This window comes from Neopsephotus bourkii, unplaced genomic scaffold (genome assembly GCF_033783945.1).
Source record: "Neopsephotus bourkii isolate Nb327-2 ecotype Australia unplaced genomic scaffold, CSIRO-AGI_Nbou_v1 NB_1016, whole genome shotgun sequence".
Lineage (NCBI taxonomy): Eukaryota > Metazoa > Chordata > Aves > Psittaciformes > Psittacidae > Neopsephotus > Neopsephotus bourkii.
In genome coordinates, this window is record NW_026901505.1 from 2,276,505 (window position 1) to 2,750,143 (window position 473,639).

A 473,639-nucleotide genomic window follows, 5' to 3' on the forward strand; every position below is an offset into this window, starting at 1 on the left:
ATCAATATACCAAGCAGTTGGCAGATTTTGCCCTTCAAATCTGTTCAGGGGATCAGGGGACAGTTTCGGTGCCTTTCCCTGGATGCTGCAGGGAACGCCATCCCAGGAGCAGTCTGAGGGCACCTCCACCGGGCAGGGACCGCCAGCCACGACAATAAAAGTGACAAGTTCTCCACTATGTTCCTCCTTGCACACACACATACATGTCCCTCTGTGCCCAACACGCAGCCAGCTCCTGGTGGCTCCTGCTGAGGCTGGGGGGATGCCTCACCTGGGTCTTAGAAAGTCTCAAAGCCACTAATTGCTGCAAGGAAGAAAGAGTTAAACACTGCTCGACCCCCACAGGAGGAGTGTGAAAGAAAAGCAGGGCTGAAACAAGGAGGGGGTGAGAAAGTCAGGACTTTTTAGGGGGGAAAAAAGAAAAGAAAAAGAAAAATAGGAGCTGGCAGGATGCAGGAGACTTCTGTGCTCCATCCACCCACAGGGGCCAGCCCCAGGACATGGGGGTTGGCATTTAAAGAATTCCCAGTTGCCTTTAGCATTTCACACTCTTGGGTCCGGTCTCTGGACCAAAACCGCTGCACTCTGACTGCAGCAGAGAGGCTGCTGCGTGTGCACCGCTGCCGGTGCTGAGGCCGGAGGGTGTTTCATGTGGAAGGCTGGGTTTGTCCTTCCCTCAGCATGGCAAAGGAGCGGGAGGATGCTCGCAGCTTGCCATGGGGGGATCCCTGGTGGGCTGCTGGGGCTCGGCACTGGGCTGGTTTGCTGCAGGACATCGGGCACGTTGCAGAGAGGTTCCCTGCAAGCGCGAGTGAAACGCTCCCAACCTACAGCGCAGAAGTAAGCACACACAGACTTTGCAGGCTGTGATTTGCTCCCAGGGGTGAGGAAATGTTTCACTCCTGAAGCAAGCAAGAGGCACGCAGCTGAGCTGTGGATTTTACCCCAGCAATGCAAACCCATAAACTGAAGCTTTGCAGCATAGGCAGGAGCAGTTTATAAACAGGACCAGGACATGGTCCCTAGGCATGACAGATAGCAGGGATGGGGTGACACTGGAAAGGAGGAGGAAAGGGCCAGCCCTGGCTTGCTTGACCTATACAGGAGAAAACAGGACTCCTGGGGACCAGCTGGTTTTGAGTCCTTTGAACAAGGGGCCATGGAAGGAGGCCTAAATCCAGGAGACAAGCACAGCCCCTGTGAGGCTGGAGGCAGAGGTCCCAGAGCACAGGAGTATCCTGCATGGGGAGAGGCCTCTCCCTTGCCCTGACACAGTTTCCAAGTGGACCCAAGGCCCCTCTCGCCTCTGACCTGGAGTTTATGCAGGACAACTCCCTCCTCCTGCCTCCAGTCCCTCTCCCTGTGCCATGGGGCTCCCAGCACAGTGGGACAAGTCAGGCACTGCTTTGCTCTGCCCAGACCCTGAGGGAGGAAAGAAGTGGTTGGAAATAGGAATGTCTAAGAGAAAAGCCTCTGCTCCCTCCTCCCTGACCTTTGCAGCTGGATGAGGCACCCCCAAAGGGACTCTGCTCCTTCCTGCCCTTCTCAGAAGGCAGATGAACAACGGAGCCATGCCGATCAGGGGAAAGGGAAAAGCAGCCTCTCCTCTCAAGATGGTACCAAAAGCAGAGCACTCTGAGCACATACCTGCACTTTCTGCTGATGCAGAGCTGAAAGGGGCTTGGGGGTTTGGGAGCAGTTCACCGATTCCTCTGCAGCAACGATGCTTTTCATGACTATTTTCCTTTATGGCAAACAGGCTCCTGTTTCAATTCAAAAACTTCCCATCCACAGATGAATCCAATGCCCGCCCTTGCAGGTGATGACACTGTTCAGCTACTCGGGGGGTTTTATTCCTCATTCCTGGTTTGCTCCTGAGGAGAAGGACAAGAAAAAGGCGCAAAGGACTGAGGGTTGGGATGCTCTGATCAGGAGGAAGGGGCCTGGATGTCTCTGGGGCGAGGCAGAGAGTCTGCCTGCAGCACCATAACGACAGAACCCCACTTTTACCCCAGCTGCCTCGAAGAATCAACAGCAGGTGACCAAGATGGAAACGTTTCAAGCATGAGCTTTTATCCTCCAAACCCCTGCCCCTTAGGGACTGAAGACCCCGGGTTGCCCTGGCCGGGAGGGGGTCACCTCTCTGCTGGCCCGGGGCAGGGTGAACTCCCACGGGTGGGAAGCAGCGGTCATTGAGGAAAACCTCTTCCCGTCTGGCCTGCAAGAGGCGGGAGCAAAGGGGGACCCCCCGCGGGGTTCCCGGGCCGGGGGGTGCGGGACCCGGTGTTCCGCCCTCGGCGGAGCTGAGCTCCTCGGGGCCGTGGTGGGGGGGCGGTGCCGGGGCCGCCGCGCCGTGTGGTAACGGCGCCACCTGGTGGCCATTCAGGGGAACTGCTCCCGCCGGCGCCGCGACCGGCAGCATCGTGGGGCGGACACGGGGTTGGGGAGCAGCTCCCTCAGCGCCTCCCCCGGCCCATGGGGACTCGCGTCTGACACCAAGACAACCGCTGAGCACCGGCAGTGCGGGGCAGGGCTGCCCGCCCGGGTTCATGGGCCGCCCCAAACACTGCCGGTGCTCACACTGCATGTAGTGCTGCCGTTCCGGGGCACGGGCATCGGGTCCTGTCCAGCTACGAGAGTGTTACTGCCGTTCCGCGGTCAGTAGGGCAGCAACGAGGACCCGACGGCCCGTCCACAGAACACACCATGAGAGCTTCCTGGTGGCCCTACGAACCCCAAAAGGGCAAACCCTCTGCTTTCACTCATCAGAGCAGATGAAACCTGTTTTGTTAGTTTACCAGTGGAAATTGCACTACTCTACAGCCAGGTGAAAATTCCCACTCCCCACAGTACTCACACAAGCTTTCAATACGTTCAAGACTAGCTTGTACTTATTTATGGTGGCAGCCACTGGGCAGATTATGGTTATTTTATCACACAAAATCTCGCTATGATATTTTACATTGTCAGTTCAGCAAAGCATGTAAACATATAATCAACTGCTATTGGCTTCAGGGAGATGTAAGTACATGTCTCCCATCTAAGAGGGAAGGGAGAAGCCCAAAGACATGTACTCCCTCAATCCAAGAGGATGAGTTTAAGCGCATTAAATGGAATGGATTTAAATATCCACTAAAGTTGTCACACGCTTTGCTGAATCAAGACTGAATATTATCAGAAGTCTTTAAGTGACTCAGGAATCTGTGTCTCCTGTTAAAGGCTTACATAAACTCTGAGGACTTCACATCTTGGGATTTTGACTTTAAAAGGTGCACAAACTCTTTTGAAGGGCATCCTCCAAAATCTTCTTTCAAAAAGGGGAGTGATAGGAGAGGCAAAACACTTGCTAATGCAGCAAGGTCAGCTCTCTGTGTATAGGATGTAAATGCTCAGGATTTGGCTGTGGGGTTTTTTGCTGGTCATTTTGAAACCTGTTTTCTCTGGTGCTCATGGTAACATCAGAAGGTCTTAGTTCTGTTTCTGCTGAAATCACAAGCTCATCATCTGGGCTCAGACATTTTGCCTGGAGCCAGGAGCATACCTTTGACCAGGGAGATTTTGCCAGGGCACAGCACTGAAGCACTTCAGTTGCAATGACATTTACAACATAAAAGATACTCACTTTTGTATGTACTTTCCAGAGCTTTGGACAACTCAAAGTTCAAGTTTCCACTTTGTGCGATCCACAACAGGGGATTTCTTTGGTTTTATCTTTGTCCAGGATCTGTGTGAGTTGAGGAAAACCACTTGGACTTTTCATGCCCCTTCTCAGGACCTTTCTTCACTATTCTGCCTGTGTGAAAAAGCAAGAAAGGTGAAGAGAAAACCAGAGAACAGCCCATTGCATGAGAAAAAGCACCACACTCATCAGGAACTTGGGTTATTCTGTGTTAGGAAATCTGTACCTGTTTTAAAGCCTGCATTTTAAGCAGCACTAAAGTGTGCTTAAACACTGTCCCAAATAGAAATCTTGTTGGAAGCTGCTGTTTGCTACCAAGTATTTGTGCAGGGAATGAGGCATTGCAGTCTTTATTCACACACAGCTTGCTCTGTCTCGCTTAGGAAAAGGGCAGCTCATCTGAGCAGGCATCTGTGCCTCTTCCATATGCACACACATTCATTATGGATGATATACAAATGCTGCTTATTCTTCCTGAGCAGATTGTTATGGAAAGGTTCCCATCCCACTGATCTCACTGCAGGGCTTAGGAAGCATTCAGAAGCTTCCCAAAAATGTGTTACGATCGATGTTAGGGAGAAATTACTTCCTCCAGCACTGAAACAGAGTCATTGTCGTGGTGTGATGAAGGAACTGTTAAACAGACACAGCAACAACACTGGAGCTGGATTCTAGCCAGGGTATTTCAAACAACTTGTAAAAAGTTCACTGATTCTTTAATGACTCCACCTGGTTAGAGCAGGACCTCTGTTTTATGTGCCTTCCAGAAGATGTGTTGCAAGAGAAATGTGTCGTAGATGATATGAATCAAGCCGGTTCCTCTAACATCATGTTGGTCTGGAATAGCTGTTGACCTGATGGAGTGTTAATGGGAACATTTATTTGTTTCTTTATCACTACAAAGATGTCATATATACTTACCCTGCTGCTGCCACTGTTCCCAAAGGGCTGTCAGCACAAGAGCCATTATAACATGACTGCCAGAGGTAATTCTCCCCCCCCCCCCCCCCATTATTTCTTCAAATGATTCTGTAAAGAGAGGAAGAACTTGGATACAAAAATTGCTGCTAAAAGAACAGTGCAGCATGACGTGAGCCAAAGCAGCTTTGCTAAATGCCTGTCAGTCTCTGCTTTTATTGCTTATGGAGAGCAACACACACACAGCCTGCATCTGCCTTGGCACAGGATGTATGTGAAGCATGGCGAGGATGGGATGGGATTTGCCACCAGGATTCTCCACCACTCTCCCCAGTCAGGGAGACAAATGGTTGAAGCTTACATGGCACTGCAGCACCGTGCCACTACCCTCTGCAGAGGGGCTGCACTTGGGTGATGCACCCAGCGTTGTACTTCCTACCCTTTCTTTTGTATTTGTGATTCCTTACATGGGAGCATGAAGGATTCAACACAAAATGCTTTGGTAACACAGTCATTAGTAAATAAAAACTAGGCAGAAACCCATTGCCCTTACCTGTGGAAAAAAAACCCCAATCCTATCACATTTCATTCCTGTTATCCAAAGACTTGACAGTTTAAGGAAATTGCTAATGGGACCTTTTACTGCCAGGTCACTAGTTCAAACCTGGCTCTGTCAGTAATGACCAAGAGTATATGATGAATGTTTGATGATGTGAGATTAAAATATGGGTCTCAATCCATTTATCAATAGAAAACCCCTTCAACAACTTGAACCCCCTAAAGCTAATGCCTATAGGAAAGCCTGCAAGGCTGGAGTGTGAACGAGCTTTCAAAGCCCTACAGTAGATCAAGGTCAGGATGGGGGCATGCAGATGGAAAAGCTTACAGCAGTGATGTCTGGGCAGAACCTTTCTGTGCCTAAACAAATCTATTAGTTAGTGCACTAAAATACTCCAGTAACAGTACAGTATGAAAGTGCCAGATCTGGTATTGTTCTCAAAGGGAAAATGAGAGGAAGATGCAAACATTAGGAAATCCAGGATCAAGAACTGGTTTACACTAGTGCCAAAACCTCAAATTTATAATTTTGCAAGCTGAGAAGCTCTATTTGAATTTCTCAATATTATAACACTACCATAAAGTTAAAACTCAAATGTCAAGGTAACGGGTAAGGAGTCAAATGTCTTTCTTTGTTTTTATGAGATTGACAGGAAAATATGTTACCACCTAATTCACTGCTTCCCAAACTGTCCCTTGCTCTCAGAAAGTATAAAGCATCGCTGGCAGCATCTGGCAGCTGCTGACAGGCAAAGACCAAGGGCAAGAAGCAGCCACCTGTCCCTGGAGCCCAGTACCTGGGCAAGGTACATGTGTAACACCCACTGCAGGGTCCAGTTAGAAACGTCTCCAGCTCTGCACCCTCCTGAAGTCCCTCAGCGCTTCTCCTTCAGGACTCGATCTACAGACCCAGGGAAACAGGGGGACCACCGAGAACGGAAGGAGGCGGGGGTCCGGCCCTGGCAGCATTCGGGACCCCACAGCGCATGCTGCCGGAACGAAGTGACGGAAGGCTCGCATCCCTTGTGGCTTCCCCGAGCGCCCGCAGCGCGCTCCCCGGCCGCTTGGAGCGAAATGAAACGCGTGAGGGCCACCTGGCGGGAGCAGGGACGGGGTTGACTTCACCTCATTGCTCCCCGCGTTTTTCCTGCGGGCTACATCCAGCTGTGGAAACCGCCGGTCGGGTGCTGAGAAACTGGGGAACGCTGGAGGGGCCGTGCTGGCATCACCTGCCTCGGTAACGTGCCCTGCATCTCAAAGCATCCTTCTCAAGGGAATTATGTCTATGAGGACTCTGTCACCGCTGAATGGCAGCATGCTTCTGCCAAGTGCTTCTGAGTAAGAGGTGGAGCTGCTGGGGCGGGTGTACAGGACCTGCAAAAACACATGAGCACTGACTGCAGCCCAGATACCACCAGGGATGGACAGACAGGTGTTGCAGGCGGGGAAAGGCTCCTCTGCACCATTTCCAGGGCTGGAACAAGATCGTTTCTGCTCAGTAAAGCTCAGCACTGACTCACTGAAATCAGCAGCATTTACCTGACCACTGATACCCTGAAGGACAAGTGGGAGATGTCCCTGCCCACAGCAGGGGGTTGGAGCTAGATGATCCTAAGGTCCTTTCCAACCCTAACTATTCTATGATTCTATGACTCAGCAGGTATGGTGTGTGCTAAGTGTAAGCATTGGAGCTACAGATGCCGGACTGTAGCCTTCAAACACCAGTCCAACAAGTGTGTTCTCTCACAACTGAAAACAGAACTGGCAGTCACCTTCTTCAGGGTGCACAGAAATTGTCTGCCCCTCCTGAGTGCATTTGTTATTCATCACTCTTAAGTATCATTTCTTGGAGAAACAATCTGTATTAGAGAAACCCAGAGCGTTAACCATCACCTGATGACATCTTGCCAAGGACAAAGAATCAGTGTGTCACTGAGAAATAATATGAACTGCTACCAGCAGGCCCGACCCTGCTCCACCTCTACTAGTACTCACTCAATACACTATACAGGCTTTTCAGGCCAGAGATTCAGCACAGTGAATCCTGTGCCAGAAGACAGCTTCGTACCTTAACATTTGGAGGAGTCATCTTTTTGAACTCAGCACCTTCCAGGTGGGAAATGAAAAAGGCAAACCAATTTTCCCTGCTATTCCAGGAGTCTCAGATGTGGTGGGAAAGTGCTGGACAAACCCACAGCATCTGTATTGCACAAATAACCAGCAAACACACAGCAAACACCACATGCAATACTGCTGTTCAGCTGCACAGGGTGCGCCTCACCCAGATCCCACCCCACCAGTACAACAGCTTCAGAACAAAACCCAGAGTTAAAAAGACTCCTATGGCCCTTCAACTAAATCACTTGGCATCAGCAGTCTCCAAGGCTTTGGAGTTGCAAATACAGAGAATTATATTCTTATTCTAGTATTTTTCCCCAGTTATATATCATTTTATACAGAAGACACCATTCCTGTGCTTCTTTACCAATTTGATCCATATTGATCCACACTGATCCACACACACTTCTTCTAGGGTCTTTTAAGGCTACAGAAATGACAATTTCTGCACTAGTTACAAAATAATTACCCACAATAATTTAATAACAAGCTTTCCCTTTAAATTATTAACATGAGTAGCTGAGCAAATTGTCAATTTTAACAAGTTTAAATTCAAATGATAAATGCCAAATCTGTGTTAAATGAGACCAGCAAATTAGCAATTAAAATATTTATGCAAGAAGGCAAAAGATACTGTATTCAAGGAGCTGAAGAGCACTCTCCCATAGGAGTGTTTGACAATGGCATGTGTTTGGATATCCCAGCTCCAAAACCCTGTGCAAAGGGAAGACGAAAAAATATCTAACCCCATAATTGAAGCTGAACAGCGTTGACTGGTGCCCAGTGGGATTTCAGTGGAATCCAAGCAATTCTCAGAATACCCTTGGGTTATATTGAGCAGAAATCCTGACCCCAATAGTATTATTTCTATCATATAAATCTTTATCTGTGGGAAGCTTGGAAGAAAGGAGTTGCTTCATGGCACCTAATTGCTTTGTCACTGAGAACAGAGTTGACTACACTGTCTGCTTTTTAAGAAAGAGGAGGGACAACCATCTTTCAAGCTGAAAGCGAAATACCAGTGTCCAGGGAGATCTTGGAACCCTGCAAGTGCAAATCCCACTTTTCCCAGCTAACTTTGCAGACACGAGCCATTTACAGAGTACCAGCATCACAGGAGCCTGCTGCATCATGGCTTCACTCCATATTCAATTGGTGGATTTAAATATGGAAATAATTATTGTTTTCCCCCTGTTTCAGTATTCTCTGTGATTTCTACCTGCAGCCCCAGTGACAGCATCCCCAACCCCAGCACTTCCCCACCACAGGGGCTGCTGCACCTGCCCCAGGTTCCCCCTTCCCAACCTGACCTCCCAACTTCATCCTCTTCATCCCACTCCTCTGCCACATTGAAAATGAGAAAAGTGAATCCTTTGGAAAGCAGCTCCAGGCTCTTGGGAAGTTTGGAAGCCCATTGCACAGGGCTTAATTTCATCTTTTGGACATGTGTTTAAAGGTTTGGATCCCCAGGAGTGAAGCACAGGTTGAGGGACAGTTTTCTGCCCAAGGAAAAGTTTGAGAGCAACATGAGAGGAGCATGAATCTGTCATAGCCAGTGCAACCCACTGCCTGCTAAAAGCACAGCACAAATATGGAGCCCATTTGTGTCTGAAAGCAGAGGGAACAATTCAGGACTCATCAGAGCACAGGCAGACCCAGCCAACAAAACCACATTAGGGCAAGACTTATATTTTCTGTTGAGAGCAAGCTTGGAAAGGAGATTGCACAACCCACCAGCAGCCACACATCAGTCCAGACACAACACCTGCCTCCACGTGAGGCAGTTTTCAGAGCTCAGTTTCTATTCCTTATCCATACGAAGGGAAAAAGGAGACCCTGCAGCTTCCTTTATCCTCCTCTCCAGTTCTAGATCCTCAGAATAAAAAGCTGGGAACCTGGAAGCGACCAGAGCCATGTTAAATGCAGCTGTAACTCTGATAAGCAATGTCTGCATGGGTCCAGGTTCTGTGAAAATGCCTCTGAGCACTTCAGTCCATCCCCATTGCCATGTAGTACAGCTGGATACAGACACATGCACAGACCTGGGCCCCCAGCTGCACCCATAGAGCTCAGGAAGGGGCTGACACACTTAGTTGCATCTTCTGCAATACTCAAGATTAATATTTGAGCACATCAAAGTGTAATAAAAAATCCTAGTAACAGTCAATGGTTGGGTTTGGGGTTCTCCCACTGATTTACCACCACCAGTGCAAAGGAAGGTCATGACCAAGCCTTTTTCCAGCAAGATGAGCACATCAGCTATACCCAAAACTCCATCACACATGTGCCAGATTTCCAGCTTGAAAACAAGATGTGTCTTCACAGGTTACAACTTTTCACTTTAATTCACTTACCCACATGTACTTTCTAATATGGACGGGCCTTTGAGAAATTAATTTCCATCTGAAAACAACCAAGGTCTGAAACAGTTTACAAAGGAACCCATCTTTCAAGGACGTTTCCTTTTAAATTGCACAATGTGGCTCTTAGCAAGGAAAATAAATAAAACTTAATCCCTCTGCATTCCAGTTGGCATTTTTTCCCCAAGCTAAAAGCGAACAATCAATTTAAAGAAAACTCAGCCTATGGTCAATTAAGGAGCTGTATATCATTGCATTTATAAATACCAGGTACCTATTCCATTGATTATTTTGATCCAGTTAAGTCTGTTTTACCTTTTAAATTCCTAAGAATGAAGTCATTTTCCCACATTGCAGTCCTGGGCTTTTCACATCTGTTGCTGCAAAATTCTGCAGATCGGCTGGTCTTTGGCTGTGGTACTCGCCAAAAGGGTTTCAGCTACCAGATTTATTTAAGGATAGGGATTATAAACTGCCAGGAAATGACAACCACTGGGAAAATTTGTGTCTAATTACTTGTAACACATAGAAATAATTTTCCCTTTTTTTCCCCTTTTTTAATCTTTTTTCCTTTTTGTTCTTTCCTTTTTGTTATTTTCTCTTTTATTGTTTCTAATTTGGGTTGATTGCTTATGCCTATAAACTGTTTTCATTTTACATCTTCTCCCTTTAACCAGGATGGGCAGCTTTAGGTTTATGTGTGTGCCATCTCAGCATTGTTTAATCCCCTGCCAGCACCACCCAACCTCTGCTTCTCCTCAGGCTTTCCCCCTCCTTTCCAATCTCCCTCTTCCTCGTGACTTCATCCTCTTTATCTTGGTCATCTCTGTCATTGAAAAGGAGAAAAGTGAACCCTCTGGAAAGGGATCCCCATTCTTGGGAAGGAGTAGAGAGCTCACCAAGTTTGCAGGCCGCCTTTTTCTCTAAAAGACAGTGCTTGTTCTCAAGAACATAATCAGTACCTCAGAGCCACAGAATACATCTGCCAAGCAGTTTATCAAATAAATCGTAACTTCCTGCATGCAAACAGCTGGAATTTCCCTGGGCAGTCTCCACACTGGCACTTGGCATTCCCAGGCACAACCACCCCATGGTGCAGCACTCAACTGCACTGATGAGAGGAGTCACCACACCTCTAGGCATGGACTCCAGTAGCACGCTGGTAAGTACACTAGCCCTAGTTAGAAGAAACAGGCACTGCGGAAGAGAAGGCTGGTACCTCTGGAGTGTGAGGGAGTGAGCTGTGATCCTTGATGTGACTGCACACACATATCACAAAAATGGGGACCAGTGAATTTCTAAACTCAGTATTGTAACACTGAGAAAAACTGAGTTTAAAATTGCATTTATCTTTGTATGTGCAAGCAAAGCCAAAGGGATTAGTAAGGAAATGTGTTTGTCAGTCTTTCCCACAAGTGTTTTTGTGGAGTGACACCACAGGCAAGACTTAGAATAAGCAATCCTTCCAGGACAGACCTCACTAACACACAACAGCTCCAGATGCTGCAGAGACTGAAAAGTAGCTCTGGAAAATCATTTAAAGATCTCTCTGTACACATTTAACATGCAGACGGAAAGAAGTCAGCACCAAACCACCACCACCTCCACAGCCTCAGAGCAGAGTGAACCAGCAGTGCTTCCTTCTTGACAGGGTCCAACCCTGTGATCCAGCACAGTGCTGTGACATCCTGCTTGCTCCTAACCAAGCAGCTTCTGCCCCAGCAACAGCAGCTTCACTCTGCTTAGTTACTTTCATTCTGAATGCAGCTGGCTTCCCAACAGCACAACGTGCTTCAAACAGCCAGTTCTCCTTCCCAAGCATGGATTTTTCTTTTGTTTTTAGACACTGATACCAACTTTTTTATATTTTATATCTTATTTGATAATTTTAATTCTGAAATCAAACTCCTTCACTATCCATGCCGGTTAGGAAAAATGTTACAGGTCTGTTCTCAAACATTCAGATAGTTTGAGCCCAAACTGGTTGGTTTGTGGGGAAGTATTGAGTTATCTTAGAAACTGAATTTAAAATTAACCAAGAAAGAAGGGGACTCAGCATGAAGAGGGTTTCCCAGGCTGGAAAACCTTGTGCATTTTAAGAACTCTGCCCTGGCATAAAGTGAAGCGCTTCCCTAGGAATGAGGAAGAAAATAGATTCTTCTACTGTGAAATAGCCAAAAATCAAGGGAGCCACAAGCAATGCAATTCAAACTAAGGCTTTCAAATGAAATTTCCTAGCCACAGACTTGTTCGCTCATCTCATGGACACATCTGACATTGCAAATACATCTCCCTGAGCCCAGAGCAATGGACTTGGTAAATCAGCAGCCCTGAGATACTCGATAGGACTAACTAGACACACACTATCATCCCATGCAATGAAGTAATTCTATTTCCAACAAAACCCAGCCCACCATAAAATTCCAAACTGCTCCCATTATATCACCTAGCTGGAAACATCTTTGAGTCCAGATGTTCATCAATCACACCACCATCAGGAGTCCACATGAAAATGATTTCAAGCCTCAGCCTACACTTGTACCCTGATCATAAACACTCAAAAAGCATTTTTTCCCCATTTACTCATGCACAGCTGCAGAGAAAGAAAATCAACTCAAAGCAAGCAGCGTCCAAGAGGGAGTTCTGCACCAAACAAAGCTCAGAGGTCAGGATCATTCACCCGGATGCTCTAGAGAGCACCAAGACAGAAGGCTCATTTCATTTCATTATTTCATTTCATTTCATTCCTTACCTCCCTGCTCCCCCAGAGCAGCCTCCCCTTTTCCTCTTTCCCCTTCCGGTTACACAGTTCATTTCTTCTGCAAGATCTAACTTGGCACGAGTTTTGGCAATTCTCACTTCATCCCTGAACTTCCTGACCCACAGCATACAGCCTGCTTGGCTTATCAGTATTTATTTCCCACCCACCCCCATTCCTTGCAGACTTCTTTTTAAGTTCCTCCCAGAGCTTGCAGTCCCTCGCTTTTCACAAAATGGTGTTCTGTCAGGATTCCGAGTGGGGAAAGAACACAACCAAAAAGCAGCAAAAAAGAACACACTTGCACATCCCCCCCCCCCCCTTTTAACTTTGCAGTCCAACAGATTCCAGTACCTGGTGAGCTCTGCCTCATGAACCCTGCACAACATCCACACTCCACCTTGGCTGGCTCTTACAAACAACTCTTTGTAATGGTATTGGCACCTAACGTAGCGAACTCTCATCTCTCAAGTGAAGTTCTGTTCCTATGAGCTCCCCAAGCCAGCAGCCTCCCCTCCTTTCTCTTCTCTCCCTCTTGAAAATAACCTTCTCACAGTAAAGAGGTGCATTTTTCATTTCCTCCATCCCCTCTTGCCAGGATGCTCAACTCTGCTGATTGCCGGAGACTCCACACCTTTGAGCACCTTCTCCAGCACAGAAAGTTGCTTTTGGTTCACTCCAGTGGGGATCTTGCAGCATCATTTCTCCTAAGAGCCAGCACTCACCTTTCCTATCCCACCAGGCTCCTTTCCAGCACCACATCCATGTGTCCAACTCGCAGTCCTGGATGACACTGTGGTTGTTGAATCTGCTGTAGGACTGCTGGTTTTCAGCGAGGAGTCTCCAAGTGCACTTAGCTCTTACCAGTGGTGGTGTGAATGCAGAGTCCTTTCTTCCAGCTTTTGCATTACCAGTGAGCTATGGACAACTTAGGGTAGAAATGGAAAGGTTCATTGCCAAGAGGTCAGGCTGAGGAACAGCTTCTCAGCAAAAGCCATGAATACAGGCCGTATTTTTTTGCTACTTTCTCAACACCACTTCCTGTATTTATGAAAGCGATGATGTGACACAGTGTGGGACACGGAGGAACTGGAGACAATGACCCCTGTGATTCCCTCCTGCCCCACTGCCTGCATGCGAGTCCTGTAGGTGAACACAAGTTCCTCTCCTTCCTTCCCTGCATTCACCCCAAGGTATCTGTAGAGCAGTTACAACCCCTCCAACCTTTATTCCACAAGACAGACCAAGCCTGGATTTTCTCTCTTCCTCATCATTTGGGCATCACTTGCTCCCTACCATGTGAGGGAGATGATCTTACACAAAGGAAAACCTTCCCATTGCTCACGTAAGGAACTTCTGGGATCGTTTTCCCACACCTAGGGACAGCAAGCAGAGTTTCACAGGGCATCCTTCAAAAACGCGTTCTGTGAATTGAGGGAAAGTCTTTGCTTCACAATACTTCAGAGCACCCCGTAACAGTGCTGCCCCTCCAGACCCTCCATTTCCTGCCTCCACAGGCTTTCAAGTATGGCTGGAATGGAAACAGTCTAAATTAGTAGATTAAAATCTTGGACACATACACATCGTTTTGAGAGGGATTCAGTTCCACAGAAATGCAGGTGTGGAAGAGCAGGACCCAAAGCACTGATGAACAGGAATGAAAAAGAAGAGTTCAAGAAAAAAGCCTCATCACAATTTCCCCCCAAAACACACCCAAGCTGTTAATAAAAGCTTTGCAGTGAAGCACATGGAAAGTCTGCATTTCTGATTAATACACAAGAAAACAAAACTGAGATACAGAATCACAGGATGGTGTAACTGATATTCCCCTCCTATCAGGTGAGAAGGAAATAGGTTTGGGTTTTGCTTGATATTCAGCAGCAGCAGTCACACAGCACTGAAGTGGAAATGGGAGAAGAGCGTGTGCATCACAAGTTCCACTGAACTCCAAGGGGAATAGAGAGCTGCTGTTGCAGGAGAGCCTCTCAAAACATACTTAAACGATGGCATTTCAGTGCAAGAATCACATAACCAGGTGTAAAAATCTTCAAATGTAATTTATTAAGACATTCAGCTATGTCTGTCAGTCTACATCCAAATTTACTACTAAAAATAAAATAGTATCACATTTCACATTAGGAATACCGACTTTGAAAAACACTTGAGTCAAGCCTATCGTATAAATAAGTGACTAATTTCTCTTCATATCAAAATTCACATAAAAAAATTGCCTGCTCCCTACTCCCACCTATTCCCCCACCCCAGTCCCTAGTTCTACTTGAAGCCATGATGAATGTAAAAATTTAAGTATGGACATGTCCTTGTCAAAGAAAAAAAGGTGCAAACCTATTAACAGCTTTAAAAGTGGCATTTGCGGAGTCTGATCATACACAATAATGTACTCATTCCCAAAGTGCAAATATCGCCAGAGTTTAATACTGTTTTAATTCAGCTGCAAGAATTAAACATTACACAGCACAGTACTGCAAGGCCTCTATCTGTGCCCTAAAACTCATCCCACTTGCCTCCTGCACATGGTAGCAGAGGTCAAAGCGTTCATTAGAGCTTTAGTTTACTTCACGCAGCCCAGACTGTGCCCATTATTAGCAAAAGTTTCATATACAACAAAATATTTAAGACTCCGTCATAAAAGTCAAGAGTCACTATAGGTTACATGAATTCAAATGCAACTGCCCCACCAAGAACACCCAAAGCATAGACATGACATATTAAGAGTGCTTCCTTCTTCTAGTACAATCACTGCTGTTGTAGCTTTGATTTTTGCTTACGTGCCATGAAAAATTGTCAGCAACCAGAGACTGGCAACTTGCTGCATTTAACATCTCTCAGGTAGCCCGGGACACGGCTGTATGTGATACCCTCTTCCTGTCTGTCAGCAACCTCTCACAGACCTCTCGTTCCTCTTATCCCTCACCTGTGTCTTGAAAACTCTTTTCCACTGCAATTTATTTCCAGACATCCTTCCTATGCCCACAGTTCAGAGAGCTTCTGGAGTCATTTCTACTACATCTCACTGGAGTTACCACTACCAAGCAGCCCATAAAAATCAGCATGGGAGATTACATTTTGACCAGCATTAATAGCTAAACTTCTTTCACAGCTGTGGAAGGATAGGTTTTCTTCTGAGTCAAACTTGGATCTCTGAAATGTGTTTGTTCCTGTGTCACCTTAGAGCTGGACACAAACCCCTGGATCGGGAGCGGGGCACCCCTCTGGAGCTGCCATTAGTTCTGCAGCACAAGCTGCTCCCTGGCTGGCCTCACATGGGCCTGTGTCACTGTCCATGCTTTGAGACCCCTCCAGGCCATCCTGTCCACCAGTAACCTGGCCACTGCTCTTGCGAGGGCTGTCTTTCACATCTGGCCCATTGTCAGGTTCAGCACCAGGTGGCTCAGCTGCATCTCCAGGTCTGGTATTCTGCTCTGCAGTAGGATTTGGCTGTTGAACTGGCTCCAGTCCCAGCCCCGGTAGCTGTGAAGGGCTCTTAAGCTGGCAGTGGCACAGAGGGCAGGTTTCTTGCACATACAGCCATTTCTTAAGACAACCCGCATGAAAAAAATGGCTACATGGTGTGATCACAGCAGTTTTCATATCCTGAAAGACACAAAAAAAGAAGGAAGATCACATTATTTGTAATTCCTTTCCTTTCCTCTCACCCCATGTACCTCATGGGTCCATCAGCCACAGAAGAGACTGAAGCAGTCTATAGGTAAATAAAAGAATGTTCCTTCCTTCCTACCGACAAGCCTCTACATTCAAATACAAACACAGGCCAGGTCTGGCTGTTTATACCACAGGGATTAGAAATTAGAGGAAAAAGCTTTGTTTGTAAGGTGTTAAAGAGTCACAGAATCAGTTGGTTTAAGAAATAATTGCGCATGTCAACCTGCACATTTACAGATAAAAAACATAACAACAGCAAGCCAGAAATTAAGTAACCCCTGAACTCTTGTCAGCTGAGACCCACATGTTACTGGTCTGGTGTTTGAAACACCCTCATTCAATCTGGCACCCATAGTTTTACTCTTCAAAGAGCCTGGAGTATCAAGTTTGGAGTAACTCCAACTCTTCTCCACCTACACGCTCATCTTAGGGTGGTTCTTTCACTGTCATACGTAACTACAATTTCTATCCAAGAGAAAGAGACCTTGGAGCTAGAGGCATGATAAAGATACTACTTTCAGCATTGACTTCTAAGGTACCTGCATCTGCTGGATTACATTAGAAAGACTTGATAATTAGGTTTCTGTTATAAAACTGACATTGCATATGAAGTTGGAAGTAGCAATGTCTGTAAATACTGGGCTACTTCTATGGAATCTAACAAATTAGTTATAGAGTACACATTGTGTTTCACTAACAAAATCACTAAGGAAGAAAGGGCACATTTGCTGTTACTTCTGAGACCAAATCAACCCAAATACAAGAGGTTTCAAGGAAGTTTTTTTGTGTAACTTGATTAAAAAAAAGCAATAACACTTCCGAACTATCTCTTTATTCATAAAAAGACTCTGTGGGTGACAGCACTCCAAATCAATTTACACAAAGCAGAAAACTGGGTAATTCAAGTAATTTACTGAGCACAATGTTACTCGTTAAACATGATTCAAGTAACTTACTTTACTAGTTGCAGGCTGAACTTGACAGTATAGAGATGTCTAAATTAAAGTCAATCTTCTGACACTTTCATTCTTACCTGGTAGCAGATGGCACAGATATCATTGTGTTGCTCCAACTGCTCTTTTGTGGCAACAGGCAGTGATTTTATCTTATTCACAGCATCTCTACGAAGAAGGAAACTCTTCCATCCCAGTTGGGCCCGCAACCACACATTGTAATAGGAGTGAATGAAGATGATCACAGAACCCATCACAGTCCATTCACCAAAGATTGTCTCCGAGACACCATATGCCACCACACATAGAGCAACAAGGAATTCCAGCAGCCGGTATGTACCATTCACATAATAAATTACATCATCCATATTTTCTACAGGTTCTTTTCTGAACTCCTCCACCATAAACAAAACATAAATGAAAAGTGTTCCAAGCACCTGTAACAGTGAAAAGATCATGAGCTCAGCATTCAGTTCTGAACCAGAGCTTAAGTCATCCAGCATTGTCCATTGAGATAGAGAGGAAGTGAGCCCCAAAAGAGTAGAACTGTTGCTGAGCTTCGAGACAAACAGAAGTCACTCCTTCTTGCAGAGCATGTTTGTTCCCAAGTACTTCCCCTTACGTACTTTTCTCAGTGAAGAACATAGCTGAGCTGATTCAACAGAAGTGCTGAGCATCATAAGCAGCAATTTTATAGTGTTACAACAAATATGCTTAGTAGAAAACATCTACTGTATTTATACAGCTGTTCTATGAACATCAAATCACTTTCAAACAGCCATAGCCAAGTAATAATACACAGATGAGTACTCTGGAAGGCAAAAAAACCCCAACTTTTTTTACTATGATAATTATGCCTTCAAAAGCCTTCTGGCTCTACAATTTGAAATTACTTTAATTCACCTGTATTCCTAGCCCTTAGCCTCAGATACAAGCTAACAAAAGAGATCTTATCACTTATCTTGTACTTCTGCCCTTATATCTTCCCTGGTCTTTCCCCATCATGCATATCCCCCTCTAGAGTAACAGGATCACAGGTTAATGCAGGGCTTCACAGTTACTACAGGGCTAGCGTTCTTACCTGAAGAGAGGTTAGAATACTGCTGGAGATAATGATCAACAGCCAGAAATCCATGTGGAAAAACTGACAAATCATGTAGGCCATGTATGCGGGGAACACGAGTAAGAACAAACAGAGGCTGACTGCTCGGAAGTGCTTCCACAGACTCCTGCAAACAACACAATAGGGTTTTATTTTTTACGTCAGGTTTAAGTGTCAGGATAAGAATAGGCTGGTCTGCTCAATGTAGGGACGTTAGATATTTGCTCAAGGCTTTAACTTGTTGAAAGGAGTTTCTATTTGACTCAGGCACACTCTCATTCCAACCATGCATGCCTACACCACATAGAGTAGGAAAAGTTCCCTCTCATATGGCCTTTTCTGTTTTCAATACAAAAACCAAAACTATGGGCAAAAAAATTCACCCACAGTAATTGCCATAATGGGTCTGATCAGTGGTTGGACAAATGAAGTATCTGAGATACTAAATGTTTCAGATGAAAGACCAGTAAAATAAAGAAAATTACTAAATATGCATGTAACTGTATGTTTTTCCATACAAACAGAGTTTACCCGGATTATATACTTATTACAACTCTTCTGTGTCTTTCTGCTAATACAAATGGGGCAAAGGTATTTCCTTTCATCACTAAATTTAACCCTGTTGCCTTTAGAAGCATATTTCCCAATTCAGACATCACAAAAGAAATGTAGCAGGACTTGAACATCCATCTCTGCCATTCCTTACTCTGTTCCTATCATTTCTTCTTCCTCATCTCCTCCCCAACCTGAACACACCATCGATCTTTTTACACCCACCCATTTGGAAGGCTTTCAGGGTATCTTCAGTAATTTACTATACTACCTCTGCATGTCCCTCAGGTATTTTAACCTCATTTAGGTTAAAATGTGGTACAGGAATAGCAAAAGGACAACAGCAGAAGCTGACTAAGAAACCATCTGAAAAGAACACGGCTATGAGGCATGCAAGTCTGTGTCTGTAGGTGAGGGAGAAAGGCAAAGCTGAAGTGGAATTTATCCTGATTTTAGCTGATTTAGAACTGTCTGGGAGATTGGCAGAAGACAGTTAAATCTCAGTATCACCACAGACTGCTTGTTTAAGCTGGGCAGATGCTCACATCCTGGGTCTGCTCCCTCTCCCGGTGAAGTTAACATTGCTGCAGGCAGAACATGCTGGCTACAAGTAGCCTCTAAGCTAAACAAAATCCCTATGTCTAAACATAAATAAGCTTTGTCTTTCATTTCTTCACTTACAGGTTACAAAAAAACCCACAAACAGTTAACAAAGATACAAACAGATTAATACAAGAACACCAGATACCAATATAGCTTTTCAAATCAGAAACTGAACCTAAACAACAATCCCACATCATCAGAACATCTGGTGCACTAATGCAAGCCTTCCACCTCTTATTTTCTGCCAGTAAACCCTCTCATTTTGGGATCAGTCTCACAGAAAAAGTAAAAGGGTTTACAATATTTAACAGGAGGTCACTCTCAGAAACTTCCCACCCTGTCTTGAGATCTTCTGACAACTTCTCAGCTGCCTGAGATCACTGCATAAGAGAGAAACCTACCCAACCACAGGGGAGGTTAAGCAAAACCATTCTGCAAAGCCACACAATGGAGGGTGGGTGGGAAGAGCACTGGAGTCCTGGATTTGCTTAACTGAGACCACAGTGCACTGACACTCTTGCTAGGGAGAACAATCACTGAACAGTGCCATGCTTGGGGTGGGCAGCCAACAGCTACAGAACAGCATGGCTTTACAAAGGCTGGGTGGATGCAGTCCTGGGCAGGAGCAGGTGACCAAAGTCACCTACTGTTTGCCAGTACACAGCATGAGGAAAAGTATTATACCATGTGCTCCTGAGAAAACAGGATAGGGAGGGGAAAGCTAGAGAATTTAGACTGGAAAAGAAATCTGCATCAAAAGAAAGGGTAAATTTACAAGCTACTAAAAAGCCAAATCAAACCATCAATTACTAGTTTATCACCTCCTAAACCAGCATTGAGTAAGTTTCATTTTAGGAAACAAGTCTCTTACTTGTCCCTTGAGGCTCCCAGTGCCAAGACAATGGGATCAGCAATTTCCAGCATGGACTGAAGTATGGATGCCACCACGATGAAGAGAATAATACTGAGCAGGAACGCCCGATGCACAACTTGGAGCTCAATCAAACCTGTCTGCACAGCCAGGATGAGGAGTGTGACGCCTTCAGTCATTCCCCTGCAGATTAACAGAGTCAAAAGAACAATCAATCACATCTTTCTGTGTGTCAATGCTGGTTCAAAAATACATCTAGAAACACCAGGAAATAAGCTCTTTCTGCCACAATCTTTCAAATGTCTTGTTTTAGCTTTTACTGATGTCCCTGCTAAGGTTTTAATCAGAGGAGTGTTTTCAGAAACACTGAAGTGCTGGGGGTTAGGAAGCAGATTTCAGACTGCTCCTGCCTCAGTGTGTGGGCTACATGCAACTCAGCAGACATCACCCAACAAGAGTCCTCCCCCAGCACAAAGCATTGTAAGGACCCATGCTGTGTCTTAAGAGGAGGAACCCACCCACCTCAGTGTTGCCTACACAAGCCCAAAGCAACCCTGCTATGTCTACATTTGGGCACCAGTCGGCCTCATTCCTAGATCTCCACAAAAACCCCCTCTACCGGTTACATTTCCACATCAGTACCCTCCTGTCTGTCCTTTGGCTCAGGAGTAACAATCTTGGCTCAACAACCCACCCAGTGACCAGTTCAGGCAACTAGCAATTTAGCCATTTTTCAGTTTATCCTCTCTGTACCTACACACTGTCCTCTTCTTCTTGGCTTGGAAACTCAGATTGAATATAATACCTCTGAGATCCACAATTCAGCATCAGTATTTGACACAGTTAAGGAAGAGATCACCCAAAATTTCATTCTTACCCAAAGGATACTTTTAGGTAGACTACTCCTGGGCACCCCCAATTTATACCATTTTCACTTCCACATCATAGAATCCAAAATGTAAAACACTCTTTTACATATGGTCTCAACTTTCTATAGAGTTAAGGGCTGGAATAACTGAGAAAGGTACTATCATACCTAGGATCCCAATTTCATATTGGACAAGTTGGGACAAGTGTTAAGAAAGGCAGTTTCCGTATTTTGGCTATTTCCCATAGTAATTTACAGGCAATCCATAAAATGCTGTCTTTTAAGCCTCACAGATTAGTAATGTTTCACACATGACTACAGGGTAAATGAGGAAATGGAAAGATGAAGTGTTTAGATTATCCAAGCATGTGAAAATTTTCCAGTGACTCATGAAAATGAAAGCACTAAGACAATCCAAACCCAACTAAAAGCCCTGAATTTATTACAGAAATTAACCATCTCCCAAGAAGTCTGTGACAAGCTATATTTTCACCTCAAATCCTTATTTACACAAAGATTGGCATACAAAAAGCCTGTCAAGGATACCCAATAGTTCATAAGTTAAAAAACTGCAAAGCAACCTGCATGTTTCTGTACAAATCCCTTCTGTTTAGACCTTAGGCACAACAAGGCACTTACCTGTTCATAGCAGGATCATTCATGAATGCTCGATAACCTTGCAAGTAAAACTTGCAGAGAGTCAGAACTCCCAAAGCAACAAAAGAGACTGTGAACACCAAGCCCAGGAGTGAGTACGGAGTGCTACAGCATTCGGCAATACTGGCAGGAGGGAAAGAAACAAAAAGAAAAGGTCCATCAATTAAAAGCAATGTACTGAGCTCTCCCCTTGTCCTGTTAACTGCGCAAACTGCCTTGAAAGCAAAATTGGTTTAATGAATATATTAAAAGCTCTAAACCACCATAAAACGCTTCTATAAAAAGATGAGATGTATTCTGTTACTTCTTCCCCAGACACAATTTCATCTCGGCTAATGCTGCTGTCAGGGCTGCGCTACGGTGTTTCTCTGGTCCCTCTTCAGCGCTGTGCCACACGGTGGCACTGTCCTGCTTGCGCAGCGTTTTTCATAACCTAAAGTCAATCTGACAACCACAATGCACCCAGGTTACCTGCTGAAATTTCTGCCAGCTACCAGAAGCAGTGTTAAAGCAGATGGATTCATTAAGGCGCTTGCCACTCAGATCCACAATAATGCAAACAAACATCAAACTGATAAAATTCACACCAGGTTCAGGTAGGCAATTCCTGTCTTTCATATGGCTGAGCCAGAAGCAGCAAAATAAGACAGCAAAGAGTATTCTGCAGGAGGCTTCTTCCTCTCTTTTGCAACAGCAGTGAAGTCAGACAGACAGAGACCCCAGAATACATCTGCTGATGCTGAGAATAGCTGCATTACTTCAGCTCCCTCACCTTCTGTTGATTCTGGCACTGCAATGTTTGGAGCAGCCTAAGCCTCAGAGTGTGCTCTGGCTTCTGAAACACAATGCTGTCAGAACAAGGGAAACGCAGTGCAGTGCACCACATGCCCCAGCACTACGTAAAGAATCAGCTTACGTAGAACCAGAAATCCCTGTCAACAAGGGATTACACATCTGGAAATCCTCACATATATTATCCAAGGTAATATACACTGACACCCCCATTCACAAACAAAATAATCTCTTGCTCACCAGGACAATAGTCTTGTGAGAGAAAATATGGTGGTCAAAACCATGTCAGGTTAATTAACCAACTGAAGAGTGAATTAGTCCAGGGCTCTGACAAGACTAAAGGACTTTCAGGAAACACATGCCTCAAAAATAAACAAAGCTTGTCCAAGAGACATTTAGTTTGTCTCTTTTAATGACCACTTTAACTGGAAAACTCCTTTGAAAGCCATTCAAAACAGAAAATGTTGATGTGTTTACATATACTATCTGCAGGGCTTCTGGTAAGCCTTCAAGTTCTGCCTGGTTACCAAGCTGGGCAGGGCTGAAAAGGTTTTCAAATATTGCTGCTGCACAATGGTAGTGAGAAATGCAATATTTAAAGCAGCTATTTCTGCAGGACACTTGAGGAACTCTTAAGTTTTCCTTCAAAATAAATTATGAGAAATCAAGACTCTGTCTTTTCTGCCTGATTCTTTCTCATCAATTTTAACACCCTTAAACTTACTTTCAGATTATCTACTAAGCAAGGGTCCCAGAGGAGATTAAGAGCTCAAAGAGAAGCCCGGGGAGCTCATGTCAAGCACATGTTCATAAATTGTCCCAAAGAGCTGAACTCTTCAAGGCTTCTCAAAAATCACAGCAGTTACACACCCACAGAAAGGATCTTGACAGGAGCAAGGACAACAAAAGGCAGGGAATGGTTTTTAAACAGCAAACATGCAAGCAAGAGCTTTCCAGTCTGGAATAACAAACTTATGCTACTCCCAATTTTAAATAACAGAACTGTTTGGTATATTGTTCTCCCACCCCCCTACATGAATCAAGGAGCACTGAATGAAATTATATGGATTCAGACAATCAAAATAGATTTTTTTATCATACAGACCAAGCTGAGCTGTGAAACTCATTGCTCAGGATCTTTCAATGACGCAGGTGTACATGGGTTCAACGGCAGCAAGCACAAACTGATGGAAGAGATGTCCTTTAGAGGGTTACTGGATGCAAATTAACCACATCCAGCTAATGCAGCTTGACAGCTGAAGCTGGATGCAGGACTGGAAGAGTACTAGGAAGTGTCCTTTTGTCACATTATAAGCGGGTGTTTTTCCAAGTATTCATTTACAGCCACTGCTGGAAACTGGATCCTGGGTTACAGTATTTGGTCTGAGCCAGCACAGACACTCTGATATTCCTATGAGAGCTGGACACAGCTGTCCTGTGCACCCCACCTGCTCTCACCTGAATTCCAGCTATAATACTTTAAGAAAAGGGAGAAGATGCAGAATTCACTCACTCGCATGGAAGAGCGCATCTTCTCTTCCATTCTGCCGAACAGCCAGCACTACATTATTAACTGCTCTCACACGGTATTTCAGCTCCCTTCTAGGGGTTAAGAGACTATTAGTGGTATTGGGTTTTTGCTTTTAAGATAAATAAGCATTTATAACCTCTCAACTGCAATAGGGCTGAGAACATTTGCACCAATTTTCCATATTCTTCCACTTGCAGGGAGAATGTCACAGATCAACTGGTATTCAGGCACTCACAGATCAAGCCAAAGCAATCCTGCAAAGCAAGTTCCCTGTTTTGCCATGAAGTTAACAATTTGGTGTAAGAATATACTCAACTTATTTATAAGTAAAAGAATCACTTTCCCCACCTCTAACAGCAATACCCTCTTATAACAAAGCTAAAATTTCAGCAGAGATGAACAGGAGGAAAAACTTCAGAGATCAAGGGTTTAGAAAAAAAAATAGGTAACATAGTCAGCACTTTTACATAATGCAGTGTGACGATGTAAGCAATTGTAACACTACATGCAACAAAATCTCTGGCATTTCTCCTTACTGGTAGTGTAAGCTATCAAAATTCACTATTTCACCACAGATATACACACAGAGAGGCAAGAAAAAGGTAATTGTAAAGTCTGACTGGAAACCTGCAGTGATGAGCAAGCTACTCAGCTTGCTGCCCAAACAGCGGAATTAAGGCATATGGTCTCTAAAGAGTATGTCCTGTGCTACCTTTGTGTTTAGGCAACTATTACCTCTTTTCTTCCCATCCCAGTATTACACTATCTAATTTGTGTAACTGATCCTTTGCAACACACCCAGTTCCTCTCTGCCCCACACTCCCACTCCCTTTTGTATGCTGTCATTTCTAATTAAAGAACAGCCAGCAAAGGCACGGAGGTTCCAGCCAGAATCCCCCAAATGCTGCCTTTCTCTCAGAAACAGCATGAACATAGGCCTCTCCTTTATCTCACAGTTTTTACAAAGCTTTTAGGAATTTGGTATCTAAGATCTTTACACCTCTGCCAAATTAACCACTGGACTCAAAAGTACTTTGGGAGTGGAGTACTTTGGCTGCTTGGATGAAGTCAAGAATGTGTCCCACACCAGAATGATGAAACAAAACATACAAGGCTCAGAAAGCAACACAATCACGAATATCACTTGAACTGAAATTCAACTGAAATATCTCAGCCATTGCTTTTAACCAACCTCTATACTGAAAACAACTTCTGGACCAAAGCTCTAATTGTAGCTATTTCCTCATCAAAGGAATATTTTGCTTTCTCTAGGAACTGTCCCACAGTTTTACTAATGTTGTCTGTTCTGAATGGGATCCATGCCTCTGAAGGACAAGCTTAACAGGGTTTACACGTGTGGTCGCTGCCATAAGGAGAAGTATTTGTTTGGCATCCAAATGCAATAAAGCCAACCTATGTTATTCAGTGCCTAAAAAAGAATATTCGTTTCAGAAGACAGTAACAACAGAAAACCTTTTGCAGACTAGTTAATTACCTTGTCAGGAAGAGGAAGAGGAGCCTCTCTCTTGAGGCAGGCTGGTCCCGTGTACTGAAATAGGAATAGATCTGAAGAGCAAACAAGACAAGCCAAAACACCATGAAAAGAACTGGGACGACCAGCTGGTTCCACAGAGACATTCCCAAAGCCAGGAGACCATACACCTCCACCACCTGGACAAGACAGAAAACACAGTTTGTTACTGGTTCACAGCACCCATGATTTGATATCAAAACCACAATCAACAATATAGCCACAAGGAAGCTAAGGATAATTCACATGGCATTAGCCATCCCAAAGAAAAGGAGATACATCAAATTACAGTCTGACAAAGGGAGAACCCAGATTTAGCAGCAAGATATTACCGCTATCAAGAAGTAGAGATAAGCACCTGACTGCAGCAAACTATAAGAGCAGCTGAATGCATCTTCCTACCAAGAACTGGCTGGGAGGTGCTGACTGAAGCCCGCTCACAGCCAGAGGGGTGAGGACACAGGCCTCCAGTTAATACACAACCCTCTGGGACCTTTTCGTCCAGCTTAAGTCACAGCAATGTTGTTCTCTCTGTAGGTACTGCCAAGTCACTGCACTCACAGGTACTGAAACAGGAGCCACATCACTTCAGTACAGTAAACCTGCTTTGCTGACCTGTTTTTAAGGAAGAATTTAGTGCCTCAGACATTTTAAGTATCTTAAAAAGAACATGTACCAGTCTTCTGACTGCTCCTAATCTACCACGTAGTTTGAAATTAATGCTTAAGAGTTATTTCAGAAGATTCTGCAACACAAAAGAAGTCATTTGAGCTTCAAAGCCTAAATTACTGTGCAGTCATTTCCAAGAAGCTGGAACTTCATATAGCTGGACTTAATACAAAAGCTCAAGAGGAAATCACTCATAACTACTATTTCCTCACCACCTGCTTCCCACAGTGACATACAATCCATAATGGCTAGCAAATTTTAGCTAAACAAAAAGCTGAAAAAGCTGCCTACCTAGTCTTTCATGACAAGCGTGAGGGATATTACATTCATAGGACCTGCTGCAGTATGTACTGTGGCCGATGGACAAGCATATGCTGCTGGCAGGGATATGGTGCCAAGCTCCTGCGTTTAGCTTCGCACACAGACATGTGAAGGAAGTGTACCAGCCCTCAGGAGATCCCCCTGAGCTTTCCCTTGGCGTGGGACCAACACAAGCTATCCTATGCAGCTCCTGGCAGAGTGCTTCACCACATCGGAAAAGGGTCATGCTACGCTCATAATGTATATTCATAACCATGAGGTATTTCTGGCATCTTCTGCTACAAGTAGGCAGCCAGGGGTTTGAACTTGCTTTTAAATTATACCATTAGGCACAGCCTGAAGCACACACAAAGCAGCCTTGCACCACCTTTTAGGCTGTCTCAGAAAACACTCCTGGTGATTAACATCCTAATATTCACCAGTTTTGTCACTGGTATCAAAATAGCACATGAATGTATTTGCAATTAAACATTCATAAAATGTTGAAGTGTTTTAAGCACAAGTGTCCTATAAAGTAAAACAGATACAGTACTCTCAAACCTACACCCAATCTGAATTTGATTTCAGGAAGCTAAATGCTGCATTGTTCATGCACATGAAAACTGAAAGTGCTGGTTCCAACCTGTTGCAAGTTTTTAAGCTGTACAAAGAGATGCAACTGGTTTACCCCAAACGCTGCCACAGTAAGGGAAGAGTAAGCATGACTTTCCTATTCTCACTGGAAAACAAAGATACTGAAGCTTTGCCAGTTAGCTCCCAAATTAGCTTTTAATCAGCAAATCTACAAGCCAGTTATGGGTGAGATCAGACCATGGTTAGGTGCTGTACAAACAAAGATAATCCTGCTCCAAAGACCAATTACATATAAAATAAATAACCAGACAGTAATGATCAACATGACAGGCTGAGACCTTGGCACACTACACACCTACTGCTGCCAAGTTTTTGTTTGTCTATGACAGATATGACAGCAAAGCAGAGCTTTACAAGAGCTTAACAAGTTAATTTTTCAGATTGCTTAGGGACTGAAAAGCAGAAGTCAGAAAACAGTGTCTTGGTTTGAAAAGAATCCAGCAAGTGGTTCAAGTAATCATCAAGCTTTATATATCAAAATACACAGAACTATTCATGGAATCATAGAATAGTTAGGGTTGGAAAGGACCTTAAGATCATCTAGTTCCAACCCCCCTCCCATAGGCAGGGCCACCTCGCACTAAACCACGTCACCCAAAGCTTCATCCAACTTGGCCTTGAACACTGCCAGGGATGAAGCATTCACAACCTCCCTGGGCAACCCATTCCAGTGCCTCACCACCCTAACAGAAAAGAATTTCTTCTTTATATCCAATCTAAAGTTCCCCTGTTTAAGTTTTAACCAATTACCCCTTCTCCTGTCACTACAGTCCCTAATGATGAGTCACTCCCCAGCATCCCTATAGGCCCCCTTCAGATACTGGAAGGCTGCTATGAGGTCTCCATGCATCCTTCTCTTCTCCAGGCTGAACAGCCCCAACTTTCTCAGCCTATCTTCATATGGGAGGTGCTCCAGTCCCAGATCATCCTCATGGCCCTCCTCTGGACTTGTTCCAACAGTTCCATGCCCTTTTCATGTTGAGGACACCAGAACTGCACACAATGATCCAAATGAGGCCTCACAAGAGCAGAGTAGAGGGGCAGGATCATCTCCTTCAACCTGCTGGTCACGCTCATTTTGACGCAGCCCAGGATACAGCTGGCTTTCTGGGCTGGAAGTGCACACTGCCAGCTCATGTTCATTTTCTCATCGACCAACACCCCCAAGTCATATTCACATACATTTTATTTTTATAGAAAAACATGGTGTGATGTTTCTGTACCATTAACAAAGTGTCTTTTCAACTACATAGATATTAGATGTCAAAGTGTTAACAAAATGGATACATGTCAGATCAGTCTCCTCTGTTTCTGCTAACTCTTTTGTTAGCGGTCTCAGCAATGCTGCTGTTCTAAAGAAAATACTACAGACTTTTCAAATCACTGTCTCTAAGTTACAGATCACTGACTGTAAGTCAGTGATTATTAGAGTCAAAATGAGCTTTAGTGTTACTCCCACTTTAATATTACTATAATTATAAACGCTTTTCATACAGAAAGCATCTTTTGAAATGAACAGCTACTACAATTAATGCATGGGGATTACTTTGCTCACTTAATGAGGCTTTAAAATCCCATTCTGCCACAACCTTGTCTTTTAGCCTGAATTTGGGCAGGACTAAGCAAAATGGACACGCTCAGCTGGCCAGCAGCATAATTCTAATTAACGTCTTAAATGCTCACCCACACAAATTATAAGCTAACATAAATTAAAAAAAGAAGATGCTATAGATAAGAATATATTTGGTTTGCTAAGAAAAAGGAACACACACACACAGTTGCACATAGAAGACAGCCAAAGTATTTTTCTCTTTCTATTCCGCAAAAAAGGCTCAGGCCAAAGAAAATGAAATCGTTATGCTCACTGTCTTACCTGGACAAGCTCTCTGTATGCAGATTTTGCCAAATTATAGGGCACCAGAAGATTTGATGCCAGAAAGTAAAGAACTTCCAAACCAGTGAAAATCATGGCAAATTTGTTGATGATGACGATGGTTTCCAAAGGGACCAGGCATAGTCGTGCCAGCAGAGGGAGCATGTGAGCAGAGAAAAGCCAGATCTGTTTTGTTTTCATGACGCAGGAGCAGAGCGTACACACCACCAGCTGACCTGGAAACGCGACACAGTATTTTATAATCAAGCTGATTATCCCCCTTCAGGAAAAAAAAAACCAACCCATCTTTTAATACGTTATCTTTCCATAATGCAGATATCAACATCCAGCATATTATGACAGTTCTAACTAGGCCATATCTGTTATGAAAGCAGGCTCCTCCACATCCTTTGCTGGCCCACACCATTTTCAAACTACATGAAGTGCAGGATTTCACTTTAAAGATTAATGAGATGTAAACCCAAAACACACGCAGAATCATACTCAGATTAATATGAAGTCCCAGGAATAACATTATGTAGAGGAGAACCCTACAACTCATCCCTGTTCTTCCTTAATACCCCAGTTCGACTTCAATACTGGTGGGATCTGTATACATGCAGTTGCTTTTCTGAAGCACAGCTATACTACTCTTTCATTCCAATCTATGCAAAAAAAGGTAATCAGAGGTCCCAAATGGCTTTTAGAGCAACAATATTTCTCCTGTCAAAAGGAATTACTGGCCAAGAAGAGCAACAGGAGAACAGCCAGGTCAGCAGCTGAGACTTCAATAATTTCATAGTGCTTGAGGCAGTTGCACAGACTGAAGCTTGCAAGTGACAGGTAATTAATGATTAAATTCTAGTTAACAGTTGGCAGGGCCACCAGCACATTTCCCACACACCCAGAGATCTGGAGGCTGGTTATTTCCAGAGCAGACCACTCCAGTGTAACTGCTCCCATGAGAGTCACTGGAAGTTGTACCCTTTCTGTCGGAGAGAACAGAATGGGAAGAAACCCAGAAAAGAACAATTCTCACTCATCACTTCAAAGTAAGGAAAAAGTTTATTGGATATTACTTAAAAGCAGAACCTTGTTCACCACCTGTGTTAGCTAACATCTGAAAGCCATAATATGTGGTTCTAAACCCAAGTGCTCATCCTCTTTTGGAGCTACCTCCACCAATGTTTGTATCTCACAGCTTTTCCCAAAACTGGGAATTAGCCTTAGCAAAACAGAAAGTAACAAAATCAAGGTCATTACCATCTCTAGGTCTCTGCTAACTCCACATGTTCACATAAGCTTGCTGACCTTGTAAGCCCTTCCGGATGGGTTGGGGAGGGAAATAGCGAGAGGAGAAATAGCAGTAGCAGGGTTTTGCTTTCATTCTGCTCAGCTACCCCACCTAGAAAAGGACTTCTGCTTTCAAAATAACTGCAACTGGGCTGAAAGCAACCTCTAATCTCTACTACTTAAGCACACCAAGTTCTTCCTCCTTCACACTGTCCTCTTTCAAGTTGAAGGCCTACCACCAATTTGCTAGATATACTTCTGAATTAGCAGATTTCATTTCAGTACAAGCACCCCTGCTCTCAGCAAGACACTATCAGCATGCCGGGGCTTGTAAGCCTCAGAGAAAGTTACTCTACTCATCTTTTCAGAAGTTCAGCCACCAGCTCTGAAGCATTCTCCCTCTGCTTTGTTATTCTCTGCCCACACACACATTGCTACAACCCCATTTAAGATACCACCAGCACACTGCTGTGCCGTAATATTCAGGAGCCTGGCACAGTCAGCTTGCAAGGATTTCTGCAACTCACGGTAACTAAGGCAACCCAGCTCCACACATAAAGGGATACAAATCCCAGCATCCAGTATGTTCTTGAGTAAGCATGTCATCATCTGAAAAAGTACTGCAACAACATCACATTAAACGACCCAGCTCTCTTTGGGATGACTCTGGAGCTCTCCAATCACAAAACAGGACCTCCAAGTTCAGCTTCATCTCACACAACAGTAAAACCTGCTTTCCTCCAGCAGTGACGTGCCAAGTATGCTGGTCATCCCTGCTAAACTCTCTGACCCTCTCACCTTTTTTAATTCAAACTCTGATCAAATGTTACCTGTCATGGGAAGGAGAGCTGTACACGAAAGGAAATATATGGAGCACTTTCTCTGGAGGTCCCAAAGTTTTTCCTGAAGTCTGCACCTTGTCAATTCTCAGCCCCTTCAGGAAGGGCCTGAAAAATCCTCCAATGGAGCTTTTAACAACTGGTACTTCCCTTTTTAAACTGGGGTAGCAGTACCTTAGTTCAGGACTATCTCTCTCTGCAGTAAATCATAGCTTATCTCCAAGTGGGGCTGTACGCTGTCAGTCTTTAACGTAACATCACAGAAGAAATTAGCTTGTACCTCATATCTAATCATAGAAGATTCTAACACTTCAGCTATCTGCTAAGATCAGCAAATCCAGCTGAATGTTTGCACCCCATAAACTTAAACACCATGGACTGAAAACTGCCAGACACAGGTAATGAGCACAACAGCCAGAATCCTCCTGCAAGACACCACACTGTTCTGCTAAAGAATGAGGCAATAAGGAAGAAATCTATTGCCTAAGTTTCTGCCCATTCTTTTCCCTTCCCAAAACATCCACAAACACATCAAACATTGCTGACAGGTAGCCAAAGCCCCTCAGCTCACAAGCTAATAGAAAATGTGCAAGAAGAAAGCCTAATGTAGTACAGCCACTGTTCCAGCCACTCTGACTGTATGGAACTGTATTTCATTCCCAATTTTAAAAAGCTGATGTTAACAAAATCCCTGGCTGCCTCCTTAAATGCTACTAAAACCCCAGGATATATTATTTTTATATATATATATTAAAGTAAATATCTAATCCCATATTGTGCACTAAGAAAAAGGAGTCTTCACTGTAGCATCCAAAACCATGCAGCTTTACAACATTCACAACCGACATGCTTACAAAATAGCACACTCATCCAAGGGATGGTCTTCAAAGACATTTATTTCTTCCATCCAGCACTTTGGAATGTTAGTAACTGTAGTCAACAGTCATCAGACTGAATTAGATGCATGGAAGAAATGACTAGAGAGCCCATCCAAAAAAGCACTAATAAATAAAAGCACTAACAAACATTAAATCTGTGAAGCAGTTGGCATACTGTACATCATCCCCTTAATTCTGACCAGGACTTTAAAGAAGAAGAGCTGGATCAGCAGCACATTATTTCCCCAGGAACCTGCCTCACTGCCTTTGTCAACAGTGCTGCAGCACAACATTGAAGAAAAAGATGGAGCACAGCACCTGTGTATTCATTTTGTTGTGAAGATGACAGTTCAGCACAGTATGCTCCCAAGACATGGCAGATTGAACTGGATAAATACCTCTGTATATAACAAATCTGAGAAAGTATTTCATATTTCTACAAAATACTGTCAAGTCTCATAGCCCACTTACACAGGTCTTCCCCAAAGACAACTGCTTAACATACACGTTTGCTAGTACTGTCAAGTACCTACTTTTAAAAAACCATTACAACATGGGGACACTTTAGTCTGACACCCAGTACAACCCAAAGCTGTATGGGGTGCAAACAGTATTATCTCTTTCTCACTTATTTTTAATCCATATTAAAATCTGGATGAAGCATAATGGGCTTGACTCTTGGTTTAGTTTCTGACTGTGAATGACACAACACCTCCTGACCTCTTCCTGCCTAGGCCTGCCTCATGCTTTGTGAAGCCCTCTGAGGGATTCTGCTTTATCGTGGGACCCCACATTGCACCAGAGATTCAAAGGGCTAATTACAAACATTTTGTCATAGAAACACACTAAAGGCTTTAGTTGTACTTTAGTGTCATTTGACAAGACTGCACAATGTATTTAGAAATTCATGAGAGTAAAAAATATGCCTGAAGTTTCCCTTTCACTGAAAAATACCGATGTTGTTTCTATTAAAATATTAAAAGCAAAGACAAATGCTACATTTGAAAGTAAGGATGGAGGCAATCAGGAGATGTATGTATTCTGGTAGACCTAACACACTAAAGAAGTAAACCCATCTATAACTGCCAGTAGCAGCTGCAAGTAAACAGAAAGCAGATGAGTTTTGCCAACCATACATGGCTGACTAAATCTGTCAATAATCTGATGAAATACATAGATCTCCCTTAATTCCCTTCACTAAGATTTTTCTTCCGAGCTTCTTTCAGGCTTAATTTTAAAATACACATGGAGTATGTGTGTATTCCAATATCCTCTCAGTAGAACATATGGTGTGGTATAGCAACCTTAACACTGAATTTATTCTCTTCCTGTGAAAGTTCAGAGGGTAAGGAAACAGTCTAGAAAATCCAGTTCTTTGGGATTTATTTAGGATTTTTAGTTAGAGAAGTCATCTTTGCCATTAATCAAACACAATTTAAATGTAGTTTTGACTTGTTGCTCCTTACTGTAGTTGCGTGCACACACCCACAAATATGTATCACCGGGTTTTTTTGTGAGAATGACAGTGCTCACCTATAAGGCAAATGAAGAATACTTATACAACACTTTCACTGACAAAAGCCCTACAAATACAAGTTATTGAAATGCCTACAGTACTTTGCACCTAAAGATTATTACAGACAATCCAGTCATCCTGAATCAGATGGCATGTCTGAGAAGAATGCAGGGGCACAGCATGACAAACAGACCTAGAAAGTACTTCAATGCTGCAAGTACAAGAGCACTGCTAAATCAGTGTCACAGAAAAAGCCAGGCAGGATACACCCAGCTTCCCATGCTTCTTGCATATTAATGGTAAACACAGCTACTAAAAGTGATGAGAGATTTGAAACCAAGACGTAAAATGTGCATAGGTTTCAATGAAGTGAATTAGGCAGAACTCTCTTCTGCAACACAAATATTTAAAGCACTTACCTACTAAAGCAGTCATGAAGCGATTCATAGAGAGAGGTTCCAAGTACATTGGCCCTTCATATCCTGATTCCAATTCGCTCCTCACATAATCCCTAAAAAAAACAAACCAAACACTAAGATCCATCCCATCAGACACGAAGCAATTTATTCATTCCACACATATGTAGTTTCAGTGTATGCTAACAGTCAACTAAATTACACATAGCAATATTAACATTACTGCTACAGCAGCCTCACGGGTGTAAGTCATGCCTCAGTCAGATCCTTAAGTGAGACAAGTATTAGCTGTAATTAGACTCACTGGCATAGCTGTAGAACTCCTTCGAGATATCCAAGCTGTTCTTCAGAGTGTGGCCTGAAATTGCTTATTGACAAAGCCTCTTAAGCACCATTCCATTTTAAAGTATCCTTATTAAGAGTTTTTCTTCCAAATAATAATTGCTTTTCCCACCAGCCCCACGTGAACAAAAAAAATTAACCCGAGAGCTTGACAGAGGTCTTCCAATTTCATGCTTACTGTATTTTGCACCTAATAACCTCTTTGCAACGAACTAAAAAAATAGGTATAAAGGAAAGGTGACAGTCATAGACTAGAGTCAGGAATAGAATTGCTACATAATCCTTTTACCCAACATAATTTGAAAGTTTAGCTCTATTCTGGAAAACCTGGGGGACAAACCAGATACCCTCAAACTGACAGACACAGGAAGGTAGTCTGAAAATCTGACAGGGTATTTGTAATTTCTCTCAGAAATTGTGTGAGCTCAGTCAACCAAAGAACGCAAAGACACTGGGCATTTTTCTGCTCTTGGTGATTACCCATCAGCTCTGCCTTCAAGCAGGCTAACATACCTAACAGCAACATAACTTGAACATGAACTTCACAGTAGGATCAAGCATTTTACACTTTCAGAAGGAGATCCTGGAAGAGGACCGCAGTAATTGTCCAGCGGCTCCTTAATGCCCTGCCACAACACAACAGGAAATACTCGTGAACCTTTGCATCATGATCCAATACTCCATCCCCTTTTTCTGCCTTCCCCTGTGACCCTTCCTTCTCCACTCCTAGGACAGCTGCTGCTCGATCCTTGTTACTACACAACCAATTCTGCCAGCAGCAGCACAACTAAGCCTGTGATCCAATCTGGCTGATATTGTCCAGGCATTTATGTGTACACACTTGATCTGATCCTGCATGGAGGTAGCAGACTTTGTTTGCTCAAGGGACATGGTATTTCATTTATTATTTATTTGTATCAGTGAGGCAAGCCACACTGGCTGAGAACAGATGCAGTCAATGCGAGGCAAAAAGTACCGGAAACCACTACCAATACAAGAATTGCTCTTTTGATTTCAGTGCAGAAAAAGATGCAACTCAGGGCTCCTAGCAGCATTCACTTCTCCCCAGAAATGTGGAAATATACCCTTCTAGTTAAGGTGTTCACATTTTCATTTGCAAATAATCTCTGGAATTGAAGACATAAATCCCAAAGCACTAAAACAAACACTTCAAAACCTGTTCTTCATAGCTGACAGCCTTCCTACTCACTGCAGCTTTTCAAGTGTCATAGTATATGCAAGGTATGTTTAATTGGGTTCTTTAGACTTTAACCTATAATTAAAAACACATGAGGATTGAAAAGCCACTTAAAACAACTGATTCTAGATAGAACTTTCCCCTTATTATTGAGGTGTAGCTAAGCACAAGGTTTTTTTTCTCCCACCAACTGTAAAATGTAATCTTTGGGCCAAAGTTGATTATTTTAGTATTTTTATTTCATATGAACCTGCAGAAAGCACTTCTGAAGGTGCTGGGTTCAGCATTGAAAGCATTACCAACAAACACAATAAGCAGAGTTACAAAGGGAGAAAACAGTAGCACCATTTGCAACATGCTGAAGATGGCTGGATTAGCAGTATTATGCTCCATCCTCAAATTTAGGGTGAAAACAGCGGCTGTTTGTAAAGTGCTAGAAGGAAAGCAGTGAAGACATGAAGTTTCTTCTCTATCTGTTAAGAAACACGTTACAAAATCATCCAGCATACCAACTGTAGCAAGATGACCTTACACAATTTAGCAAAGACGTATCAACAAAACTGCACTTAAAGTTGCTTCTTCAACACCGGGAACGTGCCTGGAAATTACCCAAATTCCTTCAAGCTACATGTCTTGTCATTCTCTAGCTGAATCAGTTACCTGCACAGAGGTCTGTACTTGTCTTAATTCTTTAAGTAACTCTCACTAACTGAGTTTTAGGCTTACCAGCTTGGAGAAGCAGTGTTTGAAGACCTCCTAATTTTTTTAAACAGTACTTGTAGATGGTGTCTGAATAAAGGAAGTCAAAGCAGTGATTCTCTTATTACCAGTACAAACACAAGGATCTTTTGGCACAGACACCAATCAGAAGATGCCTCGAACAGCTGCAGTGCCATACAAGATGCTAAGAAGAGCAAGCGCCTGCACTCAATTTTGATCAATTAAAGCTGTATTAAGCTGCAGCTTTTACATTTGAGAATTGTTCACTTTACTCCAGCAATGTAAGAAAACAATAATGCTAAAATCATTATTTACAAGTTAATGAAATGACTGAAACAACATTACTATTTTAGAAAATTAGGATATAAGTATAAAACTTAGATCAGATTGCCAGCTATTCATTATGCAGGCAATGCACTGAAAGCTTCATATGATCATACTGCTGGACTGTTAACATAAACTCATGCACAACCAGACTAACATTGCTCTGAAAAGGTAAAGAGATACAGTGCTTCACACACGACCACTTTTTTGTTACTGAAAGTGCAGAAAGGTCTCCTGCTGTTAAAAATACGCTTTGTAATTGACTGACATAAAGCACGATGGTTATCTGACCTAATTGACTCATATAGCTGACATTTACTTTGGCTGATTAATCTCTGCTGTCAACATCAAAGACACTCTCATAAGTTTTAAATGTCTAAGACAACCTCAAAATTAAGTGTATTTTAAGATTATCTGTAAGAAACGATTGAGGTTCCTGCTTCCCCCCTTTCATTCTTAGCTCTATGAGACTTGACACTTGGAATCAAAATAAAACTGCAAAACTTGAAATAACACCATGATGCAGATTCTTTTTTTTTTTCCATTAGCATTATTAATTGCATTGTTTCTTTTCTTCATAACTGCACTGTTTATTTCCCCAAGTTTTATTGCTGGAAATGGGGAAATGTGATCCTTTTAACCAAGACGTTTGTGCAGCTACACATCAGCTAAAACCAGCATCCATTTTCCCTGCCAGGAGCAGCAAGATTTTGGTTTTTAAAGCTGACTTCTCCTTTTTCCATAAACAGATGGTGTATTATCTCCAAATTGCCAGGTTAACACACTACATACAAATGTAGCATCTTCTCAAAATCTCCAAGCTTTCACAAACATTAGCTAACCAATCTTTACACACTGAGCTAATTCTCAGTCTTGCAGGTAAGGAAGCAAACACTTAAGAAATCAGGGGACTTTTCAAGGTCACACAGACCTGGAAATCTGAAGTCAGAGCTTAACTGTAAAATTCAGATCTTCTTATTCCCAGACTTGCAGCTGAACCGCAGGCTATTTCTGGGGTGGAAAAAAAGCACTGAAAGCTGAAGTCTTTCAACAGCTCAGAATTTCCAGGACACTGCAGTCACAAGTGCCAGCTGATTCTGGTCTGCTTCTATAATTTGCACTAACCAAATTGGCCCCAATATGAGACCTCTTAATCTGTCTTAAATAGCATCCCAATTGGTAGTGCTTGCAAGGAATCCAACTGGAAGTTTTCAGCTCTAAGCACAAGTTATTAACAAAACACATTCAGGAACAGTTTGCACATGTGACTACTGTATGTCTTGTTATGATCAGTCTGCTAAATAAAAACATCAGGGAGTATGGGTAGCTTTGGCAATAAAAGGAATAGCTCCATTAACATTGTTTTTGTGTGTTACACTTCACTATTTTCAATATTAAAACTAATGGGATTCAAACATTCTTTTGAAAAGCTAACACAACTGTCACTCCCCACACTGTACAAAGGCTGATGCTGAGAACCTCTTGCAAACCAAGCCTAGGTTATGTCTATGGAATTGGTAAACTCACTCAAAAGTGTCAGCAACTACATTTGCTTTGAAAAATAGTTAGGGAATACTGCTGGACTATTTGAATCCAAGACATCTTTTAATTAAATGTATTTCTTGGTGCCTGTTGATGCAAGATTTAATTTAAGCCTTTATTAACTCACTCCAGAAATATCAAATAGAGTAAGCTTAGCAAGAATATGCCAAATAGCCCAAGCAATAATTATCTAACATGTTTCAAGAAAGCCTGTAAAAGTCTCAAACTTCACAGATCACAGAAGTCACAACTCACATTACACAGAAACACAAAGAAAAATGTTATTAAAAACACAAACACAGTGCTAGCCCATAACGGATCAACCAAAATCCATACCATCGCTCTCTCTCAAAAAATTTAAGAATCCAGAATAGCATAAAGATCTCTAGAGGGTAAATCCTCCGGACCAAAGCCCTGTATCTGATTGGAATTTGTTACCAGCTTTATTTCAACACAAGCTCTTAAGTAATGTTTAGGTTGCTTTTTCGATAAGTAAGCCTTCAACCCTATAGGAAACACCCCCAGAGAGTATCTATAAAAACTCAGGACTCTCCTGAGGGTGATAAAAAAAAACCCTCTTTCCTTCCTACCCAGGCAATAAGAGCCCATAATTCTCCTACTGCACCCTCATCCAGTCAGGAAATCATTAACTGCAACTCTGACAGCCATAACAGTGACATGACAAGTCGCCACAAAACCTTCATTAACACTCCCCTGAACAGCAGTATACTAAGAAAGAGAGTCCTGCAAATGCTTTGGAACAACAATTTTGACGAAGAAACAACAAACTTACACTTCAGTCAACCAAAAACACTTTTTAAGTGTTTCACATGGGCAGGCACCAAAGTAATGCAGGCTCAAGTCTGTATTTTCAAAACTTCCCATGTAAAGCCCTTAATATGATGGCACTCGTTGGTTCCAATTAAGCATCTGTCAGTAAGAGTTTACACTGGCTTTCAACAGATTTAGCTGCAGCCAAATGAGGAAGGCTTTGTCTTGCCCAACCTGGAGTTCTCCAGTCTCTTGCTTTGTGTTTTAGATCCACAACACCTGTCTTTGTTTTCATTGTAAAATATATTACACAAACAAAGATGAATTAAAGAATAAACTCCACTATTACTTTACCTTTATGATTTTTCCATATCACTATTTGCTCTCATCCTAGGGGCCAAGAAACTAAAAGTAACATCCTGTCCACTTGCAAAACCCTGCAGTGTTGAAAATATGTTAGATGAACCACTGACTAACTCAGATTAGTACATCAGAGGCCAGATTTAATCTTGTGGTAAGTCCTTTCTCTTCCCAGATGAGTGGACATTATACCCCACAGAAAAGTAGCTACAAATGACTTATGTAAATGAAAATACACCAGAGCTACCCGACTGCATATTTATTTCCATAATTTTTTTCAAGACAAAGAACAGCAAGGTGTATTTGTCTGTCTGGCAGAGAAAAAAAGGCTTCCACAAAACCAGACCTACCCCGTTTATATCAGATATTAACAAAATACTGGTTATTTTCCTAACCAACTATCCCAATTAACCCAAACCAAACTATCCAAATTAATCAATTTATTCTTACCTGGAAATTTGGTGCCCAGCATAAAGCAGCAGTGCAGTCAAAAAGTACAGGTAAAGCTGAACCAGGTGTTGTCTTGGTAAGGTTAAGAGCACAACACTTAAGATGTAACCTGTAACAAAAAGCAGAGTTGAATTACAAAAAATGCTACCTAACCCCAAATTTTTTAAAATACGAATTAACACTCATGCAGATTTCTTTAACCACCTTTGTATTTATTTGGTTTTAAAATTCTTGTACCTACATTTTCCTGTCACCAAAACACAGAAAGACCACCACCTTTTCTTTTATTTCCTCCTAAACACAAATAGCTTTGCCATCTTCTGTAAAATCACATCTAGAGGTCAAGAAGTAGACTTGATCCACAGTATTTTAAAGAGATTAATTAATATAACCTGTGTAACAAAGAGGAAACAGGCCTAGGTCCCCCTCTTTTTCCAAGTGCAAGCAAGTTTCAGTGTAGCAGGGAAAAAAGCCTATCCAACAAACTCAATTGATGTAAAAATCCTTTTCTTGCAGCAAAGGACTCACGGAACACCTTTCCATGCTGCTGAGCATTATACATTATAATTCTTCCACTGCATCTTCATGGGTTAAAGACCCATAATTAAGAGATGAGGACACAAGTGCTATTCTCCATACTAGTAATATTAAAGCACATTCAAGCTTTCAGCGTTGCATAAATCTAGGACAGGACTTGGCACAGCCCAGGATTTGCAGGCATTTACACTGGCAGTTCTTTCACTTCTTGTTAGCATTTAATATGATTGTGGAAAAAGACTCGGTGCAGATACAGCTTTACTCTCCAAGACGACAGGCTGGGTGCTCAGCAGCCCCTCTGACAAGCAATATACCTGCATTTTTTTTCATACCTGCTTTCATTAGGATACTCAAAGCATTACTTTGAAGTTCACTTCACAAGTGAGTCGTACATGTCCATCCTTTTTTCCAGACAGACTGCAGGTCAAAAACCCAGCATGTGGTGCCCTGAGTAATCTCCATTTCCAACCTCTCCCTCACAATGCAGTGCACCCTTCTGCAGGTCTCTATATGCTCTTTCTGAAGGTCAGCTTATGTATCTGGCACTGAAATCCATTTAGGGGAAAAAAACCCACCACAAACAACAAAACAACTGCAATAGCTAACAGCTTCCCTGGAGCTAAGAAAAAACACTACAGAACTTACCATGACACTTAGTGCTATACTAGTCACATTACATTTAGACTTTCATCCATGTATTCAGCAATACTAAGCACAGTGTTTTTAAGGGAGTTAATTTATACTTCAAAAAATAATGTAACTCTAGATGAAGCACTCATAAGTAGTGCAACAACCAGCTTGAGAACACAGTATGTTCCAATAGTTGAAAAAGATTTCAGAGTCAGTTGATATTTATGTAGAAGTATTTCAAGGATGTCATCCTCAATAAGCCACCTCTAAAATTCCATCAACAGTCAGGTCTTCAAGATGGTAACTCACAACATGCTCCTAGAAAAAGCATCAGACCCACACGATGCCAAGCAAAGATCATTTCAGATATGACAAATCACAGGAGTGACACAGACAAAGCAAGCTTATTTACCTACCTTTTTAAAAATACAAATATACAACATACATATTTAGCATTAAAGAAAAATTTTCAAGTACTTTCATAAAGTCGATGTGACAAGTTGCATATCTGAGCTTTTGAAAAGGTACATCCTAAACCGATAGTTCCTTTGATTATAATTAAGTATATAATACAAGTCACAATCACTAATTCCTGTGCAGTATCCATCTGATCATTTGCAAAAGTGATCAGAGGGATAGAATGCCTCTCCTATGACGGAAGCCTGGGAGAGTTGGGGTTCCTCAGCCTGGACAAGACTCTGAGAAGACCTTGTTGCCACCTTTCAGTACTTAAAGAAAAGCTTAAGAAAGATGGAGACAGACTTTTTAATAGGACCAGTATCAAGAGGGCAAGGGATAATGGTTTCAAACTAAAAGAGGGTAGATTCAGATTAGATACAAGGAAGAAATTTTTTACAGTGAGGTTGGTGAAGAACTGGCACAAGTTGTCCAGACAGGGGTGGATGCCCCATCCCTGGAAATGATCAAGGTCAGGCTGGACTGGGCTCTAAGCAATCAGATCTAATTGAAGATATCCCTGCTCATTGCAGAGGGGTTGGCCTAGATGACCTTCAAAGGTCTCTTCCAACTCAAACTATTCTACAGCTCTGTGATTTTTATTTTGAGCTTTCTAAAGGGGCCTGAAACACAGCAATACAACAGTTTCCTTCTAGTAACTGTTTTATACAGAATATATAATTAGCTTTAGCTAATACAACACAGATGTTCTACATCATCAGTTTTCTTAGCAAACACGTGTCTTACCATATTCACCTTCTTTGTTCACCACCTTCCTTCTACCAAATACACAAATGACAAGAGGAGGAATTCCTCAGCAGAACCTCCATGAAGACAGTTAACTAATTTGCACCACACCACAGCATCACAAACCAGCTCCAGCAGCTCTCACACCATCTGCAGACATTCTTAACACCTCATCTCTGCTATACTCACCACCTTCCCTTGATTGCTTACTTAGGGATAATTCTCTCTGGGAACAGCCCACATGGCACAACCATGTATCATTCCAACACTTGAGTCAAATCTCTAAATCTTTCCTTCTCACTGTAGCCCATGACTCACCTTCAGAGAATTAAATGGAGTTTATTATGCAGTCTTTTATTCCTCTAGTACTCTATAAATAGTCTAAGAATACCTGTTTACTGTATCTGCATTTAAGCTCTGTCATGTTCTTCACCTTATTCTTCACATGGAAGTTTGCTCCTTGGCCACATGATGATGTACGTTTTACTGTAAAAGGAAGACATTTTGGAGGGCAGTAACTGCACTCCAACACAGCCATGTTACACATGAATATTTCAGAAGTGAGTGAATTAAAATACATAAGAATTCACTGAAGTAGTGAAAAAAAAGGTCTAAATACAAATCACATGATGAGAAGATTACTGTCACATCTGTGCCTTTAAAACAGAGGGCTTCCAAACAGCACAGATGGTTATAACACTGCACAGGGAAGCAGCACAAGACAGCCAAGGTTACTGCAGAAGCTTGAGCAACGAATTCCACTGTTCCTGAGTTTGGGCTGGAATTTAAATGTTCACTTTGAAGCAGTTGTTTGCTCTAATTGTTGGATTTTGAAAAGAGGGAGAGTGAGAGACATTTGAAGTAGTTCCCTTTCACTCTTATTTACAATTCTCTCTAGTGACTTGATAAGAGAGAGATTTCAACATACTTCATACTGCAACATTTGCATTTTTGCTGCAGAGGCCCTATTCCCAAAGTGGTTCCAACCTCATTTTTGTCGACAACACCTCTGCCAAAAAAAAGGCAAATAATTCATTACCAAACCATCTCATTGCCTAAAAGGAAGACAAAAGCTAAAAATCAGACATACCAGCAGTAATAGTATATTCCCTTTGTTCTTGCCCAAACAAATGATGTAATTAGTTTATGGTATAAATAAGATTCTACTTTAAAAAAAAAAAAAAAAAAGACCACGAAATGAAATTTCTCACAGTGGCTTTTTTGTCTAAATCATTACGTTCTGTTTTCATTTACACTTCCTCTGTCAGGAAAAAATATGATGTTGAGAACATACATCCTTTTGAAGAGATCCTCCACACACACTCTCTTGACAGTCTGAGAAACAGTCATCCTTCTGGGTAGCCTTCAGACGTGGGTTAAGAGTAACGCCCACTTCCATCCAAAGCTTTTTGAGCTCTGCACCTACAATAAGCACTCCCCTCCCTTGATTTAGGCTGCGCTTGCTATTTTTGCTTTTGGGACTTGGTGTATTGTCCCTTTTGACTCACCAAGTACGTTTCTCTTCAAGTGTAAGCAGAGAAGACTCAGTGAAGCCCAATTCCTGCCCCAGTAAAGAAACCATTCTAATGCATACTATAAAAAGATACAGACAAGAGAGAATAAACTCCTTCCTGAATACAGTCACAGTGCCCTAATGCCAGGCCACCAACAAACAGAACTGTACCATTATGCTTCAAGCTATAAGGAGCCCAATAGAAGACATTCTGCCAAACTTACAAATATACTGCCCGCCACACACAGTACCTATTAGGCCCCACTGAATAACCTGTGAATCACAGAAGCACAGAATGGTTTGGGCTGGAAAGGATACCAAGACCATCCAGTTCCAACACCCTGCCTTGGGCAGGGACACCTCACACTAGACCATGTCACCCAAAGCTCTGTCCAGCCTGGCCTCGAACACTGCCAGGGATGGGGCATTTACCACTTCTTTGGGTAACCTGTTCAAGTGCCTCACCACCTTCACAGTAAAGAACTTCTTCCTTACATCAAACCTGAACTTCCCTTCTTTAAGTTTAAACCCATTACCCCTTGCCCTGTCACTGCAGTCCCTGATGAAAGGTCCCTCTCCAGTATCCTCTTAGGCCCCCTTCAGATACTGGAAGGCTGCTATGAGGTTTTCACACAGCTTCTCTCTTCAGGCTAAACAGCCCAAACTTTCTTAGCCTGCCTTCATACGGGCTACATTGTAAACAATAATAAGTACAAAAGCTAAGCTAGACATGCTAGAACACAAGTATTAACTAGCTCATGACATCATTTACAATTTGTTGATTCAGCTACATGAAAACCTCTCGCTGTGCAATACTCATTGTTACTATAAGCAGCAACTCAGACTGCCTTTCAGCAATCTCTCTCCATGTATATACCACCAAGGTGTTTCCCAGCTTCTCTCACCCCGTATTACCTCTTTGCAGACTCAGGTGCCTGATTTTTATTGACATCCTGCAAACAATGGAGGCTTCTGGAGCATGATCAAAGTTGCAACCCATCCTCTTTATGAAACATTTTAGTGCTCATTTGCATGATTACAGTTCCCTTGTGTCCACTTCACATTATGACTCAGTTTCCTGCAGGTTTAGTCTAAAAATGAGAACTCTGCACATGAAAGAGTTCATAACATTTCTTAATAAAACCATACCATCTCCTGGAGTGCCAGAAAGTAAAAGCACAGTAATTTGGATTCTACCAGGAAATTAATTTGGCAGGCCCTAACTTCCGACTCACCCATATCTTAAAAGGGTAAAGGGTCCAGCTTACAAGAACTTGCAAAGCTACTTGCTGTGAAGCAGCAAGTCATGATCCACAGAATACAATCAAAACTCCTATCTCTGTGAAGGACCAATGCATGACTGAGTCATTCCATCTCAGCCTAACCTTTGGCTGTCTTTATTTCAGTTAATTCAGACAACTATCTGGCCACAACATGAAAATACCAGTAACACAGGACAGACTTCTGAAAGACTATTTGATATGGTAGAAGTATTAAAACAACAACTGGCACCTTTATTTTCAGTGTGTTTAATTCTCAGGATAACCAGTCACCAGACTGGTCACACAAGAATTTTCACAGAGATTTAATGTATTGTTTGTCTAAATCATCTGTGCTGAAAGCAGATGATTATTAAGAGATTCACTTTATAGCTCACTTTAGTAAAAGACACAATGCAGATGTTACTAGGAAGATTCTGTGGCCTATTCATCAGAGGGCAGCTCAAGCCTAGAAAGAACCCTAACTGCCAGTTATTTTTAAGTCGTGTAAAACAAGAGACAAAAAGCTCTTGTACATCCTCAATTCATCCTTTGCAGAATGACTCAGCTAAAGGCAGTCTTCTGAATTGACTGGGACAGCTATGCTGTCCTTCTGAGAGTGAGACTAGTTCTTCATCTGCTCTGTTACAAAAGGCAATGTCACGCAGAATGTCTGCCACCAGGCAAAATGACCTCTCCTACATCAGAGGTGGCTCCAACACACAGCTCATGCAAAATTCACTCCACTGAAATCAACACAGAAATAAGCCGTTCAGAGAGCATTAAGTGCTCTCAGTCTCAAGCAGCTACTGAGGTACCAGTATTACCCCACCATAAAGGGTAGCTTTCATCTAGCTTGTCTCACCACTGCCAACTGATACCTGTTCAAGACAGCATAAGCGTAGTAGGACTTAGCATATATAGCATTTTGGGGGAGTGATGTTTTTGCATGGTGATGCCAAGGCACAGCTCTTCCTTACCCTCCCCTTCAGCTATAGCTGATCGAATAAATGTTACTCACTCCAAGTAGTTCCACACTTTGAACTAGTGTGCCCTTCAGAAAATATTGAAAAATCAGTTCTGAACTGAGAAGCACACATCTAAACACACTTACACACAAGGAAATTAGTGTTTACCCAGTCATGGCACCATGCAACTATAAACAGAGCTCAGAAATCCTGTTATCAACATCTGCACATCTCATTGAAAATAATGCCAACAAAACAATTTACTCATTATTGTAGTACTGTCACCAGTCCCAACAGCTGTTTCTTGAATTTTTAAATGCATAACAGATTGGGCACTCTAAAGTATAAATAATCTAAGAACTGAGCTCCTTACAGAGATTTGCAGTATTCTCTAAACAAATCAAATGGACTTCTAGTTCTGCCATATGATTCAGGCAGTGTTCCTGTAACATAGCATACCTAATGATCAGAATTCTGGGCTCAATTACAGCCATGGAGAACTTGCAGAGAGCTGGAAAAGAACACAGAAGTGGAACCATAAAAACAGAAACTGTCACAGTGTATTCTAAATTGCAACACACAAATTGCCATGTTGCCATGAGACTGGTACTCAAGAGTCCACTGAACCTCAACATTTTAAGTGCCTCCTTTCAAGCAAGCCGCTATTGGCTTTTAACAAAAAGCGATGGAGGTTGCCAAGGAGAGATACCAGCTTAACACAGAAAAATTACCTGCAAGTATCCATATGCCGAGAAAGCCGTTTAGTAAAAGCTATGACACTAAGGCAGCAGTACATGAACTGGGAGCTCCTAGAGTTGGAAGGCGGAAAGAAAGGGTACACAGTGTTTTAAGCAATGCAGAATCCCTACCCAATTCTGTGTCTACCAACTGCAGTATACACTGCATTTTATCCAAGAGAATATGAAGACATAGCAAGTAATTTTTTAAGAAATTAAGACCAACTCCATGTCATAAAATTGCATTTGATTAAAAATAGCTACAGTTTAATACAGCAGCTCTCAGAAAATAGTCCTGCTAACCATTTATCTAAACACTTTTGGCAAGAGGAAGATATAAGACATGACAAACTTAGAGATGCTGAATCTGAGCAGTATCTCTCTCATCTTTATATGCATTAACTGCATTTACACATCTAGTCATGCATCCTCTTCTCACAGTTTTGGGAAATTTGTTTCTGGAATGAACTGTGACTGCTTCTTTATTCTGACACTGAAGCTTCACATGGCACTTCTTACTGTGTTTGTATCAGAGTACTATATCTTTCCTTTTAAGAGAAAAGGCATCCCAGAAAAAGTAATCCAAATAAAAGATCTTCTAATTAATGCACAAGAGCTTAAAGAAAAGTGAGGAGACCAAAGCAGAGAGCAAACACAATGGCAATAAGCTCAAGTTTCTCCTCCTTGACCCCCCTTTATAAAGGCAGCATTCATAATAAGTGCTTCACACCCAGCAAGTGATGTGACCAAGCAGCTAAGGTATTAACCTCACAGCTCAAGAACAGAGTTGTGAAAGACAACACCCCTTACACCTAGTCCAAGTCTTTAAATAGCCCTTCACTTTTTTCACTGAGGATTTCTTTTTTGTGTAATGACAAGGAATAATTCAAGATAAACCGCTCTTATTCTTAGGTAGGAAAACACTATGAATTCAGTGCAATTCTGTGCCTCTAGTTTGACAGTGACTTAAATTCTAAATCTGACTATGATTACAGGTTAAGCTTGTGGCTCTTCCCATCTAGCCCAGAGTGTTTGCCAGTTAGCAAAAATAGCATTGCTTTGCCTTTCACAGGAGGAAATTGCGTGATTTCAACTGTTTGTACTTTCTTCATTAAAAGAATGAAAAAAAACAAAACCCAAAACCCAAAACCAACCAAACAAACAAAAAAAGCTGACTGTCTTCTCAGAGCCACTCTACAGAGTAGAACACTCAAGTCCAGCAGTAGAATGGGCTGGTCTACCCTACACAGCGGTTTGACGTAAGCCATTTTAGCACAGATCTTTCCTGAAGCAGAGGCTATTCTAAATTTATACAGAGTTATTTTAGTGAAATCTTAATGAAACCACATTACACCTTTAACAGCTGTGGACAAAGAAGTTCATTTGCTTTCTAAGCTGTTTTCTCCCCAGATCCTTCTACCTAGTAACAGTGCATCAACTAGCAGAATTCTATCTGGTAATACAGAACACCGCACACAATTTAAGGCATGCTCTCTCTACTGTTTGCTTTGCTTTATACGTATTAAGTTAAATTTCACGCAGTTGAACCCATGGCTGAGTGGTTACCACCACTGAATAGTTTCCCTCACTGAAGTAGATAAGGTCTGTTTCATGAAAAGATATGAAAGGGAAAAGCTGTATCAAACGACAAATTGCATCCTAAAGGCTTTTATTATATTCCCACTACTGCTGCCTGGAATGTGAATCACACTCACTTAACAAAAACAACTGGCTTTCCAAACTTTAAGTCAAATGGATGGAAGAAAGTAAGTGCATTTAAACAGAAAAGATATCCCTGGTAACCCCCAATGCTGAGCAAATTTCCAACTTTGTATCCTTAGTTCCAGGAAACGGTTCACTATATCAAACTTGGTACGGTTTATTGATTTTTATGGCTCTCTAATCAAATCGTACCTTGAGCATCTGCCCAAGATAGATGCACCCAATTTCCTAAGGTGCTAGAAGCACTTCTATGATATGGTATCTTACACTGCCTATATAAAAAATTCAATGATCGTTTGATATTGCAAAGGGCACTTGCTGATACTGTGTTATATAACTGCAAATATGAACAGAGCATTTTTTTTCCCTAAATAAAACAGATTAGCATGTTGAAACATATCCATGGTAAATCGTTAAATTACATACTGACAGTTAATTTCCCTCAGTATATCTTCAAAGAAGCTTGATTTCCCAAACTGGTGAAAAAGTACTTTGTTTTCATTACAAATCAAATTTATATATTTTGATGTCATTTTAATTAAGGTTATACTGTAACCTGATGCAATTAAATCTATATAAAATCATGTGTAGGCATGCAAATTGATTTATCCCAGCCTCACACTGACGCAGCTTAAAACCACCTCAACTCCCAGGGAACCATAATGAATCAACTTCATTTTAAAAACACTAGAAAAGTTTTGCCACTAAAAATTGCCTGAAAATATTTTAAAACAGATAACTTGTTTGATGATTTAGAAGCCCTTCTTGATCAGTTGGAGCAGTAAAAGTACAGATACCCAGTATCATAAAAGCAAAAAGTGAAACAACTGTTGAGTGATTGTGTACCAGCACAAAAGCACCACTTAGATGAGGAGCACAAAGTCAAAATCCACTGGTTTAGTACTAAAATAGCATCTAGGTGAGAAATACTTTATTAACAATACACCCATCAGAAGTGCTATAGAGAGAGTGGAATGGAATTGAGATACTGACTCTCTCCAATCTCTAGCATACTGTGTAATTAAGGGAGGACAAGGTTGTCAACAGGCTATAAAGAGGGGTTCTGCCACAGCTGGAAATTACCACTGACATCTTGACAGCCTACTGCACAACTGTTAGTGCTGTGCTAGAAACTGAGCTGATAAACTGATTTCTTATGGGCATACAAGCACATGAGAAAGGCAGCCCACCACAGTCCTGTGTCACACGCACCAGCAACAAACAAGTGTTCTCTCCACAAACATATGAAAATGGCACAGAACTGCAACACCAGCTTTTTGCACTAGAAGTACACTTCTATTCCAGCATGAGGAAGTGAAGCCATAACAAAGAAAGCCCCATGTGTTTTTAATGGCAATAAATAATTTCCAGAATAAAGAGTCACATGCCAACACTTAGGAAATCAGGATTAAAAACCTGGACGGGCCACTTCAAAAACACACAGTCCTCCAACTCCTTAAGTAAAGGGTGTTTTCTTTACCTGACTCCAGTACATCTTTATCCTCCAAAGCCATCTATAAGGAAGAAACACCGCAGAGTGGGAAAATTATATGCTACCTGTTTCTCTCCAAGCTAGGCAGTACTCATGCAGATGTCAGTGGCTATCAACCTTAACAGCCTGGATCCAATCCCTAATTAACCCCATGCGCAGATGAATCACATACCCACCTGGAAAGCAGGTCCCAGAACATCAACCCTTTCATCTCCCAAAATCAGATATCTAGCATTCTAGAGCTAGACTTGCTGGCCATGGTTCAAATCTCAGCTCCCTGAGCTGTGCTAGTGATTTCATCCACTTATCTCCAACACAAGGACTTGTTACCTGCTGTAATTCATTCACAGCATAGGTACAGTTCATATGGTTCTAAACTGAAGAGCTGTATCCATGCAGCAGTGAAAGATAACCTTCTGGTGCTGTGATCACAGTCCAAACCAGGCAACCTTTTCCATAATCTCTTGTTTGATGACAGTGATATAAGTTACAATACTTCTTGCCTGCACAGCATTTCACAGCAGCCTTCTCATCAGACACTGGCCAAAGTCACTGTGCTATTCTTTCAGGGCACAGATCTTGTTTCCAGACACTATTTACATTATCAAGGCTAAACATCAAAGTTGAGTGAAAGACCTTAGACAGGATTTTTACAACTAATATAAACAGACTCAAGCAGAACTGTAATGAATACATCATCATGCTATTTGTTGTAATCAATATATTATCACACTATTACCAAGTTATTAAAATTCTCGTACTAAGCAAACTGGTATTTACTACAGCAGTGTTTTCTCTCAAACACATGTACACTTACCCACGTAATGCATATTAAGGGCCAAGTACTTGTACTGGAACAGAGGGTTGTTGTGCAGGCTACTTCTTTGGATCTGCTGGAAGAAAGAGCTGACATCCCATCTGTACAAGACATCCAACAGCATGATACTTGGGACCCTTAGGGCCACATTTAACACTGCCTCCAACTTCTCCTTTGCAGCCATTCTCTTCCCTTTCTGTGAACTGGCAGCAGACTGTAAATAGCACAAGAGAGAGAAGAGTTATCAGATCAATCTCACTGTACAAACAGCTATTAGGCTTTGTGATCATATGAATGGGGCTTCCTGTGTGGCCACAAATGACTGAATGAATCAACTGAGTTAAATTCAAATCCAGACAGGACAACTTCTATTTTTGCTATATAAAGGTCAATTTGCTAGGAATTTTTCCGTGGTAATACTATAACATGGGGGGAGATTAATTTCATTAACATGGTCAAAGGGTATATACTGAATAAACCTTCATTCTTATTTGCAATAATTTTGCATTGAAAACCTCAGCCGAAAGGCACCAATGTATTAGGTATTACATAAACATGAACACAATAAGCTTTAAAAAGCAAATACCCAATAAGCTTTAGAAAGCAAACACCAACAAAATTCAGATGCTACCTCTACTTAGCTTAATTCTATGACTCTCAAATTAAATAACCACTAACTAAAGAGTTCTTAAAACGTTTCAGCTTCAATTCCTCAGTGCAAACTAAAATAAAAAATCTCCCAATACCTAAGCTTTTAAAAAATAACATACAGCATTCATTAACATCTAGTTTATATATTTATGGAATTTGAGGGCTGCATGTTTTAAAGATTAGGACCAACAATGCAACTATGCTACTCATTTTAACATAATTTATACAAACAAAAGACATCTCCTCACTCCACAGGAAAAAAATGTTGGTCCACAACAGCATCTCTAAAGAGATCTAGTCACCAACAGGACCATTCTGAAGAGCAAAAGGATCAGTTTCCACACCCTGTCAGGGCACTGCTTTCAGCTGAGACTGACAGTTGTTCCTAAATGAAATGTGCTGTTCTTGCCACATGCCACCTTCCCACCCTAGGAAAAGAACTCACCCCAGGCAGAGGCTGGAAGCCACCAATTATATACATTCTACTACAGAAGTGAGGTTGAAGTATTCAAGGCCAAGGTGGGGATGATCCAGCAAGTTTTTACAAGCAGCCTTTCAAACAAGTAAAAACAACTACCTGCAGCACAATCACTCCCTCAGTTAAATCATGGTTAAAAAAAGGCTCCTGATCCCAATTATTAGAGGGGACAACTGGAGAGAACTGCAACCTGACTAAAGAAATAGAAAAATCTGCACTTGGAAACACACTTTTAAAATAAAGTTTTAAAGGACTTTATTCATATTGTCCTTGTGTAAGTTCTAAAAGCTTTTGCAGTTATACCAGTTCTACACTATCAAGCCAATGTGGAAGTTCAGCATGAAATGAAACCATGCTAACAGAGAAACAAAACCAAAATCTTCCTTCTTGTACAGGGACACCCATGCACTATCCTCATGTGAAGTTTTATTTGTGTTGCTATGGCCAAGATGACACCATAAACTGAGCATGTGCACACCTAAGGCCACACTGACACTTATCAAGGCATGATGATGTAAAATTAATTCAGCTCAGGAAGTCAGGACAGATCAAAACCGATATCTGTCTCAGTAAACTACAGGTTACACGGGTGCTGCTTATCATTGTTTAGTCCACAGTCTAACCTTTCAAGTTATGTAAATGCACTTTTTTTTGGAGCTCTTGCAACAGCTCTATAAACCCCAAAGACAGCACTTCCTTCCTCTCGCAGAGGAAGCACGTCCCCATTACATCAAACATCCCACAAAGTACCAGCATTCCACAGTGCTTCCCAAAACTAATCAAAGGGTCAGCCAGAGACTACATACATTCAGAATGACCAACCAAAACCACTGCCCAAGCAGCTACTACAGAATACTCACATTCATCATTTAGTGTGATAAAAGATGGAGTTTAGATGTATGGTATTGTACAAACAAAAGTTGGGAGCTACACAGATTGTATACACTGAGTTTTGCCAGGCTGAGTACTGAACTACAAGCCTATGCTCAGCACAGAGCTTAAACAACTCATATACAAATATTTTAAATGTCCCAGAACTCTCAAAAATCTTTGGGTTTGCCAAGTTTGCAAAACTCATTAGAACTTTGAAATTCAGCTGCCTCCTGGTTTTTTGTTAGGGCTCAGGGTGGGCGGGAACTGACTTACAGGTTTTCACTCTGTCATAAAATACCCATGAAAAGTGACAGGCAGCACCTAATCTCAAAATACATTCTCATAACTGTCAAACCTTTTCCAGTCATCAACAACAACCAAACATGTAGGACAAGAAGGAAATTTTCACTTTCCTTAATTACTCCAAATGTAGAATTCTACGGACAACTTCTAATACTGAAAGCTAACTGAGGTTCAGCACATCCAAATTAGGCTGAAAAATGTTATCTCCCAAATTCACAAGCACATACTTGAGAATGGAAGAGAACTGGAAGGGACAGCATTCATGTATCTAATAAAGCCATCCAAATTTCAAATCCTGTTAAAACAAAAGCAAAACAAATTCTGAAAACCATATTATGTCGCAATGGATAGGCCATGAGAAGCAGCCACTGCAGCATATTCTGCCACTGACTGACAAAGCATCCAATACAAATAAGGAACCCTTTAAAATTAACTCCACTAGAAATGTGGATGTGTTAAATAAAGCCTCAGTTGTAACTGCTGCCAAGTTCTAACAGAATATAGTACAGGCAAGCAACAAAGTCCATTGCTCTAAGCTCATTAGATTGTAAAGAGCTCTCACAATACATTATTTTGATTGGTATAAAAACAAACAAAACCCAAAAAACCCACCACAACGTTAAACCTCTAAAACCTGTAGATAAATGATGATGACAGGAGTTGCCGGATGCTCAGATGTTAGGAAAAAATAGGTCACTGCTGTACATAACCAAAAAATGGACTTAAAAGCAGGAGTGGGAAGCCACTTATTTGAGTTTCAAAAATGTTTCCCATGTTTTCAAACATCTCCCTGTTCCAGATCAGGATAAGAGAAGGAAAAGTCTTAGGAAGAATGTCTTTCTTAACCTCAGCTGCCAACTGAGTACCATGGAACTGGTTGCTCACTTGCACACAGCCCCTCTCTCCCCTCCCAGTAGAATGGGGAAGAGTATCAGAAAAAAAATAAAAACCAGGGCTGAGACAAGAACATTTTGATAACTTTAATGTAATAAAATATAGTAACTGCGATAAAAAGAGGGGGGAAGAAAAGCCAAAACCCAAGACATACAAGTGATGCACAACACAATTGCTTCTGGCCAAATCCCCCCAGTTTCTATACTGAGCACGACGGGCTACAGTATATCCCGTCGGGATACAGAATATCCCTTGGTGTAGTTCAGGTCTGCTGTCCTGTCTCTGCTCCTTCCTGGCTTCTTGTGCCCCTGCTCATTGGCAGAGCATGAGAGACTGAAAAGTCCTTGATCAGGGCAAGCACTACACGGCAGCTACTAAAACATCAGTATGTCCAGTGCCGGGTTGGACAGAGCCTTGGCTGACATGGTTTTTAGTGTGAGGTGCCCCTGCCCATGGCAAGAGGGTTGGAACTAGATGATCTTAAGGTCCTTTCCACTCCTAATTATTCCATGATTCTGTTACCAACACTATTCTATGACTACATCTAAAGTACAGCATTGCACCAGCTACTAGAAAAAATTAACTCTACCCCAGCCAAAACCAGAACAAAGAACTTCAGGCTTCACATCCTATGTGAATGCTAGCATAGTTGTGCTATTTGACCAAAATCACCTTCTAAAAACTTTCCATTATAACTGATCATTCATGGAAACATTTTTGGTTTTAACAACACAGTCCTTTACAAAAATCCCTCACCTGACATAGCCTTTTTGTCAAAATCATACTTCTGATTAGATTTAAACAGCAGAGTTGGCAAAGCAAAATATTTATAAGTGTGTGTGTATATATATATATATGTTTGCATAAAACCACCATAAGCCTGTCCCAGCTCATTCCATTAGCAAAATAGATTAGCAGCAAACTCAGAGAAAAAGCAACCCAAAACCTCAACGATAACACACGTTTTCCTTTTTAACAAAATTTTCTTTCTGAGGATTTGTCATCACATAAAATGTTACCATTTCAGCTGAAGCTGTGAATTATGCCACTTAAACCAGCGTAACTGTTGTTTATGCACCAACATAAATAGAAATCAATTGCATCACAGGCAGAAAATACTCACTGCTAAAGCAGTACAAGAGGCTGCACAAAATGTGCATCCATTTATCCAAGCAGGTGCAAAATCACATTAACAGACTAGAGTTTCTACATTTAGAAAAGTGTTATTTGTAAAGTTATTTACTAGTTACAGAAATACATTGGAATAGCTGCAAATTTAAGAGTTATTCTAATATTATGACCACCAAAAATCACCATGTAAAGATGCAGAAATTCCAGTCAGCATCAGAACTTCAAAACCAGACTTGATTCTGCAACTTTCAGCCTAACATCTGTGAACAAAGTGCTCATTCTCCTACAGGACTGGAACCTAAAATACTTGGCAAGACTGACTAGAAACCAAAAGAGACAATTTCAGTTGCTGGTCCTCACATCTACAAAATTCTAAGTACTTTGTTACCCAGCAGACTTTGATCTGTAATCCAGTTTCCACTTGGAATTATTTTTCAGCTATACATTCTGAAATTAAAAATGTCCTAGCTAAAGCTTTTTATTTTCCTATAGGATAAACTTTGCTGGACAGATCTTAAAGAGGGTGAAAAAGAAAAAAAAATTCAACCCAAAATATATAACTCCTACCTGTAACTATAGAAAAGTTCAGCGTCACAGTTCAAAAACTAAAATTAGACCTATCAGGTGGGCTGGATTCTCGTACTCCCCAGAAGCCCTCCTTCTATATGCCTGTCTTGCTCTTGGAAGCAAATTTAAAGGAATTTGAAGTACAGAAGAATCCCATTCTTCAGAGATGTAGATCTTTGTATCATCAGTTTGGGAGGGAGAAAACAAACTGAATAAAAGCGAAGGGACAGGACAAAAAGGTCTATCAGTTACACGCTTAGAAAATAATTTCCCTGTGTGAGTCTGTATCAAAAAATCCCCTAGAACTCCAGAGAGTATGTGAGTCATGGAGCCATCAAAACAGCTCCTTCCCATGCAGTCAGCAGCAAGGAAAGCAAAAGATGTCTCGCTCCCATACAACTTAAATTGGCTAACAAGGATAGCTCTCCAAGATTCCTGCTGAGGCGGCCAGATACAGTGAGCGTACCAAGTGCACTAATGAAACAGTGAAACATTGCAGACATACGTGGTAGTACTGTCATCAGCATCCGGTCAGCATTTCCAATACTACTCAGGTTCTGTAGTTTACACTAGAGTAGTTCAGTAATCTCAAATAAACAGAAAGTATTTAGCCCTCAATTTCAGGATTTAGAGAGAATCAGGCACCAAAGACTGCTCGATCCTGCTGTGTAAGAAATTAACAAGAATAAACGTTGGTTTTTTTTTCCTCCTTTTTTTCCCCTCCATCAGGTCTAATAATACCCACTGCTGTAGTGTGACTGGAGAACTGTTACTTCTACCTAGAAAACAGATTAATTTCTCAGTTCCTGCTCACCCAAGACTTATTCCATTGTGAAGTGTGGCACAAGTAAGGTTAATCATTCCAAACTAATACACAACATACTTTGAGAAAAAACAGCTTTTACTGCAAACCAAATTAGGTCAACCTCTTATCTGTCCATGGGCATTTAAGTGAACACGCATTCACGTTAAAGACATACGATAACAAACAAAACCGTCTAGAGACAGTTAACTGTATTAGAAGGAAAAAAATGCATTTCCAACTTTCATTAATTCTAGCAAGTTTTATATGAGAGAGAAGAAAATCAATTTGGGAAATGAGGATACGTATCACAGACCTGTTAAGCTCAGGTTTTCTTTAAATATTTATTTCTGGGGTACACGGATACACTGTGAGCAGTTCCAGTACGCTCAATTATATAGCATATGTATAATTTATAGTCAGCCTATAAAACATCCCGTGTCTTTTATTTTTCATAATGAGCAGGTAAGACCAGGGAACTGAACTTATGGGCCAACACATGTTAACAAAGGTTAACAAATCCACCAGGTACGCAGCAAAATCTCTCTGGATTCCTACAGAATCATCACTCTGCCTGAATATGATCAGTTCAAATACAGCCACACTAAGAGGGATTGCTTGTCATTTTTCTGATCACAGGCTTGCATTGGGCACCTGAATGACAGGAATCCAATTCATTAAAATAAAAGTATAACTAATCATATCTTTAAGTAAAATAAATCTTCAGGAAAAAAAACCCAATCTAGATCAAATCCACAAATGGAAGTGCTCTGAGGTCCTTTTTGACTCTAGTTTCTTCCCAGTCCCAGGTTTGGTTTATTAACTAGTTATTCAGCTTTTTTTTTTTTCTGATGCCACAGCCATGTTTGCAAGCCTACACCTACAATCCTGCCTCATCACATTTGTATCAGCACATTCTGAGAAAATCTGGGCAGCAATCCCAAAGCGCCTCTGCAGAGGAGAGAATACCCAGAGGACCTGCACACAGAGCACTAATGACAGCCCAAGATGATGCAGTCTGTGACAACCCACCCCAAAGAATGGATTACAGGAAGACCAGCCATAGAAGTGAAGCTGGCAGACCCCATCAAGCTCACAAAAAACCCTGCAAGCCAAATGTGTTACCAGGATGAACCTACATGACAGGATGAAATATGTTTCATTATCCACAGTTGCTCATTTAGTTTTTAGCCATTTCAGATACAGACAGAGCCTGTGCTTAGAATCTGCAACAGACTAGTTACCTCACTGGTAAAAAGTTAAAATACAAAATAAGACTTCCAAGATTTTTCTAGGTCAGTAACTGATAAAGTTTCCATTGCTGCTGCTGCCTTAGCTATTTGAGGTGTGTAAATAATGAGCATCAGCTTCCAGGCCTGCTAAACAGGCAGCTTAGCTTCCTGCAGTAACAGACTCCTGTGACAGAAAGATCGAACAAATGGTAAAAATACTGAGAAAAGTCCCTTTTAACACATTCAAACTCAAGACATGCAACCAAAAAAATTTTCCAGAAAAACTCCATGAGATGAAGTACCCACTTCTGAATGTTCCTTTCAAGTATGCAACTAATTACAAAGCAGCAGGGCTTCTCTGAAGTGAAAGGAAATGTCATAAAAGCAAAGGCAGGGCAACTGGCACAAATCTCTGAATCATATTGAAGGCACTAGATCATGCACTTAAAAAAGCAAAACGACAGTAAACTGTCCACTCTATAACCACATCAAACGTTGCCAGGTGTATCTGGAGCTAAAAATGGATTCAGGGAGTAAATTACCATACAAATATAAACAGATCCAGAGGACTGGAAGAGAAGCCATCTGCATGTCTGCGTAAAGGAGGAAATCAAATCAAGCTGAGCCAAGAGCTTAGAGAATGTTTTCAGAGCACAACACAAAACACTAAGCAGGCTTATATCGCTTTCCATGACACACCCATTTGTACACTTCTTGGCACAATGTGCCCTTCTGCATCTGCATCATGGAGCCCAGCTGCTGAAACAGAGTGAAATACTGATCTCTTTCCATCTCCAAAGGAAGGAATTCCCCTGTATTTCTTCCAATGCATGTCACTTGGTTCATACCTCCATCAGAATTGGGTTGTTCTAACATCAGCAGCTCCTCACAAGAATGACACAAAAAAGGTGAATCCTGTGTTTTGGACAAGCAGCAGCTCTATGTTTTGACAATCCTTTCACGTAATGGTGGTCACAAAGGCAACTATTTCCTAATGCTAAAGAGTTTAGGAATTAAAGCCTTTTCATGACATGGTTCAAACACCAGCAGCTGAATACAATAGTTACTAAGGCTAACTAGAAAAAAAAAAGATAGTTTCTTACACAGCTCCTTATTTAAGATAACTGGAAAAAAATAAGCCATGGTTACAGATAAGCCAAAGTTACAGGGTGCAATAGCTTAGCAGCTCTCACCTTAAATAAATTTCAATATTTAAATCTACATTCATTAACCTAAAAAATGATCAAAGACAGTAATTAAAAATTATTTCCCTCTTTCCCTCCTAACTTTGGTCTCTAGGGGTGCATTACACACACAAAAAACCCTAACACAAATTTAACTAAAAGTATTCAAGTCCCAAGTCCACAAAACAAGTTAACAGAAAGTCCTGTACTAAAAATTGAAGAAACAAATACAGCAGCACCTTCAGAGTTATTTAAAGAAGGACGTATTTTGAATAAGATCACAAATGGCTAATATTTATTAGTCAAACACGTTACCAGAATCTCCTTTTTCACTGGCAATCTTTTGCCTATAATGCCTGCTATTCTCCCTACATGCATTAAACAGAAAACCCGACCTTTTTTTTTCCACTTTATTCTCCCAATCACATTCCTTATGCACCAGGCCCACACACACCCCCAAAAAGGGCAGTGCAACCAAGAGATAAGAATCCCTCTAAGCGCAACCATGTCCCAAGCGTACTTAGTGCCCAGAACTACTCTCGTTCACAGAAGAAGAACTGAAAATTCTCATCACAAACCTTATTTTAAAAGACTGCAGAAGGTCTCCAAAAAATCGCCTAACATGACATAAGTAGGAAAGATAGCATAAGCCCCGTTCTTCAAGCCACGGAGGCTGGTTCTTACATAAGCATTACCATATGCTCCAGGGCCCGTCTCCAGCAGGCAATGGCCGGGCCTCCCCACTGCCCGCCCGGCTCCCAGCACACGGCACACCGCTCCGCCTCTCACCCTCACGGCTTGCAACGCCGGGACACCAGGAAAGCGGTGTGGGAATATCGACAGCTGTCTGCGAGAAGCAGAAAGCAGGGCCAGACCCCAGGGAGGGCGGGGAGCACCGCAACATCCACAAGCGAAGCGAGCACCTCGGTCACGGCTGCAGCACCGAGCAACTCATCCCCGGGGCCCGAGGGAAACCGCGGCGCCAGGCCGAGCACACGTACATACATGTAGGCTCTACGGCCACCCCTCCGACGCCCTCCACACACCCTCCCCAACGGACGACTTGTTTCCTGTCCTCCTCCAGCGAGGCGAAACCCTCGCGTTCACCCCCGGCGCTGCGGAGAGTCCCTCACATCCTCCCCCGGGCCCCGCGCAGCTCCGCCGCCTCTGAACTCTAGTAACCCCCGCACAGCTCGCTGCGAGCCACTTGCCGGCGGAGGGAAGGGAGCGAAAGGAGGAGGATGAAGGGGGCGGTGGTCACTGCGCGCAGGAGAGGCCGGGGTAGCCCCGCACACGCGTGAAGCACCGGGGTGCGTGCAGGGGCGCCCTGAGGGGCGGGGGACGGGAACGGGCAGGCGCGTGCCTGAGGGGAAGGGTGGGGGAATCACCTGGGCCCGCGGGTTCGCCGCCGCCTCCTCCTTCTCCTACTCTTGCTCCTGCTCCCCGGTGTCGCGGCGGAGCTCCGCGCCTCACAGCGACGACTGTGGCGGCGGCTCGGTGCCCAGCGGCAGAGCGGCTCCTCGAGGCACCATGGCCGCGCCGCGCACGCCTCAGGGCGCCGACTGCTCACGGCCCTACAGACAGGCAGCCATTGCCCCGCTGCTTGCGCGCGCGCGCCCCCCCCGCTCCGCGCATGCGCCAGCAGCACAGCACCGCCCCGCCCGGGACCACTGGCGGTCAGTGGAGCTGTGAAGGGCAGCGTGCGGGGTCTGTTCCTGCGTTACAAACGGGCAGGGGTCGACAGAGCAGAACGTGCTTTTTGAGCGGCAGGCACCGGTTTGGGGCGGAAAGCGCCGTTTTGGGTGTAGGAATGTGGCCAGGGAGGCTGCGCGCACGTTAGTTGCCCCTAATGCCGGTTACCCCCCGCACCACGCTGTTAAAACACCCCCCGGAAAAGGCAGAGGGTTGGGGTTAAGTTCCGTGGGGAGAGCAGGGTTTGGGTTCTGGGTCCTCCCGGGACGTGACGACTCGCCAGGCAGCTGCGAGTCTGGAAGATGACTCACAAAGGCCGGTCAGCAAGATCTGAGGTAGCGTCTGGGCAGACGCTTAAAAGGCAGCTCTGTTATTTTAATAATACTCTTCACTGGTCTTATGGAACACAAAGAGCTGCATTGATTTCAAATGCTAAGGTTGTCTCTGCTTTTTTCCAGTGGTGTACTGTGGAAGCTATAGTCACCTTTGGTGTGAGATCAAACAGAAAATACCGGGCTTTTTGTCTGTCTGCACTGACATTTTCAGCTGGAGATCTGTGCTGGGGCAGCTCCAGCAGCTCAGCTCTCTGTTCAGGAGCTCACACCTCACACCCTGTACTCACAGCATGAAAAGTCCCTCTGATGCAGACCCATTCTGTAAAGGCTGTATGGCCAGGCCACGGCATACTAAGGAAAAATCATGACTCAAGAAAAATGTTTTTTACCTTAATATTTGAAAAAATTACAAAGCCACATTGTCTGGGACAAGAAATAAAGCTGCAGTGAGGAATGAGGGAAAACACTGAACTGGAAAATCCTGTAGTTCACACGGGTTGGGCCAGCCAACTTTGTAATTGCTTTTTTCCATCCATCTCTAATGAGAACTGGAACATTCATAGGCGTGGGTATTAATAATGTGTAGCATCAACATAATGTCTTTAACTGTGTGAAGTAAAGATACTAAAATAAGGGGGTTGGGTGCCCATCCATGTTCTGCTTTGCAAAATTACCCTTGTCTGAATACCCAAAGGTTTTCCAAACACCAGAAGAGAAAAGCAGTTTGAACGTGCCTGTGTTAACCTCTACCAAATCCAGGATTAATTCAGTACCTGTCCTCTCCCTAACTCCAGTCAGGCTGGAGTGCAGCAGAAAGGAGCCCAAATGGCACAACTGATGGAGCTCTCCTAGATATAAGTCTTTGCTCCAGCACCACAGGAGAGCTCAGCTTATTGATACAGTTCTTCACAAGCTTCAGATTTATATGTTGTTTTTAAAATAGCAGGCTTTTATATTGTAAAGCTTTTCATTTAAAACTATCAGTTCATGCACTGATTCCCTGGATTCCCTAATTCAGTAATTCTTCTCCTTAGACAGAACAAATACGCATGTTCAGCCAAACTAAGGACATGCATCTCCATGTGGTTATTGCTCACAAGTACTCTTTGCTCTGGTCAGGCTCATGAGGTTTATGGAGACCCTTCTGCACAGGGCTTCTCTAGCTCTCCTACACAGTTAGCTTCCTCCTTTGTCACTTAGCATGTCCCTGCACTACAAGTGCTTCAAGCTATAGTTCTATGCTTCTTTTTATTAATTGTGCCACTATCACCTAATTCTCCTGTTGTACCTGGGCAAACACACTGCTCCAAACCCTGGACTCCTGCAGTCCATGGGAAAACACAGCCATGTGTGTTTCACGGCCTCCAGGAGCTCCATTGTTCCTGGCTCTGCTGCAGCACTGCTCACCAGCACCTGCTGGTACTCTGCTTCTTACCACAGCGACTCTGACCCAGCTGCCATACCAGGTGTAAGAACTGCAGCTTTATTTCTAAGGCTTGCTTGTCTTCTCATGCCATACATGGAATAAAAAAAATATGAGTTGCTTCTTTTCTGTTCTTTGGGGGCTTGGCTCAATGCTAACTGAGGTCAGGGTGATGGTGCAGGATCTGCAAATTCCACCACCTGTCTGCAGTACTACTTCTCAGAAAAACAGCAAGCGGCAGAGAGACACAAATATATATATTCACAACTGCAGGCAGCAACAGGTACTTAGAAGAGATGGAGTGGAAACCTCTTGCTATTTAGAAGTAATTATATAATGAAAATATTGTAGCAAGTCACCAAACTTCTCGCTTCACTTTGCGAGCAAACAATAAGAACTGAACCCCACCTTTACTTCATGTTATCATCTCTCAGCATATAAGTGTGAAAATATGTTCCTCCACAAAAGCACAGGTTCTCTATTGGGCAGAGCAGGTATGTGGTGTTACCACTGGCTTGTCAGGCGTGTCTTTTGAAAATCACCTCAACTTTCTGCCTCATTTCTCTGGAACTTTAAAAGCCTTTCCTCCATTTGACACTGGGTGGCTAAGAATTCTGAACTCAATGACTGTTTATTTCTCATTATTAACAGAGGCATTTGGATTCCAAACATTCAGTGATCAGCACCAAAGACTGACGGGGGCCACTGTGGTGACATCTCATTAAAACTCTCAAAAGCCCTTCTCCAAGTTCAGATATTGTGGAAGCTTCATTTGTCCATGTGGATGGACAAATGCCAGCACCCCAAACTGCTTACAAAGAAAATTCCTCATAAGAATTCTCAAAAGCAGGAAAATAGGCTGACATAGGACACTGCATGCCTAAAGTGGACAGTAACATGGGCAGTTTTATTTGAAGCTTTTTACAAGCCATTGTTTCAAAAACAAAAATCAGACATACATATATATAAGCAAAGGAACATCTTAACATGGTAGGTTATATTGCATCAAGTCAGACAAAAGTTAAATAAAGCAAGAATTAAGATTGCCTGCAAAAACTAATCTGGTGCCTCATGCGGATGCCTTACAATGGTGATGTCAGCTAGCCCCCAAAGCCTTTGCGCTCTCTTCTTGCAATTTTATCTGATTCACTACATGAAGGAACAAATAAACTTTAATTGCTGCAGAAACACATACACAGATACAGGCATTGGGAGCATTACTGGGTCCCACAAGGGCAAAAGAGCTGGTGCATCTCTCTCTCTGATTTAATTCTCTCACTCCATAGCCCCATCTCAGAAACTCCCTAGCTTTTCCCTATCTGTGACCCTATTTCCTAAATTTCTCCCCATCACTTAGCTTCTCATTGACTCTCATTTTGCCTCTCATTCTCACTGCTTTTCAGAGCTTTTTCTAGCCATTCAGCTAGTTCCACTTTCTCAATTTCATATTTATTTTCACTCTCTTCAGGAAACACTTATGCAGTATCTCTAATAATTATATATCTCATTGGATTACATACATTTTTACCACTTTCATAACATTGGAAAGCACTGACTCCAAACAAATGAACAGCTGCTGTGATTTACAACTTACCTAAAGGGAAGCCATACCAATCTCTGTGTTGAGATGCTGGAGAGCTGGGTGGTGATGTAAGGAAAGTGATGAATCAGGTTTTGTTCCGCGAACAAAAGCATCACAGTTCTCTCCCGAGATCCCTTGCCAGTGAGGCATAATCTAAAATACAAAGAACTGAAGTAAATAAAATAAAAATAATTGGGCTGAATAGTGGCAGAATAACAGTTGTATTCAGAAAGTGGAAATCATTTAGTATACTGGTACGAGCAGCTAGTATTTATAGCATCTCACAGTGCCAACATTAACTAAATAATCCTGAAAAACCTGCTGTTATGAAACTATATAAATATTATTCTAACCTTCACTTTACTGATAAGGAAGCTGACACAGAGACTTACTGTATTAGGGATAATTTGAAAATGGGTTTCATTTCAAACTTGAGAGCTTGCCATGTCTCTAACAGAGCTGCCAGCTGCTAAAGCACATCACATTACTGAACACTGGAAATTCAGCTCTTGGTGTTTGAATTCCAAAGCAGCATTACTAGGGCACAGTGATGGCAGTGTCCAGTAAACCATGCTGCCTGGTGTGGAACACTGAAGTGGTCATGAACAGCACATGCAGCTCGCACATGCATCTGCATTGGGCTGGAACCGGTTGGACAGTACAGACCAGAAGAGTCTGACATTCTTGGACATCACTGCTTTTACTGCCTGCTTAGAACAAATTATGAAAGCAGAAGAGAAACTGGGAAAAAGTAACAAAAGTACTGCAGGAAATAGAACCATAAAATAGTTAGGATTGGAAAGAACCTTAAGAACACCTAGTTCTAAGCCCCTGCCATGGGGACACCTCACAATAGACTGTACTGCCCAAGGCTCTGTCCAACCTGAACATGAACACTGCCACGGATGGAGCATTTACCACTTTCTTAGGCAACCTATTCCAGTGCCTCACCACCCACACAGTAAAGAACTTCTTCCTTATATCTATCCTGAACTTCCCCTTTTTAAACCCATCGCCCCTTGTCCTATATCTACAATCCCTGATGAAAAGTCCATCTCCAGTATCCTTGTATGCCCCTTTAAGATACTGGAAGGCTGCTATAGTAAATAATAGCAAAAACAGTCAAGAGAGGAAACAAAAAAGCATAAAACAGATCAAAATATACTGCTACCGCAGCGTACTTTAAGGATTCTTCTATTCCTAGTGGAGAACATGGGCTCTGCTCTAGACTTTTTCCTAACATGGGTTCAATTTAGAATTGCAGTAGAGAGACTGGGGTATAGTCAAATGAGTTTTCTAAACAAAAAAGAAATTTGGGGAAAGGAAAAGAAAAAAGGTGCAAAATCTTGAAATCTGGGGTGTGGCTCATTCACAGCCTGCATAACATTAACATCTGCACTGACTCTCCACCATTAAAGTCACAGAATAGAACAAGTAATTAGCATCTTTCAGCCTGGCAATGCCATCACTGTGTGTTTTCTCACTCGTGAGATCCCATAGAGATGTGACAATCTTTCTCTTAAATCTCAAAGCAACTTTTTGATATTTCCATACAGTTTTCAACTATAAATGATGATTTTAAAGGATTCTTACCTAGCATCCCTTAGAGTTGCTAGTAGGAATTTTGCTCCTACATGCAGCATGAACAGAAATTTAGGAGATGAGCTCCTGGGCTTCAGCAGTTATGCACAAAAGCATATTCCTCAAAACACTTGCTGTGAACATGAGGTACTGGAAGGGATCCAGAAAGCATCAGTTTGACATGCATTCATTTTATTTCACCCTGGAGCATCCCAGGACATAATGCATATCAAGGTGAAAGGCAACATGCATTTGCTTTAAAAGTCCCCCACTGCTTTTCCTTTCTCCTTACTCTTCTAGTTTACCACAGTGCAAACCCAGAATACCACCATAAAACAAACTCCTGAGTACAAAGAAAAGATAATGCTGTTTGGGCTCTGAACTATAATTACACAGACTTAGTCAAATTACTGTACCACTTTGCCCTTATTACAGTTGGGATTGAGCACCACCATGCGTTTTCACAGCTAAGTAAAAGGACATATTTGTCTGTGCCACATGAATGTGGGCAGGATCAGAGCACTTTTCAACAGTACCTAGCACAAGGAAATCCTAGTCATAGCTCAAGATACTAAAACACCAGTATCATATCAGAAATGAAATATGCATACTTATACTTCTTCATATTACTCCTCAAACAGGAGAGAAAACCCCAACCGAACCCTACTGCCTCCTCAAGAGAGATTTTTAAAAGCGAAGCAGAAATTAAAACATATTTTAAAAAGATTCCAGGGAAGTGGTAACACTATATATTATTTTCATAGCTTGAATTTTCAAGTAGGCCTGGAGGGTGCATAGTTTTATGACAGGGTGTGACTTTAATTAGGAGTTGTAGCTCTGGAAACTTTCCAGCACTACTGTAATGTGCTGCCTCTGTGCAAAGGACAACTGTGTACCATTAAAGGAAAAAGCAAACCCTTCATGACTGAGATATGCACATAATGAATGGTTTTACTTGGATTTAAGTGCAGTCAGAAGCTAAACTTGACATGAACAGTCACTGCAGCAGTCTCCAGTTTGTACCAGTCGTTTGGAACCAATGTGATTTTATGCTAAAAGCTGAATATATAACAGAACTCAAAATACATATCCAGACAGGAAATGCATTGGATTTGTATCAGCTCAGGGAAGAAATCAGGCTTCTATGCAGTTTTTGTTTATACTGCACTTCTTCACTAAGATTTACTTACACTAGGAATAGCTCTTAGAAGTTACAGCAGACCTTCTAAAGGAACTTGTACTTGGTGCACAGTTGTTCAGCTCTGCTCTTTTGTTCCCTTCCCTATTTATCACCAAATGACAGAGAAGAATCATCTAACCTCTCCACAGAGCAAGACTTATGACAGAGGATCTAAACTTTCACTTCCTTCCTCAAATTTAACACTATCTTTACTGATACCAAGCAAGACTGCAGTCTGCATCATTTCCACTTTATTTCACATCTGGAAGAAAAGAGACTTAACTGAAGAACATTTTTTTTTCTCCTTCAAACGATTTCTGCAAAGCAGAATACCGAGTACAGAAAGTCATCATTGTGCAAAACGTATTTTTCCTTTTTCATGTCCATGCACAAAACCACTGCAGCTGAAGCCCAAGAATCTCAACAGAGCTGAGCAGTGACCCTTGATTGAACAGACCCGGTAAGACAACATGCCTATACAGTCAACTTAGGAGGTAAAGGCACACTGAGTCAGGACACCCAGCTGCAGAGAAATCTCCTTTCAGTTAGCAATGAGAAAAACACACGGAGGAGCAACCGCCGCACACAGCAGCTCACTCCACCGCCCTCTCCGGGGGCCTGGGCCATGCTCTACCGGGCTCCAGCCGGTTCGGCAGCACAGTGGCCGTGAGGGGAGCGCGGGGGCCCGGCCGCGGCTACCGCGGATTTTACCTCACAAACCCACCATTTCCTGCGTGAGCCGGGCAGGAGCAGCCCGAGGAGCTCTCCACAGGCGGGCATACGAGATGAAACACCCCCTCCCTTCACCGCCTGCCGCTACAACAGCGACAAGATCTCTCCTCCCTCCCCACCATCACTCGGTCAGCGGGAAATCCGCGCCCATCCGGGCCTCCCCCCTCGCCGCTTCCGGTGGGCGCCAATTCCGCTTCCGGTGCGGCGGATCGCGGGACGGTGCCGGTTCCGTTGCCAGGGTGAGGGGCTGCATCGCGCTGCCGGGGGTGCGGGCAGCGATCGGTCAGCGGCACTGCGACCCGGTGGGCTGCGGGAGCGCCACCGCGACCTTGATAGCCGGGGCGGTCCGGTGGGTCTGCGCCCGATCCCGTCCGTGTGCGGCGGAGGCCGGGCTTTACTGGGCCGGGGTGAGGCTGGGCCGGTCGCGGGTAGAGGGAGCCAAGCGCAGTCGCTTGTCTCGGCCGGGTCGATAACCCCATAACGTCTGCGGGGCGGGAGCGGCTTCCCCGAGGCCGGCAGCAGCGTGTGAGGCTCCCCTCTCGCCTCGCACCGTGTCGGTGCCGGGAGAGGTCCGAACCGGGACCGGGGGCAGCGAGCCTCATCTTGAGAATTCGCGGGAGCTGTCCAGGGACGCGGTTACGGTGGTGGCTGACCCGGAGCAGCTTCGATTCGAAGCCCCGTCTCTCCACCTGTTGCGGGGAGGTAGAAAGTGCTGCGGTCCCGCCAGAGCATCGCGCGTCCTGTGGCTGGGGTTGTTGTGATTGTGTTTGATGTTGCTTAGTGAAATTGAAAGATGCGAATATTTCTCTTTTAAATATTCCAAGACAAGTGCTGTAACGCAACAATTTAACCACAGCAACACAACTTTAGCACTTTCTCTGACCCAATGAGCTTCCAACCCGGCAGGCTGTTGGTAAGGGCTCTGAAGATGCAGTTAACCAAACCGAGCTTCAGTTTTGCATTGCATCCAGCCCAGATGGTAGAAACTTTGAAAATCCCTGTGTCTTTCTCTGTTCCTCATCTGTTTTCTTCTAATCATTGATTCTGGTGATCACACTTAGTCCTTCAGCATCTTGGCATTGAATAAAGGTATCATTTCTGCTCAGTGTTGCTGCTAACGTTCATCCCAATAGGACTGTAATTCACTAAGGACAGGTGTTGGGCAGGTGGTCACCTTTGGAGGGATAATCTTTTCAATTTATCACTGGACAGAGACTTGAGAAGTTTTCCCATAGCTCTTGCTGTGTGCATTTTCTTGCAGAATGATTTGAGGTGTGTGGTACCGGTGAGAAAACAGACAGTAAATTCTTCTTGTGTAAACTTAGCCTAAGGATTATGGAGAGGGATAACTTATGATGATCAACTTGCTTGACGCTATGCAGTCTGAACCTCAGATGAATTTATTGGTACTTCTAGGACCCCATTTTCATGAGTTTGTTTTTTCACCAGGTAATACCAGGTCCCTTTCTGAGTTGGGAATATTGGGGGGGGAGGGGAAGTGAGAAAAAAATTCATTTTTCTGTTACCAGTTTTCCTTTTTAATTTGTTTTCAAGGGTCTTAAAAGGAATAGTGTAGAGGTGTGGCTTATGTGTCCTCAGCAAGCAGGATTTATCTAGCCGTCTGTTTGTCATCTGTTCTGAGCTTCATGGATACACCTGAGTTATAACTTGTTCATTTCTAATAGGCTGTACTGTGTGAATGAGAAGTATTTTGTCAGAGAGCAGGTAACGTCTGAGAATACAGTGCTAGAGAGAGAGAGAAATCAGATTTTTTGATTTGGATTCTGAGATTTTTCGGAATTGCCAGACCTGTATTTCTTGGTGTAATGTATTCCTTGAAGGCTGATAGCCTCACAGTTTTTTTTCTACAAGTGTGCTCTCTCTTGTTCTTGAATACCAGTCTTTTAAGGACAGTCTCACCGTTAGTGGTGCAGAGGCCTTTTCTGCATCTGTTGACAGTCTGTAACAGCCTTTTTGTACCTTTCCATCTCCTTGATTCTCTGTTTCCAGGCTTTAATAAAAAACACACATTATTTTTTCTTCTGCATAAAGCTAGAAAACTTGGTTTTCTGCTGTGTTTAACGCAGGACTAAACTATTAAGTACAGTTTGTATAAATGGTGCCGTGTAGGTTAAAGACAGTATAATTACAGTTGTTTTGTCAGCACTGCAATGAAAGTGCTGTTCTTACAGTGTAATGCATTGTGTAGGTGTGTATTTTGGCTTTGTTTTCAAACTCCTACTTCGATATTGCTACAGTGAGATATGACCTGGGATGTGTATTACTGCAGGTATTGCACAGTGAAAGTGATCAGAGAAAAACAGCGCTAAAAATGAACTGTTGGCTTCAGAACTGTGTTTATGGGTTTACATATTTTACGTACTTCACATTTGTTGTTTTTTGTTATACATGTAAGGATAGCCATGGCTGGTTCAGTTGCATAATTATTGCAGAGGAGATTTCTGAGCTTTGAAATGACTTTTATGATACTGCAGTACTATGCTTGGGTGCTGGTTATGCAGTGAACAGGCTGTACCTGCACAGAACACACAGCAAATGAGCAGATGCTGGAGCAAATGGTGAATGTGACATTGCTAAATATGTTGAAGTGGAACTCGGAGTCCCAGTTTTAGCGCTGTTCTTTCTCCCTTCGTTTCAGCATTTAATCAACATGTTTATTATCTGCTTATGCAAAACAAACGGCTCTTTGATGTACAACATAATGAAAGATCAAAAATACTTTAAATAGACTGTATGGTTTGTCTCCTGGAAAGAGCAGTTCCCCTGTTTCCTCTTTACATGATCATTGTATTTTCCTCCTGCAGCAGATTTTTCAGAAAATAATACTGAACATATGCTTCCAGGATGTCTCTTCCTCTCATAATAAAATGGGGTGGACAGGAGTATACAATAACCTCTCTATCAGAAGAAGACACAGTGTTGGATCTGAAGCAGTCTCTTAAAGGCCTTACTGGAGTGTTACCAGAGCGTCAAAAACTACTTGGACTTAAAATGAAGGGTAACTATTCGTATTTGCTATTTGTTGTGGGTATGCCTGAAATGTTCAAGGACAAACATCCTTTAAACCTAGCCAGGATGTGTATACTAACAGGTCATCTACCAGAATGAACATGAACATAGAAATGTTGGTTGTGAATGCTCCATCCCTGGCAGTGTTCAAGACCAGGTTGGACTAGGCCTTGGGTGATACGGTTTAGTGTGAGATGTCCCTGCCCCATGCCAGGGGGTTGGAACTTGATGATCTTAAGGTCCTTTCCAACCCTAACTATTCTATGATTATATGTTATACATCATGGGATGTAGTTTATTATTGATACATCTACCTGGTCATTTTTTGATGGCTGACACGGAAATGCTGCAAATGTATGTTAAAAAAAGTTAAATTGCTGCAAGCCAGACCAGCAATGTATCTGTATATGGAAGAAGATGAAAACGCAGCTTGGGGTGTTCTGGTGTTTAGAGTGGTAGCTTGTTTCAATTAACCATGAAAAGTTTCAACAGTTTTCTAAAATCTCTCTACCCCATTAAAAAAGAAGCACTTATCTGCTTGCATTATAGGCAAACCTGCTGATGATGATGTTAAGCTTGGAGCTCTCAAGTTGAAACCAAATACTAAAATTATGATGATGGGCACTCGTGAAGAGAGTTTGGTAAATCTTTTAATTGTTTATTAACTTAAACAGAAAAAAATACCTGTAGGTCTCCTAATTATGATTATTGGAATATTCAAAATTGAAAATCAGTTGAAAAATGGCATTACAGTAGATTCCTGTTGGTCTTTATTTTTCTATGTAAAGCTTTTCTGCAGAACTCTGTTAGCAGTGTATTCCTGAAACTCCTGTATTGTCCTGTATTTGAAGTACAAATCTATTATTATGATACTGACTTCTCAAATCTGACCAATCTTTAGTATATTTCACTAATTCTTTCCACTAATAAAATTAAATAATTGTGGTTAAATAGTACTTTTGTCCTGTAATGTGCAGTAATAGGAACTTGCTACCCGATGTTGTTTTCCTGCAGCGATCCTAGTTATCTCTTATTATTATTCCTCTAGGAAGATGTCCTTGGGCCACCTCCTGATAATGATGATGTTGTCAATGACTTTGATATTGAAGAGGAAGTTGTGGAAGTAGAAAACAGGTTAGGAATTGTAGCTGTTAAAAGACCGCCCTGTTATTGAATGTTCAGTATGCATTTTAATTAACTGGAACTTTCTGCACTGTTACATTAGGGAAGAAAATCTACTAAAAATTTCCCGCAGAGTTAAAGAATACAAAGTGGAAATTCTGAACCCTCCTAGAGAAGGAAAAAAGCTGCTGGTGCTGGATGTTGATTATACACTATTTGGTGAGATTTTATGCTACTTGTGGGTTTTGTTTAAGAGGTCAGTTTATTTACCAGTTCACATTCCTTGATTTTTGCTTTACAAATCTACTTCAGTAACTTTGGTATGTATTGTACTGTATCATTTCTGTGTTGTAATATTTTGGGGTCTTCTGCTCATATTTTAAAGAACATTGGGCATTTTAAGCATTGTATATCGTTGATTTTAGTGCAGCAACTATTTACTTTCTGCAAGTAGACATAAAAAAGTAGTGATTTAGTGTTCTATCCAGATGATCTCTCTTGACCAACTTATGTCTTGGACATCACAGTGACAGTGAGATATTGTAAACTAACATTTCTGTCTGTACTTGATTAAGTCAGTTTGAGGGGGGCGTGGGAGAATAGCTTCAAATTTTATTTCCACATTGTTACTAAATGCACAAAAACATGTTTTACTTGAAAATTCTGCCAGACTGGTTTCTTTGAAGCCAGAATTTTCCTTATGACTTAATTTTCTGGGTTGTAGGTATGTCACCACAGCTTGACTATAAGCAGTAATAGGCTTGTCTTATTCTTTTTCCTTAGCTTTCCTTTTTGATGAGATCTGTTTACAATCTGAGATCAATATTCAACCTGTTAGTGAGTTTAACATTTTTATTTAGAGGTTTTCTGCTAGCAGAATTCAACATCGGTTTTCGAATTGGAACAAGCAGTGTTTGCATGTCTGAAATAAGCTTGGTTCACAAAATTACTGAATGAGCTTTAAAGGAATCCTTTTCATATCTCTTCTAAGTGCACAGGTGAACTAGTTGGTTTGACTCTTCAAAGATACTCAGACCCACAGATCTCCAATTTAATTGTTAGCTGAGCCTTCAGATACCTGTAAGCATCAAAGACCTGCAAGATAAATATCACCGCTGTTTCTCCTTTCTGCTTTTAAAATGTGAATGGTAGTTTGCTATGAGTTCCTTCATAATTTTAAAGTGCCTCAGTGCTTCCTTCATGAAACCTTTAGGTTTCTGGATAGATGGGAAAGTAAGAATGAACTTTCATAACTTAACCTAAACTTTAATAATGGATTGCTTATCTATTACATTCTATTTAGATCACAGATCATGTGCTGAAACTGGGGTAGAACTGATGAGGCCATACCTTCATGAATTCCTGACATCTGCATATGAGGATTATGATATTGTAATTTGGTGTAAGTTTTATATTCAATACTTAAGATTTTATTGTAAATTGTCAGAGCCGAGACACCAGGAGGGAATTTTTATATTGCTTTTTAGAGTGAATCACAAGATCTAGAACAATACATGAATGTTGAATATTAACATTCAGCAGGAACGTTCACATAGCTATTAATACTATTATAGAAAAATAGTGATTTTTATGTAAAAAACCACCACATATTGCTCATATGAATGGCTCTAATCACAGTATAAAGCTCAACGTCACACTAAGTGTGACTTTGTACAAACAAGTGCTTGAAGTAGCAGAATTGCATAATCAACATTCGAACACTGTTTGATAGCTATCTTTACAAATAATCTGAATCCAGACAATAAGTAGTGAACTGCCAAATGAACCAAAGTGTCCTGTCTACAGACTTTGCATACTGTTTCACTTCCTGTCTACAGCTGGAGAACAGACTTGAGCCAGTGCAGGGTTTATACAATATTGAAATTGTATTACAAAATATAGTTTCTGTGATCTGAAAAAGGTGCTTCCACACACCCTTAGATCAGTGGGCAATGTTGACACTTTGTCCTCTCCATGCCTTGTGTATCGTTTTCACTGCTTCCAGAAAAAAATCCTGCACTGGCGGTATGATTCCTCAAACAAGGTGTAGCCCACTTCTTACAGTCCTGCAGACTGTAGTTAGTAACAGTTGATCTAGAAAATGGTTTAAATGCATGCAGTGCTTCATCTAGGTTTTCATTTGAAATACAAGCTTTTCCAAATAACAGTAAACTTCCATGAAGGAAGTCTGGCTTCAGGGCAATGAACCCTAAAAGCTATAACAAGGATGAATCTTTCTGAACTAAAATTGTATGTAAAAAACTGATAGGAACAGCTTCTTGGCTTATTTCTTTTTTCCTATCAGTGACTTGATTTGATAAAGAATTCTGTTTTCTCACTTTTGTTTCAGCTGCCACTAATATGAAGTGGATTGAAGCTAAAATGAAAGTAAGTTGTTCTGGAAATGTATAATTTGTTTCTAGTCTGGTTAGCTGTTCATGTAGTTCAGCTCATGCACAGCATTATAGATCAGGAACTAGTCATATGGATCAAAACCTGAGGATTTTTAATCTTCAGTCACTTTAAATTATCTCTGTCACAAAACTAGATTAAATCTAATTTTAGAATTCCACACAAACTATCAGCAGTAGGTGCTAAATTTAGCAGAACTAAACACAAGTCACTACCTGGTGAAACTGAGATTAGTCACATAGCATTCACAGTTGTTTTCATCTTTCCTCTAGAGTTCTCATCCTTGAGTGTAATATAATTTTCTTTTTAAAGGAGCAGACAGATGTGGCATGCTGAAATAGGTTATCAAGAGGAAACTCTTTTCATATTTATCTTGTACCTCTTGCAGCTGTGTGATTCTGTTTCTTCCTCTGTCTTATTAAACATCCGTAAGAACTGCTCTTTCAATCTTAGTTTCTCCCTACCTAAATCAGGCAACTAGCCAGTTTTGCACAGCTGACCCAGTGATAAACATATTTACAGTCAGGCTTAGCTGTAAATCTAATGTGCTTACTAAGAATTGCTCTATGTTTGATTGGTGGGGTTTCTTTAATGCTTATAAATCAAAGTTTGTTTACCATTTCAGGGAAAACTTTTCCAAATCTGAGCTTTTATATCTCTGTTCTTTATTACAGACTAACCTTTTTTTTCAGGTTTTACCAGAGCAAAGCACATTTTCAGTGTTCCCTTCCTCAAAATAATTAATTGCTACATTTTTTTCTAAACAGAGGCGTGATCTCAGAAATGAGAACCTTTAATCACCCATGAAGTGGAGCTAGCTCAAGTAAAATTGGTGTTGAGCCTTGTAAACATTGCACTTCTTGTGGCAGTTATATCTCCATTTATGTCGTGGCTGTTGGTGTAGTGCTAGAACTCGACCTTGTGGAAAAACATTGTTAAAAATTTCCCCTGCACTGGTCACCTCTCTAAATTTCTAGGTCGCCTTTCCAGCCCTTTCATGTTCTACTGAATCACAACATTTCTAGGCCTACTCCAGCATCCTGATGAGTTGAGATTCCTACCACTAGAAGCCAGCTGCTATTTCTCTTTAAACTGATACCACCAGGGGTGCTCACCTCTGAAAGTTTCACTTTTTGTCAGAAAGCAATGGTTCCAGCAATACTTGTTTTACACTACAAAGCAGGAACAGCATTAAAAAAGAAAGGATTATCAGATAACCAAGTTTCATCTCTCACCATCTGTTTATGTCAGGAATTCAAACAGTCTAGAACAGCGAGTTTTTTCAGTGTAACAGGACACTGACCCAGGTAGGCAGCTCGTCTTTTGCAAGATTCACTTTTTCATATACAAGCAAATCAGTTAAGTGTGGCTGGATATTTGCAAGAGAGCTGTTGTAGTGGGTATTTTCTCCTTGTTCTGTAGCTTTGCATATTACTGCTGCTGCACACACCAGAAATTGTCAGCACTATATGCATTATAACATGTCAGCAGTTTTTGCTATTCCTTTTCAGCCTTTGAAAGGATTTGAGATTGAAATGGTTCTCTCTCATCTAATCAGAGTTTTTTATTTCTGAAAATGATATTTTCCTTGCAGTCTTTATTTCAGGAGCTATCAAATCTTTGAAGTGCAAATTGGCAGATTTCTGATACATTGGTTATGTTGGACACATTTAGGAGGAAAGGGTAACAATGAACTGTAACTGTATATTTCATCTTCGATTGGGCTGTGATTTACTGGAAGGAACTGTCCTGGTTTTGACTGGGGTAGAGTTAATTTTGTTCCTACTAGCTGGTGCAGTGCTGTGTTTTAGATTTAGTATGAGAATAATGTTGATAACACACTGACGTTTTAGTTGTTGCTATGTAACACTTACCCTCATCAACGACTTTTCAGTTTCCTGTACTCTGCCAGTGAGCAGGGGCACAAGAAGCAGGGAGGGAGCAGAACCAGGACACCTGAGCTGAACTACCCAAAGGAATATTCCATACAATGGAACATCATGCACAGTGTAGAAACGGGGGAGTTGGCCATGAGCCACCAATCACTGCTCAGGTTCAGGCTGGGCATCAGTCAGTACGTGGTGGGCAACTGTGTTGTGCATCACTTGCTGGGTTTTTGGGGGGGCTTGTTTGTTTGGAGGCATGTTTGTTTCTTCCTTCCCCTCTCTCTCTCTCTCTCTGTATATATACACTTTTATTATTTTTATTATTGTTAGGTTTTATTTCAGTTATTAAACTGTTCTTGACCCATGGGGTTTTTACCTTTTTTGATTCTCCTCCCTATCCTGCCAGGGGAAGTGGGGGGAGTGAGCAAGCAGCTGCATTGTACTTTGTTGCTGTCTGGGCTCAAACCACAACAGGAAAAAGTAGGAGACAATACTCAGGTGCTGTCTTTGCTATGGATATTTAGTGAAGTTGAGGCATGCAGAACTTGTGAAAGATTATGCATGAAGGTACAGGCAAGACCTCTCTGTGTTTGCCTTTTCTGCAAAATTGCTTTGATTTATGCTGACAGTTGATAAGTTTATGATAGTAAACCCTGAGAAAAAATTCCTAGTCATTTTTTTCCTCATGATAGAATGCTGTACTTTTATGATTCTCATTAGGTAGAAATATTTAAAACCTCCCAGATGCCTATTTTTAGTGTGTCTCTGGTGACCTCATCAACTCAGACTTTGACAAACAGTGTATTATAATTGTAGTTCCAGTTGTACTGCAATAAAACTGTCATAATTAGAAGCTTTAATAATAAATCTTTGTGATGCAGGAGCTTGGAGTGAGTACCAATGCGAACTACAAGATAACTTTCATGTTGGACAGTGCTGCCATGATAACAGTGCACACTCCTAGAAGAGGACTTATAGATGTAAGTGCCTGTTTTTTCCTGATCTTCTTCTGCATTCAACCAAAACATTATCATACCAGTTTGAATAATTCAACAATAAAGTTGTGCTGGAGTTTTCATGCAAGAAAACTAAGAATCTTGGAAGCATACATTTGGGTATTTTTCTACTGAAATTCTTGATGTTTTGAGTAGTACATTTGAATGACACTGCTTTCAAATCAAATCAGAAATAACTGTTGCAAGGAGATTTAGTACCAATAGAAAGGTTTTCTTTGAGGGGTTGGGGGTGTATTTACTATGTTATACTATTTCACATCTCTTACTAAAGCCAAACTACCTGCTAACTTTTCAGTGAAAGAATGCAAGTGTCTATTCAAGTCTGCACTCAAGTTCCTATAGACTGGTATTGTCATCTCCTGCCGTTCTAGTTTACCTCAGGTACCTTAGTTGTCTTATTTTTTTTCAGGTGAAGCCTCTTGGTGTTATCTGGGGAAAATTTTCAGAGTATTACAGCAAAAAAAATACTATAATGTTTGATGATATTGGCCGAAACTTCCTAATGAATCCACAAAATGGACTCAAGGTAATTTTTAACTGGAATTTTCATTTACTTCTTTTTCTTATACTTCAAGCAGCACTTTCTCATACTTTACTGTATCATAAAGAAAGGCTGTTCTTAACTAGCAAAGATGCATGTTGTTTTTTTAATTTAGATTGCCATTTGTCTGGACTAATATTTCCCTGACATTGGTATTAACCAAGCTTTGTCTCACTATTAAGTGAGCTTTGAAGAGACTATTGAAAATCAAGAAAAACATGATTTCTGCTTAAATTACACCTGTGAACTATAATCAAGCTGGGCATTGCTGACAGGCAGCATTGAAATACATAATGGTCAGTCTCAATAGTGGTTATATTCAGAAAATAAATATCTCACTGGGAGAGGATTATCCAGAATGCTCCCTCTAGCTGAGATTTGAAAGATGTTTGTCAAAATGTTAACAGAGCTTCAGACAAGAACATTGAATCACTAAAACAAGGCACAGGTATAATGTATTCTAAGCTGAAAACAGTTGTCAGATAAGCTTTATTTCTGACATCTCTTTTCACAGAAGCTATGATTGTAGTCAAAGGCTTTTTGTTGAAAAAAGCACATCTGGTTCCAGTGATGCCACAACAACTCAAAGCAGAGCTGAAAGCCCCCCCATGTCTCCTGCAAAAATATCTGTGAAATCATATCACAAATTGTGGCAGTCCCTTCCAGATCATTTTATCTTTCTCTCTGACTGGGAGGGGAAGGCTTGAAGTGGAAGACAAAAGAAACTTTTTCCTTGTGGGCATGTCTCTACAGTCCAGTTTGCATGAATAACAAGACAAATCAGATATGGCCACTAGTGGAAAAGGTTTTTTCTTCCTCTTACCCAAGAGAAGTTATAATTTGGAATAGTACTGAAAATATATTTTAATTAATTGGTAAATGAAAGAGAATTGAAAGCATTTTTCTTACTTTGAGCAAATGGTTATACCCAGTTTATTTATTTTGCATAGATAAGACCTTTTATGAAAGCACATTTAAATCGGGATAAAGACAAGGAGCTTCTAAAGCTCACTCAGTACCTCAAAGAAATAGCAAAACTAGATGACTTCTTGGAGCTGAATCACAAACATTGGGAAAGGTAAGAATAAAGTCAAAATAATTTCTTCCTTCCGTCCCTGACCCCACTATATTTTGCTTGAGATTGTGTGTACAATGATCGGAAACATCTGAGCTGATGAACTTTGACATCGCTTACAGTTACGGAGATCCTTTACTTTGAGTGGAATTTTAATAAGTGTTTGGGCTGCTTCCCTAAAACGACAGGATTTTGACAGAATGGAGCTTTTTTCTTTTTTCCATACTTCTCCACCATTCAGGTCTGAAAATAGTTTTCAATTGAAGCAATTATGCTTCCTAAAGGGAAAAAAAATTTGAAGGAATCTGGTCCCTGGAAATCTCTCTCTTCCCACCCTTACAAAGTTAGGCTGTTACTTCAGATCTCAGGTCCTTTGTAACAAGGCAATTTTTCTAGAGATTACTTCAGAGGTTTGGGGTGTTACAGAGTGACTGAGGTGCTATCCAGGTTGTGTGGTGTTATGGTATTCATTAGATCCAAAATATAAGTTACTGTGTTATGAACAACAGTTTTCCAAATGCTTAGGGCACCAGTAAGCATCCTAATTCTTGCTAGAGAACGATTAGCTAAAGTGTTTGTGCAAAATTCTTGATGGTTTCATGCAACAGCCTGAAGTTACAACACATGCAGGAAAAGTGAGTGCAATATGCTATTCAAAAAATGCTCATTCACTGCTTAAAAGAGTAGCCTTGCAAACTCCATGCAATTTTCTTTCTTGTTTCTGATTAAAACAGAAAGTCAAGTGTTACACTTTAAAAGCCGTGAAATTCACTGGATGTTTCACACTGTTAGTTGAATTGGTTGGATTTTTTTGTTCTGGACTATTTGCAAAGACTTCAGTGTCACCACATAAACCAATTGCTCCAACTATAAGTGGTAGCAGAACTATGAGATCAGAAAACAAGCATTTTAGAGTAACTCAGATCCTCTAAAGAAGCTAGTGGAAGGCCATTCTTTTCAGGTTATTCCAGATGACTGTTCAGTCAGGTCTTGAATGTATTTGAAGGAGTGGCATATCTAATGGGCCTTTTTATCTTCAGGGATAATAGCTGTTTTTCCAACTGATGTAATTTTCAACCTCTTAGAATAAAACATGTTTTCATTTCCTTACTCCCTTTTGCTAAAAAACAAACAAACAAACCCCCAAAAAACCCGTAATAGAGCCTAAATCATAAGTAGTATTGATCACATTTCTATTTTTTTGTTATCAATAGGCGGATTCCTAGTGAGAAAAGCAAGCGGGATGGAACTTATAAGGCATACTAGATACATTTGTGTGTATGAAAAACTGTACTTTTGTTTCTTTCAGGTATCTCTCAAAGAAGCAAGGACAATAACAATAAGATTGTGTGGCACTGAATTGAAGGGAACATAACTAAGATCATTGGACTTTTCCTTGCTTTTACGCTAGAGTATAATAGTGCTGGACACTGGATCCAATGCCAGAATGACTGCTATACTTGGTCTTCCAGTTGGTTGGTTATGGGTTGTTTTGTTTTTTTTTAAAGATCACAGCAATAAGCTCAAAGTGGGAGAAACAAGTCAGTTACTTTTCCTTGCATTCAGTTCTGGTGTTACTACTTAAAATACTTTCCTCTCCTTGCTGCCGAAGTACAACCATAACCATTAAAGACCAAAACCATTCTGAAACTAGAAAAACAAATATTTAGACCAAAAAAAATTGAGTAAGGAGCCAACCTTGGTGGTGTATGAATTGTATAAGCCCTCTATTCCCTCCATCTTTAGAAAGAGTCTCCCTCTCCCATTCCAGTATTTAAGTCTATAAATTACAAGTTGTCTAAGTTTGGTATGTATTAGTATGTCAGTGTTTTTCTGTGCAAGACAGTAAGATGGGAAAATGCCACCTCTGTGGCCAATTTACCCCAGTGTGTGAACTTGTACTATAAAGCAGTGTTTACTGGAAAACAAAAGACTGAAGTTTGAGGGAGAGAAATCCACTCTTATTTGGTAAGTGAAAAGCAGTCTGCCTGAAAAACTCTCGTATGTCAGATAAAGGGTTTAAACCTCAGATGGGAAAGTCACATTCCTAACAAAGCATGAACAAAACCCTTGTTCTCTTCTAGCTAAATCTTGTCAAAGTGCAAACACTGTGTTTAAATACAATATTCAGCCATACTGTTCTTAAAATATCATTTACTTGCGCTGCTTATGCCTGCACTATAGAAGTGTGATGTGACTGCTGTTTGGCATTACCAACACTTGTGCATTATGCAGTTCATGTATTTGAAAGAAGACTGACCCTTTCAAATAAAAATGGTATATATTGTTCTTAAGGAACTATAGCGGTTGTGTAAATAATAAATACCTTTTTCATAACATGTGTCTTGTGCTGTCTTAGATATCTGGTTTGCATAGTAGAGAAGCTTTTGATAATCTTGATTTTGGGCAGTGGGATTGAGGGGGTTTCTTTGGATTCCAGAGACACCGATTTTGCAGTTAAGTAAGAGACCAATATGTGCCACTGCAGATTAGAGCAGTGGTGTCAAACACTGAAGGGCCTCTGCCTCCCAGGAAAGAGACCTTGACAGCAAATGTCAGAATGTCAACACAGCAGACACAAATGAGGTGAGCATGTTAGGATCCAGCTCAATGACCTGTCAGAAAACATAGTTTCTTTTCTGCTGCTCTTTGTGATTCAGTGTCATCCCAAACTGTTTTAAACTAGTAAACCAGAAACCTGATGCATAAAGGTCTTTGTTTTAGGTAAGCATGGGAAGTGAATTCCTAAAGTTTTGTCTCCTATAGCTGGATTTTGGACTGTAAGGCTGGCTCGCTCATGTATGTGAGGGCAGATCAGTCACTGTGGTTAGAACAGTGATCCTTTACCTAGAAAAGCAACAGTAGCATAGATGCTGGGATACAGGACTGATATGTGGCAGATGGAACACCTTTAAATTTAAGCAACTGAAAGAAGTCAAGGCATTGCACTTGGATCACCTACAGAGTTTGTCGTGTTAGTCAGATAGAGCAGACTGAACCAAGGGAATGTATTTCAACATGTGCCCATATCTTTTTGCTCAAAGTTGGCATACAAGCAGAAATTTCACAGTGAATGAGTGATACTCCTTTTTCTTTATACAAGGAGAATTTTAAAAAAGACTTTAATTTAATTGACACTGGGATTTCATCCCAGAATTTCAAAGTACAAGTAGATGTGCACTCCCCTTTCAAATATTTTATAAGCTGAGCTGGAATACGTGAGAGTGGGATCTCAGTGTGATGGTAACACATAGCTGTTGCTGACAAGTCATTATGTCTTTTATGACTAATGTTGTTTCCCTTACCAGATTGTATGTTTGAAGACTAGTCTTGCAATCTGATTTTTTTTATTCTCCCACAAAAAAGAAGAAACATGTATTTTACCAGCTATCTTCTAAAAACACTGCAGTGATTTACTTGGCTGAGACATGATGGATCTTTGAGCAACCCAGTCTAATGGAAGGTGTCTCTGCCCATGACAGAGGGCTGGAGATAGATGAGCTTTACGATCCCTTCCAACCCAAACCAGTCTGGGATTCTATGATTGAGATGTATAAAATCATGAAGCTGTGGACAAGGCAAGTGCAAAACTTATGTTCGTCAAATCCCGCAATGCTAGGGTGAGGGGTCACTCAGACAAACAGGAGAGTGGCTTAAGAGCAGCAGGTGGCAGTCTCCTGGTATTTGTTGCCATGGTTTGTTGTGGAGGCAGGTGGCATCAGCAGGTTCAGAAAGGAGTTAAACAGCTTCATGAACGAGTACATAGCCAGATGCTAAAGGGAGTGCGCTCGGAAGGCCCAATATCTGTAATACAAGAACTGCAGGTGCGCAGGAAGGTGGAAAGCACCTCTGCTGATTTTCTGTTCCTCCTTTCTGATGCGGAAGGCAGTTTTGACCTACTTGCATTTCCAAAGTGTAGTTGATCCTGGGAATAGCTATCAACAGCAAAGTTTAAAGCCTCATTCCCTTTTAACATTTAGTTTTCTTTTAGATTCTAGTGAGGTCCCCTAGAAACATTTGATCAGTGGCTTTCACAATCTTTGTTAAAAGAAGTAGGATTGAGGCATAATGAGGGGGAGCGTGTGGCTCAGAGTTTGTAATTTACTGTTCTGAAAAACTCTGGAGAAGCATTAAATGGGGTCTGAAATATTCCAAATATTTTCATGTGTCAGAGACTGTACTGGGCTCCCAGTGCATGTCAAGCATTTTGTATATTGTTCTGTCTGATTATTCCTATCAAAAGAGACAGTCCATTTTAAAATGAAGTTATTTCTGTAAGCTCTGGATATCTGACAACTCTAATGTCTCACTGTGGCATGAATGCTCATCACTGGAGGTACATGGAGTGACAGCTGAAGCCAAAAACTGAACTGCACATTCAGCTCCACAAATCCTCCTGCATGACTGTGAAATCTACAGCTAGTTGCCAATTTTTATTCCTCACTTGACATCCGACTGACAGCAAGTGGATGCCAAAGGGTTTAAGACAATTTTCCACTCCGTCTGTTCAGGATGTATTTAAGACTGATGGAAGAAGCGCTGAATACTTTCTATCAATAAGATGAAGCCGTGGTAAAAACTGTGTTCCAGAGGGTGAAGTACACAGTTCTTCTGAGTCATTAAAGCTGATTAAAACAAGAAATATTGAATGAAGAGGTGTCAGAGAGCAGAATCCCCTGACATTTCATTATTGACATTGCAACCCTCATGGTGGACGCCAGCCATTATTAGCACTGATGACCACTACATCCAGCATAGGGTGGCTGATGAAGTGCTTTGGCTGGGGGATTGATAGAGAAAGATTTCAGTGAAAAGGAAATGTTGAGAGAGAGAATTACAGGACTAGAAGAGAAAAATACTGATCTGTCCTGGAGAAGACAAGGTACATCTTTCAAGTGTTATGAGTTTCTTGTGTAAGTAATATTAGCAATATCTTGTGACAGCCGTAAGTTACCCGAGTACTATACTGACATCTGTGCTCTGAAATGGCTTCTCACTAATCAGGACATGTTTTATATATAAACGACTCAAAAGACTCAAGGTCTAAAGGAATTGCCTCATGGCAAGAGATGAACAATTTCTGCTCAGTTAGGTTTTCCTAGAGAATGGAAAAAAATGGCTCTGATGGCTTACAGTGCTAAGTGTGACTGACTTTATATGCTGGACCTTTATTTCCCAGCCCAGCTGTATTTTCCCTCATTATCTCTTAGATCCCCAATAACCACACAAGGCCTCAACCTCACCATTGATACATCAGCCCTTTCCTGTTGGTGTTTTATAAGAGTGTTTCAAAATGAACTCTTTATATACCTATGAGCGTTCTCATACATCCCTGAGCATTATTTAGGCTTATTTATGAAGTTTGCTCATTTCTGAAGATCCTGTGATGCTGCTTTGATGCCGCAAGCACTTTGATGCTCATTTAGTTCTCAGTAGTGTGCCCAGAGCTTGGCATGTTTCCTTGCTGCACAGACCCATACAATGCCATGCCATTAATTTCTTTGTCTCTCCTAGCAAGTAGTTTTCCCACCAATTCATTTCTATTGAGAACAGTGGGTACAAGTCAAATGGAGCTTGTTCTCAAATCGCATAAAGCTCTTGGTGCTATGGGTGGGGTGGTGGGCACAGCAAAGAGAAGTGCACCACTAACACTTAAAATCGTGTTCTGTGTTTTCTTTCAACTGCCTGGTTGAAATTACCCACCATTTTCCCCCCAAGGTGTTTATGTATCAGGAAAGAGCAGCTCTTATCATTTTCACCATTCCAGGGGCCAGAGTTGGCTGTGTGTCTGGGACTGGGTGACCTGGAGCAGAGCCTCCATGGTCACTGATGCTGAGCCATGTCCCCTCCTTCCCTTGCAACACCCCAGAAGATTTTGACTTCCTAGAGCAAGCTGAGATGGTTCTAGAATTCTACTTAGCAAAGCTTACCAATTCCTTACCCTGCTTTCTACATTCAGTCCATGTTTCCTGACATACGTGGGTATGTAACATCTCATCTGTGAGTAGTCAAAACTGCAGCACCAGTTTCATAGGTGAGCAGGAGCGGAGTTTGAAACACATGCTTGAAGTGCAACTGATGCACTTCTGGGTCCCTCTGCTGTCCTAATGATGGATATTCCTTTAATCAGGACCAAAATGAGCATGTTTTTGGAAAAGTTAAGTGTATTAAACTGCCTCAGAGATAAGAATGATAAAGTAATGTGGGTTTTTTTAAATCTGATTAGTCCCTTACAGATGTGACTAAACAGGAACATTGTTGTAAAGCCTTCTCCTGTAAAAGTAACAAATTCAATGATTTGTGTCCGACACTTGGAAAGAAGGAAATTCTGAGCTTCAGATGCATGTGGCTTTGTAACTACATCTGAGCAATATTCTCATCAATAGAAAATTAGTTGAGATAAACATATTCAGAAGCTATTAAACTGGGTTGTTTTGGATCTAGGGAGTAGCTGCAGCTGAAGAAAGCAGGCAAGTAATTGAAAATTGACTCTTAATCAGAATCAAAATATTGCATTTTGTATGTGCATTTCTACTTTCAAGTAGTCCTACATTTTAAGAATTTAAGTAACCTAAAGTGATTTTTTTCTTCTGAAATTACTGGTTTTGTTGGTTTACTGAAAAATACCAAACACCCCCCTAAAAAGATATTTTCTTTAGATAGACCAAAACTGAGTAAATTTAGGTAGATTCAGTTGTGAAACTAGAAAACTATGTAATAACTGGTTATATGGAACTGAAGTGCACACATGCAGCACTGAGATGGAACTATTGTCACTGACAACACCGAATTCATGGCTCTTCATTCACTCATTACAGCAATCCCTGGACAAGTTACACAACAGTTTGTCTGGTTTTCAGCTTAGAGATGCTATAAAACAGTTGTCCAGTTAAACTCACGTCACTGATGCAGAACCATTCATTACTCTCCGATGCACGGGAAGATGTGTTGAAACATGTACACTGAGAATCCCATAGCTTGATGCTGGTCCTGAAGCTTCAGCTGGGTGCTGGGAGCCCGACTGCACAACTGGGGGTCAGAGATAAGAGCAAGTTAGGGGGAGACAGGCCGGTAGAAATGCTTGTCTGTATCCCTGCTCACCATCCAATTAACCCTGCACTCTGCAGGCAGAGGGTATGGGCAGCGGCAAGATGAAAATGTCAAAATGAGCAGTTGATCTTGTGAGATTAATACATCAAATCCCTTAATGGATTTGCAGGTAACAGAGATAATTACAGATCCACAGAGCATGACTCAGTCAAGTACAGGGCACAATTCCAGAAACTATGAAAGGAGAAGAGCTGCAGTATTACAATCAAAGAAACTTAATTAAGCCAGAGAGCAACAACATTACTAAGTTATCAGCCTATTTAGGCAGTAAGAGGGCAAATGGAGACTTGTGGGCAGTGTTTCCAGTACTGGTCCATCTTCCACAAGAATCAGTTGAACTTTATACCCACCTCCTGCCTTGCCTTTCCAGAGGGTTGAGCAGAAACCTTGGGCAAGGCATGGAACAAGCACTGTAGCAGAAGGCTGGGAAGGAAATCAGCCAGGAGCTTTTGAGCTAAAGCAGCTCTGCAGCTGCTGGACTGCACCGGCTTTACAGAGGTGTGAGACAGCTGAGTGACCTTATCTTACCTCATAAATAAGCATAAAGAATGCTTAGAGTGGCTTTATGTATATATACGTGTGTATATATATTCAGGAAAGTAGAAGTTTAGGTATCACCTGATCATTACACTCCAGAAGCTCAGGCTTTGCGGAAAAGGCGACAGCAAGAACCGCAGCCCACTGCCAGAAAGGCTCAAAGCTGAACAGACACGGTACCACTGCTAAAACCACCCGGTCTGTGGCAGCATCCAGTGTCCACCGCAGGTACTGCACTCTCTCCCCTCCATCCCCCGACCTGCTCACAAGAGCAGTAAACTTTTCCCCCTAACCCTTAGAGAGATAACACTGAAGCCTGGACCATTCCAGAGAATTATCAGGATCTGGACAGGCCACCAAGACACAACAGCAAACAGGAGAGCACCCTCAGGAGTAAAAATGCCTCTAAGACCCTCTCAGGGTAAAGGGTGATTGCACTAATTCTATGGCTGTGCCATGGCATGCCATAGCTGCTTGAACACAGGGGTGGGCAATGGCTTTCTCCTTTGTCACAGAGGGGAAGAGCTTCCCATAGGGAGAGTCCAAGCCTCAGCTGATGCTAAGTCTCAATATTTGCATCCAGCTACAGCACAGCTGAAAAGCTCTTCCCAAATCCTGGAGGTACAAAGCCCAGCTCATCTCAGCTGCATTTCTCTGCCCCCAGACTTCTCCTTCTGGTGCCTGCAGGGGAGGTGAGCCATCCCCTGGAGAAGACAGGAAGGCGAGTGGTCTCAGGCCAAAGAAGTTGCTGGTTAGAGACACTTTTTTTATCTATTATGTCAAAGGGACATGCTAGGACTGCACCCTGTGCCTGAGCTCTTTCATGAGAGGTAATGGGCTGCGCAGGACCACAGGAAACTCGTTCAGAGCACCCTGACCAACAGCACCTGCAGGAGATGGGGAAAGCAACTTCCATGAGGGAAGGCTAAGGCACGGGGAACAGACAGAAACAGTCTACAAGGAATTTCATAGTGCCAGTGCCTCCCTGCACGGATCTCTTGCTGTAGCTCATTGCAAGAGCAGCTGTTGTGGTCAAAAAATAGGCTAATGCAGACACCCAACCTGAAAAAGAGGATGGGTGCTGCAATATAAGGCACTTCTGAGTCTGTGAGGGTGAATAACTGTCACTATTTGTGCCCAGCCCTGCTACGGGCACCTCAACCTAAATTCCAACAGGTAGAAGATGCTCTGTGGCCGGGTGATGCCCCCGCAGAGGGCGGGGACCACAGGACGGCCGGTTGCTCATCCAGGGGAGCTGACCTGCTCCCGAGGCTCTGCCCAAGGGACTTTGGGCCCCTCTCCGGGACCCGAGCGGCCGCAAGAGGGAGCCCGGCGCCCGGGAACCAGCGGCAGCTCCGGGCGGTACCCCCGCCCCAGGGATGACGTCACCGCCCGCGGCCCCGCCCAACGCCTGCATCATCGGCATCGGCATCAGCAACGCGGGAGCGTTCGCCGGCCGCAGTGACTGTGAATGAGGGTGAAGGGTACGTCCAGGAGCAGGGGATGACAGGAGAACGGGTCCCAGGGCAGGGCCCGGGCAGCTGATGGCTTTATCACGGGTGACTCCACAAAACCACCCTCCCAAAAACATGGCACTCTTTGGGAACAAGGCCAGAAGTGTCACGGCCAGCCCCTGCCACCATACCAACACTCCTGTTCACTCCTAGTTTAATGAGCAATTTTAGCTCAGAAAGGTGAACAGAATCACTGCTCCCCACAACCTGGGTACTAGGTCCAACCCTACCACAAGCACTGCAGCCATTGCTTGGGACCAGCCTCAGGTTAGTCAGAGCATTCCTCCAGGCCCAGCAAAGCTCAGTTTTAACCTTATCTTTTAAGTTCTGATTCAGGCTCTTCCAAAGCTCTGCTCTGATAAAGTCTCTGTTGACCTTATTGAAGCTCTTATCCCTCATACATGATGAATGGCAAAGCTTTAACACAAGCAGCTCTTTACATGGCACCTGCCTTTCTATAAGGATATTTATTATGCTTCCCCCCATTTTCCCTGCATGTATTGTGGTAACTCCTGTCTTCCATGTGCTTTTATAAGCCTTCCACAGCATTTTTAAAGCAGGTTTATATGACACTGTCATCAGCCACAATTACTGCAGCTACTCCTATGAGGAGTTCCTAAAACACACTGCTAATTTCAGCAGGGGGCATGGGGAAAAGAATCAACAACAAAACAAACCCAAAACAATCCACACACAAAACCCACCTAAACAGAGCAAAAAACCCACCAAAACTCTCACAGCACAAGCAAACCCCTCACCTTCTGTCCTCTGGAGTCAGCCAAACAGCAAATGCTTCTGGGCTCCTACTTAAGCCCTTCAGCAGCAATGGGGTGGGGGAACTGTTGGCAGATTCCCAGCATCTGGGAGCCATTTCACCCCAGAGCAGGCTCAGCTGCTCTCTAATCCTTAAAGAACCCAATACACCTGACACTGTCCTGCTGCTCCCTGAAGCTGTCACCATCTACATCTTTTCAGTCCCTCGCAATACTCTTACAGTTCTCCCAGCTACTCTTTGAGCAGTCCTTTTACACGTCCCCATAGCTCAGCCTTCCCTCCTGTACTCAGTTTTGGGCCCTACCACAGTACAAGAAAGGCAATGAAAAACTGGACTAAGTTCAGTGAAAAGCCGCCAAAAGAATTGGAGACTGAAGCTCTGCAAGAAGAGGCAGGGGGAGGTGGGCTTGTTCAGTCTGGTGAGAAGAAGGCTGCAGGGGGACATAGGAGGAGCCTGCCAGTTAACAAGCAGGTTAGAGAGCACACCGATCCAGGCTCTCATGGTGGAGATGAGACAATTGAAAGGACAGAGATTGAAACCAGATACAAGGAAAAACTTCTTTACCATGATGACAGTGAAACCCTGGGACAGGTAACCCAAAGAGATGGTGCACGCCCCACCCTGGGAGGTTTTCAGTTCTAGACTGGATAAAGCCCTGAGCAACCTGATGGTACCTCACAACTGACCCTGCGTGAGCAGGAGGTTGTACCAAAGTGCCTCCCAACCTGATCCAGCCTGCCTTCTCTTAGGGAAAATGGGGTGAAGCAAAATGATAACCAAGTCCAGAGCTTCCTCTTCAGCAGGGTTGTGGGAGCCCTGCATTCAGCACCACCACCCTAGGATCATCCCATGGCAGCTAGAAAAGCCTTGTCAAACACTGTGAATGTCAAGGGAAAAAAGTAGGACAAAGGACTCAACTGAGTTGCGACAATGACACGTGCCTGTGCTGGGGGAGGAGGAGGAAGTGGTAGAGCACACAAGTTAAATGGGCCAAGAGCCTGGACACAGTAATCTATCAGCTGCATCACCGGCAGAGCGAAGCTGTGAGATGGCAATACATCCTTCCCCTTCTGCCATGTGCATAGCCTGGTCACAGGAGGGTGCTCAGGTGTGAGCGATGGCTTCTTTCAGTAGGAGCAACCATGCACAAATTGAATTCTTCCATTATTTTAACTGCCAAGAGGGACTGAGCTTGCTGCAGGGAGCGCAGGGACCTCATTCTGCTGCAAGGGGCAGTGGCAGAGGTGCTGGGGCAGGTCCCACCCCAGCCTCTGCCCCTTCCTCCCTAGGCAGAGAACAAGCTGTGAAGATGCTCATGTTACCCTGTTATCCAATTATCTTTCATTCACCTTTCAAAGCTGTCAAACCCCCCCCCCCCCCAAACAAAAAAAACCAATACAATTGAAAAGGTGAAGCAAGGAAATCTGTTGGCCTCTCCTGAGGAGGAAATATGGGAAGTTTTCTGGACTGGGGGAATTAATTTCCTCAAAAGAGACTACTCCCATTCTCCATTTCCCCAGCACAGGTGCAGGAGATAGCAGTTGTGTCTGTAGAGGTACATTATTTACTATTTGATTTGGAAAGCAAAATGCAGGATGGTTGTCAAGTAGTGAACTCCTGGAGTTTGTGTTCTCTTGTGATCTTACCTTGTTATCTCAGCCTCCTCCAGATTAAAACGGATTAGATACAGGAATATGCTGTGAGCCACTGAGGGTCATCTCAGGCATAAAGATGTTCCATACCCTCTCACTCATTAAAATGTCAGTTTCCATCTTAAAAATGGGGTGGGTTTGCTCCTGTACACTGAATATGGTGCTGATCCAGAGCCATGCAACATAGTAGGATCATCTAAGGATAAGTCAGTAAGGAGAGGACATGGGGAGGTCACCCTGCTCCAAGCGGGAAGAGGAAGGCCCTCCCACTTTCCCAACAGGTCCTTCATGACCATTTGTCCTCATGCAGGAGATGCTGCTTGCTTCCCTCGATCTTGTCCATGTTCTGGATGTCTTGCTGTTGAATTCACCACTGTAACATCTGAATGTGAAACCAAGCAGGTGTACTTCCCCTGGCTGTACCAACTGTGATACAGAGATGTTAAGTCTGCTTCCAAGAAAACATGGAAGATTTTGCAAGAATCCAGTAGGTTGGGACGGGAAAAACATCAGGATCAAAGACAGCTGGTCCAAAAGAAGCTCCAAAACAGCCAACATGGAATTTTGCCTGCATGGTTTAACCGCTGCCGCCTGCATCCTGCCTGTAAAGTTACCAAATGACAAAGGATTTGCCAGAATTGGCATCACAAATGTGAATTATCAGAAGAGAAGCCAGCATTAGGTGTGCTGAGAGCATTGCTAAGACCTCTCTTTTCAGGCATTGCACACCAATTGAGTTCAAAGCCTGGATTGTGGCATGATAGGCAAACACTCCAGCTCTGTCCAAACAAGGTCCAGAGGTTTAGATGCTTAGCATTTAGGTGCTTGCAAAACATGTTGACCCCTGAGGCTCATGATAAAATCTAAAGCTCCCTTTGAAAGTTAAGTGTTTAACATGAAGGAGCTGGTGTCCCATTGATCTGCTGCCAATGTTTTAACAAGGGGATGCCACAGCTATTTCCCTGTGTGAATTTTGCTCAGTGAATGGGGAGAGACTATAGAATTCATTTTCTCATGTTTGCACAAAGGAGGAATTTCCAGCCAGCACCAAGAAGAGAGAGGGCAGCAGTGTAAAATGTAAAGAAAGGAATAAAGCCTACGTGCATTAAAACCTGTAAATAAATACAAATACTGGTGCGTGGAAAATCAGGGTCTGTGTACGATGCAGGGGGAGTTTATCCTAGAGATGGGGAAGGAAGCCCACAGCTCTTCTCCAGGGAATATGTTTGGGGTTTTTTAACTATTGACACTTTATGCAATCTAGTGCTCTTCTAAATACAATTTTATTAGCATGAGAAGCCAGTGGCTGCAGGAAATTAATGCTGGTGAGTTCAGCTTCCAAGACAAAGCATTCTCTTAGAAGGAAGAAGAAAGAGACCGATTTGGAAAGAAGAGCCTTGCAGCTTCTGCCTAAAACCAGCCTCCACCTGCCATCTTCTTGTTGCAGGCTTAAATGGAGCAATATTCCCTAGTCTCAGCTTGCTTGTCTCTGGTTTCCAAAGGAGATGAGGCATATGCAGTCACGCTGTTTACCAGCTCTCCTGTCACCCTCCCACAATAACCTCTGAGAGAGGAAAGAACATGTCTACGGAGGCTGGGTAAAGAAGAAAGGCGCCCGCTGTCACCCACCCGCTGGGATGGGGAGAGCTGGGCAGGAACCCATGAGGTGATTGCACTGCTTGGCTGCCCAGCAAGCGTGTACCAATTTGCCAGGCAGGATGGGACAGAAGAACTGCTGTGGACAGGAGGACACAGCCCATGGGAGCCGTGGGAATCGCTGCTCCGGCACAGGGAGCGCCTTGCTTCCCGGGAGGAGGGTGATGTAATACCATGGTATAGCAAAGCCATGCATTAGGCTCCAGCATGGTTCTATCAAAGCACTTTCCTGGGAATTGCAGAAAAAGGAATCCAGCCAAAGAATTGTGCTGAGCTTTATTTTATTGAGCAGAGATGGTGGAGATGAGGGCAAGCTGCTCTCCTGCCCTTGAACAGGCGTCTGTGGCTGTTGCTGATGGGGGGTCAACTCTTGCTGCTGGGTGACAGTGAGGACTCAGCATTTCCCCACGTGCTTCAATCTTATTTTCCCTCCGCTTCTCCTGTAAAGGAGCAAGACAGTTTTAGACAAAGCAGTGTAAGACAGATGCAGCAGTGTGGGACAATGAGCTCATCCTTCTGAACAGGACCATTTGCCTGACTCACGCTAGTGTACCCTGGTGCCTCACAGGCAACATTAAGCCATTTTCTCCTCTCCTTACTCCTCTCAGATTCCCCTAGGATAAGGCAGCCTTGACTGTGCACCAAAGGTTAAGGACTTCTAAGGAAAACTCAGTATTTTTGAAGCACATTCAGTCCAAGCATGTGGCTACAATTGCATCTTCTTTAGAAGGTGACAGAGCTCAGCAAAAGGAGAAACTCAGGTTCCTCCACTGAGATTTTATGTCTTGTTCCACAAAGTCCATTCAGACTTTTCCGGAATAATTTGGCACAGCTCAGCTCCCGCATTCCTCCCAACACTTCTCAGTATCCAGAAGAGTGGGCAGTGAGAGTTGCAGCCTGTGGCATATAGTGGGAAATGTGCATCAAATTAGTGTGTGCAGAAGGTACAGGCAGGATGCAATTGCCTCCCAGGCCCCGTGCTGCCTCTCAGCATGGCAACCAGCAGCGTGCAAAGCCTAGAAATGAATTTAAATTAACTTGCATTCACACAGCTTCATTCTAAGGAGGAAATATTCCACTTGCATGATGCAGGGGCTGCTCCCTACAAGAGGAGCAGCCTGGATGCAGGGCATCCCCTCCATAAAGAATATCATTACGTATGTGGAAGGAGCTAATTCTCTGTTATTTCAATCTCCTTTGCTTTCACTTACAGCACTGCCTTGCAGAAAGCACACTTGTTTCCATATGTGATGCCATCCGTGCCACAGTGAGGGTTGGACTCCCTTGTGCAGTACACGCTTCTATTTACGAACTCTCTACAAATCTGCAAAAGGAATAACAAAGCACCCTTTCAGGACTCTCATAGTCTTTCTTTCACTTTCCAAATTGGATAAAGGTCACAATACAATGCCTTTTCTGCCAAAAGGACTGAAGCATCAGTGATGACACTACCTATTTACTGAAGGAAAAAGCCCTGTCAGAAAGGAGCGGAAGCAGTGTTTCAGAGGAACTTTTGCCACATATTTGGGGAGGGAAACTACAGTCACCTGAGAGAAGTCTTGATCTCCTGAAGACAGGAGTGGATTAGCCTAGGCATGCAGGAGAAGAGTCAGCACGGATGCTCTTTCAGGCATTTGGCACCAAGTTAGCTCAATGCTGTATGGCTTCATGCACCTTGCGAAACCGTGCATTCAGTGTGGTGCTTGCTGAGCTTTCTGCCTTCCCAGTGAAAGGAGAATAAAACCATAGTCTATTTGGAATCAAAACTGGTGTCCATGAAATGTACAGGTACTTTGTCTCTGGACCTTGTTTGAAGGGGTAGAACACTCTCAACAGTCCATTTGTTTCATGAGAAGATCAGAGCAAAGCAGACAAAAGTGGTGCTGTGTATAAACACAACCCTGTGCAAGCACCCTAGACCTAATCATGATAAGCATTTGCTAAACCAACCATCTATTTCCTTCACCTACTTGCTAATGTGGCCACACATAACATCTCTGGTACTATGATGAACTCCCCAAACTGTTGGAACTTCTTGGAAGCACCCGCCTGCTCCCAGCAGATATTAGAACCTCTTTACCATGCACCAAGATCTTACAAACCCATTCCTCCAGACAGTGCAGATTCAGTAAGCAGAGAACTGCGCTAACCTCTTCAGTGTCTTGACCTGCAACATCTGGAATAAGGGAAAAAAGAAAAAGAGAAAAACAAATGGAGATTTTCCATTTCAGCATTATTTTCTAATGGAGGCTGAACTAAAGCCACAAACCCTTTATGCAAACAGTGAAACACACACCAGGTTTTTCCTACTCTGTCATTTGGTGCGGCGGAGGAGGGGGCAGGAAATGCATTATCTGAATTGCTTTTCAGTATTTTGCTTTTTTGAAAAATGTTACTAAAATACCATGTAATCAGTCATTCAGCTGCTAACTGCACCTCAGACACATAACCCAATCTCCTGGAAGGCAGCCACTCCCGGGAAAGTGAGCTGCCATATCGGATCTGGAGCCGCACTCTACAGAGATTTTAAAGCCATATTGACTTTTAGGGCTTTTAAGCTCCTGCGCCTCTGAACAATGAAAATGGCTGGTACTGTTAACAAGAGGGTACTGTGCAGAAGAAGGAGACCCCCCCATGCTCAGCTTTACAGCCATCCTCAGCACAGCACAACCCAGAGACTCTCCCCAAAACAAGTTTGTCCTGGGCAAGATACAAAGAGATGTCATGGGGTGACACAGAGCAGAACAGGGACTGCTGATCAGTAAGAGTGCAAAAATACACACTGTAAGACTCTGGGCTTGAAGCCGATCCGTTCATCTTTTGTATATTTCTGCACTGCAAGATGCAGCCAGATGCATAAGTTGAGTTCTTGTTGTGAGGCTGAGCAACCCTCTCATGTCTCTAAGGGGGAGCCTAATGCTCAAGGGTGGGTTGAATGCAGGTTTGCAGAATTTAGGTCACAACCCTGGGGAACAAATAGCCAGCATCTCGCACAGGAACAGAGATTCAGCAGTGAGGCCACTGCCCACTGTGGTGGTGCTCTGGGCAGGAGATTGGAGGAAGCTGTCCTACACTTGGGCTCCCACAGACTGGAAATCCCACCCAACCCAGTCAGCTAGAACATCATCACCCATCAACCCACCTGACTTCTGCTGGTTGTATTGCTCTTTGATGTTTTATCCCTGGCGCTGGTGTATTTATCATGTCCCCAGGTTAGGCCGAGCTGGCTTAATTGTAAAGTCACTGTTATGGCTATTTGCATATTATTTACAAAATAGCTCATTAGATAGTTTTTATAAATATTACATGTGGCTACAGAAGACTTTGTGATGATGTCTCTTGACATCTGTTTATTTTATAGGAGATCACAGAATTTGCTGCTATTCTGCCTGGCCTTGGAAGGAAGCTCCAGCACTCTGACAGAACCCAGACCCAATTAAAACTCAATTAGAGACAGATGAATATTTCATAATGAATAATGTGTACAAAGTAATTCATCTCTTTTCTCCATGCACAGCTTGCCATTTTCTCAAGTGAATTCTTTATTCAAATTATTCACAGAAAAACAAGTAGCAATAATTCTTGTTCTGCATGCTCTTCAATAACTGTCACCACAAACCTTGCAGAGCTGGGTCAGCTGGCCATAAGTAATTGATAACACTGATGTGACCTATATGTTCAAAAACCATCACTCAGCTTCCCCAGATCATCCGAGAGATGTGTAAATCTCCAGATAAATAAATGCCGGCTCCTTTTAATTTGCCCTCTTTGCTCTGACTCCTTGAGGACATTTGAATTTAATTTTAAAGCTTTTCTCTGCCACATAAAGGAAAGCTGAAACTTTCATCTAATTACGTTTCCACATCTCCAAGGAAAACACCAGTACCAAGACGCTTAGGATCAAAACAAGAGCTGATGACCCTGAGGTGAGTGAGTTTCTTCTCTAACTGGTTCAGCAAAACTCTCCAGTGAACATCTGCACCAAAAAAACCCTCATCGTTACGCTCTGCTTCAGTACATTTGTTGAAAGAGCAGCTTAGGATTTGCTCGCTGTGTCTCCCAGTGACACCTCCACTGCGTTATTCACTGCGGAGGCACACGAGGAGCGGAAATATGTCATACGAGTGAGCAAGTCCCACAGATATTTTCTACTTGCTCAGCTTTATCTTCAAGCCTGTCATCCGGTGATCAAGGCTCTCTCGAATTTGCTGTTGTCAGGAAAGGTTTGGGATCTGTTTTTCTTTTCTAGGCTAGGGAAAACATCACTTACCCGAGAAGAAAGAGAGCAGCAGCAGGCTGAGAAGCACTAAGGCACCTGTTGCCTTCATGCTGCAGGTAGCTCTTTAGTCCAAGCCAAGCGATGTGTGCAGGAGGTGTCGTCTCAGCACTGGAGGCCACAGTGCACACACAGACCTGCCTTTCTGTGTATTTATGCGCCCATCCGTAGCTGTCCTCGTTCTCCACCTTAATTGTGAGAACTTCACTTCATTTCTAAAGCCATTATTGGTCCTGGCCTTGTTTATGGTGCTTTAGGAATGCTGCCCTGTCCACATCAAACCTAGAAAGGGATAATTATATGAGTGATAGATAGGCTTGTAATATCTTCTTTCTTTTTTATAATCTAAATAGTCACAGGATTCTCACAAGGGTGAATTTTCAAAGCAGTGATTCATCGGGGAAGCTGGTAATTTTCATTCTCTGGGCCCTCACTGAATGCCAGCTCTGAGGCTTTGAGTGCGGCGTGATGACACTCACTAGACGTTACGAAATAAATCACACCATGAGAATGTGTTGTCTGTGAAACCAATTATACGTTGTTCCCTGGCTATTTTTGAGGATGGATCTAAATATGTTGGGTTGGGGTGGAGAAGCGCTCCAGTGTGACATGCTCTCATAGCTGTGTGCACAGTCCCAGATAGGACTGCTGACTCTCCCCCCTGAACTATTTAAACTCTAGCTGTCAGTGTTTTCCAGCTTTTTGCATTCACAAACATATGTTAGGGCTCCGCTCCCACAGCAAGTGGCAATGCAGGGAATTTGATGGGGAATTGGAAGACTGGAGATCTATTTCCAGCTGAGTCTGCATGAGGATTTGTGTTCAGCTCCACTATTTGCAAAATATCTGTCCAGATCAGAATAAGCTTTAAATTTTAATATATTTACCTAAGGAGACAAGGCTTGGGAGAGCAATGAGTATAGATACATCTGGTTATTAGTTTCCCCAGTGAATTTTGAATCTGCAACTAATTCCAACTATAGGAGTAAAAAAGAAAATAAATAAAAAATACAATCTAAGACATTTTTCTAGCAACAGAGGAAAAATGCTAGTAACAACCTCAGCCAGCAAAGGAGAGACATTCTGCGTGAGATCAATGCTATGAATGTCTACACCTGGGGAGGCATTACACTTTGCAGCTTGCTAGACATCTTAAAACCCACACAGCAGAGAAACCGTGACTGACAGGTGAATTCTCAGATGTCTATTAAGGGTGAGCTCACGACCCAGCCTCTCATATAATTTAGTTATCAAGGCAGTGAGCCGCAGCGCTGTTTAAAACCACGCTCAGTTCTGCCGCTCGCAGCACTACTTGTTTGCCTTTTCTCGTTTCATACGTCACTGCTCACGACCACAGCCTTAGTACCTCAGTCCTTTACATACCCAAACATTTTGGTTGCTGCAGCGTAACCGAGTGGCTAAAGCCTCAGCATACGCACTACAGGGACCATTCCCTTCCACGCTAAGGAAAGGAAGAGACTAAATTACCAACCGGGTGATTATTGTTATTACCCCTTTCCACTTATTTACAGCACTTGAAACAGGCTAGTTGCTGGCATGGGTGAGGGCATCTTTCTGTTCCTCTGACTCCTGTGAACATCAGGAATGGACAAGGGCATATGTACCTTGTTTTGCAGACCAAGGGGTGTAGCTGGGCAGAGTCTTGCTGGTGTCAAGCCAAGCACTTACTGTGCTGGACAAGTATTATGTGATACAACCTTTCCATCTTCCAAAGAGTTCTTGCTTAGAGGCTCTCGAAGCATCTTGGATACAGCCACATACCCAGTACATACCCATTTGCCCTCCCTGTCCAGTAGATGAGCAGCTCTTGTCTGGGCTTTTCCAAAGTCTTCTGAGCTCCTAAGCTCTGTCTTCCTCAGGCAAAAGCTACCACTGCAGAGGAGGTTCATCACAGGATCTTGCTGTTAAAGAAAGTATCTTGCTATAGCCTGAACTCCACTGGTCTGTGGCCACTTTATAAACCTCACGGCCAACAAGAAATAATGAGAGATGTCTTGACATCTCTGTGTTCACATCCATTGGATACTTAGATTGTTTCTTACTTCAGGAAACAAGAGGCTTAGAAAATAAAAGGCTTAGAAATCACAGACTTTGCCCTAAATATCAGCTTTAGCAGCAGATATTCTTGCTAAATATCAAGAGAATGGGAGGTGGAGAAAGGGAGTGTGTGAGCTGTGGCTCTTGAGACTTTTTGCCTGGGATGTTTGCCTATTAACAGCTTGAGTCACCCAAAAAGATGGCACATCATCATGAACATTCACATATATCATTGCTCCTCCAGTGCACCCTTTAGGCTTCACAGAGATGTTATCTCCATACCTCTTTTCCCAAGATAGAAAGCATCTTGGAGCTACCAGCACATCTTCTGGCCCTTCTTTTCACAGGTTAGTAAATCCAAGACCTTTTCTTGAAGGGGCCTTTATCCTACTCCTGCCTCACATACCCTCAGCATAACTTTTCACATCTCTCCCCCCAAGAAGCTGAAAGCCTGAGCCCAGTCTAATTTCTCATTGGGTTCTCATTAGGCTCATTACAGCCTTACCCAGCTTGCTGCAATTTTGTGCTGATCAACACGGTCTCGATGGGCACACCCTTCAAGGAAGCAGCAGTTCCTAATTTTCTTTCCTATGAGATGGCCTCCTCCCTTTGCCATAAGCCTCCTTTCTATAACACACTGCCAGACCTGTCCCTTGCCCAGGTCTGACAGATAGGGCTGACTACAGCCACTCTTCCCCAGAGATGTCACCTGTGCCAGGGACCTTAAAAGAACCAGTTCCCCCAAGACTCAGTGCTGGTACAAAGACAAAACCATATTCACTCTATAAGACGTGGAAGCTGGGAAAGTGGCAGTAGTTTATAGCAGCTTGGTTTCTCTTCCGATGGTTTAGTATGGAGTGACGTACACGCATGACGGCTTGGGCTGGCGTGTGATGGGTGTTACGCTTTGCTCTTTATTGTGGTTTGTTTCACAACTACTCCTGACTGACAGATAAGTACCTGAAAGCCTGAAGACCATTACCCCTGCCCTGGAAAAAACAAACAGCAAACCACCAAACCAAAAACCAGTCTGTGGCAAAGAGAGTAGTTGCATTTAATTTATTGATCAATCAAAGCAGAGACCAATGAGCAACAGTCAAAGGAGCAGGGAAGATTGTGTGTGTTCTCAGGATTTGTAAGGGAAAAATCAGGCTGAAGAGCACAGCTCCAGTGCTCAGCATTCGCCACGGTACCTGAGGAACAGACCTTCCTGGCTCAATCTGAAGAGAAAGAGGGAGAACAAAATTACAGACGTGGATCTCAGCTTTATAGTCTAACTTTAGCCAAATAAGCCAATGCTCTCTGACTTATAAAGTACTTCACTTAATATTTCCTGATTCCCCAGGTTACATGCTTTCTCACATTAAAGAGATTTGGGGGAAAAAAAAACATAATTTCAGACACTTCTTACAGTTACAATTTAAATCACTTTGTCAGGGAGGGAGTCAGCAGTGCTATGAGCCTGCAAATGGGGATCTGGATTTAATTGCAAGGGAAGTAGAAGACTCACTCAGGCTTTAGATCTGCAGTGCCCGGGGGTGACAGAGGAGTGAGAGGAACATGGAGCAGGGATGGATTTACTGAGGGGCTAACGGGAGCTCCAGATCTTCCACACCAGCTGCTGCTGTTGTGTGTGTGCTCCAGCTCCTCTGGTTTCATGGCTATATGGTGAGCTCCATACTTACGAAACTGCATTGCAGAAATGGCACTGGTTTCCATAAGTTCTGCCATCAGAGCCACAAAGGGGGCTATATTCAGGGGTGCAGACGAGATTGTAGCCATTCTGTCCGCTGCAGTCAATCTCCTCCTAATAATGGAGCAACAATGGAACAAAACCAGGTTTTAAAGCTTTTGTTCCCTGTCTTTTCCTATATGAGTGCTTTATGTTTATTTAATGTTTATGGTATGGTAAAGCATGAAAGCAGTTTTCAGGTGCAGGGCTCTGTTGTTCTAGCAATTCTGCTAGCTCAGAGGCAGAGACCATGCTTGCATGGAGCATCCTGAAGCAGGCAGAAGTCAGGGGCCAAAGAATCTAATAAATACTACTATAAATAACACCATTCTGTGAAGTAGCGAGATAACCATGCTGCTGTTCCCAAGCTGGCCCTCTCACTGGCTGCTCTGGTTCAGCAGGCTAGCAGAAGCAAGTGTACAGAAAGTGGATGGTCACAAGCCACGCTGCAGAAAGCATTCCCACCTGAGAAATCACCACTACTAATAGTGCTGGCAGTACACAGCCCTCCTGCTCTCCTGCAGGAAGGATGAGACAGCACCTCTTGCTCATCCTGTTTCCTGGTAAATGTATGTGTCAGCACCCACTGACTGCTGTGTTCCCAGGTCAGAGAGGCAGCTGCATATCTGAGCCATGGATTTGATTCAAAGCCCTTTGACACCGGCATACTTCAACTCTTTTCCTCAAATCCTTTTTCCAGGCCAAATGCACAAGGCCAGCGTGGGCATTACTATTAATTAGTTAAGATTCAGTGAGTTTGTGTTGTAAAATGTATTGTAACAGCAGTGTGCAGATTCCTGCTCTTTACCCTGGCGCATTCTCCAAGATTGTTCAGGTCCATGTCCAGTCCGCTCCTTTGGGAAGAAAGTGAGTTGAGAATGAATGAGCACAGTGCAGCTGCTTCATGAGTCAAACTACTTTAAATACCAACATGAGCACCTACTGATCCCAGACCCCGCTCCCATGACCCAGGCCCTCCACTTACATCACAGCATTGCAGAAGTGGCACTTGTTTCTGTAGGTAATCCCGTTGGTGCCGCACATGGGCATGTACTCCATGGTGCATGGGTTCATACGACCCCTGATTGGTCTCAGGTAGCCACTACAGTCAAACTGAAACAGTCACAGAGCAACATTTTAATCTCTGCTCTCTTTTGCATTAATAACAGAGCAAAGTGTAAGAAGCATCTTCCCCTCTCCCCAGAGCTGCAAGGAGAGAGCAGCCCCAGAGTGGCTGGAGGAGTCGAAGGAGCCTAAACCATTGAAATCCTGCACATGGTTACAGCAGAAGCTGGAGGATCTGGTTTTTTCCTGTCTTGAAGTGGGCTGCATCCCTATCATCTTGTCTATTTTCACCGTGAATGCCACCATGAAGGATCTTTGCCTAAAATGCCTCCTACAGCAGCAACTTTTTGCTGCGAAATGTCAGTGCCACTTGAAAATGGAATTTACGCTCACCCCAGTGTTTCTGCAATTACTCTGAGTGTACCGAAATGGAAGTCGTTGTATTATGTTAAATTGCACAGCCGGAGTGGTTCTTTACTTTCTCTCTCTAAACTAAAAATAGAGATGCTTCTGCAACTCACAGTAGCTCCATACATTGATAAACAAAGTTTATGTTAAATGTTTTGACAGAGTTGTTTTTTTCTGTTACAAAATTACCATTTAATCAAATTCCAAACTTCCTCTGGGAATTTCTTGGCTTCAACAAGCCTCTAAGTCTACATCTGAAGAAAACTGGTTTGATAATGCTGAAGTGTTATTGAAAACAAAAGCTTCCATTCCGAAGTCTGGTTTTACAGAGAAGATAATGTTTGAAAACTCATTGAGTTTAACAGTTCATACAAAATGTAAAAGGACTTCTTGTAAATCTGAAATTCTTGTTTTTCATTCAACTTCTGACAGTTTGAAATTGTGTGGGTTTAATACAGAATTAATCTGGGGCAAGGTTTTTGTCTAGCTCTCTGCCATCATTTCACCCACCACTGCTTAGTGCACCAGGAGAAGGAGCTGATCTCAGACCATACCTTAACACATCTTCCATCATGCCTCTTGTCAATGGCTTGGTTACGGCTAGAGGGAGAGGGAGAGAGAGAGAAGGAAAGGAAGAATTATTCTGCTCATGCCATGCAGTCATCTCACTCACTAAATCTCTCCACTCATAAAGCCCCAGTAATTAATCAGATTCAGGAGCTCTGACACGGAAGATCACGGGCATTAAGGCAGACTGAAACTTATGAAAAATCTAGTCCACCCCCTGATTAGTCACAACCCCAAAGGCTTTTGTCTGCTCCTTGAATTGGCATTGTAGGTAACCAGGAGACCTTATACTCACAAGATTTCTCTGCAGAGGGAGCACTCATTGGGGTAGGTCACACCGTCAGTCCCGCAGATGGGGTTGTAATCACTGGGACAGTTAAACTCTGTTTCCTCAGAGAACGGGTACATGCCGCAGGAGGCCTGTCAAAGAGCACTTGTGATGTCTCCAAATGGAGAGAAGGGTGTGCTTATATGGATCCTGTTTTCTCTGTTTTAGGAGACTACTGTTGGTCTTTCCCCCCCCATCGTTCTTCCATGGTGAAAAAGAGAGGGAATAAAATCTAGCGTGTTTCTTACAGCATACAAAAGCACCTTTTTGCTATTAAGACTTAAAGTACTTTCTGCAAGAATTGCAGCCAAAATGATCATTCCCTGGGGAATCAAGACAGGGAAGATATTTAGGCAGTTATTCAATAGCTGTATAGATTTTCTGCTGGCACTCTGTGCTGTGCTGGCTCTTACTCTACATTATTAATCGCTGTCTTTTTTGTCACCAACATGGGAAGTTATCTTACTCTGACAAAGGTCATTTCTTATTTTGGGGAAAAGAGGTGGCATAATACTTAAGGGCACTTTTTTCTTCCTTTCTGTCTCACTCCCCTTTTTTGTTCTCTTTCAGCCTTTCCTGGGATACAGTAAAAGTATGAATTATTCATCTAGGCTTAGACATCAAGGCTAAATGACAAAGAAAACCTACTACTCACCAGTCGTTGAGCAGTAACAATATCTACAATAAAAACAGAGATTATAAAATATAAAAACTGCACAATGTCCTTGAATAAAATTCCCTTGGAATCATCAGTTTCCCAACAGAGTAACCAAATAGACATTCTCATTCCTGAGAAGTGATTGTTTGCCCAAGTTTTATTGATTCCAAATAAACAAGAAGTTATAAACTAAGATTAAAAAAAATCAATTATTTGTGAAACCAGAAGTTTTGACTCACTAAAGAAGAAATAGGATGTAAACTTTTCTATTTTTACAGCATTATTATCCCCACTAAGGCACATAAGCTTAAATCAGACAAATGCATCCTACCTATCTATAGTATTCATCAGCACAAGGATTAATTAATTAAGTTCATTAAAGGAGAATGTCTATCATCCCATCTCCAAAAGGCTGAACTCTCCTTTAGGATGTATATGTAAAGGCAAAGGCTCAGGAGGACTAGAGATACAAGCATAGCAAAACCAGCTTACCAGAAAGACAGCTGAGAAGCGCAAGCCCAAGAAGGGCGACACTTCTTGTTGTCTTCATAGCGGCGACAGTTGTATCGTCTGTTACTTGCAAATCTGTTGCTGTTGAGTTTGGTGGATGATTCTCAGCTTTCCCTCTCTGCACTATATATATACATCCCCTGGCCTCGTGAAGTCAGCCCAGAAAGTAATTATTTGCTCTGTAAACTAAGAAAAATATATCGATTACTGAGTTGAGGTTTAAAGAATACTTGTTTGTTAGAGATGCCCAGAAGAATTAAACAAAAGCTACACCAAGCTTGTTAACAAAGGCGCCCTGCTGTACAATGAGTGGTTTGTACTTTCCAAACAAGAGCACTGTCTCAATAGTAGATGCTGTGAAATTACATATGGAAGAAAAAAACCTCCATTTATTGAAAGCATTTGAAATTATGCCCACCATAGATGGTATTGGGGTTCCAGGATATTTGCATGCTACAGGAGAGCTGGGGAAACAGCAACATGGGACACTCTAAACTTTTAGTGACATAAATCTGGCCTTTGGCAAACATCAGCACACTTTACAGATACTGAGGCCTCAATGAATCTCTCCCTACTCTCTCCTGTAGTTTCCTGGTGCACTGGATTTCTCACCAACAGGACAACATTACCTATAACTTCAGAAGTTTAAAAGACATTTCTATGTAGGAGCAAGAGTTATTCATCCATTGGCTGTGGGCATTATTAAGAAATCATGAGACTAAGTAGCCTTAAATCTGGACTAGTGTAATGTTTTCCCTTAATGGCAAGCAAGTGGTATTCTGTACAGGTAAAATGGGCTTCTTAATACCAAAGACACTCAAGAAAAACTTGCAGCAGCTGCTAACAGGAGTGAGTCCTTAGGCTTTGTCCTCCCCCCTCTGTTACACGGCATAACATTTAGAGTCAGCTGAAAGCCATTATGACAGAAAACAGGTGAAGAATAATTTGCTAGGCACTGTTAAGTGGCTCAACTCTATCACAAGCATATGGAAAAACAAATAAGGAATATTGCATAAAATAATAGACTTTTGATTTAAGGCAGTCACGGAAGGAACTGTGGGACGGAACATGTTTGTGCTTTAAAAGAAGCCTGATTCATACACGTGGCTTAAAGGCAGCCTGAGTTTTAAATAGAAAATAAAATTGGTTTTCTTATTATCCTGAGAGATGTTCAAGACTTGGTGGGCAGATAAATCATAAAAATGTAACTGAAAGTGTAAGGGAACTGTAGTCACGGAATAAAGCTTGCGGGATTTGGCCTGTTTCTATCAATGAAATCATTTTCCTGAAAAATAAATGAATAATGCTATTTGGATTTCATTCACAAATACCACAAGTTGAAGGGTTCCTTTGAAAGCGGTTCCTGTTGTATTCTTAACATCCTGAGTAACTTGACTTTCAGATTCCTTGAACTGATTGTGAGCTTATTTGGAAGGGAAGCAGCAATCACAGAAGGATTAATATTAATTATTCTCCAGGGACAAGAATGACAAAGCCGGAAAACAAGGCTTCCTCAGAACTTGCACCAGCCACTGATAGAGATGGCATTTGCCAGCTCTGCAGCGGTTAGTGAGGCTACAGGAACATAGGCTGTCCCCTCCTGAGCCCTGCAGCCCAAGCCTCTCCCTATCCACCTCCACATCCGAAATCCCCAGTTACCAGAAATTGTTCTGCTTCTCCAGTTTGCCTCTCCTGCCTGGCTGAAATCATGCTGGTCCCTCAGGAGCTGTGAATGGCAAGGTACCTGTTAGCAAGCAGCTTTGTTCCTGTGTCTGACCAGCACCTACCGTTTGATAGATCCACTGGGGAGGTCTCCCTCTGATCTGTGTGCTGCTTCTGAGGGTCTAGGGAGCCAGCCAGGAGTGCTCCAAAAGCAGCTCTTTTCCTCCAGTAATCCCTGCCACTCCATAGGGCAGCAGGGAGAAAAAGAGAAACAAGTAAGAGTCCTGCTATAGGGTCTCTGAGGAAGAATAGGAGATAACTGACAGCAGACAGAGCAGTGAGAGCTGTTGTGCTGGCAGTGATGTAGGATTGCACAAGGAGCTCCATTAATAAGAAATAAAGGGAATGGGACAGCAGTAATTGTGTGGAAGCAGGTGGGTTGAAAACAGGCATTAGGAGCAATCTAAAACAGCTTGTTTCCATGCATTTGGAAGAGTGAGCTTCGGGAAATGTCAGACACATGTTGCAAATGGGAAAGGCAGAGTGGATGCACCTGGCAAAACCCCTCTGTGGTATCCAAGAGTATCTTTATGGTGGCCTCAGTAAAGTGACTTTGGCATAAGAATATTTTATCATTTCTACAGATATGTGCTCCACATAGAAGTTTAAATAAAACTCTTCTGCTATTTCAAGATCTTAGAGGGCAAACGTTCAGGAAGGCTATGGCCACGTGGATGCGATAAACATTGGTAGTCATATGATGGATCCTTTAGTATTAAGATAATTTTTCAGTAAGTCTGGAAAATCTACCCACTTTCTAATCCAGCATTGTTTCTTCCCATAGCAGTAATATTTTCCTGTGAATCTTTTCCTCTGGCTTTGAGACTCCCTATCTCAAGTGAGTCTGTAATCTACCAAGACCTAAAAAATTCTTCATTTATCCTGGTTTAGTTAAAAACTTATCACAGGCTTCATGTGGCTATAAAGAGAAATTATACTTTCTTTTTTTTTAATAAAAAAGGTGGATATGTGCATGCAAGACTACATGTTGTTATTCCAGAATTACCCTTGTCCTTGTTCGGGTATCCTGCTGTTACACACCACACTGTAATCAAGAATAAAGTGGTTTTATGCTCCAGTCTATGCTACTGTAGGGACAAATGTAAAACGCGTTTCTTTGCCATTGACTGGCAATGTGGCACACTGCAAGAGCTTCAAAACAGGTTGCTGTTCCCAGACCTCTGCACAGGGGGGCAGAACTGGATCTTCTATGACAACAGGAATTCAATTTACAGCAAGCAAAGCCCCTGCTCTAAGCCGCACTCATCTAATATTTCTCGTTGTAGTTCAGCTATCTGATTGCTGTCTGCATATCACCAGTCTCTTAAGCAGAGATGATATCACAGGCAAGGGTGTCTGGAATAATTTGACTATCTGGGAGCCACATACTAACAGCAAAATGCTGAGGATCTGGCCCTGCGCATCCCAAACACTCAGTAAATCTCAGCTCTGCCTCACTGCAATAGCTCTGACACAGACAGCCCCCAGAAACGATGTCTCCAAGTAATTTTCTTTTAAAACATCATTTTATTTTTCTCTGCATCGAGAAAGAACGTAGTAACAAACCGATTATCTTGAATGAAGCCTCAGAGAGAAACTGCATTAACTGAAAGGTCTAGACTGGCCTGAGGTATATTTTGGCCAGCAACAAGTAGAACAATACATTAAAACAGAAGCACTGATATAAAATAGAGCAGAACAAAATAACTACATGCAATGTGTTAATCAGATTGTGGGGTAATTTAATGGCATTTCCTAAATTCAAAAACATCAGATAATGACATAAAGTGCCGAGGTACTGCTTAAAGAATGGTACCATAAAATACCTCGGCAGGCAGACAATGTTTCCTGCCTTGCATTTCCTGGAGGGAGAGTTAGATTAGTAATGGTGAGAGGATTTTGTGTTGTTGTGGCAGGATTTTATTGAGCAGCAACAAAAAAATTATTTCCAAAGAGGTGGCCATAAAAGAGGACTGCCTTCCTCCCTGGGGCAGGGAGCTGGGGATGCGGCTGGGGTCCTGCTCTGCCTTCGGTTACTCCTGGGTAGTATACTGCATAACTCTGCATCTGGGTGGAGGCTTTGTTCCCATACATTTCTACTGACAGTTTCCCTTCAATTGCCTGGTGGACTTTCCCATTTAGTGGACATGGGAATGGACCCCTGGAAGATGCCCTCTGAGGACCACTGGGATCTTAAGTGTGATCAGGAGATCTGCCTGTCTTCATCATGGCTCCTGGGGCCATCCTCATCCTTTCTGCTGCTCTCCCGGAAAGAAAATAGGTGCTGGAGCTGGTGTTCTCACCACACACCTGACTCCTTCACTCAGATGAGTGGGGCAAGAAGGTGCATGAAGCCTCCGAGGCACACACCCCTGGCTCTACCTCCCAGAGCCTCGATTTGTCTTGGTCCTAAGAAATGGCATCCAACAATGAAATGCCTTCCCATACACAGACCTTCCTCTCACAGGAGGGACTTTCCAGCCCTGGGAAGGGACTTGGCACTAAATGGTTTTAGAGAGTCATGTCTTTTGGAAATAAATTGCCTCCCTTCAGACAGCTGCTCTCTGGGAAGTGACACATTGTCACTTAAGATCATTAACTATTTGACTGGGAGACTGCTGCTGTACAGCATCCCTCACTGGCAGCGCTTTGCTGTTAATTAATAATAAATTAACGCTATGACTCTGAGCCTTTCCTTTCATCAGCCAAGGTTTCTGGAGGCCGAAGAATCTCAACGGATCCTCTACAAACAAGGACAGTCGACGTAATTACCTACAAGCAGCAGCTAAGTGGTGGGTGAGGTGCAAAAATGGGCTGCAATAGCAATTGCTAGCAGTCCTCTGAACATCAGGTCTGTTAGGACTGACTGCCCACTAGTTTTCTGCAATCCCCCACAGTGATGAACACTGCAAACACGAACGTGGGCAGCCAGGTATCTGCCTGCCCAGAGAAAACATCTTGTCCCATTGCTTTGGGAAGCTGTGCGGATTGCAAAAGAGCTTCTCTCACCTAAAGGTGTTTTTCCAATCCTGCTTGCAAGAGGAACAGATGCAGCTGGGAAACTGCACTTCTCCACATTAGAAATTAGGGGTAACACCTGAAACTGAAACAGGGTTGAGCAGCTCCTGGTGACAGCAAGGTCTTCTGTGCTTGCATGGCTTTTGCAAAGCAGCCACAAAACACCTCCAGCTGCAACAATCTTGGGACTGCCTCTAACTACATGTATGTTCAGGCTTGCTTAGGGTCTCTTCATGCTCCCCAAGTCTGCCACACAGTAATGCAGGGGAGAGGCAGCAGGTATTTGACAGCAGCAGTTAGGGAAGCAGCCAGTTCTCCTAACCCAGAGAGTGTCTCTCCGAGATGCCCTTAGTGGAAGAAATCATTTGGACTATTGCACCAGGATGCATCTCCAGCCCTGGTTTTCTTTTGGAAAGCTGGATGACGGCAGATGCCCTCAAGATCTACCCACTGCCTTTGTGGTTTTGGCTATTTCTTTATAGAAACCTCTTCCCTGTAATTTGCCTGTTAATATCCGCACCCCGGGATTGTTGCAGTGATGTAATCATGCAACATCTTAGGTAAAAACAGAATGAGACATATTATTAAAGCAAAACATAAATGCTGATGGCTTTTTTATTAAGCAGAGGTTTTCAGGATTCAACAGGAGCTTTCAAGGTTCAGGACAAGGCTTTAGGGGAGCATCTGCCATGGGGAATGGCGCCAGGGAGGATTCCTCTTTATGAGCTGAAGCCTGTCGAGAAATTAACACTTTCGAAGAGATCTCAAGCGAAGAGTCCGACGGCTTCTCCTGCGGAGAAAGAAATCAGTACCTCAGAGACAGAACATCTGGGCTTTACTGTTTGCCTCTCCCTCTGGTGAAAGATATATCATACAGAGGCTTAAACAAAACAGAAAACTTCTGAATGCTATTCCAGCTATTTCCTTTTATTACTAACATTCAAAGACAAGTTGAAGACTTAACTTAAAGGAAGAACAAATAGTCTGCATGAAATAGACTTTGCTGAAAGAAAGTTCTTCAGCAAATTACCTAAGAGGGAAATGCAGAACTATACTAAATGGTACCTCTTCATACATGAAAGAGGAATTCTGGCAAATTCTCCCAACAAAAACTGACCCTTGCTTTTAAGAGAACAGATAAACCCAAAGTAAGAAAACTTCAGCTCTCCAAGCAGTCTCCAAGACTGATTAGTTAGTTTAAGCTAATTTGTTGTTTAGTTAGTGAAGAGACTTATATTCATACTTACAGGAATGCATTGCAGAATAAGCATTTATTGCCATATGTTACACCATCAGACCCACAGTGGGGGACGTATTCCATAGTGCAGACATTGCTGGGTACCACGTAGTTCCTGCAGTAGCCCTGTAGATAGGTACAATCTATGTTCACGAAAAAAGTTCTCAACAACAGACATGAAAGAAAGGTGACATTAAGAGACCACACACACACCCTGAGCTCCCCCCAGTACTGGCCAGAAGTAGATGCTGAGAAAAAGCCCAGAAACAGGGCTGGAGTACAGTGGTGCATTGCCTCCAGCAATGTGGAGCCTGTGTAACCATTGTAAATGCTGCTGCAGTAACTTAGACAATAACTCGGACATGAACTCAATACTGCACTACTTGTTCAAACTGCCATCAGGTGAAAATAGCAATTTCACCCCATAATATCTGTGGCAAATATTGCTCAGACAGCTGAATGGCTCAGGATTTTCAAATGCTTATCACATGTGATTAGTAAGGATTTAAACAGAAACTGCTTTAAGTAAAGAAATGATGGAAAATAGAAAGATCCATCCCTTACCTGCAGTGCACCAACATCTGTAAAAAAAAAAAAAAAAGAAAAAAAGAAGGAAATATGATACAAACGCAATTCATGGGTTCTGTTAGAATTAAAATCTGTGAATGCGTGCCCTGAATATGCTACTTTCAACTCACTGTTAGCAAATTACTTCTTAGACAAAAAGAATGTCGGGCAAAATGCAGTGGTTTATTATACGTTTGCAACATTGATTCTGTAGAATAATGTTTTTTAATGAGAGTTACAGCCAAAATGGAAAAAGGTGTACAAGATGAAAGAAGAGAAAAGCATTTTTCATGGCTCAAAGGATGGAGCAGGACATGCACTCAAAGCTCAGGAAGTTATTGAGGCTAACAGGGTCATAAAGATGGCAAGTACTTGGGGGTAGCATCTTATATGCATTGCCACAGTAGTTCTTAAATACAAGGAGTATTTAGTGAGATGTAACTTTTATGAAGCTTCTACAACTGTTCAGGCTCTCGGATTGCATCTCAGCTCAGGATGACTAGAAGAAACCTTCTCTCTCAGTCAGCAAAATAATTTGTGTTTCTGCAACATTTCAGAGGTTAAATACTGGATGTCTGAGTCTCTGGGTTACACCACGTACATGTCACTTCTTTCATTATGCATAAACTAGCGCTGAGAGTAGAGCTGTTCCCACAGTTGTTCTTACCCACTCAGTTCTGTTGCTAAAATATTACCCCATAAGTGATAGTCTTTGATGTCAAGTCTTTTCAACACTATCTTTCTAGGAGTAAATAAGTCCTTGTAGAATGAAGCTCTTTCCAGTCTGAGGATGTTTTTGTGGTTTTAAAGACAGCCAGCACTTACTCAAAAGCAGAGCAGGAGGCAGTAAAGCTACTCACCTGGGATGCAGCAAAGGGCTAGAGCAAACAGCAGCAACACGCCTGCTGTCTTCATGGTGGCTGAAGCGTCTGCGTGCAGCAGAGCCTGTGTTTTGCTCAGTAAACATCACCTTAATTCTGCCCTCAGGTGGTAACCACGCTATATGTACTCATGTATGCACATGAGTCTCTGCGCACTCGGATTTGGCTCATCCACCCTTATTCTGAAGTAACATTCCTGGTCGTTTGTCAGGGTGGCAGTCTCGACAGAGGTTAAGCTGTGCTGTAAGCCAGGAAGAATGCTCCTTCATCAACAGGAGTCACAGGAAGTTTAGATGTGTTTGATACACCCTCTGTGTTGTTATTTTAACTGAAATACATGACAAGTTCCTTCTGAAGGACCATAGAAAACTCCTGCAGGCAAAAAAGCAACTATACAAACCTCAGCAGCAGCTGCTGTCAGATTTCCTCTGTGTGCACCTATCAGCGCCTATTCATGTGTGGTGCTTTTTCAGGAGCAAAACATTGAATGAACATCTTCCAGAGTGGAAAGTCTCTACTTGTATTTTCATGCTTCATCCCAGTAAAGCATCATGAAGCTCTAGTGAAACCGGGAAAGCAATGAACTTGGAAGGCAAGCAAGAGGGTGTCCCAGACAATGAAGGGAGTCCTTGAACTGAACAAGAGATGAAGCAACTTTTATAGGCATATGCAAAGAATTTACAATTGTTATTTCCCCTAAAAACCATTATAATTGTGGGTTAGAGTTACCCTAATGTACTGATAGACCAGTGATGACAGAATGGTGTGAGACCCTAGCCTGGATTCTGGAAAACCTGAACCCAGTCTGGAAGTGGCTGCTTCATCCATCTGCCCATCTCAATAGAAATCCTTTGTTTTACCACCAAAGCATCGCTTTTTTGGATGACCTCATTCCATCAAGGAAAACAAGCGTCCTCCTCCCTTCGGCTCCCAGAAGAAATGCATGTGGGAGACACTACTTTTTAGAAGGAATATGCCCAATTTATTTATGTTTCTCTTGTGTGGATCGAACCCCCACCAATTCAATACCCGAACAGAGGACAAAAGCAAAATAAATTTCACGAACAATACGCCAATGACAGGTCACACTCTCACAAAACAGAAGGGTATTTTGTCCTTGGATTGTGAAACACTGCTGAGATACTCCTTGGGCTGGCAAAGAGTATGATGTTATTAAAGACTAGGAGAGGAGACAAGTAGGCAGGAGTAGGAACCGTCCTTAAAACACTTGAAGGTTGTTAAAGGAAATAAGTCTCTTGTAGGACCCAGAGACATAGGCAGTGTCTGAAAAAGACAGGCTTTGCTAACAGACTGCCCTTGCAGGGTGCTACACTTCAGGTGAGGGCTGTGTTCAGGAGGCCAGGGATCAGCTCTTGGTGCAGACACCACCACAGCCGGAGTGGGTTTTGCACAGGGATAGTGCACCAGCAATGCCTTAGGGGAGATCAGCTGGTGTCATCCCTTGAAAGCAGCATTTCAGCTCTTTACAACGTCGAACGTCTGAAAGGGCCTGAACACTAATGTAGGCTGACTATCGTTGATGTGAAAAGTCACACAGCTCCGAGGTTTGTGCATCTGTATTTAATTTTGTGCTTTTTATGAGAGGGAAGGGAGCAAAATGCAGTTTTTGTTATATCCCAGAGCTATCAGCACATAACCTATTCAGCCTGGCATCATCATTCAACAAGCCAGAAGAAAATGTTTCATGAAACACATGAAACAAGACAAAGAAATGTTGCTGATTTAGTTTATTGAGAAAGAAAATCAGGAGTGAGCTGAGGTCCCCAGGGGGCAAGATGAACTGAGGTGAGATTTTTAGTTGGGATTTGCCAGCGGGGATCCTGTGGTGAATTCTCTCAGCACTGATACTCAGCATTTTCCAAAATGGCTTAAAGTGAGAGTCCCATTGCTGTCCCTGGAAGCAAGGAGAGGAAAAAATGGATTAGACAGAGTCCTGTCTGCTATAATCTCTCCGTTTCCTTGGCTCCTAGAGAAGGCAGATAGGATCCTGCCCCAAAGACAAAGAACTTGCAGACTCAAGTCCCATTAACTAAGAGATGAGTGAGATGATTTAACCCGTTCTTAAGACTGAAAATATTTTTTGGGAAACTATGATGAAACTCCAAATTTCATTTCTTTGCAACATGCAAGAAAAATCCCATGAAGATTAATGGTGTTCAAACAATCCACACTAACAAATCAGACACAGCTCTTTGTATGCTCCAGTAGAAACAAAAATGAATGGTTGGCATGATGGATGGTGTTCTCTCCTGCCCCGTGTTCCTACTCAACACTGGTCAGCAAACAAGAAAGTGGCAACAGTGCAAACTTGCACTTATAGAAGGCAACTGGTAACAGGAATGTGGTCCGTGTTTGTACATACATGACTGCATTGCAGAAGCTACACGTGTTGCTGTATGTTTTGCTGTCGGATCCACAGACAGGCGAGTAGACAAGTGCGCAGGCAGGTTTAGGGTAGTCACTGCAGTCAACCTGGAAAAGAAAAAGTCTGATATGAAGGATTATGATGGAGCCACCAGCAGAAGGGCTTGAACCCCTCAGTACAGCTGCAGTGCTAATGATAAGAATCTAACTGAAAGTAATTAACTTCCTTGCACAGTCTCATATAAACAGAGGTGTCAGTTCCTCCTATGCCAGAGAATTTTATAATATAAAAATAGATCATAATTTCCTGTTTGAAGAGATGTGTACGATACCCTGGCCATAGCATTTCCAAGCAGCAGCAATTCACTCTGCGAATGTGCCATGCTCATAATCACATTGTACTGTGTTCCCAACCAGGCCAGGAAATTAAATGGAAAAACCCTGCTGTCTGGAGAACTGTAAGTGCTGATGTGCTGATTCCTGTGTAAGGGCCCAGTATCACTCCTGTATTCTTAAAACTGGAAGATCAACATTTAGCTAGGTACGGTGAGAGAGGGATTTTGTTTCCTATGCAATGAGTGCTACAGTTGCTGAGTATTGTAATGCAAAAATGCATATGGGTCCTGGAAGAGGCTGAGGACATTAATGGAGAAGAAATCTATCAGTGCTTATTGACTACATGGAAACTGAAGCTAGCTGAGGTCCATCACCCAAAAAATAGCTGGAGGTTGGAAGAGGAGAAGTCCTATACATCATACATACTCACTCTACCCTTACTCTCTCCTACACAGTCCTAACAACCCCTGCTAAGAGTGGGTTCTGCATCAAGCCATCATGGGCATGCTGTACCATTGTTCTGACCCCAAAAGGCATTATCTGTTCTTCTCAGTTCTGCCCTGATGAATTATTTCTGCTACTACTCTTTTACTCATCCTTTTCTGTGCAGTTACCCTCTTCCTTTCCTGTCATTAGTGTGGATAATTTGTATTATGTGTGGAAAAAGCAAAATCTTCCCTGTGCTAAAGCACAGTAGCAGCTACACTTCTGTGGGATGCTACTGGTCTCGGGGCTGCTGCAGACATTGACAGTGCTTAACCTGACATCAGCAGGACTGAAACATGGTCCCTCATCACAGAGTTCACTTACTGTAGTGTCTTCCTTCTTACATTCACCGTCATTCTTCTTGTCAACAGTGGTTCCAGCCTCTCTGGGAAAGGAAGAGACCCACATTAGGGAGCTCTGTGAGAAACCTGCTCTTCTGAAAAGCATGTCTCAGGATTGCTAATCAGCCTCAGGTATAACAGACAGAATACAAGAGACATTTGAATTAGGTTGTGTCCACATGACTCTAGATTCCAGTGCAGGTGGTGTCACAGCCTGCCAGAGTGCTGGTTTATAGCATGATGTGAAGGGATAGGGAGCATCCAGGGTATTAGGGTGAATGACAAGGTAGGCTGTGTGACAATGTACATGCACCTTAGGCCAGTTGCAAGGCAGTATCTGCCACATAGACCCTTTTAACTTCGTAAAGAGAAGCATTCTGTCCTGCGTTAGATCTCCACCCAGCCCTGTACTCTCTCTAGATCAAAGGCAGTTTTCTTTCTATTCACAAAGGAAAACAAGGTCTGGTTACCAGGGAAAAAGGAGGGTCAAAGTCCAAGCACCTTAGAATAAAGACCTTGGTGGAAGTCCTGATATTCAGAAAAGCAGTTGCCAGGAGCGCTAAGCGCTTGCTGTCCCTCATAGGATAGCTCTGCATATGCAGTACTCACAGATTATGGGCACACAGCAGGCACTCGTTGTCATAGGTGACCCCATCAGTACCACAGATGGGGCTGACATCTTTGTTGCAGAGCAACACCACTTTACCTTCTTCATCTGTTGTGTTGGGATACCGACTGCAGTCCACCTGCTGAAGGAACACACAACAAAGCACTGGTGAAGGCTTACTTATAAGAAGCAAGTAGATCTGGTGAGTGTGTCTGGCCACCTAGGATACAACCACAGCAGGAAAAATTGTTTTCTCTGTGTCACTATGATGGCAATTCACTTGAAGATGACCAATGCAAGATTTTGATATCTCATATGTCCTCTTATTTAGTGTTTGAATTCTTTCTTGGGGGAGTCAAGCAGCTCTGGCCACTGAGAAGCAACATGCCTCTTAGTTTCCCCTTGGTTTCACTTACAGGGACAGGTTCCTTGCATTTTCCATCATGATCTTTGCCAACATTGGTTCCATTTTCTCTGGAAAGGGAAAAACAAATATTAGGAAGTTCAAAAAGGAGCCTTGCTATGTCCTAGGTTCTGGAAATACGTAGCCAATACAAGGGAAAGCTGACTCTTTGTCAGTCAGGCTCATATATAGCTATTTTTTGAAGAAGTAGTGCCATCCTCCCTAACCAGCTAGCACTGAGTGGCTGTCAGGGACATAAAGATGCCAAGAGCTCTGGGACCATTTGGAGCAGATCAGAGCAGGGCATCTCTCCATCCTTTTGCTCTGCTTTGCTGCGATGAGATATGCCCTAGGGGCTATCATCTGGCTGATCCTTGAGCTGGAGAAGAAAAATAAGAATGAATTACACCAGCAAGAGAGAGACACAGTGACTAAGGCAATGTCTAGGAGATGGAGTGCCATGCAGTGATATCCAAGCTCATTTTGAAGGAATTGGCATTAGTGACATATGTCAGATCACTGTTTGTCAAAAAGTGGTGCATTCAGAAGTCCTAAGAATTGCTGCCTATGCAGTACATACATGTTGTAGGCACAGAGCAGGCACTCGTTACTGTAGGTGACTCCATCGGTACCGCAGATGGGGCTGAGGATCTTGGCACAGACCAACACCTCTTTGCCTTCCTCATTTGTAGTGTTGGGGTATGTACTGCAGTCCACCTGCCAAAGGAATGTACAGCAACAGGGTGGAGAAGACATTTTACATTCACCACTCTCATTTGGCACAAGACAGTGACCAGGTACAACCTGCAGTGGGTTTTTCACTGCCACTGCACATACTTGTGCTGGTGGGTCAATATGGTCACAGGCAAATCCTTCCTGCAGAGACCTCCCCACACAGCAGGAAAGGAGGAGGAGGAGAGGGCTACGACCATATAGCTCCTCAGATAGGGTAAATCAGTGGTGGTCTCTCATGCTTACCTGGCATTCTTTTATAAAGGCTATCTGTTGCTCTCTCATTTTTATATTCTTGTGGCACCCCCAGTGCACCTCTGTTATTACTCTTTCATTATCAAAACACTGATTATGTTTTTTATTCAGAGAAGTAAAGCTAATGACATGGTGCATGGAATCTGAAGTACCTTGGTAGTATTTTATTCTTCCAGCAGGCTGCTTTCAGGTAGTTTCTCATACCACAGCTTATTCCTGTCCTTTTAAAGCCAGTCATATATGACCCAACTTACAGCTTAAACAAGTTTAAAGTTGGTGAAAAATGAATTAATAAAAATTTTATGTTACTACTGCTACTACACTATTAACATACAGCACAGATGTAGAGCCAAGGACAGTATAATTTAATGTTTTATACTTTGGAATCTGATTACAATGACACTGATTTCACGCTAACTGAAAAAGCGTAACTGAAATAAGCATCTGCAGTCCTGAGGATTTTCCTATTCCTTCAGTTAAGTCTTTACCAAGCCACATACCTGAGAAAAGTGACAGAAAGAAATCTTCCACTCACCTCAACCCCAAAGGCAGCGTCTGGAAAAGAAGAGACAGGCAGAAAGTGTGAAACAAAGCCAGTATGATAAGACCTCAGTTAAAGCTGGAATTCTAGATGTAAAATTCCTGTATGCAAGACCAAACTGATTTCCACTGATTGGTTTCCTGAACTAAATAAACTATATATGATTTTTTTCTTCTCTGTGTTGATAAGTATAATAACATTGCTTATTGCTGGCTGTGGTGAAACACGTTTTAGAACAGCTTTGTTCTTTTGTACTTTAAGATAAGTAGACGTATTAATTGAAAGTAGAATAACTTTTCCTTCCTTATCTTTCTACACACCCATTTTGACCCTAAAGAGCTACTGTTAGATATCTGAAAAGAAACTTGAATCAATACAGATAAACGTAAATGCAAATAGTCACCTACAGGATAAGCAAATACATACAGCATCTGTTGTCAAGCTTATGCATTTTAAAGAAGCTGAGTGTGAAAAAAAAATTGTCTTTGACTTTATAATTTCATCAGATGGAAATATGCAATGATAACATCAGACCCTGGCTTGTTTTCATCCCTTGTTTCTCCATTAACAGAAAAAGTATTGCACAAAAGTTGCCAGACTCCTGTAAAGAACTTGCTTGTGCCACGGCAATATTTTTGTGATCGGTTACTGAAGGTCTGACTACCTTGTTACAGCCCTGTTTCAAGCATTTATCCACTTTCTGTAATTGTAGAACAAGTGTAAGCAGTGTAGCAGTGTTCAAACAACAGTGTAAAAAGCATAAAAGCACTAGTTACCAGCACAGAACTCCATTTGCAGTTATTTATATTTATGACAGACAAGCAGCTACAACAGTGATCCATTTAAGCCTGTCCTGAAATCTGCTCCTGCATCTTATGCGATGCCAAAGCACCAGGGCATCCTAGCTCTTTGTAGGAGAAGATTTTCTCTTCTTGAAGCCACTCTCTTATCTTTTTCGAGACAGCCAGAACTCAGATGTGAAGTCTCTGTGGTGCCAAGAGTTACTCACCTGGGAAACAGCAAAGCACAAAGGAGAGGAGCACAAAAACACCTGCTGTGGTCATGTTGGAAGTATGTCTTGAGTCTGCAGGCTGCCTACTCCTGCTCTGATCATGAGATGGCCTCTCAAAGGCTGACTGCAAATATATACAAATGTGGTGTCTAAACTGTTCAACTGTAACATAAAACAACCTGCAGGATCTGTCACCAGCACAATGAGGCTGGTAATATTTATTGAGGTCTTGACTTTCAGGTAATGGTCAGTATCTGCTACACAATTGATTTTGGCTGGACATCTGGTTAATAGCTTGAGACAATTATCACACGTCCTCAGTGATCAAAACCAAACAAACAGCCTTTTAGACAAAAGAAACCTCTTTAGGATTCAAGTAGAAATGTAAGAAGCACAAAATACTGTGGGGAGTAAACAGCAGGTCCTTCATGTGTCTCTGCAGAACGTCTCCCATCAGAGAGCAGCTCATGCAGAGCACGCAGTACTATCCTGATGCAGATCAGGCTAAGACTCTCTGCTTGCTTTCTTTTGCTTTGGGTGGGGTTCTTTTTTTTTTTGCATTCCCAGATATTCTCCTCTAGGTATGAACATGCATCAGGTGTGGCTTTGCCATCAGCAGAACTGGTTAAGCTTTGCCAGGTGAGTCCAGCAGGACTGTGTCTAACCTGTGCAGCTAACGGTATGTAGCACTAGTTTGATAAGTAAAAGGGTTTCTTGACAGTTTCACTTCAGTAGACTTGAAAGCAGATTATATTCTGTCAAATGACACCAAAAATGTCACTTGGACCTTAGCATGAGGGAGCACTTATTTACAGACCTAGCCACAGTTAAACACACCGACCCATTCAAAGTGTTCCGCCAAGTCATCTTGAGAACAAAACACACTGAAGGTTTGGGAGCCTATTTACATAGCACCAGCTATGTTTGCAAGTACAGTAGGTCCTTTCCCCTACAGATATTTTAGAAAACTGTACTTAAAACATAGATCCTGTCCCAATTTTCCTGTCCGTCTCACACCTCCAGCCTTGATGCGATCTCCAAGTGTCCCCTTTCGAAGAGGAGGTCTGGGCCTCTGCAGCTTTAGTAGGAGTAATTTTGCAGAAGTGGGTTCTGCCTTTAACCTAAGTTTCTCACCATGATCCCTTTCACAGGTCTGAAATGGCAAGAAAACCCAGGGTTTTCTGCCATGGGAGCTGAGCACTGTGCTTAGGATAGACTTCAGCATTATTGGAGATGCAGAGCAAAAGATCTTTTACAGATGCTCCCTTGAACCAACAAGGCACCACCCATTAATCGAATGAAATTCAGTTGAAACCATTGAAAATTAGCCCAAGAAATCTTGTTGGTGTCTGATATATCACTGTGGTCTACAGGATATGCTTTGATCCTTTAAAGTATATATTGTATGTATTGTATTCATGCATTGTATGCATGGAATCATCTATCCTGGGCAATGGTGAACTATGAAAGCAGCAGCATGGCTGTATGGATAGATAGGTTACATTTTTACCTGGAAGAGATGGGTTTCTTCACAGGGAGAAGCATTAAAATAATTATGCTGCTGGATTTATTTCTATAAATTACAGAGAGCATGCATGAGTATTTTTAGACGGATTGAGCACATCTTCAAGATATATTGCCCTAATGTGCCTTGTGGATGGCGTCTCTGGAAGCCAAGTACTTTCTCTGAGCGTGCACAGAATCACGCTGAGGCTGCTGTCAGACGCCATGCCTGTTGCCTTATCAGTTCTCTGATGAAGAGACATACAGTCTCTGCACAGTTGGAGGAAGGTACATCATTCTGGGTCAAACATGAACTTTGGTACTACCTTCTCCAATCATCCTCACCAGCCCTGACCTGACAGCTTTGGGCAGGTTGTCTCCTGCCCGGTGCCCACAGTGCTGCTGCTCCCTGCCCCAGATGGTGCGGTCCTCTAGGCAAGGTGGAGCTCTCCTCTGGTGGGTGGAGAGCACCTTCCTGACAAAGGCTGGTGTGTGTGGCCTGTATACCCCAGAATACAATTTTCCACTGCAAATGCCAGGTTCAGCACTGGGTCTGGCACTTGCTCCAAGCAACCCAGATTCATTTCAATCACCACAGCACTCATCTGATGTTCAGCAGACCCATTCCTTCACTATCTCACCTATAGATGTTCTAGGGAGACTCAGGTCTGTGACAGTTAAGTCACCAGTCTCCTCTGAGCCGCTCAGGTGCCCCTTCAGGCAAGCCACAAAAACAACAGGCAGAAGTCACCGGGTTACAGTCCCAGCCAGCCAACATCCACAGCTCTAGTTTATCCTGCCTCTGACAAGGGCATGGAAAAATCCCACAGCTGGCTCAGCTCATGCTGTGGGACAGGTTGCTCAGCTCCTAGCTACTCTTGGAAGAACAGTTAAAAAGAGGATTTGGTCTGCAATCCTGCCACTGATCTTGTGCTGTAATCCACTTCATTACAGTCTTCTAATCCTCAAATTCAGATGTAGCATATGGCTGATGGCCACTTTGCTAATGGAAAATCCTCATCTATGCAGAAGCCAGCACAAGGGCAGAGGTCTGCTAGCAAGCAAAGGCAGTACCACATCTTTGAGTACAATATGTTAGTGCCTCAGGGCACCAGGGGGTCTGCTGGCAGACACCAGGGCAGGATTTTGCCATTATACAAGATCCTTTCTCACACAAAGACTTCCTTGGTTTATATTTTCCATTGAAGTTTTTGCCAGTTATCGATTTCATATTCTCTGGAAGAATCAAAACCAATGTGGGAAATTTTCTTAGGCGATATGTCACTTCTCAGTGTTAGTAATACCCTGATAAATGAATGACAAATTACTCAATACATTTTTCCAAACATTCCTGGGTTTTGTCATGTTATTTAATTAACAAATAGCTGTTGTAAAATTGGGAAATAATAATAATTAGTAGTAGCCGTTTCACGAAATTGCCTCTAATCACTCCAAAATGCCTGCTAAATACAACACAGATTGCAGTTTCCATCTTTGTCTTTCTCTTGGCCACAGTATGGTCAATAACTGCTTGCACTGAACCATGTGCCCAGAGAAACCGATACAGAACAAATGGAAGATCTGCCTCTCATCTAGTGCCCAAAGGTATTGTTTGAACTAAGCAATAAAGCAAAGTCACTGATATGATTAAAACATATCAACATGGAAATGTATCCAGGTGTTTATGAGCTTATTAAATAGAGCTTGATTCAGGTAATGCTGGTGAATATTTTTCTGAACTAATAAGGCCATGTGCGGAACTTTGTACCTTGTAGGTGAAGGCTAACATAGTGTCACATTACTTATGCAATGAATTAAATGTACTTGGCCCCACTGCAAGGACAGATGTTGACACGTAGGAACGAGTCCAGCTGGGGCCACCAGGCTGGTCAGGGACTTTAGCACAGGGCATTTGGGTAAGCTGAAGGAGCTGGAGAAGAGATGGCTGTGGGGGATCACTGCTATCTGAGGCTCCCTGATGGGGTTCTAGAGAAGACAGAGCCAATCTATTCAGAGCTGCACAGCAAAAGGATTACGTTCAGACAAATATGAGGAGTTATTCTTTGCCATGAGGTTGATCAAGTGGTGGCACAGGACTCAGAGGAGGCCATGCATGTTCTTCCTAGGTGATGCTAAAAACCCAGCTAAATAAGGAAAGTCTTGAGGACCCTGGGGTGACTTGGACTTTGGCCTTGTTTTAGACCTCTAGAGAGCTCTTCCAACTTAAGTTATTTTATGTATATGGTACTTATATAATACTCTCTTTTATGGATAGATTATATTAATGATCATAATATTTCTCCATGATCCAGGAGAGCAGCTCCAAAGTTTTCCTACCACTTAAAGGGTCACAGATAAGAGCTCCCAGACACTTTCACAGGATGACCAGTAACATGTACAACAAAAAGAGTAGATTGTAATTATCATTAAAACACCAAACACACTATTCAAATATGAGAATGTTATTAGCTTTCTATGGTTTCAAGTCTCTCCATTTCTGCAACAGCCCAGGCCCCCTGCCATCACAAAGCTTCCTCAGAAGGGCATCAGCATTTGAATCACTGAAGATCAGCTGCCAAAATAGCAGCCACTTCACTGCTGTGCTGTAGAATCAGCTCTGAGCACATACCTTCAATTCTCACCACACCAGCTCATGCTGTGCTTCAGCCCTGGGTAGTTTCTGGATGATAAGGATGTCAGGTCAGGTCTCAATTGCACAGGGCAAGTTACTCACGTGAAAGCAGGAAAACACTAAAATGAGCAGCAGAAAAAGGAGGCACTAAAGAGCAAAACATTTGGCTGGACTGTGGCCCAGCCTGTTGCTCTTCGAAGTGAACATACTGCAGGGAAGGTGTTTTGGAGGTAATGCAGGAGACGTTATTCTGCAGCTGGTCAGAAGAAGATGAAATCATTGGTTTCTTCAGTTTTCCTGACACTCCAGTGATCTCAGCTGTGCCTCAGTGAGTGCTCGTTTTGTCTTTGCCACAGCCCAAGCAGAAACAATGAGGAGGTGGCTGTGGGAAGTCACAGTCAGCCTGGGATTGACACCATTCATGGCTGCCTGGCAGGAGAAAGTTAATCTGGCAACTTCATTGCTAAGGCTGGGAAGGGCTCCTTCAGTAGCTGGGGTCAGGAGAAAAATCTTCTGAAGGCAGGAAAAAAAAAAAATAAAAGGTCAATAAATTCTTATCTGCAAGGAGACATTATTTATAACTCAATGAACAGTTAAAATAGAATGAATAAGCATTTCTGCCATGAAAGCAAATTACTTTGAGGTTATATAAACCAGGGGAATAGTTGAACACGTCTCTAAAGGACAGCAGATGAGGCATTTTCAAGCTACCAGACATCTAGCAGCACGCACATCATCAGAATAGCACACGACAGGGGGATCGTGGCTGTGTCTTTTGGATTCCAGACAGCTACACAAGCCACCAAACAGTGTCATTGCCATGAGAAGCTTACAGGCAGAAGATATTTTAATTGACTAACTATCAGGGCTGGAAAAAGTAATTCAGTATAGTTGGGATGAGCAATTGCTGCATGCCACTGAGCAGCAAAGAGGAACATGAAGGCTTCAAGGAAGATCACTTGATCCCTGGACAGCTGCAATCAAGAGCTTGTTTACAGAGGGATGAGCATCCCAGATGCAACTGCAGTACGAATGCTGTGCTAAGGCTGGCTGGGGAGACAGGTTATAGTCTCCTATTAAGCACAGGAATCACCTCTTCACAGCGAGCTGCCAAGCCTCATTAATTTATCATAGGAACATGCCTTCAGTGCTCACTCCCCTCAGTTCTGTTTCCCAAGATTGACAGACATGTCTAAAGACCACAAAGTGTTCTTGACAAGAGGGTAATTAACCTTTGATGTTTACATCTCCCTCCTCTTGGTAAGTAAAACACCAAGTCTGTTCATTCTGAGGAGGTCTGGCTGTAAACAAGTCATAGTTTCCTTTTATGCTCTCTATCAGAGGTCAGGAGGACTAGAATAGCAATTTTTCTGAGCTCTATTTGGAACAGTAAGTAACCGAGGAAGAATTTCCTTGAGTAAATGTCCAAAGCCTTGGACTCAGGGCTTTTGTACCCTTTTCACAGCCCCAGGTCTTTGAATAAGATCCCCATGAGCCTGTAGCTCCTCAACAGTTTGGAACCTTCTTCATGCAAGCTCAGGACAGGGTGAGCTGAGGCTCTGTCCAACTTGAGGGAGCTAAAGGAGAAGAAATCTATACACAGCTAATGACATGTATGAGAGAGAAATTATTCTGAAGTGGTTCTTAAGTTAGATAAACATTCCAAGAGTGTGTTCCCCTGAACAAACCTCATATGGGAGGGAGCAACAGGGACAGCAAAGCTGTTCTGGAGGTGCTAATCCACTGCTCCTACAGTAACCTGGAGGCATCACTGCCTATTAACTGCCCCAAGAAACACCAATGGATTGCATCCCCAGGCAAAGTTTTCTCTCCATGTGAAACCAAGGGACAAGGCAATGAAGAAAAGGAGCAAGTAGAGCATCAAACAAAAACATGTTCCCAGATCTCATCAACCAACAAACTAGCAAAAATTCATACAAGAAACAATGTTCAGAAAAGACAAATGAAGGTGGTTGCTTTCATTTATGGGGAGAAAACACCAAGAACAACTGTGGGATTTGGGAGGAATGGTGGTTTGCTTTTGAAGACAGATCTTGCAAATAAAGCAGCAAGAAGGGATTTTGTTTCTGAGGGATAGGTGTGCAATAGGCTAAGAATGAAAATCCACTGCTCTCCCCTATGGGAAAGGGAGAAGAGGGTGAGAGACAGAATGCATAATGGTGCTGTAACTTGCAAGCTTGGCTGGAATAGGAGGTATTGGATGGAAAGTGTTTCTACAGCTGAAGGACTATTAGCATCATAACCACTGAGCATTTTTTCCTTCATTATTAACATCAAAATAAAGGGCAACAGTTTCACTTATTTTGCAGAGTTGAGCTTTAATGAGACCACTGGCTGATTCTTCGCAGCTGGACATGGGTGAAGCAGAGTTGGTTCTGACAGAAAACAGCATGCTGCCAAATTACAGGATTTTACTATTTCACAGAAATTGAGGTAAATAGCAGGACTTCTACCACCTCTAAACTATTACACTAGCAAAGTAATGCAGTTATTTACTTAATACATGATCATATGGCTCCTACGTTCCCTGGCTTGTGCACCATGCCCCATTTGCAACCTGACAAAAATTCTTATCTCAGCAGAGCAGAACACACTAATACCTGCAAATGTTTTGTGTGTCTCCTTTTCTGGTCTTGAAACAGGTTATGCTGCACTGTCCTGATGCTGTCAGTGAAGGCTGCTTGTGCATGCTTGCATAGCAAAGAAATATTTCTCCTACTTGACTCATATTTTGCATCTTTTTGCCATCCTTCTCTTCATACATTGGAGTGCAGCCTGTGGAGAATGGCATTATTAGAAAGCTAGCGTTAAATCCCTGCCAAAGAAAATGTCAACAGAAGGTATATGCATCACTTGCGTCCAATCGTATGCTGCCTGCTCAGCATCCGACTAACATTATTTGGGATGATGCCACAGAGAGCAATGGGAGATCAGGCTGCTTCTTAGTTTGCCTGCCTTCTTAGTCACTGGAATGACTGCTGTTCCTGAGGCTCTGGGTGTGCCATGTTCCCTGAAGAAGGAAAAGTCTGATATTAGAGACAGTATGACCATTTTCCCAAAGGGGGATGGGTGCTGGGAACGTAAATAAAACTCCCAAATAATGCAAGGGAAGGAGAGTTCATCTGAGTTAACCACCAGCAATGAAGTGGTTATACTGTCTCTGGCTATTATAGTCCTACCAGTCAACAAACCTGTGCCATCTGAATATACTGCATCATTTGGATTTCCACTCCAGCTATTTTCTTTGACTGTTTTCTCCAGTAAATCTTCATGATTTTCCTCCAAGCAAACAGCGAGTGAAAAGGGAAAAAAAGAGGATAAATTGGAAAAGGACAGGGAGAGGCCAGGGGCTAGGGGACTGTCACTCGGAAAGCACGTTCTTTCCATCAGACTGACACATTATGGGCACAGATCCCACATTCACTGGTGTAAGTGAGACCATCTGTGCCACAGATCTGCTCCAGCGCCTGGCCAGGGGGCCCAAACTGGCCATCCTCAGCAGTGCCTCCAGGGCTGTGCTTTAAAGGGAGCAGAGTAGAATAGCTTAAAGCAATACATTTTCAAACGTTCCTCATTATTCAGGGGGCTTGAATGAAATTCAGGTTTCACTTCTATGAAAGACAAATACGCAGGAAGCATCACGCTATGCAAATGCTCTTTGTTTGCAAATTCACAGTATGTTTAAACTTACGGGGCTGCACCTCAGCTGGTGAGAATCTGGAAAACCTTCGTAAGCAGAGTGGATGTCTGCCAGCTGGAAACAGGCTCCTTTCCACGGCTGCTGTCTGCTTTTCCCGTATCTGCTCATTGATCAGCAGAGAGCACACAACTGGAGACCAGAGCACGGCAAAGAATCAAATAAAATTGTATCAAACATTAAATTACAGCAAGAGAATGAACATTTCTGAGTGTGACTGTATTGATGGATGAAACAAGTGGATACCAGGATTATATTTCTTTAAATAGAGAGGTCTGAGGAAATCTTTCCAATTCCCAGAGTATTTTCTTTGCTGTCAGACAGTTAAATAAACCTGTGCAACTGACACAATGAGTTTGTATAATTATTTCTGTATTTCTTTTGTTTTGAGGAACATGGAGTTATAAAAGTGGTAAAAACCACCCCATTTAGATATTATTCTGAAAAAAAGAACATTAAAATATCAGTGGGATGAGCCTTGTCACTCTCAAGCACCACTCAAGAGACTGACAGAGTATCCAGGCCCATCTGCATGCCTCTCTAGAAAAAGCAGCATATAAAAAAAAAGCTAAAACAAGGTAAATCAGCAGACATAGTTTTGAAAGGCATAGAATTTTTGCTCAAGTGTTTGACTGAAGTTTAGGTACAGACACTATCAAGGAAAAGTTGTTGTTTGTTGGGTTCTTTTTCAAGTCACAGATAGGCGAGTGCTGATAAATAATGGAAAAAATCTTTTGGCTCCATATGAAAAGACTGAGTATTGTTTTCTAAATCCCACTTATCAATCAAGATTTCAATGATTCACCTCATTCTTCCTCCTCTTTGTGCTGCAAGAAAAATGACTGTGGATTCCAAAAGACATTGATAAGGCTATAAAGGTAACCAAGACAAACAAGGAAGGAGAGAGAACATTTATATTTTTAAAATATTGCCTCTGTAATATGTACAGGTGCATTCACAGGTCACAAATCCTGAGGTTGGACCTTGGATGAAAATACAGCAAAGTTCATCAGCCCTTGACGTGGCTTGGTCACTGCTATCCAGAGCTGCGGTAGTGGCTGCAAGGCAGTGTGTGGAGCTGGATCCTTCCCTGCAGCCTTGACTGAGGATATAAGACTGCACCTACAGCTAGTTCTGTTCATGAAAAGAGTGCAGAAAGAAGAGTTCACTGAAGCAGGACTAAATCCATGATTGTGTCTGATCCTTTTAGTGCCTCTTTCCAAGTTAAAATACAGGCTTTCCTATCATGAGAAGCGAATGGGTTTTGAGAGTAACCTGACCATTTTGAAGCTGCTCAGGCTTTTGTCTGAGGTGACTAAGAAAGTCAGCCTTGGGGTTTTGCAGCATTGTGCACCCAAGAAGAAATGGAGCAGTGGGCTAAGCAGCACCAAAGCATCTGTCGGCGTTATAGTGGAGACAGTTACTAACTATATTTGCAGTCTGGCAAGCGCTGAACTCATGAGATGATCTCTTGGTGCTCCCCAGCACAGTAATCTCTGTTTGTCCATCTATCCAGGCATTCCTCTAGCTATGAACAAACAGGCATCCAACTCACTCAACCACACCTCAGAAGCACCTTTCAAGTCTCCTAGTGGCACTTTGAACCTGGCATTGTCCTACCTCTCTCCTAAACCACAAAAATTCAGAGCTTCCTCTTGAATGCGATTGTCTTTGCCTGACCCTTGCTTCCTTGTCATAGAATCAATTTGCATTGGAAAAGACCTTTAAGAACATTGAGTTCAGCCAAGTCCACCACTAAATAATGCTCCCGAGTGCCACATCTACAAGTCTTTTAAATACCTCCAGGGGTGGGGACTCAACCACTTCCCTGGGCAGCTTGTACCAATGGTTGACACCCCTTTCAGTGAAGAAATTTTTCCTAATATACGATCTAAACCTCCCTTGGTGGAACTTGAGGCCAGTTCCAACACAAAGCAAAAAGAAATCATCTAATTAGCACACACTCAGTAAGTAACCCTGCAACAGCTGAAAAACAACTCCAAGGCACAGAAAACAGCTCTGTCCCCGAGAAGAAGGCTGCCCTACTTTTATAGTTATATTGCTTCATATAACACCCCCTGAGCCTGAGGGATATTTAAACTCCAGTGTCAGGCTTTTCTCATTTTCTGGCCCAGTTTTAGTGATTTATTCCATTATGTACTTTTACACGAAACCTACTGGTGAATACTGCATGGAAACCTCTGTCTAATTACTACTTTGGTCTCTTCCCTGGGTTGCTCTGACTTAGTCTCAACATTATACCTCCCTGAGTTCGTGTTTGCCTTTGGTGTCACCAGACAATGAGCTCCACAGAGGAGGCTTTGCCATGGCTGTGCCCAGCTAATGCTATTCAGTTGGATCTTGACAGCTTTACTGCAAAGGCTTGCGAAAGCCAGCAGTCAGCACTAAGTCCAAGTGAAAGTCTGCCAAAGTCCACAATAAAAAAATTACTCAGGTCTTATCCCTGAGGGTAACCAAGTAACACTCAAACAAGACTAAAGCAGCATGTTCTGCAAAAACAACTTGACTGAAAATGGCAAAAAGGTTATATAAACCAAAGGAGTGTTTGCATTAGGACACAGACCCAAAAGAAGTACAATAAGCCATTGTTAGCTGCAAATCGTCTCAAAAAGTACTTTCCAGCCACAGACACTAATAGCAAAGAGGTACTATGGCCTCATTCCCTGGTACAGTACCCACAGTATCTCCAAGTCAGGAACACTTGCCTTCAGCCTATTCTTCTAGCCCGACAATTCAAAGAGTGACTTTCCAAACCAATCCAAATAATTGTGTTATTCTCTAGTAAACTACAATCGACATTGAATCAGGAAAGCATTAGCTGTAGTCCAGAAGAAGTCTTTTAATCCTGAAATACTGGATTTGTAATAGCTTTGATGATCTGGTGTAAAGGTACTTGTAGTAGATGTATAACTATGCTGCCAACAGATGAAGGGCAGCCTCTATATCCCCCTAACTCCCTGACATCAATACAGACACCAAAGCGACATCAATTATATCACCAGGTCCTGAGCTCCTTGGCCTTAAAAAAGTAGACAAAACATGACTATCAGGCAGAACCGCTTTTCTATGACTTGTTACATATTGAATTAAAACTGGTCACGAGTGAACCTCTGCACCTTTTTCCTTCCTGAATGGGTTTAGAAGTCAAAGAGCTGCAGTGGTGTACCAGGGCTGTCCCCCACCCCAGGTGTGTTTTCTGCCCACCAGTCCTGAAGGTATTCTGTTGCATTAATAAATCAAGACACTTTGTGAGTGGACACTTCTGCTGTCTGTGACCCTGGAGGAATCTTGACATTCCCTTCCTGCAGATTATATCCTATAACAGCACTTGACACTGAGGACAAATTCAGTGGAGAGAGGCTGCTGCCTCTTCCATGAGACAGGCTGCACAAGCAGTGGAAGCCAGGACCAGCCAGGTTCCCTTTCTAGTCCACAGCAAGAAAGGGCTCTTCTTGAGAGTAAACCACCACCCACATCCTAGACATTGCCCTGTGGAGAATGTGGACCATGGCCTTGAGATAAACACCTCCTTGCACTATGAAGTCCATGATCAGGTCAGACAGAAATATTAATGTTTGTATGAAACTAATACTGACAAAGAGACTCTGAAGAGTAAGGAAGTGCCTGGGAGCTCCAAGGGAGGTCAGGCCTTCACTAGAGCAGGGATTACACTGTCACATGGCAGGAAAATATTTACCCACAATGTTTGATAGAGCAGGATATCAATAGAAAAATACACATGGACCACTAGATGCACCAAGTTAGGGAAGGAAAGGGGCAAAAGGAATGAGACATGGAATTAACAGGGAGAAATGTTGCAAAGTGAGTTTATTGAAGAAGTGTCTCAGGACCTAAGGAAACGAGACAAACTGAAGGAAAGCTGTTGGGGAAGATCAGCCTGTAGGCAGTCACATGCAAGGGAGTTTGTCTTCCTGGGCTGGACTTCAGCACACACTCAGCATTCAGTCATACTCATGAGGTTCAGAGTCCTATTGCTTTCCCTGGTGAGAAAAGGAAAGAGGAGGATTAGACACAGAGCATATTCAGTGATGAAACCCTGTTCTTCATTCACTGGCCCAAGTGTTAGCTTAGTATTGACTATAGATAAAGAACAGTCTCAAAAGCCTTTTCATTATTATCATTAACGGAAAGATGAATAGTTTCACACATTTGATACAATCCAATTGGTTCGGTGAAGTACTTTCCACATGCCCTGATAAGCTTGTGGGGAAGATTACATGCTGACGAAAATGAGTAAAATATCTTTCAAGTTAACAAACGGGAAGCCGCATACAGATCACAGAAACGGGCCCTTTGTGTTTTCCCTTAAAATGCAAAAACACCCATGTCCTTGAACAACTCATGGTGCATCAGAAATACTCAGTATATGCCCATAAGCAGTTAGTCAAAAACCCATATGGAAACAGCCCTACACTCATAGCAGGTATAGGAATTGATCATGAGAGGAAGAGTTTTACTCTTGTACGTACAGGTAGGCATTGCAGAATAAACATTTGTTGCTGTATGTTTTGCCATCAGAGCCACAGTGGGCTACATATTCCATGGTACACATAGAAGAGGGCTGTTGGAAGTCCTTGCAATGCTCCTGCACACAGAAAATAGACATGAATTTAGCTGCGAGGAAACCACGTCCCGTCCCCCCCAGCATAAGGAATGATACCCCACTGAGAAATTAAACTGTAACATCATAATAGCAAACTCAGTTTCCCCTTGGTAGCAGATGCAATCTTTTACTATTCCTGCTCAGTGCCACATCTTTTTCTGCACTGTTACAGAGCAATGGAGCAGATATTGGTTATGACCAGTAAGGACACCACCACTACCCCAATTCCTAACTCAGAGCAGAGGACAGTCCCCCATGAGTGTAGCAGGCACTGAACCTCACTCTTAGTTCTCATCCTTTCCCACTCACTTTTGTAATATCTTCTTCACAGCGTCCGTTCTTTCTTTTGCCAACAATGGCCTGACGCTCCCTGGAGGAAAGAGAAACCATTGTTAGCCACAACCTTCCCCATTACAACCACAGTGCAAGAACAAACCTCACTCCTACACAGTGCACACAGGAGATTTTCAGATAAACTAGCTTAGCACTGCCTACACATCACTGACAAGAACATGCCCTTATGGACCAGGCATGTGTCTTCTGGAATAACATTCTTCCCAGCTGATGTGTCTCCCTCTGTGGGGCTCTGGGATTGAAAACCCATGTCAAACACCAACCAGGGGAAGCAGGAAAATGGGGGTAGACCAATCCAGCACAGGGCTTTAGGGGGAGCCCTTGCACATTACTTGACATTACAGATCCAACAACTACCATTGTGAATCCCCCAGGGGGAATGACTACTTACAGATTGCTGGCACACAGCGTACACTCGCTGGCATAAGTGACACCATCAGTGCCACAGACAGGATCATAGATCATGGTGCAGGCCATCAGCTGGCTGCCATCATCCATCGTGGAAACTCGGTACTGGCTGCAGTCAAGCTGGGGAGCAAAGACACAGGCTCAGCTCTGTGTAACCCCCATGCTTATGCCTCTGCCCTCTGTGGTGTCTGCCACAGGACAAATTATGGTTATACATTAAGTCATTCTTCATGGAAAACTAGCAATTTCCTTTCATAGTCTTACGCTGGAGAAGACTGAATCAAGGCTTGGAGGTAGACATTACTCATTCAGCTTTGTTTTTATCTTGATGTCCCTATACTTAGCTGAACCAACATAATAGGATATTGCAAAATGCAGCTCAAAAATAATCTGCAAATCAAAATGGCATGATTTATGTACATCCTGCAAGAGGGCCGACTGTGACCAAGGTGTTTTTCATGGCCCACAAGAATGGACCAGATGTGCTGACAGGCCTTTTGTTGCAACAGGATGGCTCCAAGTGTTGAAATCTGCCAACAGGACTGACAGCAGCTGAAGCTGATTTACACCAGTTGCAGAACTGGCCTTGTACTTAACACTCCCAGTTTCTCCAGTGTGAGCTCTTCCTTCCTGATTTATGTATCTCACCCAGTCTGAGCACAGAGCATATTCAGGAAACAAAGGAATGACATTTCATAGTTTGTTTGCATAGAAATGAAATATCTGACTTGGGCTGTTGACTCTTTCAAACACATGCTAATGATATGGCTTTGTTCTTCAGTTCCCCAGAGAGTGTAGATAGTTTAGAGCTGGCCAAATATAGTTAAACTGGTATTTTTACAAGATTCATTGTTGGTATACATTAGATTACATTGCATTTACAATAAAAAAACAGAAAGTGGTTTGAATGCCCCGGTACATTAGGTATCAGCATGCAAAACACAGGCAATTTTCTAATCTTTGCAGAACATCCTTTTGTAAAATGCAAGCTTCCAGAAGGCACCAGATACCCTGGGTCCTCTGCATCCCCCTCCTGTATTGCCAGAACAGACTGCTCAGTTCCGGTGGCAGCTATGATAGACTGCTGTGGGAAAAGGATGTCTTCTTGTAAAGCCTTAAATCATTCATGCTACCTGTCTCATAAGTCATTCCTCACCTGTCGTCTCCCCTTTCTGTTTTTGACTGCGTGCAGGAAGCACACAATGTTCCTACTGCTGGGAGAGTGATATTCACTCTCAGAAGGAAGGACAGCAGAAGCTGCGACACCAAGTGAAGGCTACATCACCAAAACCAGCAAGCATTTATTGAAGTTATGCAATCAGCCTCCACTCAAGCTCTTAGTACCTAAAGGGCTACACCTGAAGTATCTAAAGGGGCACGCAGGGTATGTAAGTGCCTAAAAGGGACCTCAAGAAATACGGAGAGGGACTTTTGACAAGGCATGTAGTGACAGGACACAGGGGGAACAGCTTTAAATTGAAAGAGGGGAGATTTATATTAGAAATTAGGAAGAAATTTTCACTATGAGGGTGGTGAAGCGCTGGCACAGAGTGCCCAGAGAAGCTGAGGCTGCCCTGTTACTGGCAGTGTTCAAAGCCAGGCTGGATGGAGCTTGGAGCAACCTGGTCTAGTGGAAGGGGTTGGAATTAGATGATCTTTAAGGTCCCTTCCAACTCAAACCATTATGTTATTCTTGGTTTTCTTTACATTTTACTTACTTGGGGAACTTCTTCTACGCACCTTCCATCATGCTTCTTTGCAACATTAGCTGAAAATTCGCTGGAAAAGAAAGCAGAGTTAGAAATGCTCAAAGGCACTCTGTTGACATCTCAGGGGTCACCTCCAGGCTTACACATTATGGGCACACAGCGAACAGTCGTTGCTGTAGGTGACACCATCTGTCCCACAGATCTCACGCAGGATTAAGGGGCAGGCTGCAATGGCTCCCCCGCTTTCGGCACCACTCAGGTATGGGCTGCAGTCAACCTGGAGAGAGAAAGTAACAATGCTGGGAGATGGAAGAGTCCCTCATCTGCAGTCTGTCCACCCTGCTCATCCAGATTTTAAAGGCTTCTGCCAGAAAATCAGAGGGGTTTTAAGTTCAGTCTTCCATTATAAATGAATTAAGTAATTGTAGCTGGGTTTGGTATTGCCTGCTACCAGAGGGAGGAGAGGAAAAGCTGGCCAAAAAGATTCTTTTCCCTCCAGTAGCTCACATGCAAGTTTTTTAAACAATAATTTAACCCAAAGAATCTGGTTTAAAATGTTTGACATTAAGTCACAGTTAACTAAATCTGAGATTTTGTTTCCGCTTTTTCATAGCAGCAGCAAGAACTGTTTCACCAGCACTTGCTGAAATATTTAATTTATGGTATATAAAGTCTAACATTTTAAATATCTGAGGATAAACAGACCAACTCTTTGGAAGTCGGTCTACACGAGCTAAGCATCACTGACACTTCACTGTCATTTTGCCTAGTTTCTCCAGTGCAGTGTCTCTTATTACCCATATTTCCCATGTGGTCCAAGAGCAAATTAAAGACAGCATCTTAACAATGTGTCTTTAGTATAGAAAATATATTGCAGTCCCTCAGGACGCATGAAATTATTTCTGGTGCTTTAGAGCTGCTCTGCATAAGCAGAATAAGTGTGTTGAAATATTATCAGCATGTATTGTTACTGTGCAGGATAATAAAGCTATTTTTGCATCCATACCTGAGAGCAGATTTTTCCTGGCCAACCAGGGCATGAGGAATATTTTAACCTGCCTGTCTAGTGCAATGGGAATCCTAGCACCAAATGAATACACTGACATCCAGCACAGCCTTCTGTCTTCCTTTCTTACTGTGCTAAAAAGGGCTGCCTCTGATGATTTCTGTGCAGGGATCTGCAGCACTGGGACATTTTGTTTCTGAAGTCCTGGCCTGTTCCCGTTCTCTCTTGCCCTCATGTACAGCGTCTTGGCAGCAGCCACTGTGAGTGGTCAGGGAGAACCGCAGCGCCATCATGAGCCCTGTGCATCACCGTTAGGTGCATCCAGGAGCACTGCGGCTGCACCGAGCCCAGCCAGGGTCTCTCGGAGGCTGGAGAGGGAGTAGGAGATGATGGGTATTTTACAGCCAGTTACACTTACAGGAGTACTTTCTGCCGTGCACCTTCCCTCATGGCTTTTCTTAACGTTAGTCCCTTGTTCTCTGAAAGGGAGAAGTTGATGTTAGTGTGTTCATCAGCTAAGCCTCGTGCCACAGAAAGCAAACCAAACTCATAATCAAATATATATGATAAAGGAAGCATCTGATTGCCTAATGAACCGACCTCTCCCGCTCATTAGTATGTGCAATCCCAAGCAGTAACAGACCTATCAGGTCTTCTCACTGCGTGCTATGTAGCACCCCCATCCACTCTTTTCTCCACCCAAATACCAGAGCCTTCATAGTGTACCCAGACTGAGAGATGGCTAGCCCACAGCTTTCACAAGGAGCACAAACAGCATCAGAGAAAAAAAACACAGTGACAGGGTCTTCACAAGGTGAAAGGGAAACAGAAACATACATAGAGCTATGTTGGTATCAAAAGAAAAGCCTCCTGAACACTAATCATGCCTAGTGACTCCAAAATAGAGTCCTATGTACAGTACTCACAGGTTATGGGCACAGACGCCACATTCATTGTCATAAGTGAATCCGTCTGTGCCGCAGACTGGGAGCAGGGTCCTTGGACAGCGTATTCGGGCTTTACCATCCTCATATATTCTTGATGGGTACTGACTGCAATCGATCTACAAAAAGGAGGAGTGTGAAACCCAGGGAAGTCTTTGTTCTCTGAGAAAAACCACCACGTAATGTCCTGCCAGGTCTTTCAAGCTGGGATGCTGAGACAACACTAGTGCTACGACTCAGTTCTCTCAAAAGCAGGCTGAGTCAGTTCTGCATGAATCCTCTCACGCACAGAGGGGACTGCACAGCACTGCATAGTTTGGGAGATGTGAAATCACTCGGGTGGGTATCTCAGTCAATCCCACATGCAAGATATGCCAGAAAAGAAAAGAGAAAAAGTCCCCTTTTCATTCCACACTATAGATAAAAACAAAACACCAAAATAGTGATGGAATTTGAACTTTGCTGACAATGCATTTCAAGAGCATCCTCAAAGGAAGATCTAAGCCCAAACTGACCAACTTCCACATATATGTGCTGCCATGTTCTAGACACCAGCTCTGGAACTTCTCTGTTATATACACTCAGATCAAAACTTCATGTGTACTCCATGTACCAGAATATATCCCCACCCCAAAGGTTGTAGGTATGAACTTGTAATGAAAACTCTGTGCATAGCTCCCATACAGCTCATTTGCCAGGGCTGTGCAGGCAAGGAGGGCCCAAAGGACACCTGCCCCAGGACAGATGGGATCTGTAGGCATCCTCAACACAAGGTATTGACAAGACTTAATATAAGGGGAGAAAGCCAGACTTCGGGCCAGATCACTTTCAGAATAGATGTAGCCTCAGTAAACCTTTCAGTTGATAGGGCCGAAAGGAGAAATATGCTTTATATTGAATACTTACCTCAGAAGTCTCCTGTCTGCATTTTCCATTATGCTTCTTGCTAACATGGGTGCTGTGTTCTCTGGAAGAGGGAAGCAGTAAAGTTGAGGAGCTAAATACTTAACCTGTTGTTCAAAGTCACATACAAAATGAAGCAAACCACAGCTTCTAACTCTTTAGGAGTGTACCAGAATAGCTTCATCACTTTAATCATTAACAAGCTTATCACATCTTCTCATAACATGCAATTTAAAGCAATATTCTGAATTATTCCTTCCTCAACTCAGTCACTGCCCAGCCCAAAGGCTAATCCAAGGAGCTGATATCTGACTCCTGAAGGTACCCCCTCATGAGATCAAAGAAGGTACCATAAGAAAACTCAAAGTAAATCCAGAACCAATCCAATTTCTAAGAGATCTGAAGAAATAAGGATAAGCACAAATAGAGATGAATGGTCTCAGGACTGCAAAGCATTGCTGGCTACTTAGGAGGAGTGCTCTGCATATTGCACTTACCCATTGTAGGCACAGATTCCACATTCATTATCATATGTAACACCATCTGTGCCGCAGACTGGACTCAGGATCTTTGGGCAGGATACTAATACAGTGCCATCTTCATTGATCATTGTTGGGTACTTACTGCAGTCAATCTGTCAAAATAAGGAGAATTGGCTCTGGTTGAGCCCTTGCTGTGCAAGAAAAGTTGATGCTAAACTTTAACCTTTTCATTCCATATCATAGCCACCATTGTTTCTGCAACAGGACAAAGCTCTGATATAGTGAAGCTAAATCTTCAATCAGAAAGGAGCTTTCTGAATATTACCCCAGTTCTCTAGCAGCCAAGAAAAATGAATATGTTGGAGAAAGAATCCTTCAGGTAGAAAGACGTACAAAATTTCAAACCCATTCTCATGAAAAAAAGCTGCCTTGGATTTAGGGGGAAATGTTTTTCACCAGCTGGAAGCCTGTCTAATACTGTTTTGGTTTGTGTTGCGTTTATCCCCATTTCTCCAGCTCTAGAATTACTTATTAGTTTGGATTCCTTGTAGTTAAGCACAAAGTTTGGAAGTATATATAAAATATGATTATTTCTAAACTGGAGAATGGACTTTCTACATCCCAGAATTTTGGTGCTGGTATAGAAGCTTCTCTTCCTGAGGCACCAGAATGTGGATCTCATATGAATATACAATAAACTATACTCTATAAATATGTATACTTAGTGCTCTTGTGAGTCTCATTATGTCTGTGAAAGCACCCAGCATGGGAGCTCTGATTCCCTGTTGCAATTCCTGTAATCTCCAGAGAGAAAACTGACAACCTGCACAGCATTTTGGCAATTGAAATCTTGGGCCTCCCCTTCTGCTGGGCACAAAAGCCAGTTTAGTAAAAAGGAAGTGTGCTCTGCAGCACTGCAGCTTCCCATTTCATACCCATCTCCTTTATCCTCCATCATTTTGGGGGTGATATATATGGGGTAATGCTCTCTTTGGAGCAGGGAGGGTGCAAAATCCACCCTCACTGTGCAGAAAACCAAAGCGTGGATTGGGACCCTCGTAGGCCTTGTCGTATGGACCTCTTTCTTCCTAGGGAAATCTGTGGGGTTATCAGAATTCTATCAGCAGCCCTAAGAGATGACTTCTATTGCACTTACAATCTCAGGCTTGCATTCTCCATCATACAGTTTGGTAATGTTGGTCTGATATTCTCTGAAAGAAAGGAATGCTTTGGTTAGGAAGCCTTGAGAATAACTTTCCCTGTAACACTCTAGGCACTGGGACAAGAAAGGAAGGTCCCACCTGCCTTGTGGGTCACTACAACTGCTTGACTTGTCTGAATGCACCACACAGATGGTATCAGTAAATGCACAGTATTTCCATATCACACAGTAATCAAGTGCTAGGAGTATAATTAGGTGTTACAAGTAACACTTTGATGTGTTCCTGGCTCTGCTGGTTGTTCTCTGCTTCTTTTATGATTCCCCTCATGAGCACAGACAGAAAATGTAGAAGAAAACTCGGGCTGTCTGGAGAATTACAAGGAGCCGGCTCCAAGGAAACCTACAGAGACACTTGCCTTAAGACAGGCCAGTGTTTTACAGAACTGTTTCTGAGAGCCTTAACTATCACTGATTATCCACAAGGACATTCTATGCACAAAACTTACGCATTATAGGCACAGATTCCACATTCGTTGTCATAGGTGAGGCTATCTGAGCCACAGACTGGTGTCAGTATCATTGGGCATGCTACCAGGACTTGACCATCTACTACACTGCTTCGGTACTTACTGCAGTCTATCTGTAAAAAGAGCAGGAATACAGAAGAAATAAGTCTACATTTTTTATATAAAGATATAACACTCCTACAGAGTCTGCTTACTCTCCCTCTGTCTTTGGGAACCAATCCAGCATCAAACTAATTCCACTAACAAAAACAGAAGCCAGAGTCATGGATGCATGGAAGCAGAAGTCAGGAATGCTCTCCTGCTGAAAAAGAAAAAAGGCACAGCAAGCACTGTGATTTGGGTTTTGTGAGGCCCTACATAAGATACTGCTAGAGCTATTCAGGTGGTGAGATCCAGCCTTCAGACAACACAACATTTTGGTTTCGTTCCCAGTTACAGAGGCTAGAAGTCTGAGTTAGAAAAGCACAGAGACATGGTACCAGATACCCCATAAAAAACCCTCTCAGCTTTGATTATCATCAGATGCCTGCTCCCTTTGGGCTATACAGACTAGGTGTGCATGTTCTGTTTTCCTTTTGTGTCATGTTTGAACCATCCCCTTTTACAACCAGCTGAAGACTTCCATGAACTTACCGTAATAGGTCTCTGCTCACATTCTCCATCATATGCCTTCTCCACACTGTCATTGTGTTTACTAGAAGAAAGCAGACCTGTGTCAGGGATTACAGAGCATCATCTTGAGGCCAGTAGTGTCAGCACGCAGCTTCTAACTCACACTCTCTGCCCAGTGTGTGAAGCTGCCATCTTTACCTTGAGCCCCTTGCCCTGAGGCTTCTGCTAGGTTTCCAGCAATACTCACTGGTTGTGGAAGCAGATCCCACACTCGTTGCTGTACGTGGTACCATCAGTGCCACAGACTGGCTTTATGTTCCTTGGGCAAGCTACCCAGACTGTCCCATCCTCACCAACACCATGAGGAAACTGGTTGCAATCAACCTGGGGAAGCAGCATAGAATCAGCCTAGTGCTGACTCCCTCAGCCTCCCACACCACAGCACAGCACCCACAGCTCCTGACAGGGTAAGTAAGAGATGTTATTTTGAACGTGCTCAGGCAGTCAGGAGGAGTGAATCTAAGGAAGGTTCTGATTAAGCTTTCCTGCCAGGTCTGGGCATGGAGGAAGGATCGCTGTGGGTGAGACAGTGCCTAACGAAGGCAGGTGATAATTGGGAGCCCAGCTGTATGCCAGAGCCCCTCAGCTCAGATTCTGATCACTTCAAATCTTGCTGCACTCCCTGGTGAGTTATAGGAGTCTTGTAACTGCGTGGGAAGAACCTACAGATAAATCCATCATGCAGACCCTGCTGTTTTCCTCTCTGTGACGTAGGTACAGCAAACCTATGCAGAGAACACAGTTTTGCAGGTCTTACTGTATAGAAAAAATGCTCAGAATCAGTGTCTGATGCTTTCAAGCATATCATCTTAAGGCAGTATTCCTCATGAGGAGGTAACCTACTGCCTTTGGCTTGGAGTAATTACATTATGTCTAAGAGTTAACAGAATAGGATTGTATAATTAATTCCCACTTTCTTAATTTTATTTAATTAACTGAAAATACTAGGGAAAAAAAAAGAAAGGAGGGGATATTTCTGATGAATTGCCAATAGCATCCAATCACGGCAAATATTATTTGAACAATCTAATTTGCATTACATTTAATCCACTTGCTCATCAGGTATTTACATACTGTTTCTATTTTGCCAGAAACCTGCAATAGAAGAGAATAAATAAATCTGTAGCTCACCTGAACTCCAAAGGCAATCTCTGAATGAAAATAATGGGGGGAAAAAAAATCAAATTATTGATATGCAGAGAAGGTCTATGTAAATATTTTAATTAAACTGTTAAATTCAGTGACTGTTTCTGACTAATTTATTTGGGTTTAGTAAAATATGGAGATTCACATTATGCCACTAAACAGTCACAGCATGCATTAAGAGTTCCATTGTACTTTCAAAGGGAAATTAAACAGGGGAAAGCACACATATTAATCCATCCCTAAGATGCTACAGGGAAGCCGTACAGGTACTTTAAGTTCAGTACTCATGAATTTTTAACCCTTTCTAAGATACTTTTTATATTAAACTTCAAAAAGTTCGGACATTTGTGTTTAAGATAACTGCTGACCACTGGCATTGTCCATCTCCAAACACATGCTTCTCAGTTACCAGGGGTGGGCATAGTAAACTTAGAGAACAATCCTAGAGGTTACAGTCTGCATTTGTATTGGATAATGATGCTGTTTTTAACAGTTTTACTTTGCCCTTATACACAGTACTCCCATGTACAAGCTGCTGCCCCGCACTACAACTGCTTCTTCAGCTATTTGCTCCTACAAACCAAGAAGATGAACAGTCATCTGTATGAAGTTTGCTGAAACCTCATTCTTGGAGTCTAACTTCTTGCTACAGTCTCTCAGGAAGAATATTTCTTCATGAAATAAAGGTTCTCCTCCACATTACAAGACCCAAATGCTTTTACAGAAATGAAAATTCAGCTCTGACTCAGCTATATCGATCTCTGCAATATCACAGGAAATACTCACCTAAGCAGCAACAAAGGGCCAAAGCAGCCTTCACAAAAACCCCTGATATCTTCATGGCAGGCAGAGATACCTCTCCACTGCAGCCTGCTAGCTGTCTGTGTGGGAGAGGAAGATTGCAGGTAGGAACAGGAATATATAGCATGCCACGATACCAAGTGGTCCCACCTTATTAGGTAATGCTCCAAGCCTGTCATCATCAGTCAAAGCCAAAAAATATATTTACCCAGCCCTAGATTTCTAGCTAATGATTGACACAAGCACGTATACCAGGAAGGGGCCTTTTGTGTGACTTGAGGGGAGTGTGGAACGTGCCAGGATGCCTCTCCTCTTGAACAGGTCTGCCCCATCCCTAGGCTGCCCCTTGCACAGCTGCAGCACATGGCAGGCTCACATCAAACCTGCAACTGGGTAAATGCAATTCTACTCCTCTATAGTTTTCAACTGAGCTGCCAGCCGATAGCCAAACCCCTCATTACTTAACCTCAGAACACGATTTTGTACTCTCCGTTGCAGTATTTCATCCCAGTTTGAGCCCAGGCAATTTCAGCCCAGAAGGTCACCCTGTGCTCTGCAGGAGAAATCCTGCTCTTCTGTTTTAAAAACCTCAGCAGTGTTCTGCCAGCTTTTTCTGTACTACAGCAAGGAGCAAAAATAATAAGTTTGTTCCTAAAATCCATCTTTTTTGGCTGTTCCCTGCTAACTGTCATGGTACCCTCCACTCATCTGCTGCCACCACCCCCATGGCCAGTTCCTGACCCACCTTGCCAAGCTTCAGTGACGCCATCCCACAGGGCAGCAGGCCAAATGCTCTTGATGTTTGCATAGACTAGATGTACTGTATTTCCTTTATCTAGGAAGTCAGCCAGCTTTGCAAAGATTGATATTAGCCCACGCATGGTTTCCTTCCTGAAAATTCATTGTGTACATTATCCCTTTATGCTTTACATCTTCAGTTTTCTTCAAACTTCTCCTGAAGGTTTGCCCACTATTAAAGTAACGGAACTTGGCTTGGTCCTGAACACTTCTTTTTTTTTTTTGGAATTTATTTTTTGGATTGGTCTCAATCCCAGGCTTCTTAATCCAAATCCTAAATTCTACAAATTTCTCACTATTAACCTTTCAAATTCTGTACTTGTTAATCAAAATCCTTACTTACAGACCTATTTTTTGACATAATTTAAACACAGTGAGCTCATGTTGAATCATCCCAGTTTTATTTTCTAGGAGAAGGGCACTTTCAACATTTTTCTTACTTGAAAAGTAAATCCACAATAACATGATTTTGGGGATTACCTAGTGGAAAATTTGATTTGCTTTCACACCCAGGAGCTCTGCTAATATTAGTAGCTTGCAGTGTGCATCTGCAAAACTGAAGTATCCCCACATACCAGCATTTCCAGCTATGTTCGTCTCTAGTGACATTAGAAAGATCTCTCTTTGTCTATCTTGTTTTCATTTCTTCTCCCTGATATTCAGCCCCAGCGCCTCCTGCCCTGTCCCTTATTTCATTTCCACCAAGTGTCAATGGCTCCAGACCTTTAGACTAATGCAGGCCTCACCTATAAAGACCTCTGTTCATTCTGATTACAATATCCATCTCTAAGGACTTATTCCAGCCAAGATTACCATCCATTAATGCTTCCTAGCTGAAGAAAACGTATCTTGGCAACTTAATTGCCAAACTCTGTAAAAGCTGTCATGGTCAAGCAAATTCCTGCCAGTGTCCACAGAGATGACACCTGAACCTTATCAGAAAGGAGATGTTATTTGCAAACCAAATCTGCAGTTAAAATAGATTGACTCAGCATGTTCTGTCAAGATCAAAGTCATTCTCTTCCGGCTAAGTTATTAAATTTGGGGAATAGTTTGCAATAGAAGACAGATTAAAGGGATGGAAGAGCAAACACCCATCAAGGATCTAGAGTGGGAACTGGGATCTAGAATATATCACCACAGCTATAGAATGTGCCTGCTGTCCTTCACGTCAGCCAAGGCTCTGTTTTGGGCTTCTGCCCTGTGCACAAGGAAGATCAATATTGTGACCCTACAAGCGAGTCACCTGCTTCACAAAGAGCAATTCAGCAAAGCTTTCCCCACCAGCTGTATATCCATTAGGAAAGAGCCTTTCAGGACCAGCGCACAAGGTGCAGTGTGACCCTCCCAGGCAGGACAAGGAGCTGCAGGAGAGGAACACCTTTGCTTCTCCCCATATGTTTACACCTTTGTGTTTGTGCAACCCCTCCTGCAGTCACGCTGTGTTAACATCTACCTGTTTATTTACCCCTCACCAGCCGTGCCAAGAGAAGGAGGCTCTGCAAAGCCTATCATCTGGCTGAGCAGCCCTGCGCATGAGCACTCCGATCCCTTCTTTTGCTGCCTGTCCAGGTTACCTCTGGTACCCTCTAGTGAATCATCTGTCACTATTTCTGCAGGATTTTACCAACACGAGCCAAGAAAGGGAGCGATCCCTTTAAGGCCAGAAGGTGGTAAAGCCAACTCATCTGGTTTCTTAGGAATATACACAGGAATTGTCTGTGCTTCCCATCCTCAAACGAAGTGTGTGTTTGTTACTAGCCCTAACACTAAACTGTCTGTTTGGGGACCTTCAACATTAAGGATCTGGATTTGTAACTTGCAAGTAGTTACATTTATGTCTATTTTCAGTGGAGCTGCCCATACCTTTGTGCAGTCGAAAGCGTTGAACGTTGTTTTGTTGCAGGTGCAGTGGAAGGGCTGGGCAACAGAAGGGCTACTGCAGCAGACTGAAGCAGGAAGATCCCAAGGAAAGGGACCGGACACAAGCTTCCTGTAGCAGGAACAGCCTTGCAGGAAAAGGCAGATGTGCTAACAGATGCCAAACAGGAGCCATAGAGAAGAGAGAGAGAGACACCCATTCACTAGTCCCCAGGATAAAAGCAGATATGCCATAGAGCAGAAGTTGTGATAATCAAGGCAAATAACACCAAAACCCCCAGGTACTCCCACGCAGCAATTACTTAGTGGGGTTGAACATCATAGGGATGTAGGGAGACCCAGAAAAGAGCTCTGCAGCAGTCCCAGAGCGGCTTTATAGAGCAAATGCCATCAGGCTCTCATGTCACAGCTCGGTTCTTAAAGAAGCAAATGCCTCCAAACATCAGGATGCCTGGCACTGTGTACTGTAGCAGATCACGAGAGCTCCCCTGGCCGGAGCACACTGTGCTGCAACTCACAAGGCTCTCCCTCCACCCTGGCTGTGAGACCAGCAGGGATTTGGTGGGCAGAATCACCATGCTCCAAATAGACAAGGCTGCAGGGGACTGAGAAACACCACAGTGAGTTCAAGGTCTGCTGAGGCACCTGACAGAGTCAACAACCTTCCCTATACACAACAAGCAGCATTTGCACGTCCTGAAGAATTGCATAAATAGCCAACACTTTTTATGGGAGAGAGGAAAATAAGCAAAAATCAAAGGCAGGAGACTCAAGGTCCCTGCAGAGAACAATTTAGTTCAAAGCCCAAGCATGCAGAGAGGCCTGGAGACCAAAGCTCTTGATTCATAATGCCAGTTCTGCAAAACCTCGGAAACTTCTGTGAGCCGCATGGGGTCTGTGGTTACTGGCAAAATACGACCTTAATAAAGCATAATTTACAGCAAACTAAAGAATCCCCAGAGTGTTGGTACCTTTCCAGTTTTGTAGAGGACTGTTTTGGCCTCATTACTGTATTAGATGGCAACACAAAGGGTAACCAAGAGCAAATGGAAAAGAAAAGGGAATAAATCCCCAATACACCTTGAGCTTTTGCCTCCTTCTCCCCAGGAACCTCATAGAAATAACATGGCATCACTCCCGCATTGCTCCACCGCACACAGCGCTGCTCAGGACAGACATTATTGGTGAGCCCTTAGAGCCATCTGCAAAAGGGGGTTGGAAGCAAGAAGAGACTGACCAGGCATGCTGCTGAGAGCAGGAAGGAGTTAGCATTGTTACCTCCAGTAGAGCCATGAACAGCAGCACTTTTAGGTAATCACAGTCCTGCACCACCTCAGCAGACAGGTTTGGAATCTGATTAATGATCCCTTATCACCAGCTGTGATTTTTGTGGAAGATAATTTCTGCTGGCAGGAGGAGAAACTCAGAAGATGATCAAATACTGATACAAAAGGCTAGTGAGGAACCTTCTTCATCAGCTCATTGCTTTTGGAGCACGGTTAATGCAGGGTTTATGAGTGATTATTTCAAAACTTAAATGCTTGAAATCACTACAAAACATAATAGCTTTTGAGTACACTGATTTTCATTTGCAAGAATTTAGCCGCAAATTGGGCACTGCTTTGATAAAATCATGTAGCTGTCCCTGCACATGATTTTAGCTGGAATCAGCGAGCAGAAATCATCACGGAACATTTTTACTGTCTGATATTCATCATTCTCAGGCTGCATAAATAACATTCAAGAATTTACTTGTTTCATTGTAGCTCAAAAGCAGAAAACCTTCACATCCATCAAAACAGCTAACCAGGACCAAACTGGTAACTTTGCCCCTGCATGACTGTACTTAATGAGGGGATTTTCCACGTAGCAATAAGCGTTCATAATTTGTTTCTCAGTCATAATATTTGCTCACATTAAGAACCCACAAATAAAATATTAACACCTATTTATGTTGGTCTGTTGATAATAAAATCCAATTTTGTTATCAGCAGAAATGAAATGTAACAGGTGTGTAAGCATTTTGAGAGCTCAAAATCAATTCTCATTAGCTGCAGTAGAAAAAAAAGATTTGATAACTTAATTGAAAAAGAAAAGTAAAATCCATGTCTTTGGTGGGAGAAAAATTAATTGGTATTAGGTAAAATCATGCCAAAATCCAAAAAGAAAAAAGTCACTCTAGCCTTATCTGCAACAAAAAGTGTTTACATATCAGGTCACAGCTAAAATGGACTCAAACACTATCTGTGTTCATTCAAGGTCTTCTAGAAATGTTCTGCCATAGAGTTTACACAAAGAACATATTTGCTTTAAGTATCAGCTATAAAGTACAGGAAATGCGTGCAAACTGCCAGCAGACTTCTGTTAACCCACCATCACAGTCTTCTGCTCTCCAATCTCACCCCATTCTCAGATATGTTGTCCCCAACAAGCCCCTTAGCTCAAAGACCTGGCTCCATCTTAAAACAGTTTCAGATATGACTTAGAACAGACTTAGTTTGTTAATCAGTTACATCTCAAAACAATGATACTTGGCATTAAATAGCTGAAGTCATTCAACACCCTGGAACTTCCCACTTCATCTCCCCCAGCACTGGGACCCAGGAGGAAGAACCTCTCTCCCTGCAAGATGGGGGGTGAGCACTGGCTGAGCCCTTGTGCCCACAGGGTCTTGTCTGGGGAAGGAAGTTGAGGCCAAAGCAGAAGGGTGACCAAGTACATAGTGAAGGTCCATGGGCCTCCAAGATGGCTGAGGTTTCTACTTAGCCAGCACTGCCTCAAGGACGTCTAATCCTGCACCCTCAGAGCAAGAAATCCCCTGCTGGATAAATTCACACCTCCAGATCCCAGAGACCTACCCAGCTGTGTCCCCAGCTCCAGCTACATTGGGCAGCACTCTGCACGCCATCCAACATGATCCGTCAAGGTGTATATACTTCCCACAGCTGCTCAGAACAAAGTGGTCTGGATTTCCAAGTGCCTCAGATGAGGATGCTGGAAGAGGACACTTATTGCAACAGCTAAACTGACAGCCCAACATCAGTAGTGCTTTTAAACCAGTTTTCCTCTGTGAGTTTCCAAACGTAAACCAATCAAAATCTCAAAACAACCCTCTGAGGTAGGTAAGTATCTTTTAATAACTGTTTTACAGACAAGAAAAAAGTGCTGAAAGGGTAGTGAAGTGGTTGACCCAAGACCCCACATCAATTTGGGGAGAACCTGACCCTTGGTCCCTCCTCACAATACCCCAGACCACGCTCTCCCTCCTTGGGTCCAACATCTTTACTGGGTATTTACAGCAGCTGGTGCACCCCAGCGGCCTCTGCACTTACTATTGCCTAAGGGACATGCAGTGTAAATCTGGAGAGGGGACTGGTGTGTCCCTCCCACGGGGCTCAGTGAAGAAAACTGACATGAAGATGCTGAGTTATCTTTATTGTAGAAGCACGTTAAAGACACAGCGAGGCAGCAGAGACCGCGACGGCGCGCATGGGGCAGATCTGGGAAGACACCGCTGCATCCCCACAGCCCTTTGCCCTCCACCTCAGCAAGACAGGGCCTGTTGGCCGCAGATGGGGATGAAGACAGCTCTGGCAGTCCTGGGGACTCGGCAGCTCTCCGATGCTCAACATCATCTCTTCCTTTACTTGCCCTAGGGAGACAGGGGGAGACAGTTTATTACTATAGTCCCAGAAGGTGGAGGGACCTGAAAGGACTATGAGAAAACCTTAAAGCTGATGCTTCCACACTCTGTAGGGGTTCTATGCCACCCCTGCCTCCCCACAATGGGGGGCAGCAGCATGCTGCTATGTCAGTGTCCTTCCCAATCAGCAGGGACTGAAAAAACAGAGCAGGGTAAAAGGAATGGGTAGGGCCCACCACCACAGCCCCAGAATGTTTGCATGCTCCCATGGGCTCAGCCCCACCATGCCCTGGCTGTGATAAGAGAGAAAAGCACTCTGCAAGAGCCCTTTGCACCATCCCTACAGCCTGTCCAAGCAAAGCAGAACACTCCAACCCTTGTGAAACACAAGCCCCAGCGGACAGGCTGGACAAAAGGGAGTAAATCACTGCCAGTCTCAGTACCTTTGGTCACAGCTGATCCCTGGTGTTTGCTGGCAGTCTGAGCTCCATTACTTCTGGAAAGAAAGAGCAAAAAATAAGTCCACCCCCAAGCATGACCACTTCTGTGTGACACTTGCCAAGCACCAGTATCAGTGTGACAGCCCCTCTGGCCAGCTCAGCAGCCACATAGAGCGACAGCAGAGCCTGGCACCAGGGTAGGCAGGCTGTGTCGCTGCCAGCCTAGGAAAACAAGACTGATTTCAGCCTGAAGCTAGGTGGTTTCCACACCTACTATATAACTGGGAAAGGTCCCGCTTTACATCTACTCTCCCCTTTCCCTGCCCCCATTCCACCATCTGAAAAAGCAGCATTACAAAACAACAGGCATTGTAAGAAAACCAGGACTTGCCCACTGCAAACCTGGGAGTTGTCTGTTTGTTAAGAAACAGATTGTTTTAAAACAGAGAAACTGGATATTCCCTTTGTTCCCTGACCTATTCACTAATTGGTGACTATCGCATGGATGGATCTTAGGAAAACCTTTGAACAAATACAGGAACTGCAAGATATGCAGCATTGAAAGTGAAATGTGCTGGAAAACCCCACAATTAGTTCATCCATATGACATAGCACTGCAGGGCCTCCTGGCCAGCTAGCTTACTGAGAAAGATATCTAAACCCAGGACTCAAACCTGCATTTATCTTCAGTAAAGCAGAACAGGATCAAAGGAATTTGGTCATGGCACAGACCTCCCAGGGAAAGTGATGAGCCTGAATTCTGGCCAGCCTGAAGCCCCAGGGACTGGATATCCCTGCATGCAAGGTTTTCCACCACAGCACTGTACAGATACACCCCTTGGTGTCAGATCTCTCTCAAGCCCCACTCCTCTCACCCTTTTCTACAAACATCCCCCCCTGAAAGCAATGTGGTCACCAGGCAGGTAGTGTGGAAATCCAGTAGGAGCTTTCCCTGCAGGAATGGATGCAGACACAGAGCTGCAAAGGGACGAGGTGACCTGGACACACACTTTGTCAGGCAACTCAGTGCTCTCCATGGATAGTTTCAAAACACAAGCTCAAGGAAATATTACATTTTGGAGGTAACAACTTCTTATCTTCCTCCAAAGCCCAAAGAGGGGCCTTTGCATTTTCATTCTGCACATTGCAACTGTCTAAAACCATTCGTGATGCCAAAAGCACTACTGGAACTGGTTTCCTCTGGGTTTTAGTAGCATATATTAAGTGCCTGACTCTTCAGCAGAAAGAAGAATTCATCATATTGAAAGTGACCATGAATTTCAGCACTGAAAATAACATTGCTCTATTTGTCATTCATAAGCTTCTATAAATTCCTAGTCTGATTCTTTGGGTGACATAATATACGTAAGTAAAACAAACCATTGTGCATGGGGGTTTGTTTCTCCTGCCCCAAGGAAAAAGCTTATCACTTTCCCTTTTAATTGCATTCAACTCTCCTTGGAATACTTAACACAGCTACAAGCTGTCTGACTTTCAGTAAATGGCGTATTCCTCTAATTGCAAAGGCTTGAGAGCTGTAAGAGCTTGGTAAAACACAGAACAGCACGGAATCCCAGACCAAGCACAGTTCTGTGGGAACCCCCTCTGGTTTTCAGCTGCACAGTACACCCAGTCTCATCTGTCTTGGGCAGCATGGGCTACAGGCTTGTGTAGTGCCTGGTCTCCCTGTGTCCCCAGAATACACAACCCAACAGTGGCTCTATCACACTAAAGGTTGGAACATAAAGGCCTCCACTATGATCACAGGAAAAGTAATTTCTCTCTGCACTGCAATTTATTCAACTTTCTCAACAACAGAGAGCACTCTGCTGCTTTACAGAAGAGGGGAAGAGGAGCTGGGATGTTTACATTCTAATGTTTCAGGGACCTGCGGGCATCGTGACAGCAAGCAGAGGAAGGCATGGCATGACCCTATGTCATGATGGTTACCCCACAGAAAAGCTCTTTGTTGCCTACAAGCACCTTGATAGCAAACTTGTATTCAGAAGCAAAAGCTCCCATCCAAAACTTTACAGAACTTCTCTTTGGCTGGCTCAATGTTTTGATTCTCTTTGGGGAGCAATTCTCAGTATTTCCCTCAGGATTAATATTCAGTTTCTCAAGAGTTCATGCCAATACAGAGGATGCTCCTCCCAGGGCGGTGCAGGGCATCCCACACACTCAAGAGACACAAACTGGGAAACCCTGGCAGCAAATCAAACTGCTGGAGATGGACAAGCTTCCATTGGTGGAAAGACAAAGCACAACTGATAAATGTTTAACTCGTCTGCTATGTGGGATCACACAAGATGTCAAGGCTCAAGACCTTTCCCAAAAGCGTGCCGCCTAGTGAATAATTTTCATTTCCCAGCCATCTCCCTGGGTATTATTTGGGAAAAGAGTCCTTTATGGTTCACACAGTTCTGGTCTTTCTGTCCTCATCAAAGTCCCAGGAGGAAAGCCAGATGTTTTCTCAGAAATGTCACACTCCTACCATACAGCCGAGGTAAAACATGGAGACTATGACCAGGTTATATATTAAAGCCAAGTCTGAACCTGTATTTAAACACCTGGACCACAAGCACCCCACTCTTGGGGCTCTAATGAACCCACTGCAGGCACAGAGGCCAGACTGGCTCCCCACCGTGCACTTGGAGTGAGAAGTGGGGTGTTATACACAGCAAAGATTCACTTCAGCGATGTCTTTTCCACCTCTCCACAACATCTCACCCCAGAAGAATTAAAAAAAGAAAGAAAAGAGGAGATGGGGGTGCTCCAATGCCTTTGGTACAACAGAGCCCTCCCAGCCTGCAGGATGCCCTGAGCTGACCCTGACAACAGCAGTGTGCTGCACCAGGTGGCTGAAGAGCAGTTGCAGAGCACAGATTTAAGCTGTTAGTTCAGTAACTTGTTCATTCAGTTAACCCGTTGGTTACCCTGCCTGCAGGGTCTAGGCCTGACAACTACTTCTCATTTTTCACTCTCCATTGTGGCTGCCTGGATCAGGTCCCCACAAGCCGAGACAGTGCCGGCAGGAGAGTTTCACAAGGGGAAAGGAAGAAATTGATGTTTCCCCAGCCCAGCCATGGCATGCCGCTTACCACTTCAGGAGCAGGCTTTTTGCATTCACCTCGATAGTTTACCGTGATGTAGTTTGAAGCTTTCCTGCAAAGTGAGGACAAGACATTGCTTATTATTCACTCGCAATGCCACAACACTCTGCCATCAGGATGACATTCCTCTGTGGGCTCCTTAATACTTTGATGCTACTTCCAATGTGATGGCATTTATTAGTCCCCAAGCAATCTTATGATGGGGCAGAAAGGGAATAGGGGACTCTGGAAACTTGTGTATCTTAATTAGCTGTCATCAGATTAATCTCAAGCATTTTGATCTATGTTTGCTTAACAGCAAGGCACCAAGGACACACTTGATAATGAGTCATGATATATCAACACAAACACTGTGCTGCAAAAGACACTCGGGAATGGTGGATGGCCCTGTATTACTGAAATCTCTCCGCCTACTCACATGGCAGCTGAACACAAGTCACATTCATTTTTGTATGTTTTCCCATCAGTGCCACAGACTGGTTCTGAGGATTTGCTGCAGAAAATCCTTCCACCCTTTACCCCGTGCAGAATTCGATCACAGTCCAGCTGAAGAGAGAAAGAAATCACATTTGGTGCTGGTTCACTTCCATGACCCTCCTCTACGTGACTTAAAAGCACTTACAAACCAAGCCTTTCCATGGGGCCCCTCTGCCCTGCAGCAGGTCCAGCACTCCCCCAGCAGTGCCGGGCTTGCAGAAGGCAGTGTCTCCTGCTGGACCGGCCAGCCAAGCTTTTATGGACAGAGCCTGCCCTGCCTGGCATGGGCCCACTTATCTGATTCACCTTTTGCAGGGCAGGTTTATTTCTCTCACCAGGGATCCACAAGAAGATGAGAACTGCTGCCTGACCCTAGTCCTTATCAGGGCCCTGATGCTGTTTCATCCCCGAGAACAAAGATAAAACCCATTGGCCAAAATTAAGGAAAACCCTCTGCAGCAGCCTCGCGCTGCCTGAGGGTGGTGAGACACGCAGCACAACTTCTGACACCCACTGTATGAAGAGAAACAAGCAGATACAAGCGGCTATGACTAATTAAGGGTGCCCTCTTGTTTCCTCTTGAGCACGACAACGAGAACATTTAGACACAGCTTTCCTTACAAGCCACACGTGGCACAACCAGAACAAACTCCAAGAACAAAGATACCCTTAGGGACCCCAAAAAGCCTCTTTCACTTAGATCTCCATGCTACAAACACGCCGGGATGAGTATTGGCAGAGTCATAGCAAATTTCAAACAGCAGAGGTCAGAGATACTGCAGCCTGGAACACACACAGCCCCTTCCTCAGCCTGGTCACCCACCCCTGCTCCAGGTGTTGAAAAACAGACCAAGGAGGACTGACTAATGGGTTCCCATCTCTAGGAGCTACAGAACATGGTGCAACAACTGCAAATTGTGCAATCAGAGAAGAGATGCACCTGGGATGGAGGGGACATGCCTCCTCCTGTCCCACCTGGAGATGCTGCATTTAGCTCAAAATGATGGCTTATCAGCAGTGCTACAGAGCAGGAAGCCCCAGAGGGAAGGAAGGTTTCACACCAGGTGGCATAGGGAGGATGGTGATGTTGGGATGCTGTGATAGCACCTGCTAGTTAAGCATCCCTTGCTAATTCCATTAATGTGCAGCTTCCTCCCTCGTCTGGGTAATTACGGATGACGTGAAAGCAGACAATGCTGACCTTTGCAGTTCTCTGCTAGATGCCTTCCTACGTGCCAGACATTGCTGCCCGCAGCATGACCCGTGTGCCTGCATTACTGCCCAGGGCAGGCGGCCACCCCACCACAGCCCAACACATCATCGATCCCAACAGCCAGTGCCACCACCCCTTTGGCACTTAGGAATTCCCGTGACAAAGCCCACAGGTGGCCCTGGAAAGAGGAGAGGAGGAGATGTGCTCTCTGAATCACTTCTTGTCAATCAGGCTCATCAGCATCCACTCCCCCTCCGGTGCTACCAGGAAATACCACTAAGCTTTTAAGCACACTGGCATTGTTACACCTCATGCCTCCTCTGGAATGCACCAAAACTGCTGTACCTGAAACACCTACCAGGGTTTTTAACTCAAATATCCCTTTTCTATAAGTAGTCAATGGAAAAGGCTTCAGAGAGCGTTAAGGCAGTTTGTAGTAAGGTCCACAGAAACGCATTTCCTCTCCCTTCCAGAATGTTAATTAAATCAGTCTATGCAAACGCTAGAGGGGTTAAAATATCAGGTAGTATTTTTAGTCATCCCAGCCCTTGACAACACCCTATAGCAGTGAGATCTATGGTTTAGTCTCCCTTTTGATGGCAACTTATTTTTTCTTATTAGTTTCATATTTTCCACTTTTAGCTCTGTTGAAACTATTGCATTTTCATGGAGACAAGGGAGAGCAGACACCCCCATCTTCCTCCCACATTATTCCATACACAGGCATCATCTATCACTCTGTTTCCCCTTTTAGCACTCCTTCCTTCTGCCAACCTTGTCCTCATCCCCTGGTCAGCTCCATCACACTGCTCTGGCCATGGCCTTTAACTCAGGACCTTTTCAACATGTGGAGAGTGGCACTCCTCACCCCACTTTCACTACATGTGGGGCAGGCACCCAGCCTGAGCTCAAGATCAGCACCCCCATAGCTGATGTACTTCCATAAGGAGCAAAGCCCAGAAGCAAAACTGGCTTAGGAGGGGCCCATATGGGCACATCCAGCCCCACTCCCTCTCCCTCTGCTTCCATACTGTGTGATATAGGAGCTAGCATTGGCGTACAGATGCTTCCACTCATTCAAACCCTTCCAAGAAGCTTTAGGATCACAGCAAGAACAGGAGAAGCTGCTGGGAAAGGAGCTGGCAGGGGCTCAGCACCAGCAGAGCACCCCATGGGAGCGGTCCCCATTTCTGCCCATGCAGATGCCACCCAAGATGCAGGAGGTGGGGTTACCAGCCGGTAGCCATCCGTGTCCCTGCTCTGCGTCTTGCGGCCAGGTGCCGTCTTGCAGTTCCTACCGCTCTGAGCTGCGTTTCCTTGTGGGCTGGAAGGGAGGAAGAGCAGAGAGACAGCTCATCACACCACCTTGTCCTGAACAAGGGGAGCACAGTGCAAACCCACCCTCTCCACACACCCACTGACAAAGCAGAGGGCAAGAAACCCCTCGACCACATGCTAACAGGGAGGCAGCAGGACAAACCTTGCCCTGTGCTCAGCCCAGGTGCCTCCCCTCCCCAGGGCTCTGGCATCATTTGGTGGATGGGGAGACATAGGAACTGCACCAGCCAAAAAGTAAGAAATCTCAGAACTCCCCAGCAAAGGCTCTGAAAAAAACAGCAGCTGGGTCCTGCTCAGGTCCAGCAGCTACAAAACAAACAGAAGTGCCTGACCAGTGCCCAGAAAGCATGTGGTACACCAGGCACCGACTCCAAGCCAGTGGGTGAGGGTGAGCCAGGGCCAGGCAGACAGGTATGCTCTGCCAGGAAGCAGGGTTTACTGGGCAAAAAGGTGTCCCAAGAGGGATTTTCAGCACAGCAATCACTGGTGCTTCATACAAAGGAAAGCCAAGACCAAAAAGGAGCAAAAGTTGCATGAGAACATGCTTCGCTCTATGTGCCTCTTCCCCATCACCAGCTCAGCCAGTGCAGAGAAATGCCATACTGAGCACCAAACACCAGTGTTCAATTCTCTACTCCAGACAGTGCTGAACTATTCCACCTCCAGTTAGTGTCCTAAACACCTCTAGGGAAAAACATGTAGGTGGAAGGGGACAGAAACTGCTGCCAGGGCTTGTGGGGTGGCTGGGGGGGACTGCCTGCCATCCCAGGCACTGATGAACTTACCCTCTGCTCGATGAAAAGGGACGTCTCTCATTCGTATCCTGCTGTGACCCTGAACCACTGCAGCCCTTCTGCAAAAGGGGCAGGATCACATTCAACAACCAAACACAGAAAAAACTTTTACACAACTAGAGAAGTCACAAAGCTAAAGCAGCTCCTGTCCTCCCCCTTCTCCTCCCAGAACCAGAGATTTATGGGGCTGTTCATGGAGAAACAGGTTTGATGTTTGCTCCATACCCACCCGTTGGCTTTAATACCCACCAAACGTTATCATCTGAGGTCTTACAGGATTGTGGGTGCCTGAACCTGCCCTTTATCTCTCATATAGCATCACACCACTGGGAAAGTGAGAGGGGCTGTTCTGTCAAGTCCAGACATGCCCACTTCATATGCTTACACACAGGTTCATCCCACAAATGAGTGAGGCTTTGCAACACAACCTGCTTCTCCCCCATCGTCAGCTGGTTCCAGCATCCCAAGCCCCGAAGCTGACCACAGACAGTCACTGGCCATCAGGATCCCAGACTCTCACGAGCCCCATTCTCTGAGCTCCATCTCACCTGGCTTGTATTCCCTGAAGCTTGTTTGTTGCGCTGGCCGGTTCCACCAGTCTGACCTCCTCTTTGGGCTTCCTTTTTTCTAGAAGAAGGGCAGAGGAGGAAAAGGGATTGCTATGGCAGTGCGACTGCCACCAGCACCCAAGGCTGCCCTATAAAACCTAGTGTCATGACATTAGGCACCACCTCCCCATCGCAGTCCCTGTTTCTGGTGGTCCTGTTCCTAATTCCCACCCCTAAGCCTTCTCCCTTCTCCTCACCATTCCCACTGTACGCTACATCCTGGATCCAGGTGGTTGCTTTCATATCAGGGCTGCTTCTGCATATGCTCTATGGGAGTAGGGAGAGAGCATCTGGAAGGCAAAGTACACATGTGGGAAACTCCTCAGGAGCTGCCCACACCCAACAGTCCCCTGGGAAAGGGTTTCCTCTCTGTCAGCCTTGTTTCTCCTCTACTCCACGCTGCTTCTCACCTGCCCCTGGGCCCTTTGCGCTGAAAGGGAAGTGGGAAGAGGGGCAATGGCTGGAGCCCTACTGCCCAGAACCTCTCTTGAAGGGCCACTGGGATTCAGGACTCTCTCCCAGGCATTGCTCTGGTGCAGCTTCAGAGGCAGAAACTGCAGTTTTGCTGCTGGAGGTTTCCCTCTCTGCTGTTGTGGCTCAGAGGAAGCTGTACTCACAACTTCTCAGCGCACATGAGACATTTGTTGATGTGCTGCTTGCCAGAGGAATCCCGAACAGGGTCATTCTCCCTTGTGCAGGACAGTCGTCCACCAGCTTCAAACTGGGAGCGAAACTCACTGCAGACGTCCTGCGGAAGGAGGGCAGTGGTTAGGGTACCCTGTCCTCCTTGCCTTATTGATCCAGTTCCTAGAAACCTGGCATTTCCTGCCAGAAAAGCGTTGCAGCATCACAAATGCACCACAGGAGAGCCTGGGTGTGGGCAAGAGAAGAGGGTGTGCAGTAGCAGTCACTTAGTATATAAAAGAAGAGTGAGTCAGAAAAATTACGGGTCCTTCTGCCTGCACAGCACGTGTTGGGAGTTTTCTACTAATTACTATTCTCCAACTAATTATTATTCCCCTTGTTGGGCTATCCAAAGCATGCCAGTGATGTGACTGCCACAGTATTGAAGTCCCTCCCACTTCTCCCAACATACTTAATACACAGCTACAGCCTATTCCCAGATTGCAGCTCAGATAATAACTTACAAAGCAAGTAGTATCCCCCAAACCAACCACGCTTTGGGCCATGTCAATCAAGAAGCAGTAGTTAAAACATGAAAGCACAATGTAAATATACCTAATAGTCCAAGAGCAGTAGAAGTCTGTTTGCAGAATGGATGATTAATTTGTTCCCTGTTCAAAATCACTGTACAGAAACCACGTTAATTTTCCCCTGTGATGTAACATGGGGCACATGTAAACATTCAACCTCCCTAATTTCAACTGTTTCAGGCACTGCAATAGCTGATTCCAAACAGCAAGTACAAAGGATAAGTAACTGCATCCCACTTCCCATTTGTGGCTTTTTTTACAGGTAGGTTTCAACACTTGTACTTTTCTGCCTGTTTTGTGCTAGGAGAGTTTTGGTTAGATTGCAGTAAGGTCCTTAGTGGGTCACTGGCCTCATCCTTTGCTTTGCTCAGAAGTTTCCAGCATTTCACATGCTCTCTGCCAGGGGAGGATTTCCCCAGGATTGTGCCCTGCATCCCAGCCAGGGCATCTTAGCTTCACTGAGACTGGACTAACCTCAGCAAAATACCCAGAGTACAAAGCCCCACAATTCCCCAAAGACACAGGAGCCATGAGGAGGAGACACACAACCCAGCACTGGATGACCCTGCGCTGGTTGTGGCCGGCAGCCACCTTATATTGCTCCCATCAGAAATAAGTGTTGCACCCCAGTTCACCTCCCTGAGACCCTCACTTCTTCTTCCCATCACCAGCCTGTACTCACATCCCTGTGCAGCTCAGGCAATGCTTTCCCTCCCCAACAAGCCCATGAAAACTCTCCCAACCCCCTGTGCCTTATTCCCTGTGACAAACCCAGCTCCGCACCTCAACCCTCTGCCTCTAAGACAGCTCTGCCTTCCCCTAATAGCCTCCCTCAGTCTTCCTTTAAATTAGCATATGTGGAGCTCTCTTAGCTTCCTGACCTCTGCTGCAAAAACCTTGCCGAGTATATCCAAGACTTGCCTTCGCCTTTTTCATGGTGTGTTGCATGCCTGACCCACTAATAAATGAAGGGCTTTCTTATCCTTTGTCACTTCTAAGTGACAAGCAGGAATTCTTGTTAATCACTGACTCTGTGATCTCCCAGTTATTACATTTTATCCTGTTTCTATTACTCCAGGCCTCAGTGCTATCCAATTAGTCGTGAGTGATCTGCTGATCCTCTTTGCTGATGCTGCCTCCCAGCTTTGTCATCAGCAAATTTCACTTACACTTCCAAAAGTCATTAGGAAAAGCACCGAAACAGGATTATGCCCAAGACTGAGGCTTAAGGAGACTACTCCAGTCCCTACCATGGCAGAAGTCAAAAGGTAAGTGTTGGAAAACAGCTTTTTCTCCCCTAACAGGGCTTTTTACCAGGAAAGCATCAGTGCACAGGAACATGGTGGCTGCAGGGTTGTAAAGATAAGGTGGGAAACAGCAGCACCAGTTTCCAACAAGAAAAGCCTCAAGTCCATGGAGGCAGCTCAGGGCTGAAATCTCCCAGAATACAAGGATCTTGTGAGCTTTGCAGAGTTCAGATTTAGAGGTTTTCACCCAGGTCTTTCTTTTTCACCTAATTAGCACCTTCAGCAACACTGATTCTCCACCCTTGAGCCAGGTTCTAGGATAGGACAGCACACCTGGTTTCTTATTCTGGTGGGATTTGCCTGTCCCTAGATCCACAGGTCAGCAGGATAAACTGTAAAGTTCAGGCACAAGTTATTCACTTGGGGGATTTGAGAATACAAACAAGAAATGAGGGAAAGGAAAGTGGACCTCAAAATTAAATCAGTGGAGAAAGAGCAACTGAGTAGAATAATGCTGCCTTTTCTCTATCTTGGGTGAAAATCCAATAAAGTTTTATATTGACCTGCCTAATACTTTAATCTCACCTTATCTTCCTTTTGTCTGTTTTTAAATGACTCCTGTCCATTCTCCCTTTTGCTGGAAGAGAAGCAAGATGAGAAAGTGAATACCCCAGTGCTCCAGGGAGCAAGAGGTTTTCCCCACCGTTGACTGCAGGAGAGGCAAGTGATGCCAACCATTGGCATTGGCAACAGGGTCCCTCCAGCAGCTGCTTTCTCAACAGAAAAGGTGGTGTTTTTCCTCTACTCACAACTTCTCTGCACACATGATGCACTTATTGCTGTGCTGCTTCCCAGAGGAATCCCGGACGGGGTCATTTTCTCTGGTGCAGGAAAGTTTTCCTTTCTTGAACAGGTCCCGAAACTCTCGGCAGTCATCCTGTGGAAATGCCAGGAGTGTGGGTTGACACAGATACGCTGACAGAGATGCATCTCCGAGAAGTCCACAAAGGATTATCCACCCAACAAATTACATTTCAAACACTATTTTGTTTCCTTGAGGTGTAACTAAGTGGAAAATCATAGTTTGCCTGATGTGTTCTCTTAAACTATAGCATGCAACATAAACCAAATGAGCTAGTATGTTTAGATGAGCAGATCTGTCTTTTGCAGCCAGGGCAGCCTTATTTCTATTCCTAATAGATAAGACATGCAGGAGCCTGCCTAAAGGACCTAGGTTCTGCTCCACGTATAAAAGCTATAATTTCCCACTGAATTTTGAGTGAGGAAGTCTTTTTTCCCCCATCTCTCATGACTGCACACAGTACCAAGAATTTTAAAATCAACACACAGCAAAAAGATGAAGCTGTAGGCATTAAAAATAAAACAAATTCTTGCACACCTGACATTCCCAGGTATGCTGGAGTAAGAAGTGGGTATTTTTACCTTCCACTTAACATGACGTTATGTGTTATGTGAAGCAAAGCACTCTATTTCACCAGAGGCTTTTGTAGCAAAACCTGCTTAAGCATTTAAACCTGGTCTTTGTTTTCCTCTGAACGCTTTTCTATAACTTTCAGGGCAAACAAGCAGTTTTGTAGCAGAAGAAACATGCTGTATGTGAAGTCTTTACGTTCTTTTATGCGGCACTTTTAAGGTTATCTGCCAAGCGTATATCCGTAATACATTATTTCCCCCCTCCCCTCACAGTGTGTAGAGGAGATGGTTTGATAACTTATCCCAGCTCTGCAGATGGGGAAGTCAAGCCCAGAAAATTACTTGCCAAAAGCCAGACAGAAAATCTATGGCTGAACAAAGAAATTCAGTGTAGGTCTCTTCCTAACACTGAAACTGTCCTTCTGCCTTCAGAATCACACTTTGCCATGTCAGGTGTTTCAAAAAAGATCTCCCTTAGGACAGCTGTGCTTTACAAAGCCTTTAAATTGTCCAGGCACACAAGAGCTAGAAAGCTACCCTGCTTAACCAGATGTGAAGAAAAAAATAAATCCTGCAATCAACACTATCTGATGGAAACCAATTCACTCCTATCTAGAATAAAAACCCAAGGCTCAAAAGACAACTCCCTCCACATAAAGACCTGCTATCTAGAAAAACAGCTATGGGTAAAAGAAACCAGCCAGGTGCATCAACAAGATAAACAAGGGACAATTAGAGTCAGCCTGTTCCCACACCCTGCCCTAGTCAGAGCTCACATACATCATCATTGCTATTAATTATCTGTCAGATGCCAATGGTGTACCTTATAAACAGGCAGGTATCCTCCTTAGCCTGTGCTCTGGGTCAGGCACGGACCATATGTGCAATGTGAGTAACTGCCCAAAAGGGACCAGATTGCCTGCAAGGAGCCCCGAGGAGTTTTCGTTTCTTTTATGCTCGCGGATGGCACAAAGCCTCATGCTCCTTTAGACTCTCTTCCAAAGGAAGAGTATATTATCCCTGCTCCCATTACAGGCACATAGCTGCGACCTTCCCCATTGGCCAAGCCAGCATTTCCCACTTCAGACAAGGAAATGTACTCAGCAAGTGGGTCAGAGGAAGACACAATGCCACCACATTGTCCTGCTCCCAGCATACCAATAAAACTGGCTTTAGCAGCAGTGGTTCACCTCACCTCTCCCAAGGAGTCCGCATTCCTGTTCACCTCTTCACCACTCCCTTTGTTTTTTGAGTCTTTTTCCCTGCAAGAAAGGGAGGATGAGTGTCAGAGCAGCATGTAGTCTACAGACTTAAAACCAGAACAGCTAACGTTTAAAGTCCAGTCCTGCCAACCCCACCTCCCTGTTTGCGCAAGGCATTGGGATGGACCACCACTGGGACTCTGGCACAGTGAGACCTGCCCAGTTTTTAGCATCTTTGCACTGGGGGCATTTTGCCATCCTTTCTTCCTAACCTCCAGGTTTTTCCATCCCACTAAACACCATCTATGGAAACAAGAAACAAGTGTTTTCATCCTGGGTTTGCTCCTCACACCCTGTGTGAGGAGCTAGAGAGCACTACTGAGGTCACAGGTTTTCTGAAGAGCTACTACCCCGTCTGTCTAGCCCAGAACTATGACTTTGCACAATGGACTAGAGTCCTGAGAGTAGGCTCATCGCTGTGGGAGAGGAGGACGTGTTGCAGATGGGCAGTGTGGCCGCTATAGCCAGTGCGAGAGCCACTGGGCAGCTGATACTCACAGCAGCCTTTGGCACATCAGGCACTTGTTGAGGTCTGCTTTTCCACCCGCGCTGCTGATGTGCTCCTTAGTGGTGGGACAGGAAAACTTCCCACTGCGCAGAAGTGACCAAATTTTCGTGCACTCATCCTGAAAAGCACAGAGGAGAACAGTCAGTGGAGGCCTCCTCAGAGGCCATCGAGATCCTGAGAACAGTTTGTTTAAGCTTTTTTGGGTTGACTATGTGCTCTCAACACAGTTTGTTAACACCAGCCCTGGGGCTACCACACTCCTCATCCCTATCCCTCAACCGCACACCACACGTGGTACAGGCAGCACCCAGAGCCCTGCTTGTGACTCCCAAGGTAAAGACAAGGAGAAAGTTCAAAACATGTTGAGAGGGCCATTATTCATGGGAAAAGGAATACATATTTAATTTGCATGCAGCTGCAAATTGCTACCCGCTGCAGGGGAGGAATCCATGTTATAAAGTTAGTCAAGAGTGGAAAATATAGCCCTAGAAGTTCCAGTAGGATGCAAGAGTAATGAATTGACTAGGGTGACTGAAGAGCAATTCAGGTGAAAGTCTGAAGCACAGGAAAGGACAGTCCTCTTAGGAAACACAGCTGCAGCAACCAATTGCCTCTTCTGCTTGGTAACTGAAATACCAGGACAATCAATGAAGCATTTAGTTATTTTGGGCTACTATGTTTTCCAAAGGGTCTTTACTATGGAGAGACAACTTGTTTGATTAAAACATGAACAGAGCTGACTTCTCAGTCATTGGATCAGATAATTTCCTGAGACTCAAAGGACTTGCCTTAATTCTTTTAATTATAAAACTAGGAAATCATCCAGCAGAAACCCCAGCTCCTGAGCAGAAGCAAAATCCTGAAATATCATTAGAAATATAATATATGACATTTCTAACTTCATCTCATGAGATTTCCAGCTCAGAGCCGTTCAGATATGTGCTCAGCATAGTGCACCAAATATACACTGTCAGCTAGAGCCATTGCTGTATTACAAAAGTATTGTCTCTCAACATGAAGAAAGTCACGGCTTTTTCCACCACTGAAAAAGCATTATGATATCTAAGATTACTCTGCCTAAATGGCTTTGCTCAGAGCATGCATTAAGCAGTATAGCTGGCAAAACAAAAAGGGAATAAGAATAGAAAAGGTTGGACTCGCCTTAATCGAAGCTTGGCTGGCAACATCTGCAACAGAAAAACCAACAATGAGACCATACAGAAACCTTTGAAGGGAAATTTTAAACCAAAAGCATTTAATTAAAATACTTGATGCAGTTTCCTAATCCACCCAAATAACCTCTAGATAAGAGCTAATCCAGTGCATTATTGCACACTAATAGAAAGGACTGGGCATTAGAGACTTTCTGGAACATTGCACTTTTTGTCATTCAAATGCAAAAGCACATCTATTTGTTGTGTCTTTGTGCCCTCTTTTACTGTGTTCCTTTTCTCAGGCTTAAAGTCCAAATTCCAAGGATGATTCACTGTTTATTATTATATCCCACTGCCTCAGTAGTTGTATCAACCTTACCCAAATTTTTTTGGCTCGCTTCATCTTCATCCCTTAAAATCGGGATACCAAAGCTAGGCCATATCGCTGTTGTTTGTCTAAAACTTCAAATTCCTTTTCAAGGCCCATTCCATTTGCAGTATCTCACATAAATTGCCAATTAATAATGAGTCAGCAGGTAAGCAGCTGATATATGTTTCTTTTTACTAAGCCACTTAAAGCCAGTATAATACATTTCATCCTTTCCTCTTGCATCATCAGTAGCAACACAGGAAACCATCAAGAAATCCTCCACTGGCTCTTTTTCAACAGAAATAGGCAGTGAAGACCATTGCATCAAGCTTAAACTCCTGCTAAAATCTCTATTGTAGGCATGCTAAAATCTCTATTGTAGGCATACAAAAATGGATTTCTTAGTAAGTGTGACAAGAAATTCCTGGCTTTCTGAATTTACCAAAAATTGCATTACACTTTTTTCAAAGTCAATCTTTTAACACAAAATTCAATCTGCTTGGAAATTTGTATTCCTCCACTTACACAACTGAGTTTGTTTGTTCTTAAGCTGTTACATCTACTAATAATAGATACTCTCACCTATCAATAGAACTTTTCACACGCAAGAGAAAACATTTTCACACACAAGAGAAAGAGCTGTTACCAAGAATGTGTTATATCAAATCAATACAAGTAGTACAGTAAGAAATTATGGTCTTCCGGTTATGTCACTATGCTTTTTAAAGAACAAGAGCTCTCTAATCCGGTGTCTCACTGCCTTTATGGGAGCTCCCACGCTGTGTCCTCTGCCAGACCCACATTTCAGTATAGAGAACATCAGAAGTTACTAACCTGAGAAGAAGCAGAAAAATGCCAGAGCAAGGACCACCGAGGCACCTTCTGTTTTCATGGTGAGGGTGGCAGCTGTTTGCCTACGTTGACTCTATTAGTGCATTGCTCAATGAAACCCAAAGAAAGGGCTCAGGTCAGATCACATATATATAGATGACCAGATTCTCCGCCTTCATTATGACATAATCTTCTCAAGAACCATCATTAGCTGCAAAAACCAGTCTGATGACAGTAGTTCTAAATTCTAATGATCCCATTAACACAATTAATTTCCATAAGGATGGGACATATTTGAGTCACACCCTGTATATAAGAAAGCTATGAATAGATTATTTTAGTTCCCCCACACAGCAGGAAGAATTCTTGCCATCTTTAGAGTGGTTCATAAGACAGAGGTACCCCAGTTGACATAACACTAATACCCTTTTTTATCTCAACAAAATAGCTGAAAGCGTTTTGCTTTGGTAACTTAGCTCCAGCAGAGACAACAGGAAGGCAAGATCACTCAAGGCCTCTGGAAGTCAGCCTGCTTTTAATAAAACACCTCAGTATGAACCTAAATAGCAAACTTTCAGGCAAGGTTGAAAAGCATCAAGTAAAGTGCCTTGTTGAAATTCTGAGTTTGATGCTACAGTTCACATAGCATCTATGCTAACAATAAGACCATACTGCCAAACTCTCATCCCTTTCTTGTCTCTCCCTTATCTTCAGAAGGGACCACAGTGTTACTAGTGAAAAACCTTTTCTCAGCCCAGGTGGGACCTGGCAGACCATACTGCTCCATCAGATCAGTGGTCAGAGGTGGGTTGTTATTGATGCTAAAAGGTCCAGTACACTAGACCTGCTCAGCTGTCTCTCAAAGAAGAGATAAAAATGAAGGTGTCATCCTGCACAGGGTTTCTCAGAAGACTTGAGAGAGGGAAATAAAGATGACATCAAAGTTCTGGAATGTGATTTACGTGGGAAGAAGCTATGTGCCTTGTTGTCCAGGTACACGAAAACTGGGAAACAGAAATCATTTGTAAGGTTTGAAACAGGTGGACAAGTGAGTCAAGCAGAGCAGAGGGATGAGGGACTCAAAGACAGGCAAGCAGGCTGTGGCTGGGCAGAGAGTCAGCTCAGCTCCACCTGAGGAAGAAAACATACTTCTGCATGACATATGTGTTCATCTGGACTGGTCAAGACAGCTCAGTATAAATCCTTGTGATAAATTGCTGCGACACGTTTCTCATATCAGAATAGCTGTTAGTAGGGTCCTAATTTAGCCAAGTAGGGTCCTAATTTAGCATGTGGTCATCCCTAACATTTCTTTTTGACTCAAAATTAGACTACGTGCAGGTTCACAGTGGAGATTTTGGAACAGAGAAGTAAACTGCCTACGGTCATACAGATGGTTCGTGGCAGATCTGAAGAGCTGCGTGCTGTCCTGAATCATGAGATAATTTCTGTATGCGTATTTGGGCGTGGAATTAGAGGGGAGGCCAACAGGAAGAGAGGAAAACTAACCTGATATAGCACGTCTTGGTAAATCCTTGGGAGAAACTGGAAAATATCTGGAATGGAAAAGGCAAAAAATGAAATGTGTATGGCAGCTTGAAAGTGGATAGAACTTGGAATCTGAAGGACAAAGCCAAACAATATTCTTTGTTACTGAGACATCTTCCCATGATGTCAGCCATGAGGTAGAGTTTGGGGAAGAAAAGGTACATTTTTTAATTGGTTTTGTTCTTAAAATTTTCTTTTCCTTCAAAACCTCTATACCTATGGACAAGTGAAACAATCCCCTGATTCAGAACTGCTGGCTGAAGTACAGTGGATACCAGAGCTGGTCAGACTGGCCAGGTGAGAGCAGCTTCCAGCCTGGCAGTGTAGACAAAGTCAACAAATGAGAGAGAGAGGAGACACATAGGTCTTGACCCTAGATCAGCCCTGCAACCACCACACCTCCCTCCCATCATCTGACCACTGGAGAACACTGTCCCCTAGCTATACGTACACCAACATGTGGGAGATGCTCAGAATGGTCCAAACACATCTTGATACCAAAAATAGAACCATGTGCAGTACCAAATCTCAAAAAAAAAAAAAAAACCCAAAACAAAATAGAGAATGAAGAATTTTAAATGAGAAGGATCTGAAAGCTGGAGAGGGACTTTTTAAAAGGACATGTACTGACAAGGGGGAATGGCTTTAAACTGATAGGGGGGAAATTCAGATTAGGCCATAGGAAGTTCTTTACTCTAAGGGTGGTGGGACATTGGCACAGGGTGCCCACAGAAGCTGTGGCTGCCCCATCCCTGGCAGTGCTCAAGGCCAGATTGGACAGAGCTTAGAGCAACCTGGTCTAGTGGAAGGGGGCTGGAACTGGATGATCTTAAAGATCCCTTCCAACCCAAACCATTATGATTCAAGGATTTCCCTCCCAATTATTACTGCATAGCTGCAACTTCCTAGAACACCATCAACAGTATGAAATGTGATGTCAGGGGATGGGGAGACCCCTGAAAAGCCACGTGGTTTGAAGAATGTGCTCCTGTGTGCTCAAGTTACACAAACTGAGCAGAATAATGAGGGATAGCAGCAAGGGTGTATTAAATAGAAACCTTACCTGACTCACTTGATTGCCTATATTGATGGATTTACACTTTATTGATGGATTTACACAGTAACATCTCAATCCTGCATGGGAATCCAGACAGCCCATTAATTTCCATAGGAGATCTGTAGAAGAGAGCCTACGCTTTAGCAATGGGTTTAGTACAGCACCTTGCTAATCTTAATTTAAAAATGATGCCAAGCAGCTGAAGAACAATATGCTACAGGGAAAAGCAGTTAAAGGCAAGAAGAGATATTCCAATGACTCTTTTGTTCATGTCACTTAAAATTTCAGAAAACAGCATATAAATGATGCTATGCCTGGCAGGACAGCTCTCACTGGGTCCATTTTCCAACACATTCTGGTAGGAAAACAGGAAACAGGATAAAAATAATCATGGAGAAGAAACAAGGAAAATGAGAGCATAATATTAAATTTAGGCAAACTCTTGTCAGGTGGAAACTGGAGAAGTTGTGATGAGTTCTAGGGACAAAGTCCTACAGCCATCGAGCTGGGTAGGACACAGCCACAGGGACAGTCACCTCTTCCCTCTTCGGGGTCCTGAGGAGTATGGGGAGGGAGTCCAATAAGCATTTAAGTGATTCACACCCCAGTTAGTGATGACCATGCTCACACTCCATTTCCTATGATGCTCCCACATTTCACTCCTTCACAGGCTGTGCCTGCACAGGAATGTGTCTATAGATACATAAAAATAAATGAGATGCCTTGTCCACTCTGGAAATAGATTTTCTTCCCTTTAGTGACATGGCACTGTTTTGCAGATGGGATCACCTCCCATCTAATGGGTTTAGCATCACCTAGGGATGGTTTTGGCAAGGGAAAGCTTCCTGGCAATATAACCAGTTGGGGGCTTTTTTTGGAGAGTTGTTTGGGGGGGGAAGTGGAAAGTTGTTTGGGGTTGAGGGGAGGGGGAGGTGTGTAAGGACAGCAAAGGTTTGGTTGGGTTTTATTGTTGTTGGGTTTCCGATAGCTTTGCATTGTTTGAATGCCAGTCTCCAGGCTGCCCATAATGCTCAAAAGCATGAACTTATACAGCCCCATTCTTACCCTAGAGGCAGGCAGCATTTTGGGTCAGGTATCCAAAGCCACCACAGCAGGACAAAACAAACCCTGATAAGTACTGGCAGCCTGCATTTTACCTACTTTGGCACTGCTGTGAGGGGGGTGGGGGGTGGCCAGGGACAGCCCCCTTCCACAACACTGTTTGCCTTTTCTCCCACTGGAAAACACATCACTGCACTCACTGCTGTGACTGCAGTATTATCAACATAATTCAGCAGGCAAATGGGACTTTACCAGGCATCACTGCTGAGTCTTTAGACCAGACTGGGAAAGCAACACATGCTTCTCTCTGTGCTGCTAGCACTGCTTACTCTTCCTCCTGCCCACCAGCCAAGCTCACACCACCACAACCTTCACAGCATGTGCTCTCAAGTGATGCCATCTCTCCAGGTGTCCTGATCACACAAGCAGAGAGCCTTCAAGACTAGATCCCATGGCCTGCTCTCCTTACCCAGGGAATTAAACTCCTTCATACCCAGTGGAAAGTAACACTAATAGGAAAACTAAATCACACATATTTCCAATAAAACTACAGACAGGCCTATATTCCCACCATAGTTGTCCTTTCCTGTCCTGATTGACACACTTTTTACTTCCTTGCCATCCCTTCCCTCTCAGAGGAACCCCATCACCGCCACTGCTTAATGCTTGATTTCTGAAACATTGAAACTTCTTTTTCAACTGACCACTACACTTCTCTCACAACCCAGAGATTCTCAGGGCTAAAAGAGAAGAGGAATAGTTGTTCAACCTGTTTAACTAAGGAAACCCAGACTAGATGGTATTTGGCTTCACAGCCAGAGACCAGATCTCTCAACTTCATCAGCATTTCACGAGTTATACCTCCAAAGTGAGACATTTCAAAATGCAGGGACTAAAGTCACCCATTTTTAATCAGTTTCTAAACATTATTACACTTCAAGTTCACAGCCAGCACCCCCTTGCAGCTCACTTTGGGCTCATCTGCAGCTGTCAAACAAGAAATATCAAGGGTATATAACTGTGCTGTCAGAGTTGTGGTTTAACCCCAGCCAGGAGCTACGCACCACCCAGATGCTCACTCACTCCTTCCTGGTGGGATGGGGGAGAGAACTGAAAGAGTAAGAAGTAAGAGTGAGAAAACTCGTGGGTTGAGATGACAGTTTAATAAGTAAGGCAAAAGCCGCACACACAAGCAAAGCAAAACAAAACAAGGAATTCATTCACCACTTCTCATCACAGGTAGGTGTTCAGCCACCTCCAGGAAAGAAGTGATCCATCACACATAGCGGTGATTTAGGAAGACAAATGCCATCACTTGGAACATCCTTCCCTTCTTCCTGCATCTCTGTATCCTGAACATGATGCTCTAGGAATATCCCTTGGATCAGTTGGGGTCAGCTGTCCTGGCTGGGTCCCATCCCATTTCTTTGTGAATCCCCAGCCTCCTCACTGAAAAGGCCTTGACTCTGTGCAAGCATTGCTCAATAGCTAAAACATCCCCATCCCCCAATTATCAGCACTGTTTCCAGCACAGACCCAAAACACAGCCCCATGAGCTATTATGAAGAAAATCATCTCAGGCAAAAATCAGCGCACTGTAAGCTAATGTAGCTTTTTGGGCTGCACCTGCCTAAGCATTGCCCAGAGGTCTGTTCTGCACATGTTCAGGATCTTCAGGATTCATCTCTGTTAGAAAACAGATGTCTTCCAGCCTCCCACAGACACCCAGTTATGCACCCACCGTGGGTTACACAGCTGCAAGAAGAACTACAAGTCTCACTGATCTCAGCATAGTTTGGGAGGCACCACATCCGTGTAAAAACATGGCATCCATTCCATGCAACAACAAGGTTTATGACAGTGGACAAGCACTTCTGTGAGCAAAGCCCAGCTGCTGAACATCCAGCCACTTGATGGAAATGAGTTGGACTCTCTAGACTGCAACTGTTCCAGAGCTCCCTTGTTTGTACCCATTATTCCTGCAGCTCTGGTGAGTGCTGCCCAGATCTCCAGGGAAACAAGTAATGGTCATACAAAGTCCCACTGCCACTGATCAAGGTCTACACCATGGTTCTTTCCCTCCAGCCAGGATGAGCTCCCTGAGCTCTAGCAACAGTTCCACCGGCCTGACCCAGTGACAAGCCCATCCCAAGAGGCTGCTCATTTCCCATCTTTGTGTTGGGAATGCAACCCAGCTCACCGGCACAGGAGCTGGCTCTTCACGCCACCTGGCTGCACAGCTGCAAATGCAAAGCGTTAACTCGCAGCATCCCGGAGCACGATTCCCTTGCGGGTAACCAAGGAGGGGGAACTGCTAGAGGCCAGGAGAGGAACGACAGGAATTCCCCGATTGCGTCCACTTCTGGGAACCAGGTGCACAGCGAGCCCCATGCACCCCAGAGCCCATGGAGCCGCAGCAAAAAGCATTTCAGAAACATGCCCAGAGCATGGCAACAATCTTTACTGAATAAGGTATAATTATAATAATAACAATAATGATCTGTGTCAAATGGACTTACTGTATCAAAAGGAAAGGATGCAGATGAACTTAATTTGGATCAGTTGCTTTGCAAATCTTTGCACCCAGACCATCTACCAATTTCCCCTAAATCCAGCACCTACAGCATCCTCTGGAATCATTGTCTCTTCCCTGTCACATCAGGTTTCCTCCTGCCCAAATCTACATATAGCTCTGACCTAAAATCCACAAAAATCACCTTGGGTTTTGAACTGCCTTACATGCCATTAGTCCATCCAGCACACAAAGTCCTGGGTCTCCTTGTCACATCTGCAATGCCAAGACAGCAATTTCTAACACTCTGTACTTGAAGTAGAGCATGGGTCTCATCTTTGCAACCCTTCCAGACCATAAGCCACCATGACATGTGTCTGACTGTTCTGGACAGGCCTTTGCCCTGCTGACTTAGCTTGAACTGTGTCAGGGAGGAGGGGGAAATAAATCAGGAAGTGAGCAACAGTGAGATGTGTATGTCCAAAAGGCAGGGATGAGGCCAACTTTGGAAGATCACAATAACAGTGTGTAACACATGCCATCTTCAAAGGACTAATGAATCCTTACAAGGTTCCCCTATTATTATTTGCATTTCACAGATGGGTACACTAAGATGCAGAAGGCTGCATTATCCTCTTGGTCACACCTATTTCAGCCTATTCATCCCTGGTCTTATACTGAAACTCATCCCTGTTGTGTGAGATATCCTCTCACAAGCCAAAACAAAAATGCTGTCTCTCAGACAGGCCTGGTACAGGAATCTATGGTCTGATTTGCATGGCACACCAGACCAACTGGTCCTATTTATCTCTCCTGGCCTTGAAAACTGATCAGCTTATCAATTCTTCCCTCCCATAAGGCTGAAGGGTACACGAAGCTCTGGCTTACTGCTGAATTAGATATATATATATATATAAACAAACACACACACTTTTCTTTTTCTGTATGTGAAATATAAGAGAGAGGAAGCCATGGGAGAGATACATCTTAGTGTCTAACACACCATCAGGCCTCATTCCACCCACCAGTCTCAGTCTGGTCATGGAGAGGTCCCACCTTCCAGGCAGGAGCCTCCCCCAGTTCAACAACTTCTATTCACAGAAGAATGCAGCTGCCTTGGGAAACTGTGCTCGCTGGGAGAGCAAAGTTGCTCCCCAAGTTATAACCAAACCCATGTGGGGCTGGGGATGCTGGAACCAGTCTCTACATTCAGAGGGAGATCCAGTGTCAAAGCAACAAGCTCTCCCTGCCGACTCCGAGGAAGCAGCCTGCCATTCCCACTGTCAACACTTTCAGGGCATTATTTGCTTGTTGAAAAGTATTAAGCTGGAAATGGCAGGAGTTGGGTTTTGATCTACAAAAGGCCACAGCAAGTAACATCTGCACAGTGAAAGGATTTCCCATGGCAAAGCACCGCGACATCCCCCAGAGCTGCAAAGGACTGGCAGCCTCAGAACATCACCAGGACCTGTGCTTTGATGAGCCTTACCAGAGCAAGCTGATCTCACTGCAGTTAACAGTATCTGTAAGCTTAGACAAGGGTAATCAAAATCTCATCATTCGGGGCATAAATTGATTGCCTGCAGGGGTTACAAAGGAATTTCACCTCGTGTGCAGCATTGCATAACCACACAGATTCATTGTGGGTATTCTCCAGCCTCTGCTGAGCACTAGCTATGGGCTGCAGATAGAAGCAAAATATGGCACACGGGCTGAAAAGCCAGAGTCATCATGTGAAAACACACAGCCCTATTGTTTGGGAACAAAGTATAATATTTTTCTGACTCTGGCTTCAAGTCACACATGGAAATAAAAGACAATGACTGTCATTGGGCTACTGAAACAGCAGAATTTTAACAGAGGAAGTAAAATCTGTCCTGAGATTGTTTTCCAGTGGACAGCAAGAAGAGTGCCTGGAGAGCCTATGAACACAGTGCACTAAGGACTACAGAACAGAGAATGACCATTTTGAATAATGCTGCCCCATCCTGTGCTGCCAGCTGGACCTTCTAAGTGTTACTCCAATGAGAAGTACCAAAACCTGCCCTCAAGTGAGCACTGAGCCCTTCCATGTCACCCAACAACCTTCCTCACCAGCCATCCCCACCTGAACAAGGGACAAGAACATAGTGTTTTTCCCTCTCCAAAATTATTATTTATGTTTTATCAGTAGCAAAGGCTCCAGTGTTGGAACTGGCCGCAGGGTGTGGTGGCCTAAGTGCCAGAACCCATCACTGCAGTAGCAGCAAGAGGCCAAAAACACGCCCCGTGTGGGTGTTGGTTGCTCTTAGATTATAGTATCACCGCACCCCGCTCCGCTAATTGCACTGTGAAACTCTGATCTCTACCCTATCCCTGTGATGGCAAGTGCCTTCAGCCACTCATGTGATCCTTCAAGGCATGAGCTGCTCCTCTGAAGGTACCTATGGGAAAGACAGTATCACAGACTTCTCTGCCTTGTAGAAGGGGACTGAGAATAAGGCATTTCTGCGTATGGATGTGAAAGACCACGTTGTCATTACTAGAGGCATCTGCTGCCATGGGTCGTGACTAGAACTGTATGCCAAAGGGGATAAATTCAAAAGAGAATTACCAACTTTTCACTAAAAAACAAGCAACAGCAACTGAAAGTACAGAATGCTTGCATGAGAACTACAGATTTTCCATAATCTTCTGTTTCTTCTTTCATATCTCCCAAATTTGAGAGTAAGTATACAACTGACATGAATATCTGCATTTGGTCAGAGCTCCTTATTGTTAAATTGAAAGCCACAGAATTTCTTCATACACCCATCACTATTACTTTACGGCCACTGTACACCCTTCCCCCAGTGTGCTGATGATGTGGCACTACCTAGGGAAAGACTTGTCCCTTTATGCAAGATGTAAAAAGGCTTAAACACCTTCCTATGGGAAAGGGAGGCATACTATCAAGTAGCATCATTACGTTCAATAGCATCCCTCTGGTTGCTAAAGAACAATTCAGCCTTACCAAAGATAATTGCACAGCCCTTGATGCTTCAGCAGGGAAAGGAATCACTAGAAATGCATTAGGATTTCAGGGAATTACTTTAGGTCCAACACACTTAAAGAAAACAACGCAATTGAGTCCTTAATGCTCAGCTGTCTCCACTCACACATCAAAACCTAAGTTTCGTGCAGGCATTAAATGGGTAACCCTGGAGATTGTTCCTCTACACTGTGGTCAGATACTCCAGAGTACAAGTCTGCAGTCGCCAGATTCCTAGCAAGTTTGTACCTGATTTTCAGCTAATATGCTTGCTACTGAACTGATAATCCCTATGCTCTGGTGGGAGTGTTTGCCAGGCCCTTTTTGGCAAGAGTACTAGGATACCATGGCAAACTCCAGCAAGCATGTCTTCCCTTACCTGCAAACATGAGACTTCTGACATTAGTGTTCCACAACAAAGCCCTCTTTAGTATCTGACAGCAGGACTTGTCTACATAATACCTTCTAACCAGACACCAGCAACTCTGCTCATGCTGAGTAGAGAAGAGGTTACTCCAGCTGTGCTCTGAACTGCACAAAGGCTGAAGGAACACCCCATCAACATCTGTCTACATGGCCAGTAAGCTGGGGGACACCAGACCCAGGAAACATGCTCCAAGTCCTGCCTATCCCACAGGCCCAGCCTGCCTCTGGACTTCCCTACAGGTATAGAACATGCATCCCAAAAGGAATGCTAAACACTTACCAAGTGGTGATCTCCTGAGCTAAAGGCACCTTCCAGCATCTCCAGCAGACATGGCTGATTGCCATGGCTGTCTTGGCCTTTTGTTCCAGCTTTTCTTCTGGAGGAGATAAAAGAGAGGAATGAGCCATTTTCCTTCTCTACATCACCAGGGAATGCACCTACAATGTGGCTCCTCCTTTCGTCCTGCACTTCTCTGGCACTCACCCTCCATCATAGAGGGGGAAAGAACCCTTTCCAAAGTGTTTGAGTCTTTTTGGCTCTTTCATCCTGTTTGGTGCTATCTGAAGCATTCCCTCAGCCACTCTAAGCCATCCTCAGTCCTTTTGTTTGCTACTGAAGTACAAGCACCTCATGGGAGTTCAGCACACCTTTAACCCAACCTGTTTCCCCAAGGACTGTTATAAACCATGACTTTTCCATAGGTACTCATCCACAAACAGAGCTCTGTTATCCCAGGAATGCACTCACTATATCCTGAGGTTTACCTGGTTATTTTTAACTACCTGATCACTTGCATTTAATAACAGTTTAACGCAACACAACACTAGCCTATGCACCCATACTCAACTTAATAAGCATCCCATTGCAGCTGGGTTGCCAGTCTAATGGTGGAGCAGGTGAGCTAACAAATGCCTAATGTCAGCAGTGGGAAGCAACACACTCACCATCAGTGATTGATTAGCAAATTGGCTATTGGGAGTGGCATGTAGCAGACACCAACAGCATTCCAGAGCTAAAACAAGGCCAGGGAAAGCCCCAAATCAGGGCTACTTCAGTTTTTTCAAGGAACATCTAGATCATGATCTGGTCCTTTTTATCACCACTCAGTACTTGGCAGAAGGGTAAAAAAGCAATAAAACTTCAAACAGGCAGTATGCAGCAAAGGACCTCAGCTCTTGTTTGTTTTCAGCTTGTCCTAAAATATCCAGTGTCTCAGCTGAACATACTTCAACTGTTTGCCACCAATGGTGAAAGACCAACAGCAAAACTGCCTTTCCTGGTGGACTGCTGGGATTTCCCAGCCTGTGATCCCTTCCAGTGAATACAATCCCTTCCCTGATGGGATTGTATTCACTCTTTGTTTCCTAATGGAAAATAAGGCCGTAATCCAACATTTGGACTATGGGAATGGAGCCCTCTGAAGAGGATTTAGTAAGTTTGCATAATGCTTCTATTTGTACCTTCTGTGGGAGCTGGTCATATAGCTGAGGATGCCACATATCAGCTGTTGCATGTGAGTACATCTGTATAAACATGGCTACCCTTTACATACAGTGTGAACCAAAAAGGAGATCTTCCCCTTTGCAGCACTGAAACAGGAACCTCAGTGATAGACAGAGCGCTGGGGCTGAGAGTCAAGGATGGAGCTGCTGCCTCAGGAATTCCCCCTTCACTTCAGTAAGTCTATGCTTGTAGCAAGGTAAGCATCCTGCATTTGCAGAGTCCTTTTCCTTTCTCTCCATTCTGAATCTGTTACATGCAAACTAGATCTGCGCTGCTGCCTACCATCCAGCTGCCTTTACTGCAGAGGTTCATCCTTGTGGGAGTCACTGACTGTCCAGAATGTCTGTCCACTCATCACTGGCTCAGGACCAGATACAGCATACAACTCTGTCAGTATCCAGATACTATATTTTTATCCTCTTGAATTCATTGCCATACATGTTTGGTCCCATGGGCTGTTTGCCTGGTGTGCTGACATTAGGGAACACACTCTACCTTGTTAATTACAGCTGTTGGAGCCATGGAGCCTGCTTCCAAAGATGTAGGCCAGAGATACATCCATGATTCACTCTGGCATTAACACTGCGCTACTTCCATGGAGCAGAGAAGTGGAAAGGACCTCCCGGGTCATCAAGTTCATCTGCCTGTCTTCACTAGTAACCACATCACTGGATCAATTAGGAGATATTTGATTGGCCTATCACAGCTAATGGGCTCCTCAGTCTGGCAGAGGAATAACAGGATCCAAAAGCCTAGAAGCCAAAACTAGCGAGATCAGGCTGGAAACAAAGGGTGACCATTTAACAGTGCCTGAGTCTGTGAGGGAGAAAAGCAGTCCAGAGCATCCCACATCACAGGGAAGTTTTCACCTAGTCTGAATGTTTTGTCAAGACAATTTTATCCCCTGGCTTTCTGCCCCAAATCCAGAAGTCTCTGGGAATCTCTGGACTGCTGCTACATTGTGAGAGGTAACAAAGAGGAGTTGCCATCAGCTATGTAATAATACACTTACTGGGACTTTTTATTTTGCATCTGCCCTGTGAGACATCTGAAGGAACCCACAAACTGAAATAAAAGGTTAAAAAAAAATAAATCACTGCTTAAAGTGAGACAAGAATTGACTCAAAACAATCCTCTGGCTGCAGCTAGCTGGTTTAAATCCCACCCTAAGAGCTACATCCGTCATCACATTTACAAAAGCACGCAGTTAAATGTAATTTAGTATTTGTTTTCAAGGTATGGCATCAAATAAAATTGAAAAAATACCATATCCATATGCCCCAGGCATTTTCCCACATGCTTTTGAAGATGCTCTCCTAGAGATTAGACTGACATCTAAGATAATTAACAGACCTTCAGGATGGAGATTTAACTAATAACAAATAAATAAGTCTCTCATTTACTAAGGAACCTGGACAACTTTTGTTGTAATATTTTCTGACTGAACACACACACTGCACCACGGTTACAGTGGTACTTGTACCCACTTTGTGGACACCATCAATTCCAGGGGTGGAGGGGAGGGAAGAAAAGTTCAGGTGAAGTTAAAGCTTTCAGGCCCACTGTGAGGTTTTGCTTCATTCTTGGGCTTTTCCACACTCCACATAAAATCAACGTATCTCACTTTTAAATTATGCAAATCACTGCAACAATGACTGCAAGTCACTGCAGCATCCCAGACACATTCAAAATTAACACTTGCATTGCATGTGGTTCTGGTTCACGTTTGTGTGGGATGCTTAGACTATGTGATTTAGTGCAATTGCCCAGAATTCACAGACCATTTTTCACAAAGGATGCTGAATTTGTGGTGAGAGTGTAACGGAAGGTATTTTGAATCACTGAGTGACAGGATATTACTTCATCTTGCCATGGAGCAACAGAACAAACAGTTAAGTTCTTTTCAGGAATGGAGGATACCCCTGGAGGGCACCAGCTTCTTGTTGGTATTTGTAGGCCCTCTCAGAAAGCATCAGCTTTGGAAAGGTGCAAAGACCCTATGAAAAGAAAAAAAGTCTAAGTATTTACACTTGATTATAGCACTATTCCAGGGAATAAATTACTCAGTCTTTTCCTGGTTAGTGAATGCTTGAAACCCCTTTCAGAGGATTATCCCATTCAATCTATCTTGATGGGATCACAAAGCCTGAGCAGAGGATTCATGTCGAGGATTTGAGCTGTGTTAGACTTGTTGCACATACTCAGCTGGGTAGGGCTTGTCATGACCAGATAACTCAGGTCTGCACACTGGGAAGGACACACATGGACCTTAAAGTGCCAGGTCTTGCTACAAGACCAGGCAAAACAGACATCTGCTGGGACCAGAGAGATAGCAGTGACACATTCAAGAACACCATGGAGCACTCATGCAGACCAGCAGCTCCAAAAAGCTGTCTAAGGAGGAGGGAGGGAGGGGTACTCTTTCATACTAAGGATATGCCTCTGAAAACAGTTATTTCTGTCAATAGGATGAAAAAGGTCAGTGCAATGGAAACAGACAACTGAGGACCAGAACATCAATTGCCCGCTGGATGCTAACAGGGTGGTCTTGCATCTGGACTGCCCCCTACTCTGAGCTGGGGAAGAACTCATGGTGTGGTCCACATGGTCACCACCAATGCAGGATGGAGAGAACAATCTTCAAGGCAAGATTTAGCTAGTAGCTACCAGGCTAAAGGCCAGGATCAACTCAGTAACAGAAATGCTTCCTCTAATGCCCTATAATGAAATCCAGAGTCATTGCAAGGTTCAGAGTATAGTACCTTGAAGTCAGGCTTGAATAGGTAGAACCTTTACAGTAAAGATCCAAGTACTAAATCCACATGAAAATGGATCAAAGCTATTGGCACATAAAAAAGATCTTTTAAACTAAATATTGTGGGAAAACCAACGACTTGACAAGACATGTGGTTTGGGGAAACGTGGTCTCCAGTGGAGAAGTCATGAAAGCTTTGTATCTTTGAATAAAAGGATAGGAGAGAAGCCAAAAAAATCAGTCAGGGAGAAAACAGCAGCCTGCAGCCCCAGCAGACATCCCTCTCTGGCCTGCAGAGAGAAAGAGAACAGAACAAGACACCATATGTGCATTTCTATCCAAGCACCAAGGGTTTAAAAGCAAGGTGAATGAACAGCAGTGCCCTGGTTTCAGGTGGGGCTATTAACATAACCAGCACCTCAGAGATCTGGTGGAGGGAATATAAGCAGCAGAACATGGTAATAAGTGGGTACAAATTATACAGGAATGAGAGTAGGCTGTGCAGGTGGAGGAGCTGAGCATCAAGGAGCCATGTATTAAGGTACACATTAAGGTAAGCTCAAAGAGCACAACCAACCTAACTGTATCAACAAGTGCCATAGCGTCCCCAGGATTGCAGTCCCATGCCCAGACATTATAGCATTAGAGTTACTCCATCATTCACCCATCCAGAACAGGGCAACAACTGCAAAACCTTAAGGGAGAGGAGTGAGGCTCTGATGGATATAAGAGAAGACAAGTACAAACAACAGAAGATGCCCATCTCCATTTACAGATGGGATAACTGACAGCAGTGAAGATGTCTACATTTAAGACAGGAAGCTACTGCTCACTCCAGCAGTGATTTATGACATCTGAAGCAGAGAGTCTCTTTTTTAATACATCCTGAGCAGCATGCAGGAACTAGGGGGTCTGATTTAAGGTATATTGCCTGTGGTTCTTTGCACCCTAAAACTGACAATCTTGAAGGCAGCCTTGCAAACCTGCTACTCTAAGTTTAACTTGGGAAGGGAGTCACCGAAAAGCACAGACACTTTTAAAGTTAAAAAGGAAAAGCCAATAAGGAAAAACACACCCAGAAGATGGAAAAAAAAATCATTAGAGTTAGCATGCACCTCTTAACAGGGAAAAAAAAAAATAGAGTAAAGCTTAAAGTAGGACTATTAACAATAAAGTGTTTTCCAAGTAGAAGCACTGTCCAAATAATAAAAACATAAAAACAAAGACTAAAGTGTAAGATCTGCAACTGTGCCAAAATACACAAAAATCTGAGCAGAATTTTCCAAGTCACAGTCACTAATAACAAAATACATTGAAGAATCCGTGATCACAGGGCTAAGGGAACCTCAAAGGAAGATAGCTCCATGGTAGAAGGTCTAAATTACCTCTTATTCACAACAGATAAATCCTGGTGACGCAGAGCAACAGTCAGGGATTAAATTCCCCCTGCAGCACTAAAGGGGCAAACACGCCATCATGCAGCACAAGCTCTATAGTGCACTTTTGGAGGAAAGGAGGGAAAGCTCATATAAACAGAGTAATGAAGTACACAGAAGTGGAAGACTGGGGAAGACTCATCACAGGTTTGGGGGAGGCAAAAAAAGAGTCTTTTCCCTAGCTCAGAGTGGAGGGCAGTCCAGATGTGAAACCACACTGTTAGCATCCAGCAGTCCCTTACAGTGCCCCCAAGTGCGGGCAAGCAATGGTACTGCTTGACACAGTGACCTTTTGTTTCTAATGAACCCATTTCAAGATCCTTCCTCTAAAGGCTTCTGAAGAACACAAGGGACCATAAAGGAGCAGCTTCTTTGATTTAAAAATGGTTAAAATTGAGAACAGTCACAAGAGGTGGAGGCAAGACCCAACAGGAATTTCTGCAGCTCAGCTTTTTGTAAATGACTCTGAAAAGGCAATTAGCAAAGGGACAAATGGAATGATTCAGAAGAGTTCAAACCTGCAGGTCAACTGGGAGAAAAGCACAAGTCACTCATGACACAGTGGCTGGACAAGAAAGTGGCAGACATTTCAATACTGAAAACATAGACAGGGGAAAAGGCCAGCTGTATTATACCTGCATACACAGCTCTACATTAGCAATCACTGGCAGGGGGCATATTAAGGAAACATTGTGGATAAGGTCACAAATAAATGTCACCTCATTGTTAAGCAGCAATCAGAAAGGTTTAGCACCTGATAAGAGCTGTTAAGAAACAGAGACAGGCTAAAACGAATGATTTCTATCATGCTGTACAACTGCTGGGTCTGCTCAGCTGCATCATTCTGCACAGTTGTTGCACCATGGCCTTCATCATTATCACAACAGGGATGTAGGGAACTAGACAGGGCACAGAGATTCTCCCTCTTCTGGCCAGAGAGGGCAGAAATAGGAAGGGGTTTTGTCTAAACTCACAGCAACTCCCGTAGTGGAAAACAGGCTACAAAGGAAGGGTTAAGGCAGAGTCCACAAAATCAGGAGTGACCCAGAGAACATGAACAGTAGATGTTGTTCGGGATTACTCACAGCACTAGAATTAAGGGTTACTAAATAAATTATCATATAGTAGGCTTAAATAAACAAAAGGAAGGTTTTTTTCCACTTCCCATACAATCTAATTGCATTGTGGAACTCATCGCCCCGGGATGTTGTGGATGCCGAACACATCAAGGGAGTCAAAAAGTCAATTAAACACATTCATGGACTGGTCCATCAGTGGCTATTAAACATGATTATGGAGATGCAGCCTCTGGCTGACAAGTCCCTAAGCCACATGAAGCTTTATCATAGGAAGAACTACTTTGTGTTCACCCTGTTTATTTCCTTCAGGATCCAGAGCCAACCATGGTTAGACCCAGGGCCCAGGCACAGGAGTTATCCCAAGATGGTGCAGGCTCTAAGAGTTCATGGAGACATTCTCAGGCCTCAGCACATGCCAGTTCTGGTCTAGAGATCTGGACTGCTTCTTTGTCCTTGTCCCGAACTGACACTAAACCTTCTGAAAACAGGGTGGATTGCCAACATCTTGGGCTAAAATTTTGGGTTTTAAACCTCAGAAGATTCCTAGGACATGAAATCCAAAATCACACCCAGATGTCAGCCCTTTGTTTGGATGTCATGATTTATATTTCAAGTGACACTTCCTCTTCTGTCTCCCTAACAATGACAAAACAAAGAGCTATAAACAAATCCTGGCTCCAGATGTTCCTTTGCCCTCATTAGTGACCAGCTTGGCTAATGCTGTTTCATCAGCCCTTTGTTTCAGGGTGGCAAGCCAACATCAGCAAGTCGAGGACACTTTGATGGGCTCCCCCCCTTGGGATGCAACAAATTCCCAGGACACTCCTGTCCAACACTCACTACAATAACAAGCATGGGGCTGAATTACTGCCCTCGACAATGTTTGGTACGTGGAAAAACTTGTGTTTGCTAATTACCACGATTGCTCCATATAAATCACCCTCAGGCAGCTGCATGCAACCCGGGTGAGCCACAGCCCTGGCCCTCGGCAGCCTGCAGTAGCAGCACAGGTAAGGATGATGTTTCCTCTCTTTGAAGAGCCTCCCCAGCGTCGGAGGTGTCCCACCCACTTGCCAGATCTATTCCTAGACATATCGGTTTCTATTTCTTTTCCCACTAACTGTTACGCTGGTGCAAAGAGACAAGGTTGAGAATCAGTCAGGCCAGACACATAAGTATGCTACAAAACAAAGATTATTTTTTTTTCCTCTTCCTTTGAAGCCTACTATCCATTATTTTTGATAAGAAGTGCAGCAGATTTATTTCTCTGGTTTGAGCACTCCTAAGCCTCTTTACTAAGCCTGGCAGCAAGAACCTCAAAGCAGATGCCAAACCCTGCAATCTTTTTATGTATGGTAGAAATAATCCCTTTGCCTGCTGCCTGGGGGAGCTGAACCCTGACATTCACACAAGGCGTGATGGACTGGCACTCAGGAGCTGAAACAGAGGCGGCAACAGGGTCTCTTCTCCATACGGAGCACCTTTTCTCTGCAGCCAACCAACAACCACACGCTTTGCTTTTGTCTAAGCTCCACCCAGAGTCTCATACTGAAGCTGGAAAGATACACAGCTCTGACCCCAAAGCCCATCAGATCTCCCCCAAGCCAGGTCTCCACTGGGACGTTTGGGCAGTTTTCTCCCTGCAGAGGATCCTTTTCTCTTCCTCCTCCTGCAGTTTCATTTCTACCTTTAGAAACCTCATGAACTGAGGCATAGAGCCCAAAGTAACCTTTGTAAGAGGGTAATGCAGCCTCCAAAGCCACCCGTGGTTCCAGATAAACATGAGCCAAGCTAACAAGTTCCTTTTGGCTGGCTGGCTGCCTTGAACTGATGAAGTCAAACTACACAAGTCACAACAGCATAGCCAAATCCCAAGTACCAGCATAACTGCCAACATTTCGAACCAGAACAAGCTGCAAGGGCAGAGGGAAGCTAATAGGAAAAGGAGTAAGTCGAGGGGAAATACTTGGCACTTCACTTTCGGAAGGGAGGAGCTGATCAACTTTTACTGTGGAGGAATAAGGAGGAGCAAGAGAGGGAAGATCCACTTTCACTTCACTCCCAGGATGACCAAGGACTTTCACATTCCTGCACAGAGAATAGCTGCTGTAAGTCTTTACATTTCATAATGATAGATTTCTCATTTAAAAATAAATCAGTGCAGCCTGGGATGCATGCCAACACATTTCCCCAGTTTTCCCACATCCTACATTTTAAAGGCAGCTGATTAGTTCCATCCTTCCCGATCCCTCATCCTTCCTTTAATAACTCCCCGTGTTCCCATAAAAAAAAACCCAATGCATTGCCCTCCTCACCTTTACATTTTCCCAGACCTGCAGGCCCCTGCTTTGGCTGCTCTTGTGCTGTTTTGCATCACATTGCATTACTGCTTCAACAGCACTAGAAATCTTTGCAGTTCTTTTGGTAACTTCTCCCATAGGCATCACCACTGAACCCTTTATGCACCAGGTCTAAAAAAACACCTCTATGGAGTTTACCTCCAAAAATGCAGACAACCTTCAGGTTGATATTGTTCTCCAAAACTTACATAAAGGGATCCAAGGCTTGCAAACAAGGTGTTCAAACACACCATGCTGTGCAACATGCAGGCTATCAAACCTGGGATCTCATTACACCCTCTGCCTCCCACTTGGGGTTACGCTCCCATGTCATATCTTGTTCCAAATTAGACTGGAAGTTCATCATGCCAGTGGCAGTAGCACACTGTGGCACCACTCTAGCAAACAGGATCAATAAGCAAGACTAAAGACAGCTCTCAAGCACAAAAGAACAAAGAGGAACAGCCAGAGACATGGGGAAAATCTGTGCCCCTGCCCTGAATAAAGAACAATTCTCAAGATGCTTGAATAACTTCAGAACATCCATGAACCTGACTCCTCTATCATGAGCTTCATTTTTCACTTCTAACCTCAGCACTTCACATTACATGAACCTAAGTGAAAAGATGCTTTGCAGTCTGAGATTTGGTTTTTTTAATGCTCTGTTTCATCAGCAGAGCTCAAAGATTTAACTGGTCCATTCAAACTGGGTCATTTGTGTTGCAGACAACAGGGCACACTCAGCAAGCAGGGATACAAGGATTTTAAGCAGTGAGAAAATAAACAACCTGTTCTTTGTCAGCAGACTGCTCTGTGGCATCCCAGAATCTCACACTCCCCAGAGCCTGCTTTCACCAATGCCTTACTCTCCTCACTTCTGTATCCAGGACTTACCTTTGCACTTCAGCTATCCCTCCCATGATAACACTAATGGGGAGGTGCTATCTGATCAGCTTTCCAGCTAATTACACCCAGAGCCACAGGTGCAGCCCTTCCATTAGGGCATACAAAGACCTGCCATTTATATAACTGCCCATCATCTCCCAGGGTCTTTAAAACAACCGAATCATTTTTCCAATAGCCTGAAGAAGCCAACCTGGGAGTCTGCTGTTTATCAGCTGGGCTGTAGGGAATGGAGATATTTGCCACTGGCCACCAAACAAGTCAGTGGTTAGGGTAAGGCATTCGCCTTCCCTGGAGCCGAGACAGGGGTTCAGTCCACTATCCCCCATCATCTCCCCACACTCATCATCTCAGGTCAGTAATAACTGCAGTGAGGCTTGGGAGGTGAGGTACGGCTTACATTCCACAGCTACTTCACCCTGCTGCAGCAGAGACAGTTTCATCCCTCTTCACTGGGCATGATTTCTGTAACAAGAAGCTTTCAGTAATAGAAATTCCCAGCCCAAAAACTGTAATTCTAATAGTTCAGGTGCACAACAGAGATCGCTGCTTCCAGGAGGCCTTAACTCCTTTCTCCCCCTGCCCACCCTTCCTAAAAGCATAATCTCTGGAGGTCCACCTTTCCCAGGCCTAGCACATGACCACTGGATTTTCCTTCTACAGGAACCGCTGACACCAGAAATAAAGCCCAAGAACCGGTTCTGGTGATTTTGTATAAGCAGGCATAGTGGGACTACCCTATGGCACTGCCAGTTTCAGAGCAGCGTGTTGTTGGACAGCACTGCTGTCACTGGCAACACAGACCTCCAGAGAAGGTGGCTCTCAGGGTTGCAGAGGGATCATGCAGTGCCCACAGGGGCGAGCACACTTATTCACAGAACACAATAGCACTGGAAAGCAGAGCTGTCATTCCATGGGAAATCCCCAGTTTCAGACAGGATTAGCTTTGCTCCTTTAATCATTCTCCATCCAACTGATGCTCAGGACAAGGAGACTCAGACAAAGCTTTAGCCTCCTCCTCTTACCCTTTGGTTGCAGCAGTAGTTACAAAGACCCACAAATGAGACCACCATATTTGCATGCCATTTAACTTGGCACTACAGTTTTCCTGCTAATAGGAAGGGTTCCTTCAGCTGGGTGGGGTAGGGCTGTCCAGGAACAAAACCCTTTTCTACAGAAAAGGAGTAAGAAGTTATCTGTTTCCTGCCTCATCCCAGAGCTTTGGAGTGAAGGCGCTTATGGCAACAGCAAACAAGTGCTCAGCAGCACTGCAGTGATGTGGTTTAAGAAGAAAATAAACTTTTGAGCATGGAGCTAAGCAGGCCCGAGGCAGTAATGGGTACATGATGAATAATAAACCCATCTAAGCAACAAGCATGAGTCAAACCCAGATGAAGAGTTCCTCATATTTCCCCCCTCCTTTTGGCTGTTCCTTGGAAAACCCATATGTTTTATGGATACCCTCATAACGCAAACATTTGGCTGCTTTCTTGAACAAACCTTGGAGAGCCCAAAACTGGCTGTGTGGGCTGAGTCCTCAGCAGGGTACAGTAACCAAAGCAGAAAGAAACCTCCTCCGGGGCTGCTACAGGATTTGGAATGGGGGAAGTGGAGCAGAAATCTTTGTAAAAAAGCCATTTACATCTGTTTGACCCTTGTAAGACAGGGCCCCAGGCTCTTCCCCACTTGGAGGTATTTGGATCACAGGCTGCAGCAGCAGTTTGATCCTTCCCAGGGGAAAGAAGTGATGCAGAGCAGCCACAGGTAACCTCCAAGCAGCATAGACAACCTGTGCGGAGCAGTGGGTGCAGGCACAGCAGTCCTATCTGCTTTGCAAGTGTGGATGAGGACCACAGCAGGCTCCCTGCAAGGACCAGAGTGCTGTCTGCTGCACTGCCTCTTGGCTCACAGTCCCACATTTGCAGGAGAAGCCAATGAAAGTGAAAGATACCTGCACCTTCCTCCAGACTCCACCTTGCCACCCCAGCCTTCCCCGACAGGCAGCTGCTCCCTGGGAAACTACTCATCTCCCACTCGCATCCCTTGATCTGCTTGCCAAAGCCCAGCCTGGTCCAGAAGGGTCTGGCTGCCCAGATACCAACAGTGACTGCAGGGCTGCAGCTCAGCTCTGGGTTACCACAGAGCTTCTTTGCTTTGTCCCAAATGTCCTGGGTTAGGCTTAAACCATGACAGCAGGTCCCATGTACTAAAAACAGTAGAGTATAAAACAAACACTTCCGCTGTTGCTGAAACACAAGTGACCAACGCATCCAGCAGCCAGGCACAGCCCTGAGCAGATCCTGCTGCTGGTTTGAAGCCAGGCTTACACAGCTCACTGCCCCAGCTGGCCTCCACATTTGCTACTCCATCCTTCCTTAACCAGAGGCCAGAACCATCTCCAGTTTTCCCTGCATCACAAGAGGGACAAAAACAGGACTGTGAAGTTTGTCTGCTTGCTAGACCACAAACAGTGGAGAGATGGGACAAGAAGGGCAGACTGGCATGGTCCTACATCCAGCAGATCACCAGCAACTTTGTGCTATTGGAGGTAGACAACATTGTCCACAAGAGGTAGCAGGTAAATGCTGACCCACCTCCACATGCTTTGCCCTTCCAAAAGGAAAGTTTCAAGTGTGGTCTCATTCAGGACAGCACTGACAGGGTGTGTTAGGAAGCTCTGCTGCTGGCTTCTCTCACTACTCATCCCACCGGATGAAGTCTTGCCCTGTCCACTACTTCAGGAAGTGAGAAAACAGAATTTTACCCCCTTCTCCAGTGTGAATGCCATGCAGCACATGGACAATGCATGGCACGCAGAGGGCTTGCCTTCAGGGCCAGCACACAGATCCCAGGAGTGCTCTGCCATAAACCCAAAGCATTGTCCACCCCATGGCAGGAAACAGGACATCTCATTGTGGCTGGGGCTCCCCACCAGGCTCAGCCAGCACCATGAGCTGCCAGGCAAACAGTGCCTCCTCCTCCTTCAGCCTGTTGAGCAATCACACCAGTGGGTGGACACACACCCAGGCTAAACACAGCTCCGGTCCCACCGCCCCCACCTGCCGTGGCTTATACCCAGGTCTCCAAACACATTCTTGCTTTGGGTGCGCAAGTTCTCACGCTCCTCCCCAGGAGGGAGCCCGCCTTGCTCAACCCCGCTCTAGCTCTGGTTTCCCCTATGCTGAACCCGGAACCAGATTCCACTCATCACAAAACATGCCGGCTCTTCTTGCCCACACAGCTCTGTCCAAAGGATGAGGAGAATGCGATGCTGCCACCTCTATAACAAGAACTGGCCGGCACCTTGCCATTTGGGCTGCAGCATGATGGCCTGTCCCCCCAAGCAGGCATGCAGGCTGGCCCAGGACTTAATGGGGAGGGAAAGGTCTCGGTGTTGCAATTGCCATTCTCTCTAATCCCTGTATTTGACTGCTTCTGAACACAGGTCAAGTCGTGAGGCGCCCGACATCTGAAGGACAGAGGGCTTAAGACTCACAATGCCTACTCAGCACAGCCTTTACCTCCACATGACACATCCAGCTTTTGCAATCCAGGTTTAGCACTCATCTGCCCTATTTCAACTTCAAAGCACTTCACAAACATTAACCAATTAATCCTCTCACCACCCTCAGAGGGAGGTGAGCATTTTTATTTTTATCCATTTCCCCATCAGTGAGAAGGAGAGAGTTAAGTGCCTCTCCCAAGGCCATCCCTAGCTGACTCCCAGCTGACTGCACTTGACTCCCAGGCTGGGGCCATCAGAAGAACACAAGCAGTATACCCCAGACAGCGGAAACGCAGTAGAAAGAGCCACAGCAGAGCTGTCACCAAGCACCTTTCTCTCTGTGCCACACAGGACTCAGCTACTTGAGTACTTCATGTTCATCAATGACCTGCAAGGAAAATGATCCAAGACAACTAAGACAGAGCAGGCCACTGACACACAGCAACCAGGACCAGCTGAAGAGCTATAGGCACATACACAATAAATGCTTTTAACAGGCCTGTAAAAAGTCCTACTTCTTGCAATAAAAAGCAGAGGCCAGTGAGGATGATACCAGAGCATGGCAATAAACTTTGATGTGACTGGAGCTAGAGAGACAACTGAAACACAAAATAAGCTACTGGCAGTGCTTAGCTTTTGCTATAAACTGGGGCAGAATATTCCGGCTCATTCTGCACGTGAAATCACACATCTCCTCCAACTCAAGCAGAGCTTGGTTTAGGGAACACCACAACCCTCTGAGGCATTAGTGAGGTCAGGGAGCTGGCCTTTGACTGGGAGACTGCAGGAAGTCAGCATGTGTCACACCAGGGTGGTGGCACCTCACTCAAGGGGTGGGACATGTCACCAGGAGAGATGCTCCCCCTCAGCTATCCTTTACGTCAGCCAAGGCTCACTCAAATGCTGCCAAGCAAGAAGCATAGCACCCACGTTCACCAGGTCCATCATGTACCTCTAAGGTGTAACCAGCCAAAAAAAGTATTTTGTCACCCAAAATGGCTTGTACTTTGGTGAAGACCTGAGCTGCACTCCTCCATCACCACACAGGCAGGAAGAGCTGCCATGCAAGGGCATCCACATGCACTCAATAGAAGAGAAGGAAACACCTTGGTCCCCAACAGCCCTGAGAGACAGGGGGCTGTGAAGAGAGAAAACAGGGTGCACACATGCACAGGGAAGGGTTGCACACCATCACCAAACCCCACCATCAGCAAGGGTTGCATTTATCATAACCTTCAAACAGATTCCACTACTCAGGAGAAGGGACCTCCTGAGCCACAGGAGTGCTCCAGCTCTTCCACAACACCCTGGGACAGACCAGGCAGGGCTGGGAGGCTGCTCCCAGCTCCCTTTCACTTCAGCACCCATTTCTATCCCCAGGGTTCCTTGGAGCATGCAAGTGAAAGTCTGCCTGCTTTTGCAACACCACTACGCAGAGTGGGACTCCTGCTCCTCCTCCTCCGCCTCTCCGGTGGCAGGGAGAACCCACAATTGCAGGGTTTACAAGGAAGCGCCGCTTCGTTTTTCTCACCGTTTCCAATGGCTGTGGCTCAGAGCTAACTGCTGACAATTATTCATTACCACTCATCCTGAGGTCCCAAATTGCTCACTAAATCCTATGAAGATGCAGGGATCCCAAACCCCTTTGAATAGAGAGGGACAGCCTTTAAATAAAGCTCTGCAACGTCAGATCAGTACTGGAAAGAGCTGAAATCAGTCCAGCATCTCTCTCTGAAGCAGCAGGAGAATTTCAGGCAGACGAAATGCAATTCTCTAACTGCAGTTATTAGACGCAGCGGGGGTAGAAGCCTTACTTCTGTTACAGATACAGTACCATCCCAAGGGAATGCTTTTCTTAGCATCAAGATTCACTCTGAGCACCCATTTAAAACAGTACAAAATGTGCCTTAAATTCCTTTCTAAGCATAGACCTCAAGTCAAAGTAGCACCTTAAAATGCCAGACTTACCACATATGCAGGGGGAGTCACATCTGTACCTATAATGTGGTTGGAAATGGGCCCCGGGGAGGGGGTGGGGCAGAGGTATGGCTCCCCCAGGAGCACCCCAAGGTGCAGGGAAAGCCTGGGGCTGGCTCACAGCAGACAGTGCCATCTACTGACACGCAGTCCCCTTCCCATCCCTCCTGACAGGGCCTCATGCACCTTCCCAGCTCAATTACCTCTCATGTGCTAGTCAGACCCCAAAAGCAGCAGTAATTCTGTATAATGCCCTTGGATGCTCGTTGGGCCATTTGCCCCTTCCATGTGGTTGTGTGGGGCAGACGCTGAGCTGCTGGATGACCCACTGTGTGGCCATCAGTGTAGCATGGGATTCTCCACCACATGCCAAGACTGCTCTTCAATGATAAAGGCTGTGGGGTTTAGGTTGACCCCATAGTGAAGCAATCTCCTCACAAAAGCCTTACAAACTCCTTCTGGCACCATATGCAGCATGGTCCGAAACAGAATCACAGAGTGGTTTGGGTTGAAAGAACCTTAAAGCTCATCCCCTTGCCATGGGCACCTTCCGCTAGACCAGGTTTCTCAAAGCCCATCCAACCTGGCCTTGAACACATGGAGCAAAGCCACCAAGTTCAGCAGGACTATTAGGCCCTAAGTGACTGGGAAAGCCCTTGACATTCACTAAAAGAATGTTTCTTAATGGATTGCTGCATTGTTAATCATGTCCCCAAACTTATAAGCCTTTAACTTGCTCTTTTTCTAGTTAAAAGCTGCTGGAAGATAGAATTCCCTTCCCCAGGAAATCTACTTCCTAAGCCATTTTCAAGCTCAAATTTGCTATTCCAGTAAGTGGCCACCAAGAACCTTAGGTTACAACTTCATTCCTTGACCAACAGTTCATTGACCTTTGTCTTCTCTAAGAAGTGAAAGAGAGGTCAAAGGATTCACCAGGACAGATACTTAAACCGAGTTACAAAATGAAGTTCAAGCTAAAAGGAAAATCTCCAGAAATAAGAGTGTTGGCATATTCTACCATTATTACTACCATTATTACTGATTATTTACCCTGCAGCAGTCACTACAAGCCTAGTGCCATTGTGCCATGTACTAGATAATATGTACATGTTAAAAGGCAATATTCTTTTCTGTAGAAACTAAAGAGAGAAAAGACAAAACGTAAGAGAGCATTGTTCGCATGTGAAAGCAAAACCAGAAATCAATTGACTATGTTATATAATGAATAGCAATACTGAGGCATACTGTGCACACTAATTTGTCTATAAAACATGCTTATTAGATATATTAAAGGCCTTGGGATGCTGGTATTGGTCTGTATAAACAGCACCAACCCGTACTACTCAATTCTCACAAAGCATACCCCCAAATCTTCCTTCCTCCTGCCCTGCCTTCCCCTCACTGATACTCTAATTTTAGAACTAATTAAATTAAGCCTCTGACTCACCCCAGCTCTCTGATTTAGGCTTACATGATCTTTGCTACAAGAGCTTTCCGTGCACTTATTTGGCAGCACTCCCCCAAACACAGCCAGCTCTGCCTCTTCCGCAGCCTGCCTCTGATCATCAGCTCACAGGAACATGCACAGGGCAAAAACTAAAACCCAGAGACCCCTCTGCAAAAAAAACCCAACCATAACATTATACACCCATGCTCGGTTTGCATATAACACAGCAGCACTGCACTGCCCTGACTCCATGGGAAGGATGCTCAAGGATTTAATTAACATGCAGGTCTCATTCCAGAAACCAGGAAGACAACATCCAGAACATTCTGCTGTTACCCAACCACCTAATATTCAACCACAGACTGCAGCCACACTCTGGATGTGCCCAAGAAGGAATAAAACCCCAAATACTATATTTCTCGTAGTCAGCTTGCAAGGAATGAATGGAGCCCACTGCCCACAAACCCCCTTCCTAAAATCCTTTTCTAACAGAAATAATACTGACACAGAAAGGAATAAAGTGACCTCTTTCTACAGAGCACACTCTGGCTCTATTGCTGTGGGAGTTACTGGCAAGCACAAAAACCAGTGCAGGCACCAGCCTCATAAGCCTGGCACACACCAAAAACCTGTCTTCGCATGAGCAAAAGCAGATGCACGCAGAGCTCTGATGGGAGAGATTGTTCCTGTGGCCCATCTGAGAGAAGTCCACCCTGGAGGGAAACCACATACTCAAAAATCACTTTGCTGCCCACACCCCCCAAACATATGTTTTTTAAACCAAAAATACTATCAAAGATCACGCACCAGCTTTAAAGCAAAGCCATCCAAAAGCAGGACAACCCCTGAGAGCATACTTAATTCCCTGCTACCCCAAGCCTCACCATTACATGGAATTCAACTTAATTTAAGAACTCACATTCAGCCTGCAGATCACTCAAAGCCCAGCTACAGCAGGATGTGCTTCCTCCCAGTATGGTACCCAAGGCATTTCCCAGCACAATCTCACTGCTGCCTGCCCAAACCAGCTAACCTCCTCTCAGGTGCAGGAGAGCACGTATTTATAACATCAGGAGCAGTGACCAGCCCTGGGTCAGCTGAACTTGTTTCCCAGTCTTTTTCTTTTCAATCTCCCTCCTTCAGCCTAAGTGCTAAGTGGCACAGGATTAGTAGCAATTAAGCCCATATTGGAGTCAGGGTAGTGCTCTTTAGGCCTGGAAAAAAACTGCATGTCACTGCAGCAAGATAAGCAGCAGGTGATGCCAGAAGCTTTTAATTTCCAAGGAGAAAAATTGGTTGTCTTTCTGCAAGCCTCCTCCTCCTCCTCCCCAGTCAGAATTTGGCCCAGATGCAGCCAATTCCCTTCCAGCCTGCTTGTATCTCAGCCCTGCTCTTTGCACATGGGAGAGCTCAGCTTCCTTTGAACATCAGTTATAGGGGCTGAATAAACCATCTTAAAGCAGCTCCTTTGCTATGTCTGTATTAAAAAAAACCCAACCCTGTCTCAGAACATGTGTGGGAAAGAGCAGAGCGCTTCAATGTGAAGCAGAAGTTCCCTTTAGTTTGCTTCATCTTGGATTTGCTCATGACAGACTAACCCCAGTGTGCAGAGAGGCTCTGAAAAGAGGACCAGTCCCAACACTCTGGGATGTTCTCACTCCTCTGTCAGATCCTTTCCCACACAGGGTCCATCCTTGCAGGCAGGCAGGGAGTGTCACTCTGGCAATTTATCCTCTGGTCTCAGCCTGTTATCACAGCATCTCACTGAAGTTATTTTAGCTACAGAGCAGCTTTCTAGCTTCCTGTGTTGTCCCTCAGTGTTCCTCCTAATTGAAGGCTTTTAACATTAACAGCATCTAGCAGCTGTTCTTCTTCAGGACTGGGAGGGGGAGAATCAAATCTTTTGGTTAAACTTCTTCTGTAAGGAGTGGAAATGTGCCTAGAGTAGATGTCCTTCAAGTGACAAGCCATCCCCACTCTGCCAGGGGCTCCTTTTAGCCATGGTTCCCATAAATTCACCAACCATACACCATCCCCAAGCACAAATCAGTGATCTCTGCTTGAATATTTCCTCCAGGGCCAGTGTAGTGGTTACACATAGTTTGGTGGGAGTTGAGGGCACCCAGGTCCAGTGCTGCACCATAGAGTCATAGAATAGTTAGGGTTAGAAAGGACCTTAAGATGATCTAGTTCCAACCCCTTGCCACAGGCAGGGACACCACACACTAAGCCATGTCACCCAAGACTCCCTGCTGTGCCACCTGTGGGTAACATATTGGACAAAACTGGATAGTTTCACAAGGAGCTATTACCCATGGAGAGGCAGAGCACATCCCTGGCCAACGAACAGAGCAGCAGCAGCTGGGAGCTGCAGGGTCCCACCTTGGTGGGTCTCTCTGCATTGCATGGAGAGGAGCATGCTGTGAGCAGCAGCTGCTGAACAAAATGGAAAATGGGATGGGACGGTAGCCAGCGGGACACGCTGTGCTTTGTGCCTGCAATTTCTCTCCAGCCAGGGTGGGATCTGCGCAGCAAAAAGCTGCCCGAGTCCTCAGAAGAGGGCTAGGATTTACTTTTGTCAAGGCCTTGAAAGTTTTGAAGTCCAGAGAGAGACAAGAAGCAGCATGCTCCACCAGTGCCCAGGGGAAATTGCAACAGAATCACCAGTCAAAAGCATTCAAAGATCACAAACCAGACCCAGATGATCATGAATCACAGCTTAGAAACCACAAACGGTTCTTAAGCCTCTTCAAAATTATGGCATTTACCAACAGGCTCGTTTGGGCTGGTTCACATTCTCCAGCCTTCTTCTGAACCCAACAGAGAGAAAATGGGCTAAAGCAAAAGGAGAGCTTGGGCCCATGCACATGGGCGATCCTAGGACTTCAGTCAGAGCAAGACCTAGATCCCAGTAAAGTCCATCCATAAAGCTCTTAGGTGTCATCAATGTTTTAATCCCTGTTTTAAATATTAGTATAACTGCAGAGATAAAAGCAGTACCCCTGAAAGCACAGGGTTGTCCAGTCCAGCACCCTGTTCTCAGAATGGATCCAGAGACTTCCTCCAAGTTTTTTTGCCTCTCCATTCCATTGCTGACTTTCTAAGTTTCATAATGTTAATTCTAGTTTATAATAATACAGCATCGTAAAAGCAAAGCTGGGCATCATGATAATTATTTATGATTTATGCTTCTGGCCAACATTGAGTGTTTCTTTAGAGGCTTTAATTATCATTTATGCATCTTTGTTCCTCATCCATAAAAATCCCAGGGCTCTGTATGGCTGAAAGCTGAATTTATAGGATCCTGGAAACAGCAGAGCCTGGAGTCAGTGAGAGAGGCTGCTCCTAACCACCACAATGCCAGACCCTGTGAAAGAACACGAATGTCAGCAGGGCACAAAGTGGAAAAATGAAGCAAAAGTGATAGTCCCAGCAGGTGGAACTGTAGCTTGTGGAGTAAAAGGGTCTTGTGAAGGCTGCATGTGATCTGTGTCTGCACTAAGATGGAGATTTACAGGGACAAGTCTCTGGATCTGAGGTCCCAAGTGGGCAAGAGGTTGGCAGCACATATATTTGGGCTCAGGGGCACTGGCAGCTGGTGCACCCTCCCTCCTGTGGCCCACAGGTATGTGCAACCACAGCTGCCCAGCCTTCTGCCAGCAGTGTCTGATCACCCTTTAGGTAATGCAGGAGGATGCTTAGAGAGAGCCTGACCCCAGACCACCAGGCAGCTCTGCAGCTCAGCCTGAGCAGAGGAACAAGAACAAAGTTCAGGGATGTCTCAGCTACAGCAGCAGATGCAGGACAACATCATCAGCATCATCGCCTGCCTCCAGCCTGTCACTGTCTGCTCCTGGCAAGCACTTCAGTGCTGGAGGAAGGCTGTCCCAAGTCCAGGCACTGTGGGGCTGCACTGGGCTTGAAAGCAGGATAGATTTCTTCTTCCAAAAAAACACAGAGGGAAAACTTCAGGATGCAACATCTCTGAATATTTCCTACAGAAACCACAGCATAATGTGGGAACCTCAGCCGTTTTTTAACAGGAAAACCACGTTTCTTGTCAAGTGGGGTTTGAAACTATGAGCCAGGGGCTTCCAGAAGCTCAGAAAATGGGAAGGAGTGATGAAAAGAGGATCTTGGCATGGATGAATAAGGATAAGAAGGAAAAGCATACTGCAGGCAGCAGCCACAGGCTTTGGCAGCCACTTCCTCATGTAGAAGGAAAAAAAACAAGTTAAAAGCTGCTTGGGGAAAGGAGGTTCAGCAGTGGATTATTTCATCTCCGTTACCAGAGCAAAAGCACTGCTGCTCCTCATATCCCTGATGGGCTGCAGACAGTGTGTTCACTGCAAAGCACCTCACTTCCACAACCAGGCTGAAAACATGCAAGGCATCAAAAATAATGTCATATTTATTAGGGATGTGCTTCAATAGCAAAGCTCACAGAGGGATGTAGTGAGCTGACTACATGCAGAAATCAAAAGGAAACCCTTGATCGAAAGGAAATGTTTAGCCACTATGTTCAAAGGCTCCCTAAAATCAAAGACAAAACCCTTCTTTAATCAAGGCCATTGACCACAGCTGAAAGCACAGAGTTGCTAGCAGTGCCTGCAGCATCACCTTTCACAGCACAGCTACAGGTGCCAATGCTCTTACACCCCAGCATCTTTCCCCAGTATCCCACATCTGTGTCCTAGGAACAGTTAGTTCTTGGAACCTGAAATGAAGCCCTGTTTTGTAGGGACAATAAACATCAGCCATCAACTATGGTCCAAAACATCACAGTGTCCCTAGTTTAGCTTTAAACTTTCAGCCACCTCTTTTAGTTTGAGCCTGTCATTAGGAAAGGCAGCAAGAGCTAATTGGGCCTTATCTAATCTTAGCCCAACCCAATGGTCAATAGCAGTTAGCCAAAGTTTATCAGCAGTGTTTAACCATCATTTATCAGCTCTGGGGAGATTTTACTCAGGCAGGTGTGTGTCATGCTGATGCACAGGCGGGGTCAGGGAGTATTGCTTTTCCACACCCCAGAGCAGATACAAACGATTAACAAAGCAATAAGGACACGTTTGTTGTGGCTAAAGCACCCGGCGGTAGCATTAGTTGCTGCCGGGTGAGAGTTCACCAAGAATAAAGTTCGAATGTAGGAATGCACTTTCAAACTAACATGGGTCTCATGGTTCCCTGTGGCAGCGGCTTCAAGAAAAAGCTATCTCTGGAAGCACGCTCAGTGTTTTCATATCTGAGCTCTTCCTTCCTCTTTTTGGCACATTCAGGATCAAAGTCCAGCAACAGAAACATCAGCTCTAGCCCACGTCTGCTACCTTTTTCCTTTTCCTCACAAGATCTCATTTCTATCGGTCTGTGAAGGAGTGCACTTCTCATTTTAAAACCTCTCCATAGCTAACAGGGAGAAGTGTTGTCAGAAATGAAAGACTTTTTTCATAGTTTGCATTACTTTTCCCTTCATTTCCACACCTTTCTGGTTTTTTTTAACAGCCACTTTTTCCCATGGAGCTAAGCAGGCTGAGAGCTCTCTGCTGGAAAAGTCTCTTCTCCCCTAATTGAAATGGTACAGTGAGATGGACCTAAGAGTTTCATCCTCTTCAAGCCACATATTTCATTGAAATCAGAAGTACAATAGTGTTTTTCAGAGTCTTGGAGAAGTGATGTAAAAGCAACAACTGGAGGCAGACGGGCTCTTTTACCCAAACAGGACAGGGCAATAGAAATCCAGGATCCTTATTCAGAATGCTTAATACCAGAGCTCCCTGTTAAGTTACCCCACTCATGCTTCAGAGCAATGTCCAGCCTTGGACAAGGGACATGGGATCCTTGGGAGGAGGGACAGAGGTTGAACTATGCAGAAGGTCAGGTTAGACTAGGTCATTTTCCAGGAGTCTGTGACACTGAAAGGAAGGCACATAACATATATTCTATGGTTCTATTCTATGATTCTATTCTATAATTCTATATGCTTCCCATTTGTATCTTGATGTGTGGTAGAGGGAGTAGGCAGGGAGTGCTACTGCTAGTCCAGAGAACAGGGTGGTGCCTTGCTGGAGGAGACTGAAAACTCTGTTTGCACAATTATCGGCCACAGCACTTAATCACTCTGCCCTGGATCTCTGAGAGCCGCAGGGGCAGATACAGAGATGGGAGGCAGAAAGGATTTAATAAAGAAGCAATTTTATGAAGGAATTCTTTGCTTTTGGCATTTTCTGTAGGAGTGGGTAAAACGATACTTTTTCTCCAGTGCTGCCAGGGAAAGCAAGAAGAGAAGAGCTCTGTATTTCAGCTCCTGGGCAACCAACCCCATGTGCTCCCACTGCCTCCATGGAGATCCCACATGGGAGCCAAGGAGATGGGTACAAGCAATAAGGGAAGAAAGTCTTCACAGGAGCCAGCACCCGCTGCACTGTTCCTGACCTGGGATCACCCCTGGGTGGACAGCGGCAGCAGTTGTCCCATCTGCAAGGTACAGAGCCCGGAGGCCACTGCTGTGACCAGAGTACACCACAGTCCAGAGGTATCCCCACCAGCCACATGCCACTACCCAGTAAGTGAGAGCAGATGAGGGAAAGGTTTCTGCAGGCTGGGTCCTTGCGGTTTGGTATCAGGGCAGTGGTGGAAGAGCACAGGCAAATGGTCCAGGAACTTGCCCCCACACTAGGGAGCTGTGCAATCACACCCCAGGCAATTTCAGCCCGTAATCCCCACAAACACATCACCTCTCCTTGGTATGTTCATCCTCTTCAGGAAGCATTTGATGGGCATTCAGACACAGTCCCTTCTGAACAACCCAACAAGCTATGATTTATGTGATGCCTTTGTCTTCAGACACTGCTGTCAGCAATACCCATTCTCAGACAAAGCTGCTACTGACTGCAGATTTCCAAAGGTCGCTGTCGTGGACACACTGCCCTTGCTGAAGGTTAAAAACAGAAGCTTCAGTAAAAGTAGAAATGCTAATTTGATAATTTGTTAATTTTCCCCTGTGGCTATCTTCAGCCGCCTCCCCAGAAACCAGAGGCCCCAGGGGCAATGTTTCCAGGACAGAAAACAAACGTATATACTGTTCTGGGCTCTAAAGACACCTCTACAGCTACAGAAAATAAGTGATATTTCCACAACAGCTACCCACAAGATCCCTTTTCCCAAACTGTCAGACAGTTCAATATCTTCCATGCACCCAGAGCAATAAAATAGCTTTCCCAGCGCTAATGGGAAAGGATCAATGAGAAAAATCAGTGCAGACCAAATTATGGTTGTGTTTGGTTTTCTGCAGAAAAATCAGTGTTTGATCAGTATCTCCTGGGTACAAGAACAGCTGATCACTGCACACTGGCTAGCTATCGACTTGCTGATGCAACAAGTCTTGAATGGATGGTGCCCAAATGGATTCAGCTGCACCATCCCCTTTCCTCCAACCAACTTGCAGAGATCTCCCCATGGGCTCCTGCATGTGTTGATGACCTCCTTATCTCTATGGGCACACCACTGCACAGGGCTTGCTCTTCTGCACTTTCTGCGCTGAATGCTTTCAAAACCATCTCAGAAACCATAAGCAAAGTCCTGGGTACCCCTGCAAGCTTCAGGCCCGGCAAACCCAGCAAGTAACAGAGCTTTGGGAATTTTTAGCCTTTAAATCCAACACAAGTAGCTTTTTGGACCCGAGAGAGCTTTGAGCATCTTAGGAGCTATCTTTTGTGACACCCTGGGCATCACATTTGCATCAGCCTTTCTGCAAACTTCACTCATCCCACTCATCACAGGGCAGCAGCAAACTCTACCTGACTTGTTAACCACCCCGAGCACAGGATCCTCCTACAGGTCCCCAAAAGTGCCTTCCTTTCCGGTATCCAAGAAAGATCCCTACAACCTCCACCAAGGGATGCCACCAGCACAGGGACGTAGTGTGGGGTTTGGCTGCACAGTCACTCCTTGGTGGCAGAGCATGGGACCCTGTTGGGACAAGGCTGAGGGGTCACATCTCATTTGTAATCGCAGCCCTAGCACCACCAGTCAAGTGTCACAACATCCCTGTTACCACCCCAATTCCCAGTAGCTGGGACTGCAAGAGGATGTCATTTTCTCTCTGTTGGGTTCAGAAGAAGGCTGGAGAATGTGAACCAGCCCAAACGAGCCTGTTGGTAAATGCCATAATTTTGAAGAGGCTTAAGAACCGTTTGTGGTTTCTAAGCTGTGATTCATGATCATCTGGGTCTGGTTTGTGATCTTTGAATGCTTTTGACTGGTGATTCTGTTGCCATTTCCCCTGGGCACTGGTGGTTTTTCTCTCTACATAAAGTCTTCAGAAAAAGCAAATCCCAGCCTTGGTACAGCAAGTGCTCCTCCAGCCTGTCATAGATGGGCCATAGCAGGAAAACAAGTAGGTTCCCAAATTCTATAATCCTTCATGAAAATCAAACTTTTTCATTTCCCTGCAATGCAATTTTTTATTCTTTTGCAATACTTTCCTATTGAAGATAAAGTGTAATTTGACAGTACTCAGGCACTCATCCTGAAGGAAAATCTCCTCTTCCTGCTGATCCACCTAGAAGCAGACCTGCTGCCTTACCCACCACCCCTTCCCTGCATTCCCATGTGTTGATTTCCCCTACAAGTGCCTTGCAGAAGCCAAAAGACATCATCAGCAATAGCAGAGGTCCTTCATCCCACACTGTGTGTGATGGCCATCACCCAACAAGGCAACCAAGGGGAAGCCATCCCATAGCAGCATCGGCATTGGGGCCTGCTTGTCTTCTCCATTTCTCCATGGCAAGTGCTGCACTCGGCAAGTCCCACCGCACGGCTGGCAGAGCCGCCTGACTCATTTTTCTCTACTCCTCCAGCTGATGTGTTCAGAGGAACACGCTGCTCTGACAAGGTGACACATCCTGAGAAAGCCCACACTGATGAAGACATCTCCCTGCTCCTTCTACCAGGAGCACCCAGCGCAATAGCAGTTTGCAGCTCTTTTTCATTCCTCCCCAGTCAAATCAGCCCCAAGGCATCTCTGATTTTCATGAAGGATATAATATAGATGTCAATCAGGAGAGAGAAGCCCTGAAATCCCATGTTTTTGAAGGCATTTCATAAACACAGAGATGTCAGCAGAGGCACTTGGGAAGGAAGAGCAATTGCTAACGGAGAAAATTGCATTAAAAACCTACTGTGGCTGCTGTTGGGCTGCAGCAGCATTAGCAGCCTATATGGGAGGCTTCTTTTGACAGAGGGAATTGACCTTGAATCAGTTGGTTTGGCTCAGTCTGTGGCAGAATAAAGTTCAGTCCATCATACGCATAATCTGGAATTTCAACCTTCTTCAGTAGTAAAGTACTTCATCGGTAGCTCTGAGAGGGGTTACAAAGATTAAGTCAGTGCAAATCTTTCAGGAGCCCAAGCAATAAGAGGATAAAGACAGAAGTGTCCAGGAGGCAAGGGCTGGTCAACAGCCTGTCTCTGCTTTGATGCTTCTGACTTGTGAAGGAAGGACAGGAGAAAACCGCAGTGTTGTACACACTTCAAATGCCCCAGGAGACAACGCAGTTCCCATCTGCAGAGCAGCTGTCATAAACACTGAGGGTTTACCCATCAAATTCAAGTTTGGAAATGTGCCTAGATGTTTCCAAAGAACCTGAGAAAAGATGTTTCTGGACAATCAAAAGTATCACATTTCCTGGCTACAGCAAGGATCTCTAAACTGGAAAAGGTGCAAACGTGTTTTACCAGGAGTGGGCACATCCCAAACAGGAGTAATCAGAGAAACTCTTTCCAGCACTGCTCTATTTGCATGTGTTACAGATTGAAAAGCAAAATCTTTTCCCCAGTTTCGCTGGCATATAACCATCAACACTCTTGCTAAGTCCCCTTCCAGCTTTGGGAAGTGAGACAAAAGCACCTATTGGCACCTACTTGGCTTTACTTACACTGGCAGGTGTGTTGGAGGAGTAACAGGGGACAGTGCTGGATCCAGATGAACCTCTTTCAGCTATAAAAAATGATCATACCTCCCACCCTTGCTCCTCAGAGTGATTACACCACAAGAATCTTTATCCCAGGCGCACTAAAGCACTGCTGCTTGCTCACAGAGATCCACTCACACCCAGCCCAAATATTCACACCTTTACTGTCCTTGTTAATAAAATAATAGATAGCATTAACAGCAGTTCTTTCAGCCTCATGTTGCAGGTCCCCCCAGGGAGAGCAGAAGGAATTCCAGATGACAGCAGGGAAACTCTCCATCACCTCCAAAACAAACTCACAAGGGTTGTTTACGGCAGAGGAAAGGATCCTCCAGAGCCACATTTGGACAGGGGTCTCCCTTGGACAGTGGAGGAGCTGCCGATAGAGCTGAGATTTCTGTCTCACAAACAGCTCCTTGAATTGTTCTTGGCATTGACTTTTTCCTGTTCAGCTAATTAAAAATCTGTCCTTGAGTCGTAAGCCCCCATTAGTAATAATTTGCTTTGCACTTCTCCAGTGATTTATGGCCGAGATATCAAAGTGCTTTAGAAACATTAATTAATCCTTTAAACCCGAGGGACTGATGCACTCTCTGCAATGCACCACTGGTGGAGTAAACGTAGGAAATCCCTATGGTTTACTCCAAACTGCAGGCAGGGAGAGGGGAAGGGAGCATCACCTGACCCAAGGAGCTGGTTTCAGCTGCCTGCCCACAGTCAGATGTGCAGTCAAAATAACAGCACAGAATGTGCAGCCACAAGCGAGCCTCACACCTCCAAGCTCTCTGCTCTCCCATAGCAGTTCTTACTGCTGTCCCCATTTGTCTACAGAGAGAAGAGGAGCTGCAACACCCCAGTTCTTCCCTGTGGATCACACCAGGAAAGGCGTGTGTGGACCAAATCCATCTTCACCCAGAGCTCTGCAAGTGGCAGTGACAGGGTTGTTAATCAAGGCCACACTCCTCATGCTAACACATGGATTTTCTTTGCCGTCCTGCCCATTTCTCCAGCCTTCTGGCAAAAAGTCACTCTTTCCCAGCTTGCAGTGCAGACCCAAGGCTGTCTCCCACACCTGAGATGCAGCTCCAGTCCTTGCCAGCGATAAGGATCCTTACCTCCATTGGCTTCTGAGAGGCTTTCATCCTTGCGCACACCAATGAGCCATTTGCCACCTGGTATTGATCCTGTGATTTCAGTGTTGTCACCACAAGACTGCAGGGTGCAGCTGGCCATGTAACGTGGTGCCAGAGGTGGGGAAAGGTATAAAGGTGCCAGCACAGACTGCCACAGGATCTCTAAATGCGTGAGAAGTGTCCCGTTTCCTCTTTGCTGTCCCCAGCAAAGCATCACCTTGACTATGAAGGCAACTGGTGTTTTCCTGCTCTTCTCCCTGGCGCTCTGCTGCTACCAAGGTGAGTGCAACAATTTGCTCAAGAGCCTTTTCCTCTCCTTGCTAAAGCTCCCATGTCTGCTTCATGTGGAGGTGAGCCTGGGAATGGGCCAGCTGGTGCTGGGACCTTGCTGTGTCCCTGGGCAGGGAATACCAGAGAATGCTGCAATGGCCAATGTGGATTAAACCAGTGGTCTGTGAGAAAACCTAAAGCAAAGGATTTAAGGGGTTGCCTGGCACCTGCTCTCAAAGCTGAGCAGACCTCCCAAAACTGGGCTGACACTCTCCCTTCAGGGCTAGGGCTCGGCCTGGAGCTGGTGGTTTCTAGGGCAATATGGTTCTTTTGGAGTGAATAGGTGCTGTTCTGGTTTTAAAAAAGCAAACCCAAGAAGACAGGAAACGCATCTGTGCAAGTGAAAATGCAGCTCTCATTACCAAAGTCATCATTTAAGCCAACTGTGTTTTCAAAATCCCATATGGTGCAGAGGGGTAAGAACATGAGCTGCTGCTGCTCTTCAGGTCTTGCTCACCAGGGATTTCTGCGTTAGTGGGTTCATTTGGAGGAGGAGGGTGCTTCTGAAACAAGTCCTCCATCATCCTATTTGCTGTGCCACTGCAGAGCTGTCTCAGCACAAAATCTGCACTCATTTCAGATGAACTGAGCATGTAGCGAGCTCCTGGGTCTGGACTAGTGCTAGTCCAAAGTGAAATCCCTGAAACAGTAAAAGTGTGGCTATCCAGTCTTCAGCACCAAATGGTTTCACTGTACAGACCCACTGCTATTGGACTGCATTGGCTGTTAATACAGATAATGTCTAAATGCCCCATGTAGCTGACTTCTGGATCTATAAACAACCCAAAGTCCTGGCTTGCTCCCACCAGCTTTGGCACAAGACCTCAGGGTCCAACTATTTCTCCTTCTAATAGAGACCTTCAGCAATTTATATTTTGCTTTGCTCCCTGTGGTACAAACCCACTGACACCAGAAAATCACCTTGGATTTACTCCAGCACTCGCCCAGCTTCAGCAGGAGCTTCTCGGTTACCCATGAACAGGTCATAAGAGATAACAAAAGCCACCTTTGTTCCCTAGCAGCTGGAAGGGCAAGTCACTAGAAATATGCATCTGGCATCAACAAGGCCTTGCACCATCATGGTGTTTCTGCCAAGGAAAAGAGGCAGATGCAGCTGGGAAGGACCCTAATGCAAATTTGGGGAGATCCAAGGGAAGAAATTGTTTGCTGGGACAAAAGTGTTTGAGTGAAGACATGGTCTTCAGTCTAAAGCATCTTTACTAGGTCCATCTTTAAATCAGCCTGAGTGATGGGTGTTGTCTTCTCTCTTCACTCTTTCCCTAGGAAGCGCTGAGATGGATGGAGCTGCTGGCAAAGGAACAGAGGTGAAGGCTTCTGCTTTCGTGTAGCACAAAGATATGCCCAGCTTTAGTGAGACAGCACATGGGGAGCCACGATGCTAAATACAGTGAAGTACAGTGAGCTGCTGGGTTGGGAGCCCAGCGATGCCAGTGCCTGAGAACCTCCTTCTACCTGCTATGCCACAGCAAAATCCCAGAGATAATACTGGTTTCTCACTGCATCTCCTCACACTCAGTGGGAAAAGCTATTAATAAAGAGCTGAATATTGCTGTTACCTGCCATGAAGATAAGAGCTCCCCTTTCTCTCCAACTTGCAAGTGCAAGGACAGGTATTGTTGTGGCATAAAAATAAAAACTGTGAAGAACATGATCAGGCACTGTCCATGGAGCATTACCTGCTATTGTTACTCCTAAGGGTGTGCAGCAGGGCCCCATGGACTTCAGCTGGCCAAGGGACTGGTGACAGGCAGTCACAGTGGTTCTGGGAGCTCAGAGCAGAGCTCTGGGCAAGTTGTGATGGGTTATTAAGATATACAAACTACACAAATGCAAAGGTCCTTTGGTAAATTGAAAGCATGTTTAATATTTCCAGCATTACCCTTTTGTGTCTCCAGGCAGCTTGTGGCGATTATTCCCTAAGAAAAGGTTGTGCAAAGATCTTCGACCCCGTCTGTGGCACAGACAACCTCCTATACGACAACGAGTGTATGCTGTGCTTTCAGAACCTGTGAGTACCTGGACCTCCTGCTCATCTAAATACCACACAGATGAGGGCCGCTACAGATGTCTGGGATTTCCTAGAAAGCAAGCTGTTTGCATGCAGCTGGGTGGAGCACGGGCAGCGAGCCTGGCACATCTGGCACGGATCTGGCTTCCTGCATGGATGCTGCACTCGCTGCTCCAAGCACGTGGACTCTGCCTGTGGAATAGCTCCCACACGAACTGCCCACAAGCAGGGACCACACAGCCAAGATCTCCCCTTACCTGCAGCTGCCAAACTGAGGGGTTACTCAGACTGCGCTGGAGGGTGCCCAGGAACTCAAATAGTGGAGTCCTCAAAGCCTGCCCAGATCAAGCATGCAGGCAGAAAAACGTTTTTCCAAGTGACCTCAAACGTGTGGTGGCTGAGAAAAAACTATGGGGTTTCACATTAACTTATAGCTGAGCTCTGCTTTCTGCTCTTCTCTGCATATGAAAAAGTACAATTTGGGTATTTTTAAGAATGAGCCTTACATTTAATCTGTGCTGGTGCCAGATTGCACCGTCTTAGCAGAAGGCCAGGTCCAAATGCTTGCAATGTCTCTGGCAAGACTTGATTCATTTAATCTGGCTTGGGCCCTAGCTAATTTTGAGTATATTTATACATTGGGAGTGCTCTGTGTCAGACAAGTGAAGGAATTACTTCCAACTCAATGCTATTAGGTGGTTTGAAAATCTCTGTTGGGAAGATTGAGTCTTATCTGTAGCCAGCTGGCCCAGTCTGTGGGGCTAAGGGAGCTTCATCCTTGACTTTACCTGGTGGAGGCAGGGATTTTGGGTGATCAGGCTCACACACCCATCTGCCATCAGCAGAGACATTTCTAACAGAAGCTCAAATTCCAGTTTTCCTACCCCTGGATGAGTGGGCTTGTGGAGCCAAATTCTGCTTTCAGGAGCAGCTCTGCAGTAACAAGAACAGAGTCCAGATCACCAGGAAAAAAAAAGCTTGGATAACAATTGTTGGCCTGGTTGCCTCCTCTTCCCTTCATTAAGCCAGGCTGCTGCCCCATATTCTGCTTCTGGCCTGTTTAAATGCTGGGTTTGCGTTCATAAAGGATGCAGTCAGGCAGGGACATGCTGAGTGGGATCTCCTGAACAAAGGCGCCATGGTTAATGACCCAGCACACATGGCAGGGTGGTAATGACCACGCTGGAAGCCAGCAGCCCAGCACCAGCTGCCGGTTGTATTGTACAACAGATGGGGGTGGGAGGTTCATCAGACACAACATCATTAGGACTTTGGCCATGAACCAAGAGTGGGGTAAAGAGAGCAAGGAAAGCTTTAAAGCCAGCTTCCCAGGGAGCTAAGTGGCACTGCGGATGCTACATCCCTCCCTGGTGCAGAGCCAGAGGTGGTCACAAGAAGAAAAGTTTGGGGTATAGAAAGAGAAAGACTGAGCCAGTGATGTATCCAGAGCCAGCCAAGAGTCAGGGGAGGAAAGCTGGTGCTGATGTTCACTTTGCATTGATAGGCACTTCATCCCCATACTTCTTCAAGCTCCCATTTGAGCAAGCTCTAAGGAGCTGCATCTGGAAATGTGCTGCTCCGGTGGGTCAAAACCCTGAACTTTGCAGCTCCCCTGTAATGTTCCCAAGCGAAGAAGTTTTCGGGTTAGGAACAACAGCCATTTAGTCTCCTTGTCAGGGTGATGTTGGCCAGGCAGCAGGAGTTTGAACCTGCCTGGTGCCAAATGTCTCAAGGGAGAGATAAATGGAGCATCCTCATCTATAAAGCTTTAGTCCATGGGGAAAAGTCAGATAGCCAAGAGGCAGATGAAGTGTCATTTGCAGCTCTGTGTGTGCAGCTGGTCTGACAAGAGCTGGAGGCCTGCAAGGACTCTGGGAATAACTACTGAGAGAGCATCTGGCTGGTCCCTGCAGCACCAGCATCTCACTTGTAGCCTTCGGTCACTTCACTGTGACCAGCATGCAAAATCTGTTTGCAAAACACAAACCAGCTCGAAAATCATCAAACCAGCATTTCTCTATGCACCTGAGACATGGGTTTGTCTTTCCAAAGAGAACATCACGATTCCGCATGAAAATGGAACAATTCAGGGCAATTAGGTCACTACAGGGTAGAAAATAACAGGGTTTGTGGGTTTTTTTTGCAGGTGCCTTTTTAATATTTGCCTTGCTTTTGCTGTGGAAGCAATTGGAAGGGGAGGCTGGGAGAAGCCCAAGTCCAAGCAAGACACAATGGCAAGCATTTGCCTGTAAAAACCTACAAAACAAACCCACAACCTTTATCATCTGCATCCAGACAGAGATTACAGGTGTCTTAGTGCTGTCCTACAGCACAGAGGTGAATGCCAGGAGGTGTCAGAAATCACCAGCTCTTGAGCTTCTTGGAACCAATTAATACATGTCCATAGCAACACTGAACTCCCTGTCAAGAATATGTGGCCTTACTTACTGTGAATATTACTTGAATGATAATATAAGCAGTGCTTTCCTTCCTTTCTTCCTTCCTTTCTCTCTTTCCTTCCTTGTCTTCCAAGCCAGGGTCTTCTGTGTATCAGGGACCTGAAGGCATTCTCTAGCATATTTTTACATTTCTTCCAGGCAAAGAAACACCAATGTGGGCATAAAGAACAGGGGAATGTGCCAGAAGCCCTCTGCCTGGTCCAACTCCACTCAAAACTAGAAAGTACAACTGTTACGGAGAAGATAGCAGGAAGCTGTCCCTCACCTGTACTCCTAATAAAACAGGAGCATTGCCATGTCTTGCACTTGGATTCCTTTCACGCACAGCAGCCCCCTTTCCCTGACATTTGCAATATCTTCCTAGAAAATACAGTTTGTTTTGGTAGTGGCCATAGGAGCTGAGAGAAAATTACTGGTGGAGCCCCAGAGGCAAGGCTAAGACATGCTCAAGGAGAGAGCCAGGCTCCAGCATAACAAAGAGGCTCTTCTTTTGCATTCAAGGATTTTGATTTCCTTTCCACCATCCAAGCAATAAGAGATTTTAGCATTCTCATGACTTGCAATTCCGTTTGTTAAATAGAGGGCATTAAAGCCCTTGCTTCACGACTTTTGTCGGGAGGAAGAGTCCAACAAGCCACCTACGTACCGACCTGCCTCCAGCCTTGTCCATACACCAGCGCATCGGAGAGCCACCAACCTCAGACTCGTCCTGCAGGTCACAGCTACCCAGTGCATCGGAAAACCAAAAGGGCTCCGTTTTTCCAGGCAAACCCCGTTTTTTCTCCTCTAGCGGCCCCGGTGAGCTTTGCTGCTGGCACCCATGGGGCTGCGGGCCAGCGGGAGGGGCGATGCGGAGCCCAGGGCAGCGGGACGCGGGGTGAGGGATGGAGAAAGGGATGTCTCGGCACTGGAGGCCGCTGTTGCTCCGCCTGAGCCGATGCCGGAGCCGATCCCGCAGCTGGAGCTCGCAGCTGGAGGGAGGAGGCACGGCCGGGGCAGGCGGGGAGCGGCGCAGAGGGATGCCGGTGCTGCCCCTTCCAGCCCTGCAGCGATCCAGGAGCCGCTGCGGTGGGCGAGCGGAGATGCTCAACTGAAACCAGCCTGGGACAGAGCGGTCAGGGCTGGTGGTTGAACACTGCTGGGGTCCCCCATGAATTACAGCCCTCAAGTAAATGGCTATATTAATACTTTTGGACAAACCAAATCCTTAGCAAATGCTGAACTTCGCTGTGGTTATAAAGATGCGTTTCAGCTCTCTTTATTTTCCTTAAAGGGGCTGAAACACACAAACCTGCAGGATCAGCCTGAGAGAAGGCTCTAGCACTCGCTTGAAATTTGAAATGCAACCAGCTGCAGCGGGGAGGGAGGGCAGCACGGGCTCCACATCCCAGATCTGCCAACAAGTCTGGCTGCGGTCGAGGGAGAGAGGAAAAACGACTCACTTTGCCCGTATGTAAAATTAATGCACTGAAGGTGGTAGCCCCAAATAGGCTTGAGACTGCAAATTGCCTTAACGTCTTTGCATAAAGGGGATCCTGGAAGTATGCCTCCTGCAGCTGGGATATTTCTGATTTTGCTGCGTCATGAGAAACAGAGCATAGCTTTTAGCTGGAGAGGTCTCTGCAAGCGGGGCTGGCAGGAGGGGAGGCTGAGCATCCTCACGCTGTTTGCTCACTGCTTTTGGACTTTGTGGCATGGTTAACCCCAGCTTAGCTCCAAACTCATCCAAGTTGGCTTCTTCAACTCAAAACACTGAAGAGAATGCACCGAGGTCAGTTTATGCCAAGCAAAACATCTTTCCTGTCCGTGCCATGTCTGGAAAACATCACCCTGCATTAGCCAAGAGTATTTCTTTGATGAAGCAAGGTGCTGACCAAGCTTGCAAAGCAGCAGGTTGGTCACGTCATTCGGATGGCTGAGTGCAGACTGCATCTCCCCAGGCACTGCTTTGACAGAGCTAGCATTCCTGCTAAATGTCAGCCACATCCATTCAGCAGCAAGGTCCACATCAGGCTTGAGATTATGGGAGGCACCAGGTCAAGGGCCAGTCTGTAGGTACCGCACAGCTGGGATGCATCAGGCAGAACCAGCAGCAGGTTTCCTGGAGGGAACTGTTGCTGTCCATATTCTGGTTTTGGCTTGACCAAGTGCAAACTTGAGGAAGCTTTAACAGATGCAAAGATGTTTTATCAACCCCTAGACCAGGTTTAGTTTTATTTATAGGAGACTCATCCTCAAAAGCCAGTCTTCTGCCCCCATAAAAATTCTTCCCTGAAGCTGAGAAGAGAAGCACTTCATCTCAGCTGCTCCTCCACCATCTGATCACCAGCAGAGCCTGAAGCCATCCTGCTGGCAGCCAACATGACTTTTCTGAGACACCAGCTTGCTTCCCTGTGTCTCCTGATGCTGTTCCCAGTGCTGGTGAGTTGACAGGGATAGAGCAAAAGGAAGAGTGACGGGAGGAAGGGTAATGGTTTCAGTTCTTTTCTTCATCTGTCTAAATAGCTGCAGCCTTTCAGGCCACATTCCAAGGGCAGCACTTCTGGCAGTGGGTGTTTGGGAGAGCCAAGAGCACATTTCAAATGATGCAACTGGGGAAAAACAGGACTCGCCAAAACACAGGAAGAGCTCAGCCATCCGCCTCCATCCTCCTTCCCTTCTGGTTGCTGCCAGAGGGCTCAGCCAGGCCAGTGGGAAAGGCCAAGGGGTTCACAGGCACACAGTGGATGAGAAGGACCCCAAAGAATGGTACTAACGGGGGGCAGCATTTATTGCCTGGGAAAGCGAGGGCATGGAGCAATGCAACGTCAGCCCCACCACCACATTGCTCAGAATAACAACCGCTTGAATGGCAAAGTGGGAAACACCAAAAATAACCATGCTGGTTGCAGCAACCGGGAATTCACAGAAAGCAAGATACCCGTATGGCCCAGCCCCACGCCAGCTCTCTGCCTGCCCGCCCTGGGGAGCGCCAGCACATCTATGTAGAGGAGGAGCAGGTGGTTTGGACAAGCAGTGCATCCCCTCCTCCTGCCATCCAGGGAGCATCTCTCCAGCACTCCTTTGCCAGGATTTGCTGTTCAGGTGGAAGCTTTTCAAAGCAAGGTCACATCCTGCTCAATGCCTCCAAAGCAGCCCCGGATTCTGCCAAGCCTCAGGAATGTCACAAGAGTGATGAAAACCAGACAGCAAGGACAGATGGCCCAGGGGAGCATTTCCTGATCACAAAACCATGTTTCTTTAAAATTGAGACTTTTCTGCTGGTAAAAATTGCTGTGAAATTCAGCCAGGGAAGTTCTTCCCCCTCTGCCTCCTGGAACACTCAAATGAAGCTCCCGTCTGGGAAGGAACATTCGTCCATTGAGGTGGTTTTTGACTTGATAACATCATGATAGCAAACTGAAGTCAGGATTAGAACTGGACCAAGGGACTTTAGTGACATGCAGGGTCACAGCTGAGAAGCATCTCTGGATTTCTGGCAGTTTTAAAACACTCCCATTTTCAGTCCTGTTTGGAAGAGGCAGCATTTGCACTGCCTTCACCCACTGCAGCCTTCCCTGACCTTTCTCCACTAAGAAAGCTTCTATTTTAGCCACATTTTCGACATGAGATTTGTTTTTCTAGTCCTGGAATAAGCAGAGGCTTCCTCAGATGTGCTGCAGCTGCCAGAGGGTACTTTCCATGGGCTGTGTCCAAGTTCCAGGAGGCTTTTTGGGGAGGGAGCTGCATTAAGCCCAGTTTGGCCAGCTGGCAAAGAGAACTTCGCATTGCAGACACTGCATGGGCACCTGTCTGTGAAAGGCTCTGTGTGTGCTGCCACGTACCACCTCCTGCATCTGGCCTTTTGCAAAGGGTACAGACAGCAGTGTCCCCATGCCCAGAGCAGAGGTTCCACTCTCCTTTATGGGTCAGGTCTGCACAGACCTACATAATCACTTCAGCTGCTGCTGTTGCCACAGCCTCAACTAAAGATGTCAGGAATGCCAGCAAACACAGTTTTGTCATTGTGGAGATATAGTTGCCTGTCACAGTGCCGCCACACTGTGTTAGAGTGTTATGCTGCTGAGCTTGAGACCAGAGAAGGAAATACTAACTTGTTCCACCCGAGTAGGAAATGATGGTGTTAAGTCTCTGCAAAGCAAAAGTCTCACCAAAATGGAAGGATGCTTTTAAACTGCAAATTTCCTTTCATCTAAACCACAGCTTAGGCTACCTAGGTGAAAAGCTGCTCTTGACAAATGTATGGGAATGAGCTAGAAGTGGCTCTGTACCAACACAAACTGTCCATGGGGCTTAATACGGCTGTAGCAGCAGCATCACTAAAGAGTGGACACTTCTCACTGGTGGGCTGAAAACACCACAATAACCACAGACAACCACAGCCACAACTAGATCTGCAAGTCTGAAGCAAGATCTCAGCCTTTGCTTTCTAATGTCTCTCTGAGCTGTTAGAGACAAATCAAATGACAGTAATAGTTTGTACTTCTATCAAAAGACAGTAAGCTTCCAGGAACGATGAGCATCTAAAGTGCTCTGCAGCCAGTGCAGACATCGAGGCAGCCCTGCTAATGTTTCCACACCAGTTTTCTGGCCTTCATCCTGCATTAGGCACACTCCACTTACGCCAGGGGACAGAGGGGCTTTAAGTGCCAGGTCCGCAGGGTGGTGGCACATGAAGCTGCATTCCTCACGCTCTGCATGCTGTCGGAGACCTCCCAGCACTGCAGTTGGCATTAGCACTGCGGGTAGATTCAGTGCCGAGAAGTTCTGCTTCCTTCCAGCTAAGCACAGCTCTTGGAAAGCTCCCAGACAGAGGTCCTGTCCTTCACCTATGCCAGAACAATAACCTGTTGTAGCATTGCTCAGTGGGGGCAGATGGAAGGCTCTTCCAAAAAGCTTGAGCACTTTGCTAGCCACAAAATGATGCCACAAATAGCAAATCACATGTGCAGTTTAAACCCCTATAGGGATTGCTGGCCCCTGGGAGAAGGTCACGTCCTTCCTGTCCCATCCTGGCATGGAGCATGTGAAGATCCACCCCCACTCCTGCCCTGCAGGGTGCTGGGAAGCTCTCCTTTCCTGGCAGATGGTGCTAATGTGGCTTGAATCCACGAAGACATTAGGTCAGTGCAAGTGTCCAGCTTGCAGGTGGACACTATCAGGACACCAAGATTTGATGCATTAATCAGAGTGCCCCCTGTCAACCGTCTTTTCTGAAGTCACTATGCATACAGGGAAACATCAGCCTTCCCTATGCACCCTATTACACACTCTGGGGCACTCTGTCCCCTACCAATGCCCTCAAGGGCACAGACTCTGTTTAACTTCAGTGGTAGGATCCCAGATCCTGAAAGCAAAAGCCAGGACACCACCAGTTGGGTTTATCAGGGGCTGGAACACAGCAGGGACTGAAGCAGTATACAACGCACAGCAGAGGGAGAGAAGGACATCCCACAGCCCTTGCACTAATGGCCGTGGGCTGGTTCAACAGTAGGGGATGAGTTAAATGGGGATTGAAAGAGGATGAGAAAGGGGCTGGCCAGAAATGACTCTCCCAGCCTCTGCTGGCGTTCCTGGCTGGCTCAGGACACTGCACCTGCATCGCTGCCAGCCAGCAGCAATGCAGCAAAACATCTGAACTAGGGCTCAGCTCCTCTCCTCCAACTGCCAGCAGAACCTAAGAGGATGTAGCACAGGGCAGGAGGAAAGCATAGGTCTTGGCCTGCCATTGTGAACAGGATGCTTTAGAGAATGGCACACACATTCACCCTATTTGGAAGGCTCCAGGGAACATGAAAGACTGGACTATAATGTCATCAAGCAAACTAAGTTAAAACAGGCAGGGACAGAGCCACTTTATTTCTGCCCTCTAAGCTTTCCCTGACTGCCCTAGTGCTGTTTGCTCAGCCACCCAGTTCAACAAGAGCTTCTAATTTTGGTGCCTAGAAACAATCACTAACGTGCCTGAGCTTTCCAGTCTGCCTGGTGGTGCAAAAGAGATGAATATAGCAAATAAACTATGAGTTCTAGGTCAAGGTGTTCTGGAAAAATTGTTTGAAAGATTAAGCATAAACTGATTCAGTCATAATGAGCTCTCTATTGTTTCTGCTGTTCCTTCTTACTCCAGAGCCACAAATACCCCCAAGTTCTTGGCAAAGGAAAGCAGCTATCTGGTTACAATTAGCTTCCCCAAAAGCCATTAAGAAAAATTCAGATCACCTCTGTAGACATCAGGGCAGGCAAGTGACTTCTGGTTCCAGCTCTGGCATGTTTCCTATCCCAGTCCAACTGCTTTTAGAAATAATTCCTGCCTTGGAGGCAGCTAATTGACTGGAAAGGCATGTCTATGCTTTTCCAGGCAAAGTGCAAGCTTTGGCCTAAATAGGACATCTGGACAAGGAAACATATATTTAGAGTTGCATACTTGAACTGCCACTCTCGGAAATAAGGCTCAAGAGAGCAAAGTCACCCCCAGTAACCAGCTCTGCCAGCAGAAGCCCTTTCCCATGCAAACAAGTTCCTGTTAATGGGGACAGTAAATGGTATGTACAGCCTCCACAAGTGATGCAAGATCGCTCTTCAGGATCTTGCAGCTAATCTAGGTCCATAACTCTCACTTGCTCCTGGAAAACAGTGCTGGGATGACCCACTAAAATATAAACAAAGGAAATGAGCTCCAAAGCTGGGTCTTCAAAGATTGCAGCTGGAGAACGTACGTGCTGGAGACAGTGTGGTTACAATTCTGAAACACATGAAGGCTTCCTTACCCAAAACCCTGATCCATATATATAATGGCTTCTAATATACATGTGATGGCCAGAAAGGTCCTAAGCAAAGTGGAAGATGGAAAATAGTACTTTTGTCACATTATCCTCAGGTAGCCCAGCAAACCTGCTGCCATACACGTGCAGGCTCATCATACCTGCTTCCACGCTCCCTCTTTGCTGCTGCTATTCAAAGCATTGAGCTTGAAGAATCCTTTGAGAGAGCCTTGGCTCCTGGTCACCAGCCTGACACACACTCTGTGCAAAAGGGTCAACACAACTCTGTCCTTGCTTGCTTTGCACACATTTGACTGCACCACGAGAAACGAGCCAGAAATCAGACCAGAGCACACAGAGTAGCCACACAGGCTGTTTTCTTTCAGCCAAGATAAAGCTGGAGACAAAAATGAACCTCAGAGGAAAACTAAAAATATCACTGCAAACTCGTAGCCTGGCAATACGCCTAATTGGGCATTGCCTGTATCATGAGGAGCTATTCCTGTGAAAACCTGATGCTGGGAAACTCACTGGCCACTCTGTAGATGGGATCTTGCACTAACACCTGCCTCTGGAAAGCCGGGGGGGGAAATATAACAGAAAGCGGCAGGAGGTGTATAAATGTAATTTTCTCTTTCTCGGATGGAGCATGTTGAAGAATAGCTTGCCCATGTCGAGACAGAGTGTGAAAACCTCCTTGTCAATAGATAGAACTCATGAGGCTGTTGCGCCAGTCAGGGCAAGAGGTTTTATTTCTAGACCACCAAGGGAGAAATAATTCTTTAGAAAAATCAATGAAATTTAAATGAGTACATAGGAATGGCTGTTCTAGCCCCAAAGGTCCATCTAGCCAAGCACTATACTTCCAGCACAGTATGTCTTTCATCACAAGAACATACTTGTACAGTTCCCAGGGGCACCATGAACATGAAGAGATGTGTAGATATGCGAACTGCCACACAGAGGACTGCCATCCACTCTTATCTTCCCAGTCCCCCCTTAACCCCCCCGCTAGCTGACCTCAAAATTGGGCTGTTTGGGTAGTTTTGTTGGCAGGTCTGACAGCCTGGCAGTCCATTGTGTAGCTGTGGTCCCTGCCAGGCTTGGTCCCTGTACAAGAACTCAGACCACGTCCCCATCAGCAGAGCCAGGCAGGAGTTATGTTGGCAAGCTCCTTGAAGGAGGGGGTCACATCCCCATCTCATGGCTGGATACAGGGGATCTTAAAACTGTCCCCAGAGACCATGTGGATCATGTCAGCTGGGCTGGAGGCCTTGGTCACACTCTGCCACCCCTCCTTGAACCAGGAGTCAGAAAAAACTGTATATGCCTGGCCACGTTGAAACCAGTGACGTGTCTGGTTTCCCACTCATTTACAAGCAACCTAATTAAATACCAAGAGATGCTTTTCTCTGTTCACAGCTTCCATTTGCAACTCAGCACTCAGCCACCAAGGTCTGTGGTCTCAGCTCAAAACGTCGTCCTCAGAGCTGGTTCTGGCAGTGCCCAACTCTGCAGCTCTGCAGTTGAATCTCTCTAACTTCCTAGTGATAACCACAGACTGATACAGTCATGAAAAATAAAGCTTGAAGAAGCCCAGGGAGCTCAAAGCACAACCCGCTGTATCACGTGCCTTTCCAATTTCTTTTTTAAGACTTTCAATAACGGCTTTCTACAACTTCCTCAAGAAACCGTTTCTCAGATCTGTGTCTTTCTGGTTTGGCTTATGCTCATGGCATCTTCCCCTAGCCATGACAGAGAAAACAGCCTTTTTTCTCTCTTTTCTGTAGCTTTCACACATTTGAAGAGCTTCTCATTTATACTCTTGCCTCAGTCTTCAGTAAACAATTTTATTTCCATCTCTCCTGCAAGGTCAGAATTTCTATCCTTCTCCCTGTTCCTACTGCTGTCTTCTATTCTTACCCTAATCCAAACCTGAAATCTACGGCTGATGCTAAGGGTAAGCTCCAATGAGCCCTTTTTACCAGCCTTCTCACAGGAGGCTTTGACCTGCAAAGACCATTCATTATTCAGAGCAGTTCTTTGGCATTCCTGCTTCACTGGCACACACAACACAGCACTGATCATTTCACCTTTATAGCTCCCAGCAAAGCCTGTTAAACCTCAGCCTTGCTCACAACTACTACTTTAACATCCTGAAAGCATCCAGAGCTCCTCAAGGCCTTATGTTGAGACTGGTGACTTCTTGCTCATCCGGCCCTAAATACGCACACTTCAACTTTTAAGACTAACAATATTGCTGCAAAGGAGAGGGGAGAATTTGCTTGCCCTCCTGCTCTTTAATTGCTGTCCTTGCCCCCTGCAGGTCTGTGAAGCCACCAGCCATGACAAAATCCTGCACTTCTCATGCCTGTAAATATTTTCTTAAATTATATTTTCTTCTAAAGACTTCAAAAACTGGGCCAAAAAGAACAAGTGGGATATTTAAGAATCAGATCTGCCTTTGGCTTTTTTTGATCAAGGCAGCTTCTAATGGGCTCAGCTGTCAACATCGGGACAAAGTTAATAATAAATGTCTGACATTTCAGTCATTATCCAGGGTTTTTATCCTTCCCCTCCCTCCAGTGCCTGCCTGTTTAAAGATGCACTCATGCTGGTGTTGCTATTGTGGGCACAGGAGCTGAAACAGGAGCAAAGCTCCTTGTAAACACCCAGCAGCCTCTCCCAGTCAAGTCACTCACACAGGTCAGATGGCAGCAAGTACAGAGGAGAAGAGGATGTCCAGGGAGGGCAGTGCTATGGGAACCTGCTAATAAACCCCGTGCTAAAGCTTAGGCTGGCTGCCACATGAGGATTAGTGCTAGCATGGTGCTTCATGGGAGGGTAAAGCAACAAGCTGGGCTTTGTTGGTGGAAGAGCCTTTGGCTTTCTTCGCTCCTGTGAGTTCCTACTTCAGTGCACAGGCTGTTTACCGCTTCTTTTGGGCCTAAGGAGTGAGCCTGCTCTGCTGAAAATCTCAGGCTCAAGAGCTGTCTGGGGGTTAGCAGAGCCAGGGACCTGCAGGGACCTGCACCATCACTCCGGAATGAGATAAGACAAGCAGGAGGGGACTACTGCAACCCCAGCACCTCTGCACCACGAGTCATACCTGGAGGTGTCAAACCACGGGGACAGCCAGCACTAGGCCATTAGCTTTCATAAAGCACATAATAAATGTTCAGGTTGTTTAAACTTTCCTCTCTTACTAATAAGGTCCTGGCTCAATGCGTTCTGTGTTTGGGGTGGGTTTTTTTCATGTTGTATGTGGCAGCCTAATTACAGTCATTACATTGCCTCAAACTATTTAAAAGTAGTTGCTACATATAATTATGTGCATGTGAGAATAATGCCATGTCTAATACTGTGGGACTCCATCTACGCTGGAAGAAGCAGTCCATGCTCTCCCACCAGATACCTAAAAAACTTGACATCACAGCTTGCACCCAGGGCACAATGCAAGTTTCCAGCAGCACACCAGATCAGTTAGTCCATCATCTCCACCCCACAATACATGTGTCATGCCCTACGTATTATTTGCTCTATTTAACAAAACTAAACTAAATGTCCCTGCAGGCAATGCTAGCACGTAATCGCCCACCCCACCGAAGCCACTGCAGGCCAATGTCCAGCAGACCTGCAGTGTGCATGTTATCCATTCAAGAGATGGTGAAGAGCTAAATTCCTGGCAGTGTTTCTTCCAATTGGCTCATCTTGTCACCCTCACCATAGCCTAACAGGCTCCCACCTTTTCTAATGAAAAGAAAATTAAGTTCCATGTTGGTGTAGCGCCCATCCGCTGCTTCCCAGGGGAGCCCACATGGCTGGCAGCACCAGGCATGTGCAGACACACGTTTCCCTAGGTCAGGCTGCGCAGCTAGCTCACTTTAATTTCAGCTTATTTGACTGATGGAGATCTGAAACACCACATCAGGCTCTGGGTATCCTGCAGTAATCACAGCACCACATCACACACGCAGGGCAAATATGGGTTTTCAGAGGGGGGTGCACAGCTTGCTGAAGGATAAGGATGATTGCACGCCCAGATCCATCCACTTACCTCTGTGGCCAAGATCTTTCTATGATAGAGACTTAAGCACCAAGGTCAGATCCTATCTTCATGGTCACAAGCACAGTCCCATCATCTTCTCCCTCTGCTTCTCCATGTGGTCAACCAGCTGTGGCAGGGACTCACCACCTCCTCAGCTGGTTTGTTGCTGTTTGCCTAGCTGAAACTCTACACTGTTTTGTTATGCAAAAGATTGTACAAAGAGTCCCTTCCATGCAGCAGCAACACAAACATTTCTAAATGAGACCAGCCAAACCCAGAGGCAGATACTGGTTCAGTCTATAGAGAGATGCAAATTATTCCACCGCATGCTTGAATGCCAGGAGGAGTTTTGCAAATGCTTTAATGAAGCCTGGACTGCACCAAGGCAAGGATGTCAGAAATTAATTCCTCATGTTCTCCAGTACTGAAGCAGGTCTCCATCTCTTTTTCCATCCAACTTGTTTTGGTTTGCTTCTTTTCTCTTTAGGAAACAAGTGAATAAGTAATTACATGGACAGAAACAAAACCAGTAAAAAGAGTACGAGAGATAACACCTTCAGCGGACTGGTGGAAGTTGAGGCAAGCGATGGCTGTAAGGAGGCAACCCCCTCGCACAGCCAGGACTCCCAGGGCAGAGTTTGGTTACTTAGAGCTTTACCACAGCAGACTGACTTAAAAATACATAAGCCAGCTGGTCCTGAAACGCCTGTGTTCCGTATCTACCCGCTGCTGACAAACACCACCCATTTTTACATAGCCTCAGGAAAGCTCATTCTCTGCAAATCATTAGTTCATGCAGTTATGGTTTTCTCTGTTGAATGTCACATGTGCAAAGGTCATTGCTGGAGATAGGAAAGGAGCTTCTCTTCCCAGAATAGGCCAAATTCCACGTTTGGCCAGAATAGGAGATTATGCTTGTCCTTTGGCTGGCAGAACACGTGTTCTCCCACACATCACCTGCCTTTGGCTGTCTGCTTTGCTGTGGCCTCTCTCCCAACAGCCATATGTTCTCCCACTGGGGTTCACACTGGGACTTCAAGTGAGAAATGTAATGCCATTAATAAAAGCTGCTTGCACGACTTATTCACATGCCTGGAAGGTGTGAATGGCATCTCGGCTTCAGTGGCCCAAGCATTAAGTAGCAGTCACTGGAAATGAGCAGGTCTCCTGGAACCTTAGGGGTCTTGGTAGCCTACTTTGGGACCAAAGGGTGAATGTACCTCCTCCTGCTCTATCAGTAAGATCCTTACACCAGACTGGGATTTAAATGTTTGAAAAATCAGGACAAAGGTCCTGCTCTGGAAAAACACCAAGATCAACCAAGCAGTCAAAGATAAAAGCAGAAGGACCGGTCTTTGGGATCCTGTTTCTCTAGTTCATGGAAGGGCAGGTGAGAATGTGGCTGGACTCTAGGCTCAGAACACAGTGACGGATCTTTCCTCCACGTGGGACACTGAACAAGGTGAAGAGCAAGCCCAAGACCAAGAACCAAAGAAGAACTGAGCAGATACATTTCCTTTAAAGGCTTTACCCAGTGCTATACTTGAAATCTGGTGCTGGCCCATTCCTTGGTGGCGTGTCCACCAAGGCCATACTCCTTTTTTCTCTTATTTTGGACAGCCAATGCACAACAAACCAAGTAAACATCTTCCTGCACTGAGTGGTTTAAACAAGCTGTGCCTAATAGACCATCTATCTCATTGCTATTTGTTTTGGCATCTTTGACTATTTTAAGTCCTACTTAAAGCTGTCTAACAACCAAGATTACACCAGTCACAACTTCCATACAAACATTTCTGTTGCTATCTGTACACTGGAAACACCGTGATTTTTGATTTCCCTCTACTTTTGCTAGTACAACACTGGCAGCAAATCACACCAAGGTAGGGGAGTGGGATATGATGATAATTATGATGACAGAATCCACGACACCAACATCGCCTGCTGGTACCAGACACTGTGGAAGCCTGTGTAGGCTTGTAACACACAGGCATACTGGGTAGGATCCACAGGTACCCAGTTTAATAGCTATAGCTCAGCACTGCCATCCAATTCCGCTCTGGATAATCAGACAGGCTTGGCTGGTGTCAGGCACAACCGACATCGCCTCTCACATCAGACCCTGCTGAGAGCAGCTCCAGAGGCGCCCGGCCTTCCTATACAAGGACAGGATTTGAGCTATGAAGCAAAGTGTCCAAAAGGATTTTGACAAAGTGACATTTAAATAAAGGTTGAAAATCCATCCAACCACGTTATGTGGTTGCTGCCAGTCTCTGGCTGTTTCCAGTCTCCTGGATGCATGAACAAAGCTAGCCCCAATCTCCAAAAAGAGCAAGGAGGGGTTTTGTCATGCAAAATTTAGGGCTGTGAGCCACCTGAGTTCAGCTGACATGTGTCAATGAAATCATCTCCTTGCAAGCATTCCTCTGCCTGCCTCACGCAGCCCTTCCCAGCAACTCCCCAGCTGCACAGCTTTTCACAGGAAAGGCTGTTCTGCAAAACAGGGGTTTTGTATAGAAATGCTTTGATTTTGATGAAATCTCCAGTTTACTTCTTCAGAAGTTTGTTTGTAAAAAATGAATTTCCCCCATCAGTTTTCCATTTCAAAATTATTCTGCCATGTATTTTACCAATCTTATAAATGAAAAGATTTAGCTTGGATTTAGATTAAAAGAATTAAAAAAAAAGACCCAAAAAAAAAGAATTAAAAAAACCCACCAAAACTTCCCAGATTTCATTAAAGGAAGTAGCTCCTTTGAATCAGCATCTAGGATTTCCTTTTTAAAGAATTCCTAGGAAACTCTAAAATGGGATATTTCCTGCCATTTCACATCAGTCACACTTTGACCTCCCAGACTTCCAATCAGAAAGTGCTCCAGCTCCTCCCCTGTTTTACCACAATCCAGTCCTCACAATTGCTCTGTTTCAAACTGTTTCAGGACACTCAAAGCATTTGCTCAGGTGTGAACGCACAGGGATGCCTTGCAGAAGATTGCCAGCAGCCATCACATAAATGCCCCCACCTCCAGGCTGACATCCTTCTATGTGAAGGAACCCAGGGGACCACTGAAGAAGGGACTGGGGAAGGAGATGCACCCAGGGCTGCCCCTAGAGCATACATAGCAGCTGTCAGACACTTGCTTCCCAACTTGTGCCATCAGCATCTGGCCTACAGCATATAATACAGTTTTCCCAGGAACACGTGAACCCGGTTCAAAACCCCCAAAACCACCATGTAAGGTCTTGTTAGCTTTGCCTTTACCAACAGCACAAGTCCAGACCTCAGGAGCCAGCATGTGGCTTACAGCATACCCAGGGCCCTTTTTTCCTTTTAAAAAGCTCCATCTCTTTGTGTCTCAACTTGCTTGCTTTGCTTTGTGGTTGGTGGGGGTTTTTTCCCACTTAAAGCCAGGACAGGAATTCTATCAATCTCCCAGCAGTTTGTTTGGTACAAAATACAGAAGGAAACATTTATTTTTCCAAACTAGTACAGCACAAAACATCTTCTCAGTTTTACAGCAGACACAGCAGGAGGTCAGGGTGGTTCAGACCCCTCCTTGCTCCTGGGGGCAAGGACCAAATGTCGCAAATTCCCCCTGCCTGACAAATCCAGGCAGAGGCTGCCAGAACCTCCACATTCACTTAGAATCATAGAATCATAGAATAGTTAGGGTTGGAAAGGACCTTAAGATCATCAAGTTCCAACCCCCCTGCCATGGGAAACCTCACACTAAACCTGGTCATCCAAAGCTCTGTTCACCTGGCCTAGAACACTGCCAGGGATGGAGAGTTCACAACCTCCCTGGGCAACCCATTCCAGTGCCTCACCACCCTAACAGGAAAGAACTTCTTTCTTATATTCAATCTAAACTTCCCCTGTTTAAGTTTGAACCCATTACCCCTTGTCCTACCACTACAGTCCCTAATGAAAAGTACATCCCCAGCATCCCTATATGCCCCCTTCAGATACTGGAAGGCTGCTATGAGGTCTCCACACAGCCTTCTCTTCTCCAGGCTGAACAGCCCCAACTTTCTCAGCCTATCTTCATATGGGAGGTGCTCCAGACCCCTGAGAGCACTTCCCCAGTACAAGAAGGGTTTGGGACGTAGAGGGTTAGTAACAAGCTCTGCACCACCTCAGTCAGCCGGGAACTGCAGCCCCTCAGCACAGGATGAGGGCAACACGGCTTGCCAGGAAGTATGGAAGCCCTCTGTGTTTCCAAATAAAGCCCATCTCTTCCAAGCACTGATGCAGTGTTTGATGAGCTCTATGTGACTTCGCCACCCCCAAAAATCACTGCTGTCCAAGAGCAGTTGGGAAGGAATATTGGGAATAATGAGCAGTCATGTCCGTCACGTTCAGCAGCGCTGCGCTGTCGCCAGCACACTATGTGCCAGGAGCATGGTCATATCTCAAAGAATGTTTCCCCTTGAGCCCCCAGAGGAAGAACTCAGCTTTTCTCTAGAAAGTGAAGTAACCCCAATGCTCCTAGCCCTGCTGTCACAGGAAAGAAGGTTATTCTATGCTAGTCCTCGATATGACTAAATCCCTGCCCAGAAGCACACTCCTCTTTGCAAACCTCCCTTGGACCCTGAGATACACACCCACCATTTGAAACCACTTGCACCCCAGGGAGATGCTGCAACTGAAACAACACTGTGATCTCCCAGCCAGCTCGCAGGGACCAGAGTACCAGTCCTGTCCCAAACCCTTGCTGCCTGCCACCCACCCTGCTCCATACACACAAATAGCTGGGCTATTCAGCCTCCAGCACAGACCAGTAGCATCACTTAGGTCAAGAGAGCAATAACAGGTTTCCCAGCCCACCTTCCTCACTTGTAATATCTATCAATGTCATGACTGTAGCCCAGTCATCAAAGAGCAGCTCACCAGCCTCACACCTACATCTTGCTGCAGCTTATTACCACAGAGGCCTCTGGTGTTCATCTTACCCTCCTCTACTTCCCTGTTGTGGTTTAAGCCCAGCTCACCCTTAGCACATACCCAAAGCCACAAAAACACTGCAGCAAACACTGTAGCCCATGCTCAAGAGCTCTTTCTTTTTTATGTATAGGGAGACTACACCCTCAGCTCAAGATACACACAGAACAAAACCCTGCTTTGCAGTGACTGTCCAGGGCTGTGGGAGGGACAGTTTTTATTACTTTTCCCAGCTGTAGATGTTTGGTTTATTTCTAAAGATGTTTCAATGAGGCATCTCTCAAAGCTCTCTCCCCCACAGGAATCCCACCTGCTCCTTGCTTTTATTTCTGTTAAGAAGGAAACAAGACCTGCTAACACAATCACTGCGCTTACTTGCTTTGACATCCACAGAATCAGAGGACATATGCCTGCCCACAACACCGGCACTACGCAACAGCCATTTCCAAGTCATCTGCTTGGGTGCATATTCCAAAGTATGTTTGGTTTGGGTTGTTGGTTTTGTTTTGTTTTTTTTTGAGGGGGCTTAGAGTACAGATGCTTTCAAAATATGCCCATGAATCCCTGTGGAGAAGGTTGCAGAGCAGGTTGTTCAGGCACATTATAGAAACTGTAATCAAAGGTGTGGAAGAAAAGAGCCAGAATTAGGATCCTCACGCCAAGAAATAGCAGAACCCCACAGCACTGTTGCCTCAGTCTCTGCAAAGGCTTTACAACCCACCTCACGCTACAATGAGGTGAATGGTGCTCATCATGCTGCTGTGAAGAGCCTATCTAATGCTGCAGCTCAGGCCAGTTCACACACAGGAAACCCAGTGTCTGTAAACAGAGCATCAGGATGACAAACACAGCACATGACACTCCAATGCAAGGGCTGGAACATCACAGAGTATTTCTGGTGATACGACCCCTGGACCAGGGCCAGGGCAGCCCAGGCCTTGCCGTGGCAGATGGCTGAGGAATAGATGTTGAACAGTGATAAGCCCACAGGGACCCCCTCTGTACAGCACTGGGCACCCCTGTGCCTTCACGGTCAGGATCCTTGCTCAATAACAGGTTAAAAATCCACTTTAAAACCCCCAAATGCCACAAGACAATGAAAGTCTTGATGCACAACCCTCCTGTGCAAGAAGTACTCAAGGTTAAAAAACCTGAGAAAGAACCAAACCACAGAGCAAACTACAGCAAAGTTTTCTTTTTCTTGCATGAGCTCCTTCAAACTTTTTTATCACAGTTCCTTTTGCCCATATATCTTGAGGAAACAACTTGTGGATTCTCTCACAAGCAGGAAAGGTCCCAACAGCAGGGGTAAGCAGCTCTTCAAAGCTGCATTTTTTTAATGCTACCTCTCGTCTATTAAACTACCAGATTAGGTTTATTCTCAGCAACACACCTCAACCCAGTGCTGGCAGAAGCAGGTACTGCACTGAGATCCCTGCCAGACCTGCTGCAAACAAAAAGCCAAGAGAAAAATGTAATTTTGCAGCTGGGACTCTTGACTGTCTCCCAAAGTAGCATTAATCCACCTTACCTTCCTAAACTCCACCAGGAAATAGCTGCGAGGAAAGGGGAGGAGGAGGAAAGAGAACCACTTATGAAGCATCAGCTGCAGTCTAATTGGAGCTATTAGCAAGCTCTTAGTGGTGTTTATTAGCCTTTACCCAACGTTGCTGAATGAAGCAATCCTGACATCAGCCTTCTGGCTTGGAAAGCTGTGTTCCAACCTCAGCTCGAGGAAAAGAAGCATTCAGAAGGTCAAACTGGTTATAATCACAGCTGTAGCTCTTCTATCCAGCTCTGAGCTTGTTTTGAGTTCATAAAAACCAATGTCCCATATAAGCAGAACCACCCTGCACTGAGGAGGAATAGGATCTTCCAGTCAGAAGTCCATCATGGTACTTGCTGAGATGGAGGCCTCTTGCTCTGAGTTATGGTTGTTGAGTCATTTTGAGTTGATGGCATCATGCTGCCTTTGTTCTTCTGGGAGCTGGGGATTGCTAACCGCCTGCCCTGGTGACTGGGGTGAAATGCACTCAGAAGACAAGGTAGTAGCAATCCATAAGCCTGTCTCACGGCAAGCTGGCCATGAGTCGAGCAAGATTAAAATGAGATTTTCATCTTCTGATGCATAAAACATTCATCATTGGCTGCTGTTGGATGTCTTCAGCCTGCAAACAGTTTGTCTAACATGAGGTGTTTCTTAAACATGTCATGCCTTTCAAAGGACATGCAGTCAAAAGCTGCATGCCTCAAGCAGGGCTTATCTCCCCGGTGTCTCTTATAGTAACATATTTCAAGAAAGCTTATCATATAGAAGGGGCATTTAAAAATACATGAATGTATGCTATAAATCAGCCTCTGCTGGGAAGGAGCAGGGGGAAGAAACCTGTGGGATTTAAGAAAACCTTAGAAATAATTCAATGTGAAGCAAATTCTTGTGGAGGAATCTTGGCTATGGGTTTGCCACAGCTAGTAATGTTTAGGAGGAGTGGGGCCAAAAACCACACAATAAATGAAAGCACTTGGTGAGTTTAGAACATCCTTAACCAGAGGAAACACTGAACTATACATCGTTCATAAGTGCATACATAGTCAAGTAAGATCTTCCATATCTCTGTGCTGGATAAGCTGCCTTGCTTTTGTGGTCTAGCTACCACAATTCACAACCTAGACAACAATTTCATTTCCAGATAAGCAGAAGCAGGTCTTTGTCATCTCTATAGATGGGTCTGTCTGACATGCCACAGATGGAGGAAACCCAAGAGAAAGTCTTAACTCACCCAACATAAAGTCTTAACTTTTAGGGCTGACTGCCAGATCCATACTTGAAAAGCTGAGCTCTGACTCATTCCCAATGTGTGCAACAAACAACTGCTCTGGTCACAAGGTTTTGCAAGACAAAGATGTAGTCTTCAAAGTTTGTGGTTACAAAGAATTGCAGTTTGCTTTTGCAATTGCTTTGTAGAATGGCGTTGGTGGAAGCTACCTGTGGGACCTGGCTGATGTGACCACCTACTGCAGGCTGCTGGCTGACTCACGCCTTAGCCACCCAAAACAACAAAACTTGCAGTGTTAGCAGCACAATTTCCCCTTTTGACAAGCAAATGTTGTGCACCATGAAGGTGTTGCCGCAATCACAGCAACCTACAAGCAGCAGCAGCTCTTTTGGAAGACAGAATGTGGTGAAAGGAAACTTTGATTTCATCTTCCTCACAGCTCAGACTCATGGCTTCCAAAAAAACAGTCATGTTCAGCAGAGAAAGTGTGTGTCCAAGCTTTGCTCTCACCATTTCCTTGCACATCCTTCAGCCTGCAGATGCTGTTACACATCACGACACGGTGCTGAAAGGCGGATCCAGCCTGGTGGCTTATGCTCACCAAGCAGCCCTGCCGTGGGAGGGAGAACCTGATACAACACTTCTGACCATGGCCCTTCTTCTGATCCATCCCGAGCATCTTGGAAGGGAGATGCCCTATTCCCCGCTCCAGGACCAAACATCACAGAGGTGCTGGGGAGGGTGACCCACCAGGAAGGAAAGCGAGTTGTCTATGAGGAAATCTTGCTCCCACCACCACCTTGGGTACCACTGCAGAGATCTCAGACCACATCATCTCATCCAGCCCTGGGCACAGCAGCTCTCTGCCTGTTACCACTTCAGCCCTGTGCAAACCACCCTGCCCTGCAAGAAAGCACTGCTTGGTATCAAGGATGCCTGCAGGTGATGATGTGAAATGTGAATAAGGAAAGTAGTTTATGCAGAAAAGTAATGATCCCTTCGGGATCTTCCCAGTTTATATGCAATTATACCAAGCAGCTAAAAAGGAGGAGTGCTCAGCAGAGAAGGGAGGCGGATAATCTGCTGGTGTAAAGCCCCACAGCTCCCTGAAGCAGTAAGCAATATAAACCAGAGCTGACATTTGAGGATGCACATGATCTTCTAGTTTACGTGTGTCAGGACATCTGCTACCACGACCTCATACAGATAAAACTATCTCTCTTCACCTGTGGCTGCTGCTGAGTGTAGGGTAGACTAACTCATTGAGCTGAGCCTCACGCAGGGGATTCCGCTCCTTCATGCCAATTTATAGCCAATTCAGGATTTAAGCAACTATTATTTATCACCAGGGCTCCCTGCTAACCGTTACCACATCAGTGAGGATTTACTTAAAATGAGTTTCCAAATTAGCAACTCTGCATTCATTTCTTTTATGTTCGTTCCAGTTTATAAGGAATGTCAGCAAATCACAGGATCCCACTCAGGGTAAATTACCTGGGGATTTTATGCATGACGGTTCTGCTGAGCTGCAAAGGCGGTGTGGCAGCGAGCTCGTCATGCTCACAGTGCCTATGCCACCAGGGAGAAGGAGCCCAACTGCTTCCAAAGGAAGAACAGGTTGGAAAGATGCTTAAAACATCTTGCAAGTATTGATGAGGCTTCCCCATGCAGACTAGAGCATGTCCAGGCCATGCACCCATCTCCCAACTCCTGCAAGTAATTCCCCTCTTCCCAAATTTATCACTACTGAATGAGAAAGGAAACGAGCTCACTGTCTTTCTGTCTGAGTTTATTCCCTGAGACAAGAGCTTTTCTCCCTGGCAGAAAGCAAACTATGGTTCACTTTGTTTAGAAGTGAAGAAATAGCAGGTCTTGACTCCATAGATTTCTGGCAACAGTTATGCCTTGGAAAAACACTTGTATTGGCAGAAAAGTGAAAGACTCCTGTCTGCTGCAGCAGCCTTTGGCCTCTGTGGATGTTTCTTCTGATCCCAGGCAGATGGAACACGTTTTCTACCCTGCACCACTCCATCAGTTTCTGATCCTGGATCCCTGTGCCAAGTCACACTGGCCTCGGCAATGGGGCAGGAGTCAAAGCCACCAGCTCCCACGAAGAAGGCTGGGAACAGGAGCTAATGTACAGGCAGCAGAGCCAAAGATGCCAAGGGATGTCACTTCTCTTTGAAGAGGCGGAGGAACAGGATGGCCAAAATGTGATGACAAGGACCGGCTGCTCCATCATATCAGAGTGGCAGTACAACCATTAGGTTTCTCAGGATACAGCTTGAAGGTGGTGGTCCCATGCAACAGCATGCGGTATTTTCAAGCTGGGCTTTGAAGGACAAGGGCTGTCTGGTAAGGTGAGAGACAAGGCAGAAAGACCAGAACTAGATGTTTGCTCCAGGTGACATAGGTTAAAATGAAACTGTCCCTGGCCATGCCCAAAGGTGTAGATGAGGACATGGGGGGGGATGGAGCACCTCTTTGCTTTTCTTGCAGTCCTGGCTGGGATGTGGTTTAGACTCCACTCATCACTAAGGATGGGTTTAGCCTCCAGTACCGGAATGACAAGTGTCTCGTCGGTGATGAGCAGCCAGCCAGGACCTAGCAAGTAACTGAGCTGAGCATTGCACAGCAGGGCACAAGCAGCTGCCCTGTAACAGCTTCCATGACAGCAGAAGAGGAGCCAGCACAGACACAGCCAGTGGGATGCTTTGGATGTAGGGAGGGAGGACAGTGCTGCTGGAAGAGCTCTGCAGCCCTCATCCTTCCCAAAGCAGAGACACTAATGATTTGGGTAGGACGCAGCTCCAAATACCAAGATTGGCCGTCCCAAAACTCTGGTGGGTTTTGCCAAAAGCTTTGGCCTTTCTTTTTTTCTTGCTTTTTTCTTTTTTGTCATGTAGCCAACTGAACATTCCTGTCCAGCTGCCTTCAGCCTTCTGTTACCATTCCTTCCCTAATGAATCTTTTGGGACACACAAGCCCCAAATCCTGCACAACTCTCATGCTCCCTTTCTGCCCTGCAAGATGGCTGCAGCCAGTTTTCATGTTAAATTTCCCAGCTTGGAAACTCAGCAGCATGAGGAAGGGCAGGTGACATTGCTTTCCATATCCACCTTCAATGTAAAAGCAGGGCAAATCTTGCCGAGGGGCCGGAGTGGAACAGCCACCGTGCTGAGGCTCTGAACATAGCTCAGTACATGGTTGTGCCCCAGAAACAGAAGAGTGCTGGAGACAAAAATAAACCACTAGGACTATTTCTCATCTTGATCCTTGGGAATGAGGAATTTTGTTCCTTGTGGTCCTTATTCCATCCCTGTGCTGCTGCTGGGGCCCTCAGTCCCAGCCCAACACCATGCTGCTGGCTGCACTCCTGATGGACTTTGTGTTCCTAAGTATAAAACCAGCTGCTTGGTGACTCTGAAGACTTGTACACAGATGGCCTGGAGTCTCCTTTGGTGGTTTTGCACCTTTGATCTCTGGATCGTGTATCTCAAGACCAGAAAGGGCTTTTGTGCTGGCCAAGGAAATCACTACATAAAAGGACAGAGAGAGCTGATAAGGAAAGGGGTAAAAGGATTGTGCTGCAAAGGAAAAAGGCAGCCTACTCCTATGCCTTGAAACGCCCAAGACATAAAGTGAGAACTGGCGAGGGTCAGGCTGAATTGGCTCTTGCAGAGGATGGCAATAACAAGAGAAGTTTTAGCCATCTACATCAGAGGAAAAGGGAAGGAGAAATGGAGCTGCTGTACAGAAAGGATGGGGTATAGATCAAAGTTAGTCCAAGCATGATCCAAAACTAATTCATCCTTCTAATATCCTGTCACTGTGCAGAGGACACAAGGATAACAGGAACAAGGAAATGGACATGGAAATGTCACATCCCTCCAGATAAAGAATCAGAGGGCTGCAGGCTCGTGTCATGGGCACAGCTGGCTCCTATCCCCTAGTACTGAACACCTGACACTGAAACCTCCCTATCAAAACGTTCACAAAGCATAGGGAAAGAAGAAGAGAAAATTACTTAAAAGAGGGAAAAATGCCACTCCACCAACTACAGATCATTCAGGTGTCCCATGCCACATGACAGGCATAGAGCAAAGTCCAAGGAAAGGGGGAACTGGAGCTCAGAACATATCACCCTGTTTTCCACTCCCCCAAGGGTGCCAGATAGCCTGATAACACTAACAGATAAAATATTGCCTCTGTAAATGGGAGAAATGGAGATCTAATCTACTTCCACAGCAGCAAAATGTTTGCTAGAGCACCACACCACTAAGTCCCCGAGAGCCTGGGGGGACAGGAACTAGTCTGTGGGCTGTGGGAGACCAGCACCCAGCTCCTGGATCAGGCCTAGAACAGGTTTATGGATGATGTCAGCCCAACATCAAGTGGGCTCACGGTGTTCAGAGGCCTGAAATATCCAAGGTAAATGGAGAACCAGAAGCAAGAGTCTTCAAGCATAGATGTGGGAATACCTCAGCTTCAGGACTTGGGACCACTTTTGGTCCGAACCAAAAATGCTTGGAGGAACATCTCATTCTGTTCAACTCCTGCCTGCCTGCAGCATACACGTGAGTACTAATTCTCCTTCCCATAACTGAAGCACTTGACTTGCCACCTGATTTCTAGACATTTCTAGGAAAACCCCAGCTCTGCTAAGCAGAAAGTTGCAACTGCAATGTGCCTAATCATAAATGCTAATCTAATGCTGCCGCACAGAGCCAGCACACATAGTTCCCATTGCTAGCAGGCTCTTGCTGCAGAGCCCAGCAGCAGCATCAGTTTGTTTATTTGGAGTGATTTACCCTTGAATTTCTCACCCTCCTTCCAAGAAGGTGGCACCCCCAAACACGAATCCACTGCACCTACCAGTGCCTCTGCAGGCTTTGGAGAGGGCTGGGAATGAGGCTGGGTGCGGGGGACTCAGCTTGCAGAGGGCCGCAGGGGAGTACTGGAACAACAGCAGCTCTAATTCAATTTCTACCCATTTCCCATTTTGCCTTCACTTCATTATAGATTATTATTTTTAAACTGAAGCAAACAGAGTCGATTCTGCTTCCAACTGAATTGCCCACGGGCTGGCTCCTCTCCTCCATCCACCTGATAGAATCTTTACAGCAAGCTTGCTCTCAATGGACCTGCAGTCTTCAGGGAGCAATGCCTTGGTTGGGGACAATCTCTTGTCTTTTACAGAAAGCAGCATTTAGTTTCCAGTCACTGGCTGTTTCATGCAGCTTTTCAACTAGATAAGAAATGGCATCCATGCCCAGACTTAAAAGAGGGTAATTCCCAGCTTGAACTGGGACAAAAAGTTGGGATCTCAATATACTTTGCAAGCAAGGGGGGTCGTTTCCTTTCTGTTTCCAGCCTTTTCTACAGCCCAGCATAACTGTAATGCTGCAGATGAGCACAAATTTCTAAATAAGTTGTTTCAAAGCAAAACCCAAACCATTCTCCTTTGAGAAGTGTCAATGTGAGACTTCACAAAGATTTCTAAATATAGATACTTCAAAAGAATAAGTGCAATAAGAAGACTGGTCAAAACGGATCGTTTTCTGCACAGACTGGCAGCTTTGACAAACTCGTGCTTTCTGACAAAAAGATACTAAACTGCAAATGTTCCCTGGGCACGTGCACAGCCCCAGCTCACCCACTGAGGCTGTTTGTCCCAGCACAGGGGACACAGTGATAGTCCTGTCCCTCCACTAAGCAACGATGACAACGTGACAGCCTTTCCCAGGCCCATCATGGTTCTCTCTCACTTTCTTCACCACCTGACTCACAGTTTGGGGTCCCACTGTGGGGTACATATAGGTTGGAACAAGGGGAGGGCTGAACAAGTGCTGGACTTGGCTCAGCTGCCCAGCCAGGACCTCTTGAAATTAACTGCTCCATCCCTTGTTCCATCTCTTGTATAACCTAAGCTCCATGGATCTTCCCAAAGGGCAGCAGATCACAGCTCTGATCCCATCACCTCCTGGAAGGCTGCAAATGATACTTTAGGTTCCCTCAGATCTCATCCCCTGCATCCCTTTGGACATCCCACACTGCACCGGTGAGAGCCCTGCAGGCAGGGTACCAGCACCTGGGCAGCAATCAGCAATGGGGACAGTCCTGCCTTTCCCAAGCAAGTCCAGTTGAATCTCACTCATAAAAGATTTATGAGTGTTTTTGTACTGATTTGAGCTGTTCAGGAGCACTCCCTGCAGCCTCCAGCCGGGTTTCTGGGGAGGGCGTGCTCTTCTGAGATGTTTCCTATTTTTGACGGCACGTTGAGCATAGCCCCTAAATTAAAATCTTCTATTTCAAGTCTATTTTGATCAACTCCACTTCCTTCAGTTTAAAAGATACAATAAGAATAGATGAGCTCTTACAAATTAAAAGCCTCTCTTGCTTAACAAATTGTATCTCTGCAATAATTAATTGTCTGGAGAGAGATTCCAGCCCTACGTTTTTGGTCTTATTCCAGGCTGTGTAAGGGGAAAGAGAAAAAAAAACATACATTTGGGCATTTGTTGCCTCACCATGCCTGCTCTCATGCTTCCCATAGAAAGCAGGATGGGTCTGACCAGTCCACATGGGGTGAGCCCATCCTGGGCACAACAGTGTCTGCTCTCCTCCATCAGCACGGCTGTCACCAAGTGCCTGTCACAAGCCTCAGCTTGTGGCTTGCAGGGAGATGGCTTCAGGCTCATTTCACTGCCTGTTTTGATTCTTTTTCCATAGGTGATTATTAAGACAGCAGGTCTTCTGCTGTGAGCTACTACTGCTGTTCCCAAATTGATGGTTCCCAGAAGCTGATAGTATGTAGGAGCTGTGTATGTGGAAGATGTGAAAGCAATGCATGGGTTCTGGGGTGGCTGCTGCTGGTGATGCCTCCTGCAAGCTGTTCCAGGACTTTGGGACTTTGTCTAACTTAAAATCCCTTAAGAAATTCCTTGCAGTGCATGAATATCCTTATGATGAGTAGGTCTAAATTAATCTTAGTTTTTGCAGGCTAAGTCCTTAGCTGCTATTTCTCCTGCCATAGCGTAGAGAGCTTCCACCTTCCTTCCCTATGGCAAAACCGCTAATACATGCAGGTTATGACATCTGCTCCTTCAAAATCTTTGCAGTCTTTTCCCACAGGACACGTCCTCCTGGCATCTATCTACCTTGTGTGCTCCTCACCCTTGAAGCTCTTCAGCTAGAAAAGCCTCCATGAAGAGAAAGGTTGTAATTGGCTTTGCTCACCCTGGTAAATGCTCCAGGTCCTCCTACACACAGGAGACAAGGGGGAGGCTGGTATCAGCCAGGACTGTAAGAAATCCCACCTGCAGCAGAGGACGTTCACACTGTGGGTCAGGACAGAAAGATCCTCTGTTTCTTTACCCCATTCCACGTGCAGCTGCCAGGGAGCAGCATCCCACAGCCACAGCTCCCATTGTTACAGTTACCTGCAGTGGGACGGGAGATGGAGAGTGCAGCAGTCTGGCACAGAGGCACGGCAGGTCGCAGGCAGGGTGTCACAGTCTCTGTCCTGGCCTGGCTGAGCTTGCCCACACTGCTGCAATGCTGCTCCCCCCCCAGGTGCCCTCATTGTCAGGGTCTGCGTGCAGGGACGTGCTGGTGACGCACATCCACACTGGTGCCCAGCTCTTAATCTCATGCTGGGAGCAGCTCAGCACTGCACTGGCTTCAAAGAATCGTAGAATGATTTGGCTGGAAGCGACCTTAAAGCTCATCCAGTTCCATGCCAGGGACACCTTCCACTAGACCAGGCTGGTCAAATCCCCGTCCAAAACGGCCTTGAACACTACCAGCGATGGGGCAGCCACTTTATGGTCCCTCTGCAACTCTTGGTCTTCACAGGGCCGACCCGTGCCCCGTCTGCCCGCACTGGCAGATCAGGCAGGATCTCAGCAGGTCCAGCTCAGGGCCCGGGCAGGGTGTGAGCTGGCAGCAGCAGCCGGCAGCCTGCCTGGGCAATGCCCGTGCTCAGTCCATGCTCCGAGCTTTGTGCTCCTTGCCAGCCCCATGGCGGTCCCGCTGCAGGGGAGCGTTTTGCTAATCCTCTCATTCCTGCCCCCATGCCCAGCAGCACAGCCTCCTGCCAGCTTTGCAGGGAAATGCTTCAAAGCACCTGGGGCTCAAGCAGGCAAACCTCCCTGTGAAGCCACGGGGCAGGAGCTGGCTTCCAGCCCTCAGAAATCCTAAATCACTGAACCAACATCAGAGCAGGATCTTACATACACAGACCAGAATCCACTGGCCCCAGGCTAAAACCTGACAGCTCATTCCTGCAAGCGCTGGCAGACCTTCCTGACACAGGGCCCAAAAATGCCAGGAGGGGTGTGAGCAGAGCTGCATCCCAAAGCATCCCCTCCTCCCACTCTGCTCCTGGACTAAGAGTAACCCACTGCTCAGCCTCCTCCACACCCGGATGGGGCAGCAGGTTTGCACAGCCCCAGATTAACCTGCTGCCACAAGATATCACCCGGGCCACGATCTCAGCAGCGTTTGGAAGAGGATTAAATATTTATCTGGAAAACAAGGACATGTACAATTGCATTTGGCAGGATTAGTGCTAAAGCCCATAAAAGACCCACTCATCGGAGCCGTAACTGGTTGCTCCCTTCCTGGGGACATCTCATGCACACCGGTGGGTACATGCTATGCCAAGGTTCCCACTGCCCTCCCAGCCTCATTGCCTGGGGGTAATGGCTGTCACCTCTTCCCACAGACCTCAACATTTCCTCTTTCTCTTTACAGTGCATCAGAGAGATGAAACCTCCTGTACTGGTGTTATACAAACTGCTCTCCCCCTATTCTAGGAGTCCCAATGAATTTGGGACCTTGGACATGTGAACACTCACCTGCCTGAAGGAGCAACGTGCGAGTGTGAAGCCAGCCAGCACCCTCCAGCTCTTGTTAGAGCTTGGAGAGCGTCGCATAACACAGATAGACTGACAACCTGGGAACAAACCTCTAACATCCTCCCTCTGCACTAGGAGAAGCTTAAGAAATATATGACAGACTGTGTCTATAGTCTAACACTGTATCACAGCAGATGGGGTCCTGCTAAGCCTCCTTGGGATCAGCACTGCAGCAAACAGAGGGGTGGGAAAGGCCCAAGCCTCCTTTCCTTCTCCAGTACGTATCCCTGCCTTTGGAAAGAAACATTCCTGGAATAGCCAGGGTTTATGGCATGCCAAAAATACACACACAAGCAGGATGTTGCTCTGGACCTCAGCCACAGCACAGCGAGGGTCTCCCATCACTGGTCTGCAGGCAGGAGCAGTTCCTTGCACAGTGCCAGGCTCCCATGTTGGACTCGCTGGTGCTGTTTTACAGGTCCTTCCCTTGCAATATTTACTTCCCACAAGTGTGCTCTGGCTCACACAGCCCCGACAGGGAATATCAGAGATTTCTGTCATAATTCACCACTTTGTCCAGGACAAGATTTCACTGGGAAGTATTTGTTTTAAAAAACAGCAGCATGTTGACACATTGGGAAGGTCTCTTCTTTTCCCCCTGTACATAATCCACTGGAAATCAAAGTCTTCAGGTGATCCGAGTAAAAGATGCTGGCCTCTCCCATCCGGCCAGGAAGGGCAGCAGTCTTTCCATGGCTTTTTAGGTTGGATTTTTCCAGAAGAAAGAACTCAGCACAAGTCCCAAAACCCAACCCTGGATCCTCTGCCAGAGCTCACATCAATGTCTCTGAAACCCAATGGGCCACCCCGCCAGCTCTGCCCAGCCTGCACTGCCCCAGAGCAGCTCCGCACCCAGAGGCTGTGTGTTCCAGGTATTTTCTGCTCCTCTTTCCCTTCCTCCTTTGGCTTTTCCAAACCCAGCCCAGGCTGAAGAGAGCAGCACACAGCTGCCCTTCCGAGCCCTGCTCAGAGCTGAACTGCCATATGTGGGCATAACTTCACCATGCAAAGCTTTTCAGGAGCTCCCATGTTTGCCAAACCTCGCATCCCTGCTCTAGGAGTCCTGTACTTCCCCACCTTCAGCATTGCTAAAGCCTTCAATAACTGCTGTTTCACACACACATAGGACATAGAAGACTTTTCCTTGCTATTCCCTGGCTCATTACTCACTCCATGGCTCAGCACAGCCTGCCTGGGGAAATTCCCAGCTACAAGTGTCTCCGGTTGCTGCCCACTCCATGCAGCCCAGCAAGCCTGGCCAAGGTGGCCACACTGCCAGGGCACGCACTGTGGTTTGGCCATCAGATCTGATGGGTCTCAAGTGCCTCCTTCCTTTTTGGAACCTGCCACCACTCATACTTTCCAGCCACAGCATACCCAGGTACTGTATCTGCCACTTCCCAGGTTGCTTCTGTAGATGTGCAGAGCAGAGTGGTCTGTGCCAGCAGGAATACTCTTGCACAGCTTCTTTTGGCTCTAGGTCCAGCTGCTTTCCTTCACCTCACTGTGTGATCTATGCAGGCTGTCCTTCTCACACCTCTAGTGCTACGCTCTCCAGTTAACTCAGATCTAGCACACCAGGCCATACAGCCCCTCAGAAGCTCCATAGCCACCCAGCCATTGCACAAGGTCAGAGCCCTAGGACCTCCTCTGCTCAGGGGTTTCCAGAAGTGTTGGGTTCCCCCATGACCCAGACACCCCTGCATACCTGAGGCTGCTACAACACTGCACCCCAAGCACCCTGCATGCAGCATCCTTCTGCAGAGCTGGGACCAATGGATCCAGCCTGGGGAAAGGCAACGGCAGCCTGGCCCCATCTCCAGCAGCTGGGGGAGCAGCAGTGGGATGGATTAGGGCAGGGAGACTGGAGAGAGGATCCTGCCCTGATAACCACAGACCTTTATCCCTACATGGCACTTCCCATCCTGACACTTACAAATGTAAGATCACTCCTAGAGCAGAGCCAAGCGAGGGGCCTGGACAAAATCAGCACCCCAGCAACTTGAGCTGACGCAGACATTCCTGAGCGGATTTCAGTCTTGTTTTGAAGGAGGGATCCCTCTGCGGACACACACTGCACACACCAGCCACTTGAGAAGCTCCCAGCAGCCAGTCCCCAGTTCTGGTACCCAGACACATCACAGGCTGCTGATCAAGGGGAAAACTCTCCAGCTCCAGCACATCATAAGCTTATTAAAGATAGATTCATGCTTTGGTCTGCAGAGATAAACACATCAAAGGCATTTTGGTCTGTGTGCCAGTGCCACCAGTATCCCCGTTTGGAAGAGATGGAGGCTGGGATGTGCTTTCAATTCCCAGCATAGGGCACTGGGGGAGCTCAGCCCAGTGAGCTGGGGAGCAGTAGGACCTGTCTCCTTCCAGCTTAGGGAGCTCAGGGCCGCATCCAGGCTGTAATAATTCAGTCCCTGGCTATTTGCTCTGAGGACTCAGAAGTGGCTGGTGGGGACTGAAGCACCTCTCTCACAGTGCATCACTGCCAGTGCTGCTGTCTCCAGGCCATGCAGAGCCAGAGGGGTGGCCAAGCTTCACTGGAGTTCTGCTGGCAGCCTGGGACCTGCTCAGCTCGAGGCAGAGAGCTAAAAGGGAAAGCAGGTCCTCACACAGCTGGCCCAGCAGCTGATATTCACACAGTGCTTTGAAACCTGCAGATGAAAGATTTGAGAGACATGAAAGGCTGCCACTGCCTGCTTGTCATTTGGTTTCTTCCCTCCCTGCCATCACACACATTCAGGGGACAGTTTTCAGCAAAGGCAAATGCAACCTTGTGGGAAAGATGCCCAGCCTGGAGCATCCCTGCCACTGATCCACCACGAGCTTCTCCCCACTGTGGCACAGAACCCCCAGCGTGCTGGCATGGGCTCCTCCTGCCACCTTGAGTTGCACAAGAAGCAAATTTATACCCCAGCATTGACTGGGCTCCAGTTTCATCCTGCTTTGCAGTTACACCCCCTTTTTCTTTATCTCTCCCCAGTGCAACTCAAGAGCCTCAATCCCCCCTGTGGCCTCTCAGCCATCTCCAAAGGGTTGGCTTTCTTGCTCTCAGGGTGCTCACACCAAATGCAAAGTCAGGTTTGCATTAGGAGCAACTGATGGCATCAGGCCTCCTGGCAGCAGGGAAGTTTGTGAGTTTGTGCCTGCAGCCGCTCAGGAGGGAGGCTTTGCACATGGCAAAAGGGCCCTGAGACCTTAATGTTAGCGAGGAAGGTGACGGGCATCACCCAGGGAAGCAGCAGTGGGAGGCAGGAGGCATCCCACCCTGCTCTGTGCCCGGCACAGCTCAGTGGAGCCCGACACACCGCATGCCCCGAGCACGGCTCACTTCCAGCATTTCAAATTTGCCGGATGATAACCTCAGTGTCTGAGTTCACAGCTCTGATCCCACCCACTTGTGGTCTGACTCATGTTGCAGTCACCGCGCTGCCTGGATATTGGTGCGAGGAGGGAGGGAGGGAGGGAGGAGAGGAGAGGGAAGGAGGCAGCAGCATCCCGCAGCACACGCTCCTGCCTTCACCAACTGAGCCACACACACCGGGGGAAAGTTGGAGGCAGCGCAGCCACCGAGGGCTTCCACCGGCTGCGGGTGGAGGGAAAGCAGCATCTCTCCCAGGTAAAGCTTTTGCCTTACTTTTCACTCGGTTGTTACACTGGTAAATCACTTTCTAGGTGAGATCTCAGAGGGGCTGGTGCGTGCTCGCTGAGGTTGGGATGTGCAATGGGATAGCCGGGTCAGAGCAAGAGGGTGCTGCTCATTGGACCCCTGTGCTACCATCATTACACTCTGCCTGGAGGAGAGGCCAGGTTGGGGACTTTCACTGGCTGCTGCTGCTGATGGGACCTCTGGAGCAGACAACACCAGGGTCAGAGGGAGGACACGGGTGGAGCGTGCCCAGGCCCTGCCCTGTCTAAGCATCCACCAGTGTGCAGCATCTCTGCCCAAGCAGCCTCCCCACGAGGCTCACTGCTAAGACAACTCCTTGCACCGAGCTGCCAGAGCCCCTTCTCTGGGCACCACAGCCCCTCCATCCAGCCCTGCACACGCTGGCAGTTGGTGGGAATCTGCTGGAGCAGGAGTTGCCCTGTCCATGGGCAAAGCTGGCTCTGTGGTACAGGGTATTCCCGGGGCAGGGTACCCACAAGCTGGGCTGTAACACAGGCACAGCAGGGTGGACACTCCCCAGGGGTGTGCAGTGCTCACCATCCCCTGGCCAGAATAAGCTTCAGCAGAGGCTGAACCCTGGGACATCTGCTGGGAACTTGTGCAGCTCCAAGCACGCCCATGAGCCCAGCACCTCTGTTTTCGGTTTTTATCTTTTCCAGGCACCCTCCGAGTGCCTGCAAAAGACAAAGTGCTCTCTGCAGATCAAACTTCCAAAATGCCGACTGCTCTGCTGGTTTCTACGTACCCTTTCAGATTCTCTGCTTTCAGGGGCCCCAAACTCCCTCTTACCCACTGTCCTGGGGAGCACTTTTTCCCCTGGGGAGAACGATGGACGGCTGGTGCCTGTATTGGGAATTGTGTCCTGCCTCCCCCAGCCCCTCTGCTCATGCCAGAGACAGTAATTGGTGCTATGTATCAGTCAGGGTTCAGGCTGGGATGGGGCAGGCAGAGCACCAGGCTCCAGCGGAGACCAAGGAACAGGGAGGAAAGTGGGGATGCAGCCAGGCAGGACCCTGCTGTCTCCCCCCAGTCCCAGAGGTGCAGACAGGAGTCTGCAAATATGAGACTGCAACTGTCTGTGTGCACCTGTACGATCACAGGGTAAACTCTGTCTACAGACATGAATGAAGGCACAGGGCACCTTGAACGTGTGAGCACCCAGGAGCAGCACATCCAACAGCCCTGCCCCAGGGAGCAGAGGGGAGATGAGCAATTGCAAGGACGATACGGAAACAAGGGAGCAAAAGCCTTCAGCAAGTGCAAGGACAGAGGCATGCTGAGCGATGCTATGGGGTGCAGCACCACATGGGAGGCATGGGGAGGAGCACAGCCCCTCCAGAAAGGCTGCTCATAAGTAGAAACAACCCCACAACCTCACCAAAGCCCTCCACAGACAGCAGAGCAAGCTAGTTACCACATCACTCTCACGTTTGTCCCCTCTCACATTGCCTTCAAGCCCAAACTCTGGCGAATTCAGTCTTGTCCCATTGTGAGGCAGAGGATCAAGACTGCCCTTTGCCAGGGTCCCTGCAGCTCCTGGCTCTACCCACTCCCCACCATCAAACCCCAAACATCTTCTTTCAGCCAGGAGAAATCCCCACCTTCTTGCCCATCTCAGCCTTGCCTGAAGCACATCTCGCAGCGTGCCTGGGTGGTTAATCTCAGGAAGCACTTGGATATAATTTTAGAAAGGGCCATGATGCTCTGCTGCGAGCTCTGCAGGGCCAGGAATGTGACTTCTGCGAGCTCTTTGCTCGGAAAGAAGCTAAAGCAGAAGGTAAAGAAACATTTCAGGTCTACCTGAGAGGAGAACCATCCTGGCCAGGCTTCATGCGGAGCCTCTCCTGAACCCACAGCCATTGCTCTTGGTGCCCATTCGGGAAGCAGGAAATACTTTCCAAAGACAGGCTGCCACGTTCGGACACTCGCCAAACGCTCCTTTTCTGCCTACGTACCATGCTGATGTACCTAGGCTTTTAACAGATTTTAAACCAACCTATTTATTACAGAACCAGAGCTAGAAGCACATGAATGGACATGCATTACCTGCGCTGCCGGAGCAGGTGCTGCATCCCATTAGTCTCGCAAAAATGCACAAAGGGCTGAAATCAACAGTGTTGAAGGAAAGGATGCTGAAAGATGGGGAGGAGGAATAAAAGGCTAAAATGCAACAGAAACATCCCATGGATAAATCACAGCCCCCTCCCCAGAAGAGATAATTGCCATTTCAAAAGGGAACACAGTGGATCAAATGTAACATGGGCTGCAACAGAGCAGAAAATGTCTATTCAGGCAGGAGAAGGCAGGAATTACTATGAGAGTTACGAGGCTAATTGGGAGACAATAGTACATTAAAATGGGAAGATCATTAATGCTCTGAAGAAGACTATTAACAGAGTTCTTTAAAAATCAGCCTAGAGATAAATTTTATTTAATGGTTTTCATTGGTCATCTTGGCTCAGAAAATGGGAGTTTCTCTAAGAAAACGCATTGGTTGGAAACCTGGGAGAAGTTTTGAACAGGCTAAGTACTATAGGAGAAGAACCAGAGGATCCAAACAGCGACAGAAACACAATAGACTGGCATTAGTTCACATGCTTAGGGACTAACAGCAAACATTGCTACTCTAAGCAGCTGAAAACACCATAGGAAAAATATCTGGCTTTTAGGGGACCCCAGGATAACTGCAACAAAACAAATGCAACCTGACAAGTCCTCACAGCAGAGATAGCATCCATCAGAGCACCAGTGCCATGGGAAAAAGCACTGGAATACGGCCCAGAAGCAACGCCCTACTCTGGTCCCCCAGTGTCAGGAGGGTGATTCTGAACCAGGAGCAGGTCCCAGCTGTGATAATGAGGATAATCAGGTAAATGTAAAGGCTGCCTGGTGAGACAGGGCTGGAAGGATATCACTTATTCAGGCTATTGCTAGAAATCCTGCCATGGGAAACAGCTGCTCCGCTCATACATCAAGGAGGAAATGAACTTGCTCTGCCAAAATGCAACAGGAGCAGAGGACACAGGGCCTGGAATTAAAGGTGGTGACCTGAGCAGAAAACCAGGGGCAGACGTGGAGTCTGGGAGGGATGATGCTCCAGGAGAGAGCCCCAGGCTAAGTGCATTGCTGCAGGGACTGTGCACTGATGTCAGTGGGCTGAGCCACAGTCCCAGTCTACACCAGCCCTCCAGCCTACAAAGACATGTCCAGAGGCTGTGATCACTCAGGGGAATGTTTCCATGAGACAATTTGCCTGAGGGACACAGGGAAGTGTCTCACACCCCCGCCACAGTTTGGGTTGCAACATCCCACATCCGAGCTGGCAGGTCCTGCCCTATCCCACAGAGAATCAAAGTCCCAAGGGTCTGCAGGCAGCCGAGCCCTGAAGCCCACATGTGTGCCTTGACAGCCAGTTCTCGGCAGGGATGGGGACATCTCTGTCTCCTTCATTTAGGAATCACTGCTATTTCCTTCCACAGCACAGCCCAGTGGCTCTGTATCTCACTCAGGAATGCTTTTTACCCCCTGCCCTGAATGGGGGATGATGTGCCCATTCCTTGCCCTGAGCTAATTAGAAAAAGCAGTAATAAAGGTATTTCTGGTCAGGTGTGTGGCACAGGGCTGCCCCATGGCACTGCCTGCACCATGGCGGTACCAAGAGTGCCAATGCATTCAGAGGTGGGACCCACCAGCTGAGCCCTGGCATGTGAGCTGCAAGAGCCCATGTGAGCTGCGAGAGCTGGTGGCAGGAGCAGGTTGTTGATGTGTGGTGAAGCAGCCACGTAGGAGGCTGTGATCCACCCACAGCATTTTCTAAGTGTGCTACTCCCCCTATAATTTATCCTGCCATTTCCACATGTTGGGAGCAACGCAAAAACATCCCTTTCACTTGGAAATACCGTTCTCCGAGAACAACCTGTTCTCAGCATTGCCGTCAGTGGGCAGGCAGCGCTCAGCTTGTTCCACACTGCTTTTGTGCAACGAACAAAGAGCTTTCCATGGCAAGAGCCTGCGCTGCAGCAGGAGGTGAGGAAGCACTCCACATGCTGCCGCCGCAGCTGAAAGTATCACAGCCCTCTCCCAACAGCCTTTACCCCAGCACCCAAATTCAGAGGACCCCCTGTCTGGCAATGAATTTGCTCTGCTCAGCAGAACGCTTCCCATGGGCCAATTCATCAACTGTCATTCACTTTCAGTTCCTTTAGAATCAGCAGGGCTGCAGGTATCATCTTTAATCTCACAGGTCCTCATCTCTCCACCACATGGCTCCTGGCAGTTGGTGGTTATTTACTCATTCAGTCTCCCTGGTATACTCTCTCCCTTGGCCCCCATGCCTCTAACCTTGAATCAAAGACATAAATCACCTGAAGAGTATTTCAGCCTGTTCCACATCCTTATCTTGTACTTGCAAGGTGAGTTTGACTTTAAAATCTCACCCTGCCCTCTGCCAAGACTGGACCTATTCCTTCTCCTGTTTGTTCCACCATTGTAGCTTGTTGCACCCTATAGGGAATCAGTTCCACCTTCCTACACAAACCTGTGCACCACCAGGGAGGGCTTCACTACCACTATGGGAGCCTGGGGAGCAGGGTCCTGCATCACCCATGGGGACCAGCTCATCTCTCCCCCAGCAGCACAGCAGGGAGGATGAGGAAGACCCATCCCCTTCACTAGGAGATCACATCTACAGCACAGGCAGCTCCATGAAGGTCCCAGCACAAGCAGTTGGACTCCTCAGCCTGCTCCCAGCCCCTATTCCTCTTGTCCCTTCAGCTGCAGGGAACAGGACCTATGAAGGTGTTGGAGCCCTTTCCAGCCACCTCCTTCCCAGGACATTGCATCACTGACGAATAGGTTCCTTTTACCTCCATTGACCAGAGGAGAGTGAGGATTTCCTCTCTGGGCTGCAGGAGATAGAAGAGTTGCTGATGGCAGGGACCAGCACAAGGCATGGGCTGCTGCGAAGTGCAGATGCAAAAGCAAAGTTTAGCAAGGCTTACAGCCACACGTCAGAAATTACACAGTTGTGAATAATTTTGCTAGATTGCATAATAAAAGCACACTGCTTTCTCAGGAAAACTCTTTCCTCATCCTCCCAGTCCTCATTTTTGTCATAAGCTCATAGAATCTTGGTGCCTCTAGAATCCCTGCCCTTCCCTCAGCATCCCTACTTCATGCGGGTACCCCCAGGGTTGGGGGGATGCAGCTGCAGAGACATGAGTGCCTGGGTGCCAAAGGGCTCTCTAATACAGGTTTAAGTAGGCTGAAGAATCCAAGAGAGGTACAGGCATCCCATTTCTAGAGGGGTTTGAGGGAGAGCTCAAATAACCTTCACCCGCTGCAGCTCTGTGCTGGTGCTTTCTTTGCAGGTTGTCCTCAGGAAGGCAAAGCTCTGTCCCAGCTGGAGCACTGCAGACCGCTGCCACCAACCAAACATGCAGAGCACATGAGACCCCTTGGTTGCTCAGAGAAAAGGAGAAGGCAGCAGAGGAAAAGGGAGCAGTTGAGACCCACCAGCAGCTGCCATGGGGGATTGGCTCCAGCACTGACCTCACCAATGGGGCCAACAAGCACAAGCAAGTCACAGGGCCACATCTTTCCATGGGTCATGTCACTCCTAGCAGGCAAGGAGCAACACTGAATGTGTGAATTGACTCTGCAATGTTCTACAAGGTCAGTGTAGGCCCAAGGTCACTTTGGAAAGGGCTCTAGAGCTGCATCGTAGAGGCTCACACCAAGAAGCTTTGGAGCCAGTGAGAGCAGGACTGCTCCATCCATGCAACTGCACTATGGATCCTTGTTACAACCATACAAGCTCTCAAAAAAGGATGGACTTCCCCTTGCAGCTGCTGGTTGGGTCCTGCCTCACCATCCTCATCATGGTCACTCTCTGCGGTAACATCATCGTCTGCCTGGCCGTCACCCTGGACCGCCGGCTCCGCAGCCTGACGAACTGTATCATCGTCTCCTTGGCCATCACCGACCTGCTGCTGGGCCTCCTGGTGCTGCCATTCTCTGCCTTTTATGAGCTCGCCAAAGACTGGCCCTTCGGCAGCACCTTGTGCAACATCTACACCAGCCTGGACGTCATGCTGTGCACGGCTTCCATCCTCAACCTCTTCATGATCAGCCTGGACCGCTACTTTGCTGTCACCACCCCACTCCGCTACAGCCAGCTCGTCACTCCCTCCCGGGTGGCTGTGGGTTTGGCTGTTATTTGGACCGTTTCACTGATGGTTTCCTTCCTACCCATTCACCTGGGCTGGAACACCAACGGCACAGCAGTCCAAAACACAGTCCCCAACTGCAACAGGGAGTGCACACTGGAGGTGAACCCTGTGTATGGGCTCGTGGACTCGCTGCTCACCTTCTACATCCCCCTGGTCATTATGTGCATCACCTACTACCAGATATTCAAGATAGCAAGGGAGCAAGCCAAGAGGATAAACCACACATGGTGCTGCAGCAGCAACACCCACATGCCGCCCATGGTGAGGGAGCACAAAGCCACCGTGACACTAGCAGTGGTGATGGGAGCCTTCATCGTGTGTTGGTTCCCCTATTTCACAGTGTTCACGTACCGCGGGATGTGGGGGGACAGCAGGGTGAAAGGCACACCCATGTCCATTGTCCTCTGGCTGGGCTACGCCAACTCAGCCCTGAACCCCATCCTCTATGGGACACTCAACAGGGATTTCCGGGTGGCTTACCAGCACTTGCTGCACTGCTGGAGGACTGGGGGCCCCAGGAGCTCCGGCCTGCCTCCTCCCCAGAAGGCCCATTCCAGGGGCAGGAACTGCAGGCAGAGCCAGGGCAGGCAGGAGGGTAAACCCCTGAAACTGGAGATGAGGAACGGGAAGGGGATCTTGCTGACCGATGGAGCCCTCAAGAGGTAAGAGCCTTCTCACATGCAGGGCTTTGATGGTAGGTCCATTCCCAGAGAGAAAGGCAAAGGTGGGGACCCCACATTGTCCATGAACTTTTAAGCAACAAGCTGATGCCCCAGTAGGAAAACCCTTGCTCAGGCAACTCTTGCTCTTTGCAGTCACTCAGATATTCAGCTGAGCATCATCATTCAGCACATCCCTCCATGCTGGCAGCACAGCTCCAGCTACTCCAGCTTCACACGTGGCTGGCTACTCCTGCAATCGTCACCCATTCACAAGGAACACAAAACATCCCTGGTTTTGTTGGGTAATGGGGACAGTTTTGCCATCAGAATTAGCTGTACAGAATGGGCACAGCCATTAGCTGCATCTGCTCCCAAAAAATGGACATGTCCCACTCTCTGCTGGTAGGCAGCCAGCAAAGCCTGGGCACACAGCAGAGCCTGGGAAAGTGACCGCCTGTCAGAGGGGACCAACAGGGTGTTAGCCATAGGGCATAGTCAGGCTGCAAGTCCCTGCAGGAGCCAAGATCTGGGTCTTCAGCTCCCTGCTGAGCAGCTCAGCAGTTCCCTTCCCAGTTGAGCCACACACCCTTAGCATTTCCGCTGTCAGTTTGCATCAGCAGCAGATTCAGCCAACAGCAAGTTCCATTCCCATCTCTGGAAAGGGGCAGAAATTCAGGCAAAATTAGGTTGGCAAATGATCTAAGAAATACAAATGCCCATGTAAAGTTAGAGCCAAAAGTTCCCACAACATCATCCCAAGTATGTCACAGGGGTCAGGATCCGCAAGGCGGGTAAGCTCTGTGCCAGGCGGTGGCACCAGTCCCCTCCATGGACACCTATGTCCCCATGGGGCTGAGCCACCCGCACACCACCTTGCTCAGGAGCATTCACCGATCTGAGCACAGGGAGCACAGAGGAGCCTGCCATCTGCCACAGAGCAAACTGCTGCTCCCAAGACTTCAATCCAACTCTGAGGCAGTGCCTGATAAGCAGCCCTGAAACTTTCCATCCATTGATAAGGAGCCCTTTGACTCCCTGTTCCCCATATACCAACAAAGGAGCCATGCTCGTGCTCTCCTGCAGCACATGCTCTTGATCCTGTCCCAGAAACACAGTCTCAAGCCACCGAAAGGAGAATGTAGGGAGGTGAACCGAAGGGCAGAGCCATCCAAAAGGCTCAGGCGGCATCATTCCTCCCCTGGGGCTCAGATGTGACTTTACCCAGGGCAGACAGGCAGCTTGGAGACACAGGAGACACAGAGGGATGGATGAGTGTGAACAAATACAATAACACAGCTTCTGCAGCTGCCTTTTCCGTTTCTGAGAAATTAATAAAGGGTGCAAAGGTTTAGCATTTGGCAAACGTGGTAGCAGGTTGTATATAAAACATATGGAGGGCACGTGCCTGGCATGGCAGAGGTACTTCTGCAGAGACAAAGGAGGAGCTGTGCTGTCGACTCACACAGAAGTGCAGCTCCTGGGCAAACCAGGAGCTCACGTGCTGCTGCTCTGCAGCCAGCCAAGGAGAGCTGCAATGGGGAATGGGGCAGTGGGACTTCCCTACGCAGCAGAGAGGGACAAGAGAAGGGAAACTTCAGTGACTTCTGAAAGAGCTGCCTTACCGCAAAGGGAGAATATGAGACAGATGGAGAGAAAAGGGGAAGAAAAACGGGTTTCTTCCTCCTCAGGCAGAGGTCAGGGTCACTTCCTCCGGGTTTTCCCAGTTAGACAAGGTCCCTGGTTTCCTGGAACCCTGGTTCCCCGCAGGGCCTGATCCTGTTGCATGACTTGTATTTAAAGCCCATGCTGAGGTCAGCAGCATCCAGAGGACCTCAGTCCTCAAGCTCTGAGCATGCAGGTGCCTGGTGCCAGCAGAGCAAAACCCCCAGGGCACAGACCCACCCCAGCTTGTCCTCACCCGCAGGGTGAAGCTCCCCCACTGCTCAGCTCAACCCCCGTGTGCCTCCCAGCTGGATTTGCTCCCAGGGGTGCAGGAGGCTGGAGGGATGATGGTGAGCAGCAGCCGGAACCACAACGATGCAGATACCTGAGAGACAGGGACCACGGGGAAGTGAGAGAGGAAGACTCAAGTACGGGGATGGTTTTTGACTGTTCTAAATCCAGAGATGTCCCTCCTGTCCCCAGCACCGCTGCTGTGGTTTCTGCTCGCTATCAGATAAGAGTTGCTTAAGCACTGAATGATCAGTTATTGCTTTTAATTTCTCTACTTCTCTTCTTGACCTGCTCACTTGCGCAGAACTGATGCACCAAGGATCACATGGAGCCCCTTCCAACCCTTTTTTCCATAGTCATATATACAAACATCTGCTGTTGGCAGATGATCTGGATCAATTAATACCACAGAAGAGAGGTGGGCACAGGATTTACCTGTACACCAAAAGCCTGGCAGCCAGCTTCATCCCAAGCACAAAACAAGCTGGTTCCTCTCTCCCCTTTCCTTCTGCGCAGTCTTCCCAGTCATCTGCTTTAGATGTGTTAACAGAAAAAGATGAAAATGGATCACTCCAGAGACTCGTAACCCCCCAAATAAGAAGGGCCAGAGTCAAGAAGAGCTCTGCTCAGAGCAGCTCCACAGGGTCATTCGGGGGAAAGCACAACCAGCAGTATTTGAACCACTGCCCGTAATAACAATGTTCTTTCCTGTTATGAGGCGTAGAGAAAAGACCAGCAATCAGGAGTGGGAATACTGAAGAACTACAGCCAGTCTCAGGGGCATCAGGAGCAGGAACAGAGTGAGAGTCATCACTGCTTTGGAAATCAAAAGGCCACAGGAGCACCACAGCCATTAAGGGGCTGGAGGCATTTCCATGGGTAAGAACCAAGCAGGGGTGCAAGAGAAGACAGCTGCTCCTATCTCCCCACCAGGCACTAAAAAAGCAAGGCAATTCACTTTACACAAAACCAGTAAAGGAAAGCACTTCTTGCACGCACAACACCTGATGGACCTCAGGAACCTGCTTCACTGCAGTGGGACTGGACCCTGAGGAGGATGCTGAGCAGTGGGCAGGAGTGCAGGTTGTGAGACCAGTCCACGAGGTCCAGAGAGATTGAAAGCCTGAAGGAAGGAGCATGCAGCACAAGCAGGGAGGTACCAGGCAGAAAACACCAGAGCTGAGCAAGTGGCTCCGGATCACCCTCTTGCACATCCCAGCTGTGCTCAGGGGCAGGACGGTGCCCACAGTGTATGGGCAGAGAGATGGCAGTTTCCACAGGGAAGGACCAGTGTCCCAGTTAAGGCGTGCCTGCCCCACCCTGCCTGCTGGCCTCAGGGGGGTCAGACTCCAGGCAGGCACTACCTGGTGCTCCACAAAGCAAAGCCAGGCTCGACCAGGCTGGCACTGACCAAGTGATCTCTTCTTTTTCTCTCTTTTCTTTCTGTCCTCATGTGCAATTTAACCCTTTCCAGTGCCAGAGCTTTCCCGTGAGCCTCAGCCAGCCCCCTGCCCTGGGACCCACATCTCCCAGCCTTCAGCTCCTGGCTGCCCTCTTCCAAAGTCCCATGAGGTTGAAAGGACAGCACTCAGTTTTCCCCAGGGAGCAACTGGACAGCAGAGGCGAGGGCTGCAGGGTGAGTATGGGGCCGGGGTCACTGCATGCAAAGGGGAAGGGGCAGCTCTCCCTGCTGTGGCACCCACTGCATTTTCCCTGATCCAGCCATCCCACTGCAATGGTACTTGACGCAGAGGGTGGTACCATCAGAGGTGCATCCTCACTCCTCATTCCAGCACCATTTGCTCTCCAAACCCAGCCGCAAGCCCAGGGTAGGTGCACAGGGCTGGGGAGGTGTGGGCTTACACCGCCACCCTGCAATGCCCCGGTAGATGCCTGCGTCCTGCCTGTCCCTCCACACACTGCAGAGGCAGCTGTGTTCAGACCATGGATTTCCAGCACACTTCATTTTCATGCAAGCCTACATCGGCTCCACATAAATTGCAGCCGCTTTCACGGGGATGCTGGCAGGGCTCCCATGGTGAGGGGCTGATGCTGCTGCTCTCTCCCAGCGGTGCTGGGCTCAGGGATATGGCTGCTACGCATGGAGATGCCTCTCAGCTCCAGAGAGCCACTTAGCACAGCTCTTCTCAGGGAAGAGCCAGGCAAGGTCACCCTGACCTCCACATCCTCTCCCTCCAGTGCTGCATGTTGATAACCTGGGCTCTCCTGTATTGACTGTGCCTTGGAGGGAGAAAATACAGCCACTCACGTGCTGGAAGCTAGGTACACTTGTCCTTGCTGCACACTGAGCACTTCCAACCTTATCCAAGGTCATGGTGATGGTGAGAGCTGGTGCTGCCTGCCTGCACGTGCAGATGGGGCTGCAGCAGGAGAGCACAAGGGTCCCCTGCTCTAGGGCACAGAATCAGCCTGCACGTCTCGGAGGGTCTCCCCATGAATAACCCTGGAAATGGCATCACCTGTCAATAGGAGAATCAGGGGCTTAGAAAGCAAGGAGCAGGGCACTGAGATCCCCAGGGCCCCATTAGGCCCTGCTGGGCTGCAAGTCCCAAAGTGCCACGTACCAAGGCACAAGCATCACTCAGCAGTGCAGCGGCTGCTCCCCAGGGTGGCATCAAGAAGGAGCAGTGTGAAACCACGAGCCTGGAGGGCACAACAGCTCATAGAGAACCTGCCAGGCGGCAGACACAGTGCTCACCCACCCCCCCCCACCCCCCCCAAGCAGCGTATACACAAGGCAGAGTCATCTCTATTTGCTGTCATTTCCCAACAGCAGGGGCGGAGGGGATGCCAATTCCAGCTCTTCTGCTTCATGCTTTCCCTCTCTGCGCCGCACATATGTTCCGAAACACATTTAGTTTCTGCGAGGCAAAGGCAAAATAGCAGCCATCCCCTGAGAGGCTGCTAATCTAATCAGCAGAGTAAAGCAAAGGCGGTCTGGGGGAGAGGTTTGCAGGAGATCTGAGGTCCCGGTGTGACCACAGATTTCCTCTCTGCACCACGGGGGTGGGGACAGGAAATGTCACCTTGCACAGGGCACCAGCCTGAAAAGTCCCCAAGCCATCTACAGGGGCCATGAGGAAAGGAGCACCCAGGAGCACAGCACCACCAACCCCAGGACACTTACTTTTGTCAAGCTATTCGCAGAGGAAAAACCCCACCACTGCTGGGTGGCCCAAGCAGATGACAAAGCAAGCCACAAAGCAAAGTGATGTCACTCAGAGGGATGCCATTCAGTGGGTCCCGGAGTGACATGAGCCTGCTGAGCATTGCCCAAATGTTAGCACTCAGCATATAACTGTGCTCCAAGAACATCCTCACAGCATCGCACCACAGTCCCTCCCAGGCACAGAGAGTTCTTAATGCAACATCCCTTATGGTGGGGAGCAGGAAAGAGGAGAGCAGGGAGAAAGGACCCACCTGCACTCTGCAAAGCTACTGAACCCCTTCTCTGTTCCCTTGCAGGACCCCTGCTCTGGCAAACAACATTTGCCCTGTCCCCCAACATTGCTGAGGAGCCTTCATCTGCCCAAGGGGTTGTGTTTGAAGAGCCCCTGGAGGAGCTGCAGAAGAGCTTCTCTCCTGCCCCACTGGGGCCGTGACACCTCCAGTGTCAAGCCCCATGCCAGCAGGCAGTGGTGCCCAAGGAGCTCGGTCAGCAGCCAACACATATCCCCAGCAGGGCTGGGCTAGGGGTGCCCTCCACAGACCCCCAGGGCAGTGGGTCAGGCTCAGAGGGCACAGGAGTATGAAAGGGGCTCTGGTCTGTGATCAAGGTCTTGGTGTCAGAGACACCAACCTAGGATGGAGAAGGCAAGCATAGACACTGGCTTCCCTGGTACCTTGTCCAACGGACATACCCATCCCTCAGAGGGGCCAGAGGTGCTGGCAGAAGTGGGGATGATGCCGCAGGAGGGCTAGGCATGGTGAATGTCAGCAGCTGTGAGTGCTGGATGTCCTGCAGCATCTATACTTGGGCAAGACTGTCTCCCACGCTGGGGAGGTTTTGACATGATTGGTGCTATCCCTGCTCTCTGTGACTGCTTTACATCTGCTGTTCCAGCCCCACTTCAAGAAGAGTGGCCCTGGAGCCCCCTGGGAAACATTGAGCATCCAGGGTTTGTCCCTGGGCTCTAGCTTCCCCAGCAGGATCCAAACCAGGATGTTTCTGCATCGAGCCTGTGCAGAAGTAAAGCAGTGTTATAAAAAACTATTTAACACAGTGAGAAAATGAGATAATGGATTTCTTTGGGCATGTTTTGTCCTGGGAAGATCTTGTCCACTATACCCTGCCATGCCACATCCATCCCTCTGCTGAGATAGAGCCTGGACACAGCACAAACTCCCAAGACACAGGTTGCAGCTGCTCCGGGAAGGGCTGGCACGCACACACACACACAGAGCATCTTGCCCTGTGGGACCAGTGAGAACACCCCCACACACACACCCATGTACACACAATCCCCAGCCCCTGAGCTTGTAGGAAGAAGGAGGCCGCCAGCAGCAAGGACTGGGTAGGACTTGAACGAACACCGACGCATTGCTGTGCTGTAAGAGCTTTTCTCCCGGCCCTGACCCCCATCACCCGCAGGCACAGCGTGCTCGCTCCGCATTGCACGGCATCCCCAGAGCGCAGCGGGGGGCAGGCAGAGCCCTGTTTGCAGGACACCCCCGGAAGGGAGGATGCTGAGCGGGAGGGGGGGGGGTGCAGGAAGGGGCTCCCTGCCCGGCGCCAGGCGGGAGCGGTCCCCGCTCCGTGAGCGTCCTGCCCCGGAACGGCGCTGCCAGGGCCCGGCCGCAAGCCCCGAGGCGCGGGGCTCTGCGCGGCGGCAGCGCAGGCTCGGAGCTCCCCCTGCTTGCTGCCGGGGACAAGCCTGCCCGCCCGGCCCGGACACGGCGGAGCAGAGCCCCGAAGCACCCCCGGCTGGGGCTGGGTGCGTCCCGAGCGCCGCTGCGGTCCCGCTCCGCTCCCCGAGCCCCCGCGGCAACCACAGCTTTTGGTTTCAGCTCCGAGCAGGGATGCCCGGCAGCAAGGGGATGCCGTGGCTGGACACATCCCCTCCCCAGGACCCCCCATATGACCTCAGGGGAGACCCCTGGGGAGAGGACCCCACCGCAGAAAGAGAAATCACCTCATCAGCACTTTCCATTGCAAAGAGGCAGGAAACAAGTCACTGCAGCAGAGCATGCAGAGCACTCCTTCCCCAACCCAACCAGACAGGACGAGGCCTTGCATCGCCTGTAGCATCCACGTTTCACTCCAGCTCAGGGAGGAAGAACTGGCAAACACACACCCAAACCCCTGCCACCTATGATAACAATTAGAGACTTACCTAATTGCATAAAAAAACTGCAATTGAAGTGTTTAATTATCATACTAAGCAGGAAGAGCCGTCTCTGACTGTTCCAGCAGCACTCCTGATCCATCAAACAAGGTTTGGGGCTTGTTTGGGTGTTGGGGGTTTTTTTTGATTATTAGATTGCAGCCGTGGGGGATGAAGAGATTTGCTAATTAGGGTCTTGGAGAACAGCTACCAATTCACAAACACTTGCTTTTAATTTCAATACTAATGAGGCTGGAAAGGGGAGAAATCCCAAATGCAGAACATCTGTGGCAATTGCTGTCTGCTGTCAGTGCCCCCGAGCCCCTCATGGGGCTGGTAGAGGCCCGACACTGCTCAGTGCATACACCAGTCTGGAGGCCACGGGGATGGGTTGAACTCAGTGCTAGCACAGGCAGGGTGAAGCTGCTGCTCCAGGTCGATGCTGTCACTGCAGCCACCGTACAGGCTAATCCCAGCATCGATCATCTGTCTGATCACCCAGGGACAATCAACCAGGGTGGTTTTCTCAGTGATGTGCTAATCCCCATCCTGGGGCAGCAGCTCCAGGCCCTGGGGGTGCAGCAGCAGGAACTTCTCCAGGTGACATTTGGTTTTGTTCTCCCTTAAACCAACAACAAAGGAGAATTAATTTTTCTCTCCAAGCAGCAGTTCTGGGAGGGAAGAGAAACTGCTTAGGAAGCTCCTACCCAACATCTGCTTTCTCAGATAGGAAATATCCCCCTGCTAGCAGTGGGAGCACATACAGGGACAGCTGCCAAGAGCACGGGAACATCCCATCCCCCTGTCCCTGCAGGGCACAATAGGAGCTCCCACTGTCCTGATATACAGGATCCCATCCTCACCCTGCTCCGCCAACCACCCCAGGGACCCGCAGTGCCTGGCTGGCCTTCTCTCACCAAACCACCTTTCCCGTCCTTGCCCCAGCTCTGGGTAGGGTCCAAAACCATGCAGAGAGGAGACACGAGGAAGGGGAGAGGCACATTTGAAACAGGAGCAGCCGCAGGGTATCCAGGCATCCCTTCCCAGAGGAGCGCAGCTGAGGAGCCGTGGCTGCTGTGGGCTGGAGGCAAAGGAGGGCTTTATTTCTTTTGGATAAAAGGGAAACATCAGTAGAATGAGAAAAGTGTGTTGGTTTTTTTTTCAGACTGTCGTGTGTTCAAACACAGAGCAGAGAGAAAGGCAGCAGACAGCCCTGAGCAGTCAAAAAATGAGAAACTTTGTGTTAGAAAACTCAAGGATTCATTTTCTGGGATAAAATCAGTTTTGGGGCCACTCACCCAACAGTTCTAGAGGAGCCAAGCCTCTGGATTTGGGATTCATTGCCTCCCCCCAGATATAAATATTTCCATGCCAAACTACCTTGAAATCAAGGAGAAGCACTCCCTTCCAGCCTGGAAAAGGTGACCATGAAGACAGCATCACATGGTGCCAAGGTGCCCTCCTGGCCTGATCCAAGTCCCTCTTGCCCATCACTGTCACCACCCATGTATCTCAAGGCTGACCTTGGGCACTGTGGGATGGTGGCCATGGGTACCAAGAACATGGCCATGGCACTGGGATGGTGGCCATGGGACGGGAGAGGGGACAAAGCCACTAGAGGGCACAAGTATGATAGAAACATCTCCCGCATCAAGGGACTTCCTGCTCCCCCAGGGCAGAGGTCCCCAGAATCCCCCATCACCCCCCACCTCCAAAAAAGCCCACCCTTAGCTGAGGTCCTGCTGGCCCCAGGGCTCAGTGTCCCCCAGTGTCCCAACTGGGGCTGCACCTGGACACAGAGACGTGCCCAGAGAGCATCATCCCAGACAGCCGAAGCCCCACAGCCCTGGGTGGTGGCAGCCCATGCTGCATGCAGGCCGTGCCTCCAGCGTGGGACACCCACCCAGCACCAGCCTGACCCTGAACACCAACCAGCACCTTCTCACACCCAGAAAACAGACCCTCTCCCCACCAGCAGCTCACCTTCTCCTGGTGGCCCAAGGCACATTGCACAGGGCTGGGTGCAGAGAGCCAGGTGCCCTGGCCAGGCAGTGAGATGCAGGTCCTGCAAAGGAGCACCTGGCCACCACCAAGAGCCATGTCCAACATCCTTCTGTCCGTCTCCTTTCTCCCCCAGAGCATCCTTCAGACAGGTGCTCCCTTCCCTGTGCCTGCAGCCGTCATCACTTACATTATGCTCCACCACCAAACCAAACACCATTTGTCAGACACACGCCAGAGCCAGCTCTGCCGGAACAGATGCCCCTGTGTGTCCCACATCAAACAAACATTGCAACATCCACCTTCCCGGTGTGCCGCACATACGCATGTGCACACGTTCATGCTGCCCATGGGGGATTCCTGTCCACAGTGCAGGATGGGGCACTTGATCACAGGCCACCATCTCTCAGGCTATAGTCCTGCTCCCAGCCAAATGGGCACCCTGGGACTCGGTTGTGGGTGTCTGAGCTGCTCTCAGCACCGGGGCTGCCCTGTCACATCCCAGCCACCATCCCCGCGCAGGGCTAGCAAGGTGCTGCCGCCCCAGCAGTGTTTGCACAGCTTGGCTTCCGGCCTCATCTGCTCTCCCTGCTTCCAGCTCCCATTCCAACAACAGCAACAGATCTCCCTGTCAGCACGAGCCCAGAGCCGCTGGAAGCAGAAGCAGCAATGCCTCCAACCCCAGGCACCCGGAGGCTGATGCTGATGATATGCAATACCAGCACTGGTAATTAATTTCTTGGAGGTCAGGAAAGCTCCAGAGCGAATGCTGTTCTTCCTACCACACACTCATCTCGTCTACTTGGGTCTTAACAAACTCCCAGCAAAGGGAGAGGAAAGAGCATCCCCCAGTGAACACCCTACCTGGGCTCAGGGTGTCTGCAGGGGTCAGGATCTCTCCTAGGGCTGCTCCCTAGGGCCATGCAGATGTAGGCAGAGCAAGAGGATGCACCTGCACTGCCTGTGTCCCAGCAGTCAGGAGACACCCAGCACCAGCTATAGTCATTGACCAACCCCCCTCCAGCAGCTCCCTATGCCTGTGACTCAGCCCACATCATGGGGATCCCAGTATCCCTGTGGGACCTGCCCATCAGACCATTGGAATCTGCTCACCCACCCACTCCCCAGGCACTGCCCACCATCCATGGGGTGAGTAAGGGATGCGGCAGTGGGGCCAGAAGCTCGTCCCCTCCAGCCGCATCTCCTACAGCAGCTCGCAGCACATCTTCTCTGGGTGCTGGCAAAAGGCTGTGCTGGATGCAAATTCGGAGCGAGAAACCCCTGCAGACAGCAGTATTATGCAGGGCTCTCCATCCCTTTTGCTTAATGGGAGGTATTTTTCTGTTTCATTTCCCTTACCCTCGGAGCTGAAACAGCCTTTCTGCAGCAAAATGCGCCAAGCCAAAGAAACCCTTCTCTCTTTCTAGCTCAGAAACTCTCCTCCCCTCCTCCTCCACCAGCAGAAATGCCCAGCCCACAGGCTACCCCCTCCTTGGTGTATGTCACATTGCCAGAGGGATGAATGGTCCCCATCCTGTGTCCTTCTGTTGGCACCACATCCCCGGGCTGCTTTTGAGTTATTCATCCTCATTCCCCAGGCTGAGATGTGCATCCATCCTTGTTCTGCAGGAGAGCCAGACCCCCATAACCCCACAAGTACAGCAGCGGGGACAGAATCCCTTTCCCCAGGCAAGGACCCGTGAGCAGGATGATGGGACTGATGTCCAGTGAGGATGCAGGGGGACACCTTGGGGACAACAGGACAGAGGTACCAAGGGGGCTGAGGGGTTTTGTTCCCTCCATGTATTAATCTTGCAGGTATTTGCATACACCACAGAATGCAAAGCATGCCCTCAGCTCACCTCCCCAGTCCCTCCCCCAGCACGCTTCACTTGCTTGGCCTGCTTCAAGGCTGAGTTAAGTCCACCATTCTTTCCTGGGTAATTAAGCTCTTAATTAACAGGCCGGTTTCCCCTCAGAGCCCTGCCAGCATCCCTTGGTCCCTCTGGCAGTCGCTCCCCGACAGGGCAGATGCTGTGGGGCTGGGGATGGCTCCCAGGCGTTTTTCCCACCTCCTCTGCACTCTTTCCCTGACATCCTGGCCCTGGGGCACCACGACCCAGCCTGGGGGCAGGAGCCTGCTCTGAAAGTCGCCCGGGGCACAAGCGAGGCTGACACATGTCTGGGCTCGATGTGATACCCTGGAAGACAGCGGCAAACAGGGGTGAGACATTACAAACCTTTCCAACCTTGACCATTCTGTGATTCCCACCATGAGCGATGCTAAAGCCTGAACACTCCAAGACCAGGAAACATCCCAGCTTATAAAGATTGTTTTTAAAATCAATATTCAAAATGTTTCTGCCTAAAGGAAAATATCTCTCAGTAACCTTTGCTACCAGCAGGTCCCCTCAGCCCTATTCCCCCTGCTCCAGGACTGAGCAGGGAAGGGAGGCAGCACTGCTGTGCCCCAAACCCAAGCTGGTCGAACCATAGGGGACAACACAGGGACCCTGCCCCAGGCTCCCCACCAGGCTCCCCAGCACAAAGAACCACAGCAAACCAGCAGTGATGAGCCCCTGTCCTCGGTGATATGGCAGGGGCTGCCCTGCAGCACTCCAGCTTCTATGTGTTCATTACATGTCCCCTTAACCATGAAGAGAGGGTGATCCTCCTGCCGGGGCAGAGCCGCTCTCCCATCCACCCCAGTGGGGTTGGGGATGCTGCAGGCTGGCACCAAGCAGTCCCCATCCCGCCGCCAGGCCAGGGTGGCTGGGTGGCTGGGGAGAGGCAAGTTTGGCTTAATCCAAGTAGAAGCTAATTGTGTTTCATTGAGGTTTTATCTCCGCAACTGGCAACGCGCTCCTCCAGGAGATTTAGTGGGAAGCTGTCTGGTCCCTGCCAAGAAGGCTGATTTTTATTTTTTTTCCCCAGAAAGCACATTATGCATCAAAGTGGAAATTCAGATCCCTTTTCCTCCATTCCCAGAGTATATTTATGAGGCTCCAGATATTCCTCGGTGCGTTGTGGTCTGCGGGAAGCTCCCAGCCGCTGCAGAGCCCGGAACCAGCTCAAAGAGCTGCTCAACTTTTGTTGCTTTATGATTTTCCCAGTTTTGCTTATATTGTTGCTGGGTGAGCTGCTGGGGACCAGGGGCTGCCAGGGAAGAAGCTGCTGCCTGTGCATGGCTCCCAGGCTGGGAACAACCCCAACAGCCCTCCCAGAGTTTTCCCACCTGGAGCTGCTTCTCTCCATCCCAGCACTGCCGCACTTTACACATCCCCCAGACCCCTAAGTCCTCCCATCCCCTAAACCAGCTGCAGCCTGGTGTCTGCTGGCACATCCTGGAGGGGATGGCAGCAAATCCAGTGGTTTTCCCTACAGATGCTCTGGTTCTGCTCCCTTTGGGGGGGTTCAGCAGGTTTCAAGCGCAGCCACGTCAGGAGGTGAATCAGCCCAGCCTGGAGCCTGCACCCCTGGGCAGGGATGGGCAAGGGGGGGGGGGCACCTGCAGGAGTGAAGAGGGGCAAGGCAGGACTGGAGCCTTCTCTCAGCCAAACCCTTGGGATGTGCACCCACCCGGTTTGCTGCAGGCAGGTGAGGAGGGGGAGATACAGGGGGGCTCCTTCTTCCCCCCTCTGAGATCTCATCTCAGTTCATCAGGACAGGCCCAGCATCTGCAGTGGCTGGAAAATCACACTGGGTTTCCGAAAGGGAATGTAAAGTGTAAATCTCTGTCTCTCAGACACCCATTTGTTCCTCTGCAGTGAGAAAAGTGGTGAAAGCTTTAATTTCCGAGCTGGGAGGGAGAGAGACAACGATCCATCAGCAGCAGAGGAGGGAAACGGCAATTCTGGGATTACACCAGCGGCCACCGAGCTCTCTCCCTCCCTGGCAAACGCCGCAGGTTTCCCTGCCGGCCCCGCAGCTCTTACCTCCGCGCTGTGCTTGCGGGCAATTCGGGAGCCTTCATGGTGATGAGGATGGTTGTCGCAGGAGTGTTTGCCCGGAAGTGATGGGCTGGGGGGGGGAGGCAGAGATTCCCCCCCTCCGGCTGGATCTCGCATGCAGAGCGGGCCGGCTGCCGCGCTCGGCGCTCCCCAGAGGTTCCCTTCATAAGAGGGAGTAAATTCCACTTATCTATCCAGGGGAGATTTGCATTTTAAATATCCCAACTCCAAATGTCACCCAGTTTGATCCCCTAAGCTGAACAAATGCAGTGGAGCAGGGAGGGGGCCGGAGGCGGCTCGCTGCCATGGGCTGCCGGGAAGAAAGGAAAAACCCAAGGTTAAAAGCGTGCACGGATGTTTAATTTGGGCTGAGGTTGAGGATGGGAGCAAACACAGCAGTGACCCTCCCTCCCTCTCTCTTCCATTCTCTGTTGGGCAGGACACATGGGAACAGGTATCGGAGGTTTCAACCATTGAGGATTAGGGATTTCGTGTTTGAGATTTTGTTTACACAATAAGACTTCAGACTGCATGGAGTGTAGGTGGATTCTCCCTGATGCCTGCAGAGGGATTAGTGCCTATAAGGCAGCCAGAATGAGCTAAAAATTGGAGAGATCAAAGTGCAGAAAGAGGAATCCCACATTCTCAGTGATGGGGGCAGAGAAAGAGGCCAGTGGCTGAGGAGGAGACAATTGTGAAGCTGCCCTGGGGAGCGCAGGGAAAGGCACAGAGAGTCCCTCACCCTGCAGCCGCAGGGATGCCAGGAGGCACCTCAGGGAGCAGATGGAGCCCGGGTGTTTTCAGTCCTCTCCTTGGGGGTGAAAAACCTCTCCTAGCCCACAAGAGAGCCCTTCCCGAGGTCCCCACTGCCATGGGACCATCTCGGCACACAAGAGGGGTGTCCAGCCTGGACCCATCACTGCAGCACTGGAGCACAGAGGGAAGCTCAGCGCCATGCCTTGCAGGGAGGGGGCCACCTACCAGGTCCCCCATAGCCCTCATGACACACAAGGACGGGACACGCTTGCCTGGAGCCAGGAGGCTCTGCCAAAGCCCTGGACCCACAGCGCCCAGCCAGCTCTCCTGCCTGCCTCCACTGCCCAGCCTAGTAAATGAGCCTTCTCTTCTTATTAAAGCCATGAGCTGATCCAATTAAAGCAGGGCACCAACCCTCATCCCCAGAAGGCAAATGCTATGAACGTTTAAGGCATGAAGTTTTCCTCTCCCCAGTGCCTCATTAGCCATTCCAGCACCCTGCACACAGGGCACTGCCCCCTGCCAGCTCCCTGCCATAAGCAGCAGCTGCCTGCAGCTGGGGACAGGTAAATTCACCCAGGGTGCGAGGAAGATGTATCAGCTAGCCCTGCACAACTGTGTCTTCACTCCAGGGACCAGGAGCTTCGGGGTGTCCCTAGCCACGGCAGCCCACAGCAGCAGAGCTCACGTATCTGTAGGGAGCCCCTTTTCCTCCTTGGCATCTGCAGTGACTGAGTGCTCCATCACTGTTTCCTGAGAGGCAGAAGTTGCATGCACCCACTCCGCATCCCTTAGCTCCTCCTGCACTCAGGCACAGGACACAAGTTTTATCCTCACCCCCATCTCAAAACCCACAGGCAGGCAGGCACTTCTTCGCTGCGAATGAGTCTGAAACGGTTCAGAGAAGGACTAATTCCCCCCCTCCTTAATGCACGGAAGCTTCTTACGCTAAATCTATACAGACACAATTAGCATTATTCATATTCCATATGCTCCGGTCCCTTGTGATGAATATTAATCTGTTCCTGCTCCCAGGCATTAGAGATAACGGCGTTGCACTATGCTGTGCTGCGGTGCAGAGGTGGTCTGAAAGAGCGATGCTGCAGGTGAAGACAGTTTCAATCCCATGTTGGGAAGGGGAGGCTTTGCTTCTTTTTAGGGGTGGCTGGCTTATGGGGCTGAGGCAGAGCATCCTTTCTGCTCCCAGTCTGGGCTGAACTGGTCCCCATTGGGGCAGCCCCAGTCACATGGTGGGTCCAGACAACATGAAACCCTAACCCTCATTGCACCTTCCAGCTCTCAGCAGGTTTTGGAGGTGGGACAGGACTCAAGCCAGACTGTCCTGCCCCTGCCAGATCACATTCTGCAGACTTTCTGTGGCCGAGAAGTGGTCATGGGTGCTGCAGGATCTAAACCGCTCCTCTTGGTGTTCCCCAGAGCACGAGCAGCTCTGCCAGCAGCCCAGAGCATCCCTGCTGCAGCACCTGGGTCCCTCCCCCAAGCCCTGCTCTCACAACGTCTCCTCTCCGCACAGCATCTCCTTTAGAAAAGGGTCACAGGGCAGCAGCACGCACCAATGCTGCAAAAGGAGCACAAGAAGAGGGGCAGAGGAGATGATGCAGGGAATGCAGCTCACCCATGCAGCCACTGCTGTCTTGCAGGGACACATGGAGGGGGTAGAATTTGAGGAGCTTTTTCAAACGAGGGGCCAACCTGCATGCAGGCAGGGCTGCATGGACCATTCCCAGCCCTGTGTCCATCCGTCCGTCCTTGCCCTTCACATGTGGCTCCAGGCCAGGCCGGGGGATGCTGTGAATTGAAATGCCATACGTGTGGTGGGGGTGGAAAGGATACAGGCCAAGAGGCACTGCGTCGCTATACATCTATTTGCATGCTTAATCCGCTGCTGGGGAGTATAGCGTCAGGTCCCCCATCTGCTCCGCAGCTCGCATCATTAGCTGGCTGGTTTCCGAGGCGGCTCTGAGCAGAGGTGGGAGTGGAGCAGAGAGGGGAGAAGAGAGGCTGGTCCCAGTCCCACGCACCATCACATGTTGGGAGCCTGGGGGGAACCCACCCCTTGTTGAAGCTGGTGGGCAGGGAGGGGTGTTGATTCCTATGGCTTCTGGGGTGTGGCTGAGCTCCGAGCTCCCCTATGGGCAGTGTGAAGGGGACAAAGCTGCTCCTCGCCCCTCATGGATGCTTCCCACACTCCAGCTTTGCCCAGAGGGGTGCCCAGGGCAGCAGCAGTCCCCATAGCTGGTGCCCTATAAGCAAGCCAGGCAGCACCCACAGCCACCAGCCCACCCACAAAGGAGATCTCAGCTCCATCACACGGATCAATTCACATCAACCATCCCCACCAACCTGGGGCGATGACACTGGGACACAGCCCCTTTAAATCCCTGCACTCACAGACCAGGCAGGACACCGTAAAGGGAAAAATAAGGGAAAAATGATTTTCTTCTCGCCGGCAAGCCTGGATTGCTGCCCGTTCCCGGCAGCACGCTGCCAGCACTCCCACACACCGCGTGGCACAGGACTGCAGAGGCCAGCGTGGGATGGGGGATGCCAGCGGGGCCGGGGTGCAGTGAGGGCTCCCTATGCCGGACATCCCTGCTGGGGTACCACGGGTGTGGCAGGGCCCACGGGGCCCCTCTCACCCTGGGGTGCACAGCACAGCCCTGTGCTCCATTACCTACCCCATCTGCCCCATTCTCCAGGGCAATTCCCATCTCCGAGCTCTAAAAGGGCTCAACCTCAACCAAAATCCCTGCTCAGCTCCCCAGGCTGGTGCTGCAAGGAGCCAGCTGTGCTGAGCAGATTGGGATTTCTCAGCAAGCAGCAACGAAGAGGGGCTCAGAGGGATGGAGGGGCTGGGGGTGGAAAGCCTTGCACCCCCCCAAAGTCACTCTCTGCCTCCGCTTTCACGCCTGGCTGGGTTCCTTCATTACTTACCCAAGCTGTAAATTGTCTCATTTGGAGCACACCATTTATCCCTGATGTGCACTTGAGCAGCCAGATTTTGTTTTCAGGTGTGTAATTAATTTTTTTAACGTGATTTCTCTCCTAGGAAACTGCAAACAAACAGTTCCGCTCCCAGGGCTGGGCAGCTGGGGTGAGCAGCAGGGCAGGGAGAGGGCAGGCAAGGAGCTGAAGCCGGATCCTGCAGGATGTGAGGAGCTGGGGTTTTGCTGAAGCTCCCCATGTTCTCCCTTTCCAGCTGGAGCCTCATCCTTCTGCACAGCCCTCTGCTTCCTCCATCACCACCACGCTCCCCACGGGCACCAGCAAGGCCTTGCAAGAGGAAGCAACAATCACTTTCCCTGTTCCCAACTCAATCTGCTGGGAATTACCATTTTTATTCAGACATAACATGCCCTTGGCTGCTGGGAATGTGATTTGCTCCTGGAATGAGATTACAATGGCTCCTAAGGAGCCCATAGCAGCAGCTGCCCCACCATGACGATGCTCCCATTGCTGGCCAGAGGCACTTCCTTTGCTGGATGCTTCCAGGCTGTGCTTGGGCATGGTATAGGGATGCACCAGGACCCTGTGGATGCACCATCCCCTCAGCGGGGATGTTTGCTGTTCAAGGATGATGCTGGGCTATTTTTGCATTGACCATCACCTCTCACAGGGCAGGCATGAGGGAGGAGAAGCAGCAATTGAGGGTGAGTAACCTCTACCCTTGCTGCGCATCCCTGTGCCCAGCTGGGTGTGGGATGGGGGTGCCTGAGCACTGCTCTGTATCCCAAGCCAGAGTAATCCTCCTCTGACAGGCAGCACAAAAAATCACCTACTATGAATGGCAAGCACATCTCTTCACCTCTCCTGCTGCCAGGGAAGTTGTGATATGATTTTTGTCAGTGGTTTTCTAGATGAAAGGAGGTGAAAATCACCTCCATTAGCTGGAAAGGTGGGAAAGTCTATGGGAAGTGCACTTTCAGGGCTGACTTCATGTAGGTCCCAGCCCTCTGCCCTGCAAGTCCCCTTGGGCAAGCGGTGGCAGTTTGGGGGCATGTGAGATGTCACTGTGCCATCCCCATGTGGGGACTCAGCCAGGGCCGATGCTGCAGGAGTTTGGGCAGCCTTATGGCTCCACACCAGCCACCCCCAAACTCCTGCAGCATCAGTCCCAAAGACTACCTGCTGTGTGCAGGCTCAAACACAAGCAAGGCAGAGGAGGCTACAGCTGGGGACACCGCTGGGATGGGTCCCCTGCATTTCTCTGCTTGCTGTCCTACCAGCCGCAGCAGGTCCCAAGGGAAGGAACTGCCTGCAAACTAAAGCCATACTGAAGCCCCCCCTCCAAGAATGATGCTCCAATAGATCCCCCCCTGAACAGCAGATGCCACCATGGCCACCATGAAACAAAGACCTCCTGAGGGGAGATGCCACTGCCCAGACCCCCCCAGACCTGGAATCCTTGGGGATATTTTTCCTGCATGTTTAAGTCTCTATTGTGACTTCCAGGAAGGGATGGAGCTGTCCTGGGGGCCATAGGAGGGGGCTCTGCTCCGGCGTCCTGCTGCCCTTTGTGCTTTCAGACTGCCTTCCAAGGAGCTGCTTAGCATTCGGAGCAGGCGCCCACGCTGTGTCAGGGCAGAAAACTCTTGTTTGCCTTCAAAAACACATCGATCTTCTGCAGTCGGCCATGAAGGGCATCATCTGCCCTCCAAAACAGGACAGAGGGCATATGGGGGCCTGGCTTGGCTTTCCCAAACACAGACAGGATGAAAGAACCCACGTCTACACTCCATCCTGCAGCAGCACCCCACCATCACATCAGAGTCCCTCACCCATCACCACCCGGCTCCGGGTTCAAAGGGAAAGGCATCAAAGCCCTGATTTCTTTGATTTCCCTTTGCTCCTTTTTTCCCCGGCTCCTCCTCTGGAGGAGTTCAGCTCCAGGTACTGCGTGAACAGGAGCAGAAATGAAAACACCTAGGAATTCCTGCTGTCCCTTGGAAATCCCTGGTGGGGGTCCCTGCTGCTGAGCTGATGCTGGTCACTTGCTGCCCCAAGTTTGGTTGCTGGCAGGACCATGGGCAGGCTCCTTCCTCGCTGTCCCCAGCATCCCCTCCATCACCTCACCAGCAACCAGCACCTTTTCCCACAAGGTGTGGTGCCATGTGAGGGTTATAATCTTATCTGCCTAACAGGAATGGTTGATGATCTGCCTTCTCTCTTCTGATAAGGGCCTGGCTGCAGGCTCACCATGCGGAGGAGGTAATACTTAAATAGCTTCTTTTCTTATACTTCATGTGGGGATTATTATGCCTGTCTTGAGTCCCCCTCCTCTGCTGCCAGCATGGGAAAAATCCCCGCAGTGGCACCATCTGCAGCACTGCCATTGGGCAGAATGTGACCGTGTCCTCTGGCACCATGGGATTCCTTCCCCTACCCGTGCACAGTGGATATGTCCTCCCAGTCACCTGCAGTGGCACAAGTAGAGCCATGGTGTTGAGCATCTCCTCCTGCATTGCACACACCAACACAGCCACTGCTGACTGCCACGAAGGGTGAAACGTGTCACCACAAGGACAAGTTCCTGCACACCAGGAGCCCGGGGACCTTTGATCCAAAGTGTCTGCTTGCATCTAATCACAGCTACCCCAGCACCAGCACCCCCAGCCAGGGACTGGTGTCTGCTGCCCCTACAGCCTCAGCAGAGCTGCTGCCTCCCTGGTTCCTGCTTGGAAAGCTCCAGGCTTCTATATGAAAAGTTCCGGGCTCCAGATGCAAAGGAGAAATGGGTCCTCTTCCAACCTGCCCATGGCCAGCTCCTCATGGCCACTCCAGGGTAATGACAAAGCCGGTGGCTCCCATTAGCCCAGTGAAGGCTGGGGAGAAATACAACTATTGATCAGCCCTCCGAGTTCAGCAGCGAGGCACACACAGCCCACAGCTGCGATCGATAGTGCCAGGGAGGCATTTGCTCTTGCTCTCACTGTTGTTTATGTGTCCATTCAGGGCTCCAGGATGAAGCCAGTGCCGTGTCACCATCCAACACAGCTCCTACATGGTCCTCTGGGGTCCATCCTCCCTCAGGCTCTACAAGCCTGTATTTCCACCCGCAGGAGGCAGGAGAGCAGGGATGCTCCCTCGTGCATGGCAGGGGTGAGCAGGCAAAACAGCCCTCCCATGGCTGCAGCCTCTCCATACCCTTGGCTCCCATGCCAGTGGCATGGAAACAGCCCCAGCGACCCTCTGCCAAAGGACAGGGTGACAGGCACAGCTTCCTTGGTGTCAGAGCCCTGAGGGCTCCCTTCTCAGCCAGGGATGCTCTGTGCACACAGGCTCCTATCAGAGCCATGCTCCTGACCCCCTCCCTCCCCATGCCCAGAGCTGGCTGCTCTGGAGCCTCATGGGACACCCAGTGTTGGCGCAGGGAGAGGAATAGGGTGAAAACCCAAGGTTTGCATCCCTCCGGAGGAGGATGTCAGCGGGGCAGGCAGAACTACACTTCCCAGCGTGCCCTGCCGGCCGCCAGGGGGAAGGCTGAGAGACCCAGCTCCTCCCTGCTCCTAAATTATTCTCCTTATTATTTATTTGTGGTTTTTCTGCACTTAACCGCCTGCCTCGTCCACTTAATTGGGGGATTATTGCCAGTACCTGCCCGGCCGCCAGAGCCCAGCTCATTACTGGGGCTTATTTATTAGCAGTGAGGCAGAAGAAACGCACCCTGCAGCTCCCTCTCCTCCTGGGCAGCTGGAGGCGATGGAGGAAAGCGAGCAGAGGGGCCAGGACACAGCCAGTGCCGTGTTTGGGCATCGTTTGGCCAGGACCATGTCAAAACCAGCCTCTGCCAGGCATGGAGGCGTCACAGCAGCCTCCTCCAGCAGCCTGGGACACCACAGCTCTTGGCAAAGCATGGAAGGAGCAGCGAGAGCCTGGCTGCTCCTTAAAAGCGCTCCCCGAGCTCAGGAAAGGTCATTCACACAGCACTGTCCTTCTGCTCGCAGCGAGGGACCTCGTCTCCTCAGCACAGTGGTGGCTGAGTGACAGCCACATGGCAGGGCGATACCAATGGTTTATGGAAATCCACCACGGGGAGGCAAAGGGGACGGTGCCCCCCAAGCCAGCAGCACCTCACGGCTCCTCTCCGAACCGCTGCTCCCATTTCCAGGCAGGAGAATCCAGGAAGAATGTGGGGCAGCAGGAGGGAGCCTGCATATTGAGTGCTTTGATAAATAAAACATGGCGAGAAGGCAATGAGAGCTGCCCACTTGGCTGCGGGCAGCTCTGTCTGCGGCAGCTGCATGGGGGGAATTCACAAGCGGTGCCACCCCGGCCGTCAGGACGCCAGCCCCGGCGCTGCTCCTCCGCTCACATCCAAGTTTTGCTGCCTCAGCACTGAGGGGGATTGATTTATTCATCAGCCTCTCCATCCCGCAGCAGCCCTGCAAGAAGGAGTGGTGCAGTGAGCTGCTGTGCGATGTGACGCGTGGCACGGCAGGGAGCAGGGAGGGCTGACCCCAGAGGTGGCTCCCTTCTGGCCCACATCCTACCTGCCATGGTGCTTGGATGAGGAGGGATTCTCTATGGTGGGAAATGAGAGCAGGAACTCCCTGGGGCCACACTGCTGAACCCTCCCCAGGCACTAAGGCATAGCCGTTCTGTGTGCCCTTATCAGGGCACATTTTTCAGAGGACAGTTGAGATCCCAATGGCCAAACCAACAGCAAAGACAAGTTGCAATGCAAGAAACCAATCCAAGAAAGCACCAACCCCACAGCAAATCCAGGGCTTTGCAGGAGCTGTTCTGTGCACCCACAAACCCAAAGGAAACCCAGGGAACTGAGAGCTTTGCCTGCCAGGGAAGAGAGGGCAGCAGCTTATGGAGAGGGGCTGGGCAGGGAGAGAATGAGTCCCAGCAGGGTCTCAGGAGCCCTCTTGGCCATGCTCTGCACCAAGGACTAGGCCCTGAGCCAGTTTTGACCTGTCTGTGAGCCCTGTGGACCCCCAGCAGGCTCCCAGCGCATCACTCCCATCCTCAGGATGTCCTGCAACAGAGCATGGGCAAAAGCTTCTTCAGGTGCAATGGGAGTCTCCCATTTGGGTAACACCACTGGCACACCAACACCCACAGAGCTGCCCTGTTTAGAGACTCCTCCTCTGGGGGGGCTGGCAGTGTCATGGGTGGGGAATCACTGACTCGGGGGGAGAGAAATGCTGGCTCCGAATGGGGAGGGTGAATCTGGGAGGGCACTGCTGAATGGCAGTGGCCAGTGGGCACAGGGGCTGGTACTGCGGGGTGGCTGCTACAGGTACCGAAGATGGAACTGCTGGGGCCCAGGGGCATAGCCGGGTACAAGGAGGATGTCTGTGTAAGGGGAGCAACTCCTGGGTGCTGGCGGCAGAGCCAGGTAGTGGGAGGAGGACGGTCGGATAGCAGGGGGGCAAAAGCGGGGCTTCGAGAGGGGTGGCGAGGTACCGGGGGAGCGATTATGGGGAACCGAGGGGACCTGCCCGGCAGCGGGGGCAACCGCCGGGTACCGGATGGGAACTGCCGGCTGCGGGGCCGGGGGCTGCCGGCGGGGCGGGCCGGAGGCGGGCACGGAGCCGGCCCCGCCCGGGAGGCCGTGCGGCGGAGGGGGAGCCAGCACCGGGCCCCCCCCGTACCGCTACCGCTCCCGCCTCCCTTCCGGCGGCGGCTCCTTCCCTGCGCCGGGGGCGGACGGGGCGCACCGGAGCCGCGCCGAGCGCAGCCAGGTGGGTGAGGGGCAGGGCCCGAGGTGCCGCAGAGCCGGGAGGGGGGGGCCGGGCACCGGGATCGGCCCCGACGAGCCTCCCGGGGCCGCCGGCTTATGTAACGGGGCGGCGGCCGCGGGGATGCGGGATGCGGCATGCGGAGCGGGATGCGGGGAAGGATGCAGGTGCGAGATGCGGGGCTGAGCGGCGCGCCAGGACTGCCCCTCCGCAGGGATCGGGAAGTGGGGGACGCCGGTGTGGAGGGGATGGCATTAGAAGGGCTGTCACCCCCGGACTATGCTTTGCACCCCCCTCGTTCCAGCCCCTCCGTGCCTGGCCACCCCCTGCAGAGCAGGGAGAGGAGGGGACCTGCTCCCCCCAAACCCCCTGCCCGAACCCAGGAAGGCTCCACACAGCATTCTGCTGTTGGGAGCTCCTGGTACCCACTGGGCTCTTCCCACGCCTCCCCATCACCGGCTTCCTCTTCCATCCTGCTCCCAGCGGCTAAGTCCAGCCACCCGTGGAGCATTCCCAGCTGCACAGTCCCCAATACCCGGGGCTCCAACCCCTCTCCCTGCTGCACCGTCCCTACGAGGTCCCTCCCGTACCCCAGTCTCCAGCCCTTCTCCCTGCCGTGTCCCCAGCACCGTGGCTGCAGCACATGGGGCAGGTGGCTGCTCTGACCCAGGCCTGGCAGCACGCAGTGGCACTGCCACCCACATGGCACGAGCATGACCGGGCAGCCACTGCCCGAGGCAGGCAGAGCGGTGAGTCAGAGCAGTGAAGCAAGGCTGGTACCTTTGCTCAGGACAGGGCTGATGGCTCAGGGCTTCTCCGTGCAACCAGACCGGCTTTGCGCACGGTGGCAGCTGCTGCGTGAGGTTGGTGAAGGAGCTGGAGTGATTCAAGCCAAGCTGAGGTGCTGGGTTTGGCAAATAGAGGATGAGGAAGGATGGGCCAGGCTCAGGGTGCAGAGAGGTGTCCTCCCTGCCAAACCTGCCCTCATCCCCCCACAAGGCTGCAGGAGCTTGAGGGGTGCCAGGACAAGCTCCAGCATGGCCGGGGAAAACAGAGAGCTCAGCCCGTGGCTGGCAGCAGCACTCAGGGTGTCCAACCCTGGGAAACTGGGGACAGCTCAGCTGAGACAAACCGGCACAGAAAGATGTCTAAAGTTTTCCTTGGCCATGGGCTGAGTGTTTGTTTCTTTGGTACCCTGATGTGATAACGTCAGTATTGAAATGACCGAATCAGTCAGAGCTGTGAATACCTGCAGCACTGAAGAGTGGCTGCGGTTTGCACCTTGGCTCTTCCCTGCAGCCTGACAGGCCCGGTATTGCTTGCTGGGAGCCAAGGGGATCCCTATCGGTTTGCCCAGCACAGTTTAAGCACTGGAACTGGGAGGTCCCAGCAGAGGTCAGGTACTGCAGGGAAACCCTGTGGGGAGCAGATGGTGACCACTGGCACAGCTCCATCCCCACCACTGGGCCCCACCACATGCTCCCATGGCCCAGAGCTCGAGGAGTCTGGTCTGGCAGTGGTCATGGTCACTGCATCCCAGGCTGCCGCCTTTCCCACCAGCACAGAGCCAAAGCCCTCGGGCACCATGTGCTGCCCAGACCCCCCTGCCTGGAGCAGGACCTTCCCAGTGACCAGAGTATCCCTGCTCTCGCCTGCAGCCTCTGCGTGTTCCTGCCCAGACCTCCCCATTTGTTCCTATGCCAGCATCATCCTCGAGTTTAAATGATCCTTCTCCCTCCCCGGTGTTTACTCGCCGGGTGTATTTATAGAGAGCAATCAGGCCTGCTCAGCCAGGGTAAACAAGCTGCGCTCCTGCGGGCTGCTCTCGCGTGAGCACTTTCTGCTCACTCGTCCCAGGAGCTTTCCCTTCCGCCTCTCCTGGCTCCACAGAGCTTGCCAGGCCATGGAGACCTGGACCATCTCACCCATCCAGCCATGGGCTTCCTCCAGGCTCCAGTGTCTCACAAGGTCACCCAGTGCCTTGCCAGGAGCCACAGCGATACCAAGATTTATACCTTAGAACTTATAAATGCATGCCACCTTTTGTGTGCTGTCCTGCACCACAGGTACCTGCTCCTCCTGCAAGCAGCCAGGCAGCAGGTCCACCCCTCCCTAGCGGTGCCACCAGCTCCTGCTGTATCACTCACCAGAGGTTCAGCAGCATTTCATATCTCAGCCAAACCCCAGAGCCCAGTGATGCTGTGATCCAGACCTGCCCCTGCCTGTGGCAAGATGAATTCTGCATTAAGGTTTTTGAGGCTGAGGGTCTGCTTTTTGAAGGCAAGGCAGTTTGGGTCAGGTACAGGACCCTGACTGGGAAATGCCTCTGGGGGCTGCCTAGTGCAGCATGGCACCCCAACCCCTTTGCATCGCTGTGTGAGAGCCAGGACAGCGAACTGCCAGTGCTGCATCCAGTTTGCAGATACTTGCCCCAAGCATCATGGCCCTGAGCCTTTCTTCTCACCCCAGTGCTCAGGCACGGAGGTGATGGCAGCCCCAAGACATCTAAAGGAGAGCATCTCCCTTATGCAGAAGCACTTTGAGATGTGGCCCAGAGTCTCCCAGCCCCTGCACCCCACTGCTCCCCTTCCCCAGCCCACCCTCCTCCACAGACATTTGCACCAGCCCAGCTAGCAAAGCAGGTTGCCAAGAGCTGGAGGTGCCAAAGCAGAGCTGTGGCCTCGCTAACGCTCTCATCTCGAACATCAAGTTTTCACTGAATGCTGTGGTTTTTGTCCAGACCTCAGCTGGGTAAAAGCATCCCTGTCAGCGCCTGGGGACACCACAGTCCCTGGAGCTGGGGGGGTCCTGGCACTGTCACCCTGTCCTCTGCTCTGGCTGCAGTTGTTTGGTTGCCTGGACAGACAGGCTGAGCTGTCCAGGTGGGGTGCATATTCATGGTGCTGGCAGGCTCTGCCCATTGCAAAGGCAGGGGGAAAAACACTTTGATCCTGCTAGGATAAAAAATACCCTGCAGGGATCAGAGCAGGAACCCCCGGACCCTCTGCATCCTCTCGGGTCCCTGTGCAGGGGGTCCCTGTTCCACCCTCTGCAAAGCGTGGGAAGGGCAGAGAGCGGCTGATGCACACCCCAGGCTGTGGCTGGCGAGGCGAGGGACTGGTCCTGTCCCAGCCCAGCTGTCTGCTTGGCACGGAGCTGTCTGGAATCCAGCCACCCCCCGGCACACATCCCTGCAGCACTCCGCAGACCGTCTTACCCCGCTCCGCAGCCTTCCCACAGGCTGAAGGAGGCAGCGGTTGTCCCCAGCAAAGGTCACCTTCACGCTGCTGCTGAGCCCTTCCCAGGCTCAGCTGGTGGCTGCATTTCCCAGGCAACAGTCACCGGTTTGGGGTCTCCTCGGGGGTCCCTTTGCCCCTTCCCCGCAGCCCCCAGAGCCTGGGGTCCCTGGGGTGAGCCTGAACTCTGACAAACCCAGTGCTGTGCCCGGGGGCTGGGGCCAGGCATTCCTGCTCTGTAATGCCTTTAAAAGGCAGGCTCCATCCATCCATCCATCCATCCATCCATCCATCCATCCATCCATCCATCCCAGTCCCAGCTCCTCCAGTGTCACTGTTTGCCTGTGTTTCCCCCAGCTCCCCTGCGTCATATATATATCTCCAATTTGCCAAAGCCTCCCTCCTTCCCTAGGGTGGAAGCAAAGCCTTTGCTGGAAGTCAGGATGAATTTGTAACTTCCCCAGGAACCTGCTTCTAGGGCCAAACACCACAAATCACACTCATGGCACCTCCCGTCACAGGGGCACCAGCAGCACTGTGGGGATGAATCACCCCAGAACCTCCAGCATGGCACCCAGCACCCTGGTACCTGGGTGTCTGCACAGGCCAGCATCCCCCTGGAGCACCCCTGCATCCCCCTAAGCATCACAGAGGGATTCCAGGAAGGGACAAAACCCCAGGGCAGCCTGGGGTCCAGCCGCAGTGGGGAGCCCAGAGCAGGTCCAGCTTTTGTCATACTGCAAAGTCTGCGCAAAGGCTTTTGTTCGGCAGCTTGCTTTAACTTGCCATTATGTTCTCTGAAGAAGGAATTCATCATCTGCAAGCTGAGGAAGGCAGAGTTAATGTGAAATTTTAAAACCCTCGAATAGTTGAGAGCCCTCTCAATATTTAATGAAAGCACCAAACTCCCGGGTGCCTGCAGAGATGGCCAGGAGCCCTCTGCCAGCAGTGGGGATGGTGTCCGGGATCCAGGAGAGGACCAAAGACCCTGATGGGCTGCCACCTCCTGCAGCCTGCCCCTCTAGGCTCCCACTTGGGTGACAGTGCCTCTTGGCAGCAAGTTGCTCCCATACTTGGAGGTGGGATGTGGGAAGTGCACAGACACACCGTGGGAGGGTGAGCGCTGCAGGCAGTGGTACGCTGTGTCAATCACCTATCAAGTGATTCTGCTTTGTCCACCCCATCCAGTCCTTGGAGCTGATCCTGTCACTGTTGGTGTCTCCTGCAGGCCCTGTCTCCCTGCGATGCTCAGCCGCCCCTGCGAGGTCCTCGTCCCCCTGCATTAGGTGTGGAGCCTGCAGACGCCTGGCACTGCACACACCAAGGTAGGCAGCGCTGCCCCGGCTCCTGGGTGGAGTGCACCTGCTCCATGTGGTGTAGTGCAGCCATGGGGGGGTACGGAGCCGGTCGGGTCCCCCAGGGATGGGGAGGTCAATCACAGGCATCCTGGTGAGACCCCATTGCAGGGCGAGAGGCATCTGGACCATGAGCTAAGCCCATGGGAGCGTGAAACAGCTCAAGCTCTGGGGCGGATGCTGGGCACATGGGGACCGTGGCAGGTGACGGTGACTGTGGGGCTGACACAGGGCCAGGGTTTTTTTCTTTCTCCTTTCTTTGCTTTTGAAAGCCCCCAGATGGGAAAGGTACGAGCCAAACCCCACTGCCAGCAGCCAAGAATGGATTTCCTGGCCAGAGCCCCAGCAGCTCTTGGAGCGGCGCCGGGCCCGTCCGGCATCACGCCGCAGAGGAGCCCCCGAGTGCAGGCAGGCTGGGGCAGGTCTCAACTGGGGTGGGCAGTGAGACCCCGACCCCTCCCCACTGCCCCCCACTGCGGGGCTCTCACCCTCCCAGTGCCCCGAGTTAGGGCAGTGTGGGCTCATCCTGCTCCCACCAAGCTGCAGCTTGGATGGAGCCCAGTCACCCAGATGTCCCCCCCACGCTGCCACAGAGCGCCCCACCATGCAGCCATCTGCTGCCATTGAAGGGCAGGGTGTCCCCAGAGCTGTGGCCTTCAGATGGCTCTGTTGCCCATGGCATGGGGAATCTCGGCTCCCAAACCTCCCCTCTCATGGGATGCGATGGATCCTTCTTACCTGGGAAGGCAGATGCTCTCCCAGGGCTGGACTGGGAGGTTGGGTAGAGCAGGACCATCCATCCCAGTGCCCCCACTCCTCTTCCTCCCACTCCCCAGCCTCAGCAGTGCAGGGGGGTGTTAGAGCACCTCAGGCTGTCTGCCCTCATCTCAGCAGCCCCAAAGAGCTCGCAGGACCTTTGTAAAACCAACACCCTAATTTTGAGGGTGTTTTGGCTGGAGCGGGGGACAGGCAGGGCTCGACGCTGCTCTGCTATGATCTGGATGCCCTGAGCTGATCGTGCCCTTGTCATTCACACCTTTACCCTGCCAGTGAAATGAGGATGGGTATAACTCCTCCAAGGCTTTCTGCAGCGAACGGGTGCCCAAATCTCATCCTGACACAAAGCCAGGAGGGGACCTTTGGGCATCTTCTCCCTACACAGTCCCAACCACCTCCATCGTCATCACCTGCACAGGCCCTGCAGGGGATCCCAGGGCAGCAGGGATGGAAATCACTGTGTGCACAGGCTGGCTCCTTCCCTATAGGCGACGGCTGGGGCAATGGGGAGGGACAGGGGAGCAGTGGTGGGGTTGGGGGGGGGGGCTTTTGTGTGCTCCCCAAACCATGCCTGCTGTACTGCACCCAGCTCCGCACTGGTCCCTGCAGAGCTGTGCGGGTGTGCGTGCCTGCCATAAATATTGATGGGGTGGACTCAGCGCAAGGGTGTCTTTATATACAGCGATTGGGATGTAAATGCTGGAAGTACCTGCTGTGTGGGCAGGAGAAAGCGGTGTAGGTAATAGCACCGAGGCTGAATGCACAGTGGCTTTTTTACAGGGAGGTGGGATCCATCCTGTATAGGCTGGGGAGGCGGGAAGAGCACGCGTGAGTAACCCCCAGGGTCATAAACCTGTTTGGGAAGTCAGCCAGGCCCGCAGCAATCCTAAATCTTCCATGTGAGACTGCGGCGAGCCACCGTGGCTCCCACAGCCCGCTCCCCGCACAGCCACAGCAGGATAAACAGCGAGGGGCTGCAGTGCCTCTGTTTAATAATGCATGGCACAGAGGCACCGGACGCTTGCTGAGAGTTGGGAACTGCGGGGACAAGGAGGCACCACTGCAGCACTCACATGGTGGGGTCCATCCCGGCATCCCCTGGATGTGGACACCTCAGGGCTCTGGGTCTGGGGGAGCAGAGCTCCCCATCGCAGGGAACAGAGCAGCAGCAGCAAAGCTGAGGTGCTTGGTCATGCAGCGGCTGATATCCCACCACACTGGATGCTTCTTAAGTGGAGCCTGCATCTGGGTCCCTGTCCCCTTGGGCACTGTCACTGGGAGTCCCTCTGTCACTCTCTCACACAGGTGTAGGTGTAGATGGTCTTTCTGGGGAGCTCTGGGAGCATCTCTCCCTCTCAGGCACCATACTGGGAACAGCTGGAATCCAAGGGCTCAGTGTCCTCCTCGCCCCATCACTCCTCAGCCACAGGCACTGCAGCTCATGCACTGGCTGTGGTGCCCAGGACGAGCATGCTGGGCCCTGCAGGCACCAGTTCACAACCAGCTCCTGCAAATGGCCCCTTCGGGGGATGAACACGTCCCTCACTGCGCACAGTGCCATGATCCAGCCCCACCAACCATCTGCTGCAGCAGCTCCCCGACACCCACTGCCCGGCCCACGCTGCACCCCACAGTACAGAGCTGGGCAGGGACGGGCTGGGGGATCCCCACAGGCAGGAGCAGACAGATGGGTCTATGGTAGCAATGCTGATAGCTCTGCAATAGTGGTGGTGATGGGGCTGTGGTATTAATGCAGATGGACCCACGATAGCGATGCACAAAAAGCCACAGCATCAGCCCTAATCCAGACAGCAAAGCCCAGAGCCAGGGAGATGTGGGCAGCCTCAGGGCATGTGGCCAGCAGAAGTTATCCTGTGAGGGTGGCTCCAGAGGTGGGTTTGGCCCGTTTTCTCCATCCCTCTCTGGTGAGCTCAGGGTCCCCCACTGTGGTGCTGCTCCCACTGTTGGGCAGAGCATTGCGGCAGAGCCACGGTCAAGCCATGGCACCAGCTACCTCCCTGCCCACCATTCCCCAGGCTCATGGCACACTCCTGTGCCAACCCCAGAGCAAGACCTGCATTCGCACCCATGCCTGTCATGGGGGGATAACAAGGAAATGGGTGCTGTGGGGCACCCACATGTGCTGGGGGGGCTGTGACTTGCTGCAGGGCAGAGCAGTGGCTTTGGCACCCCAAGGGCTGGACATAGGCAGGTCTTGAGCACCTCATGCTCACCCTGACCACAGCGTAACAGTGATCCCGAGTCACCCTCGCAGCAGCAGGAGGGACAGTGCTGTCCCTGCAGCCTGTGCTCAGTCACTGTGCTGGAGGGTTCAGCTCCAGACTGATGCTGTAGCACGGTGGTGCCTGCCCCCATCCCTTTCCCCACCGGGTGCCAGCCCCAAGAGGCCAGGGCTGCTCTTCAGAGGTGCAGCTGCTGCATGTTCTGTGCTGCCTCTTCCCCTTCTCCCCGCTGCTGTTTTTGTTTTGTTTAAGAGGCTGGGTTACGAATTTTAAACAGCCTCCTGAAAAACCCAATTACCTCCAGAAGACAACCTGATAAAAGCTGCCTAAGTGGCACTGTGGAAATCGCCTTGTGCAGCAGCGGAGGGAAAACCAACATAATAAAGCCTTTGGAAATGGAGTTAACCACTTTTAATCCCTCGGTGCAATGAGAAGGACCAATAATTATTTTCTGCAGAGATGGGGGGGGATAACTGAAATAACTGCCCTGTGGTAATGGGTGGCAGCAGGCTGGGCTGCAGGGATGGGTGCAGGTATTCAGGGACCCATTTCCTCCTGCTACGGAGCTTTGCAAGGGCCCACAGAGACTGTGACCTTGCAGGCAGCACGGGCTGGAGGTGATGCTTGGGGCAGGCAGGTGGTGGATGCAGTGGGTGATGAGGCAGCCAGCTCTGTGTCTTCTCACAGGTGGGGAGCAGAGCAAGGTGCTGCTGGGGCACTGGGACCCCTGGTGGGTCAGTCCCTGCTGTGGTGCCCCCGTGACTTGGCAGCGCTGGGAGCTTTCTCCTCCATCTGCCCACAGCTGCACCCCATCCATCCCATCCCACCTGTTCCATCCCTTCCTGCCTTTCCAGGCAGCCACCCTGCAGGTGAGACACTGCCCAGGACGGTGACAGGGATCAGTTGTGCCCAATATGTGCCCGTGCTGAGCACAAGTGATCTCCCATCACCAGGAGCATCCTCCAAACACCAGCCACAGCCAGCTCAGCTCTGGGGCTGCAGTGGTCCCTATGGCCCATCCAGGGAGCAGGGGTGTCCGCAGGGGTTGCAGGGCAGGAGGATGGAGGTGATGTCCAGAGCTGGTGACGAGCCTTTGGCTGCCCTTCCCACGGGATCCCAGCCAAGCAGGGCAGACTTGGACACCCTCCAGCCCGTCGGCTGCAGTTGTGTGCCGGCACCAGGGCAGTTTGGCCACAGCTCACGTGAGCTTCGTGCTTCCCACAGGAGCAGGGACGGGGCTGCTTTACCCACCTTGCACCCTGCTTGGGGACAGCATTCCAGGCCATGTCCTGTGGAGGGCAAGCCCAGCTCAGTGCTGCACACCGGCGCAAGCGGCAGCCCTGCCGGCTTGTCCACAGCTCATACTGGGAGCAGTCCCTGGGCACGCTGGGAGCTACTGGGGGAGGATGTGCTTAATGAGGCGAGGCATCTCCAAAGATTGCAAGACTCAAGGACCCATCCCGGGAACAAAAGGAGGCGTTTGTCAGGCGCTGAGAGACGGACGCGTTAATTCCCGCTGGCTGTCACACTTATCTCTAATGAATTTGTGCTCCGCTGTATTATTTTTAATACAATAGGAGCGGTGCCGCCCGCCCACCGCCCGGCTGCTGGGAGCGCTGACGTCAGCGCCCGGAGCAGGGCTGCCGCAGGACCGACGGACGGACCGAGGGATGGACAGAGCCTGTCTCAACACCCACCATCCCGCCTTGCTGCCCTAAGCAGGGCACTGAGGCCTTTGTTCCATGGGGGTGGAGAAAGGAGCTTGTGGTCAATGAAGGAAAGGGAGGAAGGAGGCGGAGGGTCCGGGACTGGTGGAGATGGAGTGTGCCAGGGGGTGCTTATGGGAGCGGTGAAGGGGTGAGGAAGAGGGACGTGTGCTTGATGTGTTGTCCCCATGCTGAGACCTGTCCACAGCAGTGGACAGCCGTCAGGGCTGGAGCTGTCAATGCATGCACATACAGTCGGTGCCATGTCCCTGTGGAAGTGTTGGGCTGGCTCTTGGAGGCTGATTTTGCCCTCTTCTTCCCCAGCAGCAGGATGGCTCCCCGCTGCTGCCCCACATGCTGCATCACTCCCATCCCCCCTGCAGCAGCACTGCCAGGTTTTGGGGGGCATCTGCAGCCTGCCCCAGTCCCTGCAGGCTCCCACACACAGAGGCTGGGGTCCCTGAAATGACCCCACACCCAGAGTCTCTCCTGTGCTGTAGTTACATGATTCCCCGAGGGCTGCTCCTCCAGAGCCTCACCATTAAACGCCAGCGATCCCCAAAGCCCGGCTCTGAGCACCACTAATCTGATTTGCTAAAGGCTCGTCTCGTTTCTAATAACTCAGGGCTGGATTAATTAGGAGGCGCCGGCTGCCCCTGTGCGTGGTGGCAGGGCTGGTGGCGGGGTATGCGCCTGTCCCCGCGGTCTCTCCATGCACTAGGATAAGGATGGGAGGCCCAGGAGAGCCCTGTCCCAAAGGCAGGGAGTGGCTGAAAGAGCCCCTCTCTCTTTGGGCAGGCACAGAGGGCCCGGTCAAGGTGATGTCCCCCATTTCCTGTCTGAGAACCCCCATGCTGAAGGGGATCCTGTGCTCTGTGGGTGGGCATCATGGCTTTGACGCCGCTGTGCTCCTCAACAGCATCCCCTACCTGAGCACCCCCACCAGCAATGGGACACCCCGGGGGCAGCTGGGGCCTCTGAGCAGTGGCTGTTGGTGGGGGTCTGATGGTTTATCAGGGACTTTCGACTCCTGCAGCCACCCTGCACGGCTGCAGAGGGGACAAGGTGCCGGGTGAGGGAGCAGCGGGGTGCGGGACTGGGAGGGGGGCAGCTCCCCGGTGGCTCCGGCTGATGAATGGATTAATGCCTCGTTTCGCCCATTAATTGCCGCGGAGGTGAATCATGAGCGCCGCGCAGGACGCGCTCCCCATCCCTTCGCTGCGGGAGCACGGGGAGGGGAGCGGTGCGGGGCTCCCCGGGACGGTTCCCCGGGGGTCGTGCGGCGCTAACCGGGGGGGGGCCGGGTTCCGCGGTGGCGGGGGGTGTCGCCCCGGGCGGGCCCACGCGTGCCGCCGGGGGCGGGCGGGGGCCGGGCCGCGGCGGGGCGGGGCGGTGCCGGGAGGGCGGAGCGGCGGCAGCGGAGAGCGGCGGCGGAGCCGGTGAGTGCCGGTGCTGAAGGGACAGCGCCGCCGCTGCGGCACCGGGCGGCCCCGGGCGGCGGGCGGGGCCCCGCGCCGCATCCAGCTTGGGCGGGGGTGATGGGGGGGGTAAAGCGGTGGGGTCCCCGCGTCCCCTACGCGACCCCCGTCCCCTCCGCGGCTTCCGCCCCCCCCCCCGCGTCCCCGGTTTCCCCTGCGCCCCCGGTGCGTGTCCCCCGTCCTGGGTCCCTCCTGCGTCCTCTGTGTGCTTCCGCCCCCCCCCCGCAGTGTACCCCCGGGGTCCGCAACCCTTGCTGTGCCGGTGTCCCCCGCATGCTCGGTGTCCCCTACGTCCCGTGTCCCCGCTGTCCCCCCGCCCTCCCGGCCCCCCCCCCCCCCGTGTTCCCTGCGTCGCTGCAGCCCGTGCGCCCCCGATATCCCGGCGCTTGCCGGTGTCCCCCGCTTCTGCTGTGTGTCCTCCCGCGTTGCCCGTGTCTCTGCACCCCCCGGTGTCCCCCACCGTACCCCGGTGTCGCTGTGTCCCCCTCACGCAGCCCCCGTGTTCCGGTGCTCTCGGTGTCCCAATGGCCCCCGGGTTTCCCCTGCACCTTCCCTGCAGCCCCGATGTCCCGGCGCCCCCCCGCTGTTCTCGCGGCCCCAGCGTCCCCTGAGCCCCCCCTGCAGCCCCAGGGCTAAGCGCGGTACTGCCTCGGGGAGCCCCCGTCCCCGGTGCTGGGAACAACAAACTTCCCTGGTTCCCGGTTTGTGGAGCCCCCCCCCATTGCACCGCGGGGTCCCGGGGTGGGGGGGGGACCCTCAAGGCTGCGGCACCCATTGGGACGTGCACACACACACACACACACTGCAAACTGCACCCCCAGACTGCAAGCACAGCCCTGCAGCCCCCCCAGGCACAGAGGGCATGCGGGGGACACGAGCAGATACCCTCCTAACACCACCCCCCCGCTGCCTGCAGCCCCCTACACACACACACAGAGCATGCAAACAGCCTGCAACACCCCCACACGTACACACAGTCTGCAAACTGGTGTGCACCCCCCCGTACAGCCTGCAAACCCACGGCCCGGCACACGCAGCCCCCCCCCCCACACACACACACTAACACAGCCCGCAGCCCCCCCACGCAGCAGGCAAACACACGCAGGCAGCACAAACACATCCACAGAGCGCAGCCTGCACCCCCCGTGCGAGCCCTCACACGCACATCCGCAGAGCTCGCGAACCCCGAAACTCAGGGGTGCACACACTGAGCTTGCAAACAGGCTGCCAGCCCGCACACCGTGTGGGCACACGCAGCTTGCAGCCCCCCAAGCTTATGTACACACACACGAATGCATCCACACCCCCCGTGCAAAGGCAGCCTGCAAACACACCCCTTGACCAAACGCTCCATCCCGCACACACCATGCCCTGCACACTGTCACCCATCCCCAGCACCCGCAGGGATCACACACACAGGCACAGGCTGCTGCCTGCAACCCCTAAACACCCTCACAACCTGCCAACAGCCTCTTCCCCATCCCTCTGCAGAGCACATGCACTGCGATAGACACGCGTGCACATGCAGCACCCCGTGTCCTGCTGTCAGGCAGGGTCTGACACCCCATGCACCAAAGCTGGGGCTTGCAGTGGGTGATGGTTCCCCATCTCTCCAGCCCCCAGCAGCACCCCAGGGCTCCTGCTGCTCCACTGAGGGCAGTGCTGAGGTGGAAGGTCCCTCCACAGGTCCCCAAAGCTAGTGGGGATGCAGGGAGAGGGCTGAGGGGAGCAGGCACAGCCAGCAGGCAGATCTGCCCGTCCTGGGGCTGGACACACAGACGGTTGTGCCACGCATGTACAGGGTCCCCAGCCATGTCCCTCTCTGCCCATGCAGGTGGCCCAGGTCAGCAAGCCCGGACAGCAGTGGATGAGCGCTGGGCACTGGCCTAGCCGCACACACACTCCGGCACCATGGACTTTGTCATGAAGCAAGCACTGGGCGGTGAGTGGCTGCTGCCCCCTCTCAGGGTCCCCCCTCTGGGAGCGATGCTGGCTCAGCACCCCGGGGAGCACGGTGGGGAGGACACAGTGGGGGGAACGGAGCCATGGGGAGAGCCAGCAGCAGTGAGGAGCTGCGGGTGGAACCCTCAGGACTCCCATTCCCAGCGCCGGCAGTGCCAGGCTGGGAAATCCCGGCTCTGCCGCTCAGTGGGATTCCCCAGCGGGTCCCCTGGGTGCCAGCACCAAAGGAGCTGCTGGCGTCTCCCCCAGCTGATGCTGAACTAGGACAGCACAGGCAGCCCATGGCAGTCCCCATCCCCAGAGCCCATCTGCAGCTGGCTCCAGAGCTGGTGGCCCTGGGCATGTCCCGGGTTGTCCTTGGCCGGAGGGGTGCTTTATGTCCTTCCCGCCTATACAGGGGCTTCTGCAGCCAGCACCAGGCTGCAGCACCCTTGGGGACCAGCCGATGGTCTTGTGCTGTGCAGGGGCCACCAAGGACATGGGGAAGATGCTGGGGGGTGAGGAGGAGAAGGACCCCGATGCGCAGAAGAAGGAGGAGGAGAGGCAGGAGGCCCTGCGCCAGCAGGAGGAGGAGCGGAAAGCCAAGCACGCCCGCATGGAAGCCGAGCGGGAGAAAGTCCGGCAGCAGATCCGCGACAAGGTGGGCAATCATCTCCCCTGCACCCACACCGGGATGGGGCTGGGGAGGGCGGCCTGAGGCAGCGGTGATGGGCACAGGGCAGAGCGTGGGCAGCACCCACCGCCTGCCCTGCTGAGGGCCTGTGTCCTCACAGTATGGGCTGAAGAAGAAGGAGGAGAAGGAGGCGGAGGAGAAAGCTGCACTGGAGCAGCCGTGTGAGGGCAGCCTGACGCGCCCCAAGAAAGCCATCCCGGCGGGCTGTGGGGACGAGGAGGAGGAGGAGGAGGAGAGCATCCTGGACACCGTCCTCAAGTACCTGCCCGGCCCGCTGCAGGATATGTTCAAGAAGTAACAGCACCACCAACCCTGCCATGGGGTGCTGGGGCACGGGCGCACGATCCCCTCTCCCACCCCTCCATTAGCTCCCTTGAACCTTGCGGGGGAGGTTCCCCACACTCCCTCCTCATCCCCTCCTGCCCTTTTCCCTGGACCAGACCAAACACCCGCCCCGTCCCGTCCAGGCAAGGCCCCCCCCACCACGCCAAAGGGGATTGGCCCTGGCTGGACAAGGCGAACCGGGACCAAATGCACTGATGTAACCTCGTGGCAGGCTGGGGGCACTCCAGGCCCTACCGGCCCCCGGGGTGGCTCCCCATGCCCCTAGCCCTGCCCTTCCTGCCCTTCCAGGGGACCCCGGCAGGCCTCTGCTCGCCTGCCCTTGTCCCCAGCACTGCCATCCCCCTGCCCCATCCCGCCTTGGGCCATGCCCAAAGCACAAAGCCAGGCGCCCTGCCCGCAGCTCCCCCCATCCCTGGTCCCCAGGCACGGGGGTCCCCTGGGGCTGCCCGGTGTGTCCCAGCATCGGGGGGTTGGAGGGGACCCCCCCACCCCTCCCTGCATCTCTGGCCCCATAGTTAAAGCCATATCAGTTAGACTGCAATACTTCAGCACCGGCCGGAGCGGGCATCGCGCTCCGCCAACCGTGTACAAAGGCACGTGTGGGGCAGGGACCCCCCCTGCCTCGTCCCCCCCAGCTCTGTCCCTACCGCTCGCTCGTCCGTGTCTCGTCCCCGCTGACCCCTGTTCTCGCGTTGGTGTCTGTGCCAGGGTGCGCCCCGTCACTCCATGCGTCCTCGTGTTTGCTGCTCACCCTCCCACCCCCCGAGCCCCCCCTGTCCCCGGGGTCACCCGCAGCGCTGAGCCGAGAGCCCCCCACTGCGCTGCCGGGGGCCCCCGCTCTGCCCCCTGCAATAAAGCCAGCACGGGGCTGAGGGCTGCCGGACCAGGAGAGCCCGGCTGCTCCCAGCCCAGTGCTGGACACACAGGTCCCCTGGGCCTGGGAAGGGATCCCTGGGCAAGCATCCTGGGTACGTCCCAGGATCCGCTGCTTGCACCCCAACAGAGGGATGTGGGGGAACAGCCTCAGCCCAGCCCTTGCCGCACCGTGCTCTGCTCTCCCCATGCTTCCTCTGCCACAGCCCCCAGTTGCTCACCAGGGCCCTCCCCGGGAGGAGGCGGGCAGCTCGGGGCTCCACAGACATGCTGTGACCATCCTGCTCGAACTAGTCTTTGACAAAATGATATAATAAAAGGATTTGTACATTGCTTCTTTTCAGTCCTTGCTCCCCCGAGGTCCTGCAGCAGCTCCCTCGCCCCTTCATCCCCCTGCAGGCTGAGACCTCTCAGCTCATCATGTTAGGAGAGGCCACAGGGCCCCAGCAAGGCCATAGATGAAGGGAGAAGCCACATAGAGCCCCCAGAGCCCTGTGCAGTCCAGCTGCCTCTACACACCCCATCCACCTTGCAGGCACCTCTCCAGGGTTGGGGACAAGGCCAAAGGGATGCGTGCTGGTGGGCAACCACCCCACAGACATGGTAGGGGGCTTGTTCCCCTTCTCCCTCATTCTGGGACTCCCCTCACAGAATGACTGGGGATACCCCTGGGGTACATGGGCTGGTTTTGGTGGGTCGCAGCCTTCTGCCCTGCCATGAGCAGGGCACAAGGCTACAGGCAGACTGTGCACAACGGGGCATGCTGTGCCCCCCCCAGGACCCCTGGCAGTACCAGGAGGCCTCCATCCGGAGCCAGCCTCAGCTTTGACTGATTTGCCATCATTTACCAGCAAAGAGCTCAGCTGTTACGCAGGCGGCATCACCAGAGTAGTCACCTGGAAAAGCTTCTGTCAGAAAAACATACGAGGGTAGAAAATGATAGAGATCTTGCAGGCAAGGTCTCCATCGCAGGCAGGCTGCACCCGCTCCTCTGCAGTGACTGCCCTGTGACCAGCACGCCAGCACAGGGGGAAGAAAAGCCCCACAGGACAGCGGCTCCCTGGCCTGGGAGCAGGGACAGGGGACACATCCCCAGCAGGGGTGCAGGGAAGGGCTCTGCCCACAGCTGGTGGCCGTGGCATGGGACAGGCAGCACCTTCTGCAGGGGCCGCAGCCCCGCTCCATCCCATGCTGCCAGACAGGCGCAGGGATACAGACCGGGACAAGTCCCTGTGGCTGCTCCCATCCTGGCCGTGCCGCTGGTGGCACTTGGCCCCAGCGTGGGGGCGCAGCGCCCTCTGGCGGGGTGACAGCGCACGACGGGAGCCAGCAAGAGGGAACAAGGACAAAGGGGACAGCCCCTCCACCCAGACCCCTCAGGAGCGGCCTGCAATGGCCAAGGGGAAGGAGGCAAGGAAAGGGAGAGCAGCTCAGCACCCGCTTCTGCCCCCAGCGCAGCCACAGGCACCTTCTTTATGGAAGAGGATTTATCAAAATTAGAAAAAACAACCACATACAGTAACAAAAAACCCACAAAAGAAACAAAACAAAAAAGCCCCAGATGGGGAAACATCCCCCAGTTCACATCCCCCCACCCTCCCCTTGCTGCCCCCATGCAGGCAAGCAACATGGGACATCTGGGAGGTGAAGGGACAGGCTGTACTCCCCAGACTACCCTTGCCACCCGGCCTTTGGGGCCAAGGGGACATCACGTAGCTGAGCACTGCTGGGGGGCCTGGCCTGTGCAGGTCTCTTCTCACGGGAGGCTCCTCAGCAGTCACCTTCAGTGACACAATTTCTTTGGCCACCTGCCTTCGAAGCAAACATCCCCCCATGTCCCAGAGAGGAGGCAGCAGCCCTCGGAGGGGGCCCGTACCCCATCCTCCCCAGCACGAGCTGCTTTTCCACCAATGCTCCTGAGAACAGAATGCGCTGAGCTGAGCACTGCCGAGCAGGCAGAAGAGGGGAGCCATTTCCTTACTGTGACCTACACTAACTAAGCACCCTCCCATCAAGAGAGCAGGTAAGCACTGCCTCCCCCAGTGAGGATTCATTAGGAATCATTGGGGAGCCCGAAGAGCTTGACAGTTCCTGCCTCCCTGCTGCTGTCGTATTTGCCATCTTTGTCATCACAGGCGAAAGCCAACAGCGGCCTCTTCGGGTGCCAGGCCACTGTGAAGGTGGGGGACTCGCACTGCACCTCCCAGAGCTTCTCTCCTGCATGGAAAAAGGCCTGTGTCAGCCTGGAGAGCCCGAGCCCTCCGCTGCCCTGCAACACACACCAGAGCCAGGCACCCGCTGCTTCCCTGCTGCACAGAGCAGAGGAACAAACGCTGCTTCAGCGCCTTTTAATCACCTGGTAACAAGGCACAGACATGACACGCATGTCTGCCACCGACTAACGAGGCAGAGGCTCCCCCTCACGGCGCTCTGCTCTGCACAGCAACGCTCTCAGACTGATCCTCCTGCTGCCCTCCCAGCTCCAACAGCACTTCTCCCTCCTTGCTGCTTCCCAAAAAGAAACCATTACCTGTCTCCACCTCTGCAATGTCGATGAAGTGATCTTCTGATGCTGATGCCAGCATCTTCCCATCATGGCTAAAGCTCAGCGTTCGCACGGGCCAGTCAAGCCTGCAGCCACAGAGCGAAGCAGACAGCAAACCTGTGGCATCATCTCCTGCACGGGCACCAGGGAGGGGAGGCAAACAGCTCTGGAACAGCACTACCTACCGTGAGAAGCACCTCACACACACCAGTTCATCCACGTCCCAGAGGCTGACCAACGCATCAGCACTGCCCGTGGCAAAGTACTTCCCCATGGGATCAAACTTGATACAGATGCAGTTTGAAGGATGGGCGTTGATGGACTGAATGGGTTTCAGCTCTGGGTAGCTGTGGAGATAGAGAGGGCAGGACGCAGTGAGAGAAGTGGAGGGCTCGAACAGAAGCAGGGCAGGCATGAGGGACACTGGGACAGACCGTGTGCAAACCACCAGTGCAGGGCCATGCTCTTGGAAACGTAGAGAGAATGAGGAAAAGCATCAGGGTTACTCTCAGAGAGCCCAGCTGCGAATTGGAGCAGCCTCAGCTTCAGGGAAGTTCATTCCCACCCCAGAGGGCTGGGAAGCACTGGAGAGTGGGTCTCAGGTTCCCCAAAAAGCAGCAAAGGGGCTTGCAGACTGGTATGTGCCACAGCCATCCTAGCTAGCCACAGCACCTACCTGAGGATGTTGATGCAACCGTTCCCATTAGTGAGGAAGAACATGTTGTTATCGTTGTTCCAAGAGATCTCATTGACCTCAAACTTGAACTGTTCCTCGGCTTTAGAGCGATGTGTCTTGGCATCAATGAAGGTGACCACGTCATCCTTGTTCCCTACTGCAATGGTCTGTCCATCAGGGCTCCAACAGATGTTGATGTTCTCCCCTGGAGGGAGAGAAAGGCAGCAGGTCCCGTTGCCACCCGATAATTCACAGCAGCCACACATCAAGCAGACAGGCAGCTTTTATTCCTGATCCAAGGCCACAATCTGCTCCACTAACTCCAAACCACTCCCCAATGGGAAGGAGTGCCAGACCTGCAGCGTAACACACGTACAGCGGCTGTCCAGCAAATAGTTACTGAAAACTAAACAGGACTGCAACTTCAAGCTGACATGACTACATCATGACCTTTCCCACTTCATACAAAATGGTATCACAGCAACCTCCAAACAAGGTCAACTCAAAGATTCTCTGAATCCAGTGATCTTTGAGATCCAGAACACATAAGGCTGCAGTTATGCCATCTTACAATGACATTTCCAGCCCCAAAACCTCAAAACTGAAGCTTTCCAAGGCCAAAGACGGTATCTGGGTTGACCAGCACATGAGTTGAAATAACTGGGGGTTTCTGAATCCACAAAAACTTTTACTTCCACCATGGCTCTCTGCAACTTTGCCTTTCCCCAGTCTCCAGCCTGGCAGCCCACAGACTCCAGAAACAAGTACACAGGCCATTTTAATAGCTGGCAATGAAATTCAGCATTTTCTCCAGCCCAGACATCAGAGTACATCAGCCCTCACGTTCACTGCTGCTCCTTCCAGATGAGTGCACCACAGAGATAACAGCACTCAGCAGAGACACCCCAACCACCAGTACCCACAAGAAGGGTCAACAGCACTGCATCACTGCTGAGGGGTCCCAAACAGATGAGGTCCTGCTGGGAAGGCAGAGCCTCACCTTTGGTATTGACAGTGGCAATGCACTTGGTGGTGCGGACGTCCCAGATGCGGATGGTTTTGTCCCCGGATGCTGTGACAAAGAGGTCAGGGTTGCTGGGGTGCCAGCAGAGCTGGTCCACACTGTCCCCATGGCCGCGGTAGTTGTTCTCCTTCACCTGGAGAGAGCACAGCCAACGACAGGGTGAGCCTGGTTCTGCCCCTCTGCTATCCCAGGCTGCTGCACCCTGTTACCGGATGGGGCGGGAGCCCAGCCCAGAGCCCCACCAGCGTCAGTCACTCTGCGTCCAAGGCCGGCCGGCCGGCACGGAGCAGCCCTCCCTAGCCCAACACCAGCCCTGGCATCAGCCTGCGGCGTCCTTGGCGACGCTCCCCTCCCCGTACAGACCCGAGCACCTGCTTCGACGCCTGGTACCAACCACCGGGGCCAACCCCCCACGCCAAAGCGGCGGGTGTCCGAGCAACCGGGACTGGAGAGGGGGATCCGTGCTACCGGCCCGAATCACCATTCCCAGCCCAACGGCTCCCGGGATGCCTCGGCACCGATCCAAGTGTCTGCTCCAGGTGCCCCCCCGGTGCCGTGAAGCTCACCAGCCGGTCCTTCTCGAGCAGGAAGACGCTGGCGGTCTTGTCGAAGGAGCCGGACGCGAGGCGGCGGCCGCAGCAGCTCCAGGCCACCGAATGCACCTTGGCACCGTGCGCCGGGAACTCGCGGCTCCGCGTGTTGGCGCGGAACAGCTCCTGCATGGCCTGTACGTAAGGCGACAGCGCCATGGCGCGACCGCCGCCGCCCCGCCCCGCGGCCGCCGCGACTGACGCACTTCCGCCGTCCCCCTATGCCCGGCCGGAGCGCTGCCGCCGCCGCCCGCCGCGAAGATGACCGACGGCGTCGTCCTCATAAGCGACCAGGACTCGGAGGGCAGCCGCTCTCCGCCGCTCCGGCGCCGCGCTCGCCGCCCATCGCGGCCCGCGCTGCCATCCCCCGCGGTGAGTCCGCGGCTGCCGGGGCGGTGCCTCCCGCTGCTTTCCCTCACAAAGATGGCGGCGCTTCCGCCACGGCCGGAGGCGCAGGCCGGGTACGGGAGCCGCGCGGGGACAGGAAGCCCCACGGGCCGCAAGCCTGGGCGGGCCCCCTCAGCGCCGTCCGTTACTGGACAGCCAGGCTGCATCCCTCAGGCGTCCTCAGCCTCCCCAGGAGAGATCGGGTCCCCTCGGCCGCCTCCCGCCAGCTCAGGCCTGGTCCCCAAGTGTATCCCCGCGGGGTCGCAGGCCCCTCGGCCGTGTGGCCTCAGGAGGACCCCGGTCCCCAGCCTTGGTCCCCGCAGCTCCACCTCAAGGAGGGGTCCAGGCCCCAGCCGTGGCAGCCACCACCCCCCTCAGCTGGGGCACCTACCCCACAGACTGCCCCATCCCTCAAGCAGGTAGGGGGGGTCTTTGTCTCTGGTTTCTCTTCCTGGGCTGCTGCCACTGAGACCCTCTCGCCCCTTGAGCTAGGGTGACAGTGCCACAGTGCAGAGGTCCTTGGCAGGGGAGGACCAAGGCACAATGACAGTGCTGTCTCCTCTGTCCCCACAGGAGATCATCGATCTGACCTGCGAGGACATGAGCACAGACCCGGCACCATGGACAAGCCTCACCATCATTGACCTGACAGAGGACACCTGCAGCCCTCCCCACAGCACCAGACAGACTGACCAGGACCCTGGGCAGGCACCTGCTTCCCCAGCAGCACACACGTTCCACCCCTGGCTCTTCTCCACCCTGAAGCAAGAAACAGAGGCAGGGTCGAGCCCTGCAGCGCCCGGTCCCAGCACTCCCATGGAGCCCAGTGCCACCACAGACACAGCAGAAAGCACAAACTGTGGCTGCATCTCTCCCACCCCCAGCTGCTGCAGCTCCTCCAGCAGCCCAGAGCAGAACTGCAGCACTACCACTTTTAACAGTGACTTGGGCTCCCTGGCCAGCTTGCAGCTGGACTCGGACCTGCTGTCCTTGTCCCCCTCCAGCCTGGACAGCAGCAGTAGCTGGAGAGCCAGTGGCCAAGAGGAAGAGGCTCCCCACCTCTGCCAGCAAAGGGAGCTTCCCCCAAGGCTGAGCCCTGTCCCAGCCATCTCCACAACCCCAGGGAAGGCCCAAGGGCCTTTGCTGGAAGCAAGTGATTTACAGCCACACAAAGCGATCCCACAAATTACCCCAGCCAGGACCAAGGCTGAAAACAAGGTCTGGCTGAACAAACTGCATTATTTCAGGAGGAGCGGCGTCCAGCACCTCTTCCTCCAAGGCGTAACACCCACCAGGGAAACACAGCAGGTAAATGATGTTCAGAGTAGCTGCTACCAAGCCCACACAGAGTCTGCTTAGAGCAGCCCTGGTGATAGAGGATGGAGCAGGGCAGCCCCAGTTCTGCTTCTCCTCTTGGGAGAAGCTTTGCCAGGCACCTGGGATCTCTGGTTGTTGCAGTTCCCTTCGTGGTTGGCCCCAGGTCACAGCTGGGTTCCCCTGTGTCAGGGGGAGCTGGCTTTCACCCATTGCCTTGCCTTGTACACAGCAGAAACCTGAGCTCATGCCCAGTGGGAAGCTGAGCATGGTTCACAACACCATGGAGGAGAACTTCGTGGAGGCCACCTTGCATTTCCTGAACGAGTTCATCTCCTACCAGCACTGTCCCCCAAAAGAAATCATCTCCTACTTGATCAGACAGATCCTGTTGAACAACCACAGAGAAGAGATCCTGAAGGACACCTACATGCTGCTGATGAAGATCCAAATGTACGTGTTCCCTTGGCCACAGTGCCCTTGGGCTGGATAGGTTATTCTCTGTGGTCCTCACACACAGAATAGGGAGTGATTTTTCTATAAGTCAGAATGATCTTGTTGCAAGCACAGGCACATCCCAGGCTGTCTGAGGGTGGGTCAGGGACAGCCTGTGACACCAGAGGACAGGAGTGTGTTTGCCTTGTTCCTGAAGTGCAGATCTCATTCTTCACTGATGTGACACGGCAGAAATGCCTTCCCTGAGCTGCAGCAGGGGCCGTGGCTGGAGCGGTTCCCTCCACTGTCCTCAGGGATCCCACACAGAAGCACAATGTTTTGTGAGGCCACAGGGCCATGAGTCCTGGGACTCCCCATGGAGTGCAGCCCCAGTCAGGTGCTTCCAGAAAGTGAAGGTGGTCCAGGGAAGAGGAAGGGAGAGGACAAAGCTGGAGAGAAGGCAGAGCAGGCCCCTGAGGAAGCAGGGCTGGGAAGGGCCAGGGGCTGCTGTGCCTCCTGGTAGGAGGTTGGGCAGTTCAGCCCAAATGGACACTGCTGTGTTTGCAGGCTCCATCCAGCCAACGCCACCACAGTGGGATGGGACTGGACGCTGCTGAAGTACATCATGGAGGACAAGGTACTTGGCACCACGTGTCACACTGAGCAGGGATCATCCAGCATAGAGTGCCTGAGGGTAAGTATTGCCCCAGGGCTTCACACAGCAATGCTCTGCTCCAGAATGGTTTGCAGCTGCTAAGGGCAGCAACTGCTAGTTGGGTATCCCACGTTTGTCTCATTTAGTGCTCCCCAGCCTGCTGCACAGCTCTCATCTGCAGAAGGCACAGCAACAGATAAAGCCTCTGGGTCACAGCCTTAGTGCAATTGTAGAACAGGTCCAGCAAGGCCCCTAGGGCATTTCCTGAGGCAGGCAGCCCCTCCTGGAGCTACTCCTCGTCCACATGCATCAGCCCATTCCCAAGACAGACAAATTCCCTGGTGCTTCTCACCCCACAGCTCTACCAGGCTCATACTTTCTCCATCTGCCCTCAGGAGAAGCCCCATGGCCAGCTCCTCTTCCTGCAGTACGTGGTGCAGACCCTGGAGGACGACTTCCAGCAGAACCTGAGGTTGCGCCTGCTGCAGAAGTCGATTGCCAAGAGAGTGCTTTCATGTGACATGTGCTTCAACAATGTCAAGTAAGGGACACCTCCTCCTCCCCATGCTCTAATCAGATGCTAAGAGGCAGAGCTCAGAGAAAACCTCTTGAGACTCCAGATCAGACTTTCCGGGAAGCACAGGGAGACAGGGAGTGTAGGGCCCAAACATAAAGAACAGGAGCAGGTTTACAAAAGCAAACCACCAGAGATGCTGCGAGGCATTTCCAGCTGCAATCTCACAGGCTTTTCCCAGGAATGGGCTCAGATTTGCATTGCTCAGGACAGAACTGAGATGGAGGCAGTCCTGTTGACAAGCACATAAATCCACCATTCAACAGAGCTACTCCCTAACCTGTCCAAGAGTATTCTTCATCCTTGGGGTCTTTCCTCAAGCTCCAAATGGATCTAGAGGTCGGAACACAACCAAACGGGGCCCATTCCCACTAAAGTTCCTGTTTCTGTTCCAGGGAGGTGGTTGAATGGTTGGTCGCAACAGTCACAGGAGTCTATTTGTCACAGCCCCAGGAACAACCACAAGAAACTACATCTTCAGCAGAAGCAAGGGCCGAACACAGCTCATCTACACCACGGTTGGCCAGCACTGACCAGGCAGAGGTGGTTCCACCAGCTTTCTTCACACAGAAGTAAGCCCCAAGGTCCTGACTCCCTGCTGGCATTACCATGGGGCCTAAGCCAGGGAGAAAACAGTCTCTCTCTGTCAGGGCAGGGAAGCCAAGCTGTACCTGGGACCAGTTTTGGTGGTTGTCCTTTGGGTAGACATAGACTGGGCAAGCAGTAACTTCCTCATGTGGTTAGTAACTAGCTCAATAAGCATCCTCCTCCTGCATGTACCATAAGGCTGGAGCTAGAAGCCATCCCCACTGCTTTACTTTGCAAGCCAAGGGGTAGCATCTCCTGGTGTTAACTGCTTCTTTGATCCAGGGTGACCCTCCTGCTCCAGCGGATGTTGTCCATCGCAGTGGAAGTGGACAAATCTCCCAACTGCAGCTCCTGTAAGATCGCAGATGTGATATTCCCATTTATACTGAATATTCCCCTGAGGAGCCAAAGGTGAGACAAACGTTCACACAGGCAGGTGCTGCCTTGCACAACAGGCTTATTCCTAATTTACATCCAAGTCTGGATGCATAAAGTACCACAGTATAAAGACGGGCTGATTTATGACCAAGCCAACTAAAGCATGTATCTCCCATGGACATACACTACCATCAGCTGTACACATCTACCCAGCTGGTGTGTTGCTGAGGAGTTGTTTCTCACTTGCTGAAGCTGCAGGACCTTAAAACTGTAAAGAGGGTCTGAAAAGCAGCACTTTGCATCAGCACAGCAAAGTACTGGCAGACACATTGCTGATTCCCAGAGGCAGCTGAGTAGCTCATCAGAAATAACAGTTCCTACAGCTTTGCCTTGGCATCCTTTTGATTGCTTCTCTAAGAAATGCAGTATCTGAAGCCAAAGCACAAGGGCCTGACAGGCTCTGTGTAGACATGAGACCACTAAACTCGCAGACATTTCAAATCCATGCCTGCAACCCCCAGCAAGCAGAACTCAGAGTGCACAACAGGTCTAATCAAGCCAAACTGACAACAAAGCTATCATTCCACCCAGGTCAGATGTCCTAGATCTGGCTGGCCACATCTCACTTGCTTGGCTGTGCTCCCTGCAAGTCAGCAGGAATGGGCAACTACTGCACAGGCTGCTGAGCAGGGTGAAATGAAGCGGCTAAGCTGCCTGACAGACCATGCCAACCTGCAGTGGCCACACGTCAGACCTAAGGACATAAACATAAGGCATAGCAAAGGTCTCTATCACATCTGATGCTTTTCCTTCCACTGCACTGCTGCACAGCCCCTCAAATCATCCCACATCTGCACTGGGTCAGCACCAGCGTGACACCATGCTGGAGCAGTTGTCCCTGGTCAGGCTGTTCCGCCTCCCCTAAAGTGAATCCCTTTTGTCTTCCAGGGAAGCTTTCCTAAATACCATGGGGAGCCAACTCCTGCGTTGCAAACTGCTAGAGCTGTTGTTCCAACATAGCTGTGATGTGCCTACAGCCTTGCCTTTGTCTCTGGCCAAGATCCTTTATTTCCTTAGCCATTCCTCTGTGCTGCTGCAATACCAGGTATTTAATCTGACCTCTCCTTTCCCTTTTGTCCTACAAAATCCTCTTCTAATAACCAAATACTGTCATCTGTCATAGGATGAAACAGCAACATGGCAAAAATGGGATGAGATGCTGGAGTACTTGAGTTTGCTGCTGCTGAGTTACCAAAACGTAATACTGGGTAAGCAGCCTGTTTTGATATTAACAAACATGATCTTATCGAGAGGCTGTAGTAGACCAACCAAAGTACCCTTTTCCTCCTCATTTCTTACCATTCTTGAATTCATGGTTACTGAGTATTAGAAAGATAATGTGCTTCCATTCCCCAGGACCCTAAACAGGTCAGGCAACCCATTGTGTTACCTCTCCCCACCAGCATTTCCTCTTGCAGAGCACTTGCGGAGCTCACTCACTGAGCGGATGGATTTGATCATTCAGAAGGCCAAGCCCAAGCTCCAGGACTGCGACGAGATTGGCCACCTGGACATCCATCTGAAGATAGAGGACTTCATCAGCCGAATGCAGAAGCTCCTGGGGGAGCCTTTTCCTCTGCAGATCATGGAGAAACTGAACATGCTTCGGCAGTTATTCCTCATTATCACTGCTACCTGATGGAGACGTTCAAACCCCATCAAAACCCCCATCTCGTGCTGCAGTGTTAAGTGTTGTACATCAGGAGTTTGGTTGTACATTTCTTTGGGAAAAAACAGATGTCTGGTTTACATGGTCTCAGTTCCCTTGCAAATTTGCCTCATTCAACAGTTTTACCAAGCACTCTGTACACTTTAAAAAATAAATTATTTTTGTTATGTGCTGAGACTTCTCTCTTGGTGCCAGCCCTGCTCAAAGGAAGCACGGACTTCTGTCAGCTGTACCTTGGGATAGCATTAGACTAACAGGCACAACTGACAACAGCTTGCACAGCAAGCAAAATGCCAAAATACCACTCAATATTTAGGAAAATATGGTATTTTAGAAAATACCAAGCGTGGGGTGCAGTGAGGGCATTCCCAGGGCAGGGATCCCCAAGTGACAATGGTCAGACATTAGTAAAGGAACATTTCTGCTCCAAATCAACCTACATGACTCTGCCCAAGGGGATCAGCAATGCCAACAGGGAGGACTGGATAGCAGCATCAACTGAAAAAGACTTGGACTCTTCCAGAACACGGGCAAGCATGCGTGTGATGAAGATGAATACTGAATTCAAATCCATTGCCATAAACTCAAATCACAGCTGAAGTCAGAGAGCAATTAGGCATTTCTATAGGCATTCAAAGGCCATTCAGAGGCTGGGAGTGGAACTCTGGTAGAGCTGCTGGACCTCCATTCACAAGGATTTTATTTTTCTTGTAACAAAAAAGAAAAATCATACACATTAGAGACATGAATACAGACAACAAATAAATTAATTGTCAAATGAGACTGATTGCCAAGGTGCAAATGAGTGGTGACAGTGACAACTGCTTGGCTGGGTGGGAGACCTGGAACACAATGCATCATCAGTAGTGCTGCTGAAGCTTGAGAGGAACCAGAGCCACAAAACGTGCTGCTTCAGAGCAGACAGCAGTCAAGTGAGCCATCCCTGCCTCACCCTCCAGGAGGAATGTTTGGTTTAAGGAGGCAGAATCCACAGGACTCAACAGTTACCAGCTATTAAGTAACCTCTGTAAAATGTCCAGGATCTTCCAGTACCAGATGCAAGGCTGCTGCTGCCACCTCACCACTACAGAAAGCCTGCTGCTGGCTGAGGCAGCTCTGCAACATAATCATGAGATCAAAAGGAGACCCATTTGCCACAGGACAGGTGAGGATTAGACCAACACTACCTCTAATGCTTAAGGAATTAGATGGTAGCCGGGAGTTCCTGCCACTTCTCAGGAAAGCAAGCACTGGCTGTTCCCAGTAACTGGTGCTGACTAGACCAAGTACCACAGCAGGGAGGAATGTTTAGCCTTGATCTGCTCCCCTAGCCCTGCAAAATGCATTTAATGCTGATGAAGCAAAAAACCTAACTGAGAAGTGTCCCAGACCTACACAATTCAGACAAGAAGCTGGGGGGGTGAGGGGGAAACACAGCAAATAAATCAAGCAGCAGCCAGATTGCCAGAACATCTGCAGGTCTGTTGTCTAGGGCAGGACAGTGTTGTTTCACAGAAAGAGGAAGATTACTCAGTTCAAGCCAAACCAGCTCTGGTCACTTCCACCTTTTTGGAAGAACACAAAGAGTTGGAAGAGAAGCAATTCTTCCTCGTTATTGCCAAGCCCCATTAGATTCTGCTCCCTGTCTTTCTAGTAATTGCATCTTAGAATGGTCACTGTTCCTCTTTTCCTTAAAAAGAAACAAACAAAACAAAACAAACAAAAAAACCCCAACAGCAATTGAAGGACAAGGAATTACGAGGTGTCGAACTGTAAGGTCACATTGGATAGTAAAGGGAGCACCACATCTACAACTGACCCTCCACATTCCCACAGCAACTTCTTCCTCCTGGTAGTTAATGGTCCAATTATTAGTCTTTGATTGTTTCCATCATTTTCTGCTGGTGTTCTGCACATGCCACACAGAACCACAGTCCTCCTGAGGGTACTTCAGCACTGAGCAGGACAAGACAATCAGACTACACATAGCCAAGCCAGCTTGCTTGCACACCACACGCAGGACTGGCCCACAACACATGATTCCAGGTTCTAATGCAGTGTAGTGTACCAGGAAGCACAGCTAGTGCAGCCTAGCAGACCAAACTGGTGCAGCACAGCAGACAGGATGGTTTACATTGGTTTTGTACTAGTGCAGGGGTTTTTCCAAGACTGGCTTTAGAAGGACATTCACAACTGTGCCCTCTTCTGAGATGAAGAGCTGGAAGGGAGGTTTTCCTATTTTACTGCACAATGGGACAAGGAAGCAGAGCCTAAGACACCCTGTAGGATGCTAAAGACACCAGAAGCATTCTTCCTAGAACCCAGAGGGAGCCAGCACATTCAGATCCCGAGGTTTGACATTATGGGACCGTGGAGATTGTTTCCTCCCTTCTGTGACTGAAGTGTCCATTTTGGGTGGCTTGAAGGTGACTGGATCCTCTGACATCCTAGTAGCCTGAGCACGCATCAGCTCCATTGGGGATGGCTTCTGGGCACCCTTATAGGACTGGATGGTAAATCCTCCTGATAAAGAAAATAAACCACAGCAAATAAGAGCTAGGAAAACCAGCCAAGTCCTTTTTATCACTACTTCCAGGAGTGAACAGTGTCACTGATGCTCAGCACTGCAGAAAGCCTATGCAAGACCCAGCAGCTTCAGGTCATCTAAAGTTTATCCCACATCAGTGGCTGACACTGCCAGTTCTGGTTCCACCAGATAGAATAAAAAGCTGCCACCCTGCCCTTCCACTGCAGCTCAGTGCAAGTTATTTCTGCTTTCAGGTAAAACCTATACCAAGGATCTAACTGCCTTATATGTAAGCACAGAAATGACATGAATATCACATTCACAAAGTGGTCCTAGAAAGTAGCAAGACAAGAGGGATAAGGCTCCAGAAACAGAGAGCATGTTTGTTGTGTGACAGCCCTCCCCCAGTTCTTGCAACACGGGAGATTTTAGAGGACATACCTGGATCATTGGTGGATTTCTGGATGGTTTTGGGTCCAAAAAAGCTCCATCTTTCAGATGGCAATTTGTCCCCACCAGTTTCCATGGTAAAGTCTAGACCAGTTAGAGAAGTAGAGGATCCCTGACTAAACCAACTCCTAGGGAAGAATTATTGATATGTATAAAACACAAGAATACTTCAAGTTGCCCCACTGTACCAGCAATTTTACAGGCAGTTATCAAGTTGCAATTTAAACTATCTTAATAGCATTGTTACCACCCCAGGCCGAAGATACACATGTGCAAGTTCAGCGAGATCTATCCAACACAATTCCACAGCAGGCTCCGAATTTCCCCTTTAGTCCCTCACTGGACAAGGGTTTTTTTTGTAGGAGCTCCCACCTCAGCAGCCTGCAGGAAACCAAAGGAGGCAGTGGTCTGCCAGGAAGAGAGTACCTGTTTTTATGCCTGGGAGAAGACTGGGGAGTACTGCTTGGAGTAGACTGAGCAGAAGAACTCTGCTTGTCATCTTTTGTCATCTCTCCATTCTGCATTTTTAGCTTCTGTTCAGAGAAATGCAGAAGGAACAGAGTTTAAATACAACACCTAAGGAACAGCCAATTTTCTTGTCAAACTGAGCAGCAGTGTGTATCACATGTGATTAAGGATTTGTCACTTCACCCAAAGCCACACCCAGTACTTGCAAACGCCCCTTAAGCTTCTTTCCACACAAGATCTAAGTATTTTGGAAGTCCACTATACTCAAAACACATCCTCCAGGCTAGAGGAAGTAGACAACACCTACAGCTCACTCCACTTCAGAGGCAACAACAGTAATGTGCTGCTTCAATACCAGCACTAAGAGGGAAGCTGCAGACGTAGCAGACCTGACTTCATCCCATCAGCTCAGCTCCCTGGTAGCAAGTCAAAATACCACAGCAATCATCTGTCTCCTGGAGTTTTCAGAGCAACAAAGCTTTCAGTCCCACAGGTTCTCTAATGAAGGCGAGATCAGACCTTGTACAGAACATAGGAAGTGTAGGAGCATTAAACCCTAAGAAGTAAACCCCACACAAGAGGATGGAAACACTGCTCTAGAACACTGCAATTAACTGCATTTGAAGAGTACAGTCAAAATAAACAGGAACTAGGTGTACGCAAACCAGGTTATTGCAAGTCCTACAGTACAAACTGAACTTTGAAGTAGTCACTTGAAGGGCAGTTATAGTTCACCAACCACAAGGGCACCTTCTCAGGATGTTTCCTGTGCCTATCCAAGCCACACTAATGCAGTTCAACACTGTTACTGAAACTTTGACCTTGTGGGAGTACACTCGAACATTAAACTATTAAACTCAAACAATTCACTATTAAACTCCACCTGGAAGATTACTGTGGGTAACTGAGCTCATCAGAAACATGTTGATTCAAGCCCTTTGTCTTTATCTGCAGTCAGAGACAAGCCCCATTTCATTTGCCGACTTCCACCTCAGAAACACAGGGTTTACAAGTTCTCTTGGGACAAACAGTTTAACAGACAACTGTAGGGCACCAAAGGCACAGCAAGAAACTAGATTCTCTGTAAGCATGTCCCCACTTGAAAGATGACTGTGATAGTCTGACATATTTGTGGAATACCTCAAAGTTTCAAAGCTATAAAGGCTAATACTAACTTTAAAATAAAAGTGGGTAACGTTTTCTACACAATCAGCTAAAAGCCTTCAGAGGAAGCAGTTTAAGGAGAGCAACATACTCCAACAGTCCCACCACCAAGCATGTGTTAAGGTAGTACACAACCCACACAGAAAAAGCCAATGCAAAACAAGCCTTACATGGACTGCCTCAGCCACTCGATGATACTTGGTCTCCTCAGTCGTGAGGCCTTTGTGAGGGGTGTAGCCAGCTTCCCTCAGCCCTGCCTGCTGCTCAAAGCGCTGGATGCTCTCCTGGGTCTGCTCTAGAACACACAAAAGCACATGTTCAAACATGAACGCCACAACAAACAGTTCTAACAAAGGCAACTTCAGCTACCAAACGCAAGACTTTTTTTCATCATTTGTACCTACACATTGTGATGAGTTGATAGAGGCAGCAAGATGAAACTCGTGAGATTCTGACTTGAAAACTATCCTGGTTTTCTATATCCTAGTTATCCTAGAGTCATAAGGCTAAGTCAGATGAACAGTGATTTGTCCCAGATCACCAGCTGTATTACAAATGCAGCATCTACAGTCATATCTATCTTGCCCAAGAAGCTGCATCACTCCCAGTCACAAATTCCTAAATCTAGGAGGCCCCAGTAACCTGGTCATTTGAAGTGTCCCTTTAGATTTAAGGGAGATTTTTTGGACAAAAAGGATGAAGTCTTCTGAAAGTCTGCCCACATGATCTAACTGACAATCACAACCTTGCAGAACAGCTGGGAAGGATTCCCAGGGGTTCTAGATTAGCTAAAATAAGCTATTTCAGCCAAATACAGAGCCAGCATCCAATACAGTGACATCAACTAACAAAAAAGTCAAAAGGAATTCAAGCACAAAGATTACTGGAGAAGCCCAGTGTCTCCTTTAAAACAGGCAACACTTCCCATGTTATTGTTAGTTATTTGCAGGAACAGTGCACTGCATATGAGAAATCAAGAGGACTTTATTTCCAATTTGTAATTGAAGTGAGCACCTAGAAGGTGTAGGCCAGGGCTTCTGACTTATCACTACAAAAGAACATTTTTAGTCCATTATTGTTTTAGCCAGATTAGCATTTTAGCAATAGACTAGAACAGAAGCTGCTTTCCAGGAGGAAGTCTATATTCCTGGGTGTTCCTTTTCTGATCTGTGGGTTATTTTTGAGCCAAGACTTAAAGAAGTGCAGATGTACAGCTATTCCAAAATGCTGGTCTGAAAAGCCTAGAAGTCCTTGGAAGCATTGCTTGGAAGAAAAGATGAAGCTGAGATCCCAGCTGCTAGAAGAAGAGGAATTAGTGACAGATTAACTCTTGAGTAATTCCTCTTGTTGCAAACTGACCCAATTTCATTTTAAAGTATCGTTATTTATGAGTTTGGGGGCTTTTTAAAGCAAGACAGCAGGTGCTGCTGTTAACTATCAGAAATGCCAGCAAGTGCCTCATTAGCACAGCATGTCAGCTCTCCACACCACTTTGGTTAATTTTAAAGCTCTACCTGTCATCCAAAAATAGCAAGTTAATAAGCAAACAGCAAGTAGCAGCAGCAGCCACCTCAGCAACAAGATGGCATAGACTGCAGTGTCCTATCAGCAGATAACATACCCTGCACCCCTCCCTTATCACCCACCTCCACCACCTGGAAACAGAGGCAGTAAAAGTGTGGCTTACTCCCTAGCTACTTCTAGAAACACCCTCCAAAACACCTCAATTCAGCTCAAACACAGAGTCAGTTTGAACCCATCAGCTGTCCAGGAACTCTGGTAGTTACCTGGAGGCATTATCAAGCCAGGGCATGCTCAAGTGCTCACAGCCCATTAGCCACCACATTAGAGGTGAGAGTTCTTACTTGTAATGAGAGAGTTCATGATGATGTGAGTGGCCTTGGCCTTCACCACAGGTACCTTGTTCACACTTTCAGTAGACGATGATGGAGTTATGACAGATGCATTCATGTTAGCATCCCCCTCCTCGATCTATGGGGAAGCAGCAGGGTACAGTTTAAGATGAGAAAGTATCTCAGCACCTTTCCAGGACACATCTCTAACTACTGAAACGAAACACAAGGCCAAGCTGCTCTAGCAGCTAGCCTTCATCCCTTGGAATAAACCCATACACTATTCTCACTATAGCTGGGAAATGTTTAGAGCTTGAACCTTACAATTCTTAGCAATGAACAAGAACTTGCATCCAGTATTTGGAAACATGCAGGGCTTGGAGCCAAAACGTTGTTAGTCTAAGCACAAAAGGTCAACAGGAAAGAAACCAGAACACATCTACTTCCATTCCCATAACTGCAAATTGGACTTCAAGGTCAATTGGGCAGGAGCACCCTTCCAGAGACAGCTCAGAAACAAGCTATTTACAGAACAGCAGGCACACAGATTAGAGTCTGGTGTTGAGACCTTGCTTTCCACCTCACTCCTTGTATCAGTTCCCTGTTCAGTGTATCCAGCAGTCATAGCTCTACCACTGACCACAAGACCCAGGCAACAAAGACCAGACACATGCTACAAGAAATCCTGTGAAACACTGAAATCCTCCTCTTAGCAGAGGAGTCACCAGTCCCTAACTGGACAATTTGCTCTTTGTGCCAAACCACAACTTCAAGTTTCCTTCCATGAAATTTTGTTTTTCAAATGAGGTGAAAATCCGAGGTTAAGCTCTAAGGGATACAAAGTTATTCGCTTCCATTCAACCACAGTCAGTACCACTTCAAACTGGGAAAACTGCCTCTACATTTAAAAGAGCTGGTCCTGTACTCAAAGCCCTCCCACAGTCATTTGGTACAGCAGTTTGGGCTGGAAGGCACCTTCAACGACTGTCTGGTTCAGGCCTCACTGCAGGGTGGGACATCTTCCACTAGAGCAGGTTGCTCAAAGCAAAGCCCCACCTTACTTTTAACACTTCCAGGGATGGGGCATCCACAACTTCTCTGGACAGCCTGTCCAGTGCCTCACTCCCCTCTGCATGAGGAATTTACAGCCAGCCCAGATCTACCCCCTTCACCCTGCTTTCAGCTCACAGCTTTAAACCTACAAACACCTCCCGTAGCGAAGGGACTCCCCAGACAGGCCCATCCCAACCGTACCGCAATAGAGACAGGCCGCAAAGCCGAGCTCCCGTCCCCAGCGCCTCCGGGGCTCTGCGGCGGAGGGAAGGGGCAGCTCCCCTGGGGCGGTGCCGCGCCACCGGCACCGGGAGGGCTGCCAAGGCCACCACAGCAACCGCCCGTCCTGTACCTTCGAGAGCTCCTCGTATTTGCGCTCGGGGATGACCGGCTGCTTCCACAGGACACTGGCGCACAGGTCGGCGGGCGGCGGAGTCATGGGCGCCGTGTCCTCCAAGCCCTCGTCGTAGCTGAAGGCCCGCCGCGGCACGCCGACAGGCAGCGACATCTTGCCCGGGCGGGGGCCGCCGCCCTGCTCCAGCGCTGCGGACAGAGAGGGCAGCGCTCAGCGCCGCCGCGGACTGCACGGGCCGGCGGGGAGCGCTGAGGGGGAGGCTTACCGGGAGCGTCCGGCTGCCGCGCACTCATGACAGCGGCTCGGCTTAGGCTAGCGAGGGTCGGAGGGGTGAGGCGGGGCAGGGACCGGCGGCGCCATGGCGGGGCCGGCGGGGAAAGCACCGGTAGGACACCAGCGCTACACCGGTACCACAGCGGCACCGGAGCGGAGGGACCGCCCCCGCGGGAAAGGGCTGAGAGAAGCACGGATCTCGCGAGGTCTGAAGCGCGGAGCACGCTGGGAGATGTAGTTCGGGATGAGCGGGGCAGGGCGGGGCTGTGCTGACGGGGCGGGGTCGAGGATTCCGCACAGCCGGACCCTGCCCGACCCTTGCCCGGTTCCCGCCCGCCGCGGCCAGCCCTCGGCCCCTGCGCGGTCCCTGTCCGACCACACTCCGGCTCTGCTAATGAAGCATCTCGCCCTGCCGCCGGGCTGCTCAGCCAACCCTCAGCTGGGCTGAGGGCCATGGGAGCCGCTCACGGAGGCTCCAGGGAGGGCCAGCAGCCGTGGGGCCTGGCCTGGCCTGGGGGTGCGTTGCGCTACCGGGGTGAATTGAGGACAGGCGAGTCCAGTGAGCAGCGGGTGCATGGCACCGGGCAGATGTGAGGCCCAGGGGTAGTTCATGTCAGAGGCCTGACCCCCGTGCCTATTGTCCCTTCTCCCTGACATCCCTCCCTCCATCCCCACCACACATCCATCCATCCATCCATCCATCCACCCCTCCATACATCCATCCATCCATCCCTCCATCCCTCCATCACTCCCTCCATCACTCCCTCCATCCATCCATCCGTCCACCCATCCATTCACCCATGCACCCATTCATTCATCCATTCATCCATCTGTCCATCCATCCATCCATCCACCCATTCATCCATCCGTCCATCCACCCATTCATCCATCTGTTCATCCACCCACCAACCCATCCAGCCATTCATTCATCCATCCATTCATCCATCCATCCATCCATCCATCCACCCACCCACCCATCCATCCATCCATCCACGCACCTCCCTGAGGTCGGAGCGGCCCCTTTAAGCGCGGCGGTGACGTCAGAGGTGGGCACATCTGGCGCGCTGCCCGCGGGCACATCTGTCTGGGGTTACACCGCCGCGGCCGTGTGCTGCTGGTGCCTCATGACTCTGTCCGGCGCCCTCCGGGCCCTGTCGCTGACCGTCGGAGCCGCCGTGTTCGCCCTCTGTTCCCTCCTCTACATCGCTTGGAAGATCTACTGCGACACCAACAGCGACACCGACTGGGACGGATGGTGGGAGCAGGACCTATGGGAGCAAGCCCCCTCCAAGGACGCCGTAAGGAGGGGACGGACCCCCGCCGGCACCCCCTGCCCATCGCGGGCTGGAAGGGCTCAGGGTCGGGATCTCCCGGGCATCCCCTACACCAGGATCCCCTCACCGGGATCCCTCCTGGTTCCTCACTTCTCCCCCGGGACCGTGAAGCTGGGGAAGTGGCAGGGTCGGGGCTACCCCTGTGCTCCCCAGGCTGGGGAAGGTTCTGGATTGCCAGCAGAATCCACAGAGGGCTTGGGAAGGGTGCGCAGGGCCAGGGTCCCCTCTGTGATCTTGCACTGACATCCCCTGAAGCAGGTCAGACTGGATTCCCCAGGGTATTCTTGGGGTACAGCCCGTGGGGTACACTCCTGCAGCCCGTCCTGCCAGGGGAGGGATCCCCAGTTTGAACAGCCAGTGGAGCCCACGAGCATGGAGGGGAGTGTGAGGGGCTGGCAGGATCCCTTTGCTCTGGGCTCATCGCTCAACCATCCCATAACCATGCGACTGCGGGTACTGGGACCTGCTCCCACCCACCCAACACCCTCCTGTACCCCCTCAGCTGGACTGGCAGCAAGTGCTGGTGCTGGGGCTGGACGGAGCGGGGAAGAGCAGCGTCCTGCACTACATCTGCAACCAGACAGCCAGGAAGCGCTTCACACCCACCCAGGGCTTCAACTGCACCCAGCTTTCTATTGAGGGGCTGGAGATGGAGCTGCTGGAGGGTAAGGCTGGCCTGGCCCTGCATGGCCTGGAGCATTCCCCCCACCTGGAGCATCCCCCTCTACCGACACCAGCCTGGGGGTAAAGAGGTGATGGGAGGCCTGTCTGATCCCCACACTGGTGCCTGATCCTCTCCATCTTCCGCAGTGGGTGGCAGCCAGAACCTGCGAGCCTACTGGCCCCACTACGTGAGCCATGCCCACGTGTTGGTGTTCGTGGTGGACTCGGTGGACAGGTCACGCCTGGTGACGGCGCGCCAGGAGCTGCACACGCTGCTGGCCATAGAGCCCCAGCTGCCCCTGGTGGTGCTGGCCAATAAGCAGGTTGGTATCCATCTGTCTGGCTATCCCCACAGATGCCTTTGGGCATGTTTCCAGTGAAATCCCTCCCCAGGGCCCTAAAGGGAAATCCTGATGCCCCAAATCCACCAACTCTTGCAAAATCCAATCTTGGGACAATCTCCTCCAGTTTTCATTGGGAGGCACGGCTGCTCTTGCCAGTGCCTGGCTAATGAGTTTCAGAACACCCAGGCAGCACATGCCAAATCCCGGATGGGAAATACATTTCAAGGCAGTTGACCAAGCGCATGCCTCGTGCTGCTCCCCATTAGCTTGTGCCAAAGCGACTCCAATGCAAGAAACAGCCCTGCCTGCATGCAATTCCTGCCAGGACCAGGCTGCTGCCCTTCCTGAGCAGCCTCTTCTTTCCTCACAGGACAAGAGTGATGCCCTGAGCGCGGCAGAGCTGTGGGAGGAGCTGGCCCTGCACACCCTCAGCGAGCAGCGGGAGGTCTTCCTGCTGCCCACCAGTGCAACGTGGGACAGCCTGAACACTGCCAACAGCATCCTCCACGTGAAGAGCCTTCTGGTGACACTGCTCTCCCAGACCCTGAGCACTCTGCCGCAGGGGGAGGGCAGCCAACCCCCCCCAGTTCAAGGATGAAATCACCCTTGGGATGGAATCACAAGCTCCTGGTGAGCAGGAGCATGCAGCACAGGGCAGCGCCCCACACCTTCACAGTAGCCCTGCAGGATATTAAATGAATGGGGCTGGAGAGGGAGTCCTGCCAGTGCTGAGCACAGCTTTCAATTCCCCCAACTCTGTACTTAAAGCCCTGTTGAGGAGAGATGAAGGCAGGTATTGGGCAGCCCTTCACCCTGAACAGGGGCAAAGATGGGCTGTTTGGTAGGTGCTGCTCCCAGCAGGCATTTGCTCCCCTGCCTGATCTCCCTCCAGCTCAGCTTCACCAGGTAACAGGGAATGAAGGCAGGAGGCTGCTGGGTCAGGCCACAGGGTGCTGGGTCCTGGAAACCGCATCATGGGAGCTGGGGAGCACCCTGGGAGAAGGGAATACACTCAGCTGATCTCTGCTGTTAAACCTTTTGTACTGTCACTCCTTCCTTTTGTCAATAAAAGAGGTTGACAACTCCGCACTGCCCTCCAGCTCCTTGGCAGAGAAGGGCTCTCCCAGCCTGCAGGCAGGAAGGTCACTCACAGGGGAAGGAGCACATGAGCCTGCTGCAACTTCTGCCGCCTACAGGGAAATCAGCAGAGGTTCTAGTGCTACCTGCACCCGTTACTGCAGAGGGTGCCATGCGCCCAATGCCCATGTCCCACCATGGCACTGGGAGCTCTCAAAGCAGGACTGTGCCAAGCAGGAGCCCACGAGTAAGACACTCACACCACCTTGGAAAAGCAAGTTATTTTAACAAGGCAACAGGAGCACAGCACACTAAGTCCCATTGCCACAAGCCACAGACAAGAAACTTTCATGCCTGGTTACAACTATCTCTGTCTAATGAAGGTCCTTCCTCCATCACCAGAGGCTTTGCATAGCTCAGCTTGCAGGCACTGGGGCTGTGACTGTCACCTGTCTGTCTGTCTGTGCTAAGCACAGAAAACAGTTGTGTCAAGCCTGCACTTGCAGGCAAACCTGAGGGAAAAGGGCAGTCACTGCACCTCCATCTTCTCCTGCTTGAGGGATGCAACAAATTCCTTGTACTCCTCAGGATAGAAATTCTTGTACACGTTGATCTTTCTCTTGATCTGCTTTGGAGTATCCTGGTAGTAATTCTTCTCGTCTCGAGCCATTTCCTGAGACAAAGGAAAGCATAAATCAGAGGGATGTCCAGAGCAGCAAACACCAAACCAGCCCAGCACCACACCAAAGACCCACCCAGACCAGCTGTGATTACTGCCTGACTCAGACAGGGATCTGGCCACGGATCCCCTTAACACAGGAGCCAGGACAGAGAGGATTATTGGTTACCATTCTGCAGAAGATCCAGGCTCAAGCTGCTCTGGGTGCTGTTCGCTCTGGGACAACCAGTACTGACCTTGTAGTTCTCCCCGTGGTTCTGTATCATGTACCGCACGTAGTCAATGAGATCTCGTGAGAGTGTGTTCGACTTCTTCTCAGGCAGACTGGCCTCATATTCCATCTCTAGGCAGAGAACAGAGACACCATGAAGCAGGGGAGGCAAGCAAGCAACACCTCAGAAGTCCCCAGCCTCTTCCCAAGATCAAGCCCTGCTGCAGAAAGGAGGTGGCTTCCCAGCACCATCATAGAGGAAAACAATCAACAGTCCTCAGCACAATGTGCAGGCAGCCTGCTTGCAGCACGAGTGGAACATTTCTGCCCAGGCTGCAGAGTGTGACTGTTCAGCGCTGCCCAGTCCACCACTGAAAATGCAGGATACTGCAGCCTCAATTTGTCACCCTGGTGTCACAAATCAGCCCGTTTCAGGGTCACAAGAGCCCTCTTGGGTCTGCAGGTAGAAATACTGCAAAGAGGGCAGCACAGGAGGGAGAAGGAAATTCCTGAGCCAAAGGACACACGGGAATGGCAGAGCTGCTGTCCTGGCTCCCACTCAGCTCCAGCCTGGCTGGGAATCTCCAGCCAACTGTTGCCACAGGGGTTACTCCTCTACAAGCCAGGAGGAGAAGTAACACCCTTAGGGCATAGCACACAGATGAGAGATAAAATAACCCAGAGGGCCTTGGGAGAACCCCAAAGGCAACAGCAGCAGTTGCCTTTGGGGCTCAGCAGGAAACCACCAGGGCTGGAGGTGGTCCCTGAGGCAGGCAGCAGCAGCACTGACCGTTCAGCACGTAGGGCTTCCGCACTAGTTGTTTTCCTTGGTCTTGTCCATTACTTTCCATTTCCATCCCCTGTTTTGAATGAGAGAAAAAGCAACTCAAGAAAAGCCTATCTGGGAGAGAGCTGTGTCCTTATACATTGTTCCCCAAACTCCAAACTGCTTACCAATGGCTGCAAGGACAGAAAAATCTCAGCTGGCGTAAGAAAAGCTGTTATTTGCGCCATAAAGCTAGCTCGAGGGCAACCCTGTCACAGTGTGGACACAGACAAGTGGCAAACAAGGTCACTTCTGTTTATTTTTCATGAGTGTGACATTTTGTGGGGCCACCTTTTGCCCGGAAGTGTTGCCCATTGGTGCAGGTGGGCCAGCCTGGTGCTACTGTACATATGAAAGCTTTCTTTGCTATCAGGAGCAACTCGGCTGCTGTGTTCCCACCCCCACCTCTCCCTGGCAAGTCTCAGGAGATTAACTGGCATCGTTTCTAGTGAAGCCCATGATTTATTTTTAAGTCCATTATTTCTCTGTGACACTGGAGCTTGCTCCCACGCCTGGATCTTGGTAAGGAAACAATACCCATGGATAAGAAACCCATCCACTTACAGAGACCTACCCAGAGCCACCTGACCGGTACCCAGGGCAGGCTGCTCTTCCCCCGCCCGGCTGCGTGTCCTGGGGGAGGCATCACCTTTCATCCCCCCCAGAGGAGACGCCGCAGCCGATCCCCCCAGCCCATACACTCACCAGCAGCTTCTTGGGGATGGGGACGGCCTTGTTAGGATCGCCGGCCAGGCCCATCTCGGCCAGGTTCTGTGCCACCGACTTGGTAGGGTCCCATGCCTGGCGGATGTGCGAGCTGCGCGGGGACAGGCACCGGCGTCACGGCTGCGCTCCGCTCCCCACACACAAGCATCCCCCAGACACCCACCGAGACCTTGCAGCAACTCCGCCGGGACACCCGCACCCGGCCGCCCTGCCCACAGCCCTCACCCGGGCCCGCGCCCCCCGTGCGCGCCCATGTCGCGAACCTCACCATGCGATGCGCGGGGCGGCGCGGCGGCGGGCGCTGCGGTACAGCCGCTTGCGGTTGAGGTTATAGGAGTACTTGTGCCGCCGGCTCTTCCCCTTCGCCTTCGGCATGGCTGCTCCACGCTACTGCCAGCGCCGCGCCGCGATGGGCCGCGGGGCACTACGGGAAGTGTAGTTCGGAGCCTGCGGAGCCGCCCGTACGGCTGTGTCAGCTTCGGACTACAACCCCCATCATGCCCTGCGACCGGAGTGCGCGCTCTAGCGCTTCCCGGCTACAGCGGCCGGGAAGGGTCGCTGTGGTCACCTTCCTGCGGCCGCAGCCATGGCGGCTGAACCTCCGCCGCCGCTGGAGCCCATCGTGGTGCCGGTGTTCAGGGAGGAGGGCTTCGGCGACAAGTTCCTGCGCAAGACCCGCGAGAACCCCCTGGTGCCCCTCGGTAAGGGGAGGGCGGGGGGTGGCGGTTTGGGGCTGAGGGAAGGGGAAGGGTCGGCTGACAGTGGGGCTGCTCTGGGGGTACTTCACAAGCCGGCAGCGCTCAGGTGCGGGGGACATGAGCTGCTCCTCAGAGCCCCTGCCCCTCAAGCATCCCTCCATCCTTCCCCTCCGCAGGCTGCCTCTGCACCGTCGGCTTCCTGACCTACGGGCTGATCAACTTCAAGAGGGGCAACACCCGCAAGTCTCAGCTGATGATGCGGGGGCGTATCCTGGCCCAGGGCCTAACCTTCGTTGCCCTCCTCGGGGGCATAGCAGTCACAGCCATGAAGTCTAGAAAGTGAAGTCAGGCGAGAGGGGAGCTGCGGGTGTGCCCAGCTGGATTCATACTGCAGATGGTTTCTGAGAGACAGTAGTGATGTCCCGGTGGAGCCGGCGCCGGAGAGGCTTTGTGTTCCAGAGCCCTGGAAACTGGTTAATACAACTCTGTGGATGACCTGATATTGGGCCTGTGGCGTTATTTGATCCTCTGAGGGCTTGTCCTCCTGCTGCACTGGAGGCTGTGTTTCACTGGGGCTCTCCGGCCCTGTCAGAGCTCTCATCCCTGCTTGGTGCTGTCACATTCTGTTAGAATTGTGTCCTGGGGTCAAGTTGTGTCTTTATTCAGGCGGTGACCAGCATTTGAGAAATGAGCTGCCCAAGCAGAAGCTCTGTTTGTGGCCTGGTCCTGCAGGACAGAGTTCATAAGCAGCAGGTGAGTTGTCTGGAGAGAATATGTAATCTGTTGGGTAGCAACCAGTGAGTAGTAAAGTGAATTGCAGCGAGATTCTGACGGATACTGGATGGCAGAGCATTGAGAGGCCAGAGAGTAAACAGTGTAGGAAGGAGAGGGAGCAGGCAGAGCTGCCTCACAGCTGCAGTGATCCGAGCAGGACACAAGATACAACTCCCAGTGAGAGCAAGTTGGGAACTCATATTTCCCAAATGCTGCATTCCCAGGGTCCTGCTGCTGCTTTTGCTAGGGAGTCAGTTCCTGCATGGCTCAGTGCTTCACATGAGCTGGAAGCTGAGCTAGAGGGAACTGCACTCCCTGCATCGTGACAGACATCGTTTGGATCATACCAGGGGGGTTTAGTGAGGAACAAGATTGCTCTCCCATGTCACAGCTGCAGGGCTGGGAGGACATGGTGCTGTTGGTTCTGTTTGCTCCATGGCTGCAGCAGCTCATACCTGCTGGGAAAGGGGCACAAACACCACTAATGTGCTGTGGTGCCTCCCATATTGAGCTGCCTGGGGCATTTCCAGGCACTGAGTGTGTGTGTGTTGGTGCCTGTGCCCTGGCTCTCCCTATCCTGTGGTGCCTTTGCAGCTTGTGGAGCCCACTGTGCCTTCATGAGCTTCTCTGGAAGAGAACCCCACCTCTGGTGAGGGGGAACCAGCTTCTGCTTGCAAACAAGCAGGGATAGAGGGGAAGGCTCTTGCTCACCAGAGCCAACTTATGAGGTGTGAGGGCAGGCAAATGAACTATTGCCAGCATTGAGCAGGGTGAGCTCCACCAGGGAGCCCTGCACTTTGCCTGCTTAGCATGTCTTCCCCAGAAGCTGTGTCTGGCTGGCTCACTGGTACTTCAGCCCAGCCAGCTTGGGGCAGGGCTGTGGAAGGCAGTGGGTGGGCAAATCTGCAAGCACAATCCCTTAGCAACCTGGATAGGGTTGGCTGCCACTGCTTCTGCCCCAGCCTAGCACAAACCATTTGGTCCTTCCCCTTGCTCCTGTTTCTCCCTCTAGGATGTGGTTTCCCCCCCACCCTGTCCTTCCCACAGGAGGCTTCTGTGGGGCTTTGTGTTCTCCCAAGCACACACGTGTTGCTGAAGCAGAAAGATGACAGTGCCCTGTAGGACTGGAGATGTGGGTTTATTGTAACAGGTAATTCGAACAGTCACAGATACCAAAGCCAGGGGGATGTAGAAGAGCTGTGGGCATGGCTCCCCAGGAGCTGGCTGCCCTGGTGACATGGGGGCACAGCTGTCGGGGGGCTGGTGGGACAGAGCACAGCATGGAGACTGCTTCACTTCCCTCTGCTCTGCAGTGAGAGGCACAGGCAGAGGCAGACAGACAGCCCCTGAGATACCCTGTACCAGTGTCCATCCTGCACCACAGCAGAGCTGCCTATGCATGCTGGAGCACAGTGGGACAGAGTAGGAGCAACAGCCCTACAGACAAGGGGCACAATCCCAGCACATAGTGACACCCAAGTGACTCCCCACACACCCATTCCCCTTCCCAGCTCACTGCTGAGCCTGTGCCCCTGAGCCAGGGGTGCCTGATCACCCCTGAAGAGGTGACCTTCCTAACTCCATAGCTGCAAGGCAGGAGAGCTTTGTGTACTTGCTGTTTGGCTGACAGGGCTCTGCAGTGATGCTCAAGCAAATGTTTTGTGGGCTCTGCTCCATGTCACGGGTCTGTCCCTCTCCTGCTAGCCGGGAGTTGTGCAGGTTTTCAGACCTGGGCCTCCAAGCTGGAGGGGCTGGTGCTGGCCCTGCCAAGCAGAGGAGAGAAACTGGGTGTTCGGGCTGGAAAGTGTCTTGTGGGGTGGGGAGTGGGACTGAGGCATCTCCCCATGATGCCTTATGTGTATAAATCCAGCAGGGGCCAAAGAGAAGCCACAGAGCAGCTGCAGACAGATGTGCAGGTTGTTCTCCAGGGACAGTACAAGCCCCAGCACCAGAACTCTGCCCAGTCCTGCTCTGGGTCCCTGGATTAGGGAAGTTGAACCCTTCCTACCTCCTTCCCTGCAACCACACAGCCTCCATCTCCCACCCTAGTATCAGGGGAAGGAGCAGAGCCAAGGATCCCTAAGCCTGGCACCCACATTCCCAACTGCTGGTTGCTTTGCTGAAGAGACAAAAAACATCCCATACACTCACCCGATGGCCCCATCCCAGTGCCCTCCACCACCACAAACTGGCACCAGCAACCCTACAGGATGGATGGGACATGGACACTGCAACTGCTGCTTGGAGCCCCACCAGCTTTTTGTGACAGAGCCAGGCTGGGGAGGGTTCTGCTGGGCTTGGGGCCTTTCCAGCCCAGCCTGGGTGCCTGCCCTCACATTCCTCAGCCCAGCAGTATCACACTGCAGCCATGATCCTGCAGGACTTAGCAGTGCAGAGCTGAGTAAGGGCTGTTCCTCCACCTTCCCACACCAGCTCTGTTCCAAACCCCTGGGAAAGGCAGGTGACAACCCTAGAGTCCCACTGGGGTCACTGCCTGGGTCCCAGGGTCAGACACAGGGCTGCCATGCCGGGAGCTGCTCCAGGAGAGCCGCAGGTGGGTTTATTCCCAGTGCAGGGGTGAGGAGGGGAACACGAGGGGGATGTTCCCCCTCTCACTCAGCCAAGGCCTCTAGGCACAACCTCAGCCCAGGCTGCGGGCTCCCCCGCTGTAACTCAGCTCTGCCACCCAGTGTCGCTTCCCGGGGAAATGCCACAGTGTAATAAATAGGTGTAAAAAGAGACCGATGCACCTTTTAAGCAAAGGAAAACCATGGGGAGAGTTACAACCAGTGACTCGAGCACAGCAGAGGTGCACAGACGGGAGCAGGCAGGATGAGGCCCCTCTTTGGGCTCTGTGAGCCCAGCCCTGCCTGGCTGTGCTCCAGCTGTGCCAGGCAGCAGCTAACGGGACAGGGGTGTCTGTTTGAGGGAGATGAGCACCGAGCGCATCCGCGACACATCCTTGCTCTGCTTGCTGCTCTTGGGATTGAAATCACAGAGCTGGGCCACCTTCTCCCATTCGGAGCCAGGGGTTTCCTCCTTGGACTCCTTCAGGAATGCTTCCTCCGAGGCCCTGCACAGACATGGAGGGTTGTTACTGGCAGAACCCCTTCAAAGGAGACCCTCCCCTCTGTTTGGGAACCCCTCATGTCCCTGCTTCCTGTCCCCTTGCTCCAGCTGAGGAGCTCAGCATCCTCTGGGATCCAGAGACACATTGATGCTCAAGGCTGCTGTTGGCTGCACTCACCCAAGACATCATTCATCCAGGGGCACTGGAGTGTCTGCCTGCTCCCAAGACTTCTCCACTCCCAGAGCCATCCCCCAAAAGGCACAAGACCCCAAGCTTTGCCTCTTCAACAGCCCCCACAAAGGCATTTCCAGGAGCTCCACTTGCCTCCTAAGACTCCACCATCTGGAGACAAGGAGACACTCAGCTGCACTGTTCTCCCTCTGGGACCTCACAATGACCCAATACCTCCCAGCATCCCCCCTTCCCTTGGCTGGGCAGCCCCAGGACCCCCAGACCCCGCGGGGCAGGATATGGTCCGTAAGAGGCACATACACATAACCGATCACATCGGCGTCCGGCTGCTGGTAAAAGGCTTTGTCAGCGATCCTATAGCCCCCGAGGCAGAGACAGAGAGAGAACGCAGAGTGGACAGGCAGGCAGAGGGTTAGAGAGAGAGAAACACACAGGGGGTTAATGTCCTCCCAGAGAGCGTGACCCACTCACCACAGCTCACACAGCACCAGGACAACCTGCACACACAGTGCCCCAACCCTGCCCCGGGTGAGGCCCATGCAGGGGGGCAGGAGGCACCAAGATCCCAGTGTGGTCCCAGCCAGAGCAACTCTGCACAGCCACTGGAGCCACTCACAGCCCCTTGCCTGGCAAAGCTCCATCCCTGCAAGGCTGGGCTCCACTGTGGGGAAGGAGGCCCCCAGACATCCCAGATCTGGCTGCACAGCCAGCTCCCATTGCAGCCCTCGTGGCCACGCTGACCCCAACATACCTGTTGTTTGCTCGGTTCTTCTCCATCTGCTCATTCTGACGCAGGTTCCACTCCTCCAGGTCTTTCTTGGCCTTCTCACGCCATTCCTGCTCAGTTACCTTTGATGCTGCATCTAAGGCCAGAAGCAAGACAGACCCCATTAACCAGACTATCATGCACTTATTCTGATAGGCAACTCTCCAGCAGGCAAGACAGCTGCAGCTCCCCAGTCCCTAGTACCATCTGAAAGGCATCACTGCCCCAAGGATAGCAGACCTTTCTTTGGCAGGGGTACCCACACAGTGTGTGCCACAAGACACCCCTCTGGGATGCAGCTGAGTCACCTCCAGGTGAGGGATACCATGGGACTCAACTGCCATGAGCATGGCCACACATGGCCTCAGGTCTCACCCAGCTCCTCCAGGCGCTTCTTCTGCTCCTCCCTCCACTTGCGGATGCTCTCAGGTTCCTGGGTCAGCCGGTCAGCCTTGGCTATGGCTGCGTAGGCATCGGTGGGGCCATTGGACTCCTGCAGGACACGAGCACCTCAGCATCAGCACTAGCTCTTTCCACAGCCACCTCAAAGGGCCACTCAGACAAAACACGACAGGAGGGAAGGAGGGTGACAGCCTCAGACATGTGGGACAGAGTCCCCAAAGCACTCAAGCTGCTGTCCCAGCTCCCAGGCCCTGTTACACAGAAACACTTCCCAGCCTTTCCCTCCCTGACTTGCTCCTCTCACAACCCCTGGGCAGCCACCAGCTTTGTGACATGCTCCTATCAGCACCAGGCTCCCCTGACCCTGACTTGGGCTGAGGCAGCCCCAGGACTCAGCATTGCTACAGCTTGGCCACAGCAGACAGGGAGAGGCCAATGCCTGGACACCATCCCACAGGGAAGAGCCTCTAGCTCCTCTGAGCCCAGCTCCCACCTGGCTCAGCACCATGCTGGCTCAGTACCTCTCCCAACACCTTGTGCTGGCCAGGATTCCCAGCCTGACACCGAGCTCAGCCATGGGATTACAGCTTTACTCCAAGATCCCCAATCTAATTAAACATGCCCAGTGTCTGATGTGATTATCATCCCCTAGTCTAGGCACGGGCAATGCACATACCACGCTGCTGGGCACTGAGTGGGGTGAAGGGCTTGTCAAGTGCTGGCACAGCTCCTTCTACAGCCACCAGAGCTGGGCCTGGGGCTCCCCAAGGGAGCTGAGACCCCGGTGGGTGGCTTCCACTAAAAATCCTTGGCCACAGGGCAAGTGGGTTTAACAGGAGATGCTGCTGAGTCAACAAAACAAGTGTCCCATGGCAGCCCTGCCCTGGCTCTGCCCTCTCCAAGAGAAGCTTCTGGCTGCCGCCAGGAGCTATCAAGGATAGAGAGATGGGGCACTCCTTAACGGCACAGGCCACCTGCAAACAGATTTGGGGCAGGTCATGGCAGATAGAATCAATCTTCTCTTCAAAGAGGGATGAGAATGGAGCAGCCAGGACACCCCATGAGACACACACCTTTCCAGAATGATTCTGCATCTGGATAGCAAACTGGGAGCAGAGCAGCAGAGTGTTTGCCACATACCCACCCAATCCCCCTTAGCACCACTGGGCAAGAGGCTGAGCTCTCACCTGGAAGACATCTCCATTGACGGTGGCTCCTCCATTCTGGAAACCAGCTAGGAAAAAGGGAAGAGAGAAAGACAATTACAACTATGGCAGCTGTAAGTGATCCCAGGTGATGCCAGCTGAAGCAAATCTGTTCCTGGGAGTTTGTACCATTCCCAGCCTAGCATACCCATCCACAACAGCCCCACGGTTTTCTGTCCTTGGTGGGATTCAGCCAGCAAGCACCTCTCTATCTTCCAGACAAACCGTTCTGGGTATTTATGTCCTTACAGTGTTTTCACTAGTGTTTTATCTTATCTGAAGATTAGAGAAGCTGTTCCAGGCACAAGGCTGAACACAGGCAGGTGCTTTGACTGTAGAAAGATGAGCTCACCAACCCCCAGCTGCAAGCAGCTAGGTAGAGGCTGCCAATGGACCGCTCCAGAAGCTATTAGCTGAGTGCCCAGCAGTGAAGGGCTGTGAAGGGATAGCAGCTCTGCCAGGGACAGAGCTCAAAGGGACACTGCAGCATGGTCTCCCAGCAGAGGAAGGCATGCAAGCTGAGGCCTTTGAGAGCCCACTTTGGGTGATGCCCTTGGGATGCGCTGCAAGGTTAAGAGCTGGGAATGAGGCACCTCCAACACCCACAGTTGGGGTACACCCCCATGTACCCCCCAGCCTCAGGGAACACTGAGAGCTGCACACCAGGATCACAACACCAGCCCCATGCAGGGGTCTCACTGCTGAGAGAGAAGAGGCTTTAAGGAGGCTCTAGACCCTGAGCTCTCCCCAGTGACAACCACAGGCTTCGACCAGCAGGCACAGGCATCCACATGCAGCTCAGACAAGCACCATCCCCGACAGTGTTCGCCCCCATGGTGCAGCTCTGGCTACACCCAGCTCCAGCCTGTCTGACTGCATTTATCACCGTGGCTGTCAACAGCTCTCCAGACCGGGATCTGCCCCCGCAGCCCTGTCTGCGGAGAGGTGAAACACAGCACAAGGAGGCCCTGTGGGCCTTGTTAAGGGGGAGAAGCCAGAGTACTGTGGCAGCAGTGTCCATGCAGACAGCAGACCGCCGAGCCCCTGCAGACTAGAGGTAAGAGATCAGGACTAGCACCTTCTACCTGCAGTGCCTGGGACCACGATGTTCCCAGGGAAAATACCTTCCATTCTGCACCCCAAAGGGCTCTCCTCGCTGTGGGGACAGTGACAGGGCTGTCATTGTTCCTCAGCTTCACCTAGATGCCTCTCACATTGCCCTAGCTGGGGCCACCGAGACAAGGAGATAGTCCATCCAACGCAAGCAACCCATCCTGAGCATATGGGGGAGAAATCACCCCATAGCCTTCAAGTCCCAGCTCAGAACTCACCCCTTATCCTCAATTATGAGAAGGAGCCACAACACAAAGCACAGGCCCCAGGCAGCCCTTACTGGGATGCAGGCCTGGCCACTGGGGAGCCCATTCACCCGCCGGGGACGCTGTGCATCCTGCGGGGAACACAGTCCCAGGGGGGAAGTGCAGAAAGAGGGATCCCCCTGCCTTCCACAGTCCTCTTTACCCCCGCCATGCCCACACCCAGGCGGCCCCTGGTCCGCAGCGCTCACCCGGTTCCGGCTGGGCCGCCTGCCCGGTCTGGGCGGTGGCCGACTCGCCGTCGGTCGGCCCGAAGCCCTCGTCGTTCTCGATGCCCGCGATCTCGCTCTCCTGTTGGGCCAGGAAAGCGGCGGCCGGATCCTCCTCGGCGCCGGCCGCCTCAGACGAGGAAAAGAAGCCGAAGTCGTCGGCCATGGCCGGTCCGCCCCGCTCCCGCTGCGCGGCTCGGCTGGGCAGGGCCTGACGGGCACCGGGCGGAGCTGTCACTGCGGCGGCGGGCGGGCCGGCCCTCTGACATCACGGGGGGCCGGGCCTGCCTCCCGGTGAACAGCTTCCTGCACCGCAGCTGGCCGGAGCTGGTGCGGTTCCACTGCGGGCATGGCTGAGCGGAGCAGCTCGGTCCCCTCTCCCCACGCTCGCAGGACCGTGCTCCCGGGGCGCCGTCACCACCCAGGGGCGCACCCGTAGCTCTGCGGGGCGGGAGCGGGCGGCCCCTCACAACCACCATCTTGACTGGCGGCAGCCATCTTGGGTGGAGCCGCCGCCGTTAGAATCGGTGGCGGGGCGGGAGGTGCCCGGGCAGGAGCCCACCGGGTGGCTGTCAAGCCGCCGCAGTGACAGCCAGCCCCGGCAGCGTTCGGGGGTCTCCAGCCCGCAACCCCCCCAACCCCCTCGGGCTCTAGGCTCTAGCAGGACCCGCTCCCACAGCTAAAGGCAGCCACCCCCATCCCAGCCGGCTCCGGAGACGCCTGAGCGGCTTATCGGCACATTTCGGAACTATTCGTGCGCCTATCGGGAACACCCGAGCGCGGCCAAGCCCCGTTGATGAGATTCGGGCATTTCCGGATAGGTCTGAGAGCTCTTCGGATTTCTCCGGAACGCGGGCGAGCATTTCCGGTGACGACAGATAAAAGGCCATTGGCTTCGTAACGGCTCCGGGTGCTCGTGCGCTCCCTAGAGCCGGGGCGGAAGTGCGGGTGGGGGAGACGTAAGTTCCGGAGAGTGACGGAGCGGCGGGTCAGAGGCGGCAGCAAAATGGCGGCGCCTGAGGAGCGGGAGCTGACGGCGGAGCAGACCGAGAAGCTGTTGCAGTTCCAGGTGCCGCGACGTGGGGGGCCCGTGCCGGCTGGCCGGAGCGGAGGAGGTTGTGCCGGACCCGTCCCACCGGCGCTGGGGGTCTGTTGGCCTCCGCCGGCCGGGGGGAGCGGCGTTCACTGAGAGCTGGGGCAGGCCCAGCATGGAGCTGAGCGCGGGGTTGTTGGGCCGGGACTGGGTGAGGGGCGAGAGGAGAGCGTCCGGCGGTCCCTGTGGTGGCGGAAACTCCCCGCGAGGGCGAGCGCAGCTCTTGTGTCGGGCTGGGGCTTCGCTGAGGGGCGGCCGATGCTATGCGTGCCCCGGGTGCTTAGTTAGGAATGGTTCTGTCATCGTTAATTGGGGAGGCAGGAAATGACTGCTGAATAATAAACCTCATTAAATCCATACGGGAAAAACTCCTTGGTAAATCCCGGCCATTTTATTTAGGTAGTCTGAAAAATTCCTTTTCTGCCCTCAGTGGTGAATGGAGGAGCTTTTTCTGGAGGCTTGGGAGGGTCAGCCAGAGGGTTTCTGTACGCTGTGGTTTCTCAGAAAATTGTTTCTATCCCTCATGGTTTGGTAATGTCCCTGCTGGGGGGAGGCCACTGGGGATTGTAATGATCTAATCTTGCTGTCTGCTGCATTAACATGGGCTGGGTTGCTTAACCTTTGGCTTGCCAAGGATTCAGGGCTGTTCAGCAGCTGAATAATTAAAACAACCAATCTGTAGATGTGGTTTATTGTGGAGAAAACAGTGTTGTGGAGTTGGAAGAGTTCAGGCTGCTCAGTGAGAAGTGACTGACCATGTGAGTAATGAGAATGGTCTTCAGGTGTCTGGGGTTGGTTCTGAATTGTAGGGCATCATGTGGTGTTCCTTGGATTGTAGAGTCCTTTTACAGATACAGTGCTGACTTTCAGGAGTGTTTTGTCTCATTTTGTAGCTTCATGTTAATTTTTTTTAAGACTCTAGTTTGCAGTGTTTTGGTGGAATGTGACTGTAGAACTACAGGGCTTAAAGGGCTTTGAGAGGCATCCAGCCCTGCTGCTCTCAGCTGAGGTAGGTGCAGGTTTCTCATCATTCCAGACAGATCTTGCCAAGCCTTTACCTCCAAGCCAGGGGGATTCAGCAATGTCCGGAAGCAATCAGTGTGCTGCAGTGTTCTTTTGTGACTGTAGCTATGAGGAAACTTTTTCTTATGGAAACCCCCTCTAAGTCTTTACTGCAAATTAATGCTTGGGCAGTCTTAACTTGCAGACTAAGGAGGCAGAGCAATGTTAACATTGCTTTCAGAGTGCTACCTTTTCTGTGGTAGGTACAGGAGGTTGGAGCTGCTGCCTTATGCTGCACATCTCTGTGCAAAAGCTGTTCTCCAGCTCCCATTCTCTTGCTGTAAGGTATCAGTGCTCATTAATCTCTTGAATGTGGACAGATGGGACCAGCTGCACTCATCAAGGTCCCTGCTGCTATTTTCAAAACCCTGTGGGCAGCTGTGAAACTGAAGAATCCTGTTTCCGGATGTTACCTGGTGTTGCCATGGGCAGCAGGCTCCAGCCTGCTGGACTCTCCAGGGGAAGCAGGACTCAGGAGGAGAGATTCATGTTTTAGTCCAGCTCCTGTTGAACCCTGGTTTGAAGTGGAGGGAAGTGCTCCTTAGACCACAAAGGGAAGAAAATCTTCAATTAGAAGACGGGTGTCATCCATATCCTGATGCGAAAGATTAAGTCCAGAAGGCTTTTGGTCCTTGTATCCTCATTCCTCTGTCTCGTGGTGTATATGGGATTAGCTTTTCACCAGGGCTGTGCTAATGATAGGCTGCACTGGTGATTCCTTCTCCTTTGGTACTTCCTTTCAGCCAGGTGTGGGCTCAGCCCTGCTTGTTTCTTTGGGATGAGATAGAATAAATCAGCCCACCTGCAAAAGATTTCTTACTTCCTTTAGGTGGAATAATGTTTGCTGTTTGGAGGGGGTGGCTAACTCTCACTAAAATACTTTGTACATTGCCATTGCTGCAAAAACACTGCATCAGGTGGCTTGTAAACCTTTTGGGGTTCCTGTTGCCTTTACAGTGAGCACTTAAAGTATTTTCAAAGACAACTTTACACATATGTTGTGCTTCACCATTGTAAGTGATTTGTACACTACCCTGTGGTGGCAGAGCCTGGTACTTCTGCAGAAGGTGGCATGTCACTGCTGTGTGAATAAAGCAGGAGAGGACTAAGAGAGATGGGAGTGGGCATAACAAAGATGAGGTGAGCCATAGCAGAAGGCTCTCAGCAGTGCTACACTTAAATGGGAAGCCTTGAGCAGGAGCTGTAGACTGCCATCCACTCAGCAAATGGCTGTTCTGGGTGAAAATCCTCTTGATTTACACTGTTTATCCTAGTTCTGCTGGAATTACTCCTCCCCAGGCAGAGAGGTGGATGCCTGCTGGCTTGTCTGTTGCCAGAGCTGTTGGGGTTACAGTTTGAATACCTGCTTTTCCTGAATCCAACTGATGTTTCCTCAGTGTGCTTTGGTAGTGCTCATATAAGCAGCTCTGCTGGCAGAAGGGTGAAAGCAGCAGCTCTCTTCCTATGCATGGGGCTGGATTAGGGCAATTGACTGCCACCCTGTGATGGCAGGTTAATGGAGGGGGGGGGAGAAGTACCACTGTGGAGAGATAATTGGGCTAAACGTGAAATAAAAGCAGCAGAGCACTTGTTCTTGCCTGCTTTCAGCCTCCCATTTGCTGCCAAAGCTTTGACTAATGTAAAGGAATAAAAGCATCTAAACTTTTCATCTGCCAAGACTTGGCTGTGTTGACATCTGTAGAGAGAAATTTGATGTGAGCAGCTCAAGAAGGCTGTGGAGAATCCAGCTTCATTTGGGAGATGGAGGAAAGGGCAGAGCAGCTTTTGTAGGATCTCGTTATTGATCTGTGCCCATTACGCTTGGGCTGATGTCTGATGTTCTAATATGCTAATGTAAAGTAATGGAGTGTTATTCACAAAGGCAGAGTTAGCACTCATGATACCATCTCTGACTTCAACTGGGGAAAACAAAAAGCTCAGGACTGAAAACATCCCTAAATTGAAGAGGAAGGAGGGAACAAGCTCCAAGCATCTTTATTATTCAATGTATTGTGTATCGATCAAAACCCTCACAAAGGCATTGGCTGTAATACATGAGGAGAAACTCCTTCGGTAAAGGCTTTCTCCTGCTTGAAGTCAGATGTTCTTTACCCCTGGAAACACAATTCTCTGGAATTTGGCAGTGGGTTGAGAATTAAGAGCAGTGCCAGTTACTGTCCTGTGGATTTGCATCTTGGTGTTTCAGCATAGGAGTGTACCTGCAGAGGGAAGTTTCCTAAGTCCGGTTTACAACCTTTGTCCACTTTGTGTGCTTTTTGAAGCACATGGAGTTTCATTTTCCACTACATTATTGAGAAGATTGCCGAATTCAGCAGTCTCAAAGGTGAGAGATGCATTTATTATATTCAGCAGCAGCTTCAGTATGTTTTAAGGTAGCACTCTGCTTTCAGAGGTGTTTGAGATGGCAGTGTTGAACTTTCCTGGCATTTGTGGTGCTTAATATCTTGTTTTCAGAATATTATCCACTTCCTTGGGCTTGCATCTTCATTTATTTGAAGGCACGAGGCTGCTAGTTTAATGGGGTTAATTTTACCCAAGGGGGGCTTATCTTTCTCTTGCTTACTATGACTAAGAAATACAGTCTTTTAAGATACTCCCTTTAATGAGAGATTACAGTCTGTAGGAAACTAGCAGCTACTGATTTGAAGATACTGTTTATTCTCCTAGCCTTAGTGATACTAAGGAAATGCTCCTTTGTCTAATGTGAATAATGCAGTTGGCAGCTACCACCAGAAATGCTGTAACTGGTGCAGTGGAAGTGATGTGGTGTTTCAAGTCTCTGATCTGTGTCTGTGGCTAAGGTGAAGCAGTGGCTGTAGAAGGTGGTGAGATAACAGTATAAAAGGTCATTAGGGATGATAAGGAGCAGTATCAGTGCTTCCCAGCAAGTGGTGTTCAACTGACAGTTGAACTGTCTTCCTGCAGTTCCTTACGCTGGGTGCAAGTCATTCTGAACCCATGTGTCTTCCAGAGCAGGCTGGAACTGTAGTGTGTCTGATGATACATGTCAAAGTAACATTCAGAAAGGTGTTCAGTTTAAGGTGCCTTTACATGGGCAGGTTTTCTCCTGCAATGTTTGATTGTGCAGCTTCATTGATAAGGAGAGGCAGGAGCATGTGGCACGGTGCTGATGGGCTGGTTCTGTCTCTTCTGTTCCTTGTTGAGAGCAACTGTAATTGAGATGCTAAGGGGAAAAAAAGAGCAGATTCCCCTCCATAGAGAGCTGCCATTGTCAAACTCTCACCAGCAGTGTTCCTGTTGCTGTAATGATGATGGGGAAGGGGTGAAGTTTGCTGCCTTGTGCTCTGTTTTAGGCCTACTGAGCAAATGCTGCAGTGCTTCAGTCCTCAGTAGGTGCATGTTGATAGTTCTGCCTGGCTGTTGCTTTGGTGCTGCTTTCTGACCTAAAACTGCTAAAACATTTGCATAATCTAAAAAGGAGAGAATGTTCAGCCGTGAAGCTCTGTTGTTCGTTTAGAAATAAAGGTGTGAATGAGTTTCTGGAGCTTGTTGTTGTGATTTAGACCCAGCTGGCAACTACGTACCATGAGCTGCTCACTCCCTCGTTCTTCCCCTGGTGGGATGGGGAGGAGAGTCAGAAAAAGGTAAAACCTAGGGGTTGAGATAAGAGCATTTAGTAATTGAAATAAACTAAAATGTAATAATAATTGTAATGAAAAGGGAGACAACAAAAAGTGAGGAATAAAACCCAAGAAGGACAAGTGATGCACAACACAGTTGCACACCTCCTGCTGACTGATGCCCAGCCTGTCCCCAAGCAGCGACTGGTGGCTCCCAGCCAGTTCCCCCCGAGTTTCTGTACTGGGCATGGTGGTCTGTGGTATGGAATATCCCTTGTGATAGCTTGGGTCAGCTGTTCTGGCTGTGTCTCCTGCTTCTTGTGCCTCTGCTCACTGGCAGAGTATGGGAACCTGAAAAGTCCTTGATCAGGGTAAGCACTGCATAACAACATCTAAAACATCTGTGTGTTACCAGTGTTATTCTCACATTAAAGCCACAGCGCTGCACCAGGTACGAAGAGGAAAATTAACTCTACTCCAGCTGAAACCAGGACACTTGGAAATCCTGCAAACACCAGCAGGATTCCCAGGCTGTTCAGGAATGTTGATCAGAGACTTTCAAGGCTTTGGAAAACATAAGATTGTGACTGTTGTAAAATCAAATAATTGAGTAAATTGCAGGTGCCTTTTAGGATGTCCTTCTACCAGAACAATGAAGTGCTTCTGTAAGAGTTTGGGGTAAAAAAGAAAGTCAGAATGCAAAGTCTAGATTTTACTTGGTGAAGCACATCTTTAAAGAAAGGCAGTTAAACTAAAGCACTAAATCATGAAGCTAAGCAATAAGCGAAGGTGTTCTGACAGCAACAGCTGAGTTCCTGAGCTTTATATCTGTGGAATTTACTTGCAAGGTGCTCCCTTGCAAGGACTTATGTTTTAATGTATTTTTATACACCACTGGCAATGACTTGAAGTGCCTTTTTCTGAGCAGCTCCAATAGCATGGTGAATGTCAGCAACGCTTTGAACAGTCCAGTTCTGTACAGCAGAATGAAACAATGGTGTTTGCCCAGTAGGTTGGGTGGAAGGTAGAAATCTGTGGAGATTGAAAGAAGCCAAGAAATGAAAAAGAAGCCAAGAAATGCTCAAAAGTTTGAACTCAGCCCAGAGATTGAATAGGCCATTTGTCCACTGCATTACTTGGGTGGAAATAGCATGTGGAATGTATGGAAGGGGGTAGGGGAGGGAATAGCTGCACCATCCTTCTCCAGTAGAAAAAAACAATTCGGTGCATTCTTAAATGGTCATTTTGTCCAGACTGCCCCCAGGGCTTTTGAATGGAGCAAGGAATGAGGCAGATAAAGGGCAGAATTTAATAGGTTTGCTATTGCTATCTCTTCTTGAGCCATCTAGAGAGCTGCAGCCTCTGTAGGGTTACACCAGCTGCCTGGGATGGTGTCTGGAGAGAAATCTGCCAGGTGAGATCATGGAGCATTAAGAATCTGTGGAGTTCTCCTGTCAAAAAATGACCTTGCTGGAGAAATTGTCACATTTCAGCACTCTTCTTCCATCACCGGCACGTTTTTGTGTTGAATGTTATGCTGCTTGTGACAATTATTGGCGTTGGTTGTGCTATCTGAATAGCTGTTTCTGAAGGGAGTGCTGTTTCCTTGGCTTTCTGTAGTCCAGTTTAAAAAAGAAACCCAAACTTGGTTTAATTTAAAATAAAAGCAGTTTTCTTCAAAATTGCATCACTCTTAATGGTGTCATCTGTAATGAGTTTTCACTGATGGGTTCAGAGGATTATTAAAAGGGTGGCATCACATTTGTGGCTTTCCTATGGAAGTGCTTTGGCTCTGTGGCAAGAGGTGAGGTTTACAGATCTGAAATGTCTGTTCAGACACCTCACAGCGAGTGGTGTGGGGAGAGATGTGTTGCTGTGGCACAGTGACAGAGATGTTCACTGCAGCAGAGATTTGTTTCCATTCAACGGGTGCTGACCTGGCTTCCTGTAATAACAAACACTGTTGTTTAATCTCTTGCACAGAAGTTCTGATTGGCACGGGGTTAAAATGCACCTTCCCAAACACTGGTGTAAGAGCCCAGTGTCTCTGAGCTCTGTCAGTGCATTTGGACTGTGTATTTTGCTTTGGGTCCTGTCTGTGCTGGACTGGATTTAAATGTTTTTACTATGGCATGCCCTGGGATGTGGGAAAACTCCATTGGTGCCTCCTTTTGGGTTTAGTCTCTGTTTGTGCTTGTAGTGAGTGAAGTAATGGTCATCTTGGGTTTTCAGAAATGCTCTGCCTGTCTTGTATGTTGATGCTTTGTGGTGGTGTTTGAGGGCATATCCTTCCAGAGTGAAACTTGTGGGCAGTGTTATGTTAGACTGGGCTGAGTGCATTTGTAGTAACAGACCTTGGGCATTGCTAACAATTGACTAATGCTGGAAGAGTGCAAAGGGCCCGTTTGAGGTCTCTTGTGTGCTTATGGATTTGTGTTGGCTCAGGTTGCTCTGCTCATAAACTGAGAGCGGAGCACTTTAGAGTATTGTGGCAATGTGTTGCAGTAACTCCTGTCTCTGTTCATGTGTTGGAAAGAACAGTAAAAATACAGCACTTCCTGGCACTTGCCTTAGAAACAGGGAATTGTTTAGGTTGGAATAGACCTTTAAGATCATCGAGCCCAGCTGAAAACAGTACCATGGCCACCACTAAACCTCCTTTTATTCTCCTCCTTTAGGACCTAACTGGCATAGAGTCCATGGACCAGTGTCGTCACACATTGGAGCAGCACAACTGGAACATAGAGGTATCTCTGCAGAGAGGATTTGTAGTAGTTTCCAAGTCCTTGGGTTAAGTAGAGAATTCTGTGGGGAGGGGGAGCCCTACTGGTAAGCCTTAATCTGTCAACCCCTGACTTTATACTACTAGCTCTTTATAACAGTATCTTGATGCTGGTTTCAGGAGCACACACACAGCAGAGTTATGGCTGTGAACAGTCACTTGACTGGCATGTGTCCTGTAGCACTGTACAGGCTGCCATGGAGAGGGCTTTCCATCCAGGGAAGAGTATTGGTGGTTATGGCTTGTAATGAGTTGTGCTTATGCTTTGGGGCTATGGACAAATTGTACTTGCTGTCCAAAGTACAAAAAAAACCATATTTTCTACCATCCTTAAATGTCTAAATGCTCCCTTTACTCTTTCTTGTGTCAAAGGCAGCTGTACAGGACCGACTAAATGAACAAGAGGGTGTCCCAAGTGTCTTTAATCCTCCTCCATCCCGGCCGTTGCAGGTCAATACAGCTGACCACAGGATCTACAGCTATGTTGTCTCAAGGCCACAACCAAGGGCAAGTTATCTTATAGTGGATTTTGTCCAAATTCTTGAGTGACTGTGAACAACAGAACTTGCAAGCAGGGAAAGGAGTTGTTTTTGTTGCATGCTGTTATCTACTTTCTAAATATGTTACCTTCTGAAAACAAAATGTAGAGCTTCAGCCTCTATTACTGCTGCGGGCACTTTCTCTGTGGTGTGATTCACACTATGAAACAACATTCTTTGTGTCATAGAATGACTTACTGTGCTGTAGTCAAGCTTTTTGATCAGTTCAGTTGGAACAAAGGACTGTCTGCTTCATATGGTAGAGTGATAATGGGGGTTTTATCTTTTAGAGCCCCCTAAAGTGTATATTAACTTCAGTACAGTATCAGTGACTTGCATTAGTGTTTCACAAACAGATTTGCATGAGCGCCTCTTAGACTCAGTGCTGTTAATCCCTTTGTACAGTTAAGAAAATTAGCACAGAGCAAAAGCATTGCTGCTTGAATAGTGCTGCTGGTTTTTAGACATGTCATGTTAAATTCTGTATGAACCATGTCTGTCACTTGCATGTGATGTAGTGTGTCTGAAGCCATAGATATTGCTGAGCTTCTTTGCAGTGGTTGAAGCACTGATGTTCCCATGTGTGCTTGATACTGGGGGCAGCTTTAACAGGTCTGTTCCTGGGGTGGAGGCTGTTCTGATCCTTTGTTTGTAATTGCAGGGCTTGTTAGGATGGGGTTACTACTTCATAATGCTTCCATTCCGATTCACCTATTACACATTACTTGATATATTTAGGTAAGTAATTTTTATGCTGACTCATGTACTGACTGCATCAAGACACAAGCTTGGATTTGGCTGTACCTCTGTCACTTGGATGTTTAATGGCAGATTTTTCCATTTATTTGCTCACCTGGCTTTATCTGTAGCTTTGTAAGGTTCCTACACTGTATTGTGAGAAATAATCTTTATTGTAGAGAAAAAGAGCATCTTGCAGCTCTGTAAATTAGATACTGAATTGGAGTGGCAACTCCATATGGCTTTACAGTTGGAGTGCCATGCAAAGGAAATGCAGAACAGGATCAAACTGTCCAGTGTTCTTGGACAAACAGCTTCATCAGAATCCTATCCCATTGGGCTGGGCTGCAGGTTAGCCTGCCCTAATCCCTGTATTTGGTAAAACCCAGACTGTAAACACCACTGGGTTCCCCTTCAGTGTCTGTTGCCTCTTCCCCATTTACTGCCCTGAAGGGCAAGTTCATCCTCGCAGTGTTGATGGAGAGAAAAGGGAATGCTGACATGTGGTAAATATCCAGCAGTCCCAGTCCTGCCATCTGCATTGGTTTGGCCATTTCCTCTGGCGTATTACCTTTTCTTTTTTGCCTTAAAGACTTCTCCAAAGTTCAGTGTAATTTCTGCATATCAGTAGAACCAGATAACATTGATACCTTCCTTGCAATGAAGCTTTTTCCAGCCTTGGAGGAACGGCTGTTGCTTCTGTGTGCATTGGACTCCTGGTGTAATGTTCTCTGTCAGCAGCTCTTTGCATTCCGGAATTGTTCATCTTGGAAGAGAAGAAATGTAGTTTTCAAAGTTATATGGACAAAACTGTCTTTTAACAGCCCAGCTTTGGCTAAATTCTTCAAACCTTGTAGTGTTGGTGTGGCTTATGCCCGATGCTTCAGAGGAAGTCAAAATTGTCAATCACAGAATTCAGATACACAGTGATGGGCTTGAGATGATATTTGCCTGTGGGATGGTTTTTGTAGCAGTGGTATCAGTTTGCAGCAGGTGGCAGTTTAGGTTGTGATTATAAATGTTCAAGGGTCTCAGCTGTGACTTTTTTCCTCCCTTATGAATTACCAGTGGCTCTGTGGAAAAGAAAACCTGTTCTTCAGGAAGTCAGTAAGCTGAATTCAGTGTCCTTTGCTTCCTTCCTAGGTTTGCTCTGCGTTTTATACGCCCTGATCCTCGTAGTCGGGTCACTGACCCAGTGGGGGACATTATTTCCTTTATTCATATGTTTGAGGAAAAATATGGGAGGATACACCCTGTCTTCTACCAGGGAACTTACAGCCAGGTCAGTGTCACACATTGGTGCCTAGATCCTGGGGAGATGGAGAGTGGGGATTTTGCCAGACAGTATCAGGGCCTACCTGGCAAAATCGCTTTTTATCTAAAAGCTTAGTGTTTGTCCCCAGACTCTAACAGGGTAATGGAGAGCTAGGGAACAAGTGTATTGGAAAACCAGTGTCTGCCAGGCTTGATGGTATGCCGAGTCTGCAAAGTTGGAAAGCAGAGCTGCTCTGGGTGTACCTCAGCCATCTGTACAGCTCTGTAGCCGACAGCTATTCTCTGTAATGCTGCCTTTGTTTTTATAAACTGATGTGGTATGCCAGAGCCTGTCCTTCTGTTCACCAAATTGGGATTGACTGCCTGGGCTTGTATTGCAAAGCAACTTCAGGGTCTGGAGTAGAACCTCCCTGGAAGAAATTGGGCGGCAAGAGTTCTGCATGTTAGACCTGGACTCATGGTGCCCTCTGTGAAAGAGGGATGCTCAATGGATGCTGCCTCTTCTGCGGCTTCTCAGCCTGGCTGAGGGATGGGCCTCCTGCAGCAGTGCATCCCAGCAGACAGTTGGATCAGCACTGCTTCCTGCATGCTAGGGAGGAATGTGGAGCCTATATCTGCTCCACACTGCACAGCGATGGAGCACGATGCCTCCACAGCTCTTCTGACTCTGTCTTGCCTGGAATCCAAACTTCAATGGTTAGGCTACCAAAACTCAGTGCCAGTAAAATGGAGCTTATTGTGCACTTGCCCTGTGGTCTCATTAAGAAATGGTCTAGTTAAGAAGTGGGTTTGTGAAATCCAGAGACTATAGATGCAGAAAGGGGTTTTATTTGGTTTGCCTTTTGTTCTGTTGGGGACTGCAGCATTATTATCTTTTTTTAGTAGCATATTCATTTGATGTTGTCTGAAGATTGTGTTCTGTATGGGCTCAAGTAGAAAGCTCATCCTTGGCTGCTGGGAGACTGAGAGATGAAGGAGGGATCTTCACTGCAGCTGGTCTGGCACGGCAGTGGGGGGTGGTTTTGCTCTGAGTTCAGTGTTCTCCAAAGGCACCTCCTGAAAGGAGTGTGAGGGAGCACTGTAGCCCTCTTAAATGAGGGTTTAGCCAGAAGGGCTGACAGGTTCATCCTCCACTGTTGCTTCATTAAAACTGTGCTAATGGCCCAGGTAAATGTGGAGCTGTGTCCCACATTGTGGGTGCAGCTTTCCCCTTGCCTAGAGCCCCTGTAATGTTACTATCTCTGCTCTTCTGCCAAGGCACTGAATGATGCCAAGCGGGAGCTGCGCTTCCTGTTGGTTTATCTTCATGGAGATGACCACCAAGACACGGATGAATTCTGCTGGTAGGTAGGAGCATGTTAGAACCAAAAGGTTGTCTTGGCACTTTACATGCAGCTTCACTCACACAGTCTCTTCCCATCCCTTAGCAATACACTGTGCGTACCTGAGGTGATCACCCTCATAAACACCAGAATGCTCTTCTGGGCTTGTTCAACCAACAAACCAGAGGGATACAGAGGTGAGTGTGTCCCTCTTGGGCTTTACCTGTCCCCTCCTAACAAGTCAAATGCTCTTTGACCACCAAAATGTGTTGTGAAATGCACGGTTGGTTTTTGTGCAAGCGGACAGATTTCAGAGTTGCATGGGGAAATACATGCTTGGATGCCAGGGAAATACCTTCTGCTCTTTGCCTCCGCTGTCTGTATGTTTCTGGGCAGTCCTGTGCTGTGCTCTCTGTTGTGGGCCTTCAGGCTGCTTTCAGTACCTTGTTAATGGGAGTTAGTGGGTGTGTGCTGAGGATTAAACTGATGCAGAAACAAGTATCTGACTAGCTGTGCCCTTAACGCTGGCTGGTGTTATGCCTGAAGCCAGGAGTGGCTTGTTAGGTGCATTCTTCCCTTTCCGAGGCAGACTTGTTTACTCCACACCCAGCCTCTGTCTCCTCGGAAGTCCTCAGTGAGGTCCTTTTAAGTACTGTCATTCAGAGCTGTTGATGCCCGGCCTGTCGGTGTTCTGGTTGGGTTTTGCTGCAAATGGAGCCTTTCCCAAGTTCTGTTCATGCCTCCTGTGTTGCTTCTCTCTTGCTGTGAAACAGGAAGGGTCAGGCCAGGAGTTCTGGAGTGCTAAATCTGGGTCATTCTCTGCTTCATAGTTCAGCTACCAGCTTAAGGACTCCTTGAAAGAGTGGCTTTCTAAGGAGACATTCTTTTACTTACTGCTGTTTCATTGCTGCAGTGCTTTGGAGTCATAGCCTAGAAAGCAGAGCTGGAAGGGATTGTGGCCTTTCATTTAACCCATGGGGTGCTCTGGTTTCATTTGAAGGGCTCCACTGGTAATCACTGCTCCAAGCTGCATGTTGTGCCATGTGTGTTTTGAGGAGGTGATCAGCAGCCATAGGTGAACAGTACCTTAAAAGCCCCTGAACTGCTTCATTCCCTGCCCTAAGAGAGAGCCCACTTCTGGCAAAACCACCTTGGATTTGTTCAGAAATGTCCCGGATGGGCACTGTCATCTGCCCATGATGGCGTTTTCCAGAGTCTGGCTACACTCAATCATCTCAGCAAGCATTTCCCTGTGCTTGACCAGTGTTTCTTTTCCTGCAGTTTAATCCTGGGGCTCTTTGTTCTGTTCTGAATGGACATTCAGAGCAGTTTACTTCCTTCCTGCTTGAATTCAAGAACCTTTTTGGTCACTTGAAAGCTTATTTTTTTCCTTCAGTCTCTATGCTCCAAGCCACTTCCTCCCTTTGCTGGTTTATAGGGTTTAGTTTGACAAAATGGAGACTGAGGCCCCCTGTGCCTTGATAGATTTAGTGGCTGTAGAAGCTGCTTCAGTGATGGGAATGCCCTTGGTGATGGGAAATGTTTGCGCTGTACCCCTCGCTGGCCCTTCTGCATGGGGCAGTGATGGCCGTGCCTGTTTCCCAGTCTCCCAGGCTCTGCGAGAGAACACGTACCCATTCCTGGCTGTGATCATGCTCAAGGATCGCAGGATGACAGTAGTTGGGCGGCTGGAAGGCCTTATCCAGGCTGATGACCTCATTAATCAACTGATGTTCATCATGGATGCCAACCAGACATACCTGGTGTCCGAACGCCTGGAAAGGTATGATGGGACCTGAGCTCCAGTTATACATGCCTTGAGGAGGCAGGATCTGCTCTGCTCTGTTCTGCTCTCCCTCCAGACACCACTTGTAGGCAAACAGCTTGTCATTTCCTGTCCTGTAATATATCCCATGGGCTGCCTTCTTCCCAGTGGGATCACTGGTCTGTGAATTTAGATGGCCCTATAGGCAAGGAGCCGGATGTGTTGCCCACAGCTGAAAGGTGGGTGTGAGTGCTCTGCTGTTCTCTGCAGCTGAAGCAGACCCTTAGCATGCTGGAGCTCTGCAGGTAAAGCTCAGATGATGATGGGAGCCAAGCAGGAGCAAAGGCACTGCAGCCAGTTGGTGAGCAAGAGTTGCTGCCTGGGATGGCTGTCCTGAATTTTCACTGTGTTTCTGCTCGTGCCTCATGAGCAGCAGCTCCAGCCCCTGATAACTCTGTAGGGATGTGCAGCCTGTGTCCAAAGTAGGATGCTGCCCTATGGTCTTCTGTCTGCCCCGTGCTTTCTGTGGGGACCCAGTAACATTTTGATGCCTCTGGTTTCTGAATTGTGGATAGAATTAGCTTGAGGAGGTATAACCGTGAAGAGCCTCAAGTATGAGGCAGAAATCCTGGGCACTCTTATGTGCTGTCCACTGTGCCATGCTGCAGTGGGTGAGGAATTGTCTGTTCAGTTCATGTCCACTCAGCTGAGGGGACACAGTTTGTGTGCTGGGGATGTGAAAACCCTGCTTCCCTTTCCAGAGCTTGTGGTGCTCCTGAGGCACTACCTGATGTGTGTGCTTCTATGAGCTTGAGGCTGTACTTGCACCCTCAGGTTTGCCCTGAGCCTGCTAGCCCTGACTGTTCCCTGCTCATGTTTGCAGGGAAGAGAGGAACCAAACCCAAGTCCTGAGGCAGCAGCAGGATGAGGCGTATCTCGCATCCTTACGTGCGGACCAGGAAAAGGAGCGCAAGAAGAAGGAGGAACGGGAGATGAAGAAGAGGAAGGAGGAGGAAGTGCAGCAACAAAAACTAGCAGAGGAGAGGCGGCGGCAGGTGAGAGCACAAGGAGTGCTGGAGAGGCTGTTTGCCCTGCGGGATGCTCATGCTATGTAGGAGCAGTGCCTGCAGTAGGGCTTGTCTTGGAGCTGCTTGTCTTGCTCAGGGCTTGAGCATCCTCAGAGCCTCCTGGAGCGGCTGTGCTGCAAGGGGCAAGCACAGAGGCCAGTTCAGTACTGCCCCTGCTCTCCCCTTTGCAGACGCTGCAGGAGGAGAAGGAGCGCAAGTCGGAATGCCTTCCCCCCGAACCACATCCCGATGACCCAGACAGCGTCAAGATCATTTTCAAGCTGCCTAATGATTCCAGAGTGGAGCGGCGATTCCACTTCACACAGTCCTTGACGGTGAGCTTGGGGCAGAGCTGATGGGGCTTCCCAGGGTGTAAGAGGGTCAAGAGATTCTCCAGGTGACTCAGCAAAGCTTTGCTTCCATTGGACTTTGCCAAATGGTGACTTTTGCCAAGAGCCTCAGCAGGCAGAGTTGTTCCTGAGTGGGGAGGGTATTGTGGGGCCTGGACCCACCAGCTTCAAAGAGATTAGAGGGGAAATGGAAGAAACTTTTTGTTCTCCTGGGACTCTGGCTGGTTCTTTATGAAGTAATGGTGTAGGAAGAGCCAGAAACAATGTGTGGACTCCCCAGGTGCTCTTGACAAGTCCCATTTCACACGTGCTAAAAAAATAGCTGTCTCATGTCTGCAGTGCAGTGATGGTGCAAATCCGGTACCGTTCCCCCCACGAGATGCCACGGCTGCAGCCTGCCTGTGTCACTGCTCCCCCCGCTGGCAGTTACTCCTGTGCTTCTTTCCCAGGTGATCCACGACTTCCTGTTCTCCTTGAAAGAAAGCCCTGAGAAGTTCCAGATTGAGGCCAACTTCCCTCGCCGGGTCCTGCCCTGCCTCCCCACAGAGGAGTGGCCCAACCCACCCACATTGCAGGAGGCCGGACTCAGCCACACGGAAGTCCTCTTTGTGCAGGACCTGACGGACGATTGACGCTTCTTTCCCGCAGCCACACCGTGGGAAGAGAAATTCATATTATTATTATAATACAATATTTTTTTTAAATGAACTGCGTACAAAAGAGGGATCAGAGACCACATGGCCTGTGCTGAGTGGGTGCGCACTGGCGAGAGGAAGTGTGTGTGCGCGTGGCCTCACGCACCCCATGCACAGCCACCCCCGACACTTGGAGGGCAGAGAGGGAGGGGAGCTGGTGTTGCCCCTCCGTCCTCCCTGGGGAGGACCAGGAATGGCAGCTCTTGGGAATTCTTGCTTTTATTGACGACAGTAATAATAAAACCCCGACAACCCCAACATCTCGTGAAGATTTTGATACTGCTGCTCCTGCCAGCCGGAACACCGGGCACCCGAATGTGCTGGGAGTGGGGTGGGAAGGGCTGGACAGAATCTCTTCAGCTTCCCTCCGTGTATAAATATCCTTCCTTTTAATATTTCTCTTGCTTTGTAATGACCAAAGGAGAAGGGGGTTGACTGTAGTATTAACTTTTTTGATAAAGAGCTGGTTCGATTCTTACCTGTGTGGGGTCTTGCCCAGGGTTCTTAGCCTGCGTAGTGTAATAAACTCTGCCTCTAGCATGTCTGTGCCACTGCTGTCTGCCTATGCCCCCTGCCCCAGCTGCTGCACCTCAGCTCTTGGCCTTGAACTGGTCCTTTCGGGCTGTGCAAGGCACAGCACAGGGGAGCCAGGGCTGAGGTTGCTGCTGGCCTGTGGCAATGAGCTCTGGGCTGAGGCTGGGGAGGAGGGAAACGGCCCTTCCTCTGCTTGTAGGGTTGGGTGAACCCTTCTCACTCAAGTTTGAGGGACGTGGTCATAGCTGAGCTGTGGTGCTATCAACTCCTGCCCAAAGGGAGAGGGGTGGCAGCACGTCTCTTTTCTACTGGCTGGTCACCTTTCTGAATAGGTAACCATGTGCTTGTGCCAGCATGAAGCACAGAAGGAACAGGGACCTCTCTCCATCCCACCATTTCTGCAAGCTGTAGTAGGTCAACCCTACTTCCTTGGCTTTTTTAAGAGAAGGAACCTTTCATTTTCCTCCTAGCCAAAGAGCTCTTCATCCTTTCTGGCCTTCTGGAGCAGCTCGGTCTGGGGAGTAGCAGCCTTGCTCTCATCCTTGGGGAACTGGAGCTCCTGGCCTCCTGTTGCAGGTGTGGTGGATGTGTCTGTTCCCTCTGCTTGAAGTGCCAGGGTGTGCAGGGATCACCTGGCTGCTGCTGGAGCCACCCAGGAGCATGCCCTGACCAGGGTGGCAGCTGTGAAGGATCCCCATGTGAGAATGAGGGGGTCCTTTGTGCTGCTGGATCAAGACCTCTCTTTTGATCTAGCAGCAGAGGGGACACAGCACAAAAGGGATGTGGAGCTGCTGGAGTGAGTCCAGAGAAGGGCAATGACAATCCAAAGGCTGGAATACCTCTGCTCTGGAGCCAGGCTGAGAGCTGGGATTGTTCAGCCAAAAGAGAAGGCGTTGGGGAGACCTTATGGCAGCACCCAGTGCATAAAGGGCCTCCAGGAAACCTGGAGAGGGGCCTTGGACAAGGGCCTGTAGGGACAGGCCAAGGGGAGACTGAGCTGAGCTCTTAGGCAGCTCTTCCCTGTGAGGGTGCTGAGGCGCTGGCACAGGGTGCCCAGAGAAGCTGTGGCTGCCCCATCCCTGGCAGTGCTCAAGGCCAGGTTGGGCACAGGGGCTTGGAGCAAGCTGCTCCAGTGGAAGGGGTCCCTGCCTGTGGCAGGCGTTGGAGATGAATGAGCTTTAAGGTCCCTTCCAACACAAACCTTTCCATGATTCTACGACTCAGCCAACTCATGCTTCACCCCTGGCTCTCCAGGTCTCTCCTCCAAACCCACTCTCTGGGGATCTTCCCCCTGCTAAGTGATGGCCTGGGGACCCCCATCCCTGAGCAGAGCATGAGCCCGGCCTCAAGCCCTCCAGCCCACGCAGAGATAAGAGCCAGGGCGCAGCGTGTTGGTATACATCATACATTTATTAGTGAATATCCCTCTCAAAATCAGCCACAACATTAAAAAAAATAATGATTGCACTACTTGGTCAAGCAGAACTAGCAACTTTCATTTTAAAAAAAGTACAAATCTGTTAAAAATTTCAATCAGTATAATACACATATATATAATACAACATACTAGTTATGTTAAATGCTACAAAACCAATATGATTCCAATGGAATGGAAAAAAAACAAACACTTTTAGAGCTTTTAAGAACCTTTTTTTTCTATATATTAGCCTTTTTTCAAATACATACATGGGAAAAATGAGGTAACTGTAAAATGTGCAAGTAACAGAGCAAAAAAAATTATATATATATATTTATATATATATATATATATATAAAAACTTTCTAACACAGAACACACGTCCTAGCACCTTCCGGGGAGCCGCGGGGGCCGCGGAGGTCCCACCGGAGGGCCCGGGGACTGGTATAATAGAACAGTAAACAGTCCACTATCCCACCACAGGAAATCATTGGTAAACAGTGGTATCTACAGCGCAGTCAGCAATCACAAACACCCTAAATAATTGTTTTTTAGTATTTTTTTTTTTGTCATTTTTTCTTTTTGTTATTTTTTTTTTTCTTAAATGATACTTTTAGCTGCTCATTGGAATAAATTCTGCAGCACACGAGCTGTGAGCTTTCGAGTCGCCGTCAAAGGACCGTAAGGCTTTCCTGGCTCCCTGGGCACCGCGAGGGCGGGAGGGGAGGAATGGGGGGGGGATACGGGGCGTCTCCGGGGGGCACGGGGACTCCTTTGGTTATCAGTCACTGAGTGAGGGACGGGGAGGGGGCCGGGGTCCTGCCCAAGGGGCACCGAGCCCAGCGGTGCCAGTGCCCGCGGCGGAGCTGGTGGCGCCAGGACGGGGCCATCGGCCTCGACGCTCCGCACATGGGGACCGCCGAGGCTGGGGAAGGGAGGCGAGGGGGAGCTGGCCAATAGCGACACGCCGCCTGCCGCCCCCCCACACCCGATTGGCTGGGCAGAGACCTGCTGATTGGCGAGAGGCCCCTCCGGACCAATGGTGTGGCAGCGCAGGCAGCGCGGTCCCGTGTTCCTCTCCACGTGCCCCTGGCCTCGCACCCGGCCGCTGCCCGGGGCCAGCCCTGCTGCCGGCCCCCCGCCCCGCGGGGAGCATCCCCCCGCCACCCTCCCACCCCGTCCCCTTGCACACGCCGCCGCCTCCCGCTCGGAGGGGCGCAGACCCCGCGGGGACGGCCCTGAAAAGTCTCACGGTCCTGCTGTGGCGTTGCGGACATGTGCAGTACAGTGCATGGCAGTATCAGCTGAGCACAAAAACCCCTCTCCCCACCCCCCTCACCCCACAGCCGGCTACACGTAGCCAAGACCACGTTCCAAGCTGGTCAGACATGCATGCATATTTGTGAACATTTACATAGGGCTGGCGTCCGCTCGGAGGCTCCCAGGCGTCAGCAACGCGCGCGCCGCGAGGGGAGGGCGGCCCTCACGCCACCCCCCGCCTGTCACCCTCCTCACTAAGGAATCATGCAAAACCACGGGATGGCTGGAGCCGGGCGGCGGCATCTCTCCTGGCCCCACACGGTTATGGGGGAAGATATGGCAGCGGGGGGATGCTCACAGCTCCCCCCCGCACCGGCTGGGGCAGGGCCGGGGTAGCACTGAGAATACACCACGAGGGTCTGGACTAAACCCCGCTCCGTGGCCCCCGGCCGGGCTCCCCCGCACCAGCCGCCCAGCCAGCAGGACGGGGCACGGGGCTATTCCAATCTATGGCAGCGGAATAGAAACGGCAGCAGGAGCTGCGGGCCAGGCGGGCACCTCATGCCCATGGCTGCAAGGATGGGGCTGGGTCTCCCCCCTTCAGGCATCGCAGGACGCCACGGCCCAGCCCCAGGAGCTGTGCTGGGAATGGGAGAATGAACGGGGAGAGGGGCCGGGGCTGTGCCTGCACCATCCTCCCACTGGCTAAGACCCCAGCCAGCCACAACACTCCAGGGCTCCACTGGGCAGTCGAGGCGGGAGAGGGGCTGCGTGCGGAGCGGGGATGGAGGCAATCCTGCCCCGGCCACACCGCGAGGCTGCTGGTGTCCAACCTCGGCCACCTCCTGCGGCTGCCCCGGCTCGGGATGCATCAACCCGCGGGGCTCCCTTCTCTCTCCTCCCCGCGTCCTCCATGAGCAACGCCGAGGGGAGGAGCCGCTGGGGCAAAGGGCCACGGAACCAAAAACGCGACGGAAAAAGGAAAGGGGGAAGGGGGGGAACAAACTAGCATTAAAAAAAAAAAGGTGACAAAGGGAAAAAACGCTAATTCCCTAACGGAGTACAAAGACCTGGAAAGTGATGGAGCAACAATAGCGTCTTTGGAGCGTGGAGGGCACGGCCACGCGCCTCCTGCCTCCAGCACAACACGATTCGGGGCCCCGGGAGCGCAGCCGAGTCCGTGCCCGGCGGGGAGGAGGAGGGCTGGCCTGGAGCCCGGGCTGCTCAATGCTCACCACATCGAGGAGAGGCTTTGGGGAGGGGGGGTAAGCACAGGGTCAGGCCCTAGCAGCGGGCAGCGGCCCCCACCCCTGGCCCGGCGTCCTCGTCCTCTAGCGAATTGTGCGGCTCAGCACCCGCCTGCCTCAGTCCGCATCCCGCTGCACCTCCGACGCGTCCGCCCGGCAGATCGGGCACGTGCGGTTTGCCTGCGGGCACCGAGAGAACAGGGGTGAGGGAATGGACACCCCAGAGCACCACCACCACCACCGCAAGCTGGAAACACCCCTAGGGTGCCACCTCCCGGGCCTGCCTGATCCACCCTGGCACTGCTCCCAGTGCATCCTGTGGCAAATGCCGGGCCCTGCACCCCCAGCACCCCGAAAAGGCACAGGCAGTACCTTTAACCATTTGTCGACACACTTGGCGTGGAACTCGTGGTTGCAGGGCAGGACGCGGAGAAGCTGCCGGGCCTCGAAGTCACTGAAGCACACGACACACCTAGGGGAGGCGGGCGTCAGTGTGACCCCAGCGTGGCAACACAGCCCCCAGCCACCGCCAGGCACCCCCCGTTCCCCCACAGCAGGCACCCCGGGCTCACTCACAGGGTCTGCTCGGACTGATGGCTCTCGGGGTTGAAGCGGTAGGACGGGAGGTGCTCGATGTCTGCTTTGGTGAGTCCCCGCGGCTTGGCCTCCCCCAGCCGCTCAGCCAGGTTCAGCAGCGCCTGGAGGAACACGCAGAGACTGGTTCAGCTCAGGCCCCGGCACAGCACCCCTCCAGAGCGATCCCCAAACACCCCCCCCCCAGTTCCCCCATCCCACTGCCCCACGGAAAGCTGGAGATGATGGTGGGAATGCCTGGTAGGAGACAGGGAGCTGCTGCACGGCACACGCCTGCCAACGCACCTCGTAGTTCTCCATCTCCACATCATCCACGTCCAGGTCCAGGCTGATCGTGGGTCCCACGGCTGTCGGTGACACAGGAAGCATAGAGCTGGGGTGGGCAGGACAGCGTGATCAGTGTGGAGCCACAAACCCCAACCTCCACTCTGGCATGGCCAGAGCCACCTGTGCCAACGCCGTGCCACTGTGTCTCCCATCCTGACCCTCATGGCCCCTTGTGTCCCCCAGTACTCACAGGAAATAGGGCAGGAAGCTTGGGTAGTACGGAGGGGGTGGCGGAGGAGGCGGTGGAGGGGGCAGCGCCTGCTGCAGCCGGTACCGCTGGGTGTTCAGCCGCCGGGGCATCATGTGGGGGTATGGCTGCAGAGAGATGGGGTGCTCAGAGCCGTGCCAGCCCCATGGCGTCCCCCCACCCCTCCCCAGGACAGGCACTCACCACGCCAAATGGCAGTTCTTGGTGCAGCGGGTCGTGGGGGAGGTAATGCAGCGGCACAGAGGGGGACAGCGTGGGAGCATGGTGGGACGGGGGGTACGTGAAGCCCGCGATGGGGTGCTGCTCCCCTCGCAGGTCCACGTCATTGTCTATCCTCTGCAGAGGCTGTGGGGAAAACAGTTAGGATGGGGGAAGTGTCCCAAATACACTGCCCCATCACTAGCAGGACAGAGGCACCATGGGCATCCCACCCATCACCCCAACTCATACCCATGGGGGTTGCAGAAGGACAAGCCCCCCAAGGTGGTCTTTGTTGGGCCACAGGGTGCATTGTGTCCCCAGCCCATACCCGCACCCCAACTCACCATACGCGGATGCTGGGCTTGGAGAGGTACAAACTGCCCCAGGGGGGCCATGTGGGGTGGCTGGTGGGGGGGCACTGGCGGTGGTGGGGGGTGCAGGATGTAATGGTCGCTGGAGATGATGGGGGGAAACGTCTGGTAGGAGACGGGAAGCTGTTGCATGGCACATGCCTGGATCAACTGAGGGAGGGAAGAGAAAAACAGAGGTCAGACACCACTGTGAGCATGGCTGCCCCCTCCCCAGAGCCTCCAGCAGACCTCCTGCCCCCAAAGCCTTGCTCTGCAGTGGGGATGGGTTCCCATGTGACCTCTGGGCACCCACAGTTCAGGGTTTCCCCTGTGGGTGTCCCCACTGTCACTCACCGGGGGCGGGAGGCAGCAGAGCGGGTAGTGCTGTCCACTGAACATCACTGAGCATGCTGGGAGCTGCTGGGTGCTGCACCCAGGGATGTGCTGGCCGGCGTGGATGGGGAAGCCTTGCGTCGTGACGGTGGTAACCGTGTAGGAGAGAGGGACAGGTCCCTGGTGCACCTGAGGACAAAGCGCCGAGGGCACGGTCAGTGTGCAGCCACAGATGAGCCGCAGAAGGGCAGCAGGACACTGAGCACCTGGCACTAGGACACAGCCACCCACCACCGCTGTCCCAGTGGTGTGCCCAGACAAGGGGAACTCAATGCAGGCTGCATTCAAGGTGGGTTTTGTACCCCTCTTTGCTCCCCATGGCTTCCAACCCAGCACTGCCACCACGGACGATGGTGACAGTTGTGACACGAACACTATGAGAGGACAGTCCCCAGCCCCTGGGAGCAGGGACCACCCCAGGTACACCCAAACTGGCAGAGGGACCCCAGGGTTTAACTGCTTGCAGGACAGAGCTGGGTGCTCCCAGCAGCAACCGACCATCCTACACCCAGGGACCTTATCTTGGGACCAGTGCCCCGGGGCCACCAGAAGGTCACCTTTGGGACCGGGGGGCTGCAGCACGTACCTGGTCATGCAGATCCACCATGAATGGGTTCTGGTGGGGCGGGTGAGCGGCCGGGTGAAGCATTCGTGGCGGCGTGCTGGGGAGAGCGTATGCGCGGGGCTCATCTACAGGGCCGTGCGGCTGCTGGGGGAAGGCAGGGTGCAGCTGGGGCTCATCCTGGCCCAGCAGGGCTGCCAGAGGTCGGTCGCGTCGTCCCCACTGACGCCTGGCAGGGGGGCTGCGGGGCCACCGCGGGAGAGAAACAGAGCAGGAGTGACCCCACAGCCCCGGGCAGGGCGGCCGCAGGCGGGGCAGTGACAGCTCGGCTCCTGCGGGGAGGTGCTGAGGGCACTGAGCTCCAGAACCGGCTCATCTGCTCACCCTGCCCGTGTCCCCATCGCCTGGGCCAGGATGCGCTTCCCTGTCACAGTCTCCACCCCAAGACCCCCAGGAACCAGCGCCTTGCCCCAGCAGATACACGGAACCATCCCCGTGTCCCCACACACACACACGGGTGACAGGGCCCCGCGCCCCGTACCTTCGCCGGAGGTGGTCGGGGCTGCTGCAGGGTCCCCCCGAGAAACGGCGCTGGTTAAAAGGGGCAGAGGGTGGCCGCCTATTCACTGCCAGTTCCCATGGTCGCATTGGTGACGTCGGGAAGCGGATGGGCACGCGGGACCTCAGGCTCCAGGCAGGGCGAGACACCAGCACCTTGGATCCTGTGAGAAGGACACTGGGTCACCCCAACCCTAGGGCTCCGGGAGCCCCATATCCTTCCCAGGCCTGGGCACTGCGGCCCGCTCCCCACTGCTTGCTTTGGGAAAGGGAAGGAAGGGGAGGCCGGGGCAGTGGGATGGTGCCATGGATGTGCTGGAGCTGCAGCGCACCTGGCTGCTGCCTCTGCCACCTCCACACTGGGAGCCAGGAACCCTTCCTGTGCCCGGCACTGCCACCCGCACAAGTGACTCCGGGGCACTCCAGTGTCACTGTCCCTGCATGGCTCAGCCTGATGTTTCCTCCAGTGGGGATAGCAATGCCAATGAAAGCCTCTGCTGCTTGGGCACCTAGACCTGCACCCACCCTATCTCCTAGGGCTGGATGCCGCCCTTAAGGGCGTTAGGAAGAGCCTGTCTACCCCCCCCCAAGGTCAAATCCACCCTCCATGCAAGACACAGACGCCGAATGAGAGACAAGCACTGTTTTTCACAAGCAACGCAGGGCCCTGTGGCTGCAGCAGCATCCCAGGCTGCTCGCTGGCCCACAGGGAACCTGAACCATAGCAGGAGCTGGGGTCCAGCATATGCTAGGCCAAGCCAGGCTCCAGTGCTGCTCTAGGGGCTGCTCTCCCTTGCTGCGCTCCAGAGCTTGCCGCTCCGGACTGATGCTGCTACCCCAGTGACAGGCACAGGCGGACAGCAGGGCTCACGGCTCTGCTCTGGCTCAGTCTGTCCATATCAACCCTGCTGCATCCAGGGCAGAACCACACATCCCCATGGAGGGGCATAGGGACAGGCTGTAGCTAGAGCGGGGCAGGCAACCCTAACCCTAACCCTAACCCCACCAGCAGGGGTCAGTGGGCACACAGCCCCAGGGAAGCCTGGCAGTGCACACAGGGCACATCTGCATGGGGAGGCTGCGTTGCCCCATGTGTCCAACCCCCCCCCCCCAGGCATGCTCCTGCTGCTCCCCTGCCAGCACCGCTTGACCTCCACAGCCATGGCCTTGGCACTGCAATCCATACACCCCTAAACCCTGCCCGCCTGCAGGCTGCTGGTGCCCTCCCAAAGCAGCTCCTTCATTCCACATCCTCCTCCTCAGTGCACAGGGCAGAGGCACACCAGGGCCAGGAAGGGCACCCTGAGCACAGGGAGCATTGCTCAGCCCCAGGAGGAGGCTGGGGGGGTCTCAGCCCAGCAGGGAGAAGCCACAACATCACATCTGGGTGACATGCATCACACCAAGCATGGCAGAAAGTCACCGGAGCGAGCCCTGTACCACACAGAGGGGTCTCAACCTCACACCCACCTACCAAACCATGCTGAAAGCTGAGAGCAGATTCTTCTCTCTGTTGTTTTGGGGAGGGACCCCAAAATCCACACGCTGAGGCCCCCATGGAACCTGCCTGGGGTGCTGCTGGGGAAGGGGCTGCACTCAGGGGTGGGGTTTGCCCCACAGTGCTTTATTCTGCCCCCAAACTCCTGTCCATGTGCCCTGTGCCAGTAGTTGGGGCCGAGGTGTTGCAGCGGTGCTCCAGGGTTAACCCCACTCCCCAGGAGCCTCCGAGGTGTTGCTGCTTCAGTTTCACATCCTCACTCTCGGAGCACACGTGGTACCGGGGCACCTTCCAGACCAGACATCACAATGATGGGCTCGGGGACGGGAAGTGCCTATCTCCACACAGGGGACATTAAAGCCATGCCGGGGGTCCCAGCACGGCACCCCGAGTGGGACATCGCCGCGTCCCGCCCCAACCCGCACCCACATGGCGCACACGCGGCTGCCTCCTCGCACCCGCAGCCAGCCCGGGGACGAAGGGGAGCGCTCGGTGCGGCGGGGGGCGAGGCGGCTCCCGGGCCCCGCCGAGAACAAAGTTAGCAGCGCGCCAGCGCTCACGCCCGGTGCCATCTGCTCGGGCAGCACCGGGCTCCGGGGGAGCCGCCCGCCCCGCCGCCGCCTCCCCGAGGGTCCTGCCGCCCGCTACCCCACGGCTCCGGCTCCGTCCGTGCGCTCCGGGCTCCCCCGCACCTCCTTGCCCCGCCAACACCCCCGGGAGCGGGGTCTCCGCTGGCACCGCCGCACCGGCAGCCCCCCTGAGGGCCGGGACGCCCCGCTGCCCCGACCCCAGCCCCGGCGGTTTCCGGGACGGCGGCACATCCCAGCAGCCCGCCGGGGCACCGAAGCCAGCAGCACCCCAGCGCTCAGCCCCGCCGGCAGCCCGCGCCCCCCGCCGCAGCAGCGGAGCCCCGCCGGTGCCGGGCCGGGAGCTGTGGCTTTAAGAGCGGCCGCTCCGGGGCCATGTGCTCGGCGCCAAACAAAAGCAATAACAAAGGCGGCCGCCGGGCCCCGCTGCCGCCGCCCGGGGCAGGTGCCGCCGGGGTTCCCAGGGTAGGTCCCCGCCGCGCTCCCGCCGCCGCCCGCACCTACCTGCACCGATGGCCTGGGCCGCAGCTCCGGTGCCGCTGCGGCGCCCCCGCCCCCTCTTGCCGCTCTTTGTTCACCGACGCCGGGCCCGGGCCTGCCCCCCCCCCCCCGCCGCCGGCCCTCCCTCCCCTCCCACCCTCCCTCCCGCCCGCCTCCCGCCGGGCCGGCCCCCTCCCCGCCGCCGCTGTTTCCGGTGCCTCTTTGTTTTCCGCGGCGGGGCCACCGTGGCGGGGCCGGGGCAGGCGCGGCGGGGCCGGGGGTGGCGGGGGTGCCTGTCCCTTTAAGAACCGACGGCGGGAGCGGAACGCACCGGACCGAGTCACAACACTCGGAGGCCCCGGGGGCGCGCGCGCGGCTGGCGGGAGGGTTGAGGATGCGGGGGGTTGGGGGGGGGGGGGGGAAGGCGGTGCGCGCGCTCCCCACGTGACCAGGCGTGTCACGCTCCGCAGCCATCTTGGAAGCGCGGGGCCGGGCCGCCACGCGGGGCAGCGCCGGGTTCTCCCCCCCCCCCCGGGGGGGCGGTGTCTTAGCAACGGTCTCCATGGAGAGGGGGCCCGTAGCAACGGGGCCGGCCCCGCAGGACCGCCCCCCCCTCCGGGGCGAGCGGGAGCACCGCGCACCGGCCCCGGTACCGCTGGGACGGGCACCGCGGGGGCACCTTACCTGCGGTCTGTCCCGCCGCTGCCATCGCTCCCGGCCCACTAGGTCTCAGCAGCTCCGTGAGCCCGGTGGGCCACGGGGACAGCAGCACCGTGTGCCCGGGCAGCCTATGCCATGCTCCTGCTGCCAGGTGGGTGGGAAAGTGAAGGCAGGAGCTCGGCTCCCCATCACCCTCCTCACCGGCATGGGAGCATGGAGAAGCTGTCCCCATCCCACCCAGCACACTGAGACCTCGCCTGCACCCACCGCCTGCCAGGCACACGCAGCTCTCCCACGGTATCTCTACACAGTTCAAGCTTCCAGGCACCAGAAAAGCCCCCTTTGCTCCAGAAAAGCCTCCCGCTCTCTCCCCTCGACTAAACAAAGAGCAGGAACCCCTCAGAGCATCCCCTGCAAGCGAGCAGAGCAACACCGGGAGCCGTACACCGAGGCTGTGCCCCGGGCAGCACCGCAATCCAACCCCTGTGCTGAGGAGAGCACATCGCAGCAGCTCTGCCGAGAGCCAGATGCTGCATCCAAGGCAAACTTCCCCGTGTTAAAACGCACACTTAGACATTTCCCAGCCAGCCGGCAGCCCTGATGTAATGCCTATAAACCAGCCCTCCCCTGACAGCTGGGCTTTAAAGTGCTACCAACAGAAAGGGAGCTAATTAATTTGTAACATCACCCCTTTCAAAGAAAACCTCAGATCCCTGGCAACAATTTAATGATTCAGCAGGCTCATCATTGCCATGAGCAGTTGGGTGTCTGGTTTGCCCCATCCCAACCCCGTGCCCAGCTCTATCTGCCACGATTGTCAACAGCACCACAGCCAACTGCTTCTGTCCCCCGGGTAGGGTCACACAGGACAGGAAAGCAGCATGCCAGGGTATCATGCAGACCCTATGATGGGGTCCAGAGACATGTGCACCATGGGCAAAAACAGCCAAAGGACTCAGGCATCAGCCCAGACCTGAACAATCACCCCAAATGTGTGCACCACTACAGCCTCTTTGCTTCAAGAGCTTGAGATTAGAGGGAAAAGGAGGAAAACAGCACTCTGCACTTTGACCTTGTCACTGTGGGCAGAGGCAAGCACTGCACCTTTGCAAGGCTACCAGGACATGGTCTGATCCTGGGCAGAGCACCATCAGCAGGCAGAGGCCATAGATGGTGGATGCCTGAGCAGACCACTCCAGCATCACCAGCTCCCCCACGGCCAGCAGCTGTAGATGGCTTCGGGATGGCAGCAGGAGAAGCCGTCAGTGAAGCACAGCTCACCTCCCTGTGCTCCCTGCCCAGCCAGGCTGCACAGTCCCAGTGGCAAAGCCAGGTCCAGCCACACCACGTGCAGCCATGCCGAGCCTGCCTTGCCAGCTCCAGTGAGGATGGGGCACCGCACATCCAGCCACAGGGCTACAGCATGTGGGAAGGGTCAGCTCACATGCTCTTGGGAACAGGCACCAGCATCACACTGCCCCAGGTCTGGGATCTCTGGCTGGAAGAGCTGTGTGAGGAGCCCACGTGATGCCCCTCTGATGCTACACCAATACAGCAGCACTGGTCAGTGCTTCTAGGCCAGCATAAGGTGTCCCCAGTCCAGCTCCCGAAACCTGCGACATCCCAAGTGAGCAGAACCCCCCCATGCCAGACAGCCTTAGAAAGCTCTCGACTTGCAAGGGCTGCTCAAGCTGAATCTGGCTGCTCTCTAGCCAACGGGCAGCCCATCCTTTCCCTCATGAGAGCCAGGGGCCAGCAGGATCGAAGCCTCCCCGAGCCCAGGCTCTTTAAGACACCATCTGCTGCCACAGACATGTCGCCTCCCCTGCCCCATATATAGGTCAGGTCTGTCACAGGATTAGCTGGGGTGATGTGAGTGGTGTTGAGCACAGTTCTCACTGGAGGTATGCTCTGCCCCATCCTCTCCCCAACACCCAGCATGCCACAGCTCACCTCCATGTTCCCCCCAGCCTTTTCCCAAGTGCAGAGAGAGCAAGAGGCCCTAATCCTCCCCTCCCCAGTGCCTCGAAAACAAGCGGGGAGAAAGCAGCACCAAGAACCCAGAAGGCTGCAGGGGAGAGCAGAAGAAATGTCCCTGCTCTGCCCAAGGCCCAACACAAGCCCCAGGGTCCATGGGACACCGCAGGATGAGCAGGTAGCACAGGGTGAAGCAGGGGGGGGTGAGGCTCTCCCTCCCTGCGCCGCACAGCACAGCCCTGAGCAGCCGAGGCAGGACGCCTCTGCCGCGATCACACGCCTCCCACTGCCACCCCCGGGCTGACAGCACTCCCATCAAACGCCTCCAGCCACACACGTGGAGGATGCTGACATGAGGAGCGAGTAGCTGCACAGGCAGCGGAACTGATAACGCCCAGTTTCCTGTCGATCTCTCCCACGTGGATTCTCTGATGTCTAATAGCACGGCTGAGCTGCACTGCAGAGGGAGAACTAGCAGCATCTTCCTCCACAAGAACCAAAATGTGTAGCAAGCTAAGGCCTTGGAGACACATGCCACACCTGACACCATCCAGCAAGTTCAAAGCAGAAAGGAGAAGACTTGCAAACAAACACTAAGCTTGCACAAGCCTTCGCTTCCTCAAGACAGGGTAAATAATCTAGAGAGGTATCTCCACCTTCCTTTGTTTGCCCTAGAAACACTAGCACTACCTGAATAGCTTGACCAGAAGGCTGCTGGTGCAGCAGCCGGGCCCAGCTCAGGTCCCTGTGTAGCTCAGTGGCATCAAACAATGGGTCATGTCCTCTGCTCTCCTGGATGGACTCTTCTCCCCCCGTAACAGCGCATGAACCACGCTCACCTCTGTCTGTCCCAGCATCCTGCAGCATCGGTTCCACAGCTCAGCTGCGGGTGGGGGGAGAGGGGGGAACAAATGCTGCCATGTCCATCCCCAACCTGTTGCCTGGGCAGCCTTCCTGGTCCTCCCCTTCCTTCCTACCACAAGACACCGCGGTTCAGGACTCCATCCTCCTTTGTCCTTCACGTTTTAGTTCTCTTTTCACACACCTCTTTCCTAAAAACAGACCTAACTCTCTCCTTGAGCATAGCCAGCCCAGGCAGCAGGGATTCAGCCCCTTCCCTCTCCCCACACAGCATCCCTGGATGTCCCCAGCTCACCTGCCACCTCTCCACAAGAATCCCTCCGAGTCCTGCCCACTCTCCACATGCTGCGGACTGGGTTAGCATCTGCCAAGCAAGCAGCGAGGGCAGGAGGGGCTGGGCTGCAGACACCTTCCCCGCAGGCTGGGCTCAGGCAGAGCAGCAGTGGCTGGAGGGGTGGCTCCAGAGAAAGGATACAGCAGAGCCAGAAGTTGGTGGACAGTGAGGAGCAATCTCGTTACTGCCCAGTAACACGAAGCTTCTCTTGGAAGCACCAGTGATGGTCAGGAAGTTGGGCTGGGTGTTTTGCTTTGCATTTTACGAAGCCTGCAAGGACACTGACAACCTGCAACGAGCATTCTCACAAAGGAGCTCAGAGAAATTCCTCATTTCCAGCAACCATTTACCCTCTTTTGTCCTTAATATGACATTTACCAACAGGCTGCTTACCAGATGCACCGAAACAGGCAGTGACCACAGCCTTAAACATGACGGGGGCTCGCTGCAATACCTCCCCAGTACATCACTCACAGAGAACCCCACACCAGTGCCTGGGGACGGTTTTAAGAGCAAAAAACCATGACTTCCAAGCTGACAGCCCCTGTGCACAAAGCGCAACTGTGCAGTGACAGCAGAGCAGCCTGAGGCATAGGAGCTGGCTGACCTCTGCTACAGCTCTCCACGGCAGATCTTTATTGTTCACCACTTCCCCAAAGCACAGGCATGGACAGAAAAGCAACAAAGACACTCGGCTCAAAATGCACACACAGGCAGAGAGCCCCAGCAGCACAGCAGGGAAAAGACAACCTGCCCGAGGGGACCACAGCTCAGCACCGCCAGGCTGAGGGGAAGAAGGACCAGAGCATGAGCCCTCCCTTCCCAGAGGTGACAGCAAGAGGTGCTGGAGCCCTTGGCACCACCACACAGGCTCACCTGAGAGGAAGCAGCTGCTAACACACACCACTGCAGGCCACGGCTGAGCTGGAATCCCTTGTCCTGCTTCCCAGGGTAGCCAAGGAAAGCCCACAGCCACATCTCCACAGCCAGCAAGGCCAGGTCTCCAGGGACCAGGCTGCAGCTGAAATAGTATTCCCAAGGCCTGTCACGAGTGCTGCTTGCTGGGGACACTGCTCGCCTTACCCTTTGCCATGCACACAGCTGGAAAGGATAAGTGCCCTGGGGTGAATCTGCTGCTGAGAGAGCGGGCAGGCTGGCTACCCCCAGCACCCCTGTGAGCTGCCAGCATGGACCCACACTGCTCTCGTCCAGAACTGACCTGGAGCCACCCAACATTCTCATGCAGCTCTCTGTGATTACAGGGCTCAGGGACTGGCTCTCCCAAATTCCTGCCATGCCAATGTCAGAGGGCTCTGGGAGGGCACCAGCAGCTTCCTCAATGATTTAGCAGCCTCTGGATGCATCAGACTGACACCCCATGGATTATATGCAGACCCCCTGGCCAACCATTCCCCTGCACTGGGCAGGTGTCAAACCGTGTTTCTCCAGCTCACCCCAAGCAGGGAGCTGAGGGATGGTGGGAAAACACCATGGACCAGCTCCTCAATTCAGAGATTAAAACCCAAAAGCATCCAAAAGCTCCACGCTCTCCTGCCAACCCCAGCAGCACCACCCCAGCCGTGCCCTGTGGCCTCACGTGACAGTGAAGTGGATGCACACAGGAGGAGTGCTGCAGTGACAGTGTTAGAGCTTGTGTCCGACACACAACGAAGCCCAGCGAGCCCCAGCTCTCATTCACAAACCCCACACACTCTGCGCAGGTAGCAAGAGCTCAGTGCCCACGGCCCCGGGGAAAGCACACCTGGATGGAGACAGCCCAGCGAGCATGGGGCTCCTGGACACCCCGATGTCCACCAGCGCAAGGCCCACACCAAGCTCTGGGGATGAGGGGAGCTCTTCCTACAGCAGCCCCTGCTCAGCTGGGAGCCCACCACCCCAGCGCCAGTCCCTCTGCTGTATGAGCACTGAGGACACAGGGATACCTGGCAGGACAAGCAGGGCTTCACCCCATCCTGCTCTGCTCCCAGTGACTTCACTCCCCATCACGGCCCTGGGGTGACAGGACTTCACCAGCCCTGCAGACACCTGGAAGAAGTGCTGGGAGCTGAAGCATGGGCCCTACCTGCCAGCTGCTATTTCATTCCTCTAACGGGTCCATAAACCAGGGATAATTAAATCTCCCCTAAACTCTCTTCCATTTAAAACAAAAATCTATAGTCCCTATTTCATTAGCTGGCTCTGGGTTTTACAGCTTGATCAATGCCCCTCACAGAGCCCCGGTCCCAGGCAGGCAGACGCAAACACACAGCGGGCAGCTTCCACCACGCGAATCAATGGGGACTCACAAAGTCTCCTCTCCTCAGCCTTTGTTCCTCACGCACCAGAGGGGACCCACACAGCACAGCAGGTAGGGACAGCGTGTTTCACTGTTCCAGGGAACGCTGCTGCCATGTGTGGGGGCTTCAGAGGTCAGATTTAGCACCTGGCAAGAGCTGAAGCAGTGGTGATGCTTCCCCTCCAATGAAAGGAGGGCCAAGCATGAAGCCCCAGAAACACAGCCACGACCCTAAAGGTGAGGCAGCATGTGGGCTGGGAGACATCTCTCCATTCACTCCAAGGTGAGGAGGGACAAGGCTCTGCTCTTGCAGCCCCTCCAAGCACCACTGGGAACCCAGAGCATTCACCACCATTCCAACCTCCCCACTCCCAAACGCACACTCACCATGTCCTGCCCTTCCCAGCTCTCCACTGCTGCCCTGCCACTCACCGCCTTGTCCCCGCCAGTCTGCCAGGCCGGTGGCTGTAGCAGCCGGGGCTCCAGATGGCTCTCACCACCCCTGCAAGGCTCTCCCTGGGCTGCAGCGGGGAGCTTCCAGCTCCTGGCAGCAGATGGAGGGCCCACAGCAGCAGCAAGAGCTGCACAGGCAGCGGCCAGGCAGAGCAGAGCGCCCGCCTGCCCACAGAGTGGAGCTCAGCACACTGGGGCAGCACCCATCACACCAACTCCCTCTGCTACAGACACACATCCCTCCCTCCCACCTCTGCTCAGCCAGAAAGGGCAAGATCCCTGCCTGCTGGTGCCAGGACACTTCGCAGGGGCAGTCCCATAATGCCAGTGACAGACCACACGACCTGGGCCTGAACCCTCATCTAGACCCACTCTCCTGTAGGCAGGCCAGCACACTGGTACCATTCCAAGATCATCGTTATGATGCAGGAATTAGCCACTAGTCAGAGCACCAAGCTCCAAGTAAGGCTGGGGGAGACAAAGCCACACCACCCCCTGCAACTGTGTGCATGGCAGCATGCAGGGGGGTGACAGCAGAGCCTCTCAATCACATCCAAGTGGCTCCCACCTCACCTCCGGTAGCCGTACCTGCCCCAGCTCCACTGCCCAATGCAGAGGGGTGCTGAGGGACCGCAGCTCACCTTCTAAACCAAACCCACTGCCCCAGGGACCTGACGCCGCAGAGCAGCTCCCACTGCCGGGCCGGCCTCGAAGCAAACACCCATAGGTGACAAACAAAGGCACCCAGCAGGCGCTCTGCATTAGCAGTATTTTTAGACACCACTATGGAGCCGGCCTTATTATTTTCATTGCAACGTGCATAATTACCCACCATGCACCGCAGTGACATCAGACGCAGCTCCCCTCCGACCGACCGCCGCCACGGCCGGCGCCCGCTGCTCCTCCGGGGCTCCGGGCCCTGGGGACTGACCTGTTCCCCCTGGGCTTTGCCCTGCGCATCTCCCCGGGGTGAGAGCCAGGGTCCTGGGGAGCCCGAGCCAGCAGCAGAACAGAAGCGGGTGAAGGTGGCAAAGGAACTGAGCGAGGCAGTGACACAGGAGAGTGAGGAGGGGAGCACAGGGACACGCTCCAGAGCTGCTCCAGCTGTGCTGGAGCACGGAGCCATGCGGAGCTTGTGCCCGAGATGCCAGCACAAAACCGAGCCACACTCGTAGGGACTGTCCCCATCTGGAAGGGCAGCACCAGCCTGGCCACAGGCTGCCCGCCAGGCTCAACCTCTGCCCAGGAAAGCAAACCCTGGAGCACACCCCAGCTGCGCACAGCCCGGCCCCATACACCCTCTGCAGTACCCGGCTGCTGCGGCCCCACACAGGGGTCTCCCCTGTCCCACGGCCTCGGTGCCACCCCCACCCCCTGTCGCTCGGGGCTCATCCCTTTCCTACCTCTTTCCCGTCTACAACTTCCTGCAGAGTTCAGCCACTTCCCCTCCCGCACGCCCGGGGTCTCGCCCCAAGCCCGGCCCTGTCCACCGAACCCGGGGCAGGAAAGGGGGCCTGGGGCTCCGGCAGCGGCGGACGGGGCACCCGGGGCCGCAGAACCGGCCTCGGCCGCAGCCACCGGCTCAGGCGCGGCCGGGGAACGCGGGAGCCCCCCGAGACGCGGCTACGGCCGGGGCAACCCCCGCTCTGCTGGCAAGGCCCCGAGGGGCGGCAGGGCTCCCGTTCCGCCGCCCTACCCGATGTCCCAGGCAGCCGCCTCCCAGAAGGGGCTCCCCGAGAACCGGGGACTCCTCCCACCGCCGTGTGGCCGCCGGTGCAACGGGCCCGGCTGCCCTTTACGGCCCCGGTGCCCCTCTCAGCCATCACACCCCCCCCATCAAGGGCTGAGCTAGGCCCCGGCCCCGGCCCCGGCGCACCGGACCCCGCCTGCCCCGGCCATCCGCCCCCTCCGAACCTCCGCACCGGAGCCCGCCGCGCACCGGGCCCCACTCGCTCCTCCGCCCGCCGCAGTGGGCTTCGCACGCTCCAGCATCCGCCCCTCTCGCACCGGCCCCTGCCCGCTGCCCTCCCCCGGTGCACCGGGGTCAGGCTCCCCGCCTTTCCGCACCTGCTCCTCCCGCAAGCCCCAGGCCCTACCCGCCGCCTATTTCCCGGTGCACCGGCCCTGCCCCACGCAGCCCAGGCCTGCGGCCACCGCCTCGCCCCGAACCTACCGGCGGCGCTTCCCTCGGCGTTCGCGGGCCGCTCGGTGCCTGCCGCGGCCCTGCTCGCCGCTCAGCCCGCTCGCATGGCGCGGCGGCCGGGCCCGCCGGGCTCGGAGTCCGTCCCGGTGCCGCTCCCGCTCCGGCCTCAGCCCGGCTTCAGCCCCGCCTCATGGCGCCCCCGCGCCCGCCGCCCCGATGGAACCGGCCGCGCCGATGGGGGCCCGCCCCGTTCCGCCGTACTGCGGCCAAGAGCGGCGCCACACGAACCGCGCGGCCGTAATGCTCCGAGCGGCAGCGCACAGCAACGCGCCGAGCAGCGCGAGCCGGGCAGTGCGAGCCGAGCCGTGCGAGCCGGGCAGTGCGAGCCGAGCAGTGCGAGCCGAGCCGAGCCGTGCCGTGCCGAGCCGTGCCGAGCCGTGCCGAGCCGAGCCGTGCCGTTCCGTGCCGAGCCGAGCCGAGCCGAGCCGGGCCGAGCCGTGGCGGGCTGAGCCGAGCCAGCCGGGCTGAGCCAAGAAGTGTGAAGCCGAACCGGGCAGGGCCAGGCTGTGCTGGGGAAGATGCCCCTGGACAGCTCACGGGGGTACACTGGGACAGATGGGGGCAGTGCGCAGAGGGGTGCCCAGCGCCATCACCGGGAGGCTCAGGGGCCTCCCCTGTCATCATGGGACAGCCCTGAGGGGCTCCAGGGGTGTCCCCAGCAGCCAATGGGGTGTCTGTGGGGTGTCCTTCACACGGACTGAACGAGCCTGGAGCAGTCCTGGAGGGGTTTGCTGGCACAGGGCGCCAGGCTGGCCCCCTGTACCCTTTCTCTGGGGGGTGCCTGACCCAGTAGTGAGGTGAGATGGGGAAACCGGAGCATGCAGGGTGTCTGGGGGGGGATCACAGAGCTTCCTGGGCATCCAGACCCCACAGGTTCCCCAGGGAATAGGGGTTTGGGGACCAGGGTAATGGAGGTGGGGGTCCCACAGGCCCAGGGATGTCTGTGCCCCTCCGCCACATCCCAGACCTCTTCTGCCTGAGTGGAGCTGCACAATTCGCCCTTGTCCCCAGTGGGTCCAAAGTAGGTCAGGGAGGCTGGGCCGAGCCCCCAGGGAGGAGAGAGGCTGGCAGCGGGGTGCAGAGGGCTCCAGGAACTCACCCCAGGAGCTGCACCACTGGGTTGGTGCCCACCCCTTGTCCTGGTGAGACCCCAGTGTCCCCCGCCCAGGGGATGCAGGGCATTTCCCCAGCTCCTCTCCAGTCCCCTGGGGTGGTTCAGGATCCCTCCGCATCCCCCCAGGCTCTTTATCCCTCCTGGGAGGCAGAGTGCCGTCAGTGAAGATGGGGATGGCTGAATCCTGGGGGAAGGCACCCTCCTTGGGAGGCTGGGGCTGGGGAGAGAGTGTGGGGCTGGGCTGGGTAGGAACTGGAAGTGAGCACAAGCAATGAGAAAGGTGAGGGAGGGATTTGTCACCCCCTAATTGCAGTTAATAATTGATGAACTTGTTTACTGCAGGAGGCAAAGGTCTCTGTCAGTGTCAAGGTGCGAGCGCCGAGCAGCCCCGCCAGCAGCATCCCCAGTGACGGGGCCACAGGTAAGAGATGTCAGCCTGGGCATGGTCCCCCACGGGTGCTGTGGTCCATTGTGGTGGGAGATGGGGGTACCTGTCGGCGGGGGTATCTGTCAGCAGTGGTACCCGTGGCACAAGGAGGGGGACACCAAGGTGCTGTCACAGATTGCTCTTGGGCTCTAAACATTGCTTTGGCCCCATGGAGCAATGGGGCCTCCAGCCATGCCCAGGAGAGGCTCCTGGGTTCCCCAAGCACCCCCATGGTCTCCAGCACATGGAGGCCAGCCCTGTCCCCCCCATTCCATGTCCTCAAGAAGCCTGTGCCCATGGGTACAGCGTGGAGCATGGTGCTCAGCACCAGCCTGGCTCAGCAGAGGTGACAGCCCCAGCAGGGTCCCTCCTATCCCAGTGGCCTCTCCCCAGGGTGGCTGCTGGGAGCAGGGGCACTCAGCCCCTGGTGCTCATTCTCTGGTTGTGCCCACAGGCTTGCTGGCAGGATGGGATGGCGATCGCTGGTGGTGCTTCCCTTTCTCCTGTCAGCAGGTGAGGGTTTGCTCAGTGGGGTGCAGGGTTGGATGGGGGGTGTTAGAAGTGCTTTCAGCCCCCAGCACTTGTTGTGAGGGCAGCTGGGACCCCCAGAAGAGCTGCCCGCTCCACTGGCGCCTTGGAGAGTCATTGGCAACCTTGCTACCCCACGGAAAGACAGAGGGGACAGGGGGGAATGGGGATAGCATCCAGCACGGGTGCCGCAGCTGGAGAACAAGCATGGTCTGGAGGTGGGAGGTGTGGGATGAGCATGAGGAAGGTTGTGTGTCCCTTGCCTTCTCTGGAGACCCAAACTGCAGCTGGGACTCGGGTTGGGGATAGGTGGATATGGGGGTGCGGGGTGTAAGGAAGAGCAGGGCACAAACGTGGGTGCTCACACACCTCCTGCTTGTAGTTTCAGGCAACACAGTCCCCTTCTTCAACATGACGATCGTCCATGTGCCCGAGGACCTGGAGCTGGGTGAGTGGGGCAGCCTTGGGAAGGCCCTGGGGTGCAAGAGGAGTGGCCGAGGGTCCTTGGGCAGAGGCTGACCCTGCCTGTGCCCCCAGGCCAGGAGGCTTTCCAGCTGACAGCGACTGACATAGACGGGGACCCGCTCACCTACAGCATCAGCGGGGAGGATGCCTTCTACTTCTCCGTCAATGCCCAGACAGGCATTGCAACACTGAAGAACTCCCTGGATCGTGAGGTGAGGGCAGAGACTGAGCTGGGGGGTCTGGGGTGACTGGGATGGAGGCAGAGCCTTGAGTCCTGTGGGGGAGCTGCTCATGGCAGCTCCTGTGGGTCACTCCCTGGCCCCAAAGACCAGCTCCATGGGGAAGAGCTGCCTGGGAGCAGCGTGCAACCCAGGGGTGATGGGTGGCTGGGTGTTAGGGCTCCGTTGGCCAAGGACTGAGCTCCTCCTGTCCCTGACCACGTCCTGCCTTGTGTCCCCTAGGTCAAGGCCAAGCTCACCATCACCGTCGAAGTGTCTGATGGGATAAACAATGCAGTGAGTGCTGGGGCACGGGCTGGGGGCTGCAGCGGGTGATGGGGATGGGAGCAGGGTCTCAGTGGGGCTGTTGACAAGACTTGGTGGGGAAAGGGCTGAGGTGGGCTTTGGCCAGGGGTGGGTGATGCTGCTGGCTTTGGGGCCAGAGTGGGTGCTGGGTGCCATCTCATGCACCCATCCCATCCCCTCCCTGACTCCTGGTAGGTCTCCAGAAAACTCACCGTCATCGTTGATGACCGTAACGACAATGCTCCAGTGTTCCAGAACCTGCCATATGAAGCCTCCATCCCCGAGGTACCTCCTTGGGACCCCCAGTGTCCCCAGGCAGCAGGGCAGGGGTGCTGGGTGACTCCTGTGGCATGGGTGTGCTGGCAGCAGGACACCAGTGTGCAGGGAACAGGCGAACCCATACCCAGGTATGATGCTGTGCCTGGGCGTGGGGCATAACACACAACGCTCCACCCCAATCCGAGACGTCAGTGCCTGGCTGGGACTCTGCCCTTGTGATGAGTTTCTGATCAGGGAGTGCCTGGTTCAGGCCAGGCCAGGCCAGGGTGAGGTGGATCAGGGTGCAGATGGGCTGAGGGACTCACCTAGGGAGGGTGGCAAGGGGGGATCCATCCTCTGCCCAGTATGAGCAAAGGCAGCAGCTCACCCCTGAGAGTCCGACAGCACTGGGCAGCCCCTGGAGCCCTGCGGGGCCAGAGCACCACAGAGCAGGGCTGGCAGGTCCAGGCTCAGTACCCCCACCCCTGATCTCACCCCCTCTGCTCTCCTGCGCAATGCCACCACCACCCCGCCGTGTGCTCAGAACACGACATTGGACAGCATCATCTACACTGTGTTTGCCAATGACAGTGACACTGGAAATGCCTCCAAAGTCAGCTACAGCATTGAGGAGGTGAGCACAGCACACTGCAGAGTGGGGCATGCTGTATCCCATGCCACTGCCATGGAGCAGAGGTGCTGGGTGACCTGGCCAGGGCCAGCCCCATGGCTCTGGGGGAGAGGTGTGTTGGGTCAGGGAGGGCTGGTTCTGTGCTCTCTGGGCTGATCAGTTGCAATGTGGAGATGTAGGGGCCAAGACTGAGCCTGCATCTCTGCTGGGGCACCTCTGCTCCCTGCCTTGGTGACACAGAGGGATGTTCCCTGCTCAGGTGATCCCAGACAACGCAAGCAATTACTGGCTCTTCTACATCCGGCCCAATGGGAATGTGGTGCTCAATGGCTCACTGGACTATGCCAGGAACACCTTCTACCAGATCAAGATCCTCGCCAAGGTGGGGAACAGCCAGGCTGAGGGTGCGGAGCCGCCAGGTAAGGGGGCCATAGGACTAATGGTGCTCTGGTCCCCAGGATGGCGGGGGGTTGCTGCACAACGTGATGGTCTTCCAGAACAGCTCAGCCTACCTGTCCCTGACCATCATTGACGTGCCCAACCTGGACCCACGGTTCCTCAATGAGCCCTATTTTGGCTCCGTGCCTGAGAACTGTGACCTGGTAAGGAGCCTGCTGGCCACAGTGGCATGTCCCCAGAGTGTCTGGGCCACCAAGCACAGGGGTGCCTGGAGACATTGTAGGTCCTGCCCTGATGGCCATGTCCCTGCAGGGCACCAGTGTGCTGACCGTCACTGCCATGGACAGAGACACGGGGGTGAATGATGAAATCTTCTACAGCATCACCAGTGAGTGATGGGGCAGGGCAGCATGGGCAGGGGGTGAGCAGTGGCAGGGTGGGGGATCAGGAAACAAGGGGCACCACAGGGAATGATTCTGGACTCCCAGGCACTGCCAGCCTGCCCTTGCTGGCAGAGAGAGGTCAGGCCTGTATTTCCAGTGGCTGTAGCGGGTTCCTGCTGTCCCCTTGCCATAGATACCAGCATCCCCTTTGCTATCAATGCCACGATGGGCACCATCACTGTGAGTGCGCCCCTGGACCGTGAGCAGCTACCAAGTGAGGAAGTGCTGCTGGAAGTCAGGGTGAGTAGGAGGCAGCAAGGGGAACCCCATCCTTTTCCTCTGCCTGGGCCCCTCCAAGCCTTTCTCTCCTCCTGCCCAGGCACGTGAGAAGAACCTGGACATCTACGGCAAGGTGGCCCAGGCCAGCACCCTGGTGACAGTCACGGTGATCGATGTCAATGACAACAAGCCCCAGTTCTACAACTGCTCCCTCCTGAGCTGCAACTTCTCCACTGATGCCCAGAGCAACTTCACGGGCACCATCATAGAGCACTCCTCCTCCAGGCTGCCCGTGTCCAACCTCAGCATCGTCGCCCATGACCCAGACAAGGTGGGAGTCCATCCAGGAGGCTGGGCTGGGGTGCAGGAGTTTGTGCACCCTCACTCCTGTGTGTCTCTCCCCTGCAGGGCATCAACAGCAATTACAAGCTGTACCTGCGAGGTCCAAATGCCAGTGCCTTCTCCGTCTCCCCCACCAATATCATGGGCACAGGGGAGGTCCAGATCCTGGTGCAAGACCCGGCCGCTGTGGACTATGAGATAAGCCATGTCATGGTGGTGCAGGTGAGACCCACAGGGCTGGCTAACCCTGGGGACAGTTCTTGCTCCTTGCATATGCCAGGGTGCAGCAGGGTTCAAAAGTCAAAGCAGAACGTGGCTGTGCCCTGACAGCTTCTTCAGTGCAAGGGCAGTTGGGCTGGAGTGTGACATGTCTGTTTCTCATGCTCAGGGACCCATGTGAGACACTGTTCCTTCTCTGTCCTGCAGATTGTTGCTAATGACACGGGGAACCCCACAAACTGCTGCTCCACAGCCACCGTGACCATCGAACTCATTGACAGCAACGATCACATCCCTGAGTTCCCCCAGAGCATCTACACCCTGAGCGTGATGGAGAACAGCCCTGACGGCACCATCATCTCCCCAAACATCACGGTCAGGCACTGGGCAGGGGGTGGGCAGAGCTTACACCCCCCAAGCAGGGTGCTGAGCATGCCTGGTCCCACTAGTGCAGCTTGCATTGAGGGCACTGGCCTCTCCGTGTGTTTTTAGGGTGCTCCTTCCCATGGTTGGCACCCCAGATTCACCACTGCTCTGGCGGCTGAGGCAGATGCTTCCTTCTCTCTTTCAGGCCTACGATCCAGACAGCGGTGTCCTGGGCCAGATCACCTACCAGCTGCTCCCAGAGAGCATGTACGTAGGGGCACAGCCAGCCACAACCAGGGCACTGTCCTGGCAAGGGGTCTGAGCCCCGGTGATGTCTCTGTGTATGCCATAGCCGTAACACCTTCATGGTTAATGCCACGACCGGGGCAGTGCTGGTGCGGAACGGGAGCTTGCTGGACCGGGAGACTCGCTCCATCTACTATGCAAACCTCCAGGCCAAGGATGGGGGCAACCTGGTGGGCACCACGGTGCTGGAGATCACCGTGCTGGACGACAACGACAACCCACCCATAGTCATTGGCTCCTACTTCATCTCCGTGGAAGAGGGGCTGAACATCAGCACACAGATCCAGGTATGCACAGACAGAGGTGACAGGGGGCTGTTGGAGAGGAGCAGGGACAGCCATGTTCCAACTGCTCGCCTTTTCAGGCCATTGACAACGACGAGCCTGGCAACCCCAACAGTGAAGTGGGCTTCAAGATCCTGCCAGGACCATTCAGTGACAACTTCACCATAGATGCAGCCACAGGTGAGATGCACAGCAAGGAGCCGCTGGACCGTGAGGCCTTGGAAGATGAGCGGGGGCAGATGGTGGTGACGGTGGAGGTGTATGACCATGGCACACCACAGCTCAGCACCTTGGTGAACGTCACCATCACTGTGGGGGTGAGTCCTGAGCACAAGTGGGGACACACTGGGGCAGGCCGGGGCTTGGAGCTGGGATGGATAGGCAGGAAGGGGATGTGGCATGGCAGAGGCACTGTGTCCCCTCTCTGTGGAGTAGAAGGGAACAGTTGATGCAGGGAGGCAGGAGAGGGCAAGTGTCCATGCTCCTGTCCCCAGCCTGCTATGGGGGACCCTGTTTCCTGGAGCAGCTACAACCATGGCTCTGTCTCCTGCAGGATGTGAATGACAATGCTCCCGTGTTCCTCAACCAGTCCTACGAGTTCTCAGTGTTCGAAGACTCCCCAGGTAGAAGCTGTGTGGCCAGGGCTGTGGGACCAGTGGTGGCCCAGAGCGTGTGCCTGCTGGCCACTGAGTGTCTGTCTCCACCTGCAGGGGCCCTAGTGGGTGAGGTGGAGGCCACAGATGCTGACCGGACAGAGATCAATTCCCGCATCTCCTTCCTGCTTGAGAGGAGCAGCGGCTCTAGCAACTTCTTGATCCGCTCGTCCCGCCTGAAAGCAGGGCACTATGTTGGGCAGCTGACTGTAGACCCCGACATGGCCCTGGACTATGACACCCTGCAGGAGAAGTTCTTCTCCTTGGTGGTGGTGGCGGAGAACACGGCCGCGTACGACGTGGGGGCCAATGCCAGCGTCCCAGTGGTGGTCCACATCCTGGATGTCAATGACGAGCCCCCCAGCATCCAGCCGGTCCCGCAGGACGTTCACGTGAGCGAGAACGGCACGCAGGAGGGGCTGGTGGTCACACTGGTCGCCTCTGACCCAGACACCAATCACTCGCTGGTCTTCGAGGAGCTGGCAGTCACCTGCTTCAAGGATGGGAGCAGCGCCGGGGATGTGTGCTGGGACTGGTTCCTGCTGGCACCCAACGGCTCCGTGCTGGTGAACAGCTCTGACATCGACTACGAGCTGTGTGACACGGTGGTGCTCATGCTCCGCGCTGAAGACCTCTACACTGAGAAGGGCAACCGCTACAGCCAGAACGGTAACGGCACCCACTGCCCGCTCCTTCCACCACCACTGAGCATGGTGGGTGCTGGGACCTGCCTCTCCCACCTCCTAAGTGTGGGGAGCAGGGTGGGAGCCACGTGGTTTGGCAATGGAGAGAGGGTGTCCCTCTTTTGAACTGGAGCCTGCTGGGAGGATGGGGCTGTCACAGAAGCAGAGGAGGGTGCTGCAGGGATGCCCTGTTGGTGACCAGAGTTCTGCTTTGGGGATATTGCAGAAACCCTGAGAATCCTCATCACTGATGTGAATGACAACGCACCGGTCTTCCTGCCTGTCACAGAGACCTTTGGTGAGCAGCTGGGGTTGGTGCACCCTGTGGTCTCCTCCCTGCACCCACACATGCTCTGACACACTGCCCAGCAGCAGGGACCTTCTCCCAGCAGGGAGGCAGGGCTGAGAGAGGTGCAGGGGTTATTCAATGCTTTCCATGAAGGTTGTGGGGCTTAGGGCAGCAGGGGTATGCTCAGAGCTCTGCTGAGCCATGGGGCTGTGGGGCACGGGGTCCGCAGCAAGGCTGGCTGCACACCAGCGTGAACACATCATCCGTCCATCTTTCCTTGGCAGTGGTTGTCCCTGAAACCTCCCCAGTGGACCTGCAAGTGGCTGCTGTGAAGGTGAGGATCTGTGTGTGTCTGTTGGGCTCTCCCATCCCCACTGCAGGCAGGTGCTGGCCATTCCTATCTGGGCTTCTGCCACCCTTTGTCCCTGCAGGCCACAGATGCTGACTCAGGGCAGGGGGGAACCATCAGCTTCTCCATCATCAGTGTGGTGCTTGTGGAGGACAACGGGGTCAGCCGGCCCTTCGAGAACCTCTTCAAGCTGGTGACAACGACTGAGAAGGACATCTACATCGGGAGCATCCAGTGAGGCTGTGGGGCTGGGCTGGGGAGGGTGCAGCAAAGCAGAGGTGCAGGCAGGGCCAGGGCAGGCTGGAGTTGGGACAAAGCCATCCTGGGGTCCTGCCCTGGGCAGGGTGGAGCCTGGAGGATGATGGGGACACCCTGTGCAGCCCAGTGTGATTGTGGATGTCCCTGTCCCCACAGGGTGGCCAGCAACCTTGATGGCTCGCTGAAGGGGCAGTACCAGGTGACAGTGGAGGCTCAGGACAATGAGGCACCAGTGCACAGAGTACAGACTGTGCTGACTGTGAGTGTCACCCCTGATCCCCCTCTCTGGGGACACCCCGCACCCTGCCCAGCCACACTCACCCCTGTGCTCCACGTTCAGATCTTCACGGTGGATCAGAGCTACCGCATTCGCCTCCAGTTTGTGACAACGGTGGATGAAGTCCAGAGTAACATCCAAAGCATCATAGCGTAAGGAGAGCGAGGCCAGGCTGGGGAGGCTGGGGTGGTGGCTGTGCAGTGGGGGATACGAACATGCAGGCTGTCCCCACTGCAGCCAGGGGTTGCAGGGGGCTGAGCTGCTTCCCATGCCCATGAGTGGAGCAGGGTGCTCAGCCCAACCTCTGTCCATCCCTCCTGTCCCTAGGGCCCTGACCGCCGTGACCAAGGCAGGAGTGTACGTGGCAGGAATCAAGAGAATGGAGGAGACCCGTGCCTCCCAGTGAGTGGGGCCCTGCAGGCAATGGGGAAGGGGACACTGGGGTCGGGGGTGTCACCCTGCTTCCTGCTCACCCCATCTCTTTGCTCCTGCAGGGTGGTAGCCAAGTCAGTGATGGAGGTGTACTTCGTCTACAGCAACGGCACTGCCCTGGATGTCAACCAGCTGAGCATGTCTGTGCCGGGGCAAGGGCCATGCACGGGCACTGCTGTGCACCCCGACTAGCCCATCCACTGCTCTCTCCTCTTCCCTTGGCAGGCTCATACAGTCTGATCCACTGATCCTGGCTGAGCTGGTCAGCCTGGGCCTGGCCATCATCGTGAGTGGGGCTGGGCGAGGGGCACAGGGGCCCTCGTGAGGATAGGGGCTGGTTCTGCTGGCCAGGGCTGTGCCCTCACCCCTGCTCTGCACCAGGGTCCCGGGGAGGTGGTGAAGCCCACCAGGGAGACAGAGCTGATCGGCATCATTGCAGGGCTGGCAGCATTCCTGCTCATCTTCATCCTCATCATGACCCTGGTCTTGGTTCTCACCTCTAGGAGGTACCACACCACCTGCACCCCCTCCTGCCTCCCCTCACCACCCTCATCATCACCAGCATCCCCCTGCCCTCCATCCCCCTCCCAGCTACCCCTGCCCCTCTCACCCGCCCTGTCCCTGGATTCACAGCTACAAGAGGAAGCTGCATGCAATGAAGGCTCTGAAGGCAGCCACGACGTTCAGCCCTGCCATGGTGCAGCAGGGTCCTGGCATCCCCGGCACCAACCAGTACAATGCAGAGGGGTGAGTGTGGAGCTCCTCCGGCAGAAGGGGAGAGCCCAGGCATGTCCCCACAGCCAGGGGCTGCAGGGCTCACTGCACACCCCTCCTGCCTTGGGGACACCGCTGTCCCGGGCTGCCCCATGGGATGGTCACTCACCTGCCACCTATCCCTGGCCAGGGCCAACCCCATGCTGAACCTCTCGCTCGATCCCTCACACGACTTGGGCTTCCACGAGGATTCCAGCTCTGTGGCCAGGTGAGCTCTGCAGGCCGGTCCCAGAGGGCCATCACCCTGTGTCCCCAACCCACCACTGCCTGTGCCCTCTGCTAACGCCCACCCTCCACTCTCCACAGCATGAATTCCCTGGATGAAAACACAGTAAATGCACCCGGGGATGAGAAACTCAAGGCCAAGGTGAGCGTGAAAATTGCTACTGGTGCCCAGCAGGGAGTCTTGCCACAGCACCCCATGCCCCCTCCTCTCTGCTGGCCCCCCAGCCTCCTGGACCCCTCATGTCCCTTCCTCTTCACCCCCTTGACAGCCCTCAGTGCCTGGGAAGATGGCAGAGTGTCCCTGCCCTGGGACTCTGTCCCCACCCCGTCTCACCACTCTCATCCCACAGGAGGGCAAAGCGGAGCTCACAGACCCCTCTGACAGGGAGGCGCTGGTGGCTGCCCTGAACCTGAACCAGCCCAGCAAAACAGCGTACATCAACACCACCTTCACCACCACAGACCTGTGAGCAGGCATCTGGGGTGCAGCTGGGCCAGAGCAGGACTCAGGCAGCTGCGCTGGTGATGCTGTGTTCAGAGGCTGGCAATAAACCTGTCCTGTGCCCATTAACCAGCGTCCTGTGCCCATCACAACATCTGCTGCGGTGCTCAGCCAGCCCGCGGGTCATCTCTCCTGGCATGAAGAGGGAAGGCCAGTGCCACCATGGGGCTTGGCCTGGCTTCTTGTCCCCAGGACCCTTCTGTGGGCTGCCCCACTGTCCCTGCTCACCCCTGGGGAGGGAGGCGCAGGCAGCCCCGCGCAGAGGTTTGTGCAAGGTTTTATTACCCAACATCCACATTGACACATTGGTCCCCCCGCCCCTTCCTCCCCACAACCCCCCCCAAAAAAAGAAATGAAGAGGAAAACAGAACAACATGGGTGATGGAGCCAGCTCGGCAGTGAGGGGCTGGAGGTGGGGAACAGCCCTGGGCAGGGTGGCAGGGGGATGCTGCAGGGCTCCTGGTCATCCCTGCGTGGCCATAGCACTGCTCCTGCAGCCCAAGGCACTGAGCAGAACCGGGTGCAGTGAGTGCCATGGCACAGAGCAGGCACTGGCTGCTCGCTGGTGCTTCAGTGAGTCCTTCACAGCCCCCCTCCCCAGCAGAAACAGCCCCACAGGCCCAAAACAAGCCCAGGATCCCCAAAAGGGATTTGGGGTGCAGGGCAAGAATTGCCCCTTAGAGAGGAGAAGCGGCTGCACCGGTGACCCCGGCACCTCAAGCCCTCGTACACCTCTGCCCATAGGGGATGGTGCAGCTCCCCAAGCACTCTGTTAGCAGCTTCCTGCCCATCGGGTGCTGGCTGCCCTCGCTGTGGCACTGTGGGGCTGCTCCTGCCCACAGGGTCAGGCCCCACATCACGGCTGGATGCTGCAGTGCAGCCTGCTGTAGGGATGCTCACCCACCCTTGGCTCCCGACGCAATCCAGAAACACAGGGAAAGTGTTTGAAAGGAGGGTGAGAGCCCTGCAGGAGCCCGGGGGGGAGGCGGCTCCAGGCAGAACACACACACACAGGGCTCAGAGTCTCTTAAAAAGCTCCAAAAATGCAAACACGGTTCAAGAAAAGGCCCCCCCCGCCCACCCTCTAAAACCCCAGCTGTAAAAAGTGGCAGCGCTTTGGGACCATCGAATCCCTGGCTGCTGTTGGAGGGACCTCACAGGGATGTGCCCCCACGTCCCAGGCACATGGGGCCTCTCCAGCACTGGAGCAGCTGGATGGGACCGGCAGCAGGGCAAGCCCCATCCCCATCGTGGTGAGGATGGGATCCGGGCAGGCCCCAGGCAGGGGGAGCTGGGGACCATGGGGACAGACTCCAGCCACAGTGATGGGGATGAGCAGCTCTCCATTAGTCATGGTTGGTCCCAGTCTCTCCCACTTCAGTCCCAGTGCCCCATGTGCCTACGTCCTTCCAGCTCCAGAGCACCCACTGCACAGAGTGGGGCAGAAGATGGGGCTGTGGCTGGGATGAACAGGGCTGGATGGGCAGCCACAGGGAGCTGCGTGTGCATGGCCATGGGCTGGTCAGAGTGTGGCTGAGCCCTGGGCAGGCAAAGAGGTGGCACAGGAATGCACCAGCGTCTCTCTAGCATGGGGAGTGATGCTGCTGCCTGGGATGTGAGTGAGGCCAGAGCTCAGGGGAGCCAGCAGCGCCCTGCCCATGCCCATCCTGAGCCCTCCCAGAGCTGTGCCATGTGCTTCTTCGTGCTGACAGATGCCACCAGGCACAGAGACAGGGCACCAGCATCACATCCCAGGGTACCTCCATGGGGCTAGGTCGGTGGGGGGACCCCAGGCTGCCAGGGGGCCCCCCAGCAAAGGAGATGCTGTGCTGCAGCATGCAGTGCTCCATCACCCCCTGCCCCAGGAGCCCTGCACACTGGCAGCGGGTGTCTCAGGATGCCAGGGCAGGGACCCCCCCCTCACCTCCCCCAAGAAGCCCCATGGCACCCCCACCCCAGCAGCAGCAACTCACTCCATGGCAGGGCCGGTGCGGGAGCAGCACCGGGGCCGCCGGACGTTCTGCAGCAGAGCCCGAAAGACACTGGGCTGCCTCTTGGGCTCCTCGCCTTTGCGGGGGTCCCCCTTGACGGAGCCGGTGCGGGTGCTCTGCGGGGGTACCACCACCTGCCTCTCCTCGATCTGCTTCTCCAGGTGCTTCTGGATGGCCATGCCCAGCACCTCCACCTCCATGGAGGCCCCGTACACCTCCCATGTCATCCCCTTCTCGTCCCAGCTCACCTCCCGGATGGGCTCCGGAGTCTCCTCCACCACCGTCCCCTTCACATGCACCTCGGGGTACGAGGCCTGCGGGGACTTGGCCACTGGTGTCATGGGGCCAGTGGCCACGGAGCGCGTCTCCACAGGCATGGACACCTGCATCTCCGCATCCTTCGTGGAGGGCTGCAGGCATGGGGCGGCAGCAGAGCCCAGCTCCCTCTTGGGGAAGGTGAAAGCAGCAGCCCCACCTGGGGGGCTCATGGGACTCAAGGCCACTGACACCAGGGATGCTCGGTTGTCCACTTGTGTCCCCATGTCCTGCGTCCCGCTGTCCTGCGGTGGGGTCACCTCAAAGGAGTAGGACTCGCAGAGCAGCTTGCTTTGCTGGGGCTGCTGGCCGCTCCCAGCATCCGCACGCCGGGCTGGGCTCTCCTCAGCTCTACCCTGGCCTGGGGTAGTGGGGTTTGACCTTGACTCACTTTTGCCCTTGCTCCCCACAGTGCTGGTGCCAGGGGGCTCTGCTGTGCCCCCCTGGAGGTTCTTGGGAGCTTCACCACCCCTTGGCTGGGGTGCAGCGCCCAGGGATGTCCCTGTGACACCCTGGGGCTGACCCTGGCTCGGAAGCTCCGCTGCTGCTCCAGCAGCCACGGTAGGCTCCGCAAATGCCACGTGTTTGGCAGGAGCCGGCGCGCTCCCCACGTCCTTGCTGGGTGCCTTGAGGCAGGGCTCGGGCAGGGGGGGCACGGAGGCCGTGTTCTTCTGGGTGCTGGGAACCTCCATCCCCGCGGGGCCACAGGCTGGGGCAGCGCCACTTGGTCCCCCGCAGGTCCCTGTCGTTGCTGCCACGCTTGGCTCTGTGCCGGTGTCCCGGAGAAGCGTGCTGGGAGCTGGGCCTGTCGGCGATGGCACCTTCTCCACCACTGTGCTGGCCATGGTGCCCTGGGCCTCCGGTGCAGCCACACAGCAGGTCCTCACGGCACGGCCTCCCGCGGCACAGCCGGAGCCGGGCAGGCACTCACCCACTGGAGGGCACCCAGGGGAGCTGGCACCGGGCTCGCAGGCGTCCTCGGCCCCGGCCTGGCAGCTCAGCAGCCTCAGCCCCTCCGGCTCCTTAGCGCTGCCCATGCCTGGAGAAGGCTTCTCCCATGCTAGTCCCGCTGTGGGTCTGCAAGAGAGAGGATGGGGCAGTGAGGAGGGAGCAGCTCACGCACCCCCAGCTCCCCACTGTTTTTCTCCATGCCATCCATGACAACAGGTTGGGCAGCTGCCTGCAGCTTCCACTGGCACAGCCTGTGTGGTGGCACCCAGTGCCCAGCCCCACGGGGAGGGAGGAACTGTGTTGGCTGCCTACCGTAAAAGCCAACCTTCTCCCAGCACAGACGGGTTGGGACCGGGAGCAGGATCAAGGCGCTGCTGTGCCTGCCGGAGCAGGGGGATGTGACACAGGCACCGCTGCAGGGAGAGTGGCATCTGGAGCATGGCCCTGGGCACCAGGCTGAGAGCCTGGGGGGGCTCGGCACCCCCAACTTGCCAGTGGGGAGGTGGGCACAGCATGGGGTGACAGCAAGCTGGGCACAGGGACTGAGGGGGGCTGCAGGGCACAGCCCGGGCACGGGGCAGCCCAAGCCTTTCCCTCCATTCACTGGGACCAGCGTTCCCAGAGCTGGTGTGAGTGATGTGGATCCCCCAGGCACGGGAACCCCCAGCTTAGCACCGACACCCCAAGCTGAGGGTGCCCCAATCTCCCGGCCATGCCCCCTCAGCCCCCCAGGACAGCCGTGTAGCAGGAGCATGGTGGGAAGCCCCAGAGAAGCCCCCAGCTCTGCCAATGCCAGTGCCTCCCTCTGGAGCTGCGAGCGCATGAGCCCTAGCCACGGTCACTCTGGGTCCCGAGAGGGCAGAGCAGAGCAAATCCCCCCACGGGACACAGCAGGAGCAGGGACCAGGCTGGCACCGACCCTCCCCAGGAGCACCGGGGCCCGGAGGCGGTGCCCTCCCGACTCTGTCTCCCCACGCATCACCCTCCATACCCGGGGTTCATGCCACCGCGCACCCCGACCTGCTCTGACAGCACCCTCCATCCCGGCGGGCTGCGGGTGCCCTGACCCCGTGCCGCTGCTCCACGGAGGGGCTGCGACGCCCCGCACACGCGTGTGCACACGCATAAACACGCACAAACACGCGTGTGCACACGCACAGGCACGCACACGCCAGCACATGGCCACGGGCACACCCGCACGCACGGACACGCGTGTGCACGCCCCGGCTCCACGCGCGAGCCCCGGACAAACCGGCTCCAGCGGCAGCACCGGACAGGGGGATCCCGACACCTCCCCCCCCACACTCCCCCGGCCCCGCTGCCCGTCCCTGGGGAAGCCGGTGCCGGCCGGGCGGCTGCGGTAGCACCGGGATCGGGAGCGAGACCGGCCCCGCCACGTGCGCCCCGAGGCCGTCGTTACCTGCGGCCGTGCCGGCGGCGGCTGGGCTCGTCCCGTCCCGTCCCGTCCCGTCCAGTCCCGTCCCGTCTCGCTCGGCTCGGCTCGGCTCGGCTCCGGCGCGGTGGCGGCAGCGGCGAGCATGCGTGGGGCGGCGGCGGCGGGGGCGGTACCGCGCCCCGGGCCGCTCCCCCTGGCTGCCGCCCGCCCCGGAGCCCCCGGGCAATGGTGGGGAGGCGAGGGAGGACCGGCTGCCGCGGGAGGGGGGAGGCCCAGTACACACCCCCCTCCCCTCGGTGTCATGGGTGTCACCCCCCCTGCCAGCCCGGGGAGACCCCATCACCCCCTCGTATTCCCCAGCATCCCCGACCCTGTCACCCCGGTGCACCTGGCACAGCAGAGTCACGGTCAGGGGGTCCTCAACCCTTAGGGGGTCCTGCGGGTGGGGCTGACAGTGAGTGGCACCGAGTCCAGTCCCCCTCCTACCTGGTGATGGAGACGGATGCTTCCCTCCCAGGCATCACGGGGGAGGGGGGGGTGGGAGGGGGTGCTGTACCTCAACCAGAGCGAGGGACCGGGACAGCGTGTCACTGTGGTGTGACAGAGGTGGGCTCCCACGCACCCCTCGCCCAGGGGTGGGAGAGGACAGGGAGGGGAGATCGTCCCCGTCTCCCTCCCGGCAGCGCCTGCCTCTGCTCCCAGGCTCAGGCTTTGTCTAACTCCTTCCCACGCACTCCCGCTGCGGGGGGAAGGCGGCCTGCTCGCCGCGCCTCATCTCTGCATCCCCCCAAGCCCCCCCAGCATCTCCCCAACCCCCCTTGCATCCCTCCAAAAGCCCCCCAGTATCCCCCCAAAACTCCCCAGCTGCCCCCCATCCAACCCCTCTATATATGCCCACATCACCTTATAGGATTCCCTCCCTGACCTGGGGATGTCAACAATGGAGCAACAGCTATAGATTTATAGGGTCAGGGTGTGTTTGTGCTTATGTTAACCCCAAGACAGGGTTCTCTGACCTTGGTGTTACCGTTAGCATCCCCCTACCCTATATCTACCTATAGGTATAGATCTATAGGGTGAGGCTGGGTGATGGGAGCTGGCACACCTGGTTGCTTGGAGACAAGGGAGGTTGGAAATGCTCCTTCCAGTAAACAGCCAGGCTGGAACAAAAGCCGAAGGCTAAAAATAGGGAGGCAGGATATGGAAATAAAAAGCTTCGCCTCTCCCCTCAACCCTGGGGCAAAGTGGGGCACCCCCATGTCACCACCAGGCACCCCATGGGTGTCTGGGGTGAGGGTGTTTCCCTGCACACATCAGCGTGTTCCCCCTTCGTGGTTTTTGTGGACCCGTGGTCCCAGTCCTGCAGCAATGACTGGTCCCAGTTGACCACCTGCAGGTTTGGGGAGCACAGGGTGGGGAACAGGTATGGGTTCACATCCTGTGCTGTCCCGTGTGGGCTCAGACCCAGCCCTGGACACACACCCTGGGGGGACAAGGGACACTGAGGGGAGAATCAAGTCCTGGCAGAGGAGGGGACCAGAATGCCCCCATCCCCTGTCTGGGACCTTGCCTCAGGGCAGGGGGCTTTGGGACCACATCTTGCTGACATTTCCTTCCACTGCCACTCTCAGCTCTGCTGGCAGCCGCTCTCCCCATCCCCATTGGCATTCCGGAGCACACCGTGTCCCACTGGCCAGCGCGGGTCATGGGGGGCACCCTCCAGTCCCCTCCGGCAGCCTTCATCCCGGGCCGGATGCCTCCTCCTCCTCCTCTTCCCACCCGGGCACCTCGAGGCTGGCAGGAGAACAATAGCGAGGAGGATGAGTAAGATGGTCCCCATTGCCTTGGCAACGGAGCCAGGCGCTGCCTGACAAGCGCGTTCTGCCTCGGCGCAGCGGGCGCAGGTAGCACGGCAGCCCCCTCCCTCGCCGCCGCGGCCCACCTCCCACGCCGCACGGGCAGCGCCACGTGAACGCGCCCGGCTCCCCCACCGCCGCCGGCACCCGCACACGCCGGAGCAGGCAGCGACATGCACCCAGCAGCATGCACCCAGCGACATGCACCCAGCGACATGCACCCAGCGATATGCACCCAGCGACATGCACCCAGTGACATGCACGCAGCGACATGCACCAGCGACATGCACCCAGCGATATGCACCCAGCGACATGCACCCAGCGACATGCACCCAGCGACATGCACCCAGCGACATGCACCAGCGACATGCACCCAGCGACATGCACCCAGCGACATGCACCCAGCGACATGCACCCAGCGACATGCACCCAGCGATATGCACCCAGCGACATGCACCCAGCGACATGCACCCAGCGACATGCACCCAGCGACATGCACCCAGCGACATGCACCCAGCGACATGCACCAGCGACATGCACCCAGCAGCATGCACCCAGCGACATGCACCCAGCAGCATGCACCCAGCGACATGCACCAGCGACATGCACCAGCTACATGCACCCAGCGACATGCACCCAGCGACATGCACCCAGCGACATGCACCCAGCGACATGCACCAGCGACATGCACCCAGCGACATGCACCCAGCGACATGCACCCAGCGGCATGCACCAGCGACATGCACCAGCGACATGCACCCAGCGACATGCACCAGCGACATGCACCCAGCGACATGCACCCAGCGACATGCACCCAGCGACATGCACCAGCGACATGCACCCAGCGACATGCACCCAGCGACATGCACCAGCGACATGCACCAGCGACATGCACCCAGCGACATGCACCAGCGACATGCACCAGCAACATGCACCCAGCGACATGCACCAGCGACATGCACCCAGCGACATGCACCCAGCGACATGCACCCAGCGACATGCACCCAGCGACATGCACCCAGCGACATGCACCAGCGACATGCACCCAGCGACATGCACCCAGCGACATGCACCCAGTGACATGCACCAGCAGCATGCACCCAGCAGCATGCACCCAGCAGCCAGCTAGGGCCAGGCTCGGCTCAGCACAGCCTGGCTCACCGGAGCCTGGCTGTGACTGGGATTTGGCCGGGAAATGTGCTCCTCTACTGCGGAGCTGATGGGCTTCCTGCGGCTGTCCGTGGTATCTGCGGGCAGGGAGGCCGGGATCCGGGTGCTGGCAAATGGGAGCTGAGGGGATGCCTGCGGGCACTGGGCTCCCATCACCGACTGACCGCAGGATGGGTCCTGCTGAAGGAGGACCTTTGGCGTGCCCAGAGCTGAGGGTGCTCTTGGGGTGACAGGGGTGTTAGAGAGATCCAGAAGCAACCTGAAAACTGTGCTTGTCACAGAGGTGCTGGGGGGAAAAATAATCCCTGCCGGCACCTGCTGCCCTGGGTGTCTCAAAGCACAGCCTGTGGCTGGGGTCAACCTAACCCAGCCCTGTGGGGTGGGAGGGCACTGCGGCTGGGGCACCAGGCGGCCCTGGCACCCCGGGGCTGCTGACCCCAGTGGAGACCTTCTTCAGGTCTCCCTGGCAGGCTGCCCTGGGTGCGCGGGGTGCTGGAGACCATCCGGTGCTGCAGCTTCCTGCTGGAGGCATCCTTCCCCCTGCACAGGGACTGCAGCACCTGGGAGATGGTGCAGGGATGGCAGGGGCAGCACAGCCAGCACCGCCTGCCCTGCAAAGGGGGTGAGGCGGGGAGCATGGACTGAGCCCTTCCATCCCCACCCAGCCCTGTGCATGCGGCTCTGCTGGGAGCGGGGTCCCTGCGCTAACACAGTGGCGGTTGGGATGTGCACAGTGGTGCACAGGAGGATGCCATCCTCGGGTGCACCCCTCAGAAAGATGAGGGGTGCATGGGGAAGGTGGTTTTGTCAGCCCAGTGCTGACACCAGAGCACAACAGCAGCATGGTGCCCACCCCTGTGTGCGTTTGACTCCTCATCCTAAACACCATAAACTTGCTGCCCCAAACACATCTCAGGGCCTGCTCTGAGCCTGAGGGTTCTCAGCCCCACATCCCCTCGCCCTCAGCCTGAAGCATTTGCCATGCTGTTTGAGATGCTCACCACAGCAAGGGTCTGTGTCTATGGGATGAATCCTGGCAGGAACCAGCTTTCCATTCCATGGTGGTCTGGAGGAATGGGTCTAGCTGAATGATTGCTGATCACCTATTGCGACTAGATGCTGCTGTTTCAGAAGAGTCAAAGCCTTTCCTATAGTGCTGCTGTGCCATTTGTGGTGAAAAGGCAGGGACTCTTCACTTCTCTCTCCTCTCCCAGGGGTTCATTTCATCAGCTCAATAGGTGTGGATGAAGTAAAAGCCCTGGCTGCATTAATGACATACAAATGTGCCATAGTGGGTAAATACAAAGGGAACATGAAGCACATGAGGACCTGGGCATGGGATGGGGCTGTGGTACAGTGAGTCAGAAAAGCTCGTTAGATGCTTTGAGAATCAGAAGTGCTCTAGAAGTGCAGGATGTTCCTCTGGGCACGATGTGCGAGGGCACGGCTTGCTGCGGCTGCAGAATGTGCCACTGGCAGTCCAGGATGTTCACGTGAATCAGGGAGCATCAAGCACTGTGCTTTCCAGAAGCAGTCTCTGTGCCTGGGTTGTCATGGATTCAGCTCTGGCTGGTGGTTGTGGCAGGCTCAGGTCTGTATCCCATCCTGCCTTCAGCTCGGCTCCACAGAGGCCGTGTGTGTGTGGTGTTGAGGGGGGAGCTGTGTGTGGCAGGGGGAAGCAGCATCCCCCTGCCTGGGTTCACCAGCAGGGTCCTGATTGCCACAGTCACCTCCTCCCCTGGGGAGCTGGCAGGGAACATCTGTTTGCCTCACCTGGTCCTTTCCAGATGCCCCTTTTGGCGGTGCCATGATGGTGTGAGCATCGATCCAAGGAAATACTCGGTGAGCTCACTCCTGCCCCCGCCGACAGCCTGTTACTCACAGCCCTCCCTCTCCGCGCCTGTCACAGCGATGCGCTCACACAAGCCGGGGGAGATGTTTGTAGTAACACTCACCCAGTGACTGCGAAAAGCAGCTTGGGGCGGGGAGGGGGGTGGTGAGCTCTGGTTTATGGGTCAGTGCATCTGGGCAGAGACGTGCTGAAGGTGTAGGGGCACTCCTGCTGCTGCCCACTTTCCACTGGGGGAAGATGCAAAGCAATAGGGGTTGGAAGGGCAGCGAGCAAAGGGACCAGGAGTTCCCACAGCTCTTTTTGAACCCAGGCTCCCCTGATGCTGTGAATTAGCTCCCTGGGGACATCAGGGTGAGCACTGTACAGGCAGGGCAGAGCGGACTGCAGCTCTGTGGTTTTTCTTGGGGCCTGTAGTAACAACGGTGTTTTGTTGTTTTGCTGTTCCCATGCAGGAACATGAACTGGAGGCAATAACAACGCTTTTCGCTGTAGAAATGGCCAAGAAGGGAATTACAGGGGAGTGTTTTGTCCTGGTTCTGCAAGCAGAGGGTGGCGTGCAGGCAGGGGAGCGGCAGCGGCTGCCTGGCTGGGCAGGCACAGGGGCTGTCAGCAGCACTCGCTGCCCTGGTGCTCTGCTGTCTGTGCACTGCTTCCCTCTGCCTGCACTGTGGAGTCGGAGCAGAGGGAGCCTCCTGCAGCACCAAGCACAACAGAGCTGGCCCGGGCTGCCTCCCACCTACTGCTGGGGAGGGTCTCACCAGGTACCATCCTCCATTCCCACTGGCCTGTGCAGTCACAGGGAGGAGTGGAGGTTTCTCCAGCCTTACTGTGTGATGGATAGCTCAGGGTGCTGGTCACAAGGCAGACTTTTGCCTTCCCTCTTTACTTGAAGTACTGGGAAGGGACAAGGCAAAGACTGCTAAAGTCAAAGCTGTTCATGCCTGAGGGAAGCTGGGGAAACCCTGGGGTATGGGCAGCACCGAGGTATGGTCAGGGGACTCCTTGGTGTGCCCAGGGCCATGACTACCCGTGGAAATCACCTCACTGTACACATGCCATTGGCTGGAGCAGAGCAGCTGAATCACAAAGGCAGGGTTTGACAGACTTTTCTGCCTCTGCAGGGCCTGGGATTGATGTGCTGGCCCCTAATGTCCACACCAGGCAGTGGGAGATGTCCTGATAGCTGACACCCACACATACACACTGGGGTACAGGGTGAGCTCCCACAGTGCTGGTTTGGAGCCCAGGGTGCTATGGGAACTGTAAGGGTTTGCTCCCAAAGGTCTGTGTCAGTGAGTTGCTTCAGGGGAATTTTAAGGGGAGTGTGAGGGAAGCTGAGGCTCAGGGAAGGTCCCTTCTAGAGGTCTTGCACCAGGTGAGACCTTAACCATCACTCTGCCCATCCTGTCCTCACAAGACATCAGTGCCCAGGCAAGTGTGACAGGAAAGCCCATCAGCCAGGGAGGCATCCATGGGGGACACTCGGCCACCCGGCACGGGGTCCTGTATGACATTGAGAACTACCTCACTAATACTGACTACACAGACCGCATTGGCCTGAGCATCACCTTCCCATGCAAGACTTTTGTGCTGCAGGTGAGTGCTACGGTTTGAAGAGGACATTTCCTCAGGACCATTCTGCCTTTCCTTTCAGTCTCAGCACCTGCAGTGCTCTCTGGACATAATTCCCCAACTCTACCCTCACCCTGTCGCAGAGGTGCTCATTTAAGCAACATTCATTGGAGTGTTTCAGGCCTGCTGTGGATGGATCCGTTTCAAGAGCCAATTGATCCCTTAGAGACTTGAACCAGCAGTCCAGGGGTGCTGCACTGTTCACTCTGCACCATCATTCCCAGGGTTTCCCTGTAGACATCCTGCCTGAACATGCTCATAAAATGGAAGCTGTGCCTGTGCAGCAGGCAGGGCGGAGAGGTGGCAGGATGCAGTGAGCCCTGCTAGGCTGGATGGGAACAGCCAACCAACTCCAGTGATTTTTGTCACCTCCAAACCAGCCACAACAAGCTGTGATGCTACCTACGGCAAAGGTCCTGCTTGGGGGTGCTCTGTGGGTCTGGACCTTGTCTTGCCCAGCAGCCTGGACGCTGAGGGTGCCAGCCCTGCGTTTCCCCTCTGCTCCCAGGAAGGACATCCCCTTCCCTGCAGCCCAGGCTCTGCTCACAACCGCGGTGAGCTGCTTCCCCCTGCTGTAGCTCCAGGAGCTGCTGCCCAGCCACTGCCCGCTCTGCGCGGCTTCTGCTGAGCCCACTGCTCTCTGCAAGGGAGAAACAACCCGGAGGCTGCACCCCAAAGCCTTGCCTGCAGCCAGCCCCCTGCTTCCTCCGAGCCTCTCTCCCCGATACAGCTCCCTGCCGCGGGGAAGAGGCGTTGAACCGAGGCAGCACTCGGAGGTGTATGGGGCGAGCCCTGCCTTTGCCGAGCCCTTTCCTTTCCGCGCATCCTTCGCTTCACGGATGCAGCAGCGAATGAGCAGGCTGCTCGCTGTGTGTGCAGTGTTTTGGTGCATTTTGCAGCCTCAGAAACCAGTGGTGCTTTTCAGAGCCGTACTAAGCTGGCAGGCGCCTTGCTGCAGACAGTACAAACCCATCTGTTCCCGTTAGAAGAGCTGAGCTCCCCCCAGCCCTGCCCTGTGCCGGTTCCGTGGCAGCAGGTCACAGCCCGCAGGTGAGGGGCAGCAGCATTGCTCAGGCTGTGCCTATGTGCTGCGTGGTGCCCACCGAGGGGCTGTGCTTCTCACTGGACCTGTTTTCTACCGAGGTTGGTTCTTAGAAGCTGAAGGCATGCTGTGCTTGGAACATCACAGCTCTGGGGGGATGAAAACAGGTCGAGCTGATAGCCCCTATGTCAAGCATTCTGCTTTTCACAACCCCCTAACTAACCAAGATCTCTGTCCTGGCAGGTCCTGGTCTCTATCCAGCCAAAACACCCACCAAGAACTACTAGGTCAGGGATTCTTATTTGTGCTTCTGAGCTCAGGCTCCTGAGAGGGGACTGTTACCAGAGCAGCAGGTCAGTACCCCCATGACTTCCCTTCCCCCAGCATGTTTATCCTCTGTGTTGCTGCAGGGCTTTGCCAATGTGGGGCTGTGCACCATGAAGTACCTGCATGACCATGGAGCCTGCTGCATCTGTGTTGGGGAGAGAGATGGAGCCATTTACAATCCCAGAGGGATCGATCCAAAGGAGCTAGAAGTCAACCCAGCCCCTGTTCTTAAGCAGTGGTGGTCAGTGCCTCCCTCTGACACGCACAGGGAGAAGGGGGCTGCCCTTCATCTCCTGCAGAGCTCAGCTCTGAGGTCAGTGCCCAACACTGCCAGGGTTGGCCCAGCAAGACTCCCTTTTCTCATTCCAGGGCCATGGCAACACAGTTGGATACCTAAAAGCAGAGCCCTGTGATGGCAGCATCCTGAAAGTGCCCTGTGACATCCCCATCCCTGCTGCTACTAAGAAGCAGCTCACGAGGGAGAACGCACCCCAGGTGCAAGCAAAGGTACAGACTGGTCCCAGGAGGCCCTGCCTCAGTGTGTGAGTGACAGCAGCCCAGCCAAACTTTGGCTTTTGGCTCTCAGTGCCCCAGGGAGGTGTTGCATCACTGCACTGACAATTCATCTGCTCTGCCAGAGGGAGAGAGTGTGAGCAGAGGTGGCAGGTCACATCACTTAGGGGAACAGGGAAGCCCAAGCCCTTTCCTTGGCTGGCAGTGAGCTAGGATTGACCTGGCTGGTTCTTCTGGCAGCCTCAGTCTTCATTGCTGTATCAGATTGTCCCTGCAGGGCAGAGGAGATGATACCCTCAAAGGGTGTTGACACTGAAAACCAGTCAGCAGATAAAAGCGAGCAAAGCAGGGGGATGCTACAAGTGCCAGCTTCCTCCCTTCACTGTAAGCTCCAGGACTAAAAGGACATGGCACGCTGGCACCTGGGACTCTGCCACAGCCAAGGCCTTTTGCAGCCTGGGCCTTTAATCATCCCGTGTGAAACATCAGGTCTGAGCTTCTGCTCACCCTGAGCAGCTCTGGTAGGGAGAGCACCCAGAGCCCTCCACCAGAAGTGGCCTGAGAGGTGGGGTTGGGTCCCAGCAGCAGGGAGAGCAGCCTGGCACTGGTTTCTTCTTTCATTTCTCCCACCTAACTCACCTCCCCTCTGCTTGTGCTCTCAGATCATTGCAGAAGCTGCCAATGGCCCCACTACACCAGCAGCACATGACATATTCCTGCAGAGAAACATCCTGGTGATCCCACTCTGTCCATCCCCACGTGCCTTTGACAGGACATGTATGTGAATGCAGGTAGTGCGACCATATCCTTCTCTGAGTGTCTGAAGAACCTGAACCACATTAGCTATGGCCTCCTCAGCTTCACGTATGAGCAGGAATCCAGCTACCACGTCTTGCAGTCAGTTCAGCATAGCCTGGAGCAGTGGTTTGGCAAGATCAGAGGGGAGATTCCCATCATCCCATCTGTGGAGTTCCAGGCCTGTGTAACTGTTAAGTGCCTACAGCCATGGAAGATTCCCTTGGATCACTTGTTTCTCATTCCTGGACACTCCCGTCTCCCTTGCTATCATCCCATTAATGAAGGGGATGGGGTGGAGATGCTGTGTGTGGAGGTACAGCCCTACCATCTAAGAGTGCTGCTGGGTGCTGCAGGGAGCCACTTAGGGGCCAAGCAATGTGGTGGAACCAGCTGCAGAGGTGGCAAGCCAAGCTTGAACAACCCATGATGATGCCGTGCCAAGCAGAGGGGCTGTGTTTGATAACCGGGTTTAGGAGAGCCATCTCCAGCCTCTCCCACAAAGGAGATAAAACTTCTCCCCCTGAGTCTGCCTCAGAGAAGCACTTTGTGTATTCGGGACTGGCCTACACCACCGAGTACCCAGCCAAGGTACCACCAAGGGCTCTTTGCCTCGCTCATCCCTGCCCTGCAGAGGCTCTGGGCTGTGTTTGAGGAGTGCTCACCCACAGCACCCCATCACCACTGCTGCCAGCTCAGCACAAGGCCTGGGCTCATCTTCCTGGTGGTGGCTGTGCCCACCCTGTGGGCAAAGCCTTGTGCTTGGCAGTGTCCCTTGTTGCTGTTGGGTACTTGTCCCTCCCTCTGTTCCCCCAGACCAATGTACCCCATCCTGAGGGTTGCTTAGGTGAGCTGGGGGGATGCAGTGCTGGGCGGGGGGTGTCTTGAGCCACTCCTCAGAGTTGCCTGCACTGTGCTCAGCAGTGTGTGTGGAGCCCACCCATGGGTACAGGGTTTGTCCCCAGGGGAGTGCTGAGGCAGCAGTGGGAGAGCATCTCCAGACCCACTCGTAGGTGACTCCAGGTCTTACAGAACAGCCCCTTGGTCTCTTGGTGCAGGGGTGACCCTCTCCCTCTTGGGTGCTCACTGGGTCTTCTGCCCCTCCTTGTCCCCAGACCCTCTCAACACACATCAGCCTCACAGCTCTCCTCTCTCTCTCTAGCAAATCATGGCCATGGCTGCAAGGTACAACCTGGGCTTGGACCAGAGGGCTGCTGCCTACCTGTGTGCTCTGGAGAAGGTGTTCACTGTGTGTGATGAGCCTGGCTTCACCTACTGACACAGCGCCCATCGGGGCTGGCACAAACATCCCTGCCAGTGCACGGTGAGGGTCACAGTCCTGCTGCACAGGGGTGCCCAGCACACTGTGCTGCACAGAGGGGACACCCTGGTCTCTATAAATGGTTGCTTCGAGCATGTTTTCTCCCTGCTGCCTGGCTCTCAGCTCTCCTGGGCTTCTCCCTCTGCCCCAGCCCCTTTACAGCCTCCTGGGAGCTGGAGGAAGCCATGCTGGTGCTGCAATGAGCCCTAGGGGAGGGGACAGCCCATGGCACAGCCAGCCTCGGGAGCAGCTGCTTGGTCCATTCAATAACACAGGGTGGGTGCTGCAAGCACCACTGCAACTGGCGCATCCATGCGGAGCGCAGCCAGCGCGGGGATTTGCAGGCGTCAGCAAAGCTGTTGTGTGGCTGTGCTGACTGCTGCAGCTTCCCTCCTGGATGGCAAAGCTGGAGAGCAGCACGAGCTGGGGATTTAATCTGGGGATGTTCGTGGTGGAGAGGCTCAGTACAGCCTCACCCAGCGCTGCAGTTGTGGAGTGGAGGCTGGCAGAGGACACGGGCCGGGTTGGTGGCCTTGCCTTGGGGAGCTGAAGGAGCAAGGACCATGCTCTGGAGTGGGCACAGGAGCCCCTGTGGTGGACACCACTTGGTGTGTGGCACTCACCTGCCCTTGATGTGGTCACACTGCAGCCGCAGGTGCCAGCCCCCTGAGGGGAGCAGGGTCACATAGGAAGGTGGGGCAGCAGAGGAGAGGCTCCCCTTTGCTCTGCATTTCTGGCACAGGATCAAGGTGCCTTTCAGGAGGTTCCTTACAAACAGCAGCACATCCTGATGAAGGAAGGGGGAGCTGGGGGAAGCTTGCACCCAACACATGCTCCTCTCTGCCAGCACAGCCAGCATCCTGGAAGGGAACCAGCATGTGTCTAGCCTTATCCCAGCTTGGGGTCCAGCCCAGAAGGCCCCCTCCATTCATCTGCAGACACAAAGCACTGTAGAGAACACACAGGCAGGTGACATGGGGACACTGCCTGCACCAGAAGCGTGGCTGGTGGCTCAGGTCACAGGGACCTGCTGCTCACACAACAGCAAGCAGACAGGAAGAGCACTTGTCCTCACAAGAAGCCAGTCCTGCCCAGTCCCCCAGCAGGAAGCAGTCAGTTAGTCTGCCCCAGCCCCTCATTCCTCTTCCCAACAGAGGCATTCTGATTCCCCAAATCACCCCTCTCTCCTTGGAACGCACAACCAAGCTTACAGACAAGAGTTGGCTTTATTCACGGACACGAGGGCAGCTGTGTCACTGGCAGCTGCCCTCGTACTGCACATCCAGCGACAGGAGCGGGGCGATATCCATGCCACGGCACAACACAGCGTCGGCACTACGGGACCTCAGGGAGGGCGCGGGCACCGTCACCACCCAGCAGGCTGGGGAGCAGGCTTGGGCACCGGGGGTTCACAAAGGCAAAAGACCCGTCTACCCATAGAGATAGATATATATGTAAAAAAAAATAGTTCCACGATGACCAGAGCAGAACCACAGGGACATGCGTGCAAGCCAAATGTACAGCAGCCCGCGAGCAGGTAAACATGCTTTGTACAGACACAGACACGCCGGGATGCAGCCAGGGTTTATGGCGCTGGGAGGGATACAGAGCGATAAACCCGGGCTACACGCACGCACTCACACACACACACACACACCAGCCCCTGCGGGCAGTGCCCATGGCTCAGGGATGTGCCAGGGCTTGGGGGCTTGGACACAGCGGGGGTTTGTCACAGCTAGACACAATACAGAGACACGGACACTGTCCCTTGGAACGGAACTGGAGGAAGAACTCGTGGGCGAACAGGGCAGAGGCACCCCTGCACCTCCTCGGCACGGAGGCACCGGCCAGGGCCGGCTGGGGAGGAGCAAGGGGCTACCGCCGGTTCGTTGTGCTGCTGGTGGAAGAGGCGAGGATGGGGATCCATTATGCCTCTGGCTCGTATTCCTGGTATTCCTCCTGTGGGGAAAGAAAGAGCCCTTGAGAGAGCTCCTGGAGCCCCTGTCCCATCCAGCCTGCCCACGGGCTGCAGGGCTGCGGCTACCTTGGAGCAGGTGGGTTCCTGGCTTTGCTCCAGACAGGGATGGTCACTGGCACACTGAGCCCCTGGCACCGTGTGCCCTCTGCAATGCCCTGTGCCCTGTCCCCTCACCTGCGGGGGATCCTCGTAGTTCTCCCCCTCTGGCTCCAGCAGCGGCTCGACCAGCGGCTCCTCAACAGCCTCCTGGGCCACCTCCTCTGCCTGGAGATGAACCCGGGGTCAGACACACACACACAGAGCCCCCCACACCACACCCACCCTCCCTGCCCCTGGCACAGACCAGCAACACACTCGGGATATGGAGGGCTCCACATGGGGGGCACCAGTGGGGCCCAGTGGGCACCCACCAGCCCACCTAGCTGGGAGGAGACAGGCACGGGGCCATGGGAGCAGGGCTTATGTGTGCGTGTCCCTGAACTGCTCCCAGCCTCCTCCCCCAGCAGGCGAGGGGTGCTGGCACCATGTGGTTCCCAGGCATCGGGAGCATCCTGCATCCCTGGCAGCGAGGGCGGTGCTGGGTAACCCCTCCCCGGGGCTGGCAGGAGGGAAAGGCAGGCGGCCGATCCCCCCCAGTGCAGCGGCGCTGGCCTCATTTCTTCAGCTGATGCTATTTTGGGCTAAGCTGGAAGCCGGCAGCTCGTGGGGGTGGCGAAATGTCCCTGCCCGCCCCTCGGCTCCCGCAGCTGTCAGGTCACCTCGCAGCCGCTGGAGCAATGCTCCGCGGGTCCCGCACCGCCAGCGCCATGCAGGAGCCCGCACACGCACACGTCCGCAGCGGCGTGCTCGGGGCAGTGATGCCTGCGTGCCCTGGACCTTTGGGATCTTCCCGCAGGGCTGGGGAGCAGCCAAAGGGCTCCCCACTGAGCCTGGGGACATGGCAGCATCCCCATGGGCATGGCATTAGCCTGGAGGTCTCACTCACCTTCAGGTCCGCAGGGAATTCCTCCTTCTTCACCAGCCCGGTGGCTGCTGCGATGTTACCAGCGCCCGAGAATGCTGCTTCACCCAGCTGGGACGCCTGCTCCTTTGCTTTCTCAGCCACTGCAAGAGTCAGGGGTGCCCGTCAGTGTCCCCCCCCCCCCGGCCAGGGAGAGGGCTCCAGACGCAGCTCCATGCCCCGCAGCACCTTGGAGGGCTGGTGGAGAACTGCTGGCAGGATCAGACCCTCCCACATCACTGCCCTGATGCTGGGGAGGGGAGGGGGCAAGGATGCTGCTCTGCAGCTGGGCAGGGAGTGTGAGGAGCCGCTGCAAATCCTTCCTTGCGGGCCCTGTTATACAAGAGGCTTTAGCTGAGTGACATCAGCCCCTCAATTAGCCTCTGATCCTGTTAGCACAGCCACACTCTTGGGGCCAGAGGGGTACCGTGGTGGGGACCCAGAGGGGACCATACCTGAGGTGACACCTTGCACCACGCCTTGGGTTTTACTCCCTGAGGGCAGAAAGAGACAGAGACAGGGTTAGAGGTGCTGCATCTGGACTCTGCCATGTGCAGTGCCTGGGATGCTGGTAGGGCTCTTTGAGCTGCGGCTGCATCCTGCCCTGCACCAGGGCAGCCGGGAGCTGAGCACCCGCACAGCTCCCTGCAAAGCTCCCCTGGTCCCTGCAGGAGCCTGGCCTGCGGCAGCATGGGGCCCAACGCTGTGCCAGGGCAGGCAGGCAGGGTGCACACCAGCTGTGATGCTGAGCAAAGCCTCCCACTGGAGGTGGGATCCATATCCAGAGCTGGGGCCAACATGGCACGGGAAGCTCACAGCCGGAGCAGCCCAGGGCTGGGAGCTGCTTCTGGCCATGCCACCCTGCCATGCTCCTTTCAGGTGGAGTGACACAGCCCGCAGATGCCAGGGCACCCCGCGGGATGGGAGCAGGTGTCTGTGATGGGGAAAGGCAGGGGCTGGGCAGCTCCTGCAGGATGAATCCTCAGGGCGCTCCTGGAGCTGCTGCACCCTTCCACAGCACGCACCCCAGGGCAAGCACCCACTACAGCCCCGAGGAACAGCTCCGGGGCCTCAGCCCTCCCGCAGAGCGGGTGCCCTCTGGAGCGGGACGGAGTCGGAGCGCTGCGCCCTCCTCCCGCTGCAGGCAGCGCGGCCTCAGCTCCCTCCCGAGAAGCCCATCACCACCGCGGGCACGCTGCCTGCCCGGAGCTGCCTCCTCCCCGCCAGCCATGGCTTCGAGGATTCGGCCCCGAGCAGATCCCGGCCCCGAGGGGCAGCACGGAGGGACCTGCCGCCGGCGGGATGCAGGGGAGATGCCGGCAGAGCCGTGGTGTGGGATGTGCTCCAGCACACGGCTTCTCCAAGGGGGATAAACGTGTTCCCAGCCCCTTGCTCCAAGGTGGGGACATCCCAGCACAGGGATCGCTACCTCCACCACGGTCCCTCTGCGCTCCGGCCCCAGAGCATCCACGGTGAAGCGCCCCTGGGCCCTTGGGCTCAGACCACCGGGAACCAGGATGGGCTCCCGCGGGTCCCATCCCCTCAACCTGGGGACCAGCCCTGACACTGCCCCTGCCCGCGGGGCCCAACCTCCCGCCTGCACCCGCCCTGTGGGCAGGGCACTGCGGCCACCGGCTCCTGCCCCGGGACACCCCGCCGCAGGCCGGCCGTGACGGGGGGAGCGGGGCCGGTGACAGTGGGGCGGCGGGGAATGAGCAGGAGAACGCAAGGGCAAACGCAGGATCCGGCAAGGGCAGGCAGAGGAGACCGGCAGGAGCATGCAGGGCAGGAGCACGCAAGCAAGGATGGGCAGGGATTAGCCGGGGGGCTGGCAGGGGGCTGGGCAGGGGGCAGGCGGGGGGCAGGAAAGCCGAGCCGGCCCTTACCGACATAGAGGACCCCTTCCTTGGTCTTCTCGGCAGCCTCGGCCACCCCCTGCTTGGTCTTCTCGGCGGCTGCGACCACCCCCTCTTTGGCCTTGGACAAGCCCTTCATGAACACCTCCATGGCGGCTCTGCGGGGAGAGGCCGCACGGCTTCACCCCGCCCCGGCCCGGCCCCGCTCCCGCCCGCCCTGCGCATCCCCGCGCATCCCGGAGCCCCCGGCCCCGCCGCCTTCCCGCCCCTGGCCCCGCTCCCGCCGCCCGCCCGACCTGGCTCGCTGTCGGCGGGGACGGACGGGCCGGGCCGAGCCGGGCCGGGCTGCGGCGGGGCGGGCTCAGTGCGGCTGTGCCGGGGCCGCGCCGCGCCGCGCTGCGCCGTGATGTGCGGGGGGGACCGCGCGGCGCCGGGCTGAGCCGAGCCGAGCCGAGCTGAGCCGATCCCGGCTGCCCCCGCCCCGCACGGGCTCCTTCCCCGCACGGCTGTGGGACGGTCACATCACGGCACACTTGCTCCCTGTTCCCACCCGTCCTCATCCCATCCCGCGCTGCCCCCACGTTATCCTGTCCTGGACCCCATCGTGTCCCATCCCCATCCCACCCTCTCCCATGTCCTCCTGGTCCTGATCCCATCCCCTCTACAGGCTGTCCGTGTCCCATCCTGTCCTCATCCCACCACCTCCACGTTCTACCCTCTCTCTACACCATTCCTGTCCCTCATTCCACCCTGACACCATCCCCTCCTCATCATGTCCTCTTCCCATCCTCCCCATCCCATCCCCACCCCTCCTCCTGACACTACCCCACCCTATCTGTGTACCTCAACACACACCATCTCGAGCCCACCCTGCACTGTCCGCACTTTACCCCATCCTTCCCCCCATCTTGATTCCATCCCACCCTGACCTCCGTCCCCCAGTGCCCTGCTCTATGGGGGATCCCTCCCAGCTCCCTGCCCCACAGGAGGGGCTGGTCTGCCCCCTCCCTCCCACACCTCCCTCCCGCCCCACCAGCTGCAGCTGGGGCTGCCTCATCCCACCCGCCTGTGGTCACTTAAGAGGCGGAGGCTGTTGGGGGGAGGCTGTGTTGTGCACGATGGCTGCCGGGGAGCAGGTGAGTGTTCCCTGCGGGCTGGGCCAGCCAGCAGAGCCCAGGTAGCCCTGGTGTCCCCCTGGGGCTCTCCCTGTGGGTCCGTGTCATGGTGTGCTGGTGGCCGTGGGGCTCCTGGTGCTGTCCCTCCTTCCCCAGCGCAGGCAAGAGGAGCGGCGTCGGAGGAGGGCTCAGCAGCAGGAGCTGCTCCTGGCAGAGAGCCTGGGCAAGCACCCCCTGCAGAACAGGTATGGAAGGGCCTGGCTACAGGCAGCTCCTCCCAGCGTGATGCTGGGGCTGCGGAGGGCTCCAGCAAGGCTGGCACGCCTTCCCACTGTCCTCTCCCTGCCCAGGTGGGCACTGTGGTTCTTCAAGAACGACAAGAGCAAGATGTGGCAGGAAAACCTGCGCCTCATCACCAAGTTCAGCACCGTGGAGGACTTCTGGGCGTGAGTGTCCCATGGGTGGGCAATGTGTCTCCTCTGGAGAGCCCCTGGGTAGGGGTGGCTGGGCCAGAGGGCTATGCTGGAGGCCACTGAGGTACCTCTTGTCACCTGCTTCTGTGTTTTGTCTCCGTCTTGTGCAGGCTGTACAGCCACATCCAGCCTGCCAGTAAGCTTTCATCTGGCTGTGACTACTCCCTCTTTAAGGTACAACATCCCCCTTGTTGCAGTCCCCTCTGAGAGCCCCCTGCAGCACCCAGTGTTATGGGGCACACTGAGTGCCAGTTGGGCTGGCAGGCCACTGCTGCCATAGGGTGGGAGGGGAGCACCCAGCCATCCCCTTGCCCATCCCTAGGACGGCATCGAGCCCATGTGGGAGGACAGCCAGAACAAGTGTGGCGGGCGCTGGCTCATCACCCTGGCCAAGCAGCAGCGGCACACTGAGCTGGACCATTTCTGGCTGGAGACGGTGAGTGTGGCCCTGCTTGGCCATCTGTGGGGTCCTACCAGTGGTGTTCCTGCTCTCCCAGCACCAAGCCCTAATGGGGACTGTCCTGGGCTTCATTCTCCTCCTGGCAGCTGATGTGCCTCGTTGGGGAGATGTTTGATGATTACAGTGATGAGGTGTGCGGGGCCGTCATCAACATCCGTGCCAAGGGGGACAAGATTGCCATCTGGACCCGGGAAGCAGAGAACCGGGAAGGGGTCATCCACATCGGGTAATGCAGTATCATGGGCTGGGGGTGGGTCTGGCGAGAGTGGGGTCCCTGGGCAGGCAGCTGGTGGGAGAAGTGATGCTGCCCTTTCATGCATCCCCTTCCCTCCTCCAGGCGCATCTACAAGGAGCACCTGGGCCTGTCGCAGAAGGTGGCCATTGGGTACCAGGCCCATGCAGACACAGCCACCAAGAGCGGCTCCCTCACCAAAACCAAGTTTGTGGTGTGACCGCAGGGGGAGTGGGGCATTGCCCATGGGGTCCCCTGTCCAATCGCACAATGAACGGCTGCAGATAAGCATGGTCTCTGTGTCCAGGGCTCTGGCATGCTGGGGTGGCTCTTGCTTTGGGGATGGGTGTCTGCTGGGAGGGGGACTATGTGTATCTGCCTGCTGAGTGAGTAGGGCCAGGAGCACAGAGCTGCCATCACCCAGGCATCACTGCAGGTTTGGGCACTGTGTGAGCCCTGCCTCCCCCAGTGCCCTTCTCCATGGGGCTGCAAGGGTATCGCTTTGCTCTTGGGAACCCTGGATAGTTCCTGGAAGGGTGATGGGTTGCTGTCCTCCCCTGCTTGAGGCACAGGCACAGCTCACTGCTCTGTGCACCTGGATGTGGGAGGGGGGTACCAGAGCCCAGCTCCTCTGCCTCTGCTCAGCTTGCTTGCTGGCCTCCATCTCTCCCAAGGCCTTCACATAGGTAGGACATGGCTCTGCCTGCTCGGGCACAGCAGCTCCCTGCAGAGTCAATGTCAGGGCTGCAGCACAGCATGGTCCCCAAGCTGCCCACCTTGGGCTGTGTTTGCCCACATCCCCTCTCATAGGCACTCGCAGCATAGGTGATATGAAGCTTATTTATTTCCCAAGGGTTTATTGGTGTCAGACCTGCAGGTTCACAGCCCCAGGCCATTGAGCCCTGTAAGTTTGGCTCCTCCTTTCCCTGGCCCATGTCCTCTGCTGTCCGTCCTGTCTGTCCTGGTCCTGCCTGTAGAAGGCCATCCCCTCACTCCAGCCCAATCCGTGCTCTGTTCTTTAATGTTTCGTTTCGGTTTTGACTGTGGGTTCTGTCCTTCCCCCATGCCCACACGGATTCCTGAGGTGGAGCTGCCTGCTCCCCTCCTGATAGCGCTGGTTGTGCTTCTGCCCTCACTGCAGATCTCCTTCTGGAGGAGCCTCCTCCAGTAGCACCCCGGCAGCTCCAGCTCACCCCTGTCCCAGGGAGCACATCCAGCCCATCACCGCCTCTTGGTGAGCCCAGAGCTGGAACCACTCGGCCCTAATGCTGTGTGGTGCCTGTGCTGGCTCAGTGCTGCCCTGCCTGCACTTGGGGTTGCAGAGAGCTGGTCCCACAGAAGGGCAGAATCTTGACAATATCTCTGCAGGTGCGATGGGCGAGGCATGTCCGTGCCGTGTGCCAGGCCCTGTCCCCATGTCCTTGCATAACGTGCTGCCCTGGGCTGCTTCTCTGCGCTGGTACGGGGACAGGACCCTGCTGCCCTCCCCTGTAGGACAGCCAGGCTGGGTGCTGCCGCCAGCACTGCCCGCAGGGCAGGCAGGGAGGGGGGGATCAGCACTATGGGGTGCCCAACACCCCTAAGCTGGGGCCGCTTGTGGGGGGGGGGGGGGAGGAGCCGCGGATCCGGCTGAAGACTGCGGTGTGCGCGGCGCGCTCCTCCCGCACCGTGCCCGCACCGTGCCCGCACCGGCAGCCCGGGCTCTGCCTGCACTGCCGGCCCCTCGCCACGCGATGGTGCCGCTCACCCGGCCTTGGCCATCCCCGGCACGGCAGGGCTGGCAGCCTGCCCTGCCTGCAGTGGGGCACCTCCTGCTCGCCCTGCCTGCAGTGGGGTACGCTCCACCCTGTCCTGCCTGCGCTGCGGTGACAGAGCTGCCCCTCGCTCCCCAAGGTGAGAGGCAGACAGGAGCCACGTGTGGGGCTGGCAGGGCTGAAGCTGGAGGGGTTGATGGAGGAGCGAGGGATGCACGGGATCCAATGCACGGTTAATGGCCTCTGTTTGTGACCACCATCACCATCAGTGGCAGCATGAAGCTGCCTGTCCCTCTGCCCCTTCAGCCCACTCCCCTGCCTGCCCTATTCCCCCCATAGCCTCCCACCTGGCTCTGATGCTGAGTCTCACCCCAGCCACTCGGTCCCTGTCCCCTCACCCCCACGCTGGGTGAAAGGGGGCTGTACCCCACCATGCGGGGAGGCTAAGGTTACCTGGGGGGTGGTGGCAGAGGCTGCTGCGTGCTGCTGCAGTTCATTGCCATTCGCATGCAGCCGCGGTGGGATTTCATTTGATTGGAAAAGTAATAGGAGCCATTTATCTCTATGGCTTTATGGGCTCCCTGCAGCCCAGACAGGCTGGGAGGCTGGCAGTGCCCACCTGCAGCCAACCCTCTGGGGACACCGTGGCTTCTCTCTTTAGCTCCTGCCCCCCGGGGTCCCTACCTGCAGGGTGGAGGGTGCTGGGAGGTTGGGCAGCTCAGGGACCCCTGGGTGGGTGAAGCGGTTGCCAGGAGCACCCAGTGAGCACAGCAGTGGCAGGGCTGCCCCAGCCTGTCTCACGCCGGGCAGATGTCCCAGCTGGCAGCCGAGCTGGCAGCCCTGTCAATAATAATAATTAAAAATTAATACTAATCAAAAGGGAGAGGCAGATGGCAGCAGACATGCGGCAGGGCTGCGGGGGGGGGACGAGGGGCAATGGAGACAGGGAGGCCAGCAAGGATGGGGATGGGAGGGACTAGGGTGCGGTGCAGCAGGAAATAGAGATCAGGGTGGTGTGGGGCACAGCAGGGATGGGGATAGCAGCACGGCACAGGAGGGGATGCATGTCCCCCTCTCCTGCTTGTGGTGCAGGGTCACCTTGCCGGCAGCTGGCAGGCAGCCCGTGCCTCAGCTCTGCAGGCTGCCAGCACGGCCTCTTCCTGCACCACCAGTTCTGACGGCTCCGGCAGCAAGGACAGATCTTGCCCCTGACATGCATCCAGTGCCGGGATGGGCGCAGGCACCCATCTCATTGCAACCAGTGGGTGCTGCAGGGTTAAAATCCCCCAGAGTAACTGGGGAAGGAGCTGGCTCCATGGCAGAGTGTGTGGGCCGGGAAGAGCAGGCAGCGCTGGCTCACCGTGGGAGTGGGCAGGCAGCATGGCTGCGGGCGCTGGGACTGTGCCACGGCTGTTCCTTCAGTGCTTGCACCCACCTCCCTGCCCCATCACCCGCATTGTGGCCAAAGGGATGCTCTGGGACCTGGAAGGGGGCACCTGGGTAAGCAGGAGACCTCCACCCCTGAGTACTGCCAGTGTTCCTGGGCAGATGGGACCCTCGGAGGTACCCCCGCCCTCCATACCCACCCTGCAAGGCCCTGAGCTCGCCTTCCATCAGGAGTCACCATGGCAGGCAGGGAGGGGTACCCAGAGAGAGGGGTACCTACAACGCACCGTTCCCATGACAACCTCCCTGGAGACAGCCGCCGGTGCGGGAGATGTGGGAGGTGAGGGGCCCATGGACCCCTCTGTGCTGGGGCTTCTGCGCCTGGCAGGACACAGAGGAGCTGCACCCGTGGGTCTTGCATGTGGCCTCAGGCTCTGCCTGCCCTATCCTGGCCCTGTAGCGTGGGGCAGGCAAGCATGGCAGTGCTGGTGCTGTCTCCCTGCTCTGGGCTGTTCTCCTACAGCTTGTTTGAACAAGGGGGTGGTTGCAGAGGAGCTTCCGCACAGTGGGGTTTGCATGGAGAGGACTGCAGGGAGGGAAGGGGTTAAGTGCCTGCAGTGCCATCCCCAGTGCCAGTAGCAGAGAAGGGGGAGCAGAGGACAGCATCTCCTGCCCTGTATAGTGGGAACGTGTACCTGAAAAGGGTCCCTTGCTGTCACTTCTCATCTGGATGGCAACCAGGCTCTGCAACACGGCTGAGCACTCTCCTTCTCCACAGGGACAGGCTTGCGCTTCCCACTTGTCAGAGGCAGGCAGGAAAAGGGTAGGGCTCCATTAGCACCCCCACATCCTCCCAGCATGGCACAGGGACCACTCGCTCTTCAGGCTCGGAAGGAGCTGGGGCACAGAGCAGAGAGTGGGCAGTGCCACCAGCGCCTATCCCTTCCCTCTTGACCCTGCGCACCCCGGTGTCCCCTCACGAGGGGCTGGTGATGCTGCCGGGCTCCCTCCCAGCCTCCCTATCCCTATCCCTGAGCAGCCCCACGTCCCTGCCTGGGAGGGCCGGTGTATCCCGGGCGGTCGATGCTCCCATCGATCCCGCGCAGCTCCGCCGGCTGCTCTCCCACCGCCCTGCTAATTAATTGTCTGCTGCTGCTGCTGCTGCAGGAGCACTGGGCACCAGGGTGCGGGGCTGCCTGCGCCCTGCCCTGCCTGCGAGCTCACCACCCCTGCCCTACGCATGGCCACTTCCAGCCCCAAAACCTGCCCGTGTATAGGCCACCTTCTGCTGCTCGCAGCCGTGTCCGCCCCAGGCAGGTGTGGGGACAGGGATGGGGACAGGGATGCTGCCTTTGTGCAGGGCCGCAGTGAGGTTTCTGCTTGGCTGCCTGGTTAGAAAATCCCAGTCAGAGGATGAGAAAAGCCCCTGGGAGCCCCATCAGCCTCCTGCCCCTGCTCAGCTCGGGGTATATGAAGGTGCCCCAGCACTCACAGCACTGCTGGGGGGCATCGGCACCAGTTTCATCCCGGAGCACCCTCCCTGCGTAGGATGTGCCCTGGCTGGGAGCACTGGCTGGGATGTGCAGGCCAGTGGCTTCACTGCCTGGCCACCCCACTCCCCCCATCCCAGCCCCACACTGCCACTGGTGCAGCCACCCCATGCCTGGGCTGGGGGTGCCAGGCCCACCCTTGAAGACCCCATGCCATGTGCCACCTCTGTGCCCACCCTCCTGTCCAGCACTGCCGCTGCCTGGCACTGTCCGGTGAGGTTCTGGCACCATGGCACTGTGTGTGCAGGACCCACGTGTGCAGGATGCCACTGCACTGAGCCCCAGCCCCTCCAGCCACCCCATGGCAGCAGCAAATCCATGTCCTTACGCAGCAGGGAGCAGCTCTGTGGGTGCCGAGGGCTGTGAGGAGTGGGCTGTACTGGGATGGGCTTTGCCATACGTCTTAATGGAGCCTGTCCTGCCCCTGGCACCACAAACGATAATCTGCTCTTGCAAATGGCTAATTTTGAAAATCCTCTTATAAGAATTAGGTCCTCAACATCCATATTTATTTACTTTTTATTGTCACAGTCTTCCTGTTCCTCATGTGGCTGGGGCTGTTCTCACTGCCTCTGTTTCCAAGTATCCCTGTGCAGGATGAGGCGTGGGATGCCCCATGCCATGCTGTCCCATGCTGTGCCATGCTCCCACACGTGTCCCTCACATGTCACACGTGTTCCTCACACCCTTGGCTCTGCTGTGGACCCCAGCAGCTCCAGTCCCTGCTCCCCACCAGTACCCTCCTGTGCCCAGCACCACACAGAGCCCGGTCCATGCCTGGCACCAGGGGCCAGGCCGCATCCTGCCTGTGGGGCCATGCATTATGCATTGTTTATTCGTCAGCACCTTCCCCGTTTGTAACTCAATTAAGCAGACGGCGGTTTTGCTAATACAATGGTGTTTAATATTCGACTTCCTTAAACACCACAAATGGATGGGGAGGCAGCACACGGCTGATCCATTATACATGAGCTCAAATATCTATTTAAATATTTGATGGGAGTTTAGAAAATCTCCGGGCTGGCCTTGACCATGGCTGACGGGGCTGGGCAGGAGGTCAGGAATGGGATGGGGCGGTGGATGGGAGCTGCCTTGGCTCCCTGGCTGGATACGGCACCCAGAGTTCATGGTGAGCAGGGGACAGTGCCAAGGTGATGATGGCCACAGGGAGATGGCAGCCGCAGCCCACAGAGCCGGGTACCAACCACTCGCTGGGCAATGCCATCCCTCCATGTCCAACTCAATCCAGTTTCTTCCAGGAGGGAGCCCTGGCACCATGGCTGTAGCACGCGGCTGAGCCATGACCACGGCGTGATGGAGAGGAGAATTAATTTTTAATTCCATTTTAATTAGTCTGAGCAATAATCCATTTACAGCACCCAGTGGGGCCAGCACTTCCAGCATCCCCCCGGGGCTCCGGCAGCCATGGGAAACCCAGGCACCGAGCATGCTGCACTGGGGGAACTGGGCTGTCCAGGCACCGTGTTCCAGTCCTTGAAGTTCCCAGATCCTGTGACTCCCCACATGCTGTGGCCCCTCATGCTCCCCTGGGTGGTGGCCAGGGGTGCTGGGTGTCCCCATGGGCACAAGCCATGATGGCACAATCCCTTGGCAGCAGGGCTCAGGGCTCTGGCAGCTGTGGAGCAGGATCCAGCTCATCCATCCCCTCATCTCCTCCTCAGCAAGAGGCAGAGCAAACAGAATTGAAAGTGATGTCCCCAATCTGTATTAATTAAATTCTATTAATTCATCAGTGCACGCTGTCGCTTCCCCACAGACAGCCTGGCCATGCCAGCCCGTGGTGCAGGAGGGACATGCTGCGTGAAGCACGGTGGCATTGGACAAAGCCAAGGCAGGACCAGGCAGCACCGGGACCCCGGTACCTGGGTGGTGGGACTGTTGTTGCTGGCACCACCGGCACAGTGGGAGCTGGAAACCATCCCGGGAGAGCAGCACAAGGAGCAGATGGGGCTGGTACCACACTGGGGTCCCGAGCCCCCTCCCCACCGTGCTGCCCCAGGGAGGCACCATGCTGGGTGCCCTGCACAGGTGCCATCCACACTGGGTGCTCCTGCCTGGCAGGGGGTGCCGAGCTGGGTGTCCTGGCGCTGCAGGAGAGCTCACCCTGGTTCCCATGGCAGCCCCCCGGGAGCTCGTGTGCAGCGCAGTGACTTCAGCGGGAGCAGATGGAGCCGCGAGGAGTAGAAACATCCTGTTTCCATGCAAATGCCATCAGTAATAAGGAGCCAGCCTGAAGGAGGGTGATGAGCACTGCACCACGGCTCTGCCCACGGTGAGCTGGGGGTCCCCTCTCCCGGCTGGGCTCCCACCAGTATCCGTGCAGGATGTGCCTGGGGCAACATGATGGGATGGGAGTGAGTATCCATGGGCACCATGCACGTGTGAACAAGCATATTGATACGGGAGGCCTCTGGCAGGGGTGTGATGATGGGAGATGGCTCTGGCTCACCCCGGGGCTGTTCTGCTCCGGCCTTGGCTCTTCCTGGCACTGCCAGTGCTGCACTGGGGCGGATGGAGGCCGCAGCACAGCCAGTGCCACCCGGGAGAGCCGTGCTGGCTTCGCACCCGCTTCAGCTCTTGAAGGCATCAGAGCAGTTGTTAATTGCTCCTGCAGCTGCTAATGAAATTATCTCTGCGTGGTGCTGGGAGCCTCTGCCCAGCCCTGCCCTGCCTGGTTCCCGCTGCTGGGGACAGAGGGCTGCTTGGCACTACTGGCATGGGCCCTGGTTCCCACAGGGGCCTGGGAGTCCCTCAGGTACCCCAGTGCAGCCTCACCCCTTTCACCCTATGCCAATACTGTGGTCTGGCTGCTGGTGACGGTACCGTGGCTGGGTGAAGGGGTGGTGCTGGGAGGGAAGGGGCCACATGCTGCAGCAGGGGCAGAGCCAAACCCCCTGGGAGGGACCAGCCTGGCTGCGTGTGGGGCACTTTGGGGACAGGGCCACGCGTGGGTCGGTGAGGTGGGTCCCTGCGGGTGGCACATGGTCCCACCAAGATGGTGGTCTCGTTCCCGTGGCATTGCCCAGCATGAGCTGTGGTGGCCAGGCAGGGTGCAGGCAGGACTCCCTTCTCCTGGGGTCCCCCCCACACCCATCCGTGGGGTGCCAGGCTGGGCTGGGGGACCGCTGGGCATCACTCGGAGCGGGTCTGCAGCAGGGATGGGGGCACAGCAGGGTGCGCGGGGAGTGCCGTGCCGGGGGGGATGTCCCGGGGGATGATGCCGTGCCGTGGGGGTGGCACCTTGCCCGGGGGAAGCGAACCAGGGCTGCGGACCCCCCGCGCCTGTCCGGGGCGGGATGCGGATGGGAGATGCAGGCGGGGGGGTGCGGTGCCGGCTGTGCGGGGCGGGGGGCGGCGGCGGGGGCGCGCCCAGCTGTTGCGCCGTCCCTTCCGCGGGCGGGTCCGCGCTCGCCGCCCCGCATTGGCGGCGCCCGGGCGAAGCGGAGCGGCGCGGCGGCGGGCGGCAGCAGCGGCGGGGCCGGGCCGGTGGCGGTGGCGGGGGCCGGTGGCGCCATGGCCCGCTGAGGGCACCGCGGAGCGCGGCCCGCCCTGCTCCCTCGCCCCGCAGCGCTCCGCGGGGCGCGCCATGGGTGCGCGGCCGCGCCGCCGCCGGGCCCCCGCCGCCGCCGCCGCCGCCACCACCGCCGCGCCGGGGCCGCTCGGTGCCCTGCTCGCCGCTGCCCTCCTCGCCGCCGCCGGTGAGTCACCGCGCGCCCCCCGCGGGCACCGGGACCCGGGCGGGATGGGGGGGCGGGAGTGAGGAGGGAAACGGGCACCGGGGGCTGGACAAGGTCACCCGGGGAGCGGCGGCGGCGGGCGGGCGTCCTGCGGGCAGCGGTGCCCTCCCGAGGGTCGTTCTCCGTGCGGGGTGCCTGGTCGGCTGCGGGGTACCGGGGGGTCCCGGTGCGGGGGGCGTGCCCCTCTCCCACGGCAGGTACCGCCGCCCCCCCCGTGCCCACGGACGGCCGCACACCCGTGCCCAGCCGGGGCTGGATCGCGGACGCTGCCCGCACTGGCGGGGCTGGCGCTCGCCGCCTGGCCGGGAAGGCTCCGCTCCCCCGGGGCTCTGCCAGCCCCGGGCACGGGTGTCCACAGCGGAGCTGCTCCGCGGATGGGGCTCCAGCCCCACGCACGGGAACTCTGACCCACACACAGCATCCCTGCCGCCGACACGGGGTCCCTTCCGTCCCCATCACCTGGCCGGGACACGGGGGACCGTGGTGACGGGATACTCTGGAGAGCTGCTGTCACGTCGCGGGGGTGGCCATTGCGTGGGGGGTTTGCGGGGCTGCATCGGTGTTGCTGCAGACGCAGACGGTCCGGAGCCCGGCTGCCCACCGTTCCCCCTCATCGGGCAGGACCCGGCGGGTGGGGGAGCTGGTCGGACGGATCCCCGGGGCCGAGCGGCACCGGCTGCCGGACCGAGAGCCGGGGGGTGCGGGGGGTGCCCGGGGCTGGCGGCTGCGGGCAGGTGTCACGGCAGCCTGGAAGTGGCGGCTGCAGACAAAGGACCAGGCTGGGGGCGGGGAGTTGCGAGGGGCTGGACGCGCGCTCTGCGGGGGTCCTGGTGGGGACACCCCGTCTTTCACCACCGGAGATGTCCTCGGTGCCTGGCCTCGGTGCGCCGGGCGGGCACCCAGCGGGGCTGCATCCCCCGGGCTCCAAGCACCCTTTTTTCCCGTCCGGGCACCCCTGGGGACCCCTCTCCCAGCGCTCCCAGCATGGCCCCGTCTGCAGGGGGACACTGCAGAGCCGGCGCGGTGGGTGGGCACCCCCCGCCATGGAGGGTGCTGCAGGTACCGACCCCCAGCATGGAGCGCTGCTGTCTTCATGGCACTGTCGGGGCCGTGGGGATGGATGGAGCTGGGGGGCAGCGGGACGTGGGGTGCGCCGCATCATCCCACACCGGCTCTGCGGAGGGAGGTGTGTGGGAGGGGCGGCAGTGCCAGCGCGGTTCGGGGCAGTGCTGTGCGGGAGCTGGGTCCCATCGCTTGGCAGGCAGCTCACAGCCGGCCGCGGCAAGACTGAGCCCAGGCACCGGCACGGCCACTGCTCGGCAAGGACGGGCCAGGGCTTGGGCCTCTGCGCACCGGGTGCCGCTCCAGCCTGGCACGGCACGGCATGGCACGGCATGGCAGGGACCCCTGCTTCTGAGGGCATTGATGCACATGTTGGACACGGGAACCTGGCTGTCCAGGCGCAGGGCCCCTGCCTGCAGCTGTGGAGCAGCATCCCCTGTGTGAGCTGCCTACTCTGCTGCCTGCTCTGCTGCCGGTGCCCGCAGGGGAACGGCAGTGAGAGCTGAGGCTCACCCATGGGCAGCAGAGCGGGTTGAGCACCCCTCTCGACTGCTGCACTGGAGGGTGGGCACAGGTAGAGAGGCAGGGTTCTGCCCCAGAGCTACCCCTGGCCCAGTGCTGCCAGATGCCATGGGGAAGGCCCTAGAGCATCTTCCGCTTTCAGGCTTGCCCCTTGCCCCCACACTAGCTCCTGCTGCAGCTCTTCTGCCGGGTCCATGTGCTCTGCTCTCACTGCTCTGCCACCAGCTTCACCGCACTGCTGGGGACCCTCAGGCTCCAGCAGGCAGCCCCCAACCACTGCACCCACAACCTGGTGCCCCACAGCCCGGCACCCAGGTCACTGCATCCCATCAGCACCCCACACCCTGTGCCTGGCTGGGCAGTGGAGCCTGTGCAGGAGGGCAGAGGGTGATGGGCAGCACTGGCGCTTGCTGCATGCGTGGCTGGGAAGCTGCTGTGCCGGCTGTCAGCGCGAGCACGCGGCAGACGCAGCCTGCCCAGGGCTGTTTGTTCTGGCCCAGTGCCACGCGGGGCTGGCACTACACCAAACCGTGAGGGGCCTGGTAGGTGCCGGCAGGAGGTGATCGGGCTCCGGTGGTGCTGGTAGGGGCTGGGAACCCCCAGAGCCACCACGGAACCTCAGAGCCATGGGTAAAGCTGATGCTTGTCCCACCTGAGTGGACAGCGGTGCCCAGGGCTACACTGGGAATGGTGCCAGTGTCTGAGGGATGATGGCATGGGGATGGCGAGTTGTGCATTTCCTGCACCCTTGGTGTCAGCACCATCACCACTCTGTGTACTGTGTGTCTTGCTGTGGGCAGGCTGAGGTGGGTTGGCTGCAGGCTGGCCACACTGGGACCCCATCCTCAACCAGTTGTCAAGTATCCCTTGGCCCTGCCGCCTGTTTGCTCTATGGGTGCTGCTCGCAGATGGGTGTCAGGCAGATCACAGCTTACCCTGGCCCCCACAAACCCTGCCCTGCCTGGGGCTCCTGCTCACAGGGTGGGAGTCTCGGGTCCCCCTCCAGGTAGCCCTTGATGAGGCTGCTGTCACCACTGGGTCACCCATTAGTAGGAGGGGAAGAGGCTGCAGGGCTGAACCTCAGCACCCAGGACTGGTGTATGGCTGGAAGGGCCTTCCCAGCACCCCAGCCATCTCCCATCCCTGCTCCAGCAGGGATACGGGGCTGAGGGTCACCTTGACGCTCCTCCCAGCGGGGCCAGGGCTCAGCGGGAGCATTTGCTCTTCACTGTCAGTTAAAGGAGAGACAGGGAACCACTCAGCTCCGCTGGTTCAGGCCCCCAGCACACAGGTCTGGGCCAGTCCTATCTCCCTCACCCCATCCCACTGCCAGGCTGGGCTGGGGGCGCCCCCCGTACCCCACTAATCTGGAGCCAGGACAGAACCCTCTCCCCGTGCAGTGCTGCTGATGGGCTGGCATGGCTGGCACAGGTCCTGCGTGCATGCTGGCTCTGGGGGGCTCAGCAGGCACCCAGGACTGGTGCAGAATAGGGCTCTGTGTGTTCTATAGTGCTGAGAGGGGTCCTATTCCATGGGTGCCTGGAAAAGGGTGCCCAGAACTGGGTGCCAGGGCCAGTATCCCCCAGGCAGGCAGAGCTGGTCCCTGTGGAGGGGCTGCCACCCCCGGCTGCCTTTGCTGGCACCATTGTCCGCAGACCCTGGGCACAGGGTAGCATGGGCATGGCTGGAGCACTGAGGCGGGGTGAGGGCACAGGGAGCCCTGCCTGCCCCAGCACATGCTAATTGCATGCAATGGGGAGAGCGGCATCAGCTTAGATCCGTAATTAGGCAGCTCCATTGTCATGCAAGCCCGCCTGACTAATTCATTCATAATGAGCACTCGCTTAATCAGCGCCCAGACGCTGCCATGCACTCGCTGGGAGACCAGCACCCATCAGCCCCACCACCCCATCCAGCCTCTGCCATGGCCATGGGGCTGGCACGTGTGAGGCACATGCACAGGGACCAGGACAGCATCCAGCTTGAGGGGACACACTGGGAAATGGGGGGCATGGCCCTGGGACGGGGGGGGCACTGTGGCTGTTGGACATGGGGGACCCATTGGCACGCTGTGCCCATCATCACATCGTCCCCAGTGCTCACCACGCGCCAGACTGGCCGGGAGCCAGGCCCTGCTGCCCAGCGCTGGCATCCGACCCTGCTGGCTCCCTGCCCAGCTGGGCCTGGCACCGGCACCTGCCTGGCATCCCCGGGGGGCTGCATGGGGTGGGAACGTGGGTGCAGTGGGAGTGTTCGCCTATGCTCAGGTACTCCAGGGGAGTGTTGGGGCAGCCGCAGGCAGCTGAGCAGTGCAAGGCAATGCTGTGTCCCCTGTCTGGGGGTCTCCCGGGGGCAGCACCGGTTCGTTGTGGCTGGGAGCCAGGCTCTCCTGGCAGGATGGTGGCCGGCTCAAAGCCTCAGACAAGCTTTATGATTGCAGTGAGTTGTGCCAGCTCCCTTTCTCTGTGCTCTGCGGCAGCAGGGACTCCTCGGCAGGCAGGGCTGGCACCCCCAGCTCCCCTGGGCACAGCCAGGCATTCTCTGCCCTCCCCGTGACACCCACCCTGCCCTCGTTTAGGCCATAGCAATCAGCAGCAATTACTGCTTTAATTACCCGCTGCCGGAGCTCAGGCCGGGCACTGGGAGGTGCAAGGAAATCTTTCATGTTAATGGTGTGCCAGGTCTGGCGCGGGTGCGATGGATGAGCCGCCAGCTGAGATTGAACCTACCGGCTGCAAATCCCACAGGGATCCGGGGGGGATCCTCAGGAGGGGGCACAGCAGCGTGCTGGCATCGAGGTCCCAACCCCACTGTAGGGACCCCCGAGGTGGCCGCATCATGCAGGGGGAGGCTGGGGCTGGACGATGCGCTGGGCTCGGCTGGGCAGCAGCATTCGGGCAGAGCAGAGCCATGGCAGAGCAGCTGCCTGCTCCCTCCCGAGCGGGCACACACTGGTGTGCCGGTGCTGGCACTGGCACTGCCGCAGCCGCCCGCGGGCAGCCTCTACTCGCCAAGAACACGCTGACCTTCCCGGTGTGTCCCCGCGGCAGGCACCGAGGTGCCAGCGTGCTGCTCTCAGCACTGCCGGGAGTGTGGCACCTGCACCAGGGGCAGGCTCAGCCCCTTGAGAGGGACCAGGCTGCTGCCCAGTGGGTCCTGGCAGTGCCCCCATGCTAGGCAGTGCAGTGTCCTGCAGTCTCTCCCTGCCCAGTAACACCAGTACACCTGCTGTTTCTGATGCTGGGGGACCCAGGTGCTGCAGTGAGGGGCTGGTGGCCCCTGCGATGGCAGCAGCTGTGGGGCATAGAGAGCAGGGGTGTTCTGTGCATGGGGAGGGAGACCGGGAGCTGCTGGGGGTCCGGCACTGCTGGGGTGAAGGGGAGTACTTGGAGCCCATCACAGGGTGTCCCCATCCCCTCTGCATTCCGAGGTGGGTGCTGCAGCCCTGCTCCCAGCCCGAGCACCCTGCCCCTTCGGCAGGGCTGCCAGTGCCCTCGTTAGCCCACGTGGGCAAGCAATAATTGATGATATAGCCCTGCTTAATGCACTGGCTTTACTGGCCGTGATTTATCAGCACTGGAGCAAGCCGCACTCCCAATTAGCCCTTCAGCTGCTGCAAGAGCCCCCAGCCTGGCTGTGCCCCTGCCAAGGCGCAGGGTCCTGGGGCTGAATGGGACCCAGTGCCCTGCCACCCCCCCCAGTCCCCGTTCCCTATCCCCGCCGAAGTTCCCGGTTCCCTTTGCCAAGGTGACATAAGCATCTTGCCTGTTTCCATGGCAACTCAGCAGCAGGTGAGCGAGGCCGATGCGGGAGCCGGCACACGTGGGGGGCCGCTGCCCACGTTTCCGGGTGCCCACGCTGCGTGGGGCGTCTGCGGCGTGGGGACTGCCCACACTGCATGTGGTGGCCATGTGGTGTCCATGGTGCATAGCACGGCCTGCAGAGATAGGGGCACTTATGGGGTTTGGAGTGCCCGCAGCATGGGTGGTTGGCATAGCTGTGCTGTATGGGGTGGCTACAGGGTGCATGGGGTGCCTATTGTGCATGCAGTGCCCACAGTGCATGGGCTGCCCATCATGGATGGAGACTGTCATGGATGGGGTACCCATCATGGATGGGGTGCCTGTAGTGCATGGAGCACTCAGACCGCAGCCCTTCCACTCCATCACCAGGGCTCCAGACCAGCTCCAGCCTCCCAGCCATGCCATGACCACACCACAGTGTGGAGCCCCACAGTGTCCCACACAGTGCCCAGCAGCAGGATGGCATCTGTGGTGGTACCTGGCAGCCCCCCTACTCTGATGCTCACCGCATGTCCCCAGCTTCATTTGCTGCCTGTGGTCCCACTTTACCCAAAAGACCCCCAGTACCTGGTTGAGTGGGTGCTGGGGGACTCCATTAACATCCTCCCTCTTCCATCCATCGCTGCTGGCCCCCACGCTTCCATGGTGATAGACACACAGCTCAGCGATTGCTGTACTCATTTCATGTGTGATTACAAGGCCAGTCCCCAGCACTGCTTCCCCGTTCACGTTCACCCAGCATGCCCGAGTGGGAGGCAGCAGCAGCGCTGTGCAGTGGTGAACCCGGTACTTAATGGATAAATTGGATTGTCTTTTCCCATCTCATCCCCTGCCTGGCACAGCGTGGAGACCCACACACTAGCGTGGACACCCAGGGATGCCTGAGTGGGAGGCACAGCAGTGAGAGCTGACCCATGATGCAGACAGCACCGGGCCCTGCACCGCGCTGGGGACCGCAGAGCCTGTCCGCGCCGTGACCCCCGGGCCGGCCCCGGGCTGCGTGTGGGGGGGTCGTTAAACCAGTGAAATATGAAATGTCTCTGTATCCCCGACAGGGGTTTTAATTAAATTAATTGCCAGCGACATTGTAAAAGTGCTGATGGGGAAATAACCGGCGCATTATGGTTGCCGTTTATCTTCCCCGCCTAAATTAGCTGCCGCACCTTGCCCGTCCCGGCGGGCACCGCGGTGCCTCGCTCGGCACCTGCTCCCTGGCTCGAAGGAGCCAGATCTGGCTGCTGTGAGCAAGATCCTCCAGTGGGGTCCCCAGCCAGGGCCCAGGGAGCTCTGTGTCCCCCGTGTCCTCTGTGTCCCCAAGTCTGCGGTGCAAGCAGGAGCCAGCCTGGGTGGGCACCATGGGCAGTGGGGGTCCCGTGGGCGAGTGGTTGCCAAACGAAGGCACTTAATTACTGCGCATTCCATCCCATTTAATTGCTTATTAAATCCTAACCAGCCAATTAGCAGCAGCAATTACAGCTTCATTCAGTGACACAATCGCTATTTTATCGTTTGTTAATCAAATGCTTATTTAGGGCCCTGGTTTATTAACTCCTTCCGCAGCAGGAGCCAGTGGGGTGAGGGAGCGGGGTCACCCGGCCATGAATGGGCTGGAGACATGGGCACTGTGGGGCTGTGCCACATGCAGCACTTCTGGCCCCTGCTGCATGGCACCCACAGCCCCCAAGCAAAGCTGGGGGATACCTGACGCCCCAAAGGGTGTATGTGCAGCCCAGAAGCACCGGGGACAGCCAGCCCCCATGTGCCATGCCTGTGCCTGCTCCCAGGTGGGTGCCAGTGTCCCCAGGGCATGGGCCGTGCGCCCCTCCGTTCACTCTGCATCCCTGTGCTGCTCCAGGGCACCTGGGGCAGGATGCAGCCCCTGGTCTGCACCTTGCAGTGTGCGGGGGAGCTGTGGCAGCGGGCGCCCTGGGAGGCGTGAGCGATGGCCCTTGTTGGTCACACTACATTTCCTTTTCATTAGCTCTAAGTGTGGACATGAGGGATCGGTGTGGGTTCAGCGGGCGCAAGCACTGTGCTGATGCTCTCCCTGATGGATGGCAGGGACAGGAGGGGGCTGCCGCATGGCAGCAAGGGGGGGGACAGCGCTGAGGCACAGGGACACACTGGTATGGGTGATCCCCCAGCCTGGGCACACAGGAGGTGTCTGAGCCCCCATCTCCCTGCAGGTGCTCAGCAAAGCGCGACCGTGGCCAACCCGGTGTCTGGTGCGTCCCCGGACCTGCTGCCGCACTTCCAGCTGGAGCCGGAGGACGTCTACATCGTCAAGAACAGGGCAGTGAGCCTGGCCTGCCGCGCCACCCCCGCCACCCAGATCTACTTCAAGTGCAACGGCGAGTGGGTGCACCAGGGTGACCACGTCATGGAGCACAGCACTGACCGCAGCACCGGTGAGCACCAGCGCAAGGGGCGAAAGCATCCATGGTCATGGGGACAGGTGGGGGGGTCACATGGGGATCCCTCCCGGTGTGTTGGTGCTGACATGCTGCCCGCCGGTGGCAGGGCTGCCGGTGATGGAGGTGCGCATCGAGGTCACCCGGCAGCAAGTGGAGAAGATCTTTGGGCTGGAGGAGTACTGGTGCCAGTGCGTGGCCTGGAGCTCCTCCGGCACCACCAAGAGCCAGAAGGCCTTCGTGCGCATCGCCTGTGAGTGTCTGTGGGTGCCTGGATGGGGTGTGGGGCTCTGGCCCCAGTTCCCCCACTTCACCCCTGTGCCTCCACAGACCTGCGCAAGAACTTTGAGCAGGAGCCGACCGCCAGGGAGGTCTCCATCGAGCAGGGCATTGTGCTGCCATGCCGCCCTCCCGAGGGCATCCCCCCGGCCGAGGTGAGACCCCTCGCTCTGGCAGGGCAGGATGTGGCTGAGGGTGCCCCTTCCCCAAGGGGACACCGAGGGGGTGACCCAGTGATGTCCCCGTGCCCCACAGGTGGAGTGGCTGCGCAACGAGGAGCTGGTGGACCCGGCGCTGGACGCCAACGTCTATGTGACGCCAGAGCACAGCCTGGTGCTGCGGCAGGCCCGCCTGGCCGACACCGCCAACTACACCTGCGTGGCCAAAAACATCGTGGCCCGTCGCCGCAGTGCATCCGCCGCCATCACTGTCTACGGTACGGCCCCACCGTGCCCGTCCCCGCCATGCTGTCCCAGTGTCACCCTCCCCGTCCTGTCCCTCCCCGTGTCCCCCATGCCCGCGGGGTGCTGACGGGTCCCTCTCCACCCAGTGAACGGCGGCTGGTCAACGTGGACGCAGTGGTCGGGCTGCAGCACCAGCTGTGGACGGGGCTGGCAGAAGCGGAGCCGGACGTGCACCAATCCCACACCCCTCAACGGGGGGGCTTTCTGTGAGGGCCAAAACGTGCAGAAAACCGCCTGCACCACCCTCTGTCCAGGTACCGGCCGGCCCGGGGCATCGCCACTGCCCACCCCCCCAATGCCGATGCTGCACTCCCCGCTGCACCCAGCCCAGTCCCTGTCCTCCCGCCCCGGCTGTCTCGTCCTCACACCCCCTGTGTGTCCATGTGTGCGGCCCCGGGGCACGGGAGGGGCTGGCAGTGGGGCGCTGACCCCCGGCTGTGCCCGCAGTGGATGGTGCCTGGTCAGAGTGGAGCAAGTGGTCGGTGTGCGGGGCCGAGTGCACCCACTGGCGCAGCCGGGAGTGCTCGGAGCCAGCGCCGCGCAACGGGGGCCGGGATTGCCACGGCCCCGAGCTGGACACCCGCAACTGCACCTCCGAGCTCTGCAGCCATGGTGAGTGCAGCAGGGGCAGCGGGGCTGTCCCCTGGGATAGGGGATGGGGGTGCCGGTGGGTGCTGACGCCCTACCCCACCACAGCTGCCTCCGGTGCGGAGGACGTGGCGCTGTACGTGGGGCTGGTGGCGGTGGCCGTGTGCCTGGTGCTGCTGCTGCTGGTGGGGGTGCTGGTGTACTGCCGCAAGAAGGGCGGCCTGGACGCTGATGTGGCCGACTCCTCCATCCTCACCGCTGGATTCCAGCCCGTCAGCATCAAGCCCAGCAAGGCCGGTGAGTGAGGGCTCCATGGCTGTGCACCCGTGCCAGGACACGGTGTCCCTCAGGATCTGGGTCCTCAACCTGTCCCCCCCATACCCTGTGCTTTGTGCCGCAGACAACCCCAGCCTGCTCACCATCCAGCCCGACCTCAGCACCACCACCATGACCTACCAGGGCTCGCTGTGCCCACGCCAGGACGGCCCGGCCAAGCTCCAGCTGCCCAATGGGCACCTGTTGAGCCCGCTGGGCGCCGGGCGGCACACGCTGCACCACAGCTCTCCCGCTGCTGAAGGCGCCGACTTCGTGGCCCGGCTCTCCACACAGAGCTACTTCCGTTCGCTGCCCCGCGGTACCAACAACATGGCCTACGGCACCTTCAACTTCCTGGGGGGGCGGCTCATGATCCCCAACACAGGTACGGGGGGGGGGGGGGAGCAGGGTGCCAGAGCATCACCCAGCACAGGCGGGTCCCCGTGGGCTCATCCCTGCCTGCACCCCGCCACCAGGGATCAGCCTGCTCATCCCACCCGACGCCATCCCACGGGGGAAGATCTACGAGGTCTACCTGACCCTACACAAGCAGGAGGAGGTGAGGTAGGTGCTGGGGCTGCCAGGGCCCGGGGGCTGCTGGGCTGGGACATTCCTGCTTCATCTATCCCCTATGGTACAGGCTGCCCCTCGCTGGCTGCCAGACACTGCTGAGCCCCATCGTCAGCTGCGGCCCGCCTGGGGTGCTCCTCACGCGCCCCGCTATCCTGGCCATGGGGCACTGCGTGGAGGCCAGCGCCGAGAACTGGAGCATCCGGCTGAAGAAGCAGTCGTGTGAGGGCACGTGGGAGGTGAGTGTCTGCCGGGCACGGGGGGTTCCATGGTGGGTGCTGGAGGGGGGGATGCCCATGGGCGCGGTGCGTGTCTCTGGGTGCCGCAGGACGTGCTGCAGCTGGGCGCCGAGCCGTGCACGGAGCTGTACTACTGCCAGCTGGAAGCGCAGGCCTGCTACATCTTCACGGAGCAGCTGGGGCGCTTTGCCCTGGTCGGGGAGTCCCTGAGCATGGCGGCCTCCAAGCGCCTCAAGCTGGTCCTGTTCGCACCGGCCGCATGCCCCTCGCTCGAGTACAACATCCGCGTGTACTGCCTCAGCGACACCCAGGACACCCTCAAGGTACCGGGGGGGCCCCGTGTAACCCTCCCATATCCCGGCTCGGAGCGAGGGATGTGCTCCCAGGGTGCAGCATCTGCTGCCTGACCGCTGCTGTGCCGGCAGGAGGTGATCCAGCTGGAGAAGCAGCTGGGGGGGCAGCTGATCGGAGCCCCCCGGGTGCTGCACTTCAAGGACAGCTACCACAACCTGCGCCTCTCCATCCACGACATGCCCAGCTCCCTCTGGAAGAGCAAGCTGCTCGCCAGTTACCAGGTGGGGAGCCCGGCTGGCAACTGGGGATAGGGGACGGTGTCTCTGCCACTCTGACTCCTTCCCACCATCATCCCACCACAGGAGATCCCTTTCTACCACATCTGGAGCGGGCTGCAGCCCTTCCTGCACTGCACCTTCACCTTGGAGCGCCTGAGCCCCAGCACCTGTGAGCTGGCCTGCAAGATCTGGGTCTGGCAAGTGGAGGGTGATGGGCAGAGCTTCACCATCAACTTCAACATCGCCAAGGTGAGGGCAGGGCTGGGGGGAGCCTGGGGGTGACCCCAGGATGGGCTCACGTCACCCCTCTGCTGCTCTGCCCTAGGACACGAGGTTTTCGGACTGGCTGGTCCCTGACAGCGAGGTGGGCGCCCCAGCCCTCGTGGGCCCCAGTGCCTTCAAGATCCCCTTCCTCATCCGCCAGAAGATCATCAGCAGCCTGGACCCGCCGGGCACCCGGGGAGCCGATTGGAGGATGCTGGCCCAGAAGCTCAACCTCGACAGGTTGGTTGGGGATGAGGTGTCATGGTGGATGGGGATGGGGGTTTCTGGGCTCATCCTACAGCTATGGATGCTGGCATGCTGCAGGACCTTGGGAGCGGGATGGTGCCCAAGGTAAGGCCAGCATGGGGCTGGTCCTGGTATGCAGAGCCACCCCTCTGCCCTGACGTGGTCCCTCTCTTCACCCCCCTCCAGCCATCTCAGCTTCTTCGCCTCAAAGCCCAGCCCTACAGCCATGATCCTCAACCTGTGGGAAGCGCGGCACTTCCCCAATGGCAACCTCTCTCAGCTGGCTGCCGCCGTGGCCGAGGTGGGCAAGCAGGACAGTGCCCTCTTCGCCGTCTCCGAGGCCGAATGCTGAGCGTGGCAGGGATGGAGGCACAACCCCGCTCCTGGGGGACCACCGCCATGGGGCAGCGGGGGCCCCGGCCGGCCCCCAGGCTCCTGCTGCCCCACAGCCCACAGTGCGGGCTGCCTGGTCCCTTTGTGACACAGGGATGCCCGTGTCCCACGGCAGTCAGGAACCCTCCCCAGTGCTGCGGCCCTGGGCATCCCACAGCCCCATGGTGGGGGGCCGGGGGGGCACTGGGTGTGCGTCGAGCGTGCGGTGCCGTCGTGCTGTCTGCGTGTGGGGCCCCGTGCCGTGTTGTGTAAAGACCGTTTTTTTAATTCTGTATTAAGTGCATTCAAGTATTGACACTTGGCCTTATGTACATAGCGGTGCCGCGGGCGGGGGGGCTGCCGGACCTGAATGTAAATAAATTCGATCTATATATTGCTACGTGGGGCTCTGCCTGGCCGTGTGCTGCCCCCCAGGCCCTCCCCGTGAGCCCCCAGCAGGCAGAGGTGGGGAGGAAAGCGCTTTATTGGGGTGATGGCAGCGGTGGCTGTGCCTAGGGCCCAGCTTTGCGGCAGGCCACGGCCGCCACGAGCGCGGCCCCTTTCCCCGAGCCATCCTCCGACTGCAGGAAGGTGACGGTGCACTTGGGTGCCAGGACCTGCAGCGTCTGCTGGAGGTTCTGGGAGAAGCTGGAGGGCACAGGAGGGAATGGTGAAGGTTGGTGTCCCCCACGCACCCCATGTTCCCCATAGGGTCCCTGCCACCCCCAGCCCCACTCACTGCGGGTGCATCTTGTACAAGGTTCCATCCACCCCAACGGTGACAACCAGCTGGTCCAGGCCCCGGTTCTCCCGCATCTTCTCCACCACAGCAGCCACGCCGGCGGCGCAGAGCTGGGCCGCCCGCAGGGACACGGTCTGGCACACCTCCCGCACCAGCACGCTGTCCTCAAAGCTGGCGTGCAGATCCAGGTCCCGCAGGATGGCCAACACCTTCCGCAGGGCCAGCCCATCGCTGCCCCGGAACAGCGGCACCATTAGCACCACTGTCCCCATCCCACAGGCAGGAGATGGCATCACCTGTATGTGCCACATCAGTGCAGTGTGGCCCCTCTCCCTGGCCTCTGGCTTCACACCCTCCCACCCCGGGCTCAGGGAACCTACTGCAGCCCAGCACTCACATCTCAATGGTGGAGAGGAACTTGGTCTGGAAGATGTCCTTGGTCTGGAGCTTGGGGCAGGGCTTCCCATGGAACAGGACCCGTTTCTCCACCATTGCCAGCAGGATGTAGCGCACAATCTCACCCAGGTACATGCCGCTGATGAGCTTCTCGAACCTACCCAAGGCACAGCCTTAGCTGAGCACAGCAAACCCCCTGTGTGTGTCCCAGGGCCTTCACCCACCTCTGCTTGCCCGGGTTGATGGTTTTCTCGTCCACCATCCGGTCGAATGTGGTGAAGATGTGGTCCAGGCAGCCGTTGTCCCCGAAGGCCCCCCACTCCATGTTGATGCACATGCGGCCATCATTCCCCTCCACAGTGCCCACGTTCCGCATCTCCTCCATGTAGCAGGCATTGGTCCCTGTCCCTGCGGGCCCCGTGCTGGTGTCACCCCCTCCACAGCTCTGCAGAGCTGCTTGGCACCCTGTGGCCATGCCACAAGGGCTGGGGTGGTGTTGAGGGGATCGAGACCCCTGAGTGCAGCAGTGCTCCTCACCTACGATGAGGCCGATTTCACATTTAGGGTCGTCATAGCCGCAGGACATCATGGTTCCCACCGTGTCGTTGACTACAGCTACCACATTCAGCGCAAAGTTCTGCCAAACCAGAGATGGGGACATATGTGGCTTAGTGGCACTGCTGGGTGCAGGGTGACACCCTGGGGACAGATGACTGTACCCAAGCCCTTCCCTACCTCTTTGCGCTGGGCAGCATCCCGCAGCAGCTGGACCACGTCCTGCCCCACACAGCCTGAGGCGTTGAAGCCTTTGGTCCAGTTCAGCAGCACTGCCTGCAAGGGAGGTAGGAGCAGGGGCTGGGCAGCTTCCTTGAACCCCGGGGCCCTCCCCATCCTCAGGGTCTGGAGCCATCCCCTCACCTTATCCAAGCCCAGCTGCTGGCAGGGGAAGGAGAAGGTGAAGCCAAGTGGCAGGGTCTGCTCCATCAGGTCCTGCTTCAGCTGGAAGTCCATGATGCACTCAATGATGTGGTTGAAGAGCTGTAGAGGGGAGCCATGGTCAGCAGGGCCCAGGCTGGGGTGATGCAGCAGGGGCTCTCCCAGCCCCATCTCAGGCCCATGGGCAGTGAGGGGGAGGCAATTCCCACCCCCTCGCCCTCTCCTTGGCCTCACCGCCACACCAGTGCCCTGCACGACGGAGGTGGGGATGACATAGATCTCGCTGGCCATGCGGATGCTGTCCTCTGCCACACGCACCACCAGCACCCGGAAGTTGGTTCCCCCCAGGTCCAGCGCCAGGAATTCCCCTCGCTCTGCAGGGCACCAGCACAGGGCATCAGCAGGGCCACAGCCACCTTGCACCCCCTTCCCCTGGCCCCCAGCCCTCACCAGTGCCATCAGGCGTGGCACGGACGTAGGTGGGCAGCATGCGGACAGAGGATGTGGCATTGGTCTCCTTGCGCAGCCCCAGGTCCATCTCCCGTCTCATGAGCGCCTGGACGCGCTGCAGCTCGGAGAGGCTGAGCCGCAGAGGGGCCAGCAGCTGATCCACCTCCCGGCGCTGCTCCGCCAGGCGCAGAGCCACCGCCGTCACCATGGCTGCCCCGCGCCCGGTCCCATCCACCGAGGGCAGGAGGGTGATCGTGCACTCCGGGGCCAGCAGCCCCGCCACGCTCTGCAGGATCTCCCCAAACCTGCCAGAGGAGGAAGAGCATGGCAAAGGCCGGGTGCAATGCATCCCACTGGGGTGGGAGCCCCGCGTCCCTCCTCACCTGGGGTAATCTCGGTACAACTCGCCATCCACCCCGATGTTGACCGAGAGTTGCTCCAGCTCCCGGCTCTGGCACATGTGTGTGAGGATGGCAGCCAGCCCCGCGGCACAGAGCGTGGCAGAACGGCTCACCACCACCCGGCAGACCTGTTGCACCCGGCAGCAATCCCGCTCGCTCGGCTGCAGTCCCAAAGACTCCAGCATGCTCCTCGTCTTGGCCATGCCATCCTCGTGGCTGCAAGGGAGGACACAGTGCTGGTTATGTCCTCCCCATCACCCGCCTGTCCTCCCAGCCAGAGCAGCTCCTGCTCCCCACTCACCTGATGATCTCCAGGACGTGATGGGTCTTGAGCACATCCTTGTTCCTCAGGATGCCGGTGTTGCTCCCAGTGAAGATCGCTTTCTCAGCAGCCAGGGCGATCAGCACGTGCCGGACGATCTCCCCCAGATAGAGGCTGCCCACCAGCTTCTCAAACCTGTGTGCAGCCATCATGGGGGTCAGTTGTGCCCTACCTGGCACCTCTTGGCCCCTTGAAAGCATCCAGGAGCAGTGCAGGGAGCCCCGTGCTCCTGTTAGTGGGGGCTGACGTGCCCAGGGATGGACGAGGAGCCCTGGGGACCCTCACTGGGGGGGTGGGAGCACCTCTTCTTCCCGGGGTTGGAGGATTCCTTGTCCACGCGCTGGTCGTAGGTGGTCACGATGCCCCTTAGGGTGGTATCGTCCCCGAAGCAGCCCCACTCGGTGTTGACACACATCCTCCCACTGGTCTCCTCCACCATCTCGACCAGTTGTGCCTCAGCCATGAAGCAGCTGTTGGTGCCCACGTCTGTGGGGAGTGATGGGGGTGAGCACTGGTGCACCCCCCCTCCCCACTACCACGCCCTCCTATGGGGGATGCCAGCTGCTCACCTACAATGATGGCAATCTCACAGGCCTTATCATCCTTGCTGGAGGTCATCATGGTGCCCACAGTGTCGTTCATCAGAGCAACAACATCCACATAGAGCTGGCCAGGAGCAATGAGAGAGCATCATTAACCCCTCCATGGGGGCAGCCCCCAGCCAGGCCCCCTCACCTCGTGGCCCCCCACCTCTTCCTTGTTGATGGCTGACTGCAGCAACTGCACAACATCCTTCCCCTCCACATCAGGGCACTTGAAGCCCTTGGACCAGGAGATGAGTTCTGCCTGTGGAGAGCACATGGCCGAGCTGTTGGCCTCAAGCACCACTGATGTGCTGGGCAGGAGGCCGCTGCAGACCGGGGTCAGGGTTATCCCACCCACCTTGTCCAGCTGTGTCTGCTTGCAGCTGAAGGGGAAGACAAAGCCCAAGGGGAAGCGACGCTGGAGGCTGCTGAGGCCAGCCAGGAACTGGTGCAAGCACTTTGCAATGAAGCTGAAGAGCTGCAAAGGCATGGCCAGGGGTTGGTTACAGAAGCATCGCTTACCCAGCACCCAGGCTGCGGGAGGCAGCCCCGGAGCCCTGCTGAGCTGCCATGTGCCATGGCCTCCTCATACCGCTTGCCCCTTGCCCTGCGTGATGTTCATGGGTATGTCAAAGATCTTGTACATCACTTGAGGTCTCTGGTTCCCGTCACCCAAGAGGGTTACGCAGAGGGTCCGGACATAGTTCTGGCACAGCTCCACCACCAGGAAGTCACCCTTCTCTATGGGGGAGCAGAGGTGGTGTCAGGCAGAGACCTTTGCTGGGGCAGATCCCCTATAACCTGCCCCTTAACCTCTCCCAGGGACAGTCACCCACCCATGGGAGAGGCTCCTGAGAGCCTGAGACCACCACAGGAGACAAGAGAACCAGTTCCTGGCCTCTGGTCCTGCACCAGGGACTGGCAGAGGCAGTGCAAGGGCAGTGCATGGACAGAGACCAGTGCACCCCTCCCCAGCACCCCAGGGCCAAGTCTGTAGGGGGCTGTAGGTAGCAAAGCAGCCCATCGCCAGGACAGGCTGCCTTACCGGTGCCATCGGGCATGGAGCAGATGAAGGTGGGCAGCATCTGCATGGTGGCCTGCGCATGCATCTGGCGGCTCAGCCCCTTGCGCATGTCCTGCATCATGTGGCCCTTCAGCACCTGCAGCGTCTCCAGCGGGACCGTGAGTGCCCGCAGGGCTTTCTGTACCTGGGGATGATGAGCCTGGACCTTAGTGCGGGTCTGAAGGGCAGGGATGCCTCTTGCTGGGTGCGAGGCAGGGATGGGCCTTACCGGGGAGCCGGCAGAATCGCTGTGCTGGCCCCGCTGTTGGCTCAGTGAGGGCCTGTGTGGAGGGAGCTGGTGTCACACGCAGAGCCCCAGCCCGCAGGGGGACACGGCTCTGGCCTGCCCAGTCCCGAGCAGGATTTTGGGGCCCATTCCCGACTCTGCCTCCCACTTCCCTCCGTGTCCCAGCTCCACAGGGTCACAGCCTCAACAGCATCATTGCTTTGCAGTGTCTCCCTATTACAACTGTGACCCGGCAGCCGGAGGCAGACGACGCCGATGGGGGCCGGGGGATTAAAGGGGCTGCCCCTGCCTCACCCTGCCCGCCTGTGTCCTCAACCTGCGGGAGGCCAGAGGCCGGTCTGTGCCCCGCCCGGAGGGCACAAGGGGGGATGCTGAGCCCCATCCCCGGCCCCGAACGCGGCTCCCCCGCTCCCAGCGCCGCTCGGCCGCCGGCGGGCCGGAGCCCCTCACCGCTGCACGGGCGGTCTGCCCCGGTCCATCGAGCCCAAGGCCCGCCGCGGGAGGCTGCGCGCAGCGGCGCTACCGGTGCTCTGCTCCTGGGAGCTCCCGGGCCCCCTGCCCGTAGCTCGGCGGCGCTCGGGGCTGCCCATGGCGGACGGCCGGCAGCAGAGCCCCGGCGGTACCGTTACCAACGCCGCCGCCGTTACCCTGGCGACAGGAACGGCACCCCCGGGCGCCCCGGCCCGCCATTGGCCGAGCCGCTCGCCCTGCCGCAGCCAACGGTCACCCCCCCCCCCCGCCCCGCACGGGCCGGTCCCGCTCGCCTCACTTCAGATCCCAGCTTTAACTGGCCCCGCGTTGATGAAGCAGCGCAATGAGGAGACAGACATCCAGCCGGTCCCTAGCAAGGGGCTCTACCGCAGGGCCAGAGCGCTCCTGGGGAACGGGGGACAACACAGCCTCGTCCAGGCTCCATCCCCCCCGCAGGCACACGGCAGCCAGGGAAGCCAGCAAGGACACAGGGACATCGCGGTCACACTGGTCTCCACATCCACTGACTGCAGCAGGCAGCTGGCACGGAGGTGTCCTTTTCCCACCGTGCCCATCCACACAGAGCAACCCCTGCTCAGGAGAGCCCTGGGCTCGCAGCACCCCCCCAGAGCCCAAGGCCAGGCTGTGGAAACGTGATTTTGGATGCACAGTGAGCCGTTCCTCCTCTCCTCCCTCCAGTGCCTCCCATTTCCCCAGAGAAAGCCAGCACAGCTCCTCAGTGTTGCTGCAGTTTCATAAAAACATACATAAATATATTTCCATTTCTTTAACAGAGAGCAAAGCTGCACAGGCACCTATAAAACACACAGCCACGGCTCCACCCAGCGCTCCCTGCACAGGTCGTACAAAACATAGAAAAGGGGGGGTGGGAGAAGGGGGCTGCGCTAGAACGGGGTCACGGTGCCATGGAGGGGACCTGCTGCCCACGGTGGCCTCAGAACCTGTGCTTCCTCCGGCGGCAGCCTTTGCTCTGCTGCTGGCTGCCCAGGTGAAGAGCCGCGTGTGGCTCCAAGTCTACCACGCAGTCTGTGGCTTCTGAGATGCTGGGTTTCACGGGGGAGACGGTGAAGGGAAGGTGCTGAGGGGAGCTGGGGCTGCTCCCCACCGGCCCCCTGGCTCTGGCTGGGCGAGCAGGAGGGGACTGTTGGTCTCCTAGTCCAGAGAGGGGGGTCCCCGCATCAGCACCTGCAACAAGAGCACATGTCAGCCCTGCCTGGCTGCCCTCTGTCGTGAGCCATGGGCAAGGGAGGAGGGTGCTGCTGGGAACGTTTCTCCCTGCTCCTCTCCTCTTGCGCTTGGATCCATGGAGGGAAGCACGAGTGTGCAGGCAGGGACAGCAGCACCCTGCCACCCCCTCAGGAAGCCGGACATCTCTTGATGCAATGGTTCCGAGCACGCCCCTAGCGTGCACCGGTCCAGCAGGCAGAGGCAGGGATGTTTGCAGCCAGCTGGGTGATGCTGACAACTAGCTAAGCCCCAGCCTCATGCTCTGCTCAGGAGTTACAGACCCCTTCAAAAGGAATTTGCTGTCACAGCACAGTCCAGGCTGAGCGGGATCTAACAGGGGGAGCTGGGAAAGGGCAGCCCTGAGGCAGCCAGGCACAGAGAGCAGCTTCCCACCTGCAGACTTGCTTTCCGAGAGCTCCAGCATCCTGAGGAGTCCCCTCTCCTGTCTTCCAACGTCCTGCTAAGGAGAAAGAACACAGTCACAGTGCTGCCACGAGGGAACCCCAAAGACAAGGTGGCCCCGTGGCCACACGCTCCCCCAGCCCATGGGGTCCAGCTGGCTATAAGAGTGAATGCTGCATTTCCAGGGCTTCCAGCTGAGCACAGCTAGTCACCAATGGGAAGGGCACTGCCCCATTCTCAGCCTGCCTGGTGCCTGATCAAAGGCAACCAAAGGCAGGTAATAAAGCAGAGCATGGTAAGGAGGGAGGATGAGGTGCAGGAAGCCACCCCCAAGCCCAGCCAGTGAGCACAGGGCTGTCACAGGAATGTGAGCACCAGGGGCTCTGCCATGGCTCGGGCACATCTCCAGCACTGTGCTCTGAGGCTCCATCCTGCTCTGTTCTAGTGCATAGGGGCTTGGTGCTGGAGGGAACAGCCAGAAGAGGAACATGTATCTTGTGCTCCCTCTCAGCCCCTGGCAAGATGCACCTGCTCTGGTCACACAGGCTGAGAGAAGACCGCTTGGCCTGGCTGCTCCCTGACTCCAGCAATGCTCTAGAAGGTACTGGTATCCTGGCTGCAGGGTTGGGGCTGCAAAGCACCCCAAAATGTGCTGTGGCAAGAACCTGCAAGGCCAACAATGCCACTAGGAAGCTTTCTAACAGCCCAGCCCATGCCCAGCATAACCTGCTCCCCTGGTGACCTGCCACCCTGGGACAGGCAGGGCCAGAGGAAACACAGAGCCTTGCTGAGCTGTCTCAAATGGCCACCAGCTCCAGCACCTTCCCCCATACCCTGTGCATGTGCCTATGTACAGGACCCCACACACCAGCTGGCTCTGGGGCACAGGGACAGAGCCAAACACCCCCCCCAGAGTTGGTCACATGCAGGAGCAGCCGTGCCCTGCAGTACTCTGAACCACAGCACTTGGCTGTATCCCAGCCAAAATCATCCACCAGAAATCTCATCATTTGCATCTGAATCCCCAGAGGGCTGAGGCCTGTGATGGATTTAAGGGATTATATGAAACTAAGACATCATGTTGCATCTTCATGCTGAGAATCACATTTCTGAGCGCAGGCAAAGCTGTGGCACTGGGGCTTTGCCTGCAGGAACCAGCAGGAAGGCTTGGAAGGACCCTCTCTGTGCTCCACTGGGATCACCAAAGCGGAACAACACAGTGGGGACCAACACCTGATGACTGCCTGTGAACAAGCTGCTACCCATACTCCTGCCTCCCACCTCTAGAGAGGCACATCCCGCACAGCTCCACGTCTCCCCTGGGATGCTACAGTTTGCTCTCAGCACCGAGCAGTTCCCTCTACTCTGGCTCTGAAGCCTTCCCCATGGGAAAGGGCTTGTGGATCAAGTCAGATATGCTTGTCACCCTGACACTGCCCTCCATCTATATTCAGACGAGGAAGCCTGCAGGACTGAGGCGTGCTGTCTGGCAGCGGGACAGTGCTGGCTGCCTGCCTGCTGGAGAGGTTACTGGCAGCTCTGCCGGATTAGCTCACCCCTGGGACAGGTCCATGCTCTCACAGAGTGTCGTGGGAAGGAGGGCAATGAGTTGTCTGGCCACGGAAGACAGGCAATCCTACACCAGGTCAGCTCATCCCATCAACCAGGGAAACAGCTCCTGCTGCCAACCCAGCCCCAAACCCAGCGCAAAGCAGAGGAGATGGTCTGCAGGGTCGCCCCTCACCTTGGCTCTTCGCAGCCTCCTGGTTCCCTGAGCTTGCCTAGCAGCCTGAAGGCAGCTGTCCACATGCCTCTGATACTGCAGCAGTGGCACCAGTGACTTACAGAGGTAGCACTTCTCACACCTGCCAGGCAGCAAAGGACAGAGCACCACATTAGGATTCACCCTGCACTGGGCTCCCAGCCACCAGCAGTGACTCTCCTCCTCCAGGCCACACCACAGAGAAGACATGTCACCAGATCAGGCCTCGCTCAGTGGGGTCAGGCCAGCACCAATCGCAAAGACTGAGTGATTATCAGTTTTCCCTGCCTGTTCCCCTGTATCCTGCTGCTGCAGCAGCGGGACAGTAATCAAATCTGCTCATCTAACTATCTCAAACACCGCTGATTTCTCCCCAGACATAAAGCACCCTGTCAAAATCCACAGAAATGAAGTGCAAGGGCTTTGCAAAGGGGAGTTAAATTCTGCCTGAAAAGCAAACCAAGTGTGTTAAATCAGAGAGACATTTTACCAGGGCTGGATGAACTTGTCTGACTAGTAAATCAAGTCTTTCTCTGCACTGTCTCCATTTTACATCATGCCACGCTGGGAGAGGAATGCAGAGCACTCGCTCCTGCTGGGGGGCTGGCACAGTGTGCTCCTCAGACCCATTCAGTTGTGTAGAAGATGCTCAAGCTCATGCAGGACATCCCTGTCCCCCTTTCCTAAGTGTGCCTGGGAACAGAATTATCCTGGCTGAAAGGAGATGAGGGTCAGGCATGGGTTTACACTCAATTCCACACTGGCTCTCGGCAGGGATTGAACCATGCAGGAGGGCACTGGCTCTTCAGGAAGGGAGGATCCAGCCGCAGAGCTATTCAGGAATGGACCATCTCCAAGAAGAGGCAAATCCCCAGGGACCAGCCCCAGCAGCACTGTGTTCAGTTTGATGAGCAGTGCTCTCATAGTAAAACTCACCCCAGGCTCTAAAATGCTTTTGGAGAGCCCCCATCAAGCAAAACTCTGCAGTACTTTTCCTGTATTTTCTTTCCAGTCAGTGCTGATTACCCAGATAATGTGTCTAAACAGAAGCTGTCCTCTCTATAATTAGCCTAATTCCATTAGTGATGTTGCCATCCACTGTTTGTAACAGCAAAATTGCTTCCATAGCAGGGATTTTACTGTCAGATCCTCTCTTATGATGCTTTGTGTGGGTGGCAGGAGGAGGGGCTGCATGGAAAGACATTAAACAAAGCCACTGCTATTCTGAAAGTCTAATTTAATTAAGAATATCACTACAGGTGCCATATTGACAGCCTCCCTGTCCTAGCCCCTTCTTATCCCAGGGCTACCAAGCTCAAATCTCCCATTAGAAACTGGCTGAGTTAGCACCATTTTAGCTACACAGCTCCCTCCATCCATGGCCAGAGACCATGTACCCCTGACCCGCCATGGATTGGGCTGAAGGGAAATCAGTGCAAAAATAAACAATCTGAGAACAGCAAATTCCTCTTGCTTTGGTTTAAATATAGCCACACTACAACAGAGGCAATGAGGGAAGGCAATTTCTTAGGGAAACATTGCTGGAAAGCCAACGGCCAGCATTTCTACAGGAATAAAGACATCCACAGGCAAGCTAGAATGGAAGCACAGAAACAATCTTGGAGAGGCAAGCATACCTACTTACTTGTCAATGTTTAAGGATGACTGGCCACTGTCACTGCTGGCTGCTTTACCTCTTGCTTCTCTCTGACGCCGGGTGAGCACTGGAGGAGAAACAGGAGGGGTTGGTTACGTGCCATCCACCCCAAAAGCACCCAAAAGCACCCCTACACCATACCTGAACGCAACAAGTTTCAATCACTTCCACTCAAAGCTGCAGCAGAAGTGATGGCAGAGGCAAAGATATACTGCACTGGGACAGGCAGAAGAGGTAGCTGGCCAATTCTCCCTTTTGCAGGGGGGATACTGCAGAAGTATCCCCCTCATGCTTCTTCCCGGGAGCCAGGAGCCATTTCACACTGTAACTTGTCTTCTGCCAGAAGCAGCTGGATCAACAATATGTAGTTTACAGTCATTTTAAAGCTGACTGCAGCAGTGCAACAGCCTGGGAGGAGAGCTACACAGCTGCTCCAGCCAAACTGAGCACCCCGCCTGCTGCAGGAGGGAGTGTGGTAACTGGCAGCTAAGTAAGGAGGGCTGAGAGGGGCTGTGCAAAGGCTCAAGACCCTTCTGTAGGTGTGGTAGGAAGAGCTCATGCTGGAAAGGGAAGGTTACAACAATCAGCCTGCACTCACCCATGTGAACTGGGGGTGATCTATTGTCTGTGTGGGCCTCTGGGTGAAGATCTCTAACAGGGCTAAGCATCAGCAGTGCTGAGAAGGGAGAGGCCAGCTCCAGCACATGTGGGTGGCTAGCAAGATCCTGGCTGACCAGCATGATGATGGGACCAACAATCTCTGTTCCTTCAGCAAGCCCCAGCAGCCTTTCCAAACCTGCTCTCCAAGCATCTGCAGGGAGCACGCCAGAGTGTTGTCTCTTTCAGTTGAATTCCTCTCAGCGTATTCCTGTTGACATGCCACCAGCAAAGATCCTCAGGGAACACATCAGATAGCTTAGCCTGCCTCACCAGGGATGTTCAGAACTCCAGCTCCAAAACAGCTGTCACAGTAAGTACTCTTGGGCAAACTGGCTAAGGGGACAATGCAGGGAGCTATTTTACAGCCCAGTAACATTGCTTCCCACACTCTCATTAGGAGAAAGGTCTGAATCGAAGGTATAGGCATGACAAACCTCTTACTGTTAGCATATTATCTGTCATAAAGGGGAACACAAGATTTTGCAGAGAACAAAGGGAATCCTTCAGAATTTTAGGAAAACCTCACTTCCAGTGTTAGACAATCCTAATATCTATCCATGATGCTGATACAACATGGCCTATCCCTTAGGAGCAATCACTGATCTGCAGCCACAACGAGCAAATGCACTGCAAGATACTCAGGAGCTGTTGGGGCTGACTGGAGACATCCACGCTGAAGAACGGAGCTTGAGGGTTTCCTTGGATGTGGGTATTGTCTTGTTGGCGATGACCGATACCAACAGCTCATTTCTCACAGGCACAGAGGCGGGCATTTCTCTTTGACTTGGCCTGGCCCAGACTCGAAGTGGCAGCCTGACATGGGGGACTGATAACAGCAGCCACCCCCCAGGCCACCCCAGCCTCCCAAGAGCCCAACTCACATGTGTGTTTGACAGCGTGGTGAGAGCCGCTCTCCAAATCAGCGTGCACTTGTTAATGTTCGTTTAACAGCGCCTCGGGAGCCTCATGCACCAGCTCAGGTGCTAATCAGTTCTAGCTCCTTCCAAAAGCAGTGAACACATCTGGCAGAATGGCCCCATCAGAGATGTCTGGGCCCAGCTCTGCAGCTAGCCATGGGAAGCCACCCAGCTGTGCTGCTGGAAACAGAGGCACAGGAGGGAACAGGGCTGGCTGGCAAGACACAACCCCTCACAAAACATGGTGCTCACCTCAAGGAAGGGTCTTCAGAACACTGGAGAAGACATGCCATGGGGAAAATCCCCACCACAGAGCAGTGCTGACCCACTGTGTGACAGAAGCCTTGTAACTCTCCCAGGTGCAATGCTCATTGCTGGGTCAAACACACTCTGTAGCTCAAGAACAACCTTCTCCCTGATCTGGCACTTCTGGTTGACCCAACCAGGTTCCTCCTCACTCTCACCACCAGCCGTTCCACTTTCTGTGCAGGATCCTATCACAGACAGGCCCACCAGCATTTTGTCCCTTCTCAGAAGTGATGAAGCTTTCTCCTGCACCCCTTCTGTTACTCTCTGCTGTGTCAGTGCCACTTCTATTGATGTCAGGAGCTTTTCAACAGCATCAGTGCTGCTGATGAAGACTGACACCAGGTTGCACTTGAGGCTTTGGGAGGAAGGGATATACCAAATGCTCATTTTCCTGGGATCACTTGGGAACTAAGAGGTTGGAGCATGTAGATGAAGGGCAAGAGGAACAGAGCATGTCACAGAGCTCAAGACCATTTGCTGTACTCAGTATCAGCCAAGACTCATTTCCAGACTGAGACCAGCAGATTCCTGCTTGGCAACAGCAGCAGATGCAGTGACTCCAGCACTCCCATGTCACACAAGCGAGCCCTTCAGTAAGCGCATGCAGGAAGAGCGAGCTGGCACAGTGCTTCCATGGCTCCACTCCTTCACTTGGAATTAGCACCAGTCACTGAGCTGGAAACCTGTGACCCGCACCTCCCCTAGCCTGGTACAACAGCAACAGCAGGCTCCTCTTTGCTGTTTACTCAGACCACAGGAAAATGGAAATTCATGAGCAGATTCTCATCCTGCCCAGGTATGTGATGCTCTGGGCATTCGGCCAGGGCAACCATGTACATATGTGAGGGAAACAACTCCAACTCATCTTGCCCAGCTACCTCATGTCCTTAAACATCAGCCAGGCTGCGCTGGCCTCCTGATACGTAACACTGAAAGACTTTGGTGCATGATTACAAGAGGGATGAAGAGAAGTAAAACCAGCAAGGCGCCCATCCTTTTGTAACCATAAAACGAAGCCCACTGACAGCTACAGTCTGCAGGACTGCATAATCTGCAGTTCTAGAGACATGAGGACTAAATCCAATTAGTGAATTCAAAGACAGACCAGGCACCCCTGACTCAATGCACCAAAGGCAAACTGAAGCCATCTTTTCTTAACAGATCAGGCCATGGCTTAGAGGGCAGAACTTTGATTCTTCTTTCACACAAGGCTGTTGCTGTGCTCTCAAGACACCAGCAGCCAGCCAAGAGCACACAGTGCTGCAGCAGTAGAGAACAGCTTCTGGACCCACACAGGAGCTGGCATTTGCTTCAGAAGACAACTCTCCCACCTCTTTTTTCTCCCCATGCATTAGCTTTTCCTACGGATTTTGTGCTAGTGGTGGATGCCAAGGTAACAGCGCTGGAAGCAGAGTCCTTTTGTACCTGCACAGCTGTGCCAAACTACCCTCTGGCCTCTGCTCAGAGCTGAACATCAACCCTGCCTATTGAACTCAAACCCCACTGACCAGCCCATCAGCTGAGACCTCTTTGCATGACTGTTGCCTTTGTACAAGCACTTGGAACTGGAGCGAAGTGCCACAGAAGCCAGGCAGGAATTGTGATCCACATTACATCCTGCTCCAGGTCCAGGAAGCCAATTGTCCTGCAGACAGCCTTGGTGCAAACAGCACTGGCATCACAGACTGTTACGGTTAATAAAGCCTGGTGTCTACAGAGAAAATACTAGAATAACTGGCAATAGAAAACCCAAATTACTGTGATTTTGTCCCCAAACCATCACTCTGCTAAGAGCCATTGTTGCAGACCAAAATCTCTTTTATTTCAGGCTGGTTTTCTTACGGGTAGACTGTTCTGTACAAGCCAGAACAGCAGAGTAGCAATTCCAAATTAACTACCCTTACAAACACCCCCAAGGAGACCAGTCTGGAAGCAGAGTGGAAAGGCCAGCCTTGAACTCTGTCCTGTGGAACACCAGCACCAAAGGAAAGAACAAATTCTCTCACACTGCCACAGAATTCAAAGCCTTTTCCTCATCACAGTGAGGATTCCCCAGGATCAATGGATATACTCACAGTCCAGCCACACCAGGGACCCGATTACCACAGGGCCAAAGACATTCCTGCTAAAAGGCATACTAAAAATTCAGCTCCATTTTCTAGCACAGATAAAACCTTTATCAGTGTTGAGGATGGGAGAGGAACTGTGCTAATTTGTGATCTGCTAGAGCTGAACACTTGCATTAGCAGCTGGTTTGTGCCTGCAGAGAGACCTGCCCACCAAAACTAAGCACCAAGCAACATCAGCCACTACTCTGGTTCCTGTTATCTTGACAGGACCTATGTCATATCCCAACAGATTCAGTATAACAGGAACTTCATATTTTAAAACTACATCAACTCTGCATTAAGATTACATGGTGAAACTTCTTCCTGCTAGACAAAAGCAGAAGTTACAGTTCTTGTACTAGCTCTGTTTTGCTCAAATTGCTTAAACATCACAGATTTAGGTTGCATTTAATAACCCAGTGTGTAACTGAAAATTATATATTCCCAACCTAAAAAGTTAATCTTATTACAAGCTATTACTTTGGTATTAAGTGACATTGTGCTAACATAGACTTCACATTTCAAGCAGCAGCTAAAACATAACTTATGAGTATGTTGATAACCAACCGGTGTTGTTTGTTCACTTAAGCTCTACAAAGGTTGGCTATGGAAAACTGATACAGAGAAGACTGAAGAGGATTAGTACAGGCATTCTGACTGTGCTTCTATGCCTCACTTCACATGAAGGAGAAAAATCCCAGCTCCCAGATCGATAGCTATCATTCTGCAATTTTGGAGGAACAAGAGGGAAACTTTTCTGCAATCTCTTGCAGCCGAACAAGCCATTTTTGCACATACAAATGTCAGATTCACTGCAGAGCACAAGCCGTGCGTGGAGTGGCACAAAACACTCTCCTTTCTCAAGAACCCTGAAGGATGCTCACCCATGGGGCTCAGGAGCTGCCATTTTCTACCACTGGCAGATTCTCTGCAGGTCCTCAACAGAACAGACAATAGATATGTCCTATGGCATCCACCCTACTGCCTGAAGCATCCAGGGCTAAAACCTGTGGGTATATTCTGTTTGTACACTTTCCAAGGGACTAATAATGTGATGAACTATGAAGTCAATCGGAGAGAAGATGTCTTTGCGCAGGAGATACTGGAAACACAAGAACCTCTGATAACACTCTCCTGGCCAGCTTGGAGACTGAACAAGCCAGAGTGAACCACCTCCCTCCATGCCAGGCCATGCACCAAACATCCCGAGAGGGACAAGACTGCAGCATCTGGCTTCAAGTAACAGGGAAGTGGACAAACACAACGAGCAGACCTGGGCTGTCCTTGCCAGCCTCCTGTCCTGTGACACCGTTGCAGTACATGGCATGTGGCTCAATCTCTGCAGAGGGAAAGCCTTGATCGCACATGGGGCACAACACACAGTCAGCAGTGGTAGGGCTGCACTCAGCCACGGTCTTGTCAGTGTCTTCATCTCCACCAGCCTAAAGAAGAAATAACCAGGCAGAGAGTTAATTGTGCCATTTCTCTTTCTTTCCCCCAGCTGCAGAGCTCCATGCTGTCTGGGAGTCACCCTCCCACAGACTCAGTTTTTCTTGGAAAGTTTTATTCTTCCCTCATCATACACTGGTCAGAAATAACACCACTGGCTGAGTAAACTGTGCAGCACTAATACCTAATTCTTCTTCCAAAGGCAGTATGTCCTTCTGAATCACAGTGAAGCCTCCCTGCACAGCCATGCACACCATTTAAGGCAACCATCACCTGTACTACCACGGAAAAATGGCAAAGCTTCCATTAATCAGGAAAGCTCAGAAGCGAAACTGATGGAAAATTCATGGGGCAAGGCAAGAGTTCAACACCTGAGTTGTGCTCATCAGTTTCTGGACATGATCCACGCTACATAGGCAGCACTGTCTGTGAACACAGCTTCCCCCAGGATGAAAGGATGTACTCTTAGGGAGTTTGGGGAGACCACTGGGAAGCTCCTCCTCTCTAGAGGAGGTGGCTGGAGCAGTCATCAGAGGCAGCACACATCAAGGAGAAAGGCAACGTTATTAAAAACCCATGTCACAAAGAATTACTAGCAGTAGCTTTTCATCAGGGCAAAGTGACAGCCCATGTTTGTTCTCTGGGTGCTGTTACCACTCACCAATACTCTCTCTTTCTGCACTGGTTACACAGCTGCAGAGGTGCTTCACTACCCACCCACAGAGATACAGCCTGATCCCTACACTACTGATGCTCCCAAGGCGCAGCAGACTGCTGCCATCTCACTCATAACTAGATCTCTGCCTAGTCAGGCATGCTACAAGACTTCTCCACATTTAAGAACCTTTCCCTCCCTGCAGTGATTTTAAAGTTATTTAAATATTAACCACATAGAAGAAATCTATAGGAGAATAATACAGGAGAGTTTTCTGTTAGGGCTAAGCAGTGACATGCAGACAGTGTGCAGCAAAACTGCTGTCTGCTTCCCTCCAATGGTATAATTTCAGGGAAGCAGTAATTGGGGTCAGCCAAGATGCTGGGTGCCACCAGAGTGCTTTGTCACATTACTCAGTTTATTACTTGCCTTTCCAAATGAGGGTCTGATCCTGATTTTTATGTCTTAAGGGGAAGGAAGGTGGTTTGTTGACTCGGAACAGCTATGCAAAGAATTGCAGGACTGGGCCTCAAAATAAAAACCCAACCCACAAAATGCCTTTCTTCCAGACACCGTCTGAAAGGCCACAGCACTGAGCTCCAGGAACACCTCTCTCATTTCCAGGGAGGCTCTTTGCCCTGGATTTCTGCACAAGAGCTGCCACATGAGTTCCTCCAGCTGAACACAGGCTGCTGAAGTACATCTCTTACAGCATTAGCACTCGTACCTTCCTCTCGCATCTCAGTGTCCCTACATCTTGCAAAGTCCTCATTGTGGGGTGTCACACAGAGGAGTCATAAAAAACAAGATGTGTCAGATATGAATGATCAGATCAAACCTGCATTATCGTCGTCAGACAACACACAGAAAAACCATGATGGGAAAAGCAGCAGGCACTGCTCCTTCTAGCTGCCATTTCTAAAGCAATCTTAGGAGATCTCTGATTCTGCACACCCTGCCCGCCTACATTTGGTGGTAAATTACTAATTTTAAATGGAAATGCAACATTCTGTAACAAAAGACACCACGGTCCCAAAACTGCTTGTACAAAACAGTGCTGTAACAGTCTGCAAAACCTCAACTGCAGAACCAACCACCCCTGTCACAGGCTGAGAATGTTGCCTCTCCTCTTTAGCAGAAAAAATTGCTTACAAGACATAGCACTTCCAGCCAACAGCCAAGAGCAATGCTAGAGGCTGAGCTCAACAAGAAGATTACTGTGCCCTGGCTCAGCATCTGCTAGGAAGAAGTCAGTCCCTGCGGTTTGTGCTCACTCCATGCTAACTGCTGATGCACCGTAGCTGTTTCTGCTGTCTTCCTGGAGGGCCGCAGGCTCTGGAATGATACCTTCTGCCAATGATAATGCTGTCAAACAATCCCTAGGAAGCCCCACAGCACCACTGTGCTGATCACCTTCTACTGTCGAGTCAGGGGTGTGAGAACCAGGCACTCTCTGCAAAGCACAAGGCACAGGGCAGCGTCCTGGCCACAGCCAAATGGTCATGAACATGCTTCTGTGGCTGCCCAGCTCTGCACAGACCCACCACCTCCCACTGCTGCAGTCTCTAATTGACTAAACAGTGCTTGGAGATACCTGCAGAATGAAAGGCACATGAGAGCAGAAGCTGGTTTATTAAGAGGCCCACGACTATGAGACATCAGCACTGCAGACGCACTGTACAAGCTACAGACTCCCAGAATGAGCTTTCCACAAATGAGTCCTCTTGTTGAGAGCTGTACGACTCTGTATTCATGTACCCTGCCAGAGGAGTACTTGGCAACCCCTTTGATATCACTCTCTAAATTAATAGACAAAGGGAGTTTTATCAGAAGCAGGAACTAAAGTCAGACGTCGGCACAGCGGCAGCTGCGAAGCAATTGCTGTGCAGGTGTGACAACGGGGAAAGGAGCCACACAGTGCACATCTGCATCTGAGGTATGAGGATGGCCCTGCCAGGGCTCCCTGGGAACTGTTCCTGCATAGAAAATAACAGTCCCAGGCTCAGGTCATTCTGCCCGGACTGCAAACCACCACCAGCCCTCAGCACTTCAATGTCGTCTTTATCGCAGCCCAGTCTCTGAGTGAACCTCTCCTTTATCAGCCTCTTTGAAATGGTGCGTGGAGAACACCAAAGTTCAGATGACGGTAACAGGGAAAAGCACATCACAATACAAGTGACTGAGGTGTTGTGGACTCCCCTCACAGCTCCTGGGGTCCCTTTGCATCGCTGTCCATCACAGCACTATTATTTCTGAGCATGGGCAAACACCAGCACTGCCACCCCCACTGATGGCATCCTCCAGCACAGCAGTGTGTGTGGCATAAAACAACAAGCTGGGATTTATAACAACTCTCTCCAGCTACAAGACTGAAAGGCTCCAGAAGCAGCTGCAAAGAGCCCCAGCCAAAAGGGACTGGAATTACAAAGCAGTGGAGAAAAAGTGAAGAGGCAACTGTTTGTCAGGATCCCAACAGCAAAAATCCAAGCTCCCAGCTGCCCAAGGGGAAACACCAGCACAACTCTGCTGAATCAAGGCCTAGAAAGCAGGACTGGAAACAGGACCCTTCCCCAGCTTCTATGCCTTTTACCTGCACAGGTGCATCTCCAGGGCCTGAGCAGAGCTCTTCTCCCTCCACCTCAAGAGCTTCCTGTGGACTCGTCTGGGTCTCTGCAGAAAAACACCTCCACATCAGCGCAGGTTTGCAGCCCCCAAACCCCCTCCTCACTCGTGGATGTAACTCAGCCCACTTCTTTACAGCGCTTTTCACAGCTTCAAAACATCTTTTTTAGGCTTGCCACCAATGTTATCAGACAATGTGCAACGACACAGCTGGATGAGGGGTTAAAGTCACAGCACGCTGGTGTGAGGACAAAGCCACCTCAGCTTCACGGCTTCATGGGGAGTGAGACTAGACACAGGGAAATTGCGTGGGATACTTGCTGGGACAGAGACAAAGCAAGAATAGAGCTCTCGCATCGAGACAAACAGAGCTTCCCTTCTGCAGCCTGCCTCGCAGTCACACCTCCTTTAGACCTCCACGTCTTCCTTAGCAACAAAACCTGCCTCCAAGCACCACCACTACCCCTCTCTCTCCAGCTGCTCGGGAACACGAATGGGGTCCTCATGAATGTTCTCACTGAAAACCCTGAACTGGAAAACCTCAAACACGGTCGGGCAGAGCAAGGAAGAAAAACTCGTTGGTCGCAAACACGTTTCATTAATGTAGTAATTTAAGCCAAAAAAATTATCTCAGCTCTCACACTTCACACATTTTGACACTGAAAATCTTGACTGCACTGAAGAGATCATTCCTGACACCTTGGCATGGGTGATCCCTCCACATCCATTTACATCCTGGTGTCTCTTCAGCAGCAAGTCCCCAGCTATCTCTGGTCACAGAACCATCTTTGAGGAAATGGGTCCAAAACCAGGGAATCAAATTACATTACCTGAATAATTTCAGCCCTGACAAACAAGACTGGGAAAAAAAAATCTCTGTTGGAATAACCTGAAGTTTTTCTTTTTTTCTCTGAGTTTTAAAAGTGTGGAACTTTCAGTGCAAAGTTCAGAGCCTTTTCAAGTGCCTCTTACCTGGGCAGACAGAGATCTCTTCTTCCACAGAGTCTTCTGTGGCAGCATCTGGGCTCCTTTTACTGACAAGTGGAGTCAACACAGAGATGCTGTTCAAAATATAAATACAGTATCAGTCTCCAATGCAGTAGGTGTGACAGCCACGCCAGCCTGCCTCACGCAGCTCAGGACAGCAGATGATGCCATAATTTCCAAGCAGTCAATATCTGATAGCCAGAAATAGGACAGTCAGACCAGGCTAACAGCAAAATATGGGTATAAAAAGCTGTCCTAAGCAAAAAACCTGAAGGGAACGTTTTTATCTTCCAGAAGCCCTTGACAAAAAGGCAATAAGGGCCACTATCACATGTCAAGGGAGCAAAAACATCTGCTCACAACTGTGGGACTCTCAATTCTTCCTACTCTTGGAAGATTTGGGAGCTGTGCAGGTATCAGCAATGTGCCTCTTTCTATCTAGGGAAGGAAATCCCCAGAGAGAAACGACACAGAGTTGCTTTATCCCACCGTTCCCTCCTCACACTGCCAATTTTCTCCCTTATCACTGTGCACAGCAGCCAGAAGCAGCACGGACGCAACAAAAGGCAGGGCTTCCCTGCAGCAAAGCCCTAACAGCATTAGTGTGGCAGTTCCTCTTGTTTTAACCTTCGGATTCCTCCTTTTCTTCTCTCCCTCCCAACACTGCTCAATGTCTTTCTGGAACATGCAGGCACTGCTGAGTAAGTCTGGCACCCATGCTGACACGCGCCGCGCCTCGCGTGGCTCTCTGATGAGTCTGATCAAGTATGCAAGAACACACTTTAAAAACATGAATCCCCACACTGACAAATAGAAAATTTATTAAGCTCAACCACAGGCCTTGGAGAGCAGAGAACAGCCACTGCTGATTTATGATAAATAACAAAATTCCGATAGGAAATCTCAAGTGGCTTTTCTCTCTAAATAAAGCATCTCAGAGCATTTGTTATGAAGCCAGGCTGAGTGTGTTTTACTCCGTGTCTAACATCAGGGCTCACTTCAAAAGAAGTCACACAAAACAACTTGCTATGACATTTATAAAATGGGCTAATCAATTTGAAGTCAAACCACATTTCTTGCTACACCAACTATCTCCTGGTAACAAAGCCTATAATCATTTATTAAAACCCCAATGTACCCTGCTCCACACCAAGTGTAAAACAATCAGGCAGAGCAGCCCACAGAAAGCAAAGCAGCTTCTTCCCACTGCTCCGCTTCCTAAACTGCTTCACTACCTCCAGACAGCTCTGAGCCGTGTGTTGCTGTGAAGTGCTGCTGAGGGCAGCTGGTTGGGGTGCCTGAGCCTCACCCGAGAGAGGGCTGTGCTGGCAAATTACCAGGAGCCAGATGGCAACACTTGATGTGCACAAAACTGCAAAGGCTGCAGCCACTTCTTGCCTTGCTGCAGATGTGCCAGCTGCTGACAGAGGGGCCGCAGCACCCAGCTGTGCTCTGGCCCCAAGAGGGGCAGCCAGGAGCTCCTGGGAAGCTTGGGGAATGCCCTGAACTAACCCCACCAGCCACACCAAAGGGAAGAGAGAGCTCCCTCTCTCCCCATATACAGCCCTGGGCCCTTCTGCCTTAAGGAGAGGGCAGCGCTGCAGAGCGCACACCTCAATGCCTTCCATGCAAGCACAAGAGCTCAGACCCTGCTGTCAGAGACCCATTATCCTCAGCAGCAACAGCAGTACCAGGTCCTTCCTGCTCCCCAAGGAGAGCTTTAAGCTTGTTAGAAAGGTGCAAGCAAGAGGGATTTTCATACTCTGCACACTGATATTAACTGCTCAGGCCAAATGCTGTTAGATCAGAAAAGAGTTGGCATTTCTGTTCCAAAGCAGGTTTAAATTATAAAACCCAGCAAATTAAAACCATGACATTCTCTGGCCTCTCTTGTAACTTGCTCCTTGAATCATCTCCCATTTGCCCTTCTCCCACAGCCTCTGCTGCAGAACTACATTCCACAGGAAGGAGAAGGAAAAAACGGAAAAGAGGAGTAGGCTTAAATCTGAAGAAAATCATGTTGACTTGTCCCACACCTGTCATCTGCTGAAGTGGCTTTTCTGGAGCACTGCACTCTATCTTTGGCTGATAGGCAGTGCCGTCTGGCTTCCTCCTCCCTTCTTTCCTCTTCAGCAGTAAGGCAAGAACATAAAAATACACACAGAAATCCAGTAAACCCTCCACCGTGCTGCCTATGTGCCTTCCCAGGCAGACCACGTGATGGCATCGCTATAACTCACCTTCAGCTCACCTCCCCATCTCCACAGCTTTAGGGCACCATGTCACATTAGCTTCAGAGGGCAAGGATCAAGTCCTCCTACTTGTACAAGCATGCACCTTGCATGTTTTATAAAGTAATACGGGTCACTGATCTCTTCTCCCCAGTGGTGCCCCACCTCTCTCCCACACTGCTCCAGATCCATGCATTTCCAGGAATACCCAACAGCAGACAGCTTTTCCAGCAAGCCCTGCAGTGAGCCCCAGTGAGACTGCACCCCAAAACATCGCAGGGAGAGTGGCATGGCCCCCATCACTAGAGTGAGCCCCACGTTCTGAAATCACTGCCCTCACCTCTGTGCGACTTGCATGGGTTCCCCTTCCTCACGTGCATCGTCTGCAGGGAGCGCCTGGGAAGCCTGGAAAGGAACATTCTGGTGTTATGCAAACAACGTACAGGGGTAACCAGGTTCTGTCCCTGACATCACGCTCATGGCCAAGTATCCATCCTGAACCAGGCAGCTCTTCCCCTCCATCACTCCTTTCAGTGAGGTGTTCCAGCAGCACCCTGAGATAAGACCTGGCAGTACTTTTTGTTGCCCTGCTGTCTAGACACGTTCCTGGACATTCCATGCCCATCCATTCAGGCCAATGTTGCCCAGTACCTTCCACACCCTCTGCCTGTTCCTAGCACCTATCCTGATGCATATGTAAGCAGCAGCCACAGCTCTCCTCCATCTCCATTTGTACTGAGCTGGGCAACCCACGGATTGTAGCGTCCCCTCACAGTCCCTCAGCTCCCCAGCAGGCCTCACCTCCTCCAGTTTAAAATGTATTTGCCTGAGCCAGTGTGACCTGATCAACTGGTACAGCCCATGTCTGAGCATGAGAAGTGCTGCTCTGAAATTTTGTGTAGATAACATCTGTGGCATTTTTCTTGACTGGGAATCAGGTGTCCCATCAAAGAGAGGGAACAGATTAACCTGCACAATCTACAGCTGGTAAATCCCTGTGCATTTATCCCATTTTTCATTTAGCTCTACGACTTATTCTTCCTGTTAAAATTTGTTCAAAAGCCTTATGCAGTGCCGAGGTCAGGCTAACATGCCAGTCATTACCCAGCTCCCTTTCTTCTTCTCCAGCGTGCATGTTACACTTGCCATTCTCTAATCAGATGGAATTACAACGGTTTATTAGCAGTCCTTGCTGTCAGGCCTGCAATTTCTCATGCTAGTTCTCAAAGCAACTCAAGGGGTTTTCCTCCCCCTTCCTCGAGTCTATTAAACTCTCCGAGTTTGATTTCTACCACAGGTTTCAACTTCAATCAGCTCCGCTCCTGTATGGCTGATGCACTTCCCCAGCAAGCCCCAAAACAAAGCCTCCTGTCAGATTTCCCTAAAGTGACTCTAAGCCCCCAAATATTCTGTTTTATCTACACTGTTCTGCACTTCTTCACAACCTACCTCACCATTAACATAAAACACCACACCTCCTCTTTTATTTTTATTTCTCTTTTTTCCTGAACTGTGCATATTTTAATACCTCTGCTCTGGTCATGAATACTGGGCCATGCTTCTGGTTTTCCTACTACATATAAGACATGACATGAATTCACTAATTCAGGTCATCAGACTAACTCTCCAGAATGGAGTCTTTTCCCTCCGAATCTTTTAAAGACCAAGTGTCCCCTAACTTAATTTGAAAGGCTATGAAATAATTTATTCTATTAGCACTGAGGTTTGTTAGTGCAGGTTCCCAGGCTATCAGGTCTCCTGACAAGAGCACTGGCTCTGTGCAGACATCCCTGTCAACAGCAGTTGGGCACCGCCAGGGTGGGAGGTCTCTGCCTACTCCAGGTGAGGGTTTCAAAGGAGAGGTACAGGCAGCCCCCTTTAAGCACATCCCTTGCACCTCCACTTTACTGGTACAAGACACAGCACGAGGCTTTTTCAAGGAGAGCTTTGAATCCCCAGCCCCATCAGCAAAGCAGCCCCAGGGGCACTGGGGGGCCCCAGGGCAGCACAGGCGGCAGGGTCTGCAAGCGATGCAGCACAGCGGGGACACGACTGCTCCAAGCCCCTCCTTTGTCAGTGCCAGTGGAATTGTATTTGATAGAAGGAGAAAAAAAATGGAGACGAGGCAGAAGCAAACATCAAACATATCGATCCTGCAAGTAAATCACCTGCACTGGCCTCGGTGTGCGACTGCACAGAGGGGCGAGGGAAAGGAGCAGCCGCTCAAGCTGGGTGTGATAAGGCAGATGAAAGGGCATTTGAAAATTGTTTCCTCTCAAGTAAATAGAAGACTGGCAAGGGGTTTGGGCAGGGGATGGAATGCTGAAGGCTGCTTCCCTTCCCCCTTCCTGAGTTTTTCACCTTAAAAATACCAGAAAGGCTGCGCTTACATAGACATTACAGCTCCTCGAGCTCTTGTGGTCAGGATGAGTGCATTACAAGTTCCCACTCAGTGCCACTAAACCCTCTTTTCTCCCCAAGTATTAATTAGATATTAGTGTTAAACAGATGATATAAAACTAAAATACCCCACAATTTTCAATACTGATTAAGAGTTCATGCCCTTCCCAGCTGCTGCAGCTCTCCAAGGGCTTTAGCATACACCTCCACAGACCTGCAGTCACCCCAATCTTCCAGATTAAAAACACCTCCCATTTCCATAGGAAAAGCCAAAGAATTAAAGAAAGCAGTTTGCCTGAGGAACCTTTCAGGTCTTTTGTATTTATCCTAAATAAATAAAAACAGGCATAAGACAGTTTCTTTCCACTGCAGGTCACCTCTAAGGCTTGCTTAAATCTGTGTGTGCTAAACCCAAGCCAAAGCACTGTCACAAAAAGTCACATTTCAGCACAGGCTGCTCTGCTCTTTTTCTGCAACCAGAAAATGCAGACATGACGTTTTTCCTAAGTGCTCAATATTACAAGACAGAATATAAATATCACAAAACAAGTTAAGTATCTTTCTAACACCAGGGTAAATGATCAAATACACTTGAAAACAGGAACAACAGAGCTGAGGCTTCAGTCACAGAGAAAATAAAGTTATACAATGATCCGGGAGTGAAGTCATTATGAAAAATGAGGGTTGGAAAAGGCTGACACAAACCTAAAATACAGCAGTAATAAATACTTCATCTGACTAGCAATCTGTTTAAACTTAGCAGTGACAGAAAGCTGCCTTCCGCTCCAACAAGAGCCCTGATGGAGACAGAGGCTGACACCTAGCGTCTAGCAGCCCCAACAAGCAAGCCGAGGAGAAGGTGCCCAACCCCACAACAAGGACGATGAGCACGGCTGCGGTGACAGATCACCCGGGGCATGCAGAAGATGCCTGTGAGCAGGCAGAGCCTTGCCGGCCACAACTGCAGGGAAAAGAGCTCTCACAAGGGTGAAGCACAGACGGACGCAGATAAGCATGTAGGTGCAGAAAAGAAAAGCTGCACTGCAAGGACAAAAGGCACGTTGCTATCTGTGAAGGAAAACACATGGCCATGGGTTTAGAAGCTGTTTTGCCAGAACTGGTGGTGGTCAGCATCATCTCTGTGCTCCCTACACTCCCTGACACACTGCCAGGCTACACCCTTTGGAGAGGGACAACTCAGCTGCAAGTCTTTGTCTCAGTGGTGCATTCATGGACACCTGCCAGGCTGCACAATGGCCCCTGCCATTTGTGAGCTGGGCATCAGCCTCTACACTTCCCCTCTCTTTCACAGTAAGCTGTGTGGCTATGGGAGGAAGTCCCTACGTTTAAGGAGAGCATTAAACAGCAGTGCCTGCTTTGCAAGAAGGGACTGAAGCCTAAAATGGACAGAAGTGCAGGAATGTGTAACATCTGCTCAGTGGTGAAGCTCCTACCTGGCAGTAGCTGGTGGTTGGTTCATCATCAGAAGTGGAGGTCTCTTCTTCCATGCTGTGCCCTGGACTCTCTGCCTCCCTCCTCTTTGAAGGCAGGAGCCAGGTCATGCTCTCAGACTCCTGCCCATCTGGATTTCCATCTTCTGTACCATCAGCAACCCCATTCTCCCTGCTTATGTGCTCTTCTTTCCCAAGCTCATTTCTGCTCAAGGAAGGACTGGGCACAACTGGGTTACCAAACTCCTTCTTATGCAGTAGCTGCCTCTGAGCCTGCTTCAGGCTCTTCTGGTAAACCTCCAGCTGACACAAGATGACTTTGGTGTACTGGTTGGGGTCCACCCCTTTGGGGCAGAAGGGGATGCCCCAGTAGTAGTGCACTGTGTCTCTCGCCTCCTCCTGCTTGTGCTTCTCCTCTGCTGCATTCAGTACACAAAGCTCAGGGGTACTGTCAGGCACCTCGTTCTGCTCTGCTTGCTCTGCAGAAACACACACTTTGGTGGCATGCCTGGGCTGTGAGCTGTGTTTGGTACCTGCTCCCCCACTGCTCCCCCTGGGGCTGCCACACTGTTCTGCAGGCCCACTCTTGGAGAGCGTGGCTGAGCTCCCAGCACTAGCTTCTCCCGCAGAATGGCCAGTGCAGGGCAGGGGCTGCTCTTTTGGTTCGTGGCCTGTTGTTCCAGAAGAGCTGGAAGAGCTCATGAACAGTCTCCGAGGTGTCAGTTGCCGGGAGGCTGAAGTCACCTTCCCAAAGGTGGGACTCAGAGAGATGAGGTCCTCTCCGAGAGAGCTGGATAACGTGTTACTAGAATCACTTTTTGCTGGTGAGGAAAGCTTTTCACTTGACCTTGTCACAGGCTGGCCCTTCCCCGGAGACACGATTATGCTGGATACTAGTGAGCTTTCAACAATTTCCTGGCTTAACCTCTCCAACACTACCAGGGGGCTCCGGGTGACATCCATCTGTCCATTCCCATCAGCTCTGGAGCTCTGTGAGTGGGAGCTGCACTCGGAGCGAGGGGTGTCAGGGCAAAGCGCCAGACCTCCCAGGATCTCAGAGCCTTCCTTCTTGGCGGGCTGGCTTTGGCCTTCTGCACACAACTGAGGGGTTGCATCAGAGTAGTCTGAGGACTGACAGCTCTGAAAAACAAAAGGTTGAGTCTCCAAAAGGCATGTACTCTATCAGCAAAGCACACCAAGGGCTGGACTGCAGACCCCGCATCCTGATCAAAACCCTGTACCCCAAAATAGGGTACAGCTGAGGCTCCACTTCATATGCCACACTCCCTAGGAATGCCACAAAATATCCACTCTGCAACTACTGCAGTTCCAGCTCATGCTAGAAATAGCTAGGCCCCCACCAAAACCTTGTTTTGTGCAGTGTGGCAAAACAAGCACACAAAGCAGGAGCTGAAGAACCCTAGTAAGCCTCTTCACAGAAGCGCACTTACACTAAGGCTCTCAGCAATGGCCTTCCTCAAGAGCTCCTCCTCTTCCTCTTCCTGACAGTTCACTTGTCTGGCTTCTTGCTCACTCATTTTCAGGGCCAGTGCAAACTGTTCCTCTTCAGTCATCTCTACAGCAGAAGAATAGGAAAAACGTCAATTCACAGCCGCAGGTGTATGCAAACAGCCAACATATACCCAGCGTGCTGGGAGAAATGTCCAAGGGTCCCACCTCCCCAGAGCAAAACATCTAAACCTCAGCTGTCCTGAAAAGGTGTCACCAGAACCAGAGCAGGCAACACTAAATGAAAAAGATAACCCAAGTCAGGAACTTCAGCTAGGGTATCTACAGCAATCTAAGCTCTGACTCCCTGGTTATATTAACTGCAATGGAATATTTTATTTGCCCTCATCAAACAATGCATTCTACACCTGCAGAACATGTGTTCAAGGAGAGGAGAAGGACGCATTTCCAAAGCGTGCTCCTTCTTCCATCAGGTAGGCTCAGCAGCAAGGCAGGCTGAAGAACACATCTCCTTTAATACACTTTTTTAGCAGCCAAAAAGCACATCTCGCTGCCTTCTGACACACAGATACCTGCAATACCACAGGAGACCTACCCGAGAGAGAAAGAGCTGCATGTTGCTCACCCTGAGCCGCAGGTGGAAGGCTCAGTGGAGGATAATGTTCCTTGTTCAGTGGTATTATGGAGGATCTTTCACATGCATACATCCCCCTTCTGCTCACATCACCACTCCACTGCATCACTAAGTCAGTCATGCATGGGGAACAGGTTTCCTACATTTGTAACTGCTATTTCAGCAGAAAAATCTTCCTGAAACAGTCAAGAGCAAACCAGAAGCTGAGAATGGCTATTTAGAAACAAAGCAGTTAGTTACTTTGGAAAACACTTATTTACTCACATTCAACCCAACACTTCCACTATGCTTAAAATATATAATGCCTGCAGAATGGAGTGCAGCTTGGAAAACAACTCAACAGCACTCTCAGGAGCTGAAAAACACATCTTCTCACTTGAGACAAATTGACAGATTTCCTTCAGAACCCGCTCCCTCCTTCAGGCAGAATCCTGCACGCACCATCTCATGCATGAAGCAAGAGGCTTGCTGCTGATGGGCCGCAAGATCTTTAAGACACATGATTTGAACAGGAAGGCCGCCCAAGCACAAAACATGCCTCCGCTGCAGCCCATTTCAGGCACAGACATCTCCCTGGATAAAGATGCATTCTGAAGTTGCAGGCTCCCATTTTCTAACCCATCCTCTTCCTACCAGCTGCTCCTGAAACACAGCAGCGCAGCCTCCCTTCAAGCAGCCTGGGATTGCACTGGTCTGAGCACAGCCTGTGCACCACGGCACTACTGCATTGAGGTGCATCAACACAGCAGCAGGCTCTGCTTTGCCCTTCCCCCAGCTCTTTACTAATGGCAGGCTGGTTCTCCTACACCCAAGCGGGATTTGAAGCATTTCTGGACTGTTCCGATTCCTTTATGTGTCCTACTAAACCAGCACTTAGCTGTAGGTTGGGGTTTTGGTGTAAAGGGGTTAATTCCTTAATTTTTAAAGAAAGAGATTGACGTGAAGGCAGAATGCAGTTCACTCAGGGCTCGTGGGGCTCTTTTGTCCTTGGACAAAGTCATTCTGTGATGTTACAGCCAGGAGGGACCAGGGCAGAAAAAAAGCAGCATCCTTTAATGGAAAGCACACGACAGTTCAGTGTATGAAGAAGGCTCCTGTCCCCAAGAACAGCAGTAATACAGTGTTTCCACTATACCAAACACCTCCCCAGCATTCAGATGATTTGTTTCCCTGCCCAAACCATCACAGCAATCATGCCAGACCCTTCAAACTCTGCCACGTGCAAGAAAACAGATTCACGTGATCAGTGCCCCACAACACAAGCCTTTCCACGTGCTTAAATGAAAACAGGGGGCTGAGTGCTCATCAGTTCAGACTATCAACATCCATGAAGCTTAATAAAAAGAAACATTTTTTTGGCGCGTTACTACTGTACATTTTGTTTTCTTCTCCCTCCCTGGCACAGCAATTTCCCCTCTGGAGACAGGGAATGTGCCAGACAAATGCTGCCTCTGGCAAAGAAACCAGTGACAAACAAGATGCACTTAGTGCTTGTTCCAGTTGAGTAGGTGCTCCCGAGATGGGGAAATCTCGAGTTTAAATCCACCTGGCATTACGGTGGGGAGAGCAAAGAGCAGCGCTGCTCATGCCTTCCAGGAGACTTGACCTGCTTTAAGCTGAGTGCTGTGGAGCCGATGGGATTTTGTGCTCCACATCTGATCCCTTCTTAGCACCGTGTATTTTATTAAACCTGATGTTGATTGCACTGGCCATAATTTACCATGATTAGGAACCCAGAGCGCTGCGTTACCCCCGACCAGTGTGTGCAAACAGAGCACTGGAGCGCTCCGGGGGCACGCTGAGGGGCCGGGGCTCCGCAGCCCTTGGGAGGAACGACCCCTCTCCATCTGGACAGACACGCTCCATTATGCTCAACACATCACTCCCGCTGCTGGGTAGGGAAACGCCAGCACCTCCGGCTGGGAATTCTGCATCCCACACTCCAAAATCCACTCTTCACACATCCATGCCAAAGCAGGAGGAAATCCCAGCTCCTCTCCCGGGACCAGGGCATCCAAGAGACCCACAGATGGGAAGGAGGGGTCAGGGAGAACTGTTTCAAAGCTACTGCAGCCCTAAACAAATTAAACCATTTCAGAACCTTTTTAAATGCTAATATGGCAATTTGCTAAGCGATTTATGCTCCAGCTTGACGTCTGCAAAGTGAATTAGATGCAAAACCCTACTAGTTGGAGTTCTAGCACTTACTAGTAAGAGATTTACTCAAAGATAACAGAGATGCAAGATCTCAGTATTTCCACATATCCAAAGGATATGTTTATATGTTATATATGTTTATATGTTATATATGTTATATATATATATATATATATATGTTATATATGTTTATATGTTATATATGTTTTACAATAAAAACATTCAAATGTGCTTTAACACTCTGGCTTCCTCCGGAAAAAGAGAGACTTCTTTAGGTTTTGTATTTCCATTTATCCTGTCAGGATGAAACATCACAGATATATTTAAGTTATGGCTTTAGGTTAAAATGAATAAAACCACAACAAAGCAAAAAAGGGAGGATACGCTTTATAACCAGAGCCTACGAGTAGCTGAAATGTTCCAGTTTTGAGGAGAAAGATCGTGCTCTACCCAGAAGCTCCAGATCTTTACAAAAGACCAATTTGCTTCGCAATTCAAAGAATTTATTTAAAGACACTGGGAAAAATAATTACTACTTCAAATCTTAATTTGCCTAAAAGCAAACACCAAAAGTCTAATTATAGCTTCCAATAAATGAGAGAATAGACCCACCATCACACGCACTTAAACAAAAGACCTCCCTCTGACCGAGTGGCACCAGACGCCCCCAAACTCCTCCGCTTCGAGGAGACACACACACACACCAAAGAAAAAAGGCAGTTTTTGCCCCAGGAAGAGAAAAACTATTACCAATAATTTCAACTTCTAGAAATGCAGCAAAGCTCCTCATTACACAATGGCTGGAGAGCTGTCCCTGTTTCCTGTGGGTTTTCTGGAGCACACCAAACACCTTCGACACAGCATCAGCACACTCGACGATGCAATGAGGACATCCAACTTCAGCAACTCCCTGTTCTTAGCACCATATGTTTGGTCACATTTTAACAGCACCTCTAAGGGGGGATTCAGTGTTTATTTGGTATTCTGTTTCTTTTGGGAGAAAAAGAAGGAAACAAACTAAAGGACTCAATCTCTCCCCATCTCTGCCTTTGCTATCTTGTTCAACCCAGGACACGCACAGTGGGTTTCAACTCCCACAAAGAGCCAGGCTGTTTCCTGCTATGGCCTTAGGCCTCTATTAAAAACAATTTAATTCACACAGGCCCTGTGAGGACTGACAAACCCAACTGCTGCTGCTTGTGGAGCACTGGCTGGCGTGCTCCATTTTGTTCAGTGATTGCTTTGGGTTTTGCAGGAGACAACATCTCTCCCATTTTAAAACGTTCTGAATTTAACACGCTAGGTGGATGGCTGCCTTGTGGAGTGCAAGAACATGAGCACGGATCCATTGGGATAGAGTGATGTCCAGCTTCCCGACTGCTGTAACAAGCGGTGCTGTACAGGCCTGGCTCAGTGGTCCCTTCTGCTTGTACAACCCCAGCATTCAGAAATGCTGTTTGCAGAATACGAGCAGAACAGCCCAGCCTGATCCCTTTGGCACCTATTCATAGACCTATTGTCCATAAATGCATTTAATCCCTTATTAAAGCTGCTGATGCTGACCTCTTCACAACCTCTTATGACAAAAACTTCCAGGAGTCCACTACATGCTGTGTGAAGCATTACTTTCACCCATTTCAAACCTACCTATCTCCTGCTATTTCCACTGACTGCACCCTGGCTGTAGGAGCTGGTAAACAACAGCTCTGTGTTCAGCTGAGGCATTGCCTTCCTGATGTGAACTTTGATCCCACCTTCCTCTCTTAACAGAGCAGCCTCAGGCTTTCCAGTCTCTCCTCATAAAGCAGCTGCTCCATCCCATTTATGGCACGGGCTGCCATTCTCTGGAGCACCACCACGTCCTTGAGATGGAGAGACCAGAACTGCACGCAGCACTGTTGATGTGGGTGCACCAACACTTTATATAACAGCAACATGACATAAAGCAAATCTCTTGTTCTTAACACCCTTCCTTGTGTTGCCCAATGCTGCTGGCTCCTCCGGCTGCCTACGAGCCCATGATTTCAGAGAACTGTCAACTGCGACTCAGATCTTCCCTGAGCTGCGACTGCCGGGTCAGAGCATCGTGATGTTTCAGGGAAAGACAGCAGCAGAGGGGCCTGAACAGGAAGGTAATTTGTGACTGACAGTGCTTTCAGATCATGTTCAACCGAGTCTGAAACCTGGTGAGGAACCAACACCCTCGCACCCTTATTTTGGAAGTGCACCAGTCTGTGCCTGGGGAGAAAACAAGTGACAGTGTCTACTCAGAAAGGCAAATTTCACCCCTGAGAAGGGTCTTCTCCAGGATCTGTGCTTCCCCCACCACATCACAGCCTTTCTGCGATAGGAAATAATCTCTAACACGAACAGCAGAAGCTGCTCAGCACCAGTCTACTTCCCCAGGCCCACGCTCGAGACCTACGTGCAATTTTTCTTTTAGCAGCAAACTTCGTTCTCTCCAGCTGCTGTTTTGTTCTCTTCTTTTGCAATGCACTCTCCTCCTTTGACTCCTGCTGTAATGGAAAAAACCATGGTGAGTGCATATAGCATGTAAGAAATACTACCAGCTCCCTCCCCCCCCCGACTCCGACACAAACACTGGTTCAAGAACAAGCCTCTATTTGTGTGAAATTTGAATTTCAAACATAATTCAAGCACATTCTGTAACTATTAAAAGCTATGTGATAAGCATAACGAGCAAAAAGAGTTACAGACTGACATAAACAGAGAAGTAGGAGAGACAATAGACTTTATGCCAGTCACCACCATGCACTGCACCTGCTGCCCATGATTTCAGAGAGAATTCATTTGGCCTTGCTAAAACATTGGTATTTGTCAGCACTCAAAACAGAAAAGCAAAACCTTTTTATATCCAGACATCACACACCTCTAAGCTGGGACTGTTTCCTGCCATGTAGCTTCTAGTACTCTGCCCAGACAATTTCAGGTGACCAAAACTAGAATCCTAGCCATTCTGGAGGGCCCTGAGGGCAGGCGAGCCAGCTGTATTTACTCCTCCTGCTATTCTCTCATTGTATTTGCCACAAGTGTTTAATTTTTGAAGCCTGAGTACTCCAGAAACCTGAAGTCTCAAGGTCTCCTGGAAAAATACCCCTATGAACAACCTCAGTGCATGCTGCTTTAAGTACATGGACTGCCACAAGAATGGTCACAAGCTGAAATGACAGACATTTATGCAAGTTGCTGTCCTAACAGCTTAAGTGAGGGCATACACATTACCAAGGGCTGGCACTGGACCTCTTCCAATTTGACTCTCTGTATCACGTAGGATTAAAATCAAACCCAGTGTTTCAGGCCATGTGTGGCCAGGATGGGGCTTCCTGCATCTCCATCTGAGCTGGTTTTGCTCTCTGTGAGACTCCTGCAAAGCGGCCACAAGCTTGTCCCTCATGCCACCTCCTGTGCCAGGACAGGGTTTCCACAATGGGGCATGTGGCTGGGGCTACTTTAATGCAAGCAGATACACTGCTTATTATAAAGTGTCATCAATTTCTGCTGCCCATTGCCTGTGTTTCTGAACCTGTGAAGTCCTTTAGACTGTACCTCTATGCTGAGTTTTGTTCCAGCCATCTCCAGTTTAATGTTATCTGTAGATTTTATTAATGTATGTACACCACTTGCTCCCTCTTACAGATCATTAATGACGATGTTAAAAGACACACAGACCTAATATTGATCCTCTTGGCCTCAGCTTTACATCTCCCTGAAACAAGCCTCTCTTCTGTTCATCGCCAGCCTTTGCTCACAGTCTTTTAGCAGGGTTTCAATCCAACAGTGTTACTATCTAGACCAAATTGAATTATTTATCCAACTAAGATTTTGCAAGACATACTATCAAGCGGTTTCCTGAAAGCCTAATACATTACAGCTTCTACATGCCCCAATACCTACACCATTCCTCGCTTCCACCAATTTAAGAATCAGCTCACAACAAGGCAGCAATCGTGCTTGTCAAGTCCACACACACATATTCATGCTTGCACCTAAGGGCTTTTCCTTTGACTGAATCCTTCTCTTCCTCACTCAGCCTGGTTTTGGTACCCTGTGTCTAAACTCTGCTGTGTCTCCAAAAGGCTGCCTCACAGCCCCATTCTCTCTTGCTAGAAGATGGATGCTCACACACAGCAGGTGAAATCCTCTCTCCCAGGGCCCTGCACGTTTTCCATAAGGCACAGGTTTTCCTGTTCCAAACTGCCCTGCAGTGGCGGTCCACACCTAAGGGAGCGTGGAATGGTCTGTGGGGCTGCACCATGATCATGCTAGGATTATATGCTGGAGAGAGTTCAGCAACAGCTCTCTTGCTGTCCCCCAAAGCCCTGACTAACAGTGCTAAACCTACTGCAGCTTAAGATAGGGGCAACTTAATCCTAGGCTCTGTAAATCCCCAGCTCTTCTCTCTGGACATCAATCTTCCCCTCATCACTCTTGCACTTGCCAGAAGGTCAACCCTGACACTCTCATCTGCAGCTCTTCCAGGGCACGGATGTTATTTATGAGCACACCAAACCTTCCACAGCTGCCAGTGTCTGCTGTGTGCACAGAGACACACAGTTACAATATGCACCACAGGACAAGATGGGGCTCAAAAACCTCCAGGGCTTTGGAGAACGGTGTGTGCCTGGTGGCAGGCAGGCTGCCCAGCTTCACACACAGCCAAGGCCGTGCCTCTGTGCTGAAGGATCTCCACATTTCCAACAGCGGCAGGAGCACAATTACTGCAGGACACGTGCTGTATGAACCTCAGACATTTGAGAAAGATGTTTAAATTGCTCAGCAGCGTTCTACCAAACAGCTCCAGCACAGTGAAGCGCTGAAGCAAATCCAATTAATCCTGATGGACCAAAATATACACACACATCTCAATTCCAAGAATTCTTAAATCTTCTTTATTTTTAAACCCAGAAAATAAAACATACCTTTTAATTAGGATTTATGGCTGTTTGTACCTCTGCTGGGAGAGAGCCCCGCAGGCCCCAGAGTGCTCTGCATAAATGCAGGCATGGATGGAAGAAACAGAAGGGGCCCAGAAAACTCAGAGAAGACAACAGGGCTTGCTCCTTCTGACCCAACCTTTTTAATGCTCATCTCTCTACAAGGATAATAGGAACTCAGGGGGCCACTCAACCAACTGCCTTTCTAATAAGATCACTAGTCCAAAAATAATCTTAATCAATTAAAATATTCCCAAACTGCAACCAATACTCTTAGTTACAAGGTCATCTCCAACACACAGCTTCCAGGGGAAACTAATTATTCTAAGCGGAGGCGAGGTAGGGGCTGTGCACCTATGCTCAGTGCCAGCCTGGAGAGCATCTCCCCTCCTCTGCCATCAGTTTAAAGCATAATGGCCAGAAGGAATCCAAATTCTCTTTCTGTGTATCAGGCTCTGCAGTTTAATTTATGATGCTCTCCAATGAGCAATTCCACTGTCAGCATTGTACACAGATGAAGAAAAAGACAGGTTTCCAAAGTCCCCTGCACGTTTAGTGGAAGGCAGCCACTATTATTCCTTGTTTTTTTTTACTCTGCTTGGTTTCACCAGACAGCAGGAAATCAAATTCCCATTTTAAAAATGCTTTTGCACATACTTAAGAGAACCTGATGCTGCCAGCAGAAACAGATAGAGCTCCACTCGCTTCTAAAAGCCCGTAAATGGAAGCCAGTAGCCAGCCTCCCACATCCTGCTCCCTCCAATCCACATCATAAACCACAGAAATCAGCTTCCACTGACTCAGGGAAGGAAAGGCCACAGAAGAATGTCTCCATACCTAACAGTGCAAGCTGCAAAGTCAAAAGGTCTGGGTAGTTTTACTGCTCAGTAGCAGTTGGGACCATCTAACAACAGGGCACAGCCAAACACCACACGTCCTGCATGGGAAATACACAGATGAAAACCAGACTAATTTCTCTTTAAAAGCCAATTAGATGTTGGAAGTGCCACCCTTGGCTCTAGCCAAGGCTGCTGCTGCCGAAATTAATATCACACCCTACTTTATTAGTCTCTGACTTCAGCTCAGAATCTGTTTCAGCTCTGCTCTGTCTTTCAGCTCATTAGAACAAACCTGCTGGAAGTGGAGACTTGAACAACAGACACAACGGGGCTTGTGCCAGACATGTAGTTCCTGACACACAGGAGGGAGGCCTCTGCAGGAAAAACAGCTTTCACCAGGCTGTGAGGAGCCTGGATTCAGACAAACCTCATTTCTGAGAAGAAGGTACAGCACAGCATACTCAGACTGTGTTCTCCTCTGGGAATGGGAGTCCCTCAGTACCACAGCAGAGTCCCTGGGGACAGGAGGGTGCTGTAGTGATACTCCCACATGGCTCTGCTTCACTCGGATTGCCAATGGTGTGAGGAGGGCACTGCCAGCACCATCTTCACTACGAGGATGCTGAGGCGCTGGCACAGGGTGCCCAGAGAAGCTGTGGCTGCCCCATCCCTGGCTGTGTTCAGGGCCAGGTTGGACACAGGGGCTTGGAGAAATCTGCTCTAGTGGAAGGTGTCCCTGCCCATGGCAGGAGGTTGAAACTGGATGAGCTTTAAGGTCCCTTCCAACCCAAGCAATTCTGTGATTCGATGATCTTCTCCATAGCAAGGCATCCCTCAGGCCATGCCTGGTATTGAGACAAGTGTTCTCTGCCATAGTTAATGGAGAACAGGACAGGGCAGGGCAGCGGCTGGGTTCCAGCCAATGTCCAAACACACCTCCCTCTTACTACCAAAACCAACATCTGATCTAGAACATCAGCACATGCTGTTATTCATCCGGAGTGTGAGTATCTCCAAACACAGGGATAATCAAGCAAAGGAATGTTCCACACCAAAGGGAAGGAGGCCATGGATACCATACAGAAATAGATGGCACCATCACCATGGAGTCTTGTCATATGTTCCCCAAGGGCTGGCAGAGCTGATGAATCTGGCAGAAAGAGCCTGTAAGACTTCATGCAGACTCCGTGAGTGAAGGCAGGTATTCTCAAAGCTCACAAAGGATCTACCCAAGGAAAAAGAGTCCCACAGCAGACCAGCAGCGTTTTGGGTTAGGCTCAAAGAGGTCAGCACAGCTACTGGGCCTCTGCTGGCTGACAACCATCTTTCATACATGGCTTCAGAACATCCTGGAGGTCAGAGTCTCTATAAAACAGTCCAATTCACGCAGGAGGCTCGTGAGCCAGCCCAGGAATTGCTATGCTTGGAGAGAGCATTGCTGGGCACTATTTGAAATATTGTCTATTTGTGAATGACCACCTGTATTCTGTCATGGGCAACCGATTCCCTGCAGGACTGATCAGCCAGGGGAGACAGGAGCCACTTGGCTCATTCATCACGTCTGCATTTTCACAGGCACAGCCTGCACAGAGAAGGTAATCTCTTGTTTCCACAGAGCCAGAGAGACTGTTCTTATTTTGTCTGACCCTTCCCCAAAAAAAGAGAAGCATTCCCCAAATCCAGGATTATATATAGCAGAGATCAGAAAGCCCCACATCCAGAAAGCTTCCTTCTGATGCAGCTCTGCGAATGCCACAGCATAGACATGAGCAAAGAAAGAAAACTTGGCAAAAAAAGCCAACCATGGATGAGCTTGATAATCCAGCATGACTGAAAAATTCCTGGGAGAGGCAGTCTGCCAAAGATCATCAAAAGTGAGAAGCTGGAGGCTTTCCAGGTGCAGCTGCTACAAGATCTGCTGGTCTGGAAGCAGAACTAGGGACTTGTTCTATAGATACCTGCCAAGAGACTGCCAAGGAAGAAAGCCATCGAATCAATGATGCCCAAATTGTCCTTGTAGCTTTTGATTCATAAGGAACCATGTCCTAACAGATGCAAGATTAATTGAGAATGTATTGTTCTCTAAAATTGCTATTGATCTGAGCTTCCCACACCTCTTCTTGAACACATAACAAGGTCTTACTAGAGCAAGAACAACAGTTGCAAGGTTTGAAATTGAAATTCAACTTGATGTACACTGAAGAGCTGAGACAGTTACAGAAGCCAGACAGTTATTTTTTTGAGATCCCAAGTAAATCACATTTTTGGTTTGATTTTGCAGAAAACAACACGACAAGAGACTGTGGCACCGGATCTGGAAGCTGATGACTCACAGAAAGAGACTGAACTGAATAAATCCACTCATTCAACTGACTGAACTGTTGTCACTTATACAGAACCTAATTGGCTCTTTAACGGCCTCTCTGAGCATATCCTTTTCTGTAATATGACCGATTATGCCATCAGAATTTATTGTTTATAGACAAACTTACACAACAGTCAGGAGCCTAACCTTTTTATAGATGTCTTTTAAGAGACATTTGCTTCCCCTTTCTCAGATACGTGCACATTGAGATGAATAATTGCAGACAATAACAGGTCCTGATCTTTTATGTACTGCAGCAGCTCTTATAGCGGCTGATTTCTTTTTTCCTTATAGGTTTCACAATAAAGGCCAGTGATGCAGCAGACATCTGAAGTTAACTTAGCATATTGCAGAGCTAAGGATTTAACCCCACTGAACTATTACTGCCATATGTTCCATTTCTTTCAGGGAATTTCCCAATGGGAAAGAACTCAGACAATGTGAAGAAAAAACATCCAATATCATTTGCCCTACAGCTTCTTACTGTTTATTTCTGGTGCTTTTCCCCTCCTCACATGATAATCGCCTTATTGTAGAGGAGCATGCTGCAGATGTGGGAGCAAAAGGAACTTGATTTAAGATCTGCAGCTTGAGAGTAAACTGAAATGCTTCTGAAAATGGTGGGATTGCAAAAAGCAGACTAGGATCCCCAAACACCAGCAAGACTGAGCAGAGCCACAACAGTCATACACAAAAAACTGATTCTGATAGTTTCCTCTCATGTACCTCAGCCAGTTGAGGACAGATTCTCAAGCTCTGGGTTTCCCCCAAGCAGGAGTTCCTGCACTCAACCCAATGCCAATGTGACAGACACAGACATTTCAATCTTCTAGGGTAAGGCTGATGTTTGCAATGAGGGATCAGGGATCTGAGCCTTTCTGTCTCACTGAGACACTCCCACACCACAATTCACCTCTACACCCTATGGAAGTGGGTTAAAAACTCAGGCTTCTGTAATTCAGGACCAGTTTACCTGACACCAGCTGTGCCTGAGCTACTCACAAGCCCGTGTTCTGAATCATTTTCTTATCTGTTTGCACATAATATAGAATCATGTTTCTAAGGTTTAGCTGGAAATCAATCAAATAAAAATTATGAAAAAAAGATTTGTAAAGGGATTGAGGAAAGGTTACTTTGAAATTACGTTTCAAATTCAGTTCTGAGAGGATTTGGTTATCAAATCCCAGACTCATAACTCACCCTCACGAAGCACACCATTCATTTCCTAGTCAAACAGGATTTGATTCATCTCATATGTAAGAAAAGGAACGGCACAATAACCCCTGCACAAAGCCTGACCCCAACACAGGCAGTGTGGGGTGCTCGGGCTCTCTCCTGCCACAGCAGGCCCCGGCACAGGCTCTGGCCAGCACAAGGTGATCACTGACCTCTCCATCGCTGTCAGATATAACAATGAATGCATCCACAAAGCTGCGCTTCTTCTTGGTGTTGGCTGAGCAACTCTTATCTTCCTCCTCTTCCTCCCCATCCTGGCTTCGAGAGTCCAGGCCCTCTGCGGGCTTCTTCCTCCTCGGCATCCTTCACTCTGAAAGAGAGGGAAGGATTAAAAGCCATTTGTTTCCTTCTGATTTAGATTTCCCCTAACAGCCATCCTTTTTTTTTTGCTATTTTTAGTCAAAATGCTGCAGGCATCAGAACCTTTATTACAAAGCGTGGTGGATTTAGTGTTACTGGGAGCCACATGTACAAGTCACCACTCATCTAGTTAAGAATTCTTTATTACAGCTGATTGCTAAAAAGGGGTTTCAGGGGAACAGCAACACAGAAGCCACTCTGAATGCCCTCGCTCCTAAGTAATGAGGCTTTCCTCTTAAAGTTCATCAGCAAACTCCGCCAAAGCATTGCTTCACAGCAGGTCTGCTGCCCTTCAACGCAACCCCACACGTCCTCTCCTCAGCCCCACACCTTCATTATCCTGGTGCAGAACAAACCAGGCTGTGGCTGCGGATCAAGCTGGAATTTGTGTGCCAGAACAAGAAGCCACCACAGCAGAGCCATTTGTCAGCTTTTATATTCACCAAACAAGGGGGAAAGGCACGTTCTTCAAAGGAAGCTGTTTTGCTGTCAGCACAGCAGCTCAGAGGAAGGCTGCATCAGCACTACAAAAAGGGAAAATGCAGGCGATGGCAGTAGGCAGGTTGGAAACAAAACAAAAGGTTTATGTTGCAGCCTGGATTTCTCAATGAGCATCAGGCTCCGGAAGTCCTCTGTGCAGACATGCCCAAACCATTTGTATTAGAGAAGGCACTTGACAAGCAGCGAGGAACCTGCTGAGCGTTATTAGTGCAAACCTGAGTGCTCTACGAGCAGCACAATTGAGGGCAGGTGCCCACACAATGCAAGCTAGCACTTCAGTGTCTCCTTTCCTTGCCAGCCCAGACTGCTGGAAAGAGATGCACAGCAAGTGTTAGCTGCTGTGATCAAAAGGACTCAGACAAGAGGATCAGGAAGAGAGCTCGGTGAAGGAGAGCAGTGGGACGGCACGCACAGTTAGACCACCCTTTCCCTTCTGTGTTTGCTGTTCACCAAACAACCCGACAACAACGTCTGGTGCTTCCTGAACTGTGATGTAGAAGAGGCTCGCAAAACAGGCTGAGCACGATCAGCTCTGTTGAAGTTAGAACTCAACATGTGCGGAGTGGTTAAGCAACAAGCCCCTCGTGTTACACACCAGAGAACAGCAGAGCTGGAAGTGTAAGTCAGCTTGGCTGGCTCCCAGACCAGTGTCCTTCCACAGGATCATTCTGCCTTCCTTCAAGATCACTGAAATAGCTCAAATGTGCTGCTTAGAGCTAAAATAAGAGTAGGAGAAGATACAAAAAGGACGCTAGGTTACCCAATATAGAGCCAAACCCTTCTCTGTAACACCACAAAACTGCAAACAGCCGCTTTGTGTAGAGATGCTAATGGAGAAGCTCAGAGTCCCCATCAGCGCCAGGAACAGCAGTGCACTGCTCCATCTACAGTCCGAGGCAGCAAGGTGAGGCTGAGAGAGGAATACACGCGCCCCCTCCTACTATCTGCGGCCTCCAGAAGCTCTTGTAGCCTCTCAGCCTCCCTTCCTCTGCAAACACACGCACACACATGCCTAGAGACAAAAGGTGATTATCCTGGTGAGTCACGATCTGCACTGAAGGTTTGCTGAGCCCTCTGAAGACGGAACACTGTACAAACGGCATGCACAGCACCAGAAACCACTGCAAGGCCCGCTGCAGTCCACAAACGTTTCTCTGTTTAGGAAAGGCAAATAAAACCAAGTGCTGCTTTCGAAAGAACAATGGCGCTTGCTAAACAAACTGTTCTGCTCCAGCCGAGCCCAACTCGGGTCCTGTTGGAAGATCCTCATGACACTTCATCCGTGTTTTATCTTTTGCTCCAAATGGCCTCTTTGCCCTCTGCCCAGAGAGATGAGCCCAGTCTCACCCCCAGCTGCTGAGACCTGCCCCATGGAGAGTGTCTGTGGCAGTGGGGAGCACTCCTTTATCAGAAGGAAACCACTTACACAGACGGTTTAGCACAGTGATGGGGAGTGAGGCCTGTGCCTCCGGTGCAGGAGCCCACACAGGCTCACCCTGGTTTCGAAGAGCCAGCCTGGAAACCTCTTCACCACCAAAACAAAAGCATGTGCCATGCTGCTACCAGCAGCTCTCCTCTGACTCCACGATGCATCTCCTGCTTGATGCACTGTGATAAATAAGAGATCACTGAGAAATATCAGCTGGAGTTTTGATGAGTCACCTACCTTCAACATTTAAAGGGAAGGGAGGAAGAAAAAGGAGATGTAAGAGATGTAACCACACAACTCCCACAACGCTGCTGAAAACGAAGGGACTTGTGGCAAAGAGTCTCTGTAAATGTAACTAAGGGAACAAGACAAATAAGAGATCACTTGTAGCTGCACTAGTCTGAGGCTATGAGTAGGAGAGCGAGATAATAGCTTTTATTAGACAAGCTGGTACAGCTGAGGAAGAAAACATGCATCAGAGCACACCCCCCTCTCTTCAGGTAGTGAAGTTAAGCTGTATTTTGCTTTTAGCACTCTGGGAAAGGACAGTTGCTTGTACCCAAGGTGATGACACCTGCTTTCAGGCTCAGCAAAACCAGACTGAATTATCTGAAACTACCTTACCAGCTTTGCTCACAAAATCATTCCTCAGTTATCCACGTTTTTTCCAACTCTGAATGGAACAGAATGTCTCTGTAAACGCTGACAGCAAAGGTGACCTCCTGACAAGGGGCTAGCACATGCCACGCTTCTCCAGTCACATTTTTAGGGATATCCTTGAAGATCCCCAACTTGTGATTATTTGTCATTTTCCCCTCTCATCTATCATTTTGATGAATCAGAAAGCAATTACCGACAGAATAATTCTAAATCTTGACACTGCAGCTACAGACCTGCCAAGCTGTGACAGCTTGAAAAATGCTTGAAAATGAAGCCAAAAATGAATGACTCTCATCCCCGGATGAGTTTCTGAGCCGTTGGAGACACAGGCTGTCGCTTTGTAAACAACTCCCCCCACCTCAGGAAGAGGAGGCTCCATGCTCAGGCAGGTCAGCACCACATGCCTCAATCCAAATATCATCCCCAGACCCCCAGCTCGACCCATCACGCAGCACCCAGCTGATGCTCTGCAACCAGCAAAATAGAAGGGCTCAATGCGCCTGGAGGAGAGGAAGTCTTTACAGGATTTATCTCTTTATAGAGCTGGGTCTTCACAGGACTACAAAGGCCACACGGGTCCATCTGCAAATGCCACTGAGCTCTCAGGAGATCCACACTGTCCCACTGCCCAAAGCAAGTCGTGCACACAGCACCTCTCTCTCCTCCAAGGCCAGGCCCTGCATGGCAGGGGGAAAGCAGCCCTTTCTCTAGCACCAACCTGGGGTCCTCAAGTCCCCAGCCTGCTGCTTTGGGGCATGGAGGGCTCTGCACGGAGGCTGACAAGGACAGGGTCGGGGCTACTCAAGAAGCATCACGCTGGGGAGGAAGCATGGGGGATCCCAGACGGGATGAGGGGATCAGCCACAAGGAGCGCGCTGGGGCTACCCCAAGAGGGGCAGGGGGACAAGAGGGGCAGGAAGCCGGCCACAGGGCTGAGCCTGGGGGATGCCGCAGGGGAAGGGGCTAGGGCAGAGCCGGGAGGTCGGGTTTGGGGAGCCCTCCCGAGGGTAGAGCCCCATGAGGGGTCCCAGAGTGTCCCCAGAGGAAGGGGCGCAGTACCAGTGACCCCTCCAGGGCAAAGGACTGGGAACAGCCCCCGAAGAGAATGATACCGGGTGTTCCCTCAAGGGAAAGACTGCGCTGGTGGCCGGCCCCCGATCACCGGGACGGAGGCCATGGGCATGCCTCGGGGTTCAGACCCGGAGCAGCGCCAGGGGAAGGGGGCATGGAACGGCCCCGGGGGAAGAGAAGGCCCCGAGCGGGGAAAGGGGATCGGCGCCCGGCCGCGGGAGCCCCGCGGCGGATGGGCCCCAAGCGAGTCCCGGGGCAGCGAGCCCGGCGCGGAGCGGCAGGCCCCGCAGGGCACAGGTACTCACCGGGACCGGGCCTCCCGCGGGCCGGCGCCCAGCCCTCGCCGGGCCACCCCACCGCGCCGGCCCCGGTCGGCGGGTCCCTCACCCGAGCTCAAGTTGGCGGCGGAGGCCTCATTGCCCTCACCCAATATGGCAGCGGCAGCTTCTCCATAAGTCACGTGGCGGTCGCGGCGGTGAAGCGGGAGCCGCCATGCCGCTGGCGGGCAGGTAGCGGGCCCGGCACGAAGGCGGACTGCGGGCCCCGACCCCTTGTCCCGGGGTGCGCCGGGAGGTGCCGGGGCTGCCGCCATTTTCTCATCCCGGTACCGGGTGCCGCAGACAGGGCGGTGGGCGCTGGTTTCCAGAGAGGTGGCCAGCGCGGTGAAGAGGAGCACCTTCAACCCTCTACCTGCGTAAACCCGGGTGCCTCAAAAGTCACCGTAGCAACCGACTGCTCCGCTGACCCGTTCGCACAGGCAGGGAGCCGCCGGCAGCCGCCAGTCCCCGCCACCCTTGCCCACAACCAACATGGCCACCACCGCCTCGCTCCATGGTCTCGCGGGAGGACCCCTTGCTGGTGCTAAGCGGAGGGATCTGGCTGTTCTCGCGAGAGCTGCAGCAGGCGGTGGCCATGGCGGACGGGGCGGGTAGCAACGGGGACGCTGCGGGGCTGCCGGTGGGCAAGGAGGCGGGTGAGGAGCCGGGGACCGAGGCGGTGGGGTTAGAGGTGTGCGGCCTGCCCGGGCTGCTGACGCCCTGGCTGTGTGTGGTGTCTGTGTGTGTCCCGCAGTGGAGCGCCTGATCCGGGAGAACGGGCACATCTTCACGGAGGCGCAGTGCAAGGTGTGCAGCGCGCTGCTCATCTCCGAGTCCCAGAGGCTGGCTCACTACCAGGTAGGGAGCGGGGACCGCCGCCCGCCGCCGCCGGGCACCGCGGGGCGCTGAGCAGCGGGCGGGCCGGTCTCTGTCTGCTTTCCGCAGAGCAAGAAGCACGCCAACAAGGTGAGGCGGTACCTGTCCATCCACGGCGGGGAGGAGCGCGGCCCCGGGAAGAAGATGAAGCTGGATGCGAAGCAGGTGAGGGGGTAGAGGTGAAATACGGGAGACGTGCTGGGCTAGAGGCTGTTGTACGGCCCCGGCACTTCTATAGGGTAGAGTTGGATAAGCTCTTAGGTACAAGCTCCTCCCTGTGAGGGTGCTGAGGCGCTGGCACAGGGTGCCCAGAGGAGCTGTGGCTGCCCCATCCCTGTTGGTGCTCAAGGCCAGGTTGGACACAGGGGCTTGGAGCAAGCTGCTCCAGTGGAAGGTGTCCCTGCCCATGGCAGGGGTTGGAACTGGATGAGCTTTGAGGTCCTTTCCAACCCAAACCATGTTATGAGTATGAAAACGCTCTTGGAAAGGAACCTGTGATAAGTGGAGAGCTTGATGGTAGGTGTGTTGCTGGGCCTTGTCCTAGTAAGCACAGTTCCTGCTGCCCTTCCCATTTCAATAGCCTCTGTGAGTATGTCTTCCCCAGTTAAACAAACAAATGTTGCCTTTTATTGATAGTCTTGTTCAAAAGGGCAGGGAAGAGCTGAATGGGAGCAGCAGCTTCTCAGGAGTGTCATTGCATAACCATTACTGTCACAAGAGCGCATTGGGTTGACCGTCTACTGGGACTCTCATTCCCGAGCGATCTGGGTTATAGTTATGTAGGTTTCCTTGGCCTGTAGCTGGAGCCTGTTGGTCAGTAAAGGCACCACATTCCACTCGGCCATCTGTCTGCCCCGTGACTCATTTGGGAAACAGATTCTACTTCTATGATTGCTTCAGCTTTAATCCCTAACTCCCCAACATTTGCAGGCGGGGGGGGGGGGTGTGGAATAAAAGCAGATGCCTTCTCACATAGTGTTAGGCTTAGAAATGACTGCTGCTGCCTGCTCCGCTGGCGTCGTGTTGCAGATGACCCAGCTGATAGTGGTGTTGGTGTTGCTTAGTTCACACCTCGCAGAGTAAAAGGCTGCCTGTTCCAATTCTAGCAGCCACAAACTTAACCTTATCCTTAATCCATCCTGCTCAGTCGCTCTTCTTTAACTTAACACGGGTGTCTCCAATTACCTTGTTTATTTAGACCCCCAAACCTTAGTGTTGCTTCTTAGCACGAGATGGTTGGATGAGGGGACCTGCAGAGATCCCTCCCAGCCTCAGCCCCTCCGCGGTTCTGTGTGCACAGGATAGCAAGCAAGAAGGCAGCAACGGGGAAGACAGGAACAAGTGTTGTCCCATCTGCAACATGACCTTCTCCTCACCAGCAGTGGCAACGTCTCATTACTTGGGCAAGACTCATGCCAAGAACGTGAAGCAGCAGTCCCCCAGACTGGAAGGTATGGCTGTCTGCAGCACCTGCAGGTTGTACCAAGAGGCTGTCAAGCCATATAAAAGTCAAGAGGCTCGTTAGTCCCCAAGTATAAACTGTTGTGAGGATGTGTGCACTCTTTACTGTGAAGCAGAGTAAGCCAGCAGTACACTTCCAGAAACGTGGCCTCTCAGAAGCCTGCTTGGTGGGCTGGTGTTGGCAGAACCTTGTGTGTTGCTTTGTTGAGGAGAAATGCAGCTTGTGGCAGTGTTGTACCCATCCCTGTGTGTAGAAATGTTTGTCACAGGTTACAATGCTCACTAAGAGCATGAAGTGATGGGTGAAACTTGGATATAGCAAATTCATCAGGCTGATCAGCTACAAAGATGGAGCCTCTGGAGTTCAAGAACTTGTGAGCTGCAGATAGGCAGGGACTGGGAGGGTGTAACTGGGAAACATCAGTGTGTGCTTGTCCTGACCTTGTGTTTTTCCCACGGCACCTACTGCTGGCTGCTCTGGTGATGTGAGACAGTGCAGGCAGACCTCGGGTCCGACCCAGTGCAGCTGCCTGTGTGTCTCAGACAGAAGAGCCCAGAGGATGGCGGGGCGGAGACCAGCTGTCCAGGGCAGGAAGTCAGCCAAGAGCTTGGGGTACTGTAGCTGGTCAGGATGGAGGAAGAGCACAGCCTTTGAGTGCACCTGAGGGCAGCAGCTTGGGCTAGCTCCAAGCTGGGATCTTCCAGGCAGATGCTGTCCCAGGGTGTCTTCATGGCTTTGCTTTGTGTTACACAGTGAAGCCACCTCTGGGGTCAGGGTGGCCCATTGGAATGAGCCGAGCCTTCAGGAAGGGGGGATGTACATGAGCAATCTGGTGTGTACCTTCCATTTCAGCATGAGAGGAGCTCTCTGATCCATAGAAGGTTCCTTGCTCAGGTCTTTGTCACCTCCTAATGAGAGGGTGCAGGTTTCTCCATCAGACAGAAGGGCCGCTTGTCCATGTCAGACCTGGCCCATTCATGCTATTTCTGAGGCAACACTCTTCGTGGTTCAGGATCAAGTCCTGCACTGCACCATGTTTCCCAAAACATTCTTGTCTTTGCTGCACAGGGACTGGTACCCATATTCTAGCTCGGTGGTGGTAAGGGCAGGTGGAAGCTTCTTCATATCCAGGATTTCTTGAATATAGGCATGCTTGTGTTAAGGAGAAATACGCAAATCTGTTGGGACATTTTTAACCCTAGCAGTTTTCCTGGCCTACTCTTGTCTTACCACACACCGTTCAGTTTGCAGTGTTAAGGGAAGAGGTAGGAGCAATGTGAATTTATCTAGATGTCTTACATTCTCTGTCTGGGTTTGGGTTTAGGTGCAGTGGGCTATATTTTTTAATGTGGGTTTTAGGGAAATAATGTGACTGTTCTTTACGTCTGAGTTCTGTGACTGAGCGGGAGTTTGGATTCACCCTACAGAAGCAGTGCCCCCACTGAAACATCCTGCGGCACTCCCCACCTCTACTGTGTCTTCTAATGAAGAGAACAAGGACATTACTGACCCAGACAAGTTCTGTAGCCTCTGCCACGCTACTTTCAACAACCCCCTTATGGCAAAACAGCATTACGTAGGCAAGAAGCACAGAAAGCAAGAGACCAAACACAAGCTGATGGCACACTATGGCCGAACCCCTGATGCACCGGCATCGTCCTTCATGGGTGAGTTCTCAGCAGGCAGGGAATAAATAGCTGGAGAGCAGCAGTATGTGTCTGACAGGTCTTTGGATGAGAGTCTGTGTGGAGGGAGCAGGGGAGAATTGCTTATGATGAGGATCTTGATTATATGCCCTAAGATTGATTTGGTTGATGTTCTAACCCCCTGGCAGCAGGAGAGGTTTTAGATTGTAGCTACTAGTGACAAGCTTTGCGCTGTATTTTGCAATGTTGTCTAATCAGGGATGTGTCCTCTTTATTTTTTGTCTGGCTAATCCAGGGATTTTGGCCAGTGCTGTTTCCAGCTAGGTGATTGCATCCAAAATGGAAAGATAAAAGTGGCATTTGATGCTTCAAAAAACATCTTTGGAGGGGACTTACCAGAGATGGAAGGAATAGGTTTAACTGCACCTGCTGCTTCAAAGCACATGAAAGCCAGAGAGATTCCCCCCTGGATGCTTTTCTGCCTCTGTGTGGGCACTTCATGTGATGAACTAATGCAACTCTCTCTGCAGCAAGCAGGAATGTGGGGGAAAAAAATGAAAAAGAGCTATTAAGGAGGAACTTTAGGCAGACAGCTAAAACTCATTTGGTTTATGATCTGCTGCTTATGAGCACTTCTACACAATGAAGGCCCTTAGAGTCCAGTAAAAGCATTAGGAGCTCACAGTAAACTCCCTTGTTCCTCCCAGCAGCCTTCTGTTGGGCCAAGAAGTCTAGTGCCTGCTAGAGGCTTGAAGTAAATAATAAGCAGACAAATCATCTTTAAATCTTCTTTGAGGGCTTTGTTCTCTGTCGTAAAAACCCACACAGGCAGAAGATTAATTATTCTAATTCTTTTCAGGCCACCTTTAGATACCGGTAGCACTTATGAGAAATGAGGCTCAATTATCCAAGTAATATTCCTTCCCACCTCATGTAGTCGTGTGGGAGATGGAAGGTGCTTGCTCTCCAGCAGTACCCATCTGCTCTTCACCTAATTAGTGAGCTCTGATGAATGGTTCCAATCAGCGTGAGTCAGGCGCTGACAGTGGCAGAGCTGCAGCCCGGGCAGGTGGGCGGTGTCCTCACCTGCCTGATGGATGTGTCCCATCAAGCACCAGCAGAACCCCAGTACTTGAGGATGCGGCTCCATGGACCTTGGGCTATTCAGGAGAGGTTTTGGAGTCAGGGGCTGCTTAGATGTGATGGGCTGCAGTCAGAGGTGTTTTCTTCTGCTCTCTCTGCCCACCTCTGTGTCCTAACAGCCATGCCTGTCCCTGAACTCCTCTCTGCTGGGACCTCTCTGGCAGCACATAAAGATGTGTTTGTTGCAGTGCAACACCAAGGTATTTGTCTGCTGAAAGCTCCTCTGGGAACTGCCTGTTTGGGGTGCAAAGGGGCAGTTTAGACAACTCTGCACACTGCTGTTTGCCAGGTTTACAGCAGAGAGATCCTGACTCAGTTGTGCAGGGCAGCAGACACGAGGGCTGTAACAGCTCCTCCAGCCTTTCCTGCCCAAGTCCATCTCTGTTTTAGAGCTGTATGTCTCACTAGAGTCTCAAACCTTCCTGAGGTGTAGCAGAAGAGTGGGGCAATGTCTGCTACATCATGTGCTGTGCTTCTCACTCAGTGATTATGCTGCTCTGCACCCCTGGGGTATGTCTGCTCTTTCACCTTAAGGAACTGTTTTCCTTGCAAGACAGGCAAGAGCCTTTCCCCAGTGAGCCCAGATACAGGAGCACTTAATGTCTTGAGGACAACTGCCAGGATTTTCCCCTGTTAGAGACTCCTGTGCTGAGCTGTGCTGCCATGCTTGCCTGGTTGGTATCTGTGACCTCCTGAACTTTAATTCCAGCTGGAGTTGTCATGTTACACAAAACCATTGATCTGTCTGGTACTACTATTGTTGGAAACCTTCTTTTTCTCTGGCAGTTAACTGATACTCTGAGTGTAGCCAAACTGCTTGAGAGCTTAATATTCTCAGTTGGCACCTGAGCAAGGCTTAGCAGAATGCTGCGCTGTGGAGCTGGACATTGTGTGTAATCTCCTCTGGCTGCTTTTTTTAATTGAAACACTACAAGCTTACAAATTATCTTCCTCCTTTTCTGTTCATGAGATGTACAGGTCAGGCCGAGTGGGAATTAGAGAGATAAATGTTGTTGCAGCGTATCATCAGGGTTGGTGTACTAATGCTGAGACTTTTACTATGTCTGATATTCTGAAGTGTTCAGAGTAAATGTGCCTTTGCTTTTATAGATAAACAAATCCATGTGCTGACCAGGAAAGCATTTCTGGCTTAGGGATTCTCTCACAGTGACTGGCGGTGAGGTGGGGTAGTGGGATGCAGCGACCTCCCCATCTAGTCAGGCTCTTGATTTGCTCTTTGTCTTTGTTTCGCAGTTGTTTAACACATGAGGTGATTGATTATCTCACTTGTCTCTAACTCAGGCACCAAGTTGTTGGCTAGCTGTGTGTGTGCTAATACTGCTGTCTGTTTCAGCTGGGAAGGGGTACCCCTGCAGCACATGTAACATAGTACTGAACTCCATAGAGCAGTACCAAGCTCACATCAGTGGCTTCAAACACAAGAATCAGTAAGTAACCTTCTTGTCTAAGAGTGTTTCCAGCCTCGCTGTTCTAATCAGTGGCTTAAGTATAACTTAAAATGCAGTTTCCAGCGCGTATTTCCAGCTGACTTGTGAGCAGAATAGCGTTTGAGCAAGCTTCTGCTGTTTGTCCTGAAGCCGGTTCACTTCAGCAGCTCCCTCTGCAGACAGCTCTGGGATGCTGCTGAAGTAGAAGGGCCATGCGGTTCTTGGTAGCTCAGCACAGTGTGGACCTTTGCAGGGAGCGTGTCCAGCCTCAGCCTGACACCCGTTAAACACAGTTTCTGTAACAACCGAGGCTTTAATTAAAGCCTGGCTCAATGGGGGGGGGGGGGGGGAATCTTTTTGCCATTCTAATCTCTCTTGGGGTTGCTCAGCTTAAAATTTGGCGTGTAGTCAGAGCCAAGCCTGTATTCCTGAGCTCGCTGTCACAGTTGGGGAGTTAAATAATGGCATCCCTGCATATATGATTAATAAAAGAAAAATGAGGCTGCCAGATGATTAATACAAAAACCACTTGTTCTGGACACTGTCAAAGTTCAGATCTCTAATTTCAAAGCATTTGCTAAAAGGGGCTCAGTAATGAGCTTGGATTGCTTAGAGAGGAGCGTAGAAGAAAGTGGTATTGGGAAAATCCTACCTGAAGCAAGGACAGACTCCTAGCCAAATTTCCCAGAGAGGACAAGAGGAAAACTGGGATCTGTTGTTGCCTGTCTGTGGAATAAGAGCCCCATGCTCCCTTGGCTCTCTGGAGTACTTGATTGGAAGACACGTGCTCCATCTGTCAGCCCAGGCAAGTTTTTGCTCTTGAATGGCACAGCTGGATCAGTGAATAGCAAGTATCCAGTTCTAGACAGATAACACTGAGGATGTTCCCCACACACACACACACATAAACGTTCCCTTAAGGTTATGGATGTTGTCTGAGTTTCTGCAGTCACACAACTCCCTTTCAGAACACAGTTCCTGGATCCAGCTTTTGGCCCTGCTCCAGGCCAGCTCCTGCAGCCTGAAGAGAGGCAGGACACTTGCTCTGTAATGGAAGCTCTATAACAGTCCTCGAGCTGTGCGCTAGCTGATGCTGCCATGCTAAAGGTATCTGTTTACACACAGGCACAGAGGGCAAGGATGCACTTGGAAGCTGTTTCTGGCAAGTTGTTTACTTGGCTGCAGTAGGCTGTTGCTCCACTGACAGCCATGCCTGCTGAGCAGTGATTGCAGCTGGCAGGTTTCAGAGCACTTCTGACATTGTCTCCTTTTTTCCCTTCTCTTCCTTTTGCTCCCTTCCATGTCCAGGATGCCAGGAGCAGTGTCGGTTGTTGGACCATTCCAGCCCCAACAGTATGTCCGGGAAGAGTCAACTGCCCCAGGAGGCTACAGTTATTTCAGCCAAGACTTCTAGAGCAAGTTGCAGCACTGTTCTTGGAGTTGTTGGTGGCCCAAGAACACACATCCTTTGCCAGCCTACAATGGTTTCATTATCCCTCTGGATAAGCAAAGCCCTACCCTCCTGTGTGCACCCGTTGAGCAGAACGGGGTCTGAATCTGTCAGGAAAAGGATCCAGCTGGAAGAGACTTGCTAGACAGCAAATACTTCACTCCCTTAGAGTAGTTTTCATTGTGTAATTGCTTCCTGTGAAGGTGGGTGCGGTGTGAGAGGAAGTGTGTACCTGGTTAAAGGAGGGTTTGGCAACAGGCTGGTAGTGGCCACCTCCTCCCTCACCAGAGCAAATAATGGATTCCTGCACCTGGAGGGCAGCATCCCGTGCTCAGAGGTGGCTTTTGCTTGAGGAGAGCTCCTCTAGACCGTAGTGAGCAGTGTGGATGGGACACGGTGCAGGCTGCTTGGCTTTGTATAGGTTAAAGTAGGAAATAACCAGTGTGGCATCTCCTTCTGTGCCTCCTCCAGTCAGGTTTGTATGCAGGGTTCCATGAGTCACAGATTGCCATCAGAGCCTTTTGCAGCCGCTGGTTCTGGAGCTGGGTTGTTTGGGTCTGTCTCACTTGTAGTGACAACTTCTAGTGTGTAAACTGCTGCTGGTGGGAGTACAGGGATGTGAGAAGGGTTACAGCTTCTGGCTCACCCCAGCCCTCTGCTCTGAGGGTCTCCACATGGAAGGAAGTAACTGTTGAGCCTGGTTTCCTATGGAAACAGGTGTACCATCGTTCACAATGTGTGTCTTTACCCCCTGTGACTTAAACTCAGCCAAACTTGGCAGCGGTGGAGATCTCCAAGGTCTGAATGAAATCAGCAGAGGAAGGTGGAGCAGGGTGGGTTCATCTCTTAATTCTGTCAGGGTCTTCATGGAAGTGCAGCATTTTCCCTGCTACCAAAATACTCTGGGGAAGGAGGGTTTTAAGGGAAAAGAGAATAAATCTAGATGCAGCAGACTACAGTATAGCATAGTCAAATCATGAGCTGACTAAAAATCCACAGTCTTTGGTAAACCTGCCTTAGTTGGTCTTTCATTAGACACTACTTGCCCAGCTCTCTTCAAAAGTTCTTACACATTTCTACCATCCCAGAAAAGGGGTGTATTTCAAACACAGGAATTCAGTCTGATGGTCTCTTCATGGTGCTAATGTACCAGATCTGTTAGAAAAGGCCCCAGAAGGAAGGGCAGCACCTGAGACCTGCTGTGTGTTTTGGATGAGTTCTTTAGATGCTTTACTTTAAGCTAAGGTATTGCCTGTTCTCTGCTAGCCCACCACAAGAGTCCAGGCGTTGGAGTGCCCTCGTGTTCAGTGCCAGTGCTCTTGAGTCAAGCATCCCATGTCCCAGCATGCCGGGGCCGGCTGAGCCAGGCTGCTGCCTCCTGCCTGGCCCCAGCAGCTGCTGGAGGACCCTCTGGGCCCTCAGCTCGCAGGTTGTGTGCCAGGGGAGCAGCTGAGCCGCACTGGAGGGGCACTTCCCAAATCCGCTGGTCAGGTTAAGTGAGGAGAGAGCGAGCTGTTTGCTAATCTCAGTGTTTGGAGTGCCTGCTTTCCCTTCCCCTCTCCAGGCTGTGCATGAGCTTTGTTTTCCTTTACCCTGCACAGAATCTGCCATCTTCCCTTAGGACAGGCTCCTGCTGGTCTGGGTTCGCCTTCCTACTGTTTTCCGGGCTTGCTCTGCTGCTGAGGCGTGACCTTAATCTCCTGCTACAGAGGGGAGTCCTTTTAAACCTTGCAAGCTGATCAGTGAGTAGAAAATTGTGATGACCTGAGGGAAGCTGTGTGCCTGATAGCCCTGGATGGCCTCCAGCTCCGAACTCTGCTGTTCTGCTCTCGTCCTGCTGTACCAGGGCACGTGCCCACTAGAAGTGCTGTGCGTCGACACCAAGAGGGACCCATTTCCAGCACTGCCCAGTCCGGTGTGTCACTCCTGTCTGTGTACTGACAGCTTTGCCTTCCCCTGTACACAGTGTTTATGTATCTGCTGTTTCCCTAAGGTGAAGCTCTCCAAATAGAGTGTTTATTACTACTTTTGGGTGCTGTCTCTCTGCAAGAGCCCTTCCTGGGATTTTGCCATACTTCAAAGCAAAGAACAGGATGCAGACACCTATAAATATTTGGGAGGGGCGGGAAGCTTGTGTTCCCATCTGCCCCCCAGGCCCTGCTGTCATCCTGTGGCACCCTGAGGTCCAGACCAAGGCAGTAAGAGCCTTCCTCTGTGCTGCTCTGGCAAGTCATGAGGCCTTGGGCACACCACAGTCATCAAGGGGAAGACGGGACAGTCTGGGCTGGGAGGCTGCTGGCGCTTGTGCAAGCTGTTGTGCAGCTTGTGCCGAAAACATCCATGACTGACGCTGGGCTGTTCTGTGCTGCCAGAGCAGTGTGATGGCAAACACACAGTGCTCTGCTGCTGTCCTGTTCGAGGGCAGCTTGCTCGATGGGGCAGGCTTGGGAGGCAAGAGTGCATGGGACCAGTGTCCCCAGGAGCAGTGCAGGGCCTTGTGCTGGCACCACTGCCATCGGCGGTGTGAGTAGTGCTGGGAGGGACAGGCTGCGTCTGCCTCCAGTGGCACACGGCTCTGCCAGGGCAGCGTGCCAGCTGCTGCCAGCCTGTCCCTCGCTGACCCCTTCCCCTCCTCACTGCAGGGCCATGGTGTCTGGCACCTCTCAGCTCTTCCATGTGTGCAGGCGCTCACTGGGACAGGTGCAGTTGGTGGCTGTGGTGCTGCCTGTGCCCCTGGCATGTCCCCTTTGCCAGCAGCAGGGTGGCTGGCAAGCCTCTGTGCTAGGGCAGCCACAGCCAGGAGCCCCTGCCAGCCATCCTGGTGGCTGCAATGCCCATGGTGGGTCCACGCCAGGCCCATCCCTGTGCTCCAAGCACACAGACCAGGTGTGTGCCAAAGTCACTGGTGTCCCTGTTGTGATGGCTGCCCATCCTAGAATCATTCTGTCAGGGTTGGAAAGGACCTTAAGATCATCTGGTTCCAACCCCACTGCCATGGGCAGGGACACCTCCCACCATCCTGCTGCTGGATGGCTCAAAGGGACCCCAGTGCCCATGGACATCCCCAGGAATGGATGGAACAGGAACAGGAGCCTTGCTGTGGGACCAGAGCCGTCCCACATGCTGGGAGAGGCTGAGGATGGAGCATGGCCCTTGTCCCCAGTGCTGGTGAGCTGTCAGCCCCGTGCCCTGCCGGGCTGTGGTCAGGGCTGCCCAGTCCCGCTCCTCCCTGCAGGGGCCTCTGCAAGCAGCACCTCTCCGGGCTGGGGCTCTGGCTCCTGCGCTGGGCCCAGCCCCAGTCCCAGCGCCTCCAGGCTGGCAGGCACGGAGCAGGGCACGGAGCCACCCGCCAGCCACGTCCCCATGGAAGCGCTGCCATCCCCTGCCCGTGCCGCAGCCAGCTCCATGGAGCCTGCCTGGCCGAGGAGCTGCTGCTCCCCCGGGTGCCGCCGCAGCCCCAGCCGCTGCCATCCCTCACGGCCCCGCTGGCTCCAGCGAGTAAATCAGGTGCAGATGTGGAGGCAGGGCCCGGCGCCTGCTTGCGATTAGGGGCTGGGAGCAGCGGGGTGGCCCCGTTCCTGCCTTGCAACCCTCTGCTATGGGCGCATCACTCTGGGGAAGAGCCCCAGTGCCACAAGAGGGATAGGGATGGCTGGCAAAACCTGCTTGCTCGGCCCCTGGATGGGCACCGTGGTGCTCAGCCCAGCGCATGGAATGTGCCACATCCCCAAGGGGAACAATGCCCATCCTTGCTTCATGCACCCCATTCCTGTGCCAGCTGCAGCCCCAGTGCTTCCCAGCACACCCAGGATGGGCAGGGGCAGCAGGGCTGTAGCAGGGATGAGGCATGGCACTGCCAGGCCAGCCCCAGCCCATGCGCATAGCTTTCAGCACCCAAATCCGGGAGTGCTCCTGTGCTGTGCTGGGGGCTTGGCCACAGCCAGGGTTCCTGGTATCCCTGTCCGGCAGCCCCTGCACCGGGCCCCATGTTCTTGGCTCCCAGGAGGAAGCAGCAGATTCGTGTTTGCCAAGTTCTGCCTGGTTAAATCTTAACCGGGCCGGGCTGCTCCATTGGTCCCTGCCTGCTGGAGATAAGGATGGGCAGGCAAGAGAGAGCAGGGAGTGAGCACTGCCCCAGGCCCTGGTGCTCACCTCCAGAGCATCCTGCCTGCCCCGCAGGTCCCTGCTGGTACGAGGACAGTGGGTTGTGGCCAGGACCAGAAGCCACCAGCAGGGCTGGATGGAGCCGTGTGCTCCGGGGCCGGGCTGACCCCTCCATGCTGAGGGGTTCACATCTCCCACCATGTGGCATGAGCGTGCTCGGCCTCAGCCCCCGGGCTCTGTGTGTGTGCGGGGCGCAGGGAGCCCCAAGCAGCAGCCGTTCAGGGGAGGCCAAGAGAAACTTCCAGGAGGAAAGAGCCCCCCGGGCTCCGGCTCCCCCCCCGCAGGAGCCACCGTGCCACAGGTGCCACCGCAGCGGGAGTGGCGGCAAGCGCTGGGGCCAGGCACAAGGGGCGGCTGTGTTCCCGCAGCCCCGGCTGCCTTCCAAGAGCAATATTGTTGGCACCAGGCAGGCTCCCTGAGCCGGCAGCGCATACACGGGCCTTTCATGAGGGGAGCGGGGATGATTTACTGCCTGGGGGAAGGGGCAGGGGAGGGAGGATGGAGCCCAGCGTGCGGGCTTACAGCCCCTAGTGCTGCAGGGCCCTAGGCATGTAAGCGAGGCGATGGTCTGGGGGGGGGGGGTCACCTCTCCTCGGTTGGACATGGGGCAGAGCAAGTCCCCGGCCCCATCTGCACAGCACCGCTCTGCTCACTGCCCCATCTGCGGGGCCCTGGGGATATGCTCCTGCCTTCTGTGGCTGTGGGGACACGTGTCCCTTGCGGTACCACAGCTGATGGGAGCAGGGGCAGCAAAGCAGGGTGCTGTGGCAGGGGTGCACCACAGCGGGGGTGCCGGCGCTGGCACAATCCCCGCTTGTTGAGCTGCTGGCGTGGCGCAGGCTGTGGCGGTGCTGCCGGCAGCGGGTGGCAGGCGGTGGGGCTGCGCTGCCATGAAGGGCTTTTTGTTTGCCATCAGTTGCTGTTATAAATCAAGCCAGGCAGGCAAAGCCCGGCCCTGCGCTGCTCCACGGCAGGGAAGTGACCGGTTCCCAGCAGCCCACAGCCCAGCCTGCCAGCATCACCCTGGCCCTTGGTGTGACACAGCGTGAAGGGCCAGCAGTGGTCCCCATGCACCGCTGCACCCAGCACCGTACCCACCGCTGGGGTAGGAGGGTTCTCTCCATGCCCATCCCACACAGTGGCTCCCACAGGCTCCCCTGAGTCCCAGCTCTCCCCCGGCATTCCCAGTGCTGGGAACAAACCCCTTCTCTCTGGTTTTAATTTGGTTTCGGTTCGAGTTGAGCTGAACCCAACATTTTTGTGTGCTTCCGGCACGCTGCAGCTCTGCAGGGGCGGCTGCTGCGCCGTGAAATTGATGTTCTCGTCGCTTCACGCACCGGCAGCAATGAACAGCTGCTGGGGACTGCCGGCCCCGGGCTGCTCCGGCTGCCCCTGCACCCCGGGGGGGGACCAGCACCCCGGGGGCAGCAGCATGGGGTGCGTGGTGCTATGGGTACCACAGTACCAATGAGCCCTTGCAGGGAAACCGTGTCGTGGTGGAAGTTGCTGGTTTCACATGGACAAGGCTGGGCCCTGGTCCTCTTGGCAGGGCTGTCTGGGGTGAGCGGTGACAGTGATACCCGCACCCTGCTCACACAACCTCAGGATCCATGCTGAGCGTGGGCAAGGCTGTGTGTGAGACCTACCATGGCCCCTAGAAAGCAGGAAGATGGCGAAGCAGAGGGTGATGGCAGCAAGGGAAAGAGGCTCTGGAGTCAGATCTGCCCATGTGCTTTGGGCACCCTCAGTCCTCTGTTGCCAGCAGCAGGATGCTCATGGGAAGGTGTGCCTGGGGACCATGCTGGTTCTGAGGGCCTGAGGCCGGACTCCTCCAGTGCCCAGGTGTGGGCCAGTGGGCAGCGAGGCCTGGGCATAGTCGGGTCTGCCCGCCCCAGTGCAGGCAGCAGCATGGGGAAAGTGAAGGCAAAGTGTTTATGGGTCGGATTAGGGCCACTCCAGCCCTGGCTCGCAGCCTGGCCGTGTTTTACGATGCTCGGTTATGGGCTCCTAATGAGGGTCACAGCCACTTTATGGCACCAGCAGCGATAACGCTACAACTAATTGCAGCACAATTAGCGAGCGAGCTGATGGGCACCCAGCAACGCCATTACCCAGCCCAGGCCAGGGCTGCCCGCCGGGTGGGCACCGCTGCCGTGGAGCCCGTGGCATCCCCGGGGGGAAAAGGGGATGGAAGCCGCTTTGTCCTGATGCGCTACTCCCGACCTGGGGACCCGACATGTGGGGTCTGCACGGGGGGGCGATGGGGGAGCAGCTCCGGGGGGTCTCAGCCCCCTGCAGGTCCCCACCCGCGGGCGGTGCTGCGGAGGCGGGGCCGTGCCGGGGGGTGCGCAGAGGCCGCCTCTCGGTGCTGGCCGGGACGCGGGGGTGCCCGGTGCCGCCCCCCCCCCATCCCGGCGTTGGGTCTGTTCGCGAAGGAGCCGGCGGAGCGGGGCCGGTGGCAGCAGCGGCGGCTCGGGACCGGTCCCCCCCTGCTCTCTCTACCCCCCCCCCCCGCCTCCGGCGCTCCGGGCGGGGCCGCTGTAACCCGAGCCCGCCCCTACAAAGTGCCCGCGCCCGGCGCAGCGGCGGCACGAGAGAGCCGGAGCGAGCCCGGAGCCCTCTGCAGCCGCCCCGAGCCCTGCCCGCCATGGGGCCGCGGTGTGGGGCGCGGTGGCGCTGAGCCCGCCGGCCCCCGGACTTTGCCCGGGCCCTCCCCGCGCTGCGCGGCGGCTCCGCCGAGGGATCCCGTCACTGCCGGTAACGCCGCGACCCTCGCCCTCGGGACCCCGCATCCCGCACTGGGACCCCTCTCCCCGGCCCCCACCCCGTGCCCGGTTAACCTCTGGCCAGGAGTCGGTTCCTTACTCCAGCCGGGACCCCCCCACTCCGGAGCGGTCGGAGGGGTTGGTGCTGGTAGGGCTCTGTCTCCCCATGCCCAGGGACCCCCGTGCTCTGCCCCCCCCCTCCGTGCGCACCCGCCGTCGCCGTGCCCCGGGACCAGCCCCCTGCTCCCCCCCGGCGGGTCCCTGCCTCTCCCGGCTCCGCTCACCCGGGTCCTGCCTGTCCCGCAGGGTGGGAGCCGCCGCGCCGGAGGGGCCTGGAAGATGCGGCCCCTTTCACAGGTCCTGGTGGGGCTGCTGCTGGCGGCTGCTGCTCGGGGCAGGGAGATGGAGCCAGGTACGGCTGCGAAACGGGTGTTGGGAAACGGGGCTTGGGACGCTGCAGTGGGGTCCTGCTTTCTGGATGCTGTCCCCGGCTGGGCAGCGAGCCCTTGGGGGTGCTGGGTGCAAGCGCCATGGCTCTGACTGCGGGGCTGGTCTGGCGGGAGCTGGAGGCACCCATCCGGCTGGGGTCCGGCTCGGAGGGTCCGCGTCTCCATCACCGGGCGAGGAGGTGTGGAGGCTGGAAGGGGCAGGGTGGCTTCGAGCAGGCTGTCCCTGCGCTACGGGGGCTCAGCTTGCTCTGTGGACCCGCAGCAGAGAGGGATGTGTGAACGCTGTGGGCTATGCGGGTTGGGCATGGCTTGGTGGGGAGCGCAAGCGTCTTGGATGGTCCGTGACCCTCGGTGGTGGGTACAGGAGAAGGACACGTTCCAGGGCACCAAAGGGCCGGCTGTCCCCCATCTCCCCTGTAATGGCCATGCAGAGAACTGGGGATACACGTGTATCCCCCCAGACCCCTGCATGCAGCAGTTGGACTGTGATGAGTATTGCTGTTCGGTGGTTGGGTTGTTTCTGCCCTCCATGTGCATGCTGCTGCTGCTGGCCATCGCCAGGCAGGACACCACATCCAAGCCTCGGCATTGCCGGGCCCAGCCAGGTGGGGGTGCGGGGGGGGTATCCCAGCCGTGCCTAGGGCATGTGAAGCTCCAATGGTGGGTGGCCGGGAGGGTTTGGTGCCCTCGGGTGAGGCAGGATGGGCTCGAGCACCCTGCGTTGGTGGCAGAAGGACGGTGGCATGTGTGGCCTTGGACGGGGACATGCCGCTGGGGAAGCCATGTCCCTGCGCCCCGGGGCAGAGTCCGGCCCTCGCCTGCCAACAGAGCTGGGCATGGGCTCTGTTGTACCGTGTATTCTCCACCCTGGGGTGGGCACACGGTGGGGTCCTGCTGGGAAGGGGTGGTCACCGGGGTGGGCACTCACGGCGTCTCTGCAGAGCTGTTTGAGAGCCCGTTGCTGGAGTCAGAAGAGGAACATCTCCTGCTGGACCCGGGCAATGTGTTGAAGCTGTACTGTGATGCCAACCAGAGCCGTGCCAGCGTGGTCTGGTACAAGGAGTCCCGGCCACTCACCTCGGGAGGCCGCATCCGTGTCCAGCAGAGCCTGCTGGAGATCTTGGAGGTTGCCTACGAGGACTCAGGGCTCTATGTGTGCCGGGCACGGGGGACAGGGGAGATCCTGCGCAACTTCACCATCTCCGTAGTAGGTAGGAGCCTCTGCAGCACCCAGCTCCCCTCAGGGCAGTGGCAGCCCCTGCCCACCCAGCCCTGCAGGCAGGGATGTCCCTCCCAACCCATTTTCCTTTGCAGACTCGCTGGCGTCAGGTGATGATGATGAAGATAGTGATGGGGATGGTCCTCACCGAGATGGAAAGGAGGAGCCTGTCTATGTGCACAGAGGTCAGTGCCACCCCAGGCAGGATCAGCAGTTGGGGCACTACTGCTGCCTGCTCACAGCACGAAGTGGCTGGGAGCCCCCCTTGACCCCCTCCTGATGTACATCCCATGTCCCCCCAGCTCCTTACTGGACTCACCCACACCGGATGGACAAGAAGCTGTACGCGGTGCCTGCAGGGAACACAGTGAAGTTTCGGTGCCCGGCCTCGGGCAGCCCCAGCCCCAGCATCCGCTGGTTCAAGAACGGGCGCGAGTTCCGGGGGGAGCACCGCATTGGGGGCATCCGGGTAAGGGACAGGTCCCACCTCCGCAGCCTCCCCTCCTGGATCTGACTTTCCCATCACACTTCCCACCTTACCTCCCCCCTCTGCAGCTCCGGCACCAGCACTGGAGCCTGGTGATGGAGAGCGTGGTGCCCTCTGACCGCGGCAACTACACTTGCCTGGTGGAGAACAGGTTTGGCAGCATCCACTACAGCTACCTCCTGGACGTGCTGGGTGAGTGCTCCTTGCTGCGGTGCTTGTTCTGGCTCCCTGCTTCCCCCATGCCTGTCAGAGGGGTTGGGATCATGGGGAAAGGGGCAGAGGAGCCTCTCTGCTGGCATTCCTTGTGCCCAGCAGACATGGGGATGGAGGCCAGGCTTTGGTCTGCACGGGTCTGCTTTGGGGCTGGGGAAGGGCTCTCTGTGGCTTCATTGTGGGTTTAGAGGGAGTGAGAAAGGAGCCCTTCTCTGGGCCACTGTGTTGATGCTGCTGCTCTGCTTTGTGCACAGAGAGGTCCCCACACAGGCCCATCTTGCAGGCTGGGCTGCCCGCCAACACCACAGCCTTTGTGGGCAGCGATGTGGAGTTCTTCTGCAAGGTCTATAGTGATGCCCAGCCTCACATCCAGTGGCTGAAGCACATCGAGGTGAACGGCAGCAGCTATGGTCCCGATGGGGTCCCCTACGTGCAAGTGCTCAAGGTAACAAGGGCTGGAAGCACCCAGGTCCCAGATACCCGCCCTAAAGTGGTGATGGGGCAGCACAGGGTGCCCTGTGGAGGAGGGATGCTGACCATCCATCCCTCTCCCTGTCAGACCGCAGACATCAACAGCTCGGAGGTGGAGGTGCTGTACCTGCGCAATGTCTCTGTGGAGGATGCTGGCGAGTACACCTGCCTGGCAGGGAACTCCATCGGCCTCTCCTACCAGTCTGCCTGGCTCACTGTGCTGCCAGGTAAGGTGGGGGTCCTGGGGTGGGAGCTGGGACCCCTGGTACACAGGAACTGTGGCTCCATTTGACTGAGTCACTCCCTCCAGAAGAGGAGCTGGTGCGGGAAGCTGAAGCCCCCGAGACCAAATACACAGACATCATCATCTACACCTCGGGCTCGCTGGCCGTGGCCATGGCCATCATCATCGTGGTGCTGTGCCGGATGCAGACTCAGTCAAGCAAGCAGCCCCTGGAGCCCATGGCAGTCCACAAGCTCTCCAAATTCCCACTCATCCGACAGGTTGGTGCTGAGCTGGAGCCCTGGAGGTGTTTGGGGACCGTGGCAACCGACTGGTTTCACAGTGCTGCACCTTACCTTGCTACCAGTCCCTCCTTACTGCTTCCTGCAGCTCCCTTGCCCCATGGCTTCAAGTGAGGGTCTCTGGCTCTGGAGCTGAGGTCCCTTGGGCTCTCTCCACAGTTCTCCTTGGACTCCAGCTCCTCCGGGAAGTCCAGCACATCCCTGATGCGCGTCACCCGTCTCTCCTCCAGCTGCGCCCCGATGCTGGCTGGGGTCATGGAGCTGGACCTGCCCCTCGATGCCAAGTGGGAGTTCCCCCGAGACAAGTACGGCGCTGTGTAGGGCAGGTTTGGGGCTGGGGCTGCCCTGGGGACAGCAGCACACGGGTGATGGATGGGGAGGTTTCTGGCCATCCCTGAGCACCTCAGCACCACTGTACCCTGGTGTGCTGGGATTCAGCTTGGATGGAGAGGGGCAGCCCTGTGGGGAAGCAGAGCCATCCCTGTGGTCCCTCATGGTTCTGCCTGTCCCTGCCAGGCTGGTGCTGGGCAAGCCCCTGGGCGAAGGCTGCTTTGGCCAGGTTGTGCGGGCAGAGGCTTACGGCATTGACAGAGATCGGCCAGACAGAGCTGTCACCGTGGCTGTCAAAATGCTGAAAGGTAATGGCTCCTCACCAGTGTCCCAGGCAGGGAGTGCAGCGGTGCCAGGCTGTGGTGCCACCCTGCTGGCATGGTGACACAGCCCTCCTTCCCCAGACAACGCCACTGACAAGGACCTGGCTGATCTCATATCCGAGATGGAGATGATGAAGCTCATGGACAAGCACAAGAACATCATCAATCTCCTGGGAGTCTGCACGCAGGATGGTGAGGGGGCTCTGCAGGCAGGGCATGGGCACGGAGCGGGGAATGGGGGCTGTAGGGTTCGGTAGCAGGCGGGATGCTGTGGTGGGGCAGGGCAGGGGCTGAGTGGAGTGAACTGAATGCTCCTGCAGGTCCTCTGTACGTGATTGTGGAGTTTGCTGCCAAGGGCAACCTGCGCGAGTACCTCCGTGCCCGCCGCCCCCCGATGCCTGACTACGCTTTTGACATGGCTGTGATGCCCGAGGAGCAGCTCTCCTTCAAGGACCTGGTCTCGTGCGTCTACCAGGTGGCCCGTGGCATGGAGTACCTGGAGTCCAAACGGGTAGGACTGGTGTGGGGACTGCATGTGCTCAGCACAGCCTTGGGGAGCTGTGGCAGTGATGGAGGGCCTGTGTATCCCTGGTGGACCCACTGTCCCCATGGAGAAGGAGCCCAGCCCTTTCCCTTGCATTGCCCAGAACCTCCCAGCTACATCCAGCAAAGCTATGGGCAGCTAACTCCCTAAAAATATGGGGTTTAAAGCCTGACCCACCTTCTGGGTGCTGGGTCAGCATCTCACCCCCTCCGTGGGTGATGTTCTCCCTGGCAGTGCATCCACCGTGACCTGGCTGCCCGCAACGTGCTGGTCACAGCAGAGAGTGTGATGAAAATCGCTGACTTTGGCTTGGCCAGGGATGTCCACGACATTGATTACTACAAGAAAACCAGTAATGTGAGTGGGGGCTCTGAGAGAGGGGTGAGGGATACAGGGACCTCCAGTCAGGGCTGAGCAGGGGGTTTGCTCTCACAGGGTCGCCTGCCAGTGAAGTGGATGGCACCTGAGGCCCTGTTCGACCGTGTCTACACCCACCAGAGCGATGTGTGAGTCCTGGGGCTGAGGGTGCTGTTGGGTGTGGGGTGGAGATGCTTCCTGTGGGGTTCAGGGCAGCGCTGTGGGGTTGTGCCTGTACTGGAGTGTCCCCATGAGTGGTTCAGGGGTACTCCATGAGCACAGCAGCAATCCCGGGGCACATCCTCACCAGGGCTCTCTCTTCCTTGCTCCCATGCAGGGTGCAGGAGGGTCAGAGAGGTCCTAGGATGTGATTGACCCCACTTTGCCATGTGTGATTCCAGGTGGTCCTTTGGGATCTTGATGTGGGAGATCTTCACACTGGGGGGCTCCCCCTACCCCGGCATCCCTGTTGAGGAGCTCTTCAAGCTGCTGAAGGAGGGGCACCGCATGGACCGGCCATCCAACTGCACCCACGAGCTGTGAGTGCCGGCCAGGCAGGGTGGGCAGGGGGCACAGTGAGCCCCTGTTAACGTGCTGTCCCCCCCCAGGTATATGCTGATGCGGGAGTGCTGGCACGCTGTGCCCTCGCAGCGCCCCACCTTCAAGCAGCTCGTGGAGGGGCTGGACAAGATCCTGGCAGCCGTTTCGGAGGAGGTGAGTGGCTGAGGGGGGTCATGGGCAGCATGGGCACTGGGAGCACTGGTGCTGATGGTACCATCTCTCCCTGCAGTACCTGGATCTCTCCATGCCCTTCGAGCAGTACTCACCCTCCTGCGAGGACACCGCCAGCTCCTGCTCCTCCGATGACTCTGTCTTCACCCATGACCCCCTGCCACTGGCTCCACGCCTCTTCTCCTACCCCAGCGTGAGGACTTAAGGGTGGGCAGGGAAGGGTGATGCCGAGGCTGCCTCTGCCCTCGCAGGGAGCGGGTCCATGTCCCCACAGGCTCCCTGCTTTGTCGGGTGTGAGCAATGCGCAGGTAGGCCCCCGAGCTGCAGCACTGGGGCAGGGTGTCCTTCTCTCTGGGCTCCATTTCAGCACCAAGCCCTCAGTCCTGGCTGAGACCTGCCTGGCACTGCAGGGCAGCGGGAGCCAGAGCCTCTGCAGGGTGGGCAGTGCCTGGGATGCCCATGGCGTCACCCAGGTAGTTGGGCTTTGGCTTCAGTGGAAGTGCCAGTGCCTGCGGGGCTCCTGCTGCGTCTGTACATAGCCACAGAGATGAATATTTATGTACGTGGAATACCAACCTCATAAATTATTTTTTGGAATAGACCCCGGTGCAGTTTCTGGGCTGCTCCTGGGGCTGAAGGGCTCAGATGAGCTTGGAACGATGGAGCAGGGGCTGCCTCCTCACCAGCTCCGGGCCCTGTGGGTGCTGCTGGGGGACAAAGAGGCAGTGGCACAGGTGCAGGAAGCCATGTCCATGCTCCCACTCGCTCCGGCACAAAGCACCCTCGCATCTGTTCCCCATTAGCTGCTGCTGCGCTAAGCCACCGTGAACTGCACTGCCAGCATCACCCTGAAACCGATCCCACAACTGCTGCAGGCTCCCAGGCTGGGAAAGCGCTCTGGGGCCCGGCCCTGGGCCTGGGGATCCCTGCACCCCCCCTGCCTGCACCCGCCCCGGGGCTCCAGATAAGAGTGGGTTACGGTGCATGGCTGCCCTGGAGCCCCTGGGAGCACGAGCTGGGGGGCTCCAGCCCCAGGCCCTGCTCCCCGATGCCTGCTTTGTGCATCCCCCTGGGCCGCGGTGCCCAGAGCACTGGCAGGGAGGGCTGCAGCTGTCTCACCCCCTCCTGCCAGCCTGCTCCGGGTCTAGGGTTTCATCTAGGGCCAGGCTTTGCCGGCCGTTAGCTCCAGGATCTTGTTTCCTCCTCCAGCTCCCAGCTGTGCTAGCAGCCCCCCCAGCCTAACGCTGGCTCTGCAGCATGACTTGCCCCAGGCTGGTGTGAGAGGAGGGCTTGGCAGGAGCTGTGGGGCAGCACCTAGGCCAAGGGCAGCTGGAAAGGGGGTCCCTCGGTCCTGCCCCCTGCTGTGATGGAACTGGGGTTTGGGCTTTCAGGATGCTGCTTGTGGCTGCCCTTGTGCAGGGCTTGGTTCAGCCATGGGTGCAGCACCTCACATGCAGATCTTAGCGCTCTCCTGGGCTCCCCTCCTTGTCACAGCCCCTTGCAGGGCTGCTCTGGGCACCCAAGCCCCTGGGGCGTGCTTGCAGCCTGCATCCCCAGCCCTGCTCCCTGGTCCGGGGCTGAGCCCCAGCTCCAGCACGGCAGGCAGAGGCAGGAGTGAAACCTGCCTTGCCCGGGAAGGATCCCAGCTGTCCGCTAATGTGCCAGAACCAATGCATTTCACACAGCCCCTGAATGGAGTCTCCATGCTTGGGGCAGACAGGAGCAGCAGGGTGCTGTGGGCATGGCCAGTTTAGGGGTGATGCCAGGGCCTGGGGACTGGGGGCAGGCAGTGGGGGGGGGTGGGAGGGTGTAGTGGCAGTGCTGTGTGGGAACGCTGCCTCAGGAAACCAGTGGGATTTACTGGGCTACACGCTAAATCCCCCTCACAAAAGGGGCCTGTTCGTGCGGACAGGATGCTGGTGGCTCAGCCACACTTGTTTGGCCAGCAGAGCCTGGCGGATTAAGGACAATTGGTTCAGCCCTGACAGAAAACACCAGGAATGTTAAACAATAAAAACCGCCTCCAGTTGTCGTGGGGCTGCGGGACCCCCTCGCTGCCCTGTGCCCACAGCCCCCGGCACCCACTGCTGCTGCAGCAATGTGGGGTGCACTGGTGCCTGGGCATGGAGCACAGTGGTGGGCACCATCAGGACCCCAAAAGCATCTCTGTGCTGAGCTGCTGTGGGTTGGGCTGGGGGGACAAGGCACTGCCTGCACCCATGCCATGCTCAATAAGTGAGCAGAAAAGCAGCAAGGCCATGGCCAGGGGTCCCCATTTACCATGTCCCCTTGTATACCCCCACCTGGCACAAAGGATTGATGGACCCACCTTGGCCTTACCCTTTGAAATCAGCTGTGGCCCCTTTTTCCAGGGAAAGGGCAACACCCAGCAAGCAAGAGCAGTGCAAACCTTGCCACCCCTGCCTGCCTCAGCCCCGGGGGGGCTGTGTGTCTTCCCTATGGGTTGTGGGGTGTTAGTGGGGCTGAGGAGTTTCCCAGCTACCCCCCTGTGCTGCTGGTCCTGGGCAGAATGCTGTGGTCCCTGTGGGATGCTGTGGTCCTGAGGGAGATGCTATAATCCTTGGGGGGATGCTGAGTCCTGATGGATACGGCTCTGATCCTGAATGGGATGCTGAGCCCAGAGGGAGACAGCACTCGAGGGGCGGCAGGAAACCGGCTGGTTCCTCATTCCAGCCCCGGGATGTGGCTCCAAGCCCCTGGCCTGGAGATGCCTTCGCTTAACGACTCTGTTGTGGGGCGGGAAGCCGCTGTTGTCTTTCCTCCCCAAAACAAAGGCGACAGGATTTTATCTCCGGGGAGAATCTGGCTTTTGTGAGATGCAGAAATCTCTGCCCCCGGGCACGCAGGGGTGAGGCTGGGGGGTTTGAAAGGCAACAGATTCCTGCCTTCCCGACCTGGCACTGCCCCACTGCCTGCTCCTGCCCGCCGTACCCACTGCTCTGTGCCCCTGTCCCATGCCAGTGCCCAAAGCGCACCACTGCCCCATGGGTCAGCAGGCACGGAAAGGGGGCCCGTGGGTGCCCACACTTGGGGCAACCCATGCTGCTTCCCAGGCAGTGGCTGGGGCAGGGGCCGTCCTCTCCCACCAAATCCCAACGCAGCAGTTCCTGCATCCCTGGACACTGCACACAGGCACCCAACACACCTCCGTGTCTGCACAAACACCCCCGTCCGTGTACAAGCACCTGTGCACACTACCCCATGCACATACATGCACACGCCAGCATATCCCAGACTGGATTGGGTTGAAAGTGACCTCAAAGCTCACCCAGTTCTAGCCACGGGCAGGGACCCCTTCCACTGGAGCAGCTTGCTCCAAGCCCCTGTGTCCAACCTGGCCTTGAGCACTGCCAGGGATGGGGCAGCCACAGCTTCTCTGGGCACCCTATGCCAGCGCCTCAGCACCCTCACAGGGAAGAGCTTCTTAATGATAACCTAAATCTTCTCTCTTCCAGTTTAAAGCCATCCCTCCTTGTCCTATCACTACTTGCCCTTGTAAAAGTCCCTTTCCAGGTTTCTTGTTGGCCCCTTTCAGCACGTGGAGCTGCTCTGAGGTCCTCCCGGAGCCTTCTCTCCCCCAGGCTGAACCAGTCCAGCTCCCTCCCGGCGGCGGCGGGGGAAGCAGGGCTGCGAGCCCCATCTCCTGGCCATCGGGAGCAGCTCTGCTCGGAGAGCGCTGCAATGGGACGGGCAGGGCCCCCCCGCCGTGGAGATTTGAGCTGGTGACAGTGGCTTACGCGGCGGGCCAGCCCTGGGACTGTGCTGGAGCGCTGGCAGACTGGGCTTGGTAACGGCCTGCGGCACGGGGATGTATCCTGGCGCTGCTCTCCACTCATCGACCTCAGCGATGTGGCTGGGAAGTGGAGCAGGGTGTGCAGAGGATCCAGGCTGCAGGGCTGCACCATGTCCTGGTGTGGATCCTGCTTGTACCCACTTCGGGTGACAGGGACCAGCATAGGGAGGGCACCCAATGAGCACAGGAGCCTAGTGAGCCTGGGTTTACAGTGAGTGGATGGAGCAAAGCCCAGCAAGGGCTCAGCCTCATGGCCCTGTAACCCCCTCAGCTGGAGATGGTCTGCTTGAAGGCTGGGAGCAGGGAAGTGCCTGAGAGCAGCTCCAGCACCCAGCTGGGCACCCTGGACCTCGATCCCTCGGGGACTATCCCTGCGGCAGGGACAGCTCTCCAGCTGACCACAACCCAGCCATGGCTCTTCCATGCGGGGCAGAGGAGCTCAGCAGTGATGGTGCCTGCCCCCAGCAGCTTGTGGCGGAGGTCCTGCCTCTCCCCCACTGCCCGTGTGTATTGTGGGGCTGCTCTTGCCCTGCCTGGTCCTTGGGGCTGCCCCTCCAAGGTTCTGCGGGGCTGTGGGAGCAGCAGGGCGGGGGGGGTGCAAGGCAAAGGACCTGCGAAGCCAGGCACAACGGTCCAGCTGGGAAACTCAGGGCTGCCTCTGCCGGCAGATGCGGGCAGCTCTTCCTGCCTGCACAGACACGGCGCTGCCGGCACAGAGCCGGGCTAAGCCCCGCGGTTCCCCGCTGATCCATCCCCAGTGGTTTCAAGCCCCGCAAGCCGCTTCCTGGGGGAAAGGGGCCCCGGCGAGCCCTGGGGCAGGATGCTCTCCTGCCTCTCCTCCTCTGCTTCCTTCCTCTCCCCGGCCGGGGCAGCCTCCCCCTGCCTGCCGCGGCTTTTTAACCCTTTCACCCACGCTCCGGCGGTGCCCTAGCCCCACGGCCACGGCTCCCGCCCGCTCCCCTGTGCTTTGTGCGGCGTCCCCAGCATCGCGCTGCTCCCGGCTCCCCTCCGCCGCCATCCTCCCGCAGCGCCCGAGCACCTGCCCAGCACCGCCCGCAGCGAGCCCGGGCTGCCCATGGCCCCGTGCGCCCCAGCTCCCCCTGCGCTGGGCTCTGGGCTCCCCCCCTTTGCATTGGGGAGACCCCGCTGCGGGGCCGCGCTCCCTCCGCCTCGCTGTAGCGGCGGAGAGCGGCAATGGCGGGAGCCGGGGCTGTGCATCGGGTGCTGTGCGCCCGGTGGGGGCCGAGGGGCCCGGGGCCGGGCTGTGCACAAGCGACGGGGGCCTCCAGAGGGAGCCTGCAGCGCCGCGCGGCTCCGCGGTCACCCCGTCGGGCTCCGCAGGTCCCGCCGCGCTCTGCGAGGCCGGACCGGGCCGGGGGCCTCGGCTAACGCGGCCGGGGGGGTGTGTCTCGCAGGCAGCGGCCGGCAGCGGGGTCCCTCACGGTGAGGACACCCCCCAGAGCCGCAGACAAAGCGCTGCGCTATGGCGGCAGGGCCGGCCCGTGCTGCCGCAGTGCCGCACATCCGGGCGGGAGCGCAACCGGGATGCCATTTGCTTGCTCTTGGCCGGAAGGGCCCTTCCTGCTGGTGCTGGCCATGGCGCGGGGAGAGGGGGCACGGCAGAAGGGGAGTGCATCTGAGGGCACCATCGGAGGGCACCCAGCCACCCTCACCCTGCTCCTCCCTGCACCAGTAACTGTGGGTGGTGGGGAGCGGTGGTGGAATCGGCACTGGGCACCACTGAGGCACTGTTGGCAGCGATATGGACATGTCTGGGGTTGACTGAGCCACCCAGGCACCACAGCCCGAGTGGTACAACCCTGCCCACCAGTGCCTGTGGGGCTGTGCTGTGCCAGGAGCAGAGGGCTTCGCCTCTGGGGGAGGATACCCGGGGAGCACCAGGCCCAGGTCGGGAAGTGCCCTCCTGCTGGCCCTGGCTATGGAGACTCAGCCATCCAGCACCAGAAGGGGACACGGGAACAGGGTGAGGGCAGCAGTGATGGTCAGACTGGGGATGCAGCTCCACTGCTC

General features: G+C 51.0%; 28 protein-coding genes, 2 long non-coding RNA genes and 1 pseudogene across 56 annotated transcripts; 13 read left to right on the forward strand and 18 right to left on the reverse strand.

Annotated features, from left to right (window-relative positions):
* Positions 1–14,429: 14,429 nt before the first annotated feature.
* Positions 14,430–67,253, reverse strand: RNF145 (ring finger protein 145). 5 transcript variants are annotated; one of them, XM_061360173.1, is made up of 12 exons: positions 67,191–67,253; positions 63,718–63,858; positions 50,559–50,772; positions 39,681–39,789; positions 33,977–34,068; positions 29,032–29,267; positions 25,500–25,675; positions 21,664–21,804; positions 20,157–20,339; positions 18,110–18,257; positions 17,109–17,465; positions 14,430–16,006 (listed from the first exon to the last, which is right to left on the reverse strand). In XM_061360173.1, the coding sequence occupies exons 3-12, from the start codon at positions 50,740–50,742 to the stop codon at positions 15,581–15,583; spliced, it is 2,052 nt and encodes a 683-aa protein (XP_061216157.1). In that variant the 5' UTR covers positions 50,743–50,772; positions 63,718–63,858; positions 67,191–67,253; the 3' UTR covers positions 14,430–15,580. The 5 variants fall into 5 exon arrangements, with proteins under 5 accessions (XP_061216157.1, XP_061216156.1, XP_061216155.1 ...); XM_061360172.1 differs by lacking the exon at positions 67,191–67,253 and having other exon boundaries at positions 63,718–64,042; XM_061360171.1 differs by lacking the exons at positions 63,718–63,858; positions 67,191–67,253 and adding an exon at positions 60,062–60,296.
* Positions 67,254–67,420: 167 nt separating this feature from the next.
* UBLCP1 (ubiquitin like domain containing CTD phosphatase 1) lies at positions 67,421–80,617 on the forward strand. Of its 2 annotated transcripts, none has more exons than XM_061360196.1 (11): positions 67,421–67,437; positions 70,063–70,217; positions 70,778–70,869; positions 71,277–71,362; positions 71,454–71,569; positions 72,654–72,752; positions 73,701–73,738; positions 76,530–76,628; positions 77,074–77,190; positions 78,156–78,283; positions 79,590–80,617. In XM_061360196.1, exons 2-11 carry the CDS (start codon positions 70,064–70,066, stop codon positions 79,615–79,617), a joined length of 957 nt encoding a protein of 318 aa, XP_061216180.1. In that variant the 5' UTR covers positions 67,421–67,437; position 70,063; the 3' UTR covers positions 79,618–80,617. The 2 variants fall into 2 exon arrangements, with proteins under 2 accessions (XP_061216180.1, XP_061216179.1); XM_061360195.1 differs by lacking the exon at positions 67,421–67,437 and adding an exon at positions 67,454–67,547.
* An 11,187-nt stretch (positions 80,618–91,804) lies between these two features.
* LOC133215943 (serine protease inhibitor Kazal-type 6-like) lies at positions 91,805–98,332 on the reverse strand. 2 transcript variants are annotated; one of them, XM_061360320.1, is made up of 5 exons: positions 98,141–98,332; positions 95,795–96,082; positions 93,675–93,700; positions 92,736–92,848; positions 91,805–91,964 (listed from the first exon to the last, which is right to left on the reverse strand). In XM_061360320.1, exons 2-5 carry the CDS (start codon positions 95,850–95,852, stop codon positions 91,919–91,921), a joined length of 243 nt encoding a protein of 80 aa, XP_061216304.1. In that variant the 5' UTR covers positions 95,853–96,082; positions 98,141–98,332; the 3' UTR covers positions 91,805–91,918. The 2 variants fall into 2 exon arrangements, with proteins under 2 accessions (XP_061216304.1, XP_061216303.1); XM_061360319.1 differs by having other exon boundaries at positions 93,627–93,700.
* Positions 98,333–98,902: 570 nt separating this feature from the next.
* LOC133215944 (ovomucoid-like) lies at positions 98,903–104,866 on the reverse strand. The gene is made up of 9 exons (XM_061360321.1): positions 104,786–104,866; positions 103,109–103,312; positions 102,614–102,636; positions 101,926–102,050; positions 101,618–101,663; positions 100,576–100,703; positions 100,399–100,444; positions 99,544–99,665; positions 98,903–99,078 (listed from the first exon to the last, which is right to left on the reverse strand). The coding sequence occupies exons 2-9, from the start codon at positions 103,164–103,166 to the stop codon at positions 99,033–99,035; spliced, it is 594 nt and encodes a 197-aa protein (XP_061216305.1). The 5' UTR covers positions 103,167–103,312; positions 104,786–104,866; the 3' UTR covers positions 98,903–99,032.
* A 3,597-nt stretch (positions 104,867–108,463) lies between these two features.
* On the reverse strand, positions 108,464–111,694 carry LOC133215875 (ovomucoid-like). Its single transcript, XM_061360205.1, has 3 exons — positions 110,531–111,694; positions 109,114–109,246; positions 108,464–108,656 (listed from the first exon to the last, which is right to left on the reverse strand). Exons 1-3 carry the CDS (start codon positions 110,583–110,585, stop codon positions 108,611–108,613), a joined length of 234 nt encoding a protein of 77 aa, XP_061216189.1. The 5' UTR covers positions 110,586–111,694; the 3' UTR covers positions 108,464–108,610.
* A 590-nt stretch (positions 111,695–112,284) lies between these two features.
* LOC133215873 (ovomucoid-like) lies at positions 112,285–121,037 on the reverse strand. Of its 4 annotated transcripts, XM_061360199.1 has the most exons (9): positions 120,326–121,037; positions 117,647–117,773; positions 116,632–116,651; positions 115,690–115,826; positions 115,123–115,180; positions 114,709–114,848; positions 114,083–114,143; positions 112,935–113,044; positions 112,285–112,466 (listed from the first exon to the last, which is right to left on the reverse strand). In XM_061360199.1, exons 1-9 carry the CDS (start codon positions 120,353–120,355, stop codon positions 112,421–112,423), a joined length of 729 nt encoding a protein of 242 aa, XP_061216183.1. In that variant the 5' UTR covers positions 120,356–121,037; the 3' UTR covers positions 112,285–112,420. The 4 variants fall into 4 exon arrangements, with proteins under 4 accessions (XP_061216183.1, XP_061216184.1, XP_061216182.1 ...); XM_061360200.1 differs by lacking the exon at positions 120,326–121,037 and having other exon boundaries at positions 117,647–117,835; XM_061360198.1 differs by lacking the exon at positions 120,326–121,037 and having other exon boundaries at positions 114,709–114,845; positions 117,647–117,716.
* An 8,297-nt stretch (positions 121,038–129,334) lies between these two features.
* LOC133215876 (ovoinhibitor-like) lies at positions 129,335–140,402 on the reverse strand. The gene is made up of 16 exons (XM_061360206.1): positions 140,247–140,402; positions 139,446–139,465; positions 138,502–138,638; positions 138,276–138,336; positions 137,622–137,755; positions 137,104–137,164; positions 135,969–136,105; positions 135,475–135,535; positions 134,551–134,687; positions 134,043–134,103; positions 132,762–132,895; positions 132,628–132,688; positions 130,893–131,029; positions 130,457–130,517; positions 130,014–130,129; positions 129,335–129,524 (listed from the first exon to the last, which is right to left on the reverse strand). Exons 1-16 carry the CDS (start codon positions 140,386–140,388, stop codon positions 129,479–129,481), a joined length of 1,506 nt encoding a protein of 501 aa, XP_061216190.1. The 5' UTR covers positions 140,389–140,402; the 3' UTR covers positions 129,335–129,478.
* A 5,952-nt stretch (positions 140,403–146,354) lies between these two features.
* LOC133215866 (serine protease inhibitor Kazal-type 5-like) lies at positions 146,355–160,417 on the reverse strand. The gene is made up of 12 exons (XM_061360184.1): positions 160,222–160,417; positions 159,657–159,723; positions 157,837–157,964; positions 157,613–157,664; positions 155,184–155,314; positions 154,507–154,585; positions 153,950–154,017; positions 153,060–153,150; positions 150,555–150,682; positions 150,125–150,188; positions 147,027–147,079; positions 146,355–146,592 (listed from the first exon to the last, which is right to left on the reverse strand). The coding sequence occupies exons 1-11, from the start codon at positions 160,236–160,238 to the stop codon at positions 147,074–147,076; spliced, it is 831 nt and encodes a 276-aa protein (XP_061216168.1). The 5' UTR covers positions 160,239–160,417; the 3' UTR covers positions 146,355–146,592; positions 147,027–147,073.
* Positions 160,418–161,391: 974 nt separating this feature from the next.
* Positions 161,392–256,550, reverse strand: LOC133215878 (uncharacterized). The gene is made up of 5 exons (XR_009726507.1): positions 256,320–256,550; positions 195,878–196,065; positions 164,096–164,142; positions 162,590–162,797; positions 161,392–161,418 (listed from the first exon to the last, which is right to left on the reverse strand). It is a non-coding gene; the product is annotated as an uncharacterized LOC133215878 (long non-coding RNA).
* LOC133215945 (pancreatic secretory trypsin inhibitor-like) lies at positions 200,302–205,361 on the forward strand. Its single transcript, XM_061360322.1, has 4 exons — positions 200,302–200,526; positions 201,862–201,902; positions 202,494–202,606; positions 205,204–205,361. The coding sequence occupies exons 1-4, from the start codon at positions 200,472–200,474 to the stop codon at positions 205,283–205,285; spliced, it is 291 nt and encodes a 96-aa protein (XP_061216306.1). The 5' UTR covers positions 200,302–200,471; the 3' UTR covers positions 205,286–205,361.
* Positions 236,008–249,719, forward strand: HRH2 (histamine receptor H2). Of its 3 annotated transcripts, XR_009726505.1 has the most exons (4): positions 236,008–236,142; positions 241,563–243,085; positions 246,513–246,674; positions 248,525–249,715. XR_009726505.1 is itself a non-coding variant. In XM_061360185.1 (3 exons), exons 2-3 carry the CDS (start codon positions 241,983–241,985, stop codon positions 245,794–245,796), a joined length of 1,143 nt encoding a protein of 380 aa, XP_061216169.1. In that variant the 5' UTR covers positions 236,008–236,142; positions 241,563–241,982; the 3' UTR covers positions 245,797–246,503. The 3 variants fall into 3 exon arrangements, 1 of the variants encoding a protein (XP_061216169.1); XR_009726506.1 differs by lacking the exon at positions 241,563–243,085 and having other exon boundaries at positions 248,525–249,719; XM_061360185.1 differs by lacking the exons at positions 246,513–246,674; positions 248,525–249,715 and adding an exon at positions 245,757–246,503.
* LOC133215879 (uncharacterized) lies at positions 250,411–253,052 on the reverse strand. The gene is made up of 2 exons (XR_009726508.1): positions 252,367–253,052; positions 250,411–251,005 (listed from the first exon to the last, which is right to left on the reverse strand). It is a non-coding gene; the product is annotated as an uncharacterized LOC133215879 (long non-coding RNA).
* A 9,104-nt stretch (positions 256,551–265,654) lies between the features above and the next one.
* CPLX2 (complexin 2) lies at positions 265,655–280,782 on the forward strand. 2 transcript variants are annotated; one of them, XM_061360202.1, is made up of 5 exons: positions 265,655–265,804; positions 270,266–270,362; positions 278,431–278,538; positions 279,023–279,198; positions 279,332–280,782. In XM_061360202.1, exons 3-5 carry the CDS (start codon positions 278,508–278,510, stop codon positions 279,527–279,529), a joined length of 405 nt encoding a protein of 134 aa, XP_061216186.1. In that variant the 5' UTR covers positions 265,655–265,804; positions 270,266–270,362; positions 278,431–278,507; the 3' UTR covers positions 279,530–280,782. The 2 variants fall into 2 exon arrangements, with proteins under 2 accessions (XP_061216186.1, XP_061216188.1); XM_061360204.1 differs by lacking the exons at positions 265,655–265,804; positions 270,266–270,362 and adding an exon at positions 276,473–276,557.
* Positions 280,783–282,480: 1,698 nt separating this feature from the next.
* On the reverse strand, positions 282,481–285,503 carry THOC3 (THO complex subunit 3). Its single transcript, XM_061360193.1, has 6 exons — positions 285,261–285,503; positions 284,671–284,827; positions 283,671–283,875; positions 283,180–283,341; positions 282,980–283,080; positions 282,481–282,666 (listed from the first exon to the last, which is right to left on the reverse strand). Exons 1-6 carry the CDS (start codon positions 285,441–285,443, stop codon positions 282,503–282,505), a joined length of 972 nt encoding a protein of 323 aa, XP_061216177.1. The 5' UTR covers positions 285,444–285,503; the 3' UTR covers positions 282,481–282,502.
* A 2-nt stretch (positions 285,504–285,505) lies between these two features.
* On the forward strand, positions 285,506–291,320 carry SIMC1 (SUMO interacting motifs containing 1). 5 transcript variants are annotated; one of them, XM_061360188.1, is made up of 10 exons: positions 285,507–285,656; positions 286,245–286,979; positions 287,218–287,438; positions 287,988–288,057; positions 288,471–288,616; positions 289,045–289,221; positions 289,520–289,648; positions 290,564–290,720; positions 290,799–290,883; positions 291,094–291,320. In XM_061360188.1, exons 1-10 carry the CDS (start codon positions 285,546–285,548, stop codon positions 291,312–291,314), a joined length of 2,052 nt encoding a protein of 683 aa, XP_061216172.1. In that variant the 5' UTR covers positions 285,507–285,545; the 3' UTR covers positions 291,315–291,320. The 5 variants fall into 5 exon arrangements, with proteins under 5 accessions (XP_061216175.1, XP_061216176.1, XP_061216172.1 ...); XM_061360189.1 differs by having other exon boundaries at positions 287,221–287,438; XM_061360190.1 differs by having other exon boundaries at positions 285,512–285,656; positions 286,248–286,979.
* Positions 291,321–293,099: 1,779 nt separating this feature from the next.
* Positions 293,100–299,642, reverse strand: KIAA1191 (KIAA1191 ortholog). The gene is made up of 7 exons (XM_061360187.1): positions 299,480–299,642; positions 299,212–299,402; positions 297,819–297,945; positions 296,124–296,248; positions 294,748–294,854; positions 294,313–294,449; positions 293,100–293,867 (listed from the first exon to the last, which is right to left on the reverse strand). The coding sequence occupies exons 1-7, from the start codon at positions 299,505–299,507 to the stop codon at positions 293,659–293,661; spliced, it is 924 nt and encodes a 307-aa protein (XP_061216171.1). The 5' UTR covers positions 299,508–299,642; the 3' UTR covers positions 293,100–293,658.
* An 819-nt stretch (positions 299,643–300,461) lies between these two features.
* ARL10 (ADP ribosylation factor like GTPase 10) lies at positions 300,462–302,559 on the forward strand. The gene is made up of 4 exons (XM_061360197.1): positions 300,462–300,785; positions 301,324–301,486; positions 301,632–301,807; positions 302,199–302,559. Exons 1-4 carry the CDS (start codon positions 300,612–300,614, stop codon positions 302,424–302,426), a joined length of 741 nt encoding a protein of 246 aa, XP_061216181.1. The 5' UTR covers positions 300,462–300,611; the 3' UTR covers positions 302,427–302,559.
* A 635-nt stretch (positions 302,560–303,194) lies between these two features.
* On the reverse strand, positions 303,195–305,773 carry NOP16 (NOP16 nucleolar protein). The gene is made up of 5 exons (XM_061360207.1): positions 305,616–305,773; positions 305,321–305,438; positions 304,586–304,655; positions 303,821–303,927; positions 303,195–303,578 (listed from the first exon to the last, which is right to left on the reverse strand). Exons 1-5 carry the CDS (start codon positions 305,720–305,722, stop codon positions 303,435–303,437), a joined length of 546 nt encoding a protein of 181 aa, XP_061216191.1. The 5' UTR covers positions 305,723–305,773; the 3' UTR covers positions 303,195–303,434.
* A 118-nt stretch (positions 305,774–305,891) lies between these two features.
* Positions 305,892–306,416, forward strand: HIGD2A (HIG1 hypoxia inducible domain family member 2A). Its single transcript, XM_061360323.1, has 2 exons — positions 305,892–306,048; positions 306,222–306,416. Exons 1-2 carry the CDS (start codon positions 305,934–305,936, stop codon positions 306,386–306,388), a joined length of 282 nt encoding a protein of 93 aa, XP_061216307.1. The 5' UTR covers positions 305,892–305,933; the 3' UTR covers positions 306,389–306,416.
* Positions 306,417–307,938: 1,522 nt separating this feature from the next.
* On the reverse strand, positions 307,939–314,297 carry CLTB (clathrin light chain B). 2 transcript variants are annotated; one of them, XM_061360208.1, is made up of 6 exons: positions 314,022–314,297; positions 312,437–312,483; positions 311,223–311,340; positions 310,833–310,944; positions 310,382–310,435; positions 307,939–309,892 (listed from the first exon to the last, which is right to left on the reverse strand). In XM_061360208.1, the coding sequence occupies exons 1-6, from the start codon at positions 314,203–314,205 to the stop codon at positions 309,721–309,723; spliced, it is 687 nt and encodes a 228-aa protein (XP_061216192.1). In that variant the 5' UTR covers positions 314,206–314,297; the 3' UTR covers positions 307,939–309,720. The 2 variants fall into 2 exon arrangements, with proteins under 2 accessions (XP_061216192.1, XP_061216193.1); XM_061360209.1 differs by lacking the exon at positions 310,382–310,435 and having other exon boundaries at positions 314,022–314,295.
* Positions 314,298–314,703: 406 nt separating this feature from the next.
* On the forward strand, positions 314,704–330,869 carry FAF2 (Fas associated factor family member 2). Its single transcript, XM_061360210.1, has 11 exons — positions 314,704–315,108; positions 322,475–322,543; positions 322,951–323,085; positions 323,779–323,855; positions 324,999–325,137; positions 326,388–326,473; positions 326,558–326,649; positions 328,058–328,235; positions 329,101–329,272; positions 329,476–329,619; positions 330,084–330,869. The coding sequence occupies exons 1-11, from the start codon at positions 315,046–315,048 to the stop codon at positions 330,264–330,266; spliced, it is 1,338 nt and encodes a 445-aa protein (XP_061216194.1). The 5' UTR covers positions 314,704–315,045; the 3' UTR covers positions 330,267–330,869.
* Positions 330,870–334,533: 3,664 nt separating this feature from the next.
* Positions 334,534–341,124, reverse strand: RNF44 (ring finger protein 44). Its single transcript, XM_061360211.1, is given in 13 exon segments — positions 334,534–334,967; positions 335,160–335,259; positions 335,364–335,485; positions 335,667–335,754; positions 335,899–336,023; positions 336,100–336,261; positions 336,462–336,638; positions 336,822–336,989; positions 337,447–337,663; positions 337,964–338,144; positions 340,570–340,786; positions 340,788–340,983; positions 340,985–341,124. Coding segments are annotated over 13 exon segments (1,941 nt in total). The 5' UTR covers positions 341,110–341,124; the 3' UTR covers positions 334,534–334,904.
* Positions 341,125–350,424: 9,300 nt separating this feature from the next.
* CDHR2 (cadherin related family member 2) lies at positions 350,425–360,347 on the forward strand. The gene is made up of 33 exons (XM_061360212.1): positions 350,425–350,471; positions 350,786–350,864; positions 351,325–351,383; positions 351,781–351,846; positions 351,936–352,075; positions 352,325–352,378; positions 352,583–352,672; positions 353,190–353,279; positions 353,536–353,658; positions 353,735–353,878; positions 353,988–354,063; positions 354,252–354,358; positions 354,438–354,668; positions 354,746–354,901; positions 355,106–355,273; positions 355,470–355,531; positions 355,617–355,857; positions 355,935–356,171; positions 356,408–356,477; positions 356,565–357,176; positions 357,417–357,488; positions 357,764–357,813; positions 357,911–358,062; positions 358,243–358,345; positions 358,427–358,515; positions 358,691–358,765; positions 358,858–358,935; positions 359,021–359,081; positions 359,177–359,301; positions 359,429–359,542; positions 359,700–359,777; positions 359,876–359,936; positions 360,145–360,347. Exons 3-33 carry the CDS (start codon positions 351,338–351,340, stop codon positions 360,262–360,264), a joined length of 3,891 nt encoding a protein of 1,296 aa, XP_061216196.1. The 5' UTR covers positions 350,425–350,471; positions 350,786–350,864; positions 351,325–351,337; the 3' UTR covers positions 360,265–360,347.
* Positions 360,348–361,989: 1,642 nt separating this feature from the next.
* On the reverse strand, positions 361,990–364,008 carry GPRIN1 (G protein regulated inducer of neurite outgrowth 1). The gene is made up of 2 exons (XM_061360215.1): positions 363,866–364,008; positions 361,990–363,679 (listed from the first exon to the last, which is right to left on the reverse strand). The coding sequence occupies exons 1-2, from the start codon at positions 363,991–363,993 to the stop codon at positions 362,266–362,268; spliced, it is 1,542 nt and encodes a 513-aa protein (XP_061216199.1). The 5' UTR covers positions 363,994–364,008; the 3' UTR covers positions 361,990–362,265.
* A 4,519-nt stretch (positions 364,009–368,527) lies between these two features.
* LOC133215947 (glutamate dehydrogenase 2, mitochondrial-like) lies at positions 368,528–375,415 on the forward strand (annotated as a pseudogene).
* A 1,249-nt stretch (positions 375,416–376,664) lies between these two features.
* SNCB (synuclein beta) lies at positions 376,665–380,734 on the reverse strand. Its single transcript, XM_061360216.1, has 6 exons — positions 380,588–380,734; positions 380,322–380,449; positions 378,891–378,929; positions 378,421–378,539; positions 377,610–377,699; positions 376,665–377,416 (listed from the first exon to the last, which is right to left on the reverse strand). The coding sequence occupies exons 2-6, from the start codon at positions 380,440–380,442 to the stop codon at positions 377,384–377,386; spliced, it is 402 nt and encodes a 133-aa protein (XP_061216200.1). The 5' UTR covers positions 380,443–380,449; positions 380,588–380,734; the 3' UTR covers positions 376,665–377,383.
* A 587-nt stretch (positions 380,735–381,321) lies between these two features.
* EIF4E1B (eukaryotic translation initiation factor 4E family member 1B) lies at positions 381,322–382,907 on the forward strand. 2 transcript variants are annotated; one of them, XM_061360325.1, is made up of 7 exons: positions 381,322–381,427; positions 381,563–381,651; positions 381,757–381,852; positions 381,990–382,053; positions 382,202–382,314; positions 382,422–382,565; positions 382,677–382,907. In XM_061360325.1, exons 1-7 carry the CDS (start codon positions 381,410–381,412, stop codon positions 382,789–382,791), a joined length of 639 nt encoding a protein of 212 aa, XP_061216309.1. In that variant the 5' UTR covers positions 381,322–381,409; the 3' UTR covers positions 382,792–382,907. The 2 variants fall into 2 exon arrangements, with proteins under 2 accessions (XP_061216309.1, XP_061216310.1); XM_061360326.1 differs by having other exon boundaries at positions 381,329–381,427; positions 382,202–382,315; positions 382,426–382,565.
* Positions 382,908–390,868: 7,961 nt separating this feature from the next.
* UNC5A (unc-5 netrin receptor A) lies at positions 390,869–403,040 on the forward strand. 2 transcript variants are annotated; one of them, XM_061360231.1, is made up of 16 exons: positions 390,869–390,980; positions 398,593–398,814; positions 398,927–399,070; positions 399,148–399,251; positions 399,352–399,532; positions 399,647–399,814; positions 400,008–400,172; positions 400,257–400,445; positions 400,549–400,848; positions 400,940–401,027; positions 401,104–401,272; positions 401,362–401,595; positions 401,698–401,847; positions 401,929–402,093; positions 402,170–402,348; positions 402,541–403,040. In XM_061360231.1, exons 1-16 carry the CDS (start codon positions 390,869–390,871, stop codon positions 402,704–402,706), a joined length of 2,736 nt encoding a protein of 911 aa, XP_061216215.1. In that variant the 3' UTR covers positions 402,707–403,040. The 2 variants fall into 2 exon arrangements, with proteins under 2 accessions (XP_061216215.1, XP_061216216.1); XM_061360232.1 differs by lacking the exons at positions 390,869–390,980; positions 399,647–399,814 and having other exon boundaries at positions 398,522–398,814.
* Positions 403,041–403,184: 144 nt separating this feature from the next.
* HK3 (hexokinase 3) lies at positions 403,185–408,472 on the reverse strand. The gene is made up of 19 exons (XM_061360230.1): positions 408,318–408,472; positions 407,850–407,901; positions 407,603–407,765; positions 407,150–407,298; positions 406,916–407,035; positions 406,724–406,819; positions 406,543–406,639; positions 406,276–406,459; positions 405,953–406,108; positions 405,634–405,867; positions 405,251–405,555; positions 405,035–405,174; positions 404,783–404,902; positions 404,600–404,695; positions 404,402–404,501; positions 404,089–404,272; positions 403,866–404,021; positions 403,466–403,699; positions 403,185–403,374 (listed from the first exon to the last, which is right to left on the reverse strand). Exons 1-19 carry the CDS (start codon positions 408,455–408,457, stop codon positions 403,239–403,241), a joined length of 2,862 nt encoding a protein of 953 aa, XP_061216214.1. The 5' UTR covers positions 408,458–408,472; the 3' UTR covers positions 403,185–403,238.
* Positions 408,473–409,074: 602 nt separating this feature from the next.
* Positions 409,075–447,337, reverse strand: UIMC1 (ubiquitin interaction motif containing 1). 6 transcript variants are annotated; one of them, XM_061360219.1, is made up of 14 exons: positions 447,179–447,304; positions 446,036–446,302; positions 443,005–443,162; positions 435,883–435,973; positions 430,648–430,772; positions 429,200–430,336; positions 425,686–425,750; positions 423,100–423,188; positions 422,096–422,175; positions 418,675–418,843; positions 413,396–413,474; positions 411,733–411,853; positions 409,980–410,043; positions 409,075–409,544 (listed from the first exon to the last, which is right to left on the reverse strand). In XM_061360219.1, exons 3-14 carry the CDS (start codon positions 443,152–443,154, stop codon positions 409,294–409,296), a joined length of 2,421 nt encoding a protein of 806 aa, XP_061216203.1. In that variant the 5' UTR covers positions 443,155–443,162; positions 446,036–446,302; positions 447,179–447,304; the 3' UTR covers positions 409,075–409,293. The 6 variants fall into 6 exon arrangements, with proteins under 6 accessions (XP_061216203.1, XP_061216204.1, XP_061216201.1 ...); XM_061360220.1 differs by lacking the exon at positions 446,036–446,302 and having other exon boundaries at positions 435,883–435,970; positions 447,179–447,337; XM_061360217.1 differs by lacking the exon at positions 446,036–446,302 and having other exon boundaries at positions 447,179–447,337.
* A 396-nt stretch (positions 447,338–447,733) lies between these two features.
* FGFR4 (fibroblast growth factor receptor 4) lies at positions 447,734–468,370 on the forward strand. Of its 3 annotated transcripts, XM_061360225.1 has the most exons (21): positions 447,734–447,846; positions 447,945–448,048; positions 448,136–448,231; positions 449,367–449,517; positions 450,956–451,195; positions 463,535–463,804; positions 463,908–463,997; positions 464,115–464,281; positions 464,368–464,491; positions 464,767–464,957; positions 465,072–465,210; positions 465,294–465,487; positions 465,668–465,813; positions 466,025–466,146; positions 466,243–466,353; positions 466,482–466,672; positions 466,940–467,062; positions 467,141–467,211; positions 467,464–467,601; positions 467,671–467,776; positions 467,853–468,321. In XM_061360225.1, exons 1-21 carry the CDS (start codon positions 447,786–447,788, stop codon positions 467,997–467,999), a joined length of 2,982 nt encoding a protein of 993 aa, XP_061216209.1. In that variant the 5' UTR covers positions 447,734–447,785; the 3' UTR covers positions 468,000–468,321. The 3 variants fall into 3 exon arrangements, with proteins under 3 accessions (XP_061216209.1, XP_061216207.1, XP_061216208.1); XM_061360223.1 differs by lacking the exons at positions 447,734–447,846; positions 447,945–448,048; positions 448,136–448,231; positions 449,367–449,517; positions 450,956–451,195 and adding exons at positions 461,995–462,136; positions 462,451–462,556 and having other exon boundaries at positions 467,853–468,370; XM_061360224.1 differs by lacking the exons at positions 447,734–447,846; positions 447,945–448,048; positions 448,136–448,231; ... (1 more) ...; positions 450,956–451,195; positions 463,535–463,804 and adding exons at positions 461,995–462,136; positions 462,451–462,556 and having other exon boundaries at positions 467,853–468,369.
* The last annotated feature ends 5,269 nt before the right edge of the window (positions 468,371–473,639 follow it).

Coding starts and splice junctions, on each gene's coding strand:
- LOC133215875 (XM_061360205.1), bottom strand. CDS start 110,585: ATGAAGACAGCAGGCGTGTTGCTGCTGTTTGCTCTAGCCCTTTGCTGC. Junction 109,247..110,530: donor AGCCCTTTGCTGCATCCCAG/GTGAGTAGCTTT, acceptor TCGTGAACATAG/ATTGTACCTATCTACAGGGC. Junction 108,657..109,113: donor TTATTCTGCAATGCATTCCT/GTAAGTATGAAT, acceptor CTTTCTCCGCAG/GAGAAGCCGTCGGACTCTTC.
- KIAA1191 (XM_061360187.1), bottom strand. CDS start 299,507: ATGAGTGCGCGGCAGCCGGACGCTCCCG. Junction 299,403..299,479: donor GCGGCAGCCGGACGCTCCCG/GTAAGCCTCCCC, acceptor CTCTGTCCGCAG/CGCTGGAGCAGGGCGGCGGC. Junction 294,855..296,123: donor GAGTGGCTGAGGCAGTCCAT/GTAAGGCTTGTT, acceptor TTCTCTGAACAG/AAGCTAAAAATGCAGAATGG.
- UIMC1 (XM_061360217.1), bottom strand. CDS start 443,154: ATGCCGAGGAGGAAGAAGCCCGCAGAGGGCCTGGACTCTCGAAGCCAG. Junction 430,773..435,882: donor TGCTAAAAGAAAAATTGCAC/GTAGGTCTCGAG, acceptor CTTCTGCTGTAG/AGATGACTGAAGAGGAACAG. Junction 422,176..423,099: donor AGAGATCTCTGTCTGCCCAG/GTAAGAGGCACT, acceptor GTTTTTCTGCAG/AGACCCAGACGAGTCCACAG.
- LOC133215866 (XM_061360184.1), bottom strand. Junction 154,586..155,183: donor CTCATGTGCGCTGAGAAGTT/GTGAGTACAGCT, acceptor CCCTTCTTCTAG/AAAAAAGGAAGCCCAAAGAG. Junction 153,151..153,949: donor CCCTTTTCATCGAGCAGAGG/GTAAGTTCATCA, acceptor CCTCCCTTCCAG/CCCACAAGGAAACGCAGCTC.
- FAF2 (XM_061360210.1), top strand. CDS start 315,046: ATGGCGGCGCCTGAGGAGCGGGAGCTGACGGCGGAGCAGACCGAGAAG. Junction 323,856..324,998: donor ACATTACTTGATATATTTAG/GTAAGTAATTTT, acceptor CTTCCTTCCTAG/GTTTGCTCTGCGTTTTATAC. Junction 326,650..328,057: donor CAAACCAGAGGGATACAGAG/GTGAGTGTGTCC, acceptor CCTGTTTCCCAG/TCTCCCAGGCTCTGCGAGAG.
- CDHR2 (XM_061360212.1), top strand. CDS start 351,338: ATGGGATGGCGATCGCTGGTGGTGCTTCCCTTTCTCCTGTCAGCAG. Junction 352,076..352,324: donor AGAACTCCCTGGATCGTGAG/GTGAGGGCAGAG, acceptor TGTGTCCCCTAG/GTCAAGGCCAAGCTCACCAT. Junction 357,489..357,763: donor GCCTGTCACAGAGACCTTTG/GTGAGCAGCTGG, acceptor TTTCCTTGGCAG/TGGTTGTCCCTGAAACCTCC.
- HK3 (XM_061360230.1), bottom strand. CDS start 408,457: ATGGGCAGCCCCGAGCGCCGCCGAGCTACGGGCAGGGGGCCCGGGAGC. Junction 407,766..407,849: donor GCGATTCTGCCGGCTCCCCG/GTAAGGCCCATC, acceptor CATCATCCCCAG/GTACAGAAAGCCCTGCGGGC. Junction 404,273..404,401: donor TGAAATCGGCCTCATCGTAG/GTGAGGAGCACT, acceptor CGGGGCCCGCAG/GGACAGGGACCAATGCCTGC.
- LOC133215945 (XM_061360322.1), top strand. CDS start 200,472: ATGAAGGCAACTGGTGTTTTCCTGCTCTTCTCCCTGGCGCTCTGCTGC. Junction 200,527..201,861: donor GGCGCTCTGCTGCTACCAAG/GTGAGTGCAACA, acceptor CTCTTTCCCTAG/GAAGCGCTGAGATGGATGGA. Junction 201,903..202,493: donor CTGCTGGCAAAGGAACAGAG/GTGAAGGCTTCT, acceptor TTGTGTCTCCAG/GCAGCTTGTGGCGATTATTC.
- LOC133215944 (XM_061360321.1), bottom strand. CDS start 103,166: ATGAAGACAACAAGAAGTGTCGCCCTTCTTGGGCTTGCGCTTCTCAGC. Junction 102,637..103,108: donor GCTTCTCAGCTGTCTTTCTG/GTAAGCTGGTTT, acceptor TTTTTATTGTAG/ATATTGTTACTGCTCAACGA. Junction 100,445..100,575: donor CACTTCTGCAATGCTGTGAT/GTAAGTGGAGGG, acceptor TTCTTCCCAAAG/GAGCGGACTGGACATGGACC.
- HRH2 (XM_061360185.1), top strand. CDS start 241,983: ATGGATCCTTGTTACAACCATACAAGCTCTCAAAAAAGGATGGACTTC. Junction 243,086..245,756: donor ACCGATGGAGCCCTCAAGAG/GTAAGAGCCTTC, acceptor TCCTGTTATGAG/GCGTAGAGAAAAGACCAGCA.
- ARL10 (XM_061360197.1), top strand. CDS start 300,612: ATGACTCTGTCCGGCGCCCTCCGGGCCCTGTCGCTGACCGTCGGAGCC. Junction 301,487..301,631: donor GGAGATGGAGCTGCTGGAGG/GTAAGGCTGGCC, acceptor CATCTTCCGCAG/TGGGTGGCAGCCAGAACCTG. Junction 301,808..302,198: donor TGGTGCTGGCCAATAAGCAG/GTTGGTATCCAT, acceptor CTTTCCTCACAG/GACAAGAGTGATGCCCTGAG.
- SNCB (XM_061360216.1), bottom strand. CDS start 380,442: ATGGAGGTGTTCATGAAGGGCTTGTCCAAGGCCAAAGAGGGGGTGGTC. Junction 378,930..380,321: donor GGAAGGGGTCCTCTATGTCG/GTAAGGGCCGGC, acceptor TTCTGCCCTCAG/GGAGTAAAACCCAAGGCGTG. Junction 377,417..377,609: donor ACTACGAGGATCCCCCGCAG/GTGAGGGGACAG, acceptor CTTTCCCCACAG/GAGGAATACCAGGAATACGA.
- LOC133215943 (XM_061360319.1), bottom strand. CDS start 95,852: ATGAAGGCAACAGGTGCCTTAGTGCTTCTCAGCCTGCTGCTGCTCTCT. Junction 93,701..95,794: donor GCTGCTCTCTTTCTTCTCGG/GTAAGTGATGTT, acceptor CCCTTATTCCAG/ATGTTGCAGGTCAAGACACT. Junction 92,849..93,626: donor TGCACTGTCTGGAGGAATGG/GTTTGTAAGATC, acceptor TTCCTTTTGCAG/ATTTGTAGAGAGTTCGTAAA.
- RNF145 (XM_061360169.1), bottom strand. Junction 34,069..39,680: donor GCTGGGCACCAAATTTCCAG/GTAAGAATAAAT, acceptor TGTTTTTTTTAG/GGATTATGTGAGGAGCGAAT. Junction 25,676..29,031: donor CATACAGAGAGCTTGTCCAG/GTAAGACAGTGA, acceptor TGTCTTGTCCAG/GTGGTGGAGGTGTATGGTCT.
- LOC133215876 (XM_061360206.1), bottom strand. CDS start 140,388: ATGCTATATATTCCTGTTCCTACCTGCAATCTTCCTCTCCCACACAGA. Junction 137,756..138,275: donor GTGAGCAGAGACCTATTACG/GTAAGTTCATGG, acceptor CTCTTTTTACAG/ATAGACTGCAGTAAGTACCG. Junction 132,689..132,761: donor TCGCTGTGTGCCCATAATGT/GTAAGCCTGGAG, acceptor TTTCTTTTCCAG/CGAATTTTCAGCTAATGTTG.
- UNC5A (XM_061360231.1), top strand. CDS start 390,869: ATGGGTGCGCGGCCGCGCCGCCGCCGGGCCCCCGCCGCCGCCGCCGCC. Junction 400,446..400,548: donor CATCAAGCCCAGCAAGGCCG/GTGAGTGAGGGC, acceptor TTTGTGCCGCAG/ACAACCCCAGCCTGCTCACC. Junction 401,028..401,103: donor CACAAGCAGGAGGAGGTGAG/GTAGGTGCTGGG, acceptor CCTATGGTACAG/GCTGCCCCTCGCTGGCTGCC.
- CPLX2 (XM_061360202.1), top strand. CDS start 278,508: ATGGACTTTGTCATGAAGCAAGCACTGGGCG. Junction 278,539..279,022: donor CATGAAGCAAGCACTGGGCG/GTGAGTGGCTGC, acceptor TGTGCTGTGCAG/GGGCCACCAAGGACATGGGG. Junction 279,199..279,331: donor GGCAGCAGATCCGCGACAAG/GTGGGCAATCAT, acceptor GTGTCCTCACAG/TATGGGCTGAAGAAGAAGGA.
- UBLCP1 (XM_061360196.1), top strand. CDS start 70,064: ATGTCTCTTCCTCTCATAATAAAATGGGGTGGACAGGAGTATACAATA. Junction 70,218..70,777: donor ACTTGGACTTAAAATGAAGG/GTAACTATTCGT, acceptor CTTGCATTATAG/GCAAACCTGCTGATGATGAT. Junction 73,739..76,529: donor GGATTGAAGCTAAAATGAAA/GTAAGTTGTTCT, acceptor TTTGTGATGCAG/GAGCTTGGAGTGAGTACCAA.
- GPRIN1 (XM_061360215.1), bottom strand. CDS start 363,993: ATGCTCCAGATGCCACTCTCCCTGCAGCGGTGCCTGTGTCACATCCCC. Junction 363,680..363,865: donor GGAGAAGGTTGGCTTTTACG/GTAGGCAGCCAA, acceptor TCTCTCTTGCAG/ACCCACAGCGGGACTAGCAT.
- EIF4E1B (XM_061360325.1), top strand. Junction 382,054..382,201: donor GTGACTACTCCCTCTTTAAG/GTACAACATCCC, acceptor GCCCATCCCTAG/GACGGCATCGAGCCCATGTG. Junction 382,566..382,676: donor GAAGGGGTCATCCACATCGG/GTAATGCAGTAT, acceptor TCCCTCCTCCAG/GCGCATCTACAAGGAGCACC.
- LOC133215873 (XM_061360199.1), bottom strand. CDS start 120,355: ATGGAAAATATAAACCAAGGAAGTCTTTGT. Junction 116,652..117,646: donor TGTGCTTTGCTGTTTCCCAG/GTGAGTAACTCT, acceptor CTTCTTTTCCAG/ACGCTGCCTTTGGGGTTGAG. Junction 114,144..114,708: donor CTGCTGTGTGCCCATAATCT/GTGAGTACTGCA, acceptor TTCCTTTCCCAG/AGAGGCTGGAACCACTGTTG.
- SIMC1 (XM_061360188.1), top strand. CDS start 285,546: ATGACCGACGGCGTCGTCCTCATAAGCGACCAGGACTCGGAGGGCAGC. Junction 288,058..288,470: donor AGTACATCATGGAGGACAAG/GTACTTGGCACC, acceptor ATCTGCCCTCAG/GAGAAGCCCCATGGCCAGCT. Junction 289,649..290,563: donor ATTCCCCTGAGGAGCCAAAG/GTGAGACAAACG, acceptor TTTGTCTTCCAG/GGAAGCTTTCCTAAATACCA.
- FGFR4 (XM_061360225.1), top strand. CDS start 447,786: ATGGCGGACGGGGCGGGTAGCAACGGGGACGCTGCGGGGCTGCCGGTG. Junction 465,488..465,667: donor AATTCCCACTCATCCGACAG/GTTGGTGCTGAG, acceptor CTCTCTCCACAG/TTCTCCTTGGACTCCAGCTC. Junction 467,777..467,852: donor TGGCAGCCGTTTCGGAGGAG/GTGAGTGGCTGA, acceptor CTCTCCCTGCAG/TACCTGGATCTCTCCATGCC.
- HIGD2A (XM_061360323.1), top strand. CDS start 305,934: ATGGCGGCTGAACCTCCGCCGCCGCTGGAGCCCATCGTGGTGCCGGTG. Junction 306,049..306,221: donor GAACCCCCTGGTGCCCCTCG/GTAAGGGGAGGG, acceptor TCCCCTCCGCAG/GCTGCCTCTGCACCGTCGGC.
- THOC3 (XM_061360193.1), bottom strand. CDS start 285,443: ATGGCGCTGTCGCCTTACGTACAGGCCATGCAGGAGCTGTTCCGCGCC. Junction 284,828..285,260: donor TGCTCGAGAAGGACCGGCTG/GTGAGCTTCACG, acceptor TGCTCTCTCCAG/GTGAAGGAGAACAACTACCG. Junction 282,667..282,979: donor CATTGCAGAGGTGGAGACAG/GTAATGGTTTCT, acceptor TTTTCCATGCAG/GAGAGAAGCTCTGGGAGGTG.
- NOP16 (XM_061360207.1), bottom strand. CDS start 305,722: ATGCCGAAGGCGAAGGGGAAGAGCCGGCGGCACAAGTACTCCTATAAC. Junction 305,439..305,615: donor GCCGCCCCGCGCATCGCATG/GTGAGGTTCGCG, acceptor GTCCCCGCGCAG/CTCGCACATCCGCCAGGCAT. Junction 303,579..303,820: donor ACCACGGGGAGAACTACAAG/GTCAGTACTGGT, acceptor CCTTTGTCTCAG/GAAATGGCTCGAGACGAGAA.
- CLTB (XM_061360208.1), bottom strand. CDS start 314,205: ATGGCCGACGACTTCGGCTTCTTTTCCTCGTCTGAGGCGGCCGGCGCC. Junction 311,341..312,436: donor TCAATGGAGATGTCTTCCAG/GTGAGAGCTCAG, acceptor CGTGTCCTGCAG/GAGTCCAATGGCCCCACCGA. Junction 310,436..310,832: donor AAGAACCGAGCAAACAACAG/GTATGTTGGGGT, acceptor CGGGGGCTATAG/GATCGCTGACAAAGCCTTTT.